Source organism: Pristis pectinata, chromosome 5, assembly GCF_009764475.1.
Source record: "Pristis pectinata isolate sPriPec2 chromosome 5, sPriPec2.1.pri, whole genome shotgun sequence".
In the NCBI taxonomy this organism is placed as follows: Eukaryota; Metazoa; Chordata; class Chondrichthyes; order Rhinopristiformes; family Pristidae; genus Pristis; species Pristis pectinata.
In genome coordinates this window covers 108,320,008-108,733,395 of record NC_067409.1, presented here as the reverse complement: position 1 = coordinate 108,733,395, position 413,388 = coordinate 108,320,008, and the positions used below count along the sequence as shown (strand labels likewise).

Here is a 413,388-nt window from a genome sequence, read left to right as displayed (position 1 = left end):
AAATGCATTCCTTACGTGAAATGAAACTAAAGGCACAAACACGATCTGCTGATCGCTAATCCATGATGTGTTCAGTGTTCATACTGAGGGTGGCAGGAGTAATGCAACAGTTCAAGAATTCCTGAGCTCGGGAAAGATCAGGATGAGAGCTATTGCACAATGACTCCAGCTGGAAAAGCCTGATCTCCAGATTTTAAGTTATGATTGGACTCCTTGCAACTCCTTCCACAGTTGAGATGCCTATTGCCTTTAAGGTGAAAGCTCACAGCAAAGCACCTCAGAAAAATGTGTAATGTTTCTTCTACCTACCTACTTCTCCTACCTGCACCTCGTCGGGAGTGAACTGCATCAGTTCAAGCATATTTCGGCTTGAAATGTGGCTCATTGTCCTACTTCAATGAAGTAAGTCTGGATCTACCTTTCCCTTCCCCGTGAGGATCTCTCAGAGATCTGTTTTATAAACTCTCCAGTCCTTCTTTATAACCCAGACCCTTGACACTGAACCAGCTCTTGCTCCTCTCTCCAAAACCATAACTGGTATAACACATGAAAGTAAGGAAGTGTTGATGAGGCTCTATGGGGCACTAGTGAGACCTCATTTGGAATACTGTGTGCAGTTTTGGGCCCCTTATCTTAGGAAGGATGTACTGATGTTGGAGAGAGTTCAGAGAAGATTTACGAGGATGATTCCCGGAATGAAAGGGCTTACATATGATGAGCGTTTGTTGGCTCTTGGACTGTACTCACTGGAGTACAGAAGAATGAGAGGGAACCTCATAGAAACATTTAGAATGTTGAAAGGACTGGACAGAGTAGATGTGGCTAAGCTGTTTCCCTTGTTGGGTGAGTCCAGGACTAGAGGACACAGTATTAGAATTAGAGGGTACCCATTTAGGACAGAAATGAGGAGAAATTTCTTTAGCCAGAGGGTCGTGGATTTATGGAATTTGTTGCCACATACAGCTGTGGAGGCCCAATCATTGGGGGTGTTTAAGGAGGAGATTGATAGGTATCTAATTAGTCAGGGTATCAAGGGATATGGGGAAAAGGCTGGAAATTGGGGCTAGATAGGAATAGTTTAGCTCATGGTGAGGTAGCAGAGCAGACTCGATGGGCCGAATGGCCTAATTCTGCTCCTTTGTCTTGTGATCTTGTGACCTTGTGACACGTGCTCATGGAGTGATCAGATGATAGCACTGTACGGTTTGGTTAAGCAGAAGGTATACTTCACCATGTTAGTGAACTCTGGGTTGGGTGGAGATGGTCAAAATTCTTATCACTTGTTTCTTTTAAAAACACCTTAACAACTTACTGTTTTCTCTTCAGTTCCATTGTCATTAATTTCTAAATATCCTGCACCAACTAAAGCAATAAATGTATCAGCATTGCATCGGCATTCAGTTGTAGCTAAAGTACAAACAAAAGGCTTCTGTCATATGCATAACTATGACAGAAACTATATTTCCCACCTCATCTGGAGAATTCTTTGAAGAATTTCCAAACTCATTCTGTCTAGTCTGTCCTTTTTAACCTACCTGCTTATTATGGGAGCATTAAATTCCCTATTATCACAGTTATGGTAAACCTTCAAGATATTGTCTACCAATAGCTTCTTTAAGTTCTTTCTCACTATGATTGGAGTACAATTTACTCCATGTATGGTGATAGCTCTAATATTATTTCTTACTTTGCTTCAGACAGACTAAATCCAAGACATACCGATAATAAAGCATTTTCTTTTATAGTTGTCACCATGTCCTTTATTAATAAGGTCACTTTCTCCCTGTCCTGCTTCTGAAATTTTTGTGGCTGCAAATACATAGTTCCCTGGCTTGTTCTGGGTTAAAGCCAAGTTTCCACTGACCTTATAAAACTATGTGCTTTCATTCTAATAACCACCCCTATTTTTTGAATTTTCTTTCTAATAATCTGCAGATTGACACACTAACATCATGGCAAGGTAACATGATTAAAAAGCATCCTGTGTGTCTATGTATGTTATAATTTGTCTTCATTCTGAGCGGCCTTACATAGAGAAGGTGTAGCAAAACATGCCAGGAAAACATTGGAACAAAAACAGAACTCAGCAGGTTAATCAGCACCTGTGGAGGCAAAAGACCTAAGTCGACATTTCGGGTCGAGACCCTGCATCAGGACTGAGAGGGAAAAGGTAAGATTACCAGTAAATAGCGCTATGCAAGGGGTTGCGACGGAGGCTGCAAGGTGATTGATGGAACCAGATGGGGAAGGGATGACTCAATTTCAAAATCCTCATCCTTGTTGACAAATTCCTCTTTAGTATCAATCTATCCTACTTCACTCTATATTCTCCAGCCTTATATCCTTCCAAAATATCTGCATTTCCCTACCTCTTGTATCTTGATCATTCCTGAATTTAATCACCCCACTACTAAGATAAGATAAGATTTCTTTATTAGTCACGTACATCAAAACACACAGTGAAATGCATCTTTTGCGTAGGCTGTTCTGGGGCAGCCCGCAAGTGTCACAACGCTTCCGGCGCCAACATAGCATGCCCACAACTTCCTAGCCCGTACGTCTTTGGAATGTGGGAGGAAACCGGAGCACCCAGAGGAAACCCATGCAGTTATGGGGAGAACGTACAAACTCCTTACAGACAATGGTGGGAATTGAACCCGGATCACTGGCGCTGTAATAACATTGCATTAACCGCTACGCAACAGTACCTTCAGTTCCCAAAGCCCAAAGTTCTGGAATTCACTTCCTTGCTTCTTGGACTTCTTAAAACCTACCTGTCTGACCAATCATTTGGTCATAAGCCCTGATATTTCTTGTGTGTGAACATTTTGTTGATATTGTTGTTCTAAAGTACCTCGAAACGCTTAATTACATTAAATGCACTTACAGCATACGAATACAAGTTGTTGTTGTTATGGGTATAACATTATCCAGAAGAGGGCAGCACAGTGTCACAACTTGTAGATTTGCTGCCTCACATCGCCAGGGATCTGGGTTCACTCCTGACCTCAGGAGCCATCTGAATGGAGTTTGCCTGTTCTCCCTCTGACACCATGGGCACTCCAGTTTCTTCCCACATCCCAAAGATGTGCAGGGTGGTAGGTTAATTGGCCACCGTCAGTTGCCCCAAGTGTGTAGGTGAGTGGTCAAATCGGGGGTTGTTGGTCAAGGGGGTGGGGGAAGTTGGGGAGAATAAAACATGGGAAAAGGGTATTGTCAAAAAAATGAATGGAGTTGGATGGTTATACAAGTAGAAGCAAGTGTTTGTGGTCCAGTGTTCATCTTAGGTTAAATATGACCTCATCTAGTTCATAGAATATAGAACAGTGCAACACAGAACAGGCCCTTTGGCCCACAATGTTGTGCCGACATAGCTATTCCCTTCTACCTACAGAATGCCCATATCTCTCCATTTTCCTCTCATTCATGTGCCCATCCAAGCCCCTCTTAAAAGCTCCCAATGAATTTGCCTCCACTACCCTATCAAGCAACGCATTCCAGGCATCCACCACTCTCTGAGTAAAAAACTTACCCCTCACGTCTCTTCTGAACCTACCCCCTCACACCTTAAATGCATACCTACTGGTAAAAAGATATTGCTTGTCCACCCTATCTATGCTCCTCATGATTTTATACACTTCCAACAGATCACCCCTCAGCCTCTGCTGCTCCAGAGAAAAGAGCCCAAGTTTGTCCAGCCTCTCCTGATAGCACATGCCCTCTAATCCTGGCAGCATCCTAGTAAACCTCCTCTGAACCCTCTCTAAAGCCTCAACATCCTTCCTATAGTAAGGTGACCAGAATTGCACACAATACTCTAAATGCAGCCTAACCAGTGTTCTATGGAGATGCATCATAACTTCTTGACTCTTATACTCAATATCTCGATTAATGAAAGCAAGCATTCCATAAGCCTTCTTAACCACCCTATATATCTGTGTAGCCACTTTCAATGAGCCATGGACTTACACCCCAAGGTCTCTCTGCTCTTCAACACTGTTATGGGTCTTGCCCTTTAGAGTGTACTGCCTCTTGATATTAGTCCTACCAAGGTACAACACCTCACATTTATCCAGGTTAAACTCCATCTGCCACTTCTCTGCCCACATCTGCAGCTGATCTATATCACGCTGTGTCCGTTGCCGGTCTTCTACACTATTCACAACTCCACCAATCTTGGTGTCGTCTGCTAACTTACTAACCCACCCATCAACATACTCAACCAGGTCATTTATGTACATCATCAACAGCAGAGGTCCCAGCACAGATCCCTGCGGAACACCACTACTCACAGGCCTCCAGCCTGAATAAGTCACTTCAACCACCACCCTCTATTTTCTGATTCAATAGTTCAGAATCAAATAGGTTCCAGAGAGAGGATAACATCAGTGACCGGGGAATAAAGCTCGCTTTTCAATCTAGTTGGTATGTTGGAGAGGGAAGGGAAGATATCTTTAACAGGAAGGAAAGATACTTTTATCTCAGTGCCACACATAATGTTGCAGTCTCTTTGGCTGGAGTTCAAAAATAATCATGTTGCCCTTTAAGCATTTTTCAGATAAAATATAAAGGGTTCATAGATTCATAGAGTCATGCAGCACGGAAACAGGCCCTTTGGCCCAACTGGTCCATGCCGACCAAGATGCATCATCCCAAGCTGGTCCCATTTGCCAGCATTTGGCCCATAACCTTCTAAATCTTTCCAATCCATGTACCTGTCCAACTGTCTTTTAAAACTTGCTGTTGTACCTGCCTCAACCACTTCCTCTGGCAGCTCGTTCCACATATAGACCACCCTTTGCGTAAAAAAATTTGTCCCTCAAGTTCCTATTAAATCTTTCTCCTCTCACCTTAAACCTGTGCCCTCTAGTTCTTGATACCCCAACCCTGGGAAAAAGCCTAAGAGCGTTCACCCTGTCTATGCCCCTCATGATTTTATGTACCTTGAGAAGATTACATCTCAGTCTCCTACGCTCCAAGGAATAAAGTCCTAGCGTGTCCAACTTTTATTCTATGAATATATATGTAGAATTCTGCCACCTTGTGCTTAATGTGTTTTATTACACGTGAAGATGACATACAGTTGACCGAGATACTCAAAAGTCTGGAAACTGCTGGAAAGGCTTCATCCTGGCAGCAACTAAGTAAGATAATGGGGCAGAAATGTCAGGTGACCAATTTTCCTGAGCAAAAAGTATACTACCATCTTCCTAAAGGTCGAAGCAATGATGCAGGAAGAGAATTCTTGAAGGGGACACTCATTGGTCATCCTGCCATCCCCAGTCACATCAGTGCATTGTACTCAGTCTCTGAAGCTTATTACAATGGTTGAATTTCAGAAGACAAGTAGAACACACTGGCATGGCCAGTTAGCGCATTAAGCACAACCAACCAAGGATGAATTTCTCTGCAAATGTTTTCCGTTTGATGAGGGATGTGTCCTCTCAGAGAAGCTGCAGGAAGTACAGTATCTATTGAAATGCCAGGCAAGGTAAATATGTAATGCAAATCTTGTATTCTTCTTTACTGCATCTGAATTCAATGCTCCAGTGGTCCTGAAATGGATAGAGACAGATCAACAAGTTTGTAAAGGACTGCTGGTGATACTACCATTAGTGTAACACTTTACAGCACCAGCGACCCAAGTTCAATTCCGGCCACTGTCTATAGGGAGTTTGTACGTTCTCCCTGTGTCTGCGTGGGTTTCCTCTGGGTGCTCCAGTTTCCTCCCACGTTCCAAAGACATACGGGTTAGGAGCTGTGGGCATGCTATGTTGGCGCCAGAAGCGTGGCGACACTTGCGGGCTGCCCCCAGAACACTCTACGCAAAAGATGCATTTCACTGTATGTTTCGATGTACATGTGACTAATAAAGATCTTAAATCTTAAATATCTACACTCTGCATCTACTTGTATACTAAATGCACCAATCTCTGATCTATCACTCTGGTACCCATCTCCCTGCCAAACTAGTTTAAACCCTCCCCAACAGTTCTAGCAAACATGCCCGCAAGAACATTGGTCTCCCTCCAGTTCAGGTGTAACCCGTCCCTTTTGTACAGGTTGTACCTTCCCCAGAAGAGATCCCAATGATCAACTATTTGGCATGTGATATACCTTCAAGTTCTAAGCATCTCCTCTACCAGGCAGTAATAGTAGAGATGAGGCTCAGGACCTATGGCTTAGCAAGGTCTCCCTCTTGAGAAACAAAGGACTGCAGATGCTGGAATCTAGATGAAAAACACGATGATGCTGGAGGAACTCAGCAGGCCAGGCAGCATCCATGGAGAAAAGCAGGCGGTGAACGTTTCGGGTCAGGACCCTTCTTCAGGACTGGGCTCCCACTTAGTGGACATAAATCAGAATGATGATACTCTTTCTAGTTTAATACTGGGGGCACCTGCAATGTTCATCATGTTGTTGATTTTTGATGTATTACCAAGGTCATAAATACATCAATCAACAAGACCAAAGATTACCCAAGCGAAGGTAGAGGTGGGAAGGGGAAAGTTTAAAGGAGATGTGCGGGGCAAGTTTTTTATCACACAGAGAGTGATGGGCATCTAGAATGGGCTGCCAGGCGTAGTGGTGAAAGCAGATACAATCGTGGTGTTTAAGAGGCTGTTAGACAGACACATGAATATGCGGGGAATGGAGGGATATGGATTACGTACAGGCAGAGAAGAACTAGTTTAATTCAGCATCGTGTTCAGTACAGACATTGTGGGCCAAAGGGCCTGTTCCTGTGCTGTGCTGTTCTATGTTCTATGTTCTATGTATGGTAAATGAGTGAATCTTGGGAGAAATGATGGAAGAATAAAATAGGATTAGTCTAAATGGTACTTGATAGGTGGTGCAGAGCAAATGAGCATAAGGCCTTGTTTTGGTGCTATTTGAATCCATGGATCCATGGCCTTGCTACTTTCACCACAAACCTGGACAAATGCAGGATTTCGACCCAAAATGTCGACAATTCCTTCCCCCCCCAGATGCTGCCTTACCTGCTGAATTCCTCCAGCAGATAGTTTGTTGCTCCAGATTTCAGCATCTGCAGTACCGTCTCCTTTGGTTTGTTGGGCTCTGGCTCTCATACTAGGAAAAGAGAGAGAGCTGTTTCTTTGGGAAGGACTACACCTGAACCATGCTGCTATCAGAGTTCTAGTGCATTAAGGAGCCAGGGTGGTAGGTAAGGGCTTTAAATAACTTGGGGGGGGGGGGAGGGTCACGGTGGAGAGAAATCTAGAATCTAGAAAGAGAAAGGGTAGGAAGCAGTGGATGAACACTGGCTTCAGTACCGAGAGACCCTTGCATCTTATTGTCTACCTGCACTGCACTCTCTCTGCAACCTTATTCTGCATTCTGTTATTGTTTTACCTTGTACTACCTCAATGTACTGTGTAATGATTTGATCTGTATGAACGGTGTGCAGGACAAGTTTTTCACTGTACCTCGGTACATGTGACAATAATAAACCAACTCCAATTCCAAGAGTGGGTGCCTTGATTGTCATCTTCCAAGGTTCTATTAATTATGAAATGGTTCCTGCAGATTGAAAGGTAATGAATATAACCCCACTGTTTAACAATGGAAGGACACCAAGTACAGGGAATTACATACTGGTTGGCCTAACATTAAGAGCAGTGAAAATGCTAGTCTATTATAAAGATGTCACAGGACACTCAGAAAATATTAAATGAAGCCAACATACATTTATGAAAGGGAAGTTGTATTTGACAAACCTACTGGAATATTTTTTCTGACTGTATTTGGTAGAATTGACAAGGGATATTCAGTGGAATTGATATATTTATATCCTCAGAAGAATTTTGATTATGTCCCCTGTAAACGTTAGTATGCAAAGTTAAAGGACATGGAATTAACAGTAATACACTGTCCTGGATTGAAAATTGGTTAACAGACTGGAAACAAGAAGTCAGAATAAATAAAGTCAGAACAATTTTAGGATGGCTGGCGATGACTTATGGGGTATGTGTTTGGACTCTAGATATTCACAACATTATATCAATGATTTGGATAAGGAAACCAAATGTAATATTTCAAATTTTGCCTCAGGCATGAAATGGAGTGGGATTTGGAGTTGTGGGGAGGATACAAAGAGAGTTAGAGGCGATTTAGACAAATTGAGTGAATAGGCAAACATACAGATGTGAAGTTTTCATTTTAGTAGGAAAAGCAGAATGGCAGAGTATTATTTAAATGGTGATAGAACGGGAAATGTTGAAGTAAAGAGGTACCTAGTAGCATTTGCGCACTGATTGCTGAAAGCAAAGATGTAGATGCAGCAAGCAGCTAAGAAGGCAGATAGTATGTTGGCCTTCATTACAAGGTTTTGAGTCCCAGAGCAAGGATGCCTTGTTACAATTACAAGGGCCTTGTTGAGTATTGGAGTATTTTATGTGGCTTTGGCCTCTTCAGCTAAGAAAGAACATACTTGCCATAGAGGGAGACCAACAAAGGTTTACCAAGCTGATTCCTGGGACAGCAGGACTGTTTTATGAGAAGAGATTGGGTTAACTAGGCCTGTATTCATGAGCGTTTAGAACAATAAGAGGAGATCTGGTTGAAGCATACTATCCAATGCTGGAAAGACTGGATGCAAGGAAGAGGTATCCCCTGGCTGGGTGTCCAGAACTAGGGGGTCACAGACGTAAGACATAAGACATTTATTTATTAGTCACATGTACATCGAAACACACAGTGAAATGCATCTTTTGTGTAGAGTGTTCTGGGGGCAGCCCACAAGTGCCGCCACGCTTCTGGCGCCAACATACCATGCCCACAACTTCCTAACCCGTACGTCTTTGGAATGTGGCAGGAAACCGGAGCACCCGGAGGAAACCCACGCTGACACACAGGAAATTTGGAGGGAGACATAAATGGACACAAATTGTATGCAGTCTTGTAGAAGTGGAATGTCGTTAACGTGCTTGATGATTATTGGCGGGGGGGGGGGGGGGGGGAAGGCGCAGATGACTATACCCCTGATGGGGACACGTTCTGGGCACATACCTACCACACAAGCAGTGAAAGGGCGGGATTCCCCTTGCATTTCTATACCTTTTTCTGCACCTGGCATTGGGTTTTGAATGCAATATTGTTAAAGGAGTTTTCATTTTAAGCACCATATTGTAAATTATTCAGTAAAGTTAGTTTATTTTTGTGTAATATATTTATTTCTAGGAGACCTTTTGGTGATAACTTAGGAAATGTAAAGTCAAAATATTTCTGCAGCCTAGACAGCTAATTTCTAATTGTGACTATTCAGTTGAATTATCTGTAGATTAGAAAAAATGCTTCAATTATTCTTCTGTGTATTATGTGAATAGACTATGGAAATACATACTTAAATAAAAATTATTGTTCTTATTACACATGTGAAGGCATTATCCATCAGAATGAGCTTGGGGTTAAAGAAAATTATTGCTGTGGAAGATTGCCTGAAGCATTTATATAATCCAGTTCATAGAACACTTAATTGTTTCATTTTCCAGACCATTCATTTGATTAGCACATGTGAACAGACCTGTGACCCTTGGGTGAATTGTATTTTTAATGAATTAATCTGAAGGTTTCCTGATCAGAATCTCACTGATGGTGCAGCTCTGCATTTCATGGGAATCACCAGCACAGACCCAAGTGGGGAATGAAGAGGGAGCAGCACGTTCTTTCAGGAACTTGGAACCCACAATTTCTACATGAACAATAATCTCCACAGTAATTACTTAATCATACTGCGTACACTTCCAGTAAATATAAGCCAAAAGCTATTAGCGTTGGGGGAATATTAGGACCTTGTAGGTGGATACCATAGAGCTGGATGTTTTCAGGTTTATGGGTCCTGGTCTGTGCATTGTTTCTGTCCTCTTTTCTCATACTCCACCTGCCCATCTCCCACAGCCTCCTCCCACTGGTTCCCCTTCCCCTCTTCTCCCATCTGCCCTCCGCACCTCCCTCACTTGATTCCGTGCCGCGTCTTCCCCTCCTATCAGATTCCAGCACCTTTAGACCTTTGTCACCTCCACCTATCACCTTCCAGCCTCTGGCACAACGTCAACTCTCCCTTCTCCTATCTGCCATCACCCCTCCTCACCTGGATCCACCTATCACCTGCCGGCTTTTGCTCCACTCCCTCCAACTACTTTTTTGCATTGGCCACCTTCCCTCTGTCCTTCAGTCCAGGTGAAAGGCCACAACATTGACTGTGCATTTCTCTCCCTAGAAGCTGCCTGACCCGCTGGACCCCTCCAGCTTTTTGTGCATTTCATCAGGACGTTGCCTGGATTAGAAAGTATTAGCTATAAGGAGAAGTTGGACAAACTTGGATTGTTTTCTCAGGCTAAGGGGTGACCTGATAGTAGTAGACAAACCTAGATGAGGCACAGACAGGGTAGATCGTCCAAGTCTTTTCCCCAGGGTGGAAATGTCAAATACTAGAGACCGTAGCTTTAAAGCGAGAGGGGGAAAGTGTAAATGGTGAAAGATTTAAATGGTGAACGGTGGATATTATTTAAATGGTGAAGGATTGCAACATGCTGTTGTGCGGAGGGACTTGCGAGTGCTTGTGCATGAATCGCAGAAGGTTGGTTTGCAGGTGCAACAGGTTATCAAGAAGGCAAATTGAATGTTGAGCTTCATTGCTGGAGGGATTGAATTTAAGAGCAGGGAGGTTATGCTGCAACTGTACGGGGCACTGGTGAGGCCGCACCTGGAGTACTGCGTGCAGTTCTGGTCTCCTTACTTGAGGAAAGATGCACTGGCTTTGGAGGTGGTGGAGAGGAGGTTCACCAGGTTGATTCTGGAGATGAGGAGGTTAGCTTATGAGGAGAGGTTGAGTCGCCTGGGACTATACTCGCTGGAATTCAGAAGAATGGGAGAGGATCTTATACAAACATATAAAACCATGAAAGGGAGAGATAAGATAGAGGCAGGAAGGTTGTTTCCACTGGTAGGTGAGACTAGAAATAGGGGACATAGCCTCAAGATTCAGGGGAATAGATTTAGGACAGAGATGAGGAGAAACTGCTTTTCCCAGAGTAGTGGAATTCTGTACCCAGGGAAGAAGTGGAGGTGACCTCATTAAATATATTTAAGACACAGTTAGATAGATTTTGGCATAGTGGGGGAATTAAGGGTTATGGGGAAAAGGCAGGTAGGTGGAGCTGAGTCCACAGCCAGATCAGCCACGATCTTATTGAATGGTGGAGCAGGCTCGACAGGCCAGATGGCCTCCTCCTGCTCCTATTTCTTATGCTCTTATGTAAAGATGATTTATGAGGTAAGTTTTTACACAGAGAATGAATGGTAGATGACTGGAACAGGCTGCCAGGGGTAGTGGTGGGAGCAGATCTGATAGAAATGTTTGAGAAGCACTTAGGCAGACAGATGAACAGGCAGGGGATGGAGGGGCCTGATGGGATTAGTTTAAGTTGGGTATCACGGTTGGCACAGACATCATGGGCTGAAGGGCCTGTTCTTGTTCTATACTGTTCTATGTTCAATGTTCAAACTCAACAGTGGATACCCTGACTAATAATTTTTGCCCTTTTTGGTCCCCATCCCAAGGAGTAAACAGAACCCATCCTATAATCGGGCTACGCCTGTCCTCCCATTCAATCAATCAGGACTTACCCTCCTATTGGATCACTCAGGCTCTGAACCTCCACACCCTTCCTCCCCACCCCATTACACCTCTCATTCCTTCTTGCCTGCTCTCACTGATTTCTTCCACATACTTCAAGCAAGTTCCAACTTGAGAAGTTGGAACTTGCTTCAAGTATGTGGAAGAAATGTGAGTAGAAACCACACTTAATGTGCAGGCGTTCAAGAAAAACCATGAATAGTGCTCCTTTGCCCCTCCCTCTTGGCACAGCCCCACGCTCCTCACACAGAATTCACTTCCCTGTTCATGTGTGTGGATCATTAATCCGTCAGTCGAATAAAACTACAATAATCTATGATCAGATTGTTTGCAAATCCCAATGGTTCAGCGTCTGGCTCACTGGGAGCTGTTTCCTTTGAACACACTGGATTAATGGTAAAAGTTACTTTACTGCTATGTCACATCCTTAAAACAAAAGGTGAGTTACAAATGTGTTGGAGTATTAACAGGAGTAATATCCAGCAGTCTAGAAAACCCATCAGTCCAACATCACCAAAGTCCCATTATTGCTGGATTATCGGACTTTTACCATAATCTATAAGTGTGTTTTGGGCGTTAAAATCGGACAATTCCAGTAGCACAGTCCACAGTTACAGTGAGTTACCAGTCAGATTTAAATGACTTTTCAATTCACCTCATTTTGTGCTATTAACACCATTTTGGTGAGTGTACCTATCTGCACACTTTGTGTGAAGTTATGCTTTTCCACACTGATACATCAGCTCCTGAATATTAAAAATATCAGATTTAAATGCAAACTCATTAATACTTCCTACAGAAAACCAAATATTAAAATATACATAATTCAGTAATATCAACAGGGGGACATTATGATTGGACTTTCAAAGGTAAATGCTGAATTTGTTAGTCATTGCTGGTTTTGTAACATCAGTTTGGTTGAGACTTACACACTACTTGTGCAACCACTAATTGTGCGCTGGAAATGGTGTTTCTGGTCATTTCCGCAGACTAAGAACAGCTTCAAGGATATTCTTGTTCTTAGTGACTGATGGGGTTTTACATCTATTTTCTCCCCACATGTCACTCAGGCGCTTAAAATGCCTTCTGAAAACAAAAATGTCAACATTATTTAGTGACAAATTTCTCAAAAGGTTTTTGGGCAAAATATTTTATCTCTCACAATTATGCCAGATTTATATCTTGAATTATCTTCTGACTTTTGAAACTCTTGTTATATATTTTGCATGGATTTGGTTGCCTTTTCTTATTTATTATGTTTACCTAGAGCTGTGATTTTGATAACTAGATGCAGATTGTCTAGTCCAAGACCTTGGTGCAGGATGCATTCAGCTGGGCTCTTCTGGAATATTTCTTTTAAGCTTCTAGCAGTTACCACTTAGTTGTTTTTTTCCAAAAATTATTTTGAAAAAAAGCCAAAGGACAAGTACCAAAAGTTTTAGGAAGGCACCACTTTTTTCCGTGTCACTGACAGAGAGAAACAGTGAGAAAAGTTAATGTTTTACCATTTGCTTTGTACTTTTCTAAATTCAGAGAGTGTTTTAAAATGCATCCTGCTTCATAATAATTTTAGATTATTTTTTTAAAGAAGGCATGAGTTGAACTCCGAAGCCAGCAGAAAGCCTCTAATTATCTTATTGTGTTTTGTTGATGGTTAGAAAATGTAAACGTTCTAATCGCTAACATCTGGGAGAAATTCTTCAGAATTGTTAACATCTGTGAGACTGAAAGAGGCAGAGACAGAGGCATTAAAGAAAATTACTGATAAAGAAGTAAAGAGATGAGCGTTGTATTCTTCATTCCAAAGAAATTTATTTTTCAGAAGGAAGTTGAATTTTGAGAGCATACTCAACTGCTCAATCAAATGACAAGGGTGTGGGGGAAGGTTGGAAGAGAAACTTTGAGGGGAGGGTGCAAGGGTTGATGGCTCCTGCCCATGGAGGAAGCAAAGGGAAGCACTGGACAAGAGGTAAGCAGCAGGTGAGCAACGGCAAAGCAAGAAGTGAGGTGAACATGCTGAGAGATGAATGGGAGTAGAGGGTTTGGGGATTGTTGAGGGAGTGATGAATCAGTCGCATGCAGAGAGAGAAACAGACAGAGACACAGAGAGGGAGAGAGAGACAGAGACAGACAGACAGAGAGAGACAGAGACAGAGAGAGAGACACACACACACAGACACAGAGAGAGACAGAGACAGACAGAGAGAGAGAGACAGAGAGAGACACACACACACAGAGACACAGAGAGAGACAGAGACAGACACAGAGAGAGAGACAGAGAGAGAGAGACACACACAGAGAGGATGTAAAAAGACTGAGAGGGTGTGGGAAGCATGGTTGAAGGTCAGGAATGAAAAAGAAGCTTTTGCGGGTCATGTCTCTTTTGGACCCCCCCCCCAACTGAAAATAAAACATGCCGTCTCCTTTTTATGTTACCTCAGACCCCACCACAAATTTAAAATGGGATAGGAAAACAAGGCAGAGAGAAGTAAAAAAGAAGCAAAAGAAATAGAGAAAAGAAAAGAACAACTCAAAGCCAGCTGAGGCCGGCAAGATGGTGGCTGTATTTTTAGTGCTTGCCCTATATAACTACGAATGAAATATGCATCAAAAAGGTATGGTGAATATTCTTATGACTTTTCCCCCCAAGGGCTTATTATTATGATAGCATTCCCAGAATAGACTTTGTGGTGCCACTGCATTTGGAATTCCAAGGTTCTTTCTGTTCCGCAGAGTAAGCCATAAAATACATATTTAATGTAAGATTTAAGTTGCAGAGAAGTTAAAGAATCCTTCTTATATTAAGTTCTTTAAGTGTGCTGCACATCCAGAAGACCAAGGGCTTACAGTTCTGAATTAGCCCAGAGTTCAACTTCTAAAGAAATTCAAAGTCAAGGATTTACTTGCTTTATTTTCCACAAAAGTGAAATAGAGGGAATTTTGCTTAAGTGCATCCCTTAAGATTGAATTTGATCAACCAAGGTGTGTCGAAGTAATTTACTTTTAAGGCCCCAACGTCCATTTATTTCGATGGCACTTTTCAGTCATGAGAGCAGGCCAGGCAAGAAAATCTTCCCATGCCATGCTGTGATTTCATTCATTCTCACTCAGCATACTGCACCTGACCACATAACTGAGCTCACAGTCAATTGGCAAATGAAGAGGAATATGGCAATAAATTGAGAGGAAAGAGCCATTACGACTTCTCACCGTCCCCACCTCTTCCCCCACCATTCTGCTTTATGGTTATTATAAGCGTTCATCCCATGGTGAAGTGCCAGTCCTAAGTTCATAAGATAAGATCAGATTTCTTTATTAGTCACATGTGCACCGAAACACACAGTGAAATGCATCTTTTGCGTAGAGTGTTCCGGGGGCAGCCTGCAAGTGTCGCCATGCTTCCGGCGCCAGCATAGCATGCCCACAACTTCCTAACCTGTACGTCTTTGGAATGTGGGAGGAAAGTGGAGCACCCGGAGGAAACCCACGCAGACACGGGGAGAACGTACAAATTCCTTACAGACAGTGGCTGGAATTGAACCCGGGTCGCTGGTGCTGTAATAGCGTTACGCTAACCTCTACACTACCGTGCCTGCCCTACCATGCCAGATGTAAAGTGCCAGTTTTTCAACTGCTTAAATCATTGGGTTAAAAATGAGACTCTTTTTGCAGATGCAATAATATCGTTGAATGACGTATAATGGTTTTGTTGACAGAATGTGTAGCCTCCTGAGTTTCTTCAATGGATGTTTGGCATTTAGGGACCTAGGCACTCTTAAACAGTGAAGAGCTTTCTCCTTTTGGTCTGTCAAGTCTGTAATTTTTGAGATGCATCTTCTTGGTAAGCATCATCAATTCAGCAGCTATGACCAACGAAAGCAGATGATGGCGTAAAACAAGTCAGTCCTAACTTCTTTTCCAATAATGGGAAGAATAAATCAGAAGACAATGGAAGTCCTACTTCTCCTCCTTCTGCAGATGAGGAAGTTCTGTGATTGTCTCTCTCCTGACAGAGAAGTGATGATGACACCATTTCTGCAACACCTACAGGAAATTCTACATACAGCTTCTTGGATAGATTTGACTCTGTTCTGACTGCAGATATAAATTAAATTAAATTTAAATTAAATTAAATTAAATTTAATTTGACTCTTTTCTGATTGCAGATATACTTGCCTCTCTTCTTGACTCTTTTTCATTATTTATCTCCAAGGCCAGAGGAAATTTCTAATAGGATGGCCATGGTGTCCAAAAGAATCCTGTTGTGATTAATAGGGGGAGAAAAAGAACATCAGCTGAAAAACATCAAAAAAATGAAACTTTGTTACTGTAATTGCATAAGATTAAGATTTCTTTATTAGCCTCATGTACATTGAAACACACAGTGAAATGCATTTTTTGCGTAGAGTGTTCTGGGGGCAGCCCGCAAGTGTCGCCACGCTTCTGGTGCCAATATAGCATGCCTACAACTTCCTAACCCGTACGTCTTTGGAATGTGGGAGGAAACCGGAACACCCGGAGGAAACCCACGCAGACACACAGGGAGAATGTATGAACTCCTTACAGACAGTGGCGGGAACTGAACCCGAGTCGCTGGTGCTGTAATAGCGTTACGCTAACCGCTACACTACCGTTATTTCAAATGACCAAATAATTACTTTGATAAAATTGGTACAAAGGGGAAGGTGACACAAATTTAACCAGTCACAGGTTATTTCTGGTGGCTGATTGACCAAGCATTGTTGAAGCTGTGCACAGCACAATGGGAAGAAAGGTCTAGATGCATAAAGTTGAAGGCAGTTGTGCCATGGAACGTAAGCCTCTTGTTTTTCAAGTAAAGGCCCAGGGCAAAGCCCAGGGCAGAGAATATAAACATTCTCAGGCACAGTGCCTCTCAGTGCATATTCATCCTACACATTGCAGTTGTGGAGAAATGCTCTACCTTCCCTTCATAGATGATAGGCCGATATTTCAGCAAATAATTAGGATTTAAAATAGATCTAAATATTTCAACAGTGCAGCAAAAAATGTATAGGCAACTGTCTATTAGCAAGGCATTTCCACTGCTACTGACCATATCTTACACTGGACTCTTAACCTCACAATTTACCTCGTTATGGCCTTGCACCTTATTGTCTACCTGCACTGCACTTTTTCTGTAACTGTAACACTATTCTGCATTCTGTTATTGCTTTTCCCTTGTACTACCTCAATGCACTGATGTGATGAAATGATCTGTATGGATGGCATGCAAAACAAAGTTTTTCACTGTACCTCGGGTACACATGACAATAATAAACCAATTTACCAATATATTGTCATTTTTCAATTTATGTAAGTGATGCATTCAAAGAAAATATTTCATCAAGCAAAATGTTATCAATTGAACAGGTTAAACAAAATGCATTGCGTTTTTTTAGTGTCTACCATGGTAGTGTAGCGGTTAACGTAACGCTATTACAGCGCCAATGACCCAGGTTCAATTCCGGTTGCTGCCTGTAAGGAGTTCTCCCCGTGTCTGCGTGGGTTTCCTCTGGGTGCTCTGGTTTCCTCCCACATTCCAAAGACATACGGGTTAGGAAGATGTGGGCATACTCTGTTGGCACTGGAAGCATGGTGACACTTGCAGGCTGCCCCCAGAACACTCTACGCAAAAGATGCATTTCACTGTGTGTTTCGATGTAGATGTGACTAATAAAGATATCTTGTCTTATCTTACCCATGTGTGGAGAGGGGTATATTATTCATTATAGTAAAAAATAGCTCTGCAGATCAAAGGCATCTACCCTAAAGGGTCAAAGGCATTATAGTAAAAATCATAAACTGAACAGCTATAGTGTCCAAGAAGATGGGGTTTGGAGTTGGCTGTGTACACACCAGGTATCAGCTTCCATACATGAAACAGGGCAGCGCTGGATCCAGAAACACTAACGCCTTGTATTAGTGTGGCTGCACTTCATTGTGATGAATTCATGCCCAAATCATGACTTCCAATGAGCACCCTAGCTGAACGCAGGAAAAGTCTGCCACCAACGACTAATGTATCGGAAATCAGATACCGAACATCGATCAGATGCACGAATGGGTCAAATGTTTGGATGTGTCAGGGGATAAGTTGGGCCAGCAGTTAATGCCTTGCAAAGGTGATAAGATACGAAGGTTATGGTTCCGCCTGATTCATGAACTATATTTTTGCTGATTAAAGGGAAAAAGGCTTCCGAGCAAAATATTATCAGTAACTGCTGATTGTCTAAAGAAATTGATTGCTTGCAAAATACAGTAAATTATAAAGGCTGACACTAGGTGCCAGTGTAGCTTGCCAAATGAACACCTGGATCCAACTGCTCCGACAACAGCATTATAATTAAAATGAAAGCTCTCATTCCTTACAGTGTTCAGCTATTATTCAATAATTCCCAGAGTGTCTTCCTCAGAGAGAAAGTTTAGCAAACATGTCTGCAGATGTTATAATTTACGACCAATGACGGTGACAGTCACCACACAGAGGAAAGTGAAAGTGTGGTGGAAAAGTGGATTGAAACCAATCTGTTCCGCACAAAGAAGCCCCACATATAAAAGAAGTAATTCCCCAAATATTATAGGTTGGCAGATGAAGAAAACATGTGAAGAGGGTTGCTTCAGGCAGAAGATGGAAAGACTTTCCAAATAGTTTCAGTGGTCTTGAGTTTAGTGTGGAATTAGCACACAATTTTCAGACTACTTAAGCTTTTTCAGTTATAACGTTGAGAAGGGACTTCAGTAATATCTAAAACTGAAAAAAAATCGCACTCTGGGACAAGTGGAGGAGAATGGGACCCATTGGAGAGCCCTACCAAAGAGCCAGTGCTAGCGCCAGGGATGAAACAATCTCCTTCTGTGCTGCATCAACCAATTAATGAGTTACTTCAAGAAAGGAGGCAAATCCGAGAGCAGAACAGTATAACTCCAGTCGTGAAATTTTTGAAGAGGGTTGCTCATTGTAATGAATACACTTCTGAAAACGACTGAAGCTGTCTCCCAAAGGCATAAGTAGTTTGCACTCACCTGTAAGATCAATGCAACATGCAAGTTGTAAAAATAAATAGGAAAGGTAAAAAGGAGACAAAAATGTAAAACTACCACAGAGCCAAGCTGCTAGGATGGTGCACTAAAATACAATTGTATGATTATTAATTCATTCATTAATCAAACGACACCTTCTGATAACAATCACTAACCCAATTCAGCCTGTTTCCCCCAATCACCTCCAATCTGGGGTCCCTCCCTATTACCGGGGCTTTCTTACGACTACCTCGGTACAAGTGCAAGTGACAATAATAAAACAATACCAATACCAATACCTGAGAACTGCTCCTGAGGTCATGGAGTGCCAGCATCCCTGTTTGCTTGCCTGACACTCCATTTATTAGACTCTGGCTTGATGATAATGATTTGAAAGGTCCATTATATTCCTATTCATAGAGGACAGGGAAATTTTCCCAGACTCAAATTTCAATTCAAAAACCCATCAATCAATGATGATAAAACCGCTCAGTTTCAAAAAACCTGACAACTGGACAGAATAAACCAAAATAAAACTATTACTCATCATAATTCCATGAAACTGATTGCTTTTTTAACAGGACTCTATTGATGTGAGCCACAGCACTTTTTTTAAATATTCAGAACACATTGGACCATAAACCTTCATAGTCTTTAATAGATGTTTACCTGCAATATCTCAGCTCTAATAAGTGACAGAACATAATTCATTTTTGACTTACAACCAGTTTTTATCTATGTTCTATTTAATTTTTGTTTTAAAAGTCAATATCCATAGCCACCTTGGAGCTCACCACCAGTGGCATTTATGAGCTCAAAAAGATGAATTGGAAGCCCTCCTAAATTACACATACATACATTTATCTCAAAAAAGTGAGTCACACACAGGCATGTTATAATTTCTGACAAAAGTACGATCACAATAAAAATGAGCAAACTGTAGCTACCGGCTGCTCCGCAAATGAACAACAGCTCTACACGACACACACACACACACACACACACACACACACACACACACACATACACACACACACGCTCACACACACACGCTCACACACACGCACATGCTCACACACACACGCTCACACACACGATCACACACACACGCACATGCTCACACACACACACACGCTCACACGCACACAAACACACACACACATGCACAAAGTACACAGTATATACAGACACACAGACTACACACCACACACAGACTATGTACATCCAGTACATGCACACAGTACACAAAACACACATTTATTGACACAAACAACACACACAGACAGCACAAAAATGAGCAGAAACTACACAACACCCACAGAGAACATAGCATGCACAGTGCAAGCATGTATACACACACACACACACGCACACACACACACACACACACTTTTTTTCCCATATAAGAATGAATGTTACCACGAACATCCAACAATGCGCTGATACAGAACCAAAGGGCAGTAACGTTAATCAGAATCAAGTTTATTATCACTGATTTATATGTTGTGAAATGTGTTGTTTTGCGGCAGCAGTGCAGTGCAAAGACATAAAAACTACTATAAATTACAAAATAAATAAATAGTACAAAAAAGGAATAATAAAATAACGTTCATGGGTTCATGGACGGTTCAGAAATATGTGAAACTGAGGCGTTCAATTTGGCCATCTACCATCTTAAACCCATCAGCCTATCCTTAGCTTCCTTCAGACTGACCCTTTGTGGTTTAAGCACAATGTTGGATCTTGAACCATCTGCATCCCACAACATCCCAGCAAGTCCACCCCATAAATATCCTCTTACTCTGCAGCAGGTGGCACCACTGGCCCACGAAGCCCAGGACAAACAGGGTCATTCTTTGAGCAGCTCAGCATCTGGGGAAACCTCTCACCTGGCAGTGAAGAAGCAAATATGACACGTCGACCTTGTGGGGGTGCAAGGTTTGGGGAGCCAATGGACTGATTGGCAGGTATTCCAGGCCCTGTAGCACTGCGCCACTTGTTTGTAGTGACAAATCTGTTGAAAAGGTTTCTTCAGCTAGTCGAGCTTTAGCTGAAAACACCCACTCATTCCGACAGCAGCGTCTGCAAGATGTATCTCAACTCACTGGGTGGAACTGGATAAACAAATGAGTAAAGAAATTCCATGGCAACATCACAGACTGACATTTTGTTTTTCACATTCACATATTGGCTACATTTTTAAAAAAAGGATAACAAGAAATTAACCTCTGAGGTTATCCCAAACCAAAACGGTTCAGATGTAGTATTGCTTATTAGAGTGCCTCACACTGGCATGGTGTGTTGAAGCTCCAATGTGCTGTGGCCATTCATTGCAGAGGGAATTGTTAATTATAGGGATATAAAGTCATCATAAGATAAGATATAAGATAAGATTTCTTTATTAGTCACATGTACATCGAAACACACAGTGAAATGCATCTTTTTTGTAGAGTGTTCTGGGAGCAGCCCACAAGTGTCGCCCGCTTCCGGTGCCAACATAGCATGCCCACAACTTCCTAACCCGTATGTCTTTGGAATGTGGGAGGAAACCGGAGCATCCGGAGGAAACCCACGTACAAACTCCTTATAGACAGCGGCCGGAATTGAACCTGGGCCGCTGGCGCTGTAATAGTGTTATGCTAATCTCTACACTACCGTGCCTGCCCCTATAGAGGCCATTCACCCTTTAGAGTCCATGCTGGTTCATTGTTGGGCAATCCGTTGCCTTGCTCCTTTCACGTGCCTTCCATATTATTTTCCTTCAAGTGACAACAAATTTAAGTTTGGCATTGCCTTTGAGTTTTGAAATCTTACTCTACATGTTTCCTCCGGGTGCTCCGGTTTCCTCCCACATTCCAAAGACTTACGGGTTAGGAAGTTGTGGGCATCGTACGTTGGCGCCGGAAGCGTGGCGACCCTTGCGGGCTGCCCCCAGAACACTCTATGCAAAAGATGTATTTCATTGTGTGTTTCAATGTACATGTGACTAATAAAGATATCTTACATTTCAAAAAAAGTGATCTTTGTACTATCTGCTGAACAAAAACACTTCCCAGCATCTTAGAGCCATGAAAACATAAGACAAGATAAGATAAGATTTCTTTATCAGTCACCTGTACGTTGAAACACACAGTGAAATGCATCTTTTGCGTAGAGTGTTCTGGGGGCAGCCCGCAAGTGTCGCCACGCTTCCGGCGCCAACATAGCATGCCCACAACTTCCTAACCCACGCAGACACAGGGAGAACGTACATACTCCTTACAGACAGCAGCCAGAATTGAACCCGGGTCGCTGGCGTTGTAAAGCGTTACGCTCTCCGCTACACTACCATGCATAGGAATGAACCCAGCATTTCCATGTCAACTATTAAGCACCTATCTATACTAATCACAATTTCCAGTACTCTGGGGATCTTATTGAAACCTACCAAACATTGACAGGCCTGGATAGAGTGGACGTGGAAAGGATGTTTCCATCAGTGGGAGAGTCTAGGACCAGAGGGCACAGCCTCAGAATAAAAGAACACCCCTTTAGAACAGAGATGAGGAGGAATTTCTTTAGCAGAGGGTGGTGAATCTGTGGAATTCATTGCCACAGACACCTGTGGAGGCCAAGTCACTGGGTATATTTAAAGCAGAGGTTGATAGGTTCTTGATTAGTAAGGGCATCAAAGATTCTGGGGAGAAGGCAGGAGAATGGGGTTGAGAGGGAAAAATAAATCAGCCATGATCAAATGGCAGAGCAGACTCGATGGGCCGAATGGCCTAATTCTGCTCCCATGTCTTATGGTCTTGTGGTCATATCCTTCCATGCTTCTCGTGTCTATCTAAATTCTTCTCACATGTTGTGTGAGTACCTCCCTCTACCAACCACTCGGGCAGTGATTTCCAGATTTCAACCAACCTCTGGGGAAAAAATCTTCCTCAAATCCCCTCTAATTCTCCTCCCCCTTCGTTTTTAATCTATGCCCTCTAAATTGAAGACCCCTCTGCTAATGGGGATTGTTTTTCACTATCCAGGCCCCCCATAGTTTTGAATGCCTCATTCTAGTCCCCTTTCAGACTCTGCTACAAGAATAACAAACACAACGTATCTGACCTTATCATATCTCAGACCCTCCATCTCAGACAACGTCCTGGTGAATCTCCTCTACATCTTCTCCACTACGACCTCATCCTTCCTATGGTCTGGTAACCAGAACTGCATATGTACTCTAGCTGTGGACGAACTATGCAATAATTTCCCTGCACTTTTATCTCCCGGCAAGTGAAGGCAAGTAACTCCTATGCCTTCTTAACCAACTTATTTTACATGTGCTTTGGACATGTAGACCAAAGCTCCTCAGTACCTCTTAGGTTCCTACCATTTGTTGTGTACATCGCATAAAGTCTTGCTAATTTATCTGTAAGCCCACTAAGACATCAAATATCTCCTCCTATTTTATGGTACCTTGTTCCAGAGTTTCAGCATCACCCTCCTTAAATTGTCCCCCTACAATGTCATTCTCCATGGGAAATACAGATGGAATGTATTCACTTGTGACCACCCCATCACAAGACAAAGGAGCAGAAGTAGGCCATTCGGCCCATCAAGTCTGCTCTGCTACCTCACCATGAGCTAAACTATTCTCCCATCTAGCCCCAATTCCCGGCCTTTTCCCCATATCCCTTGATACCCTGACTAATGAGATACCTATCAATCTCGTCCTTAAACACCCGCAATGATCGGGCCTCCACAGCTGTATGTGGCAACGAATTCCATATATCCATGACCCTCTGGCTAAAGAAATTTCTCCTCATCTCTGTTCAAAATGCGTACCCTCTAATTCTAAGACGGTGCCCTCTAGTCCTGGACATGCCATGTTCTCCAGTCCCTCACTCATCAGTAATGGACCCAACTCTTTCCCTGGTTACTGTCCTTCTATTCCATTTTGAAAGATCTGTTTGCCTTGACCCTTATGCTTCATTCCGAGGCTTGTTTCCTGTCCTTACTCCCAAAGAATGATTTATTCCATGGGTCTTGATTTTTCTCACCAGCCTTTTATGTAGGACTTTGTCAAACACCTTCTGATGATAATGTAGATCACCTCTACACTTCCTCTGCTTCTGGCCAGGCTAAAATCTCTCTGGCTGAAGGCTGATCATTTCCCAAATTCTATAATCTCAGAATCCTCCAGCCTCCCTCATGCTCCATATGATACCAGCTGCCCCTCAAGCTTTGTTGGAGATCTAGAAGCTGGAGGCACTTCTTACATGCATTCTCCTCGGATACATGATGTGTCCACATCGGACAAGAACTGTAAGCAATAGATCTCGGCTGCCCACCTACAATCAAACAGCTCTTTGCCGCTCACTCCGACTGCAGGTGGAAGAGAGGCAGAGCGCCCGTATCCCCAGAAGTAAGTCACCTTTTCCTGCTTCTCAACCCAGTGACAGGCCCAGTTGTGCCAGAGACCAACCTCTGTGGCCCAGCTTTGAGAGAGGGGGAACTGTCTTCAAATCTTTGAATGCAAAAGTGAGCAATAGCCTGTTTATAGGACTGTGACCTTGCCACAGATGAATGTTGATGTGGTGGCACAAGACAATATTAATGGTATTCTAGTGCATCCCTTAGGGATTCCTGGAATTTCTGGGTCCACAGATTCTTTTCTGTTTCCTTTGTTTCTCTTTCTTTGATGCCTTTTTGTTATTAATTTGTTATTCCAACTAAACTGCTCCAATCTTTTTGCGCTTACTGTCCCTTCCCTGTTTAAACTATACATTTTAAGTTGAAAAGTTTACGTTTTCTATAATTAAAAAAAAATCAATTATTTACACTGAAAATGTCAATTCACTTTAAATGTAATGCAAGATGTTTAAATCCCTGCTCCAATCAGAAATGGCATAAGTCAGCTGGTCCTCACCAGCCAATCAGCAGTCTGCTTTGCTCTGATGTCACTGACTTTTTTTTGCATCATGCTTGAATCCAGGAGAATTGCAGATTGGTGATGACTTTTTCCTTGGTTCATTTTCCTGCTCATAATGCTTCAGGTAGGTGAAAGTTTGGAGACTTGCTTTATCATCTTCCAGCTAATAGTACCTCTCCTGTAACCTGTGCTTCAAAACTGTAATCTATATTTTGTAAAACTCAAGGCCAGCATTTATTGAGCATCCCTACTTGCCAATGTCTTGAACTATGGCAGGCATTCAGTCGAAGAAACTCCCACTGTGATGGTTATACAGGGAGGTCCTGGATGATGAAGTGACAGTGACATATTTCCAAGTCAGGATGGTGAACAACTGCATTAGGAATCTCAGCCCTTTTTCAGTCAGGGAGGGGATGCATACCCCTGCAGGGGAGTAGTGAAAATCAGGACAGACAGTCCAATGGATATCAATTCAGTGGGAACATAAAGGGAAAAGTAAAAGTTTAAAGTCAAGTTTTTGTCATATGCACAAGTCCATGTGTGCCCAGTTGCAATGAAAAACTTACAGCCACATCACAGGCATATAGCATCAGATAAGCTGCATTCACAAGAAAATAAATTAAAAATAAATTATACACAATTTTTACGAGAAAGAACACACTTAGAACAAAAAAAAGAGTCCATTTTAGTGCAAAGTGATCGAAGTGGTCTTAGTGTTGCTAAACTGTAGTGATTAAAGTTTTGCCATTTGGTTCAAGAACTGAATGGTTGAAGGGATCTAGCTGTTCCTGAACCTGGTGGTGATATTGCTCCTTATCACATTTTAGTAATGTCCTTGTGGGTCTTGCATACATAAATACAACACATGCACTTACTGTTGTTACTTGCATCGCAGTAGCAAATGGCAGGATCAATATCTTGGTACATTAGAAGCTGCACTGTTGCATTGCATCATTATGTTAGAAAACATGTTCAACTGCAATTTCTTTGTTGTAAAATCAATATCAACCTCAACCACTAAACTCAAAGGTGAGGAGATAAATCAAAACATCTCACTATGTCTAAGGAGTGCACAACCCCATGACTAATGTGTATAGGCTTAGCCAGGAGATGCCTGATCTCCATGGTAACACTTGACTGGAAGCTTTGAATTGGGTTATGCTCATGTAAAAGTGTTGTGCAAGCTGTCTCCATCTATGTGTAAACATAGGTGCTAATGCAAATTGTGTTGACGTGTACTGTTGCATTTTTGGATCTTTTGCTCAGATACTTTTTTTTAATCTATTATGTTTAGTGCCAACATGCAGCCCTCTGAGAAGAAATGCCACTCTGTACAAACTGGAGTATGCCTTTGCACATTATGACATTGACACCTCCAGGGTTCCAACCGAAATTCTTGTCTTTGCATTTAGTTTATAGAATCCATCTCGAAACTCCCTTGTGACCCCCCTTTTCAGGCCTGAAGAATTGAGGACATATTGAACTAACAAATAAGCAAAGTGGTAAAATAATTTAGCGGTTTAAAGAACACATTGGCTCAAACTTAGGCCCACTCATCTTTCCGTACTACAAGGTCCCTCAGATTTTCAAAATAACATTTCTTATATGAATGTAAGAGTTCAGTGATGGTGACATCAATTAATAAGCAATACCTATTTGACAACTGCATAGCCACATTAAAGTTCAGAGCATAGCTTGTGCCCTCTCTTAACCTTCCACAACTGAGCACACCTTAACAAAGAGAATCTACCCACCAGCCACTTCCTTCCTGCCTTCCCCCTGTCCCCAACACTGTTTAAAGAGATCATCGGTCAATAATGGGTTAGTCCCTCATCTATTTCTTCTGCCTGTGGTTACAATTTCACATATTTTAGCTGACTTCTACAATTTCATGAGTTCTGGGGAGTAGTCTGGCAGCTGCTGAGATATTACTCTGCTGGCTTCAACGCTTCTGCATTAACCACCGTGGTAGAATAATAGATCATTCTGTTGGCATTGACCATGACTGGGAGTGTGAGCAGAGACTGTGTGAAGCAAGACAAAAGGGAGGAGAATGGATCTCAGCAAGTAACCATGTTTGTGTTGGGAGCAATGGTTCAGGGTGAGAATGTTAAATCACAAAATCTGGATGGCTTTTAAATGTTGCTGATGTGCCCGCCTCAACCACCATTTCTGGCAGCTCATTGCAAATACGCACCACCCTTTGTGTGAAGAAGCTGCCCCTGACGTCCCTTTTTAATCTTCACCTCTGATCTTAAACCTATGCCCTCTTGTTTTTAGCACCCCCTCCCTGGGGAAAGAGATAACGAGGGACATAGACCCTGTCTGTGCCCCTCATGATCTTATATGCCTCTATCAGGTCACCCCTCAATCTCCTATGTTCCAGGGAATAAAGTCCTAGTCTACGCAACCCCTCCTTGTAACTCAGGTCCCCAAGTCCAGGCATCATCCTGGTAAATCTTTTCTGCACTTTTTCCAGTTTAATGACATCTTTCCTATAACAGGGTGACCAAAACCGTACACAGTACTCCAAGTGCGGTCTCACCAATGTCTTTTATAACTGTAACATAACTTCCATGCTCCTGTACTCAATGCCCTGACTGACGAAGGCCAGCGTGCCAAATGCCTTCTTCACCACCCTATCTACCTGCGACACTGCTTTCAGTGAACTCTGCACTTGCGCTCCTAGGTCCCTCTGTCCCTCGATTTGAAGTACTCTCAGGAAATCTAAGGCAAATTATATTTACTACATAAACATGCTTACTCCCTCTGCTCCTGCTTCAAAGAATTCAGCATGGTTCTTAAAGCTAGAGTTTTCCTTTCAAAATCCCTGCCATCTGCTTTTTTTCATACTTTTGATTTCTAAATATTTTTTCTCTTTTCTGCTCCTGGAGAGGTTTCCTTCTTTTTGCTACTCCCAGTGATGGCGTAATGAGTCCATAGTTCCCTTTACATCTCTTTCCTGTTTCAAGCAAAGTTTATGGTATTTGCTCTCCCCCAGTCATCCAGCACTGTGGCTCTTTCTGATTAGTTGCTAAATATGTGTAGTAGTGTCAGTGACTTCTCTGCACTAGAAATTAAAATGTGTGAGTGCAATCTGTTCATGCTAGCAATTCTATCCTCTGAGACGGTCTAGATGATTTAATATTTCTCCTCTAATTTTTTAATGTGATCAGTAATACTTGTGTTTATGATACCTTCCTTAATCTTATTAGTTTAAAGCTTTTGCCACCTCCTATTTGCCATCTTTTCACCTTTAGTTCAGATGGAGTCTGACCCATTAGTACAGCAGCTTCTTGTGTCAGTCCTGATGGCAGAGTCCCATGAAGAGAGACTCTTTCCCACAACTGTTCTTGAGCCATGTGTTAATTCTTCTGATATGTTTGTCCCTATGCCAATTTGCATTTGGTTCAGGCACATGTCTGGTAGTATTGGCAACAAGTCCTGCTCTTTAAATTAATTGCTTATTCCTTTTTATTCCCTCAGTAGGTACACTTCCCTATCCATTTCTTTGTTAGTTGTTCAGATGTGAACCATGACAACTTTACCTTTCCCTGTTTTCAACTTCCTCTATGGCCGTCTCGAGATTTTGCATGTCCTATTGCTTAGGTAGGCAACACTTCCACGGATTCTTGTGAATGACTGAAAATGATAGATTTTATCTCCTTTGTTCTCAAGTCCCCCATTGCCAATGCTTTTTGGCTCTTTCTCACCACCACCACCCTTTCGACAGCCTGTTAAACTGTGGTTCTTTGCGAACGATGGCTGAACTTCCTGAGATCTTTCTCCTTGTCATCACGTAGTGATGGTGGACCCACCCCCTCCCACCAACAGTCCTTTTGTTGGACCACTGCTTGTATCCGGGGTGTAACTTCTGAGTGAAATTATCCAGAAACTCCATCTCCTCCCTTGTGTCTTAGAATGTCTCTAACTCGCATTCCAGCTCAATGACTCTGAGCTGGAGTGACAGAAGGCAGAAGCTTTCCCTACAGATGTGAAAATCCAAAGTCGTCTTGCTATCCAGCAACTCCCAAATATTGCACTCTTGATACACAGTCTGCTTTGGCATTATTTGTCGAGCAGATGAATTAAAATTAAGTTGCTAGCTTTGTTATTTTTAAAAACTTTTTTTGACTTATCCTCAGATTTTCTCCTCTGTGCTCGCCAAGAATCCCTTTTAGCTTTCATGGGCTCCTTCACTCCATCAAATAACTGTGACAGGGTTTCTGTAAGTTTTCTCAGAGATTGGCTTTGTAGTGCACTGGTGATCTTTTGTTGTTTTGAACTCTCCCATGCTCTGGAGATACTGATCTATAAATCACTAAGAAGCCAGCCCCTCAAAATCAGTTACCCAGCAATTTGCTTGTCTTGCATTAATGTTTGTCTCTTAAGAATTTCCTTCTTGGTGTTGAGCTGATTCTCTGGCTTTAACATCATGAGGACAGTATGCCAGTTGATGTTATTGCATCAACTGATAATCACAGTGTGTGCACATCATGGGCACTGAAAGCCCAGAATGAAGATGTAAAATGGTTTACTGACACAAGAGGCTGGACAAACTTGGGCTCTTTTCTCTGGAGCGGCAGAGGCTGAGGGGTGATCTGTTGGAAGTGTGTAAAATTATGAGGAGCATAGATAGAGTGGACAAGCAATATCTTTTCCCAATTATTGAGCAATCCAATACCAGAGGGCATGCATTTAAGGTGAGAGGGGGTAGGTTCAGAACAAACGTGAGGGGTACATTTCTTACTGAGAGAGTGGTGGATGCCTGGAATGTGTTGTAGTGGAGGCAAATTCATTGGGGGCTTTTAAGAGGGGCTTGGATGGGCACATGAATGAGAGGAAAATGGAGGGATATGGGATTTCTGCAGGTAGAAGGGATTAGCTACGTCAGCACAACATTGTGGGCCGAGGGGCCTGTTCTGTACTGTACTGTTCTATGTTCTAAAAAGTATCCAGTCACATTTAGCAATTGAATTTCTGGGCCAATAATCCTTAACTATAGGTGTACGAGAGTTCCTTTGCCTTTTTAAAAAAAAATTCTAGTCTGCCACCTTTCTTTGTATGGCCTTGGAACTTCTGCTCAGGAAACACGCTCCTCGAGATATACTCCTGTAGTTCACCAAGAATAAAATAAATTTAAAGTGTAACAGTTAGCGTAACGCTATTACAGCACCAGCGACCAGGGTTCAATTCCAGCTGCTGCCTGTAAGGAGTTTGTACGTTCTCCCCGTGTCTGTGTGGGTTTCCTCCGGGTGCTCTGGTTCCCTCCCACATTCTAAAGACGTACGGGTTAGGAAGTTGTGCGCATGCTATGTTGGCGCCGGAAGCGTGGCGACACTTGCGGGCTGCCCCCCAGAACATTCTATGCAAAAGATGCATTTCATAGTGTGTTTCAATGTATATGTGACTAATAAAGAAATCTTAAGATACCAAAACCAATTAATCCTGCCATTCATACATCTAGTTAACGACAGAGATAATTTTAATAGTTACTTGAGATTACATTCAATTTATCCCCTAATACAAACATTTTATTACAATAAGGCATTCAGAGAAGCATTCAGTTAGATTTAGAAAGTGCTATTTGTGACAGCAACCAGAACAATTTCCTAGCTGACTGGTATTGCTGTATAAATGTCATCTGGTTTCATCCCAGTCAGTTTGTCTGAGTGTAGAAACACTGTCTTAATTAAATGAGCAGTTCATTGAGTGAGTCATTCCACAAATAAATTCCACCTCTATTTCAGGATGAATTTCAAAAAATTGCTGCTGAGTTGAGAACAAAATTGCAGTAATGTAACACTGACTTTATTGATAGTGGTAATTTACAAAAGTCAGTAGACTTGTTTATTTTGGTGGGGTGGTGTTGTGACAGATTAATCCAGATAGACACTTCTTTCGAAACATTTTGTTCCTGCTAATTATGGTGTCGTTTTGCTGTCCATCATCTGTCAGCCATTAGTCTTCACATGGTGTTTGAGAATGAGTAGCATTGATGGCCTGGACATGGGGAGAGGCTGTGTTGCTGTTTCTCGCACTCAGTTCGATCCAAGTACAGATTTTACTGCCCAAGTGTCTACCTCTCTGGTGAGGCATGCTGATAAGCCACCAATCACACCATTTGGCATGCTCTGTGATGGTTGCTAACTATGAAACTAGGCCTTGCACCACTGCTGCAGCCTCCCAGCATCGCTTGATCTCCCCACTTCTCCTTCCTGGACGAAATATCCAGAGCAGAGATGTGTGTGTGCTGGGTGTGGGTGGAGATGGTGAGGGGTAAAATGGATGGTCAGTATGTGGAGGAGAGAGCTGGAAGGCACTTGGTGCTTGTGAGTCGGGCTAAAACATTGAGGTTGAGGCCTAATATTATGGACTCTGCAACTTCAACAAAATCACAATTTAGTTTGTGCATTATTCGTGAACCCTTGTTGAACCTCAGAAGTACCACAGCATAAGGATAGAACTGTTCTCCATATCTTTTAGTGCTTGGATCAACTGATATGAAATTTGCTCAACTGCCTCCATCACCTTCTCCAAAACTTTCCTTAAAACCTGATTCTCGAGCAAACATTTGGGTATCTGTCCTAATGTTTCTTTCTTTGACTTGATTTTTATCATTTTCCTTCTCTCTGAATCTCCTATGGGTGTTTGTCTACATGTACTACGTAAATGCAGATATTTGGTATTAATGTCAATATAAGATTATGGTATATAGGTAGTACAAGTTTACCCATGTGGAAGTTAATGCTTGCTTGTGCAGAATTGTCTTTTGCTAATGTGCTTAATGCTTAACTACCAGTGTACATTGCTTGCTGTGAGACACTATTGCATACCAGAACACAGAATATAATTAGATAATAATTGGAACCATACATTGCACCAAACATACAAAGCATTCTTTAAAAGCTTAATGTATTTTTAACAAATAAAACAATAATTCCCAATGAAAGCATGCTACAGAAAATTTAATATGAACTGTTGAATTATACGAGGTTACTCAACTGCAGCAAGGCGATTGGCTAAGGCAATTAATGAATATTTAAACTGACAGTGGTATTTGCATTTTTAAATGAAAATGAAGGCACTGAGGCGATTTCTGGTGATATAACCTTGGAGATGGATTTATACTTCATGAAAACACATAATTTGAATTAGTTGGAGATCTGAAAATATAGTTGATTCTTTTCCATGGTTAAATCCCTCAATTAATAGTGGTAGTGAACAATTTGGAATGTCCTTTTATGACAAGGTTGGAACGGACTAATTTAAGTAAAAAGTACAAACTAAATCAAACAGTTCTTTTTCTCAATTTATTTATGTTGAGTGAAATCAAAACTGTTTGCCTGCTCTACTGTCATGAATTGCTGATAGATACATGTAATGAAGGATAAAGATTACAATTTTGAAATCTTAACTCAAAAAGCATAGAAAAGAAAGAAGATGTCACAAAATGTATCACATCCAAAAAAGTACTTTGGAAGCGTTATGTTCTTGCAAACACGGCAGCCAATTTGTATGCAGTTAGTTCCCACAAGTAATACTGAGCTAAGTAACTTGATCGTGTTTATTTAGCAAATAAAACTTGGCCAGAATGCCCAAAGAACCAGTGAGTCTTCTTCAAAGAGGTGTTATGAGATCTTTTACACTGAACAAAAAAGAATTGCTTTGCTTTAACAACTCATCCGAAAAGTCACACTGCTGACAATTCACCCGTCTCTCATTTCTGCTACTATGTGGCTTGTGTTATTATGTAGTTATAATAAAGAACTACAGTTCCCAGTAGGTAATGCAAGGGGTCACATGGGGGGAACAGGAAGTGGCTGTAAAAAGAGAGGGAAAGCAAGCCAGTCTGGTGTTGGTTAATAAAATGTTCAGATGTTAAACCCATGCGAAGTTGGTCTCTTGATGAAGAACAAACATAACATGGCTAACTCTCTGGACTGCATACTGAACCCTCAGTCTTTTACTGAGAGATCAGAGTGAGACCAACCAAACTTAGTCAATACAGCAATATTTGAATAATTTGGTGAAGGAAAGATCATTGTAGTGAATGCTGGTCACATACACATTAAGAGTAGGCCACTCAGATCCTCAAGCCTGCCCTGCCATTTAATAAGATCATGACTAATCCGATTGTAACTTCAACTCTGCATTCCTGTCCACCTGACCTTTCACCCTCTTGCTTTTAAACCCCACTTATTTATTTCTCTGTAGCTTACTCTCTCTCTCATTGCTCATCAACCTCACTCTGATTCCCTGACTACCAAATTATACTGGTGTTAATTTACTGTGAACAATTTACCTACCAACCAGCACACCTTTGGAATGTGGGAGGAGACCTAAGCACCTGGGGGAAACCCATTCAGTCAAAGGGAAACCATTCAGACTCCAGACAGACAGCACCTGAGGTCAGGATTGAACCTGCTCTGCTGTAGATCTAAGGCAGCAACACTTTACACAGTGGCTCCCAGTTCCAAATTCTCCCACACCCCCTCCACATCCACCCTATCCAGACACCTCAGGATCTCTAGTTTCACTTTTCACTCTTCTGAGCTCCAGTGTGAACAAGCATAGCTTGTCTGACCTCTCCTCATAAGATAACTTGCCTATTCTGAGAACAATTATACATACATTAAAAACAACAGGCTAACAAGAGAGTGGGTAGGACCACTCAAGAACTTGTGCCTGGAGACAGGAAGTGGGCAAGATACTAAATTAGTTTGCATCAGTATTCAACAAGGAGAGAACATGGGTAACAGTGGGACCAGGGAGGAGTATCTAGAGCATGTTGATATCGAGGAGGAGGAGGAGGAGGAGGCAGTATTGGGTCTTTTGAAGAACATTGGGGTAGATAAGTCGGCAGGATCTGACGGCATCTATCCAGGGTTATTGAGAGAGGCAAGAGAGGAGATTGCTGAGGCCTTAACAGAGGTCTTTGCAACCTGCTTAGCCGCAGGTGAGTTCCCAGGGCTTTGGAGAATAGCCTGTGTTGTTCCTCTGTTTAAAAAGAGCAATAGAGACAAACCAGGAAATTATTTTCCAGTGAGCCTTACATCTGTGGTAGGGAAGTAATTGGAGTATATTCTGAAGGATGGGATTTACTCACATATGGAAAATCATAGACTTATTAGAGATAGCTTGGCCTTGCACTGGGGAGGTCACGTCTGACAAATTTGATTGAGTTTTTTAAGGAGGTGACAGGTTGATTGAGAGTAATCTCAATTGAGAGATTGAGAGTCCATCTTACCTACATGGACTTCGATAAAGCATTTAACAAGATCCATCATGGTAGTCTGATTCAGAAGATTAAGGCACATGAGAAGTGGTAGATCGGATTCAAAATAGAAGGGGGTAGTGATGGAGGGGTGTTATTCTGACTGGAGGTCTGCGACCAGTGGTGTTCCACAGGGATCAATGCTGGGACCTCTGTTTGTGATATATGTAAAGGAAGAAGTAGGTGGGCTGATTATTAATTTTGCAGAAGACAAAAACTGGCAGAGTTTTAGATAGCGAGAAAGGTTGTCAGAGGAGACAGCTGGTTGTAGCTCAGTTGGGAATGTGGGCAGGGAAATGGAATTGAATCCAGACGAGTGTGAGGTGTTGCACTTTGGGAGGTCAAATGTAAGAAAAAAGTATATAGTAAATAGCAGGACCATTAGAAGCATTGATGTGTGGTGGAACCTAGTATTGTAAGTCCGTAGCTCCCTGAGAGTGGCAACACAAGTGGATAGGGTGGTAATGAAGGCATACAAGATATTTGTCTTTATCAATCGGGGCATTGAGTATAGAAGTTAGCAAGTCATGTTGCAGCTGTATAAAGGTTTAGTCAGGCCACATTTGGAGTATTGTGTGCTGTTCTGGTCACCAATATTACAGGAAAGATGTGGAGGCTTTGGAGAGGGTCACCAGGATTAGAGAGTAGTAGGAGAGGCTGGACAAACTTGGATTGTTTTCTCTGGAGCATTGGAGGCTGAAGGGAGACCTGATATGTATAAAATTATGAGAGGCATAGATGGCGTAGATAGTCAGTCTTTTTCCCAGTGTGGAAATGGAGGGCGTAGATTTAAGGAGAGGGGGAAAGTTTAAAGGAGGTTAGCGAGGCAAGTTTTTTTTTTACGCAGAGAGTGGTGCGTGCCTGGAAGGTGCTGCCAGGGGAGGTGGTGGAAGCAGATTCGATAGCAGCATTTGAGAAGCATTTAGACAGGTGCATGAACCGGCAGGAGATAGAAGGATATAGACCATGTGCAGGCAGATAGGATTAGTTTAAAATGGCATCATGGTTGGCACAGACATTGTGGGCTGAAGGGCCTATTCCTGTACTGTACTCTTCTGTGTTCTATTTGTGCGGTATTTAGTCATGTTCATTGGCTACCTATTGAGAGCATGAATATTTCTATTTCATACCCAGTCTAAGGCTTTATATCTGGGGGAAAAAACTGTTGATTTATTGCCAAATAACGCTGAAGCCTGTACTCACATTTACCAGTTATTAGGTGAAGAATTCCCTAAACTCTTCCATTCAAGACACTTAAAGCCTTCAAAGCCATATTCAAACTGTGCAAGATTCATTCTGTCCAAGTTTTGGAGCCAGAAGAAAAGTCTTGCCTCATTGTACAAGTCAGTCCCTTACTTAACGTCAGCATTGGACAGGAGATACAATATCATCCTTTTTAAAAAAAAGATGGGTAGGAGTGACTTGAGTTGGGGGTTTTGATATGATGTCATTGTTCAACTACGTCTGCTATTGTTTACAACATGCTGCTTATGTACTCAGCATGTTTGCATTCCACTAACATATTTACTACATTCGCATCTAACAGCACATATCACAAGATGATCAAAAAATGTTGAGCTGCTTCTAACACAACCGAACATGCAATAGACTGGATCACTGGTGAATGTAGCTAAATCACTGATGATCGTGATCTGTTTTTTTAAAAAAATACTTCAAATGATCCTGCAAATAGGAAATTGGAAGAATTCTCTATTCCCTATGTGTCAAAGGGGCCTTCCATGTGTTCAGGGGTATCACATAGAGTATCTAAAACAAGTCCTGCCTACAAAGTTGGAGCCAGCAAAGTCAGATCGCCAGTCTTGTGCATTGCTGTCAAAGTCCTGAATCTTTTTAAGAACTGTTTTTGATTCATTCAAAAATCATTCATCATCTTTCAAAAGGTTCTAAAACTTTCCCATTTTATCAATTTTAAGCACTTTCAAACATTGTTAACCAATTTACAAATCTAAATTAAGAAGTCATTAGTGATTTTATATAAAATATGCCTGGGAAGATTTAAAAGATTTTTAAACCAATCTGAAAGACTTCTTAATTTTTATCAATTCCGACCCGAGTGTCTCAGCCATTTCTTTCCTTCAGATTAGGAGAATGAAAGTCTTTGTGTCTCCTCACACCAGGAGCAGGACTGTCTGCATACAAAATGTCAGAGCAGGTCCTTCATTTCAAACGCCTGTCCCCTGCTGACCTCCATAAGGAGGCCAGCATTGTTGCTCAGTAAATTGGAATTGGTTTATTATTGTCACATGTACTGAGGTACAGTGAAGAACTTGTCTTGCATACAGTTCATACAGATCAATTCATTACAACAGTGCATTGAGGTAGTACAAGGTAAAATCATAACAGAAGGCGGAATAAAGTTACAGTTACAGAGAAAGTGTAGTGCAAGTAGACAATAAGGTACAAGGTCATAATGAAGTAGATTGTCAAAAGTACATCTCACTGTACTAGGGAACTGTTCAATAGTCTTATAACAGTGGGGTAGAAGCTGTCCTTGAGCCTGGTGGTACGTGCTTTCAGGTTTGTGTATCTTCTGCCTGATGGGAAGAGGAAGAAGAGAGGCTGTCCAGGGCAGAGCAGTTGCCGTACCAAGCCATGATGCACCCAGATAAGATGCTTTCTATGGCACATCTGCGAAAATTGGTGAGGGTCAAAGGGGCCGTGCCAAATTTTTTTAGCCTCTTGAGGAAGTGGAGGTGCTGGTGAGCTTTATTGCCCAGCTGGGTATTGCTGACAAGAAATTTGTAGGTTTCAGCATTCACTTACACACATGGAGTTTGCAAAAATTTCTATCTATTATGTGGCTCCACTTTTATCTCTCTGCAACCCCCTCCTCCCCCCCCCCCCCCCCCCCCCGACAAATTGACCAATTATTTCCATTGAAGGGGGAAGGGACAACCCTGGCCATGGATCTGGGAAAAAAGCAGCCAAGTGAGAGTAGTTGTTTGTCGTGTGGATTTCCACTTTCTGGGCATGATTTACAATCATTATGCCTTCAGCAACAATGATGTGCTCAAGTTGGCTCAAATGAGGAATTCTAACAAACAGCAAGTTAGGAACTAAAAAATTATAGATCTTATTTAGAATTTAAACATTTTGCAGAGAGCTATATAAAACTGACACACAAAATTAAAATGAAATGACATATCAAATTTCCAAAAGATAACTTTATCATTATAAAATTTTGAGATAATTATTCTGAGGGATTGACGATTACACAATTACTTTTTCGGCATCAAGGAGACTATGACAATAATTATGTTTTAGTAGGCTATTAAAAGCTCAAACAATGTTTCTTGCAGTTTTTTGACATCAAAAACACTAATATATATATATATATATATATATATATATATATATAAAAAATCTAATTTGATTGCATCAGTGGAAAACCTCAACATACATTTTGGGAAAGCAAGGTTCACTGACAGAACTCTTGGACTTCTGTGTTGTATTGGACATGTGGATTTCAAAAGTTGCTCTCATTTTAACAGAGTAATGAATCTAATGGTTTTATCATCAATACAACTACCGTGCAAATCGATCGGGTTGTTAAGAAATCATATGGAGTGTTGGCCTTCATTAGTCAGGGTATTGAGTTCAAAAGCCGCAAGGTGATGTTGCAGCTCTATAGAACTCTGGTTAGACCACACTTGGAGTATTGTGTTCAGTTCTGGTTGCCTCATTATAGAAAGGATGTGGAAGCTTTAGAGAGGTTGCAGAGGAAATTTACCAGAATGTTGCCTGGATTGGAGGGCATGTCTTATGAGGATAGGTTGAGTGAGCTGGGGCTTTTCTCTTTGGAGAGAAGGATGATGAAAGGTGACTTGATAGAGATGTCCAAGATGGTAAGAGGCATAGATCGAGTGGACAGTCAGAGACTTTTTCCCAGGGCGACAATGGCTAACACGAGGGGACTTAATTTTTAGGTGATTAGAGGAAGGTATAAGGGGGATGGCAGGGGTAAGTTTTTTTACACAGAGAGTGGTGGGTGCGTGGAACGCACTGCCTGCAGAGGTGGTGGGGGCAGATACATTAGGGACATTTATGAGAATCTTAGATAGACACATGAATGATAGAGAAATGGGGAGCTATATGGGAGGGAAGGGTTAGATAGATCTTAGAGCAGGATAAAATGTTGGCACAACTTTGTGGGCCGAAGGGCCTGTACTGTGCTGTAGTGTTCTATATGTAACTACAAATTCTAGCATAATGATTAAGATAGCAAACTTAGTGGTTCTAAGAATCTGAAAAAATGTCTAATTAGTGAAAGGCAGCAAACACTCTTTTCAATCACTGTGTCATTGATAAATTCACTGTGCATTAGTAGCTTTAAGGGGAGGACCAACAGACCACCAGTGACATGGAGGTGAGAGTATAGGTGGCTGGTCTAAGAGTTTCTATGTCCAGTTCAGGTTCATTTTCTGCTGTGCTCTATAACCCTCCAAGGCAATAATACCTTGCCCACCCTCTCCAATAATTCCCCATTTGTTGTCAGGCACCTCGCCTCTGCTGGAGACCAGGACCCAGATCCTAGAACTACTTCCCAGTGCCTCCCTAGGACCAACCAAATGCTGCCATGATTTGGGGACCTTTTCCAATACTTCATTCCCTCTGTGATTCCAGGATACTGAACATGTCCTAAAGTTTTGAATTCTCCTTTCCCTAATCCTCCAAAGCTTGAGGCACTCTTACAATTATCAGTGCCTGATATCCTCCTCAAAGGACTGATTGATAGAGTAGGACAAAATAAGCTTTATTATCACTGTCTTAAATGGCGTGAAATTTGTCGTTTTGCAGCAGCAGTACAGTGCAAAGACATAAAATTACTATAAATTACAAAATAGTGCAAGAAAAGGAATAATGAGGCAGTGCTCATGAGTTTGTGGATCGTTCAGAAATCTGATGGCGGAGGGGAAAAAGCTGTTCCTAGATCACTAAGTGTGGGTGTTCAGGCTCCTGTACCTCCTCCTTGATGGTGGTAACAAGAGGAGGGCATGTCCCATATGCTGAGGGTCTTTAGTGATGGATGCCGCCTTCTTGAGGCACCGCCTCTTGAAGATGTCCTCGGTGGGGAGGGTCGTGCCCGTGATGGAGCTGGCTAAGTCTACAACCCTCTGCAGCCTCTTGAAATCCTGCGTATTGGAGCCTCCATACCACGCTGTGATGCAACCAGTTAGAATGCTCTATCGTTGATGATATAACCCATCCTCATCCTTCCAACCCTTTGGGCCCCTTCCCATTCTACCAGTTTCCAAGGATGATTTTCCCTAGAACTGACATATTTTTAATCTCAGTACATAATATTTCAAATGCCTTAGAGTTATATAGCATGGAAACAGGACCTTTGGCCCAACTTGTTTATCTGAGCTGGTCCTATTTGGCCTGTGTTTGGCTTTTCTATCCATGTACCTGTCCAAATGTCTTTTGAACATTGTAATTGTACCCAACTCTACAGTTTCCTCTGGCAGCTCATTCCACATACCCATCTCCTGTGTGGGAAAACTTGCCCCTCGGGTCCCTTTTAAAATTTTTCCTCTCTCAACTTAAATCTATGCACTCTACTTTTAGACCCCCTAATCCCTGGGAAATGGGCTCTGACCACTTACCTTCTCTGCCTTCCTCATGGTTTTATATACCTCTAATAGGTCACCCTTCAGCCTCCTATGCTCCAGGGAAAAAAGTTCCCAGCCTCTCCACACAACTTGAGTCCCGGTAACAGCACTGAATTTTTTCTGCACCCTTTCAAACCCAATGATGTCCTTCTTTTCGCTGAGTGACCAGAACTGCACACATTATTCCAAGTGCGGTCTCACCAATGACTTGTACAGTTGTAACATGACATCCCAACTCCCGGACTCAGTGCTCGCAAGCGTGCCAAACACCACCTTCACCACCCTGTCTACCTGTGTCGCTACTTTCAGGGAACTAGGTATCTGTACCCCTAAGTCTCTTTGTTCTACAACACTCTCCAGGGCCCTACCATTCACTGTGTGAGTCCTGCCCTGGTTTAACTGACTAAAATGCAACACCTCGCACTTGTCCAAGTTAAATTCCATCCGCCATTCCTTGGTCCACTTCCTCACTTCCCCTAGATCCTGTTGTAATCTCAGATAACCTTCTTACTGTCCACACCACCACCAATTTTGTTGTCATCCACAGACTTACTAACCATGTTAACAACATGGTCATCCAAATCGTTAGTAGATGACAATATGTATCTTGCCATGATTAACACAATGGGTTATCATCAAGTACACTTTATTATAGGGTTTTTTGAGTTGCATACAATCCATTGGAGCTCCATTATACGGGTAAGCTGTGAAGAGTGGAAATGCTATGTATGTACCTAATGCATTGCAGAGATTAATGCTGGTGCAATTTCATTGGAGTGATTGACACTTGAGCTATTTTACCATGCCAATTACTTAAGGGCTAACATCAATTTCCGTATCTTTTCCTACGTCATTGCTGGTAGACCAATACCTTGAGCTTGACCACCACCTACCAGGCATGCCTCTCCACCATTCTCTGAAGAGAATATCAAACAAAGCAGTTTCCCCACTCACTGCACCCTACACAACTGTGTATCCATTCTGTCAGTCTCTAGAAAGGTTTTGGCAGGATAATACCGTTTTCTATTTGCTTTAAGTATTGCCTTGAGATTTCTACATCTTTGCTGCCTTTAACTTCAGCTTGTTCCACCACCGCCACTCCCCCTCCCCCTCAGCCTTGGGAAGGACGGTCAAATTAATTGATTTTTGTGAAGACTGAAACAATATTTGTCCTGGTGTGCAGCGCGATTGTCTACATCCTGAAACATTTTACAAATGGGATAGATTTTCTGCTTTTTTTCCCCCCATTAAGCCACTTCCCTCTGTGAGACCAAATCAATTACTAACAATTATACAAGTTTTCTAATAATGGGAGATTCAGTACAATCAGCTTGGTCTTGCTGGAAAATTTTGCATCGGGAACTGCTTAGAAAAGTCCAAGCTAAAAGTCAAGCCTTTTCAGCCTCCCCCCTATCAGAATTCTGGTTAATGATTAAAAGCAGTCATCCAGGCTCGCACCAGTTTTACAATGGATGAGTGGATTCATTGGCACCGCTTCGCATTTGTATTGCGTTATCAGCAAGAGTCATGTCAAGCCTCCCACTGACCTTTTATAGGTAGAAAGAAATAAACCACAAATCTTAAAGATTAGAAATAAAAATAAAGTGGTGCAGATATGCTGCAGATCCATCAATGTCTGAAAATGTCTGATGGCTTAATATTTGGATGGATTCTGATGAATATTTATCTGAAATATTAATCTTTTAACAGATGTTCATGCATCTGCTACATATTTCCAACATTTTCTGCTGCGTGCTAGAAGTAAACTGATACCAGGTGGCAGTAACTGGGATTGTATTCCCTCCGAATGCATCTTTATATATACTAATTGCATTTGCCAGGTTCAAATCTTGGCCCTGTTAGCAGTGGCTCGGTGATTAGCACTCTCACCTCTAAATTAGAAAGTTGGATGTGGGTTCAATTTACTTCTCCAGCCGTAAAGCTGGAGGAAGTGTTACAGTGTTGGAGTGCTGTTTCCCTGATGCCATTTTAACCTGGAGCTGCTGGTTCGCTCAGCCGATTATGAAAGATCTATGGTACTTTTCCAAAAAGCAGGGTGTACCCAGCATCCTGGCCAATATTTCTGGCTCAGTCACAGTAACAAAAGCAGATTATATAGTCATTAATAAATTGCTCTGCGTGGGAGCTTGTGAGCACAAATTTGCCAAAATGTCTCTTGCATTATAACAGTGACCACACTTCCAATAGTACTTCATTGGTTGTAAAACAATTATGTGATGTTGCTTGATTGTGAAAGGTGCTATGCAAATGCATTTTAGTTTGTTTACAACTCACTGCATTAATTAGTATCACAATGGATCACTTTGAGAGTCATGGAGTCAGTATTTTCTGTTTCTCTCTGTTTTACATGTCAGGTTGTACAATTGAGTAATTCTCCATCTACATGATTTAATCTTGGTGCTAGTGTGGTGTGAGTCATTAAACAAGTTGCAGTGACTATTATGGTAGTGCTGCAGACAGCCTGTGGGAGTCACTGGATGAATGTCAAGTGCCTGCATGACAAGAATATTTTATCCAGAACACATCTGATAATTTGTGACCAGTATTTATAGGCAATGTTTTTCATAAGAATAAACCTTTGTGAACTACAAAATAGCCACTTCATTTCTAAAGCATTGTTATTCCAAGGGCATTTTCTTGGAACTCCAAAGTAATTTGTCAAGCAGTATTTAAAGCATGATTTAACCTGTGAATTCTTACCGTCAGATAACAGAAAAGGTTGAGGACAAAAAAGGAATTCGGTGAGTATGGAATAAAAACCGATAAGGGATTGTTATTATTAATTGTGGATTAAATATAAAGTAAAGTGACATCCTGAGGTTACTATCATCAGTCATGGTCACATCCACAAGCAGTTAAGAGTTTTAATCTTCATTTTTAATACTGTCCCCCTGGGCTGCCCACATCTTCTTCTTTGTATGTCTGAAGAAATGATGAAAGAAATAATCACATGCACGTGGAAAAACTAAGAGAAGGGCCATTTTTGATTCGAAGTTCTGGCAGCTTACCAAACAGTGAAGGGATACCTATAATTAGATAATGATACAATACACTGAATTTAGAATAGGAATGAGAAGACTCTGGACTTCAACCATTCCTTTTGTCTGTGCTTATTATTATTAAACGGTGTCATTTATCTGAATACTTAAAAATACAACAAGGTAAATTTTCAGAATCAGATTTACTATCACTGTCTTATGACGTGAAATGTGTTGTTTTGCGGCAGCAGTACAGCGCAAAGACATAACATTACTATAAATTACAAAATCAATAACTAGTGCAAAAAAAAAAGGAATAATGAGGTAGTGTTTATGGGTTCATGGACCGTTCAGAAAGCTGATGGCGGAGGGATAGAAGATGTTCCTGAAGCGTTGAGTGTGCATCTTCAGGCTCCTGTACCTCCTCCCCAATGGTAGTAACAAGAAGAGGGCATGTCCCGGATGGTGAGGGTCCTTAGTGATTGAGACACCATCTCTTTTCAACGTGCTGCTGGTCCCTTTGGTTGTGGAGAGTATCCTAATTTATTTCCGATAATATCAGTTGGATGGTTTCTATATCATGTGGTCAATTTTAACACTATTATCACCAGATAAGTTGAAAATCTACCAAGTTAATCACAACAGCTACAGATGTCTGGTTGGGACCCCTGCTGCGTGATACGTGTTTCGATCAACCATGTGAGTACTGCCAGAGATGGATGTTCTCTCCACAAGGGAGTGGGGGGGAGATGTTAACCCTATGCCACAGATGCAATTGCAAAGAAATATTGTCTACAATAAGATAAAATCCCATTGGGAATTATTTACTTTTGGTCAAATCATTTCAAGGTAATACAAATTATCATTGAATGGAACAATAACGTGCACTCGTTCGTCAGTTCTGCCAAGCCACTAAATTGCACCAAAGCTCCTTGTTCTGTTGTTCACAAAAAGATGAGTAATACCTGAGAGGTGATTCATCTCAGCCTCATATTTTGTAACAGAATTCTTTCATGGTTGTTATATAATGCTGTCATGTTTTATTCTCTTTGCTTTTTTACTTTTGTAATGCAAATCTCATGAACAAAATAGAAATAACTTACCATGATATAACCCCTTTCACAAACTTGGCATGCATCAGAGCACTTCACACCCATTGAAGCACTGTTTGAAGAATAGTCCCAGTTGTACAGTAGGGAAAAAAAATTTTTAGAAGATGTTTTCAATTGTTAGCACTAAAATTGATCACGTTCCTCACTATTGTTCTTGGAGGAAAGGGAGTCAGGAAAGAGACTGCTCCTATTGCCCTTTCGACAGGCCTCAGCACAAGGTATAACTGCTCCTGAGTGTGAGGAATAAAATAGGAAACACTTGTGTGGGAGTGAAGGACAATATTCCTTTTGTTGACTTGTCTAGACTGGATTTAAAAACTGTCTAAATCACAGCTTTGTAAGATTTTGTAGCATACTTTGCATAAATCTACTAAGGAGATGACAGCAGACCTTCCAGGAAAAATGTTGACACACGAGAACTCGGCATAGGGCCAAACTACATTAACAGGATTACAGAGCCACTATAAGTGACTCAAGTTTATAGACCCATGCATAATCTCTGCATCTTTTTTTTAAAAAATGTAAATTTATTTGTTAATTGTGCTTTACTTAAAAATAACATTATGTTCAGAATATTAAATGTTGAGATATTTAAGTATTGGAAAATGTTAAATTCCAGCACTTTTTGTATTTTAGTGCAAAAATTATATTTTAATACAAAAACAATCTTTCTAATCATCAATTAACTTCAGATGAATGATTAGGTATAACAAGCAATGAAATCAATACAGGGATTAAGAGATTATGCTTGGCATGTGTTGGTCTAACTATTTATAAATCCATGACTATTATGGCAACAATCTGACGATAGTCACAATGCAACTGGCTTGTCAGATTTATACAGGTTGGGAAGGAATGATCAACATTTGGGCAAACTACTTTCAGGATAGCATTTGCATTGATAGATTAAAGTGCAGGACATTGCCTCAAGTGAAATCTAATCTCACTTTTTAAAGACTCTTCATTTTAATTAAAATTCTTGTGGTTTAATAATATAGTAAGAATACATGCCCGGAAAATCAACATTTTCAAACGTCAGATCAATTGAAAAAGTCTTTTTTTTCATGAATGTGGCAGGGTAACGATCTTTACTGGATCATTTGCGTCACTCTGGAAATGTGACTGGGCATTTCTTGACAGGGTTGCAGCCTCCACACAGTTTCCATGTCGGGGTGCACAGGATGCTGTCACTGTCCATGTAACACTCCTTTTCGAACATTGCGGGGGATCTTGGACCACATTACCCTAGGGTGCTTTTCATTGTGCACACTTGGCACAAAATGATCTTCAGAACACAGCACTATCTTGGGAGGCCTATAGAGTAAGTACTTAAGTATCTCCTACAACCACCACCATCCCTTCTGCCAACATTGAAGCTATCCCCACTCCAGGTGATACCCCGCCAACACTGCCCCCAGAGACCGCCACCCAGCCACTTCCTGACCACACTCCTACACTAACTTTCCAGTGACCTCCCCTCCACTACTTCCCTGTCAAAAACGCACAACAAGGGTTATTATGAAACTCTCAGCTACCCTACCACCAACACAAACCAAATATAAGGATGTAAGGCCTTCCCCAGTTGGAGCCTGGCCTCTGGATAGGGTTACTGGCTGGCATGTTTTTGCCTATGGAGGTGTGTACCGCTAGTCTCTGGTGACAGTGAACTTGGGCCTCAGTTGCAGCTCATGTATGATGCAATGGGATGTCACATATTAAACCAGTGAGTTCTTGTTCTCTGAGAGTTGAGAGTCCCTGGAATTCTCTTCCTCAAAACGGTTGGTGGAAACAGAACCATCTTTGAGGCAGATTCTTGATAAGCAAGGGGGCGAAAGGTTACTGTGAGGGGCTGAGTGATCAGGTGAATAATCTTAGGTTAATGCAGCTGTACAATGGTGAGGGTTGCTTCAATGACTGGTCCTGGGCAGCTGATGAAAGAGCTGTTGATGGAAGTATGGACAGCTCTCTTTGTCATTTGGTAAAGCTCTTTGTAGAAAAGCATAGGATCTTCCAAAATGCACCCACACCTAATCTCACAATAGATATTGATATCATTACCTTTTAAGATCCAAGATCTTTATTAGTCATGTGTACATCGAAGCACACAGTGAAATGCATCTTTTGCGTAGAATATTCTGGGGGCAGCCCGCAAGTGTCGCCACGCTTCCGGCGTCAACATAGCATGCCCACAACTTCCGTACATCTTTGGAATGTGGGAGGAAACCGGAGCACCCGGAGGAAACCCACGCAGTCATGGGAAGAACGTACAAATTCCTTACAGACAGCGGCGGGAATTGAACCCGGGTCGCTGGCGCTGTAATAGCATTACGGTAACTGCTACACTACCATGCCTGTCCATTGCTTTCTCAATGTAGAACAATGCTGTTCTCAGCCTTTTTGTAAGCTGTTTTGGGTGGTGCTGGTGTTGTGTTGTGGCTTCTTTTTCCTCATGTGACCTCAGTTGCTCAAACTTTAACAGATTCTCATTTGTGAGCTCTTTGCCATATGATCCAGTAACCTCATCCACATCATCTTGCACTACTTCAGCCAGCTTTAACTGCCAGCTTGATAATGTCTTCTCAGATTCTACAGGTTTGTAAACACACAGAAGTTCACCACACATTCTGACCATAATTCCCACCATATACCATTCATTGCTGCAAGAGTTACCTTCATCCAGGAGGCATGGATGTAGTCCGTGGCTTGACATTGTGCCACTTCCAGATTTTCTGAATGATGGGTTTGTCATTGACACTTCACCCCAAAATGCTTCATTAAGTGCTGCGTTAATGAGCCTTGCATCTATTGGTAGCATCCTTATTCATGGGTTGTAACAATGAAATGTTGTCAGGGGGCAAAAATGCCACCTAGATGTTGTCAGACATGTCTTCAGTGCTATGTGGATGTTCAGGGGTGTCAAGACTCTTGCCGTTGAGGATTGGAATTCCTCGCACACCAAGATTATGCGAGGAATGCCAAGAGTCTTGGTGTTATTCTTACCATTATAAGGTTATTCCTTACATAAATATCCATTGATGTGGGGGAAGAAATGATGTGATGTGACAACACAATGGTGTAGCTGGTAGAATACTACTTCATAGCCCCAGCAATCAGGTCTAATCCTGACCTCTGGTACTGTCTGCACCTCCTTGCTGTGACTGTGGAGGTCTCCTCCGGGTGCTTCAGTTTCCTCCCACATCCCAAAGACGTCGGTTGGCAGGTTAATTTGACACTGTAAGTTGTCCTGAGTATTTAGGTAAGTGGGAGAATCTGGGGGAAGTTGACAGGACAGAGGGGAGTATAAAAAGGGTTAGTATAAAATTGGGTGCTTGGTGATCAGCATAGTCTCAGTGGGCTGAAGGGCCTGTGCTGTATAACGCATCTTTGAAGAGCCATGCTCTCATCTATGTTAGTTTGTTAGATCACCACACCATTGGAAGATTGATCTTTGTACATCCCTTTACAACCCTTGGTCTCTCTGAATGGTGGATTAAGCCAGATTTAAGTTCGCAATTACCCTCGGCATTTCCGCTGGGGAGAAGGATAAGGTGTTATTTGACTGCCTTGAAGCCTGCAGCATTTTTCTTATCTCTTGAGATGAAATCCCAGCCAGGCATTTGTCAGTTTCAATAAAATATATCAAATCTATCTAATGTTTAAAAAAATACATCAATAATTGTTTGAATGTTTTACAATTAAGCAGAAATACAGGTGGAAACACAGTGAGCTACAAAGACGTGGAGGGGTCTGACAGCTGACGAGCTGATAATGTTTGAGCAGGAGTGACTGATACTGTATAGCTGTTGTATCATAATACAATCATCCTCACTGCATGTCAGCACAGGCACTGGCCCCAACATTGACAAGTTTCACACAGGAAGCTGTGGCGTTAAATGTGTAACAGTCTGACAGGATCCCACCTGTGGCTTGCCCAGTTGACAGGCTTGTTTTTCTGTTGGGCGGGGAGCGCTCTGGAAAAGTGCATGAGTGGACCTTCTTGGAGCCACAGCTGCTACTTTGAGTGGAGGGATGCTACCCAAGTCAGAGGGGAAGCAGGGTGCAGGGTCTCAGCGGATCTTTGCAGAGACGTAACAGGAGGGATAGCGTCCTCGCAATTTACCTGCACCTAAGATTTACCTGCACCTCCCCTAATATCATCTACTGCATTCGTCGCTCAAGTGTGGTCTCCTCTACATCGGTGAGACCAAACGCCGACTAGGTGACTGTTTTGTAGAACACCTACACTCCGTCCGTAACCGTGATCTGCATCTCCCCATTGCCAGTCATTTCAACTCCCCCTCCCACTCCATCACTGATATGTCAATCCTCTGCCTCCTCCACTGCCGGGAGAAATCCAAACGCAAACTGGAGGAGCAGCACCTAATTTTCCATCTTGGGACCTTACAACCTAATGGAATGAACAACGAACATTGATGATATCCCAACAGAACAGGAGGAGCACAGAGAGACTAGATAGTTGTCTAATGGCGGGAGGACAATACATGGACAGAGGAAGAAGGCCATGGAGAGATTTGAACACACACTTAGAGCTTAAAGTAAATTAGTTGTGCAGTTTTTATATCGCATAATTGGAATTGGTTTATTTGTCACATGTACTGAGGTGCAGTGAAAAACTTGTCTTGCATACTGTTCATACAGATCAATTCATTACAACACTGCATCAGGGTAGTTACAAGGTAAAACAGTATCAGAATAACTAGAGAAACAGAAGACAAGATGTTGGAGGAACTCAGCAGGCCAGGCAGCATCCATGGAGAAAAGCAGGCGGTCAATGTTTCAGGTCAGGACCCTTCTTCAGGACTGAAGATAGGAAAAGGGGAAGCCCAATATATAGGAGGGGAAAGCAGAGCAGTGATAGGTGGACAAAAGAGGGGAGGCGGGGTGGCCACAGGGTGGTGATGGCTAGATGCAGGTAAGAGATAGTGATAGGCAGGTGTGTGTTGGAGGAGGGGAGAGCAGATCCACCGAGGGATGGGTCAAAGGTGTGGAGGCAGGTGGCGTGGGGGGGGGGGGAGGGAAATAAAGGAAAGAGGAAGAAAGAGAGAGAGAGAGGCTGGGAAAGGGAGGGAGAGGGAAGAAAGGGAGAGGTAACTGGGGGGGGGGGGTGGGTTTACTTAAAGTGGCAGAATTTGATGTTCCTCCTGTTAGGCTGTAAAGTCCCAAGACTGAAAATGAGGTGTTGCTCCTCCAGTTTGCATTTGGATTTCTCCCGGCAGTGGAGGAGGCCGAGGACTGACATATCAGTGATGGAGTGGGAGGGGGAGTTGAAGTGACCGGCAACGGGGAGATACAGATCGCGGTTACGGACGGAGCGCAGGTGTTCTACGAAATGGTCACCTAGTCTGCGTTTGGTCTCGCCAATGTAGGGGAGGTCACACTTGGAGCACCGAATGCAGTAGATGATATTAGGAGAGGTGGAGGTAAATCCTAAGGGCCGGTAAATTGCAAGGACGCAATCCCTTTCTCTCAATTTCTCTGCCTCCGCCACATCTGCTCCCACGATGAGGCTTTCCACTCCAGGACATCCGAGATGTCCAACTTCTTTACCAACCGTGGCTTCCCTCCGACTGTGGTCGAGAGAGCTCGCACCCACATCTCTATCATTTCCCGCACCTCTGCTCTCACCCCCACCCCTCCCAGACCCGACAGGGATAGGGTCCCCCGTGTCCTCACATTTCATCCCACCAGCCTACATATCCAACACATCATTCTCCACCATTTCTGCCATCTTCAACAGGACCCCACACCAAGCCTATCTTCCCCTCCCCACCCCTTTCAGCCTTTCGCAGGGACCGCTCTCTCCGTGACTCCTTAGTTCACTCCTTCCCTCCCCCGCCCATCCCGCTCCCACCCCGGGAACTTTCCACTGCCCCTGCCATAGGTGCAACACCTGCCCCTACACCACCTCCATTCAGGGACCCAAACAGTCTCTCAGGTGAGACAGAGATTCACCCGCACCTCCCCGAATATCATCTACTGCATTCGGTGCTCCAAGTCTGGCCTCCTCTACATTGGTGAGACCAAATGCAGACCAGGTGACTGTTTCGCAGAACACCTGCGCTCTGTCCATAACCGCGATCTGCATCTCCCCGTTGCCAGTCACTTCAACTCCACCGCACCCCCCCCCCCAAACACTATCACTGACATGTCAGTCCTCGGCCTCCTCCACTGCTAGGAGAATTCCAAGTGGAAACTGGAGGAACAGCACCTCATTTTCAGTCTTGGGACGTTGCAGCCTAACAGGATGAACATTGAATTCTCCCACTTTAAGTAAACCAATGCCTCCCACCCCAACTTGCCTCTTCTTCCCTTTCCCAGCCTCTCACTTTTTTCTCTCTCCCTTTCCTCCCTCCCGTCCCCTCCCCCCATGCCGCCTGCCTCCACACCTTTGACCCATCCCCTAGTGGATCTGCTCTCCCCTCCTCCCCCGCACCTGCCTATCACTATTTCTTACCTGCATCTACCTATCACCACTTTGTGCCCACCCCGCCTCCCCTCTTCTGTCCACCTATCACTGCCCTGTTTTCACTCTCCTCCCCCCCCCCCCATATATTGGGCTCCCCTTTTCCTATCTTCAGTCCTGAAGAAGGGTCCTGACCCGAAACGTTGACCGCCTGCTTTTCTCCACGGATGTTGCCTGGCCTGCTGAGTTCCTCCAGCATCTTGTTGATTTTTTTCAACAACAGAATAAAGTGTTACAGCTACAGAGAAAGTGCAGTGCAGGTAGACAAGGTGCAGAGCCATAACGAGGTAGATTGTGAGGTCAAGAGTCCATCTTGTCGTACTAGGGAACCATTCAGTAGTCTTATAATAGCGAGATAAAAGCTGTCCTTGAGCCTGGTGGTACGTGCTTTCAGGCTTTTGTATCTTCTGCCCGATGGGAGGGGGGGAGAAGAGAAATACCCAGGGTGGGTGGGGTCTTTGATTATGTTGGCTGCTTAACTGAGGCCAGTGAGAAGTGTAGGGCAGAGTCCATGGAGGGGAGGCTGGTTTCCGTGATGCACTGGGCTGTGTCCACAACTCTCTGCAGTTTCTTGTGGTCACTGGTAGAGCAGTTGCCATACCAAGCTGTGATGCATCCAAGTAGGATGCCTTCTATGGTGCATCAATAAAAAATTGGTGAGTGTCAAAGGGGACATGCCAAATTTCTTTAGGCTCCTGAGGAAGTAGAGGCACTGGTGAGTTTTCTTGGCCGTGGTGTCTACGTGGCTGGACCAGGACAGGCTATTGGTGATGTTCACTCCTAGGAACTTGAAGCTCTCAACCCTCTGGACCTTAGCACTGTTGATGTAGACAGGAGTATGTGCGCTGCCCTGCTTCCTGAAGTCAATGACCAGCTCTTTTGTTTTGCTGACAGGTTGTTGTCATGACACCATGTCACTAAGCTCTCCGTCTCCTTCCTGTACTCCGACTCATTGTTATTTGAGATATGGCCCACCACAGTGGTATCATCTGCAAACTTGCAGATGGAGTTAGAGCAGTTGCCGTCACAAAGTAAGTCATCAGTTTTGCAGATTTAATCACTGTATTGTCATGCAGAACTGCTCCATCCCTCAGAAAGACCACAACATTGCTATATAGTTCATTCTAACTGTGGCATTTTACAACACTTACATCAAGTTTCAATACTGTTAAAAACCAATTTTTATTGTTGGCAGATGTCAATGACCCATCACCACAATTCAAACTTGATCTCAGTTTTGAATCTATTTTTCTTCAAGCCTGTGATTCAGTAATAAAACCAAATCCAGCTGTAGCTTAGCAACAGGGTTGTACGTCTCCGGGTTGTACGTCTCCGGGTTGTACGGCCATCCCACCTCCCTTCATCCCCTTTCCCTATTCTCTGTAAGTTTACTATAACTACTCTATATTGTGCCATGATACTATGGAGATTTAAATTCTGCTTTTATTTCACCAATGTCACCAAAGTTAGAGACTGGGAAAATAAGCCTCACAGTTGCAGGGTTGTCCACTTGAAATATGAAGGTTACTGTGCCACCCTGGAGGTATATTAGATTCAAATTGAGATACCTCTTATGTGGGGGCAGGGAGATTTGTCCCAACAGCGTTTGTACCATGATTCAGGCATTGTATTTTCACAGCCTCAGTAACTGATTACTTTACAAATAGTCTCCTGTTAGTTCATCTGTTATTAATCATGAAAGCAGATCTAACTTCAATCCTTACCCCAGGCAAATCAGCCTTTGTCTTTCTCTGGTGCCAGTTTACTGAATCAGCTGCACATTTTTTGTATTTATCAGTACTATAAGTTTGCTCAAATAAGGTAGTAATTTACAATTAAACGTTGCGGCAGGGATTAGGTTATTGTCTCTTTCTGCAGTTTTCATATCACTTGTCTTATGGTGTAATTGCTGTATCTGTATATTTTTTTAAAGTATACTAGCATTTATTTGATTTTTTTCTATTATCAACAAAGCTTGTTTGAACCTCTCTGCCTCTGGTCCAGGTTGCAAACCAGATGTCCTCAGCAAAGCTGAGCTAGCTTCCATAAACATTCCAAAATCAACCCCAGATTATATATCAAGCAGAAAGTAAGCAATTGGAAAAACAGCACAATGCCCCGATCACAATCAAAAACACAGTGCGATAGTGTGACTTGAAGTAATGAGCAAATTCCATCCCTGCATCACCTCAGTAGTTGAGACCATCACTCATGCCAACAATTCCAACATTCTCCTGGCTTGCCACTTATTTTCCAGACACAACACTCCACACAAAAGATGCATTGCACTGGTGTTTTCGATGTACATGTGACAAAGAAAGATATCTATAGCTTACTCTATTAATGACCTCGTTTAAGGTTCTGCTGTCCACATCCAACTTGTATTAACCTTAACCAACCATCAGCACGTCTATCAATCTGGCATGGCTCCTGATGCAGTTGGTTTCATTTTAAAATTATCCTGTTGTTTTCAAATCTCTCCATGGCTTCACCCTTCTCTCTATAACATCTTTAAGATATCTTTATTAGTCACATGTACATCAAAACACACAGTGAAATACATCTTTTTGCGTAGAGCGTTCAGGGGGTAGCCCGCAAGTGTCGCCACGCTTCCAGCGCCAACATAGCGTGCCCACAACTTCCTGACCCATATGTCCTTTGGAATGTGGGAGGAACCAGAGCACCCGGAGGAAACCCACGCAGACACGAGGAGAATGTACAAACTCCTTACAGGACAGCGGCCGGAATTAAACCCCGGTCACTGGCGCTGTAATGGCGTTACGCTAACTGCTGCTGGAACTCTACAATTCACGAGTTCAGGGAGGGCTACGTGGATAATCTGGAGCAGCTCAGTATTAAGAAGGAAGACGTGTTAGATGCCATGGGATGCATAGGGTTGATAAATCCCTAAGGCAGGGTGAGATCTATCACAAGTTGTTCTAGGAAGCAAAGGAGGAGACGGATCTGGCCCTGATAGAGATTTTTGCGTCTTCAGTAGCCACATGTGAGGTGCCACAAACTGGGGAGTAGCTAATGTTGTTCCTCAGCAGGGATAGGCCAGGTAACTATTGGCTGGTGAGCTGTGCATCAGTGTAGGAAATTATTGGAGAAAATCTTAAGGGATAGGATTTGTGTACAGTTGGAAAGGCAGGGGCTGATCAGGGGTAGTCAGCATGGCCATGTGCAGGGGAAATCTACCTCACTAATTTGATTGAGCTTTGTAAGGAGGTAACTAAGAAGAGGGATGAAAGCGGGGATGGTAGATGTTGCAAATATGGATGAAAAAACACTATGATGCTAGAGAACTCAGCAGGCCAGGTAGCATCCGTGGGGGAAAAGCAGGCCGTCAACGTTTCGGTCGGACCCTTCTTCAAGATTATCTGGACTGATTTTAATTGTCTCCAGGACAGAAGGGTCCTGACCTGAAATGTTAACTGCCTGCTTTCTCCATGGATGCTGCCTGGCCTGCTGAGTTCCTCCAGCATCATTGTGTTTTTCATTCGAGATTCCAGCATCTGCAGCCCTTTGTTTCTCTTATTGCTTATATGGACCTTACTAAGGCATTTGACAAGGTCCCACATGGTAGACGGTCCAAAAACTTGAAGGAACATGGGATTCCAAGATGAGCTGGCTAATTGAATCCAAAATTGGCTTGGAACTAGGAGGCAGAGTGTGGTGGTGGAAGGTTGCTTTTCTGATTGGAAGTCTATGATCAATGATACAGTATATTGCAGGGATCATTGCTGGGACCCTTGTTTTTAATGACTTGGATGGGAATGTGGGAGGTAGAATTAGTAAGTTTGAGGTTGGTGGTGGTGTGGATAGTGAGGAAGGTTGTCTAAGGCAGAATATAGATCCGATGGAAAGTTGGGCGGAATGTTGACAATTGGAAGTTAATCCTGGCAAGTGGGTGGTGATGCATTTTGGGATGTCCAGAAGGCATAGGACATGTACAGTAAATGGTAGGATCCTGAGGAATGTGATGAACAGAGGGAGCTTTGGGTTCGAGTCTGTGGTTCCCTGAAATGTCGATCCGGTGTTGATGAAGGCATATGGCATGCTTGCCTCCATGGGTAGGGGCACAGAATATTAGAGTTGGGACATTAAGCTGCAACTTTACAGAACACTTGTTGAGATTGCACTTGGAGCACTGTGTGCAGTTCTGATTGCCACATTTGTAGGAAAGATGTAGTTGCACTGGAGAGAGTGCAGAGGAGATTCACCGGGATGCTGCCTGGATTGGAGGACTTTAGTTGTGGTGAGAGATTGGATTGCTGGGCTTGCTTTCCCTGGAGGGAAAGAGGCTGAGGGGTGACCCAAGAGAAGAGGCACAGACGGTAGATAGACAGAACCTTTTTCCCATGTTAAAATAAGAGGGCATAGGTTTAAGGTGAGAGGAAGTTGCCTCAAAGGGGATTTGAGGGGAGAGCTTTTTCTTGCAGAGAGTGGCTGATATTTGAAATGCACTGCTAGAGGAGGGTGTGGAATCAAGTGCCTGCCTCAGTGTACAAGGGGCATTTAGACAGGCATTCGAATATGCAAAGCATTGAAAGATAAATGGGAATAGTACAGATCAGCATAGACATGGTGGGCCGAAGGGCCTGTTTCTGTGCTGTACAAACCATTGACTCCATAATCTGCACTACTCCAATCTGGCCTCTTGTGGACCCCTGACTTCAAACACCCACTGATGGTGGTTATACTTTCAGCTGCACCTACCTTGAGCTCTGAACCTGCTTTTCAATTTATGTTTTAAAATATAGAGTATTGAACATAGAACAGTACAACACAGGAACAGGCCCTTTGGCCAATGATGTCTGTGCCAAACATGATGCCAAGTTAACCTAAATCTCTTCTATCTACACGTGGTCCATATCTCTCCATTCCCTGCATTCCAGGCACCAACTTCTCTCTGTGTAAAAGAAAAAAACTTGCCCTGCACATCTCCTTTAAACTTTCCCCCTCTCGCCTTAAATGCATGTCTTGTATTTGACACTTCTACCCTGGGAAAAAGATTCTGACAGTCTACCCTACCTATGGCTCTTTATAATTTTATAAATTTCTATCAGATCTTCCATCAGCCTCCGAAGCTCCAGATAAAATAACCCAAGTTTGTCCAACCTCTCCTTTATAGCTCATGCACTCTAATCCCAGCAGCATCCTGGTAAACCTCTTTTGTATTCTTTCCAAAGCCTCTGCATCTTGTAATGGAGCGACCAGAACTCCACACAATAGTCCAAGTGCGGCCTAACCAAAGTTTTATATAGCCGCAGCATGACTTCCTTGTTCTTATACTGGATGCCATCGATCAATGAAGGCAAGCATGCCATCGATCAATGAAGGCAAGCATGCCATCAACCGATAATCTTTGTCACCATCATCTTTTTTTTAGAAAAAACTCTTATCAAGTTTGTAAGACATGACCTGCCCTAAGCAAAGCCACGTTGACTGTCCCTAACTCGACCATGGTTTTCCAATTGCGCGTAAATCCTATCCCTAAGAATCCTCTTCAGTAGCTTCCCTACCACTGATGTGAGGCTCACTGACCTGTAACTTCCTGGATTATCCCCATTTCCCTACTTGAACAAAGAAACAACATGTTGTCCTCCGGCACCTCATCTGTTGCTATACAAAGATCTTTGCCGAGGCCCCAGTGATCTCCTCTCTTGCATCTTTCAATAACCTGTGATGTATTCCATCAGGCCCTCCATGACATCCACCACTATAGTACCGTACCTAAAGGTTGTGGGCCCCTCATGTCACCCCTTTGTATGCTGTTATAACAGGAAGCAATATCCAGGCCAAGTTTCCTCTTAACTATCAGAAGCTGGTTTCAGGAGAGAGGTGTGAAGGACTGCAATCTGACGGAAAAGGAAGTATTGCTTACTCCCATCCAAACTGAAGGACACATAGCCAGGAATAATGGTATACCTCACATCTACTGATTTTTGCTGGCATTTCAAAACCGTCAAGATAAAAGCACCCAAAAGGAAGGCTCCACAAAACTAAGGGAAAAATAGACGAGAATAAATAGTTGACTCACTTCACTGAGACTGCTGTTGAGCACAAATAATCATTCTGAAGTAGTTACTTATTGTAATATCTGCATTGCCATAGTGCTTTATTAATTATATTGCAGTGAAATTTAATATTTTTACAAATGCTTATCTTTTCTAATTGGATAAGAAAGAAATGTAAAAATTTAAGAGTTCAACAGATTTAATATTATTATTCACTTGCAACAATGAATATTCTCATGAAGCATAAGCTTAAAATACAATAACAAAAAAAACATAAGTGCTGAAAAACAAGTATTTACAAGTATGTACCAAATATTTACTCCTTGTACCAAGGAAAGTGGTGAACAAAATCTCTAGAAGAATACAAGATAAATGTTGTCCACACTGTGATATCAATGAGTACCAAAAGCTTATGAAGAGAGAATCCAATTTGCTGGCAGAATGTTTGCAATGATGATGTTGTTATAAGGGTTTGAAGCGGTTTAACAAGATTGCTGAACAAACAGTCTGGGACACTTTAACAAAGTGGAAGCAGCTTCAGCAGCACATGGATCCACATTTGTATATTTGGAAAATATATTCCAGATGGGTCAAAAGAAGAGAACACTGTCTCAATGATGTGCTGAGAGATTAACCATTATTTTAGACTGGAACTTGAAACACGTGGCCACAGTTACCATTGTGATTTTTAGTATATTCAGGTGCATCGACATAGCTTCAGAGAAACTAGATTTTAATGTATTTCCCTTTCACCACATTGCTAGTACACATCATTGATTTCAATTCGCTAAGCTGGAAGCATAAGGTGGTCCACCTCTGATAATGCTTTTTAAAAGCCATTTAAACAAGAAAAAAATAAAAGCAAAAGCTACATTGCTCTCATACTACCAGGTGTCAAAATCTATCATTTCAACAGAGATGATAATTATCAAACTCTCTTTAAGGCAACATAGAAGAATTTGTAGGTATGATTCGGGAAAGTCTCCCAATAAACAAACTGTTTGGTGAAACATCTGTGTTCCCTAAAGTGCCTGCATGCCTCTAATAACATTTCTAATTTTTCATAGGCAAATAAAGTACATCCACTTCTGGAAATCGATACATTTTTTGTCAAGCTTTCTAGTAATAACCATTCCAAGGAAGCATTATGGAAAGCCGATTACGATTGTTCAAGACAAAAAAAAAATACCCTTTTTAATTCAAACATCTTTATCAAACATAATTGCATTCGTAGTGCTTGTTGGGTAACATGGTTTCCAAAATAAAAGGGCCTATTAAATTTCTATTTGAGAATGTAGAAACTGGAGAGATAAGTCATTTGCTTTTTTAACATTGCACTTGGAACAAAATCAATTTTGGAATGGAATCTGATCTGTTTATAATTGATTCAAATTCTTTTGAAAATAAAATGGACAATCCTTCTCTCAAAAGTTAACGAGATATCATGTAATAGTTTCTCCGATAAGTATCAGTTAAAAAAGCAAAAACATTTCATTAGATTTTCCCTGGAATGTTGACCACTTTAGAAACTCAGCACCTTATAGCAACATCTAAATAAACTCTGACTACCATGAGTAATATTTATTTGGTCCTCAATAGTGAATAACACAGTCCACAATTTGAAGTCCATGGCTTATTTTTCATAAACTTATATTATTAATAAAACTAATATGGAATTCACTCATCAAAAATAATGAAGATGCTAAGACTCCCAACAATTCAAAGCTAATCATAGATACACTTATTATTAGGAGCAGTCTGAATTAATATTTGGGACATATCATTTCTATTGGACATTAATCAAAGCCCAGTTACAAGGTTTTGAGATTTTATACATAATTACTTGGAATATAAATCCATAGGAAATCATTTTATGTGAACCAATAGCTGATCTATAAAGCAGAATGTGGTTTTGTGGTTTTAAAGTATATTTAAATTCGGGTAGCTAAGTAATGGATTTGTTCAATGCTGCACTACATTGCTACAAAATCAAATTTATAACTAAGGCAATCCCTTGCATCAATAGGATTAAAGTTCGTTCCTGATGCTGTCATCGTTTCGTCTGAATCCACGTTTGTCCATACCCTTTGAATTTGAAGTTTGTGGCTGTGCTTGATTTTAGAAATGTGGCCTTCAAACAAAGCATTTGTCAGCAACAAAAGTGCATGAATTCCCTCCAATTTCTGTTACAACTTTCCTTTTAAAATTATAACCATAATTTCAGGGGGAAAAACGTCTTGTGGCCCTCTGCATTAGGCTTTTATGCATGAAGCAATGTGTCAGGATTAATTTGTGTTGTTGCGATAACAGACTGTAAAAGATAGATGGAACGGGAATTAAATGGGAATCATCAATGTAAACAATGTTTCTGTAATGGGGATGTGCATTAGACAGTCTCAATTTACTGACTGCTGTGCAAGCTATATTCTGTACTTTAGTGCAACCAACATCAGGTAGGTTGACAGCCCAGCCAATGTCCAATGTGTCAATCATAGAATCTTGAAAGGCAAATCTAAATTATGGGTCCACCATTCACTCTTATACATGAAAATAACAAAGTGCACAAATAAAATGCATGTTAGAGTTAAGTACAATCTGATCCTTCCCTTAGCTTAATACCCAGATTGATTCATTGAATAACATTAAACACCTTCTCCCCCTTAGATTTAAATCAGTTACAGATTCAGAACAATTGCCACATATAACACTTAGAATAATGGAACACAGCTAATCTAGACTGAAGAGGGCATCAGACAAATTGTTAAACGTGCTTAATTATTAAAAGAAATAATATAATAGAAAAAAGCTAGGAGAAAAGTTCAACTCTGTAAAGTGCTGTTCAACACGTGTAGACACTGCTTCTCTTTGAATCCTTTTTTTACACACTGGTAGAGTTTTTAAAACTGGAGAACAACCCCTTCAGGCAGTCCTTGTAAAAGCAAGAAAACTTTGTTATATTCCAATATATATTATGAATAATGGTTTCACATTTGAAGTTAATATGATTCAATGAACTAAATGTACTTGGGTCAAATCTAATTAATGCAGCTTTGATATTTAGTGAGGATAAGATGTTATCAATATTGAAATTAATTCAATAGTAAAAGTCACATTCTATGGAGCCATTGATACAATACTGTAGATTTCTACTGAAAGTACTTTTGTAATGTTTATAGTGTTTTAATCAACCAGAGATTTTTCTAATTAATATTAGAGGATGATTAACGGTCACGGGTAAATATTTTCAATGTAAAGTCCTTAACTCCTTTTCTTTTATGTGGCTGTGTTTCACATTTACTGTTTAGAACAGTTTTTATATATAGAGTGAATGCTTAATCTGCAGCATTTGCCACGGATGTTTTATCGCTATCATTTAAGAGGTGCATGACTTGTATGAATTGCAATTATGTTCACTGAGCCTGTCTGGTACATTGAACTGAGTTCAGTAAAGTTTTCTAAAGTGGTATGAGCTGAATATTATTAAAAATGTACATTAGAAGATGAGGTCTAACTTTTAATTGATGTGGGGAACCATGAAAACTCAACTTAATTTGTACATTGTCCAAAAAATATTAATGATTAACATCATGCTAATACCCATGGCTTTCTATTTACAAATGTGTTGGACCCATTTTCTTTGGTGTAAAACAGGTGCAAAGCATACCAAGTTATCCCACAAAATTTGCGCAGCTTTCCTTTTTTTAGATATCCAGGGTAGGTACCTACAAATGGGTACAAGACCAGTTTTACAAAAATGTAAATTACGGGTGTAACACATTTTGAAGGACTTTTTGAGTAATTAGTCTTAGCAGAGTGTGCAACAAGCTGTACATTCTTTGGTGGTCATGTGACCTGTACCACTGCCTCTGACATTAGAGCTGCATGGAGTTCTTGCCAGAGTTGATTCTCAGTTTTCTGCGGAAGAAAGAGTTGACAGGACAAATTACCGATGCTCATTCCATTCATTCTTGTCAAATAACAATCTGCTTGGGGGTAGGGCAACTTTTTAGTTAAATGTTTCAGATTTGCATGTATATAGCCAAAGACCAAACACCATCTCTGGGCCTGTAAAAAGGATACATATTTCTATTTGGAACCCTTTCTGCCGATTTTTGACACTTCCGTTTAAAAGGTGCCTCAAACAACCTGGTGTTAAATACTGTGAATTTCTCTCCAGTTGGAACAAATTGCAGTTTATACACAGGGAATTTTCATTTTGAAGGTTTTAACAAGTGAGATATCAGTCATACTAAACTCTCGTGTACTAGTTACTATTGTTTTATGTATTTACTCTTTTTTAAAAATGAAAACTGAGTTCAGCTATGTGTTATGGAGGTCTGATTACTTTTTGTCAACTGGTAAATGAATTATTCCAGCATCCGATATTGTTAGCACATGTAAGTATGTACGTAATTCACTTCAGTGTGATATTGGTCGTGACAATATAAAAATACTGCTCTACTGATTGAATCTAATTTTGAGCAATTAAGGAGACTCTCGTCTCTAACTGGGGATGCATTAATTTCTAGTTTGATTCTTTGCAAAATTCTTCAACAACAGTTCTTTTTTTAAAAAAAAATCTGATCAAAATTACAACATTACTCTCCAGTGCTTTGGCGCTTCAAACATTTTCACTAAAACCAGGGCTACACCATAATCCTCAACCCCTCCTCCTAAAGGTTGCATTATGTCTGGATTGGGTTCGCTTAGACTGAATTCTATCCCAAAGGGTTTGCTTTTAGGTTTAGCTTAATTCACTCCATGTGACAGATGGTATTAAATTACCAGTTCAGTGCATGTGTGGAGCTTTTCTCCATAGGAAATGGTTGGAAATTTGCGTTGAAGGCTGATGCAAGTCTTCAGCTTTGCGATGCCACTTTCAGTGCCAAGAGGTGGATGTTTTATTCCAATTTCTGGATAATATTGAATTTATACTAGAATATTTAGGGGAAAAATTGAATAGAGATTTGCAGCTTAATTGCAATTAGCCAGAATTTCAGAATTGACATGGTAATGAGTTAACTATCTTGGGAGAGATTTTTGGTGAAGTGGGAAGGCTCCAGATCTCGTGTGTGTATGTTGAGGCATAGCATTCCCTTCAAAGTTGTTAAAGAGGAAAGATGAGGGCTGATTCCATGGGGAAAGTTAAGTTTCTCCACTTTGTGTGAATGGAGCACGTGAGTAGTTGACTGGAATTGTAGAGCCATCCCCTCTACCCATGAATTTTCACACTGCTAATTAGGGTAGATGGTGAAACACTTGGTATTGAACCGGACAGCATTCAAATGAGGCAGGTTAGTTGAAATTCTCTTACTGTGAAGTTCAGGCCAGTCAGTGCAGTTCCGTTCCCAACTGCTCACTTTCACCTGCCCTCTCCGGGATAAAACCTACCCTTGTGGTTGGGCATTCCCAGCAAGATGTGTCATCAGCAAGAAGTGCAAATTAGGAAATTATAGGCCTGTGTTCCAGTGCTGTGGCCTTTCATTTTTTGGGCAGCGCTGTCCCCAAGTGCAGTTCCTTGTCAAGGCAGTCGATTCACCAATCTGCCTTCCTGCTCATTCAGCATTGTATTAATAGTCTACTCCATGAGCAGTATCCAAATTAGTCTTTATATTAACTTAATGTTGCTTTAGTTTAGGCCACAGGAAGTGCATCAGTCAATAGGTAAGACCTGCCTCAAGAATAATTGGTTCGAAGACAAATGTAAAGTCAGTATGGTGGTACGTTTGGCAGCAGACTTTGGCTTTTGATCATAATTAAGGATGGAATCAAAACTGTACTTCACAGATCATTCACTGAGATGTATACATTTTTACACTGTCGTCTTTTTCCACTAAATATGCTAAACAGTATTTAATAAAAAAAAATTAAGTGTCAGCATTTAGTCCCAAATAATATTCTTTTTGAAAACATTACTACCTTTCCCATTTGATGCTTCAAATAAATTGGGATCGCTGCATCTTAATGTGGATTATAACTAATTGACTTTATGTACAGTTCTCCAGTTTATAAGAACATCAAGTATGCTTTGTATCTGTGGCTACATTTCCCCCTCATTTGATCACAATGGTAGTTAAAGCCATATTTAAGCGAGATTTTGCTTATGTAAACTGCCGTTTGCACAAATGGAACTGTTGCACCTTGCATGAACGACGGCCACTGTCATTGCAATGTCATTAGGATGTAACTGCAGATGGTGCAGGGATGCTGAGTAGATCTTTCTTGTCAATCTTAAGAGATGATGCTGAAGTAGATAGCAAAATAACTCTTGTGAATGGAGAAAGTGATGAATGCAAAACAGATTCTTAAGATGTGCAGATAATAAAAATTACAACTTGTATTCAATTGATCATATTGCAAGAAGGGAAGACTGAGTGACATCATGTTTCTGATATTGAAATGCATTTTTCAATATATTCTGACTCAATTAGTGACTCTTATCAATTCATAAAATTTGATTTTCAGTGCAAATGAACAATTTTAAGAAATAGAAACTGCACTATGGGCTGTGTCTATAGCATAGACTGGAGGCTTCTTTTCAGTGATGGCATTGCTGTTAGATACCTTAATCCAGTTGTTAATTTGCAGATTGGTTAGATACCTAGAACTTGCCACTGGTAATAAGTGGAGACTATATACATGGTAATAAAATTCAAAAAGTTCAAACATTCTTAGCAGAATCTTCAAATTGATACCAGCAAGTTATGAGAAAGCATTAAAGCATTCCCGAGCTATCAGCATTTTTAATTGCATATTTCCCTTTTTTTTATAACTAAAAGTAAAAAAAAATAGCATTTTGATAACTATTAAAATGAATAGCAAGAGTCTTTTTTTCCCCCTAAAGTGTATTTAATTCCAGGATGATGTTGATCTTTCCAAAGTCCTGAACGGAGTGTCAATTTTTCTTTTCTCCTGCCCGCGCACCCCTGATGGAAGGTGGTACTTAGAGGATAGGGTTCCGGTCTGTTCGCTGATTCCCAAGCTGGGTGAGGGTGGAGCTGCCTACAACCTCACTGACGGCAGTTGAAGTGCTAATTGAATTGTGCTGGATGACTTGCTGTTGAGAACAAGCAGGGATAGGACTTCCAGGTGGACTGTTCTCAGGACCTGGAGAAAAATATTAGACAATCAGAATTAATACAAGCTGCAGCTTGAAAGGCAGTTGAGTAAAATATTTTGTTTTAAATAACATCCAAAATCCACAGATTGAACAATGTGCTGCAATATGGAGCACTTGACCATATTCTACTTAATATTGTGCCAAGATGGAACTAAATGTAAAACAGCCATTGCTTCAAGTGTAGGAACAGAAGGGAAAAGAAAATCTGAAAAAAATTTCCTAGAAATACACATTTTGTTGTTAGCATTTCTGGTGCCATTCCTCACTTGAAATGTTACGTTTGGAAGCTTTAACCTGCTGCACTGTTTCAAAGACTTTTCCATCTGTGGAGTGTCTGATGCTGCTTCTACTGAATGAAATTAAGCTTGGCACTATCTGAAAATACAAAAGGCACAATTCCTACTTCTCCCCCCCACACCATCCCACCAAATTCACGAAGCAGGACATTTACTAGGATCCTAAATTCAGAAAAGTGCATGTTCCCTCGGAGCTCCATTTATCATTCCCTATTGTATCTTTTTGTCTTTTTCCCCCATGTATAATTTTATTCTTGTTTGTTTTCTTTGAAAGAGATTTTGTGAAATTACTGCACGTTAAGGTTTGGTGATAATGGTTGTACATACAACAGGAATTGAACATTGTTTAGAAGTTAAGATAATTTCACTGAAGGTCCCGCAGCTGTATCAAGGAAATATCAGGAGTACTGCTTAACCCTGCAGGGCAGAGCTCCTGGACTTTGTGGGCCACTACATAAGCTCAGGCTGAAAAAAACGATATTTATCTCTAGGGAGCATATCTTGGTACTTGTGGAAGGTAACTAAGTTGTGTGGGCTGCTGCAGAAGGGTTCCATGCTGCCGAGAGTCCAGTGTTACCTGCTCTGTCTACTGTATGTAAATACCACGAATATTTGGATTGGGGGAACTAGCTCCCACCTAGGAAGGACCAACAAGCATAGGCAGAAAGTCAAACATTCCGAGACCAATCATTATTCTCTTCAGACTTATTTTCACCCCAAATGGGATCGGTATTAAAATATGTTAAGTAATGTATCTGCTCAACAGTCCTCCTGCAGTCATCTGTCAGCAGGAACAGAATACATGTCTCTGACAAGCATTCATGGTATTGCTTTACTCAATACATTGTCCTGTAGGTATGAAAATCACACCATTTCTTCTGTCATTGAATTACCCAAGTCCCTTGTCAGTCCTGGTTCAGGGAATCATTGACCAATTTACAGAGGGCAACCTGCACGTCTTTGGGTTGTGGGAGGAGACCTGCACAGTGTCTGGGAGAATGTACAAACTCCACACAGACCGTGTCTGTGGTCAGGATTGACGCTGGAGCCGTGAGGCAGAGACCTACTAGCTGTGCCACCCATGATCTGTTCTAGACCTGAAGGAAGTGTAATGTGAACCTCAGATGGAATTGGCACTATTTGGGTAAGGTAGTCCCAGTCCCAGTAGGTTGCACGATGAAGGTCAGGTACATATAGTCTGGAATGACAATCTGAATGCTTGTGCAACTTTTTCTGAGCTGGATGGTTTTCCATACATACTATGTTTTGATCCAGGGCTACTTTCTGGTCTGGGTAAAAGTGCTGAGCTGGCTATTATTCTTGAAGGTTGTAGGGTTTGTCCTACAGGTGAGTAAGTAACTTATGTATATTTGGATTGGGGGGGAACAAGAAATGGGAAAAAAAAAACAACTCAAATTGGTGAAACATTCCCAAATGCTAAATAAGATATCTTTATTAGTCACATGTACATCGAAACACACAGTGAAATGCATCTTTTGCGTAGAGTGTTCTGGGGGCAGCCCGCAAGTGTCGCCATGCTTCCGGCGCCAACATAGCACGCCCACAACTTCCTAACCCGTACCTCTTTGGAATGTGGGAGGGAACCCACGCAGACACGGGGAGAACGTACAAACTCCTTACAGACAGCGGCCGGAATTGAACCTGGGTCACTGGCGCTGTAATAGCGTTACGCTAACCGCTACACTACTGTGTTCATTTTAAATTATGTCCTATGCTTGTGAAGACTGAAGTTTTTTTCTGACACCTTTATCATGGTGTTTTTCGGACCTAATGAATGCTATCCCTGATGTTGAGAAGCTAGTTGAGTAACATTTATAGAGATTTAGTTACTTTCCATTTTACTTCTGCCCATACATACTAAAATCTCAGGATATGTGAAATTTACAAAACTGTACATTATATAAAAATGATAATTTAGTAAAATTAAAGCTGCTTATGTTGTGAAATTGATAATTTTCACTACTCTCAATTTTTATTTAATCATTCATGGCGTATGGGCATTTTGTCAAGGCTAGCAGTCACCACCCATTCCTAATTGCCCCTGGGCTGATGAAGGAGCTAAGTATCAACCACAATTAGCAAATCTAGAGTCACATATATTCAAAACAGGTCAAAATAGCAGATGTCCTTTCCTGAAGGACATTAGTGAACCAGCTAGGTTTATTATGACAGTCAGGTAATTTTATGATTACTGATACTGGATTTTCAATTCAATTTTAGATTGTTCTGAAATATTTTAATAGTTTTAAAAAAAAAACCACCATCCAAAATTAGGAGAAATAATTTCCAACTTTCTGCCAGAGCATAATTCTTTGTGTGGATGCTGGATTAGAAACCTCCTGATTTCGTTTGCCAATGATTTCACTGGAAAATTGAGCCATCCACAACACCAGCTTCATGCTCCAGCAGTGAGCTGAGAATTCTCCCTGGCACATCCTTTATTTGGTGAAGTGCATTTTACTCACTCAAGTAGCCTTGTGACTCCTTCTGCATTGTGATTGGACAGTCCTTATGTGTCAATAACAGTTGCTTCAGCTGTGCCACCTCATTCTTCAAGAGGGAGACCTCATTCTGTGAACACAGTTTACACGTGAGCATTATTTGCATCCTTCACTTCTGAGTCCTGGGTTCAAATTGATGGGATAAGAATGAAGGGGAGAATATTAACATTTTACAAACAAAAAGTGGGTAGTAAGAAGAAACTTAAATTTCAAACCTGAATCTGACCCATTTGCCCACCACTGTTTTGGATGGAAACACATTGGGAGTGGTGACCCCAGAAGGTGGGCCACTCTTTTAAATACCTAATCGCCTCAGCTGTTTTCTGTCTTTCAGCTTTACTGATGGCCGATTTAAGTAAGGCAAGGACCACTGTGCCAGAACAAGTGAATGGTTCTCCAGCACTGCTTGGAGCCGTTCAGAGCAGGAGTCTTTTGCCATGGACTACTAAGGTGACTACTAATCCACACGCCCTGCCTCAACAACTCACTCCATAATCTAGTGTCCTTCCATCATCATATACGAGCAGGTTGTGATCTCATCTTGTTTCCTCGCACTCTCTCTGGCCTCATCATTAATGTCCCATTAGTCCTGATCAGTTCTTTCCTTCTCAACACTTACTGCCTAGGTACATCCTACAGTCCCGCCTCATCATTAATGTCCCATTAGTCCTGATCAGTTCTTTCCTTCTCAACACTTACTGCCTAGGTACATCCTACAGTCCCACCTTGACACAATGTCCAACATTAAATCTGGTAAGACATGAAAGTTCGCTGACTTATGTACAGGAAATGTGTTAGCAAAGTTTTCAAATGCTCTGCATTTCTTAAGCTCCAGGACATGTTTAAATAAAATCCCTGAAGTATATAGCTTTTTGAAGTGGTAGGTACACATCAATTAAATAAAATGTTTCAATTAGATACACAACATGAGAAGTCAGACATTAAGCTCTTTGAGACACAAGAGACTGAGTTCCTCCAGCTTTTTGTGTGTTAAGTTCTTTGATATTGGTAATTTATTTTCTGAATTCTAATTATTCCCCTCTGAATCAATGGAACAGGTTTTCAGTCTTAATGTTACTAAAAGACTCATCAATATATATTCTCTGTCCCTTGTGTTGACCCTGTGATGTTATATTATGAGAAAACTCTTTTGCCACCTCCTTTCATAAGGTGTCTGGTTTTATTTGAAATAGATGGTGAACTCATTAAAGATGTGAAAGATTTATGAAATATTATACCACTATTTTAATACTTCTGTAACTACTGGATTTACTTGGAACAGAAAATAACTTGAGAGATGTTACAAATTTAATAGAACTACAGAAAATGGCAAGAGCAGTTTATGCTCTGCATTTACTGAAATGTATTTGATTTAAATTGCGTGCAAACTTGGTGTTAAAGTATCTTTATGAGTAATAAGATTTGATTAAGGTCACCCGTATGAAACCTTGCTAAATGGGAATGAATGTTTAGACTTGAAAATGTCATAAAATATTACAATAGCATTGATATAAAAGCATTTATTTGGGAAGATGCTGTTACTGATTTGTAGGAAAGTATCGCACCTGAAGTTGCATGTTTGTTTGTGTGAGTTCCTCTGCTTTCTTTTCCAGTGAGAGCACCCATACTTTCCTCTTCTGCCTGCAGCGCGTTGCAGCTGCGCGATTTCTTTCGAGAAACTTCCTCCGTCTTTCGTCAGGGTCTTCATCAACAACTCTTCTCCTGCGGCCCCCGCTGCTTGGAGTTGGTTGTCCTGATTGAGGAGACTGTATCTGTTGTGCTCCAGGTGAGACCTAGAGAAAAGACCAAACATAAATTTTTGTACCCTTTTTTTATCCTTTTTATAAAGCTAAGAACCCGTCATATAAATTCCAACTAACCAGACCCATCAGTTGTAGTACACGAGGCAGGAATCACGTGGACAAGATCACAATCCCAACACAAAAACAAACTGAAATCGCATGTTAATGGTAACTCCATTTTTCCACAAAACACTGCAGTACAGGACTGTCCCTGTCTATTATAAAAAAAACAACTTACATTTTAACTGGCAAATCTTATGGGGACTCCAAAGCTCCAAAGCTGTTAATATCTATGTAAAGGATCTCTTTCAAAAGAGAGCAGGCACATTCTGTCACTTCCAACACCCCCACACACAACCAAATCCCAGAAAACAATGTGATCCATGCTTTACAAATGCATTGCTTAGGATTTTCCATTCTGAAAGTTGCAAAAATTAAAGTACTGTTGGCAGAGCTACTGCCTGCCACTTCCCTCCTCCCTCCCCTCCACCCTTCCATCTACTCCAACATCCTAAAACCCAAACAGCATCAGAAATCCCTGGAGTTGGACTCAGAACTTTATCATAAGCAGCAATCAGTGCTTTTCTTTTTCTTTCAATACACCCACACATATCAGGGAATACATTTTGCAGCCACCTTTAGTGACCCCTTAGTGGAGATGCTCACAGATATTTCCTTCCTTGTCTTTTGGAGTCACGCAAGGGGGTCAGTATAAACTCAACCAAAAAAAAACCCACCTGCCTTTTTTTTAAGCAGCATAGAGGGGATGGGGGAATCATGATGACAGATGGAGAAAGGCAACTCCTTTCCATTCATTGAGTATGGAAAAATGTGAAAATGAGTCACTTCCCTTGAATCTAACTTCAATCCTGATGCATACCAATTCTTTCCACATTAGGAGGGAAGCAATTGCTAGCAGTAAATTAATCCAATGGTCTATGAGAGTTTTTTCAGAAGGGATTCATGCTAGGTCAGAATGAGAGATTGATACATAGACTTGTAAGCACACCTTTTGATTTATTTCAGTTCCCTTTTGCTATCTCGCACTTGAACAAAATATATACATTTTTACTTTTGTTGGTTCCTGTTAATTTAGGTGCTTGAGAAGTGAGAAAATGCTGTTTATTTCAACGGAGTCTTGACAGGGTGGTTTGCGGCCATTAAACCATGAAATTTATGCTTTGTCATATCGATTGCAGGAAAACATGGATCAGTGGGCTATAAAAATGCTAAAAAGAATAATGTGGTGAAACCTATAAAATGGGAAATGACTACCAATTATTTGGGAGCTAACCTCATCAGTATTTTGAGTATAAGCAAAGGTAAATTGAGTAAGGTTACCTGTATGGACCCTTGCCACCTGGGAATGCAAATCATAGATTTTGACGTTAATACATGTCCCTAAATCGTTTTGCTCACCTGTCTTTCATTTCTCTGTGCTGGGAGCTTTGGTTCAGAAAATTTGCCATACAGTACTAAATTGCAGTGCTGGAAATGGTTCATATGCAGGATTTACTCTGCATACCTAAACATACTGACATGAAAACTATTTTCCATGATGCTTTCACAAAGAATAGAAATTGGTATGCATTGCACTTGCTTTACAGGCATCAAGCAAAGCATTATCAATTTAGCAATGGGTCTGTACGAACAAAGTAAATTATGAGGACAGGTTGCAGAGACTAGGTTTGTTCTCCCTTGAGAGCAGATGATTAAGTGGATGAGCTAATTGAGGTGTTTCAGAATGATTAAAGGATTTGACAGATAGACACTATCTCCTCTGATGCAGAATCCAGAACAAGGGAGTATAACCTTAAAATTAGAGCAAGGTTATCAGAAAGCAGTATATTAAACCAAGATAGAGGAGACCTGGAGAAATTTTGCATCTCCAAAAAGCTGTTGAAAGAAAAATAATTTGTAAATGTTCAGTTTGTATTTCTTCTTGCAAGGATATGATGGATACAGGGCAAAGGCAGGTAGGTAGAATTAATAAATAGATCATCACTGATCTAATTAGATGGCACAACAGCCCTCTAGGGGTTAAATGGCCCACTCCACTTCCTATCTCCTGGAATAGGTACAATGCACTTGTAGACATTAATTAAGAGCTTAACAGCTGTTAAAGGACCTCCTGTGTAAAGTTTGCAGCTGAGGAGTGTCAAGCCTGCTCTGCTCAGGAGTTCTAATGATCGTGGCGCTTGCTAACTATTGCGAAGATATTGAATTGTTTTCTCCATGGCCATCAGAGCTCCTTCTGACTTCAGTCCTGGCAACTTCCAACACTCACTACTGACCCACAACACCTGCCTCAACCACCCTTCTCCCAGATCATTCCCAAGAGCTACAGCTGGCAAGGTAGGTTTACAAAAAAGTTTTTTTTTCTTCAGGTGATAAAGGGCTGGGCATAAAGAAATGAGGATCACCAAGTTTCTTGAGGCAGTGGTGTGCTGCCTCCACAGTTTCAGGCCCAGTTGCAAATCTACCTGTATTTTTTTTTATTATTAAGGTTTATGATTTTCCTGGAAACATCAGTGTACAAAAACCATTAATGAGCTTACTTTGAGGCTGCAACAGGAGAAATTGTTCCCCAGAGTTCTCTCGGGACACTGATAAATATTTTGTAATATACATCATATTTTTGTCTTATAATTGCCTAAAATTCCTATTGACATTATGAATGAATACAGAAGGTATGATCACTTCTACCCTGGAGGTTTGTGGAGGCTAGATCATGGAGGTATCTAATGAGGAGGTAGTTAAATTTCTTAAAAGATTTGGGGATTGAGTGCTATGGGGCATTGGCACATCAGGCACATCATACCGAATAGCATGGAAGGCCTGAGGGCCCAGCTGGCTTCCTCCTATTTTCTTATGTTATCTCTACCTCATACTGCATTCCAACAATGTCAGAACCCATTTACCTGTAATAATATTTGAATAGGATCCTGAGATGATTTACCTGACTTTGTGCTCCTGTGGGCAGAGACTGAAGTGGGGGATTGTGATGCTGTGGGTTGTGTGTGTGTAAGTTTGGATGAGAATGGGTGTGGCTTTGTTGGTGGTGATGAGGGTGAAGCTGATGTGGTTGTGGTTGGTGCTGATGCGTGAAGGGGTGTTGTGGGGGAGGCTGGTGTGCATGTGAGTGCATGGGATGATGTGGCTGTGGTGCCTGTTCCTGCCTGGATGTCATCATCTCCATTACTTGACCCATCATATTCATGTTTCCATTTGACAAAGCTGTAGGGTGTTGACTCAGCGCTGCTTTAAGTCTCTGCAAAGTAAACAAAGCAAAAACCACTAATTAAAACCTCATTGCTTCTCATATTTAGAATATTAATGATGTTATACACATTCTCTATCCAAAACCCCAGATGACTAAGTAAACAGTAGAAGTCATGCTGGTATTAAAAATCATGGAATCATACTTCATTACAAGATTAATGTTTTGCATTTCATTGACAAGCATCTGGACTTTTTGGTTTTTAAACAAACTCTTTTTATGAAGATTTTCTTGCTTGTAAAACATTCTGAGCCAAATCATTTTCTTTTTATGTTATACAGCAATAATCATTTACATTCTTTGAGTAAACAGATACACAAATATTCATATATATTCTGGAGACACAAGACTGCAGATGCTATAATTTGAAGCAAAAAACAATCTGCTGCAGGCACAGTAGTGTAGAGGTTAGCGTAATGCTTTACAGCACCAGCGACCCGGCTTCAATTCCCGCCACTGTCTGTAAGGAGTTTGTACGTTCTCCCCGTGTCTGCATGGGTTTCCTCCGGGTGCTCCCGTTTCCTCCCACATTCCAAAGGCGTACGGGTTAGGAAGTTGTGGGCATGCTATGTTGGCGCCGGAAGTGTGGTGACACTTGCGGGCTGCCCCCCCAGAACACTCTGTGCAAAAGATGTATTTCACTGTGCGTTTTGATGTACATGTGACTAATAAAGATATCTTAACTCAGCAGATCAGGCAGCACCTGTGGAGGCAGAGGGATGGTCAATGTTTTCGGTCAAGACCCAAAAATGCTGACCATTCCTCTGCCTCCACGGATGCTGCCTGACCCGCTGAGATCCTCCAGCAGATTGTTTTCTGATTTGTATATATACAATATGTCTTGGATTTAAGATTTAACAAGGAACTCTTATAATCTGTTCAAAAATGTTCTGGGAACTTGTGATTAATTTCTATAAATTGCACTGTCAAACAACATTAAAACTTCATCACTTTTAAAATAATGTTTCCTCAATAACCTCTGATGGCTTAACATTCTCCTGTGCAATTGTCTCCCTCTCCTCACTCTGTGCCATGCAAGTCCGGTAATCCTTGGACTTCTGACATCTCCCTAATTTTGCCAGGTGTTGTCAGTTTGGTTAACAGACCATATATTCATTTAAATACTGCAGGTATCAGAAATTATAATTTTCTAGGATGAGTTATTGAATGGTACAAGTAGCCAGGTGCGTGTGTGTCTGGGGACCGGTCCAGGTTTTTCTCTCCCTCCCTCCCACTCTTTTTTTCTCCTTCTGTGGTCCATTCCCAGTCTCCTTCCCCACCCCCAAGCGATAAGTTAACTACTTTTTAAAACTGGTGCAGTCTTCTCACAGTTAGTACTTATGATTAATAGACTAGAAGTTGAACTAGTTAATTGCATGCATTAATAACCAATGAATGGACACTCAATGTAAAGGCGTGGATGCTATTCAATAACTGTTTCATACAGACAGCAAACTGAAACACCTGCTGCTTTGTACACTTCAGTTACTAGTCTGTTAAAGCATTTAAATAACTGTCTCTCGCAACCTGGGACCTATGAGACAACAGGAGAACACGGCTATTATTGCAGGGGGACAGGAAGACAGCATAAACAATAAGTGAGGTCAAGCTAAACAAAGAAGAATTCTCTGTTGCACCGCACCCTCTCGGGAACACCACCGGTATACATGGCTGTGCAGAATAAATAGTGGACTTCCATTTGGAGTTATTAAACTAGATGTTGTGTTTTGAATGCTAGGGGAGTAGCATAATCAAGACCACTGAGTTTCTACATAAAGATTCATTTAGGTCAATTGGCAGTGGCACATGTTATTAGCAAAAAAAATTGTCCAGCCCTAGGATTGTGCTACAGAAATTCCTGAGGTGGATCCCAGGCTCAACTATCTTCATCTAGCCTTCCTCCCATCATAACATGGGGATGTTCCCTGACGAGGACCTCACATATTGAGTTCTGCGCATAACCCCTTAGCGACTGAAGCAGTCCGTTCCTGCATGCAGCAAGACTGATGCCACGGTCAGACTTGGGCTGATAAGGGCTAGGTAACATCCATACCACAAAAGTTTCGGGCAATTATCGACAAGAAACAATCTAATCACCAATCATTCATAATCAATGGCATCACCATTACTGAGTCCCTCATCATCAATGTTCTGGGGATGGGGGGGGGGGGGGGGGGAGGGCAGTCATTATTAAACAGAAACTCAACTACGCCAGTCAAGCAAAAATGGTTGTATATCTTTATGCAGTGATTCATTTCTTGATGCCTGAAAGCCTTTCCACCATTTACAAATCAGGAGAGTGATGGAACACTCTCTGCTTGCCCTGGAAGAGTGTTAACAAAACTCAAGGAACTCAACAGCATCCAGGACACACCAGCCTGCTTGATTGGTAGCCAAACTACTATGATTGTACAGTGGCTGCATAGTGTGGCAGCTATAAAATGCATTACTATTACTCAGCTAGACCTAGACTGCTTCAACAGCATCTCCCAAACCTGCATCTTCTATTGCCAAAAAGAATAAGACTAAGGAACCAGAATCCACGGCAGCAAGTTCTCTTGCAAGTTGCACACCAACTTGACTTGGAAATATATTGCCATTCCTCAATCAGCACCTTGCTACACAGCAGTATGGTACGGATGCCTTCACCATGTGTATCACAGCAGTTCAAGGAGGCAGCTCACCACCAACTTCTCAAGGAGCATTAAAGATAAGCAGTAAATGTTGGCCTTGCTAGTGACACATATGCATCTTGAAGAATGACTAAGTGAATATTTTGTATAAAAAATGATGGCAATGGAACAGTGGTTACAATTCCAAACTGAATCAGTGATGGTACTCTGCATAATTCACAAAGCAGGAGGCAAAGACACCAATAACAGAAATGTCAGAACACAAATTGCAATAAAACTGAAGTTTCTGGATAACGGGGATATGCACCTAAAGGAGGAAACCCTAGGATCATGAAAGATTGGTCCTTGGGTTTCATTGGGATGGTTTCATTGAGATTTATAATTATCAATGAGGCCTATATTGGTTTGAAGAGATTTCCAGGATAGCTTAAAAATGTCCCTGATAAATTTAATATCAAGAAATACATTGTAGTTGCTGAAAACTGGGCAGTTGTCACCCTAAGTACAACAAGATGCATCACAGTGTCCACTTTCATGCATCTTGTTGTACTTAGGGTGACAACTGCTCTGTGATGGGCAGTATATTGATTGATACATTGCTCAACACTGAAATCACTCATGCATTTCTCAGTGGGCTGGTACCTTCCTGAAGATACACAAAACAAGGTGAGCAAGATAATTATTGCAGCATATAATGAGGAGCAAGGTATAATCAATATAGCATTTATATTCACCAGGGCAAGAATTTACGATCAACATTATTGCTGTCAGGAAAATGGCAAACTTGATTGTTTAACAGTAGCACTACAATTAGGCATTGTGGATTATTTCAACTGCTTTCTAACTCCATGTGTCGTGTAGAGACACCCAGATGTGCAGTGCCATCTGTGGTGTTAATAGCACAATTGGAGATTATTCACCTAAAATTCTTTCATGCTGGCCATTCACCCAGGTGTCCAAATGAAAGTGAGGCCCACTTCTGTGCCAAGTAACAAACTGGCTTACTTGGTCAACTGCCATGAATTTTGGTGTTTAGTTCCACTTTGTAGATAGGTCCTCTTGAGATCTTAATTTGCTTAATCCACCCCCACTCCCCACCCCCATTCTTAAACTCCTGTTTATGGGTCTCCTTCAGACCTATCAACAGTATACCCCGACTTGAATGTATGACGAAAGCCGAAGATGTCCCTGACCCTACCTCAATACCCAAATGTCCTAACTGGAACCTTGAAAATCTCAACTCCTCCCAAAGTGTATACCCCACCCAGCAACCCTGCATTAGCACTCCAAACCCATCTTTCTCTGCCAGCTCTGGAGTAGTCCACCAGTTCTATTACATTTGAGATTTAGAGCTTTGAGGGCAATGGGATATCATGGTGGGGCCACCAGTTCTATTACATTTGAGATTTAGAGCTTTGAGGGCAATGGGATATCATGGTGGGGGCAAAAAGCCACATTGAGGCAGTTTTACCTTCTTGAGGTGTAGCGCAATTCTTTGGCAATAATGATTTACTAAAATTCTTACTTACGATGAGTAAAATTAAGATGAAAAACAAAGTTTAGAATCCAACATGAAACAAGGAGGGCAAAACTGTGGGAAGAATGTTGGAAATATGCCATAGGATAAAAGGAAATAAAACAGCAAAGAACTTCTTGGTACTGAGTTTAACTACAGTTACTATGGATGATGAGCAATTAGTGAGAAAATCCAAACAATAAAAAGTAAAAGTAGCAGGGTAGTTTAAGATAAAACATTAGAAATATTTTTAGATGCACTGTAATTTGTGATGCAAGTACTGGAGAAAACCCACATTCTAGTTTGGCAGAAGTCCCGAATAAAGCTGGATTTGGCCTGTTGCCTGGATTTACCTTTACCATGTGGATGATCAAACAAGACAAACCTCCAACAACTCAAGACGTCGAACAAGCTCCAGGTGGCAAGTAGGTGTCAGCAAGGTCCTGCTGAAGCTCCACCACAAAAGCTGTGACAGTTTTCCACTGACAAAGACTAAATTGTTTTTAAAGTCTAATCATCAGAGACCTTTATAGTATCCCGATTTAAATAACTGAAAAGAAATATTACATTTTTACAACTAAAGTACAAGTAATTAATAACATCAAAATAATGTAAAAATTATTCAACCTCTCACCTCCCCCCCCCCCCCAAGGACTCAATAAACCCCATTCAAATGAATAGTGTCACTATCCGTATGCCAATCATCCTTGACTTAAAGTGAGGGGCCGACAAAAAGTGCATCAGGCTCCCTCCCTTTCCATAGCACGGCATTGCTCTGCCATTCGGCTCAATGATGAGTCCAGCAGCACCAGCATCTGATATCGACCTCATCTTGGACTTCAGCATTTAGCCAAGCACACAGGGAGGGTCTGAGAGGAGCTGAGCCACAAGCAACTGAAAGCTGGCTGTTAGTCAGCCCCATTTTGTCCATTAATCATCAATGAAATTACATACGACTGGGAGAGCAAGAAGGTGTTATTTGCGTTTCACAAGAATGATAAAACTTATTTAGGAAATTACAACGCAAGTTGTGTTGAAAGGTCAGCAACCTGAAACATTTAACTCTGTTTCTCTCTCCACAGGTGCTGGCTGGTCTGCTATGTATTACCAGCATTTTTATAATTTCAGTTTTCCAGTGGCTGCAGTATTTTACTCCAGGAAATTACAAGCCTGTTGTCCTCACTAAGATCAATAGAAAGTAGAAAAATGCAATGTACTCCATCATGTACATCTTCAAGAGGCGGTGCCTCAAGAAGGTGGCATCTATCACTAAGGACCCTCACCATCCAGGACCTGCCCTCTTCTCATTACTGCCATCGGGGAGGAGGTACAGGAGCCTGAAGACCCACACTCAATGATTCAGAAACAGCTTCTTCCCCTCTGCCATCAGATTTCTGAACAGTCCATGAACCCATGAACACTACCTCGTTATTCCTTTTGTTTTGCACTATTTATTCATTTTGTAATTTATGGTAATTTTGTCTGGTTGCCGCAAAACAACAATTTCACGTCATTACTTCAGTGATGATAAACCTGATTCTGATGTCAGAATACTTGCTGGTTGAAATCTAAGACTCCAGTTTATACATTTCCAAACAGCTGAATATCCATCCATGTGAAGGAGCACAACAGTGTGTTAGCAACAACAGCTGGTAAATTCTTTTGCTTTGCTTTCAATGCACTGTTACTACATTCCCACCGGGAAGGAAAACTGAAAATTCAGCCCTCTTTCTCTTTTTATTCTGAACTCTTAAGATGGTATATCCTGCTGCCATTCCAGCACTGAACATTACATAATATGTACAACTGAAAACACTATCACAGAGTCACCTGCAGAAGTTACAGCTGGAGCAGTTAAAAGCTGACGCACATTCCTAGCAATGGCACCAGGCCTAGGACTTTTGAAAAGTGACGTTGCGACCAGTCGGTGATCTTAACAAACAACGGACATGTAGAATCTAAAAGCACTGCATGCAGCTGGTCTTCGGTCAAGAAAAGTAATTTCAAAAGATTAACAGGATTTTGCAAGCTTTTCATTCATCAGACCCCAGTGTAAAAGTCAACCAGATGGGCTGGATCACAGAAACAGCATGAAGCTAAGTGACCTGATGCAGGATCTTCCAAGACACCATTGATCAGACCCTGGTGCCTCATTAATTTTTGCAGAAATTCTTGATCCTTCATGCTGAGACTGATCAATGTGTTCTTGGCCAGCTATGTTGTTCACAACAGCTGCAGCCCGGTTCAGTCTGCTCAATCAACTTCTTGTAAACAGAAGGCTAACAGTCATGAAGGTGATCTACAAGCAATTCACACAGTCAAGTCCAGATGAACAGATACCCGAATAAGCAGATTTCTGACCATTATACAGAAATACCAAAAAAAAGACAATCAATCACTTTCCGCATGTTGCCAACATAAAGATGAAAGCCAAATACTGCAAATATTTTTAAATCTCTCGTTTGGTCTAGAATGTAATCCCAGGATTCAACCATAATCCCAGTTGAAAGCACCTCTTGGCTGTATGTGCATTATGAAGGATAATTGCATCAGCTGTAAAACAACTGAATATACAGATGCATGTTTTACATCAGGATTGTAAAGCTACAATCAGAGTAATATTACATGAGAACTGTACTGTCACTAGAGGAGTTTAATAATGAAGATTGTATTGCCATTAGAGGAGTTTAACATAAACTGTTCTGGTACTGGAGGAGGTGGTTTCTGTTAGGATTGTACTGTCACTAGAGCATTTTAATGTAAGGATTGTTTTGTCATCGGCGGAGTTTACATCAGGACCAGAAGAAGTTTAATATCAGGGTTACAGAAAGAGTATTATTTCAATACTGGGACCACAGGCATAATTTGATATCAGGATTATATGACCATTATAGGACTAAATTTACAAATCATTCATCCAGTCTATAGCTTTGGAAATGCCGGCTGCACGTCAGGACTTTATTTGGTGGGGAGAACATGGTGGCACAGCGTTTACTATCCAATAAAACTCACAGATGGAAAATCCTGCAGGGCCCAATAATCTCTGACGTTCTGAGGAAGGGAGGCAACAAAACTTGTAAATTTATCCTCATTACACTGGTTAAACATAGCAGATGTATCACCAGGAATCTTATCTCAGGACCTTTTGTTAAAATCTTAGTCTGTTTCACAATTAAGCAAAATTCTTTTTCGACTATTGCTATCACTTGTGCTAAAAAGTATCCAGCTCAACAATTTTGTGAACACTTTTTACATTTGTAATTTCTAAATGTTTGCCATTTGAACCAACCTTTCCTCCCTGCGTGGTTGAGAGAAGAAAGACCAAATGCTTTTGGAGGTACCAAACAATAAACATGTCTGAAATGGCAACTTACTTTATTGACATTATCATTTCCAAGTTATTGTCTCAAAAACCCATTACCAATGAGATGAGCATCTGTCTTAGCAGAAGAAGTAACAAAAAAAGGCATTGTTTGAGGTAACAAATTATTTGGATGCAACTGGGATTTAAAAGATATTCTAACTGTTGCAAAACTCCAATAATCCCCTACCTGACTATTCAGAAATCCCAATGGTTCAGCATTTGGCTCATCAGGTAATGTTTGCTGCTCCTCCCTTTCTACTCGCTGGGGTCCCAGTTCCCACGCTCTCTTTAAACTTAACTGGTCCACTGGAAAGTATTATTTCTGTGTGGGACAACCTGTGCGAATATTGACACAGTCTAGTCTAAACTTTTAATAAATAGCCTTAATTATCTGAAAGAAGAGTCTTATGATGGCAGAAAGTAACTTTTTATATATTATTCATAAAAATATGCTAATGAACCAGTAGTAGAGGAAAACAAAAGCTTACATATGGACAGAATTTTGTTGCTTAAAAACATTGGAACACACGGGGAAAATAACGAAAGTATAACAGTGTTGAAATTACAGAGACAATGAAGGATAAGAGATTTGTTCTAGATCTTCCAGTTGAACAACAACACAGGCAAATTGTGACAGCACAGGATTTTACTCTATGATGAGGAAGCATGGCACTTAATCAGAGCAAGACTTTTCAGAGGATTTAAATTATAAGCCATAAAATTTTATATGAATACATTTTAGACTGAAAGTCACCTAATATTTTTTACTCTGCTTTCCTAATGCAGTGCTTCGATGCTGTAGGGAATAAAGGCTGAGGTTTAGGAATATTAACAAAATTATATAATTAAGATAGATGTTTAATTTAATTTTAAATGTAAACAAGTTTGTAAATCACTATTAATGCTATTCTGTCTGAAAAAGATTATTTGATTCACATTGATCAAACATATTGGACATCAGATAATCATATATATTGCCACACATGGCTAGCATGTGTTACTTTAGTAACGGGTAGGCCACAATTTAGTTGAGTTCCTTTGGAACATTGAATCAATTTAGCTGTGGTGAGAAACAAGCCATGACATGTGTTCAGCTCCTTTTACTGCTAAAATGATTGTGGATCTGTCACACTTCAGAATTCCTTCATCTTCCGGCGAGCTGTATGAATCCTTGAGTCACAGCTTCAAGCTTCATTTCTGGAATGTATTTCCAAACATGGAAAAACCTTAACTTACATTAACTGTATAAAATATCACATGCAAACTTCAAGTTGCATTAGCTACGCTATCTGCAGTAGAAAAGAAATGCAGGAAATTCCAGGAACAGATTAGAAAGACAGGAACTGAATGTGAGAGATCAGAATGAGAAAGGGCCTTTCTAATGTGCACATCCAGATAACTATTTTCAGTAAATATACAACTTCCTTCTGGAGGTAGTTTGAATATAAGATAGACCATATATATTTATTTTAAATTACTTGCAAATAACCACTCTTAGCATTGGCTAGGGTGTCAGGTCTCACCCCAAATTCTGTAGCGAATTCAACAGAATATTTGATAGCCATGTGTGGCAATATATATAATTATCTGATGTCCAATACGTTTGATCAATGTGAATCAAATAACCTTTTTCAGACAGAATAGCATTAATAGTAATTCAATAGAATACAAGTCCTCTTCTATATTGTATAAGCTGGTTCACCATAGACCTATCACCCATTGTCATTGCTAATGTTCACGACTCACTGGAATTTAGTTGTAGTTGAAAGGTTGATGTTGCTTGACCACATGGTCTTGGAGTTGAGTGATGAGGCACTGAGTAGAGACAAGGCCTCAAACAATACAATGGATTGAAAAAAATGGGCCAGAACTACAAGCCCTGCTCCTGGCTTTTAAGGCTGTCGATGCAATTTCTGAATCTCAGACATGAAACTAGTGATAATGAAATAAAGTATTTTCGAAATTTCTTATGTTTCCCATGTACAGAGGTTTTGTTTACTCGGCTTACATTGACTCGCTGTCCTGTTTCAGAAGTGAGGTGTGTAGGAACAGATTTTGAACTTGCCTTGCTGGTATAAAACTGGCATTGTGACTGACCACCCATTTTAAAACCTTAAGATTTTTATTTCCATCGCCCTCTGGAGCTTTCTGTTGTCAGCATCTGAATCATATTGCTTGGGTGGCAAATTGAAAATCTTCCCATTCTACTGAAAACATTTGTGTCTGGTTAAAAAAATGCTGTTCTTTGCTCTATGCACGAAGCACAAAACATAGAAACCTAAGAGTTCTAGAGTGATTACGCCACAGGAGGAAGCACTCATCTGAACACCATGTTGGCTCTCTGTAGAGTAAACCAATCAATCCCATTGCCCTCTTCCTGCAACCCTGCAAGCTTAATTCCATCAACATAAGAACGTCGAGTGGTCATTTCAGCCCCCTGAGCTTCTCCACTATCAAACCTGTTGTGCCTTTTAACAAGGTCATGATTAATTCTTCCACCTTATAGCCATTTCCCTGCACTAATCCCCAGATCCCGTAATTCCCCACATCCCGTAATTCCCCCAATAGCCAGAAATTGATCAATCCAGTTCTGAAATGTAATTGATGACAGTCTCCACAACTCTGCCAGGGAGGAGAATTCACCATCATCTGAATGAAGAACTCTCTCCTTACATCAGTCCTAAATGGTGTCGGATCTGGTTATTTTCGAATCCACGGGTTCTTTCAGGAGTCCAGGAATGAGTTGAAAACAACTTGGTGCTTCACAAAGTTTTATTGGAAAAGTTTAAGACAAAGAAACAGTCACAGAGCACTTGGCACTAGCTTTACTACTGGGAGATGAGCCGAGACAAAGGAACTAAACAGAGCTAAGGCCAGGGGGAAGAGAGCAAGAGAGTTAACAAAAAAACGACACCTTTTATACCTGAGATAAGAGATACTTCTTAGATAACAACAGTCCAATCAGCAAACCTGTTAGATACCTGTGGCAAAACCAACCAATGAGAAAACACGTATTCACCTGATGGACGAACCAACCAGCTAGGAAGTAGTTATACCTTGTACAGCCACTTGAGGTGTGTTAAACACTATACATGTAAAAATTACTGAAAAGAAAAGATATAAAACAGTCAAATCCAACAATGGTCAACCCCGTTTTTGAGGTTCTGACCCCTACTTCTAGATACTACAGTCAGGGTAATATCTGGCAGACCCTCTTTAAAAATCTGTACGTTTCAACAAGCTCACCTCTCATTTGTCCAAGCTCTAAAGAATAGTGGCCATAGAATGTGGCTTGATCTTATTGAAACATACAAATCCTGACAGGGCATGACAGTGCAGATATCGAATGAGGGGACATCGTTACAAGATAAGGTGGCTGTCATTGACCTGCTCAATCATACTATTATTATTTTTTAAGTGTTCTTATTATAGATTCTAACCTAATCCTAATTAGTGGTACCAAGCCAGGAGGTCAGTTCTCTATTTCCTCTCTCCCTCATTTCAATAATTGTAAGGTCACATTTGCCACCCTTGAATCTACAAAAAACTATTCCAGAACATGCAGATGAATGCATGGCTAAGGAATTGGTGCAGGGGGCAGGGTTTGAGATTTGTTCATCATTGGGATCTCTTCTGGGGAAGGTACAAACTGTACAAAAGAGACAGGTTACACCTGAACTGGAGGGGGACCAATATTCTTGTGGGCAGGTTTGCCAGAACTGTTGGGGAGGGGTTAAACTAGTTTGGGAACCAGAGGGATAGGTCAGAGGTTGGTTCATTTACTGTACAAGTAGATGCAGAGTGTAGAAAGACTGTGAGGAAGGATAGGCATTTGAAAGGGCAAGACTGCAGTCAGTTGGATGGGCTGAAGTGTGTCTAATGTGAGAAGTATCAGGAATAAGGGTGATGAACTTAGAGCATGGGTAAGTACGTGGAACTATGATGTGGTGGCAATTACAGGGACTTGGCTGTCACAAGGCCAGGAATGGCTGCTGGATATTCCGTGGTTTAGATGTTTCAAAAGGGACAGGGACGGAGGTAAAAGAGGTGGGGGAGTGGCTTTGCTGATCAGGGACAGTGTCACAGCTGTAGAAAGGGAGGATGTCCTGGAGGGATCGTCCACTGAGTCAGTGTGGGTGGAAGTCAGAAACAGGAAGGGAGAGATCACTCTATTGGGAGTATTCTAAGTCACCCCAATAGCAGCAGAGACGCTGAGGAGCAGATCAGGAGGCAGATTTTGGAGAGGTGCAAAAATAAAAGGGTTGTTGTCATGAGTGATTCCAACTTCCCTAATATTGATTGGCACCTCCTGAGTGTAAAGGGGATAGATGGGGCAGAGTTCGTTAAGTGTGTCCAGGAAAGATTCCTGACACAGTATGTGGACAGGCCAACTAGAGGAGAGGCCATATCAGGTTTCAGATCTCTCAGTGGAAGAGCATTTTGGAGATAGTGACCATAACTCCTTGACCTTTACCATAGCCTTGGAGAGGGAGAGGAGCAGACAATATGGGAAAGTATTTAACTGAAGGAGGGGGAATTATGATGCTATTAGGCATGAACTTGGGAGCATAAATTGGGAACAGTTGTTCTTGGGGAAGTGCACAGTGGAAACGTGGAGGTTGTTTAAGGAGTACTTGCATGTGGTTCTGGATAGGTTTGTCCCATTGAGGCAGGATAAGGATGGTAGAGTGAAGGAACCATGGTTGACAAGAGATGTAGAATATCTTGTCAAGAGGAAGAAAGAAGCTTACCTGAGAGTTAGAAAGCATGGATCAGACAGGGCTCTAGAGAGTTACAAGGTAGGCAAGAGGAGCTTAAGAATGGACTTAGGAAAGCTAGATGGGGGTATGAGAAGTCCTTGACGAGTAGGATTAAGGAAAACCCCAAGATGTTCTACACGTAGGTGAAGAATAGGGGGATGACTAGAGTGAGGGTAGGACCGATCAGGGATAAAAGAGGAAGTGTGCTTGGAGTCGGAAGAGGTAGTGGAGGTCCTTAATGAATACTTTGCTTCAGTATTCACCAGAGAGAGAGAGACCTTGACCTTTGTGAGGATGGCGTACAACAGACTGACACACTAGGGCATGTTGGCGTGAGGAAGGAGGATGTGCTGGAACTTTTGAAAAACATTAAGATAGATGAGTCACCGGGACCAGATGGGATATATCCAAGGTTATTATGGGAAGAAAGGGAAGAGGTTGCTGCGCCTTTGGCAATGATCTTTGCGTCCTCACTGGCCACTGGAGTAGCGCCAGATGATTGGAGGGTAGCAAATATTGTTCCTTTGTTTAAGAAAGGGAGTAGGGATAACCCTGGGAATTACAGACCAGTGAGTCTTACTTCAGTGGTGGGCAAATTACTGGAGAAGGTTCTTAGAGACAGGACTTTTGGGCATTTAGAGAAGCATAGGCTGATTAGGGACAGTCAGCATGGCTTTGTGAGGGGCAGGTCGTGCCTCACAAGCCTGATTGAATTCTTTGAGCATGTGACAAAGCACATTGATGAAGGTAGAGCAGTGGATGTGGTGTACATGGATTTTAGTAAGGTGTTTAATAAGGTTCCTCATGGAAGGCTCATTCAGAAAGTCAGGAGGCATGGGATCCAGGGAAACTTGGCTGTGTGGATTCAGAATTGGCTCACTCATAGAAGACAAAGGGTGGTGGTAGATGGAACGTATTCTACCTGGAGGTCGGTGACCAGTGGTATTCCGCAGGGATCTATTCTGGGACCCCTGCTCTTTGTGATTTTTATAATTGACTTGGATGAGGATGTGGAAGGGTGGGTTAGTAAATTTGCTGATGATACAAAGGTTGGTGGTGTTGTGGATAGTGTAGAAGGTTGCTGTAGATCACAACAGGATATTGATAGAATGTAGAGCTGGGTTGAGAAGTGGCAGATGGAATTCAGCCTGGAAAAATGTGAAGTGATTCACTTCGGGAGATTGAATTTGAAGACAGAATACAAGATTATTGGCAGGACTCTTAGCAGTGTGGAGGAACGGAGGGATCTTGGGGTCCACGTCCACAGATCCTTCAAGGTTGCCGCACAGGTTGATAGGGTTGTTCAGAAGGCGTATGGTGTGTTGGCCTTCATTAGTCGGAGTATTGAGTTCAAGAGCCGAGAGGTAATGTTGCAGCTGTCTTGAGTTCTGGTTAGACCACACTTGGAGTATTGTGTTCAGTTCTGGTCACCTCATTATAGGAAGGACGTGGAAACTTTAGAGAGGGTGCAGAGGAGATTTACCAGGGTGCTGCCTGGATTGGAGAGCATGTCTTATGAGGATAGGTTGAGTGAGCTAGGGCTTTTCTCTTTGGAGAAGAGGAGGATGAGAGGTGACTTGATAGAGGTTTACAAGATGATAAGAGGCACAGATCGAGTGGACAGTCAGAGACTTTTTCCGAGGGCGAAAATGGCTAACACGAGGGGACATAATTTTAAGATGATTGGAGGAAGATATAAGGGGGATGTCAGAGGTAAGTTTTTTTTTACACAGAGGGTGGTGGGTGCATGTAACACACTGCCAACAGAGGCTTTGGGGGCAGATACAGTAGGGACATTTAAGAGACTCTTAGATAGCCACCTGGATGATAGAGAAATGGAGGGCTATGTGGGAGGGAAGGGTTAGATAAATCTTAGAGCAGGATAAAATGTCGGCACAACATTGTGGGTCAAAGGGCCAGTACTGTGCTGTAATGTTCTATGTTGTATAATATATAGAATGTTGGAAGATGATAACCAGAGTATCCATTATTTGCATACCACCTCCTCTAAAGCCCTGGGATGCAGATCATCAGATCCTTCTGAATTATCAGTTTTCAGGCTCATTAACTACCGGTAGTATTTCTTTTTTATTCTAATTTCCTTTACACAGGTAATTTCCTTTACACAGGTAATTTCCTTTACACAGGTAGGTTCTCCAGTTATTTTTGTGCTTCATTGAAGTCATAGAGCTCTACAGCATGGAAACGGGCTCTGAGCCAACAATCAAGCGTCCATTTACACAAATCCCGTTTTATTTTCTCCACATTTCCCTCTGCTCCTTCCAGATTCCACCACACACAGGCACATTGGGGGGCAATTCACAGCATCCAATTTATCTATCAACCGGCATGGCGTTGGAATGTAGGAGGAAACCCACGCGGTCACAGGAAGAACGTGTAAACCCCACACAGACGGTACCAGAGATCTGGATTGAAGCAGGGCTCCTGGAACCGTGATGTAGCAGGTCTACTAGATGCTCCACGCCTTTCTTGAAGACAGACACATTATTTATCTAGTTCCTCTGCCATTTTGTTATCTCTCATTATAATCCTTCAGTTCTCCATCTGGAAGGGACTCAAATCTGCCCTTGCTAGTAATTTTTTTTTAAACATTCCTGTGGAAACTCTTATGGTCTGTTTTATATGTTTTGCTAATTGACATAAGTGGAACCAACTGCCTATCCAGTTTCCCTTTGAAATCATTGATCGACTTCTCTGCTTCCACTGTCCTCATAAGCAATGAGTTCCAGGTCATTATCACTCACTGCAAAGATAAGTTCTTCCTCACATCCCATTTGTATCACTTGCTCACAATCTTAAAATGCCCGCAAGTCCTCATAACATCAGCTACTGGGAGCCACTTTAGCGTCTTTACAAACCCGTCATAATCTTCTACCAACCTCCAAACACTTTTTTTAGTTAAAATCCTTTATCCCTAGAATTCTGCCAGTAAATCTCCTCTGTAACATTCCAAGAACCTTCATATCCTTCTGAAAGTGTAGGCCTCAGAGCTGGACACAACACCCCAGCTGTTGCCAAGCCTTTTTATAAAGATTCACCATAACTTTGATACTTTTGGACTCAAAACCTCAAATATAATGTCTCAAATTATGAAGGCGATGCATTCCTGAAAACCACATAAAAGCTCATGATAGAAGGCAAATATAATACCATGTAAAGGCACAAAAATATTCATTCACAAGACACGGTTGAATGATTTGAATCAAATAGGCTCCAGGACAACGTTTGTTAGAATGATTTTGTTAAGGCTGTTTGTAAAATGAGATATTACTTTATCTCAATGCCAAGATCCCAGACGCTTTGCTGACTGCTCTCGCAATGTACATCTGTTGAACTGCCCATATGAAATTTGGTTCCACTTAAGTCAGTGGAATTGAATTTCAGAGCCAAGGTTCAATTTGCATTCATTTTCAGGTGGATTTACTGAAAGTGAGGAAAACTAGGGAAAGGTTGAATAACAGATGATTTTTAGTTACACTCTCAACAAACCAGAAATGAAAGTAACTAGAAAAATGCCATCGTTCCTGAAAACAGTGAGGAAATCATGCTGTTTAATTACCCGTTGGCTGTTAATTGCCAACTTAGTGTTGCCTGCTTGCCTTCAGTGACTTGGGCATCCAGGAAGCTCTTCGCATCCTTTCGCTTTCACAGAAGCAACAACAGGGGGCCAATCTGCTGAGCGGCTTGCACTGCTTAAAGGTGGGGAAGGTTTGTGTGGCTGCTGCAATCGCGCAGGAAATTAATCTGACCTTGCAAACATGAAAGGAGTGGACTCCAAGGTTTACGGATACTCCAGTGGAGTCTTTACTCAAGTGAAGTGAAACGTTGGAGAGGTGCTCCATATCTGCAGGCAATTTAGAAGGGCTAATCAGGAGGTAATGCGTAAAGATAGCCAATACCAGGGTTTGAGCCATGTGGAAATTTTTGGCAATTTTGTATGAAGTTCAATGACCATAAATCCATGGTCAAAGTCAGTTACCGTATCCACAAGTTGCACATTTCACCAACTGCACCACTTGCCCCAAACACTACTCATTTTACTGCACTCTCATCATTGTCATAGCAACGGTTTCGATCATTCAGGAAGCATTTCTAATATTCAGATGCTTCACCAAACCCTCTCACAGTTTTACTGCAGACCATGGGGTGCTTACATCAGCTCCAGCTACTCATTCAAAGACAGTGACGGAAACGTGGGAGTGTGAAAAGCATTTTGTATGAAGTTACTGTCCGTTTCAATGGTGTCGACCCCGTCGTTCCACAGGCTCAGTAATGCCATCCGTATGATAACCAGTACATCTCTTCCATGGAGCTTATCATTTGCAGGTATGCCTGTTCACTCCCGTTAGCCACTCCTCTTGTGGCTTGTGCACTTCAGCAACTCAAACCTGATACCCATTATCAGCCAAGCAGATAGCATAATACTTACTGACATCCTTCCTTCCTGCTTACAGAACAAGGTGTTGTACAACCAGAGTTGGCAACACGATTCAACAGGAAGGGAGCAGCACATCTCCAACTCCTCAGATATTCCACCATGTATAATTGGAGAAATCCTAGAGCCAGAATCTGTGCACAATGATGTACTGGGTGTGACAGACCAGCAGCCAGGGCAGGGAGAAAGGACAGTGCAGGTGCCAGCTCACCAGGAGGTAAGTTTGCAGAGGATTTGGATGAGGGTTTCAGTGAGACAGGATGCAGAGAAAAGTGATACAGAGTGAAATTTGTAGTGCCTTGGGAAACCTGCCAGAAAGCCTGTTTTGACAGTCAAGGAGCATGGAGTGGTCTGGCAGTTGCTTGGCACAGGGCTTCGCAGAAAGATTATAATCCATTCCTTCCAGGATAGAAACGGTGGCCAACTCTGTCCACACACTTACGAGTCCAATCATGATATGGTATCTGATAGCCATTGTGACAGCTTCCACTGCAGCACATGATGTAAACATCCAACTTCTGAGTGCTGGAGCAGCAGTAGAATGACTACACATGAAGACCTGTTCTGTGCAGAAGGCCTGTTCTGTGCTATACTGTTCTATGTTGTACGTTCTATGAAAGTGACAAGAGGCTCTCAGGGTCTCCACTAGTCCAGCAATCTGACCTTCAACAGATAACTAGGAATGCTGAGATGTCATTCTGAAGGAGTGAAATGGCTTCGTGGATTGCAATCTACTCTCTTCTCACAAGGGGACAGCGTTCTTTATTTCCACACTGCCAGGTAACCTGTGCTCCTGCTGTTGCCTGTTAGCCAAGCACTTGAGACTGCTGCTGCCCATGCCCAGATGAAGTGGTCATAAGCTGGACTTTCTGTAACACAACACTACTCCTGGTCACCCTCCATCTGCAGGCTTTCCCAATGGAATCTGACAGCCTTCCACCAGTCGGCCACCAAGGCAGCACTGGGAAAGGCAAAGGCACACGGAAGAAGGTCCAAAGAGAATCCACAAAACTGAATGTGAGAATCAAAAAAAACGGCAGATGCTGGAAATCTAAAGCAGAAACAGAAAATGCTGGAAATACTCAGCAGGTACGGGAAGAGAAACAAGAGTCTCTGCCCTGAATCATTTACTTTGTTTCTCTTCCCACTGATGCAGACTGACCTGCTGAGTATTTCGGGCATTTTCTGTTTTTGTTTTGGACACACAACTGATTAGTTGACTGTTATGTGTAGTTTGGCAAAGTGTCTTTTATAATTTTGGCGTTGAATGTTCATTGTGTGCATTTATTTTGGTATTACGGGGAAGTAGCTTGTTTATGGCTGGTTACTAAAGGGATGGTGAATCAAAACTTGCAGGGTATTGTCTTTGTTGATATTACACTTGGAGGAGATCTTCATGGGCTGTCCTAGTGTTCTCCTCTTTTTTGCTTCTTCATACCCTCCTCCTTCTCATGTGTTCCTCAGGTGCTCACCGTGCAGTGGGTGGCAAGGGTTGTGCTGTCATGATAGTGCTGCAGAGCAGCACACAACGAGACACCCTCTCTGCATGCTGTAGATTCATCCACAGCAGCCTCAGCGGCAGTAGTACTGTTTCAATGGTCTGCCTCACAGGATTCTGTATAGCAGCATGAGTTTCACTGTACACAGGCTGCACAAACTGGCTGCATTATACAAGTGGATGGTCTCTTTCACCCATTACCAGCCCTTAGGCAAAGCAGATTTCCTCAGAATGAAGGCATAATGACTGCTGCAATATGATTTGCTATCTATACTCAAATCCGATCTGGACCCTCTGAGAGAATAGCATCTCTTTTGATTCCATTAAACTGAAACTAATCACATATCACTCCTGCCCTCACCGACCTAAATCAACTCCTTGTCCTCAAACGTTTAAGAGTTCGGAACCCTCTGTGACATTCCTCACTCCTACCTCGAATCTTTTCCATGCCCGCGACCTTCTGGTATCTCAGCTGCACACTCTGGAATACCCTCCCAGAAAGTTTCTCCACCTCCTTTAAGACTTTGCTTTAAATCTTTTGCTTTGACCAAGCTTTCAAAAAACATAGAACATTACAGCACAGTACAGGCCCTTCGGCCCACGATGTTGTGCCGACATTTTATCCTGCTCTAATATCTATCTAACCCTTCCCTCCCACATAGCCCTCCATTTTTCTATCATTCATGTGACTATCTAAGAGTCTCTTAAATGTCCCTAATGTATCTGCCCCCACCACCTCTGCCGGCAGTGCATTCCACGCACCCACCACTCTCTGCGTAAAAAAACTTACCCCTGACATCCCCTTTATACCTTCCTCCAGTCACCTTAAAATTATGTCCCCCCGTGTTAGCCATTGTCGCCCTGGGAAAAAGTCTCTGACTGTCCATTCGATCTATGCCTCTTATCATCTTGTACACCTCTATCGAGTCACCTCTCATCCTCCTTCTCTCCCAAGAGAAAAGCCTTAGCTCGCTCAACCTATCTTCATAAGACATGTCCTCTCTTCTAACATTGGCTCAGAGTCTATTTCCATTTAGTTCTTTTAAGACATATTTTATATTAACAACACTGTATAAATGCATTTTTTTAAGCTAAGCATACAACTACTTAAAGTTTCATTTGGGATATCTGAACATAGATGTTTAGTGTCAGTACTAATGTCAGGAAAATTGATAACCGACCATTCACGGGATACACATCCATTCCGAGAACAATCCCCAAGACACAAACCAGCATGAGCATATAAATTCATAATAAATAGTAAGCAATAACTACAGCCCTTATGTTATCAGGTCAGGTCATAATAAATTCCTCAACAAGCAACTCGTCATAATATGCAATTTACTGACACACTCAGGATACTACATGCTTCAGCAGTCAAGCAGATTTTTCCCTTCAGAGTGTCAAGCAACTGCATGATCACTGCAGTCTAGAAATGTAATAATATATTATCGAAATGGAAAATAAGACTGCCTCATGGCTGGTTGGCTGGAACGTCTCCAAATAAAAGAGTAGACACTTAATTTTTCCACGAGCGAGGTTACAGCAGTGGGTGATAATTTATCGCACATTCTGATAGTGTGCCAGCTGGCTCTAGTCAGAGCTGTTTATTAATTGAATCATACAACTTGTTTATCAGCAGAGACCGCGTTCTGCAGTCACAGGCCAGGCTCAGCTAGTTGCAGTCAGTCTACTGCTGTGCTTTGATGACTTATATGAAAATTGCAAACACTATAGTCAAATGGCTTTCAGGCTGGCACAAGTAAAGCTGCACTCATTATTCACCCCAACAGGTGCTAACAGAAAACACTGACGTAGCCAGTTATTTATACAGAAGGTACACATTGTTTCGAATAAGAATGAACACTGAAACTCATCTTTGACTTTCAGATGCATTTCTGATTACATGAAAATAATTTCTGTCATGGATTCTAGATTTTCTCAATGGCTTTAGCTTTTCAAAGACAAAAGCTCAAGCTGGGAGGGAGAGTGAATTTCTTCAGGTCTCTCCATACCTCTCTAACTTCAGCAGAGGTTCAGCCGAGATCTTGTTGACATGAGTCACTAGTTCTCTGCTGACCACAGGCCAAAATTACTGCAAATGGACCCTGAGAAAATTCACCCACAAGAATCCAGAATCATTTGAGTTCAATCCATGAGATATGCAGGTCATAATTTAAAGTTTATTCAAGTAGGAAAGGAAACTTTTAAACAAACTTACAAATGGCAAAAATGAAGCATTCCATAAGTGAAATACTTCAGATGCTGGAAATCCAAAATAAAACAAAAACGTGCTGGAAATGTTCAGCAGATCAGGCAACATTTGTGGACAGAGAAACAGAGTCTGCAAGCTACAAGCTCATAGGTGGCTTTTTCTGCAAGCTACAAGCTCATAGGTGGCTCTTGCACACATCACTTGGCATGGCATAGAACTGCTGGTTTGAACAGGCCATGGTGCGCATGGGATGTGGACCTTGGAGTGACAACTGTCTCACTGAACCTTCTTATTGACTGGAACTGACCAGCACACAGTTAAATTGGTGTGTGATCAGAATCATAATGGCAGCTGTCAAGGTTTCCATTCCCAGGGCACATAGGGGATACATTGTGTGTATTTAAAGCGGAGGTTGATAGGTTCTTGATTAGTAAGGGTGTCAAAGGTTATGGGGAAAAGGCAAGAGAATAGGGTTGAGAGGGAATAATAATCAAATGGTGGAGCAGTCTCAATGGGCTGAATGGCCTAATTCTACTCCTATGTCTTGTGGTCGGATGGAGAACTGATTGAGATGTACAAAAATTTTACTACATTTGCAGATTTTTACTGTAACTCAGTGCAAACTATCAAATTAGTCTGATTTGAACTTGCATCCTCGCAAATTTAGTCCAGACCTCTGTATTACAAGAAGCATATGGTGGCACAGCCTCCATGTATCTTGGGAAGCACTGTATGAAGACAACAATTATTTTGTAGCCAAGAGCCATAAAGTATTCGAAGTAATGGAACAGATATATGGTTAAAGGCTCATTCCAGAGTAAAACATGATGCCAAGATTGTAAAAAAAATCTGGATTAGCCTCAGTCTACACTTCATGCTGCCTCGGTAAAGCAGCCAGCATAATCAAGGACCCCACCCACCCCGGACATTCTTTCTTCTCCCCCCTCCCATTGGGCAGAAGATACAAAAGTCTGAAAGCACGTACCACCAGGCTCAAGGACAGCTTCTATCCCGCTGTTATAAGACCACTGAATGGTGCCCTGGTACAATAAGGTGGTCTCTTGACCTACCTCGTTATGGCCTTGCACCTTATTGTCTACCTGCATTGCACTTTGCCTGTAACTGTAACACTTTATTCTGCATTCTGTTATTATTTTACCTTGTACTACCTCAATGCACTGTGTAATGAATTGATCTGTATGAACGGTATGCAGGACAAGTTTTTCACTGTACCTCAGTACAAGTGACAATAATAAACCAATTTACCGAAATGGCAAATGGGGGTTGGAGTTTGAAGCCAAGGAATAGATTCCCGTCAGGGATTGAAGACAAATGGTGAGCATTTCTACAGCAACAGGTACCAGAAAAGAGGAAAAGACCACAATTATTGTGCAACATCCATTCCTGGATGAGCAGAAATTCCTTCTAAAAAAAGTATTGGAACATTGAAAATTTGGTGTTTGGGCACAAACTTTGTTCATGACCTATCAATTCTATCCATCTCTCATAGCATTAAAATGTAAACCCTCATAATCTTAATGTTATATTGATAAGCTTCTGACTACATATCCATTCATCAACAACTCCAACATCCAATTCCATAACAAGACTCATCCTCCACAGACAAAATTCCTGTCCTTGCTTTTGCTCCCTCCAGACTGGATTCTTCCAACAATCTTCTGGCTGGCCTCCCACCTTGTATACCCTAGAAACTTGAATTTATCTCAGACCCTACTTGCACAAGATCCTGTTCACCTATGATTTAATCCTTAACTGAAGCTCTTCCACTAGTATGCTTCCTTTAAATCCAACAAGAGAACACTCAATGTGCCTCCTCAGACCTGAAGCACAATGCAAGCTCTGACTGCATCCTCTGGATTTCTGTATGCAGAGATGCTGCAGAGGATGTTTACCAGGACACTACCTAGATTAGAGAGTATTAGCTATAAGGGGAAGTTGGACAGACTTGGATTGTTTTCTCTGGAGCATCAGAGGATGAGGGGAGACCTGATAGTAGTATATAAAATTATGAGAGGCACAGATAGGGTAGGTAGACAGAGTCTTTTTCTCAGAGAAGGAATTCCAAATACTAAAGGGCATACTAAAGGGGGAAAGTTTAAGGGAGATGTGTGGGGCAAGTTTTTTTTTACAGAGAAAAAAGGATATCTTTATTAGTCACATGTACATCGAAACACACAGTGAAATGCATCTTTTGCGTAGAGTGTTCTGGGGGCAGCCCGCATATGTCGCCACGCTTCCAGTGCCAACATAGCATGCTCACAGAGTGGTAGGTGCCTGGAGCACGCAGCCAAGGTTGGTGGTGGAAGCAGATTCCATAGTGGCATTTAAGAGGGATTTAGACAGACATATGAACATGGAGGGATATGGATCGTGTGCAGGCAGATGGGATTAGTTTCATCTGACATCATGGTCAGCACAGACACCTTGGGCCAAAGGGCCTGTTCCTGGGTTTTATGTTCTGTTTGCAAGGTGACGACAGAAAATGCTGAGAGTTTCACCAACATTACTTAGCTAAATCCCAGCCTTTGTGTCTGGCAGTGGAGAAATGCAGATTTCTGCCTCTCTTCTGCAGCTTTATAATTTCCTGATCTTGGCTACAATGCAAGTGAATAGAAGAAAAGGAGAAGATAAGCCATCTTAAGGAACTGCAGTGTTTAAGCCCTGGTTATAGAGTGGCCTTACTCATGGACTGGTGTCATCAGAGGTTAGGGGAGAAAGGGAGCAGGTTGCTTCTGAAGAACTTTGAAAGGGAACAGCCTGTATCTCTATATATACAGTACATGTGGAATTAAAATACAAGACGCACATATTCGTTATCTGTTGCTTGCAACAAATTGTTTTTAAGGGTATTTTAGTGGGCTGATGATTGACTTTACCGGCATGTTGTTAATTAATCCACGACTATTACAATTTAATGGAACACCATTTGTTGCTGTGCTGAAATTTCTGTGTCATAGAAAAAGTAATAATTACAAAAGTAAATTGAATCCAACACAGTTATATCACTGAGCTTTCAAAATGTACGTAGAAGAGCAGAGTTTTATATAGCAATCAAATGCAATTTCATCAAGGCATCAAAAAGTGATATAAATAAAGCCTTAATAAATGTAAAACCTCCTTTCATATTTCATTTTTAAGGACACAAACAGGGACATCTTTGCCACTCCTCAATCTATAAAATATTTTAGCAAATAACTGTTAAAATTTATTAAAAATTGATGAAGAGAAACCAAGAATGTTGAGGTCAGCCACTGTGATTCTGAGTGACTTGGCGGGTAGTTTCCATTTCACTCCGTAGGGACTCTGTTGAAGTCCGTGGCTTCTAGTTTCACCACCTTCAAGCCACAGGGACATGCACTGGAATTTGAATTTAAATGCTTTTGGAGGATCATTTTAAACACACATATTACGCACACATCTATGTGTCAATAACTGTGGGAGATGGTCTCCAGCTTCCACCGGTCATCCTGCCCACCAGCTCAATCTCAACCCTTCCCCCCATGTACAGCCCTGCAGGCCAGACTTTGGACTACACGTATTGGTACTTGCCAATTCAAACTTACTTCTTTCTGCAAATTCATTTATATGATGTTGCGAATTCTGCAGACGATGGCTGAACTTTCTTACAGTTGCAGAGTTTTGTAGTGGAAATGAGATGAATTTTCACATTAAAGCATATGAATATGGAGTTTCAAAAATCAGTCAGTTTCAAAGTCACGTCCCATAGATTAGTTTCTAAAAGATTTGTTCCTATTCAAGCTCCTTTGAAGCCTCTTTCTCAAGCTGCTAAAAAATAGTTCAAAGGCACCTTATTAGTGATTGCCAATGGACGGACCAAAATGGCTCTAATTACCTAAAAGAAAACAGCATTTGGATGCGAGGTTAAAAGCTGAGTACTCCAGTATGATAATGAACATAAAAATATGGTGTACTGAAAATTACAGCGAGTAGGATAGATCATTACTAGGCCTGTCACTGAAGTGAACAACCACTACCTTGGGTTTAAATTTTAATTATTTCTTTCAGAGCATAGAATTAACATCTAAAATAATAATATTCTGAAATCATAAAAACATAAAATGAATAAAAAAGTATTAATTACAAATGCTCATTGGCATTTTTCTATCCAGTAAAATGCTCATTAGCCTGTTCAGATTTGTAAGAAGAATGTTTTTTTTCAGTTTCCTTGTTCCAAAACCAAGTATACATATTAAACAGGCTTATGTAACTCGCTCTGAAATTACCACAATAAATCAGTAGTTTCTTTTCCCTGGATGAGGCTTTCACTGAAACAATCTCCTGAGTGCGGACATGCCATCTGCTGTGAATCTACTGCTCTCCACCTTGAGGCTAATATAACCATTAACTTTCAAATTCAATGCATTAATTACTCTTATCAGATCCTCCGCTGCTTTCCTGCTTTGGGGAGGTGATATGCAACTCCCCTAGGCTATAATTTGGTTTACTAGAGATTGTAAATGTTATTAATTTTTACTCTATCAGGCAGATCATTGACATGCATTTGTGGTAGCTTCTCAATAGGATTAATGGGAAGAAGTACCTTTAGCACACTAAATACGAGGTCTGTAATATTCAAACTGGAACCATTTGACTTTCAAACCACTCAATAACTTTAAGTTCTAATTACAGGGAATTCTAAGTTTTAATGCAACTTCCACTCTTACTTTTAATTCTGTCATCTATACTCCTTTCATATCATTTTTCCATTATTAATCTGTGCACAAACATGAAGTAAAATTTTAAAAAAACTCAGCCTGATTCAGTTCATTTTTGAAAAGATGCGATTGGTATCACATCCCCAACAAAAAGGAGAAAATCCACCCTATTTTCCAAAAAAATTCTAATGGTAGGAACAAAAATAACACTGGTTGCATAAGTGTTTGCATGATGAAAATTTTTCTGGGCAGTCACGCACATTTAATTTTACAAAAGCAGCTTGATACATTGCAGGCCATTGCGTTTCAGGTCCTGCTTGAGTCATATGCCAACAGTAGTGAGTGTGCAGGACTTCAGCCATGTGGTGTTTGAACCAGTTCCCAGAAGGTTCAGAAAGTGGAGAGGTGACAACTCCCATTTGGGTACCTTCTGCTTCCATGAGGATATACCTGGCTGCTGCTTGGGCTTCTTAATGGATGAGCAACTGAGTCTTGGTACTCAGTTTCATGGACACTCCACAATGTCAATACAAAGCTTTACATTATATCGCCAACATCCTGTTAGGGGGTTTTAACTCCCAGTTGCTTTCTGCAGAGTAACTCCTACTAGTGGCACCATTCACATAACTAACTACGTGATTAAAAAAAAATTAATCTGCTCAAAGAATATTGACAGCTTAAAGAATCCATCCCTCCATCCCGAAGCATGATCTAGCAATGTCACTGATTATCCGTGGCGACACTTGCGGGCTGCCCCCAGAACACTCTACGCAAAAGATGCATTTCACTGTGTGTTTCAATGTACATCTGACTAATAAAGATATTTTATACTTATGAGGAAAAGTAACTTTGCGTCAAGAAAATAGGTAATAACTCAATGAACAAGGGAATTCTAAAATTTGCAGAGTTTGGCTCACAGTTACAAAATGAATAACCTGGACTAAAGCCAAACCACAATGAGGCCTGTTACAAGGCTGTTGGGGCAATTACAGGCCTTTCCCTATTGCTAAGCTAATTATATCATAAAGACCTGGTCTCCAAATCGTTTAACCAATATACACGGCCAAAGGTAAATGTAAATAAAAATTTCTATTACTCAGAAAGTAGCATCATAGCAGAGACAACAGTAGCCTAAATCTATCTGATCTAGATTAAACTGAGACAATTTCCTAATAGCTAACCAAATAACACTGATGACATTGACATTAGAAACTAAACAAACGATGCACAGAACTAGAAAACTGAACACAATGCAATTGCCTCCATTTCAAGAACCATGCATTGTGCTATATAGGATCAAAGAGATTCATGTTCAGAAAGGCCAAACTACGCTGATTAACCCCTATTGAATTGAAGATGTATGGTGGCTATCTTTCAGATATACTGCCATTAATGAGGTTAAACGTTTGTAAATTATAATTTTCAAATGAAAGAGACACAAAGAGACTACATTGGCTTCATTGAAGGAAGTGCCGAAGTTGCGGGCGTGCTATGTTGGCACCGGAAGCGTGGCGACACTTGCGGGCTGCCCCCAGAACACTCTACGCTAAGATGCATTGCACTGTGTGTTTTGACGTACATGTGACTAATAAAGAAATCTTAAATTTAATTCAGTCACAAAATTAATACACTTGCTAGTTATTTTAAATCATTTCCCTGATCAAATACTAAGGAAATTGTTTTTTATCCATTAAAGACTGGCAGAAAAATATTGCTTATTTTTATTACAAGATTCTCCAAATGCTGCATTAACTTTCAGAACATGAATATCGACAAAGAACCTGCAATGAATGGTAATGAAAAGACTAATCTCCAATTTTGCTACTTGCCATTTTAGATCATTACTAACAGAAAACTGGTGGAACAGTGAGACTGTTTAAAACTGAATTAGCAGAAATCTTTCCTACATCATCATTTTGGGAAATAAATCTATATCATGAAACAGGAAATGGATGGCACCTACACAAGTAGGCATGAGGATATTTTCCTGCCTCAGGATGGATTGTTTAAAAGACACATACAAGGACAAAGAAATAGGAGTAGGCCACTCATTCCCTTGAGCCTGCTCCACCATTGAATAAGATTGTGAAAGTGTTCCTTTACCTCAGTGCCACCTCTGTCTGGAATATACTCAGCAACCAACCCTCCACAGCCCTCGAGTTGATATTTCCAAAGATTTGCTACTTCCTGGGTGAAGAAATTTCTCCTCATCTCAGTCCTGAATGGCCCACCCTTATTTCGACACTGTGACCCCTGGTTCGAGACACCTGATCCAGCACAAACATCAATTCCACATCTACCCCTGTCAAGCCCTGTACGAATTGTGTATGCTTCAATGTGATCACCTCCCATTCTTTTAAACTTAAGGGAGCACAGACCTAATCTGCTTAATGTCCCCTTAATGGGACAAACCCATAAACCCAGGGATCAATAAACACATCTTTCCTTGGGTAGAACCAACTTTACCCAGTATTTCAGATGTGGTCTCCCCAGGAATATTGTATACAGGAAAACCAGGACTACATGTGGCCAAAATCATGACCTTTAAAGCAGCTATTATAAACTACAGTTAACATCGTGAATGTTTAAAGACTAAATCATGACATTGGGCCTACATTTGCACAGTGAGTCATGGGTAGAGGTATCCCAGGCAGTGTTCTGCTGGGTGTTTCTGTCCCAGGTCGGAGGGCTTTAAAGACTGAAAGGACAATTGAAGATTGAGCCACAGCAATGCTGGCAGTAGTCCTCAGATGAATCATTAAAATGGACTATGACTGATATTGTCAAAGGGTAGCATTGGTTGGGAAAATAGTAGCAAATGGCATCAATGGAGAAGGAAGAGGCAGATAGAGAGGTAGCATTGACAGCAAGTGGTGAGTTGGATCGTGGCCATGAAGTTAGATTTTTTAAAATATTTATCTTGTTAGCTGAGTTTATAGCAGCTGCTTTTCGGCACATGTGGACATGGTTTTCCTGAATGTACTTGGTAATAGTTCCTTCAATGCAAACCAATGTTACACAGTGAGGTTCAATCATATACCAGGCACCATATTTGCACAAACAAACGGTCCCATTACATACACTTGTCCCTAACTGCTTGTTTTCTCACCTATTCCTATGTGGCATGTGGCACATTTCTGGGCGCAATGACCCTATACTTCCTGCCTGCCAAATTTGAGCTTCAAGGACACTTAGTGCTTGAAAAATGAGCACCGTGCATTCAGATTTTCATAACCTTTCCCTGCGGGATTTCATAAGATTTCAAAATCTAACCGGTTTTCTGGTTGAGACACATCATGCCTCAGTCTGATTGGTTATGAGGACATACAGCTGTTTAAGCAATTTGTAAAGGTTCTTGATGCTTTATGAAAAGCACCACACCACATGGATAGCTGGGTGAAGGGAACACACAGTGTAAAAGCCCTTAGGTGTTTGTGTGAAGAACATTTACACTGACTGACCACCCAAAACCCAGCCCATTAAATCTGGCAGACAACACCAACCTTATCGATCAATCAACAATGGTCAATCAAAAGTGAATCTAAACAGCCCTTCAATGGCTCAGTCAGCACTTGTACCATTAAGGGTTACCTCTCCTAATTATTTAGTGATTCTTGCTTCGAAGTAAGAGCCTCAGTTATGATGATCTCCACAATCAAATAATCCATGTGTGGTGATCAGGCTCTCACACAAAGACTGGCTATTTGGACAAGATAAGACAGTGGGGTCACACATGAAACTAAACCCAGGATGGAGGACACACCTTCACAAAGGAATGATAAACAATGATTGGGATGAAGAGGGAAGTTTTTTTTTAAATCCAGTTGTAAATTGCAGTACCTTAATGTGGGGATTTTGGTGTTTTCTGTTCAAAACATCAAACTCAATGGAGAGAGATGTAGAATATTCATTACATAATTATTCAAATGTAATAATTCTCTAATCTATTCTGAGAGTCTGGCCACCAAGGAAAAGTTTTGCTCTTCCACCCTAATTGAAATCAAATTTGGAATATTCGGCCTTTATTTTGTGTTCTCTCTTTTTTCCTCTGTGTATGCATTTTGAAAGCTCTAAGTGAACTTGTGTTAAGATAAATGACCCAATATTAATATAATTACTCCATCCTGCAACTCCATCTGTCATTTATATGGTTATCACTGATTTAGAAAACATACTTCACTTAAAATCTCTCCTGCCATCTTGGTGCAATTAATAGAGAAGTACTGTTATTTTCTGAACCCACGTAATTCAATTGTATTTTAAGTCAGTGGAAACACCCAATGATTACAGCTGTCAAAATCTTGCAATAGATTTGTACTAGCTACAAGAAGCTGTGAAATTATGAGGTCAAATCCCTCCGATAAAACTAAACTGTCAATTGAAACACATTCACTTTCCAAAATTATCGCCGTGTGAAACGTGAATTCAATCAGAAATGAAATTCATCTCATTGATAACTGTAGGTCAAATTATAAACAAAATTTAAATTAAAGAAGCACTATTTAAAGTGGTTTTCACAAAAGGAAATAAGTAGCGTAATAAGAAATTGGAAAAGCTAAAAACAATGGTTGAGAATGATATACATCTTGCCTTTTACATTCTCACATTTAATTTTGTCCATTTTTTTTTAAATAGAGGTATGATATATCATTTTGTTTTGACTTATTTCCTCCCCAACCCTTCCTTTACTTGGCATTTCCTAGAATATGCAACTATCCTGGAAAATAGCATGGATGTGCAACATTCACCAAACCTTTTACCTGAGACGTGGAAGCTGAAGCTCTCACTGAACAATGTTTGCAGGAACCCAGAACCATCACTCCAATTTTCTCCCCCTTCCTTGACATCTCTCTCTGAGAAAGGAGCATTATGGGTACAAATCCACACACCGCATTACGTGTTGAGGCTTTCATACGTTGTATTTGTGATGCATCACCATTGGACTGACTGCTTATTTGAGAAGACACAGGTCCTCTTGAGCAAAAGGATTCCCCACCAAATCTCTGTTCTAGCCTGACGTTATGCACATAGCTATCTTCTGTGGAAATAAGTCGTACTTTTCCTTTTTGGAAAGTGCCTCTGCTATTAACTACTGTTAAGAAATTAGTTTACACACAACTCAAATTATTTTCTGCTTTAAACAAGTTTTACAGGCAGACCTTTACAACTTTTACTATAATCGATGTGCAACACCATAATTACAAAGGGTGTACATCACAGAAACTAATTAAACAATACATACTGATTTTTGTTGCTGTTTCTCCATTACACTTTACTCCGTTACAATATACCTCTGAAAGGGCAGCAACAATTTTAAGATAATTACAGCGATATAGGTACCTTGGTTACATTTAACAACCTCATCCTTGATCTGTCCCTAACCCTCAGATCACAGTTACAGTTGTTAACGCCAGACATTATTTGTATTAGATCTGGTATACAGGAGATCTGTCCCTGGCCTCTATCTACATTGTAAGGAAATATAGAAACTTAAAAGTCTGACTGTGAGTGAGTCCAAGGGATTCTCTCCTTCTCCACAACTGAATGGAATGGAATTGGTTTATTATTGTCACTTGTACCGAGGTACAGTGAAAAACTTGTCTTGCATACTGTTCATACAGATCAATTCAATGCACAGTGCATTGAGGTAGTACAAGGTAAAATAATACAGAATGCCAGAATTCAGAATAAAGTACGACAAAATAACAAGTTGCTGGAGGAACTCAGCAGGCCAGGCAGTGTCCGTGGAGAAGAGCAGGCGGTCAACGTTTCGGGTCAGGACCCTTCCTCAGGACTGAAGATAGGAAAAGGGGAAGCCCAATATATACTGTAGGGGGGAAGAGCAGAGCAGTGATAGGTGGACAAAAGAGGGGAGGCGGGGTGGGCACAGGGTGGTGATAGGTAGATGCAGGTAAAACTTATGATGCAGGGGAGGAGGATAGAGCAGATCCACTGGGGGATGGGTCACTGGTATGGGGGCAGGCGGCATGGAGGGAGGGGAGGAGAGGGATAAAAAGAAGAAATAAGAGAGATAGGCTAGGAAAGGGAAGAAAAGGCATGGCGGTGGGGGGTGGGGTGCGGAGGGGGCGCTTAGTTTACTTAAAGTCGGAGAATTTGATGTTCATGCCATTAGGCTGTAAGGTCCCAAGATGGAAAATGAGGTGCTGTTCCTACAGTTTGCATTTGGACTTCTTCTCTACATCGGTGAGACTAAATGCAGACTAGGTGACCGTTTCATAGAACATCTGCGCTCCATCCACAACAGCGATCTGCATCTCTCCATTGCCAGTCACTTCAACTCCCCCTCCATCACAAATATGTCAGTCCTCAGCCTCCTCCACTGCCAGGAGAAGTCCTTTTCCTATCTTCAGTCCTGAAGAGCGGTCCTGACCTGAAATGTTGACTGTTTGCTTTTCTCCACAGATACTGCCTGGACTGCTGAGTTCCTCCAGCATCTTGTTGTTTTTTCATCTAGATTCCAGCATCTGCAGTCCTTTGTTTCTCAGAATAAAGTATCACAGCTACAGAGAAGGTGTAGTGCAGGCAGACAATAAGGTGCAAGGTCATAATGAGGGAGATTGTGAGGTCAAGAATCCATCTTATCGCACCAGGGACCATTTGATAGGCTTATAACAGCAGGATAGAAGCTGTCCTTGAGCCTGGTAGTACATGCTTTCAGGCTTATGTATCTTCTGCCTGGTGTGAGGGGGGGGGGGGAGAAGAGAGAATGTCCAGGGTGGGTGGGGTCTTTGATTATGCTGGCTGTTTTATTGAGGCAGCGAGAAGTACAGACAGAGTCCATGGAGGGGAGGCTGGTTTCCATGATGTGCTGAGCTGTGTCCACAACTCTCTGCAGTGTCTTGCAGTCCCGGGCAGAGCAGTTGCCGTACCAAGCCGTGATGCATCCAGATTGGATGCCTTTCACATCCTATTTCCCTGTACCTCTGGAGGAGGTACAGGAGCCTGAAGACCCACACTCAACATTTCAGAAACAGCTTCTTTCCCCTCCACCATCAGATTTCTGAACGGTCCATTCCTCTTTTGCACTATTTATTTATTTTTGTAACTTATAGTAATTTTTATGTCTTTATGTCTTGTACTGTACTGCTGCCACAAAACAACAAATTTCATGACCTATGTCAGTGATAATAAACCTGAGAATTCTGATTCTGATTTCTATGGTGCATTGATAAAAATTTTGGACCACGTTTGTTTGCTGGTAGTTCCTAGTTTTTGCTCACAAGGTCCTGAAACTTTGAGTGCAGCAATTTCATTTCCGAAAGATAGTTAAAGGAGCTGTGTTTCTTGCCAGTTTTAGCCATTGGCCTAAAATTGGCAAACTTTGTGCTCCTTTACATTAAAAAAGATAGATGTAACACATACCAAGTAAATGCAATAATAAATATCTAAGTTTGAAGATATATCCCAAATAACTCGAAGCTGCCATTCATTTTCCATAATCTCCTTTTCCTTCGGCAGTTCCTCCGGATCAAGGATGATTTACTTCCACTTTGGTTTCGTGGGTTCTGAGGTTGCTAATGACGTCAATGTGGGAATCACAGAGTCTTCAACAGACGGGCCTGGAGGGGACTGACAGAGTGGGTGGGTGCTTCCACTGCTCTTTATGCCCCGAGACATGCCCTCAAAGTTCTCAGTACCATCCCCAATGTTCCTTCTCCACTTTGAGCAGTCATTGGTTGGAGGTTCCCCAGAATATTATATTACTTCATGAGAGTTTGCGCACATCTTTAAATCTTTTCCTCAGTCTGCCTGGTAATCTCCACCCATGGCAGAGCTTGGAATAAAGTGTCTATTTTGGGAGTCTGGTGTTGGGCTTGTGAATGATGTGGCCTGTCCAGTGTAACTAATAAAGAGCAACTGCTGCGGATTTTGGGTGAGAGAGGACATGGATTGTTTTGCTTATGCTTCCCGTGAATTTGGAGGATTTTGCAGAGACAACATTTGCAATATTTTTCCAGTGCCCTGACATTCCAGACAGTCCACGTCTAAGCATATAGGAGAGCTCGGGTTACAGATGCCTGGAAGACTATGAGTCTTGTGCCAAGTTTGATCTTTGAATTCCCTTTTCTTCATTCAGCCAATGAGTGAGATAGATGGGCTGGTTGAGTGGTGTCGCAACAACAACCTCACACTCAGCATCAGCAAGATCAAGGAATTGACTGTGGACTTAAGGAAGGGGAAGTCAGGAGAACACACACCAGTCTTCATTGAAGGGTCAGCGGTGGAAAGGGTGAGCAGCTTCAAGTTCCTGGGCGTCAACATTTCAGAGGATCTACCTTGGGCCCAACACATTGATGTTGTCATGAAGAAGGCACGCCAGCAGCTCGACTTCATTAGGAATTTGAGGAGATTTGGTACGTCACCAAAGACTCTTGCAAATTTCTACAGATGTACGGTGGAGAGCATTCTGACTGGTACAGAGGCTCCAATGCGCAGGATCAAAAGAGGCTACAGAGGGTTGTAGACTCAGCCAGCTCCATCATGGGCACAACCCTCCCCACCATCGAGGACATCTTCAAAGAGGCGGTGTTTCAAGAAGGCACCATCCATCATTAAGGACCCTCACCGTCCGGGACATGCCCTCTTCTCATTACTACCATCGGGGAGGAGGTTCAGGAGCCTGAAGACCCACACTCAACATTTTTGGAACAGCTTCTTGCCCTCCGCCATCAGATTTCTGAACGGTCCATAAACCCATGAACAGTACCTCATTATTCCTCTTTTGCACTATTTATTTATTTTTGTTACTTACAGTAATTTTGCACTGTACTGCTGCTGCAAAACAATAAATTTCATGACACGTCAGTGATAATAAACCTGGTTCTGACTATGCTGGTTCATTGAAGGCAGTGGTAAATTTTATCAACATTTAGCTTCACTCTGAGGCGGTTCCTATGATATGGAAAGTAGTCACATTTTTCAGGGTCTCACCATGAACCTTTAAATGTTTGGAGTGCAGTGTGGGGCAGCAGAGGCAGGTTGGCTGGCAGTGAGTTGGGACCCTCCCCATCTGATCCTTCCTAACAGTTGGCATCTCACTCTCAGTGCTCATTGCCCTCGAGACGGCTGCAATGAGGATGAGACGATTACACACCTTTTTGTGGACTGTCTCGAAAAGGATGCAAGGGTCCTTTTGAGGTTAATCCTGAGCAGCTGTGTGACAGAAGACTCTGTTCTACAGGCAGTTCCCAGGAAACATTTAGCAAGACAAACATTGTGCTGCTGGAAGGCCATCAACTCTTGTGAAAGATGCACTTTGGTCTGCTCAAAACTTATTGGTCTTTCAATAAAACAAGATGTCCGTAAGGGAATGCTGCTGACTGGCACATTCCAGGCTGCAGGAGTACGTGCTAAGGGATGCACTGAAGCTTGGTGCAGCCAACGCAAAGGCTTTGTGAGGAAGGACTGCAGTCCAAGGTCATTCTGCCACTAGACATTGAGGGGCTGGACCCTGTGTCAAGCCGCTCAATCACTCGAACGTTTGCAACATCCAAAGAAGCCACATGACTGACAATGATGCCTTGTACACAGTAAATGTTAACCTGCAAGTGTATAGACCCAATAACACTATGAATGTATAGATAAATGACACCATGAATGTAAAGAAAGCCATGCACTCTACTTGTATTTCTTGTATAAAGGGCAGGCACTGTAGTGTAGCAGTTAGCGTAACACTTTACAGCGTCAGCGACCTGGGTTCAAATCCAGCTGCTGTCTGTAAGGAGTTTGTATGTTCTCCCCGTGTCTGCGTGGGTTTCCTCTGGGTGCTCTGGTTTCCTCCCACATTTCAAAGACATACAGGTTAGGAAGTTGTGGGCATGCTATGTTGGCGCCGGAAGCGTGGCGACACTTGCGGGCTGCCCCCAGAACACTCTGCACAAAAGATGTATTTCACTGTGTGTTTCGATGTACATGTGACTAATAAATATATCTTATCTTATATATATTTTTGTGAATAAAGTTTACTGCTGAATAAAAAAAGGCAGGTTTGTAGAGGACTTCTCTCTTTCAGATGTTGATTGTAAGACCCATATATTTGCATGCTTCAGGTGAAAGCATCAATGATGGCTTAGAGTTTGGTTTCTGACATGTGTAAGTGCAAGTAGTGTCTGCATACTGCAGCTCGACTACTGAGGTTTGGAGAACCTTGATTCTGGAGTATAGTCACTATAAGTTGAACAACTTCCTATTAGTTCCAAATAATAGCTCCACTTCCAAGTAATACATGCTGCCTTGGATGCAGTTAGTTTCACCCCCTCTGCAATCTTAAAACTTGGTGGTGAAGAGCTTCCTTCAGAAACCCTCAACCTCAGAGATACCATAACCATCTTCAAGAAAGGAGAAAAGTCCAACTGTGGTAACTGAAGAGAGGTCTCCCTACTCTCCACCACAGGGAAAGTCACTGCAAGGGTCCTCCTCAGCCCCTTCCTCCTTGTGGCTGAAGAGCTACTTCCTTAAACATAGTGTGGATATAATCTTCTTGTGACAATTCCACTAAAAATGTAGGGAACAGCACCAGTCTACACCTCCCCAAAGCCTTTATCTTCAACAATTGTGAGAGACTGTGGAACACGCTCCTCAAATTTTGCAGCCCACAGAAATTCATCTCAAGTTATACATCCTCGCAAAAAAGAATGACAATCGAACTAATGGAATTCATGTTTCCTTGTAAGATATGTTCCCTGTCACAATAGTTATTCTGCAAGAGTACCTTTATCACTAAACAGCAGTAGCTATCCAACACACACAAAGTGCTGGAGGAACTCAGCAGGTCAGGCAGCATCTCTGGAGGGAAATAAACAGTTGACGTTTCGGGTTGAGACCCTTCATCAGGATTGGAAAGGAAGAGGGCAGAAGCCAGAATAAGAAGGTTGGGGGGAGGGGGGAGGAGCACAGGCTGGCAGGTGATAGGTGAGTTCAGGTGAGAGGGGGAAGATGGGCCAGGGAGGTGGAGATGTAAAAAGCTGAGAGGTGATAGGTAGAAGAGGCAAAGGGCTGAAGAAGAAGGAATCCTGTAGGAGAGGGCAGTGGACTATGGAATAAAGGGACGGAGGTGGGGAATAGATGGGCAGATCATGAGGGTGGGGGAAGGGGGAAGCGGAAAGAGAAGGGGAAAGGGGGCCACAGGAATGAGGAAAGACAAAGGCAGGGAAAGGAGAATAAAAAGGGGGGGGAGACGAGGGGAGGGGTTACCGGAAGTTGGAGAAATTGATGTTGAGGCCATCGGGTTGGAGACTACCAAGGATGAATATGAGGTGTTGTTCCTCCAACCTACGTCTGGCCTCAACGTGGCAGTAGAGGAGGCCGTGGGTAGACATGTCAGTGTGGGAGTGGCAGTAGCTGCCCCTTGTACACTGCATCTCATTTATAGAATTACAACCGTCACACATTTGTACTAACTTGAATGGAAAACAGGAATTCAAATAGAGACAGGGACAAACAATATAGCATCATGCAGAATAAGAATGCAACCCTTGGCTTCTTAATTCCATATGCCATTTGAACTCTGCAAACAACGTTAATTGAATTGTCAGAATTCCTTTAAAAGAGTTAAGAAGTCATCTATTTTTCTCCAACAAATTAGGTATTGATTCAATTGTGCTTTGTGGTTTTATTCAGTTTTATATTTATTTCAGTCTTAACAGAAGATGAACACTTTTGTATTGAAACCTTTGCAATTCGTTCCTGTAATGTTCTACAGTCTGTATATATCAGAATCACTATATCTTTAAGAATGTCAATAACCTTTAGAATTTGGCGAGAAATCCTAAATTAGAATTTCTAGCTACTGAAGGGTAACATATACAATATCATGGATGTGGCAAATGTTTTTATTTTGCTGATGTAATATGATTCTGATTTCTGTGTTTTAGGCTGCCACCTACAAAGAGACTGTGGTAATACACATCACCACTAGATGTTGCCATTGAAAATACAATTAGAAGAGCAATCATCCTTTGTAAACCGCAAAGAATATGTTGATTTTTAACCATAATTCATACCCCCGTATAATGACTGGGCTTTTTTCTTATATCTCTGTAAGGAAAGTCAAGAACTTTTATCAAGTGTTTTTTTTTACCCCAGTCCCTTTAGCACAATTCTTCCATGACCAAGAGCTGAGATATGCCCCAAATGCACTTACAATCCTCAGAATTCTGAAAATGATCTTTTGGGCTCCTGTTCCCAAATTGCTGTGAAGACTTAAAGATAATCAGTGTATCTTTGGCTGCTAATTTATGAATGTGGTTATAAATATGACATTGAATTGTTTAAATAGGAAATTGATATCAATTAATACAATGCTAAAAATATGTTGCTGTACACTGGCGGACATCAATTATCATTTAGAGGGAAATTAACAGAATGATATTTCCAAATGTAAAATTATTTATTCTGTTATTACAGTAGATGTTGGGGACAATGGAAACATTAAAATATATCTACGCAATTATGTTCAAAGCCTTGGCAAGTATAGCAGTGGTGAAAGCGCAACCCAGGCACCACCAATGCTTCTCCTTTTCATTCTCCCAATATCAGTTCAACTTGGGTGGGGTTCCATTTTGAATTGTGCCAAAAAAAATGAATGAATTAAAAAAAAAGTTTTATTTATTCTGAATAGTCCAAAGCTCTTGATTTTTTTTATTGGTTCACACAGTGTGAGTGTCACTGGCAAAGCCAACTGTTCTGTTCATCTCAAACTGCCCTTGAATCAAGTGATTTTCTTGGTTATTTCAGAGAGGATACAGTTAAAAGTCAACAGCACAATTATGCATCAAGTGTGACATACATGCCGGACTAAGACAAATCAGCAGAACTAGGTGAGTTTTTAAAATAGTCTAAAAGCTTCATGGTTAATAATACTGATACAGACCTTATATTCCAGTCTATGGAGTTACGTGTGTTAAAAGTATCCAGACGCCATAGAGTCAGAGTGGTACAGCTGAGAAACAGGCCCTTTGGCCCAACTCATCCCTGCCAACCAAGCTGCCTAACTGAGCCAGTCCCATTATAAATCACAGAGTTGTACAGCACGAAGAAAGGCCCTTCAGCCCATACTTGTCCATGCCGACCAAGATGTATAACTCAAGCTAATCCTATTTCCCAGCACTTGGCCCATATCCCTCTAAACTCTTGTCATCCATTTACCTGCCCACATACTTCTTAAATGTATCTGATGTACCTGCCTCACCCACTTCCTCTGGCAGCTGGTTCCATTTATCTACCACCCGCTGTGTAAAAAAGTTGCCCCTCAGGTTCCCATTAAACCTTTCACCTCTAACCTTAAAACTATGTCCTCTAGTTTTCGATTCCCCGACCCTGGGAAAAAGACTGCTCACCCTATCTATGTCCCTCATGAGGTTATATACCTCTCTGAGATCACCCCTCAAGTCTCCTACGCTCCAAGGAGTAATGGCCCAGCCTATCTAACCTCTCCCTATAACTCAGTCCCTCAAGTCCTGGCAACATCCTTGTAAATATTTTTTGTACTCTTTGCAGTTTAATCACATCCTTTCTATAACGGGGGGCCAAAATGGAACAAAATACACCAAGTATGGCTTCACCAACATCTTGTGCAACATAACCTCCCAAATTCTATATTCAGTACCCTGACTAATGAAGGCCAGCATGCTAATAGCCTTCTTCACCACCCTATCTACTTATGTCTCCACTTTAAGGGAACGACGCACCTGTACTCAAGGTCCCGCTGTAGAACAGCGGGAACCCAGGGCCCTTCCATTCGATGTAAAAGTCCTACCTTGATTTGTCCTTCCAAATGTAACACTTCACACTTATCTGAATTAAATTCCATTTGCCATTTCTCAGCCCACCTACCCAGCTGATCGAGACCCTGCTGCGATTCTCGATACTCCTCTGCACTGTCTACGACACCACCTATTTTAGTGTCATCTGCAAACTTACGAACTATTCCTCATATATTCTCATCCAAATCGTTAACATAGATGACAAATAACAATGGGCCCAGCACCAACCCCTGGGGCACACCACTTGTCACAGACCTCCAGTCTGACTCACATCCTTCCACCATCACCTTCTGTTTCCTATCGTCCAGCCAATTTTATATCCAGTTTGCTAAGGGCAGGCACAGTAGTGTAGCGGTTAGCGTAACGCTATTAATGTGCCAGCAATTCCAGCCACTGTCTGTAAGGAGTTTGTACGTTCTCCCCGTGTCTGCGTGCGTTTCCTCCAGGTGCCCTGGTTTCCTCCCACATTCCAAAGACATACGGGTTAGGAAGTTGTGGGCATGTTATGTTGGCGCTGGAAGCGTGGCGACACTTGTGGGCTGCCCCCAGAACACTATGCAAAAGATGCATTTCTCTGTGTGTTTCGATGTACGTGTGACTAATAAAGAAACCAAATCAAAAAAATCTCCTTGGATGCCATGCGATCTAACCTTCCAGAGCAGCCTACCATGAGACCACCATTAGTAATCTATTTGAATATGTTCAAATTCATCACAGAAGTCTGAAATTTCTTCAACTTAAAGTTAGTATCAGTGAAAGTGCACATGTAATTATCAGATTGTTTTCATTCCAACTGGTTCCCCTTCCAGCTATATGAGTTAAATGCAAGTACAATGCCACACCAGCAAAGTTGATTCTGAACAATTCTCTGAGGTTTGCTTAGCAACCAATCCATTACTAGCTAATAAATTATAGAATTGCCCATATCCTATATACAACTTTTTAAATCATTTTAAACAATTTCTCACTTAATTGTTCAATGAACAACATTGCAAAATGGAAATCTAATGTTCATAATGGAACTATTAATATAACTAATATGCATGTCTGCAATTATTAGGCATAAAGTTAAGAATTATTTCAGCCTTTTATCAATGGTCCCATGATACCGAAATCTATTCATGCATAACACGATCAAAGTTAGAAAACTGCATCCTCAATTCAAAGACAAATGAACTGGAAAGTCTGTGGTCTGGTCGTACCTGTAATTTATTAACCCTCTCTCACCTATTGATTTTTTTCCCAGTACAGCCTATCTGGTTCCAAGAATATAGAGTGAGCTCATCTAAGCTCAGCCTCACTGCCAACTTTAATTAGCAAATGAAAACACCAGACATGTTTCACTTAAAGAATATGCTATATGGCTGAATTTTAGAATGTTACTCAAACAGCAATCTAATATTTTTGATGTATTTTCCCTTCTTTTAAATAAGAAAAAAACATAAAAGATGGGGCATGGAAACCATGTGTGGCTGCTGCAAAGGATTTTTGTGTAAGGTCATTTTAAGTCCAAAAGGATCTTTTTCAACGTAATTTTATACCCATAAGGATAAGTGGCCCAAATGAACCACCTGATCCTCGTGTTACTGATACTGAATGCTGAATGGCAAAACATGAAAATAAATTCCCACCAGTTAGCTCTGTTTTAAAATGAACATTAAATAAGGATATGAATAATAATGAACTATTATTACTCAGTAGATTGACCCACATGGGAAAAACTGAAATTTGTGGAAAATATCTACATTATTGAACATGGACTCTTGACCACTGTATCTTCTATGTTTTAGTTAAGGGTGTCTTTAATGTTGATGGTTGATGCATCACTCATACCACATAATTAAGGATAAGATGACTATTGAGTACAGTAGAATTATTAATCAATTAAACAATTGCAGACCCATGCACAGAACATCCCTGATGAACACAGCTAAGTCCTAAGGATCATGAACAACATTTTATGCATATCCTGCAAAAGGCTGTTCTATCTGTGAACTTTTAAGCACATACTTAACAAATACAAAGAGACACTGCAGGCTGAGGGTAGATAACATTAATATGTTTGGGTATTTCTAAATAATCTCTTTCATAAGACTTTGCAGTGTAACATTTGCATTGTGAAAGGCAGTGTTGTCTTAATGCTGATATTAAAAAGTCAACCAATTCTGCAATTGTGCAGAACTCACAAATGAAAGGCCATTTAAGACGCAGACTATAGCAGAAACAGACACAGGGATCAAACTGATATAGAAAATACAAATGTACCATAATCATTTATTTCAGTAACCATTACTTAAAAAGCTACCAGTTTCTTGCTTGTAATTTTAAATTGATAATATCTTGAAGATACAGTCATTGCTTGTAGTTTCACTGAACTATTGTGGGTCCTGGTGCCATACATATAAAATCTCATGCCCCAGCCAGTTTGAGAGATGATCTGATAAGCCTTGGGGAGTAAATGTGTAATGAGAAATGGAAATATTCATCAGTGAGTGAAGTACAACAGATTTCAATTTCCATCATGTGATCATCCTTTCATTATGGCTTTAATTAATTAAAGAACACAATTGCTGTACTCAGATGGGACTTTTTTCCCCACAAACGTTCAACTCTACATCACTCATGTTAGTTTTGAAAAGTTAATACACAGTTTAATGTTGAGGCTATATTACCTGAATAACATTTTCAGTGGGTGTCAGTGGCGAGACTGTCTTGCACCGTTAAAGAAACACTAGTTAGTTGTATTAATAAGTCCCGGCCTGCACTCTGTAGATTCAGCTGTGTGCAGTTACCTCACCTTCCTTCTCCAGTGACCTCACCCTCTGACAATGCTTCTTTTCAGACAGATGTTGTGGAAAAACTTGCTTACAAAAGCTTCATTTTTTGCCAGATTAATGAGCAAGTGCTACCATTCTGATTCAGAAAAATGAATTAAAATAAACTGCATTCTAAGTACATTTGTAAAAATTTCTGTGCCCTGCTACGTACAAGATGTCATACACATAAAGCCCTTGTTCATCTTTTAAATAACAGAATATTTAAATTCTTACCCAAACAAGAATACAGGAAATCTTTAAAGATTGGAGCAAAATGTTAGATATAGTCAGTTTTGATAGGATTAGACATAATATTTGTTCTAATTCTATTGCTACGAACTGTTTTTACATATAACTTTGGAAATACTTTTCTCTAAAATGTTTCAATTTTTAGTAATGCATGAGTAACATTGATACATTATCTGGAAAACCACATTGCAAATTTCAAATATGCATTTTGAATTATGATGGAAAACCAAAACTTCTTCAGAAAATGCTTGGTGTTTTCTCTCGTGATTAATGATTGATGCCACAAGAGCTTATTGAATAAGAAATTGAAAAACGCTGAAGTCTTTCATACAACACACAGTCATCATTTGCTCAGGAAGCAAAATTACATTAGCTGTCGACATAATAAACCTTATAAGGTGGCATATTAAGAATAAACTTGTCCAGGTCATGCCCGATGAAAAATGAAAACAAGAGAGTGAATAGCAGACAGACATCTAATTGAGAGATGCAGCTAACGTCATAAAGTTTAGGACCGAAGCTTGGAAAGTTTATAGCTGATATCTGGAAGAGGTGAGACACATCCCTGATTCTCAAGGAAATAAGACAAAATGAGTGATACCTTGGGGTTAAAAGTTTTATTAGAGTTCTACTAACACTGAGGCAATATCCAAAAAGTAAAGATAGTAAATATATCTGCAATATACAAAAAGAAATGAAAATTAGACCCATAAATTATGGAGCCATTAACCAAAAATCCATCTTGGGAAATTGCTAGAGGGAACTTAATAAAATTCCATTAATAAGTTTTCAGGGAATATATCAGAAGCAGTTGTATAATCCTAAAGATAACAGCATATGGTGTGTACACAAATAGAATTCTCTAAAGAAGTAAGCAACTGATGGATAAGGGTGTGTGAACAAATATTGGTTTTGTTTTATTTTCCCAAATAGTTTGACCGGTTCTTCAGAGGATGCTAGTAGCAAGCTGTGGCAAGAATATTTATTTCTTTGTGGGACAGGAGCAACACTGGCAAAGCCAACTCTTACTGTCTTTCCCCAGTTGCTCTTGGGAAAGTGTTCATGAAATGCACAGCAATCCTGTCCATGGGTGTTGTCTGTGTGGAGACATGTTCTCCCTGTGACCGTGTGGGTGTCCCTCAGATGCTCCATTTTCCTCTCATATCCAAGGACTTGTGAGTTGGTAGATAAATTGGCCGCTGTAAATTGACCCTAGTGTGCAGCTGAGTGGAAGAATTGGGAGTTGGGTGGGTGTGGTGGGGGGGGGGGGTGGTTGAAGAGAATGTGGGGAGAATAAAAAAATGGCATTAATGTAGGATTAGTGTATTATTACTACATTATTAGTAATGTAGGACTAATGTAGAATTAATGTAGGATCATGCCACTTCTCTGCTTTGCTTAACCAGCCTTAAAAGATGTAGCACAGTGAGTAGTGCTCCGCTTCACAGCCTCAGTGAGCCAGGTTCGATCCCGACCTCTGGTGCTGTGTGTGTGGAGCTTCAAGGTGCTGCAGTCTCCTCCCACATCCCAAAGATGTGTGGCTTAGTGGGTTAATTAGCCTCTGTAAATCCCCCCGAGTGTGGAGGTGAGTGGTGGAACCTAATGGGAAAGGATAGAGATGTGATGGAATGATCTGTATGGATGGCATACAAAACAAAGATTTTCACTGTACCTCGGTACATGTGACAATAATAAGCCAATTACCAATACAACCCTAAAAAAATGGGTGGTTGATGGTTGGTGCAAACGATGGGCTGAAGGGCCTGTTCTCATGCTACATCTCTCTATGATGCTATGGTTCCATGAGACAACTTCTTGGATTGCTTCTGTCCTTCTGCTGAACAACTGTCCCACTCATGACTGGCTCAGCACAGCTCAAACACCATCTATAAATTCGTCGATGACACTACTGTTGTTGACAGAATCTCAGATGGCGATGAGGAGGCGTACAGGAGTGAGATAGATTAGCTGGTTGAGTGGTGTCACAATAACAATCTCACACTCAATGTCAGCAATACCAAGGAATTGATGGTGGACTTCAGGAAGGGGAAGTCGGGAGAACACACACCAGTCTTCATTGAGGGATCAGCAGTGGGAAGGGTGAGCAGCTTCAAGTTCTTGGGCGTCAATATCTCAGAGGATCTATCCTGGGCCCTACACACTGAATCAATCATGAAGAAGGCACACCTGCGGCTCTACTTCATTAGAAGTTTGAGGAGATTCGGTATGTCACCAAAGATTCTTGCAAACTTCTACAGATGTACGATGGGGAGCATTCTAACTGGTTGCATCACCATCTGATATGGAAGCTCCAATGCACAGGATTGAAAGAGGCTGCAGAAGATTGTAGACTCAGCCGGCTCCGTCATGGGCACAACCCTCCCCACCATCAAGGGCATCTTCAAGAGGTGGTGCCTCAAGAAGGCAGCAGCCATCATTAAGGACCCTCACCTTCCAGGACATGCCCTCTTCATGTTACTATCATCGGGGAGGAGGTAAAGGAGCCTGAAGACCCACACTCACCATTTCAGGAAGAGCTTCTTCCCCTCCACCATCAGATTTCTGAACAGTCCGTGAACCTATGAACACTACCTCATTATTCCTCTTTTTCCCTACTTATTTATTTTGTAACTTATAGTAATTTTTATGTCTTGCACTGTACTGCTGCCACAAAACAATAAATTTCAGGACATATGTCAGCAATAATAAACCTGATTCTGATTCTGAATGTACTTTCACAGCATTATTCCAGGACCTAGACTCAGTGGTACTGAATTAACACTGATATGTTTCTAAGTCAAGATGGTGTGCAAAAAGCTGAAAAGTTTCCAAGGTGAATTTAGAACTTGTTTGTTATGGAGAAGCTCAGGAGTTAATGGAAACTTTTATCAATGTAAAAACGAATGAGATTCTGGGGAGATTGGTTCTGAGATTTTTGCTAGTGATGTATTAGTAATCATATGGAAAGTCAGCTGATGGGAAGATGTTTAGGACTGAGAATATTCTGTGTGATAGAGTGCCTGATGCCCATATGGAAGGGTAGTAGGTGGTGGCAATAGACTAGCGGACATTTTATAGGCCTGTCCTATATAATTGACTCAACTATCCATCGGTCACACATTTGCAAATTAATTATGTGTAAGTGATATCAAATATGCATCATAAGACAATAAGACAGAGGAGCAGGATTAGGCTATTCGGCCCATCGAGTCTGCTTCGTCATTCGATCATGGCTGATTTATTTTTCCCTCTCAACCACATTCTCCTGCCTTCTCCGCGTTACCTTTGACACCCTTACTAATCAAGAACATATCAACCTCCGCTTTAAATATACCCAATGACTTGGCCTCCACAGCCACCTGTGGCAATGAATTCCACAGATTCACCACCCTCTGGCTAAAGAAATTCCTCCTCATCTCAGTTCTAAAGGGATGTCCTTTTATTCTAAGGCTGTGCCCTCTGGTCCTAGACTCTCCCACTACTGGAAACATCTTCTCCACGTCCACTCTATCCAGGCCTTTCAATATTCAGTAGGTTTCAATGAGATCCTCCCTCATTCTCGTAAACTCCAGCGAGTACAGGCCCAGAGCCATCAAATGCTGTGTTATTTAATGCTGCCACACCTTCCCAGATGCCTTTGGCCACATATCTGTTATAAGTATGAAAGCCTGGACAGAGAGTTAGTGGTCCATGATGTTGATACAGTCAGTAACCAATTGGGATTTAGGTTAAAATTTTGCTTGTAAGAATCAAAGATATGAGTTGACAAATCTTTTAAATGCAGGTTATAATACAGGAGATAGACTAAAAAAGACTTGATAATTATGTAGATATACAGAGATACTGCAAGTGAATTTTTATAAGTTTAAATGTATACTAACAAACTCACCTCTTTGAAAGAAGGTCCTGGTTTTAAGCCCCATTATGAGAAATTTGTGCATCTAATCTAGACTGGAATTTCAGAGTTGCATTGTCTTTCAGATCATTGGTTAAAGTGACCACCCACCTCTCAGATCTAACGCTTTATTCTGCATTCTATTATTGTTTTACCTTGTACTACCTCGATGCACTGTTGTAATGAAATGATCTGTATGGACGGTATGCGAGACAAGTTTTTCACTGCATCTTGGTACATGTGACAATAATAAACCAATTTACTTCTACTTCCGTATTTACATAGGATACATTTCACAGCACAACTCGTACCTGCAAGTATTTATACTCCATTCAAATCTCCTCTCTCACATATGCTTGTTCAATTTCTCTTAAATCCATACTATTCGTTTCAATCACTTGCTCGTACTAGTGACTTCCATATTTTCACCAGTATTTAGTTAAAGAAGTTTCTTCTGAATTCTTCACTGGAGGGTTTCTTGGTGACTATCTGATAATGAAGGCTCTTTTCCACAAGTGGAAACATTCCCATTTTAAAGACTTCTATTAACTCACGTTCAGTCTTCTTTCCTAAGGTGAGAAGAGGCCAAATCTCTTCCTCCTTTCCCAATATATATATGCCCCTAATCAAATAATACCCTTATTTGTATATCATTCATGTAAATCTTCACTGCAGCTTTTCTAGTTCCTCTATTTCCTGTTTAATATGACAATCAGAATTGTCCAAGGCACTCCCAGTATAGGGGATGGGAGGGTTATGGTGCAGGAAAATGGTCTGTATCACGATTTTCCGTAATGTGAAGCCACGTCATCTGCACACACGTCAAGAAACCCAAGGTGAAAAAAAAAATTTGTGTTTATTTATTTACCTTTTTTCACATAAGTTCTGTAAGAGCAAATTTTATTCTGTATCACAAATTTTGGATAATGTATTGTGAATTCTGTAAAGGCAAATTTCCATTACCTTAACAGCCGATAACACAGGGGTTGCCTGGATGATTTACATAGAATAGTACAGCACAGTATGGGACCTTCAGCCCACAATGTTGTGCCGACTTATATAAACCTTATCCCCATTCAATCTATCCCCCTCTCTACGTCACCTCCCATAACCCTCTATTTTTCTTTCATCCATGTGCCTATCTAAAAGTCTCTTAAATAACCCTACCATCACCCCCAGCAGTGCATCCCAGGCATCCACCACTCGCTGTGTAAAAATACCTACCTCTGACATCTCCCCTAAACTTTCTTCCATGCACCTTAAACGGGTGACCTCTAGTATTGGCCATTGCCACCCTGGGGAAAAGATGCTGGCTGTCCATTCTGTCTATGCCTCTTATAATCTTATATACCTCTATTGTCTCCTCTCATCCTCCGTCACTCCAAAGAAAAAAGCCCTAACTCGCTTAACCTCTCCTCATAAGACATGCTCTCCAATCCAGGTAGCATCCTTGTAAATCTCCTTTGCACCCTCTCCAAAGCTTCCACATTCTTCCTATGATGTGGTGACCAGAACACAATACTCCAAGTGTAGTCTAACCAGAGTCTTATAGAGCTGCAACATTACCTCTCGGCTCTTGAACTCAATCCCCCGGCTAATGAAAGCCAGCACTCCATATGCCTTCTTAACCACCCTATCCATTTGTGCAGTAACTATAAGGGATCTATGTACTTGGACCCCAAGATCTCTCTGTTCCTCCACACTGCTAAGAATCCAGCCATTAACCATGTACTCTGTCTTCAAGTTCGTTCTTCCAAAATGTATCACTTCACACTTCTCCGGATTGAACCCCATCTGTCACTCCTCTGCCCAGCTCTGCATCCTGTCTAAAACCATTGCAACCGACAACAACTTTCTTCACTATCTACGAACACCACCAACCTTCGTGTCATCTTCAAACTTACCAATCCATCCTTCCACTTCCTCATCCAAATCATTTATAAAAATCACAAAGAGCGGGGGTCCTAGAACAGATACCTGTGGAACACCACTGGTCGCCAACCACCAGGTCGAATACTCCCCTTCTACAACCACCCTCTGACTTCTGTGGGCAAGCCAATTTTGAATTCACACAGCTAATTTTCCAGGGATCCCATATGACTTTCTGAATGAGCCTACCAAGGGGAACCTTGTCAAACGCCTTGCTAAAATCCATATATACCACGTCCACTGCACTACCTTCATCAATTTGTCTTGTCACGTTCTCAAAAAACTATTAGGCTCATGATGCACGACCTGCCTTTCATAAAGCCACGTTGACTATCCCTAATAAGACTATGCTTCTCTAAATGGTCATAAGTTCTGTCCTGAAGAATCCTCTCCAATAGTTTGCCCACCACTGACGCAAGACTCACTGGTCTATAGTTCCCGGGATTATCCCTTTTACCTTTCTTGAACAAAAGTCTTTAAACAAAGTTTGATACAGGTTTAGCATAACTTACCTACTTTTCAATTCTATCCTTCTAGAAATAAACCCTAGTGGTTGCTTCGTTTCCATTTATAATCCACTAACCTGTGATGTAACTTTTAGTTAATGGTGTCTCTGCACTCCCCTGGTTTCTCTACCCACCCTAGACACACACCCTCCAAGTAATATGTAACCTCCTGCTGCCCTACCTCCCACTTCTCTGTGTTAAACTTCATTTACCTATTATTTTCCATTTTATAAGAAGGAATTTATTGCAGAATTATTCTGCATTGACTATTCATCCTAATTTGGTATCATCTGCAAATTGAGAAGTTTTGTTTTTGATTTCAGGACTCTAAATCACTACGTCATTGACAACTTCTTCCATTGTTAAGGCTACACTTTATTCCCTTTCTCCAATTCCTGTCCAGAATACAGCCAGCATTTCGCTCTGCTGTTTGTTCCCAGACTCCACATGCTCTGATGCTTGTTAATCTATTATACAATGCTATTTGGAAACCTAGTTAAATTTCATCCACTGTATTTTTTTTAACCTCTGTTACCTCCAGGTACTATTCAGTAGGATTGATCGAGCAAGACCATCCATTTTGAAGACCATTATTATACTTTTCATTTCTGCTTATTCTTCTATTCTCACCTTTTGTAGTGATTCTAGAATTGTTCCTCCCACTGACGTTAAGCTGACTGGGTCATAATCCTCTGGAAATGTTCCTTGCCCCTTCTTAAGTATGTGTATTGTTTTTGTCAGTCCTTTAGTACTGCAACTTTTCATAAAGATTACCAAATATGTGAAGTATTGCCTCTGCTATTTCGTCCCTGGATTCTTATAAAAATGTGTGGATTCAATCCATCTTGAGCAGAGTTTATCCACTATGATTAATTTACTTAATCTCTTTTTTCTATCTTAAACGCACTCATCTCATGACTCAACTTTTCATCCACTGTTCTATCTCCCTGTAAATAGAGTAACCAAATAGTAATTTAATATTCCTGCCATCTTCTTCCATTAGTGCAAGGGAGTTCACCTTATGGCTTCGTCAATATTCTCCCTCCAACCAACATCAAACATAAATTAATCTACATACTTACTGAGTCTGGTGTGTGTAAGTTAGCTATTGTAATTTGCCATATTAAAACAGTGACTACATAAGTACTTTGTGGGCTTCAAGGCACTTTGAAATTTTCTAAAAGGCCTTGCATAAATGCCAAGTTCATTCTTTCTTAACTTCATAGATGTGATACAGCCAAGGAACAGTAGGATTTTGAAATCATGTGTGGATAATAACAAATGTCAAGTCATCAGGGGCTTGTTTAAGAATCTATCATAATCGTGACTGAAATGTTTCTGTGAATTCATGTCCACTGGAAGCTGGATCAAGATTCATGAACTCATCCTGCATGTGCGTGGGCTGGACTCAAACCAGGCTCCCCGAGGTGAAATCATCCTAATCCACTGATTGACAATAAGCAGTTCCACCCCTCCTCTTCACCCAAATAACTGTCAGCAACAGTGTTTATGAAGCACAAAATCAAATTTTTGCTTTCCTGTAATTTTGCAGAATTACTGTTATGAATTAAATTTCTTTGAAAAATTTGGGCGTAACAATATTGCGATCTCTGCAACCAATCTTTGCCACAGAGCAATCTACCAGACCTATCTTGAAAGCAGTATGCTAACATTAGGTTTTATTACAAAGAATCATTAAATATGCACCAAAGTCCTAACTACCTCATGAACAATTTAGCTGTGTACTGCCAAAGAGAGCTGTTACCAGAGCTGATGCTCCTTCTGGGCTCAAGTAATCAATTACCCGTCATTAGATCTAACAGTAGTACACAGACAACATTATTACACCCTTGGGTTGAGATTTGAAAGGTCACTGGCTAAAATGTAGTTACATGAAATAGGGCAATTTAGACTATCGCCTGAAACTAATTTTCAGAGGGCAGTATTCTGCACTGGTGATACCCAGGTCTAGAAGAAAACAAAGGCCTATTTGTCTATAACATTAGACTTTTGAATCAACCAGTAATTTTTTCTGAACCCTCTAGTTTTTCAGGTCTTACTCTAAGTGCCCTACTATGAAGTCTAAACTTAAACATTTGAAAAATATTCTTTCAATGTCCAAAGATAAACGGGAAAGGGAACATTTGCTTGCCTTTTGGATGGCTGACTTCACTCCACCCGGTACTTTTTCATAATGTTTTATTTAAAAGAAAATACTATGAATATAAAACATTCTCCCCAACAACGTTGTTCACAGCACATAGCCTTGCTTGGTAATCAAACTTTATCTTAATGATTATGATTCCAAACTTAGACCTCCCACATTTCCTTGTTGGAGCTTGTCAAGTATACAGGATTACTCCAAATGACTATAAACTCACCTAATCACCAGCCAATTTAGTCAAAATCATTAAAGTGACTGCTAACAGTAGATTACAAGAGGAGTGAACTTGTCAACAAATAAACAAACGTTTAGAAAAAAAAATCACACATTTAAGGAAGAGAATGAGAAATTCAAAATGGCCATAACTGTAAATATTCCTGAAATAACCTATAATAAACCCCTTTGTGGTGTGAACAAAATGAGCAGAGTTTTGGGCCAAATACAGTCAAACATTGCACGGATTGCTTTAGTGCTGGCAAGGTGGTGATGTTGAAAAGGGAGTGTTGAGTCTGTTCTTTGGTACTTGTACTTCAGAGCACAGTAAAACTCTGTTAATCCGGCAGGCTTGGGACTTTGGTGATGTTGGATGAGCAGATGTTCTGAATTATTGGACGTTATTCCTTTTAATACTCCAGTACACTTTCAATTCACTTTTTTTAAAAAAGGAATTACACTGCAGAATAATAAATCCTTGAGTAAATCTGGCAAGTTTAAAGGGAATGTGGGGAAACAAAGCCCTGATAAATTTCAAGAGACCATGGGAAACCGGCGAGCTTCAAGGGAGCACAGGAGCCTGGACCCTGGTGTGTTCAAGGGCATGTGGGAACTGGGGCCACAGTTTGTGAAAGGGCAGTGTGGGAACCAGAGATCTGGCATGTGAAAGGGGGACCAAGGCAAGCAACCGGTGAGCCAGATGCCAAACCATTGAGATTTCCCAATAATCAGATAGCAGATTATTGGAGTTTTGCTGTAGCAGGCATTCACTTGCCTTTTCAACACTTACAGAAATCAGAGGCCTGAAGGTCCACAACAACTCTTCCAATCTTCTGCCTTAAACTCAAGAGGATATTGCAGGAAACCTGAGGAACATAGCCTTACTGGGTGCAAATGATAGGTGGCAACAAGTTTGTGGGGGATTTGTTTCTGCTAGTAAGAAAGCATGAATGGTGAAAAAAAAGATCTGCCTTGGCTGTGGCATTTCCTACGGCTGAATAGATTATTAATATTCAGTATCGAGGCTCCATTCCTTCCAAACTCAACTCTCTGCACTGAACACTGCTTAATGCTGACAAGCTAGAAGGGATGTCACCCAAACCCAGACCTCTTAACCCATCTATCCATCTCCTCTCTGCTTCACCTTCTGTCCTTTCTGTCAGCTCCCTGCTTGCCACTCATAAACTACTCCTATCTACTGTGCTGCTCATCAGCCCCCGTCCTCCCAAATCACGTCCATTGTAAATTCAGAACATGCCCAGACCCAGGGGTCTAGGGTGTGCTGAGTGACCAATATCACACATTATGCTGGGAAATCTGCCTCTCCCACTCTATACCAGTCGCACCTGCACAGGGTCAAATCCCCATTTGTTTATCTGGAGAATAGGGGAGAAAAGTCATTATTTATGTCTTAACTTGTATTTTTTAAATTATTTCTTATGCCTTGAAATTGGATTTCGCTCCTAGATCCCCTGCAAAAAATCGTAAAATTGGTATTGGTATTGGTTTATTATTGTCACTTGTACCGAGGCACAGTGAAAAACTTGTCTTGCAAACCGATCGTACAGATCAATTCATTACACAGTGCAGTTACATTGAGTTAGTACAGAGTGCATTGAGGTAGTACAGGTAAAAACAATAACAGTACAGAGTAAAGTGTCACAGCTACAGAGGAAGTGCAGTGCAATAAAAGAGTAAAGTGTCACAGCTACAGAGGAAGTGCAGTGCAATAAGGTGCGAGGTCACAACAAGGTAGATCGTGAGGTCATAGTCCATCTCACTGTATAAAGGAACTGTTCAATAGAATCATGTGCTACTGAACCTGATTGGTTCTGTAGAGCTGGGTAGACTGATGTTCTATCTGTTCCCGTATTGTAAAGGATAACCTTGGCCTTGTTGCTGACAGTGGTGCCATTCAGTTGGATCATGCTGTGCCACCTGTTGCACATAGGAAGGGTCAATCAGGCAGTACCATGCATGGAATGTCCTTGGGGCTCTGCGGGGAAAGGACACCGTGGATCCTGTTGCACGGTTCCACAAGCAGCCTGTCAGTTATTTGGCGGAATGTTTCATCGCCAGAACTTTTAGACAAGCACCAATATCACCCGAAGACAAATAAAAACAGAAAATGCTGGTAATACTTGGCAGGTCAGGCAGCATCTGTGGGAAAGAGAAACAGCTGATATTTCAGGTCCAGGATCCTTCATCAGAACTGGGAAAGAGCAAACCTAATTAGTTTTCAGTACCAGAGGAGGTAGGGGAGTGATAGGCAGAATAAAGGGAATATCTCTCAGAGGGTGAGACCAGATGACTTAAAATGGCAGTTAAGATCAGATTAAGCCTCTTCATCAGTGTAACGTGTTGTGGGACATGCCCAGCAGGCCAGACTACACAAAGTGATGACAAGCACAAACGGCCAGTTCTGATCCAGGCAGAGAGAAAGCGAGTTAATAATGTTTGCAGTATTCAATACGGAGTCCGGCAAGCTGCAATGTACTCAGGTGGAAGTTAAGGTGTTGATCCTCAAGGGCTTCATTGTAACAGTGCAGGAGGACACAGTGGGAGTGCGATGGAGTATTGAACTGGTAGGCAACCAGAAGCTCACAGTCACTCCTGCAAACTGAATGCGGGTGCTCCATAAAACGATCACTCAATCTGCGTTTTGCTCCTCCAGTGAAGAGGAGGCCACATTGTGAGTACTGAATGCAGTGCACTGGGCTGGAAGAAGTACAAGTGAATCGTTGCTTCACATGGTCCCTCGATGATGGGAAGGGGAAAGGTGAGAGGTTTTGCAGCTCCTGCTGTTGCACAGGACCTGCCATAAGATGGTGGTGGGAACAGGAAAGTTTCGGGGCGGAGGGGAGGGGTGGGAGGACCACCCCTTTGAAATCCTGAAAAAAGGACTGGAGGGGAATATCTGTCTCGCAGCAGAACCGTGCTGAAGCTGGGAGAAATTGCAAAGGATGATCCGTGGAAGGTAAGGACCAGGGGAACTCTTGTTCTTGCTCTATCCAGGAGAGAGAGCAGATGTGCAGGAAATATATGAGATGCAGCCAAGGGCTCCGTCACCTGTGATGGGGAAGCCATTGTTCAGGAACCCTTCACCCTGTCAAGAGCCGTCAGGGTGTTCTGGGGACAGAGGAGTGCAGGACTGCACCCTCTGAGGAGGAATTGCCACTGACACCTCACTACGCTTTGCTGGATGCTTCCCAGCTGTGTGGAGTCATCCTGACGGAACTTCCAGATCCCGCGCAGGTCAGTGTGGGCAGGTGTGAACGGTGGCTGGGGGTGAGCAGATCAAGCTGGATTCAGACCAATGCTTCTGCTGGCTTTGTGTTTGCTGTGAGCAGTTCCTTCTTTTGTGGTTCATCTTGACCATCAAAGCAAAATCCCAAACCAGACAGGCCGTTTTGAAGAACACCGAAAAAGTCAGTTTCATCCACTCACTGCACACTCAGCTGATTTTGAAACGCTGAGCTTTTTACTGAACTTATTAACAATGACATCCACTTTTATTACATCCTCGGTGGAGCAAATCAATTGCACCTCACAGAAGCAATATCAAAGAAAGTCTGACAGTGGGCCAGATACAGAAGTATTATACCAGGTCACCATGGGAATAGACTATAGATTGTACGGGCACTTTATAGGTTGAAAAAAACGTAGAAATGTGTTCAAATCAATAGGAGGGAATACCCACTGTTGAAGCAAATTCTGCCAATGGCAAAGTGGATGATTAGAGACCAGAACTGGAGAACCAAAGCTAACTTAGTAGGTTGGATGGTCTGACTAGATTACAGAGGTTGAGGATACACAGGGCTCTGAAAACAAGAATATTAAATTGAGACGCTGCTTATTTGGAAACTAATGTAGGGCAATCAGCGTGGTGAACAGGTTAGTAGGAGTGAGGACACAGGTCGCAGAACTTTGGAGAGCGTGAATGTTGGGGGCCAATCAGTTGATCATTGGAGTAGTCAAGTCCAGAGCTAACAAATGCACAGGTGAGAGTTTTAGCAGCAGGTGAGCTGAGCCAGTGGTCAAGTCAGATGACTTTACAACGGCAGAAATTTGCAATTTTAGAGATGACTGAAGGTCTGAAATGTAACTCAGGGTCATATACAACATGGAGTCACAGAGTAATACAGCACAGAAACAGGCCCTTCGGCCCCACCTGTCCTTGCCGACCAAGGTGCCCACCTAAGCCAGTCCCACTTGCTTGCATTTGGCCCACATCCCTCTAAACCTTTCCCATCCACATCCAAACGACTCTTAAATACTAGCACAAAGATTAATGAACAAATTTGGCTCAGTTTCAGGTGGTAGCTCAGGTAGCTATCCACTCAGGGGATAGGGAGGGGCGCTTGTGATGGCTTTGGTTTTCCCAGTACTGTTCATGTGTTCTTTAATTGGAAGGAATTCTGCTCATCTGTTCTGGGTACAAGACAAGCTGTCTGAGAACTCAGAGGCAAAATTGGGCTTAAGAGAGACGGAGGGGCAGGACAGAGCTGGTGTCATCCGTGTGTGTGTGTGTGTGTGTGTGTGTGTGTGTGTGTGTGTGTGTGTGTGTGTGTGTGTGTGTGTGTGTGTGTGTGTGTGTGTGTGTGTGTGTGTGTGTGTGTGTGTGTGTGTGTGAAACTGTCGTCATGTCTTTGGATGTTGTTGCTAAAAGACAACACATAGATGATAAGTAAAATGTGGCCAAGGATCCATAAAGAACACCATAAATAACTGAGAGTGGGAAGAGCCACCATTTGCAGGTGATGCTCTGAGTATGACTGGATCGTGAAGAATGAATGGAAGCATCGAGGTTCCATTCCAGGTCATAGCAGAACAAAAGCAGGAAAAGCATTGGTGAGCTACAAAGATAGGAGGGCCGTTACAAATGAGGGATAGGTAACCTTCGTCACCATCCCTTGGGCTGTCATTGATGATTTTGATAAGAGCCATTACATGGGCAGAGACTTGATGGAGAGGTTTCAGCAGGTTTATGAGCTTCGGAGAGGGAAGTAAATTTAAAGATGAGGCAATTGCTTGAAAGAACAGAGTTAAGGCCTTTTTTTTCAAAAAGAAAACGAGAGGGGTTAAAGACAGAATATCCGAAAGATACAGGTACAGTAACTAACAAGAGAAAATCATTAACAGTCTCAGTTGACAGAGCAAAGGAGGGAAACTGGATGATCAGCACTTTATTGGACGAGGACAGAGGAAACAGGAAATGAGGATTTCCTGAACAAACTGCATTGCGTTAATTCAGTTTTTTTTAAACTTCTGACCTAGTAGTTACAAGCCCCATTTAAGAACCAGTGCACAATCTAGAATGATATTGAAATTTTTGGATTTGAGTGAGTGAATTTGGGCCAGCCCTCTCTCGGTCAGGTGCTATTACAATTCTCGAAAATGCTTAAGATCCTTTGGCCCCACTGAAGAGGTCATGCCGTTCTCCTGATGACCAGGCTGACAGTGCTCCCACAGCCAATGTTATTTTCTTAGCCAACATTACGAAAAGCAGATTAATTCATCATTCGTATCACTTGTTATCTGAGTGACTTTGCTTTGCAGAAATCAATTGCTACTTTTGGCTACTTCACCATGCGGGCATTTTCAATGTAATTTATTTTTTTTGAAGTCCCAAGATAAAAGATACAATGCCAGTTATTTTAATCTGTCATTTCAGATGCAGGTCATGGAGCAGAGGGATATTATGGCACAGGAGAAAGCCATTTGGCACATCAAGTCCATGTCAAGTCTCTGTAGAGAAATCCAATCAATTCCATTCCTTTGCTCTTTCTCTTTGTCCTGCATTTTGTTTCCCTCAAATGCCTATCCATTTTCTTTTTGCATTCATCACCTGACATTTGTGACCTCTAGTCTTTGTACCATCAGCTAATAGGAATAGCTTTTCTTTGACCACATCCAAACCTGTCATAATGTTGTACACCTCAATTAAATTGCCTTTGCTCTGAAGAGAACCTTCTCAGCTTCTCCACCCTAAGTTTGTAATTAAGATCCCACAACTCTGGAGCCATCCTTATAACTCTCCACTGCCTTCCAAAGGACCTTCACAAGCTTCTTAAAGTCTGCAGTTACAAGCAAGATGCTGGAATCTGGAGCAAAAAATAAACCTCTGGAAGAACTCAGCAGTTCGAACAGCATCTGTGCACCTGAAATGTCGACCATCCCTTTGTATCCGCAGATGCAGTTCATCCCTTTGAGTTTTTCCAGCAACTTATTTTTGGCTCCAAGGGTTCAACCCAACTTTTGTACTCACTATCTCAATGTATCATGATTCCATATGTTTTGCCAACCACTCCTGCCACCTTCAAAGATCTATTCACATAAACCCCTACGCTCTGTAGAACTTCTCCCCCTCCAATCTGCCTAAATACATTGTTTCATACTTCTCTGTATTAAATTCCAGCTGCCATTCTGCCTGTCTAGCTATGTGCTGTTACAGGCTTATGTTTATAAATGACATTATTTTCAATTCCTGGTGTGAATTAACGTCCCAATACCATTACATTCATACACTAGTGACTAGTGATAACATGACCAAAACAATGAAAAATGGAAAAATTACAGAAATTGTGTATTGCTGGTCTGATGAAATAAGAAATAAAATTCCCAGAGCAAGTCTCAATATATTCTGAAGCAAATTCAGTAGATATTTGCTTTCTTATTCGGCAAATTTAGGTTTGAAAGATAAGATATCTTTTTTAGTCACATGTACATCGAAACACACAGTGAAATACATCTTTTGCGTAGAGTGTTCTGGGGGCAGCCCGCAAGTGTCGCCACTCTTCCGGCGCCTACAGAGCATGCCCACAACTTCCTAACATGATAAAGTGCTTCTTATTAATGGGAAATCTGCTGTTTAACTGAACAACTGAAAACTTATTAATTCTCAAACTTAAGCAGTCCGTCCATTTGTTGCTTTCCAGCTTGTTTTCACTGCTTAATAAACATGATCGGTAACAATTAAGTCAATTTGGGTTAATTTGTCATTGGAGAGAGAAGTTTGCTTATTAAATGGGCTGGAACAAACCGAAGTATTTTTCTGAATGGGAAATCTGCTGTTAAAGTGAATGTTTACTGATCAATGAAGTAACATTTTGATACAACATTGAAGATTACATGCTCAAATATTGAAAAGCTGTAGATAATCAACAAACAAAATAATGACAAAATTACAATGTTTCAAATAAAACAAAATACTGTTAATGAGGGGATGTTCAGGGATGATCAATTGTAAATCCATTGGCAAAAGTTTTAGACAAAATATATAAAGTATTTTTTGCAGGTTCTGTATGATACAAGCAATGTGTTTATTACAAAAGGCGTATATTTGTATTTATTAAGGTGATATTTGTCAGTGCTGAAGATTGGAACATTCTCCCCAGTTTTGTTACTTTTATCAAGAGATTTCATTTATGCTACTCTATTACAAAGGCAGAACTTTGGAGGAAGTGCAGCAGAAATTCCAAATGAATAATAAACTGTGTTTCCAGCAGACCAAAGGGGCAGAAGTAGTTGTGAGGAAATCCCTGGCACTGTCAGCACAAACCAGCATTGTACTTTAATCATAACCTCATGCATTTGAGTTAATGTTTGCACATGGATCAGTATTGAAAATTATCTCAGTGGTGGTCAGGTTGTTGCAAAAAGACTACATTTACCTTAACTTGTAGCAGGATTGCGTAGGAGACAGTTCTAGCTTCTGGAGTAGGCCTTTTTCTTCACCCATCATTGGGAGTTGTGCCTTCATTTGCCTGGAACCAACACTCTGAATGTCCTCCCCCCATCACCTTCCTCCTCCAAAGAAACTCTGGAAAAACGTGCCTCTTTGACAAAGCTTGTGGTCATCTATCCTGATAAACTTCTCACATGCTCATTGTCAATTTTTACCTGATTGTACTCCTCAGGAGATTCATAGAATGTGTTGCTACATTAAATGCAACTCGTTGCAAAAGAATACACAATGCATACTTGCATACATATTGAACAAACTTATGACCACAGATAAATGGTTCAACTGACCTCAGTGGTGCTGGGCTGGGTGAGGAAGGCAAAAGTGATCCCTGGTCACCTTAAACAGCTGGCTCAATGTGAACAATTTTAACTTAAATGCAGCAATAAAGTGTGATTCGATGAATTAACTCATCACTACCATTAGGGAAGGAGGGAGTGTGTGTGGAAAATAGAAACAATTTTATGAATAAAATGGTAAAAAAAAGGTATTCTTGTTTTTCTCTGTCTCTGAAAGAATGATGGTTAAAGCTGACAGTCGGTTCGGCAAATTGAAATGCTTAACATTTGCAGAGTTATATTTTTGCATGGATTCAATTTATTGTTTGTATTGGGAGCTTTAACCCTTGCATTAAACCTCTTACAAATTTCAGTGGATCAGTGTCCAAGTCTTCTTCTGTGTCTGTGAATGGTTTTGCAAAGGAGCAACATGTAGATGAGGAAGAGAAGGGACCAAGGATACATACATGGAGAACTCAGAGATAACATAGAACATTACAGCACAGTACAGGCCCTTTAGCCTACGATGTTGTGCCGACATTTTATCCTGCTCTAATATCTATCTAACCCTTCCCTCCCACATAGCCCCCCAGTTTTCTATCATTCATGTGCCTATCTAAGAGTCTCTTAAATGTCCCTAATGTATCTGCCCCCACAACCTCTGCCGGCAGTGCGTTCCGCATACCCACCACTCTCTGTGTAAAAGACATATCTCTGACATCCCCGTTATAGCTTCCTCCAAACACCTTAAAATTATGCCCCCTCGTGTTAGCCATTGTCGCCCTGGGAAAAAGTCTCTGACTGTCCACTCGATCAGTGCCTCTTATCATCTTGTACACCTCTATCAAGTCACCTCTCATCCTCCTTCTCTCCAAAGATAAAAGCCCCAGCTCACTCAACCTATCCTCATTAGACATACTCTCTAATCCAGGCAGCATCCTGGTAAACCTCCTCTGCACCCTCTCTAAACATTGGAGTTGAGTGGAACCAAGATGTCATTAGTGCTGATATGCTCCTATTTGATAGATGCTGAATCAAGCTACGGTTGCCAAGTGAGTCAGCAACAGAGAAGTTTTGGAAGAGAATAGTGCGCACAATTATCTCCAGTTGAAGACTGTAGCTGGGTCAGGAGAGGCTGACCAATTTTCAATTGCAATGGATGGACATGGATTTGGAAACTGACATGTTCAAGGATTTTGAAGATAAGAGGGATTCAATATAGAATGACAGTTTGTAAGGACAGTGAGTTTGAGGATGGATTTTTTTAAGCAGAGAACTAATGATGGGGCTTAGAAATGAAGGGGAACAATAATGTCAAGGGGAAACCAATGTCAGCTTGCATAGGGACCAGGTAGAAAATTTGGATTGAGTGGCATCAAGCAAACAAGATGCGAAAAAGATAACTTGGACAAAATACATGAGATATTGAAAAACTGGGATAAAATGACAATAACAGAGGCAGCGCAGATGGGGATAAGGGATGGGGGAGGCAGGAGAGGATATTCAACCCAGCAGCCTAAGTGGAGGAAGGAAGCAGCTGGATTAATGGATTGAAACTCTGGAACACAGATCCTCTTATGCTGTTGTTGGAAAGGAAGGTGGACGGGCAGGAAAGGTAGGGTTTTAAGAGCACATACTTTAATTAATGGCCACTCCACGCTTGATGTAAGGAACTCTGATCAAATCACGCACCACATAACAACACACCATCCTCTGCACAAATATTACTGGGAAGAATTTCCCCTCCTCGTTAGCACTGGATTGAATAACTAACCACAAGTTGGGTTAGGTGCCTGGATTTTGCTGGGCTTTCCCTGGCACTTCTCAGTGTATGTGCCACAAGTTCAGGACTCCCACTGAAAGGTGGAGCCCCAAGCCTATGTGAGCTCTGCCAGTGATTTCCTTACATTGGGAATATGCTGTAGGATCCTGCACCAGTTGAGTTCTGCTGCAGAAATCCATTCATTTGAATGGATTTCTTTTAATATAGCTGCAAAGAAGAAAGGTTAAAACTACGTAAGTTAATTTGTTTTTTAGTTCTTTGCATTTTCTCTAGTATTTTAATTATTTAAAAATGTTTTAGGTGCTCTTATCTTTTTCATATCTTCATAATTTTTAACATTTGTATTATTTGATTTCTAATTTCTTTATTTTTATTGTTTTGAAGGCTTCTGAATGCCATGGACGTTCTGAAGCACTAAAACGTTGACAGCCAAGCAGAATGAGTGGTCTTGCCATTAGTCAAAGCTTTTCAGAGGACAAAAGCTTGGTTGAGTCTTGTTCTGGTGCACCTGTATGATCCAATAACGTTATGTATGCGGCTTAGAGTTTTGTAGCTCTACCCCAGAAAATCTTTGCCAACAAGATATCTTTCTGGACGTGGACAAGATGAGTTTGTGGTATCAGTGAATGTGAGTGCTGCTATTGTTCGTGGAAAAATGTTACAAGACTGTTTGATTCAAATTGGCCAAAAGCATCTCTCTCTCTGCCAATATAACTTTTACAAATTAAAACTGAGTTCAAACAGGTTAAGCCTTAATTCACAATATAACAAGAGCTATTGAATTAAGTCTCTTAGCGAGTGAGTTATCAATTTCCCCCAGTGTATTTCACCTAGCCCAGGCACAATTATTTCAAGGGGTTGAAATTAAATTAAATTATGTCACGGATGATAAAAGATTAAATTGAGCATTGTTATAATCAGATAAAGGTTTCTGTATCAGAGCGAGACAGTTGTTACAGACCATAACAACTGCACATCATCACATTAGCCAGATAAGATCAGTGCTTCAGATACTGCAAACACTACCATCTCCAATGTTTATCTCTTGAAATTTGAAACGTCTGGCTGTCATCAGGCGATGACACACTCATGTGGTGCCTATGGAGATTCAGATCAAATAGCTTAATCAAGTTTAGTATTTTGCTCCATCTGTTAAAAAGATTGCAAACTATTTTAGTTAATCAACCATACAAAACAGTGAAATAATTTTTGAACAACTTACATTTTATAGCACGTTATCTGATTCTTAGAAACACCCCAAAATGTTTCATGTGCAATGAAATACCATGATGTGCAGTCACAATTATGTTAATAAATGTGAGTTAGCACAATGTGGCACCAGCACTAACAATAATGTAGTTCACTTGGACATTATTTTTGGTGGTGCTGGTCAGGATATCAGTAAATCACCTGTTCCTGCAGAGCACTGCACTGTCAGTTGGTTTAATGAGCCAAACTTGAGATGCAACCGCAAGTTGTGCAGCATTGCATTGAAATGTGGGGCAAGTGTCACGTCAGGGATGGGTCTTGAAAATGGACACCTTTGACTCAGGGAAAGAATCCTAGTAATTAGCGTAGCGGTTGGCATAACGCTATTACAGCGCCAGTGACCCGGGTTCAATTCCCAACGTTGTCTGTGCGGAGTTTGTACGTTCTCCCCGTGTGTCTGTGTGGGTTTACTCCGGGTGCTCCGGTTTCCTCCCACATTCCAAAGACGTACAGGTTAGGAAGTTGTGGGCGTGCTATGTTGGCGCTGGAAGCGTGGCGACACTTGCGGGCTGCCCCCAGAACACTCTATACAAAAAGATGCATTTCACTATGTGTTTCGATGTACATGTGACTAATAAAGATATTTTATCTTATAGATGGCATGTGCTCAGAGCCTTCTAGGATTAACTCATTGGCTGATCATTTGCTGTAATCAAACCTGTTGTGCAAAGCTGCAACACTCACATTGTCTTGATTTACCAATATCTCTGCAGCAATAGATTTCCTTGGCATGCAGAATTGGAAAATTTTCACACGACACCTGGGAGACGCACAACTTCAAATCAGTAAATGTGAAAGGTCCTGAAGGCTGGCCAGTTTTCTGCTGCTTGTTAGAGGCTAAAATGCTGACCAGCTCCTGCTCCTTATCAGCCTTGTAGACCCATGACCATAATCAGAGCATGTAGAGTCAGAGGGCAAGGAGCAAAATGATTGGCAAGCTGAATTCAAGGAGCTCCGTGTTACTGCCAGTTGGCCTGACACATATTACTGAGTGTAGTCACAAGGTAGTAAAGTAACGTGGGTAATGATAGAGTTGCAAAATTTGGAAAGCTGCTCCCTCGATAAAAACCAAGTGTCTTTCATGACCATATGATGTGTCATAGTGCCATGCTGCTAATGAAGCATTTTGAAGTGTAGTCACTTCTGTAAAGCAGGAAACATGAAAGCCAATTGATACACAAGATCACAAGGCAAGGGAGCAGAAGCAGGCCATTCGGCCCATCAAGTCTGCTCCATGAGCTAAAGGAAACAAAAAGAGAAAAGAAAAGGAAAAAGAAAAAGAGAAATGAGGAAAAAAAACTATTCCTTTCTAGCCCCAATTTCCGGCCTTATCCCCATATCCCTTGATACCTTGACTAATTAGATATCGATCAATCTTCTCCTTAAACACCTCAAATGATCGGGCCTCCACTGCTGTACGTGGCAATGAATTCCATAATTTCACTACCCTCTGGCTCACAGCAACGTTCTACAAGTGATAATAGACAAGATGATCTCTTTCAGTGATTCTGACTGAGGTATAAATTATGGTCACGGGGGAAAGAAAGGGCCTCCAAAACTGTGACTCCTTGCCATGCATGAAATACCATGATTACAACTAAAGAAAAAAAGAAAGAAAAGTTGAGGATTCTTAATGCAGGGGAGGATTGAGGTGCACAAAGAGAGTATAAAGATCTAAACAAGCAATGAGGATCAAAGGGAAAGAATGAGAAAATATTAGAGCTAATATAAACAAGAATACAAATCTCTTTTGAAAACATAAAAGGAAAAGTATTGTTAAAAGAAGCACTTAAGGATCAAGAAGAAAGCATTCTTGTGGAGGCATAGCACATTGATGAGGTGTTAAGTATTTTGCTCCTGCCTTCATTAGATGAGATAAAAATAGACAGAGGGAAAACCCGAAATGTCACATAGTCAACAATTACCGTTTCCGAGATTACTGAGGGAAGTAATGGCGGAAATTGCAGAGATACTGGAGGTGATCCTTCTTAGGTTGGAGCGTAGTGCCACAGGATTGGAGGATTGCAAATACTACACATCGGGGAAAGGGATAAACCCAGCAACTCCAGGATAGCCAGCCTATTGTTGTGACAAAAACATTTAGAGATAATAATCTAGAGCAAAATGAATTCTTGTTTGGAAAATTATAAGCAAATAAATGACAGTTAGCATAGATTTGGTAAAGGAAAATTGTAACTGATTAGCTTGATTTTTAATGCGGTAATGTTGATAGTGCAGTTAACATTGGATACATGGACTTTCAAGAAGTGTTTGACAAAAACTGTATAAGACAAAATTGAATTAAAACCATAGTATTACAGGGCAGCAGCAATGCAGATAAAAAGTTGGTTTAGGGTAGAAAGCAGAGCATAATGCTGAATACTTGCTTATCAAAGTAGAAACAGCAATGGTGTACTCATCAGCTGGTATTAAGATGAATGATAAGAGCATAGACTTGGGTACGTCAGGAAAACTTCTACATTTACAGACAACATGAAACTTGGAAGTGTAATTAACCACAGGAAGTACAGAGGCAACCTTTGGGAAGACCATAATAGATCAGTAAAATGTAGAGATGCATGGCATGTAAAACAGAACTGTGAAGTGATATATTTTGTAAGAATAAGGGACCATAAATTAAATGATAATGTCACACAAACATAAGGATCTTAGAGTCTATGTACACAAATCTTTGAAGGTGACAGGACAAGGTGAGAGGGAGTTCTTGGCTTCAGTAATAGATATGTAAATTACGAGAAGAAAGGAAGTAATGCTGAACCTTAATAAAGCTCTGTTTGGGCCTTGACTGCAATATTCAGTATTTCAGTAGGGCAGGAGCGGTGGTGTAGCGGTTCGCGTAACGCTTTACAGCGCCAGCAACCCGGGTTTGATTCCCGCTGCTGTCTGTAAGGAGTTTATACGTTCTCCCCGTGTCTGCGTGGGTTTCCTCCGGGTGCTCCGGTTTCCTCCCACATTCCAAAGACGTACAGGTTAGGAAGTTGTGGGCATTGCTATGTTGGTGCCAGAAGCATGGCGACACTTGCGGGCTGCCCCCTGAACAGTCTACGCAAAATGATGTATTTCACTGTGTGTTTCGATGTACATGTGACTAACAGAGATATCTTATCTTATTATGAGCGCCATACTTCTGGATGGATATCAGGATGCAGAAGAGATTTATTAAATATTACTGGAGATCAGAGACTTCAATTTTACGTGGAAAGATTGCATAAGCTGGGGTAGTTTTCCTGAAGGAACACAAGTAGGAGAAACAGAAGTAGGCCATTGGGCTCTTCGCACATGATGAGAAATATTTTCTCAGTATTTACCCTGTCAGGTCCTCTCAGAATCTTATACATTTCAGTAGGATCACCTCCCAATTGATCCAGGCCCAAATCATTCCTCTTAATACAACCCTTTCATCCCAGGAATCAACCTTATGAATCATCTTTGAAATGTAGGTACATCACTTCTTAAATAAGAAGCCTGAGACTTATCTGAGGAGATGAAAAGGCATCAAGCTGAAACGTTAATTCTGTTTTGCTCTCCACAGATGCTGCCTGACCTGCTGAGTATTTCCAGTGTATTATGTTTCTCTTTACCAAAACTATTCATTGTATATCTTCGATATGGATTGATCGACAACCTAAGAAGTTGTATCAAAACTTCACTACTTTTATCCTCTAACTTTTGCAATAAAGGCCGACAATCCATTTACTTTCCGAATCACTTGCTGTGCTCACGGGCTAACTATCTATGTTTCATTTATGAAAATATCCAGACCCCTCTGGACAACAACATTCCATTGTCCGTAATCATTTTAAAAATATTCTCTTTTCTTTTCTTCCTACCAAAGCTGATAGCCTCACATTTCCCCACATTGTATTCTCTCTACCAAATCTGTATTCCTTTGGTAACTTGAAAACTCAGATTTAAGGCAGTTGGCAAAAGAACAAGCGGCAACATGAGGATTTTTGTTTAAATACAGTGTGTTACAGTGATCTGGTGTGTGATGGCTGAAAGGGTGTTGAGAAGCAGAGTCAAAAGGAAAGTGGATTATTATTCAAAAGCAAAACATTCATGAAGATTTGTCTAAATTAATTCATGGGATGTGGTGGCTCAGGCAAGGTCTGCATCAAATGCTCTTCACGAAATTGGTGAACATCACCAATTGCCTGTCCTGGTCTAACCATGTTGACGCCACGGCCAAGAAAACTCACCAGTGCCTCTACTTCCTCAGAAGGCTAAAGAAATTCGGCATGTCCCCTTTGAGCCTCACCATAGAAAGCATCCTACTCGGATGCATCATGGCTTGGTATGGCAACTGCTCTGCCTGTGACCGCAAGAAACTGCAGAGTTGTGGACACAGCTCAGCACATCACAGAAACCAACCTTCCCTCCATGGACTCTGTCTATACTTCTTGCTGCCTCAGTAAAGCAGCCAGCATAATTAAAAGACCCCACCCACCCCAGACATTCTCTCTTCTCCCCCCTCCCACTGGGCAGAAAATACAAAAGCCTGAAAGCATGTACCACCAGGCTCAAGGACAACTCCTATTCCACTGTTATAAATCTATTGAACAGTCACCTCGTATGATAAGATGGACTCTGGACCTCACAATCTACCTCGTAATGACCTTGCACCTTACTGTCTGCCTGCACTGCACTTTTTCTGTAACACTTTGTTCTGCATTCTGTTATTGTTTTACCTTGTATTACCTCAATGCACTGTTGTAATGAATTGACCTGCATGAATGGAATGCAAGACAAGCTTTTCACTGTACGTTTGTACATACAACAATAATAAACCAATTCAAATTCTCGTGGAAAGATTGTGGTGAGCCTTCTTGAACTGTTGCAGTCCTTGTTATGAAGGTACCCCCACAATTCTACCGGGTGGGGAGCTTCAGGATTTTGATCCGGCATTGATGAAGGAACAGTGAAATATTTCCAAAGCAGATGATGTGCGTCTTGGATTGAAACTTGCAGTTGGTCCGCTCTACGTCACACAATGGGGAGGGTGCTTAAGAGATTAGCTCTATAAACGGTGTAGTTCAGCACAGTGGGTCAATTGGCTCTGACTTTGCTTTATTATTTAATTAACAGCGTCGCAAAATAATGGAAAGGCACAATGGTCCAGCTGGTGCCTGACGGCTCCAGTAACTCAGGCTCGATCTGATCCTGGATGCTGTGCTTGTGGAGTTTACATGTCTTGCCTCCGACTGCGTGGGATTCCTCCAGGTCAATTCAAGTCAAGTTTACTGTCATATACACAAGTACATGTGTGTAAAGGTGCAATTAATGAACCTGCTTGCAGCATCATCACAGGCGTATAGAATCATATAAGCAGCATTCACAAGAAAAACATAAACTAAACATTAATTATATGTAATTTTGACAAGAAAGAACACAACTAGAATTAAAAAAACCTAAGTCCATTTTAGTGCAAAGTGGTCACAGTGTTGCTAAACTGTAGTGATTAGGGTTTTGCCAGTTGTTTCAAGAACTGAATGGTTGAATGTACCCGGTTTCCTCCCGCATCCCAACAGGCGTGCAGGTCAATAGGTTCATTGGACACTGAAAATTGTCCATTGTGTTGGTGAGTGGTAGAATCTAGGGAGAGTTCAAGGAATGTGGGGAGATTAAAAAATGAGATGAGTGTAGAATTAAGATCAATAGGTACTTGATATTTGGCACAGAGTTGGTAGGCTAAGGAGTGTGTTGCTGTACTGTGTGACTCTATGACGCTGTCAGAATTTTCAAATGAGCATTGATACAGTGGTGCTTTGGTGACACAAAGGGGAATAACATCCTTGCATCTAAAGGTGTCACAGGATCTTTTACACCCACTTGAGGGGGCCAGATAAGGCTTCAGTTTAACTTGTCATCTGAAACACTGAAGCACAGGAAGCCTTGTAGTGCCTAAAAAGCAGGCTGTGTGTGCCGAGGCTTCATGTTGTAATATCAGCGCTGATCCTATTGAGTGATAACTATTAAATAAAATAAAATCTTTGAGCAGAACTGCAGGCCTCAAAGGATTACTCCAATTTAACTTAGGAACTTCATTATTTGTGGGGAGTTTTCTTAGAAATTCTCCATGTATATTTTTAAAAGATCTGTTAAAACTATTTATCTTACACTTAAAAAAATCAGTTGTCATCTACATATTTCACCATTATCAATCACCAATTGTTAAAAAATGGAAGCATTCAATGAATGATATGTACATACTTTTTAAGTAAGATCACATGCTCTTTAGGTTTGATCTCAGAGGATTAAAAATTTATCTCAGCTGAATCGATGTCTTCAATAGCAACCATAGCTGGAAAAGTCACGGGAAACTGAAACATCTGGTTTGAGTCAAAGACATATGGTAGTAACAAAACTATTTTGTTCATGCAGGTAACTGCAGTATAAAAAGTGATGGCAGCTTTTGCTGTACACAGTTCAATTACGTTACACAAGGCAATGATCGCAAGGCAAATTGTAGGACCTTGACCTGGTTGTCATTAATTCCATTTTCTCCAATGAAAACTCTATAGGGCCAAAAATACTCCGTATAGTAATGAAAAAAATTCACACAGAATGATTTTTATTTTGTAATTATCCTTGTAAATGTTTGCTCCCCAATTAATATATATACATTTCAACATTCCTGATGAAAAAGATTACTCAGTGAATAGTGCATGGCAAAATTTCAAAATAAAATACACTACTGATGTAGATCAGTCTATTCATAAGATATTTCAGAATAACAATCTGAAAGAAAGAAGGAAATAGGTTGCACTGCAGTGAAATTTATAATTGGGACTTCAACTACAAGTAAAAAAATATTCTGCACTCAGGTTAAAAAAAATTCAGTTTCTTTTTGTCAACTTTCTGTATAGGGAGAAAAAGTACAACACTCTTGAATCTATTCAATCCACCCATTTTTGGGACCAATGACATGATCAAAAGTGAACTGAGATTGGCATTAACTTGACCTAATAATCGTGGGTTGGGTGGGATTTTTGAGGATTGCGTACAGTCACCCTCAGTCTTGGCTCTAAAATGGATCTAAGATTGTGGGAGGGGGTGTTTGGAAGATGTGCCCATTTCCCCTCTCAAGTTAGGATTTCAGACAAAAGATGTAGATATAGCTTCTGCTTCAAACATGAGCTTCTTAGAAGTACATTTATGATTTCTCTAATCCCCTTGGAGTACATGCCCCGAATTTCGACATGTATTCACAAAATCAATTTTTAGTTATGGTGCAGAATGGGCGAGATGGTGGAGGGGTTCCGGAGAATTGGTAGATATAGTTACACACTTGAACACCCCTTAGGCACTTCTGGCTTTGATGGTCCATGTTGGAAGTTTCATTTTGTAATCATTTCAAGTCAGAAGCAATTGAACTTTGATTATTTATTCAGAAACATAATACGTTACCCTCTAAGATTAAAATAATATTTGAGCATGTGAGTGCATGAGAATCTCTACATTTTGAGCTTTGATCCATGTTGAATTGGTTCCTCCCACATCAGATAATGGTGAGTTCCTGGACTGGCTACATGTACAATCACTAGCATTCCCAGTTGGACTGGAGATGGTTGAGTAATTCCACAATATATAACAGCTGGAGTATATCTATGACATATGTGAGAATGACAATTTTTCTCTTTGAGAGGAAGGAGGAAATCGATTGCATGGCAGCCTATAATTACAATTGGATTTCAACTGTAAGTAGAATATTTCATGTGTGTAATATAAGTGTGCAATAAATCAGCAATAATCCGGCAACCGATTGTTCAGAAATCCCGATGGTCTGGCATCCAGCTCACTCATTAATCGGGAATGTGTGCCAGGAGACCAAAGTGCAATTGGGGTGCTTGACCAGAGCTGGGGGGGTTCCCAAATGAAATGAGCTAGTGGAGGCAATGAAACGGAATGTCTTTGTGAAGAGGTACTTGTTTGTATCCAGTTATCACCCTAAATGGAATCTTTATGATCCACCACCTACCTCAATGGTTTTGCTCGCTCTGGTGAGCAGGATGCTCATGTGCAGCTGATTGGCCTCAATGGCCTCAACCCACCAATGACTATTGGGTGCCTTACCCCACTCCTGTGGTTTCAGTCATGAGTCCTACTTACGAGAGTTCACACAGACTGTTTGACTTGAGCCCTGACTCAAGCCCCATCCTGCTACCAACTCAGTGGCTGACACAGTAGTGTCAATGGACAATCAGCACTAAATTGGCTTCAAATGCCTACAGGCAATTGATGGAACAAATTCAAAAAAAAGCCAAGATGTTTTTCAAGATTTTACCCAGTTTCCATGCTGTATGACTCTTTGAATTTTTATGAATCTATGACTTCTATTCAAAGCTACAGATGTGTGTTCTTGCGTACAGTGTGTGTGTGTGTTGGAATGGACAGGATTGAATTTGGTGGCAATACTGCTCTTTGAAATCCTGGCAGCCCTTGGTGCCACGGGACAAGCACAAAGGAATTTTTATTCAATTTCTGAATGTGGACATTACTGGCAGAGACAGAATTTATTGCTTTGTGAAGGAGATAGTGACCTACTATTTTGAACTGTTGCAGTCCATGTAGGTATGCCCACAGGGAGTAACAATTCTGTTAGAACTGCATGGTTTGATAGGTCATTTCAGAAGAATGTAATAGATAACCTTTTTGCTTTGGGTTTGAAGTGAGAGACAAGCCTGATAGGGTGAGAGAGTAGATTTCCTTCCATCCAGATAGGTTTTTCAACAATCATGATCATTATTATTAATATTGCTTCCAAATTCCAGGTAAATTAATTGAATTAAACTTCTCCATCTGCTGTGATTAAATTTGAACATGCCTACAAATTGTTAGTCCAGACCTTGAATCGCTAGTCCAGTAATATGATGACTATGTTATGACTCGCCATGGTTTAGACATTTGCACAAGATACTAGGCATCTGCAATGTTCAGGAAGAGAAAAAGATGAGGTAGCAACAAGACAATGGATTCAACAAAAGTAAACGTAAAGGTCAAGAACATGGTACTGGAAACTAGGGTGTAAGGAAAGGGCATTTAGTGGTTGTGGGGAAGAGCTTTATTTTCATAAAAATATCACTTTTCTTAAAATGCTCTTTCACGTGGATACCATGCAGATGCAATAAGGGGCAACCATATTACTTTTAAAGTTGTTAATCTAAGGAACTTCCACTTGGTGTGCGTTGGTGTGCATTGGCTCCTTCTGGCACATCGCAAGCAATAGCCCTCTGTTCCCAGATATCACCAACCTTTTATTAGCCAAGTTTTAAAGCAATGTGGCAGCTTAAAATTCAAAGCAGTTTGTCTGGCAGATTGACAGTGCTTAAAACTTCCTTATTCTGGATTTAAATTTCTAAAGTACAAAAAGGAACAGCAGCTTGCTAATCTATCCCAAGTATTGCATTTTAATTATGCTAGATGTTTCATGAAGGTAAAGCATACTATCAAATATTAAGTTTGGATCAGTCTAGTATATCTCATATTAACGTTACAACAGAAAATGAATGACGTTACGGTCATCTGAATGAAACAAAGGAAACAGACAAATGTTCTGATCAAGTAATGAACTACTATATGCTCCTTCCACATTATAACCTTGGATTATTGCTAAATGAAAACAAGTTTCACTTTTTGGCTTGAGTTCAAGTGGTAGAAGTTTATTAAAAGGTATTGTGGCATGATCAGTCTGTTTCCATGGTAGTAAGTAGCATAATAGGGTTGGGGGGAGGGGGCGCAGAGGACAATGAACCGTAGTAAAGAGATCAGTCTAACAGTTTACAAAGCACTTCGACACCAAAGCAGGCAAAATTATTAAATTGTTCCCCCCACATAAAAGTCAGGAAATCTGGCTGTAAAAACATTTTGTTTCTCTTTTCTTTACATGCTAAAATGCAAAGGAAAAGATTAGAAAAGACTCATTCATACATTCTTTCATTTACATCAAAGCATGCGATGCATGTTGATAGTTAACTAAAAGAGTGAACTACGTAACTATACTGGTGTAGCAGAGGGCAATATAGAATGATGGACATTTGTTGAGAATATGAACTTCTGTGAAATCTAATACCTTCTCAGTAGTATCAGGAGTGAGGAGACTGCAGTAAACATTCATATGTTGACTGCATGAGCACAAATGAGTAGGAATAATACCACATATGATATAGTTATTTTGGTTAAAATGTTCAAGATATATGGGATAGATCTGGTCAATTGACTTACTAAAATTGCAGATACAACCAGAATCTAATCATTCAAATCTTTCCAACAGTGTACAACACGTTATAGCACAATGATATGAGATGTGACCATTCTTAGTGTAAATATGAGATAAGATACAAGATATTTCTTTATTAGTCATATGTATATCGAAACACACAGTGAAATGCATCTTTTTGCATTACTGAGAATGTGCTGGGGGCAGCCCGCAAGTGTCGCCCACAGCTCCTAACCTGTATGTCTTTGGAATGTGGGAGGAAACTGGAGCATCTGAAGGGAACCCACGCAGACACGGGGAGAACGTACAAACTTCTTACAGACAGTGGCGGGATTTGAACCTGGGTCGCCGGCGCTGTAATAGCTATACTCTCAGGACACTGCACAAATATTCATAAGGTAAAGAAACAATGCTTTACATACAAAGGGAAAATAATGGCCTCCAATGTATTTTCTGCAAGAGCTTTCTATCAGATCTCCTCAGATCTGACATAATATTATTTCAGTGACTTAAATCATTCAAATATCATTTTAAAAATTCAGCTCCAGATCCTTATTTACTTTGGCACCTGGAGTACAACTGATTACAAGAAGTCATTATGCATTTCATTCCATTTCACACTTTCATTACAGAACTGCCCTAATGGACAACTTCAAACAGTTGATCTCCGCTAATGACTCAAAGAGCAAAGTTGTGGCATGGTAAGAGGTTGAGTCATGTTGACAATGAAAGCTTCATGTTTAATCTTTAGTATGCATGATCTCAATTACTTGGTCTCAATAAGAATGGCATCAAGGAGAACTTTAACTGGCTTCAGAAACAACAGTTAAAACAAAATCATTCCAGCTGTTCACTGACATTCTGATATGATCCAGTGCTTTGGAGATGGAAGAAACAAGTATTGATTTTGGGTCCAAAATATTTCCAAAGATTCAGTCAAGTTCACCCAGAGACAGTACAGAAGTAAAACAGAATCACTGTTCTGGAATGCATAGCAGTTTGCAAAGATAACCATTTCTCGTCATGCCATTGTTTAACTGGAGGAAACTGTGATTAGTCCAAGACTAGATATTGCACAGTCTAACAGCAAAGAGGCAGAGTGGAAGTCAAGAATTGTGGAGAGGGACAGGCAGAGTTGGCTATTTGCAACACACAAACAGGAGCAGGAGTAGGCCAGCCAACCGAACATGATTGTTAATGGTCTGATCTTTGGTTCATCATTTTCTTGTCTGATCCCCATAACATCTCATTTGCCTGTGATCCAAATATTTAACTCAAGCTTAAATATAATTAGCAACTGAGTATTCATAGCGCTTTGCAGGAGAATGCCTCAGTATCACAGTCCATTGAGAGAAGAAATCCCCCCTCACTTCAATACTAAGAGTCCTTATTTTGTGTCCCTTAGGTTTGGATTCCTAGGAGAAACTTCCTCACAGCATCAATCTTGTCAAGCTCCTCAAAACATTACATTTCAATAAGATCATTACCCATGTTTCCAAACTTCAGGGAGTATAGACCCATTCTGCTCTATCTTTCCTTACTGGCAATCTTTTCATCTCAGGAGGTAATCTAGTGAACCTTTGCAGCACCACATCCAAAGTAAACGTATCCCTCCTTAAATAAGCTGGTATTCTAAATATGGGTCGACCATTACCCTGCACATTTGCAACAAGACATCCTTACTCTCGTCTTCATACTCCTTGCAATCAAGACCAAACCTTCATTTATCTTCCTAGTTACTTGCTGTTACTGTGTTAACTGGTTTAATATACAAACAACCCCCACCTTTTAGCATTCTATAGCCTCACACTGATTAAATCATACTCTTCTTTGTTATTCTTCCTATCAACCCCACATCATACTCTATCCAAGATCTTTGTGGTCACTAAGTTAACTTGCCCATAGCATTTTGCAGACTCTTTATATCTTTCTCACAACTTGCTTTCCCATCTATGAGCAAACTTGGATACATTCCAAATCGTGGCATCATCTAAGTCACTAACACAAACTGTAAATAGCTGAGGCCCCAGCATTGATCCTGAACATCACTTGCCAACTTGAAAATGTCTGCATACACTTAAAATGAATTAATTGGAAACGACTTGCAGAGATATGCACATGTAACCTTGAAAGGAATTGCAGCGAGCAGTCAATGTGATTGCATTTCTTCCCATCTATATACATTACTAAGTGTAGGCAGCTGATCCAAGACTTCAACATTCTTCTGCTGAAGTGATACATCTCCGATACCTTCTCGTGAGCATTCCACCTGGATAATTTACAGATCCACATGTGGATGTACCTACGTCTGCATAAATGTGGAAACTGACCTTGTGTCTGTGAATGCCGTTGGCAAGGGCAAGTTACCAACGAGGAATAGGAAGGGGACCATGAATAAATCTCACTTCTGGAGCGACCAGTGGATTTAAGTAAACCAGTACCACAGATTCTCTGCCTTTGGATGCAGTTAGGTAGGTAAAAATGGAATCACACGATGTTAATCTTCCTAGTTACTTGCTGTCACCGTGCTAACTGATTTAATGTGCAAACAACTCCCAGCTTTTAGCATGAAGGGCCTGAATTGTGCTGTAGGTTTTCTGTGTTTCTAATCAGAGCCAGAAAATGAAGGGAGTGGAAGGAGGACAATGCATCGAATGTGCGATGGGTAGCAGGGACTCAAGGATGGCAAGAAAGGAAGTGCACAGTGGTCACAGTCAGAGATTTTCTTATTTGGTAGTGGTGGAAACTTGATCAGAGAGATACAGGTATCTGGGAATGATTTATTTGTGATAGATGGATTTAAGAGGTGACAGCTCATCCACAATGGAAGATTGCGAGGTCAAAGTAATGAAGGTAACTTTAAAATTGTACCTGAGGAAACAAAACTGTGAGGCCAGCTAACATGAGGGCAAGAAGTTGGGTAATCAACAGTTTGGGGAGAATGGAGTGCAAGGTGTGAAGATCAGCTTAAGGAAAGCTTGATGAAATATAGGATAGAAGGTTGAGACAGACTCCTGTCTGGGCCTGGATAATCAGGGTTACCCAAGAAGAGGTTTACCTTGAACTAGAAGATGACTGAAAGTAGAAGCAGGAAGTCTCAATATTTGTGACAAAGAATTGAGCTTTGAGCCATGGTTCTTTATGTAAATGCTTAATACTATCTCTGAGCTCGATAGATGTTTAATGGATATGGAGAAAACATGAGTATACAGAGTTTGTCACAAATCATCTGAGAGCTTGTCTGAAATGGTACAACAGGCTTGAAGGCCTTCTCGTGTTCCTCTCCTTTCCCCATTTCTAGTGAGGGTACGATTCTCTCAATGTCCTAGAACCTTACAGGACACAGATCACTTTACATACACAAGTCCGTCTAATCTCCAGAAGGACACGAGCACAAAGTAAAAACCCATTTGCTTCTCCTGAAGCAAAGTACAAATCAAATAATACTCCATGCATGGATTATTTTCCTTTTGAGTGATGAAACATATCTCGTTCTCTTTTCTGATCTATCTTCCAGATGCAGTCTCATAGCCAATATTGCAAGTGCTGGTTAGCTGCTATTGAAGAGATTTAACACCCTGAATGCATACATATACGTGGATATACCTACACATGTGCTTGTGTGTGCACACACACATGGTCACTCTCCCTCTCAGCTCCTTCCCCCTTACTCATCCCTTCCCCCCTTCTTTTCCCTCTCAATTCCCCCGCTCTCCATCCCTTTTACCAATCCCAGCCTCCCTCCTACTTTCCAGCCGTCTCCCAGCCACTCTCCCTGCTGACACCCCCAACTACCACTGCTCTCCCTCACCTGAGCCACTCCCCAATTTACATTTATTACTCCCCGCCCTCCTACGTTTCAGAAGCTGCCCTATCCAAAGTCTAAAACCTAGCTAAGAGCTCCAAAACCTGTTAGACAGCACCTCAGGAGAATGGCAAGCCGCCCACCCACTGAGGTCTGGTGTCAGCAAATTGCGAGCAACTCGGTGGACCCAGCAAGCAGCTTCCTGGCCAAGGAGGCTAATACATCCTGCAGGAGCAGGAAGCGGTTAACGCAATGTTATTACAGCGGCAGTGACCCGGGTTCAATTCCCACCGCTGTCTGTAAGGAGTTTGTACGTTCTCCCCATGTCTCCGTGGGTTTCCTCCGGGTGCTCCGGTTTCCTCCCACATTCCAAAGACGTATGGGTTAGGAAGTTGTGGGCATGCTATGTTGGCACCAGAAGCGTGGCGACACTTGCGGGCTGCCCTCAGAACATTCTACACAAAAGATGCATTTCACTGTGTGTTTCGATGTACACGTGACTAGTAAATAAATTCTTATTATTACTATCTAACATCTTGTTCGGCCACCAATCATCACACAGCACATGCAAGGACGCTAACATCTCCTGAACTGTCTCTACACTCAGAGGGCCTCGACAACATCTGTATGTAACCAAAACAAGGCTGCTAAAATTTGCATCTCAACTCACCAGTTAGCACATTGAACCTTACAGCCAAATTACACAGCTAGTTAATGTGCTTCCTGAGACAGGAAATTCCAGATGTTTGTAGAATGCATTCCCACAGGTAGATGAAATTAGCTTGGCTGCATGTATATCTACCAGCTGAAGTCCAACTATTTTCATGAGTCGGTTTAACTTTCAGTACACTTACAGTCTCTGCATCTTGCAGACCTGAGTTTTGCACACACAAAGATGCTGAAAAAATTATCTCCCTTAAAATGTGTAATTGATTGCAGACAGGGACTTGGTAATGAAGGGTGCTTGGAGTAAACAGACTCCTAGTCGTTAATTTGCCTTTGCGGTAGTATTGCGGTAGTATTTAAGCTCGCATAAATTCAGTTTGCATCAGCACGATTATAACAAAATCCTCTGCCATCAGTTACTGAGCATTAAGACAAATTCCACTTGTACTTTGATGTTAAGGAAGAACAGTGAAATACTCAGTACACAGCATGCCAGCTGGGAGCCCAGGTTATGAACAGCAAGAGCAAGACAACCGGGCTGGCCACTGCTTTGTGATCTGAATGAGACTCATCTGTACTTAGCTACTTTACACAGTCATGGATCAAACAGTTTTGTTATGCAGCAAATCCAATCTGCAGTCCGGAAATGGCTACGTTTCACTCCACAACAAAGTCACATCAGCCGCTTTTCACCATTTGATATGGCCTTGGTTGATTCAGAACATCTGCCAAGGTGCTGCAATAATCAACGAGCAGCTACAGGGGTTTCAAACTGACTGCTGAATTACACTGTGTGAGGTTGCAGAGCTAAAACAATAGGTAAAATTCAGGCAGTGCTATCGTGATTGTGGGAGCAACTGATTACTTTTATTGGGGGGGAAATCTAGGAGGGAGTTCTAGTTCATTGAAATGGAAGCAGTTGTAATATGGCTTGGAGGTGAAAGATCACACAGCAAGTACCCGAATTTGATTTGGGTCACATAGCATTATCATATCAAAACAGGTGACTTCCAGAGGCTGCTGAAAGTGATGTGCAAATCAATGCCAGCAGCTGTTGCTATTTTTAGTTTACTAACCAGAAAATTTCTACACTTTTAATTTAAAACATTTTTATATGCTACTAAGCTATGAGCTGAAAGTCAGAAGATCAGACAAGGGAGGGAAGGAATAAATAAAGCAGGTGCAATAGTGTAGTGGTTAGCGTAACGCTATTACAGCGCCAGCGACCCGGGTTCAATTCCTGCCGCTATCTGCAAGGAGTTTGTACGTTCTCCCCGTGTCTGCGTGGGTTTCCTCCGGGTGCTCTGGTTTCCTCCCGTTTTCCAAAGACATACAGGTTAGGAAGTTGTGGGCGTGCTATGTCGACGCCGGAAGTGTGGCGATACTTGCGGGCTGCCCCCAGAACGCTCGACCCAAAAATGCATTTCACTGTGTGTTTCGATGTACATGTGACTAATAAAGAAATCTTATCTCAGTATTTTATACAAATTGCAGACTTCACTTCGAGTGGTGCCCAGCAGTCAGTTGGTGGAATGTACTGCTGGCCCTCCTCATGGCCTCAGAAGGATGCCCAGTCCATTTCAAGGCTGATCTTGTGAGTGCAGACCTGGCAGACTGGTACACGGGCAGATCCTGGCAAGGCAGCCACTGGCCTCTAGCCTTGCCATGTTGGGGTCAGGGAATGGGTGTGGGAGGATTTGGAGTGGTGTCATGGGTTGGAGGCTTCCATTCTCAGGAGGTGATACTCAGTCTCAAGTCACTTCTGTGAAGGCTGAAGTAATTCTGCTCCTTTCTACCCTACAAAAATTAAGTAAAATATACCCTATCCCCAGTTTAGGACATGCTGGCAGATATTATTTGCGACCCATGCACTGCCGGGGAGTCCAAAATGAGATGGGAGTACAATGCATGGGCACACCATTGGACATAAAGTCATCCTCAAGCAACTTCTGTTCAATGGGAAGCTTTTGCAATCTTCACTGTTATCGTTCCTTTTTAAAAATAACCTTCTTCTCCCTTGGGTGCTTCTCTGTCATGTGACCTGAATTGCATTCTCCACAGGTTTGCTTAAATCTAAAGCAAATGCAGTAGAGATTCCTCCAAAAACAATGGTGTGCATTTTAAATTCTCAGCTGTAAGGGCTCAGATACAAAATCTAAAGCTGGGAATCTGAAATAACAAACAAAAAAATGCTCAGTAAGTCAAGTGACATCTGTGGTGAGAGAAACAGAGGTAACATTTCAGGTTGGTGACTTTTCACCAGAGTGATGAAGGACTGCTGGTTTGAAGCATTAACTCTCCACAGATGCTGCCTGACCTACCCGAACTTCATCTATTCTTGTTTCTCAGATACAACATGGCTGGTTACATCAAGCTGTGCGGACTGTTTGTACCATCATATGAGACATCGAGAGCTCCATGCTTGCATTCAAAGTTAATTCCGTTGATGCCATTTTAAATTGCTCTGATTGGAAAATCAGTACAAATGAATCTGAATCTGCATATACTGTGGCCAAGGTCAAAATTGCTCTGATTGGAAAATCAGTACAAATGAATCTGAATCTGCATATACTGTGGCCAAGGTCAAAACAAAATTCATCCCCAATTAGTTCAGCTGGAATTGCATTGTAATCTGCCTTCAAAATTCATTTCACTGAAGGCAAAATACAATGGGGTGATACCACTGTCCTGATGAAGGGTCTTGACCCGAAACGTCAACTGTCCACTTCCCTCCATAGATGCTGCCTGACCCACTGAGTTCCTCCAGCATTTTGTGCGTTGCTTCAGATTTCCAGCATCTGCAATCTCTCTTGTTTCTCCTGATACTACTATACAACATGATTGACCGGGGCAGAATTTTGCTTCTTCTGATTAGATTACTTCAACCACTCAATCTACCAATCTCCTGTCCCACGTAATAACTTTGATTGAGCTGGTAAATCAGAACAATGGTGTAAGTGAGATCTTCACTGGTCTTGACTGGGGGACAGAGGCTCCATTACAGGTTGCACTGGAATCCTCAGGATTTGCCATGGATCAATGCCACGTTCCAGTGGATTTCTCGGGTCCCACAGGGCATATGCCAGAAGAAGAACATATAACATTACAGCACAGTACAGGCCCTTCGGCCTTCGATGTTGTGCCGACATTTTATCCTGCTCTAAGATCTATCTAACACTTCCCTCCCGCATAGCCCTCCATTTCTCTATCATTCATGTGGCTATCTAAGAGTCTCTTAAATGTCCCTAATGTATCTGCCCCCACAACCTCTGCCAGCAGTGCGTTCCATGCACGCACCACTCTCTGTGTAAAAAAACTGACATCCCCCTTATACCCTCCTCCAATCACCTTAAAGTTATGCCCCCTCATTTTAGTTATTTTCAACCTGGGAAAACGTTTACGACTGTCCACTCGATCTATGCCTCTCACCATCTTGTACACCTCTATCAATCACCTCTCATCCTCCTTCTCTCCAAAGAGAAAAGCCCTAGCTCACTCAACCTATCCTCATAAGACATGCTCTCCAATCCAGGCAGCATCCTGGTAAATCTCCTCTGCACCCTCTCTAAAGCTCCCACATCCTTCCTATAATGAGGCGACCAGAACTGAACACAATACACCAAGTGTGGTCTTACCAGAGTTCTATAGATCTGCAACATTACCTCACGGCTCCTGAACTCAATACCCCGACTAATGAAAGCCAACACAACAGAACGGAGTTTGTTAATTTTTGAACAGTCTTCAGTGCAACATTTTACTCATCTACTAAATGGAGAAAAATCATTTATTTCCTCCAGAAGCAATGGCCCCGGTCTTATCAAATGTAAGAGCAGACAATTTTACAGCCAGAGAAACCAAAAGCTGCATAAACCTGTGGTCACGGAGCTAGAGTCTGTAACAAACTTGTTTCTCTCAGGTCCCATGGAATTGAGGGAGACGGAAGATTGGAAGGGAGTTGGGAGACTGGAAATGAGGGTCTGGGAGAGATTGAAGTAAAGAGCAAGGAAAAACTTATCAATATTAAGTTGAATCCAACAACATAAATGGGAAGATAGTGGCATTCAGGTATCAGTACTGCACACGTAGATGGGGCTCTGGGTGGGATAAACTCTGGGTCACTTCAAGCAGAGAGGCCTGCTGCATGGCCCACCCAAGGCAGCATTTGTGCACCCAGCACCATGGCTACACGTGCACAAATTGGGAGCCCACAGCTTCATAGATCTCAGGGTGAGATGTAAAACCTCCCAGGTCTCCCCAAGACAAACTCTTTACTCTGGTTGATAATGTCAAATCCAAGTCTGGGACATTCAAAAACAATCTGGGCTGCTGCTGTGCATGGCTCCCACAACCTGCTGTGTTTGCAAAACCCTGGATTTGAGACTTGCTTGCCTGTAGCTTTCTCCATTGTGTAGTGACCTGATTCAGCAAGCCGCTTTGGGATACCATGAGACTTCGTGGGTTCAAATTAAATGAGACCCAGGCTGCAAAATGCATCTGGCACAGGCAAATGGCTCACGCATTCTATTGGGTAACAGTTTTAAAATTGATCATGAAATTCCTACAGAGACCAAAGACATTCAAGGAAATGTTAACACCATGGTGGGTCAGATGAAGTCGAGGAAGGGGCAGTTTCAAGATTAAAAGAGAGTAATTTAAGCTGGCCCCTTTCAGCTGCACACACGTCATCAGTTTTGGTGTAGGGCTGCGATACCTCATTACAACATTTAAACCGGGCTCCCTCAGTCCATCTGGAAGCATTTGGGGAAAAAAAAGTCCTTTAAGGCACAAAAATACAACAGGAAAAGTAGTAATCAAGGATAGTATAGGATAGTATTAAATCAAAAGAAGAGGCTTATAAAGTTGCCAGAAATAGCAGCAGGCAAGAGGATTGGGAATATTTTAGAATTAAGGAAAGAAGAAATTGATAAAAGAAAGAAAAGATAGAATATCAGAATAAAGTGGCAAGAAACGTAAAAATGGACCATCGGATTTTCTACGGGCAAGTAAAAAGGAAAAGGCTAGTGAAGGCAAACGTGGGTCTTTTCCAGAGGCAGGGACATTTATAATGGGAGGTAAGGAAATGGAGAAATTAATAAAAACTGTTTTTCCTCAAGAAAAAAAAAACAAAAAAACCTGCCAGTAATACTTAAGAAACAAGGGGCTACCCATAATGAGGAGCTGAAGGAAATTAGGATTTGTGAAAGTATAACACTGAAGAAATTGGTGAGATTGAAAGCTGATAAATCTCAAGTACATGGTGCTTGATGTCCCAGAGTTTTGAAAAGATCATAATGAAGATACTGGACGCAATGGTAACCTTCTTTCAAAACTCTATAGATTCTGGAATGGTTCCTGCAGATCAGAGGGTAACAAATGTGGCCCTGCTATTACAGAAAGGACAGAGAGAGAGAAAACAGGGAAATGTTGACTTATTAGCCTACCATCTGTAGTGGGGAAAATCCTGGAATCTATAATGAAGGATGTAATACCTAGAAAAGAATAACATGATTGGGCAGAGCCAGTGTGAATTTATGGAAAGAAAAATCATGTTTTACTAATCTACTGGAGACCTTTAAGGGTGTGACTAATTCAATAGATAACAGGGAATCGATAGATAGAGACATACGGCACGGAAACAGGCCCTTTGGCCCAACTGTGGTATATTTAGATTTCCAGAAGACTTTCGACAAAGTCCCACACAGGATGCTTTCAACAAAGTTATTTAGCGTAGAATTAGGGGGTGATTTACCAGCATGGACTGAGAGTCGGTGATCAAAAAGAAAGCAAGGCGTTGATAAACACATTTTTTTTGGAGGGGTTGGTAGACTGTAGCTTAAAAAAGTATCACAGAGATCAGTGCTTGGACCTCAGTTATTCACAAGCTATAGCAACGATTTGGCTGAGGGGACTAAATGCTTTATTTCCAGATTTGCTGATGATGGGAAACTAGGCGGGATTATGAGTAGATGAGAAGATGCAAAGAGACTTCAAGAGGATACAAACTCAGAGAGTGGGCAATAATAAGGCGAATGCAATATAATTTGGAAAAATGTGAAGTTATCCACTTTGGGATGAGATCATGGTAGATGGAACATAATATGGAAAATGTGAGATCATTCACTTGGGCGCACGAAACAGAAATGCAGAATATTTTCAAAATGGAGACAGATTGGGTCACGTTTACTTTTTAAGGGATGTGGTGTTGTTGTGCTTACCTCACTGACAGGTAACAGGTGCAGTGAACAGTTGGAGGACAAATAGTATGTTGGCTTTTATTTCTGGAAGATTTGACTCACTGGAAAAAAAAGTCTTACTGCATTTACAGTATATTGGCACCTTGGATAGACTGCACCTGCAGTATGGGGTCTCCCTATATGGAAAAAGGAAATACTTGTCGTAGAGAGATTGCAACAAAGATTCACTAGCCTAGTTCCTGGGATGGTGGATTTGCCACAGGAGGAGAGATTGAGCAGGTTAAGCCTGAATTTTCTCGAGCTAAGATGAATGAAAAATGATCTCATCGATACTTACAAAACTTTACGGGGTTCAGCAGATTGGATGCTGGGAGGAGGTTCCCCTTGCCTGTGGGTCACAGCTTTGGAACAAAAGGGATGACCATTTGGGACTAAGATGAGGAGAAATTTCTTCACGCAGTCAGTGCTGAACCTTGGAACATTCTACCCTGGAAGACTGTGGAGACTCGGTCACTGAGTTCATTTGAAACAGAGGTCAACAGATTTCTAGATATTAGGGGAATCAAAGGACATTGGAATCCTGGAGAAATATGGCACTGAGGCAGAAGATCAGCCATAATCTCAATGATTGACAGAGCAGAAAAAAGGGCCAAATGGCCTCCACCTTCTCCTAATTCTCATGCTGTTATGACTTAAACTATAGTGCAGTTTCACAAGAACAAGACAGACAATTGGCCAGATCCAGTGGGTACATTTTTAGATTACTCCTTGTGGTTCAGGAGGTGCTTGAATGTCCCTGAAGAGCGCCAAGCAAATCTGCAGACTGATTGACTCCTTCCTGCCAAACCAACATCCTGAACTTGTCCCACCTCCTTCCCAAATGGCACACGGTCAAACCCTTCCTCCCACTCCTTCGGCTGTGTGACGTTTCTTGGTTCCCTCATCCTGATTGCTGGTATGACTCCCATTCCACTCGATCCACGGTCCTGCATCCTCTCTCAGTATCCCCTGCCACTCCTGATTTGATTCTGCTGATCACCATCACTCAACTTTTTCCAGGTTTAGCCTACTACCACTAGCTTTCCTACCCAGCCACCCTGTGAAACTGGACTGCTGTCAGTCAGTAGGTGAAATGAAAATATGACAATGGTGTCCTGCCTTTAAATTAGGCTGGACTTCTGCCTTCCCAGTATATCTTGACTTACACCAATAAAGACTCAGTCCACCTCTGTTGCAGCAAGTATCGAGGACAGCCTCTCAAGGAAATTTAATGCCATTTTCAGACACCAGATCGTGCTGACAATAACAAGCTAATGTCGATTACACCGTCACCTTCATGTGACTAAGAGCACTTACATCTTGTAAGTGAATGCTGTGCTTTGGAGTTGTAACACGGAGCACAAAAGACATTGGAATACTTACGGCTGGCTATGCAATATTTTGTAATCAGATAACATATATGAACAATGATATCCTTTATCTTTGTTATGCTACACATTAACACATATGTATGTCAACATTAATACTTGGAATACAGTTTTGGCTTGACTTCAAGTCCAGAATCAATGTTCTAGTTTTGTTTCTACAGTTCTTGATTTTTGTTTAAAATGTAAATTCAAAAGCTGAGATATTGAAACAAAATTCATTAAGCCCAAAAGTTCTGAAAGCTTAAAGGAACGCTAAGTAACCAAAGTATTCAATAAATATATTTCAGAAGTGAATATCAGTTATTATTATCAAGTAATACGCCAAACAATCACATCAGACAATCCTGCGGACAAAAACAAAATGGCATGCATTTTGGACAGAGCTGACATTTCTTTTAAAAAAAAGTCCTGGAAACAGAGCTTCTCTCATAACGCTGCATGACATGGATACTTGAAGTCACAGTAAACAAATAATTCAATAGATCCTAGCTCAAACACATTTTATGCAACCAGATTCAGTTTTTAAAAAGTGCACCACAAACAATATAATTAATTGTACATATTATCTGCATTGAAAACTACATGGCTGATAGAAATTGGAGGTAACCCTCCACTCTTCTGCCCAGACACACATTCACGCAGACAAAGAACATAATCTGATGTTTCTTACCATTTTGGCTTCTGAGTGCATTTGGTGAACTTGAGGGGGTCCTGGTATCCCCATGATATTAGAACTCATGGATAATTGTCTGTCCATCTTTGAAAAAGGAAGGAAAAAAGTCTCAGACAGTGATTTAAAAAAAGAATATTGAACACTCAAAAAAAATTGTAAAGATAATACAGATATCAAAAATGATCAAAATTAGTAAAATCACATTCTGAAAGACCTTATCATGTCTTTCAGAATGTGATATTATCATATTAAACAAGCAGATTAATGCAGGTTGCACATTGGTGCATTTAGTGTACAAGTAGATGCAGCATGTAGAAAGACTGTGAGGAAGGATGGGCAGCTGAAAGGACAAAATTGCAGTCAGTTGGATGGGCTGAACTGTGTCTACTTTAATGTGAGAAGTATCAGGAACAAGGGTGATGAACTTAGAGCGTGGGTAAGTACATGGAACTATGACATTGTGGCCATTACAGAGACTTGGCTGTCACAAGGCCAGGAATGGCTGCTGGATATTCCGGGGTTTAGATGTTTCAAAAGGGACAGGGACGGAGGTAAAAGAGGTGGGGGAGTGGCTTTGCTGATCAGGGACAGTGTCACAGCTGTAGAAAGGGAGGATGTCCTGGAGGAATCATCCACAAAGTCAATGTGGGTGGAAGTCAGAAACAGGAAGGGAGCAATCACTCAATTGGGAGTATTCTACAGAGCCGCCAATAGCAGCAGAGACGCTGAGGAGCAGATCAGGAGGCAGATTTTGGAGAGGTGCAAAAGTAACAGGGTTTTTGTCATGGGTGATTTCAACTTCCCTAATATTGATTGGCACCTCCTTAGTGTAAAGAGGATAGATGGGGCAGAGTTTGTTAGGAGTGTCCAGGAAGGATTCCTGACACAGTATGTGGACAGGCCGACTAGAGGAGAGACCATACTGGACCTGGTACTAGGCAATGAGCCTGATCAGGTTTCAGATCTCTCGGTGGGAGAGCAGTTTGGAGACAGTGACCATAACTCCTTGACCTTTACCATAGCCTTGGAGAGGGATAGGAGCAGTCGATATGGGAAAGGACTTAATTGGGGGAGGGGAATTATGATGATATTAGGCAGGAACTTGGGAGCATAAATTGGGAACAGATGTTCTTGGGGAAGTGCACAGTGGAAATATGGAGGTTAAGGAATACTTGCATGGGGCTCTGGATAAGTTTGCCCCATTGAGGCAGAGTAAGGATGGTAGAGTGAAGGACCCATGGTTGACACAAGATGTAGAATATCTTGTCAAGAAGAAGAAAGAAGCTTACCTAAGGTTTGGAAAGCATGGATCAGACAAAGCTCTGGAGAGTTACAAGGTAGCCAGGAGGGAGCTTAAGAATGGACTTAGGAGAGCTAGAAGGGGGCATGAGAAGTCCTTGGCAAGTAGAATCAAGGAAAACCCCAAGGTGTTCTACGCATACAGTATGTGAAGAATAGGAGGATGACTGGAGTGAGGGTAGGACCGATCAGGGATAAAAGAGGAAACATGTGCCTGGAGCCGGAAAAGGTAGGGGAGGTCCTTAACGAATACTTTGCTTCAGTATTCACCAGTGAGAGAGACCTTGATGGTTGTGAGGATGGTGTGCAACAGGCTTATAACCTAGAGCATGTCAGTGTGAAGAAAGGGGATGTTCAATTCCCGTCACTGTCTCTAAGGAGTTTGTACGTTCTCCCGTGTCTGCGTGGGTTTCCTCCGGGTGCTCCAGTTTCTTCCCACATTCCAAAGATGTACAACTAGGTTAATATGGGTTTAAAATGGGCGGCGGGGACTCGTTGGGCCGGAAGGGCCTGTTACCACGCTGTAAATAAAATTTAAAAATTAAAAAAAAAATTTAATTTAAAAAATTTAAATTATAAAAATTTTTAAAAAATTAAAAATTTAAAATTTACATTAGGATAGATAAGTCACTGGGACCGGATGGGATGTATCCAAGGATATTACGGGAAGCGATTGCTGTGCCTTTGGCGATGATCTTTGCGTCCTCACTGGCCACAGGAGTAGTGCCAGATGATTGGAGGGTGACAAATGTTGTTCGTTTGTTTAAGAAAGGGGAGTAGGGATAACCCTGGGAATTACAGACCAGTGGGTCTTACTTCAGTGGTGGGAAAATTACAGTAGAAGATTCTTAGAAACAGGATTTATGGGCATTTGGAGAAGCATAGGCTGATTAGGGACAGTCAGCATGGCTTTGTGAGGGGCAGGCCTTGCCTCATGAGCCTGACTGAATTCTTTGAGGATGTGACAAAGCACGTTGATGAAGGTAGAGTAGGGGATGTGGTGTACATGGATTTTAGTAAGGCATTTGATAAGGTTCTTCATGGAAGGCTTATTCAGAAAGTCAGGAGGCATGGGATCCAGGGAAACTTGGCTGTGTGGATTCAGAATTGGCTCGCCCATAGAAGACAGAGGATGGTTGTAGATGGAGAATATTCCGCCTGGAGGTCAGTGACCAGTGGTGTTCCGCAGGGATCTGTTCTGGGACACCTGCTCTTTGTGACTTTTATAAATGACTTGGATGAGGATGTGGAAGGGTGGGTTAGTAAGTTTGTGGATGACATGAAGGTTGGTGGTGTTGTGGATAGTGTAGAAGGTTGCTGTAGGTTACTACAGGACACTGATAGTATGCAGAGCTGGGCTGAGAAGTGGCAAATGGAGTTCAACCCAGAAACGTGTGAAGTGGTACATTTTGGAAGATCGAATTTGAAGGCAGAATACAAGGTTAATGGCAGGACTCTTAGCAGTGTGGAGGAACAGAGGGATCTTGGGGTCCTTGTCCATAGATCCCTCAAGGTTGCCGTGCAGGTTGATAGGGTTGTTAAGAAAGCATATGGTGTATTGCCCTTCATTAGTCGGGGTATTGAGTTCAGAGCCACGAGGTAATGTTGCAGCTCTATAGAACTCTGGTTAGACCACACTTGGAGTATTGTGTTCAGTTCTGGTCGCCTCATTATAGGAAGGATGTGGAAGCTTTAGAGAGGGTGCAGAGGAGATTTACCAGGATGCTGCCTGGATTGGAGGGCATGTCTTATGAGGATAGGTTGAGTGAGCTAGGGCTTTTCTTTTTGGAGAGGAGGAGGATGAGAGGTGACTTGTTAGAGGTGTACAAGATGATAAGAGGCATAGATTGAGTGGACAGTCAGAGAGTTTTTCCCAGGTTGAAAATAACTAAAATGAGGGGGCATAATTTTAAGGTGATTGGAGGAAGGTATAGAGGGGATGTCAGAGGTAAGTTTTTTTTTACACAGAGAGTGGTGGGCGCATGGAACGCACTGCCGGCAGAGGTGGTGGAGGTGGGACATTTAAGAGACTCTTAGATAGACACATGAATGATAGAAAAATGGAGGGCTATGTGGGAGGGAAGCGTTAGATATATCTTAGAGCAGGATAAAGTGTCGGCACAATATTGTGGGCCGAAGGGAATGTACTGCGCTGTCATGTTCTATGTTAATAAGGCACACTTGAATGTTTTGATTTTCTCTGCTAAAAATGTAGGGTGGACATTTCAGACTGAGGTGTCTTGGACCTCGGAGCATAGGTTGAGGATAAGGGAACTGAAATGAGCAGAAATTTTTTCACTGAGGAGGTGGGGAACCTTTGGAATCCCAGAAAGCTGTGGAAGCTCAGTCATCCTGCTCATTCAAAACAGAGATTGATGGAATTTGGGGCATTAAGAGAATCAAGTGATCTGGGGATGGTGCTGGAACATGCCACTGAGGTAAAAAATCAGCTATGATGTTGATGAATCTCAAAGCTGTTTGAAGGGCTGGGTCACCCACTTCTGCTCCTTTTACTTTATAGTTCTTATAAATAATCGACAATAATTACTGAAAAATCATGTTAATTTTGTGAGTTTCATAATTTGTGAATCATTTAACATGCTTTGACCGAAAAAACTGTATTCTTAACTACACTTCATTGTTGGCTTAAGCAAAGACTGGACTGTTTTGCAGTTCGATAACTGGTTCACTTTACCAAGATATCTGCTTTCGGTTGATGGTGTGGGTGATAGCACTTTAACCTGCCTCAATGTCTCATACAGAGAGAGGAAAATTGGTCAAGCTTTTCATTCCAAGGAGTGCCAATCCAAGTGAATGTGTAGACGTTGAATCAGAACTGGATCAAACTTATTTGTGTGGTCTGTCAGATGAAAAGCCTGACACTTGCTGTCACAACCCAAACATGAATAACAGCTATGTTGGCCAGGCACCAGAGCAGACCGACATGTGCCTCTTCAACAGTTGGTGCATTCAGGCAAAGCAGAGAAGGGGAGAGATTTGACAAAATATAAAATAATATTATTAATTTGTTGTTCTTACACATCTCTCTCAACTTGCCTGAAAATCGCAGTCTGCCTTTTCAGCTAAGTGGCAACCTGAATTTACTAAAAATTCAACCAAGATGGATCAGCCTCAAAATGTTCTAGCATTATGCCAGAATCGTCCACCAACATTTCTAACTCTGTGCCTTCTTCCATTGCTCCAAGTGTCATCACCAGGGGTATAAGATTGTAATCCTGTCCAGACCTAAACAACATCAGTTAGCTTTTATATCATATTTCTCTGTAGTAAAATACTTCTTTTAAATTTTGTTCTGATTCCAATAGTTTTGATATTATGATTTTTTTTCTTGGTTTTCAGCTGGTTCCATCTGCTTATTATCCCCTTCTCATCTGGCTCCACATATTATCTACTGGCCTCCGTTCCAATCCGGCCCCCCCCCCCACCTTGTTCCATTTACCCATCCCCCTCTCCCCATTTGGTTGCATCTGTCACCTACCAGCCTGTAACCCACCCCCCTACTCACACTGGCAACCTTTCCTGTCCCCTCTCAGTCTTGACCCAAAGCATCAACTTTTACCGGGATGCTGCCTGGATTGGAGGGCATGTCTTACGAGGATAGGTTGAGCGAGCTGGGGCTTTTCTCTTTGGAGAGAAGGAGGATGAGAAGTGGCTTGATAGAGGTGTACAAGATGATAAGAGGCATCAATCAAGTGGACAGTCAGAGAGTTTTCCCCCAGGGTGAAAATGGCTCACGTGAGGGGGCATAATTTTAAGTTGGTTAGAGGAAAGTATAGAGGGGATGTCAGAGGCAAGTTTTTTGTTTACATAGAGAGCGGTAGGTGCGTGGAACACACTGCCAGAAGAAGTGGCAGAGGCAGATACATTAGGGACATTTAAGAGACTCTTAGATAGGCACATGGATGATAGAAAAATGGAGGGCTACATGGGAGGGAATGGTTAGGTAGATCTTAGAGCAGGATAAAATGTTGGCACAACAGCATGGGCCCAAGATGTGCCGACAATGTTGTGCCTGTACTGTGCTGTAATGTTCTATGTTAACCCTAACCCTCCAGAGATGCTGCCTCATCGGCTGAGTTCTTCTGGCATCCTGTTTCTGTTCTCGATAATTTCCAGCATCTGTGGTCTCTTTTGTCTCTACCCACAGTTCATAAACTGATCAATGAATCAAACAGACGAGGCAGAGGATGAGCAGCACCAATTAGCCTTTGCTTCAGTTACAGTTTTGGGACTGTAGACTGAGATGAAGTAACAGTGAGTGCTGCTTTGGTACCACACGATCACCTGCATTACCCATCGTCACTATTCATGGAGTAACAGAAGCCTGGTCTCTCTGATTCATAATGTGCAATGGGGTTGTCATTAAGTGGGATACATGACATGGAATCAAGTTTTCACAACTTATTATGTCCCAGACATTAACAAAAGACTGGCCAGAAACCACCAAGCATCCAACTTAAACGGCAAGCAAGACACAAAGATTACACCCATGTGGTACGCCATTTTGTGGTTATAAAAAAGCCCAGTCTGCAACTTGAAATAAATTTGAATTAAATGTTCTCCCATCACTCAGGCCTATCTGCTTGATTGGACATTGCAGGCAAGGGGCCAATTCTTACAAACAACACCTCAGCATATTCTCGGAGGGATTGATCGTTAAAAACTGGAGCATAACAATAACATATTTAAAAGCGTTTACACTTTTTTAAAATTAAAATCATTTTAAGAACCCCCAATACTTTCACATAAAAATTATTTCTTAGTCAGTATGTTACAAATGTAACAGACATGTAATAAAACATGACGTAACAAAACCCAGAGGTGAAGGAAAACTTTACTCAGAAGTAGTTACCCTGCAGTGAAGGCAGAGTTATCCAACTGCATCCTCCCCCTCACCTTTAAGCAAAACTGGTGTACGGAAGATTGATTTCTGAAAATAAGTAAGACTAAGTTCTAGGTCAGAAGACTGCAATCTTGGGAAATGATTCTTGTTTTGAATAAAAACAAATTTCTGTTCTCAGTCATCTTGAAACTGAGGCAGGAAGCAGTTTGGTAAAGGAAGCCGTTGACTGTGACTGCTATTAATGGACGTGAATCAATGTGTCACTGCAAAACTTTTTGAGAATGAATGCAAGTTCTTGAAATTATCAAAAGAATGGAAAGACCTGTTAAATTGAATCTAAGTCAAAACTACAGTTGGAACTAAAATAAAGGAGTCCGAAGTATCAGGTTGGGACAGTTCAGGACGTTATAAAGTCACACACAATTTAAAAATGTTATCATATAAAATTGGAACTATTTTCATTTCAAGTATTAATCTGAACAAGAGTTGATTTCTCTTGTTTACTACAAGAGACCATTGTTAGGACCATGAAAGGAAGCAGACTTGATGTCAAACAATTGGTTTTGCAATAAATTTTAAACTACTGTGCAGAATAAAAGCTGAAAGCACAAGTATATATGCCTCAGCAGGTCTGCTAAGTGGCCCTCTTTGCAAGAACTGTGCCAGTTTACCTAATCATTGTGGCAGCGAGATCCTATCATAGTTGACACTCAAGGAAATGTGCTCAACAGAACGAGGCTTACACATGAAGTCTGAGCAAAAGACTTCTGCGCCTCAGCTCTGCCATCACGGAGACGAGAGGAAATTAGTTGTTTGGTGCATCATCCCAGTGGGGAAGGAACTCGGATGGGGGTGGGCTAAGAAAGGACTGGAATAATTATAGAAGATAGGGGGTATTAAACTTGGAGTCCATGTGGTGACGAGGGTTTGATGAGGCACATCAGAAAGCAATGGAGGGGTGGTGGGGAGCTGGGCAGGAGGGGGGTGGTAGAGGGTAGGTTTAATCTAGGCTTGTCAACATTGTAATTCAAAAATGGTTGCTATTTCCTGGCAGTTCTCCTTTCCTCTCCTGTCTTAGCTGTAGCAGATAACTAGCAGTGCATGATAATAGGATCATTTGGGGAAGGGGTGGGGGAAGGGAGGTGGGCTGTAACAAAAGGGATGTCAACATTTTATGTGTGTTGCTAGTTATGGGCAGGGCTTGCTGATACTCGAGAAGTAAGCAGAGATCATATAGTTACTACATAAGAAAATTGAGTAATTTATGACAACACTTTTACTTCCTCAGGAGGCTAAAGAAATTTGGCATGTCCCCCTTTGACACTCACCAAACTTTTATCGACGCACCATAGAAAGCATTCCTATCTGGATGCATCACGGATTGGGTATGGCACTGCTCTACCCAGGACCGCAAGAAACTCCACAGAGTTGTGGACACAGCCCAGCGCATCACGGAAACCAGCCTCCCCTCCACGGACTCTGTCTATACCTCTCGCTGCCTTGATGAAGCAGCCAGCATAATCAAAGACCCCACCCACCCGGGTCATCCTCTCTTCTCTCCTCTTCCATCAGGCAGAAGATACAGGAGCCTGAGGGCACGTACCACCAGGCTCAAGGACAACTTCTATCCCACGGTGATACGACTATTGAATGGTTCCCTTATACAATGAGATGGACTCTTGAGCTCACAATCTACCTTGTTTGACCTTGCACCTTATTGTCTACCTGCACTGCACTTCCCGGTAGCTGTGACATTTTACTCTGTATTCTGTTATTGCTTTACCCTGTACTACCTCAATGCACTGTGTAATAAATTGATTTGTACGATCGGTATGCAGGACAAGTTTTTCACTGTATCTCGGTACAAGTGACAATAATAAACCAATACCAACATTGTGAAAATATCTCAAATGCTTGCAGTATTAATTCCATGTCTGAATCCAAAGCCACTTTGGACTGCCATAGAACACAGAATGCTACAGCACAGTACAGGCCCTCTGGCCCATGATGTTGTGCTGACATTTTTTCCTGCTCTAAGATCTTTCTAACCCTTCCCTCCCACATAGCCCTCCATTTCTCTATCATTCATGTATCTATCTAAGAATCTCTTAAATGTCCCTAATGTTTCTGCCCCCACAACCTCTGCCGGCAGTGTGTTCCACGCACCCACCACCCTCTGTGTAAAAAACTTACTCCTGACATTCCCCTTATATCTTCCTCCAATCACCTTAAAATTGTGCCCCCTCATGTTAGTCATTGTCACCCTGGGGAAAAAGTCTCCAACTATCCACTCGATCTATGCCTCTTATCAACTTGTACGCCTCTATCAAATCACTTCTCATCCTCCTTCTCTCCAAAAAGAAATGCCCCAGCTCACTCAACCTATCCTCATAAGACATGCTCTCCAATCCAGGCAGCATCCTGGTAAATCTCCTCTGTACCGTCTCTAAAGCTTCTACATCCTTCCTACAATGAGGCGACCAGAACTGAACACAATACTCCAAGTATTATCAGCACATTTCGCCCTAATCCGGTCATTTAATTATTAGATTCTTTCAGTGGTACCTAAAAATGAAACAATTTGCAACAGTAATTAATGTGTAAGAATGAGTTCATTTTTTTTTCAGTTGAGTTGAAAAAACTCAGTAGTTAAAGTATCCAATTGATCCAGAATTTCCTTCATCATGATCCCAGTGCAGATCTTGGTACATAGGCCAAAAAAGTCACTGGTATCCCTGCTGCCATAAGTGTTAATAACGCTGGTGGTACTCGGGTGAATAAAACATGCAGTGAAATCTTGATATTTATTTATAATGCAAGAATGCACTCCGCACAGAGTTAACTTTTCACTCGACTGTAAAAGGAAGTTGAATTCTGTGGAAACTCCTTTTTAGGAATGCATCTGTAGTCAAGTGTGATCCCTGCGGGAGAAATGCAATACCCTATACTGGCTCTTACAATAGGTGCAAATAAGCTCATTTGGTAACCTTCTTACTTCTGAGCTACAATGTTTTGGGTTCAAACTACCCTGGGGATATAAAGCTGATGGAAACACTGGCTCTGAAATTCTGTAGTAATTTCTGGTCTCCCACTATTACTGCTGGCTCTGTGAGGTGTACCAGTCTCCTGTGAAAGTCAACTGCAAAAGCCTATTTGGGGCATTGGGGTGCCATTTAGAATCAGAATCATCATCATTGACTTGTATGCCATGAAATTTGTTGTTTTGCTTAAAATTACTATAAATTACAAAATAAAAAGTGTAGCGGTAAGTGTAACACTATTCCAGTGCCAGCGATCCGGGTTGAATTCCGGCCGCTGTCTGTAAGAAGTTTGTAAGATCTTCCCCTGACTGCGTGGGTTTCCTCCGGGTGCTCTGGTTTCCTCCCACGTTCCAAAGACGTACGGGTTAGGAAGAGGACAGAAGCCAGTATAAAAGGGTGGGGGGAGGGGGAGGAGGAAGAGATGGTGGGTGATGGGTGAATCCAGGTGAGAGGGGGATGATAGGCAGCTGGGAGGTGATAGGTCTCTACCGTTATCTTGTGCCATGTGACTTCCAGCTCCGTTACCTATCACCTCCCAGCTTCTGACATCATTCCCACTCTCCCCCTGCCCCACCTGCCTAACATCCCTCCCTCAACTGGATTCACCCATCACCCACTGGCTCTTGCCCCCCTCTCCCCCACCCACCCTTTTATACTGGCCATCTTCCCTCTTTCTTTCCAGTCCTGATGAAGGGTCTCGACCCAAAACATCGACTGTCCATTTCCCTCCAAAGATGCTGCCTGACCCGCTGAGTTCCTGCAGAATTTTGTGCGTTGCTTCAGATTTCCAGCATCTACAGTCTCTCTTGTGTCTCCATTTTCATCTCTCTCCTTAAAGCCCCAAATTTTTGAGCACGCTTCTTCTATTCCTTTCTTTGGTTTGGCTTCCACCTTTTCCACATCAGACCTACGGGAAGCACCTTGGGGTATTTTTCTACATTATATGGTAGAACATAAATGCAGGTTTTTGTTGCTGAGTAATGAACACAAGATCTCATTAAGGGGTTGCTGCATTGATCACAAACTTTAAATATGAATCAAATGCATTAGTCAATAATTCCAATGTGAAAACTAATTGTTTTCACTGTAAGGATAACCTGCTGGTTCACTGGGGTACTAAGATTAAATATTTTCAAAATAAAACCCAGTCCCTACCAAGTCTGTAGAGTAAGGAGTGGTTCCCTCATTGCTTCACATCTGAAACCAGTAGTTCAGACTGTTCAGGTCCAGTAAATAATGAAGACTCTGAATGGACTTGTACTCTTTTTTTCTGTATTTATGTCTTCACGGTCCAATGACTTTTTAAAATATTGACTTAACTTGCTTGTAGTTATGAAATGATTACCCAGTCAAGTGTGTTTTTCAAATAGAAATAATCAGCATTTGTGCACAATGAAGAACTCCGAATTTTATTCTACTAAATCTATTAATTGGTATAAAATGTACACCTCTCACTGGCAATACAAAATAAAACTCATAATTCAACACTGTTTGAGGCTGGAGTCCAGTGCTGCCTACACCTTAGTATTTAACCAGAAAAATTACTTCGAGTTGCCAAAAACAGCATTAACAGTTCCATGAAAGCTGCTATCTATATGGTGTCCTGCCAAGAAGGTGGAAGGTGGCTGGTATATGGTTACAGTTCCTAATAGTTGATTTAACTATTTGTATAGACAAAAGTGAAATAACTGATTGAAGCAAATATTGTTTGTGGCATACTTTAAAAGCTCTATTTTAAGTAAAGCTTTCTGAAAATACTTACTCTTTTTAGTACTACCATCTTTTCATTAATCCATTGACTTTCTGCTAGAATTTAGTTTTAGTCCACGTGACAATTTTCGTTACTGAGCCTTGACAACAATGTTGTTCAAACATAGTTCTTTTCATCATTTAAAATCCAAACATGCACAAGTATAGTGAACAAGATCAGGAACCATGGCTACATGATTTTGTTCTCCTTAATCCAACTGAAACCAATTGTAGTGCCTGTTTTGCCAACTCTGGACTGAGTTTGAACCGCTACCTCCGTAGTTTGCAAACACATTGTAGGAAATGAAATTGTTCTTTGATGATAACTCATTACAGGTGATAGCAAATGGGAGGTTTGTTTATTCAACCCCGCTTGTTCTTCCTGTTAACTTCAATGGACAGGCAATAGTCTATCCCTAATTGTCAGTCTGCACACATCCCTAAACGCCATGAAAGCATCATTCTGAGCATCTGACCCACACTATGCCTTATTGGTCCCTTATTAGTTGTAAGACCTTTAGCAGCCAAATAATCAAACTGCCAAACCATTTTCAATCTCTCTCCTGGGAAGTTTATGGTCGTATTATATTGTAGAAGTATTTCTGCTGAAATGAAGTTGGCTTTCAGTGGTGCCAGAATACTGAAACATATCAGTTATACTGCATGAAGGATTTAACAGTAACTCAACAATTGCTAAGATCTCCTTGAGCATTGGCTTCTCAGCTTGCTAAAGGGACTGTAAAACAACAATGCATGCATAAATCTTGTGCTTAAGTGCTTAGTCCAAAGTTTAGAGAACCTAGTCTGGAACTTTCTCAAAGGTAAGTGAAGGTGTTCGTAAGTCGATTCTGATAAATATTAAAGAAGGATTGAAGGATATGAAGCATCATATTCAAATGCCAAAGCCAGCAGCAAATACCCTGCCTGACAAATTCTAACACCTTATCAGTAACTAGTGAATTCTCATTTGAGAGGAGGTTTGGTGCTTCCAAAGAAATTGATATTAGATCTTATCTGTCCAAGTTGCCTCTGATGAGACTTCTGTCAGTGGAGACATCCTTTAGCCTGAAAGGGGAAGATGCTCCAAGTAGAAAATCTGCAGTAAGCAGAAGTGAGACTTCCAAAGTAGTCAAAAAGGGAATTAATACTCGAGCCCACAGCACTTACCAGCTGTGAATATTGAAAATTTAGATGTGCAAATTTTTTGTCTGATAATTCAAGTAGAAATTAAGTAATTGTGCACGCTTGAAATAATGACTGCACTATCAATAACAGGGTCCTTCTATCAACTGTCCAAAAATAGTAAATTATTTCTTGTACTATATATGAATGTGATTGTTAGTTTAGGAAATGTGTACAATAGGCAGTATGACTTTTGCTACATTATTGTACCAGCCTCTGCAGTCTGTTGAGTGTTCAATAAAGCATGGGTTTTTTTTGGTAGCTCTATTCTTGCTCTTTTCTTCAGTGAACAGCAATGCAAAATGGCCTATGGGCACTACATTGGTCATGAATTTGGGATATTGCTGCTTGAGGGAGTAAGTGTACAGTAATAGAGAATAAGGGTTTCAGCCATTTGCCCTGTACATACAACATGTGGAGGTGTTCCTGAGAGGCAATAATATTGTCAAGATTCTGGGAGAAGACACAGAAGAGAGAAATGAGCTATACCTGGAATGGATACCATGGAGATGTTATGTTTAGCTTAAGAAGTAGAGTTTATAGTTGAGAGGAATATGTCTATGCAAATAATTAGTAAATGGCATAATTTCACATTTATAAATATATAGTAACTGGGCAAATTAGGTGAACACTCAATGAACAAACAACAATAAATCATAGGTCACACCACGTGGTTTACAAAATAATTAAAGGTTTACTCACATTCGTATATACAACCTGGATTCCCCTTTCTGGTTGCATCATAAGGAGTTTGAGGAGATTTGGCATGATGCAAAGACTCTTGCAGATATATGGTGGAAAGCATTCCTGACTGGTTGCATGATAGCCGGGTACGGAGGCTCCAATACGTAGGATCGCAAGAGGCTGTATAATTTAGTGTTTGCAGATAGATGGTGGATTTGTGACTTTTTTTAAAAAAGGGGAATCAAGGTTATATATATGGATGTGAGCAAATATTTAATTATTTTGTAAACGACGTGGTATGACCTTTGATTCATTGTTGGTTGTTGGTTGAGTGTTCAGCTAATTTGCCCAACTACCTGGTTGCAAGCCATGTCCCCACCCAAGCTACTTAGCTGAGCATTGACCTCCTAACCAATGTATCACTTCTGCCACTTGTCTGATTGTCAACCCCACACCAGGGATAGATAAGGTGTCAACCATTTCTTCTTTCCTCCACAAACCACCAAGACACACTGTCTCAGCTCCAGTTGGACACACTATCATTAAGGTCCCGAAGAAGTACATGCAGAAGGTGTTGGGCAGACTGAAATTTACAGTGGCAGACCCACAACTGAATCCCACTGTGGAATGGCTATGTAGGTGCATCAGTACTTCCAGAATTTCCTTCAATAAATAATGTTTATTCTTTAATTGGCTCTACTTCGTAAGGAGGTTGAGAAGATTTGGTATGTCATCAAAGACTCTTGCAAATTTCTATAGATATACGGTGGAGAGCATTCTGACTGGTTACATCACAGCCTGGTATGGAGGCTCCAATGCACAAGATCGCAAGAGGCTGCAGAGGGTTGTAGGCTCAGCCAGCTCCATCACAGGCACAACCCTTGCCACCATTGAGGACATCTTCAAGAGACGGTACCTCAAGAAGGAGGCACCTCAAGAAGGCAGCATCCATCACTAAGGACCCTCACCATCTGGGACATGCCCTCTTCTCAGTACTACCATCGGGGAGGAGGTACAGGAGCCTGAAGAGCCACACTCAGTGATTCAGCAACAGCTTCTTCCCCTCCACCATCAGATTTCTGAACAGTCCACGAACCCATGATTACTACCTTGTTATTCCTTTTGCTTTGCACTATTTATTTTGTAATTTATAGTCTTTATGTCTTTGTGTTTTTATGGCTCTGCACAGTACTGCTGCCGCAAAACAACAAATTTCATGTCATCTAAGTCAGTGATGATAAACCTGACAATGATTCTGTTTTGTTACTTGCCTTGGTGAGCAGCAACACAAATGAGCATTTGGACACAACAAATCCAGAAGCTTCAAAGCTCCAGTGTTTCACTTATCAAATTATGTGTCACAGAAGTACTTCCAAATGTCTACCGATGGCCAATTCTCCAGAATGTTAAGGACTGACTTGCTCTTTACAGGTGCTGATTAACCTGCTCTGCATTCCCAGCACTGCTTTTATTTAGAATTTTTAACATGCGGAGCTTTCACTTTCAGTTTGAAAAATTTTCTATTTTCATATTTTTTTGTGGTCAGGTTTGTGTATTAGGCCGGATGCCGTTTTGAGCCAGTGGTTCTTCAGCTCCATCAATGTTCTGCCTAGGTCACAGACAGGAGGCCTCAAAAGACCCCAGGGAGTTTCAGGAACTGCACCTTCAAAACACAGCCTACAGGTTAGACTGTTGAAAATGCATTTACCATTAAAAGAGTGAAATGTGATATCAGAGTTTCTGGGTTCAATTTGCATCAATATTTCAGATTGTACAAAGCACCTTTTGGAGGTCTGTATGGTAAATTAGACTAATTTGTCCCAGAAATGACCGTGGTTGGACACTGAAATGAAACGGGTAAGGCTGGAAAGACTCAGTGGGTCAGGTGGGATCTATGGAGAGAGATTAAAGTTTTGGGTCAAAGAGGTTTTGGTGAAACATCGATCTGAAACATCATCTCTGTTCTTTCTCCCTACACGTGCTGTCTGATCTGTTGAGTGTTCTCAGCATTCTCTGGTTATACTTAGGATTTCCAGCAGCTGCAGATCTTTACTTTTGGATCATCGCTGGCCAATCCCAGGGCGAGCAAGTTTATGTAGTGAAGCCGCAGACTTCAACTCCATCAGGAAAATTACATACCCTCCTTTAATTGTACACCCCCACCACCAAAACCCAAACACCCCTCCCCATTGACCTAGCAATCGCTCTTGGCTACTGATGGAGGCCTCAGGCACGCCCGCCCATCAATGACTCCCCAGTACTCTGATTAGTCAATGTACTGTTCTAGGTCTGCCAAATTTCACGAAGACCCCAACCTCCACAACTTCCCATCCGAGCCAATCACCTGACTGCAAGCAACGTCACGGCCCAGGCTGCATAACTGAGCACTGACCTCCGATCCCACCCACCAGTTATCTGCCTTCCACCCAAACACTTAACCTCTGTCCCCTCCTCCACTTGGTTCTATCTGCCCAACACCCTTCTCTTACCTGGTTCCACCTATCCTTCCTGACTGATCAGATTGCAGCACCTGCAACCTCTTACGTCTGCACCTCCTGCCTCTGTTGCTACTCCCACCCTCCCCTCCCCACATCTGGCTCCATCAGCCCCCTTTCTTCTCTCTCTCTCCTTATCCGTCTCTACCTATCACTCACCAGCCACTCTCTCCTAACTCCACACCTTCCCACCATACTCACACTCCCACCACACCAAGTTCCACCTATCACCTGCCAGCCCCTGCCTCACCCCTCCCTCTCACCTCTTTATACTGGCTACCTCCCCCTCTACACACTCAGCCCTGATGCAGGGTCTTGACGCAAAACGTTGACCATTCCTCTGCCTCCACCGATGCTGCCTGGCCCACTGACTTCCTCCAGCAGTTTGTTTAGGGGCAGGCACAGTAGCGTAGCGGTTAGCGTAACACTATTACAGCGCCAGCGAACCGGGTTCAATTCTGGCCGCTGTCCATAAGGAGTTTGTAGTTCTCCCCCGTCTCTGTGTGGGTTTCCTCCGGGTGCTCCGGTTTCCTCCCACATTCCAAAGGCGAACGGGTTAGGAAGTTGTGGGCATGCTATGTTGGCGCCAGAAGTGTGGCGACACTTGTGGGCTGCTTCCAGAACACTCTACACAAAGATGCATTTCGCTGTATGTTTTGATGTACATGTGACTAATAAAGATATCTTATCTTCTTGCTCCAGATTACATCATCTGCAGTCTGAGGCCAGTGAGGAAAAACTTCATAAAAGTTGAAATGTTAATATTGCTTTATGGAGCGAGTGATTTCACCGTGTGACCCGTCATGTTACAGTGGTCCTACACTGGAAGGCGATGGGAATGCAATATTAAGAGCAGAAAAATCACACATACTTACAGGCATCAGTACTGCGGAAGATCCTGGCATGGTGGAATTGGGAAGGTTGCCAGGCATCGACCCAGGCATAGGCTGCCTTTGTCTGTTTTGAAGATGGAGCAGCGAAGATAGAGATCCTCGGACAGGCCTGCTGGGACAAACAAAGTTAAGAGCATCAGAGAACAATTCTATAGAACTGAATGGCAAGTGAGAAAGTACAATTGGGTCATAGCGCACCGCACTTGTACACTACAGGAGAGACAGGAAAGGATCAGTGGGAAGCGGTCCAATACCAGAGGGCATGCATTTAAGGTGAGGGGGGTAGGATCAGAACAGACGTGAGGGGTAATGTTTTTCACTCAGAGAGTGGTGGATGCCTGGAATGCGTTGCCTGACAGGGTGACAGAGGCAAGTTCATTGGGGGCTTCTAAGAGGGGCTTGGATGGGCACATGGATGAGAGGAAAATGGAGGGATATGGGATTTCTGCAGGTAGAAGGGATTAGCTACGTCAGCACAACATTGTGGCCGAGGGGCCTGTTCTATGCTGCACTGTTCTATGTTCTATGGACAGGGTTAAAGACTTTATGTGGAGGGAAACATGTTCACAAAACATAATACATGCACATATGGGTTATTTTACGTTATCAAAGGCCAATCCCGCCACAAATAAGGAGGAAGCTTCATTGATACATGGAGATCAGGATCACACAGTGAGACTGGGAGTCTGATTTAGCATTCAGCACTCCTTCACATATTTCCCAGAGGCTGGGAAGCCTGGTAGTGATGGGAGCCAGAAGCTCTGCAAGTACTTTGTAAAACTCCTTGTAGCTTTCTCCTCATCAACGATGGTTTTGCTTTCATCTCTCCCCACCACTGTGGTCATTAATCTCTCTCCTTAAAACTTCAGCATTTCTCTTACTCCAGAGTGTAACACCCTTCAACCTGCCTCTGTAGGCAAGTTTATATGCTGTTTAGTAGGCAAGTAACAAGGATAAAGCATCTAACCAAACATCATTTGTCGATGGCCAATAACATTGAACTAACAGCAGTGGGTGATTCAACAATATATCAAACCACATGGAACGTATAGTTCTTAAAGGAACATGCACACTCATTACGCTTCACTGTTTCACTTCAAAAATTTAACAAATCCATGACAACAGAAAACATATTTCCTCCCACATTTCAAAGACGTACAGGTTAGGAAGTTGTGGGCATGCTATGTTGGCACCGGAGGCATGGTGACACTTGAGGGCTTGCCCCAGAACACTCTGCGCAAAAAAGATGCATTTCACTGTGTGCTTCATGTACATGTGACTAATAAGATATCTGATCTTACTAAATTATTTTTACCAACTATTTACATAAAAGTCAAAAATTATAAATGCAAATTTGCAAAATACAAATTTACAAAATACACATACACAGTCAATAGCCATACATTCAGGAGAACATAAATACATTCATTTTCTACTTTTTTTCCACTTACAGCATTCAATGTAAACCAGACATAGCAGTTAACTGTAGGTATCTCTGAAGGTCATAAATCCATGAAGTGACTTCTCCAATAGGTTTCACTTACAACAAATCTGCCCGGTATCTCACTGCCACTGTACTGTTTGCTTTGCTTTCCAGTGAGGTAAGCATGAACATTGCTCTAACTGGTGAACTCAAACAGTCAACACTGCAAATCCGTGGGTTTTCAAAAAAAAACATCCTCACAGTTCTTATGTCACAGAGGTATACATATTTTTTTCAGGTTTATCATCACTGACTTGTATGTTGTGAAATTTGTTGTTTTGCGGCAGCAGTACAGTGCAAAGGCAAAAAAAAAATTACTATAAATTACAAAATAAATAAATAGCGCAAAAGAAGGAATAAATTTAAAAAAAAATTTTTTTAAGTTTTAAATTTTATTCACAGTGTGGTAGCAGGCCCTTCTGGCCCAACAAGTCCGTGCCACCCATTTTAAACCCAATTAACCTACCTGTACATCTTTGCAATGTGGGAGGAAACCCACGCAGACACGGGAGAACGTATAAACTCCTTACAGACAGCGACGGTAATCGAATCCCGATTGCTGGCGCTGTAATAGCGTCGCGCTAACCGCTACGCTACCATGCTGCCCGCAAATAATGAAGTAGTGTTCATGGACCGTTCAGAAATCTGATGGCGGAGGGGAAGAAGCTGTTCCCAAATTGTTGAGTGCTGGTTTTCAGGCTCCTGTACCTCCTCCCTGATGATAATAATAAGAAGAGGGCATGTCCCGGATGATAAGGGTCCTTAGTGATGGATGCCGCCTTTATCACAGCAATATCACAGTTCTCTTGTAGCCTGAGGTTGCCTGTATTGTGATCATCATATTTCTATGGAGAGAGCCACCTATCTTTGCCATGTTCTCTTCCTCAGAAATACCCTTCCATGCCTTCCCAGCTGGTGGAACTATAGCTGCTTATTTCTCATCCTCCATGGTCACCTTGTTCGATTTGTTGGGCCTGGTGAGGTATCTCTGGAGATGACATTCCCAGTAACCTTCTTGGGTGGGGCTAATGTGCCACACATCTCGAGTGGTTCCAGCATCTGAAAGTTACACCTTTTATTCAGCGTCTTTAGTTTCCCCCGTGGTCTATTGTGGCCCCTGGCTGCACATATCAAATGAGTAACTTATGAAAGTCTCATAAAGCACTGGATTAAAATGACTCATCAAATGCAGCACAAGATGAAAATTTCCAGTAGTTCATCAGAAAGTGAGTCATTGAAAGGAGGCCAGTGAATCAAATGGGGGATACTTTCTCAGCAGAAGGTAGTACTGAAGATGGAAGCCACAGTGACACACAGAATGCAGCAGATTTCTACCTAGGATCCTAGAGAGCAGCAGAGTAAAGGCTTGAAGCTGGCAGTGTATAGAGGTTCTGATGAAGGGTCTTCAATCTGAAACATTAACACTGTTTCTCTTCCCACAAATAAGGCAGGCACGGTAGTGTAGCGGTTAGCGTAACACTATTACAGTGCCAGTGAGCTGGGTTCAATTCCGGCCACTGTCTGCGAGGAGTTTGTACGTTCTCCCCATGTCTGCGTGGGTTTCCTCAGGGTGCTCCGGTTTCCTTCCACATTCCAATGACGTACGGGTTAGGAAGCTGTGGGCATGCTATGTTGGCGCCGGAAGCGTGGTGACACTTGTGGGCTGCCCTCAGAACACTCTACGCAAAAGATGCATTTCACTGTGTGTTTCAATGTACATGTGACTAATAAAGAAATTTAAATGCAGCCTGACCTGCTAAGTATTTCTAGCATTTGCTGTTTTTATTATAGTGTAGAGAAATATGGTGCTGAAGGTCATAGGGGAACACCTGCAGTTAAAGGTTAGGCATTGATAACTGAAGGAGGATCTCATAGACTTAAGGGAACTCAGATGCCGAGCAGAGTCAAGGCAGCCAAGACTTTCAATGTAGATCAGCATAGTCAGGGCAGTAGGATTCCAGGAAATCAGATTTTATCACAGGAAGAGCCAGTGAAAGGAAAACATTGCAGATAACCTCTGGCCATTCAGTGGTACTTGCACAATATGGACTGGTTTTGGATTTGATTATTTATGGTCACAGGTGAATGCTTGTAGGTAGAAGAGTGCATGGAAATTTGTTTGCCTAACATGAAAATAAATTTACCATTCTTGTTTAATGGAAAATTTTGCTGATAAAATTGCATACCGTACGACCAGAAGTGTCTCCTCACAGCACAACAGCTCTGCAACAGTAAATAATGATCTTCAACTGCTCAGTATGACTAAAGCTTAACATAAAATGTTGCATAACTACAAGAGCTTGTCATGGAACTAAAAGAGACATGTTTGTTTTGTGATAGTGGACACATATGAAGCTACTGAGCAACAGAATAGCAAGCCAAAATACCAACAAAATCTTGCAATGCATTTAAATGATTTGTTGAAGTAGAGCCCTTTGTTTTTCAGTTTTTAGTCAAGGATGCTTTGCTTGTTGTTTATGGAGTCATTGCTGGAAAAAATTCCCCTAGCCAAGGTGCATCTTTTATAAGATTTAAGACTTAAGATTTCTTTATTAGTCACACGTACATTGAAACACACAGTGAAATGCATCTTTGCATAGAATGTTCTGGTGGCAGCCCACAAGCGTCGGCGCGCTTCTGGCGCCAACATAGCACGCCCACAACTTCCTAATCCGTATGTCTTTGGAATGTGGGAGGAAACCGGAGCACCCGGAGGAAACCCATGCAGTCACAGGGAGAACGTACAAACTCCTGACAGACAGGGGCTGGAATTGAACCCGGGTCACTGGCGCTGTAATAGCATTATGCCAACTGCTCCACTACTGTGCCACCCAAGCCACTACCATGCCACATAAATATATTCTTATAGAACAAATATCATTCCGGCATTATCCTTATCATGGTCAATCCAATTATTTATGCAAATTTACGATTATTTTTTTAAAACTATGGAAAATTGATCTTTTAACCCTATTTGTTGGATTGATATTGCAAGAGAATTTAAGAAAATGTCTCCAAGATTGGATTAACCTAGATTTGAACAATTGCAATGCTATCTTCTTTCCTTGTGCACTCAATGAAGCTTTGCATCTGTGCAGTGCTTGATAAATATAGAACTCATGAAACAGATGCAGTTCCGTGGAAACTACTCTGTGTCGCTTTAAAAATTTGATCAAGTAGTAAGTGATCTCTAAGCATAAAGTTGCAACAGTCACAACCAATCCTGGATGGTCTGACCTTATTGAAGCAGATGTGTGGAACTTGTACTTATCGAGGCATTCATATCTGATACAAATGCATCGACAGCAATACATTTTATTTATTTACTCTTGGAATAAAGGAAAAGCCAAAGTTTATGACCCATCCCTGCTTCCTCTGAGAAGTTAGTGAGAAGGTATTCTTGAAGTAGTGGTTTAATACAACTTAGTTTAAGTTAACACACACAGGACTGGAGTTATGTATAGACAGTATCAGCAGATTTCATTCTGGAAAGCAAGTTAGTGAACCAGTTAAATGTTCACAATCTGGCAGCCTCATGATAACTTTACTGATACCAGCTTTTTATTCTCAGATTTTTTTTGAACCAACTTCAAAATCTCATACTGAGGGAATCTGAATCCTTCATCTCTGGACATCAGTCTAGATCTTTGAATTACTAACCCAATACCATCACATTGCTACTATTTTACCATATGCTTGCTGACTTGAAACCAAGTGACAAGTTCAATGTCTGAAGATGGCAGAAGTACCAAAAGCTACAAAGACCTCTCCCTACACAGGGTACTGGAGCTCTGTGCCAATCCCCCACTTCAGATAGGAGAAGGTCAGTGACTTTAAACGCTAACAATCAGAATGTCATCTCAACATGTTGCTCTTGCATCCACCACCTTTTAATGGTGGTAGATGTCATGATTTCCAAGTGTCCCACCAAGGAGTGGTACTTAAGTCTGTTCCTTCACAGAATGCAAGAACCTGAGAAGAGGGTATGTCCCAGGTGCTGAGGATCCTTAGTGATAGATGACACCTCTTGAAGATGTCCTCAATGATGGGGAGGGTTGTGTCCATGATGGAGGTGGCTGAGTCTACAACCCTCTGCAGCCTCTTGCGATCCTGCACATTGGAGCCTCCATACCAGGCGGTGATGCAACCGGTCAGAATGCTCTCCACCGTACAGCCATAGAAATTTGCAAGGGTATTTGGTGACATACTGAATCTCTAAAAAATTCCTAATGAAGTAGAGCCACTGGCATATGGGTATCTCCCCATTGCCTCACAGAAGTCCATTCAGTCCAGCAAGTTTACTATTAAGTAGTTTGAGAAGCAGTCAACACATTAACTCCTTGATCCAGGAATGCCACCCGGTGAGTCATGGCACTTTTACACCAGTGGAAATGGGTTGGGTGGAAAATGATGCTCTGAGCTATTTATGTCAGAATATCATGAATCAGATAATTTGAATTTCTACTTAAGTAATGATTGGTGTAAAACCCAAGTAAGTAGGAATAACCTGTTGGGAGGTGGTGAGGTTAAAGTGTGCTATTTACACCTGGAACAGCAGAGCATTCTGGAGGAACATTGTGTGCAAGAATGCTGCATTTGGTGCCAACACTGTTCCGAGACAGGCAGTGCATGATTGGCTAATTCCACCGTCAATGACTGCTGGTTACAGCATTGCTAATACGTGACAAGACTGGTTTGGAGCACATAATTTAGATGGAACAATCTGCCACTCACTGCAACTTTCTGGCAGAGTTAACCTACTTTTATTGGGAAAGGGTTCATTCAAAAGTTCTCTTTCTGTTGCCCTTTGAAAGGACTCTTCTGTGAATACAATTGTCTGTTCACTGTCAGTCCAGACATACAACCTGTCCAACCTGCTACTCATTGGCTGACACGGAATGGCCAATAGAGACTTTTATTTATGCAACAGATTTGGGCCACTCTTCAGGAATGCCCAACAAAAAACAAATGGCTGCAGAAATAACCAAAGAAGAGATCAAGGCCGATCCTTCACAGTCCGGTTACAGCAGGCACCAATGCTGGGCCTTGCACTATGGTTACCTGACATAACCTCCTTAAGTGTAGTCTGGTTCTACATTGTTCCACCTCATGCTGTTTCTTCCCCTACTTCACAATAATTCCTTCAACAATATGTTGTACCTACTCTTGATGGGAGTGCGTGAAAAGCTCCAGTTAGATCACAATCTTGGAAGCGAACAGAAGTCCAGGTCTGCACGGGACAATGCCAATGAAAAAACTGTTTCCAAAAATCCAATTGCAGAAATTGTTACGCAGCCTTTCTGCATTCTGTAGGCTCACAAGCCCTTCGGCTCTGTCTGCTTTAGCTGATCATGGCAACAGCTCCACCTTGGAATTCCCAGCCTAAATTATGCAAAGTGCAAATGTAAAAGCTGGCAACTCAGATGTACTAGGACTGGTCTTTGCTGGAGTAATTGAAGTTGTTTCTATCACATGAACAGCTCCTTTCTAGGATCAGGGTGCCCGTGGTATCTGCTTTTCCCCCCAATCAGTCTCACATTTTGCTTTGGAATTAGTTTTGTGTTTTGCTGCAGTGTACATGCTTCAAACTTCAGTTGGTCTCTTCCATTTACAAGAGGGGTTAAAGAGTCACTGCACAGTTACAGCATTTTCTCAGTTACTTAATCCTTTAATTTTATTAGAATATTACAGGACAGAAGACAACCAAGTTTTTTACCAGCCCTTTGCTACAGCAATCCAATACTCGTCCTCCCTTCTCCTTTCTTCCCTGTATTCCTCTATTCCTTTCCACTTATGAATGCCCACAAATGAGTTCCTCTTGCTTGCTACATTTCTGTTTCCCTATTCCTTTGGGATGGGTGGACTCAAAGTCCAGAGTGTTAAACTAAGAAAACTAGAACAAGTCAATAAGACATTGTCCTACTACAGTGGGCAACAGAGATTAAGGACAGAGTGCTGGTTGATGTACATCTCAGTAATTCTTTGAACCAGATTCTCTGATCTGTGTACCTGTTAATTGAGGCTTCAGAATATGAAAGTAAAAGAAAGTCTTGCTTCTAATATTGCATCTTTCATAATTTCAGGGCATCAATCTTGCAGCCAATGAATTACTTTTGAAGTATCGTTGCCATTGTAATGCAGGAAATGCTGCAACCAACTTGTGCTGCTTCTACAAACACGGAGTGATATCGGCTGGATGATCTGTTATGGTTATGTTGGGTTGCAGGACAACCATTGGCCAGGATATCTGGGCGAACTCTCCTGTTCATCTTAAAAACAGCACAAGGATCCTTGACATTCACCTAAGAGAGCAGTTGGGCCCCACTTTAATACTTCACCCAAAAGACGATACCTTCACAGCACAACACTCCTTCAACACTACACTGAAGTGTCAGCCTAGACTTGCATCCTCAGCTCTTGGAGAGTGTCTTGAATCTACAACCTTGTGACTCAGGATATCATCAGATAAACATCTACTAAATATAGGCAGGGTTGACATTTATTCAGTCTCATCCACTTATTCTCAAATTTCTTGCTTAGATTCTATGCTTCTTGCAATGATGTTCAGGATTCCACCAAAAAAAACTCAGCAGGTAACAGATGCATATCACAAAATCACATTGCATTCCTTCCCCTGATTTAGGGATCAGAGCAACTTTCTTGAAAAAGTATATAACATGTGTTACTTCTACTTCTCTATGCTACCTCTACATTTGGTGTGCTTTGAAAAATTATCGGTAAGACATATTGATTCCCTATCTGATTCTTTTATGATCCTCTAATGAAAGTGGCCTAGATATTTGGTTTTGGTACGATTATTTTATCCATCATAACGTTTCCACTTGCATTGTAGCTATTTTACCACCACTGCCTGGAAACACCTGAAAAAAAATGTTCATTTTGCAAAGCCGCTGTGTTCTCGATCTCCACAACTGATGTACCTGAATCTTTTCCAATGGATCCACTCCTCCTAAACACACACTTGCCCAGATTTTTGTCTACAATTGCACATCTGGATAAAATAAAGGCTTGTGGCCACATCCCTGTCTCTCTCCTCGCCTCAGGAGGAATGTCAGCTGTGTTTTGACTGCCCATCTGAATGATAGCAAGGATACCAATCACTTTTTAAAATGTTGAATGGAGAGTGCCCAGAAAACAAGGCCATCATTTGCCCTACTGTTCAATATGATCATGTCTGATTTGCACCAGGCCTCAATTTCTCTTCTGTCACATTTTCCCTTAGCCCTGAGTTCCCTTATCTTTCAAGGGTTTATATACCTCCTCTTTAAATACCTCAAGATCCAGCCTCCACGACCATCTGGGGCAGATAATTCCAGAGACTAACCACCCTCTACAAGAAGAAATTCCTATGCGCCTCAGTTTTAAATGACCACTCCCTTATCTTGTGACTATGGCTCCTTGCTTCAGACTCTCCTGCTGGTGGAAACATCTCAACACCTACCCTATCATGTCCTTTAGGATCTTACAGGTTCCAATAAGATCACCCCACATTCTTCTAAATTCCAAAGAATCCAGATCCAACTTCCTTAGCCACTCATGATAGGACACAAGTCATCCCAAGAATTAGCCTGGTGAAACTCTTCTGGATTGCCTCCAAAGATAGTCTATCCTTTCTTAAATAGGGGGACCAAAACTGTACACAGGACTCCAGCTGTGGCCCCATCAACCCCTTTGTGATAAAAGCCAAAATGCCATTTTGCTATTTGCTAACCTGCCTGCCAACAATTTCTGATCTGTGTACAAGATAAACCCAGATCTTCTGTACTTCATTCATTTTCAACTTTTCTCCAGTTAGATAATAGTCTGCCTTTTGATTGTGATGGGAGGCCTTCCATCCCTGGCATGGTTTGACCTGTCCTGACAGACTTCCATGCTGCATAGATAGACTTTCTTCTCAAGTTCTCTTTCATTTGACAGACCTAGTTGCTACCACATTTTTCTTTATACTGGGTTACCCAATCTCCCTAAAAATCTGCTGAATCATCACAGTGAAGATATCAAACATATTGTTTTTTTTCTTAATCTTTTCATTCAATTTTATCCAGAGGAAATAAGTTCTAATAATTCTATAATAAATTCTATAAATTCTAATAAGGTTCTACTGCTCATCCACAATAACTTTGACTGGAACCAACCAGTGGAATAACAGTAACTAAGGTAAAGATATTTACTTGTATTAAAAAAAAGAGGCTTTGAAAAATAGACATTCATAATTTTTACATCCCTTTCAGGATGTCACAAAGACCACTGTGCAGTTACTTCTAAAACTTTGAAGATTACCATGCTTCAAACTAATTATTTGTATAATTGGACTATATTTCTTGAACAAATTTCTTTGAGGTATCAGATTTAATTGGCAGGTCTTACTATTTTGTTGAATGATATGTCCAGCAACACATTGTTGCAAAATATAATGCTAGCTAGAGGGAGTCATGTTGAAAAGAATTGTACTTCTAAAGGTACTAATTCACAATGATCACAAAAGGATTAACATCACTCAGTGAAAAACTGAACACTGAAACAATGTTGCTACTTTCTTTCATTCTTTTCTCCTATAGCCAAGGCAGATTGACAGAAACTGATACTTATCTTTTTAATTATGTAGAATACTGACAATGTCCTGATCTTTCTTGCAACTGTTGGTCTTAATGAACCCTTTGTCATGTAACCTATGTTGTTACAGAGGTAACTAGAACTCTTTACAAGACCAATAAAACTTGTTGTCCGTCTTTCTTTAGGTTTTCTCTTATTAAATTTCCATCGATTTGAAAGCAAGCACACAAAACCATACATAAAACTGAATTAGAAAAAGATGTAGAGTGGTTTTTGAACCTTAGCTGGCTCAGTAGAGATCTAATTAGATTTGATGGCAGTCATAATCAACAAAAATAAGTGAAATTTCAAATCAAAGAAACAAATTGGAATCCAAGTTTGAATCTAAATTTCACCTTATAATTTCATTTACATTTAAAAAATATGGAGCTTCACATTTAAATCTCAGGTTTGAACCTCCATCAGTCACATTCGAAGATAACCCAGCAGCTGGCATGTAAGAATAATCTGCCCATTTTGGTTTCAGTCATACTTATTTTGTCAAGTAACTTATTGTGTCACAGTGAAACTTTGCACTATCACTGCACAAATTCCTTGACAGTCTGTCATTGAGTAGCCTGACAAACTAAACCATGTCATCCCCTCCTGACAATCAAGCTCTTTGACATCCGTACAGAGACGTGTTAAATAACATTACTGTTAAGAGTCCCGATTGTCAGATGGATTTTCCAGTGATCCAAGAACTAGTGATGTATTTAACTCTGAAGGGAAAACATAACTCTGATCAGAACTGCATTGTGTGCAGTTCGGGTTGCCGCACTATAGAAAGGATGTGATTGGGCTGGAGAATCGCAAAGGAGATTCACCAGGATGTTACCAGGATTGGAGGCCGGGCTTGTTTATCTTGGAGTGAAGAAGGCTGAGGGGTGACCTGATAGAAATATAGAGGTGAGACCCACATTATAGTCATTTGGGTAACGGAAATTTGCCCTTACAGAATTCATAAATCACAAACTAAAATCTGAGATAGAGAATAAAATTTGCTCTCAAGAACATAGAACATAACAGCACAGTACAGGCCCTTTGGCCCACAATGTTGTGCCACATTTTATCCTGCTCTTCCCTCCCTCCCACATAGCCCTCCATTTCTCTATCATTCATATGGCTATCTAAGAGTCTCTTAAATGTCCCTAATGCATTTGCCCCCACAACCTCTGCCGGCAGTGCGTTCCACGCACCCACCACTCTCTACGTAAAAAACTTACCTCTGACATTCCCGTTATACCTTCCCCTAAATTACCTTTAAATTTATGTGATAAAAAGTAAATAAACACAAAATTTATTCCTTTCAACCTGTGTTTCTTGATGCACGCGCAGATGATGCATGTTATGGAAAATCGCGATGAGAACCATTTTCCGGGAACATAAACTACCACCTCCAGCACCCCATAATGCGAGGGTCGCCTGTATTGGATTATGAGAAGCTTACGAAGGGTAGATACTCAAAATCTTTTTCCCATGGTAGGGGTATCAAAGAAAAGAGGGCATAGGTTTAAGGTGAGAGAAGGGACTTTCAAAGGAGATCTGAGGGGCAAGTTTTTTTTTAAAAGATTATAATTGATATCTGGAACATGCTCCAGAGGAGATTGTAGAATTGTAGAATCAAATACAATTATTATGTTTAAGAGGCAGACAGATATTGAAACAGGCAAGGCATAGGATATGGTCCTAATGCAGGATGGTGTAGCTGGGCAAAAAGGTGAGCATGGATTCATTGGGCAGTGGGCCTGTTTCTGTGCTGTACATCTTGATGACTCAATGACTCGAAGACAATTAAATCATTAAATTCCATTCTGCTTTCTGTACAAAGACTGGCATTGCTTACATACCAGAATCTATTATCCTGTATTTTTTAAGTTTATGGAATACAGATGACGGGCCAAAATTTTAAACATCCAGTATGCTAAAAACTGGGTGGGGATCTGGTAGGGAAATCATTCTGTTTCTGAAGCACAAAAGCCAATAGTTTATAATCCAGCTGTTATATTTCTGGGTTTCATGACCAGTTAGGTTGAACAAGCATGATGTCAATATTTCAATTTTATCTCCTGTCCTTCCCAAAGTGCCCACTTGTTTCCAGCCACATGCACTTAGATTGCAGGCAAAACTCAGCAATGTAGGAGGCAGCTGCACAATATGCTGCCACTTTCAATGCTTTCAACAACAGGCTCCTAACCTTGACAAATCTTCAGTAATTCATGGAATCATGGCATGAACAACAACTTGCATTGATGTTGCATTTTCAACATAATTATGTATCCCAAGACATTTCACAGAAAAGTTATAAAATAAAATGAGACATGAGTATGTGAGGAGATCTGGTGTGGGTAAGAGATGGGTTTTAGGGAGCATCTTGATGGAAAAGAAGGAAGATTTAGTCAGGGAGTCCCATGAGCCAAGCCCACAGACTGCTACAGAGGCACCACCAAGGATTAAAATCAGTGATGCATAAGATGACAGAATCAGAAGAGCACAGAATTTTCATAGGGTTACAAGTAGGACTCCAGAAGTAATTTTAAAAGGATTGTGAAAAGAACCAATGCAGGTGACTCGCTTGGACAACAATAAGGGTGAGGATAGAGGGTAGTTTCCATCCAGCCACATAATGGAGAAGAGGCAAGTGTAAATTGGCAAACTGGTAAATTGGTTTGTTATTGTCACTTGTATCGAGGTACAGTGAAAAACTGGTCTTGCGTACCGTCCATACAGATCAATTCATTACACAGTGCATTGAGGTAGTACAAGGTAAAACAATAACAGAATGCAGAATAAACTGTCACAGCTACAGAGAAAGCACAGTGCAGGTAGACAATAAGGTGCAAGTTAGATTGTGAGGTCAAGCGTCCATCTTATTATACTAGGCAACAGTTCAATAGTTTTGTAACAGCGGGATAGAAGCTGTCCTTGAGCCTGGTGGTACGTGCTTTCAGGCTTTTGTATCTTCTGCCCAATGGGAGAGGGGAGAAGAGAGAATGTCCAAGGTGGGTTGGAGTAGGATAGTGGGATCAGTCATACCAAAGAGTATTAACAGGATGGAAGGAAGAAGATGGGGTAGATTCTCATACTCAGAGTCACAAAGGATATCATGTGATAAGAATAAAGTACCCAGTACCACCTCCCTGTTGATCCCCAACTACCTGCCAGGTCCTTCCATTAAACTCTGGCCCATTTTGAACTTAAATCTACCCACGAAAATTATTCAGCAAGATGAACAAGTAAATATGGCCACTGCAATGTCACTGCCAGCCCATGTGATGACTGGTGTCCTAATTGGGGGATTTGTCTCATGAACTAGTCAAGAAATAGCCCGACATAGAAAGATGCTTCACACATAATGTACCAGACTGCTCTCATCACAATCCCCAGGTATATCCTGTCTCACTGGAAGACTCCACCACCAGAGTATGGGATACAGTGGTATGTAGGTAGAAGGGAATAGCCCCAGAAATCCTCAACATTAACTCCAGATCTTAACCTCCATGACTTGTGGCATGGTAGAAAATTACCTCTGGATACCCACATCTATCTTCCCTCAACTAATGAATCTGCACTCTGTACTGAACAACACTTGGAAGAAGTAGTGAAAACAGCAAGGGCACAGAGAATAGAGTGGGTGTTGGACTTCAATGTCCATTGAATAGAGTGGCTTGGCAGCACATCAATGACTGAGCTGGCCCTGTTCTGAAAGATTTGACCACTAGACTGAGTGTGAAGTAGATATTGAATACTTAACTCAACCTCATGAGTCTCCCTGTGACCACATTAATTGTGGAGACGACATCCTGTTTCCACATTAAGAACACCCTCCATCGTATAGTGTGGCACTATAATCAGGCTAAATGGGATGGACTCAGAATAGATCTGGCAGCTCAGATTTGGGAGCCATCAGATAATGTCAACCATCAGCAGCAGCAGATCTGCTGACCGTCACAATCTGTAAGTTCCTGGCCCAGCATATCTCTCACTCTACCATTTAATCAATGGTGTTTTAATGAGGATACAGAAAAGCTCTGGGAGCAGCACCAAATGAGGTGACAAGATAGTGAAGCTGTCAACCAGAATTACATACATACTAGACAGTAAGAACAGCTTGCGTTAGACAGTGCTAAACTGTCCCAGAGTCCATGGATCAGGACTAAGCTTCACTGTTTTGTCACATCTTCTCATTGCTGCATCAGGCAGGAGGTACAGGAGTTGAAGACTCGCAGCCGAGAGGTATTGTTGCAGCTATATAGAACACTGGTCAGACCCCACTTGGAGTACTGAGCTCAGTTCTGGTCGCCTCACTACAGGAAAGATGTGGAAGCCATAGAGAGGGTGCAGAGGCGATTTACAAGGATGCTGCCTGGAATGTGGAGCATGCCTTATGAAAGCAGGCTGAGGGAACTCGGCCTTTTCTCCTTGGAGAGATGGAGGATGAGGGGGGACCTGATAGAGGTGTATAAGATGATGAGAGGTATTGATCGGGTAGATAGTCAGAGGCTTTTCTCCAGGGCTGAAATGGTGGCCCCAAGAGGACATAGGTTTAAGGTGCTGGGGAGTAGATATAGAGGAGATGTCAGGGGTAAGTTTTTTACTCAGAGAGTGGTGAGTGCATGGAATGGGCTGCCAGATACGATAGGGTCTTTCAAGAGACTGTTAGATAGGTACATGGAGCTGAATAAAATAGAGGGCTATGGGTAAGCCTAGTAATTTCTAGGGTAGGGACATGTTAGGCACAGCTTTGTGGGCCAAAGGGCCTGAATTGTGCTGTAGTTTTTCTATGTTTCTATCTCAAGGTTCAACAACAGTTTCTTCCCCACTGCCATCACCAACCTGAAAAACCCTAATTCTGCCTCAGACTACATTTCCCTCAACTTGCACTAATGTCGTTATGTTTATTTTTGTTTATTTTGTCGTGCTAGTTATTTAGTTAGTGCTAGTTAGGGCAGGCATGGTAATGTAGCGGTTAGTGTAATGCTATTACAGCGCCAGCGACCCGGGTTCAATTCCGGCTGCTGTCTGTAAGGAGTTTGTACATTCTCCCCATGGCTGCGTGGGTTTCCTCCGGGTGCTCCAGTTTCCTCCCACATTCCAAAGACGTACGGGTTAGGAAGTTGTGGGCATGCTATGTTGGCACTGGGAGCGTGGCAACACTTGCAGGCTGTCCCCAAAACATTCTATGCAAAAGATGCATTTCACTGTGTGTTTCAATGTACATGTGACTGATAAAGAAATCTTATAATTCATGCTAATTTAAGTTTATGTAATTTATGTTTGTCGTGTCTGTAATGTAATGTGCTGCTGCTGCAAACAGCTAATTTTCATTTATATCCTGGGATTGTGTGTCTATGACAATAAACTTGAATATGTCATGAACAGTGGTGGATAATTAAACTGCTAACAAGCAGAGGAGGTGGCTTAAAGAACAGCCCAATCTGTCAGCAGTGCCCAGCATGTGAGAACTAAAGACAAGGCTGAAGCATCCCAGAAGCAGCAAATAGATGATCCACAGTTTCCTCTCAAGATCCCCACCATCGCAGAAGACAGTCCTCAGCCGATTTAATGTGCCTGATGTCAGGAAATGGCTGACAGCACCAGATTCAGCAAAGGCTATGGGAATAAATAGCTGCAGTTTTGAAGACTTGCTCTCCAGACCAAGCTATGCCACCAGCCAAGCTGCACCAGTACAGTCACAACTCTGGCACCCACATGACTACATGGACGATTCTCCAGGTACGTCCTGTTCACAAAAAGTAGGACAAATCCAATGTGGCTAATCACCATCCAATCAATGTATTCTCACACTTCAGCAAAGTGATCAAAGGTGTGGTCTGCAGTGCGATCAAATAGCACTTACTCCCCAGTAACCAATTACCAATAAGCAGATTGGGTTCCAGCAGGACCACTCACCTCCAGACTTTGTCACCATCATCATCAAAGATTAACTAAGGAGCTGAATTCCAGAAGTAAGGTGATAGTGCTGGCCTAGACGCAAGGAACTGCAGAGCGTTGTGGACACAGCTCTGCTCAACACGGAAACCAGCCTCCCCTCCATGGACTCTGTCTACACTTCTCGCTGCCTCAGTAAAGCAGCCAACGTAATCAAAGACCCCACCCACCCCAGACATTCTCTCTTCTCCCCCCCTCCCATTGGGCAGAAGATTCAAAAGCCTGAAAGCACGTACCACAGGCTCAAAAGCAGCTTCTACCCCACTGTTATAAGACAATTGAACGGTTCCCTAGTACAATAAGATGGACTCTTGACCTCACGATCTGTCCTGTTATGACCTTGCACCTTATTGTCTACCTGCACTGCACTTTCTCTGTAGCTGTGACACCTTATTCTGCATTCTGTTATTGTTTTACCTTGTACTACCTCAATGCACTGTGTAATGAATTGATCTGTATGAACAGTATGCAAGACAAGTTTCTCACTGTACCTCGGTACAAGTGACAATAATAAACCAATTCCAATAGATATTAAGGAAACGTTTGACCGAAAGCATCAAGGCACCCTGATAAAACTGAAGTCAGTGGACATAAGGGAAAATGCTCCAATGTTTGTAGTCATACCCTGCACAAAGGAAGATGGCTATGGCTTTTGGCTGATCATCCCAGCCCCAGTACATCACTGCAGGAGCTCTGCAGACCTCTCCTAGGCCCAAACATTTTCAGCTGCTTCATCAAAGATCTTCCTTCCATCATTGGGTCAGAAGTGGGAATGTTCACTGATGACTGCGTAATGTTCAATTCCATTCATGACTCCTTAGAGATTAAAGCAGTCCCGATCTGTATTGGGTAAGACCTGGATAACATATGGGGTTGGCAAGGGGCAGGCAACATTTCTGCCACAAAACTGACAGGGCGATGATCACCTCCAACAAGACAGAGTCTTACCATCTACTCTTGATATTTAATGGCATTACTATTAAATGGTAGTTCCATCAACATCTTGGGGGTCACAGAACTTCTCAACTGGAGCAGCCACATAAATACTATGGCTACAAGAGGAGGTGAGTGGCTGGTCATCCTGCACTGAGTGATTTAACTCCTGACATTGCAAAGCCTTCCTACAATGAACTTGCATGCTGCCCTCCGAGTTGTACATTGTCCTAACCTGGAACTATGTCACCATTCCTTTGTTGTTACAGAGTCTAAATCCTGAACTTCCTTCCCACCATCACTGTTTGAGTATCATCACTTGAAGCACTTCAATGGTTAAAGAAGATAGCACACCACCAACTTCTCAAGGGCAATAAAAGGTGGTCTTCCTAGTGACAACTGAACAAATGAGAAAGACAAGTACTCCAGATACATACCAACAGGAAAGTGTATTGTCAATTTTTTTGACCAGATTCAATAAAGAAACTTTGCAAATGCAAGAACCTCCTGAAGCCTTTTTAAATAAATTTCAAACCTTGACCGAGTTTTCTCAAATAGAATGTCCCACCTATGTGGAGTCAGTATTAGTAAAGGCTATTCTGAGGTGCCCAGCAGATAATTTTGCTCATAATTTTCAACCAAGCCAATTCTTTCCTGTCTCAATTTCTCAATGTAACTCTTCAATTTATTCCTTGAAATGGAGTTACCACAATTTTGAATACCTGACTGCTCATGTTAACTAGTAGTCAATAAAAACTGTGATGGGTGAATAGTTTATTTTGTACTTTTCCCCACAATCTTTGCTACACTGGACATGTTTATTCCCCAGCCTAAATCTCCATTCTACTATGATGTGCTGGCATAAAGGCATGCAGGGTGTAGATGGATGAAACCAATTCAGAATGGAGACCTTAGTTTCTCAAAGATACACAAGGCATTGATAGGAGTATGGTTTCCAACAACTGAGACGAGACAGGAGCTTTCCCACGTGAACGTGGGACTCTTTGCTATGAACTTTGTACAACTATTTTAATGCTCTCCTGAAGAATCCTGTATCATGCACACCAATTCCAAGCACAATTTAAACCATAAAGCTCTACACCACATTGTGCAATACATCACATCGTACTTTTCACTCATTGTTCCAGTGCTCACTAGCTCAAGTTGGCTCCCAGTCCAGCAATACCTTGATTAAAGCCTTTCATCATTGTTTCAAAGTCCCTTCATGATTTCATCCTTCCCTTTCTCTGTAATCTTCTCCAGTTTTACAGCAATACAATACTGCTCCAATTCTGACCTCTTGCTGATCTCCATCATCACTGCATCACAAGTAGTTGCACCTTTAAACTTTGCAAATTCCCTTCTTAATCCTTCCTGTGCCTTTACCTTTGTCTCCTCGTTTGAGACTCTCCCTAAACCTACTATGTTGACTAAGATTTTAGCCCCAGCAATAACTTTAATCCAGTCCATGTTTTTCTTTGTGGTTTGGTATCAAATCACGTCTGTGTGGGCTTTTCTTAAGTGCCTTGGGATGCATTACCATGTTCAGAGAGTTATATAAATTCGTGCAATTGCTTTTGTGGCTGTGAAATTCCTCCATGGTCCATCCCGTCTTATTCCTTCCCAAAGCCTTCCGAATATTCCAATCCTCTGATTCTGGCCATTCTTGGTCTGAAAGACATATGGGTTAGGAAGTTGTGGGCATGCTATGTTGGCGCCGGAAGCGTGGCGACACTTGCGGTCTGCCCCCAGCACACTCTACGCAAAAAGATGTATTTCACTGTGTGTTTCGATATACGTGTGACTAATAAAGATACCTCATCTCATTTCCTTGGTGGAGTCCTCTGCTGCCTTGGTCCCCTTTTTAGGACTCACCTCTTCACAACCATTTTACATTGTTCCACGTTTCAAAAATCTTCTATCAAGACACCCTGCTGAAATGCTTCCCAGGGATAATTGTCATGAAGTACACCTTTTCTGCAGGATGTCTTTATGGTTACGCTTACTGGCCTGTGAAATCAATCTCATATTATTGCCGAGAAATTGCACGCAGATGAACATCTTGTGTTTTACGTGCAAATTGCACATAAAAAATCATTCTGTTCTGGTTCTGAAGTGTTTTGCGCCCATTTCCTGTCGAAATCTTTCCCAATGGAAATTGGCCTGGGCACTTCTATCCTGATTCACCAGAGCAGAGATTTCATTTGTGTTGCATTTTGCACAGGTGACGGTGTCACGTGCGTGTATAACTTAATTAATGGCAGAAAATTCATCGGGTCTTCTGACCTTCATAAATAACTCTCAATAAAAGGTGTAGCGTATCCACACTGACATCACTGAAATATGCTGCATTAAAAATGATCCTGGGAGATCATGTTTAAATGTTAAAATGCATCCCAGTAATTTTTATATTTAAAAAAAATACTTCTTTGTAAAAATCAAGGCATCTGTGAATTTTCTAACTATTGCTCACTGAACTGTTGACTTGTGACCTGATACTATCATGGATTGCAGGACCTAGGGCAAACTTTTGCTATCAGACATGATAAACCCCACCATGCATGAACAGAAGAAAAAGAAAATCACTCCGCATGGCAGCCTTGGATCGAACTGGTATGATTCCTGCACAGCTTCATTTTAAAAACACGTTTGTGAAGCCTATGTGATTACATCCATCCAAATTGTTGCTGTTCAGCCCAGTAAGCTCGCCTACACCAATAGTATTCTGTGATATTCCACCACAGAGTTTAGGATGGAAAAATATTTCTTTTGTTGCCAACTTTACTTCATAATATTTTCCTTATCACCAAACAATTATGTATGTACGTAGAATATATATTTTCATATATTTATTGACTGTTGCCACGGTCCCACGGTTTAGAAGCAATTTTTCATCTTACCTGGGATTCCTACATACTTTCCTTTCCAGAAATAACAAAGTGGTGTCTTTAACATTCAAAAGCAAACTCATTTTTTCTGGAGACAGCCATGAAATGGCATTACCTCACAACAAGCTTTTAACAAAGAAACAACAGTGTCTGTCCTGTGCAGACATGCAGTGCAATCAAGTGATTCATGAGAAAAGGAAGACAGAACCTCTTTTACAGAAACAACAATGTTGCCTAAAGCACATTTTCTATTTCAGGTGATTAGGGCAACCCAGCCAGTTTAGGTGTGTGAAACCAATGTGAGGCTTTGTTCCTACAGTTCAGTAACACTGAATTAAAATGCACTTGACAATTCAAGAAAAGTCTGCAATGATTGCACAAACCTTGAACAATGTCATGGTTTAATCAATTTTACCTAGTGTATGTAGAAAACTACCTAGCCAAGTTGTTCCAGTTCTCATTGATTCAGATAGACTTTCCTTGACCATCCAGCTCAGAAAAAATAAATTAATCCTGTGAATCAGTTATAAAACAACTGAATTTGATTTGCAAATGGATTTAGTTAAATGTAGAGGTATATGATTAATGGAATAAAAATGAATTCAAATAGACAATGTTTTGTTACCTATTCTGACCTTCAATGTTTATCTGCTTTCAATTGTTGAATTTGCAAATTTTCCTAATTTTGGACTTGTTGTAAATTACATTAAACTACAAACACTGATCCAAAGTTAAAAAGCCACCTTCGGATCTATAACATTTTCTGTTCAGATTCCTTTGCTTCTGGAACCCTGCATTCTCTGTAATTATACTGGCCATCATTTAAGTTTGGCCAAAGTGTTTTAACTGCAATGTCAGCAAATTCTTATTTCCTTCATTTAAATTCTGAATCTTGATCAGGCTGATACTGTCACCCAAAAGAGAGCACACATTGATTAAATTTCTGTATTTGCTACAAGGAGGAAAAAGGAACAATTCAATTTGATTTAGTTTGGACACATCCTTGCCAATCACACCCATCATGGGATTTGTGGGAATCTAATTCCTGTTTGATATAATTTAATTTCAATTTTTAAACTACCTTGTCCTGAACAAAAGTAATTTTATACCTCACCATGTAATTTCTCAAAGGAATTGGAAGGAAAACAAACCAAACCTAAAAGAGGACTTAATAACAATCTGCTTATTATAAGCCTAACACCACATTGATGACAAAGTCTAGCTATATCACTGATGGCAGTTGAAAACTTGTGTCAGCAGCTAAAGAACTGCAATCTCACTTTCAATGCCTAAAGTGACAAAATAAAATTAGGTTTTTTTGAGGGATTCCTTTCCATTCTTTGAGTTTACTCGCTATTAAAAACTGTTAGATTTAGCTGGCCATCAGAGGCATGGATATTTCAGCTTTTAAACCAGCACAAACATTACCCCAACATCTATGAATGAATTGTAAATGGCAGAGGTGATAGAAGCCACTGAGGTCTCTCCAATAACCATCTCGGGTACTGAAGTATTGGGTTAGTGGAACAAATTTCTGAGCAGCATCATGGACAAGTACTTCATCCTCTTAGGATTTATTATGTGGCAAGTCCCCCCAATTGCCAACACTTTATCAGGATGGGGTATTACATTTGGAGGCCATGCATTTCTGTACAAGAAGCAAAAATAAATGGGGTGTGGGAAAATATTCCCCTTTACTTTGACTTGCCATTGGCAGGTGTACAGCAATATACACACTGCCTGCCTCTCAACTAAGGAATGAAGCATAAATTGCAAATACTACGGTAAACTAGAGGTCTAATCTCCTATGTTATATAAAACTAGTGACGGAATTCCAGATGTCGTTTCATCTAGAAGCCTTTCGATCCTGCGATGTAATTGCAGTTTCTTTTTATGTTGTCATTTTCCTTGATTGTGGACATTATAAATATGGACCAAGAAATGACAGAGCCTTCAAATGTTGTGAAAATAATTATTTGTAAATTGTAGTGTCGCTCCAGCTACTTGGAACACACCCTAACTCAATGGTAGAGCATTGTAGTGATGCAAACAACAAGAGAGGAATCATCTGCACAATGACAATGGCAAACAGACCAAGACGAATTAAGGCAAATCCGCATCGTAGCATACAGTACTTTGATTGCATTCTGACAATGCTATAAATGATCTCTACATCAAAACCAAAAATAACAAAGAGGAAAGATTAACAGAAAAGCTAGAGAAAAAAAGTTAAGGATGTGCTTCAAAACTAAACAAGATTGAAGAGCTTCATTGTTTCAGACTATGAACATAGCTTAAACGGTTCAGATCTCTACCTTAACAGTTCTCAAATAAAATTATTGTAGAATAGCTGCCAGCTACCTGTGTGTTTTGCATGTAGTACATTCAATTTGCACTGCATTTGTTTTAGTAGTATTTACATGAGTTCTGAACTGAAATCAGCACATAACTATCATTGTTTAGGCAGTCCTGCCTCAGAAAAAGTATTTTAATTTTTGTCCATTTTTTAACCAAATTAATCCCAAATGACTAAAAAATTACTTGAATTGATTTGAGATTCTGTATAACAAGAGATCAGTTTTCGTCAGTTTACATTTTTTAAACACACTGCAGTTTGTAAAGTCTTTTGTTACAAATGAGGCTGCCAAACTCCTCGATAAGTGCATTAACACTTCACAGCTAAAGAGCTGCAAAGATCTACAAACCATCACAAGTCACAAGTCACAGTCAGCTGTTGGCCACAGACAAGTGTCAAACTAATCCCCTAGAGACCAGGTGAATACTTTGCAACCCTGCCCTTTACTCTCAGATTACTGATCTAACTAGGAGCTTGCACATTACATCATCATGTATAGGATTGCTCACCGGACCTTCACTCTGTCAATCCGCAGGCAAACTCTGGTACTGAATAAGCAGGGAATGAGACAAAACTAAAACAATCAACTCCATATGTTGGGGTTACCATGACAAAAGTTACGATACCAAATGAAATGATCCAAAAGACAACTTTTGTAGAGATTAAAAACCTGCTCAATAACTAGTAAATGAAAGTTGAAAACTGATAACAAACCTCATGGACATCACTGAGCTTGAATTCCCTGCTGATGTACAGAACATGAGAGCACTGTGTACATGAAGGATAAGAGCCAAGGCTTAACTAGCCCGGGTGAGTCATATCCTTCCCATCTGACTCCCTTCCAGGCAATGATGTAATGCACTGGCCACTCTCCCCGGCTCAGCACTATGAAGTCACCACTATATCTGGCAAGCCCGAAGTAAACTCAATGTAACCAAAACAACCCCAGGCCAAGTTCCAGACATACAGAGACTTGGTGGTGCTATTACCATTGGAAACGGGATAAACAGACAGAGAAACAGTGCCGCCTCAAAGAAGCAGCAGCTGTTTAAAGTTCAGAATAAACACTTTGAGCAGTGCAAGTGATTTACTAGCTTTAATCAGAACCAAGAGAGAGAGAGCTGAAATGCAATGTGCACAGAACTTCTACTTTATCTGATTTTCCCTAGAGTGAAGTAGATCATGATAAGCTCTGACAGTCAGCTCGAGGATAAATAGAACGAAGTGACTCCAATCCCATCGAGTTTCTTGTTATGAATTAAAACATTCTGTGTTCAGTGCACCATAGAGTTATTGAAAAGCTAATAGGAAAAAAATACTCGTCCAGTATGTTAAGACAAAGGAAATATCAAATTCAGTGTTGCACCATCAATAATGATCAAGCACTTTGTTTTTAAAGTATTATATTGTTTTGTTTAGATAAATGCACTGTTGAGCACACAGCTTTTTCAAATGCTGCTTACAATGCATACCATTACTTATTTCATAATTAAGTGTACCAGGAGTAGTTAATGATAATTGACTGGAACTTAGTGTTACCAATATTAATGTCTGAATGGAGTCTTAATTCTTTGTCATCCCTCTCATTGCTTGGATGGATAGAAAAAGGAAAGTATCCACTCCCCTTACTGTGTTAACTGGAGGCGATGCAGTCTTAACTCCTCCCATCTCACTCTCTCAGGCTCCAAATCCTCCTTCCAGGTGAAGTAGTAATTTGCTTATACATCTCCCAATTTACTACGCTGTGTTCGCTGCTGACGTTGCGGCCATCTCCTCATTGGGGATTTCCAGCACACCTCCACTCAGTCTGCAAGTACTGTCCCGATCTTCCAGCTGCCTGCTGCTTTAATTGTCTGGTTCACCAGCATTCTGAATTTTCTGTCTCTTCTCATACACTGTTCTAAAGACTTTTTAATCTTATAACTACAAAGGGGGAGGCTAATCTGCCCATCACCCATGCTGGCTCCCATTTTACCTACTCCACTCTCCTTATTTCCCGGTACGTCTGGAACTTAGTCTGTCTCACATATGCCCATCGACACGTCTTTGATTCCTTTTGCCATTTTCCTACACTAAGGGGTAACTTAGAGTGGCTAACTAACCAACACGTTCTTGGGATTTAAGAGAAAAGCCACGTGGTCACAGAGAGAATGTGCAAACTCCATTCCGACAGTGCCTGAGGACAGCATCGAACCTGGGTCCCTGGAACAGTGAGGCAGCAGGAGCTGCTGTGCCACAGTGCTTCCTTCATAATAACCTCAAAGGGTATCACCTTACCATCTGCCTGGAGACATTAACTCAATACTGGGTTCAATAATTTCACATAATCAGCATTGTAACAATTTTATTTCAAGTTTCAAGCATTTACAGTAGCTTCCTTTGGCAATTTCAGGTAGTAATTTGGCTTCTTCCATTAACACCTCTTTGACCTTTTGTTTCTCTATCTGTTCCTCCTTCACCATGGACTATAGTGTAGCGGTTCGCATAATGCTATTACAGCGCCAGCGACTCGGGTTCAATTCCGGCCGCTGTCTGTAAGGAGTTTGTACGTTCTCCCCATGTCTGCGTGGGTTTCCTCCGGGTGCTCCGGTTTCCTCCCACATTCCAAAGACGTACGAGTTAGGAGCTGTGGGCATGCTATCTTGGCGCTGTGTGATAAGAGGCATAGATCAAGAGGACAGTCAGAGACCTTTTCCCAGGGCGACAATGGCTAACACGAGGGGACATAATTTTAAGGTGATTGGAGGAAGGTATAAGGGGGACGTCAGGGGTACTTTTTTTTTACACAGAGAGTGGTGGGTGTGTGGAACGCACTGCCTGCAGAGGTTGTGGGGGCAGATACATTAGGGACATTTAAGAGACTCTTAGATAGATACATGAATGATAGAAAAATAGGGGGCTATGTGGAAGGGAAGGGTTAGATAGATCTTAGAGCAGGATAAAATGTCGGCACAACATTGTGGGCCAAAGGGCCTGTACTGTGCTGTAGTGTTCTATGTTCTATGTCCTTCCATATGTTGGCGCCGGAAGAGTGGTGACACTTGCGGGCTGCCCCAGAACATTCTCAGTAATGCAAAAAGACGCATTTCACTGGGTGTTTCGAGGTATGTGTGACTAATAAATAATCTTATCTTACTCCATTTTGTCACTTAATCTTTCCTGCCTTCCATTCCATCAGAGACTTCCCCTTCTTTTCTCACCCTCTCTTCCCCCCCCCCCCCCTCATTTTCTGTACATTAACAACTTTTTTTTCCAGATTCTGATGGAAGATCATCGACCTCAAGCATTAACTTGGTTTCTCCCCACAGATGTCACCTGAGTATCTCCAGCATTTTCCGTGTTTCTTCTCTATTGTTACCAAGATATTAGGACACTTAAAATGATGCTACATGATGGACTGTTAAATGTCGTTGAAATGACCCAGCAAACCACTCTGTTGTATGCAAGCAAACCACCATGTTTCAGCACAGTAAGGAAACTGGATGGACCACCCAGCATTGAGAGGAGCATCAGATTCACTAGCAGCAAAATTATCCTCAGTTCCAGCAGAGCCAACCTTGCAAAGCTCCCCTCAGGATTGTCTGGGAGGCTGGAATCCGAGTGGGGAGAGTTGATGCACAGAGTACGTCACCAAAAAACTATCACGTCATACTCACAGAACCATACCTTTCAAAGTCCCTGTGATCTACAATCACAGTCCCACCAGCAGGACAAAACTAGCAGATGTGGTATTATGGTGGTACACACTCAGTAAGGAGTGAAGCTGCTGGTGGTGCAGTTGTCTCTCAGCTCCGATGACCCAGGTTCAATTCTGACCTCCAGTGCTATCCATGCAGAATTTACTACATATTTTCCCTGTAATGGTGTGGGTTTTCTCCAGATTTCTTCCACATCCCAATGGCGTGCTTATTATGAGGTGAAATGGCTACTGCAAATGACCACAGCTGTGTGGGGAAAATTGGGGTGGTCATAGAGTCATAAGGTCATACAGCAGCGAAACAGGTCCTTTACCCAACAAGACCATGCCAAGCATCCAGTGGTATTAATGCCCATGTGAATGAGTTACAGCAAAATAAGAGGTGTATTGGTTTGGTTATGTAGCTGTATGACTTCTTTTATTATCCTAAGGAAATATGAGAACCAGTGACTCAAACCTCATGAAGTCTCATGGAATGTCAAGCAAGGGCAGTGGAACTTTTTGATAATTACTTCTTCCTGTAATCCCTCAGATTTTTCAGTACTTCTCCATGTTGAATAACACATGGAATAAACAAGCAAATAAACCCTTAGGGGTCTCCAGAAGGTGGATGTGTGGAGGATGTTTCCTCCTGTGGGAGAATCTGGAACTATGGATCAGCATACTTTAACTCATCCTCGGCCATCAACCAGCTGTCAAACCATCTGTCCATGAAAGTACTTGTAGCAGTGACCACTGCGTTGTCCTCTTTGAGACAGACTTGGCGTCAAACTGAAAACATTCTCTATCACATTGTATGACACTGTCAATGTGCCACATTGTACGAAACTGCCAATGTGCTAAAAACGATGGTTCTGGAACAATTCCATCCTCCAGCCAAGCTGTTCCAGAACAGTTACAACAAAGACACCCACTTGGCAATGTCCTTGACATCAAGGGAGCACTTAACCAAATGTGGTGTCAAGGAGCCAAAGTAAAACTGAAGTCAGTGAAGATCAGGGGAAACGTACTAAATTGGCTGAAGTCACATCTTGTGACATCTGAGCATTCATCCCAACCCCAGGAGTTCCTTGGTCCAATCATTTTCAGTTGTTTCATCAAAGACTTCCTTTCCATCATGATGTAATAAATCACTGACAACCACCCAATACTCACAACTTCTCAGCTGTACCTAAACAACATTCAGATATGGGATGTCTGGTGGCACATAATATTCACTGCATGAGTGCCAGGCAAAGATCATCTCCAAGAAGAGAAAGTCAAACCACCTACCGTTGACATTCAATTATCATCGCTGAGATCCCACCATCAAGATCCTTGCAGTACATCACTGATCAGGAGCTCAGTTGGAGAAACCACACAAATGCTGCTGGTTCAAGAGCAATCAGAGGTTGGGTATCCTGCACGACTCATTTTGTGATACCCTATAGCTTTCTCACCATCTACATATAAAAGTCAGGAGTGTGATGGAATTCTCTCTGGTTGCCTGAATGAAACAGCTCCAAAAACACTTAAAAAGCATGACATCAATGACAAACCAGTCCACTTGACTTGCACCCAATCCATCAACCGAAACATTCGCTCCATGTGAACTGTGCACCGGCTGCATATCATCAACAAACAGCTTCTCTGAAGGACAGCTTCTATTCCGCTGTTATAAGACTACTGAATGGTTCCCTAGTATGATAAGATGACCCTTGAACTCACTATCTACCTCGTTATGACTTTGCACCTTATTGTCTACCTGCACTGCACTTTCTCTGTAGCTGTTACACTTTATTCTGCATTCTGTGTTGTTTTACCCTGTACTACCTCAATGCACTGTGTAACGAATTGATCTGTATGAACGGTATGCAAGACCAGTTTTTCCATTGTGCCTCGTTTTAAGTGACAATAATAAACCAATTCCAACTGCACTGTAGTTACTCACCGGGACTACTCTGAATGCATCTCCTGTACCCAGCAACTATAGCTTCTCCTCAACTTACCTTGACTCAAAAATACATCATTAATCCTTCATTGTCACAGGATATAAATCCTGGAACTCCTGACCCAAGAGCACTGTGGGGATACCTTCACCAGAAGCAGAGCAGCAATTCAAGGTAGATCACCAGGACCTTGTCGAGGGCAACTGCTGTTGGACAATAAAATGTTGGCCTTGCTAATGACACCCTCATCTTGTAACTGGGTAAAAAAAATTATGTTACAGTTTCTATTGAAGTTGTGGACAGATGTTTTATGACTGACCTTTTTTGCTAGCAACAGTAACATTAGTCTCTGACATCCAATGAATGTTAATGCAGTCCTTCTAAGATTTGTTCAGACATAAAGTCATTGAACTGTAAGTCAGAAACAGGCCTTTGGCCCACCAGGTCCACAGTGACATTTTTTTTGCCCATCTACACTAATTCAATTTGCCTTCATTAGATCTGTATCCTTCTATGCCTTCCCCATTCAAGTGCCTGTCTAATCATTGTGAATATATTTTAAAATAAATTAGCTTTTGCAAAATGACATAATTTTAGGAAATGAATTACAAAACTACTGCCAGAGTGTTTAGAACGCAGGTTTCGATATTGCAATTCTCGCTCTAACCCCTGTCTAAGGAAGCTTCACGTCAACAGTCCAGCTTTATAATTTTCACTCTTTGCATCTGATCCTTCAAAAGGTTAAAGAAAATATGAAAAGTTATACTATCCTACTCAGAAACAAATCTTTTACATTATTCACAGTGGATGAGTCTATAGCAGCTGGACACAACAACTTTTAGGCTGCACCCAACTGCATACTCCATTACTTGCCCAATCAAAGTTGCCACATTGCCAGCGCATTTCTTACTGCCTGATACCCTTTGACACCTTCTGGCACCTTCTTTCTGAGTAAATCATCTCTTTAAAGCTCAAATGCTATCTATAAGTTCACCGATGACACCACCGTTGTTGGCAGAATCTCAGATGGCGACGAGGAGGGATACAGTAGTGAGATAGATCGGCTGGTTGAGTGGTGTCACAACAACAACCTCGCGCTCAACATCAGCAAGAACAAGGAATTGATTGTGGACTTCAGGAAGGGGAAGTCAGAACAACATACACTAGTACTCATTGAGGGGTCAGCAGTGGAGAGGGTGAGCAGCTTCAAGTTCCTGGACGTCAACATCTCAGAGGATCTATCTCAGACCCAACACATTGATGCAATCATGAAGAAGGCACACCAGCAGCTCTGCTGCATGAGGAGTTTTAGGAGATTTGGTATGTCACCAAAGACTCTTGCAAATTTCTACAAATGTACGGTGGAGACCATTCTGACTGGTTGCACCACAGCCTGGTACGGAGATTCCTATGCACAGGATCAAAAGAGGCTGCAGAGGGTTGTAGACTTAGCCAGCTCCAACATGGGTACAACCCTCCCCGAATTTGACGACATCTTCAAGAGGTGGTGCCTCAAGAAGGCGGCATCAATCATTAAGGATCCTCACCATCCGGAACATGACCTCTTCTCGTTACTACCATCAGGGAGGAGGTACAGGAGCCTGAAGACCCACACTCAACATTTCAGGAACAGCTTCTTCCCCTCCACCATCAGATTTATAACCGGTCCATGAACACTACCTCATTATTCCTCTTTTGCACTATTTATTTTTGTAATTTATAATAATTTTTTGTATCCTGCATTGTACTGCTGCTGCAAAACAACAAATTTTACGGCATGTATTAGTGATAATAAACCTGATTTTGATTCCATTTCTTTGTAAGATCATTCCATAGGAAGCTCACAGGCCTTAGGATTTTTATCATAGAGATCTACTTCCTTCTCTCTCATGTTACCCTCTGTGTCATGTATACCCCTTTGTACCGACATCCCAGCTTCCCTAGCCTCCCTTCCGCTGATATTCCCAGGGCCCACATAATCATGCTCTCAAACCTTTTACAAAATCTTTGCCACTCATCTCCACAGCTACTCCTTAAATCTCTCCATCACATACCACCTTCTACCATTTTGCTCACTGGCAGGCTCTCTCTAACCACTTCCTCATTTAGATTCGGCTTCCTCCAGCATGTATACTTCGCAAGTCCCTTGCAAATTTACTCAATTCCCTCTCCTCTAACCCTCTATCAACTGCCTTGGACCAGCTTTCCCAACTATTCAGTGTCTCTCACCAAAGTACCAAAGTTAACATTTCAATATCATAAAACGTATAATGCAAAACTGAATCTTGAAAGTCAAGGCCAATCTCATGTCAGTGAATACAATTGCTTATGGGGTAGACACAGTTAACATGATATTAAACTGAACTTGAAGTAGTAGGCTTTGCAAACAACAATCATGACTTTAAAACATCACAGATTACCACAGACTGATTAGCAACACTTACAGATTTCATTGAATGGACAAAAAAAAAGAGGTGTTATATTTTGTGAAGGAAAGGAATAATTAATGTTAATATAGTGCCTTCAATGTAGCAAAATCCCTCTTAGGAACATAGTCAGAGATCTGCCAAGCCAAAAACAAATGGAACATTAGGACAGGTTGGCCAAAGAGTTGGGTTTATGGAGCAACTCAGAGGAAGAGAGAGAGATGCAGAGGTAGAAAATTTTAAGGAAGAGATTCCAGAGCTCAGATCCAAGGTGGTTGAAGACATGTCTAGAAAAACAAGTATTTGGTGTGTGCGATCCAAGGGAAAGTGCTGAAAGGTGTGAAGGAACATTGAGTTCCAGAAATACAAACAGATAACTCCTTTAAAGTTTACACAGAAGTAAATAGTTCCATAACAAAGGTCAATAGCATTTTAGGTTTTATAAATAGGGACATAGATACAGTGACATGAACAGAAACATCATTATAAACTAAAAATCTGGGCCAATTTCAGTTCATGTGTTTGTCTGCCTTCCTTCTCCCCTATTCACCATGTTGCTGAACCCTACAAGATCAATCTATTTAAACATTTTGGTCAGGATCCTTATGTTTGCAATGGGGGTCAGGAGCCACATCTTCTCTAAGTCCACTTGCTACATGTTTGTCTCAGCCCTTTACACAATAAATTCTAATGTCACATTTAGAATGGAAAGTACCTGCATCAAGTTGCCACAGTCTAATGATACCTTCCTACTTAGCGGTCTTGTGGTGATGGTGCACTATGTCAGTTCTGCACCTCCGCACTCTTTGTCTTGTACTGTAGAAAAACTCTAATGACACCATAATTATTGACTACCATTTTCCAAATTACTCTGTTACTTAACCATAAATAAAAACTAAAAATTGAGCTATTAAATTATTTCAAAGTCAGCATTTAGACAGCAGAGTGGCAGACATATAGAGCTGCTATTTCACGGCTCCAACCACCCCGGCTCAGCCCTAACCTCAGATGCTGTCTGTGTGGAGTTTGCATGTTTTCCCTGTGACCATGTGGGCTTCCCCTGGGTGCTCCAGTTTTCTCCTGCATCCCTAAGTAGGTTAATTGGCCACTCTAAACTGTTCTTGTGCGTAGTTAAGTGTGGAGTTAAAGTGAATGTGGGGAGAATAAAATGGGATTTGTGTCGGATTCGTGAAAATGGGCGTTTGGTGGATGGTGCTGAAGGGACTGTTTCCATGTTACATGACTAATGAATAAATTTCTATCAACATTTAAAAGACAATGGTATTTTATGGTGACATTGGTGATTGGCTTGGATTGGAACAGCAAATCATGCCCCATAACTGTCTCACCTTCTGACATCCAAAGGCCTTTCTACGTCGACAAGGAATGAGTCGGGGTGTGATAAAATGAATATTCTCTACTTGCCCTGGCTGAGTGCAGCACCAAAAGTTCTCAAGTCCCTTCTGCACCATCCACCAAACGCCCATTTTCCCTAAATCCGACACCATCCAGCACAGAGCAGCCCACTTGATTGGCACCCCATCAACCAAAACAAACATTCATTCTCTCTACCACCCAGCACACAGTGGCTGTGATATGCATCGTTCACAACACCTCTACAGTTATTCATTCAGGCTACTTCAACGCACCTCCCAAAGCCAGAAAGAACAAGGCGACAACAGATGCATGGGAAGGCCACCACCTGAAGGTTCTCCTCCAAGACACGTATAGGAGCCTGAGGGCAAATACCAGCAGGCTGAAGGACAGCTTCTATCCCACGATGATAAGACTATTGAACGGTTCCCTTATACGATGAGATGGACTCTTGAGCTCACAATCTACCTTGTTTGACCTTGCACGTTATTGTCTACCTGCACTGCACTTCCTCTGTAGCTGTGACACTTTAATCTGTATTCTGTTATTGTTTATACCCTGTACTACCTCAATGCACTCTGTACTATCTCAATTGCATTGTGTAATGAATTAATCTGTATGAGCTGTATGCAAGATAAGTTTTTCACTGTACCTCGGTACAAGTGACCATAATAAACCAATATGTACTATTGTGACTTGGAAATATACTGACAGTCCTTCTTTGTCACTGGGTCCAAATTCTGGAACTCCCTACCCATCAGTACTGTGAGGGCAACTTCATCAGAAGGACTGCAGTGGTTCAAAAAGGCCATTCACCAGCACCTTCTCAAGTGCAATTGGTAATGGGTAATAAACACAGATGGCCTAACCAGTAATGTCCAGATCCTAAAAATGAATATAAAAGAATTTTTTTTTAAATAGCTAATATTGAAGAAAATTTGAACCAACTGAGTCACTTGAGGCAAGTGAAACAAATCTGATTCTTTTTCTCAGTAATTGAAATTTATCATGATCAAAAGAGGGTTTAAAACAAATTGAGAAACGTCTAACATGATTAAATTTATCCACTAAAAACCTAGAGTCTCTACTAACTTTTTTTGCTGAAGGTTTTCTTGAAGGCCGGGCCCCATCTCAAAACCCTGGCTTTGACAGGAAAATTCTCTGGTGAAATGCCAACCACATCTGAACGTGTGCAGTTTGAAGAATTTCACAGTGTGTATCAAAAGATTTGAGCTGAAGAAAAGAATGTCTTTCATCCCAGGTGGATTTGAGAGTTTCTTTTGCTTTTCCAAAGGAATTTGAATTAAACTGCAGACCAAATTTGTACAACTTTATTTCAGGCAAATTTCACATTTTGAATATTAACAACTACTTCTGCTCCCATAAATTACATTTGAGACTGTGGTTTCTTCATTGACAGTTAAGATGCAAATTTTTTTATTGTTAAAAATGCTGCTGTCAATGTCAATTTTGGAAAAATCTTTTCCTGTAAGGTTTGAAACAGCTTCATTTATATTCATGGTATGGTGGATACTGCCATTGCTGCATAGTATTTTAGATCATTGGGAATACATGAAGAATTGGGCAGACACAGATTAAGTGGTGCTATGATACAGATGTTTTATTCAAATATTTTTGTTCAGGATGGGGGGGGGGGGGGTGGGCGGGTGGTTATTGTTGGCTGGACCAGCATTTATGGCCCATCCTCAACTCCCCTTGAGAAGGTGGTCATGAACTACCTCCTTGAACTGTTGCAGTCCTTCTGCTGGAGGAACACCAGAACTGCTGAGTTGGGATTTTGCAGGATTTATGCCCCGTGACAATGAAGAAACAGTGATATATTTCCAAGTCAGGATGGTCCGTTATTTGCAGGTGATGATATTCCTGTGGGTCTTTATTCTGCTACGTGATGTCACAAGTTTGGCTGACACTTTCAGACCAGAATGGGTGGGCAACTGCAGTGCACTTTGTATATAGCACATACAACAGCCATTCTGCACCAGTGATCAAGGGAATAAATATTTAGGGTGATTGATGGAGTCCTAATCCAGCTGCTGTTTTGTCCTAATAGCAACATTTTCACGTACAAGTTGAGGAATGATTATGGATCCAAAACATTTTAACACAGAGAACCACTGAAAGGTTATAGCAAGGAAAGAGGATATTCAGCCCTTTGAGTCCAGGCCAGTTCTATGTAAAAGCAATCCAGCTGGTTCAACTTCCCTGCCCTCTCCCATTGCCTTGCCAGTTTGGCACAATATCCTGATGGTAGAAGAACTAATGTTTTATAAAGGCTCATCATTGGTTCCTCGCTCTGGTGCTATCTTCACTTATGTGTTTTCAACCACTTTCTCAACCTGCCCTGCAATATTCAATAACTCATTGGTATTGGTTTATTATTGTCACTTGTACTGAGGTACAGTGAAAACCTTGTCTTGCAAACCAATCATACAGGCCAATTTATTACACAGTGCAGTTACATTGGGTTACTACAGAGTGCATTGATGTAGTACAGGTAAAAACAATAACAGTAGTGTAAAGTGTCACAGCTACAGAGAAAGTGCAGTGCAATAAGGTGCAAGGTCACAACAAGGTAGATCGTGAGGTCATAGCCCATCTCATTGTATAAGGGAACCGTTCAATAATCTTATCACAGTGGGATTAAGCCAGCTCTCTGTGTTTCTGCACTCCTTTTAGAACTGTACCCACTCATTTATATTGCCTCTCCTCATCCTTCCTCCTGAAACACAGCCCTAGCTAACATTTCACTTCTGAGGGCATGCCACACTATTGGAAATGCAGGCCTGGTAAGTCAGGTGCAGTGTACATTCTTTTTCTATAAGCTATGCATTGATAGGAAGAATAAAATCAGTCAGCAAATGTGATGTGTATTTTTTTGATATGTTTAATGCATTAAATTACAACTGAATCAATTCTCAGGATGAGCCAGCACAAGGCACCCGGAGGAAACCCACACAGACATGGGAAGAACGTAAAACTCCTTACAGACAGCGGTGGGGATTGAACCCAGGTCGCTGGCGCTGTAATAGTGTTACACTAACCGCTACACTACCATGGAGCCTGTTACATCTCCACAGGCAGTTCAGATATTGAAGCAAGAGGCCCAAAATTCTTGCCCTGCAACAGCACCAACTCACTTCTGGAGGAAATTGGTGTTTTTTTTTATTGGGTTACATTTAGAGTCAAATCAAGCTGAATACAGAGTTAGATAGGACTCATCCCAACTTTTATCCACCAGAAGGATTTTTCTAAAGACCTCACACCGCTCGCTTCAAACAAATTTTACAACATAATCACTCAGCAGGAGTTTGACCTCGAATTAACATATGCAAAAGACTAGCACCCTATTTTAAGGAGATGATCAGAATGGCTAGACATAAAAGCAGGCTCGTCATATTTAGTGGTGAGCTAGATGTCTAAATAGATTAAGTCCAGCTTGGCCCACTACTAAATTGGTCAGCATCAAGCCTGACTTGCAACCAAGAAACTGAGGCAACATATACAAATTTCTACCGAACTATTTTGTTATTTATTGCCTTCCATCTGAATAAACTTGCTGAATGCAAATTGGCTGTGAAGTTTTTCAACAGCATGAGTGGATACTTTTCAAGTGTACTCAAAAGTCTGTAAGAAATGATGCTCCTGCATATTATTAAAGGCACAATACACATGCAAGTTCACTCTAACTGATCCAGCAACATTTCCACGCATTGGAACTATTTTCTACTTTAATATTTTTCAGCGCGTCTTTGGAATACCTCCCCCCAACAGCATCTTCTGTTTTATTTTACTGTCTTTAAAACTAAGTAACGGGAGCAATTGGAAGTGACATTTCTGCTGCAGCAGCAGAACTTCACTCAAAGGACAGGCAGATCAGATGATCAAGTGTGGTGATTGGCATGTCCAATCCATGGTGCTCCTGATGTTTTGGTAATAAAATAAAAATGAATAATTAGGGAATCGTGAGTGTCACAAATTAGGCATGCAGTCCGCTGTGCGTGATTGATCTACCTTCTCATTGTCAGGCTGCACGAGAGGAGTGTTAACTTGTAAAATTTCCCCCATAAACTGGCAATTCTGACAGCAGTGTTGAGAACTTGCTGATTTATTGTTAAGGCATTGTTCTGCATACGAGTCACAGAAATAGCCCTTCGACAATAGATCTGTTGACATCGGCTGCATATTTTAGCCAGGTTTTAATCAATTATGACTGGAACTGTTCATTAAGACCCAGAACAAATTAGCTTTGTGACCTCAGATACTCAGAATTAATTCCAAAATGATTAGAGAAGTCATCTATTTTATCTTTCTGAAAAGTTTTCTTTTGTTTGCTCTTTCAAAAACATTTGTACTGGATTATTGTATTGTAACTAATATGTCAATGCTAGTGCTTCCACAAATTAATATACTGCAAAAGTGTAAATATTAGTAATGGTATCTTGTGCTGTTCTATTCTGCCTGTAATTGATAGCAATATCAAAAATAATAAAGACTGTAACTTTTTAAAAAGTGTAACACAATAAACATATGAAGGCCATTCATAGGTTTTCAAATGGAGTCAGACATTTGGCTCCTTGAACCTGCTCTGCCGTTGAATCGGATCATGGTTGATCTGATCGGACCTTAACTCTGCATTCTTGCCTACCCCAGTAATTTTTCACTCCCTTGTTCATTAGGAAACTAATCTCCCTTTGGCTTAAAATACTCCAAAAGACCTTGTTTCCACCATTCTTTGAGGAAAAGGGTTACAAAGACTCAAGACCTCCAGAAATAAACTCACCTCATCTCTATTTTAAATGAATTGAACCTAATTCTGGATTCTGCCACAAGAGTAGACATCCTTTCTACATCCATTAGATCAAAACCCTGCTGGAATTTTGCAAAATTGCAACAAGCATCGCTTTACACAGTGAAGTTCACGAGAAGTATTTGTGAATGGAGCTAATGTTTTTAAGCACTGAAGTTAACATGTGAACCAGCTAATATTCCAAAGTGTCAGATTTCTCTTCTAATATTATCATAGATCACAGGATCCGTCATGTTCTGAGAATGTCTTTGTCATTCTCCTGAACACTATTAATCACCTCTTACTACTCTCGACACCAAAACCAAATCCCCAGGCAAGGTTCCTGAGTTGGAAATCTATTTGCAAAAGTAGACTGTTGTCTGTGTTTTTATAATTTAACCATTGCAGAACTCTGATTCATAGAAGAATAAAAACAACATTCACAAAAATTGGCTACATTTACAGCCCAGCACATCACGCAAACCAGCCTCCGCTCCATGGACTGTGTCTTTACCTCTCGCTGCCTCGGTGAAGCAGCCAGCATAATCAAAGACACCACCCACTGGGGTCATTCTCTCTTCTCTCCTCTCCCATCAGGCAGATACAGGAGCCTGAGGGCACATACCACCAGGCTCAAGGACAGCTTCAATCCCACCATGATAAGACTATCGAACGGTTCCCTTATATGATGAGATGGACTCTTGACCTCTCAATTTACCTTGCACCTTATTGTCTACCTGCAGTGCACTTCCCTGTAGCTGTGACGCTTTACTCTGTATTCTGTTATTGTTTTTACCCTGTACTACCTCAATGCACTGTGTAATGAATTGATCTGTACGAACAGTATGCAAGACAAGTTTTTCCAATATACCTCGGTACAGGTCACAATAATAAACCAATACATTTCACAAAGCATCAAACGTAGGCACCACAGTGCTGCAGCCAGCAGAACCAGGGGCTCACAGTGCCAGAGACCCGGGTTCAATCCTGAATTTAGGTGCTGTTTGTGGGGGGCTTACACATTCTTCCTGCGTCTATGTGAGCTTCCTGCAGGTGCTCTAAATTTTATCCCCCACATTCCAAGGACGTGCGGGTGAGCCACTGTAGATTGCTCCTAGTGTGTAGGCGAGTGGTTTAATAGAGGGGAAGTTGATGAGAATATGAGGCGAATAAAAGGGGATTAATTTAGGATTAGTGTAAATGAGTGGCTGGTGGTTGGTGTGGACTTGGGTGACCAAATGGCCTGCTTCCATGCTGCATCTCTTTAGTAGTTAGACTTCTACGAACAATGAACGTGTTGGTTCAGTTATCCAAATGTAACATATAACAGTGGGCATAAATGTAATAAGGAAACAGACCCAACCAATCTATACAAGTTTGAATCATACTTCCTGCCTTGTTCCCATGACTTCTTCACTTCCAAGCAGATTTTAAGTTACACAATTGATCATCATGCAGTTTGCAGATTTCCAATATCTCTCAACCAGATTGCTAAATGTTGATGCCTAAAAATTGAAGTTCAGCTGTGTTTGATGGGTTAAACATGTGCAGCACATAGCAGATCTACTGAAAGAAATTAGTGAAATTGCGCAGAAATATGTTAAATGCTGCCTTATGATATTGTGCATGGAGAATCACGCATTAAAACAGGACCTGTGCTGTACTGTCAGGAGCTGTATGGACTTGAACTGCTACTTCACCATTGCACTGTTTGCTTCAGACCATTAAGAACACCCACCTTGGCAGGCAGAGTAAAGATACAGAAATGTCTTCCATGAAGGCAAGGGGGACACATGGGTGGCAGTTCATGGCAATCAGCTATGTGTTTGAGTATCCTCTCCCACCCACCCCACAACACAATGGTCTGCCTCAACTGATTCCATGCCACAAGCGAAGCCATTGTGAAATGTGGGCTGATCGAGGGACCTATAGCGTGCAGTCCAGATCTGCTCTGCACAGAGATCTGTGATCAGCAATGGGACTACCACTGCTGCAGATTCCATAATCCTGACCACTGAAAACCGAGGTTGGCAGACACTGTGTGCAAGACATTCTTTGTCACAGTGCAGACTCTTTCATTACTGTCTCGCTTGCAATCCCTGAGCAATGTGCTCAATGAAGTACACAGGTAAAGCTCCATTTTACACAAGTAAAAGCTCCATTTTCTGCCAACAGAGGAGCAACCAGGCACTAGGCAACCTGTGGTATCGTTAAGTGTGCAGCTGACACCGGGCAAACACCAAAGGGGATGAATGTGTCCAAATGGATCGAACTTCCTGGCTTGGATGTCTATGATGCTGGATTGATGGAGGAAAGGAATACTTTCCTTCTGTAAATCAACAAACTACAGTGTCTATTACTTCAAAGTCCAGGAAAAATAAATGCTCAATTACTCAGGTAAAATTTCTGTGCCTTTCTCCGAAAATCGTAAGTATATTTTATAAATACACCTTCTTTACAATTAATTTTAGGCTTTTTTATTACTCATTACTATTAACGCCTATGATTTATTGTAGACAATATTGATATATTGCTAAACAATGTTACTTTTCTTAGCAATCTACACAACTGCACCTATATTAAAAGAAGTCACGAGCCTTCAAACTGAATTTCCTAGAATGTGTTAACATTGGTCCAAATTTACTAAGCAGAACCTTTCATTAAAGGACACTCAACTCCTTTAGTGAAAAACCTCTGTGGTAAACTGAAGCTTTTCATTGTGTTTATTGAAATAGCTTAAGTGCAAAACCAAAATCCTGAGTCTGGCACAACAGAGAAAATATGTGGCGGGTGTTACTGATTACATGCTCCATTGAACTTCCAGAGGTTCAGCATGCTTTTGGAAGGTCACATTGTTACAGGTCACATGCACCCACAGTGCACACATTCTGTAGTGAAAACCAACAAGTCTTCACTATGTTTGAGTTGTGCATAATATATACAGATGATAAGATGTTAAATTCAACAAATGATAATCATCTGTAGGTAAGAGTATTGAAAAAAAAGTTATTATTGTTAGAATTTAATCATTTATTTAAGAAATGCACTGTTTCATTAATACACAGTGATTGTATTTGATATTCAAACCTGTATTGTACCCATTTAATTCAACTGAGTAGTTATGAAACTAAGTGATTTGATACAAAATTTACAAATGCAGCAATTAGCCTTCACTGCATGGTAGTGTAGCAATTAGCGTAATGTTAACTCAGCTCGAAAATTATGTAATGCAAAATTTTTAGATCTCAAATATTTTAGAGAATATTGAACAGATGGACATCCCAACAGACACTCTTCATACAGATTTCTTGCTCCAGATTCCAGCATCTGTAGTCTCGTGTCTCCTATCTTCATAAGTATTCGCTCAACTGAATGCCTTAGCTTGATGACTTCTCAAGGAATGCCAAAGGTTCTAGGGGCTATCTAATTTTTGACAAAGAGTCTTCAACCTGAAACATTACCTCACTCTTTCCAGAAACTGTCACTTGCTGACTGTTTCCAGCATTTTTTGCTTTTGTGTCTAATTTCAGAGCTCTCAGTCTGGAGTGGGGATACATAATGAAAGGTGCAAGAACTTGAGGATTTGGAGAAAGTACTGAGAACTAAAGAATGGTGGCAGGCGGTTTCTTTGATAAAGAGTGGAGACTGAAGAGACGAGCATGTTTACCAAATCTCCACTCTGAAGCAGCTTTCTCTCTTTTACTAGTGATTTCGGTATAGAGCCACTGGCAACTTGTAATATGTATTACAAGTTCCACGACCATGTTAATTTTTCTTCACAAATACCAAAACATAGATGGCAATTGCAGTGAGAAACTGGTCTTAATGGCATGTTTCTTTTAGTGCTACAAGTACCCCTATAACTTCACAATAATACCCACACATTTGGGTAGAAAACAGCATTGGATGCCATACTTACTGGGGAAGCCATGCTGGTGCACACAGTGAACATCTCCCACAAGTATGCAGAGCAGGCAGAAACAGTCATCAATTGTCATTGAATAATGAGCCGACGTTGACACTGCCATTTTGGAGTTCAGCCAGAATGTTCTTCCAATAATTCCCCTACCACCGATGTTAGACTAACCGCCATATTAATTATCTAGATTATCCCCACTGCCCTTCTTGAATAAAGGTTCCACCTTTGAACCATTTGCTCTCCAAGACAAAGTTTCGTGTATCAGTGAGCATTTTGTACATTGTTATTTAGGGGGAAAAAAATGGACTGCTGTTTCTCTGCAGAGATGGAGGAGGTTACATCCATAGCTCCAATATCTGCTGATCGCACACTGATCTTAATTCAGTTCTACACTGAAAAGCAAAACACAAACTCTAAAATAAAGATGGTACAATAAAAGAATATGTCTGTGGTGTTTGTAGAAGTGCTCCAAGAGTGAATGCACAGTAAAACAGTTGAGTGTTCAGATTGAGACCATTAATAGGTGAGTGGTGGGGATGCAATGAATTGGTCAATAGAGATCATTACTACAGATGTAGCATTTGAAGGTAGATTCACTGCCCTTCACCACTGCTGAGAGGTCAATGACCACCCTCTGATACTGCACCGATGTCCTCAGGACTTCAGTCTCGACAATGATTAACTATGTGCTCCCACTACCTGTGACATGTGAGAACATGTGACTGGTGGGTCACCTCACCTCCTGCTGACAGAGAATCATCACTGTTAACTTCCACCTCTTCCAGCACTTGTCCCCATTTCTATTAACAATTGGAGACTAGCTTTAAACAGCAGGAGTTTGCTTTAACTAGAGCTTGTCTGTCAAATTCCTGGCCCCACATTGATGTGCTCAGCCAAATCAACAGTGCGGTTAACAGTGATGGACAATGAGAGAAGTTCTACAGAGCAGGCAGCATGAATTTGGTGCAACACTTGCTTTGAAATCAATGGACCTCAACTAGTTGCACATTGCAATCCCAGCAGGTGATTTTGGGGGATATTAAGTTCAGCCTCTGAGGTACAAATTAAGTTTCAGATGGGAAATCTGAATAAGCTTCCTGGAGCTATTCATAGATGATCTGACATCTCATCAGCTGTTCGCACTCATTGCCGTTACAATTCTTCATGTTTGAGCTCAGCAGGGGTCATTGCCAAGATAACATGATGAATTCTGCTCGATGAGAAGTTGTCAGTTTTGACTAAATCTGACAGAGTCAGATGTTTTTTTGAAGTATAATAAGTGCTGCAAGAACACAAAGAGGTCAGGCAGAAAGATGCAAAAGACAGGAGGGTGCAGGATAAGGACATTCCCCCCTGAGCAAAAGGATAGATCTGACTAAAGTGTACCCAGTTTTTTCTTCCATTGGGAAATGGTAATCAAATCCAATGTAAACAAATGTTGGGAGAAGTGTAAAATGGGATCCTAATTTGCTCTTTGCACGATTGTGGTAGGTCAATTTTTTTCCTCACCACGTCAAGCAGCATCAGACCAAATCCTGGAGCAAATGAGAAGGAGAGAGAAAAGGGACAGAGGGGGAGCAGGTTCCCTGAAATGGGAGAATTCGATGGTCATGCCTTCGAGTTGTAAACAACCCAGGCGGAATATGATGTGCTGGTCCTCTAGTTTGCACTTGGCCTCATCCTGGCAACAGAGGCTGCCAAGGACCTGATGAGACAAAATGCAAACTAGAGGAACACCACCTCCAATTTCAAGTAACCTGCAACCCCACCCCCCCCCCCCCCCACCACCCCGTCTCTTTTCTATCTCTCCTCCTGATTCACCCAGTTCCTCCCCCACACATTGACACCTCACCCCACTGTTTCCATCAGCCCACACTCCACAGCAGTGTTGGTTTATTATTGTCACTTGTACCGAGGTACAGCGAAAAACTTGTCTTGCATACCGTTCGTACAGATCAATTCATTACACAGTGCATTGAGGTAGTACAGGGTGTAAACAATAACAGAATACAGAGTAAAGTGTCACAGCTACAGGGAAGCGCAGTGCAGGTAGACAATAAGGTGCAAGGTCACAACAAGGTAGATCGAGAGGTCAAGAGTCCATCTCAACGTATAAGGGAACTGTTCAATAGTCTTATCACAATAGGATAAAAGTTGTCCTTGAGCCTGGTGGTACGTGCTCTCAGGCTCCCGTATGTTCTGCCTGATGGGAGAGGGCAGAAGTGAGAATGTCCGGGGTGGGTGGGGTCCCTTATTTGGTTCCACGCTCCACCTTCCTTTTCCATCAGATTCCACCATCTGCGGCCCTTTGTTGCCTCCACCTCTCACCTCCAAGCCTCTGTCACTATTTCTGCTTTTCCCTCATCTGTCTGCATACCATCCCTCACCTGGATCCGCCTATCGCTTGCCAGGTCTGATCTACCCTGTCCCCTCACCTCTTTATACTGGCCACTTTCCTTCTCCTTTTTCAATCTAGACAAAGGGTCTCAACCCAAAATGTCGACTGTCCATTTCTCTCTACAGATGCTGCCTGTCCTGCTGAGTTCCTCCAGCAGTTTGTCTTTTGCTCCAGATTCCGGCACCTGCAGTCTCCTGTGTCTCCTGATGCAGGGTCTGAAACCAAAACTTTGACCATCCCTTTGCTTCCACAGATGCTACTTGACCCACTGAGTTTCTCCAGCAGTTCGTTGTTCCACTGCTAATATGATTGTCTTAAGATACTGATGAACCATTAAATAGTTTTAATTTCAAATTTCAGAACTCATTGTTACCTAGAAGTTGGATTGTGTCTATTTTTGGTATGCTAAAACACGGCCCTATTTAGCACTGATGCAGAATTGTATTGGTATAAAAAAATAAATGAAAGTAGCCAAAATCCATATTTAATAGGTGTTAGGGTGGTTTACATTCAAAAACACGCACGGAAATGTGACCTGCATGATTGCCAGTCATAGCTCATTCAGTTTTGCAATATTTTTGTACAATGTTGAGCAAAAGTACAGCATTCATCAGCCCTTATTGGTATTCTCAGCAATAACTGCCAGACACAGCAACACACGTCAGCTGCCACTGAGGAGGCAAAGGCTGAAGGAGAGAGGGAGAGATCTCAAAGGAACATGCAAGGCTGGCAGTTGATGGTTGATCCATTGAGAAACACGATGAATTAAATATATGGCAGGAGGTCAAGAGGACCAGGACATCTTGAGAACAGCCTGGCAGGACGTGGTAGTCTTCTCCAGAAATTACCATCTCTGCATAATGAAACAATGCTAAAAGAAATTTCATGCTCTTGCAAGATGTGTTACATTGCTGCTTATATCTGTAGAGTGGAGATCCTCACAGTGAAATGTTCATTATGTGGAGGTCTGAGCTTGGTAAGCAAGGTGTCACTCATTAGTAAATACAGAGACGTAGCAGCAACCCACTTAAGTAATTGCAAAAGGGATTCATTGATTCATGTGTTCTAATGATCAGTGCAGTTGACCCTAAAAGGCAGGATGTGAGATTTTTGAGTCATCCGTGTTCCCCTGCCTTCTATTGGTGTATTACATTGGTGGCAATGTCAATAGGGGCTCTTCTTAAACAGTGAAAAAAGCTAAAGACAAATCCAACATGTTTCTGGTTTTAAAATAAAAAAATAGAGAAAAAGCTGAAAATACTCAGCAGATTAGGTCGCACCTGTGACAAGAGAAACAGAGCAGAGTTAACGTTTCAGGTCAAAGACTCTTTGTAAGAACTGGAAAGGAGATATAAGGAGCTCGCGGGAACAGAAGAGTGGGCCACGGAGTCATGAAGGGAATGGTCCCTGCGAAATGCTGAAAAGAGAGGAGAGGAAACGTGTGCCTGGAGGTGCAATCTCTGAAGGTGGTGGAAACTGCAGAGAATCTGTTGAATGTGGAGTCTGTTGGGGTGGAAGGTGCGGACCAGGGCAACTCTATCCTTGTTCTATCCAGGAGAAGGTGAGAGAAGTGCACGAAATGGTTGCGATACGGTCAAGAACTTTGTTAACAATGGCAAAGGGGAAGCCACAGTTGAGGAAGCAGGAAGATTAGCACCTTAAAATTTCTAGGCGATTAATACTTTTCACTTTGACTTTTGGAACTGGACTAGATGGTGCTGGTAAATATATTTAAACCGTATTAACAATGACAATGCTCTGAAAACTAACGATGGACAAAAGAGGTTGCAGAATATTTCACAAAGACAGATCCATCAATCAGGCATTAGGAATGCAAATGTCAAAGGATCTATACATCAGATCATCGAGAAACAAATTGGGAAATAATCAGTAATCAGTGAAACAAAGTAATAACTAGCAAATATTGACCTGTAAGAGTGAGGAAAACTGAAAGTTTGATGAGACATGAATTTAGAACATAGAACAGTGCAGCACAGGAACAGGCCTTTTGGCCCACCATGTCTGCACTGACCATGATGTACACTCTAACTACTCTTATCTGGCTGCAAATGGTCCGTACCCCTCTATCCCCTGCCTGTTCTTGTGGCTGTCTAAATGCCTCTTCAATGTTGCTATTGTATCTGCTTCCACCAACTCCCTTGGCAGTGCCTTCCAGGCATCTACCACTCTGAAAAAAAATTTGCCTCACAAACCTCCTTTAAATGTTCTCCCTCTCACTTTAAGCCAATGTTCTCTACCATTTCCACACTGGGAAAAAGACTCTATCTACCATATCAGTGCCTCTCAATTTTAATCCAAGTTCTCCTTATAGGCAATACTCTCTAATCCAGGCAACATCCTGGTGAACCCCTTATACACCCTCCTCCAAAGCCTCCACGTCCTATCTGTAGTGTGGTGACCAGAAATACACACAATACTCCAAATGCGGCCTAACCGAAGGTTTAACCAGCTGCAATCTGACTTGCCAACTTTTACACTCAGTGCCCTGACCGATGAATGCAAGTATGCTGTACATCTTCTTGACTACTCTATCCACTTGTGTTGTTATTTTCAGGGAGCTATGGACTTACACCCCAAGATCCTTCTGTACAGCAATGCTCCTCGGGTTCCTGCCATTTACTGTATACTTTCCTTTTCTATTTCCCCCAAATGTATCACCTCACACTTGTCCACATTGAGTACAATGTTTGAGTTTACATTGTCACTGAGTGGGGGAAATGGATGCCAGAATGAACTGATGTTCCAGACCATTTCTAGCACAAAATCAGCATAATGATGATTGAGTGGGAGATATTCAGAAAGCAGGTCATCCTTTCACGGTTAATTGTCCAACTAATTGTAACATTCTGATGGGGATACATAAGTGCTTCGTTCACCCATGCGTCAGCTATTGGGGAGCCTCATGTGGAGGCAGGTCACCAGCCTTCCCGGAAAACCCATTATTATCACCAGCATACAGCAAATGGTAAATGTGTTTGTGTGAAGCAAGGAGTCTTGCTGCACTGCAGCTATAAAGGGTCAAATGCCAATAACCTAAGGGCAATCAATTGCTACGTTCAAAAGTGCTTAACGGGTTGAGATTGATATGCACTGACCACAAATGTATGCAATTTCTTCCATTGTTTATGAGAGCACCAGATCAAAGTAGCAATAATCCAGCAAAATAGAACCACAACAAACCTGCAGGAAAGCAAATAACTGCAGATTCTGGAAATCTGAAATAAAAACAAACTTCTGAAGGTTAGGCAGCATCTGTGGAGAGAGGAAAACAAAAGTCAACATTTCAGGTTGATGAAAGGTCACTATTGGGTTCTGATAAAAGATCATTGACCTGAGCAGTTAACTTTGTTTCTCTCTGTATTGATGCAGCTTGATTGGCTAAGTATCTCCAGCACTTACTATTTTTAATTAAAACTCAGTACAAACTGCCCTGTATCTCCCATTCACCCAACAATTCCCATATCCTGACCAGCCATTCCGGAGTCCAGTTTACATCATAACCGGAGCTTAACAGTAATTGTATCAACTTTGACCTGTTTTTTTTTTGCCTGTTCTTGAACTTGTATTTTGGATGGAGTGAAGGCAAGGTCAGATTCCTCAATTTAAAAAAACAGTTTATTGTTTCACTTGAATCTACCTAGTTCAAGCCTTTTTAAACCTCAAGCAATATTCAAAGTGAAAACAGCTTTTGCTCAATTACATCCAAAAGGAACACTGGAATCCAAAGTAGCTAATGCAAAGTCGAATGTTGGGAAAAGTTTATTTGGCTCTGCGTGGTGTAGATTTGGAGAGAAAGGATAAAGCAGTGTACGCAAAGACCTGATGTATAAATGACTACCATATGATGCAGTTCTCTTCCAAAATGTTTCTTCAGATTGGAGCAGTAAATACATGATATAGTAACATCCATGCATTGTATTCATTTTTCAGAGTTCAGTTCCAATGAAATGGCTTTCACATGCCATCTCCCTCGAGAATGGATCAGAATCAGGTTTATTATCACTGACTTGTAATGACGTGAAATTTGTTTTCCAGCAGCAGTACAGTGCAATGATATAAAAATTACAGAATAAACAAATACCGCAAAACAAAAAGGAATAACAAGGTAGTGTTCATAGGTTCATGGACTGTTCAGGAATCTGATTGCGGAGGGGAAGAAGCTGTTCCTAAATCATTGAGTGTGGGTCTTTAGGCTTCCCAATGATAGTAACGAGAAGAGGGCCTGTCCCGGATGGTGAGGGTACTTAGTGACGGATGCTGCCTTCTTGAGGCACCACTTCTTAAAGATGTCCTTGATGGTGGGGAGGCTTGTGCCCATGATGGAGCTGGCTGAGTCTGCAACCCTCTGCAGCCTCTTGCAATCCTGTGGATTGGAGGCTCCAAACCAGGCTGTGATATAACCAGTCAATATGCTCTCCACCATACACCTATAGAAATTTGCAAGAGTCTTTGGTCACATACCAAATCTCCTCAGACTCCTAACAAAGTAGAGCCACTAGCATGCCTTCTTTGTGATTACATCAATGTGTTGGGCCCAGGAAAGATCCTCCAAGATGTTGACGCCCAGGAACTTGAAGCTGCTCACCTTTCCCAACACTGACTCCTCAATGAGGACTGGTGTGTGTTCTCCCAACTTCCCCTTCCTTAAGTCCACAATCAATTCCTTGGTCTCGCTGACGTTGAGTGCGAGGTTGTTGTTGCAACATAACTCAACCAGCTGATCCGTCTCACTCCTGTACACCACCTCATTGCCATCTGAGCTTTTACCAACAACAGTGGTGTCATTGGTGAATTTACAGATGGTGCTTGAGCTGTGTCTAGCCACACAGTCATGAGTGTAGAGAGAGTAGAACAGTGGGCTAAGCACATATCCTTGAGGTGCACCTGTGTTGATTGTCAGCGAGGAGGTGACGTTACTACTGATCCGCACTGACTGTGGTCTCCCAATAAGGAAGTAGAGGATCCAGTTCCATGGCAACTGCAGTCCTGTCCGAAAAGTAATGATAACTTATCTAGATGGCCACATTGAGCAATTGGGGGTAGTGCTATGTTCCTGCCACTTGTGACAACCTGGACTCTGATAAATCTTACCCTGTGGGGGGGGGGGGGGGGGGGGGGGGGAGGAAATGTATACTCTCTCTCTGTCTGCTGCAGGGTCTTTGTGGAGTGATGAGGTTGCTCACTCTAGCCCACGATAAAGGAGTCACCCCTTGATATTTCAATTGCAATTAACGGATGCTTCTGATCCACCTGGGGCAACTAAAAAGGAACAAGGCAAGTAACATTTCAGGTCTGTAACGTCCTCAAGAGCCTCTGATGGTAAAATCACTCAGTGTCGCAGATCAGTTTTCAGAAGAAGCATCACTTCATCAGTGCCTCAAGAATGTAGCACAGCCTAAATAGGTCATTTTCCTTAGACACATCAAAGCCCTTAAATATGGCTTTGTGAATAATTACAGGTCCAGATAATCCATTTCAGGTGCATCAGGACATGCCTCCTTTCATACCTCCACCAACCAAATTACACAGAAAATTTGGATCCCATTCAAATGCTTAAAAAGGTAATGAAAACATCTCAATCTAACGGCTTGGGCAACTGCTTCAAAAATAGCATTGCCGAGATGACCTGTACCAAAAATATACATTAAAGTAGTAGTTTCAGTCTCCAGTAAAACACTGATGTCCCTTTAAATGCTGACTTCCTGTCAATCCAGAATGACCCACGCTAGATCAACTGTTTGATCCTCTACACCACAAGGAGTGCAAACACAGTGAGAGTGAATATCTTGGCCGCTTTTGGTGAGAAAGTACAACTCCCTGAACACCTACGTGGCTCGATAAGATCTTTCCATCTGATTTCCCAGCTTGTCCATTGCACATTTACAATCAGCTGAAGGATTCCCTTCACTGAAATGGTTAACATTGGTCCCCTTGACTGCAAGGGTAATAGAGCATGAACTTTGCCACAACAGGCCCTCAATCATTACGCTTGTTGGACCACCCTACACCAGCAGTTAACTCACCTTTATAAGCACCATTCAATTTCTAGGCAGGTATCTCCCTAGAAGAAAAAATGATGAGGATCCATCATAGAGTCATAGTAAATTGGTTTATTATTGTCACATGTACCGAGGTACAGTGAAAAACTTTGTTTTACATGCCATCCATACAGATCATTTCATTGCAACAGTGCATTGAGGTAGTACAAGGGAAAAAAATAACAGAATGCAGAATAAAGTGTTACAGAGTCATTATCCTTGAATCATACAGCACAGAAACAGCCCCAACATTCTGGCAAATCGCCTCGTTACTCTTTCTAGTGCTACAGCATCCTTTCTGAACTGCACACAATATTCCAAGTGTGGCCTCACAGATGTCTTGAGTTACTGTAACACTATGTCTCAATAAACCTGCCTCTGAAGCAAGTTAAATATTTTCTTCACTACCCTATCTACCTGTGTCACCAGGTTCCTGGGCCCATGAGCTTGCATCCCAAGGCCCCTCTTTACTTCAACGCCTCCCTGCCATTTACTGTACACATCCAGATAGATGACCCAAAAGATGACCCAAATGCATTACTTCACACTTGTCTGGATTAAATTGCATCTGCCACTGCTCTGCCCAACTTTCCAGCTGATCTATCTCTCTCTGTATTCTTGGGCAACCATCCTCACTATCTACAACTCCACCGATCTCTGTGTCATTAACAAACTTGCTTATCAGACAACAAACATTCTCATCCAAGTCATTTACGACAAACAACAAAGGTTCCAGCACTATCTTCTGTGTACTATTATCAAGCCAATTTTGGACCCAGTTTACCAAAACACCTTGGATATCACATGCCCCAACTTTCTAGACCCCAGCCTATCACGTGGGACCTTGTCAAAAGCCTTGCTAAAGTTTATCATACCACTTCTATTACCTTGCCTTCAATTTTCTGAGTAACCTCCTCAAAAAAAAACTCAGATCTATGGCAGGATTTCTCATGCACAAAACCATGTGGACTCCCCCAATCAGTTACCGTCTTTCCGAGTGATCATAAATCCTATCCCGAAGAATGTTTCCCCATAATTTCTCAACTACTGATACAAGGCTCGATTCTACGCCCCTCTTGAATATGAGAACTATGTTAGTTACCCTCGTCTTCTGGTACCTCACTCCAAGCTGAAGATGATGCAAAATCTCTGCCAGTGCCCCAGCAATTTCCTCCCTTGCTTCCCATAACTTATTGGGGTAGATTTCATCAACCCCTGGGAATTTGTCCACCATAATGTGTGTCAATATCTCTAACAGTTCCACTTTCCTGATACACACATGCTCCAGACTATCAGCACGCACCTCCCCTAACTCTCCATCTTTTCCATCCTTCTCCCTGGTGAATAATGACGTAGTATTCATTCATGCCAAGGAAACTGATATAAAGTTGGGTAACTAAATACTTGATCAGAGAGGTGACCATTAAAGGGGGATCTTATATGGAAAGAAAGAGTGATGTCTAAGAGGATAAGGCCTAAACTGCTGAAGAAACAGCCACTGAAGATGGGCAAGGAAAGGGGATATACAAGGGGTCAAAATGGAGCAACATAAAAGTTCTCAGGATTATGGAGGTTACAGGGATTCAAGATTCAAGATTTGCTTTATTGTCATTTCTCTGAGTATTTACATACACAAAAAAACGAAATATTGTTTCTCACCAGCTCATATCAGTGCAACAAAAAGAACAGTGATAAATATCTAAAATAGTCTATAAAAACATCTCTAAAACAAAACCAAAAACATATCAACACCACATTCTCATATCTGTTAAAGTGTGTTTATGTAATAATAAGTGCTTATCCAGCTCGAGATGAAGTTCAACGAATCAGGTAACTAACTATCAAACTGTTTCTGTATTGATGTGAGTATGTACATTTGCGTGGAGGGAGAGCTTGTCAGTGGAAGGGGACACAGTCCATTTATGATCCTGACTGCTTGTGGGGAAAAAGCTGTTCAGCATCCTACTAGATCTAGAGCAGATGTTCCTATACCTCTTCCCCAACGGCAGGAGGGAAAACAGGTCGTGAGAAGGGTTATGAAAGTCCTTAATGATGGCCGTAGCTCTGCGAACGCAGCGTTGCTGATAGATCTCCATCAAAAAGGGGAGAGGGGCACCAATGATCCTGCTGGCTGTCTTCACCATCCTATTGAGCTGTTGTTGTTCGTAAGCCTTACAGCTACCAAACCAGGAGGCGAGGCAGTAGGTCAGGATGCTTTCAACGGTGCCCTTGTAAAAAGTGATGAGGTACGGAATAGGGAGGCCTGACTTTCTGAGTCTCCGGAGGGGGTAAAGCTGCTGCTGGGCTTTTTTAACAATGGCTGCAGTGTTAATAGTGGAGGTCAGATCATCCGCTAAGTGAACCCCCAGGAACTTAGTGTTGCTGACCCTCTCCACAGCAGCACCATCAATAGTCAGTGGTGTATGACCATGCTTGCCAGCCCTCCTAAAATCAATCACCATCTCCTTTGTTTTGTCCACATTGAGGGCGAGATTGTGGAATCTACACCACACTGTCAGCTGCTCCACCTCCATCCTATATGCAGACTCATCATTGTCACTGATGAGACCCACCACTGTTGTGTCATCAGCGAACTTAATGATGTAGTTGGTGCTGAATCTAGCAATGCAGTCGTATGTGAGCAGGCTAAACAATAAAGGGCTCAGGACGCGGCCTTGAGGTGAGCCTGTGCTCACTGAGATGGTTCCTGATATATGACTGCCAACTCTAACTATCTGCTGCCGCTGCGTCAGGAAATTGAGGACCCAATTGCAAATGCCAGTGTCCACCTCTAACAGCCTCAGCTTTTCAACCAGCTGTTGTGGAATGATCGTGATGAGGAGGAGTAAAGCCAATAAAAAGGGCTTGAGGACAAAGAGTGGACTGGGAACCAACGTAGCTCAAAGAGTGGAGCGTGCAAGGCCTGTCAGAGGAGTATTAGAATAGTTGTCTGGAGCTGGTAAATTCACAGCAGGGGGTCAAGAGGTATAGGTGATTTGAGGCAGTACCAGAAGTGCTTACAATAGAGGGGATACAGCAGTCTTAGCAGAATTGGTATTGGTTTATTATTGTCACTTGTACCGAGGTACAGTGAAAAACTTGTCTTGCATACCGGTCGTACAGATCAATTCATTACACAGTGCAGTTACATTGGGTTGGTACAGAGTCCAATGAGGTAGTACAGGTAAAAACAATAACAGTACAGAGTAAAGTGTCACAGCTACAGAGAAAGTGCAGTGCAATAAGATGCAAGGTCACAAGAAGGTAGATCGTGAGGTCAGAGTCCATCTCATTGTACAAGGGAACTGTTCAATAGCCTTATCACAGTGGGGTAGAAGCTGTCCTTAAGTCTGGTGGTACGTGCCCTCAGGCTCCTGTATCTTCTACCCGATGGAAGAGGAGAGAAGAGAGAATGACCCGGGTGGGTGGGGTCTTTGATTATGCTGGCTGCTTCACCAAGACACCAAGAGGTAAAGACAGGTAAAGAGGTAGTTACATTGGTACTTGGAATTAAATTATGAAGGCAGGTTGCATGAACTGCATTTATATTCTCTTAAATAGAGACGTTGCAGGGGCGATCTAATTGAGGCGACTTCATTGATAAATCGATTCGTTAAGATAGCTGCAAAGAAGCTTTTTCCACTGGTGGGGAATGGCAGCAAATATAATCTTAAAAACAGGAGTGAAATCAAGAAGCACACTTTATTTTACACAAAAAGGCAGAGGAAATATGAATCTCACTCCCTGCTCCCCAAAGCAGAAGATGGTGGATCGACTAACATTTTCACGATAGGTTTCCTTTGGCTAAGGACACCAAGGTTCAAGGAGCAAAGACAGGTGGATGTAGTCGAAGCCATGATCTTTTAGAATGGAAGAACAACTTGAATAGCTGAATGACCAATTCTTGTTTGCATGTGAACAATGTCTAACTGGGGAATTTGCAGCCATCAGGGATTCTATATAATAAAAGAGCATTGGAGGGGACCACAGAGATAAAAAAGAGCTAGATCAACAGCAAAGATTTTTAAGCTGATTCCATCTCGGTTATGTTGCTGCCTAGGGCGGAATTTAGTTCAGAATGGGGAGCCAACCAAGAATAAATCCATCAAAGACTCCAGAGGTAATTGTACCAGGACTAGAAGAGAAACCATTACTGGAAAAGCTCTGGATATGATTAAGTCACAGTGAAACAAAGTGAGCTGGACAACAGAGGAAACACATTGGAATAGAGCTTCACAATCAGAGTAGAAAAGAGGTTATTGGTGCTTCAGTCTGTGGCAAGATCTGTTTCAAGAACTAGAGGGCAGAGATTTAAGGTGAGAGGGGAGAGATTTAATAGAAACCTGCGGGGTAGCTTTTTTCACCCAGGGAATGGTCAGTATATGGAATGAGATGCCAGAGGAAGTGACTGAGGCAGGTACATTAAAAGGTACTTGGACAGGTACACGGATAGGAAAGGTTTAGACAGATATGCAGGCAAATGGGATGAGCTTAGATGGGAATCTTGGCCGGTATGGACTAGTTGGGCCAAAGGGCCTGTTTCTGTGCTGTATGACTACAACTCTAAGGTAGAGGCCTAACCGAAGCGATTAAAACACAAAGTTCCATGAAGGATGTGCACAGGTTTAAAATGCAACAACATGAGAGAGTTGGATATGAGGGTAATAGTTTGCAAGGATATTAGGACAAAGAAATTCAAATTAGCTGCAGGTGTGGAAAACCTAAAGGTTTTTGACATCAGCTCCTCTTCACAAAAGAGATAATGACAAGGAGGAGAAAGAGGACAAATTATTTACAATGGCAGCCAGTGGGAGAGCCAGGAACTTGGATGGTGAGCAGTTTAACGAGAACATGGTCAAGGAAACACAAGGTGAGTTCAAAGCCCAAGGTGAGCCAAAAGCAGAATGGGAGACAGAAATGAAACTGCTGAGGGATATGGTTTCATGGCTCAATTTTAAGGACATTTGACTTGACGGCCGATTGTGAAAAGAGGAGTGGAGGGATAATTTAGTTGCCTGGGCTGCAAAGTTAACAAGTGGCTTCAAACTTCATGACAAATAAATAAATGAACTGCTTGCGCTTGTTGAGGGTGGAGGAGGGACAGAAGGGAAGATGACCAGGTATTAGCTTTACTCTCCTGATGAGGACAGCTTTGGCCTTGGGAAGCTCATGATTAAATGATAATTTTACAATCAGAAGCTGATCTAAGCTGGAGACAAGGGAGTGCCTGTCACCTCAGGTGATACAACATAAAATCGGCCATACTGTTACAAAAGTCAGTATCAGTATTTCTTTTAAAAACAGAACCATAAAAAGCAAATTCTTAACCACAATAATATCTATATTATTTGTTAGAAATCAAGAGAATGGTGTGTACATGCAATAAGGTGAGGACATAACATTAAAAAGATGATTTCCAAAAAATAACCTTGTTATGTTTCAAATGGATTGTATTTTGGCCACTATGCATGGAACTAACTCATGACAGCTCCGGTGGATTGAATTTCTCTCTGCAATCACCCAGCTTCCCAGGAAAACCCTCAAGAAAACCTCTGAAATTTTAACTTAACTAAGAGCAATTACGAGGGCACAAAAGCAGAGTTTGCTTTAGTGAACTGGCAAATTGGGTTATGCATCAATTGATATACAGTGGCAGGCATTTAAGGGGTTCTTTCAGAATACACAGAATCAATACATTCCAACAAGAAAGAAAGATTCCAAGAGGAGGACTCAACATCTGTGGTTAACTAAAATAGCTAAAGATAGTATCATACTAAAGAAAAAGCATATAATTGCACAAAGGCAGATGGCAGGTCAGAAGACTAGGCAGTAAGAGCAGCAAGGGTGAGTTAAAGATTAAAATAGGGAAGACTAAAATAAAGATGAAAACTAAAATGCAAGAAAGATAATAAAAATTTCTATTAAACTTTCCAAAATTCTGTAGATCATAAGAAGGTTCCATTAGATTGGAAAATAGCAAATGCAACCCCTTTCTTCCAAAAAAAAAGGGGGAGGTAGAAGGCAGGAAACAACAGGCCAGTTAGTTTAACATCTGTCACAGGGAAAACGTTAGAAGCTATAATTAAAAACATTACAGCAGGGCATTTAGAAAAAAAACGAAGGTAATCAGGCAAAGTCAACATGGTTTTGTGGAAAGGAAATCATGTTGGAACACTTTTATGCAGTTCTTTGAAGAAGTATCATGTTCTGTTGATAAAGGGAATCAGTGGAAGTGCTACACTTAGATTTCCAGAAGGCATTTGATAAGGTTCTGTATTGTGGAAAATAAAAGCTCATGGTGTAGGATAGAAGACTGACTGGTTAACAAGAACCAGAGAGCAAGCATAAATGAGGGGTTGGCGTAGCAGCCTGAACTATTTATATTGTACATAAATAATTTGGATGAAGGTCTCAAAAGGTTTCATTGTTAAATATATACCTATAAAGATAGGTAAGAATGAGGGGAATTAAGTACATGATCGGGACATTGTGTTTTGATTATATAGGGCATCGGTGAGACCACATCTGGAGTGCTGTGTAGAGTATTCGTCTCCTTGCCTGTACCACTGATTATTCCATCACACAGTTCCACCAGCATAGCGCTGCTCCTTGGATAAATTAAATTCTTTCAACTTGTTAACTGTCGTGTACTCGAGTTGATCACCCCCAGCATCAGCAAAACTATTACTTTTTGTAGCCTTGCCTTCTTTCTATTTTGATTTCTTTCTGACTAATGCATTTCTGTCAGAAGGATACAAATAATACAACCTAAACAACCTGTTTAATTTTCTGATTAGCAAGGATAGAATTGTGACTTCTGTATATATGCCAGAAAAATTACAATGGTTTACTATGGTGAATGAATAGAAAGTTGCAAACTCTCCAACAGTGAGGTTAAGTGTATTGTACCTTTCGTATTCAAAGTTAATGTAATTACTTAAATAATATGTATGCTATAATGCTGAGATGAAATCAATTTTAATTACATAAAATTATACCATTGTAGCGGCTGCTACTGTGATGTGAAAGTAAGACACTAGTCGATGAGTTGCAGAACAAAAACTGATTTATTTTCCCGCCTTGCGCGGGCCGTTTAAGAGGAACAGTTCCCGCCCACCGAAAACGGAAGTGACATATGCGCTACGTCATTAAACTTTTCCCGCGCGCGGGTTCACCCCGTCGCTTGGGGAAGACGAAGGCCCAACGCCCACTTGAGCCTCGCCGCTCCGACAACGCATGACTGTTGAACAGTTCCCTTATACAATGAGATGGACTATGACCTATGACCTTTTGACCTCAGGATCTACCTTGTTTTGACCTTGCACCTTATTGCACTGCACTTCCTCTGTAGCTGTGACACTTTACTCTGTACTGTTATTATTTTTACCTGTACTACATCAATGCACTCTGTACTAACTTGATGTAACTGCACTGTATAATGAATTGGCCTGTAAGGTCAGTTTGTAAGACAAGTTTTTCACTGTACCTCAGTATAAGTGACGATAATAAACTAATACCCGACTGCCGAGCCGGTTCGCTTGCTCGGACGGTGAGTCGCTACACCATTTTAATTAGTCAATTTGGATATATGAATTAAAACAACGGTCAAAGCAAGGGCAATAGTAAAAGTTCTTTTTTATGTATTTAAGAATATACAGTAGGTCTGAATCATCCAGAAACATCCATCTTCATGATTTGTTTACTAATATGCAATGAAGCTTTACCTTTAATGCCCCAGTTCTCTGACCTGAAATTGACGTTGCTGTAAGCCAAGGTTTCACCGTCTTTGAATCTTTTAGGATGATTTAAGTGTAAATGTGTAGCCTCAAAAAGGCAAAACAAAATTACGTGCGTGATATGGCTTTGAGAAATACACATCAGGTTATATGCACGCGTTCATTCTCCTCATTAGCCAAAAAAACAACGTAGCCAAGCTTATTGTTTACCTTTTCACATTATACAACTTCTGCAAGAGCTCAAAGGTTAGTTCAGACACAAACTGTAGTGAGAAAGTAATGAACCATCACAATGCTTTAATCGTGGAAAACGTACTCTAAATGGAACTCTGCGCTTTACAAGCATTTGCAACCCAAGAATTAAAACATAAATTCTTCTAATTACAATTATTAGATTTAAATGAAGGATCAGTGCTACATCACCTGTGGTTGCAAGGGAAAGTGTCATAAGAAGTGGAGTGGTTGGTGGGAACAGTAGAGTAGATCAGGGAGTTGTGAAGAGAATGGTCCTTGTGAAATACTTAGAGAGGAGAGGAGAAGATGTGTCTAGTCGTGGAACCTCTTTGAAGGTGGCAGAAATTGAGGAGAGGGGAACTCTGTTCTTGTTCTGTCCCACGTGTGTATAATGACAATTGTTCTCTCACACACACACACACACACACACACTTTTATAACTTCAAGATATCCAAAACCCATGTGATAATTCTCCAGTGAGACCACAAGTGAAATGGAGGAAAAGCCAAAGTCAATTTGCACACAGCAAGCTCCCATAAAAGCAATGAAATAATGCTCAGATCATCTTCCTGACCCCTGCAAAATACTATCAATTCAACTTTTGCCTCCTCCTCAGAGAGTATTCTGAATTTTATTTAAAAATCTCATGCAAAAGGTGGCACCTTCAATAATGCAGCATTCTCCTGGAATTCACCATAGTGTCAGGCTACATTTTTTACCTCACGTCTCTTGAGTTGAACCGACAACCTAGAGACTTAGAATTGAGAGTATAACCAACTGAGCTATGCTAATGAGTGGAACCTGACATGCCCAGGATGAGGAGATCCTGCCAAATTTAACAAGCTGTTATAATTTTTTTCTTCTGTTTCTCACTCAGAATCATTTAGACCAACAGGCCGGCTAGCTAACAGACCGGGGAAAAAATGGTAGGAGGTTGCAGCAAGAAACCCTTCAAAATGGTCCCTAGAAATTTAGAGGGATAGTTATAGAGTCATACAGCACAGAAACTGGCCCTTTGGCCCAACGGGTCCATGCCAACCAAGATGCCGCATCCAATCTAGTCCCATTTGCCAGCATTTGGCCCACAGCCTTATAAACGTATCCAATCCATGTACCTGTCCAACTGTCTTTTAAAAGTTGTTAATGTACCTGCCTCAACCACTTCCTCTGGCAGCTGATTCCACATAGATACCACCCTATGCGTAAAAAAAAAGTTGCCCCTCAAGTTCCTGTTAAATCTTTCCCCTCTCACCTTCAACCTATGCCATCTAGTTCTTGATATCCCAACTCTGGGAAAAAGACTGAGTGCATTCACCCTATCTATGCCCCTTTTGATTTTATACACCTCTAAGATCACCTGTCAGTCTCCTACACTCTAAGGAATAAAATCCCAGCCTGTCCAACCCCTCCCTTTAACTAAGTCCCTTGAGAACTGGCAGCATCTTTGTAAATCTTTTCCGCACTCTTTCTAGTTTAATAACACCTTTCCAATAGCAGGTCATCCAAAACTAAACAATACTCCAAGCGAGGCCTCACCAGCGTCCTGTACAACCACATCATGACCTCCCAACTTCTATACTCAATGTCCGGACTTGGATGGAGCCAGGCACAGGAGCTTCATGATGTAGCTGAAAAACTTGGCAATAGTGAGGGAGAGATCTGAATCATGGAAGCTGGGGTAAGTTGTTCACTTGTGATCCTGATAGACTTGTGTTACATTTCTATTTCTCAGAGTTAATGAGACTCTGGAGGATGGCATGTAGGGGATTTCCGTGATCAATTGCTAGCTGGTATCCTCTTCAGCTGATGAATGTTGTTAGCTGGTGATATGATGCTGTGGTGCCAACATGTGTGCAATCAATAAATCCCTGCACAAGCAGGCAGGCGTCACTGCTGGAAGGCTCGGAGCTCTTGCTTGATGATTATGCAGGTCAATGAAGGAACAATGCATGGGTTAGCACTGGCAAAGAGAGCACTGATGATCACATAATGCAGCTGCGTACTGCAGACAGGGAGACACAGGAGATCTCTCTTGCACCAGACTAGAAAGAACCAATGGTGGAAAACAAAACTGAAGCTGCAATGGCTTTAAGAGGCATTGGCAAAGCACAACTGCAATGACCCACAGGTCCAATGACCCTTTGCACTAAGGCCGTCTGCCCCTTTTATACAGCAGCAGTAAATCTGTAAGCCCATCAATCTTGCCACATTTTACTGCATGTTTCAAGTTGCCTGTGTTTGCCGTTTTCTAGTTTGAAAATCAACTGCAATAGAAATAAAACCAATGGGCACAGCAATGCGCCACCTGCCTGGGACTAACTCCCCACCCAAACAAGCTTTCAGTGAGTCAAAGTGATCAGAATGCACTGGTAATAAGGTGCAAACTTCCCAAATGCCAGATTGTTTGCCCACCCTGGTTACACCAGTCAGCAAGGTATAAAAACAAGATCTGTAGTTCTGCTTGTGCCATCCTTACACAAGTACATCCAAACATTTTAAACATACAGTTTACTTCCTGTTTAATAATAATGTATGTAGGAATAAAGGATGATACATGCACCTACCATGTTTTGTCTGCTAATACAGTTGAAAAGATGTATTCCATTTTTGTGTTGGATTCTATTAAATTATTTTAAGGATGTTTAAAAAAAGCACATGCTGTCTGAATCATTAAAGCTGTATGATGGAAGAGGGGCTGTTCAGTACAGTCTATTTCAGTCAAATATGAGCATTCCATGTTGATCCCACCTTCCGGTGCTGGGTCTGTAACCCTGCATAAGAAACCACCCTGCATAAGAAACCAACTTCAAGAGGAAGCCACCTGGCCACGAGGCTGCAAGCACAGTAGTGTAGTGATTAGCGTAACGCTATTATAACGCCAGCAACCCGATTTCAATTCCCGCCGCTGTCTGTAAGGAGTTTGTACGTTCTCCCCATGTCTGCGTGGGTTTCCTCCGGGTGCTCCGGTTTCCTCCCACATTCCAAAGACGTACGGGTTAGGAAGTTGTGGGCATGCTATGTTGGCACCAGAAGACTGGCGACACTTGTGGGCTGCCCTGAGAACACTCTACACAAAGATGTACTTCACTGTGCTTCGATGTACATGTGACTAACAAAGATATCTTTTATCCACCATTCAGTAAGATCATGGCTCATCTAGGCTAACTTCAACGCCAATGTCCTGCTCTCGCCATGTTCCTCTGACTCCCTTGCAGTTCAAATGTCTGCCAGTCTCTGCCTGGAATTTATTCAATGATTCCCTTTGGAACTCTCAAACCCATAGAGCTGTGGAAGAAGTCACCAGCTCTGGGAGAAGAAATTCCTCTTCACCTCTATCTTAAATGGACAAGCACTTATTCTGAAACTATGCACCCTGGTTCTAGGTAACTCCACCAGGGGAAAACATCCCCTTAGGATCCAACTTGTGAACCTCCTCCCGCAGCCCACCCCCACTTAAGAATTTTATATCCTTCAATTAGATCACCACTCATCCTTCCAAACACCCCCACCCCAATCAACCTCTCTTCATATGACAACCACATCTGCAAGGGTGACTCTGAGCTTGCATTTATTCATCTCACACCCACTCTGACCTCTCTTTGGCTTCTTATCCAACACAACCTTAAGGAACACCAAGTCATCTTCTGACTGGGGCACGATGATGAAAAGTCAGCCACCTGTAGGGTGCTCTCTCTCCTCAGCCCCTGCCTGATCTGGTGAGTATTTTCAGTATTCTAGTTTAATTGAGGTTTCCAGCAACAGCAGTGTTTTGTATCTCAGTTTTAGCATTTTTATTATTTCTCTACCTCCTCTGTCTTCATTACTCTCCTTCCATTTAAATCTTGGCCAGACAGGTCAGCTGTGATTGACAAGCCTTCACCACCCTGTCTCATCCAGCACCACTGCACGTCATTGAATCTCTGATGGGTCCACCTAATCACAGGCACTCCTTCTGATCTCTCCACTCTTCCACAGTCTCTGCAACACAAAACACGTTTGATGTCTAACTTTTCCTCGTTCTGATGAAAAGTTATCGACTCGAGATGCGAACTCTTTCTCACCTGATCTGCTGAGTGTTTCCAGTATTTTCCGTTTTTATTCCAGGTTGCCAGCACTTGCGGTTTATTTTTTTTTGCTGTTCCCTCAAGGTCATAACAAATAGATGCAGAAGTAGTCCAAACAGCCCCTGAAGCCACCTCTGCCTTCCTATTTGGAAGCTGGTGCTCCACGACAGCCACTTTCCCACCCAAGCTATCTGTCTTCTGACAATCCCAAAAAACTTATCAATTTTAGCCTTGAAAATGACTCTGTCTCTCCAGCTGGAAACAATTCCAAAACATTTGCAACCCGTTGAATAACAAAACTCATCCCAGTCCTTAATGGCTAGACACATTTTCTGAGACAAGCTCCCTCATTCTCGAAGAAGTCAGTCTCAAATCTACATCATTCCAGTTTGTCAAAATGCTGAATTTTCACAACAAATCTGCATTTTCCTATGTGGATTCAAAGGATATTTTGATCTTAATCCTGTTGGATAACCATCAGAAGCTAATAACCAATGGTTCTTACACTCTGTTTCCATGCATACATATCATTTGGATGCGTCGTAAGATTTTTTTAAAATCCTTTTTCATTGAAATAATATTTTTGAAATGTGAATCTTGTTTTCACATGGAAGGGATGTCAATCATTTTAATGCATACAAGTCTTGGTTCACAGATGCCGAAGCAAACATTAATTATCCATAAAGTCCAGATTGAGAAATATTAATCAGGGAGGGGTGATTTTAAAGAAATATGCATCCTAATAACAAGAAAGGTCTGCCTTACCTTCTTAATATATCAGAAAGAAAAAAGGTGGCATTTCCACCACAATCGACCGTGTGAAAATAGAAGTGCAATCATGACCTAATTTGGCGTAATATATATTACCACAGTGAAGAAAATTTTCCAAGAACACACTGGGCCAAGTTACCTCACCCACAGCAGCACGTTTCAGGTAATTATCGGTAGTGTCCAAGATTTTCCTTATGATTTTACTTTAAGCTATTGTGTTCCTACATAAATAAGAAAGTTTGGCAAGTATTTTTTCATGGAAGCAGTGCTCCTATAAAATCCATGTGGTAGTGTAATTTTATTGTTCATGCTTGACTGCTATCAGGAGTGGAATAAAGGATTCGATATAAAAGTTGTTGGGTGACTAATGGAAAACAATTATTGCACAATTTCCACTTATTAGTTAAGACACCTTGGATTCCTAGCCCTATTTCTTTATATAAGCTATTTCAATGAAGAAATTGTTTCCATGCTCCAGATAATAAACTTGTCAAGCATTTGTCATAGTGAACCCCAGCTGGAAAGTCAAACATATCAAAACCAATATCAAAAAACGTCATGGTTCTGCTGTGCACTTCTTTCCTGATTCAACAGAGGAACGGGAGACTGTGACACAGAAGAAGGCAGCTTGAAACCATATTTGAAGTTATTTACAGTACATAGGTTAAGTGCCCTGAAACAGGGAACAAGTGGCTATGGAGTTCTGTGAGACAGCCTCCTTTCACATTGCGATAATCAGAGCTTCATTACTGCATCAGGCAGCAACACAAGATGGATTGGGATGAGGTTCTGCCGCTGCATCCAGTTAATCTGACCTCTGCACTTTTGAGGTGGGAGAAATTTGAATGCAGTTCCGATCGGTGAATGAAAGATGATTGCCGGGGATATGACTTTGGGTTACAATATTCCCTGTCCAATCTGCTCAGGAGGTTTGTTCACTGCCAGATTTGAAGCTGGCAATGTCTAAGTATCCAGCTTAAATGGGTGCATAGGTATTAGATGCACAAGCAAAACGTGGTCAAAAATGTTTTTCTGGAAGGCTTTTAAAATTTGGAAAGAAAAATACTAAGAGGTTTAAAGATAGTAATTCAGAGAATGGAGCTGACAGTGATATTCTAACCATTACTGGAAGAACAAAGAAAAGGAGGAAATTCAGAAGAGGAACAGGGAAGGGTGGAATCAGCACCAAAGAGTGTGAATGGAAGGACAAAGGTGTTCACAGAAGGAAGGCTGCTGAAGTCCTGAAGAGAGTTTAAGATGTAGACAAGGTTGTAAGTTCACTGGAAACTGGACTTCAGGAGAGCAAGGCAGTAATGATTGTCATGCAGACTTAGTGTACGTGGGGACACAGGCACTTCAGCTTAGGACCAGTTGGAGCTTGGGAAGGCGAAGGTTTATTTTAATTCATTTGCAGGAAGATGATACCACTGGCAACGTCAGCACTTATCAGCAATCTCGAATTGCCCAATGAGAAGTTGTTGACGAGCCGTCTTGCTCCAGTACTTCTGTTGAAGCAAGCCCCACAATGCTGGCAAGTAGCAAATTCCAGAATTAACATCCAGTGACAGAATAGTAATACATTTCAATGTTAGGATTGTGCGCGACTTGGAGGAGCACCTATAAACGGAGTGTTCCCGTGTGCCTCTTGCCCTAGACCTTCTGGTTAGAGGACACTAGCTTTGGCAGTGCTGTCAGAGTAACAAGTAACTGTAGGGTGTTCTGTAGATATTACGCACTGCAGATTACTGTTTTGCTGAATGATGTATGAAGTAAATGAGTTGTTTTGCACTGCAGCCTGTCAAGTTTCTCAAATGTTGCTGGAGTTAGACTCATCTATGGAGTATTGCTCTTGGGGTGTGTCTTGTAGTTGGTAGAAAGGCTTTGGATAGTCAGGAAGGGAGTCACTGACTTCATAATACCCTGCCTCCGCCTTGTTCTTGCAGCCTTATGCCTGGTCCAGTTCTTGGTCAATGGTTAGCCCAGGATGTTGATTGTGTGAGGAACCTCAAAGAACTGCCACCAGATATCAAGGGGACTTGGTTAAATGTTCTCCTGTTAGAGAAGTTTATTACCTGGCACAGGAGCCAACAATGTTATGTGTCAATTAAAAGTCCATGCCTGAAGATTGTTTATGGCTTGCCGCATGCCAGGAACAGGCTGCTTCCTTCTCTGAAGAGCCACAAATGGAATTGAACATTGTGCAATCATCAGTGAACATCCATCATAAGAAATAAGGAACTCCATTGATGAAGCAGCTGAAGATGGTTGGAAGTAAAGAAATTGACTTCAGTAATGGCAAAAAATCTGGATAAGACTTTCAGTGGTATATAAATTGAGGTAGGAATAGAGGTGAACAAGGCTACAAAAAATGGAAATAAGTAGTCTCGTTGATTGATAGATGTGGTATTTGAAGCTCAGCTCTGAATCAAACAGGAAACCAAGATCTAATGATCTAATTCAGCTTGAGTGAGTGGCTGTGGGAGGGGTTAATGGCAAGGGTTTATGTTGGGAGCCAAAAACAACAGCTTCAATCTTCAGGAATGTGCAGTTGGAAGAAATTATGACTCATGCACAAATTGATGTCAGAAAGCCAGTCTGACAGTACAGAGGTGGTTGTGATATTGAGGGGCATGGTGCAAAGGTAGACCTGGATATCTTCAACGTACAAGTAGGAGCAAATTTTGTGAGTCCAGACATAGCCATCGTGGAGCAAAATATAGAGAAGAAAAATAAGGGAGCATGTAGGGTACTGTTCGGACACTCCAAGTGACGGTTATGTTATTGGAAAAGAAACCATCACTATAGAAGTGTTGGCTGCTTTCCATGTAGTAACTGGATGCACACAGCAACAATAATCCTAGAGAGGGCATCTGGCACACTTGTAATCAGAAGTACCCGTACGTTTGCAAGGGACATCACATCCAGAGCTTTCTTGCTCAAAGGAAGAAATCAGCAGGAGAGGGCTTTATCCTGCTTATTTCTAACATGCTAGGTCCCTCAAACCTTCTAGGTGTTATTCAGCTGGTGATCAGGGTTCTTTGTGGACTATTTTCAACACAAATGATTTCTACTAAATTCCTCTCCAGATGGCGTCTGAAGGCAGAAACAGTGGCCAGATTTTGCAGTGATACTTTGCAAAACTGACAGCAACTTCAAGATTTCTGCACAACATGTTTGAGGACAGGAATCCAGAAGTGCCTGTCAGTAATTCGGCATTGGACTTTGATGTTCAGCTCATCATGGGAGTTCAACAGGGAAGTGAGAGTTTGAGCAAAAAAGACAAAGATTCTGAGTCTAAGAAGTTGCAAGAAATGTTTTCTAGTTGGTTTTAATGGAACAGAATACTACAAGAGACCCAGGAAATAGCTTGTCAAATTAGAAAAACAGTTTACCAATTTAATTTTTTTTCCTGTGAGCATCACTTGAAGCAAGTCTGAACATTTTAAAGTCAGTGGTGAGCACTCATAGATGGTTGCCGACTGCAAAAGTCAGGCCACTATAATTAGTTAAAGGTACCCACAATACTTGAAGGAAGATCAGGGTGAATGACTCTCAGGAGGACAAGGCTGTTCTCTACATCCATGACCCTTAGCAACACAGAAGCACTTGAACCTTGTCATTCCTTGGACATCAAAGGTGCATCATGCTGCTTTCGCTCAATAAATGAAGCATGTAAAATAACAACGTCTGCCCGCAACACTCCAAGTGGCACTTCCTGGAAGGAGGAGATGTTGCTGTCGGGGTTTGTATTACGGGTGGTAAACATAATGATGCACCATTGCCTTCAGTGCATCAGAACAGCCTTTGCTAACTGAGAGTGTTGGAAGATCAAGAACTCAGATCTACCTCAAAACTCACATCTATGGGGAGCTGTGATATTTGCCCTCTCATGCACTTCTGAGAAATGGACTGCCAAAAATTATTGAAAAGAGCACTAAAGACATCTCTTCAAAAAGCTTACAAATACACCAACATCAGCATCCTCTCCCAGGCTACATCCCCAACACCGAGCCCCTAATTACACTCAGTTGCTTCTACTGGGCAGACCACACAGTTTCTCTGCTCAACACCAGACTCCCGGAACAGATGATCATCATGGGAGGAGATTACCAGGCGTACAGAGGAAAAGATTCAAAGCCGCTTTGGAAAATAATTGCAACATCGCCACTGATTTGTTGGAATCCCTGGCTTTTGACTGCTCAAAGTGAGAAAGGACTATTCAGGTTGGCTTTGCAAACATCGAGTTCATAAATTGGAAGCACACAGAAGGAGCACATCATCACACAATGTACCTATTTGCCCATCCAGTCAGGAGAGTGGAAGAGTCTTTAGTTGTCACGCTGGCCTCAGTCACCTTAGAACCCACGGTACTAGAATGGCAGTGATATCGAGGGAGTGCATAAGAAGGTGGTTGATATAGCAAGGAATGTTTGCACAACTGAATCATCCTTCAGACACTAGTAATCCTCTTTTGTATTTGCAGCCAAGTCATAGCAAAATATAGCAGCCCAAGTATCTCCACCAGATCATTGCACATCACTATTCATCATCTCACTCACCAACCCTTCAGCTGTGAACCACACAAGGAAACTGGAGGGTTGAGTTTCTGAATCCTCAAGCATGGCTGGGCGCCACATATGATTTTCAGAGACTAGACCACATGTGATTTTCCAATGCTTGCTCACGATGTGGAAGGTACCTGAATGCATACAAGGATTCCCTCATTAATTATCACTCTTTTCTTAAACTGCTTTTCAAAAATCTGCATTAGTAAACCCTTTTAGAGATGTGGCTAAACATGGATTCATTGAAAATTTGTAGAATTTTCCTTAACTGTCCGAGATGCTGGCTGTTCACTGGTCAGGATGCAATCCCGGGAAAAGCAGCATTTGTACAAACACAGCTGGAAGGAATCATGATAGAATTATGTACAAAGATGCATTAGTGACAGTGTTGCTGTCACTGGAACCAGGAACCAGACAGAAGTGTGTGCCCTCTCTGTTACTGTGTGCTACTGTGCCCGGAACCTAGATGAGGGCTCAGCCTTCTGCTGGCACTGCAATGAAAGACTGAAAGTGAACTCATGTCTGGATGGCTCAGTGTGGATCGATGTACCATAGAAAGCATCCTATCTGGATGCATCACGGCTTGGTACGGCAACTGCTCTGCCCAGGACCGCAAGAAACTGCAGAGAGTTGTGGACACAGCCCAGTGCATCGCGGACACCAGCCTCCCCTCCTTGGACTCTGTCTTTACCTCTCGCTGTCTTGGTGAAGCAGCCAGCAGAATCAAAGGTCCCACCCACCCGGGACATTCTCTCTTCTCTGCTCTTCCATCAGGTAGAAGATACAGGAGGCTGAGGGCACATACCACCAGGCTAAAGGACAGCTTCTACCCCACTGTGATAAGACTATTGAACAATGAGATGGACTCTGACCTCACGATCTACCTTGTTGTGACCTTGCACCTTATTGCACTGCACTCTCTGTAGCTGTGACACTTTACTCTGTACTGTTATTGTTTTTACCTGTACTACCTCAATGCACTCTGTACTAACTTAATGTAACTGCACTGTGTAATGAATTGACCAGTACAATCGGTATGCAAGACAAGTTTTTCACTGTACCTTGGTACAAGTGACAATAATAAACCAATACCCTGAAGCAATGTGCAGAGGCTTTTTGTGAAGGCTGGGGTTGGCCGGGCTGCAGTGAGCAGTGCACTGAGATGCAGGGCACATGGTCAGTGTGAGCCATTACAGGGGACCAGCAACAGCTGGGCAATTTGCCAGTCCCATGGTCTCTCTCATCACCTTCTATTGGATGTGATGGAAGCTGATGTCTTCCCTTTTCCATTCAGCTGCACAGTTCTCCCCAGCCCAAAGATTTCTTCATGGCAACAAGCTCTCAGCTATTTTCCCAATATGAGGCAAAGAAAGACCATAGGATCCGGGCAATCTGTCAACATAAGGAGCAATCACTGCCAATTCCCAGCAATTATCGGTTCAGCAGAGGTGCAACCACATGGCCTGCCCCACCCCTCATAAGTAGCCTCTGCGCATTGCCCCAGTGGTTCACTCCCACTGAGCCACGTGGTGGTAAGTTCAGCATTTCATTGTTGCAGGAGCATCAGCAGAGGTTCACACCAGGTTCCGAGCAAGCAACATATCGCCTGATCTGATGTCTTTTTTTTAAGGAAAGATGAATTAAAGATACGTGACACCAGGACCAAGAACAACACAACGAATCAGCATCTTGCAGGATAGTGCTAACTGAGGTACCAGTGTAACTCCTTCATGCTAGCACTCTATCTCATCAGGCGCTTAGCTATCAAGGTCAGATTGAGACTGCTCAACTGACTTTATTGATCTTCATTTGCCTTTTCAAATGCTCTCCTAAAAACCTCATATTTGAATTTGAATCCTGGATTGCAAAACATCACTTTGGAACTGAATGCTGGAATCAATCTGGATGTAATCTGCTTCTTTTTGTAAATGTATCCCCTTACTCATTTTGGAGAGAACTCAGCAAACCAGCTGCCATGGATTGAAGCACAAAATACCTCTGTGCTTTGTGAAAATCAATTCCTCACATTTCAACAACTGCAGTATTTTACTAGTTACCTGCACTTTTAATTGTCTTCATATTAAATCAACTCTGTAATTTCCCCTTGGGAAAGATCTAATTACTCCTGCTCTTAGTAAGCTTTCCCACATTCCCCAGGCTTTTAATAGTAGTGGAGGATTTATGCTCAAGTTATACAATATTTACTTGAAAAGCAGCAAATCATGCTTCTGCAAACAGGTCACTTACACAGGCAAAGTGTTAACATAAGGTTATCTACCAGCAATACTGACAGAAACCTGCAATGTAACATGTTAGATCCACCACAGTAGAATTAATTCAAATAAAGATTTCAAATTAGGTTCTGCTATCTCAAGATATAGGACACATGCATGACATATGTTGGTGCTGGAAGGCATGTTTATAGACATATTCTCAGAATGTTTGCACATTCCTCCAAACTCCCTCCCATCTCCCCAGAGTTAAAACATCTTTCTCAATGGTCCAAGTTAGTGCAGCAGTTAGCGTAACGCTATTACAGCGCTAGAGACCCGGGTTCAATTCCGGCCGCTGTCTGTAAGGAGTTTGTACGTTCTCCCCGTGTCTGTGTGGGTTTCCTCTGGGTGCTCTGTTTTCCTCCCACATTCCAAAGATGTACAGGTTAGGAAGTTGTGGGCGTGCTATGTTAGTGCCAGAAGTACAGCGACACTAGCGGGCTGCCCTCAGAACACTCTACACAAAAGATGCATTTCACTGTGTCTCGATGTGCATGTGACTAATAAAGATATTTAAGGTATCTAAAACAAATTACAAGGTTACACTAATTTCGGCCTTTATCTCTAAAGTAAGCCGATTGTCAAGTATGCAAAATGCCAAACAAAATACTCTGGCAAGACTCCAAAGAGTTATTTAATGCAGATAAAGAGCAGACTTTGCTGAGTGAATTGCCAATCCAGAAATGAGCTAATGGATACATTCAAATCTTCATGTTATTTTAAATATTCTCAAAATAATTTTGTGCATTCCACATGCTTTTCGAATAAGATACATCCTCTCTTGCACTTGCATTGCACTTCTTACGTAAAAATTTTACAGCCCGCTTTAAAATGGAGGAAATGGGCACCGAGTTATGCTGAAAGAGACGGAATTTTTTTTTGCGGCTTTTAAAAGTGGGGAGGCAGGTAGTAATAGATTACGTATAGAAGCACAATAGTTACAAGGCAATAGAATAGAAACAAGTAATAGACACTGTTAGAAATGTACTCCTTGAACTCAATTTTGCTTAACAATACAAATCTGAGTTACTAAAGGACACAGATTTAAGGTTAAAAGCTCAGAAAATGGGTTACAATTTGCTTGCCTGGAAGAATGGTTGCAAATATGTGTGACATTATTTATAACACAATAATGACACATGTACTACTATGCATATAGAAAGTCTGCAAGAACCCTTGAACAAACTATGCACGCATTGAACTTGCCGTGTCTCACATGGATCAACCTGTGCACTGTGCAATAGATTTCATTGGAAATTAAGAATTCAGTGAGCACACAAATGTTACACTGCCAACAAGGGTGTGATGGTGAAGATTCACATCCAACAACAAAGTTGTTGAGGATTTCAAGTGACCAGAATAAAATGCATCAACCTGGCATACTCACAGCTCTGGTGATAACAGAAGGGCAGATTTTCCAGACCATTGCGTTCACAGAGATACAGCATGGAAATGGGTCAGTTTGTCCACTGAGTTCACGGCAACCATCAAGTGCCCATTTTTACACAAATCCTAGCACAACCCATTTTTTGGGATGTGGAAGGAAACCGGATCACTCGGAGAAAACCCACGTGGTCATAGGAACAGTCAGCATCGGATGTCAGGATTGAACCTGGGTTGAAGGAGCTGTGAGGAAGCAGCTTACTCACTGCACCACTGTTGAATGTTATTCCTGTGGATACCCCAACACATTTATAATTCACTTTAAGATGCTACACAGTAGTATAATAAGTTTTACAATAAGTTTCAAGGAGCCCCAGGAAACTGGGCCCTGGTGAGTTTCAAGGGTGCCCAGGGAACAGAATCAGATGGGTCTAAAGGGAGTGCTGGAAATGGGGACCCAGTGTGTTTAAGGATACTGCTGGTAACAGGGCCCTGCTGAGTGTAAAGGGAGCATAGGAATTATCAGCCTGTGAGCCAAATGCTGAACCATAGGGATTTCTGAATAATTGGATATGGGCGATCAGAGCTTTACTGTATGTCATTTAGAATAAAAGGACTGTTGATGTGAAAGCAGAACAAAATAACAGTCCAGTTCCAGGCCAGTTACACTGGAAATCATGGGGGCATGGCATAACAAATCATGACAACGCATGGGAGATCTTCAAGTCAATTCAAACGAGTACAATTTTTTTTAATATAGGGGAAAACATCATCAAAGTTGAGGTGTGGGCAAAAATGCTGGGAATGCGGCCAGATTCAAATGCAAAAGAGCAATCTTGTTCACGGAAACAGACCCAGATATTTATGCAGATATCATAAATCTGCAGATATATATGCTATAAACTTACTGGCATCCTTAGGATGATCTTTGTATCATTTCACAAAATCATAGAAAAACAAACCTGCAAAACCATTCAACCCAGCACTATTGGAGATTGTGGAGAGTTATGAGCTTGGAATCCAACAGTTTAGGCGAGATGATTAACAATTGTTCAATAAAGACTGTGGTAGGACTGCAAATTTCAGTGCAATCTTGAACGGCACATGACACAATAAGTATACATGTGGTGTAATTGATGAGTATATCTAGACCAATTTGCTAAATATGCAAGATCTAACATGCAAACAGGAATGGGAGATAGCTACATCTATGCAAGCGACAAAGGAATTCTGGTCAGTACAGGATGTCAGTGTAAACACAATAAACAGACAAACATCAGGGGCTATGGTGAGAGCTCCAGCATGAAGTTCTCTCTAAAAATATGGTAAGATGTGCAGGGGTCCAACAATCACAGAGAAAGTCTTCACATACTTCAGAAGGTGTTTATTAGATTTCACTAACATCACGTTAATCTTAAAAAAGATTAATGTGCCTTTGTGCAGAAGGAAGTGATTTGCTTAGGCCCACATGTAGACGAAAACACATTACAGCCAATCAGAGAAAGTTGAAGCAATCATCAGAGCCAGAAATTCCCAAACATATTTTTTTACCTTCAGACACATTTGGAATGACAAGCCTTTGCCAATTCTTGCTAAACTTCTAAACTCGAAGGAATACAGACCCAACTGTCTAGCCTCTCTTGAAAGGACAACCCTCACATCCCACAAATAGGCTGGTGAACCTCCTTTGATACTATATCCATTTTTAGAAAAGGGGACCAAAACCACACAGCATACCACGTGTGGCTTTACCGACACCTTGTACAACTTTAACAAACCTCCCTATTCTTAAACTCCAACCCCTTTGCAATAAAGGCCAACATGCCGTTTGTCTTCTTAACTACTTGTTTGACCTGCCTGCCAACATTTTGTGATTCAGGCACAAGAATACCCAGCAACTTTTGTACTTCAATCATTTTCAGTCTCTCTCCATTTAGGTTCCTTACTGAAGTCTATGACCTTACACTTCCCCATATTAAACTTTGTTTGCCAGGTTTTCACCCAATTATTCAATCCATCGATATCCCATTGCAGAATCACAATGACCTCGTCACAACATGCCTTTCCACCTATTTTCATATCATCAGCAAACTTGGAAACCTTGCATTGATGACCTGGAGGAGGGAATGAAATGCAAGTAGCAAACAACTGAGAGCCGATAACCAATCTCTGGGGTACTCCACTAGTTACATTCCTCCAGCTTGAAAAGGGCCAATTTATTCCAACTCTTTGTTTCCCATGTGACAGCCAGTTCTCAATCCATCAATACCTTCAAACTTTAATTTATGCACAAGCCTCTTGTGTGACACCTTGCCAAATGCCTCTTGGAAATCTAAATATATTATATCTGTAGGTTCCCCTCCATCAACTCTCCTTGTCACATCCTCAAAGAATCCAAGGTTATTTGTCAGACATGATTTACCTTCCATAAAACCATATTGACTAGGTTTGATTATAGTCACCTTTCCTAAATGATTAGTTTTTTATTACTGACTCTAGCATCTTTCCAACAAAAAAGATGTGTAAGCTTACAGGCCTATGATTTCTCCAACTTCAGTCTTCCTTTCTTTTGAACAAAGGAGTCACATTAGCCACTCTTCAATCTTCTGGTAACCTTTGGAATTTACTAAGTTTTGAAGAATTGGGTCCACCATCTCTGCAGTCACGTTCTTTTAAACCTTTGGGTACAGGCCATCAGGCCCAGTGAGTTGTCTATCTTTAACCCTATGATTTTCTCTAATACTTTATCCATTATGAATGTAATTTTTACAAGGTCCTCCTTGTTATTTGAAATTTGTCATCTGTTTTCATAAGGACATTTGCAGTGTTCGCTACAGTGAAGACTGATGCAAATAATTGATTCAACATATCTGTTGTTTCCTGTTATTAATTCACCAACCTTGTTCTCTAAAGGTCCCTCAGCCGGCTCTTATTTACACATCCATAGAAACTCACTTTTGATATTACACAGAAGTTGTCTCTCAATCAATTTCCCCCCCTTCTTAAGGGCTTTTTAGTCTTTCACTACTCTGTGGGAAAAAAAAATCCAACTTTGAAGAAAATACACAGAGTACTTTTGACGTGTAGACTCAGATCTGAATTAAGACATGACACTTTTATTCCAGAGGCAATGAATTGTCTAGCAACTGAGCTTGCATAGAATAGGGATGTGTGTTGTGATACTGAAGGAATTAGTGCACAAGATTATGGAAAAACTCCATACAGGTCACTTGGGTTTAATGAATATGAAGGCAGTAGCTGTCAATTGACCAAGGATATTGAAGACCAGGCCAGGTGACGAAGAGAATGTCAGCACCAACACGACCTCCTGTGACATTCAAAGTGGTTAGAAATTAGAAGGTACTACCACAGAACACAGGTTTACCTTTGTCACATGCAGCCTTCTGAGAGATGTAGCATCAGATAATGGTCCACAGATCAGATCGATTTATTTAGAAAAGTTTATAATGAGTAATGGAATAAAGCACAATCTTACTTTCTTATCACCCAGCTTTCAATAGGGACACAGAGAAGTCAGTTCATATGGTAAAGGAATGATTGAAGAAACAGGTTGTAGACAACCAATTAAATGTCACCATGAAACATCAGCATGCAGGTTTCATTCTAAACAATAGAGGAATGCCATTCTCACAACAGGATGCACTCCTGCAGAATTGCTGCTGCACACGTGACTTTGTACAGATTGGAGTCTCATTCAGCCCAATGTAGAAGGAAAGGTGAGGAAAAGGCAGCAGAAACAGAACAAGCATGGCAAGTCACCGGGAGAAGTTTAATGTGTATGATGAAATTTGCATACTGAGATTTTCCTGCATGTCAGAGATTAGAAGATCGAATATCAGGGAGATCATGTTTCTGAGAATTGTCTCATAAGGGTGGATGAAAGGGTCAGAAATGTTCACGTGATCTACTTGACCCTAGCACACGATACAGAGAAGAAAAGTGAAGAATACTGTGAGATCAGGGAGGTTCTTGAGGTGAGTCCCACAACTGTTCAGGAAGTTGCAACAGCTAATAATTCTGACAAAGGTCAAGATGAGACCACAACCAAGTCCAGAGATGGATGATACTACAACATCGGGCATAACAACAAATTCACAAAAGGCAATGGCAATACTGCTGCAAAGATCACAGAGAATATGAAAATTATTCATTACTTACAAATTAAAATCTGCAAATATATTAGTTTATGTTTTCATTTCCTTTTCTTATAAAAGGAAGAAGCATATCGTGAATTTAAATATGTGTGATGTTATATGTTGTGTCATATATGTATTACTGTGTGCATATGTAGTCAGTGAAGAACCCTTGAATGAACTGAACACACTTTGTATGATCTCTTTGTGTCTCATGTGTATCAGTCAGTGCAATCTGCAGTCGACATTTTTAGATATTAAGAGCTTATTTGGTATTTTACAAAGTGGAAGAAAATTTGATAGCATCTCTCAAAAGGAAATTGAATAAATACTTAAACTTTTTTTTAAATATATAGAAATAGAGGAATGTAGTTGAAAACTAACTGCATAGCTCTTCCGAACAGCCAGCACAGGTACCTACTGGCTTTTCTGTGTGACAATATTTTATTGTGTTCAATAACATTTTAACAGTGGGGCTAGATGGGAGAATAGTTTAGCTCATGGTGAAGTGGCGGAGCAGACTCGATGGACTGAATGGCCTACTTCTGCTCCTTTGTCTTGTGTGTGAAACATTTTTCTGCCAGTCATTGTTTTGTGAAAAAAGTTCATGCAAGGAGAATAAAGCATTAGCGATGGGAAATGATCTGCTGATGCAGGTTGGCCATCTGCATGACCCTCTTCAATAGGGTCTCTAATGAACAGACCCATCATCTGCAGGGTCATTTCCTCCAGATGACTTTGGGTTACGTGATTCAGGCATTAGGGCCACAGCTGGTTGTTAATCCTACTTGTGTTGTGAGCTTCCTTTTTGTGCAGTCCAAAACATCTTGGTGAATGTTTTGCAAATACTGTCATTATTTTGAAACTGGTTAATCTGCTTCCCAAGAGCACAAGGACTTCTCCATCCAACTACAGAGCCACCACTGCAGAGCTCACCACCACTTATAGATCATTGTATAAGCAAGAGGCTTACAAATATGCTAGGTTGTCACAGCACCTATTGCTGTTACTGTCGTTTTTTTGGTTAAAAACTAGGTGAATGGGTGAAGAAATGCAATGCACACAGAAAGTTTATCATTTCATTGACTGGAAGGAAAGAGACACATGTAGCCAACTACCCTTTGGAGAAGGTTTTGGTGGCCAAAGGCCCTCATTTAAATATAGTTCTAGATCTGGGAAATAACTACTTCCTCAGTCATTTTGCTCTGCTTCATTGACAGTGGCAGCTTACATCTTGGTGCCCAAGTTCCTTCTAGGTCTCACCCTGACAGCCTTTATATGCACCAGACCAGAAGGATCAGAGGTAAACATCTTACCACAAACCCCATGCTTTAATAGCTAGCCTTGAGAAACAAAAAATTATTTTCTCCTTTTTTTAAATATATATAAAGGATAGTTCAGAATTCTGCCTGCTACTGACAAGGCATACTTCCAGTATTAACACTTTCATAAACCAGAAAAATTACAACAGTCTGCCCTAACTTTTATGTTGCCGGTAAAATGGCCCTGATTCTTCCACATTCCTGAAGCCTCTTATTCTCAGTGAAGTTTTACTCCACTAACTACGTTTCAATACTGTTCCAGAAGTAAGTTGCCAAATAAACTTAATACCAGGAGGCAGATTTCCTTTGGCATTTCGCACACTTCAGGCCTCCCTTTTCCAGGATCCAGTAAGTCAGCAAACAGGCAATGCAATTGTCAGTTTTACACAGAATCCTTCATAGAATGGGAAGAAAACCCTGCACTGTTGCAGGTTGTAATAGGTACAACACCTTGAAGTGGCAGGCCAGGTGGTTTTTGATCATGGGGTTTCTTTAAATTGTCATATCTCAGCTGCAAGGTCTTGAGCCTTCAGATTTAAAGACTTGTGTCACAAAATGGTTTCACCAAATAATGACACAAAGGAGGGATTTACAGAGATAATGAAACACGTGGCTTGGCATTACATGCAACATGTCATCAACCCAACTACTATACCCTGGTCCTGAATGCCACCACCCATTTTCAACTCAGTGGCAAGCCAGCAATGGAAGAGGCTCAATGACCTCACCAGGATAATCAAAAGAGAAGGCAATCTCTTTTGAACACAGTGAGACAGAAATTTGTCTTTAGTCACTGGATAGGTACTGCTGTGTCAGCTGTTCATTGCACCCTCTTTCTATACTTGTTTCCAATAAGGTTGATTTCTACCCTGATAAATGCTGAAATCTGGTTCCTGATTCTCAAGTTCTTTGCATTTAAGAGCATTTTCACAACTTCGTCAAATTATTTTTAACTTCTTGTTCAAACTTCTCACTCCTTTTCTATATCTTTGAAAAGAGAGTTAATTTTTTTTTGGAGTCTTCACCACTTGATTAGGAATCTGTCAGAGAGGACTGCAACCCTTCATATTCTCATTTGAATGGAGAAAAAGCAGCTGAGCCTTGAAAAGTATGGGAAATCCACTCCAATGCTGAAAATGAAGATCTTTCCCACAGTTTCTCATACTCCTGAATGTCACTGCATTGGACCCTTCCAAACAACACCCTAACACAATCACCACGGGTGTGATGGAGGAGGAAAAACTGAATGGTAACCCAGAGAGAGCTCACAGCCAGAAGCACAACACATTAACAAGGAGAAACACAGAGTTAAGTTCAGGATGATAGATCTGGCTTGATTGAAACCTTAAGACCTGCAACTCCAAGGGCTTGGTAGTTGAGTCCAGACAAAAGAGATGTTTTAAGCCCACAAGAATCAAACTATAATCCTCTTTCTTCTTTCTTGCTCACAAGTTTAACATTTGCCGCTTTCTTGTCAAAATAGATTTGGGGAGATGACATTTCATGGATTTGCTGATTTCTCCCTTACTTCAATTTATTCCACTGTCAACATACAATTCAATCTGCTTATTTTTCCTAAATAATTTCTCAATGAATACTTCTCTTCGGTATTCACCAAGGAGAGGGGTCTTGGTGACGCAGAAGGGAGTGCTGGTAAGGGTAATGTTCTCGAGGTTGTAGATATCGAGAGAGAGGATGTGTTGAAGTTGTTAAATAATATCAAAACAGACAAATCTCCGGGGCCTGACGGGACTTTCCCCAGGCTGCTTCGAGAGGCAAGGGAGGAGATTGTTGAACCGCTGGCAAGGATCTTTGAGTCCTCGTTGTCCACGGGGATGGTGCCGGAGGATTGGAGGGTGGCGAATGTTGTCCCCTTGTTCAAAAAAGGTAGTAGGGATAGTCCAGGGAATTACAGACCGGTGAGCCTTACGTCTGTGGTGGGTAAGCTGTTAGAAAGGATTCTAAGGGATAGGATCTATGAACACCTGGAGAATCATGGACTGATTAGGGACAGCCAGCATGGCTTTGTGAAGGGAAGATCTTGCCTCACAAGCCTGATAGAGTTCTTTGAGGAGGTGATGAGGAAGATTGATGAGGGTAGTGTGGTGGATGTGGTCTATATGGATTTTAGTAAGGCGTTTGATAAGGTACCTCATGGTAGGCTTCTTCAGAAGGTCAGAGGCCAAGGGATCCAGGGAAGCTTGGCTGTGTGGATTAGGAATTGGCTTGCCTGTAGAAAGCAGAGGGTTGTGGTGGAAGGAGTGCCCTCGGATTGGAGGGCAGTGACTAGTGGTGTCCCGCAGGGATCGGTTCTGGGACCTCTACTTTTTGTGATATTTATAGATGACTTAGATGAGGGGGTGGAAGGCCGGGCTAGTAAGTTTGCGGACGACACTAAGATCGGCGGTGTTGTGGATAGTGTGGAGGGCTGTCGGAACTTACAGAGGGATATTGATAGGATGCAGAGCTGGGCTGACAAGTGGCAGATGGAGTTCAATCCGGAGAAGTGTGAGGTGGTACACTTTGGAAGGACAAACTCCAGGGCAGAGTACAAGGTAAATGGCAAGGTACTTGGCAGTGTAGAGGAGCAGAGGGATCTGGGGGTTCATATTCACAGTTCACTGAAAGTTGCCTCACAGGTGGATACAGCAGTTAAGAAGGCCTATGGGATGTTGGCTTTCATAAGTCATGGGATTGAGTTTAAGAGCCACAAAGTGATGATGCAGTTTTACAAAACTCTAGTTAGACCACACTTAGAGTACTGTGTTCAGTTTTGGTCGCCGCATTATAGGAAGGATGTGGAGGTGTTGGAGAGGGTGCAGAGGAAATTTACCAGGATGCTGCCTGGATTAGAGTGTATGGAATATGAGGAAAGGCTTAAGGTGCTAGGGCTTTATTCACTGGAAAGGAGGAGGATGAGAGGAGACGTGATAGAGGTATATAAAATATTGAGAGGAATAGATAGAGTAGACAGCCTGCGCCTCCTTCCCAGGGCACCAATGCTCAAGATGAGAGGGCATGGCTTTAAGGTTATGGGTGGGAGGTTCAGGGGAGATGTCAGGGGGAGGTTTTTCACCCAGAGAGTGGTTGGTGCATGGAATGCACTGCCTGGGGTGGTGGTGGAGGCAGATACACTGGACAGGTTCAAGAGTTTGTTGGATAGGCACATGGAGGAATGTGAGATAGAGGGATATGCGGGAGGAAAGGGTTAAATAGTGTGAGGGTGGTTTGATGGATGGCACAACATGGTGGGCTGAAGAGCCTGTTTTGTGCTATATGGTTCTATGGTTATAATTAATCTGGGCTAGGAACAATTCTATTCTGTGAAACAAGGTAATTTCCAATTGAATACCTTTATTGCAAATACTTATTTTTCTTTATCTAATTTCAGTGGAGATTTAATTAGGTTATGGTCGTATAAGTGTTTAGGCTGCAGTTTAATATTGATGAATTCTGGGGGCCTTACTTTAAGAAGGATGCAAGGGCCATCAAAGGGATGGGCTGGAGATCCACTAAATGATGATGGGTTTATTTATGAGAAGCTTTTCATTTTAAACTTTTTTTTAAATCAGGAACTCTACTTTTGAGAAGATTAAAAGAAGATGGATTAAGGCTCTTCAAAATTTCTAAGATACATTATAAGGAAAATATGGAATGATGTTTTTTGGCTCATAAGCAGTGGAATGCTTTTGAGATCACTAGAAGAACAAAGCGAGGGTTCATGTTTTTCTCATGCCAAAAATTATTAGGATTTGGAATGACCGACAAAAAGCAATGGCAGAAGCAGAATCCATGTTAAATTTAATGAAGAACTCAATAAATACGTGAATAATAGAAGTTTGAAAGAATGTGGAACAAAATAAAGAGAAAATCTATTTCAAAGAGCCAGCACAGGTGCATTCTTTTCCATGACAACTTACTGGTTATATATAGTCATTTGCTTATCCTGCTTTCTTCATTGAGTCTCGCACCAAATCTTTTTTATATTTCTGACATCAAATATTTATTCGTATCCCCATAATTAAAACTTTGTAAACCCTGACCCTATTTCAATAATGTTTCATAATATTTTCGCTATTATTTTACAAGAGCAATCCTTGCATGTGATGTAAATTCTGAACTGACACTTATCTTCAATGTTTTAGCAGATTAAAGGTTAAGTATTGCAAATTGCATGTAGTCATTTGTAAACAATGATACATGACAGAAAATGTATACCTTTCAAAGTCACAAGGGAAATACTGCACACAAAAATGTGAAAGGTTTCTGAGTTCCATGACAATGAATCAAAATTATTATTTTCAGCACTTAAGGAAGCTTGTTGTTTATTGTATGTCAAGCCCACAACCAACATTGCTCACATTATGAACTGCAGATTCCAGCCGTTTTCTGACTAGGATTTTTATGAAGCCCCAGGGTATTCCTTACTGTAACTTCAATACAGATTGATTTCTGTGGTTTTTAGCCCTAACAGTAATATATCACACGAAGTCTTAAGCTAATGGTACCCTTAAAGTCCTCTTCTCAACATAAATTGTCTGGATTAAAGCATAAAACTGTTATCTCAAAATACAAATACATGACGTGAAGTGTTTAAATGTATGGCTAGGTTCCAGTTTCTAGAAAGAGGGCAGCTTAATTACAACAGTGCAAATGACTTTACTTTCTCATGGTAATAGCATCTGCAAAGGGATGCAAAGGACTATGGATACTGAGAATGGAATATTTCTCTCTTACTTCACTGCCTCTCACACACTCTAACATTCTTCTACTTTCTCTTAGTGACTTGATCTACGCTAACATGTTCCAGTAACCCTCTAGCACCTCACAAAAGGTTCTTGCTTTGTGAAAGGACATCTCGGAGCATTGGTTAGTTCTGTACTCCAGGATTCCAAATCAGTTCTAAGTAAAATCTTTGTCAACAAAAGTACCTCCCTCTTGGTTGATATCCATTTAGTGTTTGTTTCCTCCATGAGTTTCATTATCAATCCTCAGTAAAGCTTAGATTTTTCCCAGCAAGGTATCATGCAGTTATTAATCCGTAGCATTGATCTACAACCAAATGATAGAAATGAAATTTTCCTTTTATTTTAAAAAAAGGAATAAATCAAATATCACATTTAGTCACTATCTACAGAAATATTAGGTACCTAATGAATATATTCACTCTTTAAATTTGCCATGACAAATGAAGGGGAGGAGGTACGGGAGCCTGAAGACCCACACTCAACAATTCAGGAACAGCTTCTTCTCCTCTGCCATCAGATTTCTGAACGGTCCATGAACCCGTGAACACTACCTCATCATTTCTTTTCTTTGCACTATTTATTTTGGTAATTTGCAGTAATTTTATATCTTTGCACTGTACTGCTGCTGCAAACAATGCATTTCACAACATAAGTCAGTGATAATAAATCTGATTCTGAATTATAACTGTAAATAATCAGATCAAAATGCACAAAAGACAGCATCTTATTCAGATGCAGATGTTACTTACAAATATCATATACACTTAGTAGAAAGCTTTCTGAGATAGCATACAGTAGTTGACAGGCTGAATTATGGCATTTTCAAATTAGCAAGGGAGGAAAAAAATCTTGAAAGCTCTGGCTGAAGAATTTTTGGAGTTTTTCCAAGCAAACTTGGACAATAATGACTTTGAGCCTTTCTAATGAATGTTGTCTGTCACACAACCAGATTCCTAAGGTATTAAAACTCTTCCTGAGTTTGGGAAGTGTTTTGGCAATCTGTTGGCTGAGATGGGGTTGATATCAGACCAAACTAATTTTAACTCCATGCCAACATGCATAATAGTTATGGGACTGTGCCAGAAAACTCAGAATTTATATAAAACACTCAAGGCCTGCCAGAAGGTATTACATTATGACTAATACAATTCATCCCGAAAATTTTAAACGGCTCACATGCAATTGAGAGTCCCTGCAGAAAATATTTTTGAACGAAGACCATGGTGTAACATTAATCATGGTCAGGGAAAATGTAGATTACAGGAATGCCAAGCACTTCAGTGCCACACCAGGGAGATCCTTGAACTACAGGCAAGTAAGCGACTGGCTTATATCAGCTAGAATAAGAAATAATTATGCTTGATTTTGTAAATATATCAAAGCTCAATTTTCATGAAAAAGTACTACTTAAGAAAAAGAAAAAATTGGGCTAAATTAACTGTTGGCAAACAGCAATTCCCTATATCGTGTGTTTAAGAAAATGAGACGTTACTTTTCCAATTATTCTACAGTGGTGGGGAAAATCGTGTCTCCAAACCAGGTACAAAAATTACAGATGTGCCAATATGTCCTAATAGTAGTCAAGGTTTTCCCATTGTCATTGTGTACCCATAATTTCCTCCTATTCCTATTAGAACATAGAAAAACTACAGCACAATTCAGGCCCTTCGGCTCACAAAGCTGTGCCAAATAAATAAATTTATTAAAATTTTAGATTAATTGCAACATATTGCAGAACTATTCAAAACCACAACAGCAATCTTGAAAATGTTATTGCATTTTTGGTGTTTTTTTTAAATGATACTTGGTCTAATGTATATGTTTGACTTATTGCATGTGTGACCTATTTTAGCTACCAGGATGCATAAAGAAATTTTTTTGTTTCCTAATGATTTTATTTTCTAAGTCTTGAGGGTCTATTCCAATAGTCATTTGTGTTTAAAATTAAAATGTTCCAGTAATTTGGTAACCAAAAGAAAGAAAAATGAGAATGCAATGATAAAATTTTGGATTATCATACACTCTGAATTAAGTGATTGACTTAAGGTCATACACCTTGATCAGTATATATAATGATCTGAAAATTGGTTCCTTCTCAGTAATAGTTCAAACTCAAATTAATAGTTTTGAGGTAAATAATTTTCAGACAATTTTATTAACTTGAAAGTAGTAACGTGTAATTTAAACTTCACTTAACCCTGAAGAACAGGATAGATTGAAATAATATTGTGCATCAGGCTAAGATTGAAAGGGTTTTTGGCAGCTTGTTTAGTATTGATTTCTGTATCAGGATACTTTTTATTCTAACAAAGCAATGATGCAATTATGTAATTTTTGATAGCGAAATGAGGCAGGGAGGTAGTACAGTTAGGATACATGAAGGAAATATAATTAAACAGCTCAAAAAGAACACATTTAGGTGAGGGTATTTCAATGAAAAAAAAGCTAATTTCAACAAGGAAACCAAACCAGATAAATTGAAAATAAACATTGGCAGGAAAGGGAACAGACAAACTATCTGAAAAGCTCAGGTCTGGAAAGATGAAGGCAGAAGTTAGATACGGTCCAATGAGAAATTAAAGCACAAGATGAAAATCAGAGTTTCTTAAAAAAAATTAACATTGAGTTTGACAGAAAAAGACCCAATGACAAATATTGAATGAATCGTATAAAGTAACAACAAGCACAGAAGGAAATGCAGACAGCAAGCAAGAACTCAATCACAAAACCAGGCTGACACAGCAGATAACAAATATTACTTTTTTTAAAAACATATTGAACAGTATAGCACAGGAGAACGCTCAGCCAATGACGTCTGTACTAGCTCTGTAAGAACAGACCAATTAGTCTCAGTCCCCATGCATTTTTAGCATAGCCTTGAAAACATTTCTATTAAAATACCTGTGCAATTTCCTTTTGAGAGTTACTAACGAAGCTGCTTCTACTGTTTTGAGGGACTGCATTCCAGATCATAACAGCTTATAGCAGAAAAGGAATCCTTTCATCTCTCTTCCGGATCCTTTGCCAATTTCCTTAAATTTATGTCTTCTGGTCACCTAACACCCTGCCAGTGAAAACAGTGTCTCCCCATCTGCACCATCAAAATCACTTGTGGCTTGCAGCGATATGAAATTTCCCCTCCATCCACCTCTATTCCAACAAAAACAATTCCAGTTTCTTTTACTTCTCCATAAAAATGAAGCCGCACTTCCTGGATAACGTTTCAGTTGTTTCACTTTGTATCATCCCGAAGATCGTGACATCCACCCTAAAGGGAGGTGCCCAGAAATGGATACAATACTCCAACTACAACCTAATTAGAGTTTTGTGGAAGTTTAACAGAACTTCTTTGCTTTTTAATCTGTATCCCTAATTAAAAGGCAAGAGCTCATTTGATTTCTTGACAGCCTTCTCAAATTGCTCTATTGCTTTCAACCACAGAACAGTACAGCACAGGAACAGGCCCTTCAGCCTATGACGTCTGCACAGAACATGATGGCAAATTAAACTAATCCCTTCTGCCTACATGTGCTCCATATCCCTCCATTCCCTGCAAATTCATGTGCCGATCCAAAAGCCTCTTTAACACCACTGTCGTATCTGCGTTCACCACGACCCTTGGCAGTGTGTGTCAGGCACCTACCACGCTGTGTAAAATAAACTTGCCCTGCATGTCTCCTTTAAACTTTCCCCCTCTCATCTCAAAAGTTATGCCCTCTTGTATTAGACATTTCTACCCTGGGAAAGCGATTCTGCCTTCTCTATCTCTGCCTCTCAGAATTTCATAGACTCCTATCAGGCTCTGACGTTCTAGAGAAAACAATCCAAGTTTGTCCGAACCTTTCTGTAGATACAGCCCAAGGTTGCATTGTTCCTACACCCCTTTTGAAGTTGCACCATTAGTTTGCATTGACTCTCTTCATTATTCGTTTCAAAAGGGATTATTTCCCATCACAAGTCTGTGCTCTTGTGTTCATCATGTAATGTTTATTACATTTCTTTATTTCAGGTCATGGACAAGCATTGCAATTATGCCCATTATACTCAAGTCTAGATCATTTAAATATACCAGTAAGACAATGTCTCTCAGTGCCATCCCTTTTCATACAATTCTTAAAAAGAAAAATCGAAACAACCAGTGTCCACTACAAGATATCTTTATTGGTCACATGAACATCAAGACACACAGTGAAATGCAGCTTTTTGCGTACAGTGTTCTGGGGGCAGCCCGCAAGTGTCGCCACGCTTCCGGTGCCAACATAGCATGCCCACAACTTCCTAACCCCTATGTCTTTGGAATGTGGGAGGAAACTGGAGCACCCGGAGGAAACCCACGCAGACATGGGGAGAACGTACAAACTCCTTACAGACAGCGGCTGGAATTGAACCCGGGTCGCTGGCGCTGTAAAGCGTTACGCTAACTGCTACACTACCGTACCTGCCACGTTGCTATTATTCCTTTAATGCCTTGAGCTTCAATTTTGCTAACAATGTCCTGCTATTTCAATGACCAGATATACAACAACAACCACATTACCCTCATCAAATAACTCAACCAAAGAATGCAATCCATCTGGATTGGGTACATTTTCTCTGATGAACAATGCAATTTTTCTTTGCGTACTTGCTCTTCATTTATTTTGATCTTATCCAATTTCTTTTCTGCCTTTGCCCAAAATTTGACTATAGTAACACTTTTTTTTGTGAAGACGGATGCAAAGTACTCATATGCTCAACCACAATTTCTCCCTACACAAATTTACTTTTTCAAAGGTGCCATATCAGCCATACCTTTCATTTAATTATCTTTCTCTGTAAATATTTATAAATTACTTCATCGTTCCATCGATGTTTTCCACTAATCTTTACTCACACATCCATGCCCTTTCTTTTGCTCCTCTGCATTTTATTTTCTGCCTAGTTCTTGAGCATACATTTTACTTTAAGAATCAACTTTGTTTCATTTTAACCAATATCTTTGGTCATTCAAATTTGGTTATTCTATCTAGTACCATTTTTAGGAATATGTCCAGTTTGTATTCAGACTTGCACCTCTTTAATACCCATTGCTCACTTTGTGGTATACCTTATTCTCTTTGTTTCCAATCCACCTATGTCAGATCCCTTCCATACCCAGGAAATTTTCCCTCTTCCATCTGAGTATCGTGGCTTTTTCCCCTTCCCATAACCATCCTGAAGTTCATACAAAACCATGAGAATTACAAGATTGGTTAGGGTTAATCAAGTCCCAAAAACAATTCTAACTGGAAAAAAATTCTAACCTCTGATGGTTTGTGCCACAGAATGCTGAGCAGAATCAAATGGAAAATAGTAGGCACTCTGGCAAAATCATTCGAACATCCTGCTTTATGGAAATTGTGCAAGATGATTGGATATTATTTTTATTTATATATTATACACACACACACATATATATATATACACACATATATATATATATATATATATATATATACACACACACACACATATATATATATATATATATATATATATATATATATATATATATATATACACATACATACACGTGTGTGCGCACATGTGACTGACACACACACAATATATACAGTATATATACAGTATATCATTCAAAAGGATAAAGGATCAAAATGGAAATTATAAATTAGGTGCCCTTAGACCAGTAAGGGTATATATCTGGAGGCATGAAACAAGTTGAAGTAAAACAAATAATAGCTTGTTTTCTCCGTGACTATTATGGTACAACCATCCTGAATTTGCAAATCACAAGACAGGTCTCGTAAATATAATAGAGCTCTTTGAACAAATGGTAAAGCATATTGATAAAGGAAATGCTGTGGATGCAGAAGGCACGGAATTTCAAAAGATAACTGGCAAAATGTTGCACACAGTAAAATTGCTGATCAAATTAGGGTGAAAAGTATTAAGAATAGAATAAGACAAATAATGGGAATTTGGCAAACAACAGTAAACAGGTTAACCAGCAATTTTTAGACTATTGTCAGGCCTCTTCTTTAGGGAGCAGTGTTGAAAGCACTGTTAAATATAAATCTCTAAATTCATACTGGGACCAAATTAGATGGCTTCAGAAAATAGGATTTTGCAATGCACGATTAACACTGTCCACTTCATCCAGTGTAGGCAATGCTCCAATTTTCTTTTGCTTGCTAACTAATTTTGATTTAAGCATCCAGTCAGCACTAATCATGCTGTTGATTTTCTTTGCTCTGAACAGGAGACACCTTTTCATGACTGGCTCACATCAGATGTAGTTGACTTGCGATGCTTAAAGCCAGCCAGAACCTACTGAAGGAGTGCAATGTGGCTGCAGAAGGTGATTGTTTGGAAGCCATTACAATCCAGAAGAATACCACCATGATGGAAGAGATTTGGAGGGTGATTGGAGAAGACTGGAGCAGTGAGATGAGGAGGCAGTTTGAAGGTGAATGCCGAGAGTCAGAAGGTTCAATGGCCTTGAACGTGCAGTTATAGCACATCATAGAAACCAGCCTCCCCTCCATGGACTCTGTCTTTACCCCTCACTGCCTTGCTGAAGCAGCCAGCATAATCAAAGACCCCACCCACCCGGGTCATTCTCTCTTCTCTCCTCTTCCATCAGGCAGAAGATACAGGAGCCTGAGGGCAAATACCACCAGGCTCAAGGACAGCTTCTATCCCACGGTGATAAGACTATTGAACGGTTCCCTTATACGATGAGATGGACTCTTGACCTCACAATCTATCATGTTATGACCTTGCACCTTATTGTCTACCTGCAATTCACTTCCCTGTAGCTGTGACACCATACTCTGTATTCTGTTATTGTTTTTACCCTGTACTATCTCAATGCACTGTGTAATGAATTGATCCTGTATGACCGGTATGCAAGACACGTTTTTCACTGTATCTCAGTACAAGTGACAATAATAAACCAATACCAATAATCAGCCACTCATCCTCAAATGTCATGTCCCATTTAGACCCAATGATGAAAGAACAACTAGGTATGTCCAAGTCAAGATGTTTTTTCTTTATTTATTCATTTCTCAGGATGTGCACATTGCTAACAAGGCCAGCAATTATTGTTCATCCCAAAATATTGCCGAGAGGAGTGATTGCTCAGCCAATTCACATCATAGCTTCTTATACCAGAGGATGTTAATCAGCCCAGCAGGTCTCCGCCAGCTCTCAGAGCACACCAATCAGTCCTATTCCCCCATTTCTCTATAACCAATCCTCTTTCACATGTTCCCGATTTTCCTGCCACTCACCTGCACTAGGGGTAACTTGCATTAGACAATCAATCTCTGAAGTCTTTGGGATGCAAGAGGGAACCAGAACACGTGGGTGATGCCCACATGGTCACAGGGAGAATGAAGCAAGTCTACACAGAGAGCAGTCGAGGTCAGGATCTAAACTGTGTTATTGGATCTGTACAGCGGAAGCACTAACTGCTGTACCACCCAGGGTATAAAACAGTCCTGTTTGTCGGGAGTCGTGCATGAGCCACATCAGGTAAGGAGTGCAAATTTCATATCCTGAAGGATATTAGTGAAAGTGACAGGACTCAGAAGGGAACATGATGAATCCCAAAGCCCTTGTTGGTTGTGATTGAGAGTTTGTGAAGTGCTTCAAAGTAGCCAAGGCAGATAACTGACAGTGCAGGTTGGAACAAATGCTCAGAGTGCTGAATGAGGTACCAATTGAGCAGTCTGGTTGCCAGAACAGCATTGATCCATTCAAACTCAGTATTCCATTGCACTCCTGACTTGTATCGTGCAGATTGATGGAGAGGATTTAGGGTTTCAGGGATGAGTCAGTCATCACAGCACAACCTGTTTGTGACACTGCAGAATTCAGAAGTACATAGTTAGACATGATCTCATTGGAGATGGCCATTGCCCAGAACTTTAGTCGTGAATGTTACTTGCCACTTATTACCCCATACCCAAATGTTGTCTGGGCCTTGATGCACGCAGGCATGGACTACTTTTGCTGAGGTGCAAATGGATTGAACATCTTATAATTATCCACAAACATCCCATCTCTGGCCTTATGATGGAAGGACAATCATTGATGAAGCAGCCAAGGATGGATGGGTTCAGGGCAGTGCCCTGGGGAACTCCTGGCATGATGCTCTGGGGGTTGGGGTGATAGAATGCCAACAACCATAACTATCTTCCAATGTCTCATTGAAATGCTTTCCCCTTGTTGGCCATTGACCAGGGATCATTATTCAGCCATCAAATCCACGCCAGCTCCAGTCGAAGTAATCCCATTAGTCCTATTCTCTGTACTTCCTTGAAGCCCAGCATGCCAATGCTTGGTCAAGTGATGCCTTGAAGTAAAGGCTGTTACGCACACCTCATCTCTGGAATTTTGCTCTTTAGTTCATGTTTGGATTAAGACTGCGATGAGATCTGCAGCTGAGTGGCCCTGGTGAAACCCAAACTGGACAGTAGTGAGCAGGTTAACAGAGGGAAAATGCTGCTTGGTAGCAGTGTCAATGATAAGTTCCATCACTTTGCTGATGATTGAGGTAAACAGATGAGGCAGATAAGGCGTGCAAGGTTAAGAGCTAGTCGCAGCTGGACCAACTAACTCCAAGGTTACTGCATAGTTGTTAAGTCAATGTTGTATGACTGACTGACATCATGATCTGCCTGCTCTACATGCTTCTTAAGGGAGTTTACTCTGCCTTCATTGCGATATAGTTCATCTTGACTTAGCCCACGAGTTCTTACACACACCAAGCACAATCCTGGAGTTCTAAGGTCACTAAAAACACCGAGAAAAAGTATCAAGAAACAAGTGCCAATGATATCCATTTCTCACCTTTTGTAAAGTAACTGCACTAACTAACTATACTGTATACTTCCCTCAGATGGCCAAGTACCAATAAAGTGACTAACATAGCATGAGATGGAGCGGCTTTTAAAATTAAGGCAGAAAAATGAATTTACAGGTTAGATTCCAGAGACGACATTGTACAAATAAAGTTACCACTTACAAAACACTATATTCTGCCAAATATTCTGTTGCGTCAGATTAGCAACCCATTTTCCTTTTTATTCCACATTATAATACAGTCAATGGGTTCAAAAGCACTAGATAAGAATTAGCTAAGAAAAGACTAACAAGGGGACGTGTGGGTCTTTTACCAATAGCAAAGTTTATTGCAGGAAATGAGGAAATGACAAGAATTAAACAAATACTTTGTGTCAGGGGAACCAAGGAGCAAGTGAAAATGAGGAAATAAAGAGAGTTGCTGAGCCTAAAAGCTGAGAAAATCCCAAAGACTTGATGATCTACATCCCAGAGTTTTCAAGAGGTACCAATGGGGATGGTGGATGCTCCAGTCATGATCTTCAATAATTCTACAGATTGTGGGATTGTTTCTGCACATTGGACAGTACCAAATATGACCTCAACTATTCAAGTAAGGAAGATTTAAGAAAATTAAGAAAATTAGCAACCCATTAGCCTATCAACAAGTGGCAGGAAATGCTGGAATCTGTAATAAAGGGTGTGATATCAAGACACTTAGAAAATAACATGATTGAGTAGAATTAGCATGGATTTATGAAAGAGAAATCACATACGACTAAACAATTGGAGTTTTTGTTCTGAGGACATTTCTAGCAGACTAAATGAGGGGCGACCACTAGATTTGGTATTTTTGATAAGATCCTACAATGGAGGTTGCTGAACAAAGCTGAGCATTGTGGAATTGGGTGTAACAGACCAACCTGGATCGTAAGTTGGTTAGTAGGTAGAAAACAAGGAGTAGGAATAATCAGGTCCTTCTCCAGGTAGTTGGCTTTGATTAGTGGGTACCGCAGGGATCAGTACTTGGGCTCCAGCTATTCACAATCTATCCTTGAATGATTGGCTGAGGACAACGAATGTTCTACATCCACGTTTGTTGAGGAGATGAAACTAAGTGAGAGCGTGAGTAGTGATGATGATGCAAAAAGGCTTCAAGGGGATTTCAACCAACGAAGTGAGTGGTAATAACATGACCGATAGAACGCAATGTGGAAAGAGGAGATAAAACAAATGTTAATTATCTTTTAAATTTACAAACATTTGGAAAGTGTAGACAGTGAAGGGGGAACAAGGTGTCCATGTACATAAATGGCTGAGAAACACTATCCAGGTATTTGGAAGATGAATTCTATGTTGGCCTTTATTGCTGGAGAATTTGAGTACAATGTCTTATTACAACTATATACAATGTACCATACGTTTGTGAATTTCTTTTCCAGAAGTGCAACAATGATTCAGCAGATTGATTCCTGGAATGGCAGGTCTCTTAGGAGGTGAGATTGACTAGGCCAGGCCTCTATGTTCCAGATTTTAGAAGAATGAGAAGTGACCTCATTGAAACATTCAAAATTCTTACATAGTTCCACAGGGAGGATGTTTCTCCTGGCTGAGGACTCGTAAACTAGGGATTACAGTCACAAAATAAGAGGTAGGCTACTTAGGACAGAAGCAAGGACAATTTTTTCATTCAACAAGTAATCAATATTTAAAATTCTCTACTCTGGAGTACTCTAGTGGCTCAGTCACTGATTATATTCACATCAGAGACCAATAAATTTCTGGATGTCAAAGGAATCAAGGGATATGGGGATAGGGCAGCAAATGATGTCTGAAGTAGAGGATCAGCCACGATCTTATTGAATGGCAGAGTGGAATCGATGGGCCAAATAGCCTGCTCTTCCTATTTCTTGTGCTCTTATTCAAAAATTAATTATAAAATCTGATGGCTGCCCACAAGCAAAGAATAACTTGTTGACAGCACTCCAGGTTGGTTCAGTGAATATTTGTTAGGCCCTGCTTATGATTTTCCAACTAATTAACAGATTTCAGATGCATTAACTAGGCTAGACAGACGGTTTTGATACCACCAATCAAGCCTATTCAAATTAGTAAGAAACCTTCAAGTAAATAGAGTATTATAACAAAGTTCCTTATTGGAGAACAGATTTAAAGCAGCCTTCAAAGAGAGCACAGCCACCACAGATCTATTTTTAATTTCTCCTTTATCACAATTGGCTCAAACCTTAAGTGAACAATTTTTTTTCCCAGTCCTTTACCAAAGCCATTTCGAAACTTTTACTGTAACTGCATGAAAGCAGCCAGCAAAATCTAATTTTACCTCAGTCATACTAGGAAAGTGACGTGTTGTTTTCTCTTGTTAATTTTTTTGAGGAAGGGGAGTCAGAACTTACCAAAATGTACATTCTGATGAATGGTCTCTCCACAGATGCTGCTCAATTTGCTGAATATTTCCAGAATTTTTTATTTTCATTACTGTAATGGCAATGCAAGATACCCAGGACTAGTAAATCTGCAGTACTCTAAAATTAAAGTTGATTTTTTGACTTAAAGGAACTATTTTCCTACTGCAGCCATATTTCCTTTCTTGAGGTAATAGTTAAAATTTAATAGGGTACTTCTCTAGTTAGTTAGAACTTCAAGTTGTTTGTGACTGAAGTAATCTTGGTGTGTGGCACCAGAAACAGGCCCAAACAATTTCATTGTTCAGACTTTAATACAATACCTTGAGCAAACCATCTGTGCCTAACGAGCTCTGACAAGCAACTCCCCTTAAGGGAGACTGGAGGAAATCTGGCTGCTTTTTCTTGGTATCCAATCAAAATTGTTCCTGAAGGGGAGGTTTGGGGGGGGGGGCACTGAGTAACAAGCAACAGGTGAGCAGATTTCTGAGAAAACAAAGGTAATATTCCTGGTCTTCCTGTCTCCTTGAAAATTAGTGGTAAAGCAGCTTTTGGTTGTTTGTGAGAGCTTGCAGTGTTCCTGATTGGCATTTTTAACTAGATTTCCTTTCCACTTTGGAAGCAAATGCCGTTTCCCTGTTACCCTGCCCATCCCAGGATCACTGTAGTGCTCATGGCTCATTCCCACCAAAAACACAGAGCTGAGGATCATGCTCAAAACTGAAGAAAAGCTTAATGAAATCAGTGACATAAATGCCTCATAAACTGTGCTAAATCACATTGTGCAGTGTTTTTTATACTAATAGTTACAAGGTTGCTAATTAAGTTCTGAGACACAAGGTGCTTCAGGCATATTTTACCTGTCCTGTCTGCTACAAAACAACCAGGTACAGATTGCTCATTTTTGGCAACCGCACATTTTTCTCCTCACACGTTTTCCCTCTGTGGATATTAAATCTTATTTGTCTCTTTGCCATGCTTGGAGGTTGTAGTTATCTTTTCAGTGTAGAACTAAGATTAAAGCTGTTTTAAATCAAAGATGTTTTTAGTCTCAAGAAGTATGTTTACCATTTGGCTATTTATGAATGCAAAGTTTACAAATGAAAATAAGTGGTTATAATTAATTACAGATCTTTCTTATTTGTTTTAATCTATATTCAGAAATAAACTTTGCCATAGAAGGAATCACGAAGAAGGCACGCCAGTAGCTCTTCTTCATTAGGAGTTTGAGGAGATTTGCTATGTCACCAAAGACCCTTGCAAATTTCTACAGATGTACCGGTGGGTAGCATTCTGACTGGTTGCATCACCACCTGGTACGGTGGCTCCAATGCACATGATCGCAAGAAGCTGCAGAGGGTTGTAGACTCAGCCAGCTCCATCACGGGCACAACCCTCCCTACCATCGAGGACATCTTCAAGAGGCAGTGCTTCAAGGTGGCATCCATCATTAAGGACCCTCACCCTCCGGGACATGCCCTCTTCTCATTAGTACCATCGGGAAGGAGGTACAGGAACCTGAAGACCCACACTCAATGATTCTGAAACAGCTTCTTCCCCTCTGCCATCAGATTTCTGTACCCATGAACACTACCTCATTATTTTTTTTGCACTATTTATTTATTTTGTAATTTATAGTAATTTTTTTTTGCCTTTGCACTGTACTACTGCCGCAAAACAACAAATTTCACATCACGTAAGACAGCGATAATAAATCTGATTCTACATTTTCTGATCTCCTCACCAAGTTTCTGTCAGTTTTAACTGATGGCTCAATTTCACAATTTGTGCTTTTTAATTCAAACAATATGTTTTCCTCAACCTTTATATTAAATTAATTTGCTACTTCCTCTTTATGCACAGGAACCTTTACTCTTTTAGAACTGGCATAATCCCACCATTTAGTAACAGTGTCTTGCCTTTGCTATTTCAATCAATGCACTACAAACCATTACAGTCAGCTTAGCTCTGCATTTCAACTCCTTTCAACTCAGCAGAGTTAAATCATCATCATTATCATTAAGATAGAATTCTGATTGAATTCACCAGCACCCAGCCATGTGCAACATATTAAGTTATTCACAGATAAGCATAAGTAATTGTATTAAGGAATGACATTTCTTTCAAAATGCTTTTTTTATATAAGCAAGCACACTGACAGAATTTATCATCAGAAATTTTGCTCAGCTCTCATCAATTATTCTGCAAGGAAAATGAGAAGTATCTTGCTGAGTGGGATACAATGAACCATCCAAATTCTGCCAGCTCTGCTCAATTTCCTGCTCTCAGCTGAAGCACTGTAGTGTGTACTCTGGTTGAGGACTAGTTGAGGTTACCTCAGTTGTCCACTGTCGTCTTCTTTTGCTTGGAATATGTATGTGTTGATACTTGCCAAACCCAGGATTTGTCTTTTGTGCCTTTTAGTTTTTCAACACTAATTAACAAGTCTCAAACAGTTGATCAACTGTAGGGTTCAGGAGGGCATAACACCCATTGATCTCTGCGTTGGCATACCATCAAAGCCTTCACAAGTGGAAAGAGAAAAGCAGCTAAGCAAAATATAACAAGGATATAACAAAGAGGTATCGGGTAGTAAAGTGGAGTGAAATCTAACAATCATTATAGCCATGTCATATAGTATGGCAGAGCAAGATTGAAGGGCTGCATGTCCTATTCCTGCTCTTATTTCTTGTGTTCTTAAGTTCTTGAGCACATAAAGGTTAGGCTGTTACTTTCATTTCTTTACTGGGATTTTATTCTCAGGCAAAACATGCTGCATGTTTTCCTAATTCAGTTTGTCATCCAATCTGTTTCAGTCAAAAACCTTCAATTTTATATGCCCCTGGGATATGGCAATTGAAATTATTTCAAGCCTATTTAACCAAAGGACAACCACACCAATAAAGAAAAATCAGACAGCTTTTGTCAGTGACTGCTGCAAGAGCTAAAGACCAAAATGCCTTAAAGCAAAGGCCTGTCAAAAACTTTGGCACACTCTGAAAATCTATCAAGGCACACATAATATATTCCTTGAAAAATGGACCTTACTCCACCCCCAAGGAATTACCCTTACTGTACTGCAGTTATTTTTCCACATGCATTTTAACCTCATAATATCTTTATCACATAATAAAGCCAACATTGTATTTTGCCCCACTTTTTACTCCAAAGTGGAAATGTTTGACATGTTTATTGACACTAATTCTAATACACACTTGCAGACTTTAAGGGGTCAAAATTACGTAGTGTAGCCCCAACTCTTTGACAAGTGAGCTCTTCAAGTCCAAAATGAATGTATTAATATGCAGCAAGTTTGGACCATCCAATACTGTATGACTGGGAAAAGAGAGTAGAGCAAGCTGCTGAGAGAGGAAAGGGCAAGGGGAGAAGCAGTAGGTTTATGTGCAGTCCCCATATCTAAACAATTACATACTTGCTTTGGAGTTGGCATAATATGGATTCATTAGATTGATCCCAGAGGTGAGGGGATTGAGTTTTGAAGAGAACTTGAGGAAGGTTAGCCTGTCCTCACTGGAATTTGAGAGAACGAGAGCTGATTTGATTAAGATTCTGACAGGGATTAACAGGGTAGGTACCGAGAGGCTATTTCCTCTAGCAGAAGAGTCTGATGAGGACACTAAGCCATATAGGACGAGTTGGTTCTTTGTCTTTTTTCTACTCCTTTGAGGAAGAAAAACTCATGCCCATTGAGGGGTTGAGAGAGCCATTTTCCCCCCTGACTAAGGAATAACATGCAAGATGTCTGCCCTTCCACAAGGAAGACTTCACTAATTCTTTCACCTGATGCAGCCAGAACTACAACCACAGAGCAGGCATGGACCATACTATCAAAGTGACTGAGGTCATGAACTTTTGTGCATCTGATTGCTTTCAGACTAGAGCCAGACGAACATGCAACATCTCATAGTTTTCCTTCCATTATTCAAAGAAATTACTATCTCAGTCCATAGAAAAATAAATGTATATCATTTTCTCATGAAAATGACTGGCTGCCAAAGATGACGGCTTTGTGGGGATTACAATCGCTCCTATGGAGCAGGATGCCTTTGAATGATTGCACATTGCTTCATGGGCACAGAATGTCCACTCTGCCCTAAGTTTTATCCTCGAAGAATTCTCCCTGGATGTCTAACTGGTGTATCAATGCAATCAGCAAAGCAACGTTGAGAAATCCTGCCAGTAGTCATCGTCCTGCAGGAGTCTGGTGTGAAAGATGCATTTCAGCTAACTTGACAAAACAAACAGTGAATGCTGGACAACAGAGTACCTGCTGACTACATGGCACAGACCACAACCAAAGATCACATGGGCAGCAAGCATACTATGAACACTAAAATTTTAAAAAACTCCTGGAGCTACTCTATAGTTTGGGCAGCATCTATAGAGACAGAAATAGAGCTGGCATTTCAGCTTTGTTGCTGGCCACATACCCAGTGTGAACATGTCATTTATGAAGAGCACTGCCACTTCTACAGGGAAAAGGATGAAGCAAGCATGCGTGACCCTCAATGGGTAGTTACCAATGCACACAGCTGAATGCCACCTTCTCCTGCAGGCGAAAGGAAATGCTTAATTGAATGTTACATAATGTGTTTGAAGATATGGCTGTCATAGTAAAAAGCTGGCATTGTGTATAAGCCAATGTATGGGGCAACATAACAATGTATTGGTTGATGGCAACCTTAACCATTCTTGAAAGACTTCATGTAGGTCACTGGGGCTTGGTTCTTGGCTTTTTTGTTCACAGCGATGTTTTCACACTGCTTTTTGGATGAGTGGGAGAGACTCCTGCCCTCCAGAAAATCTGTGTTTTCTGCCTACTCCACCAAAGCCATAAGTGCAGCAGCCAAAACTGTTTAGCATGCTCACTCCTGCGTTTTTATATTTTCTCAGGACATATTCACTTGTAGAGTGCCTGACAGCATCTTCTCCCTTTAAGAGGAGCAAGGTAAATTTAACAGTTGCAGGTTTCAATTGAAACTAACACATGATATTGACTGCACAGCACCCCCAACCTCTCCCACTTACCATCCTGTCAATGACCTGCTCAGTTAATTCTCCTTGGACATAATATAATTAAGAGATATCATAACGTTGGCTTGGTGTCTACATTATCATGAATGGACCATCTGTCAGTTTTTAGGTACTAATAAGAAGTGGAAAAGCTAACTAAAGCTTTGCTGATGTAAAATATCGGCAGGGTTTGTAAGAAATTGTACAAAATTGTTTCAGATGGGTTAAAAATAAACCTCTATAGGTTATACTTAGAAGAAGCAGAGTTATCCACATCATTATCATATTAAAAATAAAATGAGAATTGCCAATTCTCCTATTTTAGTGGAGGAACTTACATGCATAGCAGAGTTCTCAACCTTTTTGACTGCATTCATAACTTCACTGCACTACCAATCACTGGAATTGTTCCCTACAAGTCCTTAGCAAAGAGCATGAACAGAACTGCTCTTGGAAAAGGTTCAGGCAGCTAGTGGCAGGAGTGTTTATTGCTGCTCAGATTCTTCCTTCTCTTTATGTGGGTCATTCTTTTCCCCCTTCAGCACTTCTCACTGTCTAGTTTGTGGTAGGGATTGGCCCATTATTAAGGAAAAGAAATGAACAGGCTACCATGCTAAAATGCAAGGTAGAATTACATTTCTAACTGTTATCTCCCTAATGCACTCCCAATGCCAAGGCATACATAATCCTCTGCATAATGTAAATGCACCTGAATACACAATATCAGATCAAGGTAGGTTCTACTATATTTCTTAGCTAACATCTGTTGAAAGATTCCCAGAAAATGATCATATGTTTGTTCAGAAAAAATCAAATCATACTGATTATAATTCTGTACTGAGAGACAAAGTTTAAAAACCCGATATAATCTAACATTTGTATTTGAGATCCATTTCATTCAGAAGGTCCCAGCAAGAATGAGGCAAGAGGTCCACAAAAGTACTTCAGCCACATTGCATAAAAGTACATCTGGCAAGTTGACCAAAAATCATAGTGGAACTTAGAAAGCATGGAAATATTTATGGACATACCCTCTTCATCATCCAATCAGGTTTCTATCCAGGGCCCAACCAGAAATTTTGTTCCAGTATAATTTAAGAACCTACTTCAATATCTATCTGAGTTTTGACTCATCTATCTATCATTGGGCACTGTAAATGAGTGTATATTTTATAATCTGAAAAAAATTAGAGAGTGCTTTTGTTTTTACTGACTATATGGAAGCAAATTAGTTACTTAATTTTAAATATTAAGTATCCTCCAAGGTTTAAAGTTTTAAATGAATTTTTTTGCATATGCTACAGTTTTACTTGACCTAGATCTATTTTTTTTAAGTAGTTCACTGACCAATACCAATACCAGAGGGCATGCAATTATGATGAGAGGGAGTAGTTTCAGAAGAGATGTGAGGAGTAAGTTTTTTACCCAGAGAGTGGTGGATGCCTGGAATGAGTTGCCTGAGAGGGAGGCGGAGGCAAATTCATTGGGGGCTTTTAAGAGGGCCTTGGATGGGCACATGAATGAGAGGAAAATGGAGAGATATGGACAATCTGTCGGTAGGAGGGATTAGCTATGTCAGCACAACATTGTGGGCCGAAGGGCCTGTTCTATGCTGTACTGTTCTATGTTCTCTGTTGACCATTATGCCCAGTTTCCAAAATGTGTACTCAGAGGCAAAGCTCTGCAGTTAAAAGTACTGATTGCTAAAATTACTTCTATCAGCTCGAACGGAAATTACTTTGTTGCTTTACTATAAAAGCTGAAAAGCTTCACAACCATAGTGTGAAAATACAGTTACTGTTCTTTGTTAAGATGAATCCAGCATAACCTGTGGGAATTTAATTCCTAAACAAAATGTTGTGTTCATGTAGAAAAATGAATGGACTCACAATCAAGTTATCCTTGGCCACATTGCTGTTGTGCAGCCCATAGCTGCTGTTGGATCCTTTCAGCTCAGCTGGTTAAAGTAGAATGATTCACAATCCAAATTTGGCTTCTCAAAATCCTCAGAAATAAACCCAACGTCTGATTTTTTATTCCCATCTGATTCACTTTTTTATTTATTTTCCCATATAGCCAATGATGTTAGTTCCATCTGAAATCAACCCTGCATAAATTTTAGCCAATCCACAAGTCTTTGGCCCAAATATTCAGACGAGGCACACCCTACATTCATCTGACTTGAAAATCTATCCTCCACTCCCTCTCTCCACCATCATACGCTGCTTGAACTTGCAACTAAGGAACTATTTGGTTAGTTGCCTCTGCTTAACGTTTTCTTTCATTGTGCATCCAGTTCCTCTTTGAGCCAGGTGTCCACTTCACCAGCTCCCCACCAATAAAGTGTTCTGAAATGTTAGCCGATGTGAGAATCTTGGGCAGTCTAGTGATTTTGATGAGGAAATGTCATAAGGTAGTAGATGCAACAGTGGTGAAGGGCAAATGAACAAATGGGGTGGTGGATGGGGCGGTTGATGGGGAGCTAAGCAAGTGGGCTGCTTTATCCTAGATGGTGTTGAACCTTGAGATGGTGGCGGATAAGAGTTCAATTTAGAAAAATGACATGTCGGAAAATACATCAGAATTGTTTGTAAAGACTGAGGAACTATTAAGTGTGGTCCAAACAAAAAAAAATTAAACATTATAAGTGCAATAGTAATCAAAAGTGGTGGATTTCATATTGATAATTGGAAGTTATGTTGCAACTTGTACAGAGATCTGCTGGAAATCATATAAGCCAGTGTGGTCACTTCTGGTCTGATAACTTCTGGTCTGGCTCCAGTGCACATTCAACAGAATGATACCAGGGCTAAAAGTGTTAGATTATGAACACACTAGTGCAGAGACGAGGGCTGTATTCCTTATAATATAGAAGATTAAGGGTGATCTAATTAAGCCATTTAACTGGATAAAAAAACTGAAAGGGTAGGTGGGGAAAATTTTTCTCCAGTGGGAGGAGTCAAGAACAACAGCATAATCTTAAATTTAAACTCGAGCCCTTCAGGGGATGGTATCAGAAAATGGATGTGGAAACCTGGAATAAAACAGAATGCTGGAAATAATCAGCAGGTCAGGCAGCATCTGTGGAGGTAGAAATAACGTTAATGTTTCAGGTCAAGGACCATTCATCAAAACTGCAAATTCACAGCGTTTGCAGATTTTGTAAATGCCTGGAATCCTGTCCTCCAAAGAAACTATTGAGCATAGGTTGTGTGAAAATAGAACACAGAACAGTGCAGCACAGTACGGGCCCTTCAGCCCACAATGTTGTGCCGACCTATATGAACACCTCTTCCATGATCAATCTAACCCTTCCCTCCTGCACAGCCCATTTTTCTTACTTCCATGTGACTATCTAAGAGCCTTTTAAATGTTCTTATTGTATCAGCCTCTACAACCACCCCCAGCAGTGCGTTCCAGGCTCCCACCACTCTCTGTGTAAAGAACCTACCTCTGACATCTCCCCTGAACATTCCTCCTCTGACCTGAAACAGATGTCCTCTGCTATTGGCCATTGCCACCCCGGGGAAAAGGTGCTGGCTGTCCACTCTGTCTATGCCCCTCATAATCTTATATACCTCTATCAAGTCCCCTCTGATCCTCTGTCGCTCCAAAAAGAAAAGCCCTAGCTCGCTCAAACTTTCCTCATGAGACGTGTTCTCTAATCCAGGCAGCATCCTGGTAAATCTCCTCTGCACCCTCTCTAAAACTTCAACACCCTTCCTATAGTGAGGAGACCAGAACTGAACACAATACTCTAAGTGTGGCCTAACCAAGATTGATAGCTTTGTTAGACTGATAACATAGGCCATGCAATCAAATCAGATGGCTAGTCAAGATGCAGATCATCCATACAAGCTCAGTGTAGCCAATATTCACATATTGACAGAAGCAAAAGTAAACACAAGCCATCTTCGAAAGTACAACTTAACTAGGAACTGAAAAAAGAAATTTACTAGAGGTTATAAACTCTAAAGCATGAATGCATACTTATAAAGAAAACAACTGTAATAACATTTTCCTTAACATGCCGTCTTCGCGTTACTACCATCAGGGAGGAGGTACAGGAGCCAGAAGACCCACACTCAACATTTCAAGAACACCTTCTTCCCCTCTGCTATCAGATTTCTGAACAGTCCATGAACCCATGAACACTACCTCGTCATTCCTCTGTTGCACTATTTACTTATTTTTGTAACTTATAGTAATTTTTGTCTTGCACTGTACTGCTGCTGCAAAACAAGAACTTTCACGACATATGTCAGTGATAATAAACCTGATTCTGATTCAATTTCCTGGTTTCAAATATTTGCTACACCGGAAGTGAATGATTTGCTATTCACAAAAATCAGCTGATCACAATTCTGCACTGAATCTGGGAATATTGGCTGGAGAGGATATCTATGCCCTTGAAGGGCTTAAAAACGGAAGACGCAAAGAGTCACTGAAAAGAGCCAAGCCTCATTAATAGATACATCCAGCTGCACTACTAATTCAGATGTCTAAAGGCAACTCACCAGTCTCCAAAAAGCAAAAGCTACAGATGCAGGAAATCCAAAACAAATACAAATGCTGTCATTTTCTGTTTTCACCAGATTCTGTCTGGAACTCAGCTAAGTCTTTGAGTGGAATTCCAGGATAACTCATAAATGATAGCCTGGTATAAACCCATACTTGGAGACACAAGAGATTGCAGATGCTGGAATCTGGAGCAAAGAACGAGCTGCTGGAGGAACTCAGCGGGCCGAGCAACATCTGTGGGGGGAAACGGTCAAGACTCTCTATCTGGAATGGATGAAGCCCATATTTTCTTTGAGGGGCCCAAAGCAACCTTCTTGCTCCTCCTACCTTTATCATAATTACATGAGTATTTACACTTACCCATAGAGGCTTCTCCTTTCTCCTGGTCTTTACTGAGGAGAATGAGTTTGACAGACTCCACCATTGTGAATCATTTTCACCAAACAGAGGAAATAAAAATCACCCCTCTAGTGTGTGAGAGAATTTTTATTGATTTCTTACCTGTTTATCGACAAAAGGAATGAACTTGAGAAGAAGCTGTATGCCACTGACAATGGAAAAATGCAAACTAACAAAAATTGAAAAGTCAGCCATTCTGACCAGAAAGTGATGCAAATGCTTAGAAACAGTTCACTTAAACCCATGTCGTCAGCCATGGGAATTGCTCTGAGGAAGAAGGTTTCTTTTGAATTATATGCAAAAAGGGAATGTAATAAATGCATGAAAATGCTTACACTATCTCTTCACGGAAAGAACTATTTGAGTTATTCATTATCTCTACCAGACTGGGCTATGACACTTGAAGCAAACAACTAACCATTGTAATTTGTGGTTACATTATTGTCATCACATTTATTATGTTATTGATAGAAGCTTTAAGTATCACAATTTCCTACCTCGTTGATTGATAACTAATGACAAAAATCCCCTGGTCCCACATTTTGTTTTGAAACGGAAAATATTTATGGGTACTTTACGAAGAGTAATTATTTAAGCATGGTGAATTCAATGGACTTATTGATTAATCATAGACATTATTTTAAAAAAAGGATGAAGAAGGGATGTGAAATTCTAATTAGTATCTGCATAAATATTAGCACATCACATCAAGAAAAATATAAAACATGTCATTGAGACTTCTGAATGATGTCGCTCAATCTTTGGATAGATTGATATAACAAGTATTACAACCAAGCTAGAGGATAGTGTTTGCAGCATTCAACAACTGAACATTATATCATACACCCATTAAAGAAACAATTTAGTAAAAAGGTTTATGTCTGATCTCATGCATGATCATTCATCTACGACTTGGCTCACGTCTGTTGACTTATACAGCTCCCTAGTTTAAAATCTTATTAATACTAGTGCTATGAAATATTTGAAAGAGGTTTTAAAATTAATTACTGAAGGATCTTATGCCCTAAAACAAATGCAAACAAATCAGAAATACAACCAGATTATGAAAACATTCTCTTCAAATGACAGCTATGGGCGCATTTTGAACGATTGAAGTGCTCACTTACATCTTTTCTTGTAAAGGATCGCTCATTAGAGATTTTGGCTTGTTACCCTTCATCACAATATTAAGTGTTGTCAATAGCTACACAGGTACACACCAAATAAAAATGTGAGCCATGGCCATGCATTGTGAAGGTTTAGAGAATAACAAACAACGAGAACTTAGAAGGGGATCCCAAATGAAAACTGCCTCATGCAACTACATAATGGCCAACTGATCAGAAATGATTCTACAACATCAAATTGCTCATACTTTCAACTCTTCGTAAACTGATAAAATCTCTCGGGGATCATGATGGACAGTGATATAAGAATTAGAAAAGTTCACAATTATACAAATGATAATTACATTCTTAGGGTAGGGTCACATCGTTTCAGTTGAATAGCAGAGCTTTTTGATGAACCTAGCTGAATTTGATTAGCTTTACTGGCTGATAGGAAATGTATTATTATTTTTGGAATAAACTTGATCACGCTCATGCAAAACATGGGAACTAAAAGCACTTAATCTGCCTATTGTGGACTTCATTTTCATACTGACATTGCAAATAGGTAACATTGATTGCTAGAGGTTTCGAGTACAGATCAGCAATGACATTTTCCTACAAGGCTTTGCCGAAATCCACACCTGTAGTTTTGCATGTAGGTTTGTTCCCCTTACCTACGAAATGATATACTTGCCACTGCGGGAGTACAACAAACGTTCAGCAAATTGATTCCTGGGATGAAGAGAGGTTGGACTGACTCAGCCCAAATTTATTAGAATTTAGTAAAACAAATGAGGGGCATAGATAGGGTGGACAAGCAATATCTTTTTCCCATTATTGAGCGATCCAATACCAGAGGGCATGCATTTAAGGTGAGAGGGGGTAGGCTCAGAACAGACGTGAGGGGTACATTTTTTACTGAGAGAGTGGTGGATGCCTGGAATGTGTTGCCTGATAGGGTAGTGGAGGCAAATTCATTGGGAGCTTTTAAGAGGAGCTTGGATGGGCACATGAATGAGAGGAAAATGGAGGGACATGGGATTTCTGCAGGTAGAAGGAATTAGCTATGTCGGCACGACATCCTTAGGACTGAGATGAGGTGAAATTTGTTCATTGAGAGGATGTTGAACCTGTGGAATTCTCTACCACAGCAGAAGTTAAATCACTGAATAGATCTAAGAAAGGGACAGTTCCCTGGACACAAAAAGCTTGCCGGGGTATAGGGAGAGATTGAGAATATGGTATTGAGATAAAGGATCTGCAATGATCACATGGAATGGTGAAGCAGATTTGAAAGGCCGAATGGCCTGCTCTCACTCCTTTCTTTCTACATTTCCTTGTAACTTCACTCACCAGCAACAGGTAAATCATGGTTTGTTCCTCCAAGATTTCCTTCTACGTGAGAAACCTTAGTTCCTGGTCCAAACTCAAAAAGTATTTCCTTCCTCTCCAAAAAGAATCAATTTGCCAGCAGTGGCATCCATCACTTCAAGAAGCATATTCAGACTGGCTTTTAAAGGAATAACATCATACTGAAGAACCAAAGGTCCAGCAAGTATTGGGATGTGCAGGAAGTTAGTAATGGTAAAACAAGTACTTGATAAGACTGAAAGCCAATAAATCCCAAGGGCCCGGTGATCTTCATCCCAGAGTTTTGAAGAAGTCTTTAAAAATCCTATGGATCCTGGAATGGTTCCTACAGATTGGAGGATAGCAAATGTGACCCCACTATTTAAGAATTTAAGATATATATAGTGAAAGATGTAATAAGACTGAGCAGAGTCAGCATGGAGTTATGAAAAGGATTCATGTTGAGAAAGTCATTGGTAGAACAGGTAACCAGTGGATGTGATGTAGTTGGATTTTCAGAAGGGTTTCAATAACGTCCCACTGAAGTTCATCAGCAAGATTAGAGTGCATCGAAATAGGGATGCTGCTAATCGGCTGAGAATTAGTTTAAAGACAGAAAGCAAAGAGCAGAATAAATGTGTTTTTTTTTCATGTTGGCAAGTTGTGGCTTATGGTATAACACAGGATCGGTGCTTGGGCCCCAGTATTTCATAATCTCTATCAACAATTTGACTGAAGGGGTCAAATGTCATATTTTCATGTTTGCTGTTGATACCAAGTTAGGTGGGATTGCAAGTAGGGAGGAGGATGCAAAGAGGTTTTAAGGACATGTGGTCATGCCATGTGAGTTAGTGAGGATATGGCAGAAGGAATATAATGTGAAAAAGTATGAGGACATCCACTTCAGTGCACAAAACAGAAAAGCAGAGTATTTTTTTAAATGGTGACAGATTGGGAAATGTTGAGGTGGTTCTTGGTGTTCTTGTTCACAAATTGTTGAAAGTTAACATGCAGGGGCTGCAAGCAACTTAGAAGGCAGATGGTTTGTCAGGCTTCATTCCGAGAGCTTTGAGTACAGGAGTAAACGTGCAATTTTGGGGGTCTTTGGTGAGACCACATAGAGAATATTGTGCGCATTTCTGGCTCATTATCTAAAAATATATACTTGCCACAGAGGGATTGTTATATAAATTCACTTGACTGATACCTGGGACAAAAGTCTTGCCACATGTGTAAAGATTGGGTCAACCAGGCCTATATTCTCTGGAGTTTAAAAGAATGAATTTATTAAATGCATTAAATTAAGAAAAATAAGTAAACAACTTACCTTCAACTTCCGCAGGATCAGCAAATCCATCGTACTCCGAAGCCTTACAGGGAATAGGGAGTCCAGTGCCCAATACACTGACATGTTACATCCAGCTCACCTCTAACTTCAGCACTTCCATGCACAAGTGTAGAAATCCAAGACAAGCTGGCCAGCAATGAGAAGATATCCTATAATACTCTTGGAACCACCAGGCAGAGTGAGCACAATCCAGCTCAATGTGTTTTCTGGTAATGTTGTATAAGGGATAGATATTGTTCAAGATATGAGAATAACTGTTTTGTTCTTCTACAATATAGCACCTTGGAATCTCAATGCACATTAATGTCACAGTTTAATATTTGATCCGACTGACATTACTGCACCGGAGCATCAACCTGCATTTCTCTATTCTGATCTCCAGAGTGGAGCATCACTCCACAATCATCTGTCCTCAGAGGCAATTATCTGTCAACTGAGGCATAGCTGATAATGAGGCAGACAGAAGTCAGAAAAGATCTTATGATAAACAGTCCACCACTTGTCTCTATTTCATCTCCTTTTCCCTACTGCATTGAAAATGCAAAGAAAAAATATTGATGGTGTACCTTCATAGAAATACAGTATCAACCAATAACAGAGCAGCACCAAACATTGAAAGAGAAAATGTGTTGAAGGTGTGAAGGAAATGGATAAATATTTAAGGAAAAATGCATAATTTCTAAAAATGATTTGCATAGGTTTTGGTAAATTCAGATTTTAGTGCCTTTGTTTTGCAAGTGTGATTAAATTCAATTAAGAATACAAATAATCTTACCTCTGTCATATTAAGCTATAGAATAACATTGACATTGGTTCCTGTTCATGAAGGAGTTATGCTGAGTAGCAAAACAACTGCACATCATTATTTCACATGTACCACAATTAGGTTCTGCAATTAAACATGTGAAAAAAATTACTTTTTGAAGTTTTAAATGTGGTTCTTACGATTGTCATTTTTTTTTCTGTACAGCTTAAAGCTTTGAATTTCCCACATCGACCAACTGCTATCGCAATAAGAACACACACAAACCAGGAACAACACACACAAAAGAAAACAATATTTACACATTCTCAAATTAGTTACTGGCCCTGAAATTACATGGGGACTATCACTAGTTTCTTGCTCTAACATTGGCAGGAAACCAGAGAAATGCTACAGTCAGCTGTGTGTTCTGTCTCTCTGGGGTTTCCACTGTTCTCTTGCCAAAATTACAGCAGGAGACAATGGAAGTTCCATCACATTTCAGACCTGATATGTTTAGTTCAAATGCAACATATAAATTATGCATCTGTGCATTTTTAATTGGTATTCTTGTCTTTTTCAATGCAATGTAGTATATAATCAAAGAAATCCATGTACTACTTTTTTTCTAAGTGGTGAGTGGGAAGTCTTTTGTTTAGCTGAACTTTAATTATATGATTGCAACAGTCTGAACAAAGAATTTCATATTCATGCCAAAACCCTGCTTTGTTGTTTTTTCTACTTCATTACTATCATTGTTACCACTATTATTATTCTGCGAGTAATTTTGAGTTTAGGCAGAAAGAACAAAACAGTCTGCTCCAAAAAGGTTAGGATAACACAATACTTCACTGATTAGAAAAGACAAATGTTATTACAAACATTTTACTAACACAACTTTATTATGGCGAACAAAGTCATTTGTCAATGTTCCATTCAATTAAAAGTTAATTTAGGGTGAGGAATCATGAAATGTGCCAGAAAAATGTCAAATGCACATTACTATGTTTGATCCACAGAGAACTTGGAATGAGGTGACTTTGTTTGTTTCCGCCTCATAGACTTGTATTTTAATCAGGGGCACTCTCATAAAATGAACACAGTTACTTGATAGAGAATAAGACTCTTGACCTCACAATCTACTGCGTTATGGCCTTGCACCTTATTGTCTACCTGCACTGCACTTTCTCTGTAACTGTAACAATTTATTCTTCATTCTGTTATTGTTTTCCCTTGTACAACCTCAATGCACTGTTGTAATGAAAGGATCTGTATGGATGGCATGCAAAACAAAGTTTTTCACTGTACCTCAGTACAAGTGACAATAATAAACCAATTTACCAATTTAAGTCCTCCAACAACAGGGGATTGAAACACTGTACCTTTGTTCCATGCATACAAGTGGAAAATCAGGAGCAGAGGTATTGTACCGAACTTGGCCTGGGTTTCCTGGAGACCCTGTACTGCAGAACTCCACAAAACGTCACTCAAAGTATAATTAAAAAATATGCAGTTGCAGAGGAATACATTCTACTCTGTCAAGTTCAATCTGTCTCGTCACTGACACAAACCATTGACTTGTCTGTTTAAAAACATGAGCTCAACGTTACTTAGGTGGCATGGTCCACAAACCACAATTGTTTTATTTAATATGATCTTAGGCAGCAACAACGGATATAGAGAGAGAAAGAATTAATATTTCATGTGCTAAAATGTTAACTGCTTCTCGAAGATGCTTTTACAAGACTATTACAAGTGCATACAGAGGATCAAAAGTTTCTCCCCACTCTCTTGACTCTGGCGCAAGGGTTCTAAGAACATGCAGTGAAATATTATTCCCCACTAGCAGAAGGAAGAAGCTAGTGACACAGTGAGAGAACCTTGCTGAATACTATGTGACCACACAGGAGAAGCACTTTTGAGATCATGTGATCATGAAAAGGACAAAATAAATGCATGTCTTTCTTTCTGATTTACTTACAACAGGCTATTTATTGCACACCAACCAAACCAGTTACTCTGAAACAAATCCAAGTCAGTACAATGTTCCAGAACAGAAAACTTTCAACAGATATTACATTTTATAAAATAATGTATTTTCTGCTTTGCCAGACTTCTAAATGAAGTCAATGTTATTGCAAAACAATAAATATTAAACAAAGGAAAATAGACCTGTGTTTTGGGAGCCAGCTGGACACTTACCAAGTTTTATTCACAAAAACTGCTTTGTTTCCGTGCAGTATACTTTACATAGCTCTTATAACGATAATTGCAGTTACGGCATTGGTAATAATACAAGTACTTATACAACGACTTATCATGCAGACATATTTCACGTCATTCACTGAGGGGTGATTTTAATGAATGACCCAACCAGTCATGCATGCTTGCTGTCAGCCTGCCGGCCAGATCAGCAGACAAGTATTAGCAAGGCACTGGGAAGGAGGATGATTTGGGGCAACGAAAAGACGTAGTCATGAATTTAGAGGGATCCCCAAACCAGGGGAGGTCCAAAGTTTTCTTGTGGCTCTTGGAGAAAACCCCATCCCGCTCCTCCTGCCCACCTAGAGACAAAATAAGTAGAACTATTTGCCCTTTATGAGCCTCTTCCAGCCCACCTACTCTTTCAAAAAGGTTGGGTTTAAGAGTGCAATTGAACTCTGATGAAGTTACTCGAGCCTGACACATACTTAAAGCAGTACACCAAACATTATGCTAAAATGTCCAAACAGGGCAGAACAGGAAGGCAGCTGGATCAGAAGTGATGGGCCACTTCAAAAGGAGATGGAACAAGAGCCTGCTCCACCATTCAGTAAGTTCATGGCTGATCCACCCTCCCTTATTCACTTTCCCACCCTATCCGCATAAACCTCAATCCCCTTACCTAGCCTTGAATATATTCCAGCTTCCACAGCTTTCTGGGGCAGCAAATTCAAAACTCTTCAATCTTAAATGGGCACCACCTTATTCTTATACCTCTCTTCCTGAACTCTCTCATGACATGAAACACCCTCTCAGCATTTGGTCTGTCAAGCACCCTAAGAATATTATGTTCCAATAACATTGCCTTTCACTCTTCTAAACTCCAATGAATATAGACCCAACCTGTTCAATCCTTCCTCACAAGACAATCACTCCATACCCAGAATAACCAAAGTGAACTTTCCCTGAAACGCCTCCAACAATAATGTATCTTTTCTTAAATAAGGGGAGTAAAACTGTACCTGGAAAACTAGATGTGGTCTCATCAAGTGCATTCTACAGTTTTAGCAAGGCTTCCCTACATCTACACTCCAACCTCCTTGAAATAAAAGCTAGTATTCCATCAGTCTTTCTGGTGACCTGCTGCATCTATAAGCTTGTTCTATGTTCCCTGCCCAAGGAGCCCCAAACCCCAGTGCTGCAGCTTACCCCATTTAAATAATAATGTTTTATCTTTGTTCCTTCCAAGGTGTATAATTTCACATTATACCCCATCTACCAACATTTTACTCACTCTCATTGAATTGTAAACAGCTATGGTCCCAGCACTGATCCTGATGGCACCTCACTGGTTACAACCTAAAAATGAGCACCCTATTCCTACTAGCTGCTTCCTGCTGGTGAGTAAATCTTCTGTCCATGATATTACCTCCAAAACCATGAGCTGTTACCTTGCAGTGTAACTTCTTTTATCAGCACCTTGTCAAATGCAAATGGAGCACTTTCACTAAACTGACAGATTCTATCAAATAAGGAGGCTTAAAAGTTCACACAATTAATTCACTTTGATGCCTTCTGACAATTAATACAAAAAAAATCATGTTGACGATAGTAATATTGCATCAGCAGCTATTAGAAAGTAGAAATTATTCGGCCATTTCAAAACACACCACGGATGAAGCAGATTGGTGCATTTAGCACAATTTACCAGTTAAAAGCTTTATAACATGATACACCAGGTATTGCCATCAAACAGGAATATACCCACAATAAATTACTGAACAAATTCCCAAAATTGTAAGGAGTACAAAGGAGAGTGAGTGAGTGAATATGAAAGATAATGGAAGTGAGAGGGAGCAGGTGCACGGGCAACTAAAAGCAGTTTGAACATAGAATGCAGAAAAGGAACAGGCCCCTCTGCCCACCATAATGTCAAATTAAAACTAACCTCATTTGCCTGCACATGGTCTGTGTCCTTCTAGTCCCTGCCTATTCATGTGTCTATCTAAATGCCTCTTAAACGTAGCAATTGGAGCTGCTTCTATCACCTCCTTGGCAGTGTGTTCAAGACACTGAACACTCTTGTGTGTAAAAGTCTTGCCTTGCAAATCTCCTTTCCCCCCTCACCTAAAACGTATGCCCTCTGGTACTTCACACTTCCACACTGGGAAAAAGACCCTGATTCTATCTACCCTAATTATGCCTCTCGTAATTTTACATACTTCTGTCATGTCACCCCCCCACCACAGCCTCTGATGATCCACAGAAAACAATCAACATTTGTCCAACCTGTCCCTATAGCTAATGCACTCCAATCTAGGAAACATCCTGGGGTCAGCAGCTTTAAATGCCTGGGCATTCACATATCGGATGATCTGTCCTGGGCCCAGCTCATAAATGCAGTCACAAAGAAGACGCATCAGCGTCTTTTCCTTCTTAGAACGTTAAGGAGGTTCAGTATGTCACTGAACACTCTAACAGACTTCTACAGATGTACTGTTGAAAGTATCCTGACTGGTTACATCATGGTGTGGTATGGCAATTCGATTGCGCAGGAAAGCAAGAAGCTGCAGAGAGTAGTGGACTCAGCCCAATACATCACGGGCACATCCCTCCCCACCATTGGTAGTATATACATGAGGTGCTGCTTCTAGAAGTCGACATCTATCATCAAAGATCCCCACCATCCGGGCCATGCCATCTTTACATAGTTACCATCAGGCAGGAGGCAGAGAAACCTGAAGTCCCACGCCACCAGTTTCAAGAACGGCTACTTCCCTTCAACCATTCAGTTCTTGAACCAACCTGCACAATCCCAATGACCATTATGATCACTTTATACTACAATGGACTTTGTTTCTTTTTGTTCTGTGTTCTTTTGTATAATTTTGTATAAATTTATGTTCAATTTATGTTTTACTCGAGTGTTGTGTCTCTAATGCTATGTGCCTGTGATGCTGCTGCAAGTAAGTTTTCATTACACCTGTGCATACTTTTACTTGTGCATATGACAATAAACTTGACTCAACTCAACTGAACCTTTTCTGCACCCACTTCAAAGCTTTCACATCCTTCCTATAGGGTGGTAACCAGAACGGCACACTATACGCCAAATATGGCCTAACCAAAATTTTATACAGCTGCAACACAACTTCCTAAATTTTATACTTAATGCCTCAACTGATGAAGGCAAGTGTGCTGTGGGCTTTCTTTACCAACTTAACTACTTGTGTTGCCACTTTCAGGGAGCAATGGACTTCCACCACAAGATCTCTCTGTACATTAGTGCTCCCAAGGTCCTGTCATCTACCTTCCTCTTACATTTAATCTCAATTCCTCACACTGTCATTTCTCTGCCCAAATTCCCAGCTGATCCTGTTGTATCCTTTGACAACTTTCCTTGCTACCCTCAATTTCGCCAATTTTCATCCATCTGTAAACTTACTTATCAGACCACGTACATTTTTCTCCAAATCGCTTCCACAAACAACAAAGGTTCCAATGCCAATCCTTGCAGAACACCACTGGTCACAGACCTCCAGTCAGAAAAACATCCCTCTACCACTACCCTCTGTCTTCTATGACCAAGCCAATTTTGGATCCAATTTACAAACTCACCGTGGATCCCATGTAACTTAATCTTCCGGACCAGCCTTCCATGAGGGACCTTGTCAAATGCTTTCCTAAAGTCCACGTAGACAACATCCACTGCCATACTCCCGTCAATCATCTTTGTCACTTCCTCAATCAAATTTCTGAGACAGGACCTCCCCTGCACAAAGCTATGCTGATTATGCTTAAAAAGTCCATACTTTCCCAAATGCAAGCAAATCCTATCTCTAAGAATCTTCTCCAATAATTTTCCTACCACTGGTGTAAGGCTCACCGGCCTATAATTTCCTGTTTTGTCCCCATTTCCCTTCTTAAGCAAAGGAACAACATTGGCAATAGTCCAGTTTTGCCTTAAATTTTCCATCTGTTAAATCCATTTTTAAATGTAGAAAGGAAGTAGTGAGAGGAGTTTGGAGAAAGCTTTTAAAACAGTTGCACAATAATATCACTAACAGTAATTACCAATACAAATAATTACAAGCTAAAATATATAAATACAGAAATACTCTAGAGCACGCAGCTGTCGAATGCAGTTATTTTTGAATCCACAGGTTCTTTCAGGAGTCCAAGAATGAGTGAAAACAACTTGGTGCTTCACAAAGTTTTATTGGAAAAGTTTAAAACAAAGAAACAGTCACAGAGCACATGGCACTGGCCTTACTGCTATGAGATGAGCAGAGACAAAGGAATTAAAACTAAACTAGGGCTGGGGGGAAGAGAGCAGGAGAGAGAGAGATTAACAAAAAAAACGACACCTTTTATACCTGAGATAAGAGGTACGCCTTAGCTAACAATAGTCCAATCAGAAAACCTGTTAGATACCTGTGGCAAAACCAACCAATGAGAAAACACGGATTCACCTGATGGACGAACCAATAAGCTAGGAAGTGGCCATTCCTTGAGCAACCACTTGAGGTGTATTAAACACTAGACATGTTTAAGAAAAACTACTTAAAACAGTTGAATCCAACACAGCTTCCAATAATTAAGAAAAACTTTAGACAAGGTCATGCCTTATTCCACATAATGAACTGTTCTTTATCATCGAATTTTCACATCAACTTAAGATGAATTCTAGATTAAAAGATATCTGAATTATGTGCCGATAATCCACTCCATTTGATGTGGCATTCTTGTCAAAGGGAATAGCTCCTTTAATTGCATTCCTTTTAAATGTAGCACATCTGTATGTTGATCATTATCCTTCAAAAGTGTTAAAAAGCTGTTTGTTTAGTATTAAATTAAATGGAAGGTACAGGTGCTATAATTCTTACTGGTACTGTGTAACAAAATTTCAGATTTCCTTGATGCACTTTGAGAAGGCATTTCAGCATCAAAGAGCTTCAGGCACAACATTCATGCATTTAGTAATAATCAGAAACCACAATATGTTAGTAACAGAATTTACTTTGTAATTCTTTCCTTCTGCAGAATAACCATTGTACAAGATACATATCCAAACTCTCTTTTTTTTTAAACAAGGATGTAAGAGACCACTACCTCAAGGTTTACCATCAATTGCTATAACCAGCAGCTAAGTGTTTTTCCATCTTATTCATTATGGTTCAGATGTTCTCAATATACATGAATCTTATTTGAAAACAACTTTTGCTTGGGTAGCTAGCCAGTGTTGGTGTAAACTATTTTGATGAAGTCCTTATTATACCTCATCTGCTTCATGGGTTCTTCACTCACTAAGCTACAGTGTGAAAATAAATTTACGTACATCAATCAAAAGTCACAGGAGAAGCCTCAATCTGTTTACATAGTCCTGAGGAAATTTTGAAAAAGAAATGTAGGAAAAAGATTATAGAGGAGAAAAATGAATGAAAATAGTCTTTGTCCAAGATGAGGGGAAAAAGTGATTTTTTTTTCAATCTCTGATAATCAGATTGAAATAAATCTGAAATGGTCTCAGATCTTACAGGGCAAAATTTGTGTTGATTGTGCCAAGTAAATGCAAGCAAAACTGGCAGCCATTCAAAATGACATAAGAGCCAAACGTACATGCACCTGCTGTGAAACATAGAAATCTGCAACTCACACACAGATGTCAGAGGCCACATCAGGCAAGTTCACATCGTCACTGACTTCCCATGGCACAGGGTCCAAATAACAATTGATTTCAAAGGGGGTTGTAGGGCACAGCAGGAGAAACAGAGTTAACTTTTCAAGCTGAATGGCTTTTCATTAGAACTGGGAGCAGTTAGAGATAAAGCAAGTTTGAAAGAGAAAGGGAAGTGAGTAGAGAAAATGTGGAGAGGAGGACAGAACTAAAGGGAAGGTCTGTGTTTGAGGTGAAGGCAGAATAGGTTAAGTGATGAAAGGGGTGTCAGTCCAGGGTGAGAGAAGATGGAACAAGTAAAGGAACTAACAAAAAGGTTGGTCTGGAGGAGGTGCAAATGCAGAGTAATTGTCTGAAATTACCACACTGCTCTCACCCTCTACTCTTCCCCACTCCCAAAATTATGGTTCCCCTTGCTCTCACTTTGCACCCCTACCAACCTTCACATTCAACACACCATACTCTGCAATCGGTGACACCTCCAATGCACTGCCACCAAGAGATGCATCCTTCCCCCTCACCACCCCCCCCCCCACCCTACTTCCCGATCAGTGCTTTGAAGGGAGAATTTCCCCTAGGAGACTCTTGCTTTTCTCCACCTGTGCCCATTCCCCTTCTCACAACACCTTCCTGTGCAACCGTAGGAGATGCAACACCTTCCCATTTTACTGCTTCCTTTTCGATCAAGTCAGGTCCTGGGATACAGTTCCTACATAATTGACTTGTACCACCATGAATTTAATATACTGTATCCAATACTCACAGTGTCATCTCATTTACAACTATGACTTGTGAAGGGCTAATGACAGAATGAGATGCAAGAAAGAAAAATCTCCAAATGCTGTCCATTAAATATTCAGTTCAAAGTACACCGTTATATTGAATTCATGTTTCCATTCCCAAAGCTTCCTTTAGCTGTGACTTTGATTGAAATTTGTACCAGTGTCACATTTCTTTTGCACACCAACAACAACCTTTATGATTGGCAAGTTTGATAGCAGTTACTGAAGTAATCACTTACCCTATTTGTCTGTTGGTAGAAGGCGCTTGTGTGATGACAGAATTGGAAGTTGGCGAAGGCATGGCTTGCTGGTTTGCAATTCCGGTGTCATGGTTTGGCATCCTAGTAGGGGTAAGCTGATGAGCTGCTTGACCTGACATTGCCCCTTGTACTGACCCATGCACTGATATGTTCTGAAAATAAAGTAAATGTGTTGACTTTAATGCAGAAGCAAATGAAGCACAAAAAAAGATGAGCATTCTATATGCTGTGTAATATTGCAAAACATGCAAAGATATTACCAACCCACTCGACTCCCAAAGACAACCTAAAGGTATCCTTAACCAAAACAGAACAGGTTGCAAGCATGTAACAAGTCGAAGAGCATTGCGAGGGGGAGATAAACAGAGTCAATGTTTCAGGTCAAAGACGCTTCATCAGAACTGGAAAAGTGAGAAGACAGACATATTTTAAATTGCAAAGAGAGGGAGGAACGGAGAGAACAGAGAGAATGTCTCTAGTAGAGTACTGACCAAGGTTATCATGATAACAATTACTCAATAAACTGGCAGTTGAAGTCAAAAGGGGAAATAAGAAACAAATCAAAACAGAAAAGTTTAGTCACATCTGTGGAGAGAAAATAAACTTCTGAAATTGTTAAATTCAACATTAAGTCCTAAGGGCTGTAACGTGCACAAATGGGGAAGATGAGGTACTGTTCCTCATGCTTACATCGGGCATCACTGAAGTGAATCAGGAAGTCAAACACTGAGAAGTCAAAGGGAGGGGGATGGAGAATTAAAATGACAGGCAACTGAAAGTTCAGATTCATCCGAGCCTAATGAAGGTGTTCGGCAAAGCGGTCACCCTTTCTGTGTTTGGTTTCCTCAATGCAGTGACCAACACTTGCAATGCACTAAATTGGAAAAAGTGCAAGTGAGTTGCTGCTTCACCTAGAAAGACTGCTTGGATCCCTGGATGATGGAAAGTGATGAGGTCAAGGAAGGTGTCAACATTTCCCACAGCTGCTCTGTAAAGGGGAGTGATAGGTTGAGAGATTGTTGGAGGTGGGAGAGCAAATCAGGGAGTCACAGAGGGAATGGTCTCTTCAGAATAGTTAAAGGGGAAGATGTGTTTGGTGGTGGGATCCTGTTGAAGTTGGTGGAAATGATGGATGAGGATCAACTGAATGTGGTGGCTGGTGGGGTGGAGAGTGAGAACAGGAACCCAATATTTGTTCTGCCTGGGAGGAGAGTGTGTGAGAGCAGAAGTGCAGCAAGTAGAGGAGAGGCAAGAAGCAGAGTAAGTCAAGATAGCTCTGGGAGTCCGTGGGCTTATAATGGATATTGGTCACTAACCTATCCCCCAAGATGGAGATTTGAGATGTCAAGGAAGGGAAGGAAAGAGTTAGATACAGACTAAGTGAAAGTGAGAACTGGGTGGATATTGACAGCAAAGAAAACACGATTTGAGTTCATTACTAAAAGATGCACCAACACAGTCATCAATGTACCAGAAAAAGAACCAAGGTTTTTATTTAGTTTCCCTCCATTCTGTGAGTGGTTAAGATGACAAATAGGTGAATAGCTCCATGATCTACCTGAATAATGCTCTGTGACCTGACATCAGGATTCATTACAATGACCAAGACGACTTGGTTTACAGGTCTCTTCACTCATCCCTAGACTGTATCTACTCCATCCGCCTCACCTCCTCCAAATGCATAACCATTGGGTGGGAAGGTCTTGAGTTTCCAAAGTGGGTCTCCTGTTGCATTCAATGAAAGACCCAAGGTATTTCATGGGATTTATGTAAATCTTCCACTAAATTTCATGGCAATCTGTTGGAGCAGTCTTCAATATAAACCATTTAGCACCTGCATTTATAATGACAGCCGATTTTCATAATTTTAAATTAATAAAAGAATTCGTGGAGTCACACTGGATATCTGCCTGGTTTAGGGGTGATGAGGGAGGTAGAGTGTGAGAGTATACCCTGGCGGAAGTGCAGAAATCTATGCTTTGGAACCTCCTTCACAGATCCTGTCAGAACTCAGGTTTGCCAGTTAACACGATGAGGGCCAATGCCGGTGATGTCACTGCAGACACGAAAACAACTGCCAACAGGGTAAGGGTTCCCTGAAACCGTCACTTGAAATGCCTAAAAGCTGCCCCTGTAAAAATGCCACAAATCAAACAATTTTTTTGAAGTCCTTCTGGGGGTCAATCCCAGTTAAAAGTTTCAGGTCCTACCATTACTAGTAAATTGGTAAATGGTAAATTGGTTTATTATTGTCACATGTACTGAGGTACAGTGAAAAACTTCTTACATACCGTTCATGCAGAACAATTCATTACAACAGTGCATTGAGGTAGTACAAGGTAAAAACAATAACAGAATGCAGAATAAAATGTTACAGAGAAAGTGCAGTGCAAGTAGACAATAAGGTGCAAGGCCTTAACAAGGTAGATTGTGAGGTCAAGAGTCCATCTTAATGTACTAGGGAACCATTTAATAGTCTTATAACAGCGGGATAGAAGCTATCCCTGAGCCTGGAGGTACGTGCTATCAGGCTTTTGTACCTTCCGCCCGATGGGAGGGGGGAGAAGAGAGAAATGTCCAGGGTGGGTGGGGTATTTGATTATGCTGGCTGTTTTACCAAGGCAGCAAGAAGTTTAGACAGAGTCCATGGAGGGGATGTTGGTTTCCATGACATGCTGAGCTATGTCCACAACTCTCAGCAATCTACTATACATGTACAAACTATACTTGTTTGTTGGCAACTCTGTCATGACCCCTAACTGAATAAGGAAAGTGCCCAGTTTCACTCACTTCCTTCCACCAATAGGCTCGTCTAGAGCTGGCCCAGGCTATGTTCCCACAGAACTAGCTACATTCTAATGCACTTCATTGGAAATAAAAATCATGAGAAATGTAAAACAAACCATTAAATCGCCTTCACCAATTTACACCATGGGAAGATCTATCCTTACCATTTGTCTCTGCATCAGTTCAGATGTGGAGACATTGTTGGTATTGGTATTGGTTTATCATTGTCACTTGTACTGAGGTACAGTGAAAAACTTGTCTTGCATACAGTTCCTACAGATCAATTCATTACACAGTGCATTGAGGTAGCACAGAGTGCATTGAAGTAGTACAGGGTAAAAACAATAACAGAATACAGAATAAAGTGTCACAGCTACATTAAAAAGGGTTGCAGGAAGATGCATGCGCAGTGAGAAAATTAAGTGGGGATCAGACAAAGAAAAGTGTGACCAATTTAGGAAAAATAATGAGCAAAGTACAAAATGAATCTGTTGCTCTGCTTCACTATTCTTCCCCCCAGAACTGACCCCACACCCCCCCACCACCACCCTCCCTTCATTTTCCAACCTTTCTAAAACGTCTGTCTTTCCAAGTTCACTTCTGATGAGAGGTACAACCATGTTTTAAGTAGATGCAGACTGACCTGCTGTGAATTTCTTACATGTTTTGCCTTTGTTCTTACTTTAAAGAAAGGTAAGCTTTAGCTGTTAATCTACTAAAGCTTTATCCAAGAGCTGCTTTTGCCTCATTTTACACTTATAAATCATTGAAACAGACACCGTGTGGTGCCCAATGGAGAATTTTATGATTTTTGCAATACAGCAGTGTCCTTCAGGATATTTAATGTTTATTTCAGTGTAAAGTGAAAACTAGAAGCTTGATACCTGGATGAATAACCTGATCTGCTCCATTGTTTACCTTTTCAGGTCGAGTTGCAGATACTATCCGGGATAGAGTCGATACTTGAGCAGTGCTGTCAGTAATTGATGCCTCTTTGCTCTGCACCTCAGCTAGACTAGAAATACTCAACCCTGCTGCTGCCTGCAAAACAGAAAGAAATTAAGGCTTGTGTTTGGTGGTTTTTGCACAAACAATAATTTGTTCTGGCCCAAATGTTAACTTTAGAACCTTTAAATCATATGTATTAAAGGATATGAGGCCAAGAGATGACAGAGTTAAATCACAACTTTCAATGATCTCAATCAATGGCAGAATAATAAACATGCAATCATTGCACTGTGATTTCTAAACCAAGGAATTAATAAAGATGTAAAAGTTTTAAAAATAATTAATTAGTAGTTAAAACAACAAGTTAAAACAATAATCCTTGTAATTTGCTTTTTTACCATTATGATATTTAACATCCACATGCATTTGTGACACAGGCAAAAAAAAATCCATGGTCCCATGAGCTAAGCATGTGTCTGTATAACAGTATAGGAACATTGTAGTTCAGTTCCAATATTTGGTTCCATTGACTTCAATAGAATTGAGTTTCAAATATACCACTACATGGGATAGGTGATGAATTTCCTTGGATTTTTAAGACAAAGGCAGATGAAAGTTTTGTCCAACAAAGATCAGCAGCCTCTTCTGACAGTGAAGAGGCCAGAGCCATTTTGATGACTAGACTTTTTTTAAATAGAACCGGTCAGCAATTCACTCTAAATGAGAATCTTGAATCAGTTTGAGAAATTCAGTCCATTATAATAATCAATATGTGTGAAGGCTGCCAAATCCCGGCAACATGGTAAGTCATTTGAGACCTATAATCTCCAAAGGATAGGGAAGGAGTCCTACAGGAGGATTCCCTACTGTCTCACCCTCTACCTTCTGCTTGTTTTCAGGTATGTGCTACCTTTGATTTAAGCACATGAAAAAATAATCATACCAATGTAAAAAGATGACTTCCCTTCACAGATGAGGTCTCGATTCAATGCTTCACCTGAAATACAGCATCTCCAAAAGAGCTGTGTTCACTCAGCAGCGGAGTGGCAACCTTGAGGTTGAGTCTCTGGAGTGAGACTTGAATTTCCAACTGGAGTCAAAAGTAGCATTGATTTCCATATATTCATTAACTTGCTGTCTTGTCCAAATGAAAGTCCACCTTAAAAACTGGAACTGGTAACCAGCTTGTGCTGTTGGTTCTGTTTCAAACATAGTTCTGGTTTCTCAGTTTAGAAACAAATAAGAGAAAATCAAGATAACAGTATCCCCCAGTTCATTATTTTTGAATAATTTATTTTTTTTAGTAGATATGAACTTTAGATAATCAACTTGGATACTAGACACACTGAATACTTTGTCAGAAGCAACAAATTCAATCACAATCTGCAGATAGCAAAATCCTGTAATAGAGTGATATAGATACAGACCAGAGGTTTTATGTATCTATGAGTCAAAAACTTTTAGGCAGGAAGTGCAGCAGAATAAATCAAAAGCAGTTCAAATGAGAACTTCTTTCTCCCCGAAAAAAGCTGCTTAGTACCTCCTCACTTAGATTAGGGGCACCCTTTTTAAATATCACAAGATACTATTAATCAAAATTCCGATGTTCAACAAAACAGCTTTAATGTTTTACATGCCTCTTCTGAAGATCACTTACTGCTGTCATATCATGAACGTGAATTGAAAATGTCCAGATTCATTTACCTGAGAGTCACTAATAAATACTGGAAGGAGGACACATTTATTTCACTTTGTCTGGACTAAATCTTATCCCATTTCCAACAGGATAAAAAAATAATGCAATGCTTCCTCTCTTAGCAATGTTCTTGATGGGCCTCCTCACCAAAACACTTCAGCACACATCCATGTAGAAATAGAAATGGAAAATGTTTGGAAACACTCAAGTTAATTAGTGTTTGTGGAGACTGAAGGAGCAATGCCCCTACATCAATGCTATAGGTAGAAATTCAGACATCCTTGCCAATATTACTTGTTTTATTATGATGCTGGTCATCAGTTTAAGGTGAACCATTTTCATAAACCATTGGATTGACATCAGGAGGCTGCAACATGTGTTTATTGTTATAATTAGTTTTCTTGCGCAGGATCTGTCAATTAGTTTACAAGCTTGTGTGTGATCAGAAAGGGAAAGTTCTTCTTTTGTCCTTATGTACAAAGTCCCTTTTGCAAAAATGCTATGATATCCAGTCCATTAAAGTTTACAATGTCAAGAGCCATAACTGCACAATTTCCAACATGTTTCACTTCAAAGGCACAGATGCAGGAAGTTTACTCAAAAACATAAATGAAAGAAGTTAGAGTAATCCAACACCAGATAAAATACAAATGGAATTTGCAAGGGTTAAGAGCTCCCCTTCTTCGGGAGGTTGGACACTATTATAATATTTAAATCAGGCTGCAAGTGCCTTGACACCTAAATTGAAATTTCACAGCTTCCAAAGAGGTTTCCCAGACCTCAGGAAGCCTGTCAGTTAAAGGGTAGTCAGAGAAGTTGGCTCAAACAGGGAAGTACTTTTATATCACAAGTTTTATGCATGAAGTTCTGTAATTTCCATCCATCCCTCAAGCAAACCTTCAGTCATGTTTCTATCAATCAGATCCTCTCTGCCCTCTGTAGCAATCATTAAACTAACTGCCCCATCCAACCCACAATTTCCAGCCTTGAGCATCGCAGATCAACCTTTCCACCCAACCTCAAACCTCTGCCTGCCCCACAACTGACCATCCATGACCTCAGCTTCCTGCAGCTGGTTTTTCCAACCAGCAACCTATGAAGCAGTCAATCCGACGATTGAGAAGCTGGATACAGAAATTATCAAGAGATCCTACCGAAATACTCCCATTGCTATGGTTAGTTTTCTTGTGCAGGATCTGTCAATTACAAGCTTGTGTGTGATAAGAAAGGGAAAGTTCTTCTTTTGTGCTTATATACAAAGTCCCTTTTGCAAAAATGCTATGATATTCAGTCCATTAAAGTTTACAAGGTCAAGAGCCATAACTGCACAATTTCCAACATGTTTCACGGTACTGTAGCGGTTAGTGCAATGCTTTACAGCGCCAGTGACCCGGGTTCAATTCCCGCCGTTGTCTGTAAGGAGTTTGTATATTCTCCTCGTGTCTGTGTGGGTTTCCTCCGGGTGCTCCGGTTTCCTCCCACATTCCAAAGACGTACAGGTTAGGAAGCTGTGGTCATGCTGTGTTGGTGCCGGAAGCGTGGCGACACTTGCGGGCTGCCCCCTGAACACTCTACACAAAAGATGCATTTCACTGTGTGTTTCGATGTACATGTGACTAATAAAGATACCTGATCTGATCTGATCTGATCTGATCTGATCTGATCATTTCCTGACCCACACTACTGAACTTTCCCATTGCCTTTGGGCTCTGCAGGTTAAGTGGAATTAGTACAGATAAGTACAATGGTTGGCATGGACACAGTGACTCAAGAGGCCTGTTTCTGTGCTGCATGACTATGAATCTAAATATTGGGCCCAAGCATTGAGCAAAATACCAAATGACATGACTTTGTCTTTCTATTTCTGTATTTCCTTATATACCATTAGTCCACACCTGGACTACAAAACAATATAGTGCACAGGCATATTTGTACTGCTGCAGGAGGGACTGGGAGAATAATGATGAGAGATATCTGCATTAGTACCCCATATTCCTAGTTGACCTGGTAGAGACAAGTTTACAGCAGTGAGGCTTGGTTAAGATCTCTTCAAAGGGACCTTCGGTTGGACATAGAACCGAACCTCCCTGAGACAACTCCCCATGGTCACTCAGACCATGTTGTAGCCCTGCATCCTCATGGAGTCTGGTGGCAGAGCACCAGCTTCCTGGAGTTTCCCGGCAGTTGGGTGACAGGTCCCCCTGTTGACCTGCCCCAGACTGGACCCGGAGCAGTTTCATTTCAGTGGAGGGGCAGCTCCCAGGGAGCTGGACATGTTTCAGGGCACTCACCGTTCATGAGTCAATTCATAAATCAATATTATTTTTGACTCAAATGCTTTAGTTGTGTTTAATTTTATAAGTATCTTGTTATGATTTAGCTTTTGTTTAACTAATTTTAACTTTATTTTTAAGTGTGTAATCATGTTTAATTTTGCTATAATGATTAAGGCACAGTAGTGCAGCAGTTAGTGTGATGCTATTACAGTGCTAGCGACCCGGGTTCAATTCTGGCCGCTGTCTGTAAGGAGTTTGTGCATTTTCCCCGTGTCTGCGTGGGTTTCCTCCGGGTGCTCTGGTTTCCTCCCACATTCCAAAGACGTACGGGTTAGGAAGTTGTGGGCATGCTATGTTGGCACTGGAAGAGTGGCGACCCTTGCAGGTTGCCCCCAGAATATTCTACGCAAAGATGCATTTCACTGTGTGTTTCAATGCATATGTGACTAATAAAGATATCTTATCTTATTAAACCAAAACATTTGTTATAAATTAGAGATACAAGAGAGACTGCAGATGCTGGAAATCTGGAGCAACACACAAAACATTGGAGGAACTCAACGGGTCAGGCAGCACCGATGGAGGGAAATGGATAGTCGACATTTCGGGTCGAGACCCTTGTCCTGATGAAGCATCTCAATCCAAAACATTGACTTCCATCGATGCTGCCTGACCTGCTGAGTTCCTCCAGCATTTTGTGTGTTGCTCCAGTTGTAAATTAGATTCAACTCAGGTTTAGCAAGTACTTTAATGTTGTCCTTGCTGAGTTTCCTTCACAAAAATCTTAGCAATTATTTCCTTCTGCATTCTGAATGAGAGGAAATAATAATGCTGAAAATAAAATTTCAAAACATTTGTCACAGTTGGGGAAATTTTATATTGTGTCATTACATTCAAATGGAACCACACTGAATTTAACAAATCTGTGATTTCTGATCATACTCTTTGAAGAGAAAAACAAACCTTTTATCTGTCTCTTTGAAGTAGAATTGTCCCGTCGCTTAATGAACCCATAGGCTTTAAGGAATGATCCATCTTTGAGATTTGTGCTGTTTATTTCTGAAATTATTTCTTAATTTGATAGCAAAGTATGTAAGAGTACTTTTAAAGCAATTAAACGTACATGCACAAATTTTCCATTGAAACCAACATAATAGGTTACCATTTATTAGCATATGTGGAAGTGTAATCAAACACTCCAAAATATTATCTGTCAATCTGGAGAGGAAAATTTCACCCTAGGTTTAATAGTATTCACATACCCTTTTATTGTCTTCTTCTTCCTGTGCTTTCCTGAACTCCTGCTCTAAAGAACACGCAAGTTCATTAAAGAGTCCAACTTCTTCGCAGTTCTTCAGAAAGCGAGTAGGGGTTGGGGTCTGATCTATGAAGAAATGTGTTAGATTATTAGTTCAGTTCATGTTGAATAATACGAAATAAAGGTTATTTTCCATTGCTACCATCTCCCCAACTGATCATTTTCCAACGTGGATCAGTGTCACAACTGTAATGTTTTCCTTGCTCTTCAAGCCTGCCCATCCAAAATGGAAGGATATGGTTTTTCCAATTAAATTATGGCCTTTCAAATCAGAAAGACTGGCAAAAATTAGGGAACATATCTACTGCTTTAGGGAAGGTTTTGTCTAATTATCTGGACATGAAAACAGGCTGCTGAAGATAAAGGGATCTGGTGATAAGTGGGGAGCCTCCTGCTCTCACTTCTGATAAACTGATTAAGTCTGAACTGCCTCATTCAATTCCACTGCAGGAACCTCCGGAGTAAACTGTCCAGTCTCCAGTGGCAAGGCTGAGACTCATAACTTCCTCACAACTCCCTTCACAGGAGGGGGTCAGAACAATCCCTGTCCATCAAACATCTGAAGAAAATCTTTTCACACCTGGCAAAGCTCTGCACTCTGGCTTAACTGGCTGTCGAAACTTCAGATTGTCCACCCAAACAAGAAAAGAAAATAATTCTCACAAACTCCTGCCAAGATGCTCCCCTCTCCCACCCCACACCAGCAAACATCTCAAGATCCTTCATGGAAATATTGGAGCCAAAGTGTAAGTTAAAATACCAACATGCTGTTTTCCCATTTCTACATCTTCGTTCCATACCATTTTTCCACACCCGCACAACATGACAGTCCCGTCCACACATCAAGGTATTCAAATAAAACTTACATGATTAAAAATCTAAAAGTACTAACGCACATCTTCGTGCCTTGCAGACCCGGCACAGGTTGTTCAAGTGGATCTTCTTCTTAAGTAATGGAGAAAAGCCAGATTTCACCCTCCACTACTGGACTCTGGATTGTCCTGTGCCAACGTGTATTTGGCAATAGCGAATAGCTGGCAGTAAGTTCAAGATTTCTCCATGCACCGAAATTCCAACTTTTGTGTCACTCAGTTAGGGAAATGCCAACAGTTAAGCCTGGGCCACTGTATTGGAATTCTCCCTAAGGAGTGACATCCCCTGTGACACAGAGTTAGACAGTGGTGTGTGAGACTAGTGTGAGTAGGTGTGAAGGCAATGTGGAGTGTGGAGTCAAGGATTGTTACTGCCAGACCTCATCTGGTGGATCAGAGGAAAGTCTGCTTACCAAACTTGAGTTGATGAGATCTGTGGCTGGCCAGATCAGTATTGGGTTGTCAAAGGATGGGAGATCGCTGGCCTGGTCAAACCATTGGCAGCAGTTAGGGCAAACATTTTCTGCCCATGGTCTGGGCTGTGGAATGTCAAGCTTCCTTGTGGAGCCAAGGACAGCATGCCTCATCGTCCAAGCTCACATAGATACAAAAAAAAGTTTCCCATAAGTTTATCTCTCTGGACCTCCTCTGACCGAAGATTTAGTTTCCAACAAATTTAGCACAGGTTTCCCACAAAGGCCAATTGATCTGATGGTGAATGTCAAAACTTCCAGACCAACAGAAGTAGATGTCACCCAACTTGTGAGGACTGTGGCAGGAGACAAGAAAAGAATTTCCTGGCTGCAAAATGCATATGCATAATACACTGTTACTGTTAATGCAATTGAACTGCAGCACAATGATGCAGCTAAATGGTAAGCACACACAGAGAATGAAGCTTTCAAAAGCAGAAAAGGAGGATCACCGAGCACTGACCCGACCTGTACTATTTAAAATGTATTAAATATGATAGCTGGTTGTTGAAGGCTTTCGACAGAATTTGGCTTTGAATTCATAGGGTGTGTTGTACCTGAACCTCTTTAAGTAAAATCGTAAGCCAGACACTGTTGAATTCAAGGAGTCCATAATATGGGTGTTATAATTGTCTGTGCTCTTGAAGCCCTGCAAGACAGTTGAGAATGGGCAGATTGAGCTTGGCCAACTACAAGGGATGGGGAGAAGGAGGAACAAAAAGGAAGCCTACACCAAAAACCCATATCCACCATGGGTCTTCAGGGTCCAATTCCTCTTTATATACCTCAGTGAAAAATGAATGAGCTGTCTGCAGTTCAGTAAGGAGTTGCTCCCTCTACAACTTCAGCCATGGGGAGGACCAGAACTGCATTTCCAGAGGCTGTAAAGGTAAAGGTAGCCTCAGCTTCCACATGTCAGACTCATTCCAGGGTCAGAGCTGGTGATTTCTCCAACAAATCCCAGATTTCCCCTAAAACTGCACGAAGGAGGTCACAGCCATTCACAATTCCACTGAAGTTAACTATGTCAGGTTCTTTCACAAAGCTGCAGGAGACAGCAGGCAGCTTCCCAGTGTGCCATTCACTGCTCTCACCTCACTTTGTGGGTGTCACATGCAAACTCTTGTTCACTGCAACCTGAAGGGATTCCAAGTCCTCAAAATCCAGCTGATGCTTGACCAGCCACTGGGAACAGCTACCGTGAGAGACGTAGAACATAGAACAGTGCAGCACAGTACAGGCCCTTTGGCCCACAATGTTGTGCCGACCTATATAAACCTACTCTACAATCAATCTAACCCTTCCCTCCTACAAAGCCCATAACCATCCATTTTTCTTACATCCATGTGCCTATCTAAGAGTCTATTAAATGTTCCTCTTGTATCAGCCTCCACCACCACCCCTGGCAGTGTGTTCCAGGCACCCACCACTCTGTGTAAAGAACCTACCACTGACATCTCCCCTAAACTTTCCTCCTCTGACCTTAAACTGATGTCCTCTGGAATTGGCCATTGCTGCCCTTGGAAAAAGGAGCTGGCCGTCCACTCTATCTATCCTTTTCATAATCTATACACCGCTATCAAGTCCCCTCTGATCCTCTGTCGCTCCAAAGAGAAAAGCCCCAGTTTGCTCAACCTTTCCTCATAAGACATGTTCTCTAATCCAGGCAGCATCCTGGTAAATCTCCTCTGCACCCTCTCTAAAGCTTCCACATCCTTCCTATACTGAGGTGACCAGAACTGAACACAATAAGTGTGGTCTGACTGGAGTTTTATAGAGCTGCAACATTACCTCATGACTCTTGAACTCAATCCTCTGACTAATGAAGGCCAGCACACTATAAGCCTTCTCAGCCACCCAATCAACTTGCTCAGCAACTTTGAGGGATCTACTGACTTGGACCCCAAGATCTTTCTGTTCCTCCACACTGCTAAGGCTCCTGCCATTAAGCTTGTACTCCACCTTCAAGTTCAATCTTCCAAAGTGTATTACTTCGCACTAGTCCGGATTGAACTCCATCTGCCACCTCTCTACCCAACTCTGCATCCTGTCTATATCCCGTTGCAACCTATGACAACCTTCTCCACTATCCACAACCCCTCCAACCTTCGTGTCATGATCTATAGTTGAACTACCGTACTACAACTACACTGCAGAAGGTCACTATTGGGCAACAAGGATTGGGCAATATGGCTCTTGATGCCACTGCACACCAAGGGAACTTGCATATACTTGACAACTTGATGGAACGGGCATTGCCATGTTTAAACAATGATTCCATTGTCTGGACAGCTTTGGAGGAGAGCCCAGCCGTTTATACTATTATGATTCATTCGGCCCTGGTTGGCCTAAGGGAAGCAACTGCATTCTTCTCTCCTTATGTCCCCGTACCCCTGCAACCTACTCTTTCTCACACATGCCCACCAGCTCCACTTTGGATTCTTTTTGCCCTTAACATATGCAAAGCGGTAACTTACAATCACCAATTCATGTATCATATGCCTTAGGAATATAGGAGGAAGTTGGAATGCCTGCAGAAAAGCTACATGGTCCACAGAGAGAAAGAGCAAACTCTGCGCAGACAGGACCCGAGGTCAAGATCGAACTGGAGCCCCTTGTGCTGTGAGGCAATAGCACCAACTGCAGCACTTCTGCGCCACCCTGAAGTGGACTGTTCAAAGTTGCTGCTTTCCTCCTTCTGCTCGTTCTGCAGCTGATTGCCCTTCAGTTGATGGCGAGGTCGAAGCCCATGTGACTGGGTGCTTTGTGTGGAATACAGTAGACCACAACTAGTCTTGAGACCTACCATCCAAACCCACCATATTCAGCTGTGTTATCAAACCATCAGAAGTGGGGATGCCTGCTGATGATTGAAAAATGTCCATTTCCATTTGCAAGCCCTCAATAAATGAAGCGGCCATGTCTGCATGCACCAAAGCATGGAAAACATGCAGGCATCAGCTGGTGAGTGGGAAGTAACATTTATAGCACAAATTTTCTGGACATTGACTGTCTCGATCAAAAGAGAATCCAATGAGCTACCCTTGAAATGTCAAGTCCTTCACCATCAACCCCCTTTGAGGCACCGCTGACCAGAAAGTCAAATAGACCAACCACATAAATACCACTGCTAAAATGATCAGAGGCTCAATATCCTGCAGCAAGTGACTCACTTTCTGACAGGACACCCAAAAGTTGCACTGGGATGCATTTGATTATATTTTGTAATTACGTGTGTACTCATTGTGACCTTGCACCTTACCGTCTGCCTGCACTGCACTTTGTAACTGTAGCACTTTATTCTGCACTCTGTTGTTTTACCTTGTACTACCTCAATGCACTGTTGTAATGAAATGATCTGTATAGAAGGTATGTAAGACAAGTTTTTCACTGTACCTCGGTACGCGTGACAATAATAAACCAATTTTTATCATTTCAGCTGGTTGTTCAGACTGCTTCTTTGAAGGATTCCAGCAAAACAGCACCACCCACCACAATAGCAGCAATAAAGTGTAAACCTCCAATGCACTGCTTGCGATGCTACAAGGCAGGCAAGAGGGTTATAATTTCAGCTCCACTGTGAACCTCCTCACACCTAACTTGTTCAAATTATTCCTACTTCTTTATTTACCCTATCCACAAGGTAATGTTTGCCTCTTCTGTTTGGAGAGTTCCTGTTAGAGTGAAGGGCAAGACTGGCAGGGTTAGGGAACCCAGGCTGACGAGGGATATTGAGGCTCTGGTCAGGAAAAAGGAGGCATATGTCAGTTATGGGCAACTGGGATTGAGCGAGTCCCTCGAGGAGTATAAGGGATGTAGGAGTACACTCAAGAAGGAAATCAGAGGACAAAAAGAGGACACGAGACATCCTTGGCAGATAAGGCAAAAGGAGAATCTGTGAGTATAGTAAGAGCAAAAGAGTCACTAGGGAAAGAATAGATCTGCTCAAGGATCAGTGCATTTGTCTGTTTGTGGAGCCACGGGAGATGGACGAGGTCTTAAATGAACACTTCTTGTCTGTATTAACCATGGAGAAGCTCATGGAAGCTAGGGAATTTGGGGGAGAGGACTGTGATGTCCTGATACATGTCGATATTATGGAAGAGGAGGTGTTGGATGTCTTGAGGCACATAGAGGTGGATAAGTCCCTGGGCCCTGACCTAGTGTACCCTAGGATATTGTGGGAAGCAAGGGAAGAAATTGCTGGGGCTCTGGCAGAGATTTTTGTATCTTCCTTAGCCACGGGCGAGACACCAGAAGACTGGAACCTCACCTGTGGCTTTAGTGAAGAAGGGCCACAAGACAAGCAAGGGAACTACAGACCAGTAAGCCGAACATCAGTGGTGGATAAGTTACTGGGGAGGACTCTGAGAGACAGGATCTATTTGCATGAAGAAATTACAAGCAGGCTAGACAAAGGAGATGCAGTGGATGTTGTATATTTGGATTTTCAGAAGGCCTTTGACAAGGTGCCACACATGAAGCTGCTAAATAAGATAAGAGCCCATGGAATTACAGGAAAGTTATGAGCATGGATGGAGCATTGGCTGATTAGCAGGAAACAGAGAGTGGGAATAAAGGTATCCCATTCTGGTTGGCTGCCGGTTACCAGTGGTGTTCCGCAGGGGTCCGTGTTGGAGCCACTTCTTTTTACGTTGTATATCAACGACTTGGATTATGAAATAAATGACTTTGTGGTTAAGTTTGCCGATGATACAAAGATAGGTGGAGGGGCAAGTAGGGTTGAGGAAATGGAGAGTCTGCAGAGAGTCTTGGATAGACTAGGAGAATGGGCAAAGAAGTGGCGAATGAAATACAATGTTGGAGAGTGTCTGGTCATGCACTTTGGTAGAAGAAATAAACGGACAGACTATTATTTAAGTGGGAAGAAAATTCAAAATTCAGAGATGCAAAGGGACTTGGGAGTCTTCGTGCAGGATACCCTAAAAGTTAACCTCCAGGTTGAGTCAGTGGTGAAGGAGGCGAATGCAATGTTGGCATTCATTTCTGGAGGAATAGAATTTAAGAGCAGGGATGTGATGTTGAGGCTCTATAAGGCATTGGTAAGACCCCACTTGGAGTACTGTGTGCAGTTTTGGGCTCCTTATTTAAGAAAGGATGTGCTAACGTTGGAGACGGTTGAGAGGAGATTCACTAGAATGATTCCAGGTATGAGAGGGTTAACATACGAGGAACATTTGATGGCTCTTGGGCCGTACTCCTTGGAGTTCAGAAGAATGAGGGGGGACATCATAGAAACATTTCGAATGTTAAAAGGCCTGGACAGAGTAGATGTGGCAAAGTTGTTTTCCATGGTAGGGAAGTCTAGTACAAGAGGGCACGACTTCAGGATTGAAGGGCACCCATTCAGAACAGAGATGCGGAGAAATTTCTTTAGCCAGAGAGTGGTAAATCTGTGGAACGTGTTGCCACGGGCGGCTGTGGAGGCAAAGTCATTGGGTGTATTTAAGGCAGAGATTGAGTAGCCAGGGCATCAAAGGTTATGGTCAGAAGGCAGGGGAATGGGGCTAAATGGAAGAATGGATCAGTTCATGATAGAATGGTGGAGCAGACTTGATGGGCCAAATGGCCGACTTCTGGTCCTTTGTCTTATGCTCTTATGGCTTTGTGTGTGGGTAATTGTGTCTCACGAATTTAATTGAAATTTTTGAAGAGGTGACCAAGGGTAGTAGACATTGTCTGCATGGACTTTAGCAAGATTTTTGACAAGGTCCCACATGGTAGACTGGTCTGAAAGGTGAGATCCAAGGTGAACGAGCCAGTTAGAGACAAAATTGGCTTGGTGCAAGGAGACAGAGGGTGGTAGTGGAGGGTTGTTTTTCAGATTGGAGGCCAGTGACCAGTGGCGTGCTGCAGGGATCAGTGCTGGGTCCCCTGTTGTTTGTCATATATATCGACAGTTTGGAGGAGAAGGTCAATGGCACAATTAGTAAGTTTGCAGATGACACCAAAATTGATGGTGCAGTAGTCAGTGAAGGTTGCCTAGGGTTACAACAGGATCTAGATCAACTAGGAAAGTGAACAAAGGAACGTCAGGTGGAATTTAACTCAGACAAGTGCAAAGTGATGCATCTTTGGAAGTTAAACCAGGGCAGAACTTAAACAGTAAATAGTTGGGCCCTGGAGAGTGTTGTGGAACAGAGAGGCCTAGGGGTACAAGTACATAGTTCCCTGAAAGTGGCGACACATGTAGACAAAGTGGTGAAAAAGGCATATGGCATGCTTGCCTTCATCAGACAGGGCACTGAGTGCAAGAGTTGAGACGTCAGGTTACAGCTGTATAGGACATTGGTCAGACCATATCTGGGATATTGTCTGTGGTTCTGGTCGCCATATCATAGGAAGGATGTGATTAAGCTGGAGATCGTGCAGAAAAGATCCACAAGGATGTTGCAGGACTGGTGGGCTTATGAGGAGAAACTGGATAGGCTGGGAAAGAGGCTGAGAGGTGACCTTATAGAAGTTTATAAGGATAAGGTGGATGGTTGCAGTCTTTTTCCCAGGGTAGGGGAGTCTAAAACTAGAGGGCATAGGTTTAAGGTGAAAGGAGAAAGATTTAAAGGGGACCTAAGAGGCAAGTTTTTCACAGAGTGAGGTGGGTATATGGAAAGAGCTGCCAGAAGAAGTAGCAGAGGCAGGTACAGTGACAACATTTTAAAGGCATTTGGATAGGTTCATGGATATCCCTTTAAATATGGGACTAGCTCAGGAAGGCATTTTGGTCGGCATGAACAAGTTGGGTCTGTTTCCAAGCTGTATAACTCCATGACTCAATGAAGACTTCTTTTTCCGATTTTTCTTTAATGAGAGAAAGGAAATTTAGAAGTATTTTCTTCCTAAATAAGCTATTCTGTTATTCTCTTTTATCCAACCCCTTAATTGCAATTAACATGTCCAGCACCCAGCAGCAGACTTCGACATTTTTTATTTCACATTGTTACGGACTCGGTGAAAGTCCCTTTAAGATAGAGTGTGTGTGTGTGTGTGTGTGTGTGTGTGTGTGTGTGTGTGTGTGTGTGTGTGTGTGTGTGTGTGTGTGTGTGTGTGTGTGTGTGGCGTGCTTACGTCAATAGAAGATAAAGGACGTAATGACGTTGTTGAAGAGGTCAGAAGAAGGGAGAGAGAGAGAGAGAGAGAGAAAAGGGAGAGAGACACTAGCCTGCTAGTTTTCTCTATCGATGGATGAGAAACAATAACTGTGTCTGCCACAGAAATCCATGTATGGAAATTGGAAGTAATCCGGTGGAGTTCACTTTGTTGCTGACCTGTAGAAGGAAACAGGTATTTGTGTGGACGACCACGATTCGGATGCTTTTCGGGGTGAGGAAGTCACTACCGAGTAAACACTGAGGTGTTGTTTGGGTTCCATCGTGGAACATTTGGACTTTGTAATTACTCTCTCTATGTTTCTCTACGTCTACGTCTTATCTTCAGACAACGGTGGTTGTTGAAGAAGCCTTTGCTCATGTTTCACCTTATGGCTTGCGGAACTGAACTTTAAGAACCATTCCTGAACTTGGAGTTTGGGACTTGGCCACACACACACGACGAGTTTAGTTTTTGGGGTTAATGTTCAAGGTTTAACATTTTTTAATTCTAACATACTAATATTTTTACTTTTATTTTACATATTATCATAAGTAGTGATTAATAAAATAGTTTTTAACACAGAATCATGACTCGGTGTGTTTGTTTTGTTGCTGGTTCGTGACAAAATTGGGGGCTCGTCCGGGATCCAACCCAAAGGTTAATGAGTGTCGTCTGGGATCATTCCCCAGATTGACGAGATTCGTTCGAGATTCAATCCAAAGATTGTTGAGGGAGGTCTGATAAATTCTTTTTAATGGGCTTGTGTGTGTGGAAACCAGAAGCAATGGATATTAAGGCATTTTTGGAGTCACCAACCCTAAAGGGATTGGAGGTAGTGAAAAAGGATGATTTGGTAGAGATTGCTACAAGGCTAAACCTTACAGCAGTAAAGCGGTCTATGAGAAAAGCAGTTATTCATAGAATGACAGTTGACTATTATTTGGAGAAGGAAGTATTTGAGTTGAGTGAGGTAGTTGAGTTTCCTGAGATTAAACCCGTGATTTCTGATGTGACTTCTCAACCAGTGGAGTTGGAGGATCTGGAGGAGGAAGAATTAGAACAGTTAGAAGAGTTTTCTGGGAGTGAGTCAGAGATTCCTGTTAGACAGGTGCAGATAGCAAAGATGGAGTTAGAACAAACACGAATGAAGTTCGAGTTGGGACAAAAGAAATTAGAGGCTGAACGAGAACAGACCCGGTTAAAGATAGAGGCTGAACGAGAGCTAACTCGGGTGAAGTTAGAGGCTGAACGGGAACGGGAACTAATTCGGTTAAAGTTTGAGGCAGAGGAGAAGGAAAAACAGCGGCAGCATGAGTTAAAAATGAAGCGAAAGAGTTTGGAATCTGATTCTGATGATGGGTATTCAGCCAGCAGGGAGGTTCGATTAGTCCCTCCTTTTGAGGAAGATCAGGTTGATCAGTATTTCCAACATTTTGAAAAAGTTGCTGTGAGTTCAAACTGGCCAAAGGAAGAATGGGCTCTTATGGTACAGAGTGTGATTAAAGGTAAAGCTCAAAAAGCTTATTCTGCTTTGTCTGTTGAGGATGCAGCTGATTATACCAAGGTAAAACAAGCTATGTTAAAGGCCTATGAATTGGTACCTGAAGCTTATAGACAAAAATTTAGAGACTTGAGGAAATCTGCAGATCAGACTTATATGGAATTTGCCAATGGAAAGAGAATATGTTTTGAACGATGGTGCATGGCTAAAAATGTAGATGGGGATTTTGATAAATTGAAAGAATTGATGTTAGTAGAAGACTTTAAAAGATGTGTTCCAGCTGAATTAACAACATATTTAAATGAAAAGGAGGTGGAAACTTTACAAGAAACTGCTAGGTTGGCAGATGATTATGTTTTAACCCATTAATGTAAATGGGGACAACCTAAAACCTTTCAAAAGAGTTATAAGGACAATCCAGGTAAACCGGAGATTAAATTGGGAGGTAATCAAAAAGGGAAGGATGAAAAGAAGCCAGTGCTGGAGAAACCTGTTGAGCGTACTTATTACTGTAAGAAACCTGGCCATGTCATATCTAATTGTGCCCTTTTGAAAAAAAGAGGAAGGAAGCTGTGCCTAATGCTTGTTTTCAGGCAATTAAAAATCTAAAAGGTTTAGGAGATGCTGTTAAAGATCAGTCCATGCAGGAGGTAAAAGCTGAAAAGTTGGAGGAGGTGAGAAAGGAATTCCGTTCTTATGTATCAGAGGGTTTTGTTTCACTGAATGATGAGTCACCCCAGGTGCCAGTGAAAATTTTTAGAGATACTGGGGCTTGTCAATCTCTCTTACTGGACAGTGTTTTAAATTTTGGTGGAGAAACTGACACTGGTGACATAAATCTAGTGCGAGGCATTACAGGTGACACCATGTCTGTCCCTTTGCACAAGGTGATTTTAAAGTCAAAGTTCGTAGAAGGACCAGTCGAGATAGGGATAAGACCTAGTTTGCCAGTGGAAGGAGTTTCTTTGTTATTGGGAAATGACCTTGCAGATGGAGAAATTGTTCCTGTGGTATGGTTAACGACCAAACCAAGGATTGATGAGTCTGAGAATGATCCAGATGTTTACCCATCATGTGCGGTGACTCTATCTAGAGCTAAAGAATTAGCAAAGACCGACAGTCCGGTGCAGTCTGATGTGGTTCCTTGTGACAGTCCTAAACAGGAAGAAAATTATGATGCCTTGTCTGAGACTTTTCTGTCTTCACTGGAGAATCAACATCCTTATAGTGAGCCTGAATTTAAAGATTTGTCTTTGTCGAGGAAGGAGTTTATGGTGGAACAGACAAAGGACCCTGAGTTGACAGAATTGAAAGAAAAAGCACTCTCATGTGAGGAGATTGAGAAAGTGCCAATTGGATATTATGTCAAAAATGGAGTGTTAATGAGGAAATGGAGACCTCCTCATCTCCCTGTTAATGAGGAATGGGAAGTTATTCATCAGGTTGTTATTCCAAAAGCTTATAGGAATGAGATTTTAAATTTGGCTCATAGTCTGCCTTTGGGTAGTCATTTTGGTGTGAATAAAACTGTAGGTAAGATCTTGAAACAATTCTATTGGCATGGTTTGAGAAAGGATGTGGTGATGTTTTGTCGAACTAGTTACACATGTCAGATGGTAGGTAAACCAAATCAAAACCCCCCTGTGGCTCCGTTGAAGCCAATTCCTGCTTTTGGTGAACCCTTTTCGAAGGTGATTGTGGACTATGTTGGTCCATTGCCAAAGTCTAAGACTGGAAATCAGTATTTGTTAACCATTATGTGTGCCACTTCTAGATTTCCAGAGGCAATACCCCTTAGAAATATTAAGGCCAAGACGGTGTCAAAGGCTCTTTTAAGATTTTTTACTTTGTTTGGTTTGCCAAAAGAAATTCAATCTGATCAAGGCAGTAATTTTATGTCTAATTTTTTTCAGCAACTAGTCTATGAGCTGGGAGCAAAGCAGATTGTATCATCTGCATATCACCCAGAATCTCAGGGAGCTCTGGAGAGATTTCATTCTACTCTCAAAAATATGCTGAAGACTTATTGCTTTGAAAACACAAAGGATTGGGACGAAGGCGTTCATTTACTTTTGTTTGCCATTAGAGAATCAATCCAGGAGTCATTAGGATTTAGTCCGTTTGAGCTTGTATTTGGACATAGGGTGAGAGGACCTTTGGAATTGTTAAGAGAGCAATGGGTTAATGAAGAAGTGCACTTGAGTCTGTTGGACTATGTCCAAAAATTTAAAGCTCGGTTGGAGAGAGTCTGCCAGCTAGCGAGAGAGAATTTGAAAACCAGCCAGATAAGAATGAAGACATGTTTTGATGGACGTGCTCGGCCTAGGACATTTGCAGTGGGGCAAAAGGTGTTGGTATTTTTCCCTAGCCAAAATAATCCCTTGCAATCTCGTTTTTCTGGACCCTATATTATTGAATCCCCAGTGACTGATTTAACATATATAATTAAAACACCAGATAGACGCAAGAAAACACAACTCTGTCATGTAAACATGCTAAAGCCTTACTATGAGAGAGATTCAGTTGTGGCCTTGGTGGATGATATGAAGGTTGTTTCTAGAATGCCTGATGTTGATATTGAGGAAGGCCAATTTAGACCAAATATTATTCCATCGAAACTAAAAAACCAAAATATCCTGGAGAACCTTGAAACGAAGTTGGACCATTTACAAGTTTCACAAAAACAACAGATGAGAGAATTAATTTTAAAATTTAAAAATCTGTTTCCAGATGTTCCAAACAGAACATCGATAATTACTCATGATGTTGATGTTGGGGATGCAAAACCAATCAAACAACACCCATATCGAATGAATGTGGAAAAAAGTAAACTTGTTGATCAGGAGATAAAATACATGTTGGAAAATGATATTATTAGACATTCTACTTTAAACTGGAGTTCGCCCTGTGCTACTGTGCCTAAACCTGATGGAACTGTTAGATTTTGCACAGATTACAGGAAAGTGAATGCTGTAACAAAGTTAGATGCTTACCCTATTCCTAGGGTGGATGATTGCATAGACAGAGTGGGAAAGGCAAAATTTCTTACAAAGATTGACCTATTACAAGGGTACTGGTGTGTTCCATTAACAGATAGAGGAGGGGAGATATCTGCCTTTGTAACCCCTTCTGGATTGTATGAATACAATGTTTTACCATTTGGAATGAAAAATGCTCCAGCAACATTTCAAAGAATGATTAATTCAGTGATTCATGGGTTAAAACATACAGATGCCTGCATTGATGACTTAGTGACCGGGAATGATACATGGGAGGATCACATGTCTGTGTTAGAAAGGTTGTTTGAAAGACTTTCCGAGGCTAACCTTACAGTTAACTTGGCTAAAAGTGAATATGGCCATGCCACTGTGACGTATCTTGGTTATGTTGTAGGTCAAGGCAAGCAAGCTCCTGTTCAGGCAAAAGTTCAAGCAATATCTGAGTTCCCTATTCCCACAGGTACGAGGACTTTTGGGAATGGTTGGATATTATCGAAAATTTTGTAAAAATTTTGCTGATATTGCTCTTCCCCTAACTAATCTTCTGAAGAAGGGAGTAAAGTTTGTTTGGACAGATTCTTGTCAAGAAGCATTTGAGAAGCTGAAAGCCATTTTATGCTACCATCCTGTGCTCAAAACACCTGACTTTGAAAAGCCATTTTCGTTAGCAGTAGATGCCAGTGATGAAGCTGCAGGAGCTGTGTTGTTGCAGAAGGGTGACCTTGATGATATTGACCATCCGGTAGCTTACTTTTCAAAGAAATTTAATGAGCATCGAAAGAATTATTCCACCATAGAGAAGGAATTACTGTCGCTTGTTTTAGCCTTGCAACATTTCAGTGTATATGTTTACACTGCTCAGAAACCATTGACTGTGTATACAGATCATAACCCATTGGTGTTTCTGAGCCGAGTCAAAAACAAGAACGGAAGGCTGTTAAACTGGAGTTTAATTTTGCAAGAGTTTGATCTCATGATAACTCACATTAAAGGCAAAGGTAATGTGATTACTGATTGTCTTTCCCGATGTTAAATGGGAAACATGTATCTGTACTAATCTGATATTCTGTAATTGTGTAGCAGGATAATTATTAACATTACTAACTGTATGCGTGGTTAAAATTTTTCTTGGGAAAAATTCTTTTTAGATGGGAGGTGTTATGAACTCGGTGAAAGTCCCTTTAAGATAGAGTGTGTGGCGTGCTTATGTCAATAGAAGATAAAGGACGTAATGACGTTGTTGAAGAGGTCAGAAGAAGGGAGAGAGAGAGAGAGAGAAAAGGGAGAGAGACACTAGCCTGCTAGTTTTCTCTATCGATGGATGAGAAACAATAACTGTGTCTGCCACAGAAATCCATGTATGGAAATTGGAAGTAATCCGGTGGAGTTCACTTTGTTGCTGACCTGTAGAAGGAAACAGGTATTTGTGTGGACGACCACGATTCGGATGCTTTTCGGGGTGAGGAAGTCACTACCGAGTAAACACTGAGGTGTTGTTTGGGTTCCATCGTGGAACATTTGGACTTTGTAATTACTCTCTCTATGTTTCTCTATGTCTACGTCTTATCTTCAGACAACGGTGGTTGTTGAAAAAGCCTTTGCTCATGTTTCACCTTATGGCTTGCGGAACTGAACTTTAAGAACCATTCCTGAACTTGGAGTTTGGGACTTGGCCACACACACACGACGAGTTTAGTTTTTGGGGTTAATGTTCAAGGTTTAACATTTTTTAATTCTAACATACTAACATTTTTACTTTTATTTTACATATTATCATAAGTAGTGATTAATAAAATAGTTTTTAACACCGAATCATGACTCGGTGTGTTTCTTTTGTTGCTCGTTCGTGACAACATTAACAGGTGTGACCAAAGAACAATAGGACGAGGTATTCTTGTGCATCCAGAAGAGTGAGCAAGATGGGTGTATCAGCAGGAGACCAACAAATCAGCACCCAAGATTACAGGTATTACCAAACACCTGTGCATGCTACATATGTAAATAAGGACTCAAGTTCCAATTTTAGGTCCAACTGCACTAAATTGATGAGTATTATTCTTCAAGCTTTGAGCAACAGCTTTTCCAAGTTATTTGTGAATCTGCAAATCCAATTCTAGCTTGCTCAGGGCATGGATTACGGAGGTGATGGTACTATTGCTCTTGTTCAAAACCATGTAATTTTGTAGGCCATCAACATAAATTGAAAATATTTCCTGGCAATACACAGAGGGTTTTTATTTTAGCTGTCTTACATATTTTATCATTATACTATTTAAAGTACATGTTTTATAAGTGTGGCCTTTTGCAAAGATTGTAATACTGACACATATAGGATCAAAACAGCTTTGCCCTTTTACCATTCTGTAATTCCGATTGCTGGGTAATATTCTCTTACCTGATAAAATATTGTCTGTTTTTATTGCTGGGAACTTCAAAGTCATTTCATGTTTATGGCTATGAATCATGAGGTGATCCTCAGTTGGAAACCTCTGTCAGAGAAACAAAGTTTGTGTGAATTTGCTGGTGTTACGTATAAGAAAAATCCAGGCAATTCATTTTAATTGAATCATAAAGAATTACTTTCCTCTTAATAATTTTTCAGCCAACACAGACACTGATCTATTAGAAAAATCATATTGTTGGCATTTACCATCTTACATAACAATATCAGCCCTGACCTGAAAATTATAACAATTTCTATATTCGGTGCAAGTTTTCTGAGTACTTATGAATATACCTGAAAATGGTATGAGTATTTATTTGAGATATTAGAGAGTGACTGGTACAATTCAAGTTTATGATAAATCAATACAGTAATACCTTGTAGTACAAAGGGGACTCTGAGTAAATATGTCTTCTAAAAGTAATACTGGACAGTAATACCTGATATTACGAAGCCCCATGTACTGAAAAACTGTTTCAGCAAAATCCATCCTGGAGCCTCCTTTCCCTCTTTCTTGGGACAAAACACCCCTCTGTATACTATTATATAATTATCTTCTATCACAAGATTTTCATGCAACAAAGTGGTTTCCAGAAACAAATCCCCTTTGTATTTCAAGGTATTACTGTATTGATTTATCATAAACTTGAATTGTACCAATCATATCTCGAATAAAGAGACATAGATCAGATGGACAGTCAGAGACTTTTTCCCAGGGCGAAAATGGCTAACACGAGGGGGCATAATTTTAAGGTAATTGGAGGAAGGTATAAGGGGGATGTCAGGGGTAAGTTTTTTTACACAGGGAGTGGTGGGTGCGTGGAACGCACTTCCGGCAGAGGTTGTGGGGGCAGATACATTAGGGACATTTAAGAGACTCTTAGCTAGCCACATGAATGATAGAGAAATGGGGGGCTATGTGGGAGGGAAGGGTTAGATAGATCTTAGAGCAGGATAAAATGTCGGCACAACATTGTGGGCCGAAGGGCCTGTACTGCGCTGTACTATGTTCTATATGGTTTTCACACATATTCATAAGTACTCTCACTGGCAACCAAGCAGACTCGGATTTGTTGCTTTCTGGGCCATTTTTCAGATGTAGCACAAAGTATAGAATTTGGCCGCAGTAATGTCAACAGCATTCACCCCGACTTGAGGGTCTGTGGCCTACTCGCCCAGGTTTCCAGCATCTCACATGTATCCAGGAGCAGCTCAGCCTTTTTCCAAGGATGACTGTTGGGCTGCTTGCCTTGCCCTGAGAAGAGACTGATTTGGAGGTGATCATGATTGTTACGAAGTGCTCTTCCTTTCTCCATAGCCACAAAGTTGGAATTTATTTAAACAAAATAGGTATCCTCTGTGACAGCAGTGGCAGGTGGAGAGACCCAAACAGAGCAGTCTTGTCCTCATTATTCCTTTTTATTTTAAGCACCATTTGTTTATTTTTGTAACTTATAGTAATTTCACATTCAACTTACAGAAATTTCACACCACAGTACAGTGCAAAAGTCCTTGCACTGTACTGCTGCCGCAAAACAACAAATTTCATGTCATTTAAGTCAATGATAATAAATCTGATTCTGATTGTCTACATTTGCTCAATGCCAACCAATTTCAGCAAGCTTTGCATTCACATCTAATGTCTATTACAGGCAGTCATTGAGGACCCTAACAAAATAGGCACAACATCAGGGGTCTAAATGCACCAGGAAATTGGGTGCAAGCCATCTGAGTGCTGAACGAGTCTGGGTCTATCTTATGACCAATTCAAGCACAGAACCCCTGAACCTATTTATAGTATTCAGAACTAGCCAAGTGGTAAGACAATACTTGAGATAAATTAAATAATGGGAAAGAAAATGTAACAAATTTACAATTTACTGCTCATTAACATCATTGAATGGTTTACATGGAAGAAGCTATTTGACCCATCAAGACTGTACCTGCTCAATGTAAGAGCAATCTAGCTCGTCTCAATCCTCTGCTTCCTCCTCCTATCCCTGCAAATGCTTCCTTTTAAAATTCTTATTCAGATCCCTTTTAAACAGTACAACTGAATCTGTTTCCTCTGTTATCCCTGGCAGTACACACAGAGGCAAACCATTTATTGCATGAAAAAAACTTTTCCTCATGTCATCTTTGGTTCTCTCGCCAAAAATCTTCGTTCTGGTCCCTGATTCTTGACCTCGCTGCCAGTTTCTCTCCATCTACACCGTCTATACCCTTCATGATTTTAAATACCGCTATCAGATTCGCTCGTATCTTCCTCTGATCCAAAGAGAACAGAATCAGCTTCTGCAGTCTATCCTTGTAACTAAAGTCACTCATCCCTGGAATCACTTTGGTAAATCTTTCTGTCTCACGTATCTGTCCCAAGGTGATTTGGCAAAATCACAGGGGAGTGAACAGGTGTCAATTCTTGAAGGGCAGCATTCCCTTCCTTCACTAGTTTAGAAAGCATTGCCACGCAGTCCACATCCCAAAAAAATTGGAATATTAATTTCATAATTTTAACAGTAAAGACATCAGAGAATTGCCCAAATTTAATTTCAGAAGGAACTGAACTCTTGCCATAGACACCAAGGTCCTGATATTCTTTTCTTGTTTTCAACATACTACCACTGTAACTTTAGCACAACTATGCCAGAATAGTCAAAAAGCAGACTGGTCTGGTGATTTGCCATCTTCCAACCTGTGGCAACATTTCCAGGAGAGTTTTATGGGAGTGGACCATCTGTCTGCCTACTAAGCAACCACTGCTACAAGGTGTTCCTCGCAGAAAGTCCTGAATTCAGGAGTATTCACAACCCAGGAATTCCAAGGGGCCCAGCATATCTTCAGCAGAGATGTGCTTGAACAGGCTGGCCAAACTTTCATTTTGGTGCCAAGCTGGAATTATAGCGAGGACTTCAAAAAATTTATCAACTTTTTAAAAAATGTACTAATGTAGATTCTCTTCAAGATGGAGGAAGTTGTCTCTTTGAGGTGTGAATCGCCACCCCTTCATTTTACAATAACTCCACTGGGTTTTAACAACTTGGTACATTTAGAGCAATCCTAGATGTGCCTCCATTGCTGCAGTCACCATCAAATGAAAGTTTTGGTTAAGTTGACAGTGGAGGTCCAGAATGGATGCACACAAATATTTGAGAAGTTTTGTCCTGTGGTTTATTGAGACCTAATTCTTAACAACGCAAAACAAATATTTTAGATTCTACTCTATAGTTGAAACTAATGAGATTGCAGTTTAGTTTAACTTTGTTTTATGTTGACAGTTACACAAAAGGCTCAATGGGTCAATTGTGCCAAAGGATCACAGAAATACAAGATGCAGAAGGAAGCCGTTCAAACTGACCTGTCCAAAAATCGGTCCATAATTTTGTAGTTTATGGCTCTGAGTGTTCATCCAAATTCCTGTTAAATGCAGTGAAGATTTATGCTCCACCACCCTTCCAGGCAGTGAATTCCATTTCCCTTTGTGTGAATTTTCTTTCCCCAACTCCCCTCTATCCTGTTATCTATTAAGTTAAATCCATGCCTCTTTGATATTGACCTCTCTGCCAAAGGAAATAAGTCCTTCGTAATCACCTCTCATTATTTTACACACCTCAGGTAAACCCCCCATCAGTCTCCTCAGAGTGTGCCGTCCGAGAGCTCTAAACTTAAGTCAAGACTTTAAGTTCTGTCTGGTAAGTATCTATGAGTACCCTCACTACAGGGAGATTATACTGTATCAACCTACACTTCAAGGACTAGTTTACATCACTACTTTAGTCTCTATGGAAAGATCTATCTGTCAGTAATCACTATTTCAAGCAGTGGGTCCCTCCTCCCAACCAAGGAGAAGATACTTCCAGCTAACGTAGCAGTTTAAACACAGTTTATTTTCTTTTAAGTGAGACATGTTTAATTCTAATAAGTAATTCTTAATGACTTGTAACTTACAAATGATTTCCAAACACAAGTACGATTCTTACAAGCTAAAAAGTCGTACCAATGAGTTGCAGACACACAAGTCGTCTGTCACAAAAACCATAGGCTGAGGAATGAATTCTAAGTCTTTTTTCTGTCAGCCCTTCTCTCTGTCATTCCCCCCTGCCCTGACTGCTTTCTAACATTTATACCGTTTTTTTTTTCATTTTGTCGACATCATTGGCATGTGATGTTTTTTCAACCACGCTTTCAGCCCAGGTGACTGGAGTGTTTAATTAAGTATAAGTGGACCCCATTGTTCTCTTCTTTATGTTAAGAGGCTGAGCAGGCAATATTGGTCAGAAGTTTAACTAAGCAAACAACAAACATCTTAAGCCTTGGACAATTTCTGATGCTTTTTGCAAAAGGGATTTTAGCTTAGTGAGCAACCACTTCTTGACCTTTGGACAGGTCATACTGCTGTGCTACAAAGCTGAGGTTAGCAATAAGCCTTTTGGGGGCCTGGCAAGTGAATATCCATCACAACATTTCCAATCTGTCATCTCAGCAGACAAGGTTCCCCATGAGAACGCAAAGTTATTTTCAATGTACTATCAACATGTAAATCAGATCAGTACCTTGCACCCCGCCTTTTCTGAAAGAATATCAAAATATTATGTATTTCTACCTAAATAACCTACATCACCACATCACATGCAAACTAAAGAAGAATATTGGGGCAAGGTAATCTCACTCAGCATTTGGTCTAACATATGTAACATTTGTCAGAAAAATGAATATATACAAAAGCCCATTGAATAGCAACTAAAGTGCAGTTACCTTTTATTTATCAGAAATCACGCAGAACATTTTGCCTGGATGAGGCAATTCCAATGGCAAGAATTTCAACATCATCCAGGACAAAGCAACCCATTTAATTGACGCTCTCTCCATCATCAGCACACAATGGCTGCAGTGTGCACCATTTACAATATGCACTGCAGTTACGCACCCAAGCTACTCTGACAGCATCTCTCAAATCTGTGGGCTTTACCACCAAGAAGGACCATGGCATCAGGCTTACGGGAAACACCAGCACCTGCAGGTTCCATTCTAAGACGTACACTATCCAATCTTTGTAGTATATTATTGGCCCTTCATTGTCTAAATCCAGGACCTTTACCAGAAGACCTGCAGCGGTTCAAGAAGACAACTTACCACCACCACCACCACCTCAAGGGCAATTAGGGATGGGCAATAAATGCTGACGTTTCTGGCAACGCCCAGATCCCCACAAATGAATACAAGAAAAATGCAGACCACCTTAGTGTTGGCAGCAAGGGTGCACAATCATGATCATCTCCAGAAATATAAGCTCCATCACAATTCATCATGATCTTCACATTGCTATCTCATTCTCCATTTAACACCAACTCTCCAAATCGTATTCACAACCACTTTGACCTTGACACGTCGCCTGGTCTTGCCATTCCCATTTATTGCCTTCCTGTATGAGGTGTACATGATACTGAAATGCCAGCTTCACAAACCTACAGCTTAGGACAGCACGCACAGCAGACAGAAGGAGCATACAATAAACAGAGTCGCTTGATCCCGTGAACAGCAGAGCAGATCATGGTTCCACAGTCCTGCTACATCAATTAATGCATAAAGATGCACAATTAAACAACTAACAAAGGACGGCACAGTGGTGCAACCAGTTGAGCTGCTGTCTAGCAGCACCAGAGACCTGGGTTCAATCCTGACCTTGGGTGCTGTCTGCATGTTCTCTCTGTGACCACACGGATGGTCCGGTTTGCTCCCACATCCCAAAGATGTGCGGGTTGGTAGGTTAATTGACCACTGTAAATTGGCCCCAATGTAGGTGAGTGGTAGAATCTGGGGGGAGTTGATAAGAATGTGGGGAGAATAAATATAGGATTAATGTAGGATTATTGTAAATAGGTGGTTGATGATTGACAGACACTCAGTGGGCCAAAGGCCTTCTCCCTAAAAATATTTCATGAGCTTCCCTATCCTCAATAATGGCGGAGCCCAGAAGCCCACTGGAAAGGCCCCTGGGGCATTTGTGGCCATCTTCAGCCAGAGGAGACACATGGCTGAACTGTTTCAGCTACCCTTCAACATTGAAGTAGCCAATCTTCAACCAGCTTAGCCTTCCACATAAGAGAAGGAAATAGCCGTGCACACTGAACTCCACAACTAGCCGCCCTCTATCCCAGCTGTTCCAGTTCAACACAGGCACACCCACCTGACAAAGGCTACAACTGCAGAGTTACTTACTCTTGCGTGACACTAGAACTAGAAATGTGACTGTTTTAATTTCAGATCTCCTAATCAATCTCATGTCCTACCAGAGAACAAACTTAACTCCAAGATGTCACCCTGAAACATGTATCAGGACAGGATGTTATCGTGTTTGCCATGGGTAAGTTATAAGATGCCACTTGTTCATCAGGTGGCCACATTGGCCATGATCAGTCCTTATCCTGTTTGGGGTTGTCCACAAGTGGAGTCAAGTATGGGGGAGCATTTTGGGAATAGTGATCATGACTCTGTATATTTCAAAGTGGTTATAGAACAAGGTAGGAATGGACTAAAAATAAACATCTTAAATTGGGGGAAGGCCAATTTCATTGTAACAGGACATGATCTGACTAAGGTTGACTGGGGAGCATCTACTTGTGGGCAAGTCTACATCTGCACTGTGGGAAGCATTCAAAGGAGAAAGAGCAAGGGTTCAGGGCCAATCTTGTCCGACAAGGGTAAAAGCCAGGGGTAACAAGTTCAAGGAACACTGGATGTCAAATGTTATTGAAGGCTGGATAAAGAGAAGAAAGGAACCATATGGCAGATGTAGGGAACTAAAGATGAGCAAAGCCCTTCAGGAGTACAAAATGTGTGGGGAGGTGCTTAAAAAGGAAGTTAGGAAGGCAAAGAGCAGTCACAAATTATCACCAGCAGATAAAATCATAATCTGAAGGTGTTCTATAAATATATTAAGGGCAAAAGAATAACCAGTGACAGAGTAAGGCCCATTTGGGAAACAGGGGCAATCTGTGTGTGGAGCTGGAAGGTATAGGAGTGGTCTGAAATGAATACTTTTCATCAGTATTCACTAGGGAAATGGACTCTGAAGTTGGAGAATTTAGCGAAGGGAAAGGTTAAAGTCTTGCACCAATCTCAACAAATGAAGAGGAGATACTCAATGCCCTGGCAGACTTAAAGGTGGATAAATCCTCAGGGCTGGATGGGATCCATCCCAGGCTGCTGTAGGAGGCAAGAGAAGAGATTGCCTGGACTTAACTGAGACGTTTAAATCCTCGCTGACCACAAGTGAGGTTTCTATTGATTGGGGTCAGCAAATGTAACACCCCTTTTCAAAAAGGGGAGCAGGGAAAAACTCTGTAATTACAGACTTGTGAGCCTAATATCAGTCATAGGGAAGTTCTTGGTAAAAATTCAGAGGGACAAGATCAAGGATCACTTGGAATGACAGAGTCTAATCAGAGACAGCCAACCTGGCTTTGTCAAGGGCAGATCCTGTCTGACCAATTTGACTGAATTTTTTGAAAAGATAATCCAGTGTATCTATGAGGGCAGAGCAGTAGATATGCTTTACATGAACTCCAGTAAGGGCTTTGACAAGGTCCCACATGGGAGACTAGTCCAAAACATTAGGGCCCAGAGGATCCAGGGCAACTTGGCAAACTGAATCCAAAATTGGCTCGGCAATAGGAGACAGAGGATGATGGTTGTTTTAGTGACTGGATCAGAGCTGGGGTTTTTGCTGCCTGTAATATATGTGGACGATTTGGATTTAGATGTAGGAAGCATAGTCAGTAATTGCAGAGGACCCAAAGATTGGCAGAGTCAAGGATAGTGTGGAGGACAGTCTTACACTCCAGATTGATATTGATGTGTTGGTGAAATGGCCTGATAAATGGCAGATACTGTTCAATCCATAAAAACGTGAGGTGATGTATTTTGGGAGTACTAATGAGGCTAAGACAAGTATATTAAATGATAGGGTCTTAGGCAGCATTGATAAACAGAGGGACCTTGGAGTACAAGTCCAGAGATCCTTGAAGGTGGCAGCACAAGTAAGTAACATGGTTAGGAAGACATATGGGATAATGGCCTTTGTTAATTGGAACAGTGAATACAAAAGCAGGGAGGTTATGCTCCAATTTTATAAAACCTTGGTTAGGCCTCAAATGGAGTACTGCCTGCAGTTCTGGGCACCACACTATTGGAAGGATGTGATTGCACTGGATGGGGTCTGGAGGAAATTCACCTGGATGTTGCCCGCAGATGAGGGTCTCAGTTATGAGGAGAGACTGAAGAAGCTGGGTCTGTTCTCCCTGGAGCGGAGGAGGTTAAGAGGGGACATGACTGAGGTATGTAAAATTATGAGGGGCATAGACAGGGTAGACTTCAGGAAGCTTTTCCCTATATCAGAGGTAGACAAAACAAGAGGACACAGATTTTGGATAAGGGGGAAGAAATTCAGGGGGGATATGAGGGGGACCTTTATCATCCAGAGAGAAACTGGAGTTCGCTGCCGGAGAGAGTGGTGGAAGCAGGGTCGCTGACAGCATTTAAGAAGTGGCCAGATGAACACTTGAATTGCTTAGACGTGGAAGGGTATGAACCAAGTGCTGGGGATATGGGATTAATGCAGATGGATGCCCAGTGGTTGGCGTAGATGTAGTGGGCCAAATGTATGTCTCTGTGCTCTATGACAGCTTGAAGCCCAGTTTTTGAGTTGTTGTGTCAGATACAAGTTTGTTTGTTATGTGTTCTCTGCTCAAGATTTCCTCCAGGATACTTTGGGTTTATGGAGCGAAAAGTGATCGATTCCATTGAAGTCATTGCCAGCTATGGAGAACTCTATACTCTGGCTGAAGCCATATCCAGCACAAAGGAAACTGCTTGTGGCTCAACTTAGCTCCAGCACTCTGATGCAGCAGATATCCAAGATAGTTTCCTGCAGTCTTCCCCGTCTATACCCTCGTAATTTTATATACTTCAATCTCTTCTTATAACTACAGCCCTCCATTCCAGGCAATGTCCTGGTGAATTTCTTCTGCACTTTCTCTATTTCTGCCTCGTCATTCCTGCAGTGTAGTGATCAGAACTATACATAATACTCCAAGTGCCTTCTAACCAACATTCTGTACAACTGCAACATGTCATCCCAACTCTTTTACTCAATGCTTCGGCCTGTGAAGGCAAGCATGACAAATGGCTTCTTCACTACTCTACGTCAACACCTTCAGCGAGCTATGGACATGCATCCCAAGATCCATAACACTCCTAAGATCCCTGCCAATTACTCCATACGTCCTACCAGAATTTGACTTCTCAAAATACTTTACCTCCCATTTGTCTGCATTAACTTTCCTCTGCCACCGCCCAACTTTCCAGCTGTGTCTGGCAATGGCTATTTCCAAAAGGGAGGCGAACCATCTCTCTCTCTCACTTTCCGTAGCCAAATCCCCAGCCATCACCATCATGGGAACATAAATATAGTTACAAGAGTAGTTCAGATGCTGCATGTCCTGTGACTCACCTCCTGCCTCCCCAAAGTCTTCAGTAAATCAGGAAGTGAGTCATAGAATATGCAACCATACGAGCAAATATCCCCACTGTTGAGTTTACAATAAAGGGAAACTGAAGGTGGTTGAGTCTCGCACAGTGCCTTGAATCTCTGTTTCACTGATGTGCTAAGCTAAGATGAGCTTCAAGTAGTTTCCTCGGTGCCAGGCATGACTTCAGACATGGATAGGCTTCTCCCTGACTGTATTGACTTCACTTTTTACCAGGGCTCTTTGATACCATACTAAGTCAAAATACTGCCACGATTTCAAGGTTAGTCAGTCTTAAGACACATTCTACAAGGCACTGGTCAGGACCATGATGGAGTACTCTCCACTTGTCTGGGTGCAAGCAGCTCTAACAATAGCCAAGAAGTTCCCCACCGTCCAAGATTACATAATCTGCTCAATTCACACTCAATCCAAACCAATTTATACATTCATTCCCTCCATCACTGATGCACTGGTGTAATAATACTGCCTTGAATGTGTCTTAAGACTGACTAACCTTGGAATCATGGCAGCACTTTGACTTAGTGTGGCATCAAGTACAAGATGCAGTGAAGAAACACAACAAGGCTTCTTTGACAGCATCTTCCAAATTCAAAACCTCAATTGCATATCAGAATTAAATCCCGGAACTCCCTACTTAACAGCAGTATGGGAGTAACGCTCTGTGGGAACACTTAAGAAGGTGCTTATTACAGCTTTCTTTAGGGCAATTACGAATGGACAATAAATGATTGGCTTCCCATCCATACCCACATTCTTGTATATATATTACAAAAGAATCATACGCCAACCACATCCCTTTCTGACTTAGTACCCAACTTCCCTTTGTATCTCTTGCAGGAAATTTTTAATTTATAAGTGCACCTTAGAATCCACTATTCACCAGCTGTTGGCCATTAACCATGACTTTTCTGCAATACAGCTCCATTCAACCAAACCCTCACCTGCACCATCGAAGCCCTATCCCTCAATAGAAACCACTACTCACTCTCACCCTAGTTTTATCCTCTGGTACGGCTCTTACCTCCACTTCCTTCAGTTCCAGGGACTTTGACCTGTCTAAACATAAATGGCAGTGACTTAGTTTTGGCATTCTTTCCCAGATGTGCTGGACAAGATAAAGCACATTCTGACCCTGCTCTCAAATGCCAAAACTGTTCATCATTCCAGGGTCAACCTAGAAAGATTACTCCTATTTTCTTTTCTCTACTACAACCCTTCTTCTTAAAACCCACTTTCCTGCCTCTTCCATACTCACCTCCAATAACAAGTTCATGGATTTTGTTTGTCATTATGACCGAGACCCTTCTGCAGGCTCCCTTCTTTTTACAAGTCCGCACCAAACTTCCTCTGGTTTCCCCCTTTACTTACTCCTGAACTAGCATCTTGCTGAACTTTCTCTTCCCTTACCCTGCAATGGTCTCTCCGGGCTTCCCTTCTCCACAATATCCACACCCTGTACTCGGCCATCCTGCTTCCCTTCCTCATCCCCACATTAGCTGAAATAGATCAGACTAGATTAAATATCTTTATTAGTCACATGTACATCGAAACACACAGTGAAATACACAGTTCTGGTCGCCTCATTATAGGAAAGATGTGGAAGCTTTAGGGAGGGTGCAGAAGAGATTTACCAGGATGCTGCCTGGATTGGAGAGCATGTCTTATGAGGATCGGCTGAGTGAGCTGGGGCTTTTCTCTTTGGAGAGGAGGAGGATGAGAGGTGACTTGATAGAGGTGTACAAGATGATAAGAGGCATAGATCGAGTGGACAGTCAGAGACTTTTTCCCAGGGTGACAATGGCTAACATGAGGGGACATAATTTTAAGGTGATTGGAGGAAGATATAAGGGGGATGTCAGGAGTAAGATTTTTACACAGACAGTGGTGGGTGTGTGTGTGGAACACACTGCCGGCAGAGGTTGTGGGGGCAGATACATTAGGGACATTTAAGAGACTCTTAGATAGACACAAGAATGATAGAGAAATGGGGGGGCTATGTGGGAGGGAAGGGTTAGATAGATGTTAGAGCAGGATAAAATGTCGGCACAACATTGTGGGCCAAGGGGCCTGTATGAAGGGCTTGTAAGGGCCTATGATGTTCTATGTTCTTTGAAATGCATCTTTTGCATGGAGTGTTCTGGGGGCAGCCTGCAATTGTCGTCACGCTTCCGGCTCCAACATAGCATGCCCACAACTTCCTAACCCGTACATCTTTGGAATGTGGGAGGAAACTGGAGCACCCGGAGGAAAGGAAACCCACACAGATATGGGGAGAACGTACAAACTCCTTACGCACAGCGGCGGGAATTGAACCCAGGTCGCTGGTGCTGTAATAGTGTTACACTAACCGCTACACCACCATGCCTGCCCAATAAATCAAACAACATCACTAAGACACTGGAGGAATTTTAGTTGTTATATCTCAGGTTACCTTGTTGGACACAGGAATAAAAGCAGAGCCTGTGGTGGCTTTTCAAGGAAAATTAAGCTGATAATATTTTAGTTGAATATGGGAAAGCTGAAGATAAACGGCAGTGTGGATAGTTTTGTTACAGTGATGGCACATGGAGCTATGAACATTAATACAACAGGCCCTGCACTGCATCACACAGGTGGAGTGCTCTGCAATGCTTTGGGAGAAGATCAAGGTAAAGTATCACGTTTGTATGAAGCAGGATGGATGCAGAAGATAAACTGATTAGGCACACAAAGCAGGAAATTGAGGTCAACTTTAACCGGGAAAGAATGGTTATATGTACAGCTTTAGAGGCAAATTCACTCACTTATCCAAAGATCACACTCTTTAAGTCCTTGACTTCAATTAAACAGCCTCTTTTGATAAGAACAATGGGAAGAAGACACGAGCCGGCTACTTACCAACTTCCGAAGAAAATTTTGGGGTGTGTAGCAGGTGGAGGGGGGTGGTGGGGTCGTATGGAAGCTTGGGGATTGAGGGGTGTGTGTGTGAGGGGGGGGGAAGGGGGGAAGTGGTGGGTAATGCTGGCACGTTCTGGAATGGAGAAGCCATGAACTTCCTTTTGTGGAGGAGCACTAATATCAACCCAAACTTTATAAAGGAAAACTTCAGAAAAGCCACTCCTGTCTTTTGATCAGTTGCTCCTGCCCACTGGGAAAACTGTGCCAGGTCACCTCTCAGTTCCTGGTCAAAGTTTCACTGGGGTGGGTCTGAATTACATGAATTACTGGGGCCCTCCTCTGCTGCAGGCCTCCTGCCAGGAAGCAAGTTTCACCAGCCCCAGTCTCAAGCAGGCTCTGTCATGTTTACAGCACCACCTATCGGGCAGCCAATATCTTTAGCATCTTGAAACCACTAAATTTTATAGATTTAGAATCAGAATCAAGTTTATAATCACTGATATATGTCATGAAATTTGTTGTTTTGCGGCAGCAGTACAGTGCAAGACAATAATGTTTATTTATTTATGTCTTAAATATAATTAACAATAATTAGTTTATGCATCACCAATACTGTGCTTACCAGTTAGTCACAAATAAACATTGTTTCTAAGTATATTTAGCTAACTATTTGTTTAATCAGTAATACTCACCTGTGCACAACCTGGAGCACTGCAAATGAATGGCCGGTCTTGCTCCAAATTCATAACTGTCTTTGAATTAATCTGACAACCAAATACACAACAGCAAATAAATAAATGGCATCTGCATTGACATTTAAACAAGCTAGCCTGTATTCAGTAAAGAAATGTAGTTTTTTTTTCTCATCATAATCTTCAAGAGCAATGACAACTCCAAAGGTTTTTCAGTTTCAATGAAACGTAACTGAGTTATATTGGGCAAGCAAAACAATCAACTATCAAACACAATACCATTTTAATTCAGGTGATGGTGATCCACACTTAATTTTTGCTTTTGTAGTTTCCTACAAATTTTTGGTCACAGCATTGAATTGCAAAATCTTAATTTACAGAGGCTAGTTATTAATAGAGTCCTCTCAAAATTGGAACATGGCTCTTTTGTCTGATATGATGTTTCCACAATCAATACTATTCATGACTTAAATTGTTAATTTCAGATTCCCAAACCACCAGCAACTACCAAACATTGAAGAAGGCAGCAGTCTTTCTTCTGTGTGATTCAGTTGCCACCACTGCCTTTGAAAGTTCAGATTTAGATCCACTTTTAATCTCCCATCCAGCAGCTGGTGTGAATCTGCTGTGGCCAATCCTGTACGGCCTTCATCTCCCCAACCTTATCAGGAATGGCATCACGGAAAGCAAATAAATTCATACAAACCTACTTGAAGGAACCACGTTCAGGTGAAGTGATCAACCAAGAAGCACGGACAAAATGCATCATCATCGATTTCTCGAACTTCCGGCAACCACTCCCCTCTGTTTCCCCTCATTCCTGTGGCCCTTTCACTCCTCCTCTTTCCCTTATTTGGCCTCACGACCTGCCCACCTCCTCCCCTTTATTCCATGGTCTACTATCCTCTCCTATCAGATTCCTTCTTCTTCAGCGCTTTGCCTCTTCCACCTATCACCTCCCAGCTTCTCGCATCATTCCCCCACCCATCTACCTTCCCCCTCTCACCTGGACTCACCTATCACCTGCCAGCTCGTGCTCCTCCCCCTCCCCTGACCTTTTTATTCTGACTTCTGCCCTCTTCTCTCTTCTTTTCCAGTTCTGATGAAGGGTCCTGACCCAAAATGTCGACTGTTCATTTCCTCCCATAGATGCTGCCTGACCTATTGAGCTCCTCCAGCACTTACGTGCGTTGCTACAGACAAAATGCATGAGGGATTAACAATTGTTCTGTTACACATCTTGAAGCCTTTGAGCTGCCATGTTCCTTTTAACTCTAATGCCAACTGACTAGCAACAATTATTTGTAAACGCTATCCAACCGGAGCCAAGCAGTATAAGTGTCCTTGTACTTGGGCATGGGTAGGTTTGGTAAGATGAGATCTTTATGAATAAATGCACTTAAGGTGCAGAAGATGGGCCATGACTGTATACATTAGATATCAAGTGGTCGGGCTTAGACCAGATTCAGATGGTAATGGTTAGGTACAGTTAGGTTCAGGTTCTAATTTTATACCAAGCAGACCTCTGTTGCTTCAGACAGAAATAGCAGTAACTTGCTATCACAGCAGTGAGAGATGGATAGCTGGATGCTCCAAAAGGTATAAAGATAATTTTACAAATCTGCAACACAGAATAAACTTTTACCACCAGGAGAACATACTGAATAGGTAGAGTGGAAGTCATGGGGAGCGCAACAAATTTCCACTGTTGTCCCAGGAAGCAACAGCGTCCATCCAGGGTGCAAACTTCTGAAGATTTGTTTCTCTCCCTCCACCCCTACGTCCCCCCTGCCACTAACTACTAGAGCCAGGTCAAGGCACCTTTACAACCACAAAAATGTGCGATGCCTTTACATTTGCAGCCGGGACTTGAGGTGCCAGTAAAATTTGTGGAGTCTGGCCATTTTGGGTGCAGTAGAATTTCTAGACCATCGAATATATTTTTTGCTTCAAATTTCATTCTAAACAGAGACTTGTCATCAAGTAAGGTGAATAAAATTATAAACACAAGTTAAGAATAGGTAAAATACTACACAAAGGATACTTTACTATTCTTGTGTCTGCAGTAGTTTTAGTACATGTCGTAATCAATCTTTTTTATCTTTTTATTCAAGTAGTTTTCCCAAAATTCCACTGAGCGTACAATGGCATAGACACAAATGACTCTTTGTGCTGTATTGTTCTATGATACTATCAGAAGTATAAAAGTAAGAATTAATCTGTTTCTAAAGTGTGGAATTTAAAATGCAATGTTCAACAGTCGCATGATCTATTACATATACTTAAAAGTACACCAAGCATATTCTTTGCCAGTATATGAAAACTAAACAATAATATATATCACTTTGCCTCCTTGACTCAGATAAGCTTATGTACAAACATTCTGAAATAAATGAGGCAGATTCAAAGGAAATTGTATTGTGAGAAAATAGTATTTATGCAACCGTGAAAAAAGATAAATAATTCCAGATAAGAATGCCCAATATGTGTATTTTTGCTCTGAACCCATGGAACAAAGATCTGTTTCCATTTAAAGAGAATAATTGCAGTAGATCTACAGAATAATAAAGTACAACAGATGGAAAGGGGCTTAACATTATAATGGCTACAGTGTATAAAAATGTCGGTGTGTTTCTTAAATGAAGTCTCAACTATATAAAAAAATAGTAATAAATGTGAACAGATCGCTCAGATGTTGAAACAACAGAAATAATGACAAGAGATTGAGGAAAAGGCAAAGGCATTAAACAAATATTTTATATTTATCTTTCAACAGAGTTCACAAAAACTATTCCAGATATAACAGAAACCAAGAGGACTAATAAAAGCAAAGAACTTTAAATAATTAATGTAGTTCTGACAAAGGGTCGTCGATCCTAATCTTTAACTGTTTCTCTTTCCACAGATGCTGCCTGACCTGCTGAGTGTTTCCAGCATTTGCTGTTTTTATTTAAAATAACTTGAAGACAATTTAAAACAATATGAAGATCCAAACCCCATGCATTGGAAATTACACTATTGCAACATTAAAAGATCTTTTCATTCGTAGTTTTTTTTTGCTTATGAACCTTTAACAGAGCGGTATCCTGAACTTGTTATGATAAATACGTATCAACTGATTGAACCAGCATATTCAGGATACTGTGTGAACCTGCTGTTCTCTCTCACAATGACAGCTTGTGCGATTCCATTTCCTCTCTCCACCAGTCCTCTTGTGGTTGCCTGTCAGCCAGCCAGGTAGAATAAATGCTGCTCTTGCAGTCTGACAGCAGAACTACGATGACCTGGGTTGCTTAAGACTGTTCTGGTAATCTCTCCACTATTGGTAATCTTGTCAATGAACGGCAATGTGATCCTCACCCTGCTCTGGAGATTGGTGGTTTGTCCTCACAAGTGGAAAATTTAAGTAACAACATCCTTAATGAAGTGCGCACGTTTCTTACAGTTTTCCTTTTGTAGATTTAAAGAAAAGAATTGGTCCATAAAGACCTTGCATGGACATACCCTTCTCTAGAAAGATATCTTTATTTGTCACATGTACATCGAAACACACAGTGAAATGCATCTTTTTGTGTAGTGTTCTAGGAGCAGCCCGCAAGTGACGCCACACTTCCAGCGCCAACATAGCATGCCCACAACTTCCTAACCCGTACGTCTTTTTTGGAATGTGGGATGAAACCGGAACACCTGGAGGAAGCCCACGCAGACACAGGGAGAACGGACAAACTCCTTACAGACAAGTGGCCAGAATTGAACCCAGGTCGCTGTCGCTGTAAAGCTTTACGCTAACTGCTGCACTACTGTGCCTGCATCAAACACTTGAAGAATCACAAGAGCAGCCACAAAAGAAAACATCCCACACCTCCTACCCAAGATCCACAAACCTAACTGCTCCAGTAGGCCCATTGTTTTCGCCTGTTCCTGCCCCACTGAATTCATGTCACTTGTCTCCCTGTGCATCCCGGCCTGCAATTAGTGGATGATCTCTTAAAGTAGGACTGTTGGGAGTGTCCCCCGCCCACCACCCACCACCACCCACCCCCCCTCCCCGTTACTGAATTCAAGTTCAGCTGTGCAGAATTGAGAGAGGGCATGATCTGCATCAGAGAGATCTGGTTTAGCAACATTGGCATCAAACCTGAATGCAACATTATGATCCATTTACTCTGATTTTACTTCCAGAGGATATTATGCTTATTAATGGAGTCACCAACCTGGCAGCAGAGTGACTCATGCTGGAGATGTGCATCCATGCACGAGGAGCCATGCTTTTACCGATTCACCACGTGATAGTTAAATATGAGTATCTTTACATTTATTGTCTGAGATAGTTCACTTGCCTGCAAGCCACACAAACTTGCAATTCAATGGGTCTATCTACTGAATGACATGAAGCTTTTGGACTCATTTAGATATGAAGTGTCACTTAAAGCCTCACTGACCATTTCACTTTTTAGTACTATTCTTAATAATGGAAAATATCTTAATTACTGCCACCTGGATAGAGTGGACGTGGAGAGGATGTTTCCAGTAGTGGGAGAGTCTAGGACCAGAGGGCACAGCCTCAGAATAGAAGGACGTCCCTTTAGAACAGTGATGAGGAGGAATTTCTTCAGCCAGAGGGTGGTGAATCTGTGGAATTCATTGCCACAGATGGCTGTGGAGGCCAAGTCATTGGGTATATTTAAAGTGGAGGTTCTTGATTAGTAAGGGCATCAAATGTTACGGGGAGAAGGCAGGAGAATGGGGTTGAGAGGGAAAAATAAATCAGCCATGATCGAATGGTGGAGCAGACTCGATGGGCCGAATGGCCTAATTCTGCTCCTGTGTCTTATGGTCTTACCAACCTCTCTGCTCCTACAAGTTACTTTAGCAGGAACAGGTTCCCATTGTTTCAGCTTTTAATTTTTAGTGGAGATTTTTTTAAACAGAAGATATATGGGCCATGGAGTTGGATGGGGTAGTTTTATTTAACCATAAAGCAAGCCAGTTTGCTTGTAGTTTCCTTCGCCAACTATAGCACCATATTTTTAATGTGACTTGTGCATTTCAGCAAATTGAATGGCATGGGATCACTGGAATTACACAGAGTAAACTGTTGGCATCAATCATCTTGCAACACTGAAAATGACGATAACCCTGTCAAATTGGGTTGTGTTGATACAACTATTGGTATTGGTATTGATTTATTATTGTTGCTTGTACCGAGGTACCGTGAAAAATTTGTCTTGCATACCGATCGTACAGGTCAAGTCATTATACAGTGCAGTTACATTGAGTTAGTACAGAGTCCATTGAGGTAGTACAGGTAAAAACAATAACAGTACAGAGCAAAGTGTCACAGCTACAGAGAAAGTGCAGTGCAATAAGGTGCAAGGTCACAACAAGTTAGATCGTGAGGTCAGAGTCCATCTCATCGTATAAGGGAACCATTCAATAGTCTTATCACAGTGGGGCAGAAACTAATGTAAGATGTTGACCATGCAAAGAGAAACAAACCCCCCTATACCCACACCTCCACATACACTATTTTCACTTGTTGGGGATTCATTCGAAGTTTGGTACATTTGAGAGTTGTGTCCTGTGTAAGTGTTTTACTTTTTATCAATAAACAAAAATAAAGAAAGGCAAAATTTTCTGGTATATCACAGTTCCTGGATTATATTACCTCTGTTTGCAGATCATCTCAGCAACTACTTATGTGTGATTCATACATGTAAGACCTAATTAAATCAATGTTCTTAAACGTACAATATTTATATACTGAAATAAAATAATCACTCTCATACACACTCTCAATGCCTCTTAGTGCCTTTGCCAGTCTTGCTGCTCTTATGCAGATGGCTACAACCAAGTTGGTGGAAGGCGACTGACTTGCGCTGAAGGAGGCAGGAGTTTGATGGCAAAATTTTAAACATACCTTCAGAGAGATGCCAAAAGATCATATCTTAATTGTAAAACTTATGTCTACCTGCTGATCTGTTCATATTCAATTAAAATTTAATTGACTATCTTCTTACTAACAACTCAATTTGCATTTGTGAAGTAATATGCTGACATCTCCTAGAAAGTCACAAGAATCTGAGGATATATATTTCCAATCTGCAATAATACATGTTTTTCAAATACTTATAAGTACAACGTGGATTGTCCTTTTCACATACAAGAAAATAGAAAGTTTTAATTCTTCTGCAGTAGACTATACAGACCTGAACCCAAATTTTATTCTGTATCATGTCTTCTAGGTTATGTCCAAATCCAAATTCTTTGCTTCCTAAATATGGCAAACACTGATGTATCCCTAAAACATATGGGTTGGTAGGTTAATTGGCCATAGCAAATTGCCTCTACTGTGTAAGTGAGGGGGAGAATCTAGACCATAGTGAATGGGAATGGGGGGAGAGTAAAAAATGGGTTACGATAGGTGCATAAAAAATGGGTGCTTGATGGTCAGTGTGGATTCTGTGAGCCAAAGGCCCTGTTATGATGCCGTATCCCTTTATGACTCTATGACGCTAAAGCTGGTTGCCTCATTAAGGGAAAGATGTGGACGCCTTAGAGAGGGTGCTGAGGAGATTGACCAGAAAATTGCCTGTTTTGGAGAGCATGTACTATGAGGATAGCTTGACTGAGCTAGGGCTTTTCTCTTTGGAGAGAAGGAGGATGAGAGGTGACTTTATAGAGGTGTACAAGATGATAAGAGGCATAGATTGAGTGGACAGTCAGAGACTTTTTCCCAGGGCAACAATGACTAACACGAGGGGACATAATTTTAAGGTGATTGGAGGAAGGTATAAGGGGGATGTCGGAGGTAAGTTTTTTACACAGAGAGTGGCGGATGTGTGGAACACACTGCCTGCAGAGGTTGTGCAGGCAGATACATTAGGGACATTTAAGAGACTCTTAGACAGCCACATGAATAATAGAGAAATGGGGAGCTATGTGGGAGGGGAGGGTTAGATAGATCTTAGAGCAGGATAAAATATCGGCACAACATTGTGGGCCGAAGGGCCTGAACTGTGCTGTAGTGTTCTCTGTTCTATGTTCTGTATGCATATGGAGATGACTGCAGTTCTTGTCAAATCCATACTGTTTGAAAATCTGTTGGTAAGGACTGATCACTGAAAGGTCACTTGACCAGAAAATCAGCCCAGGCTGTTGGCGCCAAATACATTCTATAGTCACCTCAGCACTTTAAGCTCTGCTATTGAAATTAATGAAGTAGATTCATAGTGTCTTACAATGCCGGCAGAAAGAGAAGCATTCATAATTTGTGGATGACATGAAATTGGAAGGAGTGGTGCTGGAGGTCAACACGACAACAGTATTGTGACAAAAGTTCATTAATAATGCAACAGAATAGGTAAATAATTGGCAAATAAAGTTCAAAACAGATAAAATTGAAGTAATACATCTTCACTGTGCAAAATAGCGAAGTCACTTAATACTTGGAAGGTTGTGAGGGTATTGGGGAACGGGGATGGGGAGAAAAGGGATCTTGGAAGTCGGATATATCCATCACTAAAAGTTGCAGCCCCAGTTAGCAAGACCATATAAAATGCAAACCAAGTAATGGGGATTATCTAGAGGTACAGAATTGCAAAGCAGCAAAGCTATCCTAAACCTTGGTTGGACCACACCTTGTGTATTGCAGGTACTCCTGTTTTCATATCATGAAGAAGATTATAGAAAGGAAAGGAAGAACAGATTTGGTCTTTTCTCAGAGAAAAGGCGGCTGAGAGGTAATCTCACAGAAGTGTTTAAAAATATGAAGAACGTAACTGGAGGCTGTCATTGTAAAATAGTCAACACAAAATCCTCTAATGGAGAATTCAGCAGAAACCTCTTGACTCAAAGAGTTTTAAGAATGTGCAGGGGAGGCTGGACAATGCTTACAAGGGAGAGAGAATAAAAAGTTACTGTAATCGATTTTGATCAGACAGGAGGTTTATATCAAACATAAATGACAACATGAACTGGATGGGCCAAATGGCCTATTTCATTGCCATATCTGCTGAGTAATTCTAAAGGGTTTCAAAATCAAAATAGTTAAGAAAAAGGAAAAAACAGGATTAAAGTACCAAAAAGTATAACAGATTGATAGAACTTTTACTAATGTGTAAAAAGGATGAGATTAGTGAAATTAAATGTGGGTCATAGAGAGAGAAGAAAACGTTATAATGGAGAATTGAAAATGGCAGAGGCAATAACTATTTTGTGTCTATTATAATGCATTTTTGTTGGTTCAAATTTCAAATTATAAAACAGCAAATCAGAATGCAATTGCCAAACTGTAATGAAAATCCTACGATAAAAACAAATTGAACTCATGAAATCATGTAACAAAGTCAACTGATGTTGGTACCTACTGTTTTATCATTGAAAGTAAGTGTTGGTATTTTCTCCTCTGGCAAAGTTCTGGCACATATTCAGTAGGGATACTCAATTGTTCCACTCCTGATGCCAACCTATTTTCTGGGGAAATATTTAACATACTGCCAGCAGCTTCGCAGCAGGGTTCCCGGCTCAGCTGACTGGGTTGGAGTTGGAAATTAACTGCAGTAGACATTGGATACATCGCATTGCTGATGGCCTCTAGTGGACAGATGCTGTCAGATTTACTGATTGCTTCCCATCATTTTCAGTCACCAAGCTTGTTATTTACATTTTGTAATTCAGATTTTAAATTTAAAAATGTAATTCTGCCATGACATCAAATAAAACTTGCCTGACAAAAATAAATGTTTGGGAGAAGAGAGATGTGCCTTTATACTTTTTTCCATACTTTCTCTTCTTTGGAAGGCACTCACCCCATTCTGGGCTCAGTTTCATGAGTAGCAGGGACCTGATGTCTTACAGATAAACATTAGTTATGTGCCATCCACAACAATGACAAGGGGGAGGCCATCCTACTGTGAAGGACTTAGCCTATGACCAAGTTCTGTTCTTCACCGCACCGACTGTTTGGGCACAACTTTCCCTTCCTTTGTCCAGAGGTACCTTTTAGCTCCATGGAATCTGTAAATGACAGACACCAGGAAGCAGAAATTCATTGGTGCCAGGGGACGCAGGGGAAAGGATCACTGCATGCCGAACCAATGACTTCGTATGGACCTTCTGCTGCGAAGTGCAGCAGTGTCAGGGATAAAAGGCAGTGGGTGCTGCTGAATTGCCCTCACACATTTCCCTTTGTGCACTATGCCATTGGGGAGCAGGCAAAGGAAAAGATAAGGTATGTGACTATGTCTACTTCTAGGGAATTGCACAGGGAAAATGGCCGGCTGTCAGAGGTTGAGGGACGAGTCAGGGTCTGGGTAGAAGTTGAGGATCAGAGTGAGAGAGCATTCTGACTGGTTGCATCACAGCCTGGTATGGAGGCTCCAATGCACAGGATCACAAGAGGCTGCAGAGGGATGTAGACTCAGCCAGCTCCATCACGGGCACAACCCTCCCCACCATCAAGGACATCTTCAAGGGCAGTGCATCAAGAAGGTGGCATCCATCACTAAGGACCCTCACCATCCGGGACATGCCCTCTTCGTGTTACTACCATCAGGGAGGAGGTACAGGAGCCTGAAGACCCACACTCAACACTTCAGGAACAGCTTCTTCCCCTCTGCCATCAGATTTCTGAATGGTCTAGGAACCCATGAACACTGCCTCGTTATTCCTCTTTTGCACTATTTATTTATTTTGTAATTTATAGTAATTTTAAGTCTTTGCACTGCACTGCTGCTGCAAAACAACAAATTTCACAACATATAAGTCAGTGATAATAAACCTGACTCAGATTCTGATTCTGAATGTCAGATCAGAGGCTTAGTTGGGGAGTGGGGATCAAACCAGCACTTCAGTCAGTGGGCTGAATCAGGGAGTCGACACTTGAGTCAAGGAGTGACTGAGGAGTTGGAGATAGAGAGAAGAGTCAGTCAGATGCCGGGGCCAGAGCTGGAAGACAATCACAGTGGGCGTGGTGTGGGGCGGGACATGGGAGGGAGGGGCAGATGATCAAGGCATGTCAGAACATCGGGGTCAACGGTAGTCAGTAGCCTGGGTTAGGAGGAGATGGGTGCTGAAGAAGAGCAGGTAAATAAGGGAACCCACCTGGGAGGGGTTCCTCACCTTGGTCGAAGCACTTTTAAAACATTGTTATTCTGAGAGAACCAAACAACAGGCACACTGAACAACAGTGTGACCTGATTTCCTGGGAAATGCTCAAGCAGAACGTTCCACAGGAGTGACATCATTCCATGCATGTCCCAAGGGCAAATAACGTCATCAGTACAAGCTCGATTCGTAACCAAATGTGCCCAGTCCAATTTCTGGAGTGGTGTAATTCAGTTTGGAAGTCAGCATAATTCCCAATCCACTTCAGAAATAACCAAACCTTTCACCTGTTTACTGCTGGAGAAAAATTGCTGAGTTAATGAACGCTTAGACCAAGATTTACCTACCCTCAAACAGGTATAAAAGTGCATTTTCCTCTCTATGCAATGGTGTCACTGTGGGTTATTTTCATCATAAAGTATCAAATCACAATTAATACAATAAATGCCTTACCATGTAGCAGTTTTAAAATTCTCTTGGGCAATGGTCTTTCTTTTTAATTTGCAGTCTAGCCTTTTCTGTGTCCTTTTACCTGTCTTGCACAGATTTTCTCTGTCTCTCTGATTGTTGCCTTTTATTGTTATTGTTCCTAACTAATCCCAATAACCTTGCAATACTGCTTTCTGTCCAATGATCTCCCTCAATGTTCTCCATTTGACACGAGTGATCTCCCTCAATGTCCTCTCTTTGACATGAGCAATCTCCCTCAATGTGCCCCCTTTCACATGAGTGATCTCCCCTAAATACTGCCTTATACCATAGTGGTCTTCCCCAGTTGCTACCTTTTAAGGGCGTAAGAAGCTGGATCCAACACTTTGCATTTGCATTAAGTAAGATCAAGGCTGATATTTTATCTTGGTGCCCCTTTCCTTTTGTAGACCATATCTCTTGATTCACTTAATATCCAAAAAACTATCTCAGTCTTAAATATACTCAACAACTGAGCCTCCACAGCCCTCTTAGGCGGAGAATTCCAAAGATGCACTAACTCTAGGTGAAGACCTTTCTTCTCAGCTCAGTCTTGAATGGCCTATCCCTTGTTCAAGACACCTAGCCAGAGAAAATAAATCATCCCCATATCTACCTTGTCAAGACCCATTAGAACTTTGCATGTTTCAGTGAGATCTTTTCCCTGAAATATAGAATCCATTCTTATGAAGATAGCCCTAAAGACCATGCCCCTGATCTGTTAATCTCCCCTCCCAGAATCCAGACTGTTAAAATATTGTTGCACCTGCTTATATTACAAGTATAACCTTTCTTGGATAGAGGAACCAGACCTGGTATCACTGGAGCCTTATATAATTTCAGTAAAACATCATTACTTTTGTGGACAAACTGGATCCTTGACTTTCTGACCAACAGACCACAATCAGTGAGGACAGGCAGCAACACCTCCAGCACGATTATTCTCAACACTGGTGCCCCACAAGGCTGCGTCCTCAGCCCTCTACTCTACTCCCTATATACTCATGACTGCGTGGCCAGATTCTGCTCCAAATCCATCTACAAGTTTGCAAATGATACCACTGTAATAGATGGTATCTCAAATAACGATGAGTCAGAGTACAGGAAGGAGATAGAGAGCTTAGTGACATGGTGTCATGACAACAACCTTTCCGTCAATATCAGCAAAACAAAAGAGCTGGTCATTGACTTCAGGAAGGGGGGTGGAGCACATGCGTCTGTCTACATCAACGGTGCTGAGGTCGAGAGGGTTGAGAGCTTCAAGTTCCTGGGAGTGAACATCACCAATAGCCTGTCCTCGTCCAACCACATAGACGCCACAGCCAAGAAAGCTCACCAATGCCTCTACTTCCTCAGGAGGCTAAAATAATTTGGCATGTCTCCTTTGACCCTCACCAATTTTTATTGATGCACCGTAGAAAGCATCCTATCTGGATGCGTCACGGCTTGGTATGGCAACTGCTCTGCCCAGGACCGCAAGAAACTGCAGAGAGTTGTGGACACAGCTGAGCACATCACGGAAACCAGCCTCCCCTCCATGGACTCTGTCTATACCTCTCGCTGCCTCAATAAAGCAGCCAGCATAATCAAAGACCCCACCCACCTAGGTCATTCTCTCTTCTCCCCTCTCCCATCAGGCAGAAGATACAGAAGCCTGAGGGCACATACCACCAGGCTCAAGGACAGCTTCTATCCCACTGTGATAAGACTATTGAACGGTTCCCTTATACGATGAGATGGACTCTGACCTCACGATCTACCTTGTTGTGACCTTGCACCTTATTGTCTACCTGCAATGCACTCCCCTGTAGCTGTAACATTTTACTCTGTACTGTTATTGTTTTTACCTGTACTACCTCAATGCACTCTGTACTAACTCAATGTATCTGCACTGTGTAATGAATTGACCTGTACAAATGGTGTTCAAGACAACTTTTTCACTCTTCCTTGGTACAAGTGACAATAATAAACCAATACCAATACCAAATCCTCCTGCAATGAAGGGCAATGTAGCATGTCCCTTCCTAATTGATTTTCTCAGTTTATTCATTTTTTAGGATTTGGGTGTAACTGATCGGGCCAGCATTTGCTGCCCATCCCTGGTTGACCTTACTGATTGTCATGCTTGGTTACTTCAGAGGGAATTTAAGAGTCGATTACATTGGCAGTTCACATCAATTTTAATAAACTGAAAATACTGCGTATACTCAGCATGTTGGGCAGCATCAATGAAAAGAAGGACCTGAAACATTATCTCCGTTTCTCTTTCCACGTACATTGTCTGGTCTGCTGAGCAGTTCCAGCATTTTCTGGTTACATCGATAGGTCACACCAGGCAAAGGTGGCAAATTTGCACCTCTTCGAGATATTAGTGAACTGGACGGCGGTTGAGGACAATCTGTTGGTTTCACATCCATCATTACTAATAGTTGACTTTTTTTTCCTTATTTAAACTGAATTTAAGATCCACAGCTGCCATGGAGAGATCTGAGTGGGTTTTTGGATTCAGTACAGGTCTCCGGATTATGAGGAATTTTAAGCACTGTGCGACCAGCATATTTTTCAGTGAATCGTGCACAAATACACCCTTGCAGCCTTCCAGTCTCTTACCACTAGTCTTCTATTTCTTTACCAAAGTAGATTTTAGTTCAGCGATTTTTCCCATGTGTTGCCTTTCATTCCAGAGTTCTCTCCCGATTTCAGCCTTTCACACAATGATCTTTCCCAACTTCTGCCTTTTACTCCAGTTATCTCTCCCAATTGCTGCATTTTGCCACTGTGGTCTCTCACAATTGCTTACTTTTACTCAGCGATCCCCTTACTTGAGTGATCCAGTGATAGCTCCCAAATTCTGCTTATTACTCCTGTGATCTCTCCCATCCCTTTTACCCGAGTGATTCCACCGCGGTAGTGTCGGGGTTAGCGTAACGCCTTACAGCGCCAGCGACCCAGGTTCAATTCCGGCCACTGTTTGTAAGGAGTTTGTACATTCTCCCTGTGTCTGCATGGATTTCCTCCGGGTGCTCCGGTTTCCTCCCACATTCCAAAGACGTACAGGTTAGGAGTTGTGGGCATGCTATGTTGGCGCCGGAAGCGTGGCGACACTTGTGGGCTGCCCCCAGAACAGTCTACGCAAAAGATGCATTTCACTGTGTGTTTCGATGTACGTGTGACTAATAAAGATATCTTATCTTATCTTAGAAGACATAGATTTAAGGTTAGAGGGGAGAAATTTGCAAGAGTTCTCAGAGGCAACTTTTTCACACAGAGAGTGGTAGTTTTATAGAACAAGCTGCCACAGGAAGTGGTAGAGGCAGATACATTTGCACTATTTAAAAGACATTTGAATAGGTAATTTCATAGGAAAGGAATGAAGAATATGGGCCTAATGCAGGCAAATGGGATTAGCATAGATAAGCATCACAGTTAGCATGGACAAGTTGGGCTGAAAGGCCTGTTTCTGTCCTGTACAAACCTATGACTCTATAACTGAAGTGCAACTGCTTCCATTGAATGGTATCACCAGATATTCCGCACAGGTCCAAATCTCAGGGGATGGAGCAGAACCAAAATAAGGGTGGGAGAAAGTACTTCATGAGATTAGTAAATTAGTAATTGTTTGGGTATTTGCTGAATATTCTAGCATTTTCTGAATATTCTTAATGTATTTATTTAGTTTATATACATTCTTGAACATAGAACATAGAACAGTACAGCACAGTACAGGCCCTTCGGCCCACGATGTTGTGCCAAACTATATGAACACCTCCTCCATGATCAATCTAACCCTCCATTTTCCTTACTTCCATGTGATTATCTAAGAGCCTTTTAAATGTTCCTATTGTATTAGCCTCTACAACCACCCTCAGCAGTGCGTTCCAGGCACCCACCACTCTTTGTGTAAAGAACCTACCTCTGACATCTCCCCTAAACTTTTCTCCTCTGACCTTAAACTGATGTCCTCTGGTATTGGCTATTGCTGCCCTGGGGAAGAAGTGCTGGCTGTCCACTCTGTCTATTCCCCTCATAATCTTGTACACCTCTATCAAGTCCCCTTTCGTCCTCCATCGCTCCAAAGAGAAAAGCCCTAGCTCACTCAACCTTTCCTCATAAGATATGTTCTCCAATCCAGGCAGCATCCTGGTAAATCTCCTCTGCACCCTCTCTAAAGCTTCCACATCCTTCCTATACTGAGGTGACCAGAACTGAACACAATACTCTAAGTGTGGTCTAACCGGAGTTTTATAGAGTTGCAACGTTACTTCGCGGCTCTTGAACTCAATCCCCTGGCTAATGAAGGCCAGCAGACCATATGCCTTCTTAACCACCCCATCAACTTGCATGGCAACCTTGAAGGATCTATGGACTTGGACCCCAAGATCCCCCTGTTCCTCCACACTGCTAAGAATCCTACCATTAACCATGTGCTCTGCCTTCATGTTCGTTCTTCTAAAGTGTATCACTTCACACTTTTCTCGAATGAACTCCATCTACCACTTCTCCACCCAAATCTGCATCCTGTCTATATACTGTTGTAACCTACGACAACCTTCCACACTATCCACAACCCCTCCAACCTTTGTGTCATCCACAAACTTACTAACCCACCCCTCCACTTTCTCATCCAAGTCATTTATATAAATCACAAAGAGCAGGGGTCCCAGAACGGATCCCTGTGGAATACCACTGGTCACCGACCTCCAGGCAGAATATTCTCCATCTATTCTCCTGTCTCAGTGGGACAAACCTATCCAGAACCCCATGCAAGTGTTCCCTAAACAGCAACCATTTCTTCTGTGTATTTCCCTGAGAACATGTGTTCCCAATTTACGCTCCCAAGATCCTGCCCAATACTGTCGCAATTAGCCCTCCCCCAATTATAAACTTTCCCATATCATCTGTTCTTATCTCTGTCCATGGCTATGCTAAAGATTGGGGAGTTGTGGTCACGATCTCAAAGGTCAGGGAGTTGTGGTCACTTTCTCCCTGCTAATAATTTTTCTTGCTAATAGTAAGAAATAGCTACTGGCAAGAATTAGCTATTCTTGCTTATAATTTATATTTCAAAAATGTAAAATCCTTAAAAATCCATGGGATGAAGGTGTAAGTAATATTTCTTCTCAAAGCAGGTGAGAAAAAGAAAGCCAGCATTTAACTTTTGTGCTGACTACCTGCTTTACATTGGCTTTTCCATAGCTTTTCAATGAATTATAATTTTTCATCTCATCAATAAAGATTATTGTATTTGAGTTCATTTTTCTACAAAAAAAAATTATTTATTGTTATCTAATCCCCTTAAAGGGGATGGTCACTCTGATGGGATTGTATTATCGGACCCCCAATAGTCAGCGGGAATCGGAGGTGCAGATATGAAGAGAGATTTCAGCTAGTTGTAAACATATTAGGGCAGTATTAGTGGGAGATTTTAACTTCCCTAATATTGACTGGGCCAACCATAGTGTCAAAGGCTTGGATGGAGTGGAATTTGTGATTCAATCCATATATAGAGGGACCAACTAGAGAGGGTTCAACAATGGACCTCCTCCTGGGGAATGAGGGAGAACAAGTGGCATTCTCAGACCTTGTGGGAAGCTAGAGAAGAAATTGCGGAGGCCCCTGCAGAGATTTTTGCTTCGTCTCTGGCCACAAGTAAGGCTCCAGAGGACTGGAGAGTGGTTAATCTGGTACCATTGTTTAAAAAGAGTAGCAAAAACAAGCCAGGAAATTACAGGCCGGTGAGTCTGACATTGGTGGTGGGTACATTTCTGGAGGGGATTCTGAGGGACAGGATCTACCAACATTTGGAGAGACAGAGTCTGATTCGGGACAGTCAGCATGGCTTAGTGCATGGGAAGTCGTATCTGTCAAATCTCTTGGAATTCTTCAAGGAGGTAATGTAGAGGGTAGGGCAGTGGATGTTGTCAATATGGACTTTAGCAAGGCCTTTGACAAGGTCCCTCATGGCAGGCTAGTCTAGGTTAGATCTCATGGAATCCAAGCAGAGATAGCGGATTGGGTTCATAATTGGCTCAGTGCTAGGAAGCAAAGGGTGATGGTCGAGAGTTGTTTCTCAGACTGGAGGCCTGTGTCCGGTGGTATGTCACAGGGATCGGTGCTGAGATCTTTGTTGTTTGTAATTTAGAACATAGAACAGTACAGCACAGGAACAGGCCTTCAGCCCACGATGTTGAGCCGAACTAATAATTTTGTTAAACAATTCGGATGTGAATGTACAAGGCATGGTTAGTAAGTTTGCAGATGATAATAAAATAGCTGGTGTTGTAGATAGTGTAGAAGGTTATGAAAAATTATAGGGGGATCTTGATCAGCTGGGTATGTGGGCTGAGGAATGGCAAATAGCTTTCAATCCAGATAAATGTGAGGTATTGCATTTTGGGAGATCAAACCAGGGTAGGACTTATATGGTGAATGGTAGGGCCCTGGTGAGTGTTATGGAACAGAGCGACCTAGGAGTGCAAGTACATAGTTTGCTGAAAGGAGTGTCACAGGTAGATAGAGTGGTGAAGAAGGCATTTGGCACGCTGGCCTTCATCATTTGGGGCATTGAGTTGGCAAGTTATGTTGAAGTTATATAAGGCGTCGGTGAAGCCGCACTTGGAGTATTGTGTACAGTTTTAGATGGTCTATTATAGGAAAGATGTTATTAAACTAGTGCAGAAAATTGATGTAGAACCAGGATGTTGCCTGGACTTGGGGGCCCAAGTTACAAGGAGAGGCTGCGTAGACTAGGACTTTATTCCCTGGAACATAGGGAGATTGAGGGGTGACCTGATAGAGGTATATAAGATCATGAGGGGTATAGACAGTGTGAAAGCACATAATCTTTTTCCCAGGGAGGAGGTGCTAAAAGCAAGAGGGCATAGGTTTAAGATCAGAGGCAAGAGATTTAAAAGGGACACCAGGGGCAGCTTCTTGATGCAAAGGGTGGTGTGTATTTGGAATGAGCTGCCAGAAGTGGTGGTTGAGGCGGGCACACTAGCAACAGTTAAGAGCCATCTAGATAAGTCCATGCATAGGAGAGGTTTAGAGGGCTACGGGCCAAACGCAAGCAGATTGGACTAGCTCGCTGGGCAGCACAATCAGCATGGACAAGTTGGGCTGAAAGGCCTGTTTCCACGCTCTGTGACTATAGTAAGTTGATAAACTGATAAAATCATGAGGATCATAGATAGGGTGAATGTACTCAATCTTCTTCCCAGGGATGGGGAATCAAGAACTTGAGGGGCAACTTTTTTTTTTACACACAGAGAGTGGTATGTATATGAAATGCAGAGGAAGTAGTTGAGGCAGGTGCAAAACAACTTTTAAAAGACGGATGAACAGGTACATGGATAGGAAAGGTTTAGAGGAATAAGGGTCAAATGTGAGCAAATGGGACTAGCTTGGATGGGCATCTTGGTGGGCATGGACCAGTTGGGCCAAATGGCCTGCTTCCACACTGTATAACACTGATAAGTAGACAATTGATTGCATGATTAGACTGAAGAAGCGATTGACCAGAGAAAATCGAATGGAGCAGAACAGAACTACCTGCTGGAAAAGAAACTGACTCAGAATATGGGATGTCAAAACTAAATTTTCAACTTTTAAGCAAAAAACAAAACAATGAACGCCTAAAGCTCCAATCCTTTGCTGCATTTGACTTAGTCATATGAGAGGACATTTTGTTACATATCAGTTGCAGAGGTATAATAATCTGTGAAACCTTGGACCAGTTCCACAAATCAGAGAATAGGCGTCACGTTGTAAGATCAAGTATATGATTATAATACTGTGGAAGTACGACATATAATGTACCCATGACAATAACCCAACAGTCTGAGGAAACTAAATTTGCCAACAACTTCCAAAGCTGACGTGCAAAGCAACTTCCTTGAAACAAAATTCATCCTTCACTCCCGTTCCTTCATTATATCATTATATGCTCTGATTCCTTCAGATCCACGTAGAATTGTCCCCAGTCTAGGTAAGAAAGAACACAGGAGCCTGACACCAGTATCAAAAAACTACTGATACTGCTAACAGTCCCCAAACACTCAGAATCTGAAAGACTGCTGTCAGAGAATAATGATGTCATGTTAATGAATGTTCAAACATATCAATTCACATGAAAAGCAGTTCAGCTGAATACTCAGAAGATAGTTTGACACATTTTATGAACCTATCAAAAAATATATAGGTTGATATTGGATATTTATCACACCATTCTAAGACAAAAAGAATTTTGATATAAATTATAATTCTTTATTTATGCTTTCTTGAACTACCAAATTCATATTGTACTGCAGAGTTCATGGCACTTTTTTAAAAAATACATTTAGGCATGCTGTTAATTTTAAGACATAGATTAAAGGAAAAGAAAGAACAAAGTCCAATATTTCCTCAGAGAGCAGTTATAACCAAGAACAACTGCCTATAGGAGTGGTGGAAAAAGAATCACAGCTTTTAAAAGGGAATTGAACATGCATGAGTATAATTTACAATGCCATGTGGGAGAACCAAGCGAATGGGACTAATATCTGTGTCATGATAATCCAACAATACGACTTACTTAGTGCTACTGAAAATAGTGGTCGGCAGGTGAGTTAGTACATGATAGCAATCTACATAGAAAGCCATGCCTACAGAAGTACTGATGAAAGTTTAAACATAAAATGCAAGAGTTAGAATTCCATCCCCCCCCACCCAATTTCCGAATATGTATCGCTCGCAGCTAAGATTTTGAGCTCAAAATCATAAATTTCAGAGCAATACCTTTTTACTTTTAAAATAACTCATCTGGCAAAAAGGGCAAGGCCACCCACTCAAGCCAGAACCAGCAGATACAATTTGTCCCATATCTGAGTAACACTGGGTGGCTGCTGCTATCATTGGGAGATGCAGCAACAGCCCATGGACCTTTCAGGGTTCAAAATTGTCTGGTTCACATCTTGTGCCAGGCCTGTGGTTGGCAGGTGATAAAGGGGATCCTGGAATTTCTGTTTGTACAGGCAAGGAGCTTACATGTTCTCCCCATGTCTGCGTGGGTTTCCTCCGGGTGCTCCGGTTTCCTCCCACATTCCAAAGATGTACGGGTTAGGATGTTGTGGGCATGCTATGTTGGCGCCGGAAATGTGGCGACACTTGAGGGCTGCCCCCAGAATACTCTATGCAAAAGATGCATTTCACTGTGTGTTTCAATGTCCGTGTAACTAATAAAGATCTCATCTCATCTCATCTTAAAGTAGAGAAAACTTGTACAGGCATCATATCTACTATGCATGCCTAACATTTTAGTTCTTATCCAGTATCTGCATTTGCATGGCATGTTGGAAGTGAATCCACTAAATCTGAAAAAAATAAACAGTTGTCAGAACCAAGCTGACTGGGTACAATATGAGTAGCCGGTAACATGGATAGTCTGTGCAACCCATTCTTCTCCTTTTAGGGATTGCCTGCCATTGGGAATGATAATGAAATTACTGTGCTGATGTTGGCCTGGATTTTTTAACAAAAATAACAGAACCTCTTAGCATGCCCCATAATTATGGAGTAAAATGGAGAATTAGTTCTAGCTTCTGCTTATGCAAAATTAAATGTAGGAATCCAGAAGTTGTTGTCTGATTTGCCATGTTCCTCCATAGTACTTTGCCAAGAAGGTTGGCATATAATGTATAAAGAGTTTGGAGTTGTAGCATTTAGCTGCAAGTTAGCCACCAAACATACCAGAAAACAAGCAGGGCTTCCAAGTTCCAATCTAAGTGAATTTTTATCATCATTATTAATCTTAATTAATGCAACATCCCTGGTCTGAAGATTTAAATTTACAAGCACAGACTCTCAATCCTTCAGAACGTAATTATTGTAGAATTTCTTTAGATATTAAAAATTGAAGTAAATTTATTGTTTTATTGTTTTCTCTTTTAATTCTATCTTTCTTTCCCTTTCTTGATTTCACCTTCTGCACATGGTTTTACATAAGAAATAGGAGCAGGAGGAGGCCATCTGGCCCATCGAGCCTGCTCCGCCATTCAATAAGATCATGGCTGATCTGGCCGTGGACTCAGATCCACCTACCTGCCTTTTCCCCATAACCCTTAAATCCCTTACTATGCAAAAATCAATCTAATTGTGTCTTAAATAAATGTAATGAGGTAACCTCCATTGCTTCCCTGGGCAGAGAATTCCACAGATTCACTACTCTCTGGAAAAAGCAGTTTCTCCTCATCTCTATCCTAAATCTATTCCCCTGAATCTTGAGGCTATGTCCTCCAGTTCTAGTCTCACCTACCAGTGGAAACAACTTTCCTGCCTCTATCTTATCTATCCCTTTCATAATTTTATATGCTTCTATAAGATCCCCTCTCATCCTTCCAAAGATCCCCTCTCCTTCTTCTAAAACCGAATTCTTATTTTTAGTTCATGGTTAAAACTCTGGGACTAGAAGTATCAGCAAGTGGGACTAGTTTTTGTGGGTGCAAAGGGTGTCCAAATGGCAACCAACATATGTGTGCACACACATCATGTTGGTAAAGGAGTTAGGGTCTGCTTTGCTAAGAACTGCCAAAATTAAATCAAATGGGCAGGTCATGATGTTACTGACAGTGCATGTCTATTGAAGTCAATGAAGTCAACTTGGACTCAATAATCCAGCCAACATCCAGTCATAACCTCACACCACTTAATGCATATCCTGCAGAAAGATGAATGCCCCTCATTAAAACATGCCAGCTAATATTTTTATTAGCTAATCGCTATGTATGGTAAGGATCACTAGGTGTCAAGATCAACACAGACAGCAGCTTTTATGCATTGGGACACTTCCATGCTACAGCTGCAAATATTCACATTTTGTAGTTTGACTTCCACTGTAGTGTAAGGGAGGTCCGCAATGCCCTTAATTCAATGAGTGATGTGCATTTCAATCTCCCTTACAATAAACTGGCAGATGGAGCAAGCATGGAGCATTGCAAGAAATGCAGGCTTGCCTGTGGTGCAGGGCGCTAATGAGTGGTGCTCATGTGGCTTTGCAGGAGGCACATGTCAAATCTGAAATGTGCCACAAACAGTAGGAATTCCAATCCCTAAATATTCAGCTGTTGTGTGACTATTCACAGTACATCATACCAGCTAGCGGCCAGTATCTTGGCAGCAGTTGTGATGCCTTCATCCTGTGATAATCTGTTGTAGCATTTGCAGTTGAGCCACCGCAACAAACCAGAGGGAGGCAAGGTCTAGTCACTGACAAGATGGCTCTTAATTGCAGAGCACAAGTCATGTACTTGTGTAAAAAGCAAATGTCACACTGCCACACCTGTGAACGCATAGATGATAGAAAAGTCAAACACTGGTTCCATTGCCTGCTTATCTAGAGAAGCCCTATTCACTTCATCCAGGCAGACATTAGCTTTTTTCTAGTGTAGTGGTTAGCATAACACTTCACAGCGCCAGCGACCCAGGTTCAATTCCGGCCACTGTCTGTAAAGAGTTTGTACGTTCTCCCCGTGTCTGCGTGGGTTTCCTCCGGGTGCTCCGGTTTCCTCCCACATTCCAAAGACATATGGGTTAGGAAGTTGTGGGCATGCTATGTTGGCGCCGGAAGCGTGGCGACACTTGCGGGCTGCCCCCAGAACACTCTACACAAAAGATGCATTTCACTGTGTGTTTCGATCTACATGTGACTAATATGTGACTCTTACCTTATCAAACTTACCTTGATGGGGGTTCAGCCCTTGCCACCAGCAATACTGACAGCAACTGCAAAGCAGTTGCTAAAGGAGATGAAACAAGAGCAAGAGGAGAAAGAGGAGATGGAGGAGGAGGAAGACGAGGAAGACAAAGCAAGAGTTAACTTGCAGAGGCCATTTCTATCCAGGTTGTCTGTGACACTCATTTGATGTCATCAAATAATAAACACACAAATTTTCCCATTCCCTAAAGTCCCATTTCTTACTTTCCCTCTGCGACTAACCATCACACCATCCACTCAGCCACCATCCCAAAATAACAGTCAGAGACTTTTTCCCAGTGCGACAATGGCTAATACAAGGGGACATAATTTTAAGGTGATTGGAGGAAGGTATATGGGGGATGTCAGGGGTAAGTTTTTTTTACACAGAGAGTGGTGGGTGCGTGCAGAGGTTGTGGGGGCAGATACATTAGGGATATTTAAGAGACTCTTAGATAGACACATGAATGATAGAGAAATGGGGGGCTATGTGGGAGGGAGGGGTTAGATAGAGCAGGATAAAATGTCAGCACAACATTGTGGGCCGAAGGGCCTGTACTGTGCTGTAGTGTTCTACGTTCTATGTAAAAGCCAGCACAACACAGATGAATTTAGATATCAAACCACAGAAAATATTAGCTGCAAACATTCCCTTTGTACTGGCCTTCCAAGTGCCTCTACTATCCTGATACTCCGTGTGGTGCTCCACCAGAGGATGTGGTTCAGCATTGGACTCCACCTTCATGGCTTACTCCTGACAGGCAACAGCAAGAGCACTGGTGGGTGGCAATGGTGAGGTTCACATCCCTCACTGTCGATCCCCTGGGGGAATACCCCAAGTAGTTTAAGTAATATACAGGAGTACAGGTTGCTGGGCTACTTTGACTTGCAACAAGTTCCTATGGAAACTGCAATCCTGCGTCATAATGACGCACTCTTTGAGTTTGCATGACAAAGACCAGAGTTTGCAAGACAAAAGCCTGAGCTTCCACTGCAGCACCCATACATTAGGTGGTTATGTTGCAAAGGAAGATGAAACATTGGTCAATAAATGCTGTACTACATTTAGGTCTATAAAGATTAATAGAGGTGCCCACCAATTCCATGCTGAAGAGCATGGGCTCCAAACCCCGCACAATCCTTGTTCAAGGTTAGTTCTGAGCTCCTCCACATTCCTTGTCCCTTTCATCGAAGACCTCCTCTTTAACCCCTGCAGACTGTTATGTGGCTCTCCCTCTGGCAATCTGACAGCAGAGTTTTTCTTTCCTTCCGCTGTAGCATCAAGAGACTCCTGCCCAATTACTCACCGATTGCGGATCTCATTTCCGCCACCTCCGCCATCAGATTTCTGAACGGTCCATGAACCCATGAACACTAACACATTATTCCTTTTTTTGCTCTATTTATTTATTTTGCAGTTTATAGTAGTAATTTGGAGTAATATGGAGGCATGGCAATGTAGCGGTTAGCGTAACACTATTACAGCGCCAGCGACCCAGGTTCAATTCTGGCCACTGCCTGTAAGGAGTTTGTACGTTCTCCCCATGTCTGTGTGGGTTTCCTCCAGGTGCTCCGGTTTCCTCCCACACTCTAAAGACGTACGGGTTAGGAAGTTGTGGGCATGCTATGTTGGCACATGAAGCGTGGCGACACTTGCGGGCTGCCCCCAGAACACTCTACACAAAAGATGCATTTCACTGTGTGTTTCGATCTACATGTGACTAATAAAGATATCTTATCTTACCTTATCTAATTTTATGTCTTTGCACTGTACTGCTGCCACAAAACAACAAATGTCATGACATATAAATCAGTGAAAATAAACCTGATTCTGTTTCTGATTCTCACCTGTTATCTGCTCCTTTACACTATATGCCAACTTGTCCAGGAGGGGAAAAGTGAAGTCTGTTAGTGTAGCAGATTTGTTTGAAAGCCATAGTTGGATAGCCATTGTGCGCAAGCTAGGAGTTTGATGCTTGCAACTCTTCTACATATGGAGGCAGTTGAAGAGTGTAGAAATGCTTGGTACAAATCCTGATTGACAGAGACTGTCAGTGGGCGAATGATCAGGTGGTGGTGTTTTGAGTTATGCACATAAACTCCCATTGCAGAGAGTGAGATGTAAGATTTCCAGGAGTGCTCACTGACACTGAATGCCTTGCAGCACTCCTTACAAGCTCTGGCCCCTGTCTTTGACCTCCATAACTTCCTTCCTACTGCTTTTGCAGCACAAGTCTTAGGTGGGATAAATAGCATAGCAAAAGACCATTGGGTCTAGCCAGTCCATACCAGTCTGGAGAACCTCTTGGACCCATGCAGCAACAGAATATTGCTCTGACTGGTTGCATCACAGCCAGGTCTGGAGCCTCCAATGCACAAGATCGCAAGAGGTTGCAGAGGGTTGTAGACTCAAGATAAGATATCTTTATTAGTCACATGTACATCGAAACACACAGGTAAATGTATAATTTGCGTAGATTGTTCTGGGGGCAGCCCGCAAGTGTCCTGGGATTTGTGAAGGGAAGATCTTGCCTCACAAGCCTGATAGAGTTCTTTGAGGAGGTGATGAGGAAGATTGATGAGGGTAGTGCGGTGGATGTGGTCTATATGGATTTTAGTAAGGCGTTTGATAAGGTACCTCATGGTAGGCTTCTTCAGAAGGTCAGAGGCCAAGGGATCCAGGGAAGCTTGGCTGTGTGGATTAGGAATTGGCTTGCCTGTAGAAAGCAGAGGGTTGTGGTGGAAGGAGTGCCCTCGGATTGGAGGGCAGTGACTAGTGGTGTCCCGCAGGGATCGGTTCTGGGACCTCTACTTTTTGTGATATTTATAGATGACTTAGATGAGGGGGTGGAAGGCCGGGTTAGTAAGTTTGCGGACAACACTAAGATCGGCGGTGTTGTGGATAGTGTGGAGGGCTGTCGGAACTTACAGAGGGATATTGATAGGATGCAGAGCTGGGCTGACAAGTGGCAGATGGAGTTCAATCCGGAGAAGTGTGAGGTGGTACACTTTGGAAGGACAAACTCCAGGGCAGAGTACTGGGTGAATGGCAAGGTACTTGGCAGTGTAGAGGAGCAGAGGGATCTGGGGGTTCATATTCACAGTTCACTGAAAGTTGCCTCACAGGTGGATACAGCAGTTAAGAAGGCCTATGGGATGTTGGCTTTCATAAATCGTGGGATTGAGTTTAAGAGCCGCGAAGTGATGATGCAGTTTTACAAAACTCTAGTTAGACCACACTTAGAGTACTGTGTTCAGTTTTGGTCGCCGCATTATAGGAAGGATGTGGAGGCGTTGGAGAGGGTGCAGAGGAGATTTACCAGAATGCTGCCTGGATTAGAACATATGGAATATGAGGAGAGGCTTAAGGTGCTAGGGCTTTATTCACTGGAAAGGAGGAGGATGAGGGGAGACATGATAGATGGATACAAAATATTGAGAGGAATAGATAGAGTAGACAGCCAGTGCCTCCTTCCCAGGGCACCAATGCTCAAGACGAGAGGGCATGGCTTTAAGGTTATGGGTGGGAGGTTCAGGAGAGATGTCAGGGGGAGGTTTTTCACCCAGAGAGTGGTTGGTGCATGGAATGCACTGCCTGGGGTGGTGGTGGAGGCAGATACATTGGACAGGTTCAAGAGTTTGTTGGATAGGCACATGGAGGAATGTGAGATAGAGGGATATGCGGGAGGAAAGGTTTAGATAGTGTGAGGGTGGTTTGATGGACAGCACAACATGGTGGGCTGAAGGGCCTGTTTTGTGCTGTATGGTTCTATGGTAAACCGGAGCACCTGGAGGAAACCCACGCAGACACAGGGAGAATGTGCAAACTCCTTACAGACAGCGGCAGGAATTGAACCTGGGTCGTTGGCGCTGTAAAGCGTTACGCTAACCGCTACACTACCATGCCTGCCCCCAGAACACTCTATGCAAAAAGATGTATTTCACTGTGTGTTTCGATGTATGTGTGACTAATAAAGATATTAGTCAGCTCCATCACGGGCACAACCCTCTCCACCTTAAGGACATCTTCAAGAAGGCGGCATTAAGGACTCTCACCGTCCGGGACATGCCCTCTTCCCATTACTACCATCAGGGAGGAGGTACAGGACCCTGAAGACCCACACTCAATGATTCAGAAACAACTTCTTCCCCTCCGCCATCAGATTTCTGAAAGCTCCGTGAACCCGTGAACACCACCTCACTGTTCCTTTTTTTTGCGCTATGTACTTATGTTGCAAATTATAGATTTTTTTGTCTTTGCACTGCACTGCTGCCACAAATCAACAAGTTTCACATCATATAAATTTCACGATAATAAACCTGATTCTGATTCCTCCTCTCCGTCCCAATATAGCTTTGAAAAACAGTGAAATCCATCTCTCAGTTAGGCACTTTTGAATTTCTCCCAGGTCAACATCAGCTGTAGAAAGTTTGTCATTGCCTGCTGCAATCACAAAGCACCATCCCATCAGTCACTTGAAAAATTGGTCCTATGCTGAGGGAAGAAGATCACAGAGCAGCACGATGGTGCTGACCGCACAGGTTTTCTGTGCAGTGCATCAGTCACATCAAAATCCTTGTGCCTGTTTTCACCAGTCATTCAATTTAATCACCAGCAAGTCCCAGAGAGGACTCTTTAATCTGATTGAGTGAAGTTCACATTGTGATTCACACATGTCACAGCCCACAAAAAGTTTAATCATAGTCATGCACTGTTCCTTCACTACTGACGACAAAGTCCAGGCCATTGTTTGCATTTGCTTATCTATGTCTTTGAGACAGAATTTTCCCATAGTTATCTGACAAATGGCAGGATCTGAGATACTGCTCTGTCAGCAGTATTCCACTTCTGTTTGAGTTTCATTCTTGCCAGTTATACTACCCCCCTAAAGCCCCCTGACTATGCACAGGATGGTACCTCGACTTCATTCACCTCTCTTTGATCCATTTGTCTTGATGCTTATACCCAATAAAATCTGTTGATCAAATGACAAATGTGAACATCAACATGAAAATGTGAGCACAGTGAGGGAAACTTGAACTATTTCAGATGCGTCTTCAAACATCTGTACCAAATAGTTAAAATGTGTGTTAATGTGAGGATTAAAATAATAAATAACTGAATGTTATTTATTAATAAAAAGGCTTCACCTTTGAATATACAAAACACAGATGGTTTACCTGAAAGAAGAACAGAAAATGCTTGAAGTACTCAACAGATCAGGCAGCATATGTGGAGAGTGAAACAGAGTTAATGTTTCAAGTTGCTGACTTTTCATCAGAACCCAGAATGGTTAGAATTGAAACAAGTTTCACATTGCAGAGAAAGTGGAGGGCGAAAAAAGAACGTCCAAGATATGTTGGAGAGCAGGAGAGCTTGAATGACATACATAGTGTAAACGATGGCTGAAAGAGTAGTAATGGAACGTCTGGAAGAGATGTAAATTGGAAAAGGTGAATGAAATCTGTGGCTGTGGAAGTGATTTTCGGTAAATACCTTATCAAAAACAAGGGAAACAGAAACCCATAAAACTGAGAAAGGTAAAAGAGAAACACTTGTTAGCAGAAATTCTATTAAATAGAAACGTAGAAAACCTACAGCACATACAGGCCCTTCGGCCCACAAAGCTGTGCTGAACATGTCCCTACCTTAGAAATTACTAGGCTTACCCATAGCCCTCTATTTTTCTAAGCTCCATGTACCTATCCAAAAGTCTCTTAAAAGGCCCTATCGTATCCACCTCCACCACCATTGCCAGCAGCTCATTCCACGCACTCACCACTCTCTGAGTAAAAAACTTACCCCTGACATCTCCTCTGTACCTACTCCCCAGCACCTTAAACCTGTGTCCTCTTATGGCAACCATTTCAGCCCTGGGAAAAAGCCTCTGACTATCCACACGATCAATGCCTCTCATCATCTTATACACCTCTATCAGGTCACCTCTCATCCTCCGTCGCTCCAAGGAGAAAAGGCCGAGTTCACTCAATCTGTTTTCATAAGGCATGCTCCCCAATCCAGACAGCATCCTTGTAAATCTCCTCTGCACCCTTTCTATGGCTTCCACATCCTTCCTGTAGTGAGACGACCAGAACTGAGCACAGTGCTCCAAGTGGGGTCTGACCAGGGTCCTATATAGCTGCAACATTACCTCTTGGCTCCTAAGTTCAATTCCATTAAATATTATTACTAAATTGAATAACAGGTTTTCAATTCCATCACTGTTTATTCTACAGTTGGACCCTGCCCAATACATCACAGGCACATCCCTCCCCACCATCAGTAGTATCTACAGGAGGCGCTGCCTCAAGAAGGCAACATCCTCATCAGAGATCCCCACCATCCGGGCCATACCATCTTCTCGCAGCTACCATCGGGCAGGAGGTACAGAAGCCTGAAGTCCCACATCACCAGGTTCAGGAACAGCTACTTCCCTTCAACCATTCGGTTCTTGAACCAACTGGAAAAACCCTAATCACCGCAGTTTAGCAACACTATGATCACTTTGATCACGTTGCACTAAAATAGACTTTGTTTTTTTTGTTCTAATTGTGTTCTTTCTTGTTTAGATAGTGTATAATTTGTGTTTAATTTATATTTTTCTAGTGAATGCTGCTTATCTGATGCTCTGTGCCTGTGATGCTGCTGCAAGTAAGTTTTTCATTGCACCTGTGCACACATGGACTTGTGCATGTGACAATAAACTCGACTTTGAATTTGACAACAGTTTTATATCCACCAAAATAACTCTTAGTTATCTCAAAATCAATGTCATCAGTGAAACAAAACTAAAAAATGCCAGAAGCAGGAAATCAGTTACCCAATCGAGACTGGAAAAGTGAGAGAAGTTGACATGAGGACAAGGGCTGCAGAGAACAAGGTGAATGTCTGTGATATGGGATGGTCTAAAGCTACCAAGGCAACAGTTACCTCAAACACAGACTGTTAGATAGATTAAAAAAAAGCAAAGTGACAAATTTAAGCTGAAAATATCCAGCAACATCTATAGAGAGAGAAAAAAGAAAGCTGGTTATCTGAAATTGTTGAATTTGATACTCAGTTTTGAGTCTCAAGGGCTGCAATGTGCACAGACAGAAAAGGGAAATCCTCAAGCTCTGACCAGACATTGTTGCAACATAGTGAGAAGCCAAAGAGTGGAAGAGGGATGGAAGTAACAGGCAACTGGAAAGTCAGAGTCAGCCATTCGAACTGAACCGAGGTCTTATGCAAAACTGCCACTCAATCTATGTTTGGTTTCTCCAAGGCAGAGCACCAAATGTAGTTAAATGTGCAAATGATTTGCTGCTTTACCTGAAAGGACTACTTGGGAGCCTGGATGGTGGGAAAGGAAGAGGACCAAGGTTAGGTATTGTACCTCCGGTGGTCGCATGGGAAAGTGCTGTGAGAAGGGGAGTAGTTGTTGGAAATCAGTTCAAGGAGTCAGAGAGGAATAATCCCTTTGGTATGTCAAAAAGGGAGGGAAGACATGTCTGGCAGTGAAATCCCATTTAAAGTGGTGGAAATTACAATGAATGATCTGTTTAATACGGAGGCTGCCAGGGTGGAAGGTGAGGACAAGCATATTCCTTGTCCTGGCTGAGATGAGAACGGGTGAGAGCAGCAATACAGGAAATAGAAGAATCTCATTAAGAGCTCTGTAAACTATCTTGAAGGAAAAAGGAAGACACCCCAAAGGCATGGGTGCGGTAAATCTCGTCATCGGAACAGACATAAAAGAGACAAAAAAGCTGAGCAAATGAAATAGAATTGAACCCTTACAGGAAGCTTGGTGGGAGGACACAGTGCTCCAGTCATTAATGAGACACCCTGACTAAGATTATTCTACTGAACTGATTGTCATGAGCCACAGTATAAATGCTGCTGAGGCAGTGCCACTGAACTCTCCGATGTTATAAATCAAAAGGGATTTCAGTATTATTACAAAACCAGAAAAGAATAAACCTTTCAATTTCAAAATACTTTAGATGAGTCTTCAGAAAATAAACTTCATCAATTGCCATGCATAATCATCTAAAATGAATCAGAGGAGTAATGGTAAGGGACATACATAAAAACATAAACACAGTGCAAGTATAATATAACGTGTGCGTTAGGGGACAACTTTAACATCTGTGTTATAAGTGAAACTACCAGTTACCTTATTTCCATTTTGGGGGACATGATAATATGCACAGCATAATTGAAACCATGATATAATGAGCCACTTTATATTGAGGTTGCTCTGCATATATTAACTAGGATGTTAGCCTAGAGAAGCAAATATCTAATTTTGAGCAGCCACTATGAACATGAAGGACATGCATACTATGGCTTGATACAAAAGAAAATATCCTCATGCTCTGTTTTAACTATGCACTTTGGACTTAAATCACAGAACAGCATCCATGCTACACCAATACCTGAATTTTTTCAGTATTAAAAGTAGTCATCTTGTATTCTCTCTTTATGGAACTGACTGTGTATTCCAAAGACCAAAAATCACAGGTGGCGTTTACCCACTTGGCACTTTAAATTGAATTGAGACCACCCAAATCTATTTCACATTGACTCGATACAGCCGGCAACCAGAAGGTGCTTTCAATCCATTTGATGAATCTGAGCTGCCAGCTCAGAGTTTTGCCTGCTGGGAGTATTTATAACGAATGTGGGCAAGTAATACAGACCCTGCATCATTTTCTGGTCTCCATGCCCAAATTCCTGATATGTGTTCCTGACAAGCAAAGCTCCATAGAGTTGGTACATCTTTGGAAAGATACTGTTTAAGAGTATGAATAAGAGTTGAATAATGTATTGGAACTGAACTACTAAGCATTCTCTTACTATTGAAAACATTCAATCAGATGAAGCAACGAACAATCCATAGTCGCCCGCAATACTACCTCAGAATGGAAGACTACGACTGGGGTCATTGCATATAAATTTACAGAAAAATGACTTGCAAATAAATCTAAAAATTAAACTAATTATGCTGCCAATATAACACGGCAAGTCTATAAGCGGCAAGGAGTCAACAAACCAAAAAACAGATTTAAATAGATCATGGGACTAGATTAGCAAGTAGCAATTATTTAATGCAGATAAAGTGACAAATATATGCAAGGTGAACACGTCCAATCTACAGGATGCAATGGATGAAGAGGAATCTGAACAAAATAGTAAATAGCAGTTAAACTCTTTAATGTAATACAAAGCAGCAAAGTTAAAAGAAAAACTATACTTAAGGTATTAACCAGAGATACACACCATAATCATTTGTCATTCATACAACATAATCACATCACTCTGTGCTTATTGACGGCTACAGTGAACGAAGGCTTGCTTTTGGAAAGCTTTAGAAGAGAACATCAAAACTGTTAGAAGGGGTCAGCCACCTGAGCTTTAGCTAAAACCAAGAAACATGGAGAAGGGGGTGAGAAGAAATGTTGTTGAATTTCATTGAATTGTGTGAAAAAATGAAACATTTACTTTTAACTATTTCACAGAGAAGTTGGTGAAACGGATTGTCTGGGTATCCTGTGAAGTTGGAAATTATTGTCAAGGCTAACAGGAAGCTGACATTATTTTAACTTGAGGACCAGCCAGGGGAATATCATGTTCTTTTCCAATTCCGGCCATTCCTAAGTTCCTATTTTCTTCAAAATAAGGAACGGTTGCCATGTGATTGATGACAATGGTCCAGATAACTGATTGAGACAATACTCTGGGATCCATGATCTTTGTTTCCAGCCCCACCTCAACCCATCTGCACTTCAAGCAGATAGTATAAATATCCTGCTGACAGGAATACATATTGTTGTCTGGTCTGTACTGACAGAATGAAAAGAAAGCAGTCTGTTTCTGTTTTGATCATATCAGAAATGAAAGTTTCATAACCAGTCTGGTTAGGGAAGTAAATGTAGCAAGCATAAAAGGTGCACATTTGCTACCTTTTAAGAAATACCAATAAAATCTGGGTAAAACACAAATTTAATAAACAAAGACTAGCTTATTTAATTAACAACCATCCACTAACCAACTTCACTAGATTCTAAAGTTAAAAATGGAAAAACTGAAACAATAGAGATCGACAGGAGAAGACTTGTTAATCATTTCAGGCTTCCATTATCTTTGAATTACAATATAACAAAGCACAAAATGCCCATTTTAAACATGAATTAGGAGAGAAAAAAAACACATTGAAAATTTTTTTATGCTCTGGATGAGAGTTGGAATTTTTTTATGAGCATATTCACTTCATCAATATTTTGAATTCAATTCAAAATTTGATTTATATTTAGATTGTTTAATTTATAGAATAGATTTCATGTCGGTATGGACTTATTCTTTGTGATATTGCTGATTTAACTAAATTAAATAATTACATTTCGACCAATTACTTTATTTTTATGCAACATAGCTTCTTAAAAGTCAATAGACTCTCTGCTCTTCAGTACAATTGCATTCCCAGCAATAATTTTTCTGCAGATTATCCATATAGTAAATAATTTAACCCTTTGATTGACACAAAGAACCAAAGATTGTATAATTAGTTTCAGCATATATTTTGACTGTCCAACAATTACTGCAGCCAGGGTTGGTTTGTGCACTTAGGTAGGAGAAGAACCAATAACAATTTACCCTGTAACCAATATGAAAATAATTTGCTTGCACTCAAAAAATTTCTTTATTTCTACTATATTCCAGTTGTTCCGAATATCAAAATTACATTTTAGAAGCTCATTTCACATTTTAAATTTTAACATTCAACAATTACATTCTTCACATCTGAATGGAGACAAAATATAATGGACTATAAATATATATTGTGCTGTTACTTTGAAACATCTCTTGGGTTAGTTTATGGGATTAACTGCAAAAATATATTATGGTGGAATAAACTATGTACCATTTGCAAAAAAACTAAAGCATTCAAAATGTTAATATTTGCCTGACGTGCAACCTATGCTGAAAAGCAGCAATGCGCCACAAATGTATAATTGGGAAAGTGCTCATACTCATTCCTTCAAAAGCTCTTGCAATTCCCAAATACATCAGCTTACACCAATAAATTGATTTTTAAAAACATTTTTAATGACATGAAGTTGTACTCATTTTTCTTTATATATTGATATTTCATTATGCCATCATTATAAGATATCTTTATTAGTAACATGTACATTGAAACACACAGTGAAATGCATCTTTTTTTGCGTAGAGTGTTCTGGGGGCAGCCCGCAAGTGTTGCCATGCTTCCAGCGCCAACATAGCATGCCCACAACTTCCTAACCCGTACGTCTTTGGAATGTGGGAGGAAACCAGAGCACCCGGAGGAAACCCAAGCAGACACACGGGGAGAATGTACATACTCCTTACAGACAGTGGTCGGAATTGAACCCGGGTCGCTGGCACTGTAATAGCGTTACACTAACCACTGCACTACTCTACCACCCAAAATCCAATAAGGAATTCAAAAGAAATTTCTTTTCTATAAGAGTGTCAAGAGTGTGAAACTTGCTACCATAATGCATGGTTGAAACTAATTATATAGATGCATTTAAGGGAAAACTGAACAAGCCTATCAGGGAGAGGAACAGAAAGTTACACTGATAGATTTAGATGAAACAAAATGTGAGGAGGCCCAAGTGTAGCATAACCACCAACATGGACAGAGTGAGCCAAATGGTTCACCTCTATGCCATATATCCTGTGTAATCCTTTGTAGTTTATTTTCAATTGCTAAATAGCTACTAATAAATGCATCATGAGGTTAAGGAATGAACCTGAGATTTTTACCTACTGATAGCAACTATTGTCAACTAAATCTATTTTACTCTGCATCAATGCCACTCTTACAACTGAAAGAATGAGAATACAATAATTTGTATGGTGTAATAATTTGATCTCAATTTTTGTTATCCTTGCCCTCAGTGGAAGGATAACAAAATGGATAACTGTTATTAAGTAATATACTTTCCCATTTCCCTTTCAGACATATTAGGCCAAGAAAATGAATCAACCAGTCAAAGAAAAGAAGTAGAAAAACAAGACAGAACAGCAGAAGAGGAACTTCCAGACCACATTTCAGATACTGTCATCATACAGTTGGTGTGGAGGGTTAAGAGAGGGGATGTTTGTTTAAGGAAATGTCTCAACACTTGTACCAGTAAAAAAAAAGGGCAGGGAAATAGGGCACTCCAAAAAACTGCATGCCAGAGAATGATCTCACACCCAAGCCCTGTCATAGAGGATACAGAAGCCACTGAGGTCTCATCATTGAGAAAACATGGTAATCTGCAGCTTCTTGATGCACTGTCCGATCTACTTATTGTGCACAATGTTGGAGATCATTGAGAAGTTTTTCTTCTGTGCTGGTTTTGGGTATATAATTTGGGAATGGGTGGTCAGCTTGATGAACATTTCAGGGGGCCCACTGTGATGAATCATCATGGAAGGTAATATTGCTGCTATCTGGGCTTTGGGGATCCAAAACAGCTCCGGATTATAAAGCCCAAAGAAGACTCTGGATGTACACTGTGAGTGGTTTCCAGCTGATGAATGACTGAGGCGAGGAGACTGGATGTAGACCTGCGTAACGCAACGTCTGTGGTCACAAACAAGTTAAGTATTGAGCAAATAGATGTCTCTCCTATTGAGAAACAGTGTTGGTTCATAATGGGGAGCATGTGGGGCTTTGAGCATGCAGTCAGTGATGATCTGCCTAGCAAGAACCCAGCAACATAGGCAAGTCTCAGTGCTCTTTCTTCCTGTTTGTTCGCCACCAAGGGAGAGCTAATGAATTGCTGGCACCTTACAGACAATGAGTCAGTGACCTGCTGAAATGCCACGTACACAGCAAACTCACTGATGTCAATGGTATCATCAGAAGCAGTGGGGATGGAGCCAAAGGCATAAAAATCACTGTGACCTTCACTGCCAGAGGCAGTGCAGTACATGTTCCAATGGTAGGTTCTAATTCTCAAACCAGCAGGTGGCATTGGCAAGTGACTGACTCCCTCGAGGGGTGCAGCCGCCTTGTATACAATTCCTCTGGGAGTTTTAGGTTTAATGTTCTGTTCAGATAAACTACATTCTGCAATGCTTTTCCATCCTCACAAAGATGGATGCTGCAGCATTCCCTTGTTCAACAACTGAGAAAATACAGCTCCTGTGAAACAATGTCAACCCTCAATAAATTAAATTATTCGAAAATAGCTAAAGGTTAGTCCAAGAGCAGTCCAGAAACCTCTAACAACTAACTAGAGACTTACCTTAATGGAGGCAAGGATCACTTTAAACATCACTTACGTAGAACGCTTGTCAACTGTTCACGCCTGATTTGCTACAGGTTAAAGTGACATTACTGCCACACACAGACACAAACTTAACAAAACATTCACAGTTCAGACCCAGATCCCTTTGTCACATATGTACAAGACGCTGATGTTTGTTGTAGGTGACTGTCAGAAATGACCAGCAGGCACCAAAACCAAAAAGGCTGTGTCCACATCTACAGTGTTGTAACACCACTGTGTGTCAGTGCAGAACGTGATTTTGTTCTTCATCCAGAATAAGATGCAATAGGCTAAGATATCTTTATTAGTCACATGTACATCGAAACACACAGTGAAGTACATCTTTTGCATAGTGTTCTGGGGGCAGCCCGCAAGTGTCGCCACATTTCCAGCGCCAACATAGCATGCCCACAGCTTCCTAACCCGTACGCCTTTGGAATGTGGGAGGAAACCGGAGCACCTGGAGGAAACCCATGCAGACACAGGGAGAACATACAAACTCCTTATGGACAGCGGCCAGAATTGAACCCGGATTGCTGGCGTGTTACACTAATCGCCACACTACCGTGCCTGCCCTTGATGGGCAGATGGGGCATACACTGCAATTTCTACCTGCTCATTTCAAATGAGGCAAATTATGCTTCTGATCAAAGCCCAACATTAAAGGAAAGCTGAATTACTTAAGCTAACTATTCCAGAATAAAGCTCGTTTTTCATTTGGCAGTTGCCTGCCAGTTTTGGAGAATACACAATAGATCCAGGAGTGAGGAAAAAAAAATCACCCACGATATTTTTTTGAGTTTTGCTAAGAAGAAAACTCAGCTGTCTTTTCAAAAGTTATTTCAGATTTGTGGCCCTGTCAAAGTTGTATGGAAACTCTAATGAAATCAAAATAACTCTTCCCAACCCAGTCTGTGAAATATTAGACAGGGGATAAATGTTGTTGAAAAACAGATTGCCAAGGGTGCTCATTTCATGCAGTATCCAAGGTACCAGCCCAGTGTCCAATTCATTCAGTGAAATAAAGTAGCCTTTCAAGCCAATAAATTTCACCTGGAGACCTACACCAATTTATATTGTATGCTGGGGATAAAACTAGTTTAATGGTGCGAACAGCAGCTGTTATGAGCAAGAAAGTAAAAATTAATTTTTTGTACTAACTGATAAAAAGACTGTTAATTCCTTCAAATCAATCTACCTTGTTATGACCTTGCACCTTATTGTCTCCCTGCAATGCACTTCCCTGTAGCTGTGACACTTTACTCTGTATTCTGTTATTGTTTTTACCCTGTACTACCTCGATGCACTCTGTACTACCTCAATGCACTGTGTAATGAATTGACCTGTACGAAGATATGCAAGACAAGTTTTTCACTGTGCCTCGGTACAAGTGACAATAATAAACCAATACCAATACCAATACCAATTTCAACGACAAGCAAACCAAAGAGGGCCACCAAAGGTAAAAACTGAATTAGTTTTGTGGAACCCCAGGGATTTACACCTACAGACAGAGAGCCTGTAGCACGAATCAACACTGGCATGAACACCGACTGAATCTAAGATGTCAAAGTCACAACCAAAATTTAAATAGGTAAGTATTAAATAAACACATCTGTAACTGTCACTCTCAAACATAATGATCTTATAACATTTCTGTCCGAAGTTTCCATACAACTAACAATAGAAAACATATTGTCCAATTCTGAGGGACTGCAAATGCTGCTAACTTAAGTATCTGATTGATGTTGGCAAACTTATTTTCCCTTCCTACTGACAATGAAAAAATATTGATTACTTTTGTGAATTGTTAACAAACAGAGCCAGGGATTAAAATGCTATCAACTTCAAAACCTGGCATTTAGCATGAATTTTTCAAACTGCACTCATCTAAGCAGTAGTGGGTAGTTCTGAGGTCAACACAAGTGTTTCATACTCAGAAAAAAACTGCATTCTGTAATGTGTCACTTTAATATTAAGTCCAGAACTTACTTTAGGTGTATTTTAAAACAAATGTAAGACACAGTGGCTCGATGGACTTGTTCTGCAGCAAAATGCAACTGTGTTGTAAAAAAGGGAATAAGATACATTTTTGCAATGGGGTCATTCAGTATATAGGTAGATATCCATTCTATTATTGTAACATTAATGAATTAAGAAATTGGGTTTATGCTTTATAATTACTCCTGTGTAACCTTTGGACCATTACATCTTTTCTCGCCAGAATTAAATTTCTCTGAATTGGTAAATTGATAAATTGGTTTACTGTTGTCACATGTACTGAGGTACAGTGAAAAACTATGTTTTGCATGCCATCCATACAGATCAGTTCATTACAACAGTGCATCGAGGTAGTACAAGGGAAAACAATAACAGAATGCAGAATAAAGTGTTACAGTTACAGAGACAATAAGGTGTGCAAGCAGACAATAAGGTGAAATCCCACATCTAAAATTATTTTGTAAATATTTTTAGTAATGATTCAACCTGGCAAGAATAAATAACTGAAAATTCCTCAGAACTGGTTCAAATCCTTGAAATTAAAACATTCATTTTATTGTCATGCCTAAAACCATATATTGGCACCAATTGGTGAAAATTGTCCACAAACGCAAAAAGTGTGGGAACAATCTGCAGGTCAGTCAGGATCTGTGGAGGGAGAAGCAAAGCTAATATGCTCGGCCAATGCCCTTTTATCAGAAGTGATTTTAATCGCAGATAGAGACTGGGAAGATGAAGGGAGGGAAGAACACAGGTAGGGTTAAATGGCAAGAGGGTTGATGATGCAGGGAGTGGTGATGGGATAAATGAAAAATGGGTCTACAGGATCCCCAAATCACAGAAAGTTTACAATATGGAAGGAGGCCTTTCAGCCCATCATCCCATCCCTTGCCCTCTCTCCACAGCACTGTATTTTCTTTTCCTTTTATATACTTATCTAGTTTCCTTCCACTTACCATGATGTAATACGCCTTCACAACCACCCCTTGCACTGCATCCTGATTGAATCATTGACTGCATAAAAAAGTTTTTTCTCATCTCACTTTTAGCTCTTTTGCCAAACAGCTTCATTTTATGTCCTCTGGTTGATGACCATGCACTAATGTAAGCAGTTTCTTTCCATCTAGACCATGCATGATTGTAACTGCCTCCATCAGATCCCCTCTCATTCCCACCTATTCCAAGGAGAACAACCCCAACTTCTCCAGTGTGTCTATATAACTAAGTGTTCCTATTCTTTTAATCATTCTGGTGAATCTCTCTCATACCTTAATTTCTTCACATGTTTCCTGAAGTGTATTGCCCAGAACTGGATACAGTACTCCATCTGTAGCCAAACCTCAGGCTTATGAAAGGTCATCGTGATCTCCTTGCATAATACGCTATGCTTCTATTTATAAAACCCAGGATACTGTGTGCTTTCTCAACCACTTTCTCAACTTACCCTGCACTTTCAGTGATTTAATCCCCAGGTCTCTGTTCCTGTACCCCTTTTTGGAACGTTGCTCTGTAGTGTGTATAATTTCTCCTCATTCTTCCAACTAAAATGTAACTATTCACAGTTTCAGTTTCATCTTCCAAAGGTCTGTCCACCCATCCCACCAGCCCATCTACATCCTTTTGAAATCTACTAGTATTCCCCCACCCCCCTACAATGCACCCTACTCCAGAGTTTTCTGTTGCCTGCAGATTTGGAAACAGTGCCCTAAAGACACTATCCAAGTCATTAATATGTACTTGGGAAAACAATTATCTCAGTACCCTCATTTGGCGAACACCACTATTTGCTTCCTTCCAATCCTGACAAACAATTGTTCATTCCTCCTCGGTTTCTTGTCATTAAGCAAATCTTGTATCTATGATGCTCCTGCTCCTTTTGTTCTGTTGGCTTCAGTTTTGATGACATGGTACTTTACTGAATGCCTCTTGAAAGCCCAAAAACATGACATCAACTGCATTTCACTCATCTACCCTTCCGTTACCTCATCAAAACACTGTCATTAGTTGAACACAATTTGCCTTTAATAAATCCATGCTGGTTTTCCAAAAGCAATGCACAGTTGTCCAGGTGATTCCTAATTCTATCCCTCCCTGTAGAAAATAGAACATGGAACATTACAGCCCAGTACAGGCCCTTCAGCCCACGATGTGCCAACGTTTTATCCTGCTCTTAGATCGATCTAACCCTTCCCTCCCGCCTATCACCCCCCCCCCCCCACCATTTCTCTATTATTCATGTGTCTATCTAAGAGTCTCTTAAATGTCCCTAATGTACCTGCCTTCACAACCTCTGCCGGCAGTCTGTTCCACACACCCACCACTCTCTGTGTAAAAATTTACCTCTGACATCCCTCCTATACCTTTCTCCAATTACCTTAAAACTATGTCCCCTCGTGTTAGCCATTTTCGCCCTGGGAAAAAGTCTCTGACTGTCCACTTGATCTATGCCTCTTATCATCTTGTAGACCTCTATCAAGTCACCTCTCATCCTCCTTCTCTCTAAAGAGAAAAGCCCTAGCTCATTATCATCTCTATAGGTTTTTCCATCACCTAGGCTAAGTGACTGATCTGTGGGTTTTGGCTTTATCTTACTTTTTTTTATTTTAAACAAAAATGCAATATTTGCAATATACCATCTATAATTTTCCATGATGGGACTCCAGCAACATCTTTTTTTAGTAAAGACTGATTTAAAGTGCTCATTTTGTACCTCAACCATGCCCTCTACTCTATGAATAAATTTGCTTTTGGTCATTATATGACTCACATATCCTCCCACGAGCCATTTACTTGAGGTTCTGCTTCTTAAACTCTGCCCTAACTTCCTAAGGTCTACTCCAGAACCTCAAATGTTTTTCCTACATGTACCAAAACTTCTGGATCACTCCCCTCCCTTCCCCCAATCCCTGCCCCTTCAGCGAAACCCTGATACTGCAAGGGATGGGGTGGCACACCAAGGCAGGACACACGATGAGAGCAGCAGAAGTGCCTGACTGTCCACCTCCCCTGCGTACAGTATAGATTCATAGAGTATGGAAACAGGCCCTTCAGCCCAACTCATCCATGCCTACCAAGATGCCCATCTAAGCTAGTCCCATATGCCCGCATTTTACCCATATCCCTCTAAACCTTTCCTATCCATGTACCTGTCCAAATGTCTTTTAAATGCTGTAATTGTACCTACCTCAACCACTTCCTCTGGCAGCTCATTTCATTCGGGTATCCCCTATGACTACTGCACTTGCACACTTTGCTATGGTCCCCCTGCAGTCCTTTGCCTCATGGTGCCCATATTTTGGACTGCATTTGTTCAAGATGACAACATCCATCTCTAATGCAGAGTACCAGTCTGAGAGTGGCACACATCTACTCTTCCTGTTCTTTCCCACTAGCTATCCTCTGGCTGTAGAGTAGCTGCCTCCTGAAATGTACAATCCAGGAAATTCAACCTCCTTCATGTCCCACAGCGGCTCCTGATGTTCCTCAAACTCCAGCATCCCGAACTCGAGCTCAGTTGGAGGCACTTCCTGCACGCGTGATCTCGCAGAACATGTGTAGTGTTCTTAAGTTTTCACATGGTGGAGGAACTGCAGCAACAATTCTCGGCTGCCTTACCTTGTAATTATTTCCTTGTTAGATGAGTTTATTAATAATACATTACCCTGGTTGGACCACCCTTCCCTTATTTTTTTTAACACCAGCTTCACTCTTTAAGCTATAAGTTAGCCACTGATTATTTTCTGATGAGCTTAACCCTGTATCTTTTTTAAAAACCAAGCAGCACCTTTACTTCAACTCTGCCAAGTTCTGTTATTCATCAAATTCTTGTTCCTTACGTTCAGTAGAAGCTGCACACTCGGGAGACTTCACTCTGAGCTGAACACCGTACATGAGAAGAGAGAATCATTGCCAACAGGTGCTGTCCAAACAAAAGTAGAGCAATGGTTTGATCCATACTTGTTGCTAACGCTGTGTTTGGAAGACTGAAGTACCTAATCCAATGATGACACACTGTACCTTGAACTTCATTAGAATGATATATGAAGTCCAGGAGAGACAGATCAGAGTGAAGGTTGGGAGGCACAATTAAACTGACAGGTGACCAGACCTTAGGGTTATGATTGTAAATTGAATGGAGATGTCTGATCTCACTATTACTGAACAGAACACATCATGAGCAGTGACTAGAGCAAACTCAATTGACCAATGCATTTGGAAGATGTGCCTCAGGCCCTCAATGGCATGAAGGGAGGAGGTAAAAGGGCAAATGTTGCACCTCCTATTCCTGCATAGGAAGGTGCAGTTAGAAGAGGAGTAGATGATTGAACAGGCAACCAAGTCTCATAGAGAGAACTCTCCGGTCAGAACATGAAAGTATACAGTTGTTCGACAAGCGTACACAAAAAAAAAGCACATGGCTGTCTTTGGTGTAAAACTTTCAATACTTGGTCATTCATTTCCAGACATTAGGGTGGTTTTCAGAATATGAACTTTCACAACTTCCCTTAACTGCCACAACCTTTCTTCAGCATCATTTGCAATGTTTTATAAGTCACTATTTACCTGTTAAACTTGGCAAACATTTAATGGAAGAAAGTAGATTATGCTGCGATATTTAATTTTTGGCATAACTTTAGGAGGAACACCTAACAAAATCGCAAAATGTTTATTGCATGGAAGGAGGCCATTTCACCTGTCAAGTCTTTACTAGTTCTACGTAACAGCAATTGAGTTAGACCCACTAGTTCATAGTGGCCCTGCAAATTCACTCCTTTCAGATATTTATCCAGGTCTCTTCTGAATGAAACAAATGTTATACAGATGTAACCATGAAGAATCACTGGAGTAAAGGAAAGCAAGGCTTTGTTCAGAAAAAGCTGCCTCATGGAAACTAGAAAGCCAGAGGTGGCAAGTGTGCCCACAAGAGCTCACACATAATTAAAAAATTTCAGCAAGCAAACCTTGAAGTAAAATTACGCAATGCAATATGATATACTACTTTAAAGAGAAACTCACCAAATCCATGCAAATACGTTTTTATTCCAATGGAGCAGAAACCAAACGGACAAAATTCCCCACTAAGATCTTCTCCTTATCCAGGGCTGTTCATGTATATTGTTCACCAATTTTATGAGTATCCATATAACTTAGTTCCTTCACTTTAATATCCAGTCATGCATCTGTCATGGAATTATTGGTACCATAAATGTCAATCTACAGAAAGGAAAATACAAGCAATTATTATTTTTTGATTAGTTCTGACTGAATCTTAAAGCAATAAGCCTCCTTTACTCAATTGTAAGCTGTTATTATTTCTTTGAAATAAATCTAAGATTTATTTCAAAGATAAGAATAGAAAGAGACTTAAAATTACCTGAGGACTTATAATTGTGAAGATAATATCTGAATGTATGTTGCGTAATGAGGCAAAAGAAATCAAACATCATTGCAACAAATATTTCATAAAATAAAACTAGTTTTTACTCATTTAATGTAATAAGGTTTGTGAAAAATAGTATTTGACATGCATGATACTACATGGATATAGTTCATTTCAGCCCAAAGTAGAAATTAGGATCAAGAGGAGAAATGTTAACAATTAATATCGTCGCCTTTCCTTTCACTTCTAGGATCCAGGCTGAATTCTATGCAAACTGAGCCTATGAGGATCTAAGCAAAATGAGATTAGACAGTCTCAGTCATTTCTGTGTTAAATATAGTTTCACAGTGCAAATATTTTGACAGATTTCACTGTTGGCAACTTCACTCACATCATACTTTTATGGATTTGAATAATTATTTGAAAAGCAATAAAGAACTGACATGGTATTACAGCTGCTCCTGGACATCAAGCATTAGCACAACATCAATGGGCTGAATGGCCCCTTCTGTGCTGTAAGTATAACAATTCTATGAATTGAGGATTGGAGTTAACATGGACGGCAGAAAGCAACTTTAACATGGTGTTTTCTGCTGATGCATTGTCACGCTTATTTAAAAAAATCAATGCTGAAACGTTGTCACTCACTTTGAAATGCTGCAACCTGTAAGGTTCAAGAATCCATGAAGACCACTAAAGTGCCTATAAAGATGTTATTTTCAATACACCAAAAAAACAAAGAAATGGTTGATGCTGTCTGTGCAAAACACAATCTACTGAAATTGTTTGTGAGCCACACACCTCACACTTCAAGCTACAGTAGATTTTAGTGACTGGATGGGAGGAACAGGACAATCTAGTATTAGCTCATTCCTGGAATGCAAATTAAAAGAAATCTTAAAGCCGTTCAGCTTCTTAGGATAAGGAATCAATCCAATTAGTGTTCATCAGTGCGCGAGATGTTTAACTGTAATAGAACCAGTCAATGTTAGAAAACTGCAGTGATGATATATAATTGATTGGTACATTTCTGTGTCCATTTTAAGATATAATTTAAACCACACTACAAAATGTCAGAATGCTTGTTCACACACACTCTCTTTCTGCCCCCCCCCCCCCCCCCCAGAAAGGCATAGCCATGGCGAATTAGTTACAAAGTGCAGATTCCATTACATTCCTCTTATTTCATGGCGGGCCACTTTGATCTCCTGCGAGGCACCCACCATTTCACACAGCACCTTCTTCCTCAGGCCATTTCTAGGTTCCTAACTCACTCTCTGTCCCAACCTTATGTCCAGGGACTTCTGCTTCCATCACTGACTGTCCTTACTCTCCCTCGCTCTGCTCCTCGTCTGCCCACGCCCACTTGGTGAGAGGGCGAAAGGGAGAGGTTGGGAGGGCAAGGGGGAGAGGTGGCGAGATGGGGAGAGGTAGAAGGGGAGGGGAGAGGTTGGGAGGGGGAGGGGGAGAAGTGGGGAGAAGGGGAGAGGTGGAAGGGGAGGGGAGAGGTTGGGAGGGGGAGGGGGAGAGGTGGCGAGAGGGGGAGAGGTAGAAGGGGAGGGGAGAGGTTGGGAGGGGGAGGGGAGAGGTTGGGAGGGGAGGGGGGAGAAGTGGGGAGAAGGGGAGAGGTGGAAGGGGAGGGGAGAGGTTGGGAGGGGGAGGGGGAGAGGTGGCGAGAGGGGGAGAGGTAGAAGGGGAGGGGAGAGGTTGGGAGGGGGAGGGGAGAGGTTGGGAGGGGAGGGGGGAGAAGTGGGGAGAAGGGGAGAGGTGGAAGGGGAGGGGAGAGGTTGGGAGGGGGAGGGGGAGAGGTGGCGAGAGGGGGAGAGGTAGAAGGGGAGGGGAGAGGGGAGGGCTTGAGGGGGAGGTGGGAGGGTGTGGGAGAGGTTGGGAGGGGGGAGGGAGGGGTGGGTGAGGGAAAGGTTGGGGGGAGGGGGAGAGGTCGGGGAAGGGGAGAGGTGGGAGGGTGAGGGGGAGAGATGGAAGGGGGAGAGGTGGAAGGGGAGGGGAAAGGTTGGAGGGTGAGGGGAGAGATGGAAGGGGAGGGGGAGAGGTGAGAGGGGAGGGGAGAGGTTGTGAGGGTGAGGGAGATAGGTGAGAGGGTGAGAGAGAGATGGCTTTGTCATCAGCAATATAAGTATTGTCAGCTACTTCACTGCCATAATAATGGCTTGTCATTTTCAAATTCTTAACAACTTAGCAGCTAAGTCATGTTTTGTAAACAAAAACTTAGGATATGTTGACAAGAAGATGATGAAATTACAATGTGCAGATAAATTTAGGAAAAAAAACATTCTCTCTTCAGCCTTGTGAACCTTTTATATAAAACATCTCAGTTTTAAGGTTCAGTCTAACAAATCGGCTACCACCACCCCCTGCCCCTCTCAAACGTAACTCAGTCTTGAGACTAACATTGATGAGAAAAGGTTAAATGTGTGGGTTTTAGTTTCTCGCTCCCAAAGTTAATCATAGCGGTACAACACAGAAGCGGGTGCTCTGCTCCACCACATTTGCAGCACCCTTTTTGCTCATCTGCATTAATCTACTTGCCTGCAATCTTCCATCTCCCTTACAGGGAACATTACAGAAAATGGACTTCGCTATACATTAATGTGTACGGCAGTGTTTTACAATATAATTCGATTTAAATATATGTTTGCAATAAATATTTTATGTGCAATTGTATCTCTTTTAATGTATCATTATTTAGTGCATTTGAGAGTATGTATCAATATACAACTCCCATGATGAAAAGCCTTTTAGTTTCCAACAGTAAACTGGCGTCTTCATTTATATAAAGCGTATCCTCCTATTCACAGCCAATGAATTATCAATGAAGTATTGTATAGGCAAATTGAAATGATCTACACTGCGGCTACTAACGACAATGATGAGATCTATACCCGGGCAACAGGATGGTGGATCTTTAACATCTATCTGAGGGGCATATCAAACAGTCAAAATACCTGAGAAAATTGTCGTCCTTGTAGCTTTTCGGGAATGGGGAGGTGGCGTTAAAGGTGGCACGTTTAACAAGGCCCCAAGTGCTCCCACTAACCTTTCTATTGAACAGCTCAAGTAAAGGGGATCAAATCTTGCTCATCTTAAGTATAGGGTGACAATGAGTGTGCTCACTTTGCACTTTTTTAAAACTTGAATTTCAAGATGATCGCTCGTTCAGATGTAAATTAATTGTGTGTCTCTATTTATGCGAACCTACTTAGGTTATTTATGACACAACTTAAGGCTGGGAATTTTGCAAAAAAACGGATAGTCACTGAGATGTAACTTGTCAAAGGACAGTTGGAATCTTGCTACCACTGTGTTTCCCAAACCGATTAGTACTCTAGTGTTCCACTCGGTGGGAGATCCACATCACTCTTTGATCCGTGAGCTCAACCGGTTCACGATGTGTTCCTCCCGGGCTCTGCACCGACCGGACTTAGTTGTGTATGGTAGTGATCTGCGAAAAACGCCGCGCTCTCCCCTTGTTCCCGACCGCATTGGCTTCATCGGCAAGTCCACGAAGGACAGACATCGCAAACTTTAATTTAGCTCATTACCCATCTGTCGAGAACTCCACAATTTCTGCGAAAGTGTTGCATTTACTAAGCGTCTGCTGAGCACTCCGTTCAAAAGCTCTTTGCTGAAAATACAATGTGCGTGAACAGAGCGCAGTCTCTGGAATGGTTCAACACCATGTTCTCAGTTATTTAAAGTTGTTCTTTTCTCGGTCTTCACCATGAACGATGCGGGACTGGACTCCTGCTCTCACTGGCGATCGGACTAGATACACGGGATTTTGGTAACTTTGAGGGCATGAGTTATAGTCAAAAGCGCACTCTCAACTTTGCAAAGGCAGAAGAGGGAACAACGTATCCCGGGCCTGTGTGAAGGTTTCTCCGAGAAACCGAACTTGGCCGCGGCGTTCTTCCTGAAGCATGGGGGTTTACTTTCCTACCGCTGCTGGGCGAAACCCTCCAACCGCGAAAGTAAAAACGAGCTTGGCCCGGTGTCTCTGAACTGAACCCGTTGATGCATACACTCTGGAGGAATTCTTCAGCAATCTGGCATTCAGAAACTGCAGCGAACGGTGAACACTACAAGCGCAACAACAATGCCCGTCTCACAAGTTCGACACTTAAAGTTGGTTGTTGTACAGTGGGTCCGCTGTACGTTTGATTGTGTACAGTTGAGCAGGAATGCACAAATTCCGCCGCTGGGAACCCACCTCAAGCGAGATTTATTTACACATTGCACTAAAAGGACGATTATGTGTGTAAAGCAAAAGGTATGATGTAAAAAGGAAGTTTAATCCATTCCCTCCTGCATGGCGTCAATTCAGACTCCCAATTTCATGTCTCTTAAAGTTACTTAAAAATCAATCACTCGTCGTGATTGAGTTGGTGTTACAACTCAAGATGAATGAGTCTGAATGAACCCCTTCATCAATAATAGAGAACACGTTTCAAGTTTGAATGTATCGTTTTACAAGTACAGTGGGCGTTAAAAATTGTCCGGAAAGGGTAATTATGTATAAATTTAAAGTGAAAATTATTGGAAAATTACACTTGTCGAGGTTTTAAAACATTTCATCCGTAGATTTTTTTTAACGGATAGGATTTAATAGGAGAGCGCTTTGTCAGCAGATCTGGCCCCCTGAACCCTCAATATCGCAGGCTGTTAATCAAACATGCTTAATAGGCTGCAGAATGACGTAATGGCCAACTATAACCCTGTTCTCATATATAATAACAAAATATCTTTCCCGGTAGCAATTTTAAATGAACAAAACTAAATATATAGTGATCAATGGACTGACGGCAGCAAGAAAGGACACAGTCAATCAGAATTTCTAAGATGTTCTATTCTATCAGCAGAAAAAAAACTAAATTCAGCACCTTAAGATGTCAAGAACAGACTTTTGTTAATCCGAACACGTGTAAAACTCCATGGATCTATACCAATTGTACACTTGTATTCAAAGCTCATTTGGAAGCGTCCGACCAAGAGTTGCTATAACGTATAACAGGTCCATTACGCAGAGTGCATACTTGACAGCAAAAGTACTAACAATAAACGGCTAAAAGCTGAACAACAGCAAGAACGTGAACCCAAATGTTTATTTTTATAATGTTTACACACGAATCAGGATTTTCTCCACACATTTTGAAAATTCCCATTCGCCGACCCTGTCCTGTGAAGGAGCCAGACAAAAACAGCGCAAGAATACTAATGACTTCCCATACATTTCTCCGAAGAACTTTCATTTAAACACACTTTCTTTTTCCATGAAATGGACCCGTTTTTACGTGACAGCGCCTCAGTTTTTTTTAAACTTACTAACAGCAACCATCAACAGTTTATAAACCGTAACACACCCCCAGTGTCCGCACCGATACAGTTACTGTTTACCATTTAGCATCAACAAAAAAAGGGGAAAAAATTGCAAACAGATGCAAATTAACAATGTTTTACAGAAACAACTCAGTTGGAAAGTGCACAAAAGGGTCAGAATACCTGAGAGGTTGTCGTCTTTGTGCCTTTCACTGATTTTCCAGTAACTTAGCGAAAGTCTAATTGAAGAAGCGGGTCTGTGAGGAACCACGTTGGACTGAGAGAAGATTACAATACATTCTATTTAGAGAAGCATTACATCACCCTTTGGTGACGTCACGTGGGATTCCTGAACTTCTAAATCATTGCAGTCCCAGAGAGAGCGGGGCGTGTGCGGGGGACGCAGGGGCAGAGCGGAGAACGCGTTGAATGCAAGGACGTGGGTACGTTCAGTAGGTGGGAGGGACTGGGGCTGGAACGAGGACGCTGCGTCGAAGGGGGAGGAGGGGGCGGTGGGCGCGGCGAAGCACAGGGAGGTGTGTCCGCATGGTGGTTGCTCTGGAGGAGGAAATGCACTTCAAAGTTTCCGCCCGGGAGGAATCTCTGTACTAACTCGATGTAACTGCACTGTGTGTAATGAATTGACCTGTACGATCGGTTTTCACTGTACCTCGGTACAAGTGCCAATAATAAACCAATACCAATCTTCTTTTACTGAGTCTACAGCGCTGATTAAGAAACGGGCACTCCAGCAGAGAGAGAGAGAGAGAGAGAGGTTGTTTCCCAGGCTGCAGGGCAGTGTTTCCCAAGAACGGGTGCGACCTTATGCCAGCAAATGGACTTGGAAATGCAGGGCATGAAGTTAGCAGATGACAGTAAACTCAGACCAATGAGAGCTTGGAGAGGTGAAATGCCCGGTCACTTGGCAGGCGTGATTTAATATAGTTGTGAAAATTGATTATTTTTTAGTCAGAAGATGCAGGAGAGATCGTAGGGGATAAAGAGAACATTTCTAAAGGGTGTTCAGTAACATAAAGGACCAGAGTTGTGACTATCCTATAAATATACTATACGATAAATGTGATTTAATGGGGTAAGTGAAGAGCCTGTAACCATGCTTTATAAATATGACACTACCTTTGAATGAAGAAGAAAATAAGTCAGTAAAACAAACCAAAAGGAACTTCTGAATTTATTGAGATGCACAGAACAGAAGAAAAAAAGGAAGAAAGTTATGCTAGATCTTCATTGATCGTTGGAGATGGGGTAATGGAGTACTGTGTTCAATTCAGACACTGCAGTACTGTGGAGTAAAATGGGATACTGTGTTCAATTCGGACACTGCGCTTCAGGAAGGGTTACAAGGTCTCAGAAGGAGTGTGGAGGTTAATTAGAATGGTATCTGCCAAGCTGGAGTAGAGCTAATCTGAAGAATTAAAGACAGTTCAACCTCTATCACCTCCATTTCAATATCACGGTCACTCCAATCACAATGAAGGTAGGGCAATACTCTTGCTGATGTGCGCACTCAGAAACATATGAGTGGATGGGCCTTATACTAAACACATAATGCCAAGAACCTCTACTAGCTGTACAACATTGCCTCCTGACGGTGAAGGTCCATGGTGAGATCCTGGAAAACATGGATCACTTAATAGATAAGATCAGATATCTTTATTAGTCATGTGAAATGCATCTTTTTGTGTAGAGTGTCCTGGGGGCAGCCCGCAAGTGTCGCCACGCTTCCGGCACCAACGTAGCATGCCCACAACTTCCTAACTCCTATGTCTTTGGAATGTGGGAGGAAATCGGAGCACCCGGAGGAAACCCATGCAGACACGGGGAGAACGTACAAACTCCTTACAGACAGTGGCCGGAATTGAACCCGGGTCGCTGGCGCTGTAATAGCGTTAGACTAACCGCTACACTGCCGTGCCTCCATACCTCTGTCTCCATAGGCAAAGACAGACATTGGTCATGAGATGCATCATTGCCTCCAGTAAACACTGCCTTCAACCATCTGAGGTGATCAAAGTTTAAGACCCTAAACCAGCATTTGGCTCATTGGCTAGTGAACAGCAGAAATAACCATGCTCCTGTGCACCTCAGGGATATGGACTTCTTACAACAGCCACCTTAAAGCACTAAAGAGTTATCACCAAGTCATCTCTCCAAAATCCTCCAAATCAATGTAAGCGTTTGATCCCACACCAATACCCCAGCATCAAAGCTCTAGTTTACTCAGCCAGCTCCAATGAGTGGGCCACATTGTTTGCATGCTTAACATCAGACTCCCAAAACTGGCACTGTTAGCTCAAAGCCTCCTTGAAAATCCATAACGTCCTTGCTGAGCCATTGTTATCCATGTCCTTTATCCAACCAAAAGAGAGAAGGAGCAAAAGGCCACTGAACCCTGGAATCTTTGTCAACCCCAGTGAAAACAGCGGAAGGGTGCAACACCTTCCAAATTACTCATACAGTATAGCAAAGTCAAAGTCGAGTTTATTGCCATATGCATAAGTACATGTGTGCACAGGTGCAATGAAAAACTTACTTGCAGCAGCATCCTCACTTCGTCCTCACTTTGGGAAATCAGACCACCAGACCGTGCTCCTTCTCCCTGCATACAAACAGAAACTGAAACGGGAGGATCCGGTACGGAGAGTCGTGCTGTGCTGGTCTGAGGAAGCAGATGAGCTTCTATATGACTGCTTTGAGACAGTGGACTGGACCATGTTCAAAGATTCAGCTGCCTGCCTTGATGAGTACGCCACCACCATCACAGACTTTATCAGCAAGTGTGTGGAGGACTGTGTACCAAAGAGGACAATACGGGTGTTCCCAAACAGGAAACCATGGATGAACCGGGAGATCCACTCCTTACTGAAGGAGAGGACTGCTGCACACAAATCTGGTGATTCTGATCTGTACAAGAAATCAAGGTATGACCTTCGAAAAGCTATCAGGGATGCCAAGAGGCAATACCAACTCAAAATAGAGTCCCTGACCAGCTGCCAGTTATGGCAGGGCTTACAGGCCATAACAGGCTACAAGACGAAGTCAGGCTGCATAACTAACAACAGCGCATCCCTTCCTGATGAACTTAACGCATTCTATTCACGTTTTGAACAAAAAGGAAGTGGATTGTCACAATCCACTCTGACAGCCACCAACGCAGCTGAACCTGGGATCACAGTGGAGGACGTTAGATCAGTCTTCTGAAGAGTGAACTCGAGGAAAGCACCTAGCCCAGATGGTGTCCTGGGCTGCATGCTCAGATCTTGTGCTGATCAGCTGGCAGAAGTATTTGCGGTCATATTCAACCTCTCCCTGCTTCAATCTCAGGTTCCCTCCTGTTTTAAGAAGACCACTATCATCCCGGTACCAAAGAAAAGCAAGGTAACATGCCTCAATGACTACTGACCAGTGGCTCTGACATCCACCATCATGAAGTGCTTTGAGAGGTTGGTCATGGCACGCATCAACTCCAGCCTACCAGACAACCTGGACCCATTGCAATTCGCCTATTGCCGAAACAGGTCTACAGCGGATGCCATCTCCCTGGCCCTTCACTCAGCTCTGGAGCATCTGGACAGTAAAGACACTCACGTTAGACCATTGTTTATTGACTACAGCTCTGCCTTCAATACAATAATACCAAGCAAGCTTGTCACCAAACTCTGAGACCTAGGACTCAACATCTCCCTCTGTAACTGGATCCTTGACTTTCTAACAAACAGACCGCAATCAGTGAGGATAGGCAGCAATTCCTCCAGCATGATTATCCTCAACACTGGTGCACCTCAAGGCTGTGTCCTCAGCCCTCTACTCTACTCCCTATACACTCATGACTGTGTGGCCAGGTTCTGTTCTAACTCCATCTACAAGTTTGCAGATGATACCACCGTTGTAGGCCGTATCTCAAACAGTGATGAGTCGGAGTACAGGAAGGAGCTTAGCGGAATGGTGTCATGACAACAACCTTTCCCTCAATGTCAACAAAACTAAAGAGCTGGTCATTGACTTCAGGAAAGGAGGTGGTGTACATGCACCTGTCTACATTAATGGTGCTGAGGTCGAGAGGGTTGACAGCTTCAAGTTCCTGGGAGTGAACATCACCAACATCCTGTCCTGGACAAACCATGTGGATGCCATGGCCAAGAAAGCTCACCAGCGCCTCTACTTCCTCAGGAGGCTAAAGAAATTTGGTTTGCACTACCCTCTGCGTGAAGAAGTTGCCCCTCGGGTCCCTTATAAATCTTTCACCTCTCACCTTAAATTTACGCCCTCTAGTTTTTAGTTCCCCTTCCATGGGAAAAAGACTATGTGCGTTCACCCTATCTATGCCTCTCATGATTCTACAAAGTCACCCCTCAATCTTCTATGCTCCAAGGAATAAAGTCCGAGCCTGCACAACTACTCCCCATAACTCAGGCCATCGAGTCCTGGCAGCATCCTCCTAAACCTTCTCCGCACTCTCTCCAGTTTATTGATGTCTCTCCTACATACAGGGCGACCAAAACTGTACTTCAAGTGAGGTCTCACTAATGTTTTGTACAACTGTGACATAACATCCCAATTCCCATACTCACTGCTCTGACTGATGAAGGCCAGCATGCCAAACACCTTCTTCACCAGCCTGACTACCTGTGATGCTGCTTTCAGCAAACAATGCACCTGTACTCCTAGGTCCCTTTGTTCCACAACATGTCCCAGGGCCCGACCATTCACTGGATAAGTCCTACACTGGTTTGATGTCCCAAAATGCAATACCTCACAGTCATCTGGATTGAAAGCCATCTGACGATCCTTGGCCCAGTTACCCAGCTGATCAAGTTTCCCCTGTAATTTTTGATAACTTTCTTCACTATCTATGATACCTCCTATTTTAGTATCATCTGCAAAATTTACTAACCATGCCTTGTACATGTAGATCCAAATTGTTTATATAAATAATGAACAGCACCGACCCCTGTTGCACACCACTAGCGACAGGCCTCCAGTCCGAGAAACAACCTTCGACCATCACTCTCTGCTTCCTACCATCGAGCCAATGACAAATCCAATTAGCTATCTCTCCCTGGATCCCATGCGATCTAACCTTCCAGACAAGCCTGCTGTGCAGGACCTTGTCAAAGGTCGTGCTAAGGTCCTTATACACAACATCCACTACTCTATCCTTACTTATCCTCTTGGTTACCTCGGAAGATTTGTCAGACACAATTTCCCACACACAAAGCCGTGCTGACTATCCCTAATTAGACCTTGCCTATCAAAACGTTGACAGATCCCATCCCTCAGAATTCCCTCCAGTAACTTACCCACCACTGATGTCAAACTCATTGGCCTGTAGTTTCCTGTCTTTTCTTTGCTGCCCTTTTTGAATAATGGTACAACATTAGCTACCCTCCAGTCTTCTGGAATGTCACCTGTGACTAAAGATGATACAAAGGCCCCCACAATTTCTTGTTTGGCTTCCCACAAGGTCCAAGGATGCACTCAGTCAGGCCCTGCGGATTCATTAATGTGCTTTAAGGCCGCCAATACCTCCTCCCTGGTAATTCATAGCGGTCCAAGACATCATCACTCATTTCCCTGATTTCTTTAGCATTCTTCATTTTCTCCACAATAAAAACTGATGAGAAGTATTCATTAAAAATCTTGCCCATCTCCTGTAGCTCCACACATAACATGATAGGCCAAAAGGTCCCCTGTACTATTTTATTCCATAATTCCATACAGATATGGTTTCCTGTACTGGTTAACTCAGATTGTTGAATGAGCAGCTGACAAACTTCCAGATATGAGGATTATGTTCTTAAAAATAAAAGTGGAAGGCACACTTTTATAATAGATTTACTAGAAACACTAAGCAATGATGAGGAATTAATAATACTAAATATTATCTCAATCAATTCTGATTAGATGCATTTCAAGTAGGTTAAAATAAAATATAAACATATAAAAGCAATGAGCAGGGAAAGATTAGTGTGTCCATCAAATGGACACACACAACCAGCACCCATACTGATCAGTTCACAAACTCATGTGCCAACAGTCATATGATCTCCTGAGAATATTTTTTAAAAACTGGAAAATAAGCAATAATCAGAAGGTGATCAGATGTCAAATAAGGCCAGAAGATGAATAGATATAATGTGTAGGATCAGATGTTTGTTTTTTTGTGTGATCTTATTAATCAGGACCTGATTGAGGGCTTTCTGAAGGTCATGGATGGAGTTTGGACTCACTGTGGGACGTAACTTGTTCATAGGCCTACAAACTTCAGTGGAAAGAGGTGCATGACATTGAAGCTTGCCCAACCCTAATGTTGCTTATAGACATAATCTCTAGTCTTCCCCAATCTCTCCACATGAAATCACCTCTCAAGTGGAGCACAATCAACCCCTTTAACAAGTTTGCATGCCAATATCATGTCAGTTCATAGTTCACACATTTCCAGCAGAAGTAGGCCCAGCCTTTTCATAGTAGCAACCATGTTAACTCGTGGTTCCCCACCACCAGAAACCTAACATTGTCATCTATACCTCTAGGTCTTTCAATGCCCCCATTTCTCCCTATTTCTGAATTACCCCACCCCTCCCCTCCTCAAGCCTTCTGTTCAGCTGATGCAGGCCTCTTGTGTATGCTTCCTTTCCTTTGTCCCACTCACACCTTTACATGTCAGGCCGAAGTTGAATTCCATATTGTGATTGCTTGCTGTGCCATGACATAATTTCACTATTCAGTAATTGAATCCTCAAAGGAGATGGACAGAGCTGCTATGTAGACTAAGGAAACTGAAGTTTATCATCAGGATCCAGACTCCATAGAGAATACCACTCAGAGCGATAAGGAGATTCTTAGTAAATTACTCATCTTAAACCACTCCCCTAACCAAGCTTCCGTCACTTCATCTCAGATGTCCGGTCTATGCCTCTAATCTTAAGACAGTATATGTCTTTGTACTTAATGAGACAAATATGCCAATTCAATCTAAATAGGCCTCATCAGACTTGATGAGATCATCAATATATCAAGTGTGGTTCATTTGGAGCAGTGTTGTACAAGACCGAAGGCGATGAGTTCCACTTCAGATATTTCGGCACATAATCTAAACGGACACTATAGTATGAAGCTGGTGGAGTACTACACTACCAGACCTCTACCTTTCAGGTAGTATGTTTATCTTTCAGATGGTATGTTAATCTTCAGCCCCGTTTACCCCCTCAGATAGGCATAAAACATTCCATGGCACTACTTCAAAGGACAAGGAGTTTTCCTCGAGTCTCCTGATCAATATTTATCCCTCAACCTCCCTCAGGACATACAGGTGATTTTGTTATTACCCCATCATTCGTTGTGGGACCTTATTAAATGCAAACTGGCTGTTATATTTTCCGACATCACAATAGTAGCTGCACTTCAAAAGTACTTTACTGGCAATATTCACTTTGGAATATTTCGAGTAGTGAATGGTGTCGCACACAAGTGGATTAGACTTGGGGTCTCTGGTGAAAGATTTCCAGACCTTTAACATATTCCACTTAGGAGGTGAAGGTCAACAACAGACAAGGTTCTACAGTGCCAAAGTAGAAAAGGAATAGGACCTTTTCTCTTACTTTCCTGACCTCATCAGGTCATTACATTTTCTCCAGCAGTTCTTTTGGATTTTTAACTTCCGCTATTTTATTTATAAGTGACCACAAAATATTAATTTAATTCTACTATCACTGTTTCCATTTCCAGAAATAGATTCCACATCTTCCATGAGCCTTTAAATCCCTCTTTAATAATTATCTTACATAGATCATACATTGAACAGAGAGCAGTAGAGCACAGGAACACGCCCTTCAGCCCACCATGTCTGTGCCGACCATGATGCCAATTTAAACTAAACTCATCTGCCTGCATACAGTCCATATCCCTCCATTCCCTGCCTGTTCACTTTTCTACCTAAATGCCTCCTAAATGCTGCTGTCGTATCTGTTTCCATCACTTCCCCGGTAACGCATTCCAGACACCTACTCTGTGTAAAAAAAACTTGCCTCGCACATCTCCTTTAAACATTCTCCCTCTCATCTTGAACCTATGCCCTCTAGTATTTGACATTTTGACTCTGGGACTCTGAACATCTAACTTATCTGTGCCTCTCAGAACTTTATATACTTCTATCAGGTCTCCTCCCAGCCTCCGTTGCTCTAAACGAGAACAATCCAAGTTAGTCCCACCTATGAGAGCTAATGCTCTCCAATCCAGGCAACATCCTGTTGAACCTCTTCTGCACCCTCTCCTAAGCCTTCATATCCTTCCTGTAGTGTGGCAACCAGAACTGCACATAATACTGCAAATGAGGCCTAACCAAAGTTCTATACAACTGCAACATGATGTCCCAACTTTTGTACTCAATGCCGCAACTGATGAAGGCAAGCGTGTCGTACGCCTTCTTTACTACCCTATCCGTTTGTGTTGCCACTTTCAGAGAGCTATGCACTTGCAACCCAAGATCTCTCTGTACACCAATGCTTCTAAGTGTCCTACCATTTACTGCATACTGCTTATCTGATGCTATGTGCCTGTGATGCTGCTGCAAGTAAGTTTTTCATTGCACCTGTGCACACATGGACTTGTGCATTTGACAATAAACTTGACTTTGACTTTGATTTTCCTCTTGCATTTGACCTCACAAAATGCATCACTTCACACCAGATTAAACTCCATCTGCCATTTCTACGCCTGAGTTTCCAGCTGATCTCTGCCCTTTGGCAACCTTCCTCACTATCCACAGCTCCACCAATGTTTTTGTGTTGTCTGCAAGCTTACTAATCAGACTACCTACGTTTTCACACAGATCACTTATATATATCACAAACAAATGAGGTCACAGCGCTGATCCTTGCAGAACACCACTGGTCACAGACTTCCAGTCAGAGAAATACCCCTCCAACATTACCCCCGTTCTTCTAATGACCAACCATTATGTACTTATTAAGGCTGCTACTACTTCCTTTGAAATTATCTAACAACTTCTTCATATTCCAAATTATTCCATCAATGAATCTCCAATTTAAATATTTTTATATTGCTCATAAACATCTTCGGTATTTCAAGCTTAATTTCATCAAATAACCTCCTAATATTGTGTCATAGAGCAATACAGCACGTATACAGGCCTTTCAGCCCAACCAGTCCATGCCGACCACCTTGTCCACACAGCTAGTCCCAATTACCTGAGTTTGGCCCATATCCCTCCAGGCCCCGCCCCCCCCATGTACCTATCCAAGTGCTTCTTAAATGATACTGTTGTACCTGCCTCACCCACTTCCTCTGGCAGCTCGTTCCATATACTCACCACTCTCCACATGAAAAAGTTGCCCCTCAGGTCCATTTTAAATCCTTCTCCTCTCACCCTATATGTTTCATTTTTATTTTAACCACTTTACTTGTCCATCAATTTGTAGCTCTTGGTGCATCTCTTTTCCCCTTGAAACCCTGTATATCATTTTCTGCTCAGTTAGTTTGAGCAACCTCATTTTGCTCACTGCAGGTTCCACAGATTTCTGTCACTGACTATTGACTCATTTGACTGACAAACATCAGCACCCATGAACTTTTCTGCTTGGACAACAAGAATTTTCCAAGAAAATTCACCTGTTAAGACAACATATTCAAAACCCTACCCCATAATATGCAAAGGGAGCAGATCTGGAACAGTACAGAAATGGGACTAGCTTAGATAGGAATTTTGGTTGGCATGGACCAGTTGGCTGAGGGCCCATTTCTGTGCTGTATGACTCAATGACTCTATCTAAAGTAAAGAAAGACCAGAAAATCAGAGTACTTGACTATTGAAAGAGGTCTTTCTTGATTTCATTTATGAATATGGAGGCAATCGGGGAAAGTCCTTTTCAAGCTTAGGGCTGGTACGTCTCCGCTCTTTGTTCTGTGTGGATTTCTTTCTTTCCTTTCTTTTTCTTTTTCAATCTTTTTATTAGTTTTCAAATTAATACAGACTAATATATCAATGTTTATACATGTAATACAAAGAGATCAGGAGAATAATCATGACATGGATAATCATAAAGAAGAATAAAGTATAAAAAAAATCTGTAGAGCCAATGATCTGTTAGTGAATGAATATAATATAAAAGAAAAAGATTTATTATAAAATATAAAAGAAAGAAAAAAAAATCCCCAAAACAATAGGAAAAATTATAAACAATATATCAAACCAAGCTAAGCTAAAGAAAAAAATTTTTTAAAAAAAACAGAAAAAAAAACTGGACTAAAATTTCTCAATAGAAACGGAGCAATATTATGTCAACAACTCCGTTCCTCTAAATTGAAAGGTTATTATAAGGGGATCTATATCATGTGAAAATATTGAATAAATGGACTCCAAACTTCCTCAAATTTAAGCGAAGGATCAACAGTACCACTCCTAATTTTTTCCAAGTTTAAACATGATATAGTTTGAGAGAACCATTGAAAAGTAGTAGGGGGTATTGGGTCCTTCCATTTAAACAAAATGGATTGTTTGGCCATTAATGTAACAAAAGCAATCATATGGTTAGCGGAGGCAGATAGATGGCCAGATTCTATCTTTGGTAAACCAAAAATTGCAGTGATAGGGTGAGGTTGTAAATCAATATTCAATACATTTGAAATAATGTTAAAAATATCTTTCCAATATTTTTCCACAAGAGGACAGGACCAAAGCATATGTGTCAAAGAAGCCACATTCGATTTACATCTGTCACATATAGGATTTATATGTTGATAAAAACGAGCTAGCTTATCTTTTGACATGTGGGTCCTGTGAACTACCTTAAACTGTATCAAAGAATGCCTGGCACACATTGAAGATGTATTAACTAAATGAAGAGTTTTCTTCCAAGTCTCTGTAGGTAAAGATGTCTGGAGTTCACTTTCCCATTCGTTCTTAATTTTGTCCAGTGGTTCTGAACGAATTTTCATAATTAAATCATAAATTATTGCTATCAAGCCCTTCTGACAAGGATTAAAACCAAAAATTTTTTCTGTAATTTCAGTTTTGTAAGGTGTGGGAAAATAGGGTATAGTAGCTTTTAAAAAATTTCTAATTTGCAAATATCGAAAAATGTGTGATCTAGGCAAATTGTATTTGTTAAGACAATTGTTCAAAAGATGAAAAACAGTTATCAATGAATAAATCACAAAAACATACTATTCCCTTCCTTTCCATATGGAAAAAGCTGAGTCAACTCTGGATGGATGAAAGAAAAAATTAGATTGAATGGGACTTGATAGATTAAATTTATTCAATCCAAAAAATTTACAAAATTGAAACCATATTCGTATTGTATGTTTAACAATTGGGTTAATCATATGTTTACTTAATTTGGTAAGTGCAAAAGGGAGTGGAGCTCCTAAAATAGAAACTAATGAAAATTCAAGTACTGATTGGGACTCAAGGTGTACCCATTTGGGGTGTTGAATTACATCTGAATCTTGTATCCAAAAAATTAAATATCTAATATTGATTGCCCAATAATATAATCTAAAGTTAGGTAAGGCCGTACCACCATCCTTTTTTAGTTTTTGTAAATATTTCTTACTTAGCTTTGGTTTTTTATTCTGCCAAATATATGAAAGAATTTTAGAATCAATAGTGTCAAAAAAAGATTTTGGAACAAAAGTTGGAATCACTTGAAATAAATATAAAAATTTTGGTAAAATATTCATCTTAACTGCATTAATTCGGCCTACCAATGATAGAGACAGTGGGGACCATTTAGTAAATAATTGTTTAATATGGTCAATTAAAGGCAGTAGATTAGCTTTAAATAAGTCCTTATGTCTCTTAGTAATTTTAACACCTAAATACATAAAATAGTCAGTTACCAATCTAAAAGGTAATTGGCTATAAATTGGGATTTGCATATTTAATGGAAAAAGTTCACTCTTATTAAAATTTAATCTATAGCCAGAAAAAACACTAAACTGATCTAATAGTGATAGTACTGCGGGGATAGATTCCTCTGGATTAGAAATATAAAGTAACAGGTCATCTATCTAAAGAGATATCTTATGAATCTTCTGTCCACGAGTAATACCACATATATTTGAAGAATCCCAAAATGCAATAGCCAAAGTTTCTAAAGCAATATCAAAAGGATTTCTTTGTCACTACAATACAGGCCCCACATCACTAGATATCATAATAAACAGTTCTGAATCCAGTGTCCCCCTTCACATAGATTTCACATGGCCAGATATCAAAATGCACATTAAACTATACACTCTGAAGGTATCTCCTGAAATCAGGATTGTTCCTTTCCTGTCTTTGCAGACTTGTATTGTAGCCTTTCAGTACAGTTTGTGGTTCGGAACAAGGCCAGATAAGACCGATGCTCAAATCTCTCTCAACAGTTTACAAAAACAAAACAATATAGTTGATTTAAAATATGCTCGGTCTATTTCCTGGGCAAATGGTAAATTTAGACCTCCCCACATTTGGCCCACGATGTCTGTGCCGACCAAGATGCCAAACCAAAGTAATCCCATCAGCCTGCATATGGTCTATATCCCTCCATTCCCTGCCTGTTCATGTGTCTGTCTAAATGCCTCTTAAATATTGCTATTGTATCTGCTTCCATGACTTTTCCTGGCAGCGCGATCCAGTCGCCTATCACTCTCTGTAAAAAACTTGCCTCGTAAATCTCCTTTAAACTTTCCCCCTCTGACCTTAAAGCTATGCCCTTTAGTATTTGACATCTCTACCCTGGGAAAAAGACTCTAACTATTACCCTATCTATGCCGCTCATAATTTTCTATATTTTACATTGGGTCACCCCTCAGCCTCTGACACTCGACATTCCAGAGAAAACAATCCAGGATTGTCCCACCACTCTTTATGGTTAATACTCTCTAATCCAGGAAAAATTCTGGTAAACTTATGTACCATCTGCAGAGCCTCCACATCCTTCCTATAGTGCAGTGACCAGAACTGCACACAATATTCCAAATTGGTATTGGTATTGGTTTATTATTGTCACTTGTACTGAGGTACAGTGAAAAACTTGTCTTGCATACCGTTCATACAGATCATTTCATTACACAGTGCATTGAGGTAGTACAGGGTAAAAACAATAACAGAATACAGAGTATTGGTCACAGCTACAGGGAGGAAGACAATAAGGTGCAAGGTCATAACAAGGTAGATTGTGAGGTCAAGAGTCCATCTCGTCGTATAAGGGAACCGTTCAATTGTATTATCACAGTGGGGTAGAAGCTGTCCTTGAGCCTGGTGGTACGTGCCCTCAGGCTACTGTATCTTCTGCCTGATGTCAAGAGTCCACCTCATCGTATAAGGGAACCGTTCAATAATCTTATCACAGAGGGATAAGTGGGACAAATGCGGCCTAACCAAAGTTTTATAAAACTGCAACATGACTTCCTGTCTTTTATACTCTAACATTAGTTTCTTTCCATCAGAGAATTAATAAATAAGTATAAAGAAAGGCTAATCTCCTGAAGGAATTATACTTAAAGTAATAGATTTTAAAAATAAACTTCAAAAATATGAAACATAATTGCACAACACTGCAACTTTGATGCATTCATTATATTTATTTTGAAAACTACCAACTTGCAAATTTTCAGAATCAGTTTCAACTTGTTCTACAGCAGGGGTACATTCAACTAAAAGCTAAGTCAATATATGCTTGATATTAAGATAAATATATACAGGAGGAAATATGTAAAATAATTTCTTGAAATTAAAAGTATTCAATACATCACTAAGTCAAAACAATGCAAATTCGATTTCTGAAATCATACCTTATAGAATATTCCTATAATTTAAGATGACAGTAGTTGAGCTTGTTCATGACTGATGTAAGTCACTAAAAAAGAACATTGGCAAAAGCAGTAAGATAACCACTTAGAGTGAGTCATATCTGTTGAAAATTGGTTGGATGCCAATTCACAGAAAGCTGTAGAGAGCAGAGATGTGAACAGTACAGGTGTTATTGATGAAGAACTGTGCAAATGCAAGCTTACTTCCGGATCTTGGAATTTTAATGTTGGATTCTGAATATGGATATCAATATCAATGACTTGCATGAAATAGGACTTCTAATCACGTTCTTTTCAACAGACGAAACCCTGTCATGGACTCTGCTGTTGTATTGAGTTTCCTACCAGCGAATAATCACAGTTGAAACTTCCAAGAGCATATGACCCGACAAAGTAGCTCACTCATTATCAATATAATCCACCAAAAACCTTAGAATATGACACGTTAGAAGTTGCTTAATTCAACCTTCAACAGTTTCCTAATGCTAGGGGCATATCTGATTGTCTCCAAGCAAGGGCACAATGGCATTGACAAGAGTCTTCACAGGTTGTAAGGGCAAGCCTTGGTCTATGATCAATTCTGAATAAAACAGGTCATCATTGTAAGTGACGCTTGACGACGCTCCAATGTGCTGAACAGTAAAACATAGAACAATACAACATGGGAACAGGCCTTTCGGCCCACTATTTCTGACCGACCGTGATGCCAATCTAACCGATCCAATCTGCCTGCACATGGACCACATCCCTCCATTTCCTGCCTATTTATGTATCTGTCTAAATGCCTCCTAAATGTTGCTATCGTAGTTGTTTCTATCACTTCCTCTGGCAACGCATTCCAGACACCTACCACTCCGTAAAAAAACTTGGCACGCACATCTCCTTTAAACTTTCCCCCTCTCAGCTTCAAGCTATGCCTTCTAGTATTTGACATTTTGACTCTGGGACACAGACTTTGACTGTCTACCCTACCTATGCCTCTCATAATTTTATAAACTTCTATTGCTTTGTCCCTCGGCCTCTGACTCTCCAGAGAAAAGTAATGTTGCTTTTTGACAGAAGTAATCTTATTTGTAAATAATTTGGAGTATTTTAGACCTGCAAAGTGTTGATCCTCGACACTTGCGTAAATATATAAAAAATGTAAAAGTGACTTAAATAAAGATAATTAATTATGAAATCTATACATCGCCCTGGCACTAACCATAAACCTCAGAGCTAAACTAATTAGATGTTATTATTTCATGGCCTTGATAATGAGCTTTAAATAATGGAAACAGACATTGAGAACTTTGCCAGTGATCTCTGCATCTAATTTGAGCCCATACTATTTCCCCATTCATTCAAGCCAATCAAAAGAAAATTATGTAGTTCTCTGATTGGATGCATTGGCCTACACTTTCTATGTGAAATCTATTTGCCTGAAGCAATAAGTTGAGAAAGTTAAATCCTAACAATTACTCCATTTTCTGGAAGGAAAATGGTTGAATTTACAACTTGCTGTTTGAAATTAAACCCAAGCATTCATAATGGTTGCATCATGATCTGGGACGGCAATTCAAATACGCAGGAGTGTAAGAAGCTGCAGAGAGTAGTGGACTCTGCCCAAGACATCACGGGCACATCCCTCCCCACCATCGGTAGTACCTACAAGAGGCACTGCTTCAAGAAGGCAACATCCATCATCAAAGATCCCCACCATCTGGGCCATGCCATCTTTTCGCAGCTACCATTGGGTAGGAGATAAGATAAGACAAGATATCTTTATTAGTCACATGTACATCGAAACACACAGTGAAATGCATCTTTTGCATTGAGTGGTCTGGGGGCAGCCCACAAGTGTCGCCACATTTCCGGTGCCAACATAGCATGCCCACAATTTCCTAACCCGTATGTCTTTGGAACGTGGGAGGAAACCGGAGCACCTGGAGGAATCCCACGCAGACACGGGGAGAACATACAAACTCCTTACAGACAGTGGCCGGAATTGAACCCGAGTCTCTGGCACTGTAATAGCGTTACACTAACTGCTACACTACCGTGCCTGCCTTGCAGGAGGTACAGAAGCCTGAAGTCCCACACCACCAGGTTCAAGAACAGTTACTTCCCTTCAACCATTTGGTTGTTGAACCAACCGGCACAACCCTGATCACCGCAGTTTAGCAACACTATGATCACTTTGCACTAAAATAGACTTTTTTTTTGTTCTAATTGTGTTCTTTCTTGTTAAGATAGTGTATAATTTATGCTTAATTTATGTTTTCTAGTGAATGCTGCTTATATGATGCTCTGTGCCTGTGATGCTGCTGCAAGTAAGTTTTTCATTGTACCTGTGCACACATGTACTTGTGCCCATGACAATAAACTTGACTTTGATTTCACTCATTCTCAAATTGCAATGTACACAATTGAAAGGATAGAAATCACAGAGAGTACTCATGCTGAAAGGCATCAAGTTCAGGTACAGCAGGCATTAACAGTGACTTATTAACTCAGTAACACTGAGTTTGTGCTCCCAACAGCCTCTGGTGAAATGGAATACAGATAAAAAAGAAAAACAAATGAGCATTTTATTTAAATATCCCCAAGAGGAATGAATAAAAGGGAAAAACAGTTCAACTCTATGAAACTTACATTATTATTGATATGAAATCACACATTTTCCTGAAACTTAATTCATCGATGTTTCTTTGAAAATATAAACAAGAAAATTCCTCAAAGTTCTTATCTTGCTGCAATATGCATTCTCACAAAGGCAACAGAAATTCTACTCAGACAATTCCAAGGAAATTCCCCAGACATGGTTCCAAAAACTGCTTACAATATTCTAATTATGTGCCTAATCTTTACAGATCACTTTGAATAATTGAACTTACAACCACTGGGGAAAAAAAATGTCAAGAAGGACCTTCAGAAACTGTCAGGATGCTGGGACTTCAGGCTGATGAAGGTCAGTGAGTAATTGGAAGGTCGCTGCGCCTAATTCTCTTTCCCTGGTCACCCAAAGAATTTCAAAGCTTTTGTCATGTCTTTCGTTAATTTAATCTAGTTTCATAGTTTTCTTCCTTATTTATTTAACATTAAATTATAAACATTGGGCAAGAAAATCATTCACATTACTCCAAATAAACAGTGTTATGCTGTTGGAAATCAGCCTAATTCAGATGACACCAATTTTTCATTACTATTCTAGTCCAGCCAAGAAAATAATTTGCTTTTTTCAGCAGGATTTTATAACTCTAGCATTTTTTTCCAATGTAAAGCTGCCCTGAATGAAGTCCACAGTACAGTAACACTCAGAAGTTACCGGCAGTGAGATTTGCAACCTCCCTGAATAACAGCAATTCTTATTTAATCATAGAATAATCAAGTTTTACTGAGTCCATTTTACCTGAAACAATGCTATCTAAAGAGTTAACACACAAACTATATTCTTTGTCCTCACTGAGATCTTGGGTCACTTGCAGATTCAAATACAACCTCACATTTGTGCAATGACTACTTTGCCTGTGGAGATTAGGGTCATGGTCATTCTCAGCATTCTAGCCTCTAGATCATTCCGGGAAATTGCTGCATACCTCTTCCACATGTCACAGTTTGCTTCTCATTCCAGCATTCAGGATGTCACCCAAATTCTGAAGTCAAGAGTACGAGACTTCATCAATTTTTCCTCATGTCAGAGTGATCAGTGAAACTGGGAATAAAGATGTGACTGCATTTCAGGCTTCATAGATTGATGTCCATAGGTGGCACCCATGCCCTTAAAGGGAACCCCCGGGCTCCTTCCAGAAGTCCTCACTCAAAGAGCATGCCTCTTGTGGATCCTGTACTTCACTACTCTATGCAGATCCCTCTTGGGAGCATGCTCCAACTGAGCACTCCACTCTCTATTCCCATTTATTCAGTAGGAACACTCCCCTATAGCAGGAAAAGTGTTGCTTGTGTAATAATATGTCCCTATAAGTGCTGACGGCAAAGATCCCACCTGCTGGGTTACCTGCTGTTAATTGAGCCATCAATAGGGAACACTGTGCTGAACAAACAATTTCAGGGAAACCCAAGAATACTATTATGTGAGCCTTGGAACTAAAGTTCTCACACTTAATATTACTTTCACAAATAATATTATGGTGATCCCAATGCTGCTTTCACAAGATAACAATGGAGGAGAGCAATTTCTTGGCTTTATTTCATTTGCTCATCTTCCTCCAATTTTATCTGTTGATTTTATGTTCTGTTTAATCTTTCCTAATATTGCTTTCAGTTCTCAGAATCAGCCAGAAGTACCGTTGACAAAAAGAATGGGAGTACAAGTCACCAGATACTACCTCCTCACGATATCGTAAGGCCTCGGAATAATGTCTATTGTCAATTTCAGAAAAAGCAAACCGTAGATTATCTTCTGAGGACCACAATGCACTCCACAAGATTTCCAATACCAACAATGGAAGCCACGTCCTGGGCAGAATATTGGGGGCGGTTCATAGAGAAAAGATGGACTGAAGACACAATTAAAAAATAGAAGAATTTACGTTAGGCTGTGCTGCAGGTATATTCATGCTTGGGAAATGTGCAGACCAAGTTATTATAGTATATTTCTCATTAGATTGGATCTTCACCTGGCATGTTGGCATTTTACTTTCCTCTTTTCATTGACGTCCAAACAATTGTGTATTCCCAATATATTTTGCATTTTTACTTTAATTTTTTTATCCTCATGCTCATATTCCCAACTTGGCCATTACCCATTTTTATAACTAATGTACTTATTTACATGTCAAAGGACCAATTTGCAGTCAAGTCAGCAAGTGACTCATGTTCCCAATCCTTGCATTTGTATCCAAACTTGCTAAGCATCTCCCTACATTTTCACAGTGATCTTCGAGTGACCAGAATAACTTGGTCAGTGATAGTGAAGCTTTTTAAGGGTTGTGTACTCTTGAAGGAAGGGAGATTTCTTCTTATTTCTTCATTCTATTATGAGTTGTGTACAGTTACCAAATTCAACACTATGTTCATCAGACCAAATGCTAATGCACAGGCCAGCAAAGGCTTTCAAGCTTACAGTAATCTGCCACACAGCACACAATCTCAGCACAAAATAAAGCATAAATATTAAATAATTGAAGGATGATCACAATCAACCACAGCAAAATGAAAACCAAGAAAAACTGGGAAAACCATAAAATTTCATGCCAAAACAATCCTTGGAAGCTGCTAGATCTGGAAGGCAGAATTCTATAAATGAGTCAATCTCTGAACTTCCAAATCATCCAAGATATCAACAGTAAGGGTAAAATTCCATTGTCGGTACACCTGTCACACAGTTTTATACATTGCAAGCCTTGAGCAGGAAACATATATGACTTGAAATTCCTGGCAGAAAAGGATAACTGAATAATCCAAAATAATTCTGGAAGCAATGGGATGCAGTACTGGGAAAGCGATGGTAGGTAGTCGTAAGAATGTGAAATCATTGTTGTTGGAGAGCTAAGGTGAGATGGAAAGGATAATAATAACGTCATGCTTTTTGTTGTTTCTCCTCCTGGAAAGCTTGGTGTCCAGGCAAGTGAACTCCAGAGTAGCCTTTCAAAATCAACAATGCACAACTATTATAGGATCCTCCAGCTGCCGCCCAGGTTTGTTCCTGTCTATTATGTTCCATAATTGCAAGCAAAATGTAAAATGGGTTCTGATGCTCTATCGCAGATCGTGAGGGCCAGTTGCCATATTCCAGCTGACAGTCAGTGCTTACTTGTACATGCACTGTCCAGTCAGAATAAAAGGGATATTTCATCTTCATGGAAAAGCTTGTTAAATCACAAAACTTATCCCATAAAGGTGCATTTAATTTTAAAGGTACTGCACAATTGCAGGTACTTTTGGATAGTGGGGAGAAGAGATACAAGGTTGATGCAAGAAGTTGGCAATCAGATAGTCAATCAGTCATGATCTTGCTGAATGGAGCACCAGGCTTAAGGGCCTTATGGTCTATCCTATTTCTTAAAGTAGGGTACATTTTAAGTCTAAATGTTCTTTCAGTCATTTTGGGGACACGAATGTCCCTGGGAAGTCCAGCATTTTATTGCCCATCACTAATCGCTCTTGAGAAGGTGGTGAAGAAACATTGTCTTGAACTGCTACAGTCTTTCTTGTGAAAATACCCCCACAGAGCGGTTGTGTTGGTAGCTCTAAGATTTAGATTTAATGCTGGTAGTGTGTGATCACATGGAAAATGTACAACCTACTCTCCCTGAAGTGGTCACAGGTTTGTGAGCTGTTTTCCATATAGCCTAGGTGAGCGCCGCAGATTGTAGATAGTATGTTCAGAGGTCATGATGCATCAGTAGATGAGGTAATGACTGTTTAGGGTAGAGGCTAAGATGCCAATCAAGTAGCCTGCTTTATCCTGAAAGGCATTGAGGTTGTTGGACCTCCACTTATCCAGCCAAGTGGAGGGATTCCATCATGCCATGACTTGATTTGCACAATGAATGAAGTAAATCTAGACTTCATATCATGGCCAGGCATCCGTGTTGATGGTCTTGTGGTGGAACAGAGTAGTGGAAAGAAACATCTCAAACTGAGAGGCCAAACCTTAGGGAACCATAGCTAAGGAAACATTAAAAAAAGGAACTAACTAACATTGTTTTTGAATTCAACAACAGGAAGCTATGAGTAAAAATATATATCTGAGCCAGTGTATATTGAGTATGTGTCTCTGGAGTTGTTATGTGGAGAATATAGAGTAGCCGTATGCACAATATGGCTACAAGAGAAGGAAAGAGGCTAAGAATCCTGTGGCAAATAACTCACCTCCTGACTTCCCAAAGCCTGTCCACCATTTACAAGGCTCAAGTCAGGAGTATGATTTAATGCTCTCCACTTTACTCGATAAGTGCAGCTTCAACAACACTCAAGAAGCAAGGCATCATACAGGATATAGCAGCCCACTTGATCGGTACCCCATCCATAACCATTCACTCAGTCCAGCACCGACACCCAGTAGCAGCAGTTTGTTCCATCAACAGGAGGCACTGCAGTAACACCTAAATGACTGCTGCAGTTCAAGAAGGCAGCTCACTACCACCTTCTCAAGGGCAGTTAGGAATGGGTAATTAAATCTGGTTCTGCCTGTGAACCAACTTCCCTTAAATGAATAAAAAACAACAATGGTTTCATTCAAAGTATGCTTTATTTGAGAACTCATTTAATCATATAGCATTCAATGTGAGTTCCTGTTGGAATGTTGCCCAAAATGCAGTCATCAATGAAATGGAAGGTTTCTTTCCACTTTGGTATTTGTTTACTGTTACTCTGAAGGACATCCATCCACATTCACTATCGTTATGCACTAAGTATGAATATTATGGTCAATGTTACTCAAATATAAAGATCTTTATCAAAAGCCATTTTAAACCAGAAAGAACTGATGGAGTCTATTTATATTTGTTGATATAAGTCATTCCTCATTATGCTTAAATTTTGCAGATTCTTATACAATTTCCATTTGGTTAAAATAAATGTTTATAAAAGGGTTTTCTTACAAATAGTAACATTTACACAAAGAATGAAACTCCTTTTCATTTCTGCCATTGATAGCAGATCTTCCTTGATGAATTTTATTTAGAATCCTATTTTGATCAACTTACCTATTCTATATCTTATTATTTATCTTAATTAAGTAACATTAACACTAGAATTTTTCTTCTTTTACTTTAGTCACAGGGCATATGCAAGAATTAGCTAAGTATTTTGTCAGATTTATTTAAGTCATGAAGTCATAGAGTCATACAGCATGGAAACAGGCCCTTCAGCCCAACTTGTCCATGCCGACTGTGTTGCCCAGCGAGTTAGTCCCCTCTGTCTGCGTTTGGCCCATAGCCCTCTAAATCCCTCCTATCCATGTAATTATCCAGATAGCTTTTAAAGGTTGCATTAAAAGTTGTTTATAAAATGTAACATGATGGAACATACATTTCAGAATAATTGATGAACAAAGCAGCGAATGTTAGTGGAATTTTAAAATACTGCATTGTATTGAACAATCTGCTGACTGGACTGTGGACTTCACTACTCCAGTTAGGCCTGTTTTATCAACCAGAAAAGGGATTACCCAACTCCTAGATAGACTACGTCACTAGTCAGCTCTCACTATTCTATCACTGAGTTTGAATCCTAACTTACAGCCAGCTCCATCACGGGCCCAACCCTCCCTGCCTTCGAGGACATCTTCAAGAGGTGGTATCTCAAGAAGGACCCTCACCACCAGGGACATGTCCTCTTCTCATTACTACCATTGGGGAGGAGGTACAGGAGCCTGAAGACTGACACTCAGCAATTCAGGAACAGCTTCTTCCCCTCTGCCATCAGATTTCTGAACGGTCCATGAACCCATGAACACCACCTCATTATTCCTCTTTTGCACTATTTAGTTATTTTTGTAACTTATGGTAATTTTTAGTGTCTTGCACCGTACTGCTGCCACAAAACATCAAATTTCATGACATACAGTATGTCCGTGATAATAAACCTGATTCTGAAACCTTTACCTGAAAAGATTTACATTGGCAAACTTTAATTTCCTTTTTAACTGATGTCTGTTGTTTACATTCTTAGTTGTCATCAGTGATAGCTCCAGTGTAATAAATACAGAGTATGCTTGAAACACTCATTTCTGACAAAGGGTTTCAGACCTGGAACGTTAACTGTTTATCGTTCGATTGATGCTTCCTGACTTCTGAGTGTTTCCATCATTTTTTACTTTTATTTCAGATTTCTTACATCTGCAGTTTTTTTGACAAGAGCATGCAATTTGGTCAGGCACTTCAGAGTAGTACTGAAGTGCTTCATTGTCTAAGAGATGGAACATTAAACCAAACCCCACATACCCTTTCAGTGGAAGTAAAAGAAATGCCATGACAAAATTTTTGACTGGGGAGTTCTCTCAAAGTATCCTTGCCAATATCTATCCTTCAGCCAACATCAATGTCATATTGGAGATGGATGTTGCATACATTAACTTCAGTAAAGCTTTCGACAATGTCCCCCATGGAAGGTTCATATAGAAGATTAAGGCACGTGGGATTCATGGATACTTGGTCGATTGGATTCAAAATTGGCCTGGCCATAGAAGACAGGGGGTGGTAGTGAAGGGGTGTTAAACTGACTGGAGGTTTGTGACTAGTGGTGTTCCGCAAGGATCAGTCCCAGGACCTCTGTTGTTTGTGATAAATATAAATGATTTGGATGAAGATGTAGGTGGGCTGATTAGTAGGTTTGCAGATTGCACAGATATTAGCACAGTTGTGGATAGTGAGGAAGCGTCAAAGGATTCGGCAGGATATGGACCAGTTGGAAATATGAGAAGAAAAATGGTAGAATGAGTTTAATCTGCACAAGTGTGAGGTGTAGCATTTTGGGAGGTCAAATACAAGAAGAATACGGCACGGTAGTGTAGTGGTTTGCGCGACGCTATTACAGTGCCAGTGATCGGGGTTCAATTCCCGCCGCTGTCTGTAAGGAGTTTGTACGTTCTCCCGTGTCTAGGTAGGTTTCCTCCGGGTGCTCCGGTTTCCTCCCACATTCCAAAGATGTACGGGTAGGTTAATTTGGGTTTAAAAAATGGGCGGTGCGGACTCGTTGGGCCGGAAGGGCCTGTTACAACGCTGTAAAATAAAATAAAAATAAAATAAATAAGAAAGTATGCAGTAAGTGGCAGGACCCTCAGGGGCATTGATGTATAGAGGGATCTTGGGGTGCAAGTCCATAGCTCCCTGAAAGTGGCAACACAAGTAGATAGGGTGGTAAAATAGGTGCGTGGCATACTTGTCTTCACTGTTGATGGTGTTGAGTATTAAAGTAGGGAAGTCATGTTGCAGCCGTATAAAACTTTGGTTAAGTCACATTTGAAGTATTGCTTGCAGTTCTGGTCACCGTATTACAGGAAAGCCGCGGAGACTATGGAAAGGGTGCAGAAGAGGTTCACCAGGATGTTGCCTGGATTGGAGAGCATTAGCTACAAGGAGAGGTTGGACAAACTTGGGCTGTATTCTCTGGAGTGCTGGAGGCTGAGGGCCGACCTGATAGAAACATATAACATTATGAGAGGGATAGGTAGGGTGGATCGTCAGAGCCTTTTTCCCAGGGTGGAAATGTCAAATACTAGAGGATGTGCATTTAAGCTAAGAGGAGGAAAGTTTAAAGGTTATTTACAAGGCAAGTTTTTTTTACACAGAGAGTGGTAAATGCTTGGAACATTCTGCCAGGGGAGATGATGGAAGCAGATACGATAGTAACGTTTAAGAGGCATTTGGACTTGGACATGAACAGGCAGGGAACAGGGGGATACAGACCTTGTGCAGGCAGATGGGAGTAGTTAGATTGACATCATGGTCAGCACAAGCACTGTGGGACAAAGGGCCTGTTCCTGTGCTGTACTGTTCTGTGTTCTGTGTTCTAAAATGTGCCATTCAATCTCTCTTGGTCTGTACCCAATCAGAGTGCAGTTCATTTTCTCTGCCTCTTCCCCCATTCTTCACAACCTAACATTTCTTTAACCTTTGATGACAGGTCACTGACCTAGAACATTAACTGTTTCTCTCTCCACAGATGAGACCTGACATGCTGAATATTTCTAGCACATTCTATTAGATAAGGTAGATTTCTTTATTAGTTACATGTACATCAAAACACACAGTGAAATGCATCTTTTGCGTAGAGTGTTCTGGGGGCAGCCTGCAAGTGTCGCCACGCTTCCGGCGCCAACATAGCATGCCCACAACTTCCTAACCGGTATGTGTTTGGTATGTGGGAGGAAACCGGAGCACCCAGAGGAAACCCACGCAGACACAGGGAGAACATACAAACTCCTTACAGACAGTGGCCAGGATTGAACCTGGGTCGCTGGTGCTGTAATAGCGTTACACTAACCGCTACACTATAAACAATATTTTCTGGTCACTACCTCCATTGTTGTTTGAGAGACCTGATTGAGAGCTAATGGGATGCCTTACTTCTTCCATCACAATTGTGATTACGCATTAAAACTACTCAGTTGGCTGTAAACAGCTTCAGGAAGTTCATACTCCTGCTCTGGAATCTGAGCACATAAAGTCATAGAGCTCCACAGCACAGAAATAGGCCCTTCAGCCCAACTCATCCATGCCGACCAAGTTGCCTAACTGAGCCAGCCTTATCTGTCTGCATTTGGCCCATATCCCTCTAAACCACTTCCATCCATGTACCTGTCTTTTAAATATCATAATTGTACCTGCCTCTACCCCTTTCTCTGGCAGCTCATTCCATATATGCACCAGCCACTGTGTGAAAAAGTTGCCCCTCAGGTCCTATTTAAATCTTTCCCCTCTCACTTTAAACCAATGCCCTCTAGTTTTGGAACCCCCTACCCTGGGGAAAAGAGTGTAGCTATTCACCCTATCTATACTGTTCATGATTTTATAAACCTCTATTAGGTCACCCCTCAGCTTCCTACACTCCAGTGGAAAAAGCCCTAGCCTATCCAGCCTCTCCTTATAACTCAAACCCTCCAGTCCTAGCAAGATCCTCGGAAATCATTTTTGCACCCTTTCCAGTTTAATGACATCCTTCCTATAGCTGGGCAACCAGAACTGTATGCAGTACCCAAAATGTGGCCTTACCAATGTCTTGTATAGCTACAACATGTCCCAACTCCTGTACTCAAATATCCTGACTGATGAAGGCAAACATGCTAAATGCCTCCTTTACCACAGTGTCTACCTGCTTCATGACTTTCAAGGGACTATGTACCTGCACCCCTAGGTCTTTCTGTTCTACCACACTCCCCAGAGTCCTGCCCTGGTCTTACAAAAATGCAACACCTCGCATTTATCTGAGTTAAACTCCATCTGCCATTCCTCAGCCCACCTGCCTAGTTGATCAAGATCCCATTGTAATCTTAGATAACCTTCTTCACTGTGCACTATGCCACCAGTTTTAGTATCATCCACAAACTTACTAACCATGCCACCTACAGTCTCATCCGAATCATTAATATAAATGATGAGGAACAGTAGACCTGGCACTGATCCCTACGGAACACTGCTGGTCACAGGCCTCTAGTATGAAAACCCACTACCATCATCCTCTTTCTCCCATCCTCGTGATCAATATAAGATTGCTGCTTTCAGAATGATAACTATATTCAAAAGTTGACTGTCAAGTGGTTTGCAAAATCTGAGGAAAAATAAGATGCTTTAAATCTAAGATTTTTCATTGAACATTGTGCATAATTTTGAGATCCTTGGTACTCCATTCCTGCAAAATTTGGCAAAACTAACGAAGAAGTAGTTGTCTCACCTGAAGCAACTTTAACTTTTGAAGGAAGGAACTACAGTGTACCCTGCATTATGGCAGTGCGGGTAATGGAAATTTGCCCTTATGGAATTCACAAATCCCCAACAAAAAAATTTGATTTACTTCATAAAAGTTTGCTCTTGCGGAATTTATATGAGAAAAAAAACACAAAATGTATACGGAGATACTTTACCAAAGACAATGATCATAGGCTGCCAGTATACAGCAGAAAGCCACTGAAAGGAATTGCTTTGGAAACTGAGAATACTATCACTTCTATTGACACTTGCACGATGATACTTTATCAAACAATGTAACATCTATTTTTAGTTAATTAAAACAATAATCCTTTGCCTCCTGTCTACAATACAATTAGAATTCCCTTGTCTATAGACCTTGCACCCACATGGGGCATTACTGTTGAGAAAAACTTCACATTGGAATCCATCTCCATTAATAACGTGGAATTCAACAGGACAAAAGGGTTCATGTTATGCAAAATCATGACACAGGCTGTTTTCTAGGAATGTAATCCCTCCATAATGCTGGGGTACACTGTAGTTTGCTCCACATCTGGGGCTGAATTCTCCTCTGATCTGTAGATTTTATCAGGACCTCAATGTTCCTTCACTGAAACTCTGCCGGGCACTGTACTAGAAAGGAGGTCCCCTGTTAAACCCAAAAAAATGAACCTCTTTACCTGCACCTCTTCCAACAGAACTTCAAGGTTCTGACTAAGTGATATTAGTGAGCAATGCTCCCATGCCAAGTACTCATTCCTAACCCAATATACTGCTGGAACCTGTGAAATAGCCGTCACGTTTTGAGTTTGGGTGCCAAAATTTCCCTTCAGTATTTGAAGCCTGCATTGACTGTCTTCATGTTGGGTTCTAACAAACCAGTGTAAGATAGGAATAAGGCAAGAATTTTGAAAACGGCTGGAAGGCCAATGGAAGTATAGCATCTCGTCAACTGATGATAATGATACCAACATTGGCTTCTTTTTTCTCGGTCTGTTGAGTAGAATTATTTGGTGAGATTTCCCAGTGGGAGAATAGCTACAGATTCAGCTGGGACTACGAACTCTGGTTGGATATATTCCTGAATTTTTCACCGGGGAATTGCATCTACAGTTTGCATCTTTGTATTTGCCATGTCAAGATCAATTAGAGAGTCATAGATAGTTGAGTGCCTGTTCTTCCACATAACAGTATTGTTTGGAAAAAGTACGACTTTATTTCAAGGTCATGTATTTGGCACAAAAGTGGAGTTCTAAATATTCTGTTTCTTTTGTAACTATCCTATCCATTGCACAAGCAAGACTTTCGCATAACACTATTACAGGACCAGCAACCCTGGTGCAAGACATACAGGTTAGGAGCTGTGGGCATGCTATGTTGTTGGTGCCAGAAGAGTGGCAACACTTGCAGGCTGCCCCCCCCCCCCCCAGCACATTTTCAGTAATGCAAAAAGACACATTTCACTGTGTTTCGATGTACATGTGACTAATAAATAAATATCTTATTTTTAGGCATCTTCTTTTGGAAAAAAACTAAAACATGCTTCAACATAAGTAATTTTTCTAAGAGAGATATTTTCAAAGATATGAATTATGTACCAAATTCTACAGGTGCATCTTGCAAAATAAATTACAATTTGTCTAGTTTTATCTTCTATGTGATGCAGTTCAATTTTGTACTTGAGTATATTTGTATGTGTTGAAATACAAAATTGCTCTATCAATTGAATTTTATTTTAAATGATCTTGCTTAGGCACAACAAATCCTGTTTGAGGATTCCCAGTTTATCAAGTATCTTAAAAGGATATCAAAATAGAGCATTACATGTGGAATTTATATTTCATTTGAATAACATATCAAGATTGAGAAACGTTGTTAAGGTTAAAACCTTAAACTGAATGATGCAAGGGAGAGTTCTGGTGAGGGGCAATTTAAAATGTTAAAGAGAAAAACATGGATACAGAAAACTACCCAGAAATAATGGACAAGTCCAGAGTGAACAAGGAGCTCCAAGAAATCAGCAATGGTCAAAAATTAGCATTGGGGAAATTAATGGGACAGAGAGCCAACAGATTCCCTGGACCAGATGACCAGCATTCAAAGCTTCAAAGTAGCCATAGAGAGAGTAGATGCACTTGTTATTCACTTCCAAAATCCATACTGGCTCAGCTTATTTGTTCCCCTTCCCCCTCTATTTCCTTTCTCTCTGGAAATGGAAGACATGCCCAGCCTGACCTGCCGGGCTCGTCTTCCTGGTCTGGATTTCACAACTCCCACCTTCTTTTGTCTACGTTCTCACTCTCTAACTGCTCCCATTCCTCACCCACCCGGGTCATTCTCTCTTCTCCCCTCTCCCATCAGGCAGCAGATTCAGGAGCCTGAGGGCACGTACCACCAGGCTCAAGGACAGCTTCTATCCCACTGTGATAAGACTATTGAACGGTTCCCTTATACAATGAGATGGACTCTTGACCTCACAATCTACCTTGTTATGACCTTGCACCTTATTGTCTACCTGCAATGCACTTCCTTTGTAGCTGTGACACTTTACTCTGTATACTGTTATTGTCTTACCCTGTACTACCTCAAAGTACTGTGTAATGAATTGATCTGTATGAATGTTTTTTTCACCGTACCTTGGTGCAAGTGACAATAATAAACCAATACCAATTGTCCAGATGACCTTGGGTACAGCTTATCTCCAGGGTCACCCCAGTTTTACCCCATCAGAGACATCCCCTCCCCCACTCTCCCTGCAGTTTAACATGCTTTGTTTGTCTCCTTCCCAGTTCTGAAAAATTTCTTCAACCTGAAACATTATCACTGTTTCTCTTCCCACAGATGCTGCCTGACCTGCTGAGTATTTCTGATATTTTCTGTTTTTAGTTTATATTTCCAGCATCAGCAGTTTTTATGGTTTCCAAAATTCCATCGGTTCTTGAACAGTTCCCACACATTGGAAGACAGGAAATGTAACTGCGCTAATTAAGAAGGGAGAGAAAGAGAAAACAAAACTACAGACCAGTTAGTCCTACATCAGTAGTAGGAGAGTGGTACAGATTAATTACAGGATTAAGCAGTTAACATATAATATTGGTGTAAATATTGACAGGGAATATGTATTGGTTAAAAGAGGGAAAGCACAGGGTAGCAATAAATAGGTTCTTTACTGTAGGGAAGCTGCGACTAATGGGACATTGCAGGGATGTAATAGGTCCTAGGTGTCGACAATCCACATCAGTGAATTGGCTGAAGGAATCAAGTGTATTACATCCAAGTTTTTTGATGAAACAAAGCAGTGTGGAGGACACAAAGAGGATTCAGGCAGATATGATTAATATAGGTTAGTAGGCAAGATACGATAGATGAAATACAATGTGAAAAAATACAAGGCCATCTACTTGTAGAAAGATTGGGAAGGCAAAATATTTTTTCCCCAAGTAAGAGACTGAAAGATGTTGGTGTTCAGAGGGATCTGGTTTTCCTTCTTCACGAATCACAGAAAGTTAACTTTTAGGTACATCAAACAACAAGGAAGAAAATTGCGTGTTGGTCTTTATCACAGGATTCGAGTACGGTAGTGAAAATGTCTTGCTGCAATTACATGGAGCCCTAATGAGACTGCACATGGAATACTGTGTTGCCATCTGGTCTTTCTATGGAAGGAAATAAAGGGGATTTCATAAAGACTGACCAGATTAATTTTGGGATGGGTGAAGTGCCGGGTTGGGGAGCAGTGTGGTTAACCTATGAGGAGAGATGAAGTAGACTGGGCCAGAATGGGCCAATTGCTCCTTCATTTTCAGTAGAATGGGTGGTGATCTCAATGAAAAACACAACACTTTTATGGGGCTTAACAGTGTATTCACTGGGATGATGTTACCCTGGCAGGGATGTCCAGAACCACAAGTCACAGTCTCAAAATATTACTTAGGAACATAGAAAATAGAAGGACCACTCAGTAGTTAAAGCCCACATTGCCAATGAATTGATTGCTGTTGATTATCTATCTCAAAATCACATTACTGCCCTCTCCCCATACCTCTTGTTGCCTTTTGTGTATAGAAGTCTACCTACCCCCTTTTTAAATGCATTTGACAACTTGCCATCCACTGCCTCTGTGGTTGAGAATTCCACAGGTTCACCACACTCTGAGTGAAGAAATTTCTCACCTCAGTCCCAAATGTCTTACTCTGTATCCTGAGGCTATAACCTCTTTGTTCTAGACACCCCAGGCAGGGGAAAACATCATTTCCCTATCCAGTCCATACTAGAAAAACAAGAGAACCAAAGGACTGCAGATGCTGAAATCTAGATGAAAAACACGATGATGCTTTCCTCCAGCATCATCGTGTTTTTCACCTTACCCCTATTAGAATTGTGTATGTTTCAATGTGATCCCCTCTCACTTTCCTAAATATTGGTGAATATGATCCAATTTCTCCTGATATGATGGCCCTACCATCCCATGAATCAGTCTGGTGAACCTTTGTTGCAGTCCCTCTATGGTAAGTGTAACCTTTCCTAGGTAGCGAGACCAAAACTGTGCACAATAACAGTTGTGGTGTGTTCACACCGAGACCCTGTAAAATTGCAGCAAGACATCCTTGCTCTTGCACATAAAACTTCTTACAATGAAGGCCAATATATTATTTGCCTCCTTAATTATGATCTGCACCTACATTTTTTGCTTTCAGTGTCTGGTGTACAAGGACATCAATATTTACCAATGTATCATCCTTTAAATAATAACATACTGTATCAGCCATTAGCACTGAGTTGAGAAGAAATTTCTTCAGTCAGAGGGTAGTGAATCATTGGAATCCTCTACCCAAGTGGGTTGAGAAGGCTCAGTCACAGTGTAAAATCAAGAGAGAGATTGATACATGCTTCGATATTAGGGGAAGTCGAGGAATATGGAGGAAAGTGACGCTGAGATAAGAGATTAGCTATAATCTTATAGAATATGAAGCAAGCATGGTCTATTGGTCCACATCCTGTTTGTATTTCTAATGTTAATTACATTTTTAAATTTGCATCAACAATGCTTAATTAGTGGTTTAAAAAATTGTGAATCCACCTCAAACAGTTTCGAACTTGATGCAGACTTGGTAATTGCACTCATGCTGTTTCCTGAGTGCTGACCACAATTTTTTCTAAGTTCCACTTCTTCAGGAAGAAATTGGAGCCAGAACTTAAAGCTGCTGCATAAGAAGTCCATCATGCACAAACTACAAGGTCTATTTCTGTATTTTGTTTTGGGATTATCTGCACAGCAGTGCCTGGGAATTAACCATAAGAATGGACCGTTTTGCAGCATTGTCAATCTTACAAGTGACCGCACTTTATCCTGTTCCATGGTTACCTCTTCAATAAAATGTGTGATGCAAATGGCAAAACAGTTTTAGGTCATGAGTAAAGATTTCTATAATTTCTGGTAACACCCCAAATTATTGTTTTGAAATATAAAATTCTGTGACTACAAAATATGCTTGAAGCTGCCAATATCATGATCTTATTTGCCCTTTCATTACAATATTCCTTTTAATCTGTTGATCAATAGGCTTCTGAAATATATTTAAGGTATCTTTATTAGTCAAATGTACATTGAAACACACAGTGAAATGCATCTTTTTGACATTTTTGATATTGAACATTGCAGCAAGTAAAATCTGATCTAACCATCGTGCCTTTAATTTTCCGTTGTTCAATGATAGTGGCTTAGAAATTCTTTTATGCAGCACAGCATTTATGTGCAGTATGCAAAGAGAAGTTCTTTGGAAAATCAACTGCTAAGAGTAATCAAGGATTTAGTGAGTGGTACATAAGGTCCAAGTTTTCTGTGTATGTGATGTGCTAATGCACAGACATGTCAGTGGCATCCGACAGATACCAACACATATCTGGAAACTGCTTCTGTGATTCTTTATTTGAATTTGCATGCCCCACATAGCATACCTGAGCAAGTCCTATTCAGCCCATGGAATATAGGACATGGAAATGGCTGCAGGTCACTCCATTTTAAGTTAAAAATGTATGCCTCAGAGCAACTCTCTCTCAGGATTGCCTACACCATACCCCATAATAGCTCCCAACCCTTCCCATTGCAATTCCCAAGCCTACCTGCTCATGCCCTCAGTGTCTTCCAGAAACCCAACAAGAGCCCATCCCCAACTCTCACCCATGTTTCTCACCACCGTGAACAACAATCTGTGAGGAGTTCTTCTACATGCCCCATCATTTTGAACAAATGAAGGAAAGGCCTTTGAAAACATTAGTTTTTCTCATGCACACATTTCCCTAAGCTTCATACCAATATATTTTTATACCAAAATGCTGAATACGACTTACTTTACATATTTTTCATACACTTAAGAATTTCTAGCCCAACAAGTTTCCCACAGATGATATCATGCTAATTCGGCCTCTGATTTACATCTTAATGGTTGATGATGGCATTCACTAACTCCAGTTATAGTCTCAGGTTATACAGAATAGTGGATTGGACAATCCATTCCACCTCATCCTTCATGCATCATAAAGACACTTCGGTCATTCACTTTAAGATATGCAACTGCTGGACATCTAAAATGAAAATAGAAAATACTGAAAACTCCATCATAAGCATCTGAAATGGGAAAAATAGATTAATATTTCAGACTTAAATCTATTTTTCAGTGTTATCTACAGTTGTTCTTCTAGTCATTTACACTGATACTCTGGAATTTCTCTTGGCCTTCCATCAAAGTTACGGCTGTTGACCAGGAGAAGAGTTACCTAATCACATAGGCAAAAACTTTCTTTCAAAATAAAGGGCCTGTAACTTCAAATGGGGATGTACAGTAGTGCTTTGAATGAATGAATGAACCCTACCAGAATGGTGGAAAGAAAAGCATAGTTAACATTTCAAGTCAAAGACCCTTCGCCAGAACCTAGATGTTTTTGTTTTGATTTTCCAACCGTAATGGTGTCCTCTTTTTCTTCATAACAGTAATTTTTTATACTTTCTTTATCTGTAAAAGATCATTGCCTGAAGATTCAGTCACATTGTCTTAGTTTTTTTTTCCAGTGTGACATTTCTGAAAATTGATTAATTTTGGAATGAAACTTCCAGGTTGAATCGCGCCACTCTAGAAATTTGACCAGACACTTCCAGTCACAAATTGTGCTGATGCCAGTAATGTGTTTTCTGTATCAATTGCCCCACAAAGCACTGTTAGAGGGTGCCTGCTAGAAATTAGGTCACATTATTTGAAAGCATGGTTTCCATAGGGTAGTCACAACCCAACCAGGTTTTAATAGCGCCATTTGCTCTGTGGCTGAACAATTTAAAGGGTCATTCACAGCGAATATCCTAACAACTGCTGCAGCATATCTGGAGACTGTCAGCTCCTTCCCAAAACTATTCCAATTGACCACAGTGACTTCTACTGGGCCACACTTCCATCTCAGCCCTTGAAAACCAACAAATAAATATTTGGTGGGACCTGCCTTATTTTATAGAAGTCTTACAAATGCTTGTGTTCAAGGGTCCTGCCCCCACAGAGAAGTTCCAGGATTTGGACCCAATAATAATGGATAAAGGGTGACATAGTCGGGATTGTGTGTGACTTGGAAGACAACCTGCAGATGCAGGTGTTCCCATGCAACTGCTGCCCTTATTCTTCTTGGTGGTTTTGGGAGGTTCAACTGGAGTAGCTTAGACAAGTCATGGCAGGACATTTTGTAGATGACATACCTCTCAACCACAGAACAACGGTAGTAGAGGGGATAAATATATAAGGTGGTGAATAGGGTGCCTTTCAAGCAGGCTACTTATCCTGAAGAGTATCCAGCTTCTTGAGCTTTGTTGAAGCTGCACTCACCCAGGCAAGCAAAGAGTATTCCATCATACTCCTGACATGGGCCTTGTGAATGAAGGAAAGACGTTGTGATGTGAGGAGGTGAGCCACTTGCCACGGGAAGCCCTATGATGAGCTTTTCTACCTGCAGCACTCAGGTGAAATGGTTCAGTTGCATTTCTGATCAGTAGTAACCCACAGAGTTTTAATGTTGGGGGATTCAGGTATGGGAATACAATTGAATGTTTAACCCTTAACTCTCTATTGTAGGAGATTGTCATTGCCTGGCACTTTAGTGGCATGAATGTTACTTGTCACTTCACAGCCTGTGCTTGAATCGTGTCTAGGTCTTGCTGCATGTGGTCACGGACTGCTTCATTTTCTGAGAGGTTGTGAATGGAATTGAATATTGTGCAATCATTAGCGAACACCCTCAGCTTATCAGGGAAGGAAGGCCACTGGTGAAGGAACTGAAGATGGCTGAGCCTAGAATAGTCCCTCAAGGAACTCTTGCCATGATGTCGTGGGTTTGGGATGAATGACTTCCAAAAAACAAAATCACTAACTCCAACCACTGAAGTGCTGTCACATAATGCCCATTGAATTAGTTTCACCGGGGTTCCATGACATCACACTTCTTCACATGCTGCGTTGATGCCCAAGGTAGTCACTCTCACTTCACCTCTATTAGTTCTGTCCCCAAGACAAAATTATCTCCTGAAGTGTGGATGCAAGTAGATAAAAATGCACCATTCTGCTAATATCTCTTCTACAAAGGCTCCATTAAAAAATCTATGATAAGGCCACAACGTCATTAACCTGTAGTACCTACAATTAATGCTCAACATGAAAAAAGAGTGTGGCCTCAAAAGGTAAGCAGTGAGGATACTTAACCATTTCAATCCACTGTGTTAACTCTGGAGGCACCTTTACAGATAGATGCCTGTGCGGTAGCAATTTACCATAACTGGTTGTTGCCAGTAGGTGTATCACGAGGTTCCTTTACAATATTTGCTAGAGTACATAAGCTATAAATATAAACAAAAACAGTTAAGTGACCAATCTCCACACAGGGAAAAACAAGCTGGAGGGAAAGCCATATAACACCATTAAACTGGGCGAGATTTTTAATGAATATTTCTCTTCAGTTTTGACTGTGGAGAAGACAATGGAAGCTCAGGAAATAAGTGGTGTTGTCTGGACTACATATGTATTAGCAGGGAGGAGGTATTAAAGTGCCTTAAGGTGGATAAATCCCCAGGGCCTGACCTAGTGAATTCTCAGACCTTGTGGGAAGCTAGAGAAGAAATTGTGGAGGTCCTTGCAGAGATTTTTGCTTCATCTTTGGCCACAAGTAAGACTCCAAAGGACTGAAGAGTGGTTAATGTAGTTCCATTGTTTAAAAAGGGTAGCAAAAACAAGCCAGGAAACTACAGGCTGGTGAGTCTGACATCAGTGGTGGGTAAATTGCTGGAGCGGATTCTGAGGGACAGGATCTACCAACAATTGGAGAGACGGGGCCTGATTAGGGACAGTCAGCACAGCTTTGTGCATGGGAAGTTGTGCCTGACAAATCTCGGAGTCGTTCGAGGAGGTAACCAAGAGGGTAGAGCAGTGGATGTTGTCTATATTGACTTTAGCATGGTGTTTGACAAGGTCCCTCATGGCAGGCTAGTCTGGAAGGTTAGTTTGCATGGGATCCAGGGGGACAGAGCAGATTGGATTCATAATTGGAAGCAGAGGGTGATGGTCGAGGGTTGTTTCTCAGACTGGAGGCCTGTGCCTAGTGGTGTGCCACAGGGGTCGGTGCTGGGACCTTTGTTGTTTGTAATTTATATAAGTGATTCTGAGTGAATGTACAAGGTGTGGTTAGTAAGTTTGCAGATGATACTAAAATAGGTGGTATTGTAGATAGTGTAGAAGGTTATGATAAATTACAGGGGGATCTTGATCAGCTGGGCATGTGGGCTGAGGAATGGCAAACGTCTTTCAATCCAGATAAATGTGATATATTGCATTTTGGGAGATCAAACCGGGGTAGGACTTATACAGTGAATGGTGAGGCCCTGGGGAGTGTTATGGAACAAAGGGACCTCGGAGAACAAGTGCAGACTTCGCTGAAAGTGGCGTCACAGGTAGATACAGTGGTAAAGAAGGTATTTGGCAGGCTGGCCTTCATCATTTGGGGCATTGAGTATAGGCGTTGTCAAGTTATGTTGCAGTTATATAAGACGTTGGTGAGGCTGTGCTTGGAGTATTGTGTACAGTTTTGGTCACCCTGTTATAGGAAATATGTTATTAAACTAGTGCAGAAAATTGACGTAGAACCAGGATGTTGCCTGGACTTGGGGGCCTGAGTTACAAGGAAAGGCTGCGTAGACTAGGACTTTTTTCCCTGGAATGTAGGTGATTGAAGAGTGACCAGACAGAGGTATATAATTCCATGAGGGCCATAGACAGGGTGAAAGCATGTGGTCTTTTTCCCAGGGAGGGGGTGCTAAAAACGAAAGGGCATAGGTTTAAGATCAGAGGTGAGAGATTTAAATGGGACATCAGGGGAAGCTTCTTCACACAAAGGGTGGTGCGTATTTGGAATGAGCTGCCATAAATAGTGGTTGAACAACGTTTAAAAGCCATCTAGATAAGTACATGGATAGGGGAGGTTTAGAGGCTATGGGCCAAATGGGGGCTGGTGGGACAATATCCATCATCAAAGATCCCCACCATCCGGGCCATGCCATCTTTTTGCAGCTACCATCGGGCAGGAGGTACAGAAACCTGAAGTCCCACACCACCAGGTTCAGGAACAGCTACTTCCCTTCAACCATTCGGTTCTTGAATCAACCAGCAAAACCTTAATCATTACAGTTTAGCAACACTATGACCACTCTGATCACTTTGCACTACAATGGACTTTTATTTTGTTCTATTTGTGTATTTTTTCTTGTAAAAATTGTGTATAATTTATGCTTAATTTTTTTTGCAAGTGCTGCTTACCTGATGCTATGTGCCTGTGATGCTGCTGCTGCAAGTAAGTTTTCCATTGTACTTGTGCAGACATGTACCTGTGTATGTAACAAAAAACTCAACTTTGACTTTGACTAAGGGAAACAAGGGCTATAGGATCAGTGCAGGGAAGTGGTGCTGAGGTAAATGATCAGCCATCATCTCATTGAATGGTGCAGCAGGCACAAGGGCTAAATGGTCTGCTCCTGCTTCTTATTTCATTTGTTATTATGTAAGCTCTGTGCTAAAACATCAACAATAAATACTGGAAACACTCGGCAGGTTTGGTTAGCCTCAGGCCTTATACTTAGGAGGAGCACATGATATCTACACTCAAGATCCTTTGTGGGTTAATGACCGGATGTGGTAGAAGTGCAGGGTTTTACTGCAATTATATTGGGCTTTCATGACACCACACCTGGAGAATCATGGACAAATTTGGCCTCCTTTTCAATGGAAGGGTATATTTGCTCGAATCAGTGCATCATCGAGTTATACAGCACAGAAACAGGCCCTTCAGCCCTCCACATCCATGCTGTCCTTTCTTTGCCCATCTATACTGATCCCATTTGCTGCACCAGGACCAATCCTTCCTATGTTTTTTCTATTTAAGTGCCTGTTTTAATGTCTCTTAAATGTAGCGATTGTACCTGACTCCACCACCTCCCGTGCCAGCGAGTTCCAGATACCAACCTCCCTCAGTATAAAAACCTTTGCCCCAAATCTCTTTTAAAACTCATTCCTCTTAAACCTATGCCCACTTGTATTTGATACCCCTACCATGGGGGTAAAGATTTTATCTACCTTATCTATGCCTCTTATAATTTTATGAAACCTATCAGGTCACCCCTCAGTGTCCTTTGCTCCAGAGAAAACAAACCCAGCCAATCCAATCTCTTTTCGTAACTCAAGTTCTCCAAATCAATCGAATCCACGGCTTGGTGAATCTCCGTTGCATTCTCTCCGGCCCAACCACATCCTTCCTATCATGTGCCAACAAGAACTGCACAAAATACTATAATGCAATCTAATCAGTACTTTGGAAAGTTGATAACATCCCAACTTTTATATTTTAAACTTTATTTATACAGCACGTTAACAGGCCCTTCCGGCCCAACGAGCCTGTGCCACCCAATTACACCCATGTTAACCTACTAACACCGTACGTCTTTGGAATGTGGGAAGAAACCGGAGCACCCATAGGAAACCCACAAAGTCATGGGGAGAACGTACAAACTCCTTACAGACAGTGGTGGGAATTGAACCCCGATCGTTGGCGCCGTGATAATGTTACGCTAACCGCCACGCTACCATGCCGCCCCTAACTATACCCCTAACCTATAAAGCAAGCATGCCATGTACCTTTGTCACCAACCTACCTACTTGTGTTGCCACTTCCAGGGAACTACAGAGGGAATGCAGTGAAGAGTCACCAGGTCAGTTTCTGGGATGTTGGGTCTGTTATATGAGTGACTGAATAGACAAGGCCTCATTTCTGTCAAGTTTAGAAAAATGAGAGTGAGAGGAATGATCTCATTTTGCTTCACCAGCCAAGAAATCTAGAACTAGGGGTCATGTCTCAACATAAGGGCTACGCAATTTGGGACTGAGATGAGGAGAAATTTGTTTACTGAGACGGTGATAAATTTTTGTAATTCACTACCCAGGAGTGCTGTAAAGGCTCAGTCATTGATTACATTTAAAACAATGGATTTCTGGATATTAAAAGAATCAAGGGATATGAGGCAGATATAATGAAGCAGAAGATCAGCCAGAATTGTGTTAAATAGCTCAAACTACTGCTTCTATTTGCAATGTAAAGTGGTTTAATTGAAAGGAGCATCAGTGGTCTTATAGCTATAAACATCATCATTTTGATGACAGAAGAAACTGCAGATGCTGGAATCTGGAGCAACAAACAATCTGCTGGAGGAACTCAGCGGGTTTTGCAGCATCTACAGGGGTGTGGGGAAAGAATTGTCCACGTTTTGGGTCGGAACCTGTTCAGGAGCCTGAAGGCACGTACCACCAGACTTAAGGACAGCTTCTACCCCACTGTGATAAGACTATTAAACAGTTCCCTTATACAATGAGATGGACTCTGACCTCACGATCTACCTTGTTGTGACCTTGCACCTTATTGCACTGTACTTTCTCTGTAGCTGTGACACGTTACTCTGTACTGTTATTGCTTTTACCTGTACTACATCAATGCACTCTGTACTGACTCAATGTCAAGGGCGGCACGGTAGCGTGGCGGTTAGCGCAATGCTATTACAGCGCCAGCAATTGGGGTTCGATTCCCGTCGCTGTCTGTAAGGAGTTTGTACATTCTCCCGTGTCTGCATGGGTTTCCGCCGGGTGCTCCGGTTTCCTCCCACATTCTAAAGACGTACGGGTAGGTTAATTTGGGGTCTAAAAAAAAATGGGCAGCGCGGACTCGTTGGGCCGGAAGGGCCTGTTACCATGCTGTAAAAATAAAAAAAATTATATTAAAAAAAATTATAAAATTGTAACTGCACTGTGTAGTGAATTGACCTGTACGATTTGTAAGACAAGCTTTTCACTGTACCTCGGTACAAGTGACAATAATAAACCAATACCAGTGCAGGTCCTGAAACATCAATAATTCCTTCCCCCACCCCCACTCCACAGATGCTGCTTGACCCATTGAGTTCCTTTAACAGTTTGTAGCTGTATCATCATTTTTATATTGTTTATAAACATTGTTTCATGATTACGTCCCTTATGTTTGGTCATTTCATCAGATATCCAGAAACAGTGGGTGATTTTGCATTTGCTTCTCATTACCCCCAGATTAGTCAAGATCTTCCCCAGAAAGCAATAGAAAACACCTTCAAATCTCTTCGTAGGTGGATGGCGTAAAGAGGAAAAATGGAAATTGTCAGAGACCAGCAGAATTGTCATGCTATCTGGCACGGGGCAACACCAAAGAAGGTGCAGTTCACGATTGGAAATCTTCAATAAGATTTTCCCATAACTAACACTCTTTCATTCAAATAACTCGTTACCTTTTTTTGAGTCAGACAGCATGGAAACAGGCCCTTCGGCCCAATTGGTCCATGCCAACCAAGATGCCCCATCCAAGCCAGTCCCATTTGCCAGCGTTTGGCCCATAACCTTCTAAACCTTTCCAATCCATGTACCTGTCCAACTGCCTTGTTATTGTACCTGCCTCAACCACTTCCTCTGGCAGCTGATTCCACATAGATATCACCCTGTGTGTAAAAAAAAGTTGTCCCTCAACTTCCTCTTAAATCTCTCCCCCTCACCTTAAACCTTTAGTCTTGATACCCCAACTTGGGAAAAAGACTGAGTGCATGTACCCTCTCTATGCCCCTCATGATTTTATACACCCCTATAAGAGCAGCTTCAAGTTCCTGGGCATCAACATCTCAGAGGATCTATCTTGGGCCCAACACATTGATGCAATCACGAAGAAGGAATGCCAGTGGCTCTACTTCATTAGGAGTTTGAGGAGATTTGTACGTCACCAAAAACTCCTGCAAATTTCTACAGATATACAGTGGAGAGCATTCTGACCGGTTGCATCACCGCCTGGTATGGAGGCTCCAATGCGCAGCATC

The 413,388-nt window shown here is 41.3% G+C and overlaps 1 protein-coding gene across 2 annotated transcripts; it reads right to left on the bottom strand.

Annotated features, from left to right (window-relative positions):
* Window positions 1–56,370: 56,370 nt before the first annotated feature.
* creb5b (cAMP responsive element binding protein 5b) lies at window positions 56,371–367,154 on the bottom strand. Of its 2 annotated transcripts, XM_052016820.1 has the most exons (12): window positions 367,041–367,154; window positions 324,428–324,499; window positions 311,263–311,356; window positions 295,857–295,978; window positions 290,593–290,715; window positions 286,867–287,039; window positions 172,111–172,237; window positions 155,919–156,005; window positions 70,830–71,141; window positions 67,634–67,861; window positions 66,033–66,138; window positions 56,371–63,237 (listed from the first exon to the last, which is right to left on the bottom strand). In XM_052016820.1, the coding sequence occupies exons 1-12, from the start codon at window positions 367,047–367,049 to the stop codon at window positions 63,074–63,076; spliced, it is 1,617 nt and encodes a 538-aa protein (XP_051872780.1). In that variant the 5' UTR covers window positions 367,050–367,154; the 3' UTR covers window positions 56,371–63,073. The 2 variants fall into 2 exon arrangements, with proteins under 2 accessions (XP_051872780.1, XP_051872781.1); XM_052016821.1 differs by lacking the exons at window positions 286,867–287,039; window positions 290,593–290,715; window positions 295,857–295,978; ... (1 more) ...; window positions 324,428–324,499; window positions 367,041–367,154 and adding an exon at window positions 195,068–195,111.
* Between the last annotated feature and the right edge of the window lie 46,234 nt (window positions 367,155–413,388).

Excerpts from the sequence above, each read along its gene's own strand:
- creb5b (XM_052016820.1), bottom strand. Across the intron at positions 311,357-324,427 it reads GTGCTCCAGGTTGTGCACAG|AGGTTTCCAACTGAGGATCA; the intron begins GTGAGTATTACT and ends TTTCTCTGACAG. Across the intron at positions 295,979-311,262 it reads AACAGACAATATTTTATCAG|ATCAGACCCCAACCCCTACT; the intron begins GTAAGAGAATAT and ends ATTTCTTCATAG.